This window comes from Dromiciops gliroides, chromosome 5 (genome assembly GCF_019393635.1).
Source record: "Dromiciops gliroides isolate mDroGli1 chromosome 5, mDroGli1.pri, whole genome shotgun sequence".
In the NCBI taxonomy this organism is placed as follows: Eukaryota; Metazoa; Chordata; class Mammalia; order Microbiotheria; family Microbiotheriidae; genus Dromiciops; species Dromiciops gliroides.
The window spans coordinates 196680437-197257152 of record NC_057865.1 but is presented as its reverse complement, the minus strand read 5'-3'; the positions used below and the strand labels follow the sequence as shown (position 1 = coordinate 197257152).

The 576716-nt window shown below is 39.0% G+C and overlaps 11 protein-coding genes and 1 pseudogene across 14 annotated transcripts; 7 read left to right on the top strand and 5 right to left on the bottom strand.

Moving 5' to 3' along the window:
• Positions 1 to 14378: 14378 nt before the first annotated feature.
• Positions 14379 to 30525, bottom strand: FGF23 (fibroblast growth factor 23). The gene is given in 6 exon segments (XM_043967618.1): positions 14379 to 14509; positions 14512 to 14851; positions 16766 to 16819; positions 16821 to 16873; positions 30323 to 30419; positions 30421 to 30525. Coding segments are annotated over 6 exon segments (780 nt in total).
• Positions 30526 to 91914: 61389 nt separating this feature from the next.
• Positions 91915 to 108153, bottom strand: FGF6 (fibroblast growth factor 6). Its single transcript, XM_043969255.1, has 3 exons — positions 107805 to 108153; positions 105548 to 105651; positions 91915 to 92091 (listed from the first exon to the last, which is right to left on the bottom strand). Exons 1-3 carry the CDS (start codon positions 108151 to 108153, stop codon positions 91915 to 91917), a joined length of 630 nt encoding a protein of 209 aa, XP_043825190.1.
• Positions 108154 to 168765: 60612 nt separating this feature from the next.
• On the bottom strand, positions 168766 to 224379 carry C5H12orf4 (chromosome 5 C12orf4 homolog). Of its 2 annotated transcripts, XM_043969292.1 has the most exons (14): positions 224292 to 224379; positions 221628 to 221842; positions 220047 to 220192; positions 217682 to 217863; positions 211901 to 212000; positions 211267 to 211388; positions 198613 to 198719; positions 196608 to 196805; positions 192551 to 192679; positions 186529 to 186603; positions 182669 to 182871; positions 172510 to 172567; positions 171420 to 171487; positions 168766 to 170184 (listed from the first exon to the last, which is right to left on the bottom strand). In XM_043969292.1, the coding sequence occupies exons 2-14, from the start codon at positions 221830 to 221832 to the stop codon at positions 170092 to 170094; spliced, it is 1686 nt and encodes a 561-aa protein (XP_043825227.1). In that variant the 5' UTR covers positions 221833 to 221842; positions 224292 to 224379; the 3' UTR covers positions 168766 to 170091. The 2 variants fall into 2 exon arrangements, with proteins under 2 accessions (XP_043825227.1, XP_043825228.1); XM_043969293.1 differs by lacking the exons at positions 220047 to 220192; positions 221628 to 221842 and having other exon boundaries at positions 224292 to 224356.
• Positions 224380 to 224649: 270 nt separating this feature from the next.
• RAD51AP1 (RAD51 associated protein 1) lies at positions 224650 to 249343 on the top strand. 3 transcript variants are annotated; one of them, XM_043968364.1, is made up of 9 exons: positions 224650 to 224782; positions 230219 to 230268; positions 233798 to 233945; positions 237347 to 237450; positions 239721 to 239807; positions 239993 to 240139; positions 243358 to 243516; positions 244126 to 244266; positions 248755 to 249343. In XM_043968364.1, exons 1-9 carry the CDS (start codon positions 224766 to 224768, stop codon positions 248889 to 248891), a joined length of 990 nt encoding a protein of 329 aa, XP_043824299.1. In that variant the 5' UTR covers positions 224650 to 224765; the 3' UTR covers positions 248892 to 249343. The 3 variants fall into 3 exon arrangements, with proteins under 3 accessions (XP_043824299.1, XP_043824298.1, XP_043824300.1); XM_043968363.1 differs by having other exon boundaries at positions 244123 to 244266; XM_043968365.1 differs by having other exon boundaries at positions 244123 to 244266; positions 248705 to 248800.
• A 5089-nt stretch (positions 249344 to 254432) lies between these two features.
• Positions 254433 to 327941, top strand: DYRK4 (dual specificity tyrosine phosphorylation regulated kinase 4). Its single transcript, XM_043968304.1, has 18 exons — positions 254433 to 254537; positions 261720 to 261833; positions 274918 to 275012; positions 281070 to 281163; positions 282070 to 282123; positions 284514 to 284597; positions 285492 to 285620; positions 289241 to 289355; positions 293704 to 293867; positions 296225 to 296361; positions 300822 to 300962; positions 305559 to 305697; positions 309664 to 309745; positions 313817 to 313989; positions 314502 to 314562; positions 321113 to 321242; positions 324085 to 324257; positions 327656 to 327941. The coding sequence occupies exons 2-18, from the start codon at positions 261801 to 261803 to the stop codon at positions 327931 to 327933; spliced, it is 2082 nt and encodes a 693-aa protein (XP_043824239.1). The 5' UTR covers positions 254433 to 254537; positions 261720 to 261800; the 3' UTR covers positions 327934 to 327941.
• A 2590-nt stretch (positions 327942 to 330531) lies between these two features.
• Positions 330532 to 350849, bottom strand: AKAP3 (A-kinase anchoring protein 3). The gene is made up of 5 exons (XM_043967322.1): positions 350722 to 350849; positions 346193 to 346298; positions 340566 to 340661; positions 335376 to 337736; positions 330532 to 330866 (listed from the first exon to the last, which is right to left on the bottom strand). The coding sequence occupies exons 3-5, from the start codon at positions 340659 to 340661 to the stop codon at positions 330711 to 330713; spliced, it is 2613 nt and encodes an 870-aa protein (XP_043823257.1). The 5' UTR covers positions 346193 to 346298; positions 350722 to 350849; the 3' UTR covers positions 330532 to 330710.
• A 12572-nt stretch (positions 350850 to 363421) lies between these two features.
• On the top strand, positions 363422 to 385736 carry NDUFA9 (NADH:ubiquinone oxidoreductase subunit A9). The gene is made up of 11 exons (XM_043967323.1): positions 363422 to 363578; positions 369068 to 369238; positions 369854 to 369951; positions 372639 to 372730; positions 376068 to 376209; positions 377247 to 377349; positions 377619 to 377686; positions 379409 to 379485; positions 380729 to 380824; positions 382363 to 382429; positions 385446 to 385736. Exons 1-11 carry the CDS (start codon positions 363530 to 363532, stop codon positions 385614 to 385616), a joined length of 1134 nt encoding a protein of 377 aa, XP_043823258.1. The 5' UTR covers positions 363422 to 363529; the 3' UTR covers positions 385617 to 385736.
• Positions 385737 to 400066: 14330 nt separating this feature from the next.
• LOC122727649 (probable polypeptide N-acetylgalactosaminyltransferase 8) lies at positions 400067 to 429924 on the top strand. The gene is made up of 10 exons (XM_043965321.1): positions 400067 to 400464; positions 402255 to 402421; positions 406738 to 406921; positions 408537 to 408725; positions 409264 to 409378; positions 413755 to 413940; positions 421177 to 421314; positions 421798 to 421893; positions 423158 to 423325; positions 429372 to 429924. The coding sequence occupies exons 1-10, from the start codon at positions 400133 to 400135 to the stop codon at positions 429543 to 429545; spliced, it is 1749 nt and encodes a 582-aa protein (XP_043821256.1). The 5' UTR covers positions 400067 to 400132; the 3' UTR covers positions 429546 to 429924.
• Positions 429925 to 445591: 15667 nt separating this feature from the next.
• Positions 445592 to 483608, top strand: LOC122728908 (probable polypeptide N-acetylgalactosaminyltransferase 8). The gene is made up of 14 exons (XM_043967617.1): positions 445592 to 445693; positions 447463 to 447558; positions 450334 to 450432; positions 461261 to 461378; positions 462866 to 463175; positions 465568 to 465734; positions 468559 to 468742; positions 472159 to 472356; positions 473496 to 473610; positions 478440 to 478625; positions 479861 to 479998; positions 480958 to 481053; positions 481708 to 481875; positions 483459 to 483608. Exons 1-14 carry the CDS (start codon positions 445592 to 445594, stop codon positions 483606 to 483608), a joined length of 2127 nt encoding a protein of 708 aa, XP_043823552.1.
• A 3861-nt stretch (positions 483609 to 487469) lies between these two features.
• LOC122728907 (probable polypeptide N-acetylgalactosaminyltransferase 8) lies at positions 487470 to 515454 on the bottom strand. Its single transcript, XM_043967616.1, has 11 exons — positions 515286 to 515454; positions 509489 to 509801; positions 504345 to 504511; positions 497421 to 497604; positions 495834 to 496031; positions 494693 to 494807; positions 492223 to 492408; positions 490621 to 490758; positions 489935 to 490030; positions 489415 to 489582; positions 487470 to 487625 (listed from the first exon to the last, which is right to left on the bottom strand). The coding sequence occupies exons 1-11, from the start codon at positions 515452 to 515454 to the stop codon at positions 487470 to 487472; spliced, it is 1890 nt and encodes a 629-aa protein (XP_043823551.1).
• Positions 515455 to 530733: 15279 nt separating this feature from the next.
• On the top strand, positions 530734 to 563530 carry LOC122728906 (probable polypeptide N-acetylgalactosaminyltransferase 8). Its single transcript, XM_043967615.1, is given in 10 exon segments — positions 530734 to 530761; positions 533252 to 533519; positions 537128 to 537294; positions 541531 to 541714; positions 542257 to 542454; positions 546401 to 546494; positions 546496 to 546516; positions 552785 to 552970; positions 559281 to 559448; positions 563369 to 563530. Coding segments are annotated over 10 exon segments (1476 nt in total).
• On the top strand, positions 538198 to 539340 carry LOC122727949 (annotated as a pseudogene).
• Positions 563531 to 576716: the final 13186 nt, after the last annotated feature.

The following is a 576716-nucleotide window of genomic DNA, read 5'->3' as shown; positions in this document are numbered from 1 at the left end:
TCTTGCTGCTCAGCATGCAAAGAAGGGCTCTCAGGGTATACATGTCCCTGGCCAAAACAGATAGGGTAATGGACTTGCGGTCTGTAGAACCTCCGATTCTGGTCCAATCACTTTTTTTTTTTTTGGTGAGGCAATTGGGGTTAAGTGACTTGCCCAGGGTCACACAGCTAGTAAGTGTTAAGTGTCTGAGGTCAGATTTGAACTCAGGTCCTCCTGACTCCAGGCTGCCCCTGGTCCAATCACTTTTAACTCTTAACTTTTTTTTTCTGCAAGATGGGAATAATAAAAATACCTACCTCACAGGGTTGTTGTGAGGATCAAATGAGAACACATCCAACAACCAATGAATTGACACTCTCATTGAAGAACTGATCAACATCAATGTGGACGTGTGTGTGTGTATATATAATTATGTTTTTATATAGTGAAATTCTTTGTTCATTGTTCAACTTGACAAGATCATTCACACCAAGATATGCTTTGATACTTGGCAACTTCAGTATAAAAATTGTGAGTGGTGTTGAGAAATATATTGAAAAACATGTTCTAGGAATACAAAATGGCAGGGGCTAAGGGCTTGTATATTTAATAGTCCTTGTAGGCAAACAAAAATTTAGAAACCATGGGTTAAATCTTAAATCTCCTTAAATTTAGGGGAAGGAGGGGAAGGTAACAAAGACTTGTTTTTTTGATATCTTGACTCTTGAAAACAGATTAAAGATAATTTTTTAAAACTCTTTAAATTTTAAAACTACATTAAAGTCTCATCATAGCATCATGGTAGGTGACTTGAGTTTTTTGGAAAGCTATACAAAAATTCTACTTTGCTGAAAAAGCTTCAAGTATGGTCCTGGCAACAGACTGAATCAGCTTTTTGAGGATCATCCTAGCTCAGCATGGAGAGACTCATCACCAGTAGGCTTGTCACTTGGTGATGAATTCTTTGGCCATGGCAACCCATAGAACAAAGCAAAATACACAGTGTCCCTACGTCCTATGAGGCCCCTTTCTGATTTTGTGTTGATAGTACTAGAATGGTAGAAAAGGGAGCAGAGAGTGCTAAGAATTGTACAATCTGAACTCTGGCTTATAGTGAACTCATGGGAGAGCATGGACAAGAGCTGCACAGGATGGGTAGGCATGGGATAGATTATGGTCAGCATCATATCAGGATTCACAAGAAAATGGATCCCTTTGTTTACATATGTAGTGAAGTATGGGTTTGCAGAACTTAGACTGGGGGACTTGGGAAATGGCTATCCCAGGACTGCCCTGCCTTGGTTGAGAGGTTCATCACCAGAAGATTTTCTGCTAGCTGATGTATTTTTTTTTTTTACCCCTAGCAACCTCTACTAAGGGGTGGAAGAACTGGAAAACGGCCTTACTGTATATCCATATTTATTAGGTTGGACTGTTGTAAGACCCTACAGAGTACCATTAAGTCTATGTTATATTAAACCATCTGCTTCTTGTGAGTGGTTTTTATTGTAATGACTTTTTAAATTGCATCCTTCTTTTTGTTTTGTTTGGGTTTTTTTGTTTGTTTTTTTTAGTGAGGCAATTGGGGTTAAGTGACTTGCCCAGAGTCACACAGCTAGTAAGTGTTAAGTGTCTGAGGCTGGATTTGAACTCAGGTACACCACCTAGCTGCCTCAAATTGCATCCTTTTTAAATTATAGTGATTCAGTACTGAAATTCTGCAACATTCCCTTGCATTTGATATTTTTGCCTATAGTGTTAAGCGGTCATTAAAAACTTTCATTAAAAATTTTTTAAGTTACAGATTCCCCTCTACATCTTCCCCACCCATTGTGAAGGCAAGCAATATGATATCCATTATACATTTGAAGTCATGCAAAACATTTCCACATTAGGCATATTAAAAAAAAAGGCAAAGAAAATAAAGGAAATAGGGGAAAAGTATGCTTCAGATTGCACTCAGAGTTCATCAGTTCTTTCTGAATGTGGATAGCATTTTTCATCAATATAATTCACAAGCATAATATATTCTGTTCCAGTCCTTTATTTTAACTTCATGTGTTTTTCTGTTTCAAGTATGTTTCTTATAAACAACATATTAACATATTGTTGGATTCTGAATTTTAAACCATTTTACTATCCACTTTCATTTTATGGGTGAGTTCATCCCGTTCATATTCAGTTATGATTGATAACTATTTCCCTCCATCTTGTTCTATTTATCCTCAAAAGTCTTTTGCTTCTGACCACTGCCTCCTTTAATCTATCCTCACTCTTACTACATACCCAATGTATTTTTCTTAACCCATTCCCCTTATACTTCTGTGGTAAAAAATGAAAGCTTTTAACTAAAATTTAAGAGTTCGCTAAACAATAACTGAAGGACGCCAGTTTTTCAAGGACTGCCCTTTCGGGGAGGAGACCGTGATGAACAGCAGTGCGTCTGCTAATGCTCGGGAGAGCGTGACCAAGCACTGTTAGAGCTTAAAAAACGAGAGAACGGAAGTGTTCTCTCTCACTCTGCACACACATGCTGATTCAGGTTTGACGGCGTGTTCTGGTCATTGGCCCTGGTCCTCGGTAGCAGCACGTGCTTGACGCGGTTCTCAGCCTCAGAGGTGGTTTTGGGATTCGGTGAGTTTTATAAGGAATATAGACTAAGCTTAGATCTAAGACTATTTATTTGTATTTCTACTTTCCTATTTCCCTAATCAGCATCACCTTGTTTGTTGGCTAATTAATTCCCAAACAATAAAAGCTAAGTAATCCATCTCTAATTAAAGCTCAGAGGCTTCTTTCTCTTACTGGTCTGGGAGATATATAAGGGAAAGGTTAAAGGGGAGTTTAATGCTCTTATATCCAATTCTAAATCTCACACTTCCCTGTTGGATAAGATGAATTTCTATAGCTAACTGAGTGTGCATTTATATTCTCTCTTTCAACCTAACTTTAGATGAGAGTGAGGTTGAAGCATTGTTAACCCCCTCCCTATTTTCCCCTCCATGGTAAAACTCTTCCTTGCATGCCTCTTTTATGTGAGGTAATTTTCCCCATTGTTCCTCTCCGTACCCTCTTCTAGTACATCCTTTTTTTTTCTTCCATTTTAATTTGAGATCATCTCAACAAAATAGGTTCACACCCATGCCCTCTAAGTAGATGTCTTCTAATTGCCCTAATAGGTTTTTGAAGATTATATGTATCATCATCCCATTTGGGAATATAAACATTTTAACCTTATGAACTTCTTCATTATTTCTTACCTTTTTATGCCTCTCTTGAATCTTGTGTTTGAATGTCAGATTTTCTATTCAGGTCTAGTCTTTATGTCAGGAATGCCTAAAAGTCCTGTCTTTCACTAAAATTTTCCCTCCCCACACCCCCATAAGATCATATTAAAAATTTTGGCAGGGTAGCTTATTTTTGGTCATAATTCTAGTTCCTTTGCCTTACTGAATATCATACTAAGCCCTCCATTACTTTATCATAATAGTTCTTCTGTGATTTTGACAGTGGCTCTATAGTATTTGAATTATTTCTTTTTGGCTGCTTGCAGTATTTTTTCATTCACCTTGTGCTCACAGGACTCCCCTGTAATCTCTGATTGGGTATCCAGTTCCCTCATCATCTCTGGGTAGTAAGATCTGGTACTACTACTACTGTTATTACCATAACTGCCCCCCAAGGCCCACAGCTTAGTGTCCCTGCCACATTTCCTGGCTAGCCCTCACCCTGATATATCACAGACCTTTCCTTCTAACCTCCAAAGTTGTCCTAGGCTGGAAAAATGTCTCCAGCCTTTTGTTGGTTATGCCACTCCAGAAATCTATATGATGCATCATTTTATCTATCTATCTATCTATCTATCTATCTATCTATCTATCTATCTATCTATCTATCTATCTATTTATTTTTGAGAGGCAATGGGGGTTAAGTGACTTGCCCAGGGTCACACAGCTAGTGTTAAGTGTCTGAGTCTGCCTTTGAACTTGGGTCCTCCTGAATCCAGGGCCAGTGCTCTATCCACTGCACCACCTAGCTGCCCCTGATGTATTATTATTTTTATTATTATTATCTTGTTGTTATTGTTTTGGCGGGGCAACGGGGTTTTAAGTGACTTGCCCAGGGTCACACAGCTAGTAAGTGTCAAGTGTCTGAGGCTAGATTTGAACTCTTCCTGAATCCAGGGTCAGTGCTTTATCCACTGCGCCACCTAGCTGCCCTCTCTGATGTATTATTTTAAAGTTGTTTGGAGGGGAATGTTGGGAGACTTCTGTTAAAATGCTCTCTATATACCACCCTCTTGGCTCTGCTCTCCCCCATGTTTTTGTTTTTTTTGTTTGTTTGTTTTTTTTAGTGAGGCAATAGGGGTTAAGTGACTTGCCCAGAGTCACACAGCTAGTAAGTGTTAAGTGTCTGAGGCTGAATTTGAACTCAGGTACTCCTGACTCCAGGGCCGGTGCTCTATCCACTGTGCCATCTAGCTGCCCCCATATTGTTTTTTTTAATGTTTTTCAGATATTTTTAAAATCATTTTTTCAATTCAAAAGTATTTATTTTTCTCTCTCCACTTCCCCCCAATCAGGGAGAAGGCAACCTTTATAACAAATATGCATAGTCAAACAAAACATTTCCACATTGCCTATGTCCAGAAATATGTGCTTAATTCTACATCTTAGGTCTATCACTTTCCAAGGAGGTCTGGGTAACATGCTTCATCATTGTTCCTCTAGAATCACAGTTGATCATTGTGTTGATCAGAGTTCTTGTCTTCCAAAGTTGTTTGTTCTATACAGAGTTATTACATAAATTATTCTCTTGGTTCTGCTCACTCACTCTGCTTCATTTCATGTAAGTCTTCCCAAGTGTGGCATAATAGTATTCTGTTACATTTACATAGCATAATTCAGCCATTCCATAGTTGATCATCAAGTTTCTCGTTCTTTGCCACTATAAAGAAAGCTGCTATAAATGCTTTTAGTGCTTGTATATCCTTTGCCTCTTTCTTTGATCTCTTTATGGTACAGACTCAGGAGTGGCATCACTGGATATGATTTGGGGTGTAGAGTATACACAGTTAAAAAACCTAGACCAGAATGGCTTGGTCAATCCTAGTTCCACCAGCCAGTGCATTAATGTTTTATGTGATTTCCATCAGGGGTAATACCTGAGGTGCCCATTTGGTGGCATTCACTTTGAACCACCAGTCCAGGAGCTCCCTAGTTCCATTCTGGTTGTTTCCGCCTTTAATATCCCCCTAAAGCCTTTAGTATCAACCGTAGGTCACTAGAGGGCGCTCGAGGTTGCAAGGTGTCTAGGCTTCTTTCTGCCCCTTTGGTTAGCTTTGGAGTTATGATGGAATATTACTCAAAATATTTTAAAAATGCAAACTTTATGCCTCCAGAACCCCCGGCTCATCTTTAGGCTTTCCTCTCCAGCCATGACTCCCCCAAAAGTCCTTTCCCACCCACCCACCCCCTTCACAAAACTAAGATATCCAAACATAACATGGCTTCTTAGTTTATTGAACAGTGAAAATTGGAAGAAGGGAAAAGGCTAAGCATTCTCACATAGAAGCTTATTCTCCCAGCCATCTCCTTCCACTTCTCCCTCTTGGGCTCTCAGCATTTCGTATATAACCAGGAGACTCCTCAGTTCCATTTGTCTGCAGGCAGTAGAAAGGAAATGTGTGTGTTTGGGGAGAGAGGCTGGGGTAGGTAATGTGTTCAGGACCCCTGATCCAGATCACAGGCTATACCAGAGGAGATAAGGAAAAGATTGGTGAGAAGCTCTCCACCCCAGCAGAGGTCCTAATAGCCAGGGATCCAGGATTCATCTAGATGGCCTGGTAGTCTTGGTTGGTCTTTTGGATACTGAGCTGTGGGCATCAACTGCAGTAATGGCTCCAGTTACACTGTCACCTTTGGGAGCTTTCTAATTTCAGTCTACTACCCAGTCAGCTGTTATATGCAGACCTCTAAATCACTCTCATTCTTTCCTAAATAAGTTCATTTCTTGGTTCACAATTTGTCCTAATTTCTTTCCTCTAACTCTTGCCCTCATATTAGGTGACTTCAACATATTTACTCTCTCAAATAGCCTAATCACTCAGTTCTTCAACTTATTTCCTTTGACCTGCATTCCACTTCGGCCACACACAGATGGTCATTACCCTTGATCTAGCTATCACCCACAAATGCACTGCCTTTGTTTTTAAGAATTCCACATTCCTCTTATCCGACTATAATCTTTATAAGCTTTACACCTTTCCCTCTTCTTTCTCTTATCAAACCCTACTCTTTTTCCACACTATGACCTTCACTCCCTTGACCCTTCAGTTCTCTCCTGCACTAGTCATTATCTCCTTTCACAAAAAAAATTTGAGATAATTTACAATGAACTCCCTCTTCTTCCTTTTCTTCATCTTTCATTCAGGTGTATTCTGCCACTATCTCTTCCTTCACTCCTGTCTTGCATGATGAAGTAGGCTTACTCTTTACCAAGGCTAATCCCCTTGTTCTAGCAATCCTGTCTCTTCCAACAGATTGCCCCCTCTGTTATCCCTTCTCTATCGCTTACTTGCCCAGGGTCACACAGCTAGTAAGTGTTAAGTGTCTGGGGCCAGATTTGAACTTAGGTCCTCCTGACTCCAGGACCGGTGCTCTATCCACTGCCACCTAGCTGCCCCTATCACTTACTTTCAATATCTCCTTGTCTATTGGTTGCTTCCCTGCTGCCTACAAACATGTCCATGGGCCCTTATCCTCAAAAATATCTCTTTGGGCTTTGGTGGCTAAACTCCTTGAGAAGGCTGTCTACAATGGGTGCCTTCACTTTCTATCCTTTCACTCTCTTCTTTTTTTTTTTTTTTGGTGGGGCAATGGGGGTTAAGTGACTTGCCCAAGGTCACACAGTTAGTAAATGTCAAGTGTCTGAGGCCGGATTTGAACTCAGGTCCTCCTGAATCCAGGGCCGGTGCTTTATCCACTGCACCACCTAGCCGCCCTCTACTCTCCCTACTTTTGTTTAGCCACTAAAGTGATTTTCCTAAAACTCAGGTCAACCGTGTCACATACCCACATGCACACTCAGCAGCAAACTCTGGGGGGGGGGCGCTACTTCTCATCTCCAGGATCATAAAACCCTCTCTTTGGTGTTCAAAGCCCTTCATAACCCAGCCTCCTTCCCCAACCCTTCCAGCCTCATACACCACACTCCCAGCATCATACTCTGAGATCCAGTGACACTAGCCTCTAGGCTGTTCCATGAAAAAGACACTCCTGACTCCAGGAATTTTCTCTGGCTGTCTCTTTTGTTTATAATGCTCTTCCTCCTCATCTCTGCCTCCTGACTTGCTTCAAGTCCCAACTAAAATCCCACCTTGTACAGAACCACCTTTCCCAGCTCTTCTTAATTCTAGTGCCTTCTTTCTGCTGAAATTATTATCTCCAAATTATACTGTATATAGCTTGCTTGTACATATTTGTTGGCTTGTCTCCTTTACTAGGTTGTGAGCTTCTTGAGGGTAGGGACTGCCTTTTGCCTTTTTTGTATCTCCAGCACTTGGCACAATGCCTGGCACATGGTAAGCACTTGGTAAAAGATTTATTGAATGACTGACTCCATCCAAAGCCAGTGCTTTTTTTTTAAAATTTTTTTTTAATTAATAAAGTATTTTATTTTTTTTTCCGTTACATGTAAAGATAGTTCTCAACCTTATGTTTATACAAGCTTTACAGTTTCAGATTTTTTCTCCCTCGCTCCCCTTCCCTCCCCCCTCCCCTAGACAGCAGGTAATCTGATATAGGTTATATATATATACATATATATATATATGTATATATATACACACATAATAACATTAATCCTATTTCTGCATTAGTCATGTTATAACAGAAAAAAAATCAGAGCAATTGATGGATAACCTCTAAATAGAAAAAAAACCAACAGCATCAAAAACAAAGAAATAGTAGTGGTTCATTTAGCATCTATACTCCGCAGTTCTTTTTTTTTTTTTTCCTGGATTTGGAGATCCTCTTCCATCACGAGTTCCCTGGAACTCTTCTGTACCATTGCATTGGTGAGAAGAATATGGTCCATCACAGTAGGTCAACACTTAATGTTGATGTTACTGTGTACAATGTTCTTCTAGTTCTGCTCATCTCACTCATCATCAGCCCATGCAAGACCCTCCAGGTTTCTCTGAACTCCTCCTGCTCATCGTTTCTTATAGCACAATAGTATTCCATTGTATTCATATACCACAACTTGTCCAGCCACTCCCCAATTGATGGGCACCCCCCTCAATTTCCAATTCTTTGCCACCACATAAAGAGCAGCTATAAATATTTTTGTATATGTGGGTCCCTTTCCCCCTTCCATGATCATTTTGGGAAAAAGACCCAAAAGTGGTATTGCTGGGTCAAAGGGTATGCACAGCTTTATCGCCCTTTGGGCATAATTCCAAATTGCTCTCCAGAATGGTTTGGATCAGTTCACGAGCTCCACCAACAAATGGATTAGTGTTTCTAATTTTCCCACAGCTTCTCCAACATTTATTATTTTCCTTTTTTGTCATTTTAGCCAATCTGATAGGTGTCAGGTGGTACCTCAGAGTTGTTTTTATTTGCATACTCTCTAATCATTAGAGATTTAGAGCATTTTTTCATATGGGAATAGATAGCTTTGGTTTCTTCATCAGAAAACTGCCTGTTCATATCCTTTGACCATTTCTCAATTGGGGAATGACTTGGGTTCTTATAATTTGATTTAATTCCCTATATATTTTATAGATGAGGCCTTTATCAGAAGTACTGGCCACAAAAAAATTGTTTTCCCAGCTTTCTGCCTCCCTTCTAATTTTGGATGCATTGCTTCTGTTCGTACAAAAATTTTTTAATTTAATGTAATCAAAATCATCCACTTTGGCAGTTTATAATATACTCTATCTCTTGTTTGGGTCAAAAACTGTTTTCCTTTCCAAAGATCTGCCAAGACAAACCCAGGAACTCTATTCCTTTCTCTCCTAATTTACCTATGGTATCACCTCTTATGTCTAAATCGTGTATCCATTTTGACCTTATTTTAGTATAAGGTGTAAGATGTTGGTCTATGCCTAATTTCTGCCATACTATCTTCCAGCTTTCCCAGCAGTTTTTGTCAAATACTGAGTTCCTATCCCAGAAGCTGGAGTCTTTGGGTTTATCAAACACTACATTACTAGTGTCATTACTACTGCATTTCCTGAGCCTAGCCTATTCCATTGATCTACCACTCTATTTTTTAGCCAGTACCAGATAGTTTTGATGACTTGCCGCTTATAGTAGAGCTCCAGGTTGGGTACTGGCTAACCCACCTTCCTGTGAATTTTTTTTCATTATTCCCTGGATATTCTTGATTTTTTGTTTTTCCAGATGAATTTTGTTATTATTCTTTCTAGCTCTATAAAATAATTTTAGGTAGTCTGATTGGTATGGCACTGAATAAGTAAATTAATTTAGGGCAGTATTAGCATTTTTACTATATTAGCTCTGCCTATCCATGAGCAATTGATATCTTTCCAATGATTTAGATCTGATTTGATTTGTGTGGAGAGTGGTTTGGTAGTTGTGTTCATAGAGTTCCTGGGTTTGTCTTGCAAGTAGACTCCCAAGTATTTTATATTATCTACTGTTACTTTAAATGGAATTTCTCTTTCTATCTCTTGCTGCTGGACTTTGTTGGTCATGTATAGAAATGCTGATGATTTATGTGGATTTATTTTATATCCTGCTACTTTGCTAAAGTTGTTAATTGTTTCAAGTAATTTTTGAGTTGATTCTCTAGGATTCCTTAAGTATACCATCATATCATCTGCAAAGAGTGATAGTTTTGTTTCCTCCTTGCCTATTCTAATTTCCTTTAATTCCTTTTTCTTCTCTGATTGCTAAAGGTAACATTTCTAGGACAATATTAAATAATAGGGGTGATAATGGACACCTGTTTCACCCCTGATCTATTGGGAAGGCCTTTAATTTATCTCCATTGCATATAATACGTGCTGATGGCTTTAGGTAGATACTGTTTATTATTTTAAGGAAAGCTCCCCTATTCCTAAACTCTCTTAGTGTTTTTTATTAGGAATGGGTGTTGTATTTTGTCAAAGCTTTCTCTGCATCTATTGAGATAATCATATGATTTTGGTTGGTTTTCTTTGATGTGGTTGATTATGTTAATAGTTTTCCTAATGTTGAACCAGCCCCTGCATTCCTGGTATAAATCCCACCTGGTCATAGTGTATTATCCTGGTGATCGCTTGCTATAATCTCCTTGCTAATATCTTATTAAGATTTTAGCATCAATATTCATTAGGGAGATTGGTCTATAATTTTCTTTCTCTGTTTTTGCTTTGCCTGGTTTTGGTATCACCCCCATAATTTGTGTCATAAAATGAATTTGGTAGTAGAACTCCTTCTTCACCTATTTTTCCAAATAATTTGTATAATATTGGAATTAATTTTTCTTTAAATGTTTGGTAAAATTCACCTGTAAACCCATCTGGCCCTGGGAATTTTTTCTTAGGGAGTTCATTAATGGCTTGTTCAATTTCTTTTTCTAATATGGGTTTATTTAAGGATTTTAATTTCTTCTTCAGTTAACCTGGGCAGTTTGTATTTTTGTAATATTCATCCATTTCATTTAGATGTCAAATTTATTGGCATAACAGTTGGGCAAATAATTCCTAATTATTGATTTAATTCCACTTCCATTGGTGGTAACATCCCCTTTTTCGTTTTTGATACTGGTAATTTGGTTTTCTTTCTTTTTTTAATTAAATTAACCAATATTTTATCTATTTTATTGTTTTTTCATAAAACCAGCTCTTAGTTTTATTGATTAATTCTATAGTTTTTTTGCTTTCAATCTTAATTTCTCCTTTGATTTTCAGGATCTCTAATTTAGTATCTAATTGGGGATTTCTAATTTGTTCTTTTTCTAGTTTTTTAAGTTGCATGCCCAATTCATTAATCTCCTCTTTCTCCAAAGCCAGTGCTTTTAACCCATGTTGTCATTAACAGGATCATCTCTTATGGGAGCCATCAGTCATTGCAGAGGGCAGACAGGAAGTTGGAAACTAAGTTTCAGCAGAAGGAAATAGGAGGTAGTCAGTCAATCCTGACATAGTGAGCTCATCTTAAGCTGCCTCAATCTATGGTACCAGTGTCCCTCCAAAGGGACTATCTTAGGGCTGTAGAGCTTCTCTCTCTTTCCTTCTGTGAGAACTTTTGGGAAGAAACACCCACAAACATTTGAAAATTTACTATCCTCAAATTCCACCTAAGAGGCATAGTAGAAGTAGTGTAGGAGAAGGAACAAAGAATGTGGGAACCAAGGGCCTGGTAATCACAGCCCATCATTTCTGTGTGACCTTGGGCAAGTCACTTAGTCTTGAGCGTCTCTCTGGGTCTCAGTGTCATCTGGAAAATGAAGGATTTTTCCGGGGCTTCCTTGGATTAAATCACTTCCAACGCTGCTTCCAGTTCTAAATTCTATATATATCTGACTGCACCAGTCTCCAAGTCTCTCTTATACTTGCCCACCCATGTCCCTTTATTATGAAGCAACAGAAGGAAGCTCTACCACAGCTGAGAAAAAGTTTATTTTTCCTCTTGACAAAAGTAAAAGCAGAGAAACAAGTGGAATAGGCATCATTATAAATATCCCATAAATATCAAGGGATAGACCCAAATCTAAGGAAATAAATAAATAAATACTTTTCCTTCCAAAGGAACACTCCTGAATTACAAGGGGCTGCCTCACTGCTCCTGCCCAAGAGAGATCGTATCTGATGCTGGTGCTAGTGCTATGGCACACACACTGGTCAACTATAGAAGTGCAGCCTGGTTTCCCATCCATTTTTTTCAGTGTCAGGGCTTCAGTAGGAATGGATATTGGTGATTCTGAGAGTGACTGGTTTTAAAAATCTCCTGTGCATCACTGTTTAGTGTTGTGCATAGTTTTGTCGTGTGCTCCAAAATAGGAATGTTTCAACTCATCTTAAAAAATAAAAATAAAAAAGAAGGCAGAGGACTGTTTCTCTAGAAAGTGCAATAGAATGACTTGGGCTCCAGCAGTGAGAGAGCGTGATAGGGAATGAAGGAAAGTAAACAGAGGAGTGAGGCCTTGCCTGAAATCTATCCTGCTACTTGATGTCATTTGTCTGCATCGACCTTCTTAGGGTAGGATTAAGAAGAGAGGGGCCTCAGGTAGGAGAACAACAGACCTAATAAATAAGGGTGAGCCCCAAAAGTCCAGACTTCTAGAATTGCCATATTGGGTGTCCTATACTGAGTTTTCTTTGGCATCACATCCAGGAAATCAGGAAAGCCTTGGAGAAAATGAAGACTAATGGTGGTCCTAGACCAATCCTTTATTGACTGTTTCTAGATAGCTTAGGCCCCAAGACTGTTATTAATTGGTTTCTTACCTTTGGGTTTGGAAAATCATAGGATTCTAGCTTTATAGGGCTCATTCTGATTTGCAAAGGAGGAGGGTATGATGAAAATGGTATGGACCCAACAGAAAAGCAAAGATTGGCCCCAGGTTGGGCTAAAGTTTGTCTACTATAGAACCAAGTCTGAGTTGTTTCACAGCCAGTGTACTCCTTCCTACTGTCATCCATTCCTTCATCTTAAGCTCAGGGAAGCCACAGAAGTGATGCAGAGTGTGCAGAGCCTCAGCAAACAGAGTTAAAGGAAGGTGGTGGGTAGTGTTTTTAAAAATCCACCTTTAGGAGAATGCTTAAAGCCATTGCAATGGGAGGGAAAGAAAACACATTCCTAGCCCATTCGAAGAAAAAAAGAAATGGAGCTCACTGTCTTGCATTCTGTTGTCCTCTTTGATTCTTCAGATTTCTCACTATCAATAGAAATTTAAATTTATTGAAGGAAGAGAGTTTCCTTTTTGCTTTTGTATTCCTCATCTACAATACCTTACAAGTAGGAGTCATTTAATACATTTTTGTTCAACTAAATTGAATCAGAGATACACAGTTTGGTCTGATCTCAGAGAACAGCTTCAAGACTGGAATTGGCCGTTGAGAAAGATGCTCAGAAATCTGCTGAGCCCACAAAAAAACCTAGAAAATAGCTTTCCTCTACAACACTTTAGGCATTTTTATGACATCCAGAATAGAGTTACTAACCCTGAATAAGGAAGCTTGTTAAAGACTTCTCTGAAGAGTTCAAATTTATTCCCTTTTTTTTTTTGGTGGGGCAATGAGGGTTAAGTGACTTGCCCAGGGTCACACAGCTAGTAAGTGTCAAGTATCTGAGGCCAGATTTGAACTCAGGTCCTCCTGGAGTCCAGGGCCAATACTTTATCCACTGCTTCACATAGCTGCCCCCCTCAAATTTATTCCTATTGTAAAGAGAAGCTGCTGACTGAACTGGATGGCCTCAAACTGAACTAGCTGCCTCAAACTAAGGTTAGCTTAAAAAAAAAAACATTAGTAGACTGGTAAAATACAGAGGTCTAGTGTTCCTCCAAAAAGTGCATAGAGTGTTTTGATTTTCAAGACTAAGAAATGTCTTAACCTTCTGTCTTTGACTTTTGCTAAGCTTGGAAGTGACCCCCTGCCCTGGCCTATGACATAATAAGGGAGTGAAAATTTCTGGCATGTTTCCTGTACCTTCTTGGTACCAACCATGGATATAATTTTTCAATATTAGCCAACTTCCACTCATTTTTAAAAAACAAGCCCTACCCATAGGGAGCCTCTTAGGAGGGGCTCCAGAAGTAAGATAAGTAAATTTAAGGTTTACCTAATACAGAGTAGCAACTTGTCATAAGCAAATAGAGAAATGGCTGTCTATAAGTGATATCTCAAGATTACCTGTGGGATTAGGGAAGCAAAGGATTCTAGGCTTACAGATCTCACCCTGATTTACAAAGGAGGAAGAACATGGTGAAAGGGGTTATGAATGCAGAAGAGCAAGGGTTGGCTTCAAGTTGAGCAAAGTTTGGCTGTCTACTCTTAAGACCAAGTCTTCATTGTTTTTTCAGTCCAGTGTACTCCCCCACAAGCCAACATCCCCCATCATTCATCTCAAACTGGAGGAGGCTGCGGGAGTGATACTATCCTGAGTGTGCCCAAATCTGGTGAAGACAAAGCCTCTAACAGCTGATCGAAGATGAAGGGGGACCATTCCCATTAGGGTCTTGGTTGGAATGTCAGGTACGGGGATGCAAAAGAGAGCAGAAACTCTACCACTCAGGCTAGGGATGAGGTCCTAGGTCTCAGCACAGTATTCCAGGTTTAATTCCCATGGGGTCCTAAGATAGGAAGAGAGAGGAAAAAGTTGTTCTCTCCCTTGTTCTTTAAGGCTTAAAGAGTTTTGGGCCCCTTAAAGATGGGCTAGCTGCTAACAAGATGAATCAGGGAAGGGATTTTGTAGTAGTCCAGTTAAGCGGCCCTTGGGCACCTGAAGGCATCTTTCCAAACTCATCCTCCCAGGGTAGGGCTTCAGCCGATTGCTATTTCTGAGCACTTCAAAGGGTCATCGTCTACTACGCTGTTCTCTTCAGCGCTGTGGAGTTCCTGGGAGCAGGGAGTTATCCTTGGTCGGGGTTTCAGCACATTCATCGGGTCCAAGTCAGGACTGTTCTCGGCGCTTCCTGGTGTGCCGGTGGGTTCGGGGGTGTTGAAGTGGATTATGGGGATCTCATTCCTCCGAGATAGGAACTGGGAGTAAGGAGGCGGGTTCATGCCTGGCAGGAAGGCCCTCTTTGCCTTGCCAAGGCTGATCAGGAAGTTGTTCTGGGGAGAGTGATAGATGTCATACCCATTTTCTAGTGTCCGGTGTTTGAACCTGCAGTTGTCTGGGCTGAAGAAATGCTAAAAGGACAGAGAAGGAACCAGGTGAAGGTCGGTTTCATAACTCCTTTTCCAGCTTCAGGGTCAACACAGAAATAGTGTCACATTCATGGATCACCTTAAAGTCTACCAAGCACTTTCCCTTCAATCCTGTGAGGCAGGCAGTATAAGCATTAGACCCAATTTGTAGATGAGGAAATGGAGGCTCAGAGATGTTATGTGACTTACCAATGGTCAAAAAACTATTAGGGCTGGAGCTGCGGTTCTAATCTCAACTTGCTAAATCCCAAGACCAGCACAAATGCAAGGTACCACGTCTTTGCAAGATGGGCTTGAGACCTTGTAGTGTATTCCCAATTGTAACATCAGGCCATTTGGGTTAATAAACAAGAAAAAAACCACTCAAACTCAAGTTGCAGGTAGTCATGAAGACAAGGGCTACAAGTACTGATGGCAGCAAACGGAATTCTACAACTGGAGAAGACCGTTCTCTTCCTGTCTTGGATCCCTGTTGACCTCACCCTTCCTCTCTAGGATCTGCTTGTAGGGTCAACCATATTGTGGTATGTATTCAGGATGGGTTATTTGTCAAGGTCAAGGGATTCAATGAACTCGGATTCACAAGACAATTCTTCCTAAGGTATTTGAATGTCTGGGTGAATGTGTCCTCCTCCCCCCCAAGCTCATTGGTCTACTTAATTGTAAAAAGCTAACCCTGGACATCCCTCAGGTTCCCTGCTGTCCATGCACTGAAGCAGGTGATGGATGACGAAACCCAGAGGGGAAGCTTATAAAATAGAAAGCAGGGACTGAGCAATAGAATTCTTGTCTTCATAGTCCTCCCATCCAGGGAAAGGGTGCTAGGTTTGGGGAGAGGGAAAGGTAGGACATGATTCAAGTTAAGGAAATTGAAGTAATCATGCAAAAATAACCCATCAAACCCAAGGAGGATCTTCCCACTGGAACTTTGGGAGGGAAGGCTTTTCTGGGTTCCTTTCCTACTTCCTGGCACCTTCTTACACTCAACCCTGAGGCAGTCAATGTTCTCATGCCGCATCTGGTTGCCTACCCCACCCCCCCAACTCTATTTAGTTACATATAACTCTGGGCCACCTTATCTCCCTGCCCAGCAGTTAGATATTTAAGTAGATGCCACTTTTAAGATGTAAATCCCTCTAGGAGGATATCAGTCTAGATGCACTAGGATGAAATAATTTAACTGCCTTTAAGGAATGGGAATTTTTAACATTTAATTAGTTTCTTTCACATGCACAAATCCTTTGTTGGAAAAAAAAAAAAAGCCTGGTTTGGAAATTAAAGAATGCATAACTGAATCTTGCATCTCCTGCAAAGGGATAGGTAAGGTTTTCAGTCCATTTATTCTGTGGCATGCCAGAGACTGAGCTTGAGGCTTGCTCTTCAAATATTTCACTCCAGCTGCATTCCACCATAATTTAACATCCTACAAGTGTACTTAATTATATGGAATAGGATACCAAAGTTGGCAGAGTATCTTTGAGGTGCTCTAATCTATCCCTCTTGCTTACAGGTAAGAAAACACAGGCTCATTTAGGCTTAATGACTTGCCTTTTTGTAAGAGGAATAGTAGCAATGAATTTGATTCCTTTTAAAAGGATGAATTTGGATCCAGAATCCTTTGTTCTGTTGACCTTCAGGTGTGAGGGCAGACAGAACCTGGACAAACCAAAGATCCTATGTGGTCCCCCCTGAGGCTTGGTCTTCAACAATTGAAAAATGGAGCATTGAGATAATTCAGATAGATTGACCACATTTTAATGCATTTGGTCTGGGAAGAGGTACTAAGCAGGCCATTAGAATACAAGCCAATGGAATTATTCAATTTTAGAACTCTATGGTTCACTCAGAACAGCCAGACAATGACCTGCAAGTCATAAGCAGAGTTCAAAGACTCACCGATCCGAAGATGTTGCCCCTGACATCCATACAGAGATACCATCCCTGCTCATCACAGCCCAGTTATTATGACAAGCCCAGCATCCTCTGATCTGATCATCAAGGCACCTGTTGAGAAAACATCTGATACTAAAAACTTCCCACATTGTCTTATTTCTGCCTTCACACAATCCCCCAAATGCTTTCTTCCTTATGAAGCTTTTCTGGGTTGATTAGAAAAAAAAAGAAAAAAAACCCATCCCAACACTGTACTATACAAATGTGTCACTCTGGCTTCACTTCTTCACTATCTACCATCCTAAAAGGGGGCTTCATTATGTGGAATAGAATCCCAGAATCCCAAAGTACTTTAGAGGTAGTCTAATCTAACCATCTTATTATAGAGATAAGGAAACAGAGGCCCAAACAGGTTAAATAACTTGCTTCTTAATAAGAAGAATAGTAGCAATAGCTCATATTCCTTATAAAATTGTACATCTATTTTAAATTTAGTAACCACTAATATACACATTATAACCCACTTAACAATCCCCAGCTTTCCCCCGTTCTCCCCAAATCAATCACAGAAAACATTTAGCACCAACAATGTGCCAGGTACTGTTAGACAATGGGGCCATAAACACAAAAATAAAGAGTGCTGCCTTTCAAGTAACTCATATTCCATTGGGGGCGGGGGAGGGGGAAATATACATATATCTGTTGACCGTCTCCATTTTTCCCTGTGTATATCTCATTTATACATACTTATTTATATATTCCCCCATTAGCTTGTAAGCTTCTTGAGATTAGGGGCTATCTTTTGCCTTTCATTTTTTCATTTTATTTATTTAATTTTTATTTTTGCCTTTCATTTTTTTTTTTTTAGTGAGACAATTGGGGTTAAGTGACTTGCCCAGGGTCACACAGCTAGTAAGTGTTAAGTGTCTGAGGCCGGATTTGAACTCAGGTACTCCTGAATCCAGGGCCAGTGCTCTATCCACTGCGCCACCTAGCTGCCCCTTTGTCTTTCATTTTTATCCCCAACACTCACCATAGTGCCTGGCACACAGTAGGCACCTAACAAATGTTTATTGACTCTTAAAAGACAATTAGACACAAGGATTCTACCATTTTCAGATTTGGGGGTTGCCCTTTTGCACTTTGTAAAAGGGGTTTCCCTTTCAAACTTTAGTGAGTGTTAAGGAAGTACACTCCTTTAAAAGATGCAGGAAAAAATTCCTCAAAAAAAATTAATGGAATTATAGGGTGGCTAGCCATGGGCTGAAGGAAGGACCAGTTACACATCTGGTGGCCTTTTTAAAAAAGCTTGAGCAAGTTCAGAGGAGTTAGGAAAGAAGAGATCTAGCTGTAGTGGAAGAACTCGGCTCTTAGGAAGGGCTCATCTATACTTTTTCCTTTTCTTTTCCAAAGTGTGTGTGTGTGGAGGGGCCTGGGGGTGGTGGAAGGTAGGATTCCTCTCTTCTATACATTCTCTATTCTCACTCCCATTATCAGCAGTGACATCATGCATTATAGCAACTCATCCAGCAGGAGACATCATGCTAAGCAGGAGGCATATCCACTGAGTCTAGTGTCGAGTCAACTTGAGCTATAGCAAGCAGCCGACCTGGGGGAGTGACATACCCAGCAGAGACAAGCCCAGGGGAAGCAGATTGACACCACCGGGAGAAGACAAAAGATACAAGGGTGATGTGACACCAGAGGTGTATGTGTCACTTTGACCTTCTCTACTAGTGTAAACTCTATGTGTGTGCCTGCTCTTTCCATTGACACTGTGTGTTGGTAGGAAAGTATGCCGCAGGTTTATCAGAACAGTCTTGTCACTCCTCTTCAAGCCATGCTATTTCAATAAATGAGTTTGTGTTGAATTATTTGTGTGATCTGACTGATTTTTAAAGCAAGGAATGTAGAATACATTGTGCACTTGTCTATCACAATTTTGCTCAGCTTTTCCTCAATCACTGGATTCATGAATTGCTTCCAGTTTTGTTTGTTTTTTTCAATTATGAATAATCCTGAGGCAATCCCAAGCTTCATTTTCAGTGCTTTTGTTGGTGCTCTTTGAATATATTTTTTCTTTTATCATTTCTGCCTCTCTCTCCCTCTTTTTTTTTTTTTTTTGCTGAGGCAATTGGGGTTAAGTGACTTGCCCAGGGTCACACAGCTAGTAAGTGTGAAGTGTCTGAGGTCGGATTTGAACTCACATCCTCCTGAATCCAGGGCCGGTGCTTTATCCACTGTGCCACCTAGCTGCCCCAATGATACATTTTTTTTTTCACTTTGAATTCTTTTGATACTCTCATCTCCTCATTTTGAATAGTTTTTCTCCCTAAAAACCATATTCTTTGAGGGTTTCTGGTAGTTTTAGTTTCTTTGTCAATATTTTTGCCGCTTGTTTTTGAAGGAGATTTTTAAGGAACACGACTCTCTTATAAGCTCTCGGTTCTGAAAGCTTATAAGCTTGCTCAGTTTTCTACAGTGCAGTAAGGCCTCCGAATGTAGATTCAGAGCTGGAAGGGACCTCAGAGGTCATCTAGTTCAACCCACTCATTTTTTTTTTTTTTTTAGTGAGGCAATTGGGGTTAAGTGACTTGCCCAGGGTCACATAGCTAGTGTCAAGTGTCTGAGGCCGGATTTGAACTCAGGTTTTCCTGACTCCAGGGCCGGTGCTCTATCCACTGCACCACCTAGCTGCCCCTAACCCACTCATTTTTACACATGAGGAAATTGAAGTCCAAAGAGTTCATCAGTCAACCTGATGGAATTATAAGGCCTTGGTCACTGAATGAAAATCACTGGCAATGGAACAACCAGTCATTTACCCTGAAGAAAGTTCACTTTCTCCCTTTCCCCTTTCCCTCTATAGAAGAGGAAGGGGGAGATGGGAATTTCTCCTCTTCCCTCCATCATTTCTGTCTTACAGTAGAAACACATGCAGGTATCCAAAGACGCCCAACTTCAGAATCCAGGGAAGAGAGTCTCGTCCAATAATTTAGGTTGGAGATTGGAATGAAATGAGATATGCTTAGAATATCCCACACTTAAAAAAAAAAGTTTTATTACAGCAGGGGAAAGGATATTCAGCAAAAATATGGCACTGTGGGGCAGCTAGGTGGTGCAGTGGATAGAGCTCCAGCCTTGGAGTAAGGAGGACCTGAATTCAAATCCAGCCTCAGACATTTGACACTTACTAGCTGTGTGACCCTGGGCAAGTCACTTAACCCCAATGGCTTCACCAAAAAAAAAAATATTAATAACCAAAACGAAAATATGGCACTGATCAGTTCAATGAAGCTCCCTGCCTCTCCATTGCCTATGATGGTACAACGTTAAAAGCCTGAAAGAGAGGAGCTAGATGATGATTTGTGACCCTGTTTTTGTACTTGTCGGTGGCTTCGGTCTTTGCTTCCCCAGAACCAATTAAATATACAGGACAGTTTAAATACCTTATAAGAGAAAGCTAACCAATCTTGTGTGAGCAATAGCCTTGAGATCATTGTTTCTACCACAGTCTGATACTTGAAAGCTAGGACCCTGCTGCTCAGGAGATGGTGGGTTAAGACTCCAAGAGAACAGAAGAGGGGAGGCTACTGCTGATCCTAGGATGGGGGTTTCAGTTCTTTCTAAAAGTTCATAGCCATGTCCCAGTTGTCTGGTAGCAGTGGAGCTGGAAGTTGCCTGTCTTCCTTTCGTGTGTGCCTCTCCATTAGTGAACCTTATCTTGTCCATTCTTCCCATTGCGGAAAGTGCCCCGTCATTATGAGAGAGATGCTTTGTTGTTACTGTCCTTACTATACAATCTCATTACTATGAACATTGTTTACCGTTCCCTCGTTTGGAGCTAATTGTTTCCTTTGGCTGACTAGAGACAAGTTCAGTAAATATAACAGTGGGGCTCATGAAGTTTTAGAAGTAGAGGACCCCACAGAGCACCTTTAACGGAGTTTGTTTTACCTGTCTAAGACAGTTTAACCTGCAAGGGTGATTTTGGGGTGGGGGTGGGGAGAGATAGTCCAAAGACTGTTTAATACAAATATTATTGTCCCCAGTTTTTACGGATGAGTACTTGAGTGCTAAGCAGAATTCAGTGACTTGCAATGAAACGTACTGCAAATATTGAAGCCAGAACTTTAATAATTCCTGACTTTGAATAACCTTTCCCCTATTTATATATTAATGTTTTTTTGGCTCACTTGCTTATGCTCTTCATCATTATTGTAACTTTAAAAAATAGTAATTTACATTGTTGTAAGTTGCTCATTTTATCTATCTAGCCCCAGACCAGACCATGTTTTACTTTCAAATCCCAGTCATTCTGTTTACCAAGTCATCTTGCCATCTCTTTGAAGCTGCTGGCCCACATCTCCCCACGTGGGCTAGCACTGTCCAATTTGGACCTCTGCACCAGACTGATAGAATCCATTTCACCAGTCCTAGGAAGAGTTAATATACTCACTGGTGAAACTCTTACTCTGGGATCTGGCCATCTTGACTGGTGACTAAGTGAATGAAAACTTACATAGCTAAATTTATTTAGATGGCCACAGATCCCAGATCACATTTCACCTTTATATTTCAGCCAGCCCTCCACCTGGGAAGTATTGCCATCTTCCTTGCCACTGTATATGTTCCCTGCCCCTCTTTCTTTTTCTTTTTTCTTTTTTTTTTTTTTTTGCAGGGCAATGAGGGTTAAGTGACTTGCCCAGGGTCACAAAGCTAGTAAGTGTCAAGTGTCTGAGGTCAGATTTGAACTCAGGTCCTCCTGAATCCAGGGTTGGTACACTGCGCAACCTAGCTTTCTCCCCGCCCCTCCTTTTATCACTTATTCTGAGCACAGTAATCAAATGAATAGTACTATTCCTTCTGGAAAGGTACTAAAGTCAATTATGTTGGTTGACTGCCGTGTGGATCAATTAACCATCACTGTAACCCCCCCCCACACCGCCGATCAAAACTCCCTTGTCATGTCACCATTTCCCATTTGTTTGTCTGCCCCTATTAAATTGTAAGCTCCTTGAAGTCAAGAACATTCCCCCTTTTATATCTCCAGTGTTAGCCAGCGTCTGGCATTTCTTGTGCAATGCTTTTTCAGTTTGCAAAGTATTTGTAATACATTATATCTCAAATGTATTGCAAGAGGATTAAGGCTCTACCATACCTCTGTCAATACTCATGTTGCCCTGGGCAAACCACTCAATTCTCATTCATTAGAGGTCCATGCAAAAAGCTAGATGATCATTTGTCTGGTGTTGGAGAAGGGATTCTTGTTCATGTATGGGATAGATGCAATGCCCAGTGAAGTCCTTTCTGACTCTGAAACTGTGATTCCTGCCAGGCAGGGAGTAATCTGAAAAACTCCCCTTTTTGGTAGTGTAGACTGACAAAGAGGAATATTTGCTTTGGCAGAGAGTTTGGTACCTCTCAATACCTACAAGCAATATCTGGTGCCACCTACCGGGAGTGATGGGGATATGCATGTGGCTGTTACAAGGACCCTGCTAGCTAAGATTCAGATGGCAACAGTGGGAGAAACCACACAGAGAGCAACACCTGATACCATCTTTAGTAAGCTCTAGAGAATCGCAGGAAGATCCACCTGGCAACAACAGCTGGGACGTGTAGGGCAAGAAAAAGGAAATCATCGGTGAACAAAGTCCTTTGTAGACCCTTATTTTCCAAGAATTCTGTTGTCAGTTACATTTTGTTTCCTTTCACCTTTTAATAAGATTTCCCTTGATTCTGTGAACTGCATCCTTGATAGTGGGGATTTGCTCGTGGGATATGCTAGACCTGGAATCAGGAAGACCTGAGTTCAACTCTAGCTTCACACACTGTATGTCTCTAACTAAGTCACTTAACCTCTGCCTCAGTTTCCTCATCTATAAAATGAGAATCATGACACCTACCTCTCAGGGTTGTTGTGAAGGTAAAATGAGATAATTTGGTAATGCCCTATTTAAATGCTAGCTGTATCACTGCTACTATTATTAACTATTATTATTATTATTGTTGCTGCTGCTACCAAGCAGAGATTTTTCTCAGGTTTTTGCATTACGGGTTATCATAGTGAGAAAATCCTGAAAAGTATACTTGAGCCCTTCAAAGCATAAGGGACTTGAACCCAAGGGAGTAACTCATTAAACCCTTCTGCATCCTGGACTAAAGCATATAATAAAATGCCTTTACGATGACAGTTCACACAATAGGAAAAAAACCTGACCATCACCTTTAACAAGGTATTTACCTTATTTTTAATTTTTAATTTTAATTTTTTTTTTTAGTGAGGCAATTGGGGTTAAGTGACTTGCCCAGGGTCACACAGCTAGTAAGTGTTAAGTGTCTGAGGCTGGATTTGAACTCAGGTCCTTCTGACCCCAGGGCCGGTGTTCTATCTACTGTGCCACCTCACTGACCCGGTATTTACCTTTTCTGATCCCTCACTTTCTATCTGTAAAATGGGGATGCCATGATGCCTTCCATACAGAGTCATTGTGAAGATCAAATGGGGTAATAGATGTGAATGAGCTTTGAGAAATAAAAGATGCCTCAGAGGTCTAGGACTTTGGTTCCCTAGGATTGTTGAAACAGATGCACTGATGCTTTGGGGACTCTATGGCTTCTTATGGAAGTTTGACCAGGTGTGGTGAGCCCGGCTTGATGCCTTGTTTCATCGCACTATGAGAGGCGCAAGGAAGAGAGAATGAGCCTTGGAGCCAGGCAGAACCTGGAGTGACAACACCTGGTACCGAAGTCTCACCTGACATACACTAGCTATATGACCCTGAGCAGGTAGTTTAACCTCATGGTGTGCTGGGCAATTAAAACTATGAATGGCAGAACAGTTGCCAAATCTGCATCAGTACATGATGTTCCACATTGGGAGTTACCTACACCAATGAAATCATGGGTCCAGGTTTGTTTTTTTGTTTTTTTAAGCTGGAACACTATGTATCAGAAAGAAGAGCGATAAGCTTCTGAGATAAAGCAACCAGCAAATCCTGTCAAATACCTCCAATGTGAAGCCCCAGAGCAAGCAGAATATCATTCAACAAGCACTTACTAAGTCTTACTTATGTACTGTGGCTAAGCAGAGGAAGGTTCTAAAGAGGGGTCATGTGTTTATGCCTTACCAAACAGGTAGAGGATAGAGGATAATTGGAAAGGAAGTTTGGGTGTCTGTCTCAAGAGGAGAGGATATAATTCAACAAATACCAGTGCCACAATTTCTCAAGAGACCCTGTCCATTTAAGAAAGTTCTAATGACTCAAGGTTTTACCTTTTGCTGACCTTGAGCAAAGCATTTGTCTTTTCTGAATCTGTAAAGGGCTTTACTTGACTTCCCAGGGGGGTCTGGGAGGGTGAATAATATATATGAAAGCATTCTCAGGAGAAGAATACTTATAATGAAAGATAAGAGAGACTAGGGAAATCCATCATCGAAAAAAGAAAACTGGGGTAGAGGAAGGAGAAAAGAGGTGAAATGAGAGAGAAAAGAAAAAGAAGGCAGAGGGGACGTTCATAATGAAAGGTCTTTGAATCTGCAAAAGAATGTTGTCCTGGGCTGAATCTTTCTGTAAAGAATAGAAGAACAGGGAATGAGTGATTTTCAGGCTTTTGGAAGGACTAATTTCAGTGGTTTTGAGACACATGCTACCAAATAAGGTTTATAGATTTCCTGTGGAAATTTTAAAGAAAAGAGTAGCAGATCCACTAAATCTTCATTAATTTCAATCTTATCTCTCAAGAATTTCAATTAATCCCAATTACATGCACATACATGTGTATATATACATATATGTGTGTATATACATACACAGACACACACATGGATGTATATTATTATATATGGGAGGGGTGAACATTGAGGGGAGCTTTACTAGACAAATCCCTTTGTTCAAGTCCTTTACTATGCCATGCCTCTCATTCTGTTTTTTTTGGTTTGGTTTTTGGTTGTTGTTGTTTTTTTGCGGGTTAATGAGGGTTAAGTGACTTGTCCAGGTCACACAGCTAGTAAGTGTCAAGTGTCTGAGACCGGATTTGAACTCAGGTCCTCCTGAATCCAGGGCCAGTGCTTTATCTGCTGTGCCACCTAGCTGCCCCCAGAACTGGTTTTGTTTTTTTTTTTGGTTGGGCTATGAGGGTTAAGTGACTTGCCCAGGGTCACACAGCTAGTAAGTATCAAGTGTCTGAGGCCGGATTTGAACTCAGGTCCTCCTGACTCAGGGCTGGGTGCTCTAGGAATGTTTCTTAAGAGAAGCTTTCAAGCTATTTGTTGGCCATTGTTATGTTCATTACATTTTTTTTATTCATTTCGAGCCATTCCATTTTCAGGGTCTGCTGAGCTACTTGGATATATTAATTGATCTTGTTTTTGTTTTTTTTGGGGGGGGACTTTTGGTCCAGCTTTGTGGCTTATCTATATAGGGAACTGCCAAGTGAAGGAAATTCCCTCTGCCAGTGCAGACGGGAAGTGCTTGGTGGCAATGAGAGATTAGAAAAATTGCCTGGTGCCACAAAATCAATGTCAGATGTGGAACTTGAACCCAGGTCTTGTTCACTGGGAGCTTGGCTTTTTCTTCATAATAAAAATGTCTTGCTTAAAATAATCCCACCCCCACTCTCCCAAGCCCTCATTTCAACTATTCAGGTTGGCCTCTCCACACCACCCCAACTCCTCTGAACAAATGATGTGTTCCTATATTTCAAGAATATTTTATTTTATCTTGCTCAAGGGATAAATGAATCCTCAAACTTAAAATGTACAATTGATTAAAGTGACAGTAAATTGCCCCCCAGCAATTTCTTCCACTAAAATAGATTTTATTGTATGTATATTCTGCATATGTTCATCATGTATTCATCTCTTCCCTTGATGGAATGTAAATTCTTTGAGGGGAGGGTCTGTTCATTTTGTTTTCTGTATCTCTAGTGCCTAACATATAGTGTATACTTAATAGATACTGCTCAAATGAGTACTGTTACATATTTAATTCAATTCAGCAATGATTTATTAAGCCATTATATATACAGAAGACAAAACTAAACAGTCCCTATCCTCAAAGTCAAAGGGGAAAAGACTGCACCAAGGAATTGGGCTGGGAATGGGGGCCAGAAAGCCCAGGTTTGAGATCCTTGAACTAGCTCAACCTCTTGATGAGATTCTAAATTTAAATTCCTCACCTCTATAGAGCTCTCACCCTATTCTTTACAACAATCCAAGATGAGTATTGTAACATCATTTAACCAGCCAGTGATAGGCAATAAAAATTATAGCTTGAATTTGCATTATACTTTAAGGTTATGTTATGAGTTAGACTAAAGTAAAGGACACGGGTCTGGGAAGCTCCCCTTGAGAAACTAAACTGAAAGACACACCTTGAGAAACGAGAGATGAACCCATTGGGTGTGGGCTGCTGCCTGAGTGGTGCCAAGGGGACAGAGAACTCCAGAAGTCAGGAACCACCTGCCCTCATTCCAGCTTCCCCCACCCCCAAAGGGAGCTTTCCACAGTCAGATGATCACCCCATCTGTCCCCTCTACCATCAGTCCTCTATAAAGAACTTTGACCTTTCTCCTGCTCCAGGAAATAGGTATCTCAGAGAACTGGGTCTCTGGATCTATCTCCTCTCTAGATTCCTCTCAAGGTTTCCTTTCTCTAGGGTTCAAACAAAATAGTATTTTATTCTAATTGGATTTGTGTGTGAGAGGGTGTAATTCTTTAAAGAGGATTCCTAAGGACCCCCACACCAACCAATTTCTCCCACGACAGTTTACAAAACACTTTTCCTTATTTCCCCCATTTTATAGGAGAGGAAACGGGCTCAGAGAGGGGAGGCCTATTTGTCAAGGTCACACAGTGTTAGGAAACATCCGAACTGGCGTTTTAAACAGCTCTCCCAGGTGTATAAGTCAATCATACTCCCTCCTGCATACCACACAATCTCTCGGCTGCATTTCTTAGATGCAGTGTTCCTGCCCATAACTTTGGATTTTTCTTTTTCAGATGTAACATACTTGTGAAAAGTCTTACTCCTAAAACACACCTCCATGGCTTCTTTGCAGAGGTGGCAGAAAAGGGGTATGAAACATCAAATATACTGGAAGACAGTTATTTTCTGAACTACTTTTTCTTCTGTTTCTTTCTTTAAGAAAATAATAAGAAAGGGTCTGGTAGGTGATAATATTTGGAAACAAAAATAATATTGAATTATTTATTTTAAAAATCATATCTTAGAATAGGAATATTTTGTCCTCCTAGGAAAATGGTGTCAAATTCATATAGAAACAGGAACTTTAATCCATACATAAAGGATCCTTACAGGTGGTAATATTGATTTTGTTTTAAAATGTAGTTCTTTATGTTTTGTTGTATTTTCAAGTATATAAGTAAATATTTCCTAATTACATTTAATAAGGGATCATTTGGGAGTGTTATGGAACATATGCCAGGGTGTGTATTACATACCATTGTATTAGAACATAGAGTTGGGGGGGCTTGCGGGCAGGGTGGAGATGGCCTATACCCATTCAGTTCTTAGGATTTCTTCTACACTGGATATTTGCCATTAGACTCAATCTTAATTTAAAAAATAATTATTTCCAAATTTCTATCATGTTCTTGGGTTCTATAACTTTCTCGGTATCTAGATAAATGGGGTGGGCCAAAAGTCACGATGTTTTAATAACTTTTTGAAAATTATTTTTTCTTTATTTTTGCCATTTATGAGATTTGTTTTTCCCCCACATAATGTAAATTCATTTCCTATATAAACTGTATATGATGCTATGGTAGTCATTGTAAATTAAAAACAAAAAATAAAGGAGTTATTAAATATTGAAACCCCTTCATGACTTTTCGTGCCTCTGTACTTACTCCTCTGTCCTCCCTAGCACTTCTTATTATACTACTTTATCAATTTATCTTATCTATATTTATCTATACTATTTATCACATATTGAATAGTTTAAGTAGCTGTCTTTGTGTGTATATTTTCTTTCCCCAGCTAAACTATATACTTCCTGAAGTCAGAGACTATGTATTATATAGAGGTATCCCAAATGTCTCAGTGCAATTTTAAGCTATTAAAGCTAGTGTGTCCCAGTGGCCAAGCAGACATCGGTAAGGCAGTTGCTCTAATGAATAGGAATTTAAGCTATTAAAGCTATCTAATTAAAGCTTTTTAAGCTATTAAAGCTTAAAGCCGGCATTAAAACTTTGGGACATTCTGTCCATTTGTATTGCCAATAGTGCCTTGTATGTGGATCCCTTTCAGCTCCAAAAATGATTCAGTTCTTGGTCCTTAAGAAATCAAATGACTTGCCCAATAGGACCAAGATAGTGGTGGAGCTTGGACTATATTTAGAGATTTTCAAAGAAGATAATTCCACACCCTCCCTTGGTAAGCTATCCTAAAGTCCATAGTCTAAATATGTCTGTTTGCGTCATTTAGTCTCCTTCATTTCCCCTAGGGCTCTCATATCATATACTACTTGACTACTTGGGATAGGACAAGAAGAAACAGATCTATTACAGCAGGAGGAATTCATGATCTATGGTAACTATAGACATATGAAGACTAATTAGGGAGGTCTTGAAACCACCTCCTCTCTACCCCAAGTTAGCTCACACCACCTCCCAGCTCTGCCACTTATTATTCGTTGTGCTACCTATTGGAGCCTTTGTCAGGGGTGGGTGGGTCAGAGTCAGCTCCAATCAACTGGAGAGCTGATTGTTAAATTTTCAGTGTGAGCATTTACACCTCGGAAATTGCTACAAATCAGGGCTCTATTTATCATTTTGTGGATTGTCTAGATTTAAGAAAGTGTTAGAGAAAATGTTAATAAGGCAGGTTAAACTTATTTATTTATTTATTTTTTTAGTGAGGCAATTGGGGTTAAGTGACTTGCCCAGGGTCACACAGCTAGTAAGTGTTAAGTGTCTGAGGCCGGATTTGACTCAGGTACTCCTGACTCCAGGGCTGGTGCTCTATCCACTGCGCCACCTAGCTGCCCCTGGCAGGGTTAAACTTAAAAGTATGTTGCATATATTTACCAACTCACCTTCTCCCCCCCCCCCAAGCTGGTTATTAAACATTTTCCACACATCACTACTTCTGTTTCCCTCATGTGCAAAATTAAAGGCACGTACTAAACTAATGACAACCATAGCTGACATTTGTATCACATTTCAAAGTTTACAAAGGCAGTTTACCTGTATTATCATCTCATTTGATCCTTATGTCAGCTGAGAAAGGTCAATAGTGAAAGAATTATCTTAATGGTTGATCCTTTCTCATTTTAATCCTATGATCTGATGTCTTTCAATAAACTGTTTCATCTGTTACTACACCAAAATGTCTCCCTGGTCTATACACTAGGGAGCAGGTGTGTCACATATTGGCTATATGACCTGGGACAAATGTCTGGTCCCTCTGTGCCTCAGTTCCCTCATTTGTCAAATAGAGATAATAAGGCAGCATGGTAGAATGGATAGGAGACCTGGCCCTGAAGCTGGGAAGATTTAGGTTCACACTCTGCTTTTGATACTTACTGGCTGTGTAATGCTAAGTTACTTAATTTTATAGTGTTTTAGGCCATTTTCTGAAACTACGATTTGCAGAGAAGGTGCCAATCTTCATTGGTGGAAGACTTTCCTTACTTGGGAGTTCAGGCTACCATGAAATATAGATTCAGTCCTTATACCCAAATTATTTTTTAGTCTTAGGATTGACTCTTTTTTCTTTTTTGGTGAGGCAATTGGGGTTAAGTGACTGCACCATGGTCACACAGCTAGTGTCAAGTGTCTGAGGGCTGGATTTTGAACTCAGGTATTCCTGAATCAGGGCTGGTGCTTTATCCACTGAGCACCTAGCTGCCCCTAATTATTTTTTAACAATTTTTTTTAAGGAGGCAGTTGGGGTTAAAATGACTTGCTCAGGGTCACACAGATAGGTCTTAGACTTTAATAAATGCCAGCTATTATGTTACAGATGAGGAAAATGAGGCAAAGAGAGAGGAAATAATTTGGCAACAGTGATTCCAGTTGGCAGTCAACTAGTGGACCTGGGAGACCAGCTCATCTGAGAAAAAACTCAAAAAACTGGTTCTAATCTTACTTATAACCAGACCTACCATTCCCTACTTAAATGAATGAGTAAAGGAAAGGAAGGAAGGAGGAGAAAGAGAGGAAGAGGGTTAGGAGGCCAGATAATCCAGCCTATATGTAGTATTTGACCTCTCAAGATTTTCAGAGAAGACAATTCCACAATCTCTCTTGCTAAGTAAATTGTCCCAAAGTCTACAGTCCAATAGTAATCTGTCTCATCGAATCTCCTCAACCCTCCCAGTCCTTTATTTGACTGTTTTACCATCACGGCTGCTTCCTTTGGCTGAAAGATGTGATAGTAATGGCAAATGGATTAAGTACAGCTTTACCTGTACTTGGCCAAAGGATCAGTTAGAGATCCCTCCCAACCAACACAACTTGGATTTTCCCCTTTACCAGCCATCAAGCTGATGCATTCCCATTTCTTTCTTGAATTCTAACCCGCTACTTACTATAGATGGTTTGATGAGGAGACCCATCCACGTGGCCATCTTTGTGGATCTGCAGGTGGTAGCTGTTCCTGGCTGTGGCTGTGTATAGGTGAGTCAAGGCCCCCCCAGCCAAGGCTGAGTAGGGGGGAAGCATTGGGGAAGGCTTGGATGGCCCGCAGGCTGCACAGGGCACAGAATAGGAGTCTGAGGCAACCCCCTGACATCTTAGTGTTATTGCAATGGATGGGGTGGAGGGGTTGAAATCAGAAACTCTTTCCTCAACTTCTGCCTGCTTAGAGCTCTCTTCTTCTTCTTGTGGGTACTTAGACTGGGAATCCTGTTGAGAGTCCCCTCCTTTTCTTACAGGGACTTTTAAAGGGCAGCAGTGTGACATCAAACAGGAAAAACTCTGCTGTCCACATCCTCTGTGCTGTAATCGGTCCATTTGAAGAAAGTGCAAAGACCTCAAAGGCACACGGAAGGCATGTTGGTTTCCCTAGAGAGAGAAACAGTTGTACACACACACACACACACACACACACACACACACACACACACACACACCCCTCAAATTCAAGCCAGCTTTCCAAAAAGTGGATGTGTGGGCAAAAATTATCTGCAATTCTGGGATGTCTGTTGACCTGCTCCACCCACCTCCACCAGGAAAAGAGAAGGCAGCAGCCTCCCAAGTGACCCAGCTTCAGACAGGCGCCTGAAAGCCTATTGTAAGCCTATTCAGCAATAAATAATTCAATTAAAAAATTGGAATTGTCATGGGTTCGAAAGCAAGATGCCCTGAAATAAAATTGAATTTAAAAAAATGTAAAACACGGGGAAGCTAGGTGACACAGTGGATAAAGCACCGGCCCTGGATTCAGGAGTACCTGAGTTCAAATCCAACCTCAGACACCTGACACTTACTAGCTGTGTGACCCTGGGCAAGTCACTTAACCCTCACTGCCCTGCAAAATAAATTTTAAAAAAAGGTAAAACAAAAATGACTTTCTTTGGTCTTTTTCTTTTTTTGGTCAGGGTTGGAAGAGGACAGAAAGGGATGAGTCCAGCAGAGGGGTAGCCTTTCTTATAGGATCAGGGATATAGGAGCAGAGAATTTAACATTGGAAAGGCTGAAGAAACTGAGGCCCAGCAAGATGAAGTAGCTTATCTAAGAACATAGAAGTAATAATGACTCAAGTAGGTGGTGCAGTGGATAGAGCACAAGAACTGAGTTTCAATCCAGCTAACTAGCTGTGTGTCTCTGGACAAGTCACTTAACTCAGCCTCAGCCTCAGTTTCCTCATCTATAAAATGGGGAAAATAACTGAGGATGAAAAGAAATTATGGAGCAGCTAGGTGGCACAGTGGATAGAGCACCAGCCCTAAAGTCAGGAGTACCTGAGTTAAAATCTGGCCTTAGACACTTAACACTTACTGGCTGTGTGACCCTGGGCAAGTCACTTAACCCCAATTGCCTCACACACACACACAAAAAAAAAGAAAAAGAAAAGAAATTAGATTTGGAAAGGCCCTTGGAAAACCTAAAAGCACTATATAAAAGACAGCTATTATTATTATTGTTGGGTTTTTTTTTTTGGTGAGGCAATTGGGGTTAAGTGACTTGTCCAGGGTCACACAGCTAGTAAGTGTTAGGTGTCTGAGGTTGGATTTGAACTCAGGTCCTCCTGAATCCAGGGCTGGTGCTCTATCCACTGCACCACCTAACTGCCCTGATAGCCATTATTAATAAAGAGAAAAGCCAAGATCTGAATTTATTCTTTCTGACAGCACTCTCTCTGGCTTCCAGATCAGGGAGCTTCTTCCTTTATGGGAGTGAGACACAAGTGCATTAGTCTAAGACCCCAAGACAGCAAGAGTTTATTTTTTAACTAGTGGTGAATTAGGGACTTAGGGTTGTTGTTATTATTTTTGTTTATTCTGGTTTTGTTACACACTAAATGTCCAGAGAAGCATCATTTTGAAGAATATCTGGTTCCTCATTTCCCTTCATTTATGCCTGTATTCTAGACTCTTGTTTAGTTATTCAGGGCGAAGAATCAAGACACTGCTACACTAATTGTGTATCCTTGGTCACATTGCTTCATCTATCTGGGCCTCAGTTTTCCTATCTATAAAAATGGGGCTTGACCGATGATCTCCATGAGGAATGCTATTCAGCTTTGATTTTCTATGAGTCTCGCACTGAATTATTTGAGCAAGATGTGTTGAATGTGGAGAATATAGAAATATAACACAAGGGGGCAGCTAGGTAGTGCAATGGATAAAGCACCAGCCATGGATTCAGGAGGACCTGAGTTCAAATCCAGCCTCAGACACTTAACATTTACTAGCTGTGTGACCCTGGGCAAGTCACTTAACCCCAATTGCCCTGCAAAAAAAGAAAGAAAGAAAGAAAGAAATATAACACAGGTGACACAATGGGAGCCTCTGTTCTATGCAAATTACTTTCCTGCTCTCTCGCTGTTGATATCCTGGTAAACTTCAAAGTCCAGCTTCAATCCCACCAATTTAAGGTTGATGAAAGCTTTAAAAGGTAGTATTATTATCTCCATTTAACAGATGAGGAAACTGAGAGTCAGAGGATTTTATTGCTTATGGACACATTGGGCATTAAGTGATTGAGTTAGAATTTAAATACAGGTCAACACAACTCTGAGTCCAGCAGCCATTTCACTCCCTTTGCTGCTCCCTCATTGTTTCTTGTTGTACTTTATACTACCTTTACATTCTTATTCTAATTTGTATAATACTTTTTTTGTTTTGTTTTGTTGTTGCGGGGCAATGAGGGTTAAGTGACTTGTCCAGGGTCACACAGCTAGTAAGTGTCAAGTGTCTGAGGCCAGATTTGAACTCAGGTCCTCCTGAATCCAGGGTCAGTGTTTTATCCATGGCACCACCTAGCTGCCCCATATAATACTTATTTGTATCTGTTCTACATACACCCTCGATCCTGTCCCCTCTCATCTTCTCCCATAGATTGCCCTCTTAATCATACCTCTCTCTCTAATTTCTATTTCCTTAAAAAAACCTTCACTAGACCTTACTATCCCCTAGAGTTATTGTCATTTCTCTCCTTTCCTCAGCCAAACTCTAGGAAAGAAAAACAAACCCTGTCTATATTGGTTGCTTCCACATCCTCTCCTCCCTCTCATACCTCAGCCCTTTGCAGGCTGGCTTCTGACCTCATCACTCAACTGAAAATGCTCTCTTCAGTTACCAGTGATATCTTAATGACCAATCTGATGGTCTTTTCTGAGTTCTCCTCCTTCTTGACCTCTCTGATATATTTAATCCTTCACTTCCTGGACATTTTCTTCTTCCAGATTTTTGTGACATTATTCTTTCTGATTCTTCCCTCTCACCTATTTGATGACTTGTTGGTATCTTTTGCTGAATTACCATCCATCTAATGCCCCCTAAATTTGAATGTACCCCAAGCCTCTGATCCGAGTATTTGTCTCTTCTTTCTTTACAGTCATTTATTGACCTCATCAGCGGCTGTGATTTCATTAATGTCTATTGATGATTCCCAGATCCACTTGTCCAGTCCAAGTCTTTCTCCTGTGTTCCAATTCTGAACTGATAGACTAATTGTCTAGTCCAATAGACTTATTGTCTATCAGATGTTTCAGATTGACCAGACATCTCAAGTTCAACACGTCCCAAAACTTTTCTGTCAAACTTCCTTATTTCTGTTGAGGATACCACCTAGTCTCTTGGGTACATAACCTCAGCCTTATCCTAAACTTTTCATTTTCATTCCCCTCCTTACCCCCATATTCGATGCTTTGTCAAAGTCCTGCCTATTTTATCTCTGTAACCTTTCTTCTATATGCCTCCTCGGACATTGCCACCCCTCTGGTTCAGGCCCTTATCTCCTCACTCCTGGATCAATTATTTATTTATTTTTTTAGTGAGGCAATTGGAGTTAAGTGACTTGCCCAAGGTCACACAGCTAGTAAACGTCAAGTGTCTAAGACCAGATTTGAACTCAGGTTCTCCTGACTCCAGGGCTGGTGCTCTATCCATTGTGCCACCTAGCTGCCCCTCACTCCTGGATTATTGCAGTAGCCGCTGGTCGATCTTCCTGTCTCACATCTCTCCCTACTCCAATCCATGTTCCACTCAGCGGTCAAACGAATCTTCCTGAAGCGTAGGTCTGACCAGGCCACTCACTCACACCTCCCACCCCCTATTTAGCAAACTCCATTGGCTCCTTATCACCGTCAGGATCAACTGTAAGGTTCTCTATTTGGCATTCGGAGCCTTTCATAATCCGGCTTCCTCCCACCATTTCAGTCTTCTTACCCTTTACTTGCCCCCTCACACTCTGTGATCCCGAGCCTCCAGACTCCTTGCTGCTCCTCCATCATCTCCTGCCTCTGGCCATTTTCACTGGCTGTCCTCCCCTGTCCAGAGTGTTCTTCCTCCTCATCCCGACCTCCTGTCTTCCTTCAAATCACAGCTCAGATCTCACCTTCTGCAAGAAGCCTTTTCTGATCCCCCCCCCCAGGTGATTTCCCTTAATTGATGATCTCATTCTCTCCCATTTTAACTTACACATAATTTATTTGTGTATGATTGTTTTCGTATTGTTGCTCCTATTAGACTAACTCCTAGAGAGCAAGGATTGGGGTTTGTTTTGTTTTGTTTTTTTTGGTTTGGTTTTTCTGTGTCCTCAGCACTTGGCATAGTTCCTGACACATACACACTTAATAAATGCTTGTGGCCTTGTTTGACTTATTGTCCCAAACTTATCTTCCCCTACTCTGAAGTTTCTTGAAGGCAGGAACTAAATTATAATTTTTTTTTAAAATCAGACCTGAGAATGTCATCTATGTGGGGAGCTAGGAGTTTGGAACTCCCCTTACCAGAGCAGATGGGTCCTGGCTCTGGGACTTATCTTAGAGAGTGAGTTGTCTGGGGTGCTGAGAGGTTAAATACCTTGCCCAGGCTCACTCAACCAGTCTGCTTCAGAACCCAAGTCTTCCTGGCAGAGAGACCAGCTTTCTATGTAGCAAAACCATACTGTCCTTCCCGTAATATCTATTCAAACTTTAGATCTCTCCCAGTGTCTGGCAGAATTCTGTGCGCACACAAGTAGGTGCTTTAAAAAATACTTGCTGGGGGCAGCTAGGTGGCGCAGTGGATAGAGCACTGGTCATGGATTCAGGAGGACCTCAGTTCAAATCCGGCCTCAGACACTTAACACTTACTAGCTGTGTGGCCCTGGGCAAGTCACTTAACCCCAATTGCCTCACCAAAAAACAAAACAAATGACAACAACAACAACAACAACAAAATACTCGCTGAATGTTTAATGAATAAATAATCGAAATATGGGAGAATGCCATAGGATACAGCTGACATGTTTTAAACTCTTTCTGTGTGGTACTGAGTTCTAGGGGAGATAAGGCAGAAACCCTGTCCTTATGTGGCTTCCTGCCTAGTAAGTGATGAAAGAAGCCCAAAGGTTATTCCTGTCATTCTAAACTCCATGATGTATTTTCTTAGTGACTCCCCACCCCCTCCAATTTAAAATTTCTAGATTCTTAACCAGAAGTGGTCAGATCCTGAAAAAATACTCGTTCATGCTACCCCAATTCACAGGTAATTTCATATAGAAATATAGTTTACTGGTTTTTTTTTTTCTTTTTGGGAGGTAATTGGGGTTAAATGACCTGCCCAGGTACTAAATCTCTTAGGTCAGATTTGAACTCAGGTCTTCCAGATTCTAGGATTGGTGCTTTATCTACTGTGCCACTTAGCTGCCCAAGGACATATCTCATAGACAAATAGAAAAGGCTCTAGACTTAAGTCAGGAGACATGAGTTTTTAATTCAGGTTTTACCCATTTACCAGCATTGTGACTCTGGGCACATCTATAAAATGAGTATAAGAATGCTTGGTTGAATTCAAATGGAGCTGAGATGGGAAGGATGGCAAATGCATGTTCTATAATTTAAAGCAATAGTGTCAGACAGAAATGAGGACACTAAACCTTATGTAAGGATTCCTACAGTGTACATAACTTAGAAAACCACATTATCTATGATCTATTGTATTTTTAGGCAGCTAGGTGGCTCAGTGGGTAGAGTATTGGGCCCAGATTCGGGAAGAACTGAGTTTAAATCCAGCCTCAGACACTCACTAGCTATGAGACCCTGGGCAAGTCACTTCTCTTTGCCTTAGTCTACTGGAAAAGGAAATGGCAACACACTCCAGTATCTTTGCTAAGAAAGTATGCCAGTATAGCCCATGGGATCATGATGAGTCAGACAACTGAATGACAACCAAACTGTATTTTTATTTATTTTATTAAACATTTCTCCATTGTATTTTAATGTGGTTTGGGCAACATTCAGAGTGTTACAGCAGCAGGCTGTGTTACACCCCTGCCTTGAAGTGTTATATGAAGGAAGTTATGCTTTTCATGATCATTACTGTTATCTGGTACAACTCCTTGATCTCAGGTGGATTAGATATCCATATTATCTGTGTTTTATGCATCAGACAACTATAAATATTCAGTGATTTGTCTGTGGTTAGATGGCGAATGAGTGGTACAATGGGAATATAGCCCCAGGTCTCCAGGCTCTTGGTCTTAGATATAATCGCTAGACAACCCCAGTGCTCAAGAGTCTCTCATAGTGACAGAACACAAATCGAATGCCAGCACCTCACTAGAACTAGGATCCTATAGCACAGAATTCTCGCCGCTCCACCTTCCTTTGTTCTCTTTCTCCAAGAGGACTTTTTCATTCTGTTGTACAATTAATATATAAATGGGCCTTTGAAAAACCTTTGGTTTCCATCTCATGACTTAAATTGACAGTGTATTATTCCTTTGAGTGCCCCTATACCATCAATAAACCTTTTCCTTGAGCCCCCAAATGTGGTGTAAGATAATAGGGCGCAACAGTTATCAAACCCTTTGGTGTCAACATCCCTTTATACTCTTTTCCAGATGATGTCAAAAGGCCTTTCCAGGTTGAAATTCTACAGTCCTGTGAGGTTACAGGCCAGAGATGTATGTCTATTCCTGTTCTTTGCATCTAGAGGGCACTCATCTTACAGAGTTCAGGTTAGCTACTCAATGTGGTGATGGGAACCACTTCCTGACCTCCAAGGGGTGCATGAAGCTGGAAGTTGTAAAAACAGCAAGATGCAAACAATCTGATTTGTTCCTATTCAGGAGTCACTGAAACTTATTCCAAGTACAGCCATGAGGTAAGCATAGGGAGACTTGATACTAGGATCTCCTGGGTTCACTGTGGGACTCCTCAAGAGGGAACTAAAGTCTAGTGGCTTATGAGGGAGTCTGACCTTTTATGGAGTGGGATAAGGAAGAGAGCAATGGCAACTAGCTTGTTCTGGGAACTCTGCCCAGTGGCCTGGCATCCTAGGAGTTTGCCTAGTTTGCTATGTGGGGGAAATCTGTCAGTCAGTCAGTCAACAAGCATTTATTCGCCACTTACCAGGTACTGTGCCAAGAGTTGGGGATAAAAAGAAAGAAAAAAATTAGTCCCTGTCTTATTCATTAGAAGAGAATCACAGGATTTAAAATTTGAGGCAATTTAAGAGTTCATTTTGTATAGCCTGACCCCGTCATTTTACAAATGTGGAAACTGAGATACACAAAAGTGACTTGACTTACCCAAGATCATAAGACAAATAAGTAGCAAAGCTGAGATTCAAACCCAGGTCTTCTGACTCCAAATACAGTATAATTCCCACTACAAATATTTCTCATTCTACGACACAGTGTTTTTATTTGAAGATCAGAATGAATGAATGACTCAATGTATGAAAAACACATTTAAGGGCTTAATATATACCATACTTTGTACAAAATGTTGGAGATATTAAAAAACATTCTAATCTTGATAGATTAGGTTAATAAATGCTCTCCTAACCCAAGAGCAAGCAAACTGTGCCAAAAGTACACTGGAGATGCCGGGTGCAAACATAAGTTCAGTGTTAGTGTTTTCATACTGGATCCCCTAGTACCTAGGTTTCTGGAAGCTTCAGCCACAGGAGAATGTCTCCTGAGTGCTGAGGATGGGGCTACTTAAGTTGATTTGTCTGGTTAACCTAGCTATCCTATTTTGAATAAAGATTTTTTTTTTTTTTGCTTTAATGTCGTATGCTTCATTCTGGTATAGTCTGGCAGGGCTATGTTCTGTGGGCAAATGAGTCAAGAATGATGATTTGTGAGTTCCCAAGAGTGGATCATAAGATGATACATTTAGAGCTTGAAGGGATATTAGAGACCCTTCTCTTTTAAAATATTTTTTAAATTTTATATTTTTCAATTAAAAGGTATTTATTTTTTCTTCCTCTACCTCTTCTTCCCTCGGCAAAAATTGTTCTTTGAAACTCTAACTGATCACTACTTTAATCAGAATTCTTAAGCCTGGGGCAGCTAGGTGGTGCAGTGAATAGAGCACTGGCCCTAGAGACAGGAGGACCTGAGTTCAAATCCGACCTCAGACACGTGACACTTTCCTAGCTGTGTGACCCTGGCCAAGTCCACTTACCCCAAATTGCCTCACCAAAAAAAAAAAGAAAAAAGAATTCTTAAGCCTTTTCAAAGTTGTTTATCTTTACAATGTTGTAATTTTTATAAACTGATCTTCTTGTTCTGGTTACATCACTTGTATGTCAGTTCACATACCTTCCCAGTTTTCTCAGAAACTGTCCTTTCTGTCCTTTCTAATGGCACAAGAATATTCGTTTATATATTTATATAGCATAACTTGTTCAGCCATTCCCCAACTGATGCATGTCTCTTTTGTTTCCAGGTCCTTGCAAATACAAAAAGAATTGCTATATTTTTGTATGTATCCTTTTCCACTTTCTTTAAAGGCCCCAGTGATGGCATTGCTGTGTCAAAAGGTATACACTTTTTTTTTTTTTGTGGGGCAATGATGGTTAAGTGACTTGCCCAGAATTACACAGTCAAGTATCTAAGGCCAGATTTGAACTCAGGTACTCCTGAATCCAGAGCCGCTGCTTTATCCACTTCGCCACCTAGCTTCCCCGAGGTATACACATTTTAATAAATTTTGGGGCATAGATTCAAATTACTTTCCATAAGGGATAGACCAGTTCACACTGTTACCATTCTCATTTTTCTTTTATTTTCTTACCAATATGATAGGTGAGAGGATGACCCTCACTTTAATGTATGTTTCTCTAATTATTAATGATTTGGAGCAGAGACAATCCCTTTTTTTTCCCTTCGAAAACTGCTTGTTAATATCTTTTTGGTTTTTGTTGGTTTTTTTTGCAGGGCGATGGGGGTTAAGTGACTTGCCCAGGGTCACACAGCTAGTAAGTGTCAAGTGTCTGAGGTTGGATTTGAACTCAGGTACTCCTGAATCCAGGGCTGGTGCTTTATCCACTGCACCACCTAGCCGCCCCTTGTTAATATCTTTTAATCATTTATCAATTGGGGAATGGTTCTTCTTACAAATTTAAATGGATTCTTTATGTATCTCAGAAATGAGATGTTTATATTGATGCAAAGGTTTTTCTTTAGTTACCTATTTTCTCTCCAAATTTTAGCTGCATTAGTTTTATTTATACAAGACCTTTTTTGTTTTATGTAACCAATCAGAATTGTCCCTTTTATCATACGTGATCCTCCTTATTCCTTGCTTGGTCATAAATTCTTTCCTTATCCATAATCGTGAATGGTAATTTCTTCTGTGCTCCTCTCATTTTTTTGTGACGTGACTTTTTATATCACATCACAACCTAATTTCTGCCAGATTGCTTTTTAGTTTTCCCATCAGTTTTTGTCAAATAGTGAGGACTTACCCCAGTAGTTGGGATCTTTGGGTTTATTGAACACTATGCTACTGCTGTGCTCATTTCCTCCCATACATTGTATAACACATCTGTTCCACTTATATATTTTAACCAGTAGCAAATCATTTTAATTATTATCACTTTGTAGTATAGTTAGAGATCTGGTATTGCTGATCTCCCTTACTTTCTACTTTTTTTTCATTATTTCTTGTGAAATGCTTTACCTTTTGTTCCTCCCAATGAATTCTTTTTTATTTTTTGGTGAGGCAATTGGGGTTAAGTGACTTGCCCAGGGTCACACAGCTAGTAATTGTTAAGTGTCTGAGGCCGGATTTGAACTCAGGTCCTCCTGACTCCAGGGCCAGTGCTCTATCCACTGCACCACCTAGCTTCCCCCAATGAATTATTTTTTCTTGCTGTATAAAGTAATCTTTTGGTAGTTTGGTTAATATGGCACTGAATAAGTAAATTAGTTTAGGTAATTTTGTCATTTTTATGGCCTACCCAGGAGCTACCATGAACAGTTAATATTTCTACTATGATTTAATACACACACACATTTTTTTTTACAGATAAGGAAAATGAGACTCAAATTGCTTTAAATGATTTTCCCCAAGATCACATAAGGATTGAGCAGAAGCATTGGATTTGAACCTAATTCCTCTCATTCCAGATTAACCCTCTTCTCACAGAACTATGTTGTACCTGGTCCATGTGAACTCAAAGTTTCAGGTTCTAGGTCATGTATGATTCACCAGTCTTTCAATAGCTGGTATAACTATAGGGCTCTTCAGCTATCGGAAGGTTAAATTAGTTCCTCCATGGGCTGGGTCCTCTAAAGTACCACCCATGGCCATCTCTAGCACAGCTTTCTCACCACCTGCCTTACCGCCCACATGGTGTTACCGTGCTCTAGAAAGAACTTAGGTCCTGGGAATCTTCATTCTACTTATGGTAACTGCCTCTCTTGGGACACTATTTCAGGAAAGCTCTAGTCATGTTTCACTCCACTCCCTAGTCTGTAGCCAACTCCTCTACACCTCCTTGCCTTTTCTTCTCTATTCTCCCCAAGCTCTAACCTTGAATAAAATAATCCTTCCATTGTTCCTGGATGGTGTGTGTGTGGAATCAGCTTCCCCATGGCCCTACTCACCAAGCCTGAAATTTTCTATAGTAAAGTATCCCTCCCTGCTCCAAACTACCTTATGTATGTTATTTCTCCTTGTAAGGTGATGGGGGCAGGGTCTGGGGGCATGGAGTGAGGAGGGAATGGTAGTTGTCATACCAAGAGTGTTTACCACTGCCATGGAGGAGATCCATCACAGAGTCCAAGGTGAAAAGGGATTCCCTATAAGGTCCTCGAGATGTTTCCTGTTTGTGGTTGATACTGTGCTTCAAGCCCAAGAACATTGATGGATAACCACTGAAAAGAAAGTAGTCTAACTAACATCAGAGGAAAAACCAGGTTAAGGAAGAATGTCTATGGGTCTGATTGTGATACGTAGAAAAGCTGTAGGTCACATCCTTTAGTATATACACTGGCAGAAATTCTAAATGGAAAATAAGTATTTACTAGATAATAAGTATTTAATAGTAGGAAAGCATGATGCTCATCCTGAACCAGATCTGACATATAATAGAGACCAATTCCACTTTCATTATAGAATATGAGAGTAATATCAATTCTCCCTTATGTTTGTTTGGGAGTTTTAGCTTTTAAGTGTGCTTTAATATTTGATGATATAGCTTATCTTTAGAGCAGCCTGTATACTTCCCCCATGCAGCATTATTGAATCAGTCAATCAAAAATGTAAATCATGTAATTTGGGGAAAATTCTAAATAAATAAATAAAATTTTTTAAAAAGTGTAAATCAGGTACAAACAAGTCTACATTCAATTTGAAGGGAATAATTGCTTTGATTGTTGGATAAAGGCAGATGATGGAAATATTTTAATTGGCTGAAGAAAAGTCAAACATACTTTTTGGGTCAGATATTAAAAAAAATCAGTCAGTCAAGAGGATTTTGAACCCATGTTGAAAGATTCCAAAGAGGGAATTGTCTTTGGGAGTGGAGAGAGGGGAGGGGTTGGGGAAAAGCTTCTTTCTCTTTCTCCCTCCTCTTCCCCCCAACTCCCACCTGCCATTACCAGGTGATGGCCTCATAAATTTCATAAGGTTGGAAGATTTGTAGTTCCTATCACTATTAGTAGCATTGTCCATTCTGAGTCTGTAGCAGTGTCAAACTAGATATTGAAAGACACCTTAGAAGGTGTGACAGAGGAGAAGTGTCAGCTACAGGCTCTATAAGAGCATGACATTCAGAGGGCAGCAAATGCTTAAGAACTTAAGGTGAACACCATGAGGATTCTATAAAGAGAAAAAACCTCCCAGTGTCAAGACTTGCAAAGTACTACTTTGCCACACATTTTCCCTACACACGTGGCCCATTACCTTTGTACTTTCTGTTTAAGCTGCTGTATGTGTATGTGTATGTGTATGCTTATGGGAGAGTATGCCTGATGCTTTTACCCTCATTTCTACCCCCACCCTTCAGGAAATGGTTTTTGTTTTTGTTTTTTTTTGTGGTGAGGCAATTGGGGTTAAGTGACTTGCCCAGGGTCACACAGCTAGTAAGTGTTAAGTGTCTGAGGCCAGATTTGAACTCAGGTCCTCCTGAATCCAAGGCCAGTGCTTTATCCACTGTGCCACCTAGCTGTGTCAGGAAATGTTTCAAACTGACTGTTCTTACTACACCACATTTAGTAAATATCTTTGCTAAAAGCTAATTGAGTCTACTGGCTAATAATGAATGAAAGGGAAACATACTGGTAAGGGCTCAGTAGTAACGGTACTAGAAACCTCTCTTCCTCAGGGTTATCCCTAGAACCCTGCATAGGAATTGTGGACACCTTTTGAGAGGTGTAAAGGAGACTTAACCTGTCAATGGGGAAATGGCTTTGGAGAAAGTGCTACATGTTTGTTTGTTTTTTTGTGGAGCAATGAGGGTTAAGTGACTTGCCCAGGATCACACAGCTAGTAAATGTCTGAGGCTGGATTTGAACTCAGTTCCTCCTGAATCCAGGGCTGGTACTTTATCTACTGCGCCACCTAGCTGCCCCCTGTTTGTTTGTTTTTTTGAGGGAACTTATTGCCAATTCTCACTCCCATGTCCACCAAATATAAATAAAAACACAATATTGTAACAAATATGCCTAGTCAACAAGATAAATTCCCACATGGGCTGGGTCCAAAAATATATGTCTCATTCTGCATCTTGAGTCAATAATCTCTTTACCAGGAGATGGGTGTCATGCTTTATCATTAAGCCTTCTGGGATCCTGGGTATTCATTGCATTAATCAGAGTTCTTAAATCTTTCAAAGTTGTTTTAATTTTTGAAGTTAGGGGCAGCTATGTATGTGTGTGTGTGTGTGTGTGTATGCATATATATGTATGCATACATACACATATTTACATATGAGCCCTTTTCCTCTTTTGTTCTCTTTAGGTTGTAAGACTAGTGGGGCTATCAATAGGTCAAAGGGTATATACACAATTTAGTAACTTTTGGGATATAATTCCAAATTGCTTTCTAGAATGACTAAGATCAATTCATAGCTCCAACAATACTAGATCAGTATTTGTGAGGTGGAACCTTAGAGTTTAAATTGCATTTCTCTAAGTTTTAGTGATGTAAAGCATTTTTAAAAAAATTTGGCTGTTGATAACTTAGATCTCTTTATTTGCAAGTTGTCTGTTTATATTCTTTGACCAGTTATTTATTGGAGAATGACTCTTGTTCTTATAAATTCATATCATATTACTTATGATTACATATCTTATTATATCTTTATCAGAAAACCCTACTTTAAGGATTTTCCCCCATTTAATCTCTAATTATAACTGTCTTGCTTTTGTTTGTACAAAATTTTTTAAATTTTATGTAATCTAAATTATCCATTTTATCTTTTATCTTTAGTGGTGAGAGATAATTTTTCCTCACTCTTCTAATTTATTTATTATATAATCTTTTATTTTAAAGCCTTGTGTCTGTTTGGAGCTTATTTTGACAGATGATATGAAATGTTGGTCTAAGCCAAGTTTCTACCAGACTGCTTTCCAATTTTCCCAGAAGTTTTTGTCAAAGAGTGAATCCTAAATTCAGTAGCTGGAGTCTGGGGTTTATCAACCTCTTTATTTTTTAACCAGTACCAAATTGTTTTGATGATTACTGGTTTGCAATATAGTTTGTGATGTTTTTACTTTCCATATTTTCCTACATTATTTTCTTTCTTGATCTTTAGGTGTTCTCGATGAATTGGTTTTGTTTTTCTAGCTCCATAAAGTAATTATTTTATTAGTTTGATTGATATAGTACTGAATAAGTAAATTGACTTAGATACTATGGTCATTTTAATTATATATTGGCTCAGCCAATCCTTGAGAAATTAATATTTTCCAAATATTTAGGTCTTTATATTTGCTGAAAATGATTTGTGGTTGTATCATATTATGGTTCCTGTGTGTGTCTTGGTAGGAGTCCACTGACTCGTAAACTATATTCCATGGTTATTTTGAAGAAATTTCTCTATCTCTTCATGTTGGATTTCCTTGGTGATATATAGAAAACTAGTTGTTTATATGGGTTTATTTATATGTTATTTTGCTGAAGTTATTATTTCAATTTTTTAGTTGAAGAGGTTTTTCTAAATAAATCATCATATGTACTTAAAATAATAATTTTGTTTCTTCCTCACTTATGCTTATTCTCTCAATTTATTTTTCTTATCTTAAATGCTATAGCTAGCATTTCTAGAAATATACCAGATAATAGTGATGATAATGCACATTCTTGTATAACTTCTGATTTTATTGAGAAAAGATGTTAGCCTTTTCCCCTTAAATATGATGTTGGCTCTTGATTTTAAATAGATAGTTTTTTCATGTTTTTAATACAAACAGGTGTTGAATTTTATCACAAGCTTTCGCAGAAGCTATGATAAAATGATGTGTTTTTATTAATTTTATTTCTGATGTAAGTCTAACATAGTAAGAGCTTATTATCTTAAGTTGTGGTCTGCTAATATTTTAGTGTTTTTGCTTCAGTATTCATTATGAGTATTTGTTTTCATTTCTGTTGTCTCTGCCTGGTTTAGGTAAACATTGGACTTAATTGTTCTTTGAAGGTTTGATAGAATTCACATGTCAATGCATCTGGTCCTATAAGTTATTTCTTTGGAGTTCATTAATGCCCTATTCAATTTCTTTTTCTGAAAGTGAGTGACTTAAATTCTCAAATTCTTCTTTTAACCTTGGCATTTTATAGTTTTATAAATATTCATCCATTTAGTTTATTTTGGTATATAATTAGGCAAAATAGTTTCTGATAGTTTACTTCATCTTCAATTTTATGACTTTTTAACCTTTGATTCTGACAATTTGGTTTTCCTTTTCTCTCTTTTTAAATGGGGCTACATAACTGTTTATCAGGAGAGTTGTGTTTGATATTACATAGCTTGTATTTTCTTCTTTTTTAATCTTTTGATTTTGTTTTAATATTTCTTGTTGTTTCATTGAACTATTGCTTTCTGTTAGGGTCATTTTAATTTTCAAGGAGTTCATTTCTTGGATAAGTTTTACCACCTTCTGTTCTAAGCTCTTGATTTTCCTCATTCATTTTTTCCATAGCTCTCATTTTATTTATTATTACATCTTGTACCTCTTTCTTCATTACTCCAGTACTCTTGTAGTTCTTTTGATTGATTAAAAAACAAAAAACAAACTTGTATACTTTTAGAGTGTATTTGTTTTGTTTTGTTTTTTTCGCATCTACTAATGTGGGTATGCGTTGTCTCCCCCATAAAATATAAGTGTCTTGGGGGCAGGCACTGCTTCATCTTTGTACCTCCAGTTCCTAGAACAGTGCCTGGCATATAGTGGGGACTTAATAAATGTTTAGGTAGCTAGGTGGCTAGCATGGATAGGGAGCTTGGTTTGGAGTCAGAAAGATCTGAGTTCAAATCTTGCTTCAGACACTTGCTGTCAAGTCATTTTACCTTGTTTGTCTCTGTTTCCTTATCTGTAAAATGAGTTGGAGAAAGAAATGCCAAGCCATTCCAGTATCTGCCAAGAAAACCTCCAAAGGGGTCAGCAAAAGTCAGACATGATGGAAAATGATTAAACAACAAAATAAATGTGTACTGATTGATTAATGGATACAGGAGAGAGATGTAAGGTACAACTGGATCGCATTCTCCTCAGCGTGGTGCTAATTGATTATTATTCACAGGACTAGAGGTGGGGGAGAGAGAAGGGGAGTAGGTAATTTTTTATTTTTGTTTTTTCACAGGTGTGTGTGTGTGTGTGTGTGTGTGTGTGTGTGTGTGTGTGTGTGTGTGTGTGTGTGAGAGAGAGAGAGAGAGAGAGAGAGAGAGAGAGAGAGAGAGAGAGAGAGAGAGAGAGAGAGAGAGAGAGAGAGAGAAGCAGCAGGAGCAGCTCCAGCGCCTCGAAACCAGAGGTCTGGAATCCTGGGATTTTTCCTAGCCTTCTGGATGGAACTTTGTCTTTTCAGGCCATGCTGGGAGCTTGCCTATGGATGATGAAAAGGCAAAGCTGCCAAGAATTCTGGGATTCCAGGAACGAAATGCTTGGGGAGCACGCGGCTGGGTTGGAGCTCAGGCATTGTCTGGAGCATCCCAGACCCTCCCTTTCAGGATGACTGGGGCTTGTCACGCAGCCCACATTGTACAGAAAACATCCTGGTTCCCACTCACCTCCATGAAGCCAACAACACAGACCAGCCCACCGTGTTTGGGGCTCCGGGAGCCTGCCGACACATCCGGATTTGTGGCCGCCCAAGCCCTTTATCTCTGGATTCTGGGTCTTTTTAGCTGCCTTTCCCTCCCACCTCCCCTCCCTGTGGACACGTAGCCCATGCAGCCTTCTCGGAGGGGAGGGCTATTTTCAGCTGTGGGGCCGGTAACTCAACCCCCGCCTATGTGCTTGCCTGGGACGGGAGACTTGACACGTTGTGGGTTCAGCAGAATGCAGGATGTCAGGGCTTCCGGAGGCAGGCATCCCCTTGGCTTTTGTTAGGGGTCAGGGTTACTGTCAGGATGGGGATAGGCAGGACATTCACATCTGTCTTGATGCATTCAAGAGGTCAGGAATGTCAGCAGTGGGGTGCTTAAAACAGCCTCCTTATACTTTAGACTTCGGTCGCTGCCCCCACCTCATTTTCCTCATCTGTAAACCTCACAGGGTAGGGGTAAAGAAAGTGCTTCATGAATTTGAACAATCCTTAGCTACTAAACTTGACAGATGAGGAAACTGAGGCACGATAAGGTGATGTGACTTGCCCGAATTAATATAACTAATAAATAGCAGTCTCTTATTCACTCCACAAGTATTTATTAAGTGCCTTCTATTGTATAGACACTGGGTTAGGCACTGAGGGAGGTACAAAGATAAGTTAACAGGTCTCTGCCTTCAAAGAGCTGACAATATACTGGAGGAAGGGAGTGGGATTATACAAAACCCTGTAATACAAGCCAGACTTGGATAAATGCACGAGAATACAAAGTTCTATGAGATAAAAATAATAAAGAAGTCATTTTTAGCTGGGAAGATCAGTTAAGACTTTACAGAGGAGGAGAGCCTTCCAACCAAGCAAACTTACCTGGATCACAGAATGTTCGATCTTGGAAGGGATGTTAGAGTTCACCTACTCCCCTAGTCTTCTCAGTTCTTTACCGATGAAGAGACTGAGTCCTAGCTTTATTTTTCTTGCGCTGGGTATGGATCAAAAAATAATGAATTTAAAGATGGCAGGGGCCTTTGAAGTCACCAAATTCTATCACTTCACTCTATAGATGTGAAAATTTATTCCCAGATCCAATTTCCCCCAGGAAGGAGAGTAGGGACAGAAATATAGCTTCTGATAAGTACTCCAATAATAACAACTTACATTTCTACAGCACATGAAGGTTTATAAAAACACTTTACCAATGACCCTATGAGCTAAGTAGTGTGAGTATTATTACTTTTTCTTTTTTTTTTTTTTTTTTAGTGAGGCAATTGGGGTTAAGTGACTTACCCAGGGTCACACAGCTAGTAAGTGTTAAGTGTCTGAGGCTGGATTTGAACTCAGGTACTCCTGACTCCAAGGCCAGTGCTCTATCCACTGTGCCATCTAGCTGCCCCTATTATTACTTATTTTAAAGAAAGGAAATTGAGACAAAGAGATCGTGTGAAATGTCTGGGATCACATAACTGCCTCATATCAGTGGAAAGATCCAAAACCAGGTCTCCTGACTCCAACACCAAAATGCTTTCCACCATAGCACAGTGCCCAACTCAAAAGTTTCCATTCATAGGTCATACTATATGATTTCTTTTCCTTTGTATTTACCATGTTTCCTCTCTTGCCCTCTCCTCAATCAATCACTCAATCAAAAGGTAGTTCTTTATCAAATACCAACTGTGTGCTAGCCACCATGCTCATTGTTGAACATACAAAGACAAAGGTCCAAGTCCTGGCTCTTAAAGAACTTATAGTCTGGGGCAGCTAGGTGGTGCAGTGGATAGAGCACTGGCCCTGGAGTCAGGAGGACCTGAGTTCAAATCCAGCCTCAGACACTTAACACTTACTAGCTGTGTGACCCTGGGCAAGTCACTTAACCCCAATTGCCTCACTAAAAACCAAACAAACAAGAACTTATAGTCTGTCAGGGAAGAGAACACATACATGTGTAAGCATATAAAAATATATATAAAGTAGTTACATGGTAATTTTGTGGAGAGGGCATAGGCAATTAGGGCTATCAGGAAAGGATTAATGTAGAAGGTAGCATCTGAGCTGAGTTTTGAAGGAATGGGAAGGGGAAGATAGAGGGCACATTACTAACTTCTAAGGATGAAAACCAAAACCAAAAACTCAAGAAAACAAGATTGTCCTTACTCTCAAAGAAACATATATCAAGGCCAAAAAGAAGAGTCATCCTCAGGAGCTGGGTGAGGGGAAGGGAGCTTGCAATGCAGCTGAGGTGGAAATATAGCGGAGCAGAGAGTAGGCCAGGAGGAATTATAGAAACTTTGAATTACAAATATAGGAATCAAGAGAAACCTAGAAAGGTAAACTTCTTGTTCTCATTGAGTTTCAGTCATGTCTGATTCTTCATCACCCCATTTGTGGTTTTCTTGGCAAAGATACTGGAATGGTTTTACAGTTCCTTCTCTAGCTCATTTTACAGGTAAGGTAACTGAGGGAAATAGGGTTAAATGACTTGCCCAGGATCACACAGCTAGTAAGTGGCTGAGGTCAGATTTGAACTCAGGAATATGAGTCTTCCTGACTTTAGGCCCAGTACTTTATCTAGTAGTGCCATTTAGCTGCCCCAAGAAAGGTAAAAACATTTCAAGAATTGGAAGGGACTAAATGTTGATGAAATATTTATAATTTAAATGGAGGAAAAGAAACAAATGTCCCTTCAAAATCCTAATGCCTTCAAGGATCACAGAAGGAATTAATAAGATAATCAGAGGGTCTAGGGATGGTTTTGTTCTGTTTTCATGGTCTTGAGAGGGGAAAAAAGAAAGGTAAAAAAGAGTATACTGGGAGGAAATGAAAAAGAAAGGAGTGGGACTTACAATGACTAATAATTAGGGTACATGAGAAGAAGAGTATGTGTAAAGGAAGAGTTGGGGGATCAAGTATCAAAGGAATCAAAGTCTTATCTGAGCAGGTCAAAGGAGAGTTGAACATACACATAAATGCACGCAGAGTAAGATATTAAACTCCAAAGGGAAAGGGGAGAAAAGTTTAAGATGGAGGGTAAAGCTGGGAAAGGAATAATCACAAAGCAAACTTCTACCTCAGAAGGTGAATCACAAAGAGGGGATTAAAAGGAAAAACAGAAAGTAAAACCAGTGACTGGTGTAGGTGAGGGGAAGAGAAGAGGGTCAATGGAGTGGAAACAGATCATGTTAATTTCAGATCACTGGTGTTGATCACATTCCTTTTCTTCCTTTCCTTTTCTTGTGAGGGAGGGTCATGGGACCAAATAAATTTTTTTAAAAAGGAAAAAAAAAGAGGATATGTTAGAGGGAAACACACAATTAAGAATCATAACCATGAACACGAATAGGATGAATTCACCTATAAAATAGAAGTGGATAGCAAAATGGATTAAAAAGCAGAATTTAATAATATGTTGTTTACAAGAACTATATTTTAAAAGATGAAAAATTCATAGATCTAAAATAAGTGATTGCACCAGAACTTATCATGCTTCAAGTGAACTAAAAAAACCAAAAACTCAATAAGGGTACTAATCATGCTTTTAGACAAGGAAACAGTAAAGATAAATCTGATCTAAAGATATAAAAAGGGAAACTACATTATGCTTTAAGGCACAATTAATAAAGAAATAATACTAATACTTAATACATATGCACTGAATGCCATAGCATCTAAATACTGAAAGGAAATGTTAACTATTTTTCAGGGAAACATAGAACTTAAAATTATAATGGTTGGGGACCTCAATGTAATCCTGGTGGGACCTAGACAAATCTAACAAACAAGAATGAAGTTAAGGACCTGAAAAGAACTTCAGAAAAGTTAAATATAACATATTTAATTACAGAATGGAAATATAAAGGAATGCACATATTTCTTCATAAAAATTATCCATGTATTAGAATATAAAAACCTGATAAGCAAAGGCAGTTTCTTGCTCCTTAGAAGAAAAGGTATGGCAAATTTGGACAGGATATTAAAAAGCAGAGATATCACCTTGCTGACAATGATCCATATGCTATGGACCAGGGTCCAAAAACTATGGTTTTTCCAGTAGCAATGTATGACTGTGAGAATTAGACTATAAGGAAAGCTGAGGGCTGCAAAATTTATGCTTTTGAATTGTGGTTCTCGAGAAGACTTTTGAGAGTTCCTTAGACAGCAAAGAGATCAAATCGGTTAATACTTAAAGAAATTAATTCAGACTATTCTTTGGAAGGTCAAATGCTGAAGCTGAAGCTCAAATACTTTGGCCACATAATGAGAAGTCAGGACTTATTGGCAAAGACTCTGATGTTGGAAAAGATAGAAGGCAAAGGGAGAAGGGGACAGTAAAGGATGAGATAGATAAATAGTGTAATGGAAGCAGTGAATATGAGGTTGGACAGATTTTGGGAGATAGTGAAGGATAGGAGGGCCTGGTGTCCTGTGATCCATGGGGTCATGAAGAGTCAGATATAAATGAACGACTGAACAACAAGAACAACAACAAGAAGCAAATGCAGAAATATTAAACATCCTTTACTTACCACAACAAAATAAAATTAAAATCAGTAAAAGGTCATTGAAGAAAGGATTCAAACTGAAATACAGACCAATTAATTTGATTCTAAAGAATTGGTAAATTGAAGAAGAAAGCATAGAAATAAGAGATAATTTCATCAAAGAAAATGACAATAAGATGATATGACAAATCTTTTGGGATACAAGCAGGAGAAATTGACATCCTTAAAGCATTTTCTTCAGTTAAAGAGAATAACACATCAGTGAATTGGGCATACAACTAAAAGAACTAGAAAAGCAACAAATAGAAAACCAAACTAAATAGTAAATAGAAATCCTGAAAATCAAAGAAACAAAACTGAAGGCCAAAAGACCATGATTTACAAATAAAATTAGGAGGCAGTCTTCTGAAAACAAAACAAAACAAGGGGGCAGCTAGGTGGCTCAGTGGATAAAGCACTGACCCTGGATTCAGGAAGACCTGAGTCCAAATCCGACCTCAGACACTTGATACTTACTACCTGTGTGACCCTGGGTAAGTCATGTAACCCTCATTGTCTCCCTCCTTCCCCCCCCCCCCCCGCCAAAAAACCAAAACAAACCACCACCAACAACAAAAAGACAAAATAAAATAAAAACAATAAAAGCATCAAATCTATGAAATATTTAAACTATCAACTAATCTGATTTTAAAAAAGAATAAACCCAAATTTCCAATATTGGAAATACAAAAGAATTCACAACAAACGGAGAAGAAATAAAATTAATTATTAGAAATGTTATAATATAAGTGATAATAAATGAAAAATACAAATACTTGAAAATAAAATAAAATACCCAGGTTAACAGAACAAGAAATAGAGAATTTAAATACAACCTCAGAAAAAGACACTAAAAAAGTCAGAAATGATTACTCAAGTTAAAAACACAACAACCACCACTTCAGGATCCTATGAATTAATAATTCTAAAAACTATTAAAAGAACAATTAATTCCAGTATTATGTTAAATTTTAGGAAAAAATAGGAAAATAAGAAATACTACCAAGTTACTTCTGTGATATAAATATCTTGATACTTAAAATAGGAAGTAAAAATAAAAGGAATGAAAGTATAGACTAATATCTCTAACAAATATCAACACAAAAAATAATTAATAAAATATTTCCAGAGAGCCTTCAGCAAAATATTTAAAAGATCATATACTATGACCAGGCCTGATTTATATCAGGAATCCAAGATTGGTTCAATATTATGAAAACTATAAACATAATAGACCATGTTAATAACAGAAACAATAAAAATCATATGACTATATTAATAGATACGTTAAAAGCTTTCAATAAACTACATCTATTGCTATTAAAAACAGTTAAAAAGGGGCAGCTAGGTGGCGCAGCGGATAGAGCACTGGCCCTGGAGTCAGGAATACCTGAGTTCAAATCCGACCTCAGACACTTAACACTTACTAGCTGTGTGACCCTGGGTAAGTCAACCCCAATTGCCTCACTAAAAAAAACCAAAAAACAAAACAAACAGTTAAAAAAAAGAAAAGGATAGTAATAATTTTACCTTTCTTTTGTATCAAGAAAATTAGTGTCTATTTAAACAAAAGCTAATATTAATTGAAATGAAGAAAAGCTAGAGGCCTTTTCAATACAATCAAGAGTAAAGCAAGAATTTCCAATATCATCATTATAATTAGGATATACTGGGGCAGCTAGGTGGTGAAGTGGATAGAGCAGCAGCCCTGGATTCAGGAGTTCCTGAGTTCAAATCCGACCTCAGACACTTGACACTTGCTAGCTGTGTGACTCTGAGCAAGTCACTTAACCCCAATTGCCTCACCAAAAAAAAAAAAAATTAGGATACACTGCTAGAAATGTTAGCTATTGCAATAAGATAAACAAAAGAAATTCAGAGAATAAGCCTAGGTAAATTTGGAATTTCCCTATTGCATATGATATAATAAACTACTTAGATAACTCAATAAATTCAAATTTAAGATTAAATAATACTTTTAGTGAATAGCTAAAAGATAAAAGAGACTTATACAAATAATTTGTTTTTATATATATTACCAAATAAAACTCAGCAGGAAGAAATAGAAAGAGAAATTCCATTCAAAACATCTACAGAATGTATAAAATATATGTGAGTCCATCTACTAAAGACACACGCATAAACTATATACGGTTATAAAACACTTAAGAGAAACAAAGAAATAACTAATTAATTGGAAATATATTAATTGCTCATGGTTGAAACATGTCATTATAATAAAAATGACTAGCTAAATTAAATAATTTGTTTAGTGCCATACCAAGCAAATTAAGTAAAAAAATGCAGCTAGAGATCCAACAATCGTAAAGGAAATAATAAAAAAAAGAAATGAGGAGCCTAGCATTACCAGAACTAAAAAGTATGCTACAAAGCAACAATCATCAAAACTATTTAGTCCTCTTTAAAAAAAAAAATTGAATGGCTGATCAGTGGGTCAAATTAGTAACATAAAAGCTAGAGGCAAACAAACATAATAGTGCTGTACTCAATAAAATCAAAGATCCCAGATGACTCCTTATTCAAGGAAAATTTCTAGGAAAATTGGGAAGGAAATTTGGCAAAAACAAGGTTTAGGGGAATGTCTCACTTCATATATTTTATTTCTTCTTTGTCTTTTTTTTTTTTTTGGTGAGGCAATTGGGGTTAAGTGACTTGCCCAGGGTCACACAGCTAGTAAGTATTAAGTGTCTGAGGCTGGATTTGAACTCAGGTCCTCCTGACTCCAGGGTCGGTGCTCTATCCACTGCTCCACCTAGTTGCCCCTCACTTCATATATTTTAAACTTCAAATGGACATATCATCTAAATATAAAAGATCACATCAGAAACAAATGTAAAGAACACAGGAGATTCCTTTCACAACTATGAACAGGGAAAGAGTTATTGACCAGAAAACAGTGATAAAATGAACAGTTCTGATTGCATTAAAAACAAATCTTTGTGCAGCTAAAATCAGAAAGAACACAACTTGGAATAAAAAAGCTTTGCAACAACTTTCTCTGATTAGGCTCGTTTGTCTGTCTGTCTGTCTGTCTGTCTCTGTCTGTCTGTCTGTCTCCGGGCAATTGGGATTAACTGACTTGCCCAGTAAACTAGTACTTAACCGAGATCAGATTTAAACTCAGGTCCTCCTGACTCCAGGGCCAGTACTTTATCCACTGCGCCACCTAGCTGTCCCTTCTGACAAGGTTCTGATATTCAACATTTGCAGAGAACTGATCCATATATGAACTTCCTGTTTATTTCTATTGGAGAATGGATCTTTACACACATACACACATATACAATTAGTATACGCTGCTAGATAGATATTTATATATCTAATTATATCTATCTATCTATCTAATTATCTATCTATATCTATCTATCTATCTATCTATCTATCTATCTATCTATCTATCTATCTATCTATCTATCTATCTATCTACGGAGAGAGAGATCCTTCTCCAATAGAATGAACAGGAAGTTCCCAAAGGGAGAAAGATAAGGTATCAATAACATTATGAAAAAAGCTCCAAATCACTAAAATAAATGCAAATCAAAACAACCCTGTTTTACAGGTATGGAGAGGGGAACAAAATATTTTTTAAAAACTCTCTGAGGATTTATTCATATCAGATTGCCAAAGATGACAAAAAAGGGAAAATGACAATTGTCAGAGGGGCTGTGGGAGAATAGGTACACTGATGCACCATTCATCAAGATGTAAATTGATTAGTCATTCTGTTTTTTTTTTTTTTAAGTGAGGCAATTGGGGTTAAGTGACTCGCCCAGGGTCACACAGCTAGTAAGTGTTAAGTGTCTGAGGCCAGCTTTGAACTCAGGTACTCCTGACTCCAGGGTCAGTGCTCTATCCACTGCGCCACCTAGCTGCCCCTGTTTTGTTTTTTTTTTTTATAAGGCAATTGGGGTTAAGTGACTTGCCCAGGGTCACACAGCTAGTGTCAAGTGTCTGAGGCTGGATTTGAACTCAGGTCCTCCTGAATCCAGGGCCGGTGCTCTATCCACTGCGCCACCTAGCTGCCCCTATTAATCATTCTGGAAAGCAACTTGGAACTATGCCCACAAAGTCACTAAGATAGAATACCCTCTGACTTAGTGATGCCACTACCAGGCATTTACTCCAAAGAAATAAAAGAAAGGACACATGTACAGCAATATTCACAAAGCACTTTTTGTGGTGAAGAATTAGAAACTAAGGGGATGCCCACCACTTAGAGAATGGCTGAACAAATGATTGTATATGAATATGATGTATATGAATATAACATAATACTATTGCACTATAAGAAATGAAGAAAGGGTTACATTTAGAGAAACCTGGGGCAACTGGTATTAAAGGAATGAGACAAACAACTTATGCAATGATTATGACATCGTAAAAGAAAAAAACCCAACAACTTTGAAAGACTTATAGAAACAATGACCAATCAAGACTCAGAGGATTGATGTTGCTTCTATGTTCTTTGTCTCTACCTCCTCTCCCCTTACTCTCTTAACTCTCTGTAGCCTGGTTTTCAACCTCATTATTCAAATGAAAAAATCTTATCCTAACCTTAGCTCAAAACTTCTTCGGGCTCTCCTTGAAGACTTCCAATAAAAGGGAACTTATCATTTATCAAGTATTGATATAGTACATTTTTTTTGGTGGGGCCCTGAGGGTTATGTGACTTGCCCAGGGTCACACAGCCAGTAAGTATCAAGTGTCTGATGTAGAATTTGAACTCGGGTCCTCCCGAATCCAGGACCAGTGCTTTATCCACTGTACCACCTAGCTGCTCCTGATATAGTACTTTAAGGTCTGCAGAGCTATTTACATGTGTGATACCGTTTGATCCTAATAAGAGCCTTGTGAGGTAAGGGTTTTATTATCCCCATTTTATAGATGGAAAAAATCAGAGTTTTAAGCGAGTTGCCCAGGGTCGGAATTGAAGATAGCATCTTCTCATTCACATTTTATTTTATGCTTCTAATGTGATTTTGGTTTAGATTCTGGCCTTTTCTTTAAAAAGAAAGTGATGAGTATATACTGACAATTGAATGGGAAATGACTCCTACAGTGGTAACCAGTCGTTTCTTGCCTAATAAAATATATTTTATATAATTTTTAATTTAAAAAAAAAATTTTTTTTTAGTGAGGCAATGGGGGTTAAGTGACTTGCCCAGGGTCACACAGCTAGTAAGTGTTAAGTGTCTGAGGCCAGATTTGAACTCAGGTACTCCTGACTCCAGGGCCTGTGCTCTATCCACTTCGCCACCTAGCTGCCCTATAATTTTTAATGTTACTATTTGGATCTCATGTCCTATTCCTTTCTTTCTCTCTTTCTCTCTCTATCTCTGTCTCTGTCTTTCTCTCTCTGTGTCTGTTGATCTATATTTCTGTCTCTTTCTCCCATCCCCTTTCAGCTTAGAGTAGATTCCTATATAACTGTATAGATTTGGGGTTAGCAGGTAGGTGGCACAGTGACTGCCAGACCTGGAGTCAGGAAGACCTGAGTTCAAATCCAGCTGCAGAAATTTACTAGCTATATGATCTTGGGTAAATCACTTAATCCTGTTTGCCTCAGTTTCCTCATATGTAAAATGAGATAGAGAAGCAAATGGTAAGCTATTTTAGTATCTTTGTCACAAAGAGAAGTACATGACTGAATTGACTCAACAAAATATTTGGGGCGGATTTAATATATAAGTATTTACTCATGCTATTTAAACACACACATATACATACAACACACATGTGTATATGTACATATATGTTTATGTGTGTATGTGTTATGATTCCTCCATCTGCAACAGAACTTTCCCTTGAAACAAAGTTAAACAAAACAAAAAACTCATTTCATGATGTTTCTCTTTTGGTGCCTATAGTAAATTGGTTATCTCTTTGTCAAGAGCTGAACTCCCAAGTCACTTTTCACTTAATCTATTCATTATTGACAAATGCAAGAGGCTTCTGCATTGTCTACTGACTTCTCTTGTTTCTTATCACTGAACCTTATACTCCAATATATTTCTCAACCATCTTCCCACATTTAGGAGCATAAGATTATAGATTTAGATCTGGAAGGGGGTCCTTAGACCACTTAAATCCAACTCCCTTGTATGATTGACACTTTTGCCCTCTGTTTTTTTATTCATTTGGGTTTGCTTTATTGTGTCTTTGTTTCTCATAAAGTCACTAGCTTCCATTTGCTCAATCCTAATTTTTAGACAATTATTTTCTTCAGAGAGCTTTTCCATTTGGCTTTTCAAGCTGTTGACTTTTTTTCATGACTTTCCAACATCACTCTCATTTCTCTTGCCATTTTTTCCTCTACCTCTTTTACTTTATCTTCAAAGTCCTTTTTGAGCTCTTCTATGGCTTGAGACCAATTCATATTTTTCTTGGAAGCACTGGATGTAGGAGCCCTGACATTGCTATCCTCTTCTGAGGGTGTTCCTTGATCTTCCTTGTCACCAAAGAAACTTTCTATGGTCCGTACCTTTTTCTGCCTGCTCATATTGCCAGCCTATTTCTTGACTTTTGACTCTTTATTTTACCTCTTCATTTTTTTTTCAGTCAGCAAACATTTATTAACTGGTTACCATGTGTCATGCATTGTATTGATAGCTTGGGAATACAAAGAAAGGCAAAACATGGTCTCTGCTCTTAAGGCACTCACATTTTAATGGGGGGCAGACAACTTACAAGTAATGATATATGGAAAATATACATATTGTAAACAGGGGGGAAATCAGTGGTGATGAAGGTAGGAGTGGGAGTGAGAATAAATTGTGAAAGGCCTCCTGCAGCAAGTGAGATTTGAGCTGTCTTTTTTTTTTTTAACCTCCCCATTTTCTGCCAACAGCTGCAGCATAAGCTACAATCATTTTCATGGTACTCCTTTTGTTGATGCTTGTCATGAGCACTGCAAGGCAAGTTGACTGGGTGATTCATGAAATTAGGTTTTTTGCTGCCTTTGAATGTATGGTTAAAAAAAAAAACTTTACCAATTCCTTTGTCTACCTCTCCAAAGGAAACCCAGGAGCCATTTTTTCCATTTGGACTCAACTTCCTTTTATCTTATTATTTCATTTATACTATTTGCTATGATTCAATATTTTAATTACTATTTGGTTCACTGGTGAAGGATCTCAGACTTACACTACAAACAACCAAATTAATGTTTGTAGGCTTTCTAAAATCTGTGGTTTTCAGTATCTTCTAATCTGTTTCCTGCTTTTCTACCATGGTCACTACAGAAACCAAAGAGAAATACAGCAGGCTGAGGACCAGTCTGACTATTTCTTTGTTTCATGAGTTGCTATGGCCAAAGAAATCATTATCAAATGGCCAGCCTACAGGTGATGAACCTTCCTGTAGAAGGTCATTCTCTGATAAAGAGACTCAAAAAGGAGGCTGAAACTTGCTCTTCTCTTTGCCCCAAGTGATTTCCTCTTAGGGACTTGGCTAGAAGACATGGCTCTCCTTTGTTGTTTTATTGTTGTTGTTGTTGGTCCCACATTCTCCAAGAGGATCAATGACATCACAAGGTTATGTCTTGATTTGTGGGTGAATTGGATTTAAGTGAGGCAGAGCAGCACATCACCTTTGGAATATTGTGGGTTTTGAAATGGTCTAATATTTCATTAAAAAAACAACCCCCAGGGGGCAGCTAGGTGGCGCAGTGGTAGAGCACCGGCCCAGGAATCAGGAGTACCTGAGTTCAAATCCTGCCTCAGACACTTAACACTTACTAGCTGTGTGACCTTGGGCAAGTCACTTAACCCCAATTGCCTCACTAAAAAACAAAACAAAACAAAACAAACAAAAAAACCAAAAACAAAAAACAACCCCCTGTGTGACCCTGGGCAAGTCACTTAACCCCCCATAGCCCCGCAAAACAACAACAACAAAAAAAAGTAAAAACAAACCCACAGGGCAAGACCAAGTTTTCTTAACCAATCCAAATACACCTCCACTGCAATGTTACTCCATTTCAAGTGATGACTTTGAGGACTTCTAAATTGAACAAGAACTTTTCAGAATTAATCAAAAGCCCTTGAATGATTGGTTGATTCAATAGAGATATTCTCATCTGGTTAAGATACCAGGGCATAGAATTTTTGTTAGTTGCTTTAAGTGTTTTTTCGAGTGATTCAATCAATTCCTACCATCACACCAGCACTATGTTAAGTAATAATGGTGATAATGGATAGCCTTATTTTACCCTGATATTGTTGGAAAGCCCTTTTAAACTTATCTCAGTTACATACAAATTTGGCTCTTGGTTTAGACAGGTTCTATTTATTTATTAAGGAAAGGTCTATTTATTTCTATGCTTTTTAGTGTTTTTTAACAGAAATAGGTACTGCATTTTTTATATCTAGTTGATATATTCATGTGTTTAAGTGTTTTTCTTATTAATATGGGCTATTGTATTTGTATGATATGATTATGGATTTGAGTCAGATTAAACTCTGGGGATGGGGTCTGGAAGGTACCCAGCCCTGCCCCAGTATAGTTCATTTAGAAGTTTATTGCTTGTCAAATTCTCACTGTCTCCTTTAAGTTTTATTGCCAATTAACAGTATTTTTACTTCTGCTCAGTCTCCCCACTTGTCAGCTACATCTTAGTTTTATCTGGAATCCATCATGTGTCAGAACCCCAGTCCCTGTTGAGTGGGTTGGGGAGTTAGCCCACCAATTCAATACTCAGGACTCAAGAAGAAAGGACGGGACTCAGCACAGGATGCAGCAATTAAGTTGAGACCAGATGTTAAGTGACATGTCTCTTTTTCTCAGAGCAGAATCCCCTTGACCCTAGGGTCTCAACAATGGGTTATTCTTTTATTCTTTATTCTATTTCTTTGATTTCCCAACATAGCCAAAGATAAATTTTAACCCTGTCATCCTTCTAAAATTAACACAACTACAAAACAATACTAAAACACCTGAGTGACTCTTCCTGTTATTCAGGTTGAATATCTTTAGAGACAAGGGCCGGGAGAGGGGAGTCAGTGGGAACTGTGAGATCTGAAACATCTGACTGTCACTCCCCTGTTTCCTCTTCCTTTGGTTTGACCTTGTTCCCCCTCCCCTTTCCCCCCTTGCTCCTGGAACACGTATGCATGTCTCCATACATTGATCACGAGCTAAACACGCACCCTGGGTGAGACAGGATTGGATGTTAAATTGTGAGCTCGACCTAGTGTGCGTGGGGACTTCCCCTATAAAAGGTCAAGGCATGTATTAGCTAGCGCGGCTCAGGTATTGAGTTTGCCCATTCCCATGGGAATGTAATAAATCTGTCTCTGCTTGACTTGGTGGTCTTCTCAAGTTATTTGGGTAAACTAAGGCAGTTTGCTCCATACATATTTATAGTTTTAATAATATTGAACCAAGCTCGCATTCCTAGTTTGACTCCTATCTGGTCATAATGTATATTCCTTTTGATGTATTGTTGTGTCCTCTTTGCTAATATTTCATTTAACATTTTTTTTTGCATCAACATTCATTAGGAATATTGGTCTATTGCTTTTCTCTCTGGTTTAGCTATCGAGATCTTGGAAGGATTGATCCCTTTTTTCCTAATTTTTGTAAACATTTCATTTAATATTTGCATTAATTGTTCTTTGAATGCTTGATAGGAATAAACTCTAAATCCACCTATTACAGAAATTTTTTTCCTTCAGTAGTTCATTTATGTCTTGTTCAGTTTCTTTTTCTGAGATTGGGCTATTTAAATTCTTTACTTTTTTTCTCTGTTAATTTGGACATTTTGTATTTTTTAAAGATATTTATCTGTTTCATTTAAATAGTTGATTTTGTTAGAATATAACTAGACAAAATAGTTTCTAATACTTTCTTGCATTTCTTCTTCACATGTTGTGATTTATCTTTTTTATTCTTGATATTTGGTTTTCCTCTATCTTTCAGATATCAGAATAAACAATAGTTAATTTTTTCAAAATATCAGCTTTTTGTATTATTTATCAATTCAATTTTTTGGCTTTCAATTTTGTTAAGTCTCTTTTTTGATTTTCAGAATTTCTATTTTTGTATTTAGTTGGGGATTTTTAATTTGTTGGTTTTCCAGGGGTTTTGTTTGTTTATTTAGTGATATGCTTAACTAATTTATCTCTTTTCAGTTTTGTTGGTGAAAGTGTTAAAGGCCTTTAGGCCTCCTTTAACTGCATCTCAAAAATTTAGCTATGTTGTCTCATTGTTGCCATTTTCTTTGAAGAATTTTTGTATTGCTTCTGTGATTTGTTTTTTGACTCACCAGTTCTTTAGGATTAAATTATTTATTCTCCAAATAATTTTAATCCTTTCTTCAAAGGTCTTTTATTGAAAATAATTTTTTTTGTCTTGTGATCATGAAAAGATATGTTGCTTTTCTGCATTTGTGAGGATTTATGTCCTAATACATGATCAATCTTTGTAAAAATGTCATGAGCCATTGACATATATGAATACTCCTTTTTATTCCCATTAATGTCTAAGTTTTCTAAGGTTTTCTTCAGGTCCTTAACTTCTTTCATATTTATTTACAACTGAAAATAATATACAGAAGTCCCTAACTCATAATTTTACTGTCAATTTCTCCCTGTAAATTATTTTCCTTTAAGTATTTAGATGTTATATGACCCAGTACATCCATATTAAGTATTTATATTAATTCACTGTCTATGGTATCTTTAAATAACTCTGGCTCTTATTGATTGGCCAACAGTAAGTTCCAGCCCAAGCCTCAGTTGGCCATTGTTTGACCTTTTGATAGCTCAAAGTGGGTGTAAATAGCAATTGCAGAAATCCTGAGGGCCTTCCCCTTATCCAATTCATTCTTTCATTTATCTGCCACTACCCTGAGTAACTCACTCAACCCTTTTTGCCTCAGTTGCTTCATCTATAAAGTAAGCTAGAGAAGGACCTGGCAAACCACTCCAGTATCTTTGCTAAGAAAACCTCAAGTGGGATTATGAAGAGTTGGACATGACTGAAACAACTGAACAACAATTAAATTTGAAATATTTGTTCAAGGTATAAATTGAGTGAGTGAAGAAGGGAGGGAGAGAATGAGTGAAGCAGGCCTCATTTGTGATTCTCTCCTCTGTGCCTGAAACGAGGAGTGATCTATAGCAGAGGCACAGAATCAAGTACAAGAATTCCCGAAACAGAAATGAAGCCACCATTTGCAAAAAGGGTCGAAGATGTTTGCTTCTGGCTAAAATGTGCAAAGGCTGGTACAAGAAAGAGAAAGTCAAGGGTGATTATTTCTCAGAAATTATTGTGTCTCTGTTTTCCCCAACTTTGTCCCTCCCTTGGCCTAGCCCTGTCAGTTCTCCAACCAGGAGAATTTCCAGAGACAATTTCAAGGGGCTGGGTTTAGTAGTGGGGAGTGTGATCAACACAGTAATGGAAAAAAGAGGTCAATTCATGGTCTTTACATGCTAAGTTGAATAGTTAATACTGGTAGTAGACTCTCAATTATCCAAATGAATAAAGGGAAGCTGTGACATGGAAAAGGTAGAATAGCAGATAGACTTTGGATAAGAGCAAATTAAATAATTTCTACTGGGGTTCAAATATAACATAACATTTTTCTCCCCAGGAGATTTAGTCTTCTGAGAAAAAAAGCAACCAACAACAAAATAAGACATAGTACTGAAAGGAACGTGACAGGTACTCGATAAATGTTTCTTAAATGAATAAGCTTTAATACAAAAGGCCAAAACAGTGGGTTAGATCAATAAGTTTATTGAAGAATCAGTAAAAATTAGGCATTTGAAGTCACTGTCATCATTAGGACTTACATTTGTATAGCTTTATAATTCATACAGTACCTTCCCGGATGTGATTTCATTTTATTTACAGAACAACCTCGTGAGATGTTCAATTTGTTGTGTTGCAGATCTGTTTGCAAGTCTCTACATTGACCATTTCCTGGCATATTTAGTTTTTCTGGTTGTTTTGAGTGTTATAAGTGATCAGATTGATCACAATTCTACCTGATTTACCTGAGATAGTGAAGACACTGATGGTAAGACAATGCCAACTCTTTTACATTAAGAGTAATAAAGGAAATGTAAAATAAGCTCTGTGGAAGTCCAGAGAGATTACCTCTGCCTGGAAGGGTCAGCGAGAGCTTCCCAAAATAGGTAATATTTCTGCTGGGTCTTAAAGGTTCTCTCTAAGTCCAGGGATGAAGTCTTTTTTTAAAAAAAATTAATCAGAGTAACCAACATAATGCTTGACATATAAGAAGTATTTGATAACTGTTAAGTAAATGAACAAAGGACAGTATAAAAAAATTAGACAGCAACATGGTTGAACCAATGGAATACTATTTATCTTTATCATATATCAATCTATCTATTTATCTATTTCTTGAAGCATTTGGTGATCTGATTTCTTTCTCTCTCTCCTTTACATTATGGAACAGAATGGAGGATTTGGATCCAGATTGATGATGAATAGAAAGAAGAATAAGGGATGGGAAGGTTCCTAGTATATATATTTTTTGCAATGTGAGGATCATCCTGAAAGCATTTGCAAATGAAATTAGAAGGGCCATAAGTAAACAGAATATGGTGTATTCTGGAACAGATTATATTAAGCCATTTCCAGAATTTGATGACTCTATGGCAAGACTCCCTGGATAGCAGCCCAGTAGCCTATTGGATTCTACAGACTTAATGGTTCTCCTCAAACAAGTTGTCTTCCAAGTTCATTGAGATATTACAATATTCCTTGATAAATACAGCCACAGGCATAACTTTGCTCAACAATCCTCTGATTACCAATGTTAAGCAAAGGATAAAGTAGTGTTTTGTTTTAAAAATACATATTTTAAGGGGCAGCTAGGTGTTGCAGTGGATAAAGTACCAGCCCTGGATTCAGGAAGAGCCGAGTTCAAATCTGGGCTCAGACACTTGACACTTCCTAGCTGTGTGACCCTGGGCAAGTCACTTAACCTCAATTGCCTCACACCCCCAAAATACATATTTATATTTTTTTCAATGACAAAAATACAAAAAAAATGAACAAAAATCTACTTCTCACCTTCCAACTCATCCCACCCCACCAAGTGAGAAAAAAAAAAAAAGAAAATCCATCAAAAAGATGGATAGTCAATCAAAATAAACTTCCATATTGACCTTATCCAAAAAGATATTTGCCTCATTTTGCATTCTTTGTCCTTCACCATTCTATCAGGAGATGGATAGCATATTCTATCGTTACTCCTTGGGAATCATGGTTATTATACTGAGTCCCTAATTATTTTCAAATTGTCTTCACTACTGTTGACATTTAAAAATTGTCTTAAAAAAATTGTCTTGATTCTGCATCACTTTGCTTCAGTTCATATCAGTCTTCCCTGGTTTCTTGGAAGCCCTCCCCCTCATCAATTCTTACAGCACAATAGTATTACAATACATTTATATATCATAATTTGTTTATCCATTCCTTAATGAGGGTGCCCCTTCAGACTCTCATTATTTGCCTCTTCAAAAAGAGCTATGAATATATGTTCCTTAGAGTTTGTTTTGTTTAGCACCAATTCCTTCCCTTAATTTACCCTCCTTCTCATTTCCCCTCCCCCTCCTCCACTTTCCTTCCAATTTCCCTATTTAATCAAATATATTTCTGTACCCAACAGTATTTGTTTGTATTCTTCCTTCTTTTGACCCCTTCAGAAAAGAGCGCTCATTTGTCAGCTTTTCTCCCATCCCCTCTCCTTGGTTGTATAATACAATGTCCACTCGTGTAGCCTAATAATGTGAGATAATTTACCCTATCTTTCCTTTCCCTCCCCCCATCCTAGTGTGGTCCTCTTTTCCCTTCTTTCCACTCTTAAGATCCTCAAGACACAGGCCTTGTTTATTTAAATTCCTTTTATGATCCCTGATGATGATAGGATTCAGGGGATGTGTCCCATCATTTATCATCTGACTACACTCCTTTGGACTGGACCCCAGGAATGTCACCATTAGGAGACTCTGCAACATTGTATCAGCCTTGGTTCTTGTGCCCTCATTACTACTCTCTGCCCCCCTGCTTGGAGGGCAGAGCAAAGAACTCCTCCCAAAGTCTCCAGGGTCTCCTAGACCAGTCAGTTCTTCATTTTCCACCCAGATACACTCCTTCAGACTCCATAATGATCATGTATACAGACTGGGTACCTTTCTTTCCTTATCCTTTTTTTCTCTCCCTGCTCTACCATCATTCTTCAGCTTCCTCCTCTATGTTATTTCACCCCATTAGACTCTGAGCTTCCTGAGGGCAATGACTATCATTCTTTTTTGTATTTGCATCTCTAGCACTTAGCACAGTGCCTGGCACATAGGTGGTAACTAATACGTGTTTATTAATTGACTCCCTCTATTTGGATGTAATCAATTTATTCTTGTTTATGGTCTTTTATCATTGTTATTCATGTCTAACTTCTTATGTTTCTTTTCATTCCTGTGTTTGAACTTCAAACTTTCTATGTACCTCTGATCTTTTTTATCAGGTATGTTTGAAAGTTCTCTATTTCACTGAAGATCCATCCTCACACTTTCCCACCCCCATATTATAATGTTTTGCTGGGAAAGTTATTCTTGGCGGTACCGTCTGGAGTATTGTATTTCAGGTTCTCTACCGCATCATAGTGGTGGCTACTAAATCATGTATGATTCTGACTGTGGCTCCTCAGTACTGGAATTCTTTCTTTCTGGATATTTCTAGTATTTTTTCTTTGATCTAGAAACTGGATTTTAGCTATGTCACTCCTAGGAATTTTCATCTGAGAGTTTCTTTCAGGAGATGACAGATTCTTTCTATTTCCACTTTCCCCACTGATTTTAGGAAATTGGACAGTTTTCTTTTATAATGTTTTGGAATGTGATATCTAGGCTCTTTTTTGATCATAGCTTTTAATGATTCTTAATTTTTTTTCCTCCTTAATCTGTTTTCCTGGTCAGTTGCTTTTGCTTTGAGATACCTTAGATTTTCTTCTCTTTTTCCTGGTTTTGGACTTTAATATTTCTTGTTGTATCATGGAGTCATTGGTTTCTATTTGGTCTATCCTTGCTTAGGCAAGGTTTTGTATTTCTTGTGACAAACTATTGTTTCCCTCTACAATTTTTTCTTCAATAGTTTTCATTTCTTTTCCATTTTTTAAACTCAAATGCTCTCATTTTCATTCCTTAATGCTTTTTTGGTTTTGATTTTGTTTTTTCAGGGAAATGAGGGTTAAGTGACTTGCCCAAGGTCACATAGCTAGTTAAGTGTCAAGTGTCTGAGGCTGGATTTGAACTCAGGTCCTCCTGAATCCAAGGCCAGTGCTTTATCCACTGCGCCACCTAGCTGCCCCCCTTAATGCTTTAAAAAAAACTATTTGTTTCTTCTAAGAATTCTAGTTGAATGTTTTTCTTTGAGGTTTTGCTCATAGGTATTGTTGAGTCATTCTTCTGGGTTTGTGTTTTGATCTTCCCTACCTCCATAATAGTTTGTTATATTGGGGGTTTTTTGTTTGCTTTTCTAGGCTAAATCCTGACTTTGAAATTAGTGTTTTGGCTGGGCTCTGCCACACTTCTGGAGGGAAGGTCTGGACTGGTTCTCTGTTGTTGCTTTCTTGCATTATTTAGTGTTGTGTTATTCTAGGATCTCAGAAACAGGTTGTAGATCTACAAACATTCAATGCTTCCAAGATGGTACAATCCAGGGCATGTTTTATGGTTGCTCCCCTGATCTGAACTCTGAAAGTTCCTGACTTGAGTTTTTGTCTTTGTAAGAGTAGAATGCTCTTGGACTCAGCTCCTATCAGCCAGGTGGAAAACTCTGTTGGTTCACTGTGGCACAACCCTTTTGGTTTGTGATTCCTGTACTGGTTACTCCTTGGTAGGCTGGGCTAGATGCTAAAATCAAGATTCCAGGGCACAAGCCACGCAAATGCTATTTGGCTTCTGAATTTGCTCCTCTCTTGTTATATCACCTAGGGCTTCCCTACCCAGGACTGGCAACCTCTGTGGAAAAGTACCCTTTTCAGTCTCTTCTGGATCTAGGGCAATTGGACAGCACAGGTGCTAGTTTGCATCCATACCTCTCCCAGTGTCCCAGTCTGGGTTTGGGATCTCCTCTTGTCCTGGCATACAGTCTCTCAAGGGTGCCAGAGCACTCTGTGCAGAGTGCTCCTTGTCTGACTCTGTTCCCAGCATCCACTGACCTCCCTATCTGATTTCCTATGCTGAGCTGGACTCGACAAATGACCCATTGACTTTTTCTGGATTTCCCCAGCAGGATTTGGTTTGGTTCATTGTCTACATCTGTTTAGAGGAGTTTTGCAAAGGGAACCTCAGCTCTACTGCTTCCTAACACTTTGGCTTCACCTTTGAAAAAGGAAGGGACATGGTTTTATTAAAGGTACTTGCCACTCATGGAAGAAATTCTTCACTGAGTCCAAAGAGAAGATGATTCTCTATAGATGGTGAATTTCTCCAGATGGTATCATGCTCATTGAAATAAGCCCCAGAATATTATAGTTACTTCTCTCTGAGATACAGGACCACTGAGAATAGATTACTCAGGAAAAACAAATGTCTGAAGACTTTCAGACAATGAGAGTCAGTTGGACAGGAAACATGAGGCCCCAAATCTGTGTGTATATCGTGAAGATATATTCAAATGGACAATGAGTTTGACCTAGACCTGATCAAGATAAAGTAGCTGTCTGGATGCATTTGGCTAATTGTGCAGCCCCTTCAATGATTCCAAGGGAGCTCCCTGATTTAAAAATCACTTTCTGAACATCAATATTTTTCCAGTAATGCTGTAAGATTGTTAATCATAGAATGCCACAATATCTAAAGAATACAAATTGTGGTTAATCCAAGAGCAAAGGAAAGATGACCGGGGAGATGTAATTAGGTTATAGCATATTAGAGCAATGACTTCTACAAAAGGTGCTGTACAAGATGTCATGGAGTCTCAGTGTTGGGAGGAACCTAGGAGGCGTCTAGTACAATCTATACCTGAACAAAATTTCTCCTTACATTATATCATCATCATCGTCATCGTCATTGTCATCATCATCATCGTCGTTGCCACCCACAACTGGTCATCCAGCCTTTACTTGAAGACTCCTAGTGGAAAACAACTCACAGAAAAAAGAAAAAAAGGGGGCAGCTGGGTGGCACTAGCCCTGGATTCAGGAGGAACTGAGTTCAAATCTGACCTCAGACACTTGACACTAGCTGTGTGACCCTGGGCAAGTCACTTAACCCTCATTGTTCCACGAAAAAAAAAAGAAAAGAAAAAAAGAAAAACAACTCACAATTTGGAACTCAAATCTTTAAATAAAAATGTTTATTTTTAAGAAAAAAAAAAGACAACTCACTAGCTCTCAAAGCTGCCCATTCTACTTTTGAATAGCTGTTAGGAAAGTTTTTTTTTTTTTAATATCAAACCTAATTCTGCTTCTGCAACATCTAGCCATTGCTTCTCATTCTGCCTTCTAGAGACCAACCCAAAAAGTCTTTTCCATGGGATAGCCCTTCAAACACTCAGACAACCATTATTTTCCCTCTAAGGTTTTCTCCACTGGTGGCTAAACACCCCCGATTTCCTTGGTTCATCTTGTTATGCCAGGAGCTCAAGACCCTTCAGCATCTCACTCACCCTCTTGTGGACACTGTCTAGCTCATCTAAGTGTGCACAGAGTGTATATTACCTTACTAAAAACTAGGGATTTAGCTGCAGTCCCTGTTCTTGATGGAATTGGTGATCTACATCATAGAATATCCAATAGAGTTAGATAGGGAAGTCAGAATCAATGACTCTCCAAGTTAGAAATAAATGCATGTCTTTTTTTAAAATAATTTTTTTGGGGGTGGGGCAATGAGGGTTAAGTGACTTGCCCAGGGTCACACAGCCAGTAAGTGTCAAGTGTCTGAGGCTGGATTTGAACTCAGGTCCTCCTGAATCCAGGGCTGGTGCTTTTTCCATTGTGCCACCTAGCTGCCCCCAATGCATAAGTCTTGTAGTCCTGAATAGGACCTATACTTTTATAACATCTTTAACAAGAGTGGTCATCCAGAATCCTCTTAAAGCCCACCAGAAAAGGGGAACCCACTGCCTCCTGATGCAGCTCATTCTATTCTTGAACAGCTTTAGTTGTTAAGAAACTTTTCTTTATCTGGAGCCTGAATCTGCCTCTCTGAAACTTCCATGATTCCTTGTTCTGCCCTCTGGGGCCAAGTAAAACAATTTAAATTCATATTCCAGCAAGATAGCTCTTTAAATATTTTATAGACATCTATTATATCCCCTACTATCTCTCTGGTGGCCTAACATCCTAATTTCCTTTCATCTATTCTCATAAACCATGAGTTGGAGTTCACTCAATCCCTTTGTCATTTTCCTCAAGATGTTTTCAAGTTTGACAGTATCCTTCTTGGAAATGAAATCCAGTACTCCAGGTGTTGTTTTCAAGGTACAGCAGGTCTATCACCTCTTTTATTCCGGACACATCCCAATGTTTATTCTGGTCAAATTAAATTCAGCCTGGTATAAAAGTCTGTCAAGGTCTTTTGTGGATCCTTACTCTGTCATCCCACATGTTAGCTATACTGCCTAGCTCTGCACCGCGAGCAAATCTAATTATAGACATCTATGTCTTCATCCAAGTCCTTGAGAAAAATATTAAACGGTATAGGACCAAGGACAGATCCCTGGAATACTCCAATGGAGACCTTATCTAAATCGGTAACAAACCTTTAATGACTAGTCTTTTTTTTTTTTTTTTTTTTAGGGAGGCAATTGGGGTTAAGTGACTTGCCCAGGGTCACACAGCTAGTAAGTGTTAAGTGTCTGAGGCCGGATTTGAACTCAGGTCCTCCTGACTACTCCAGGGCCGGTGCTCTATCCACTGCGCCATCTAGCTGCCCCATGACTATTCTTTAGGCCGAGTTATTCATCTGGTTCGAAATCTGTTATTGTCTAGTCTGTATCTCTCCATCTTTTCCACAAAAATAACATAAAAAACTCTCACATGCTTTGCTAAAAATCTAAGAAACTGCATAATTAACACATCTAGGAAACTATATAAAGTACTATGAAACTATAGCATTCTTCTGTTCTACAAGGAAACCTAGGGGGAAAAAAGAAATGAGATTAGTTTAGCATGACCCTTGTAATCTTCAGAAACCAACACTGATTTGATTCTGCCTGAAGGTAGGACAAACTATTAATATAGCAGAGTCTCTGATATGATCTCACAGGGGTTTGAATGGCATACCAAGAAATCTGTGATGGTAGCTCATAAAAATATAGTGGTTATATTACTACTGAGGAAAATAAAGAGGAGAAGTTTCTTTATCTGAAAAGGGGGTTTGTGAGGAAAGTATTTGGTAAACCTTTTATAAATGTTATTGTTATTAATCTTTCTACCATGATTCTTTTTTCTTTCTTTCTTTTTTTGCGGGGCCATGAGGGTTAAGTGACTTGCCCAGGGTCACATAGCTAGTGTTAAGGGCTAAAATTCTAGCTAGTCTGTCTAAAATATCTAATGAGTGGTCGCCAATAAATTATAAGCTTTAGCAAGAGTTAGACTTTTAAGCATTTATTAAGGAGAATAAGAATTTGGTAAAGAGAGAGAGAAAAGCCTAGATTCCTATCTATTAAAGGGAGAGCACATTTCTAGCTCCGCTCTCCACCAGAATCCAGAGGAAAGAGCCCGAGACTGAGCGCCAGTCTCTTCCTTCATCCTCCCACTAGCCCGCGTCACTTCCTGACTCCTGGTCTTGCCCTCAAAGACCTTCCCTTCATGGGCAGAACTCCTCTACAGTAAGTATCCAGCAGGTGGCGTTATTCCAATCGTTACAGTCCCCCCTGTTGTTCCTCAAGAAACAAAATGTTTCCTTGACGGAACAGTAAAAAGAATATAATAACTATTGCTAACTAATATGTGAACGACAATATAGAAAAGGAAGAGAGGAAAGTTTTGTCCAGAGGGGCGATTTTTTTTTTTGTCCTCATGAACCGACGCTTTGACATTAGTCTTGCAAAGGGAGGGCCTCTGCAGAGAATACATGTTACAGATGGTGTATATTATAACAGAAAGAGAAAAAAACCAACAAAAACAACAAATCAAAACTGTTCATTTAAAGTCTCTGAAAGTCTTTTCTCAGATGTCCTCTAGGTGTAGTCGTAGAATGGAAGTCTCTTCAGGGGTTGATGTGTGGATGCTGGTAATCAGCCAGGAAAATTTCCTACAAAATTGAGCTTAACACAACTTTAAAATAGCTTTGTCAATAATCAAATCAAACAATGAAAGTTCTCAAAAACATGTCTAAGGGAATTCAGAATCTTAGTTGTTACACATGAAACATATAATAAAACAAAAATTGAAACATTCTTTAAAATTATAATATTACTATAGTCCCCCCTTATGGAGGGTAATTGAGAAGACAATTGCTGTGATATTAATTTTTTTAAAATAATTTTTATCTTTGTTTTATCACTTTTTGCATCATCTGCCTAATTATCCTCATGCCATTATGAGAAATTTAAAAAATCTAATATAATTGGTAACAGGTGTCAAGGCCAAATTCAACACTGTATTTATCATGACACCTGAGATAATTATGGGGGTTACCATAAAAGAACAGAGAAATGATGGGATATGAGCATTCCCACACTTGAGCAATATGTACTGCCCATACAGTATGCCAGGCTTAAAATAGGTGGATGGAATATATGTCCATGCCACCGAACATATTGGAGGAAACTGAGTCAGACTTAATCAGATCCATGGGATTAAGATGTCCATGGCATCAGGCATATAGGAGGGAGCATAGAAGCCAGGTGTAAAAGTGATATGGGTGGGATGAACACTTCCAGCCATCTGTACAATATTGTGGGGAAAAATAAAATAAAATATTAAACCAAGAGAATCCAACCTCAACATTTGTCAAAAGCCGTTCCCTCGGCCATACCTTGACTTCATGCATGTCTCCCCTCATGTGACAGTTCAGTGTCTGCTCTTGCATGTATTCCTCTTGTGATTGGATGGCACCTTGGCCAACTGGCATCTGATAACTCAGAATAAAGGTAATTAGTGTCTTAAATGATAAGTTCCCATAATCCAAGTCTCATATGGATTTAAAAATTGAGGATAATAAATGATTGCAAAAAATGCGAATACATCTTGACTCAGAACACAATATATAATTATGCAACAATTTCAAATAATACCCCTTTTTTTTAACTAGTATACAATTACTTTTTTGAAAAATCTGAACATATTTAAATACAAGTTAAAGCACAACACAATCTCAAAGAAAACTTTTACAAATGTTCCCCTCTTTTTTTTTTTTTTTTGGAATATGCTTATCAAAAATAATACTTCTAGAATCAATTTACACTTGCCATGGCAAACAATTTGCCAGGGAAATGCTTTAAAGAGTTTGATCAAATAATCAGTTGAGAAAAAAAAACAAAAACAAACAACTCAGAATATGGGAGCACAATACTCCTAGAATTAACATTGTATAATAAAATCAAAACCATCTTGCAATGTTTCAAAATTAGATAGACAAATGAATAGAAGAAAATACACATGGAACAATAAAATACAGTGAAATTCAAACTAAGGAAATCTAAATGAATATGAACTTAATATCAATAAGAGTATTATAAAATATAAACTTGATCACATGACTATAAAAAGCTTTTACAAATATTCTCCTTGTTTTAGAAACTAAGTATAAGACACAATCTCAAAAGCATGAAAATCTCTATGAAAATAAACCCATACCATTAATTTCAAAATGTATATATAATAGCACAGAAATCCTATGTAACCTCTGAACTGATACTATTACTCTGAGTGAATTCAGAACACTTTTGATTCCGATATCTAAAATCCCCAATACTCATATCAATACCTTGCTGTTTACTTCTACATTTCTGTAAAATATACATACTTCCATGGCAAAAGAAGCGGAGTCTTGAACTATGGTGATGATTGTCATTCTCATTCAGCTTAAGTTTTTCTTCTTTAACCCCTCTATATTGTCTGTCAGTCTTTTCACCATACAAATGCTTTATAAGATTACTAATTAAAGACAAAAGCAGGTTAGCAAAATTATGAACAAAACGAGTATATCTGGAATTTAAAGGGTTTTCTAAGGTTGTCTCAGAAGCACAGCCAGGCTGGGGAAGGGCTGAGCCTGAAGCTGCAAATGTAGTTAGAAAAAGGTGAGCATGCGCATCAGATCTCTGGACTTCCCAGGCAGGGGAAGCTATGGGCTTGGCCATAGGAGGAGTAGAGGGTGGGGTCTGGAGAGGAGGGGAGGGACCAGAGCAATTTGAATCAGACTTGATTTTGAACTCAGGCCTGGATTCCTCTTCCCCCACTTTGCCTCCAGGTGCTAGGGGATTAAAAGCTTCTAGAGGGTGGGTCATTGCCTCCAGGCATGCAAAATTAGAGCAACAATTAGTGTTAGAACTGGGAAAAGTTGCAGGAATCTCTTCAGGTTTCTCTGAAAAAGCATGGTTGGGAGAGTGGGAGATATTTCCTTGTGTGAGTATGTTGCTGGCTCTTCTAACAAAAATAAAAAGAAAAATAGAAAATCCACAAAAACAAAGCATTAACATGATCTTATCTCCCATTTGTCTGGTTAAACAGACTAAAATCAAAAATAGGATAATTAGGGAGTTTAAAAGGTCCATTGGAAAAAATTTAAAGGGAAAACACAGCCAATGCGCCAGTACTTAGCAGTTTAAAGGGAAAGGGAGGGGAAATTTCTTACCCAACCAGAAGATCAGAAGAAGACTGAGGGTTAGCTTTCCTCTTCGTGGTCAGCCATCTGTTAAGGGCTAAAATTCTAGCTAGTCTGTCTAAAATATCTAATGAGTGGTCGCCAATAAATTATAAGCTTTAGCAAGAGTTAGACTTTTAAGCATTTATTAAGGAGAATAAGAATTTGGTAAAGAGAGAGAGAAAAGCCTAGATTCCTATCTATTAAAGGGAGAGCACATTTCTAGCTCCGCTCTCCACCAGAGTCCAGAGGAAAGAGCCCGAGACTGAGCGCCAGTCTCTTCCTTCATCCTCCCACTAGCCCGCGTCACTTCCTGACTCCTGGTCTTGCCCTCAAAGACCTTCCCTTCATGGGCAGAACTCCTCTACAGTAAGTATCCAGCAGGTGGCGTTATTCCAATCGTTACACTAGTAAGTGTCAAGTGTCTGAGGCCACATTTCAACTCAGGTCTTCCTGAATCCAGGGTTGGTGCTTTATCCACTGCTCCACCTAGCTGCCCTGTTATTATTTTTTCTGATGATTTTTTCTCACTTTTAAATTCAACCTGGAACAGTGAAAAAATTATATTGGGACTCTTTTGAGGACAGGAATTGTTTCTTTAACCTTTCTTTGTATTCCCAGGGCTTAGCACAGTGCCTGACATTTAATAAGTTTTTATTGACTGACTGGTGTCAGAAGATCAGGAACCTAGTTCTAGTGTTGTTACTAACTACATGAGTGACCTTAGACAAGTCACTTCATTTCTCTTGATCTCAGTTTCCTCATTTGAAAAATGAGTGGATTGGACTGAAAGATCTCTAAAGTCTTGTCTGGTCACTTTCTGCTTTTCACTTTCTTTGATAGTTCAGATAACATCTCTTATGGTCTACTTGTTTCAAAGGTGTGTTACCCTTCTGTACCTAAATAGAATGTAAGATCCATGAGGGCAGGATCATAGATTTAGAGCTATAAGTGACTTTAGACATCATCCAGTGTATAGAATATTCTGTATAAGGATACTAACTGGCATAAATGCATATCAGTTATCAAATTAGGCTACATTCTAGCTGTGTGACCCTGGGCAAGTCATTTAACCCTCATTGTCCCACAAAAAAAATTAGGCTATATTAAAAGAACCAAGGTGAACCTCCTGTTTTGCATTCTGCTAGGGCTTCTGGGCTCTCTGTGTCATCTTCATTTTTGACGGGGATCATTCTTCATTAACTTTACATCCATGAAAGTCTCAAAGTTTATATAGTACACTAAAAATTTGTTCTTTAGAAATGTCCCTGGGGCAGCTAGGTGGCACAGTAGATAAAGGACTGGCCCTGGATTCAGGAAGACCTGAGTTCAAATCTGGCCCCAGACACTACACACTTACTATCTGTGTGACCCTGGGCAAGTCACTTAACCCCCATTGCCCCACAAAAAAAAGAAAGAAATGTCCCTTGGGCAGAAATGGCATATGGGCAGGAAGCCTGCATAATTTCTACATGATAGAATTTGGATAATTTTAATTTGGCCTTGTTGTTGTTTGTCCTTCATTCTCAAAGAGGACCATGATATGGGTAGGTACTGTCATGACTTGCAGTGAATTGGACTTAAGTGAGGGAGGGCTGTGTAAAGTCCCCAGCCTCACCCTCTCCTCCAGAGCCATCTGGGTCCAGTGGCACAATATACTTCAGGACAACGGGAGAAGACCCTAGATGCAGTGGGAAACCTTGGCCTTTTAAGCTACTGCCTTTCACAGGTCTCAGTTTGCCTGAGGCAACACTCAATCAATGATTAAGGCTAGGTAAGGAGGCAAAGAAAGGCCTCTTTTATCTAGTCAAAAAGAAAAAAAAAATAGATGGGGAGGTTTGGGGAGAAGACCTTCAGAGTTTCTGGCCAAAATAGAAACAATTGCTATTTATACCCACCCCGAGCCATGAAGAGGCCAAACGATGGCCAAATGAGTCCTAGACTGGAACCTGTTGTCGACCAATCAAATGAGAATCAGAGTTCTTTGAATTTGGGTAATTTTAATTTGGCTCAATATTAAGTTATATATTATGACTTCTCAACTGTGTTTCTTTTAGTGTGTGTGTGTGTGTGTATGTGTGTGTGTATACACACATGTAGTTACTTACTAGGACTTCATCCATCAATATTCTCTCTTTCTCTCTCTTTTTTTTTTTTGTGGGGCAATGAGGGCTAAGTGACTTGCCCAGGGTCACACAGCTAGTTAAGTGTCAAGTGTCTGAGGCCAGATTTGAACTCAGGTGCTCCTTAATCCAGGGCCAGTGCTCTATCTCCTGCACCATCTAGCTGCCCCCAATATTCTCATTTAATAAACACTGCCACAATGTAAAAGGCTATTTTTGATTGAAATTTATTCATTTTTAAAGAAGTATGGGATGGAAAGATAGAGAGGGGAAAATATTTACGTTCAAAAGCACCAGATCACTGTTTTCTTTTTCTTTTTCTTTTTTGTGGGGCAATGAGGGTTAAGTGACTTGCCCAGGGTCACACAGCTAGTGTCAAGTGTCTGAGGCCAGATTTGAACTCAGGTTATTTTTGGTTTAAAAAAGGGTTATTCATTACATTTTTAAAATATATAACATATGTTAATACAAATGTAGTTATATGCAACAAATAAGACCTCTATATTTTAATTAAGCAAGAAAAAAAAAGATTTGGTCTAGGATGGACTAAGTCCATCCCACCTGCAAGTAGGGGAATGGAATTGTTGACTTCGGAAGGTTCTTTCCAGGCTTAGGATTCAGGGATTCCTAGAATTGTTGGCTGGAAGAGTCATGCTTACAATAAATTCTTTATGTAGGGGACTAAAGGTGACAGGAATCATGCTTCTGGCCTGATGTTTGTCTTGTTGGCTAGCCAGAGATAGCCATCTGTTTGCCAACACCTCAGCAGCTGCCCAGGCTTTCTCTACTCTACTTCCTTTCCTATTTCTCAAAACTACTGTAAATTGGCAATGAGGAAGTGAAGGCAAAATAGACAGGGGATTTGGTCAGATCCCTGCATCAGTGTAGAGACCAAATGAAAGATGATGTCCCTCCTGGCTGGGAAGCCACTCATGCCTTTTTGTCTATGACCCCTAACCCAGGAGAGACAGTGAGTGCAGTGAAGGGCAAAGAATATTGGAACTGTTTGGAGTCAGAGTACCAAGCTCTGCTGCTTATCTGTCAGTGTGACTTTAGCCAAGTCACTCTGTTCTCTGGCCCTCAATTTTCTCATCTATAAAATGACAGGGCTCTGTTCCTCTGAGATTTTTTTCCGGCTCTAAAGTCTATGATACAGCAATTCTATTTTTTACTTTTTTGAGCGTGTGTGAGGCAGTTGGGGTTAAGTGACTTGCCCAGGGTCACATAGCTAGTAAGTGTCAAATGTCTGAGGCCAAATTTGAACTCAGGTCCTCCTGAATCCAGGGCTGTGACACCTAGCTGCTCCAGCAATTCTATTTTTTCCTTCCTATCTGTTCAATAAATACTTTTGGTGCAGTGGATAAAGCACTGGCCCTGGATTCGGGAGGACCTGAGTTCAAATTCAGTCTCAGGCACTTGACACTTACTAGCTGTGTGACCCTGGGCAAGTCACTTAACCCTCATTGCCCCACAAAAGTAAGTACAAGTAAAGGAAGGCAGAAAGAAAGGAAGGAAGGAAGGAAAGTAAGTAAATAAATGCTTTTTGATAGCCTGCCATGTGCATAGCATGGAGCTCTGTTCCAAAATACTGCCCGTGCTTGGACTATATTTTCCCCAGACTGCCTCATGGGTCTCTAATCAACAAAATAACAAATGCCCTGGTAGAAACAGACTACAATGAAAGAAGACAATAGGATAACTGGTTTGGAGCTGGAAGGGACCACAAATTCTCAGATGCAGTGGTCACTTTTCCCCAGGGTTTCCATCATTTCCATCCTAGGAACATCTTCCTTCCTGTTTGTAAAACAAAATTGAATCCCTCCTTTCTGGTCCCTCTATCTTTTGAGTGAAATTATTGTAAGTGAAGGACTTGCTTGTCTACTTTTTTTCTTTTTTTTTGCAGGGCAATGAGGGTTAAGTGACTTGCTCAGGGTCACACGGCTAGTAAGTGTCAAGTGTCTGAGGCCGGATTTGAACTCAGACCCCCCTGAATCCAGGACTGGTGCTTTATCCACTGTGCCACCTAGTTGCTCCCTACCCAAAAACTGGCGTCTCTCCATTATCTAACCGACTGTTAAAACTTTTTACCACAATGTGCTAGTCATTGTATTAGGCATTTCAGACATCGAGATAAAAATTAAATAGTCCTCACTCTCAAGAAACTTATTTTCTGTTGCAGGATCTGACCTACATTCATAAGTACATACAATTAAAATATGTGCAGAATAAACACAAAATAAGTGCAAGGTAGCTAAATGCAAGAAGAGGAGGGTACTCACAGCTGGGGGTAGTTTTGTGTAGAAGATATCTGTGTCTTGAAGGAAGTGAGGGATTCAGTGTGGCAGAGGTGAAGAGGGGGTGTATTCCAGGCAAAGGGGATGACCGATGCAAAGGCAGAGTGACGTGTGGAAAATAGCAGGTTTTGCCGTACCATTGAGAGGGAAGGAAGGAAAGAAGCAAGCAAGCATTTACTACGTACCTGCTCTCTGCCAGGCACTCTGCTAAGCACTTTACAATTATCATCTTGTTTAATCTTCACAATAACCTTGCCAGGGGGGTGCTATTACTGAAGTAGATAGAGGTTAAGTGACTTACTCAGAGTCATACTGGCAAAAAGTGCCTGAAGTCCCATTTGAACTCATATCTTCCTGACTCCACACCCAATGCTCTATCCACTGTGCCACCTAGCTTATGACCAGACCTTAAAAGCCAATCAGGATTAAAAAAAAGCCAATCAGAAGGGTTTAGATTTTGTCCTGGAGGCAATAGAAAGCCACAGGAATTTTTAAAAATTGAGGGCAGCTAGGTGGCGCAGTGGATAAAGCACTGGCCTTGGATTCAGGAGGACCTGAGTTCAAATCTAGCCTCAGGCACTTGACACTTACTAGCTGTGTGACTCTGGGCAAGTCACTTAACCCTCATTGCCCTGCAAAAAAAAAAAAAAAAGAAAACTTTTTTTTTTAATGAAAAAGGATTTTTTCCTTTCCTTCCCATCTCCCCTAAGAAAAAGAGAAAAAGTGCCATAACAAATTTGCATCCTTAAGCAAAACAATTCTTATGCTGGCCATGTCCAAAAAATGTATGTTTCATTCAGCATCTTGAGTCCATCACTTCATCATCAGGGCTATGTCATTCCAGTTGGTCATGGCATCGATCAGAGTTCTTAAGCCTTTTGAAGTTGTCATTGTATAAATTGATTTCTTGGTTTTATTCACCTCAATCTGTATACATCTTCCCCAAACTATCGCTTTGGATTTTTCTTAGGTCAAATAGTATTCCCCTGCATTTACATAGCATAATTTGTTTGGTCATTCCCCAACTAATGGGTACCCCCTGATTTCCAGTTTTTTACTGCTACAAAAAGAGCTGCTATAAATATTTCCATACATATGAATACTTTTATTTCTTTGGGTATAGGCTTAGTAATGGTATCACTTGGTCAAAGGGTATGCACAGGTTAGTGACTTTACGGGTATACACACACACACACATGCACACATATACATATACACACACATACCCCTAAAGTCACTAACCTATATATGTGTGTACAAACATGTGTATATGCACGCACATATTTGTATATATACACATATACACATGTATATATATATACATACACACACACACACATACACACACTGATTTCCATAATGGCTAGACCAATTGTAGCCCCTCCAACATTTGTCATTTTCTATTTTTCCCACGATGAATTAATTGTCTCATGACATGAAGGATCTGGGTATGCTTCTGCTAAATTTCCTTTTTTGGCTCATTTGGTACTCTAAATGTGATCTTTATCTAGTGGCCAATAAGTGAATGTGCTACAAAATGAACCAAATCATATCAATATTGATATTCTCACCTTCAAGGAAATAAGAAGACAAAAGCAAGTACCCAGATGTCTCATGGGGAGGCAAAGTAAGGAGCTAGAGTTAGTCCTTCCATGTGTCTAGCCAAACTGGACTTCCTTCTGTCCTCACAGAAAACATACCATCTCCCAGCTAGCTGGTGCAGTGCGTAGAATGATAGGCTTGGAGTCAGGAAGTCCTAGGTTCAAATCCTGTCTTAGCTACTTACTAGCTGTGTGTGACCATGGGCAAATCACTTAACCTTCCTGGGCTTCTGTTTTCTGGTCTGTAAAACAAGGAGGTTTGGACTTAATGATCTCCTTGGACTTTTTTTTTTTTTTTTTTTTGCAGGGCAATGAGGGTTAAGTGACTTGCCCAGGGTCACACAGCTAGTAAAGGTCAAGTGTCTGAGGCCAGATTTGAACTCAGGTCCTCCTGAATCCAGGGTTGGTGCTTTATCCACTGCACCACCTATCTGCCCCATGGACTTAATGAAGTTTCCTTCCACTCTAAATCTATGATCCTATTTTCCTCTGTATTCATGCCTGGAATATTCTTTCTTAGAAGACCCAATTTCCTTCCTAATTTCCTCACCTACTAGTGTCATTTTTTTTTTTTTTAGTGAGGCAATTGGGGTTAAGTGATTTGCCCAGGGTCACACAGCTAGTAAGTGTTAAGTGTCTGAGGCTGGATTTGAACTCAGGTACTCCTGACTCCGGGGCCGGTGCTCTATCCACAGCGCCACCTAGCTGCCCCTACTAGTGTCTCTTAATCAAAATTATCTTCTGGTTACTTTGTATAGATTTTGTATGTATGTTTACATGACGTTTCACTGACGGAATGTAAATTTCTCAAGGGCAGGATCTATTTCTTTTTTGTCTTTGCATACCCTGTGGCCTAGGACAATGCCTCAAACATAGCAGATACCTAATAAATTCTTATTGACTAATTAGTATAGTGATCCATTGATTAATAATATCCATTAAAATAGAAAACAAGAAGACATAAACTCACCAAAGATTTTCACCCCGTTATGAAGGAGATCCGATGTAGAGTCCAAACGGAAGATGTCAAGGTCTCTGTGTGGATGACATTCATGATGTCAATCAAGCACTTCCGGGTCAAACATGGAGTCCACCTAACAAAGGATGGTAAAGACTGTGTCTTCTGGGTAACTTGCAAACCTAATAAAAAAGGATGTAAAGCAAAGAAGGATTAGGATTGGGGTTCGGACAATGTATATCACCAAAGTTAGATGCTATAGAGAGTAGGCACAAAGAAGGCAGAACAGATAGCTGAGACACACAGAAATTCACAGAGGACAATCCTAGAAAGGAGCTGATAGTAACACCCATTGCACCAAGTGCCTGTATACACATGCCCCAAGTGTAGGTAATTAAAGAAGAACTAGGGTCCTAATTCAAGAGGACAAATTTGACCTCATGGTAATCACTGGAAACTTGGCAAGATGAAACTCATGACTGGAGTGGGGCTCTTGATGGGTTTACCTTATTCAAAATAAACAGGATAGTTAAAAAGAGAGGGGAACTTTGTATATTAACAAAGTATACCCATGAAAGGAAATCCAAGAACTAGAGTGAGAAAGTACGATGGAGGGTATTAGGGTGAAGGTCAAAGAAGGGAATAACAAGTGATTTTGTTATCAGAGAGCATCCAAACAGAAAGAAGAAATAGGTGAGGAGTTTGAGAAACATCAGAAGCATGTCACAGAAGCATGATATGACAGTGACGGGGACCTCAATTATCCAGACATCTGCTGGAGTTTTCTTTGTCAAAAGCAGAGTACCGAATACCTTCTTGATTTACCTTAGTGGTAATTTCATGCTGGAGGAACCAACAAGGGGAATTTCTGTTATGGATGTGATGATCACTAACAAGGAGAAATTGGTTACTGGAGTAGAAATGATGGAAATCCTGGGGATAGAGGAGAAGAAACAGACATGTTTTGATGCATACCCTCTATTTGGGAAAAGCAGATTTTAAAAGGTTAAGAGGAGTGATAGCTAAAGAGAGAGTAAAAGGTTTTAAAGAAATTCAGCCTATATGGAGCTGCTCAAGAATGATTTTCTGAAACAACAAAGGGAGACAATTTCAATAAGGAGGAAAATGGGATTTATCAGAAGAGATCAATGGGAGTACACAAGGAACTCAACAACCAATCTATATTTTGAAAAGAAATGTATAGAAGACGTAAGCAAGGTCAGTCAGTGGATGTAAGATTATGACATGGTCCTGTAAAAATAGCGTCTAAATAGTTAAGCTAAACCTCAAAATGAGGAGAAGCTGGTTATGGGAATCTAAGGACAAAAAAAAAAGGTTTTAGCTGTATTTGGAGGAAAAAGGTCAAAGAAGGGACAGGTTCCTTGTTGGGGGTTGATGAGATAATGATAACTTATAACATGGAGAATGTAAAACTGTTGAATTCTTTTTTTTTTTTTTTTAGTGAGGCAATTGGGGTTAAGTGACTTGCCCAGGGTCACACAGCTAGTAAGTGTTAAGTGTCTGAGGCCAGATTTGAACTCAGGTACTCCTGACTCCAGGGTCAGTGCTCTATCCACTGTGCCACCTAGCTGCCCCAACTGTTGAATTCTTTAACCCTACCAAGGAGAATGACATTTTCAGCGGAAATGGTAGAACAAAAATAATTAACAAGCAATTGATACCTAAGATAATTAAGGAGATGGAGAACACTTTTCTAATGCTCCTCTTTAATGCTATGAGCTTGAATTCCATCCTGGTGTGATCTCCCCACTGTTAGTTGTCAGCATCCGACAACCCAGTTCCATTTAACCAATTGATATCAATTAATTTTTTTTTGATGGGGCAATTGGGGTTAAGTGACTTGCCCAGGGTCACACAGCTAGTAAGTGTCAAGTGTCTGAGGCCAGATTTGAACTCAGGTCCTGCTGAATCTAGGGCTGGTGCTTTATCCACTGCTCCATCTAGCTGCCCTGATATCAATTAACTTTTATAAAATGATATTTACCAGTAGCTCTTGATGAATTTAAATCACAGAGCTGCCCCTAAATGAAGGCATTTAAAAGAGTATTGCATCAGGCAGCTAGGTGGCACAGTGGATAGAGCTCCGGCCCTGGATTCAGGAGGACCTGAGTTCAAATCCAGCCTCAGACACTTAACACTTACTAGCTGTGTGACCCTGGGCAAGTCACTTAACCCCAATTGCCTCACAAAAAAAAAAGAGTATTGGATGACTAGAACCTTGACCTTCTCTTGGTGTAACTTCTTTCTGCCTAGTGGCCTTGGGAGGTTCAAAAGCTCCAGAAAGTGAATAATGGGAATAGAGTCCATGTCAGGGTTTATAGCCAGCTGCTCCAGCCCAATCCTCATTCTCCTATAGCTAGATTGCTCTCTCAGGACTCTAGGGTGCTCCTAAGGAATTGGAGTGCTCTTCTCTAATGCTATCAGCTCAAAACCCATCCTGGTGTATTTTCCCTACTCTGAGCTGTCAGCATCTAGCATCCTAATTCCATTTAACTAATTAACATTGATTAGCTTTTCTTTTTTCTTTTCTTTCTTCCTCTTTTTTTTTTGTGGGGCAATGAGGGTTAAGTGACTTGTCCAAGGTCACACAGCTAGTAAGTGTCAAGTGTCTGAGGCCGGATTTGAACTCAGGCCCCCCTGAATCCAGGACTGGTGCTTTATCCATTGTGCCACCTAGCTGCCCTGATTAGCTTTTACAAAAAGATATTTACTTTCAAGAAATAGAAAGAATGTGAATAAACAGTTATCTTCCCAACTCTTTGGGGGTACATCCTCTTCCACCTCAGTCTCTGGGAGAGTTGGTTCATACTTAACACATTAGCATTGGTTCCACCAAGTCCATGTCCAAATGTGTCTTTGCTGTTGGATGAGCCCTTGTCTTGGCTACCACTGGGTAGGTCCCTAAGGACAAAGTCATTCTTCTTTCCTCAAGGTCCCCTAGCTTAGCAACCCTGGAATGGACTACAAAGAGTGCATTGTTGTTATGCTTATCTCCATCTAGATGAGTTTTGTTAGGCTAATTTTATGCCTTTTAAAGCCATTTTATTTATTTTATTTTGTTATTATTATTTTTTTTGCAGGGCAATGAGGGTTAAGTGACTTGCCCAGGGTCACACAGCTAGTACATATCAAGTTTCTGAGGCCGGATTTGAATTCAGGTCCTTCTGAATCCAGGGCTGGTGCTTTATCCACTGCACCACCTAGCTGCTCCTCTTTTAAAGCCATTTTGAATGGAATTTCTCTATCTAGTTTGTTGGGGTTTTTTTTTTTTTTGGTTAGTGATGTGCAGAAAGGCTAATGACTTCTGAATTTATTTTGTCTCTTGCTACTTTACATGTTATATGTTTTAATCACTTTTGTTGAATTTTGTAAAGAGAGATGTTTTCTCTATGTTAACTGCTAAAACCACAATTAATTTCTCTTAAAAATTTTTTATTAGGTTGCATTTTAAGCACTGTATAAATAATAGTGGAAAGAATGGTCATCTGCACTTTACCTTAATCCATGACAAATCATGCTGATAATTGGTTTTAAGTACAGACTTTGGATTATAGTTTTTAAAAAAGAACCTTTCATTTCTGTGCTGTGTTTATAACATAAAGGAGAGCTGCATATTGTCAAAGGCTTTCCCTGTATCTATATAGACATTATTTTTTTTTGATTGGCCTTGTGATTTTATGATAATCAGAACTTATAGCTCTAGTTGCCTGGTACACTGAGAAGTTAAGTTGTTTGCCCAGTATCATACAGGCACTATGTATCAGGGATGCTTTTAATTATTTTTGGTATTAATATAATTTGTGACATTTGTAGCATTTCTGATGTTGAAACATTCTTCTGATCATAAATCCAATCAGATCATAGTGAATAACTTTTAAAAATCACAAAAAATCACTCTAGCTTCTTTGTTCATATTTTAATATTTTGTATCAATATTACTTATTAATAATACACATTAGTGGTCTATATTCATATAACAAATATAATAAACATAGTGGTCTATACTTTTATTTTCCTCTTTTATTCTTCCCTGGTTCAGATGTAAGGCATATTTTCCTTATAGAAGGAATCTGGTAAGGCACCTTCCTCCTCTGTTTTTGTGAAGACTTTATGTACCTTTGACTTTAATTGTTCTTTAAATGTTTGATAGAATTTCCTTATAATTTGTCTGGACTCCTCCTCTTCCCCTTTGGCTTACTCAGTTTCTCTTTCTGAGCTCAGGTTGTTTAGATTCTCAATTTCCTGCTTTGTTAATCTAGGTATTTTATATTCTTCTATATATTCACTCATTTGATTTGGGTTTTGATTTTTGTTTAGATACAGTTAAATAGAACAGTTTCTGATCATTTGCTTTATTTTTATGGATTCTCCAACCTATGCTCTTTTCCACAGGTCATTAGGCAGGGACCATTGCTGTGCTGAGAATATGACTATAAACTAATTTCAGTGCTTAGAAAGAGGAGGCAGGATTTATTGAGTCCAGCACTGTTCAATTAAGAGAATCCTACATTTTCTCCTACATCCCTTAGTTGTAGGATTTGGGGGTGGGGGAGTAGATGCTTGGAAGACTTAGAAACATTCCTTCAGTAACTATTTCTTAAGCACCTCCTGTTTGCCAGACTAAGTATTCTTCTCCTGCCTCATCATGGAGGTGACCCTGTATCTCAAAGGCCAGCAGGGCATAAGCTCTGGCAGGTGGTTCCAAATCCCAAGCTAGAATGACTTCAAGTATAGGTCCACTATGTGACTGAGGATTAGCCAAGGCAAGTTCAGTGAGGCTCTTTACCAGAAGGTTAATCACAAGGTGATTTTTTTTTTTTTTGCTTCAACTCATAAAGACCGTCTTGTTGTTGTTCAGTTGTTTCTCACTCTCCATGACCCCATTTGGGGTTTTCTTGGCAAAGATACTGGAGTGCTTTTCCATTTTCTTCTCCAGCTCATTTTACAGATAAGGAAACTGAGGCAAATAGAGTTATGTGACTTGCCGGGGTCACACAGATAGTAAGTGTCTGAGATTGCATTTGAACCCAGGATTCCTGACTCCAGGCCCAGCACTCTATCAACTACAGTACCACCTAGCCGCCTACTAAGGCATAAAACAATAGTGATCTGTATTGCTGGAGGAAAAATCAATATGAATGAAATCAAGGATTCTTGAATAATATTCTGGGCACTGTCCTAGGGTTCTAGGTGTAGGAACCTGTAAGGTCAATTATCCATTAAGGTCAGAAACATATGAGTGTCCCTGACAGAAAAAGAAGAGAAGGTGTTTTATTTGTGTGATTTTAAGTAAATTTCTGGGCCTTGTTCTCTCCTGTTTAGCATTTAAAGCACTTCACAAAGTGGCTTCAAGCTGTCTTTCCTGGCTTAGTGGATATTACTATCATTCCTGTGCTCAATGATCCAGCCAAAATGGCCTTCTCCTTTACACATATGTTCACCATGGTTGGAACACTCGCCTTCCTCCCACCCACCTTTTAAAAATCCCTAGATTTCATGAAATCTGTGCTCAGGCTCCATTTCCTATGAGGCCTTTCTTGACACTTTCCTGCTCATGTCACCCAGCCACTTTCCTCCTCGCAACCTGACAGGACATTTTTTTTTTTACGGGGCAATGGGGTTAAGTGACTTGCCCAGGGTCACACAGCTTGTAAGTGTTAAGTGTCTGAGGCCAGATTTGAACTCAGGAACTCCTGAATCCAGGGCCGGTGCTCTATCCGCTGCGCCACCTAGCCGCCCCCGGGACATTTATTTTGTATGCATTTATGTGCCTATCATATGGACCATAAGCAACTTGAGGGCAAGGACTTGTAAAATTTTTGTCTTTGCATCCTTGTGCCTAGTACAATTCAGGCATAGAAGGCACTTAATGCGTGCTTGTGACTGGATTGATGGATTCTCTCAACCTGCAGAATGAGGAGAATCATGCTGGTGTCTTTCTGCCTGCCCATTAGAGGTTGAGTGGTAAGACAATCTCATGCTTCTTAAAGGAAAGACACAACTGCAACCCAAAGATTTGTCATTGGTTTTTTAATGGGGGTGTGGGGGAGGGAGGTGGAGAGACAGAGGAGAGATACAGGATGGAGATAGGAAGGAGAGGTTGGGGATCAAAACAGCTTAGAGAAATGTATAAAAAGAGCGCTTTTTTCCCATTGGTACATGAAATGGTTTGTGCACAGCACATACATTTGAAACAATACAGAAGCATCACATCTCTTACTAACATTTGACTGATCAGCTCCTGTTTTCTGACCTGTTGTACAAACCTCTAGAACTGTGAAGGCTCGATATGAGGTATATCTTCATTTACAGGAAGAGAAAACAATGTCAGGATGCAACACTGTCCAGATTTGTGCAAGAAGGAAAGCCCCAAAATGTAATTGTTCATTGAGGTATATCTCAGACAGGTGCTGCAGGTGGGCAAATGAGGAGGGCCCAGAATTGAATAGGAGTAGAACCGGGACAGAATCACATTTGGTAAATGTCTTAGCATTGTCAAGATGCTCACTGCATCTTTTTAGCACCAATATTTTTCCCAGTCATGCAATGTGGCTGTGGATCATGGCACCCCATGATCTCCGAAGACTCACAATTACAAGTGACCCAAAGGGGCAAAGGAAAGAAGCATGGTAGAGGTGATCAGGCTGTAGTACATCACTAATGATGACCTATGTTTGAGTTGGGCAGATCTATTTTCAAAGATGTATGTAGTAGTGACTAAGAATCACAGAATAAGAAGGGATGGGTTGGTCATGATGGACACAAGTAGAGTCAGGGACCATGCCAATGAGATCACTGACCTATCAGAGGAGAAAGGTATTGAGATGTACAAGCAGTTGTTTTCAGGCATCCAAGTGGTAGGAGAGAGACATATTTGCACTTGATTTGGCCTCTGATTCACACAGTGGTTGGAGCAGGGTGGATCGCATCCATGGGGCATTTGATATTTGCAGTATAATATCAAACAGCTCCTAGCCCCTCTCCCTTCTTCTTTTAGAAGCTTGAATCCCCCAGAGGACAAGGAGGGATGATGAGGATAAGTCAGTATACCTAGACACTGCTGATGGAAAGATGCATGAAAATTAGCACCTGTCTCCATGTGTAACCTGAAGACAGGTTGATATCCTAAGGTCTTAGAGGCTAGAAACAGAGCCCAGAAGATTAGTTTGCAAGGAAAGCTGTGCTGGGGTCCAAGACAAACCAAGGGGACAGAACTTAGACATTGGTGCATATCTTGGGAGGAGATGGGAGTGGAGGCACATGGGTCCTTATAGGACCTCATGTCCAGTGCAGCAAGTGTACTAGACCATGATAGGACTACCCCAGGAGGGGGAATTTATTCAGTGCCCTGAGCTTCTAGAGACAAGAGTAGTAAGTCATCCATCCTTAATATGATGACCTGAAAAAAGAAGAAGAAATTATCTCTTATATCTCAACCCCAGGTAGATTGCAAAGGATGGGAGATGGACAGGGAAAATGAGTTTACAAGTTTTACAAAAGAAGGGTTTTTTCCCCCCAGAGCAATGAGGGTTAAGTGACTTGCCCAGGGTCACACAGCTAGTAAGTGTCAAGTGTCTGAGGCCAGATTTGAATTCAGGTCCTCCTGAATCCAGGGCCAATGCTTTATCCATTGTGCCACCTAGCTGCCCACAAAAGGAAACATGTAAGAAGGTAAGGAACTTATGGCAGATATTGGGGAGGGTGTGTGTGTGTGTGTGTGTGTGTGTGTGTGTGTGTGTGTGTGTGTGTGTGTAAAACATGACTGAGATATAATAAAAAAAAAGACAGAAAAGTCATTTGGTACTCCCACAGTGGGTCTTCACAAAGGCAGAAAGCCTCTAGGCAATTCTTGAATTATCTAGTAAGATTACCAACTCCCCCAGCTCCCAGCTAAGGAAGTTATCTCCTCTCAGGGTCATGCGTCCAGACGGCCTTGTGAACCTGGAAAGGCAATAATGCCACCTTTCTGTCCTCATGGGTAGAAGAGAGGCCACCCAGCCCTGGATTTCAGGAGTCCAGAAGACTTCTTGAGAACTTAGAAAAGGGCTGGTCTTAATCATTCTTAGCTCCCCTAAGAGACTGGGCTTTGGGGGTAGAGAGGGGAAATCATTCTTGGCTTCCCTTACCCATGACTGAATCAGTCTTTTCAACAATCACTTTGGTTCTGTGTGACTGGCTAGGGTGGGATTAGGATAGTATATATAAAGAAGAGATTCTCATCCATTCCTGGGTTATCCATCCTCTACATCCCTCTACAATCCTGGGGATCAGGGACCTCAAGTCAATATAGTCAATTCCAAACAGTGACAGACTTCCAAATTATGAATCACACAAGCTTCTTACTATTCTTCTTCCTCTTGGACATCACGTGACACTTTTTTACCTTCACCAGAAAGAAGGCAGAGCAAAGAAGAGGGGATGAAATTCAAGCTGTCCATTTACCAAACTCAGTCACTTGAGGGAACATGTAAACTTTTGGCTATTAAAAGGGGGTTGGGCTATTTGCAGATTTCACTTATTACAATTCCCACAGGTAATCAAAGGTTGACAGTTCAGTCTAAATTAACTTCTACCTAACTTGTACTTGGGGAGAAACACCTAACTAACCACTGCAAACCTATAGAGGACATTTTGAATTGGCTCGTTTTCTATCCACTCCTAGGTTGGAAAAGGGAAGTTGATATCTGAAACAGCTCCCAGTCAGGATTTGAGTCATCCAATATGTATTTGAAGAGGATATAGCAGTAACCTTGGCCCTTGTGGCACTCTCTGGAGTTTCCTTCTACTAAAGCCAAGTTTGTGCAAAGAGATGAGAAGGGAGGAAATGATCCCCTGGCTTATCTACCCTGCCTCTTTCCTTGACTGAGATGATCCACCACCTTCCCTTTTGGCATTCTGTTGCCATTCTTCCAGCCCCCCAAACCCCAGATTATGAAGTCACATCTTGGGATCCCTAATAAAGATGCTTTCTACCATCATTGACTCAATAATATGGAAGAAGCCTCCAGAAATCACCTCGCCCAGATCCCTGCCTCCAAGCAGGCCACACACATGACTGCCTTTGGTATTTGACAGACAGGCCTACATCTAACGTAGTTTCTAGCCTTCAGGTCCTGTAGAGCCTTCTCTGGTCCACATACCCACTGCTCGGTTCTATTTATAGATGGGTGCATCTGCAAATAGAGAGGTATGCTGAGGTTGAAGGTATTTGCAACAGATGAGGGATTGTCTTGCAGTCAGGGCGGGGGGGGGGTCAAGAAAATGGTGGCAGGGTGGGATGTCAGGTCATTCTGTAACTTTCTGGTTCACATATGCAGAGAATGTTTTGTACTCTGACATGGCTCAGTCTGCTTTTAGATTTAGGAGTGTTCCAGCAGGGCAGGAATCTGAAGGCAGAGAGTCAGTATTTATAGTTGACTTGGGGACCTCCACTTCAAAAGGCAGGGGGTGTCATGGAATCTAGCAGACAAGGGTTCACCTAATGCATGGCTGATGTCAGCAGCTCTTTTTTTCACAGAATTAGCATAACCCTTGGACTATGTGGGAAGAGTGGACCTTCAGAGAGCCATTCTGCCAGCTCCAAGCTAATGAGTCTGGAGATTGGAGCTGTTGGATTGTATTTGCCAACTGTGTTCTGGTAACATGTCCAACTTTTTTTCTACCCTCTTCCTCGTCCCTTCAAAGGAGGTTGTATCTGAGGTTCCTTACCATCTCAGGTTCAAATGATGTTTCAACACAGAGAAGAATTATGGGCAGGCAGCTTTGTTGCTGCCTTTATTCTGAAGAGAACCTTCCAAGTGAAAGGGGCCTCCTTAGAGCATCCAGTTCACCCTTTGCCTGCAGGCAGGTCTGTTTCAACCATTCTAGGCAGCTGTTCTTCCCTTTTTTACTCTTAAGGAGATACCCCCAGCTCCCCTTGGCAATGCATTCCAGTGCCAGAGAGTCAAGAATCTTTGCGTGTCTAATCACCATTCCTCCTGTTCATAGCTGAAATCTCTTGCCGTGTACTCCATGGGCTCACGGGACAGCTGCTCCTTGCTTGCTGTGAAGTCACTGGCCTCTGAGTGGAGAGTTGAGGGAAAAGGCCATATAACAGAGCATCCATCAATCCTGACTGTTTGACAAGTGACATACTTGTGGGCAGATTCCTGTAGTCATGAAGCCAGGAGAAATGAAACTCAATGCCTTCAAATGCCTCTGTTCTGTACATATAAGGACGTATCAGTATGCATAAACATGCGCACACAAACCCCCTCCCCCCCTCCATGTGTGTACTTGTATCCCACGGCAGACATCTATACCTTCCGTTATAGTATAGGATCACAGCAAAGGCTCCATTGACATTCTAGGAGATGAGGACACTCCTCCCGTGTCTAGAGGGTGACATTTCTAGGAAGCGCCAGGAGAACCATATGGATTGGGGTGGGGGAAGAGCAGCACCAAGCAGCCAAGTGGTATTAAGAAGGCTGAAACTGTCAATTTCCTGATATACTCATATCCATGAACGTGAAAAAGACTGGACTCAAGGGGCATCCACGGGGATGGGGTGGGAGAGGGATGCTATTCATTTGTGCAAAATTCAAATAGAGAAGTTGTCGTCCTCTCCAGATGAGCCTTCTTCCTGCTTTCTTCAAATCCGGGGCAGGAAATGAGTGACAGTCATGGCCGGGGACACCTTATTGCCTCGCTTTACTCGTCCGTGCTTGCTCAGAGCGATGTAGGTCCCGCGGTACAGGTCTGATTCATAGGCATTGTAGTTGTTGGGCAGGAGGGTTTCTCGAAATTTGCACTCCTCTTGGAAACTGGGCTGGGGAGAAGAGGAGCAAAAAAGTCGGATGATTGGCAGAGATTGCTTGGGAGAAGGAACTGATGGGAGCGCTTCCTCCCTCCCTGCTAAACCCACTGCATCCCTCAATAAAATGTTGGAATAAATTATAATATGTAATAAAATATTGGAAAATATTGGGAGAATCACAGAATGTAAGAACTGGAAAAAACTCAGACAACATCTAGTCTGATACCCTCATTTTAGAGATAGTAACATAGTAGCTAACATTTATACACAGTACTTTACGATTTGCAAAGAATTTTAAATATATTATCTCATTTGATTCTTAGAAACCCTTTGAGGTAGGTACGACTATTATCCCCATTTTTGGTTGGGTTTTTTTTGTATTTTTTTTTTTTAGTGAGGCAATTGGGGTTAAGTGACTTGCCCAGAGTCACACAGCTAGTAAGTGTTAAGTGTCTGAGGCCACATTTGAACTCAGGTCCTCCTGACTCCAGGGCCAATGCTCTATCCGCTGTGCCATCTAGCTGCCCTTATTATCCCCACTTTGCAAGAGAGGAAACTGAGGCTGACACAGATTATGTGACTTGCCCAGGGTCACATAGTTAGTAAGTGTCTAAATCAGGATTTGAATTCAGGTCTTTCTGACTCCAAGTTCCACATTCTATCCACTGTGCTGCTTAACTTCTTTATGAGGAAACTGAGGCCCAGAGAGATAATATTTACACACAATCTCATAATGAATTGACATAAATGCTAAGACTAGAACTCCAAATCTAGTGCTCTTTCCATGGACATAATTGATAAAGCTCTATGCTATTCTCGAAGACATTGCAGTATTCGAGGGAGTTACACTTTCATTAGATGGTACAGTGGACAGAGCACCAGGCCAAGAGTCAGGGAGATGTGGGTTCAAATCCAGCCTCAGACACTTCCTATCTGTGTCACTTAACTTCTATTTACCTCAGTTCCTCATCTGTAAAATGGTGACACACTGGACAAGGGAATGGCAAACCAGTCCAGTATCTTTGTCAAGCAACCCCAAGGGACAACGTTTCATAGAATTTAACACTGAGTGAACAACAAATACTTTCATTGATCTTGGAATTCCCAGCACCAACCTAGAAGGCAACCCCTCTATAACTTGGCAAATAGTCTCAGAGAATGACTTCAGCTGAAAAAGTCATCACTTTGTGCCCAACTTAGTAATGAGCCTCTAAGACCATGGCTAGGCTGGTCTTCACACCACAGGCACACAGGTCATTATTTTGACTGGACTCAAAGTCCAACCAGATTGGTGGGGCCTACTATATGTCAAGCTCCACTGACATAGCCTTCGAGAACACAAGAGTCAGCTCCGTGCCAAGATGAGGCATTAGAGTAAAACTTTAGAGGTAGTATGGCTAAGTAGATAGCTCATGGAACTTGGACTCAGAAAATCTGGGTTCAGATCCTGGCTCTGTTTCCTTGTCTAATAAAATGACGGGGGATAAAACAGATGACTTCCAAGGTTCACTCCAGATCTAAATCTATCATCCTTTAAAACTAAGGCCCAGTGAAGTTAGCTAATTTGCCTAAGTTGTACAGTTAGTAAGTAGGATTTAAATCCAGGCAATACTCCTCAGCCTCCAATGGGAATTTATTATTATTATTATTATTATTATTATTTTTAGTGAGGCAATTGGGGTTAAGTGACTTGCCCAGGGTCACACAGCTGGTTAAGTGTCAAGTTTCTGAGGATGGATTTGAACTCAGGTCCTCCTGAATCCAGGGCTGGTGCTCTATCCACTGTGCCACCTAGCTGCCCTGCCAGTGGGAATTTATAAAATTTACATAACCATTTAAAAATTTTCCAATTGTGGGGTCCCTTTTTGTGGCTTATCTAATGAAAAGTTTTAATCCTATACTACTCATTCCTATAACTTAAAGAAGACTCACTCATAAGTTTTGAGATTTGAGAATGGAACCAACATCATCTACCAGATAATAATTATTACAATATTTGTTTTCTGCATTCTCAATAGTATGAACTGAAGTACATCCTGCATTGTTACCTTAAGTGCTTGTGTAAGATCAGAGGATGCCTTTACCCATATTTCTGGAGACCTCCAATACTCAGACATGAATTCTCAGATTCCCCAAAGACAACTCTGACTGGGGACAATAAGAGCCATTTGGAGGGGGCAGCTAAGTGGAGAAATGGATAGAGCACTGGGCTTGGAATCAGGAAAATTCATGTTCATGAGCTTAAACTGGGCCTCAGACACTTTCTAGCTGTGTGACCCTGGGCAAGTCACTTAACCACGTTTGCCTCAGTTTTCTCATCTGTAAAATGAGGTGGAGGAGGAAATAGCAAACCATTCCAGTATCTTTGCCAAGAAAACCTCAAGAGGGGTTAACAGAGAGTTAGACACAATTGAGCAACAACAAACAACAACCTAGGACTGCACTTTGTATAAGCCTACAGTTTAGAGTCCTAAGTTATAAAGACACACCTACCATGAAGTAAGTGTTGCAAATATTTATTAGTCTTTATGCAAGAGGAAACTGAGGTTGGGAATCATCAAGTGGTTTATCCAAGATCACATACTTACTGCCAAGAGGAAGGACTTAAACCCAGATATTCTGTATCAAAGCCCCAAACTCTTTCTACCATCCCATTCTGTCACTGGGAGTATGTATACATGGTGCTTTGAAGGAAAAGAAGCCCCCAAAACTAATAAAGGAGGAGAGTAGTGATAACTAGGGCTCACAATGTCTTCCTATTTTGTGCTAATTGGATGGAAAAGTAATGTTCAGATAATGGATGTTAGTTTTATGTCATTTCCCCCCCAAAATCACCCATGGCCTCCTTTTATGCCTAGAGAATACTGCTCTCTACCCTGGCCTACTTTGTGCCAACAATTCCTTGAAAGATGATGTGATTTTCCTATACTACAGCTGGATGTACAAATGGGATTTTGATGAGAGCATGTGACTTTTCCCAGGGATCCATACGATACAAAAAAACACAAATATTCACAAAAGAAAAACCACCCAGGTAACCACATTCGTCACTGTTTCTGACATGAAATGTTCTCACCTGGTTCTCTTATTGACTTTTCAATCGATACTATCATTTTGTTGTTGAGCCATTTCAGTCATGTCTGACTCTTTATGACCCCATTTGGGAATTTCTTGGCAAAGACACTGAAGTGGCTGGCCATTTCCTTTTCCAGCTCATTTTACAGATGAGGAAACTGAGGCGAACAGGGTTAAGTGACTTGCCCAGGGTCACACAGCTATTGTCTGAGGATGGATTTGAACTCATGAACATGAGTCTTCCTGACTCTGAGCCCAGAGCTCTATCCACTGCACCATCTACCTGCCCACTATCATCTTCACAATCCCAGTTTAAGGAACACCAGCTGAGAGACCTTAGCTTTCCTTGGTTTAATTTACTCTCTATAGGCAGGCAGGCTCAAAGTTGGAGAGAGATTAATGTCCCCATTTGTTATACTGCTTCCAGCATTGCTCAACTGCACAGCCTTCATGTGAACAATCATTCTGGGTGCCTCAGTTTTGCTGGGTTTTGTGTGTGTGTGTGTCTGTGTGTTTTTCCTAGAAGCACTAAAACCTGAAAGTGGCAAGAAGAAAGTGAATCAAGAGGCTGGAATAAATTTCCTAAGGGAAGGAAGTTATATTTGGTCAATTGACCTCCTATTAGTTCCATATCATCTGCATATTCACGTGTGGCAGATTTGGACTGTAAATTCCTGGATCCCAATTGTGCACAAGGGAACATTTCTTTGGAAATTGTAGATGTGATAATGGGAAAATCACTAAGAAAGGTCACCCTACAAAGGCGGTCTGTCTAAAGAGGATAAAATGACAATGTTTGTAAAAGGCTTAGTATGGTGCTTGGCACACAGTAAGTTCTTAATAAATGCTTGTCTCCCCTCTTCCCTCCTCATCAATGGCAATGGTCATTTTTATTAAGGCATAACTGACAATGCTGCCACCAAAGAAGCCAAAAGAGGTTTATGCAAAGCCAAGACATCTCATTTGGCTACACAAATGTTTAGATCCTAGCAAGAAGTGAAAATCTTGTTGAAATCATAGCCAAATCAGCTTGCTCATGGGTTCTGGAAGGTGAAGTCTTTTTTTTAAAAAATAATTCCACATGTGATTGAGGTGACATGTTCATCTTTTTCATATTCAAAAGTTTATAATTTGTGGGTGTGTTCTGCCCAGCAAAAAAGGTTTTGGGGATTTTTTGAGAAAAAAAATAAAGAAAATATATTCCACCTTCTTAAATAGTATTCATCAAATACTAAAAATTTGTGGCAATCAATGCCAATTTACATTAAAACAGTTGTTTTTAGTAAAGCAATTAATTTTTTGAAAATGCTAAAAATTTATGAAAACTAATGTGAATGTTGAAACAGTTTTTTTGGTAAAGCAATTACTTTTTTTGCTGAAAATACTAATACTTTGCATAAATGAATGCTGAATCAACATGACTAATGTGGAAATATGTTTAACATGATTGCACATGTATATGCTATATCAGATTACTTGCCATTTTGGGCATGGGGGGAGAGGAGGGGAGGGAGGGAGAAAAATTTGGAACTCAAAATCTTATAAAAAATGAATGTTGAAAACTATCTTTACATGTAATTAGAAAAATAAAATACTATTAAAAATGAATGTGAATTTACATCAAAATAATTGTTTTTAGTAAAGCATTTTGCTTGAAAATGCTAAAATGTTATAAAAATTAATGTGAACTTATGTTGAAACAATTTTAGTAAAGCAATTACCTTTTTGCTGAAAATACCAAAAATTTGCAAAATTAAATGTGAATTGGGGCAGCTAGGTGGCACAGTGGATAGAGCACTGGCCCTGGATTCAGGAGGACCTGAGTTCAAGCTGTGTTGTGACCCTGGGCAAGTCATTTAACCCCAATTGCCTCACCCCCCCCCAAAAAAGTGAATTTACATCAAAACAGGTTTTTAAAGCAAAGCAATTACTTTTTTTTTTTGCATTTTTTAAAAAACCTTTAATTTCATAAACATGAATGGAAAACTTTTTACAGGGATACATGGAAAACTTAGACATGATCATAGGTTTTTAGTTGATTGAGTTTGTCTGTATGGAGACAAACCAACTAACCAGCTAGTGAGCTATACTATCAAGGTTTATCTTCTTGTTTCTCTGTAACTTTCCTAAATACTGTGTATGCATTCTCTTTACCTCACAGCTCCTCACAACCCCGTCTCTAATACATTGCCCATTTTAGCTCCAGAAATATTGTTGCTTGATAGTCTAGGAGAGGGGCCAGCCTGCTCAGTGAGAACAATTGGATTCTATAATCAGTTGTCACATACTAACTGGATGCCCTTGGACAAGTCACTTAATGAGTTTGGGCCTCTGGGCCTCCAACTCTGTGTATATTAATAATTCTTCCCCTTCCTACTTCATAAAGATTAAATGACTTTCATGAAGTCACATGGTAAATAATAGAGTGAGAATTTTCACATAGGCCATCTGACCCCAAAGCCTACAACATGGTGTCTCTTACTACTTTCTCTCTTTCTTAATTTCTAAGCACTATTTTGCAGCTAGGTACTACACTGGATAAAGTGCTGGACCTGGAAGGAATCAGCACTCATCTTCATGAGTTCAAATCCAGGCTCAGATACTTACTAGCTGTGGGAAAGTCACTTAACCCTGTTTGCCTCAGTTTCCTCATCTGTAAAATGAGCTGGACAAGGAAATGCAAACCACTCTGGTATCTTTGCCAAGAAAACCCCAAATGGGGTCACATAGAGTTGGACATGACTGAATAAAACCAAAAATGCATTATAGGTCCTGAAGGAAATGAAGTATTAAGGATAAAACAAAATTTTTTCCTAGATCACTTTTCATCTCAACTTTATCCCTATTGCATTCTACATGTAATATCCACACTAGTAGATTGTAAACTCCGTAAACACAGGAATGATACAGCTTCCATTTTAATCTTCATCCCTGAATCATTTTTTTCACAGTATCTTGATCTAACTAGGTAGGAGGCGTCAAATAAATGTTTGTTGACTTGAGCCAAAATAAATTGCAGACATTCATTAGTAGTTGTGCGGTAACAACCAAAGTTGTTTGGAAATGTTAGCACCTTCATATACTCAGCTGTTACAGGTGGACATTTCTTCTCTGTATTGGTCATTCAATAAACATTTTATCAAGCTTTTACATGTGCCAGGTGCTATGTTAAGCACAGGAGAGATCAAGAAAGTTGCTGCCATTTATTTAGTGGTTCTCGAATTCCTTGGGAGTTTGTGAAGAGGGTCCAAGGAGTTTGTGCTAAAGTTTCTTCACTTGTGCCTTAAGCAGTAAATAATTACTCAAATCATGATATAATTAGAGTTTTATAATTTTGAAAGTAGGGTTTTAGTCATAAGTAGAATAAAATTTTAAAGTTTATCATCTTAGATCTATAATGCAAATTTTGATTGAGAGCTTTTTAGTCAAAAGTCATTATTGAAGTTGTGAGTACTTAATGGATAAATCTAAAAGGATATTAGACCAAAAAACACTTGAAACCACTGCTAGGTCGTAGGAGTGCGAGGAGGTATGACTTTGTATCACTCCAACACCTAACTCAGAGCTCTGCCTGGGTAAGAGCTCAATAGTGTTTGTTGAATTGAAATGAATGTATCAAGACCAAGTCCCTGTATTAGTTGTTAATTTACATGCATATCCTGTGGCTCGGGGAATGTTGGCTTCTCATCTCTGGTGAGAAAGAGTTCCAACCATGTGAATGCTATGTTAATAAAAGCAGCTACTGTATATTATTACTTTAACAAATGAAAATAATCCCACAGGATCACATATCCTGGGCCTGTCATGCCTCCAGCCCCAGGGACTATATGGTCTTAAATTCCATGCTGATCTAATGGGACATATGTGCAACCAATCTCTCTCTAAAACTTCTCTCAGAATGGAAAGAGACACTTTGCAAAGGGACAATTAAGAAATATTTCAATGTGTATTTGCTGTAGCAAAAATGCTCTTGGAAAGCATGGGACTACAATGATGCCAAGTGAGGCTGTCTCTTATGACCTCCTGTCTTTAGGCAGAGTGTTATTCTTAAACCTTCCCCAGAAAGAGAGGAGGATACATTCTGGTTTTAAAGACCCTCAGATAAGAGTCCTGGCCTGGAACTTGGGGCACTTGGGTTTTATTTCTGGTTCTGCTGCAAATGTAGAAGACAACATCTAAATTAAGATCTCTTCTTAATTTGCAAAAATGAAAGTGTTAGAAGAAATAAATCTCTGAAGTCCCTGTAGATTCCACAATCTCTGCTGGCCATTTATTCTAACTTCTCTCAGCCACGACTACTAACTATAAAGTTTTTTCTGTCTATCCTAAATCTTTCCTGTTGCATCCTTCTTCCTTTTCTAATCTCTCTCTCTCTCTCTCTCTCTCTCTCTCTCTCTCTCTCTCTTTCTCTCTCTCCGGGGCAATGAGAGTTAAGTGACTTGCCCAGGGTCACACAGCTAGTAAGTGTCAAGTGTCTGAGGCTGCACTTGAACTCAGGTCCTCCTGAATCCAGGACTGGTGCTTTATCCATTCTGCCACTTAGCTGCCCCTCTAATCTCATTTTTAATTGATAAAGGACAGGTGACTGAGGTCACTTCTTATTTTCCAATCAGTCCTCAACACAATTTATACTGTATTAATCTGCACTTGTTTACACTGCACTTAGAAAAGGTTATTGGAATTTTTTTTTCAATTCTATTTGTCTTGTTTCTCCAACTAGATTGTAAGTTCCACGAGGAACTCAATCTTCACTCTATGGCATGCAGTACTAAGACTGACCCTGGAAGTTTCAATGAATAGTGCCTTCTTCCCATAGACCTTAATTTTAATTTCCCCAAACCCAGGAATCCAGTGCTGTTCATGAATGTACTTCCCTTCCTTCTATCTTCCAAAATAATGCCTTAGGCCACAGAATCAGAGAATTGTAGAATCCCAGCATTGGCAGAGGTAACAGAGGTCATCAAGACCAACCCTCTATTCTGATTATAATAACATATCTAATTCGTTTATTGCTTTAGAACCAAGGCTCTAAACCTGAAATGCATGAATTATTTTTTAAGATTGTGATAACTGCATTTCAATAGAATCTTTTTCCTTTGAAATCCTATGCATTTTATTTCATGCATTTAAAAACATTATTCTGAGAAAAATGGACCCTTCATTAGGGGTGAAAGGGGACCATGACATAAAAAGTGGTATGAACCCTTAATTCAGAAGCTACAGAACTCTACAACATTATTGATAGATGATTATCTGGCTTCTAGCTGAAATTCTCCAGTGCTGGGAGCCCACTATCTTCTGAGGTAGTCCAGTCACTTTTGCAAAGCTTTCATTGTTAGAAAATTATTATTGTTATTTTTTTATTTTTTAAATTTTTTTGGTGAGGCAATTGGGGTTAAGTGACTTGCCCAGGGTCACATAGCTAGTGTCAAGTGTCTGAGGTCGGATTTGAACTCAGGTCCTCCTGAATCCAGGGCCAGTGCTCTATCCACTGCACCACCTAGCTGCCCCCATTGTTAGAAAATTAAAACATATGTTTCCAGAAAGTCCTAATGATCAGATTCCAAGTACAAGGGGAGAGCTAGTTTTTTCAGTGCAAGGCCTTTTGGTACCTTTCAAAATCATACCTATGTATGAAGAGTGCTGGTCATATCTAGAATAGGTACAACAACCTTAATACCAACACAACCCCAATGTCAAAAGGGGAAAAAGTTAGTTTTTTGTTTGTTTGTTTGTGGGGCAATGAGGGTTAAGTGACTTGCCCAGGGTCACACAGCTAGCAAGTGTCAAGTGTCTAAGGCCTGATTTGAACTCAGGTCCTCCTGAATCCAGGGTTAGTCCCTACTGTGCTACCTAGCTGCCCCTGAAAAAGATAGTTTTAATGAAGTTTTGTGAAAGGAATATTCTTTGTCAGAGCATGCAGCCTTATTTTTGATTGGGAAAATCTGGTGACAATAAGTATAAGCTTCTCCATGCAGTATTTGTCTTTCCTTCCTTCCCCCATCCCCATCACCCCTTTTAGCTTTTGGGGAGATCTCAGCCCCCCTCATCCAGGGAGAAATCCCAAACCTCTGGGGAATATAACCTCTGGGTGCAAATGGCAGCCTTCCTTGCTGAAAACCATTTTGCTGTTCCAGTTGAGAATCCTGAGTGAAGCAGCTCTAAGAGCTTAAGGAGAAATAGCTTGAATGAAATCATCACCCGGCAGGAGCCTTCCTGGCTCTGAGATCAGTTGGGCAATTGTTTTTTTAGATTGTGATAACAACTTCTAAGGCCCCTAGTTTGGTGTTGCTGGGTTGGGAAGGGGAAAGGAGGGGGGTTAGACAGACCACCTGGTCTCCTGCCTTACCAACTGTCAGCTGCCGTCAGCGCCCACGACACAGGCTCTGTAGGGCCCACGTTCCTATCCTAGCGACTCTCCCATATAGCTACTTAGAGTCCCGAGCAAAGGTGGGGGTTGGGAGACAGTCTCCTATATCAGAGAAGAGGCTTTGATGAACCAGGCTTCTCTCTGGCCAAATGCCATGGGGAGAGGAGAATTAAGGGTTTGGTGCTTCCCAAAGGGATTCTCCCTTTCTTGAATCCAACCATTTAAGAATAGTACCTTTTACCAACTTCTGTGCCCCTTTTAAAGTTACTTGCCTCATGGTGTGCAACAGGGACATGCAAATGTTCTATACACGTCTCTAATAGTTAGACATTTAAATAATTTGGCTCTGCTTTCCATTTGTGTCTTCTGGGTTTCTTTTCTTTCTTTAGCTTTTTCTCTTTAAAAAAAACCCCCAATTTCATATGCTCATCCCTTTGCAGCCTTCCTTCCTAGTATAAGTCCTGGGTAAGATTGCGAAATTTGTTATTAATTTTTATAGTCCCCCGTCTTCTCTCCGCACCCTTTCTACACTTTTAGCATGCCTCCAGATGTCCCAAGTGCCCTTGGGAGAGGGCATCATAATATCTTAGAGGAAAGCATGTTAATATCCAATAATAAGTGAATTCCCAGATGGACTTAAAACTAAACATTCCCCTTCCCAAAGTTTTACACTTTAAAAGGATGCCTAGAAGTGATAATAAAACTATTATCTGGGAGCTTCTACTTGGGAGACAATTTCCTGTAGTGGATAGAATGCTGAATTTCAAGTTAGAAAAGCCTGAATATAAATTTGATGCCAGCCTTTTACTAGCAGTATAATCATGGAGAAGGTTTTTGTTTTTTTTTATAATCTTGTTGTGCCTCAGTTTCTCATTTGTAAAATGAGGGGTCTCTTCCAGCTCCCAATCTATGGATAGTCAAGCTGATTGGGAAAACATTCTAGGGTCCTTGAAATCACTTCATAAAGGAGGCTGCCTACTCTTCCTACTGGGAAAGCCGAGGCAGCTAAATGGCACACAAAAGCATTAGGGTTGGAATCAGAAAGCTGAATTCAAATCAAACCTCAGATACTTCTTATCTGTGTGATCCTGGGCAAGTCACTTAACCTTTGTTTGCCTCATTTTCCTCAACTGTAAAATTAGAATAATAGGGACAGCTAGGTGGCACAGTGTATAAAGCACTGGCCCTGGATTCAGGAGGACCTGAGTTCAAATCTAGCCTCAGACACTTGACACTTACTAGCTGTGTGACCCTGGACAAGTCACTTAACCCTCATTGCCCCGCCCCTCCCCCCCAAATTAGGATAATAACAGCACCTACCTCACAGGATTGTTGTGAAGGTCAAATAATAACATACTTGTGAAGTGCTTATCACAGTGCCTGGCATATAGTAGTTGCTATTTAAGTGCTTTTCCCCTTCCTTTACTCCTCCTCCCCAAGTTCCTTGTACTGTCTTTTGGGAGATTCATAAATTAGGTCACTACTTACTCCTTAAAAGACTGTTTCATTTTTTATCTTGGTACTCTTTGCAAAGTGCCTGACACAGTAGGCTTTTAAGTGTTGATTGTGTGATGATCAATTATGACTAACTTAGCTCTTCTCAGCAATATGAAGATCTAAGACAATTTCAAAAGACTCAAGGTGGAAAATGCTATCCACATCCAGAGAAAGAAATGATGGAGTTTGAATGCAGATCGAAGAACACTCTTTTTACTTTCTTTCTTTTTTTTTTTTGGTTTTGTTTTTTTCCTTTTGTTGTTTCTTCTTTTACAACATGACTAATTTGCAAATATGTTGTATGTGATTGCACATGTATGACCTATATCAGATCGCTTGTCGTCTTGGGGAGGGGAAAGAGAGAAAAATTTGGAACTCAAAATCTTATAAAAAATGAATGATGAAAATTATCTTTACATGCCATTGGAAAAACCCCAAATACTATTAAAATAAATACTTGTTGATTTATTGTTTGATTGATTGCTGAAACTATTCTGTCCCATGCTCACTGTGTCTCTCCAAGATAATTACTCTGTTTAAGAATTCCTGTTTTAATACTCTGTTCCATTTCTTCTTCTCTCCCCATCCCCCATTCATAATGATAAAACCTTCAAAAGAGCTAAATGATCATCAGGAAAGACTTCCCAGAAACCATTCTGCACATCTGAAAACCTGCCTTTGTTCTAGCCCATGTACCAATTTTCTCCGACAAAATATCTTTCCTCAAATTTTGTTTGTGGGGTTTTTTTTGTTTTTTTTTTTGTTTTTTGCAATGAGGGCAATGAGGGTTAAGTGACTTGCACAGGGTCACACAGCTAGTAAGTGTTGTGTCTGAGGCTGGATATGAACTCGGGTCCTCCTGAATCCAGGGCTGGTGCTTTATCCACTGTGCCACCTAGCTGCCCCTGTCCTTAACTTTCAAAACCACCTTCTTGTTGTTTCTATTGGAGGTGTAAAATGCATTTCTTGACACATGCTAACCATTTGTAATTCTTGAAAACTGCTTTGAGCTACTCCTTGTCCTTGGGGTTAAGGATTTCACTGCTTTAACCTTTCCTAATAGGGACTTTATTTCAGTAGAAAACAAAGCACAAATTAGTGAACTAGAGAGAGAGAGAGAGCAGAACATGCTTGGAATATGAATATGGCAACCAGTAAATCCTAAAATCTCACAGGGAACTCAAAGGTCATCAAGCTCAGCTCTCACCTGTGACAAAATAATCCTTTTTCTCTACCAAAATGTCAATTACTTCTTTCCTAAGATATAGTGATTTTAAAAAAGCATTAATGCCATAAATAACAAAGAGAATAATTCTGCAACCTGTTATCTGGGACTAGGAGAGAGTAGATTGGATTTGGGATCAGAGGATTTGGACCTGGGTCCAAATTCTTTCACTTTCTACCTTAGTTGAGCCACTTTCACTCTCTGGGCCTCAGTTTCCTCATTTGTAAAATGAAGGGGGGTAGATCTAGATGACTTTTGCTGCCTCTCCAGCTCTAGATCAATTAACCTATGAAACCTGAAGAGTAGAAACATCTCATCTGGGTTGCAGAGAATTTCCCCACCTCAATACCCCAGATCCATTGGAATTCAACCTTTCTACAACCACTTCCTGAGAGAATATGTTTCCTGAAGAAAGAGACTGTTTCATGTGGTCCCTTTGTACATCCCCCCGCCCCGGACATAGCACAGTGCCTGGTATATAATGGGTACTTAATAAATGCTTGTTAATTGATTGTGGGGAACAAGAACTGCTGTACCTCACCAGTCTTTTTTGGGGGCAAAGAGCAGTTGAATCACTTTATGTCTTTTCTGTAAACCCTCTCACAAAGAGTGACAAACAGCAGCTCTCAGTCCCACAAAACCTGTACCTACTTAATCCTGAGTGTGTCCCACCCAAGGCAGTCTGGGAAAAAAGGTGGAAGAAGAAGGTTTTCCCCTCATTAGGGCTCCCAAATTCCTACTGACTCTGAAGGGAGAGAAAATGAAACAGAAGAAATAAGATCCTTTTGTTAGTACTTAGACCCTAGAACAGGGGTTTTCAATCGGGCTCCATGGATAGATTTTAGTGGGTCCATGACCTGTCCTGGGGAAAATGTTTGATAACTATTTCAATATATTCAGTTTATTTTGCAGTTCTATGTATTTTATGCTATGCATTTAAAAACATTATCCTGAGAAGGAAACCAGGGATTTTTCTGGACTGTCAAAGGTTAAGATATAAAAAACATATTTTTGGGCAGCTAGGTGGCGCTGTGGATAGAGCACCGGCCCTGGAGTCAGGAGTACCTGAGTTCAAATCAGGCCTCAGACACTTGACACTTACTAGCTGTGTGACCCTGGGCAAGTCACTTAGCCCCAATTGCCTCACTAAAAACCAAAAAACCCCCATATTTAAAAAAAAATGAAGACTCGCCCTCTCACCCCACCCCAGACCTTCCTGGGAAGCATGTTCGTTGTAGTTCTCATTCATTGCAGACCTTGAGGAGAATGGGAAGAGTAAAGAAAAGACTCCATGTACTCACCGTCCCATACAGTCTTCCTTTACTGTTCATGGCCACAAAAAGAGCGCTCCTTACTCCAAACAGACTCACAACACCTCGGTCCACTGTTGAAATTTCCAAGAGACCTAAGCAAAAAGGAAGGGTGATTGCATCCAGCTCATGGAAGGCTCCGGGGGGAAGGGCCCTCAGAGGTCTCCTGTTCCAATGCCCTTGTTTGACTAGAAAGAAAACTGAGACCTAAGGAGAAGGGGCAGCTTCCTCAATGAAAAAGAGAGCTGGAGGCAGAACAGGAAGCAGGGCAGGATCTCTGGACTGCCCACTTCCCACTGTATCTTCTTGCTTCATTGGGGCTTGTGTTCAGCAATGAGGTATTTCAGCATTGAGGTATTTCAGCATTGAGGTCCAGCTAGAACCTCCGGATTTAGGGGTTTAAGGAGGACATCTAATTCATGCTCCTACCTTCAGGAAAGCCCAGTCTTCCAGAAAAGCTGCTTATGTTAATTAGTCCCTTATAGCCCCCCAATCTTGTCCAGTCCCCCCTCTTTTTTATACTGACCTTTGGAAAGAGGCATCATGGAATAGTGGATCAAGATCCTGGGTTTAAGCCTTACCTCTGACAGGTAACCCTGGGCAAATCCCTTAATTTCTCAGTGCCCTGGTCAACTCCCTAAAATCTAATTTATAAAGGAGGCACACTCCTGCATTGTTAAATGGAATTCCTCAAGGGAATTCCCAAGACCAATGAGCTCATCAGTTCATTTCCCACTTTGGAAAAGGAGCCGGTAGCATCCCTTCATGCCAGTTTCCTTTCTGTGTCTCACAATTCTCGATAGTCCAAAAGTACTTTCTGCTGTTTAACTCCAATAGTTCAGCTATCTAAGTCAAATACCCTCACTGTGCTTAATTTAATTTGTGGCCAACCAAAATCAGTCCTTACTAGGAATGGACCCACTTGTAGGAGAGTGGGGCAAAGAGACCAAGTCTGTGCCCATCTCATTTGAGTTTAAAATCTAGCCTCTCAAAAGACATCACCTTCCACAAGGAGCCCTTTTCTCAAATCAGTGTAATTTAGCTGAATGATCACCAAAATTAATCAGGAGGCCAAGGCTTGCAGGCTATATGATCTTTAAGGTAAGTCGCTCCTTTCTCAGTTTCAGTTTTCTCAATCCTAAAATAAGGGATTTAGACTAGATATCTAAAGTCTCTTTAGAGATTTGTAAGATTTAGAATGGGAAGGAACCTTAGCCGTCATCTATTCTACTACCTCATTTTACAGATGAGAAAACCAAGGCCAAGAGGGATGAAGTGACTTGTTGGACACAACTGGTTAGTAGTTGGTGACAAATTCTAACCCCAAGGTTCCATGAATTAACTGGTATGATCTCAGACTGGTCTGCTAGAGTCCTTAAAACTTTCAACTTGATTTCCTCAGTCTATTCTCCTCCCCCTAGGTCCTGGAATCAGGATAGTTGTCCCTCCCCTTCTCCCACCCCTATCACAAGCAGAACATTTTAGAAAGAAGAAACGGGTGAGAAAAGAGGAAGGGGGTGGGATAGGGATTTGGGAAGACCCTTGGCTAGAAATTGCAGAAATTCCCTCTCTGTGAAACAAAACCTTTTAAAAAATTATAAGCTAGACTCTAATTTGGTCCAAGGATTCCTGACACATACTCCTTCATGGTTTCCAAAACTGAAGGACTTCAAGGGATCTTAATAAAGTAATAGATAGGACTTTGCTAATCCTATGGAGGTAATTAGAAATTATAATATAATAATAACTCACATAGTGCTTTACAAAGCACGTCCCTCACAAACACTCTATGAGGTAAGTGCAAGCAATAGTATCCTTATTTTGCACTCAGTTGAGTAAACTGAATGTCTGTAGTTATGCAGCTAGTAAGTGTGGGAGCCAAGATTCAATTGCAGTCTCTGCCCACCCTCTGGCCCAGGCCAGTATTCTTTCTGCTGGTGCCACTGTTCCTCAGGTGTTCAGAGAGATGATGGTGAGAGGCTGTGAGGAGCCTTAGCCAATCACTTGCCACCACAAAGGGTCAGACTTGAGTGTGTGTGGGGGGGGGCGTCAGTGGGAACAAAAGTGGAAGAGGAATGACAGGGAGGATCCCCCTCCTTCCCTTTCTATAAGAGATCTATGAGCCAGATCTGCAGATTGTAGCAAGTTTCCTTCCCTTGTTCCACCATAAGGGCACACTTTGCTTCCCCATCCTTCTCTCCCAGGGTCCTTATTCCCCAGCCGCCCCACCAGAGGCCACTGCACTTACTGTAGGGATTCTCATCATGGGTCCCACTGATCCTGCCATCTGGGGGCACCTGGAGGTGAAAGCCAATGCCAACGTTGCAATACAGTCTCCTCTGCCTCTTGATCCCCAGCAAGTAGCCACTCTCCCAGTTACTGCGGGATAGCCCACCAGGCAGTCCAGCCTGGGGCTGAGACCCCAGCAGTGTCCCCCAGCCCCTTTCCAGGAGCACAGGGTTGGCCAGGCCCCCTACCAATGGCCAGGGCACCAGCATGCCAGCCAGAATACCCAAGAAGATGAAAGCCCACAGGGTGCCCCCGAGGCAAGCTCCTCCTGCAGGCATAGTGATGAGCAGCTTCTGTGGGAAAGCCATCCACCTTGCCTCCCAGGCACGTGGTCAGAATTAATGGCCCTAAAAATACCGCCCTTCTTGTTTTTCTCCCTTCAGCATGGCCGCAGGGGCTTATTTTTGGAAGGCAGACTACAGCTCCTGACATGAAACCAAAACCTTCCTCAGGCACTCGGGTTGGGAGCAGAGGGACCCTGGCTGAGCCTCTGAGGATGGTGGAGACCATGGCTCAGAGACTGTCTCCCACTCCCTCACTCTAGCCTGCTTGGAGGACAATTATATTTTATTTGACCTATCTTTAGAGTTCAGAAAGCCAGCCCTCCTCTATACCCATCATCACCCTGACGTCAACTGGCCGAGGTCACTTATCCAGAGCTGTAACATTAACCTGCTCTTCGGCCCTGGCTCCCACCACCCTTCCCTCCCCCAAGGGATGTTGAGAGCCAACAGACACTGTCATGCATGTGAACTATGAGACTGGAATGAAGCTCGGAGGAGCATCCCTGGAAAGGAGATAGTTGGGAGGAGGGGTGGGGAGAGTTTGGTAATCAGGAAGAGAAAGAAGCCTTGAAGGACCAAAATTGGGTAGTCTGGCAAAGTCTGGTTGCTTATTTTGATATGAAAGGATCTAAGTGAGGTTTAGGACTCTTCCCTGGGCCTTGGGAAGGCTGGTGATGGCTGTGGCCCAAAGTAGGGCATCAGTGAGGAGTTTTCATCACAGAAGTTGGGAGGATGTCTATCCACTTCCCAGGGGAGGGGAATGGTCTATTGAAAGGCCTTGAGCAGCCAAACCCAGAATGCAGAGAAAAGTAGGGTCTTTGGTGGAAAGGGACATCCCTCAGAGGGCAGAGGGATATATGCCTGTGAAAAACCAGTGGAAGGAGGGATACTACAAATTTTGGACATTCTGCCCAGTGGCTTGAATCGATGGTAACTTTGTCCAGCAGAATTTAACTAGACTAGTCATTCTAATCTTCCCACTCCCTTGACTACTTAATGTATCTGGATGACTATATCCCATCCCTAAGTCTCTCTCTTTGCAATTGTCCTAAATCCTTTTCACTCAATCTTCAGATTTCTCCCCACTGAATTCCCCCAAACCTCTTTTTTTGGGGGTGGCAGGGCAATGAGGGTTAAGTGACTTGCCCAGGGTTACACAGCTAGTTAAGAGTCCGCATTTGAACTCAGGTCCTCCTGAATCCAGGGCTGGTGCTTTATCCACTGTACCACCTAGCTGCCCCCTCCCCTAAACCTCTTGGTCTTACCTAAATCCCAAATCCATCATTCCTTACTTAAGTTTCTCAAATATTCTTTGGAATAAATTTGAACATACAAAAATTTTCATAAGGCTGAAACATCCTGATAAGGCAGTTACCAGATTAAGTTAAACTGTTTGATTTTGTAGGAAAAGCATTGCAAGTAAGAAGACCTAGGTTCTAGATAGCTCAATCACTAACTAGCTATGTGACCTTAGACAAGCTATTTTATATCTCTGGGCCTCAGTTTTTTCAGCTATAAAATGAGAGGTCTAGAGATTAACCAAAATCTCATGTCACGTGCCACAATAAATTTTAGATTGATCCGCCATCTAAATATTAAAAAAAAACAACACATGCCTTTAAAAATGTAGAAGACAATGAACTATTTTATCTTTCACAACTGTGGAAAGAAGATAAAGCTTCAATAGGCTTTGACTCAGGAAGTTATAATAGATTAATTAGATGATTTGGATTATGTAAAAATAAAGTGACTACACAACAAAAAAAATGCAGCCAGAATGAAAAAGAAAGAAAACAACTAGGAAAAATTACATTAAACAATTCTGATAAAAATCTGACAACAAAAATATAAGGAATGTATTAGTATTTATATATGTATATGCATATATACATACACATATATATGTAACTATCTCTATCTGTATATATATATATATATATATTTGGGGAGACAAGAGGCATTAATATATGGGGAGTCAGAAAAGCATCATGTAAGAGATGGCATTTGAACTGAGCTTTAAAAGAATTCTAAGAGGCAAAGGTGAGATTGTCTGGGCAAAGTGGACAGTCCGTAAAAGACACAGAGAAAGGAAATGGGAGTTTTGCATGTAAGGAACAGTCAAAAGAATTGTTTGACTGTATTGAAGAATGAAAGAGAATAATATGCAACAAACCTAGCAAGGTAAATTGGTACTGAAGTGTTGTGAAGGGCCAGACAGAAGAATTTACAGATGAGTCTATGGGTCAAAGGATGTATTCCCTAAAGAAGAAATAAAAATTTTCAACAGTCACATGAAAAGTGTTCAAAATTTTTAATAAAGAGAAAAAATCAAAACAACTTTGAGATGCCACTTGATACCCATCAAGCTAGTAATGTTAATAAAAAGACAATAAAATTTTATGCTTGTGCAGGTATGCTAAACATACATTTGGTTGCCCAGCTGGTAGAGGCATGGATTAGTCCTACCTTTTCAGCTAGTATCCAGAGAGTCTGCTGGAGCCAGCTCAAACCAACTTGCAAGAGCAGATCATTAATTTTTTTTTTTTGGCGGGGCAATGAGGGTTAAGTGACTTGCCTGGGGTCACACAGATAGTAAGTGTCAAGTGTCTAAAGCTGGATTTGAACTCAGGTCCTCTTGAATCCAGGGCCGGTTCTTTATCCACTACGCCACCTAGCTGCCCCCAGATCATTACATTTTTAATGTGAACATTTAGATTCAAATCAGAGTTTGGTTTATTGTTTCGTTGATTGTCTATACTTAAGAAAGTTATAGAGAAAATGTTTAAAATGTAAATTAAACTTAAAAGTATATAATGTACACATGTTTTTCCATAGAGCCAATTGTTAAACATTTACCAACACACCTCTGATTCTATCCAAGGCTAGAATTTGAACCCCTCATTTCTAGTACAGTGTTCTAAACGTAATATAGCCATTGACAAGCATGACATTAAAGACAATTATAACAGCAACAACTTCATGCCATAAACATGATAAATGAGGTGGGAAAAGATCTGGAAAACAAGGAAGATGTGGGTAATATGTGAAAAAGCAACATTAGTCAATTAATCAATAAATATTTATTAAGCACCTACTATGTTCCAGGCACTATGTTTAATACATCTTTTGGATCGGGGTTGAGCATTATAATAATAATAGATTTTATAGATATATGTACAATTGTTCACAAAGATGAAAAATATGAAAACAATAGCAACAAATGAGGGAATTGCATCAAATGGCATTTACACATTAAATGTCCTTTCCAACTCTATAATTCTTTGATTATTTCATCATTTTTTTTTCCAGCAGGATATAGGAAGATATATTGTACCTTGGGCCAAGGCAAATATGCCTGGTTTTATCTGTCTTATTTCCTCTTCTCACAAATAGTACACATTCAGTTCTATGATTTACAAACAGGTTGTGCTCCTCCCAGAAGCCCTCTCTGATTTCCCCTGCTGGTAACAACTTATCCTCTCTGAGTTCACACAGTATTGGGTTCTGCACCTCTCTAGTGTTAGTGTATTCATCTAATATCACTTATTGTAGTAATTTGGATTTGCGTCATCCTCTTACTAGAGGGTAACTCCCATAAGGACAGGGAGCTTTGTCTTATGGAAACTCTGTAGAACTTTCAAACCTAGGGGCAACTAGTTGGCACAGTGGATAGAGCCCTGGATTCAGGAGGACCTGAGTTCACATCTGCCCTCAGACCCTTGACACTTACTAGTTGTGTGACCTTGGGCAAGTCACTTAACCCCAATTGCCTCACCAAAAAAAAAAAGCACTTTCGATCCTAGCACAATGCTCTGAATACAGTAGGTGATTAATAAATGTTAATTGAATTGAGCTGAATTAAATTATGTTCTGGCAATTTGCCTGTCAACCAGTTCTCTGAAGTCAGACAGCATGCTCTCATAAAATAGAGAGGGATAGAGTTGGTAAGAATCTTAATCTGGTTCTTGTTGGATCTCTTAATTTTACAGAACTAGTGATATTAATATTTGGTTACCAGGCCAGCTAATAACTCAATAAACATTTATTAAGTGCCAAGCATAAGGCCCTGGGCTAGGTAAGTACAAAGATTTTAAAAAGTGATGCAGTCTTGTTGGTGGAGCTGTGAACTGATCCAACCATTCTGGAGAGCAATTTGGAATTATGCTGAAAGGGCTATAAAGCTGTGCATACCCTTTGACCCAGCAATATCACTTTTGGGTCTTTACCCCAAAGAGATCATGGAAAAGGGAAAGGGATCCACATGTACAAAAATATTTATAGCTGCTCTTTTTGTGGTGGCAAGGAATTGGAAGTTGAGGGGATGCCCATCAATTAGGGAATGGCGGGACAAGTTGTGAATATGAATGTAATGGAATACTATTGTGCTGTAAGAAACAATGAGCAGGAGGAGTTCAGAGAAACCTGGAGGGTCTTGCATGGGCTGATGATGAGTGAGTTGGGCAGAACCAGGAGAATATTGTGCACAGTATCATCAACATTGTGTGTTGATCAACTGTGATAGACTAGATTCTTCTCACCAATCCAATGGTACAAGAAAGTTCCAAAGGACTCATGATGGAAAAGGCTCTCCAAATCCAGATAAAAAAAAGAAAGAAACTGTGGAATATGGACACTGATTGGACTGTACTATCTCTTTGGGTTTTGGTGCTGTTGTTTTTCTTTTTTGAGGTTTTTCCTTCTTGCTCTGATTCTTCTTGTATAACATGACTAATGTAGAAATATGTTTAATGTTATATATCAGATTACCTGCTGTCTAGGGGAAGGGGGCAGGGAGGGGAGGGAGGGAGAAAAAATTTGAAATTGGAAATCTTATCTAAACAAAGGTTGAAAACTTTAATTAATTAATTAATTGATTTTTTTAAAAAGTGATGCAGTCCCTGCCCTCAAAGAGCTTACATTCAAATGGGGCTGGGGGTGGGGGGGGGGGGTGGGGAGGGGAGATAGAACAGGTACACAAATACCAGTGTAATTCATGGTCAAGGGTGAAGGAGACAAAGGGGAGGCCCAGATAGAAAATACTCTAGCCAATTTTAAGGACTTACATTTTGATAGGGGGAGTGGAAGCCATGGCCACCCCCATCTGCATGCAGAGCTGATTTAGTTTTGGGAAATCACCAGCTCCTAGAGTGGAGCAACAGGACAATGGATTGCCTCTTTCTCCCTGAAAGGCTTTGTTGATTTGATCACAGCTCTCAGATTAAGGGTGAGGGTGGGGGAAACTGAGGATGCTCTATACTTAGGGAGTTCCTGGTCCCAGGGCCAGTGTAGAGTCTCAACTCTCCCAGGGAGAGTCATGAAATTGACTGGATAACAGTCATGGGGGTAACCTAAGACTCAGACTCATCTTTTAGGCTGGGATCATTTGGAAGCTGAGTGTTCCTAAGATGTGGACTGTTTCAATTTGGTTATGCGTTTTATGAAAAATTACTTCACTGTCCCATCTAAGAAGATGCTTCTGCCTAAGTAGTTTCCCAGATGCTGTTTTTGTTAAATAAATGTCCAACATCATCATGTAATGGAAATAATTCTGGACTCTGGATGAGAAGAGCTGGTTCCAGTATTGATTTTGCCACTGATTGGTCTTGTAATCTCAAGCAAGTCATATGACTATAAATTTAGACCTTCGAAGGGAGCAATAGTCTCATTGTTCAAATGAAGAAAGTGAAACCCGAACATAGGGAGTGACTTGGGGAGGTCACACAGTAGCAAGGTACAGAGTCAGGATTAAAACCCAAGTCATTTGTGCTCACTGCAATGTTCATTTCATTATAGCAGGCTATCTCTGAATCTCTTTCCACCTCATTTTCCTTGTCTGCAAAATGGGAATAAGCAGCTAGATAGAGAAGTAGACAGATTTCTGGCCCTGGAGTCAGCTGGATCTCAGTTCGAATCTAGCCTCAGACATTTAATAGCTGTGTGACACTGGGCAGGTCTGTTTGCCTCAATTTCCTTGACCATAAAATGGGGATAACAGTACCACCTACCTCTAAGGGTTGTTGCAAGGATCAAATTGAAAGAATATTTGTAAAGCATTTAGCACAGTGCCTAAATACAGTCCGTGCTTAATAAATGCTTATTCTCTCCCTCCTCTCCTCCCAGCTAGCACTTAACAGGGTTGTTGTGAGGAGAGCACATTGTAAAATGTTAAGTGTTACGAAAATACAAGCATTTACCAAATTAGGGTTCATTGGCCATATCTTAGGCATTCTTGCATATGTGATATCTGATTTAATTTGGTATTCTTCCTTGATGAGAGACTCATGGAGCTGACTGGCCTGATCTTTGTATGTATGTGAACTCATGGTCTCCTTGTTCTAGGAACATAGATTTAGAGATGGAAAGGGTCATAGAGATGGACTTGTTGAACCCAGTCACCTCATTTTACAGATGAGAAAGCTGAGGCTGTGACCAAGGATGCATAGTGACTTTGGACAAGTCAATAAGTTACTCTATGCCTCGGGGTGGATTCAGTCCTGGAGGAGCCTGCTTCTAATGAGAAGGTCCAGTCTCCTGTTCTTTATACTCTTTAGCTTGGTAAAACCCCACTCTGGTACCCTGGATATGATTTTACTTGTGATTTAGTAGATTTTGGTTCATAGCTAGGTTTTCCCCAACCAAGGGTTGGAGCGAAAAGGTACTTAATATACAAAATGAATTAAATGAGAAAGGAAATGCTCAATACAGAAGAATCACACTCGTATATTTGAGAAAAACTGAACTTAAAACAGGATTCAGTAACTTAATTTACAACTATTGTTACAATCTGCTATCAATTTGATATTTAAACCATATCAGGATATAAAATAATTTGCAGGATTGTTACTTAGGCACTCTTCAAACAACTCTTTGTATATGTCTTCTGGTAAAACATTTAGGTTTCTCATCTTGTAGGTGGCTTACTTCTATAAAAGTACAGTAGCAGTTCCTTAGGATTCTTTCCCTGTCTCAATTAAGCTCCAACTAATTCATGCCTCTTAATTTTCCTTCTACAAAGATCTGCTTCCGAGTTTTGCCAAAACTGAAATCACTCTCACACTTAACAAAAAGATGCTTATGCAGCGTAGTCTCCCAAATTATATTGACGTTAAATCCAACATCATCATTTGGATTACTGAAGAATAGCTGGGTGGTAAAGTAGATAGGCCATCTGATCTGGAGTCAGGAAGACCTGAGTTTAGCTTCAGACACTTTGTAGCTGTGTGACCCTGGGCAAGTCACTTAACCTCTCTCTGCTTCAAGTTTCTTTCTATAAAATGAGGATAATAATGGTGCCCAGGATTGTTGCACCCCAAACCTGCCCTGAATCCCCTTGCTCTAGAACACTTACCCATCCTTTAAAGATTTGTAGGAGAAAAATATGGCAAAGTGACTTCTGTTTGCTCCTATGAGGTTAAGGGGAATGTTCATGGACTCCCAGTTACCTTCTCTTGGCCACCTTTTAGAGACTAGTGATCCTGAGCATGGACATCTCGAGGATTACCTTTGATTAGCTATGAGCTGGCTGTTCTGGGGTGCTTGGGTAAGGGTTTAATGAGTTCATGATTGTGAAAAAAGGGAACCTAACCTCTCTCATTAGAAGCAGACACCCCCAGGACTGAACTTGGTACAGCCAAATGCCTGAGGCCAGAGCGGATGCATCCCTTAGAGGAGAATGGAGTATCCCATGTGGGCCCAGCAGTTCCTCAATGATAAAGTAGAACACCAAGAGCTCTGTGTAACACATAACAGAGGGAGGTGCTTTGTGGCAGAAGGGTATTCTTCAAAGAACACCTGTCCTTAGGTGACAATCTCTTCCACTTCCATGTAAGTTCAGCTACACCCTTTTACCCCAGACATGCTTCTTCCAATCCCCTATAACTTGGCATGATGCTGGTGTTGGTGGGGTAATAGGGCAGGCTGTCTCAGTTATTGTCACTGTCACTCTCGTCTACTGTAGTACGGTCACCACCTGCCTCAGTGCCACCATCATTTTCATGACATCCTCTTGGTACCACCATCACTAGCTGCTCTTATGATTATTTAAGAGGCTCTGCTGCTGTTTTTCCAATTCCCTTCTTTTAGTGACATTGTCAGGAGCATCTCACCCGTGCCTTCTCCAAGACACAGTCCAAAGGGCCCTCACCTGAACCAGCAGCGATCAAGAACGAGCCCAGATCAAGAAGAGACCAAGTCCCTAAAAGGGGAGGGAGAGCCATGAGAGCTGGCTCAGCAGGGTCACCTCCAGGCCCTGGAGTCAAGGCCGCCCCCAAGTGTATGTTGTGATGATGGCTGTTAACATATGCAGGAGGAGGCAGCTTGGATTCCTGAGATATTCTGAAAACCAGTAATAGCTTCAGTGCTGTCCTCAGTTATGTCGTCCCCAGTTAAATATAAAACTTAAGTAATTTGTTCTATTAAAAAAGTCTGAGACTTATTTTTATTGGGTGACATGGTAAAGCCCTGCTTTAAATCAACCACGAGATCTGTCACCATAGCAATACCACGGTACACACACATACACACACACACACACACACAAGTGCACACAAGCACACTCACAAACTCATATATACACATTTTCCGAGGGTCCAATTAAGTGGACAACTTCTTGGGCTTCTTGATTTACTAGGTTTCTCCTGGGGCTCAGTAGCCCCATTAAATAGGAAATGCTGAAGGAGGGAGACAGGTAAGGGTGGGACCCTCTCCTTAGTGCCTCCCTTACCTGTCCCATAACCTGGTGGTGATTGGGACTTGTCAAACACTAATTCTTCCAGGATAAGCCAAAAACTGGAACAAATGAGTGGGGGAAAGTATTCATTCTACAGGCTCTCTCCTCAGCCAGTCTCTCTCCTCAAAAGGTACACCATTAATATGAAATGACCCATTTTTGAGGTTATAGAAACTAGCATTATTAGGTTTGGAAAGGACATCAGAGCTCCTTCCATTCAACCCATATCTGTAGTAATCTTTCTCCTCACCCTACTGCTCTTCCTCTTTATCTTTCCATCAAAGATAGGAGCCAACATTCTCTAATTGTCATTAAAAAAGGATGACCATTTTTTAAAAATAAGGAATTATTTTGCTATTGTGATGTTGCTATGGCAGAGCATGCACTTGGCAGATTTTCCAGGGTGATATTCACAATACTACAGAAGTTTGAGTCTGACTCCTGTCCTGCTTTCTGCAAGGCTACAGGAAATCAGCTATGGCTTTAATTCATTAGTTAATCAGCAAAAGAGCTCTCCTCTATACATACCTGTGTGCATGAAGCTAAACCTGCCAAGTCTCCGGCTTGAAAGATGCTGGCAAGAAGGAAGCCCCACTGGCCCAGGTTCCTAGTTCTAGGGGGATGAAAATGAAACACCCCTTGGCAATACTGGAAAACTACAAAACAATCTCTGTGACTCACTGCTTCTTCCATCCCCCACCTCAGGGACCTTCTCTTCTCAATCATGACACTCTATATCTATATTTTCACACAGCCAACTCCACATTGTTAAATCACATGGTTTATTAAGCATAGAAAAGTATAAGAAAATTAAGTGCTTCATGTATAATTGATATCACATGTGCTGTCCTCAAGGGATAGAGGAGGGAGGGGAGTATTTTGGTACTCAAAGTTTTTTAAATGAATGTTAAAATTTTTTATGTAATTGGGAAATATTTAATAAAATATGTAAAATATATTTTAAATATATTTAAAACAAAAATTTAAAATGTATTAAATATATCATATTTATATAATATAAACTATTTATAAAATATATAAATATATTTATTTGATGTAAAATATATTTATATGATATAAAATATATTTTAAAGAAAATTAAGTGCTATCATCTCATGGAAAGCTCAGCCATCCATAGAGTAGGGTGAGCCTAGGGCTCTATGAAACTCATAGAAGCTCTATGTACAGCAATTATTATAATGGGCTTAGGATATAGAAAGGCCTGTTAGAGAAGGGGACAAGCATTTATTAAGCCCTTCTATTGGGGAAGGGGTGGGATATGACACTGTCTCCCAGAGTTTTCCCCAGCTTTCCTCCTGGAGGGTTGGAGAAACAGTTCCAAATAACTTGCTCCAGTGTCTGATGATCATGAGGAAGGTCAAAGGGAAAGTTGACTTACCTGCCTGAGTTTCATCTAGTGTTGGCTGTGTAAGTCAATAAGTGGGGTTTGTAGGGGAAATGCAGAGAGCCAGCCTTCTTACTACTGAAATTTCATGACAGCTGTCTGTCAGGCCCCAAATCCATCCTTGCCTCTTTTAGGCCAATCACATCACTGCAGTACCCTTACAGCCTTGCTGGCCTCAGTCCCTTGGTCACTGGTCCCGGTTACAATAGATGGTGTCTAGGTTAGCACTGCAGCAGTGGTCAGTGCTCATCACCAGACCCAATGGTTCCCTCCATGTTAACTATTGTAACTCTTGGTTCATGGTTCCTGGACTGAAGGGCTGGAAGAGATGGCTTCAGATCTCAAGGGCAGAGAGAAAGAAGAGAGATGCATGTTGCTTGGCATGTCCCATCATCACCTGGTCTGTGGTTCTCATTTCCCTGGAACTCTGTGCAAGGGTAACTTCCGATTGATTGAGGGGAGAAATCCAAGAGATCTTTGAAAAAGTTCCACTGTCTCTCTCTTAGTTCCAAACTGCCATGGCTTTGGGCCCCTAGAAAGATAAGGGGGAGCTGGTTGTTCTATGAAAAACGTGTTGTTGTTTAATCTCTATTGCTGTTTGATTAGAATGTGTTCCTGGGTCTCTATATTGTAATATCATTTAAACGATTTCAAAAGGGAAATATTACTTTCATTTAAATTTTTTCTTAATGGTATTTCTTTGTTTCATTTGCATGTAAATATACTTTTCAACATTCATTTTTTCACATTCATTTCTATAAAGATTTTGAGTTCCAAATTTTCTCCTTCCCTCCCTTCTCCCCAAAATGCTGAACAATCTGATATAGGTTATATATGTACAATTACATTAAATATAGGAAATATTACTTTTATTTATGGCATCAATACAAGGACTCATGGAACTTTTCTTCGTCAGGAGGTGTGTTGGCATAGCTTTGGTAAGTCACACAGTCAAATGAAGATGATAGAATCGATAGCTAATTTCCCAACTAAGTGGCCTAAGTGGATGGAGCACTGAACCCAGAGTCAAGAGCACTTGAGTTCCTGTGTAACCCTGGTCAAGTCATTTATAACCTCTGTTTGCCTCAGTTTCCTCAACTGTAAAAATCGGGAAAATAATAGTCCCTACCTCACAGGCTTGTGAGGATCAAATGGAATATTTACAAAGCACTTACTAAAGTGTCTGGCATATAGTAGGTGCTTAATAAATGCTTGGTTCCAAGCAGGTAGGTGGCACAGTGGATAGAGCACAGGTCCTGGATTCAGGAGGATCTGAGCTCAAATTCGACCTCAGACACTTGACGCTTGCTAGCTATGTGACCCTGGGCAAGTCACTTAACCCTCATTGCCCTGGAAAAAAAAATGCTTGTTTCCTTCCTTTTTCCAAATGTTCCTTTCCAGTTCTCAATGCTTTTATAAGTGCCATATATGCAGCTTTCATGAACTTCAAGGAGCCCTAGGGGTCATCCCCACTCTATAGTTACAGTTATATGAACTCAAATTGGTTCTATCTTATTTATATGCTTTTAAAAGAGTTCTTTATCTCTTTTACATGTCTACATTTGCCTACCTGACTGGACTATGAACTAACTTCAGTTCAAGGGTTTTGTCTTTTCATCTCTTACATAATGATCTCTTAAATTTTTTTTTAAGTTTTATTGATATGTTTATTTTTATATTACTTTCACAGATTATTCCCACTTTGTCAGAGATTTCTTGCAACAAAGTAAAACCAATAATACAGTGATCTCATCTGAAGATGCATGCAGTATTTCATATCCATATTATATAATTTAATATATAATATAATTTAATTTATAACATTACTAGTGTTATTTATAATTAATAACTTAAATTAATGAATCATATAATAATCATATAATTTTAAAAATTAATAGAAATGTATTTTCTTTTCCTCTCACTTTTTTGCATCATTGGGAAAAATGAAAAGCAAAACTTTTTGTAACAAATATGAATAGTCAAGCAAAGCAAATGCCCTCAAAATAAAATTGTCATGGTGGCTGTTATAGGTTTAATGATAATTATATCTCTATGTAGATAATGCCAAGTTTTATATATCAAGTCCTAATATCTCTCTGGTGTAACCAATTGCCTGATGGACATTTCAGACTGGATATCTATAGGCATCTTAATCTTAACACGCTCTCCCCAGACTAGTTTTTCTTTCCTCTTTCTGCTGAGGGCATCATCATCATTCCAAACACTCAGGTACACAATTGTAGAGTTACCCTCAATTCCTCACTACTCCTCACCCCATATATATATACACACAATTAGTTGCTAATGTTGATTCTACCTCCACATCTCTTCCTATCATTCCTTTGTCTTCCCATCACCCTATTTGTTTCTCCAGAATCTCTCACTGAACTATTGCAATATCCTTCTAATTGGTCTCCCTGTGTCAAGTCTCATCACAAATCTACTCTCTACATGGCTACAAAATGATTATTTTGAAGTACACGTATGACATATCACTCTTCTTTTTTTGGAGGGAGGGGCAATGGGGGTTAAGTGACTTGCCCAGGGTCACACAGCTAGTAAGTGTCAAGTGTCTGAGGCCGGATTTGAACTCAAGTCCTTCTGACTCCAGGGTGGGTGCTTTATCCACTGTGCCACCTAGCTGCCCCTCAATAGTTCTTTGTTTATTTGTTTGTTTTTTTTTTTGTGGGGCAATGAGGGTTAAGTGACTTGCCCAGGGTCACACAGCTAGTAACTGTCAAGTGTCTGAGGCCAGATTTGAACTCGGGTTCTCCTGAATCCAGGGCCAGTGCTTTATCCACTGCTCCACCTAGCTGCCCTTCAATAGTTCTTAAAAGGCCAAATACAATTTGGGAAGGGGTGTGTGGTATGAGGTATTCAAGGAGGACTGGCAGTTCTGCTGTGAGGGCTTGCTCAACCTTTTCCAGGGCTGCCCTCCCACCTTTGGTATCCACCTGGCACTCAACTCTCACCTGTGGCTCCAAGCAGCAGCAGCCACATCTTGGTAAATTGTTTCAGCAGAAGGGCTAAACCAGGTTGAGGGTAATCAACAGACCTGAAACCAGTCTGTGAGTTAAGGAGGGTGTCTACCCCAAGAATGTGAAGACTTTCCTCAGCTGAATGGGTGAATGAGGATGATTTGTTCCAATGGTCATGAAGGCAGCTGAAGCAGGTGTTGTGGAGGGCTTAGAACTCAGGCATGGAAGACCCCACCAAGGTCTATCCCAGGCTATCGCCGGTTGTCCTGACTTTTGTCTTGCCACTGGATTTCATTGACTCTGGAAGAGAGTCTCTCTTTGTGCAACTCTGCTTCACTTAAATCCAATTTAACACCTCCTGAAATCATTGGTCCTCTGAAAATGATGGACAAACAACACCAACGGTCTGTGAGACAGAAATTTGGTAGTTTGAAAGCTGAACAGGAGACAGCAAGCATCCTCAGCCCTGGTATTATAAGCAGACTCAGAAAAAAAATTTCTGGCAAGGAGGGAACAGAAAAAAAAGAGAAAGGGAAGGAGAAAATGAAAGGAGGGCTGAGGTGCTGTAGGTAAGGGAGTAATAAAGGAGAGCCATTGGGCCCCTATACACATTCCAGAGAAGATTCATCTCCAAGCTATACTGGTAGGTTGTACACACCACTTCAGGGACTGAAGGAAGTCCAGTAAAAGATCCAGTCTTCCCCTAAGTTTCCCTTTCTGTGCCTGTCCAGAAACAGACAGTGCAGCACACTCTGCTTGCTTCTTTTCACTAAATATTTCCTGTACTCTGATTTTTGCCTCAAACATTTAGAGGTTAAAGGTGAGCTAAAGATAAACAAAAATTTAAATCAGAGGAGAGAACCAAACCTCTGTCTGAATGTTAGGAATTTTCATAAGGGGTGGGAGGTTATGAGCTATTGTGGTTGAATTAATAGCATCTCTTCTGATAAAAATAGACAAAGGGACTTTGTGGAATTGGGGTATTTTATGAAGCTCCTAGACTGAAAGAGATCTAATTGTTGTAAGAGGGTGTGAATGATTAAGTCTTCTGAGAGAAAAGGGGCAGGGAGGCAGGGTCTATGATCAGAGAAAATATCACACCCTTAAACTACCCAAAAGAGAGGAGAAAGAAAAACAAAACCTTTTGGGATCTGGAAAGGATTCTCTGTTCCTATCTCAGGGCTGGAGAGAACACAGATTAAGGATGAGCCAAGTGACAATGCTGGCACTCCACTTGGACAACCACTGGAGTGGCATATGCAAGTCAAATTTTTGCAAAGTTCTTGTCCTCAAGGAGCTTACATTCCAAAGGGGGAAAAACATATACAAACTTATACATCTTTATTCTGTACCTATTTTGTTGGTACATATGAAAATGCGGACTAGTTCATTTTGTCTTTGTAATCTCAGTGCCTGGCACACAGTAAACTCTTAATCAATGCTTTTTGATTGATTGATGCCTTCTTCCCTATCTCTGGAAGTGCCAAGGTACCGAGTGGCGAGTGAAACCAAAGAACTTCAGAAGTCAAGGAATATACACCAAGAGAACCAAGGAACTTGACTTCCTCCAATATTGTGCACAAGGGAGGCATTAAGGGGCTCTCTTAAGATCCCATGGCAATCTGGGGCCAGGAACAACAACAACAACAATAATAATCATAATATTAATAAAGTTTATTGAACACTTTAAAATTTGAAAAGTCCTTTTTTATTTGATCCCCACAACAAAAACTGTGCCTGAGAGAGATTAAGTGAATTGCCTCAGATCACACAGTTTCTAAGTCTCTGGAGCAGGATTCAAATGAGTACTTCTGGTTCCATGCCCTGTTGAGGGAAAAGGAGTAATAATATAATTGGGGACCACTGTGTACACAAAGTACATCAATGTACTCAGGTGCCCACATGTGGGAGAGGTGAGAATGGCCTGCTTCTGGGATGGTTGTGATGACTAGTAATGGAGAGGCTGTGGAGAGACACCGGTCAAACAGGAGGCTCCTTGATTGGCTTCAGAGGCAAAAGGACTGGTCACCTAAAGCCTTGACCATTTGTGCTTTGGTGGTCTAGTTCCTTTACTGACATCACCCAGGGAGAGACAATGCTGAGAGGAATTGGGTCTTCTCCCATCTGAGGCTGTGTGGTCTCATGAAAAGTTTTGTTGTTGTTGTTCAGTCATGTCCAATTCTTTGTGACCTCATTGGGGTTTTCTTGGAAAAGATATTAGAGTGATTTGTTATTTCTTTCTCTAGTTCATTTTACAGAGAGGAAACTGAGGCAAACAGGGTTAAATAATTTTCCCAGGGTCACACATCTAGTAAGTGTCTAATGCCAGATTTGAACTGAGAAAGATGAGTCTTTCTAATTCTAGGCCCAGTACTTTATCCACTGCCAACATGTAGCTTCCCCCTCATGAAAATGGTCCTCAACGTTTGGTCTTTTGTTCTAGATGATGGAGTTTAATCCAGAGGCTCCAACCTTGTAAGTTTCAGAAGGTCAGGAGATCAAGCCACCAGGAATCTATAAGTTAGATCCATGATGGTGTTCCCAGCCAGCTTAGCATCAATATGCTGAGGAGTAAGAAGTGACCTTCATGAATAACATTTGGGACTCAGCCCAGTGGTAGCTAAGACAAAGATTCATTCAGCAGCAATGCTTCCTTTGTACATAAACTTGACGTTGGGGGTAAATGTTATGTAGTAATTGAGCTAAGTTTGAGCCCACTCTCTCCCCAAACCAATGTAATATAGTGTGGCCCCAGAAGGGTTGTGGAGTTGGGGGAGATGTTTGTATTTTGGTTCTTGTTGTAAATATCCTTTTGTCAAAGCTAATTGAAGGTAAATGGTTAAATGGAACTAGGGCATCAATCCCAAATTGGTGGCTAATGGGAGGAGCACACACAATTGGTGGAGGTGTAAGCCAACAGTATTAGAGAAGAGATATCCTACACACCCCTCAGGACTATCCCATAAAAGAGACAGAGCAACTTTACTCTGAGAGAGTGGAGCCAGCATAGACTTGCTCTAATAGTAATAGCTAACATGGATATAACACCTTTACAATGCTTTAATTTTTTAAAAAAATCATTTGATTCTCACACCAACCCTATGAAATATGTAGAACATGTATTATTGGTATAAGGAGAGAATGTGGTCAGTTTGAGAAGTTACTTAATCCACATATAGGCCATTTTTTGGAGGCAACTAAAAGGCACAAGATGATTGGCTGACTGAGGATCAATCACCATTCCTCTTGCCGTATAGAAGCAAGCTGACCAAACTATCAGTTTTCATAACTAGCTCATCACATTTTCTCTTTTGTCTTTTTCTTGAGTGTAGCAAAGAGGAGAGGCAGAATGAGGAGGGGATGGAATTTCTCCCACCCAACCCCTAGCTGCAAATGTGATTTACAGTAAATACACATGTTAGATGTTTACATATAGCATGAAAAGTGATCCAAGAACACTTTTTCTGAATTCCAACCTCCTATGTAAGAGAAGGGGAGAATTTTTAGCTCTCTAGTTATCATAATTCCAGATTTTGCCTTTGAACCAGAGAAAGAAGATTTCTTGGTTAGAACCACCCATGGGGGTTGCTTCACCCAGGGAACCCCCAAGTTCTAGAATTTTGAGTTCAAGAGTTCTAGCACTAGACCTTCTTTCTCCCCCTTTCTAAAAATAGTATTTTCCACAATTACATGTAAAGACTGGTTTGTTTTTGTTTTTTTAATAATAAACATTTTTGGGCAGCTAGGTGGCACAGTGGATAAAGCACCGTCCCTGGATTCAGGAGGACCTGAGTTCAAATTTGGCCTCAGACACTTGACACTTATTAGCTGTGTGACCGTGGGCAAGTCACTTAACCCTTATTGCCCTGCAAAAAAAAATTATTTATAGTTTTGAGTTCCAAATTTCATCCCTCCCTTCCCTTCCTCCTCTACACCCCTCCCTCAGGTGGTAAGTAATCAGATACGGGTTATACATGTGCAATTATGTAAAACATTACCATATTAGTCATTTTGTACAAGAAAACTTGAATAAAATTTTTTAAATGAAAGAAAGTGAAAAATAGCATGTTCCAGTATCTTTTCAATCAATACCAGTTCTTTCTTTGGAGGTAGATAGTATGTTTCATCATTAATCTTTTGGGATTGTCTTGAATCACTGTATTGCTGAGAATAGTCAAGTCATTCACAGCTCTTCATCAAATGATATTGTTGTCCTCTGTGTACAGCATTCTCCTGGTTCCACTCACTTCACTATACATCATACAAATCTTTCCAGGCCTTTCTGAAGTCTCTTTTTGGGGATGTCTTTGAGATATAAACCTAGCAGTGATATTGCTGGATCAAAGGGTATGCACAGTTCTATAGCCCTTGAGGCATAGTTCTAAATTGCTCTCTAGAATGGTTGGATATTTTCACAACTCCTCCAACAGTGGATTCGCAAAGACAATTTTTAACATGCATTTTAAAATAAAATTTTTAGTTTCAAATTCTCTCCCGTTTCCCTTCCTTCCCCCCTCCCTGAGATAATAAGCAATTTAATATAGATTATATATGTGCAATCATATAAACCTATTTCCATATTAATCATGTTGTAAAAGAAGAAACAGCACAAAAAGAAAAAAAATATGAAAAAAAGTGAAAATAGTATGCTTCAATCTGCATTCAGAATCCATCAGTTCTTTTTCTGGATATGGAGAGCATTTTCCATCATGAGTCCTTGGGAATTGTCTTGTATCATTGTATTGCTGAGAAGAGCTAAGTCAATCACAGTTGATCATCATACAATGTTGCTGTTACTGTATACAATATTTTCCTTGTTCTGTTCATTTTACTTTGTATCAGTTCATGTAACTCTTTCCAGGTTTTTCTGAAATTCACCTGCTCATCATTTCTTATAGCACAATAGTATTCCATCACATTTATATACCACAACTTGTTTAGCCATGCCCCAATTGATGGACATCCCCTCTATTTCCAGTTCTTTGCCACCACAAAAAGAGTTGCTTTAAATATTTTTTGTATATGTATGTCCTTTCCCCGTTTTTATGATCTCTTTGGGATACAGACCTCGCAGTGATATTGCTGGATCAAAGAGTATGCACAGTTTTATAGCCCTTTGGGCACAGTTCCAAATTACTCTCCAGAATGTTTGGATCAGTTTACAATTCTGCTCTGCATTAGTGTGCCAATCTTCCCACATCCTCTCCAACATGTATCATTTTCCTTTTCTGTCATATTAGTCAATCTGATAGGTGTGAGGTGGTACCTCAGAATTGTTTTAATTGCATTGCTCTAATCAGTAGTGATTTGGAGCATTTTATATGACTATAGATAGCTTTGATTTCTTCATCTGAAAACTCTGTTCATATCCTTTCACCATTTATCAACTGGGGAATGACTTGATTCAGTTCTCTATATATTCGAGAAATGAAGCCTTTATCAGAGACATACTGCAAAAATTGTTTCCCAGCTTACTGCTTTCCTTCTAATCTTGGTTGCATTGACTTTGTTTAGTGCTAGACCTTCTAAAGCAGAAGTTCTTAACCTAGGGTCCCTGGACTCCCCCTCACAACAGGGAATCCATGAACTTGGGGGGAAATTATGTCTATGTAATATATGTTTATAACATAAAGCTGAAATTGAGCATTTCCTTTAATTATGAATGTAGGCAACAGACTTCACTGGACTGCTTGCTGAAGGTTCACAAAAAGCTCAAGCACTCTTGTTTAGAGAGAAATGTCTTGATCCTGTGCACTCCTTGGAAGAACACATGTTCTTCTATGGTGTTCTGGGGAACAAAGCTAGTTAGTTACTTGTGAGATGAAAATCTGAAAGCATATTCACCATTCAGGGGGAGAGTCAAAACATAGGGTGATAAGTGAGTCTCAAGAGAATGTGTAGGGCTCTGTGGGAAGGAGGGACTCCCTGGAATATCAGAGGGTTGCCCTGTTCAGAAACCCAAGTTCAGTTCCATTCCAGAGGAAACTTATGGGTCATTGACCGCTTTTATATTTTGGTTCTTGTGAGTCCTTACCATCTTATACATTTTCTTTTTTCTTTTTTTTTCTTTTTTTTTTGTGGGGCAATGAGGGTTAAGTAACTTGGCCAGGGTCACACAGCTAGTGAATGTCAAGTGTTTGAGGCCAGATTTGAACTCAGTTCTTCCTGAATTCAGGGCCAGTGCTTTATCCATTGTGCTATCTAGCTGCCCCCCCCCCATTTTCTTTTTTTGTTGTTTGTTTTGTTTTGTTTTGTTTTGCAGGGCAACGAAGGTTAAGTGACTTGCCCAGGGTCACACAGCTAGTAAGTGTCAAGTGTCTGAGGCTGGATTTGAACTCAGGTCCTCCTGAATCCAGGGCCAGTGCTCTATCCCCTGGGCCACCTAGCTACCCCCCCCCCATATTTTCTATAGGGTAAAATAAAAGCTGCCTTATGTCCAATACCTCCATTCTTCATTGAGTACCCATGTGGGAATTATAGACTCTTTTCCCATTTGGGGAAAGCTTTACATGAGTTATATCAAAGCTTTATTTTGGAGATGGTGCCGGATTAACTCCAGGAGAGGGACTTCAGCCCCTAGAATATGACCTAGTCTATAGGAGCCCACAGTCCTTGGAGGAACTCCGGATTGTATGTTACATTATTGTACACATTGTACACATGAGTAAATGGAGGCTCAGAGAAATTAAATGACATGATCGAGACCCCATAGTATGAACAGGAGCTGAGATTCTCAGCCAGGTATTCTGACTCCAAAATGTAGTCTTCTTTCCTTTACAACATACCATATGGTCCAACATGAAATCAGAATAAAAGCTTCAGGGTAAGATTTCTCTAGAGAGCTAGAAGGCATGTTCCTGTAGGAAAACCTACAATCCTGACAAGGTCAGAGGCATCTAGGTGGCATGATGGATAGAGTCAGGAAGGCCTGAGTTCAAATTTCACCTCAAACATTTATTAGCTGTGTGACCCCAGCTGGGCAAGTCACTTAATTTCTGTTTTCCTCAGCTTCCCTGTTTGTACAATGGGGATAATAATAGCACCTACATCCTAGGGCTATTATAAAGATCAAATCAAGATAATACTTGTAAAGTGTTTAACATAGTGCCTGGAACTTAATAGGTGCTCAAATAAATGGTTGCTTCCTTTCTTCCAGGATGGGGAGTGAAGAATCATGGATGAACCTCTCGGATACTCTTCCTAGTGACTTGGCCTTATGGGAATTTTTCTTGCCCATTTGGCAAAAGTTGTCCTACTTTGATAGATATCCTACTTCCCAAGCTAGTCCCTTTGCTGAATCCCTCTTCACCTGGCATTTTTTTCTCTTTTCTTTTCTTTTCTTTTCAGTAGGGCAAGGAGGGTTAAATGACTTGCCCAGGGTTACACAGCTAGTAAATGTCAAGTGTCTGAGGCTGGATCTGAACTCAGGTGCTCCTGAATTCAGGACTGGTGCTTTATCCACTGTGCCACCTACCTGCCCTTTCACCTGGCATTTCACACTGTCTATCTGTGTTTGTCTCTCTCCCTTCCTCCAGCTACCCACTGCATTTCCAGTCCTGGAGGGACAGGCAATTGCTAGAGAATCACAGCATGAGAGCTAATAGCCAATGATCAAGAAACTGACTTTCTCCAGTCTCCGAAACGTAAAAGACTTTGGCTCCATTCAGAGAGTTGTGGTTTCTCAGATTTGCCTTCTCACATCATTAGCTAATAATACTTCTTACTCACTGGGGTAGCCATGTGCCCTGCCAGCCACCTTGGAAAGTTATGTAATAATAATAACTGAAATTGATATAGGGTTTTAAAGTTTGCAAAGTGCTTTTCAGACATTATCTCATTTGAGTCTTACAACTCTGTGAGGCAAGTATGCTGGATATTACCATCCCCATTTTACAGATAAGGAAACTGAGACTCAGAAAGACTAAATGACTTTTTTACTTGAACCACACAGTTAAAGTAGTGAATAGCAAAGTCAATATTTGAACTCTGGGCTTTCTGACTCCATGCCTAGCATACTATCCACTATGCCACAATGCTTCTCAAAGTAAAATATTAAAAACAACCCTGACACTAGAAAATGGAATAAATGGCAAGATTGAAGTTTTGGGGGGGGTACAGCTAGGTGGTGCAGTGGATAAAGCACCGGCCCTGGATTCAGGAAGACCTGGGTTCAAATCCAGCCTCAGACACTTGACACTTCCTATCTGTGTGACCCTGGGCAAGTCACTTAACCCTCATTGCCGCCACCCCCCACTTCCTCCCAAAAAAGATTTAAGTCTAGGAAAAGGTATTATTTCCTGATGGTTGTCAGCATTTCTTCCTTCTTATCCAAGAACAAAATGAGGTTCGTGGGCAAGGTCCTTCCTCTCTCTGAGTTTCAATTTCCTTCTTTGTAAAAGGAGGAGGTTTTGCTAATTGATCTATAAGGCCTCTTTTTTCTACCATGTGATATTCCTATGAAGTAGATGTAGTATGAAACAATAGGGATGCAGCAGCCACAACAATTTACATTGACATAGCACCTTTTAATTTATAAAGTGCTTTCTACACATCTCTGAGATAGGCATCATGATGTCTATTTCACAGATGAGATGAGTAGTTGGCCCAAGGTTAATACTAGTTAGTATTAGTTCTAGCTGGGACATCTGAATGCAAGTCCATGCCATGCTTCCAATAATTCTATCCATTCCCTGATAGCAAACCTCATAAAATTGTATATTGTTGGGAGGGGCTGCATTGAAGAACATCTGGTTCAACCTTTCACCTAATGCAGGTATTCCTTTTGCAATTTCATTGACAAGTGAGTGTAGAGCCAGTGTGAGGCAGGGCAAAGAACTCTGGCTTAGGGGTCAGGAGACAGAGGTAGTATTGTGTTGTGGAAAGAATACTGGCAGTATGGTGGAAATGATGCTAGGGTGAGAGTCAGAGGACCTGGATTCTAATTCTAACTTTGCTACTTCCTACCTCTGTGACCTTCAATAAGCCACTTAACTTCTCCAAGTCTGTTTCCTCATATATACATAGCCTCATCCCATAGGTTGTGGTTGGCAGAGGTTGGGGGAGGTGTTGTCCTCAATAATAATCCTGTGAAGCTTCCTGCATATGTGTAGGGAAACGACTCCTGTTTTGCTGAGAGACTTCTACAAGAGAGAAACAAAGAAATGAGACAAATAGAAAATGTGGACTTTGAGCAGGTCCCCAGAGCTGTGTGATTAATGGGGAGGAGCTGGCATTCCAATCATGTCCATTGATTCCCAGCACCTGTCCCATGAGCCTTCTCAGAGTGGACTATTAGGGTTAGATTGTTCTCCCTCCCAGTTGTGGCTTAGGTTACAGAGATGTATTCTTGTGCAATCTATCAATTTCCCTTATTACCATTTTGCTGCTGGTTTTGATAAATACATTTGCCTGCTATCAATCATTGTCTTTTGGTAATAAGCATTTGGTAGAAGGAAGGCTAAGCTGTCTGAGGTTAAACTAATTGTTGCCCTCTAGATCTGGGGCAGAATTCCTTCTCCTTTTCCCATCCCTCATGGAGCAACTAGGGAAAGTAGCTTTTATCCTGAACTCCTCCAAAAGAATAACAACCCCAGGTATGACTGTAATAGTAGCTATAAGTCCAAGCCCAATACCCCTCTTGAAGATAGAAGTGAGAGAGCGATTGCCTAGTCATGGCTCTCTTTTTGTTCCACACAGAAAAGGAACTCTGAGGGGCAGCTAGGTGGCACAGTGGATAGCGCACCGGCCCTGAAGTCAGGAAGACCTGAGTTCAAATCCGACCTCAGACACTTGACACTTACTAGCTGTGTGACCTTGGGCAAGTCACTTGACCCCAATTGCCTCAAAAAAAAAAAAAGAAAAAGAAAAGAAACTCTGATCTCTCTAGGTGTTGGAGTGAGACAGTCCATCTATCTACAGATCCCCATTATGTGTGGACAACCTGGTCTTACATTACAAGAAGTTCAAAATCTAATGCAAGAATCAAGAAAGCAAATATAGTTAACCCTTTCCACATCTCCACTTTCCCCATCGTGTTTCAATATATTGCAGGTTGGCATAAGAAATTAAATGGGAATTTTGGGGGAGTTTTGTGGAAGCTGTAGGCAATATGTGAAGGCCAACAGATGACAAAGAGCCCAAGACCAAATACTTAACCCAAATTTTATAATAAGGTACTGTAAATACCCGATAAAATTAAAATAAAACATTCAGACTTCTTTTCTCGTATCAAGGGAGGGCCAAAGAATTTTAGACAGATTTTCCAGATCACAGGGACACTAAGACCCTAAGCCCTGAGATGTGGAAGAGATAACTGAATGTGCAAATAAGCTATCTATAGGATAAATAGGACAAAATTAACAGAAGGATGTGGTTGTTCAGTCTCTTCTCAGTTGTGGTTGACTCTTTGTGACCCCTTCTTAGGGTGTTCTTGGAAAAAGATACTGGAGTGGTTTGCCATTTTCTTCTCTAGCTCATTTTACCAATGAGGAAATTGAGGTAAACAAGGCTGAGTGATTTGCCCAGGGTCACAAAGCTAGTAAGTGTCTAAGGCTGGATTTGAACATGTCTTTTTTACCCCAGGGCCAGAGCTCTATCCACTGCAGCACCTGGCTGCCCTTAACAGAAGGAAAGCATTAGAATTAAGAAAGATTGAAGATAGGCTTCCTACAGAAGATGGGATTTTAGTTGGGACTTGAAGAAAGCCAGGGAATCTAGGAGGTGGAGATGAAGAGGAAGAGTATTCGAAGAACAGGGAAAAAGTAAAGTACTTAGCACAGTGCTTGGCACATAGTAGGTGCTATATAAACATTAGTTAACCAAATGGAATGTTTAGAGGCTCACAGCCTGTGACAGAGAGAAGCACTGAGCTATGACTATTATCACATCTTTTCTAGGGTGCAAAAATATTGGTTAGTTCAATTCAGTTGGCATCTACTATGTGTAAAACAATGTGCAAGGTTCAGAGAATACAAAGATGAAAAATGATTCAACCAGCATCTTTAACTAGTCTACTGTCTACTCAAGGGATATGACATGGACAGCTATCTGTAGTATGAGATGGAGTATAATAAGGGAGAAGGAGAAATCTAGGCAAAGTGCTCTAAGAAAAGTTTATGGATAAAATTTGTATAAACTGATGCAGAGTTATATAATGACTACAATAATGTAAAAGTAATACTAAAAGATATCTGAATTCACAGCAGTGCAATGATTCAACTTGAATCCAAAGGAGATGTGGTGAATTGTAGGTGAATGAAATGGTCAGGGGGTTAATTTCACTCAGCTTTGTTACAAGGTGGGGGAAGGGTTGATAGTGAATTAGGGTATTGAGAAATAGTAGAAATTTATGAGACAAAAACCATCAACAAACCTTTTTTTGTTTGTTTAGCTAAAAGAGTGGAGGAGGAAGAGAACACTTTCAGTTGGGAAAATGGGGCAAGACTTTATGGAAGGGGTGAAAGCTGGTGAAAGGAGGTAAAAGCCTTAAAAGCAAGAAGAATTTTAATAGATGGAAATGAGAAGGCAATGCTTTTCAGACATGGAAGATGACCATCTACAAATACATGGAGTTAGGAGGTGGAAGTTAAAGATCATTTATTTCCCTGATCAAAAATTGTCAGTGGTTCCCCATTACCTAGAGGATAAAAAAACCCTCCATAATCTACCTTATTTCACACCAATCTCATGTACTTTGCATCCTAGACAATCTGTGTTACTAACTCTTTTTGATCAGGAAGTGATATGATCAGATTTATGTTTTAAAATTGTTCTGAGACATATACCAGAATAAGGTCAAAATGGGTACATGATTTAGACATGAAGGGCGATACCACAGGCAAATTAGGAGAGGAAGGAATAGTTTACCTCTGAGATCTATGGAGAGGAGAAGAATTTATGACCAAACAGGAGATAGAGGATATTATGAAATGCAAAATGGATGATTTTAATTCCATTAAATTAAAAAGCTTTTGTACAACCAGAAGCAATACAACCAAAATTAGAAGGGAAGCAGAAATCTGGGAAACAATTTTTTACAGCCAGCATTTCTGATAAAGGCCTCATTTCTAAAATATATAGGTAACTAAATCAAATTTATAAGAATGCAAGTCATTCCCCAATTGAGAAATGGTCAAAGGATATGAACAGGCAGTTTTCAGATGAAGAAATCAAAGCCATATATTGCCATATGAAAAAATGCTCTAAATCTCTAATGATTAGAGAGATGCAAATTAAAACAATTCTGAGGTACCACCTCACACCTATCAGATTGGCTAATATGACAAAAAAGGAAAATAATAAATGTTAGAGAAGATGTGGAAAAATTGGGAAACTAATGCATTGTTGATGGAGTTATGAACTGATCCAACCATTCTGGAGAGCAATTTGGAACTATGCCCAAAGGACTATGGGTCCGTGTATATTCTTTGACCCAGTAATGCCACTACTAGGTCTGTAACCCAAAGAGATCATAAACAAGGGAAAAGGACCCACATGTACAAAAATATTTATAGCAGCTCTCTTTGTGGTGGCAAAGTATTGGAAATCGAGGTGATCCCCATCAATTGGGGAATGACTGAACAAGTTGTGGTATATGAATATAATGGAATATTATTGTGCTATAAGAAATGATGAGCAGGCAGATTTCAGAAAAACCTGGAAAGACTGAAGTGGACCGAAGCTGAGTGAAGTGAGCAGAACCAGGAGAACATTGTACACAATAACACCAACAATGTGTGATGATGAACTGTGATAGACTTAGCTTTTCTCAGCAATACAATGATCCAAGACAATTTCAAAGGACTCATGATGGAAAATGCTCTTCACATCCAGAAAAAAAGAACTGTGGAATCTGAATTCAGCTTAAACCATACTAATTCTACTTTTTTGGGTTTTTTCTTTTCTAAGGTTTTTCCCTTTTGTTCTGATTCTTCTTTCACAACAAGACTAATGAAGAAATATGTTTGATGTGATTGTATATATGTATATATATACATATACATATATATATATATATAACCTATATAAGATTGCTTTTTTGTCTTGGGGAGGGGGGAGGGAAGAGGAGGGAAAAAATTTGGAACTCAAAATCTTATAAAAACAAATTGTTGAAAACTATCTTTACATGTAACTGGAAAAAATACTATTAAGATTGGGAAAAAAAATTGTTCCAGGAGCTGCATAAAAGATGAATTCCAGAAGAGATAGATTAGAGGCAGTGAGACTAATTAGAAAGTATCATAATAGTCTAGGGGTGAGAAAGGCCTGAAATGGGCTGACAATATGAGTCAAGTTTGAGAGATATGGAGAATGGTTGAAAATGAGAGAGGGAGAGATGAAATATGTCTGAGGTTTTGAACTTTCAACAGAAATAGTGAAGTTGGGACTAGAGACAGGTTTAGGTGGGAAGGAGAATAATTAGCACGGTTTTAGATATATTGAATATGATATTTTGGCAGGATATCTAGGTGGCAATGTCTCATAGGTAATTAAGGTATTCTAGAATGGAATTCAGGATAAAGATTGGGGTAAGATATGTGAATCTGGCACAGTGCCTTGCATATGGTAAGCGCAACAAATATTTTTGAATGGAGTTGGATCAACAGATCTACATACATATTATACATACATATAGAGGTAATGATTGAACCTATATCAGAATATGTGATCCCCAAGGAAGAAAATATAGAGGGAAGATAGAAGAAAGAAGAGGACAAAATTTGGGGGAGCAGAAGGAGACAGTAAACAACTATTGAAGGAGTCTGGCAGAAAGAGAATCAGGAGAGAGAAATTTCATGGAAGCCAAGAGAGGAGGAGAAAGTTTTCAAGAGAAGGAGGTGGTAAGTAGTGCCAAATACTGCAGAAAGGTCAAGGAGAATGAAAGATCAGAAAATGCCATTAGATTTAGCAGTGAAGAGCTGCTTGGTGACCTTTGAAAGAGCAATTTTAGTAGAGCAGTCAGGTGAAAACTAGATTGCAAGAGAATGGGGAGTGAGTGAGCTGTAAGGAAGCAGAGGATGAGTATATATAGGATTCTTTTTAGGAGCTTGGCAGAGAAAGGGAGGAGAGATATAGAATGATAGTTTGATGGGATGGAATTGTCAAGGGAAGAATTTTTCAAGATATGAGAGACCTGAGAATGTATGTAGACAGTGGGGAAAGAGCCATTATGTATGAAGAGATAGAAGAGGAAGGGAAAGACTAATGGTCCTGACTTGGCTCTGGTATCTGCTCTTCTGGAAATGTTTAAGAATAATACCCATACGTCAGGGTTGGGGGAAGTACTATCCTTTTGGGAGGAAGTGTATGTCAATGGTGACTGAAGGAAACACTCAGAAAGAAGACAGTCTCAGAGCACTTAGGATCTACTTTTGTGACTGGAGCAAGTAGGGGATGGAAGTAGGGACCAAGTGGGCCTTGGGAAACCACGATACATAAAGTTTTTCCCTCTGCTGAAGTACTGGCTACTGCTTGGGGTGGAAAGGAGAAAGCATGCTCCTAGAATAAAGCCAGAATCCCTTCTTGGGAAGTAAACTAAGCAGGGAAACAAGTTTGGGATTGGTCTGTATAGTTACCCAAGCTGCACCTTGAGTGGATGTTGTGATTGGAACCCGGAACTCCCCTCACTGTGATGTAAACAGAGAAAAATAGCACAAGGAGTCTGTCCTATGACTGCAACTCTTATTTGGTCTGATCTTATAAAATTTGTCCCTGCCCTGTGCTTGACAGTTATACCTTTACCAACTAAACACCCCCCCTCTATATATACATAATATAAAATATTTATAAAATTGAAGACATATATTCATACATATATATTGAGAGAACTCTAGATAGAAATAGATAGATCTAGATCTAGATCCATCTATCTATATGTATAGGGATATCTAGATAGATCTATAGATAATAGGTCCATCTCTCTCTCTGTCTGTCTGTCCGTCCATCTGTCTGTCTGTCTGTCTATCTACCTATCTAATCTATCCATCATCTATCTGTTTTCCTTGCTTGTGCCAGGTAAATAATTTATATCATCCTGAGGTTAGGATGGCTACCAGCAACCCACCTATGAGATGCTATCTGTGCTTCCTAGATTTTTTTTTTAGGGCACTGAGGGTTAAGTGACTTGCCTAGGGTCACACAGCTAGTAAGTGTCTAGTGTCTGAGGTCGGATTTGAACTCAGGTCCTCCTGAATCTAGGGCCGGTGCTTTATCCACTGTGCCACCTAGCTGCCCTTACTAGATTTTCTACTTTGGGGCAAAGTCCTGGTGACATTCTCCTGGCCCAGCTTTATTCCATCACTGACACAATCCAAGAAACAGGGTTTGTCTTCTAAAAAGCACTTAGAAGAAACTGGGTCATATGGTGGATAGAGTGCTCGGCCTGGAGTCAGGAAAAGTTGAGTTCAAATCAGTTGTGTGACCCTGAGCAAGTCACTTAACTTTCTACCTCAGTTTTCTCAACTGTAAAATAGCATTTAACTCCCAGAGTTGTTGTGAGGATCAAATGAGATATTTGTAAAGGACAGTGCTTAGTACATATTAGATACTTAATAAATCCTTCCTTCCTTCCTTCCTAAGATCAGGCACCCAAAGAAAGGATGAAAAAATGTATTTCCCCACTTTCATCGAAAAGGTAGGGGACTATAGATATGGAATGTTGCACATGTTGTCAGACACAGTAGATGTGTTAATTAGTTCTCCTGAAATTATTTTTAAAAACATCTTTGTTAAACAGGAAAGTCCAATGACTAGGGGGAATGAAAAAAAAATTAGCATGCACAAAGACCAGGCACTAAGGATGGTCTTCCCTCCACTAATTTTTACCATTTCTCACCTCCTTATAGCAACCTACATCGAGAATAATTCAGAACACAGACACTATTTAAAATCACTATTACTGCTACTACAATTGCTGCTGCTACTACCACCACTACTACTACATTACTGCGGCTGCTCCTGCTGCTGCTGCTGTTGTTACTACCACTACCACCAACACCACTACTACTACTACTCTTTCAAATCTTTATACAGGGTGTCTCAAAAGTTTTCATTTTTATTTAAAAGCTTGAAACTGCACTAAGACTTTTTACAAAGCACTTTCTTCACAATCATGTGAAGCAGACAGTGCAAGTGCCCAGACCCCAGGGTAAGAACTGCTGCATAGAATGATGTTTTGAGGAAAGTACTTTGTATACCTTAAATATAAGGATAGAAGTGTGTACTTATTATTGCCCACATGTACAGTCATAACATGTATGCATACACATAGGCACAGACATATATACACGTGCACATGTACATGCATATACACAAACACCCACCACTGAGTCAGGGCAGGTGTGGCATGAAACTGTCAAGCGTCCAACCACAATCACAGAGTTCTTTTTGGCTCTGGCTTCTGAGAGGAAGGGGATCATGGAACAGTTCGCTATTATAGGCTACTGGGCACCCAATGAAATGCTGGGCTGCAAATTGTATATCATCAGCAGGGGAGATTTTCTTCTCTCTGTGGTCACAAATGAGACTTGACTTCCTCTCCTCTAGGAAGAAAGGAATTGGCTTTCGTCTGTGCCAGGAGAATGGCCCAAGTTTCAGCAGACCAATTTGACCAGAGTCCTTTCTGGGCCCTCCCTCTCCTTTCCCTGCTAGGTCCATAGGACTAGGGGCTGTATGTAAGGGGGATCACATGCTCCTTCTCCCAAATTAAGTTTTCCTCTCCCCTCCCCTTGCCTTCCTGCTTTTACCTTTGCTCCCTATCGATTTGCCCCAAGTCCCAGGATGGGGACATTTAAAATTGTTTTCAGATATGTGGAGGGACCAGAATAAATCTTGTACAAGTCTAGCCACACTGCCCACTCAGTCCTTAGCCTATGGTACTGGCCAAGAGGACCACACCCTCAGCATAGTCCTGCTTATATCCCATTCTTTCTGGGCCTATCATGATTTTCATTTAACCAAAGGCTCTCAGAAGAGTCTTCACAACATATTTATATAAGTGATTATATAAGGTAGCCCTATAGGTAGAAATGGCAGAGATAAGTGTCAAGAGCAATGGTTCATGGAATGGGTATGTACAGACCTTAGTTCCAGTTCTGGCTAACTTGGTATGTGACCTTCTATAAGTCACTTCATTTTTTTTTTCTGAGTCTGTTTCATTCTCTGCATAATGAGGGGGTGAGACTAGATGATCACTAAAATATCTTCCAGCTTTGACATTTGATGATCCTTTGGGTCATCCCTTGGGCTCCTTGACCCCTCCCTCCATCATGGTCTATGGTGTGGAGTAATTTAGAGGAAACTGAACACACATGGATATATATTCATTAAGCCACATTTCATTTTCCTCTCATCCGTTTTGTTGTTGAGTAATTTTTCAGTTGTGTTTGATTCTTTGTGACCCCATTTGGGGTTTTGTTTGCCATTTCCTTCTCTAATTCATTTTATAAGTGAGGAAACTGAGGCAAAAATGGTTAATTGATTTGCCTACAGTCATACAGCTAGTAAGTGTCTGAGGCCAGATTTGAACTCAGGAAGATGAATCTTCCTGAATCCATGATGGCATTATATCCACTGTGCTACCTCACTGCCCTCTCTCATCAATCTACTCCTTCCCAAATGCCAGTCAAATAGTCTTGAATGTTCCACCTGACTTATATAGTCATTAATATTCATCAGTATATTTCCTGACTGTGGGCAACAGTTAGTTTCGTGCATCTTATTCATCTTTGGATTCACATCTAGGTCTTAGTGCCTTTTATCTCTTGACAGTAGCAATACTTTTTTCCTAATTATTGTTTTCTTCCTTTCTTCCCTGAGTTAAACCAGTCCTCTGATAACTAGTCATTAGATTGTAGTTGTAATGTAGTTGCATTTTTATCAAATGAGCTAACATTTGTGTAGCCCTTCTATCAGTCAATTAATCAACATTTCTAAAGTACCTACTATGCGCCAGGCACTATGTTAAACCCTGTATATCAGTGCATATCCATCCAATCCTGGAAATCTGGTGGACCAAAAGGGTACTCCTGCATGGGCAAACATTACCCAGAGTTCTTCAAATTCCCGTGGCTTCTGACTCTGAAGAGATATCTATAGAGAAGCAGCAGAGAAGATAAAGAAGAGAGGAATGCTGCTTGGAATGTCCAGTTTGACCAGCATCCAGCTTAGCTGGGACCCTTCTCTGCTTGCCAGGACATGGAGGGAAGAAAGGGCAGAACGTAACAAATAAGGAAGCCTGGAGCAGGGAAATAGTTTATAGTTAACCTGTCAGATCACTCATTTTATCTTTCCCTTCTCTTTTTAGTAAGAGGAGTAGTGGAGGGGGAGGAAGAAACCATTAGTGTCCACTTGGCAACAGTCAAAGCCATTGGTATCCCAAAAGGATGGTCAAGGGCCAGCCTTGAGTCCATGACAGATGAAGGAAATGGGAATGTTTAGCTTGGAAAAAAAGAGAATTCACAGGGGATGTGAGAAGTATCTGGGAGTATCTGAAGGACTATCAGGGAAAGGAGAAACTAGACTTTTTCTATTTGGTCCCAGAGGGCAGAACCAGGAACAAGGAGTAGAATTTGTAGAGCAGCTAGTTTATGAAAAACTTCCTAACAAATTTGAGCCATCTCAAAGTAGAATGGGCTACCTCAAGAGGTTCTAGATTCTTTTCCAGAAGTCTTCGAGAATAAGACAGATGACCACTTGTCAAGTATGTTGTAGTGGGGTTTCCTTGTGTCTATGAGTTGGACTAGATGGTATCTTTTTTTGGGGGGGGGTGAGGCAACTGGGGTTAAGTGACTTGCCCAGGGTCCCACAGCTAGTAAGTGTCAAGTGTCTGAGGCCGAATTTGAACTCAGGTCCTCTTGAATCCAGGGCCAGTGCTCTATCCACTGTACCACCTAGCTGCCTCTAGATGGTATCAAATTCGGTGATTCTACAATTCTGTGATTCTGAGTACTTGACAAGGGCTGAGTCTCTCCTCCTCAACCTCAGATGCCTCTTTCCCATTGAAGCCTTACTTTTCTTTTCTTTAGTAACCCTTCATCTTCCCAACAACCTGGAGTGTGGAGAAGAATTCTTCAAGTCCCTTAACCTTCTTTTCCGAGATGTGGGTCAGCTTACACTTGGAATACTGATAAATTCCTTGGCTTTGAAAGTAATATGAACACCACACATATGATGCATCACACTGCACTATTTCTCTGTAATGGCTGAGATTTTCACCTTTGTTTCTTGAAACTACTTGAAATGTTTACCCCTTAACTTCATCATCATCATCATCATCGCAGAGGATTGTTTTACTCAAAATTCTTTCCTTTTCCCCAACAAATCCATAGTCACAGGCTTCTCCACTTCAACTTTGCACCAACCTCTTGTATGTTTCACCAATTTGCCCCATCAATTTGTTCTACCCACCAACCTATTAATATGTTTAACCTTCTGACTATGCCATTTACCTTTTCTTACTTATCTTGCCTTGTCTTGCCAACAACCTTTCCCCTAGTGTTCTTAGTCTAGCCCACTAGGTTCTACTCTCTAATTCTCTTTGATGTTCCCTAATTAAGCCTTTTGTATTGCTCTTCATAGTCCTAGATCCTACTTGTCTTACAACCAGGGAGTAGAGTCTAGAATAGTTCTTTACTTTTTTCCAATTTTCCCAAATTTTTTCTAAATTTCTCTTGTCCTCCAAATTCAACATTTGTTCTATTTCGTTGTTCTGTTTCACTAGTCCAAATATTTCCAAGTCACCTACACATTCCTTTCTTTTCATGTGGCTCAAATCTTCTCTTCTCTTGCTCATTTTCCCACAACCTTATCCCAAAAAAATCCACAAGTAGAAAAGTGAGGGAAACAATTCCTTTAATTGATTAGTTTAATTTCTATGCTATGTGAAATAATTATTTGAAAACTAGGTCATCCTCTAACATGAGTTTGCATGACTATGAATGTGTGGAGCAGAATGAGAGAGGGGAAGTTGAAACCCAGGGATAGGAATGATTTTCCCCCCTTACCATAGTGTAGCCTGAGTAGGAGCAAAGTCAATGAGAGATTTGAGGAAGGAGAGGTTACATCAATCTATTCCCACCCCCAAAATCTATACTTCAGCTCTCTTCTTAATAGTCTCACTAATAAAATAACTTCAATGATGTTAATTTAAAAAGAGGGGAGGAGGGATCAAGGAAGGCTTAATGGAGAAGATACCACTTGAATTGGGCTTTGAAGGATTTGGAAGGTTGTCGATAGGTAGAATTAAGAGATAATGGGAGGGGCAGCTAGATGGCGCAGTGGTTAAAGCACCGGCCCTGGATTCAGGAGTACCTGAGTTCAAATCCGGCCTCAGACACTTGACACTTACTAGCTGTGTGACCCTGGGCAAGTACTTAACCCCAATTGCCTCACTAAAAAAAAAAAAAATGAGAGATAATGGAGGGAATTTGTTGCAGGTATCAGGAAGGGGCAGGATTTGAAATGGATAAAGAGGGCAGAATTAAATCAGGGAAGTACTGTTTAGTTCAAAGCTCCTTAAACTGTGAGTTGTAACCCCACATAGAGTCGTGTATCTGAATGTGGGGGTTGTGAAACATTTGGCAACAGTGAGAGGTTATGTATACTTATTTTATATCCCTAGATATCCAGGGTTGTGTAAAAATTTCTCAGGCAAAATGGAGCCATGAGTAGAAAACATTTAAGAAACTTTACTTTAGCTGGTATAGTATGATTTCTGACCTCATCAAACTTGTGGAAAGGAATAAGTATTTATATAGTGCCTACTATGTGGCAGGTACTGTGCTAAATGCTTTGTTTTCAAACATTCTCTTATTTGATACTTATAACAACCTGCATGGTAGATGCTGTTATTATCAACATTTTACTGTTTAAGAAACCAAGGCAAAAAGAGGTCAAGTGACTTACCTAGGGTCACACACAGCTAGTAAGTATGTGAAACTGGATTTGAATTCAGGTCTTCCTGACTCCAAGCCCAGCACTCTATCCCCTGCATCACCTAGCCAGTCTCTCTAAAGTTACCAGTGGACTCTTTAAAATGTTTTTATTTTATTATTTTCCAGTTACACATTACATGTAAGGATAGTTTTCAACATTTGTTTTCACTGGATTTTTAGTTTCAAATTTTTCTTTCCCCACTTCCCCTTTCCCTCCCTCCTCCCCAAGATGGAAAGTAGTTTAATATCGGTTGTATATGTACAATCACATCAAATACATTTCTACATTAGACATCTTGTGAAAGAAGAATCAGAGCACAAAGGAAAAACCTCAAACAAGAAGGGAAAAAAACAGTCCAGAAGTAGAAACCGTATGATTCAATCTGTATTCACAATTCACAGTTCTTTTTTCTGGATGTTGAGAACATTTTCTATCAAGAGTTCTTTGAAACTGTTTTGGATTCTTGCACTGCTGAGAAGAGCCAAGTCTATCCCCATTGTTCATCACACAATGTTGCTGTTACTATGTACAATGTTCTCCTGGTTCTGCTCCTCTCAGTCAGCATCAGTTCATGTAAGTCCTTTCAGGTTTCCTTGAACACCTCCTGTTCATCATTTCTTATAGCACAATAGTATTCCATTAAATTCATATACCACAATTTGTTTAGCCATTCCCCTATTGATGGGCATTCCCTCGATTTCCAATTCTTTGCCACCACAAAGAGAGCTGCTATAAATATTTTTGTACATGTGGGTCCTTTTCCCTTTTCTATGGTCTCTTTGGGCTGCAGACCTAGCAGTGGTACCACTGAGTCAAAGGGTATGAACAGTCCCATAGCCCTTTGGGCATAGTTCCAAATTACTCTCCAGAATGGTTGGATCAGTTCACAGCACCACCAACAATGCATTAGTGTTCCAATTTTCCCACAACTTTTCCAACATTTATTATTTTCCGTTTTTGTCATATTAGCCAATCTGATAGGTGTGAGGTGGTACTTCAAAGTTGTTTTAATTTGCATTTTTCTGATCAATAGTGATTTAGAGCATTTTTTCATATGTCTTCTTCATCTAAAAACTGCCTGTTCATATCCTTTGACCATTTCTCAATTGGGGAATGACTTAGATTTTTATAAATTTGGTTTAGTTCCTGATATATTTTAGAAATGAGGCCTTTATCAAAAATGCTGGCTGTAAAAATTGTTTCCCAGTTTTCTGACTCCCTTCTAATTTTGGCTGCATTGCTTCTGTTTGTACAAAAGCTTTTTAATTTAATGTAATCAAAGTCTTCCATCTTGCTTTTCATATTATTCTCTATCTCTTGTTTGGACATAAATTGTTTTCCTCTCCATAGATCTGAGAGGTAAACTATTCTTTCCTCTCCTAATTTATCTATGGTATCACCCTTTACATTTAAATCTCGAACCCATTTTGACCTTATTTTTGTATAAGGTGTAAGATATTGATCCATTCCCAATTTCTGCCAAACTATCTTCCAGTTTTCCCAGCAGTTTTTGTCAAATACAGAGTTCCTATCCCAGAAGTGGGAGTCTTTGGGTTTATCAAACAGTAGATTACTATTGTCATTTACAACTGTGTCTCCTGTGCCTAATCTATTCCATTAATTCAACCATTCTATTTCTTAGCCAGTACCACATAGTTTTGATGACTGCTGCTTTATAATATAGCTTCAAATTTGGTATGGCTAGCCTACCTTCCTGTGCATTTTTTTCATTAATTCCCTTGATATTCCTGACTTTTTGTTTTTCCAGATGAATTTTGTTATTATTTTTTCTAGCTCTATAAAATAATTTTTGGGTAGTCTGATTGGTATGGCATAGAATAGGTAAATTAATTTGGGTAGAATTTTCATTTTTATTATATTAGCTTGGCCTATCCATGAACAATTTATATTTTTCCAATTACATAGAAAAGTGAATTATAGTGAAAAGTGTTTTGTAATTGTGTTCATAGAGTTCCTAGGTTTGTCTTGGCAGGTGGACTCCCAAGTATTTTATGTTATCTACCATTACTTTAATTGGAATTTCTCTTTCTATCTCTTGCTGCTGAGCTTTGTTGGTCATGTATAGAAATGCTAATGATTTATTTATGTGGGTTTATTTTCCAATGGACTCTTAATTGCTAAATCTAATAGCCTTGTCTCCACTTTCATCTTTCTTGACCTCTCTGAAGCCTCTAAGACTGTTCATCATCTTCTTCTCCTTTATACTTTCTTGTATATTTTTGTGATTTTCTTCTCTCCTGGTTCGCCTCCTCATGGTCTGACTGCTCCTTCTTAGTCTTTTCTGCTGGATCTTCATCTAGGTTATCCCAGCTAATTGAGAGTACCTCAAGGCTCTGTTAGGCCCTCTTCTTTTCTCCTCTATACCATCTCACTTGGTGAGCTCATTAGTTCCCGTGGTATTGCTTATCATCTCTGTAAAGAGTATGCATAAAGATGATCAAATCTAGTTATCTAGCCCTAACCTTGTCTCCCATCTCCAGAAGCCTATTGCTCATGTCAAACTGGATGTCATATAAAACATCTTAAACTCAATGTTTCTAAAACTCGACTTATCTTTTCCCCTCAAAATCCATGCCTCTTTTAAAAATCCACATTAATATTGAGGAAACCACCATCTTCACTGTGACTCAGGCACACAATCTCAAGCATCATCCAGTCTGTTGCCAAGTCCCATTGATTCTGCCTTCACAATGTCTCTTAGATACCTCATACCCCTTCTCTCCTCTGACACAGCTGCCATACTGGTGTAAGCCCTCGCCTCATGGCTGGATTATTACAGTAACCTTGTGGTGAATCTCCCTACCCCAAGTCTCCCCTCACTCCAGTCTATCCTCCACTCAGCTCTTAAATTCATCTTCCTAAAGCACATGGGCTGACCAATTCCATTGGCTCCCAGTGGATCCCTCCAGGATCAAATAGAAATTCCTCTGTTTGACTTTTCAGGTCCTTCCTGATCTAGTTCCTTCCTATATTTGTGTTCTTCTTACACTTTATTCCTCTCCACATCCTCTACAATCCAGTGACAGTGGCTTACTGCTGTTCTTCCCAGGGGCCACCCCATCTCCAGATTCTGGACCTTTTCGCTGGCTGTCCCCCATGATTGGAATGTTCTCATTTCTTGTTTCCACCTCCTGAACCTCCTGATTTCCTTAAAGCCTCAGCTATACCCACATCTTCTTCAAGAAGCTCTCCTCAGGGGCAGCTAGGTGGTGCAGTGGATAGAGCACCAGCCCTGGATTCAGGAGGACCTAAGTTCAAATATGGCCTCAGACACTTGACAGTTACTAGCTGTGTGACCCTGGGCAAGTCACTTAACTCCAATTGCCTCACAAAAAGAAGAAGCTCCCCTCGATGCTGGTTCCTTTCCTCTGAGATTATCGCCAATTTAACCTATCTTGTTTCCCCCTTTAGAATGTGAGCTCCTTGAGGACAGGAAATGTTTTTGACCTTCTTTGTATCCTCATTGCTTTAGTATAGCACTTGGCATACAGCAAGTGCTTAATGAATGCTTGTTGACTTGGCAATCTGTATAGAGTTTGTGAAGAAGAGTTTTATTAATTTAGACCAAGAAGGAAGGCTGTAGTCAGATTGAAAGGCAGAGCTGCTCGAAGTATCTGAACATGGGAATGATGCGATCAGATATGCATGTAAGAAAAATAACTTTGGCAGTGGTGCAAAGGATGCATTGGAGAAGGGTGAGACTAGAGTGGAGAGGCCCATTAGGAATATATGAAATAGTCCAGGTAAAGGGTGATGGTGTCCTAAAATAAGGGGATGGTCATGTGAGTGGAGAGAAGGGATTGGATATAAGTGACCTTGTAGACCTCACAAGACTACAACCGATTGCATATGTATGGGAAGGGAAGAGTTGATGCTGAAGTTTCATATGTGGGTGACTAGAAAGATGGTGCTGCTTTTTATAGAGGGAAGTTTGGAAGAGGGAAGGGTTTGCGGGGGTAGGGGTGAAGGTAATGAGTTCTGTTTGGGGCATGTTGAGTCTAAGATGCTTACAGAATTTGAGCTAAAAATGTGAGGGAGAGGTCTATTGTGGACTTGTTGAGGCTGAGATACCTAGAGACAGTTGGACCAGGGCTTAGGAGAGAGACTAGGGCTGGTTTTAAAGATCTGGGAGTCATCTGAACAGCAATGATAGTTAAACCACTGAGATTTGATGGCATGCCCAGGAGACTGAAGAGTCCGAAGAATGCTCAGGATGGAACATTGAGGTTTATACGCCCTCACCTAGCCGAATCTGTTGCCTTTTGCCCAACCATTTTACAACTCTATGTTAAACTAGCTAAGAACCTGGTACATACAAGTTATTCAACATAAATGATATTTTTGATTGATTGCCTAAGTAGTCACATTGAAGGAAACCTGTATTTTTAGTGCCTAAGGAGGGAGGGAGGGAGGGAGGGAGAGAGAGAGAGAGAGAGAGAGAGAGAGAGAGAGAGAGAGAGAGCAGTTTGTATCCCTGGATATGCTTCCTAGTAGCTTGGCATCCTGGGCATCTTTCCAACCCACTATGTGGCTAGTCCCACCCTGACAATGGATGGTTGGCTCACAGTCTACAGTCTCTGGCACCCACAACAGTCTCTGGAAGGAAATGTGGCTATTTTACCCATGGGACTTATTTTTAAGCAGTGGCTTAGAGAGTTTGCTAGATGGCATGTCAGACAGACGTAGAATGCATCCAGTTACTGATAAATGATTGAGTTCCCCCCAGGAGGCACAGTGTCAAGCTCCTAATTTCAGTCTTGTCTTATCCAAGGGGAAGGAGTTGAGTCAAAGGGAAGGGAGAACTTGCCTGAAATGGATCAAAATTTCCGCTCCAGCACAACCCCGTGGTCAGGCAGTGGTTTGCCTAGCACTAAGAGCAGCCCAGGTTCTGGGGCCAGGCCAAAGGACTCAGAAGGGAGACACCACAGCTTCACAGACACACTCATCTGTAAGTCCAATGGGATAACCAAACATCTGTCCAGTGGTCTGTGGGAGAAACCTTTCCTTTGGGCATCATTCCAGAGACGAGAAGAGGAGGCAGTAGCCCAAGTTCCTAGCCTCATTTGAATTTCACTGAGGTTCCTTAATAGGTAACAATAAATCAATAATGCTTACTGAGTTTCTATTATATGCCTATTTCTGTTCTGAGAGAAGAAGGGGGTCACAAAGCGACCTAAGATTGCTTCTCTTTCCACTCTTCTCGGATCCTTGACTTTGCCCTTGTTCTTAAATTACACAAAGGGGAAGAAATGGTAGAAATGCTTTCAAACAAAAGCAGCTTGGTGCTATAAGGCTAAAGACACAGGGTCCTATGGCTTAATTTTTCAGGGCCATAGTTTTCCTATCTATTAAAGGAGTGTGGAAAGAAAGAGAGATCATATCTAAGATTGGAATTTGGTCTCTAAAGATGATATGCTGCCAATTAGCCAAAGAGAGAGGTAGAGTCCAAGGTAGGCAGCCACACATTCAGTTTTTGCCTAATGTCTTAAACATCAGAGCCTCCGGTCATCCCACTTTTATTGTCATTGCTCAACATCTCTAGAGTCCAAGGCATGGTGATATGGTGTATTAAAGGATGTTAAGATGATAGAAGACCTCTTCAACAAATATTTACAAAGTGCCTACTATGTGCATGGGTACTAGGGATGCAAAGACAAAAAATGACATGATCTCTTACCCTAAATGAAGTTGTAATCTAGTAGGGGGAATTGTTGCTTGCACTAGTAATATTCAAGGTATAATGTAATAAAGCACAAAGGAGAGAGGCAGTGTTCTAAATTAATCCAAGGAGGAAGAAATCACCTTCATCCAGGGAGGGTGGGAATGGGGATTAGGGAAAACTTCACAGAAGAGGTTGCACCTGAGCCAGACATTGAAGGAAATGTATTTTGACAGATGGAAATGAATGAATGACAAAGCATTTATTAAGCAATGAATGTGTCAAGCACTGTGCTAGGCACCGGGAATACAATAGAAAAGCAAGACCCTGTTCTCAAGGAGTAGGCCTTGAGACAATGCATGGAGGAGGAGGAGAGGGTACATTCTAAGCATGGTGAGTGGCCTGTATGAATGCCTACAGTCGGGAGAGAGAAAGAGCAGATCAGGGTGCAGCCAGGAACCTAGTTTGGCTGGGGTGTGAGATAAGGTTAGAAAGGTAGTAAAAAAAAAAGAAAGGTAGGTCGAGGGCCTTGAGTTCCAGATTAAGGAGCTTCTGTTAGTAACCAGAGCTTATGCTAAGTCTCCTCATACCCTTCAAATGATCATTTCACCCTAGGGTCAAGGGTGATGGTATTTTGGGGAACAGAGGGTGGTGATGACAATGGCCATTTGGTCATTTTGTGAGGAGCATGTGTGGCAGCTAGGTGGTGCAGTGGATAGAACACTGGACCTGGAGTCAGGAAAACCTGAGTTCAAATCTAGCCTCAGCTATATGACCCAGGACAAGACACCTAACCCTGTTTGCCTCAGCTTCTTCACTTACTATCTCTGTGAACTGGGGAAAGATAATGAACCCTGTTTGCCTCAGTTTCTTCATCTGTAAAATGAGCTGGAAAAGAAAATGGCAAACCACTCTAGTATCTTTGCCAAGAAAATCCCAAATGGGGTCATGAAGAGTCAACATAGGACTGAAATGACCGAACAACAACAAAAGCGCATGTCTCTGTGCCTTCTTCCCCTTTATTTTTCTCTCCATTTGCTCTCGAGAGAGGCTTTCTGTCAGCCATACCTTTTGGGTACAGGGAACAGAGAGACACAGGAAACCACTGTGGGCAGTAGTCACTGCTTGTTGCTGCTAGAGTCTAGGCAGCAGGAGAGATGAGACAAACCCTGGAGATTGGCTCTGTGGAAGCAGAGACCAGGGTGTGGAAGCTGGAGTAAGGGATGGCAGAGGTCATGCTTAGCCTGGGCAGAAGCCAGACTGGGACGAGCTTGGGGTGTTCCAAGCCCAAAGAGCAGCCAACTGGGCATAAAGGCCAGTTCAGACAGGGTAGCAAGACAGGTAGCTTCCAAAACACTCAGCAGCTGATGACAAGGATACCAATGGACCTCCTGCACTCTGCCCCTTTCTCCCTTGCTGGACTCTGTACACCACAGCACCGCCACACCCCAACTTATGACGCTGATGAATATGACCATGTGTAGGGCTGGGGTGGGTACGATGGAATTTTTGCCTTACATTTTCAATATGTGAAATCAGCCACATATCTACAGAAAGTTCATTGTTTGCATAATATAAATACACAAAATGGTGCTGGAAGATATCCCAGCTGCAGAGTGAGAAACTCTAGAGATGTCTCCAAATTTTATATTTTTGAACAATATTTAGCATCAGCCCCCGGGCTAGAATTCAGATTCTAATTGATAAGGTTTTCTTTCTTGCCTGCCTATGATTTGAAGTTGTGTACCTCGGCAGGGTGAGAGACAAGGAGCTCTTGCGGATGTGCCAGAGAGATGTTGACAAGATCATTGGGCTAGTGGTTTGAGGATAGTACCATCTTGTGGGCAAATTATACGTGACACTACCTTGCTGGTCACAAAGGGACACCCTGTCTTTCTGTAGCCTTATACAAGGCTGGTATGAGCTGCTACCTCTACTGTAGTACCTCCAAGTGTCACATAAGACACACACTCAGGGCATACACAAAGCATACCTGTATCACATATTTCAACTTATAAGCAACAGAGAACCATTGGAACGTTTTGAGTAAGGGACTAAGTTGGTCAGATTTGTATATTATGAAGATAATTTCAGCATCTATATAAAGGGAGATAGCTAATTTACTTCTGCCTTTGGGTGGGTCTAAGTCTGAAATACAATGCATACTTTAAACATTCAATATTTACAAGGGCTTCCCAAATAGAATGTTCATTTTACAGATTATCTGTAGCAAGTCTATCTTTGTAACTTTCTTGTATACATCCCCTTTCTCTCCTCTGACACTGCTGTAACCCTGACATAGGCCCCCATCACCTCATGCCTGGATTATTGCAATAGACATCTGGTTGGTTTCCCTGTCTCAAGTCTCTTCCAATCACAGTCTGGCCTACATTCAGTTGCCAAAGTGATCTTTCTAAAGTGTAGATCTGACTATGTCACTCTCTTATTTAATCAACTTCAATGGCTCTCTATTTTATCTAGCACCAAAGCCCTTCATAATCTGCCCCCTATTTCCACTATTTTACCTTGCTCCCTTCCACCTATTCCATGACCCAGTGACACTGATCTCTTTTCTCTTCCTAGAACAAGATGTTCCATTTTCCATTTCTGTGACTTTTCACTAGATGTTCCCCATGCAGGGAGTCTTTTCCCTCTTCATTTTCACCTCCTACCTTCATTGACTTTCTCTAAGTCTAAGTTAAAATCCTATCTTCTATCAAATTTTCCATTCCCCCACACTGCTAGTGTCTTCCCTCTGAGTTTATCTCCAACTAACCCTGTATATAGCTTGTTTATACATAGTTGTTTGCATATTGTCTCCCACCATTTAACTATGAGCTTTTTGAGATGGGGGTCTTTCCCTCCTCTTTCTTTGTGTCTCCTGAGCTTAGTACAGTGTCTGGCACTTAATAAACACTTGTTGATTTGACTTGAGACCAGACTCCTGGGATCTGAGCCAACAATGATAAGAAGTCAAGTCACAGAACACAAATGAGGAGTGTGTGTGTGTGTGTGTGTGTGTGTGTGTGTTTGAGAGTACATCTCTGACTTAATGAGATCAAACATTTAAAAACCAATATAGGGGGCAGCTAGGTGGAGCAGTGGATAAAGCACTGGCCCTGGATTCAGGAGTACCTGAGTTCAAATCCGGCCTCAGACACTTGACACTAGCTGTGTGACCCTAGGCAAGTCACTTAACCCCCATTGCCCTGCAAAAAACAAAAAGAAAAACAAAACAAAACAAAAAACCCCAATATAATTTCACAAAAGAATAGAATATTGGAGTGGGAAATAACTTCAAAGATCTACTTCTTGAAGATCATGAAGATCTCTTGAGATCCATCTTACTACCTTCTGAAGATGTTCAGTGATGGGGAACTCACTACTTCCTGAAGCAGTCCATTATACTTTGGCATAGTTCTATTTGTTATGAAGTTTATATTGAATCTAAATATGCCTCCTGGCATCTTGTTTATTGTTGTTCAGTTATTTCAGTCATGTCTGACTCTTCATGACCCCATTTGGAAGTTTCTTGGCAAAGATACTGGAGTATTTTGCCATATCCTTCTCTTGATCATTTTACAGATGAGGAAACTGAGGAAGAATAGAAATAGAACAAAATTAGAATAGAAACAGTGATGGAAATAACTGATTTGTTTTTGTCTTTGTAGCCCTAGCACCTTGTGTTTACTTGGAGTTTCATGTCTGTTGAATTGAATATCCTCCCTCCCTTACTTACTTCCTATGTCCATGAACAAGTCACTTCACCACATAGAGCCCCAATTTCTTCATCTGAAAATTGAAGGAGGTGGATTTGATGACTTTTTAGCCCCACTGCAAAAGGAAGTATAGACATGTCTTGACTCCCCATGTAGAGTGGAACCTTGCCACTTCCTTTCAATATTTCAACAAATATTTATAAAATATTAAAAGCCTACTGTGTGCAAAGCACTGTCTGATAGCATCCTAGGATTTTACAAGGGATGTTAGTGATTCACTCACCTCATTTTCTGGGGAATCTGAAGCCCAAAGAAGTGAAATAACTTGCCCACAGTTCTAACTGATGTTAGAGCTAGAATCAGAATGTTCTAAGTCCTCCTGAGTTCATAGAATAGGGATGAGTATATAAATAGTAAATATTAGTTGAATGAAGTTCAATGGGATCTCTAGCAGGTATGAGACTCTGTCAGGTCTAATCCCTCAGTTTTTGAGATTTATCATCTCCTAGTCAGAGAATTATCTTCCTCCTCTTTGTCCTCCTCTTTCCCCTACAGGATTATTGTATTGCTCTCTCTTGAATGACAGATTGTGGCTTCCCTATCCTTGTCTGTGGACTTACAGTAGATTGGTTTCCCTCAAGTCTGGCTATTTTCCTCACTAACTAAGGCTTTGGTCCCCCCGCCCCGGAGATAGTGCCTGGTACATAGTAGGTATTTAATAAATGGTTTATTGAATTGAATTCTTGAGTCCAATGGCAGTGTCTCCAGTGTCAGCTCCCTTGGCCCAGATGGTGTCTCTCTGTTACAGCCATAGAGAATTGCTCATCAATCCATTCTCCTCCCTGCCCCACCTCCCACTTCAATACAGCACTCATACTGCTGTGCCCTTCCTTTTAAGGAGAGTACCCACACCAGACATCTCTTCATTTCTGACCTGCTGCACTCCTCTGCACTTATTATGCCTCCCCACCTTCCTCCTAAACCTTCTCCATGCCCTGACTTTCAGGGTTTTTTTGTGTGTTGTCTTCTCCCATTAAATTGTGAGCTCCTCGAAGGCACTACTTGGGTCATTTGCCCACCCCCTTTCTTTGCATCCTCAGTGAGTACCTGGTACATTGTAGGCACTTACATTCTCCCTCCCTTCCCCCTCCCTCTCTCCCTCCCTCCCTTCCTCCCTCCCTCCCTCCCTCCCTTCCTTCCTTCCTTCCTTCCTTCCTTCCTTCCTTCCTTCCTTCCTTCCTTCCTTCCTTCCTTCCTTCCTTCCTAGCCAGTGTTCTTCCCATGGTACCATACACTTTTATTGATCATTCCAATGTGATTTCTGGCATCTACATTTGTCCCTTATAGGTGAAGCAATTGTTATAGTTGCCAGGGGATGGTGTTCTCTGTTCTCTGGTGTCCTGCCAGAAGGACTTGTCTCTGACTTGTTAAGAATGCTAGAGCCCCCTCCCTCAGGAGATCTCTCATACTTTTTGGGGGGTGGAGGTGGGGCAATGAGGGTTAAGTGACTTGCCCAGGATCACACAGCTAGTAAGTGTTAAGTATCTGAGTCTGGATTTGAACTCAGGTCCTTCTGAATCCAGGGCTGGTGCTTTATCCACTACACCACCTAGCTGCCCCTGACCTCTCACACTTTAAAAAAAATTCAGTTTTCTTTTATTTTCAGCTCAGAATTCTCTCCCTCTCACCTTCCCCTCTTTCCCACTGAGCTAAAGAAGAACAACAAAACCTTTTATAAAAATGTATAGTCAAGTAACACAAATTCCTGCATTAGCCATGCCCACATATATGCCTCAATCTGTACTTTGTATTCATCACTTCTTTATCTGGAGTCATTAGCTTTCATTTGGTGGATACCAATTTTTGGTGAGGGTTTTTTTGGAAAGTTTTATACTTTTGTTTTTACCATTTGGCTAATTCTAATTTTTAAGGAATTATTTTCTTCAATAGTGTTTTATACTTTTCTTACCAAATTTAATTCTCTTCTTATAACTTACTTGACTAACTCGTTTCTTTTCCCATTTTTTTCTCTTCTGCTCTTATTTGGTTTAACTTTTTTTTCTTTTTCATTTTTTTTCTTTAACTCTTATAGGAATTCTTGTTGGGCTTGTGTCTGATCTACATTTTTCTTTGAGGATTTCTTTGTAGATGCTTTTAAATTATAGTATTTTTCTGTGTTTATGTCTCAAGCTTCCTGGACACTGTAGCAGTTTCTTATGGTAAAGTTCTTTTTTGTTTGCTCATTCTTCCAGCCTTCTTCTTGTCTTTGGACTTTGTTAATGTTAGGTTCTACTCTCTTTGGGGGTGGTGGTTCGGGAACATTTGGCATGAGTTTCTGTCCTTTTATGTCTTTCTGCTGCCTATACAGTTCAGTCTGGGGGACTGAAAGTTTTCAGTGTTTCCAAAGTAGTGTAATACAGGGAGTGGTCTGTTCACTGCCCTCCTGTTCTAAACTCTGCAAGTTGGGTCTGTTGGTTTATATCTAGCTAAGTTTCAGTAAACTACTCCTGGACTCAATGCTGTAGCCCACTGGGAAATTCTGTAGGCTCAGAGTGATTGAACTATTGGCTTCCCTTTGTTGTGAGGATTGTGGCTAAACTTAGTTCCCTTGTATTAATTGAAAATAATGATGAATTGTGTGTAAAAGAAAGTAAAAAGACAAGAGCCAGGACAAGAAGAGAAAGGAAAGAAAGCCTCATGGGAAAAGCCTTTCAGACAATTAAAGGAAAGGACCAAGAAATGAATACATGAAAAAAGGGGTCTCAGTCTAACGAATAAACTAAAGGCCTAGAAGACATACTTATAAAAACTTAGAGATGACATGAAACTGGGATAGGTAATACATTGGATTCCATAATTAAGATCTTTACAGAGTGGAGCAAGGCTATATGTGATATATGTGATCCAGCTAAATGCAAAGTCTTACTCATGTATAAAAGTCAACCATAGGAAATATATCTAGATGGTTTTAGCAGGCTTCTGTCAGGTCAGACAGAAGCCAAGAAAATGAATGCGATCCCGGGATAAGAGATGAGAGAGGAAGTTGTTCTTTAGAACTTTGAGTTAGACTACATGGTATGGGTACCATATTGGATGAAGGACCCTGATGATTCAGACCATGTGCAGAAGAGGATGACTGGAATGATAGCTATATTGAAAACTATGTTATCTGAGGATTGTTTGAAGGAACCAGGAAGCCTAGAGAACATTTAGTCAACATATGATTAAAGTTCTTAAATATTTGAAGTGATGGTATGTGAAAGAAGATTTAGACTTGATTGTTCTGGTTCTAGAAGGCAGAACTAGCATCAATTAATGAGTTAGAATGAGGTACATTTGGGCTCAATAAAATTTTTTAAAATCAATTAAAGTTTTCTTTTTTTTGGGGGGGGGAAGGAATTGAGGGTTAAGTGACTTGCCCAAGGTCACACAGCTAGTAAGTTTCAAGTGTCTGAGGTAGAATTTGAACTCAGGTCCTCTTGAATCCAGGGCCAGTGCTTTATCCACTACGCCACCTAGCTGCCCCCCCCCCATTAAAGTTTTCTAACAACAGAGTGGGCTAATTCAGAAGGTAATGAGTTTCCCATCACTGGAGATGATTTATGGTAGAGATGGGGAATATTACTGGGAAATAACAATGTTGTAAAAAAGAGCAACACAGCAAAGCACAACTGAAACAACTACATAAGGTCAAGTGCAGAGTTCTGTAGCACTCCAGAAGAGACCTCTATTCAAAAGAATAGCTATTAATTACAAATCTCTGTATCCAGTTATTCAACTAGGCTGCACAACCATTTGTTAGGGATATCATAGAGGGAATTCAAAGTAGTTTGCCCCAGATGACCAATGAAGTTCTTTCTAACCGCTCTGATATCATCTCCCCACATAAATCATAAACTTGAAGGCAGAACCCATGTCTTTTTTATGTCTCCTTTGTCACCCAGTACAGGGTAAATAATATAGTAAGCACCCAGGAAGCACATATAGATTGACTTCTATCCCAGTAAGTTTTTTGATGTTTTAAAACAAATTTATTTGCTTTTAAACACCTGCCTGCCTCAATGCAAAAATATAACTGAAGATGGTCTATACTCTGCCCTGATCAGACCATGGCTGGAGTACTGTGTTCACTTGTGGGTGCCACATTTTAGAAGGGACATTGACGAGTTGGAGTCCATCCAGAGGAGAGTGCCCAGAATGGTGATAGGACTTGAAACCATGCCATACGAGAATCAGTTGACAAGAGGAGGCTTGAGAGAACCTGATAGCCATCCTCAAGTGTGTGAAAGGTTGCTGCGTAGAAGACAGATCAGAGTTATCCTGCTTTGCTCCAGAGGAAAGAACCAAGACTAATGGGTTTAAGTTACAAGAAAGCAGAGTTTTGGCCCCATATAAGGATGAATTTCCCAATAAATAAAGCTGTCCAATAACAAGAGGGTCAGCCTCAGGAGGCATGAGTTGTCCATCAGTGAGAACATTCAAAGGAAGGTTTAATAATAATAATAATAACAATAATAATAACTAACATTTTACTTAAAACTTGGCAAAGCACTTTAAATATATTACCCTAGTTGAGCCTCACCACATAGACAAGGAAGTCAAGGGTCAGAGAACCTTGGTCACAGCTAGAAAGGGTGAGAGGCAAAATTTGAACTGTGCTCTACTTGATTGGAGGTCTGGCATTCTATCCACTATGGGTATTGACTTCTAATGTCCAATTCAACTTTGAGATACCAGGGTTCTTTGGTTGAAGTAAGGATCAATTACCTGAATGAAAATACCAAAGCTAGAGCATTTGATTTTATATTTCCATTCAGATTCTGACTGGCTTACAGCCTGCTCAACAGCATATTCCTAAAAACAAGGAAATTAATAATATGGATCAATCCACCAATTAATAAACATTTTTTAATTACCTACTGTGTGTCAGGCATTATACAAATCACTGGAGATTTTTTAAAAAGTGCCAAAATCAGTCCTTGCCCTGAAGGATCTTACAACCTAATTCATGAGACAACAGATATACATAGAATGAGTAGGACATAATTAATAGAGAGAAAGAATTAGAATTAAGAGGATTTGGGAAAAGCATCCTGTAAAAGATGGTATTTTAGTTGGGACTTAAAGGAAGCCAGGTCGGTCAGTAGTGAGACCAGAGTGGCGAGAAAACTCCCAGAGATCTGGAGTCTCTCATTCACAGAACAGTCAGGAGGCTAGTGGTCCTGGATTGAACAGTGGCAGGGAGTAAGACATAAAAGACTGGGAAGGTAGAAGGGGACTAGGTTATAAAGGCTTTTGAATGTAAAGCAGATAATTTTTTATTTGATCCTAGAGTTGATAGGGAGACACTGGAGTTTATTGAGTTGGGGGGTGGGGTGTGTTACATGGTTGGATCTTCAATTTAGGAAAATCACATTGGTGGCTGAATGGAGGATGAATTGTAGTGGGGAGAGCCTTGAGGCTGGCTGACCCACCAGTGAGCTACTGCCATAGTCCAAGCATGAGGTATGAGGTCCTGCCACCAGAGAGTTAGCAGTGTAAAGAAGAACGTGGGACTTATTTGAGAGGCATTTCAATGGTAACATCTTGACAGGCCTTGGCAACAGGTTTGATATGAGAGGATGAGAGGTAGTGAAAAATTGAGGATGACTACTAGGTTGTAAGCTACAGGGACTGGGAAGATGGCAGATATGAGTTCCATTTTAGACATGGTGAGTTCAAGATGTCTACTGGACAACCAGTCTGAGATTTCTGAAAGACTGTTGGAGATGTGAGTTTGTAGGTTATCAGAGATATTGGGGCAGGAAAACAGATTTAAGAATCAACAGGATGGGGGCAACTAGGTGGCGCAGTGGATAAAGCACCGGTCCTGGATTCGGGAGGACCTGAGTTCAAATCTAGCCTCAGACACTTGACACATACTAGCTATGTGACCGTGGGCAAGTCACTTAACCCTCATTGCCCCACCAAAACAAAACCAAAACAAAACAAACAAAAAAACCCAAGAATCAATAGGATTGAGATGGTAAGTAGTATAAATAAGAAGCAGAATAGAGGAAGAAGAGAACTCAGGACAGAACCCTGTGGGACACCTATGGTTAAAGGAGATATAATCTGGACAAGGATCCAACAAAGGAAACTGAGAGGGAATGGCTGGAGAGATAGGAGAAGAATCAGGAGAGAGCAGTGTCCTGAAAATCTAGAGAGGAGAGGATGATCAAGAGGGCTACAGAGAGGTCGAGGAGAATGAGGATTGAGAAAAGGCCATTGGATTTGACAAATAGATCATTGGTAACTTTGAAGAGAGCAGTATCAATGGAATGATGAAGTCAGAAGTCACATTGTAAGGGGTTAAGAATAGAGGGAGAGGAGAGAACGGGGAGGCACCAATTGGCTAAGACCTTTTGGAAGAGTTTAATTGTAAAGGTCAGAAGAGATATAGGGCAACAGAGGGGATGGAAGGATTAAGCGAAGTTTTTTCAGGGTGGAAGAGAGAGTAGGGAATGAATTAGTAGACAAGGAGAAATTGAAAATAAGTAATAGAATGGGGATAACAGAGGGCATGATCTGTTGGAGGAGATGAGAAGGAATTGGATCAACTGAAGAGATAGAGGGGTTAGTTAGCCTTCATAAGGAATAAGGCCATTTCATCAGGTGAGACAGGGGTGAAGGAGGAGATAATAATAGAAGGCATCTGAGTGATAGGAGATGAGGAGGAGGGAAGAAGAGGCAGCTTTGGTGAATAACTTTAATTTTATTCTATATAATGAGGCAAGGATATCAGCTGAGAGGGGGTGGGGGTAGGGGAACCCTGGGAGCTTTGAGGAAGGATAGAAAAGTTTGGAAGAGCTGCAGTGAAGAGTGGGATAGAGAATTGATAAGGAAGATACAGTAAGATTGTCTAGCATCAGTGATGACCCAGTTGAGGTTGTGTGACATAAACTTGTAGTGGACCAAGTCAGAATGGTTACATCATTTTCCCCACCTTTGTTCAGCAGTATGTGAGTAGAAATGAAGGAGGCAAAAGATGGGAGTGATCCAAGGCTGAGGCTTGGCAGGGGTTAACAGGTAAAATGATAAGGGGCCTAAGGATTCAAGAGAGGACAGTGTAGAGTGGAACTGGTTTACCAATCTTAGAATTCCAGGGACAGCAGGAGTCCCCAGAGGTAAATTTAATCACATGCCACCCTCATCCCCAAACATCTTTAGAAAAATTTCACCTAACCAATGACAGGTAGGTAGCTGTTGATCTTATTTCTAAAGATGTCCAGAGGAGATTTCTGTCATTCCCTTTCTTTCTCTCTCTTTCTCTCTCTTTCCTTCTCTATTCCTTCCTTCCTTCCTTCCTTTCTTTCTGGCAATGCGGGTTAAGTGACTTGCCCAGGGTCACACAGCTAGTAAGTTTCAAGTGTCTGAGGCCAGATCTGAACTCAGGTACTCCTGAATCCAGGACCAGCGCTTTATCCACTGTGCCACCTAGCTGTCCCCTGTCATTCCCTTTAGTAATATATTTCAGCAGACTCAGTCTCTAAATGTAATAGATATAGCTGGTGTGCCCAAATCCTCATGGTGTACATTATTACATAATTCAGCTAAATCTTTGCAATATACCTAGCACCTGGGTCTTAGCTTGGTACACAGGTGTTCCAAAATTCTTAATGCAATTTTAAAGTATTAAAGCTTTGAAATTTCACTGACACTTTTGGGACACCCTCTATATTAGTTATATATTCAGTAACATGGGAAATAATAAAAGGAAGAGTAAGATTTGGAAAATCCTTTAATCTTAGGATGGGAACTGAAGCAAAGTGAAGTAATTAGATCCAGGAAAACAATCTACACAATGACTACAACATGGAAAGGAAATGGAAAGAACCATTACCAAAAAATAGTCCAAATCACACCTGCCATAGCTGTTGTAGTTGTGATCATCACCATAGGTATTAAGGTCATTTCCATATCCTTGATCATAAGTCATTAAATCCCTGGTTCTAGTTTGGACTCTTACCTCCATGACTTTTAGTACCCTCCCTCCATTCTCTAATGTTCTTCTCTGAATTATACAACTTTTATATCACATGTCCCAGAACTAATTTGATTGTATTTGCCTTTTAATGAGTTATATATATATCTATACATATCAGATTACCTGCTGTCTAGGGGAGGGGGGAGGGAGGGGAGGGAGGGAGAAAAATCTGAAATTGTAAAGCTTGTATAAACAAAAGTTGAGAACTATCTTTACATGTAACAGAAAAAAATAAAATACTTTATTAACTACTTCTTCAACTTGTGTTGTTCAGTTGTTTCAGTAATGTCTGACTATTTGTGACCCCATTTTCTCAGCAAAGATACTAAGATGGTTTGCCATTTTCTTCTCCAGCTCATTTTACAGATGTGGAAACTGAGGCAAACAGGGTTAAGTGACTTTTCCAGGATCACAGAGGGTCTGAGGCCAAATTTGAATTCAGGTCCTCCTGAGTCCAGGACCAGGACTCTATAAACTGTAGCACTAGCTGCCCTTCTTCATCCTGTATATATGGTGAAATAGAATCCTCCTCATTTGTTCTTGTGTTCATAGGAAATTCAAGTTTCTTAATTTCTCCAAATGCTCCCAAATATACTATGATCTATCCTTTAGCTATATTTTGGGCTTAAGCAACCCACAAATATTTGACTTTGGTGGGAGGAGCTCTTTTCCATTTCATGTATAACAACACTATCCCATTTGTGTACTTTTAAAATTCCAGAACCTTATCAACATTGGCAGCATCTTTGAAAAGCACAAATCTAGAACTATGCCCAAAGGGCTATAAAACTGTGCAAGCCCTTTGACCCAAGAAACCCATTACGAGGTCTATATCCCAAAGAGATCATAAAAAAAGGAAAGGGACCCCCATGTACAAAAATATTGCAGCTCTTTTTGTGGTGGAAAATAATTGGAAATTGAGGGGATGCCCAACAACTGGAGAATGCCTGAACAAGTTGTGGTATATGAATGTAATGGAATACTATTGTACTATAAGAAATTTTGAGCAGGCAGATTGCAGAAAACCCTGGAAAGACTTACATGAACTAATACTGAGTGAAGTGAGCAGAACCAGAACATTGTACACAGTTAACAAAAACATTGTGTGATGACCAACTATGATGGAATTAGTTCCTCTCAGCAATACAATGATCCAAGATAATTCCAAAAGACTCATGAAGGAAAATGCTCTCTACATTCAGAATAAGAACAATGGAGTCTGAATGCAGATGAAAGCATAATATTTTCTTTATGTATATATATATTTAGAATTTTTCCCCAAATTACATGTAAAATACAAATTTTGACATCAAATTATTTTTTTTTTAAACTTTGTGTACCAGGGGCAGTTAGGTGGCGCAGTGGATAGAGCAATGGTCCTGGATTCAGGAGGACCTGAGTTCTAATCTGACCTCAGACACTTGACACTAGCTGTGTGACCCTGGGCAACTCACTTAACCTCAATTGCCCCCCCCAAATAAAACAAAACAAAGCAAAAAAACCTTTTTGTACCAAATTCTTTTCCTCCCCACCAAGAACTCAAGCAATTCAATATAAGCAATACATGAGCAGTCATGCAAACTCAAAATCTTACAAAAATGAATGTTGAAAACTATCTTTACATGTAATTGGAAAAATAAAATAAAATACTTAAGGAAAAGAGAAAAATAAAAAAGCACAAATCTAAATTCCCTCAATCTTCTAGTAACTGGATCTATTTTTTTTGCATGTCAATGAGGGTTAAGTGACTTGCCCAGGGTCACACAGCTAGTAAGTGTCAAATGTTGGCCAAATTTGTGAGGCCAAATTTGTGAGGCCAAATTTGAACTCAGGTCCTCCTGAATCCAGGGCTGGTGCTTTATCCGCTGAACCACCTAGCTGTCCCCCTACTGGATCTATTTTAACTTTAACTACCTTTCCAAAATGAGGTAGGCATTCAAGTCATATCTCTCATGCTACTATCACAGCTTGGTCCACCAGTACAGTTTTCACAATCACTCTGCTAGTTTAGTCTTGCTGATTTTGGATCCCTCAGAGGACTTTTCCATATTGTTGTACTCTGTCATGTTCTCAGTGGTTAGAAGGGCTGTCAGATAGGGGCAAGTGGTGGGGAGATGGAGTCAAGGTGGTAACAAGTAACACATGGTGTGGAGGTAGACTTAAAATGAAGGGGAAAAGGACCAAGTAGGAATGCTATCCTGTCACAGAAGGGACCTTATTGGACAGATGAAGGGCTGAGCTTAGGGAGATCGTGATTTGACAAAAACCACATAGCTAATGTCAACCAGGAATAGAAGACAGATCTTTTAACTCCTAGTTCAGTGCTCTCTTTGGAAGGTGTATTATATACCACTGTTACCCCACAAAGATACTTAATGACACTATTTCTGCTTTCTCCAGTTGAGTAGAGTAGTTCCCTAAGTGGGAAAATCTATGCACAGGGGGCTTTACAGGTATACCTAATTTGATTGTCCTTCTCTTTATTGCACTTCAGAGATATTGGTATGTTTTTGTTGTTGTTGTTTTTGAAAACTGAAGGTTTATGGCAACCTTGCATGGGGCAAATCTAATGGCGCCATTTTCCCCATAGCATGTACTGTATCTCTGTGTCACATTTTGGTAATTTTCACAATGTTTAAATTTTGTCATTATTATTATATCATCTGTTACAATGATCCATAATCAGTGATCTTTGATGTTACTATTGTAATTGTTTTTGGGTGCCACAAACTATGCCCATATAAGATGGTGAACTTAATCAATAAATGTTTTATGTTCTGACTGCTCCATTGACCACTGCCTCCTCTCTTTAAGCCTCTGAGACATGATATTGAAAAATATTACATAAGGGGCAGCTAGGTGGCTCAGTGGATAGAGCACTGGCCCTGGATTCAGGAGTACCTGAGTTCATATTCGGCTTCAGACACTTGACACTTACTAGCTGTGTGACCCTGGGCAAGTCACTTAACCCCAATTGCCTCACCAAAAAAAAAAAAAAAGAAAGAAAAAATATTACATAAACGTAGTTGATAAAGCACAGGCAGGATTTGAGAAGATTGACTCCAATTTTGAAAGAAGTTCTATGGTGGGTAAAATGCTGTCAAACAGTATTGCATATTACAGAGAAATCTTTCATGAAAGGAAGCTAATTGAAGTGGCAAACTTCATTGTTGTCTTATTATATTGTATTTATTTATCCATTCATTCATCCATTCATTCATTTATTTATTTTGCAGGGCAATGAGGGTTAAGTGACTTGCCCAGGGTCACACAGCTAGTAAATTTCAAGTGTCTGAGGCTGGATTTGAACTCAGGTCCTCCTGGATCCAGGGCTGGTGCTTTATCTACTGTGCCACCTAGATGCCCCCCCCCGCCCCGCCCGTTGTCTTATTTTAAGAAATCACACTCCCCTCCTCCCAAATTTCAGCAACCATCACCCTGATCAGTTAGAAGCCATCATCATCGAGGCAAGACCCTCCATTAGCAAAAAGATTACAACTTGCTGAAGAATCAGATGCTATTTAGCATTTTTTTAGCAATAAAGTATTTTAATTAAGGTATGTACATTTTTTTTAGGTATGATACTATTGCATACTTAATAGACTATGGTATAGTATAAACATACCTTTTATATGCATTGGGAAACCAAAAAATTCATGTGACTTGCTTTATTGCGGTGGTTTGGAATCAAACTCTCAATATCTCTGAGGTATGCTTGCTTGTTTTTTTCTTCATGGGACAACTGGCTAGTATCCAACAGAAGTGACACAAACCATACATTTCAGGGCATCTGGAATATTAGCTTCCTTGCTCTAGAGATGCCAATTCTTGACCAAGCTAAGGTGGCTTTGTTGTAAAAGTTTCATGTTTTTCCATGATGCTGAACCCAGGGCAACTATACTATACTGCCTTGCGACCACAAGCACCCTATCTATCTCTGGCTCCTTGAAATGCTTGTGTAATTCCTTGCTTGGTCTGGCATTCAGAAGAATGGGGGAGGGGGAGGGAAGAGGTAATAGATATAAAGACCTCAGTGCAGTGTCCCTTCTTGGTACGTGCCATTTTCCAAGAGTATTTTGAAGGCCTTGGGGACTGTGCTGTCATGCATCCAAGGAATGCAGCACTGCTTATACAAATAGAAAACTTCATGCCCACTGAGTCATTCTCCTTTTAATGTTCAGACCTCACTAGGAACCCAAAAAAGGAACTAGTCTGCTTGAGCTATCTCAACTTTTATGGTAAGTTTGTCCATCGCTGTGTTCCTTTACCCTATTCCTGTCCCCATGCCTTCTAAGATTCCCCATAAGCCTAAAATACCCTTTGTGAACCTAACTTGCCAAGACCTCGCCTTTCCAGGAATTCAAGCAGCACCTGACAATCCATCCCGGTCCATGGAGCCTTTCCAGATAACTTGGGAAATGATCATTTCCCCTATCATTTCAACCTTTTCAAAAAAGACTCTTCTCTATACAGTGCAAATATTTAACTTCATCAAATAGTTAAGCATTTGCTCAAGGCTTTATTAGTTATTCTTATACTTGTGTTCATATCAGTACTATCTTATTTAGAAACCCTTAAGGGATGTGACTAGAACTATTTCAGGTTTGTATTCTGTGTGGTTATAGCCCTATGTGCAAATTTTAGGAGTTTATGGAAGGTCTTTGGTGAGTGTTACCTTGGAGGCATATTATCATTTGGCATTGGTTTGCTGAAGAGATTCACAGATCAGACCTTGGTGAGATCATTGAATTCATCTTCAGTAGGACAGGGCTATGCAGTACAGATAGTTCTCACTTTTAAAAACAAATTTAAATATGTAAAGAATTTTGAAAGAAATCTGCATTTCAAGAAAACACCTATGTTAACTTTACTATATAGTACTGTGTTCTCTCTCTCTCCACTCCTGCCCCTTGGTTCCAGCCCCCCCACCCCAACCCAACCCAAAGCAAAGCAAAGCAAACCAAACCAAACCAATGGCGAGTTAGAGACAGGAAAGGAAATCTTTGCTGTACTCTGCCCACCTGTCCTGCATGGCTTGTGTCCCTGTCCAGCCCCCATTTTTCTTCTCCAACCCCTCACATGACTGGCCCCAGCCCCAAAGTATTCCTCCTCCTCCTGCTGTCACTTCTCTGTCCCTGGTCCCCATGAGTCCTTGAACTATGTGTCAGCCCCCTCCCTCTCTGGGCCAGCAGCTACCTTCCTCCCTCCTTCCCCCACGTCTGGAGCAAATTAGCATTACATTAAAATCACTTTATGCAGAGGTCTGTGGAATTGTCCACTTGGTACTAGACTGGGAGTTTGGCGAACCAGTTCTTCAACACTCTGGGCATTTGCCTTTATGCTTCAGATCCCTCACATATATAAGAAAGAGAATTTTATAGTACTTAGAGACATGTACTTGTGAATAACAATGGAAGAAGAATTTAAAATATTCTAACAGCCATTACAAGAGCATATTCAGGAAGTACTTTACTATTTCTTGAAATGAGAATAATTGTCTGTATATCTATCCAAGCACCAGTACATTATACTTCTTGTCTTTAACACTCTGCTATCCTTCAGTGAGAAAAATACACTGAAATACTATTCATTTTACTTTTGTACAGTTATATTATGATGATGTTGTTTGTCCTTCATTTTCTAAGAGGACCAGTGACATCACGAGTGATGTCTTGTGTGTGAATTGGATTTAACTGAGGCAGAGCTGCACAAGGTCATCAGCCTTACTCTTTTCCAGAGTCATGGAAGTCCAGTGGAAAGACAAAATTGTCAGGACAACTGGTGGTAGCCAGGGATACAGCGGATTACCTTGGCATCTTGACATTGAGTCTGACCAAGCTTTATGTGCTCCACAGTGTCTGCTTCAAAACCTTTGTTAAGAAATTGTTCTCATCTACCCATTCTGCCAGGAAAAAGTCTTCCTATGTTTGGGGATAATTATCCCCCTAACTCATTGATGGGCTTGAGGCCTGTCAGTTACCCTATGCTGGGGTGTAGCTGCTGCACATACTCCAGGTTCTTGGAGCCACAGGTGAGAGTTGGGTGAATCAGGTGTCCACCCTGAAATGAGGTCAGCAAATTGTCATACCAGAGCCTGAACATCCTATACACCGCAATAATAATGATAACTATTATTTATATAGTACTTTAAGGTTTGCACAGTACTTAACCTGTTATCTCACTTGGTCAATCAATCAATCAATAACCATTTATTAAGTGCCTACTACATGCCAGGCACTGAGCTAAGCACAAGGGATACAAAAAGAAGCAAAAGACAGTCCCTGATCTTATAATCAAAATGCAAACAAATATAAACCAAGCAAACTATGGATAAATAGGAAATTATTAACAGAGGGAAGGAACAAGAATTAAGAGGGTTGGGGAATAACTGGGAGGTAGATATATCTGATTTGACTGAGCTTCTGTTTCTATATTTGTCTTCTGATCAAGAGTGTCCAATGTATTGGTAAGTATATCATGAATGTGGTAAAGTATCTGTGGGAAGCAGCTGGAAAAACTGTGGTTGGCACCGAGAGATGGAAGGTAGTAAAGGGAAGAGAAAACAAGGAAGCACAGAGAGAAGTAGCAAAGTCAGAAGAGAAAGAGAGGATAAAGTAGTAGTAGAAAAAGAAAGCAGCAGATAAGACTGGGAAAGCAGAAGGCTGCATACAAGGAAGGTGTAAAATGTAACAGGGGAGGGGGCGGCTAGATAGCACAGTGGATAAAGCACCGGCCCTGGATTCAGGAGTACCTGAGTTCAAATCTGGCCTCGGACAACTTGACACTTACTAGCTGTGCAACCCTGGGCAAGTCACTTAATCCCCATTGCCCCGCAAAAAAAAAAAAAAAAAAAATGTAACAGGGGAAGAAAAGGGAGCAGGCAGAGGGGCAGTAAAAACATGGAAAACAAAAGAAAAAATAAATCATATTACACATATAGTAACCTGATTGCCACAAGGTAGCTAGGCATGAAAATTCTACTGGGGATCGGTTTCAGATTGACTTATGTCAAGAGGTCAAATAAGAATAATTTACTAGTTTACCAGATAAACTAAGTAAGGAAGGATTAGCCTCAAACTTTAGTTCTCCTTCAGTATGATAAACACTTGAAACCTTGGAAATATACTTTGGGGCTTCTGGACAGCTCTGGGAACAAATGACCTGGGCCCTGCTTGAATTTACTTCGGGATGCTCACTCTTCTCTGTTCTCCTCAATTCAGCAGAGTGAGTAATGCCTTTGGAATATCACGTGGCTGCCTAGTTCCTAGGTAGGCCATGCAGATTTAGAATGTTCCAATCACCTTTCTTCATCTGCAGAACTTCTCCTACCCATTGATATTCTTCATGGACTCATTCCTCAGTGCTTAGCATACTCCCCACCTGCTTATTCTCCCCTTCTAGTAGTGTTGAACATTGCTTAACAAACCCTCCTTTTCCAACTTCTGTAGTCCACTCCCTCATTCCCACCTACTTCAACCCCAAGTCCATCCTCATATTCTGTGCACCATTTCCACTGTGCTCTCTGGAGTGCCTCTTTTATAATCAACAAACTTCCTTTCATTTAAAATCTCTTCACCTTCCTTCCATCTTCTGGCACTCACTGAGAACTGAGTCACGCCAGGCAACACTACATTGGTGGCCATTCTTTGCAGTACTGGTTGTACTCTCCTTCTTACCTGATACCCCTCCTCATTGGTCCTTGTATAAGGACTGAAACACTCCTTGTTTTCTGTTGCCACTTGTAGATTCTTCCTTATCACTCAGCACCCCCTCCTTCTTTGAGATTTATTCAGGATCCTGGTGGCTTGTTATAAATACAGGACATTGCCCCTCCTTTTTCAGTGCCTGCCTCAAAATCTTCCTTCCTACCCAACTCCTGTCCACAAACTAAAGGGCTTCAATATACTTGATGGTCTCTCAAATGCCTTAACTTTTTTTCAGTGCCTCCATCTACTCAATACCCATAGTTCACTCTTTTACTCTACCTTGGCTACACAAAGTGATGGCCATATCTTTGACCTTGTCATCACCTAGAAGTGGTCTAGAACTCCAAAATTCCTTTATCCAATTGTAATCTTTTATCATTTCACCTCTCCCTATACCTTATTCCCTATTCTTTATCCTCACCATGACTTCCAATCCTTCCATCTCTCCATACCTTCCCAGGACATCATTCTTCCTCTGTTTACAAACTTTTCTAATCTTGACCCTTCAGATAATCAGTTTAACTCTAATACTACATTTTCCCTTGCTCCTGTGTCCTATGCCCATCAAATTTTGTCAAACTCCAATGGCACCTTTTCTCTTCTTCCTCTACATTAATTTGGCTATCTTATCAGTTCCCATGGGTTCAGTTATCATTCCTTTACATATGAACCCCACATCTATATATCCAGCTCTGGTCTCTCTGTAGAAGTTCAATCCCACATCACCCACTACATAGTGGACAAATTTCCACCAGATATCCTGTAAACACTGAAAATCCAATGTGTCCCCCAAGCCCACTCCTCTTCTTAACTTCCCAATTACTATTAAGGTCATCACTACCCTCCCAGGCTTATAACTTTGGTGTCATCCTTGACCTCTCAGTCTCACTCATCCAATCATTCTTCTTTTTTTTTTTTTTTGGTGAGGCAATTGGGGTTAAGTGACTTGCCTAGGGTCACACAGCTAGTAAGCGAGTGCCAGGTTTCCTTCAAGATTGAGCTCATGTGCTGCAGGTCTGCAAGAGCCCCTTCCCAATCACCTCAAGTGTCTGAGGCCAGATTTGAATTCAGGACCTCCTGAATCCAGGGCTGGTGCTCTATCCATTGCACCACCTAGCTGCCCCCTACTCATCCAATCAGTTGACAAATACTGGTTTTCTCCCCATCTGTCTTGCAGTGACCACACTAGTTCAAGCCCTTATCACCTGTTACCTGGTTACTGCAATAGACCTAATTGGTCTTCCTGATGGTGAAGAATGAGAAATACATCTTTGGATATGGCTAATGCGGGAACTTACTTTGCTATGGACATTTGTCACAAGGGTTTTATTTATTTATCTTTTTCCAATGGCAGAGGCAGGAAGGAAGGAGAGGGAGAAGTTGGAACTCACTGAACCATTTTTTAAAAAATGCACAGAACAGAAAGGATAGAGGCAATGTAGTTTTGAAAGTTACATGTTTAATTTATTATAGACATAAAAGGAAAAGCAAGCTGTACACGACAGATTTACAATTTCACATATAATTCTTTTTTTTCCCTAAGACCTACTTTGTATATGGAAATGTTCATTTTATTTCATGTTTAAGTTTAAACTTTTTGGTATCCTTGCCCCAAGTCTTTTCCTACTCCAATCCACCCTCCAGTCACAAAAAGTGATTTCCTTCTAGCCACGGGGTGACCAGATCACCCATTACTTCAACAAAATTCCCATAACTCCCTCTCATCTAGAAGATGAAACAGAAACCCCTTAGTGGGGCATTCTGGATTATTCTCAACTCAATGCGTTTCTACTTTTCTGCCCTTGGCAAACATGACTTCCCTATAGGCCAGTCATCAGAGCCACTAGCTACTGCTCAGACATGGTGCGCCATCTCCCGAGTCTCTGCCTTTGCAACAACAATGCTCTGTGCCTGGGGTGCTCTCTCCACTTACCTCTGTGCCCAGGTTTCCTTCAAGATTGAGCTCATGTGCTGCAGGTCTGCAAGAGCCCCTTCCCAATCACCTCAACTACCTGTCCCTTCTCTTTTAAGCTTGCCTTGTCCCCATTTGATGTGTTTTTTGAATATGTACATATTATCTCCCTGATGAGGATGTAACTTCCTTGAGGGAAGCAACTGTTTCACTTGTATTTTTGTATCTGAATCACTTAGTACAGTGTTTGCACATAGTAGGTGATTACAAATAAATGTCTGTTGGTAGACTGAAATAGCACACTCATTTCTACTAAGAATTTTCACACAGATTCTATTTGCTGCTTATATTTCAGTTTATTTTCCTTTTTACTAGGTAAGTACTGTAAACAGGGCATTTCATTTTTAGTAAAGCCTTGCATATAACTGACATTTAAATGCTTCATTATTTACCAAGAAGGAAGGCTCAAATTAATACCTATTATAAGTTAGATCTTTCCAAGGTCACAAAATGTTATGTCTCCAGGAAAAATAAGAAAAAAGATGCAGCTAGTGTCCTACATAAAGGAAACAAATAAGACTTCTGAACTGACAAAAGTAATATGTGGCATACACATATAGTCCACTGATAGTGACTAGTCTAGATGCTCTAGGGACTGCTCATAGGAGGAGATTTTAAAATGTCAATGTATGAATTAAAGACTTCATTTGTTCATATACAAATGACCATCTGGCAAGCTTAACACAGACACCTTACAATGTGACTTATGCCAGTACAGTTACTCTCTCATCACCTAAGTTTTGAGATAATTCCAGTGTTGCCTCAGTCACGGAATATTTAATAATTCACTTTCATCAATTTGCTGTCGAAGAAGAGTTTAATGCTTAGATGTCAATGTGAGTGTGGATGACACTCGGAAGATCTGCGGGAGCATGTTACTCAACTGGTAAAACATTTCTTCAGAAATACTCTGTAAAAGGTAAGGAAAAAACCTTCACATCTATTACAAGACCATAACTTTAAAAATCAAATTAAACCACTGAGTAATTTGACATTTTTGAAACTTTCCATATAAGCTCAATTATCTTTCAATGATGACTTAAGAACATGCTGAGATATTTATTTCTTTGAAAATAAATGTTGTGATATTTACTGACAATAAATATGGTACTGCAAGGTAATTAGAGGCTATTTAATGAGTAGCATCAGTACTAAATATGTACCAAAGTCTAAATAGGAAAAAAGAATGGAAAACCAAACACAATGCAAAGAATTATATGAAATAATACAGAGTGAAATAATAAGCAGAACCAGGAAAACAAAATGCATAATGACAATGATGTAAATGGAAAAAACAAACAAACCTGGAACTGAATACTGTATCAATATAACCAAGTCTGTCCAAGAAAAGGTGAAAAAATGCACTACCATCCCCCTTCTTTGGAGAGGTGGGAGACCATGAAAATGAAATATTACATAACCTGTCAGATTTGGGCAATGCATTGTTGAACTGCTTCCCCTCCCCTCTTTTCTTTTAAAATCTTTATTATGGGGGCAGCTAGGTGGCGCAGTGGATAAAGCACGGGCCCTGGATTCAGGAGTACCTGAGTTCAAATCCGGCCTCAGACACTTAACACTTACTAGCTGTGTGACCCTGGGCAAGTCACTTAACCCCAATTGCCTCACTTCAAAAAAAAAAAATCTTTATTATGGGGCAACTAGGTGGCACAGTGGATAGAGCACTGCCCCTGGAGTCAGGAGGACCTGAGTTCAAATCCGGCCTCAGACACTTAACACTTACTAGCTGTGTGACCCTGGGCAAGTCACTTAACCCAGTTACCTCACCAAAAAACAAAAAACAAAAAAACAAACAAACAAAAAAATCTTTATTATAAGGGAAAACTAGCTGGGTAGAAGAAATGGTAAATGTTTGGGAATGAAGGTATAAAAGCAAAATATATCAATAAAAATTAAGAATTTTTTTGAAAGAAAAAATTATGCTTAAGTGTGAGACTGATTCTGGGTTCTCTTATAAAACCATTTTTCTGCAGTCAAAGGCTCCTTCTGTTAAAGAAAAGGAAGCTACTAAGAGTTTTGATGTTTTCTCTCTAAGATGACTTGGCCTAGGATGCCTTGTTATATCTAGAGTGTGTTTTATCAGAGTCATAGACTTAGAGTGGGATCATACTAGTTTGATTAACATACCTGTGGCACCAAGAATTGTACGGTTCTAGAAATCCCTCCATCCCATGAAGCCATTTCCATCATGAAACCTGACAATGAAACAAGTGAAAGTTTAGCTAAACTATGAGCATTGCTCTGTAGGGGCCTTCTTTGTGAGGCATCACTTCTCCTAAGTTTTCTGAGTAGCCATATGCTTCATGGTATCACCAAGTCTCAGAGACCAATAACAAGTTTTTCTTCGTTTCCCCAGTTCCTTGTGCCATTTTGATGTTGCAGTAATTAAGTATCATCCTGACAATACTCTCCTCTCCTTTGTTTCCCTCTACTCCAATAAAGCTTCATAAAATTGTTTCCCGAACTGGGTTCTGTGGAACCATGATGCCATGATGCCATAGGAGTAGGAGTTACAGGAGAAAATTCTAATGCTTACAATAATTTTCAATTTAAAACATTAATGTATGTATCAAAAACACTTACTATGTGTTGAAATTTTTCAGCATGAAAAACTTCATGCTGAAAAATTTCTTTATTTAGCTACACTATTATCAACATATTTCAAACCCAACACATTTGTGGCCAACTTTGTCTAGGAAATGCTTCTCTCTAAAATGCTATCAAAGATTTCCTGAAAGCTAATTTAATGATCTGGGGCTGGGTTTGCCAAGTGAATGTTCAAGCAGAGGTGAAACATGATGTAGCAGAAAGAGCTCCAGATTATTAGTCACCAGATCCGAGTGTAGTTCTAGCTCTACCACTTATTAGCAACCCATGACCTCTCTGAGACGCAATTCCTCATTTCTAAGAAGGAAAGAACTAATCTACTTTGCCAGGTAAATACAAATGCAAGGTGATTTATCATGATTAATATTCATTATAATAAAAGGCAAGAATCAGAGAAAGGTATGAAGAGCTTATCAGAGAAGAGCTAATGAAGCTGTTATACTTTCTCTCTGGCAAAGGGAGAAGGAGGCCCTTTCTAAAATGTTTGCAAGCTAGGCTACATGTAACTGTGGCTGAAGCTTTCAATACTCAACATTCTTTTTGGGTTGGCCTATTTGCTACAATTTATAAAGACCAACAGCTGGCCATTTGGACTTTTTGAAATACTAACCTTTTACACATTTAAACACAAGTTCTGCTCTCCTTAAGCACCACGGTATAGTCATTTCCTGAAAATAAAACAAAACAAAAAAGTTGTGCATCAGTAGTATTGATTATTTTCTTCTTAATCTGTTTTTCTACTGCTGTGTTTTGCTTTTACATTATATTAAATTTCAAACATAACCTTCTCCTTGTCTCCTTACCAATGAACTTTCCCTTGTAACAAAGATCAAAAGAAAAAAAAAAACCATTTCAGCAAAAACCAATCAACATATTTTACCATATGTTCAATGTTCATCATGATCTATTAAAAATTTAATCAACACTTGATTATCCCTCTATAGATCATTCACTTTGTTGACAACTGTAGCTAGTTAATCCCAGAATGTTTTTACTCATCACGCACCACACATTCACATCCTATTTCTGTTGTGGTGGTATCCGGTGCAGTAGCAGACAAGAGGCCTTGTACCTATAGGTCTTGGTTTACCCCTTCAGGTTCCAGGCTATCACCATGTTCCCCCTGATTTTGGGGGTACTCAAGGATCAGGTCACCTACAGGGAAACATGCCCAGGGTCTCCTCACCTCTTTACTTGCTGTTTCCCGATGTCTTAGTGGTATTAAAGCAACTTATCATTAAGTACTACTGGGACAAATACAATTAGAAAAGGGTGAGGAGAACATAGATAAAAAGATTCTTTTGTTTAATTCTGATCTTTGTCATTATAAGATACTTGACTACTCTCCTTAGTTCACTAAAATTTCTTCTTAATCTACCTAGACCTACTTAGAACTACTCTGTGTAGGCTTCATGAGCCTGCATCCCCAAAGCCCAGCAGAGAGCTAAGCAAGGACTTCAGCTGCCTTGCCATCATGAATTCCTAGGAAGATATTTCTTCTCTGTGGGTTTTTAGGACATAGGTGATCTGGCCCTATTTGAAGCAGCTCCAATTCTCACCTTGTACTTCTCTCTGCTCTGGCTGGTCCCTTGAAGCAGATTCTGCAAGATGAATTTTCCTGGCAGGTCAGACCAGATGCCACCTTTCTGTCCTTCACTGTTTCCCTCACCCTGAGCTTTACCTCATGGCTGCTTTTCCCCAGACTAACTTCGCTGTCTCATTCTGAACCCAATCTCCTAAGTGTATCTGTCCTGAGCTTCTTGATACTGGCCCCAAGTACAAGAGGATTAAATATTATGCTACTAATACATCATATTACAATGGATAATTAAAACTGGACTATTTAGTATTTCTCAAAAGGCCAGGATTATTTCATGTAAATACTTTCACTAGCTTTTTCTTTTAGTTCTATTTGGTGATAAAAAAGGATCTCACTGAATGCCTTCAAAAGCCTTTTTTTGGATAATTCCTTTAATGGTTTTTCCCCTATTCAACATTTTGCCCCTTCTTTCAGATGCTGACAACTGAATGTCATTTAATTCTCATATTGATAGTAATTTGATACCTTGAAAAATCCATGGTTTTATTAACATGGATACTTCTTCCACCTAAACAGACCCTAGACCTTTTTTATAGAGGGCCTAAAATATTTCAAGATTCTATCCAACTTTCTCAAGGCTTTCATCTTTTACCTTTTGTATTTCAGGGTACCAATGTACCCCCTTAGTTTCAAGTTAATAACTATTCTAATTTAACCTCTAACAAATCCCTTCTCTGTAGCATGCACTTTAAAAGGCATTTTAAACTTTCCATAAGTGTGCAATATACCACCTATACATAGTGTCCCAAAAGTTTTAATGCAGTTTTAAGTTTAAAAGCTTTATTAGCCTAAAACTGCACTAAGACTTTTGGGAGACACTATATTTAGCAGCTCTAAAAAAGCCATGTATAATGAAAGTCAGAGATGTGAAATGCCAATGGTATAGTGTTCTAAGGCAAATCAGTATTGCCTGAGGGAATAACATCACCCAAAAAACAACTATGGAGCTTTTAACGGAGTTCCTGTGTACAAGTTAATTTACCAATGTCAAGAAATTGCCATGATAAGGAGGCAAAAAGTATCCTGAAACCACTAAGGCCAGCAGACACTTGACCTCCTTGCCAAGCAAAGACTGACGGTAATCAAGGGCAATGCCAAGATAGGATATAAACTCATTTGCAAATCTTAGAGAGGAGGATGATTTAAGATCATAGGCTAGGTTAATTAATAAAACGGTTGAGATTGGTGGATGAAAAATGAGTCTGCAGAAAGCTTCATGTGAGACCGAAATAACCTAGACCATTCCAAAAGTATATATAGCTGAAATTGGAAGGACAACAAACATATCTATTAATATTTCTATAACAAATTATTTTAATCATCAATGATACTACAATTAGACTAAAGCCTTAGTGCTATTTGAGGAAACAGAATTGGCACCAAAAGATATCAAGATAGGAAGAGTAGCTGGACCAGATTGAGGACACACAGAAGAAACCCATGGATGTTAGAGTATTAAGAAGACTGAAGGATCTTTTTTTTTTTTTTTTTTGGTGAAGCAATTGGGGTTAAGTGACTTGCACAGGGGGGATCATTTTTCAAGATACCTGAAAGAGGGGAAGATATTCAAGGACAGGAAAAAAAAAAGTGGACATCACTACCCCCAAAAGGTAATTATTAACTAACAATCCATATCTGCTTCTCAATCTCTAGAAAAGCTTTAGGAGGGAGATGATACCTGTAGAATCTTTGATGAGAATAGGGTAGACTTTTACAATTCGTTGTATCATACCATATCTTTCAGGCATACAATCGACCAAACGTTGTAGAGAATACTAGATCCTGATGTGTTTGTTGATTATCATAAAGCATTTGACTTGGTAGAATTAAAAAAAAGAAACAACCTTAGAGGACCCCCTCTAGGAAAATGTACTCTTATGTATGTTAAGCATTATAGAATCACAGCATAACGCAGTTGGACGGAACCTCAGAACCCACCCAGTCCAACTTATACCTGAAGCTGAATTACCACTATAAGTGATTACTTGGCCTCTGAAGACCACCAATGAAAAAGAATGCACCCCCTCTTGAGGTGGTGACCCACCTAAGTTTTTTCTTATACCCAATCTAAATATGCTTTCTTTGGAAATTTCACCCATTGATTCTGGTTTTATCTTCTGGGCCCCAGAGAAAAAAGTTTAATCCCTTTCCAAATGACAACCCTTCCAATACTTGAAGACACTCATTCTGTCCTCTAAGTCTTCTCTTCTTCAGGCTAAGCATCCCCTGTTCCTTCAAGCAGTCTCTGTGTGGTTCAAGCTTGAGACCACCCACTGTTCTTGTTCTCCTATAGATGGGAACTCTAGCTCACCGATGTTTTTTCCTGAAGTACGGTGCCTGGGCAATTCTCCAAAGGAGGTCTGACCAGCACGGGTCATAGAGGGATTATTGTCGCTGTAGGCTCAGAACACCGAGCCTCCTTCTGTACAAACATTTTTCATCTTTTTTATTGATGACATTTATTTCTCAGTCTCCCTTCTACTCAGGCATCATTTGTAAAAAAAATTAAAGAGGACAAAAAAGTAGTTCAGCAAAAATAATACATCAATTGTGTCTAACAGTATAAGCAATATAATACCATCAAAGCAATGGAAGGGAGGAGTTACATTTCCTAAACTCTTATCTTGGCCAAGTTAGGTCATTATAATTACACAATACTCAGTTTCAGGTTTCTTCCGTCTTTTTTGTGTATAATGTTTTCTTGGTTCTGTTTCCCTCTTCCTTAATAAGTTTATATTCGTCTTCCCATGCTTCTCTAAGTTTCTTATACTTGTTTCTTTTTTGTTGTTCGGCTATTCCATCGTGTCCAACTCTTTCATAACATGCCTGTCCATGGGATTTTCTTGGCAAAGATATGGAGTGGTTTGTCATTTCCTTTTCCAGTGGATTTTTTGGTTAGAAATCTCCACCACAGGGGGCAGCTAAGTGGCACAGTGGATAAAACACCAGCCCTGGATTCAGGAGGACCTGAGTTCAAATCCAGCCTCATACACTTGACATTTACAAGCTGTGTGACCCTGGGCAAGTCACTTAATCTTCATTACCCCACACTGAAAAAAAAGAAAGAAAGGAAGGAAGAAAGAAAGAAATCTCCCAGAGTCTGTCTTGGGTAACTCTGCATAGCATAGCTCATAATTTCACTGAGCTACAAAAGTCCCTCTGCTGGGACAAAGCAGTGATCCAGGAAGGGTGTTGTTTCTTATGACACAATAATATTCCATTAAGTTTGTGTATAACGATTTAGCAATTTCTCAATCGATCAATGGGCAGCTACTTTGTTTTGTTATTTGCTACCACAAAAATCTATGAATATTTTGGTTTATATGGGGCTTTTCTTATTGCACCCTAATAAAACAGACTAAGATTGCATTGTTTTTGCCATAGCATTCTACTGACATATAAAGCTTGCAGTTTACGTAAACTTCTAGAACTTAAATTCATTCTTGTTTTTTAAAAAATCATTTAAATATATTTCTTTAAAATTAAGTTAAATATATTTATACCATTTATCTTTACATCACCTTCATTTCTAAATATATTTTTCCCCATTCCTCTACTGACTCATCCCCTGAAACGGAATAATAAGGAGAAAAAGCAACTGGTCAAACTGACCAGCCCAAAAGAAACACTTCTGTGGGAGAAAGGGAAAGGCAGAGGAAGACACTACAGAACAAGGGGAAAGAAGAACAATTCTTAGCAATGGATCACTTGGCTCCTATATCACAGGCAAGAAATAAGAGACAAGAATTGTTCATCAGTTATTCATCAAGATTTGGAATGCACTTGGGGTGTGAGTTCTATACAAGGCTTGCTGCACAGTACTTGACAATCACTTCACTAGTGATTCAAGAATCAGGAGATCTGAGGATAAGGAAGGACAAGTTTACTGAGAGTGTTACCATCCTTTTCCTCTCCTCTTAGACTTGGGGGTTGGCAGCCAGTGTCCTTTGTCTCACTAGGTGAAGACCTTTCCTGGATTTTGTGGGAGAGGGGAAGATCTCCTTGAGAGAGATGTAAGAGCCCACAACACTGAGGCCACTGCCACTAGAGCCTGCTCCAGGACCTCATGGAGGCTAGAAAAGTCTGGGGAACAGATAGATTGGTAGGGTGGCTCTGTTCTAGTAACTATTAAAAAAATGAATGAGCTTAGCTTAGTGCAACTTGTTCTTAGTAATCCCATGTTGACTCTTACTGATCATCGATTTCTAAGTGCTCAACTTCTAAGTTCTTAATCACTTTTTGTTGTTGTTGTTGTTGAGGCTGGGGTTAAGTGACTTGCCTAGGGTCACACAGCTAGTAAGTGTTAAGTGTCTGAGGTCATATTTGAACTCAGGTCCTCCTGAATCCAGGGCTGGTGCTCTATCCACTGCGCCACCTAGCTGCCCCCTTAATCACTTTTTAAAGAATTTTTACCTGGGGCAAACCTCAGACTCACTGATCTATATGGGCTGTGGAATCCATGTTTTTCCCTTTTTGGACAATCGGGGTATTTACCTATTTCAAGTCTCCTGGAACTTTTAGATCAGATTTCATTTAGAATAGCTGAATAGAATCATACATTAAATTGGGAAGGGAATTTTGGAGTCATCTAGTCCAACCAGTGTCCTTTATACAATATGATGGCTATGTCATTTCTTTTGCTATCTTTATGTCTATTGGGCTTCAATTTCTTCTTCTTTCTTTCTTTCTTTTTTTTTTTTTAGGCAATGGGGGTTAAGTGACTTGCCCAGGGTCACACAGCTACTAAGTGTCAAGTGTCTGAGGCCGGATTTGAATTCAGGTACTCCTGAATCCAGGGCCGGTGCTTTAACCACTGCGCCATCTAGCTGCCCCCCTTCAATTTCTTCTTAATCATGTTTGTCTTACTAAGGTCCTTGGGAAAGAAAACAGACACAAAATGACATGAACTGAGGAAACATGAACTTGGAAAGAGACTGGAGAATCAGGCTTTATTAGTACATCGTGGGTGCTTGATGAACACAGTTTGTGGACTTCAAGCATGCTTATTTCATACCAATTAAAACTTTAATTATGATCTTAATTATATGTGACAACTTCTCAATGGGCATGATTTAGATTCATTTCTGTTGCCCAGATTGGCCCTTTTGATTAAAGTAATGTTGGATCTTCATGGGAAAAAAAGGTACAAATCACAAGTGACTTTAGTGTTTCACAATATTTGCATAAATTGAACATTCCAATGATTCTCCTAGCTGGTATTTCAGAAAGTGGGTGGCCTAGGGAAGTTCTGCCTGCCATTTTGCATTCTTCAAGCATGTCTTGCTAAGTTGCTTGAAACACTGTTACCATTCAATCTCATAACGATGTTGTAGAGAGGGTAGTCACAACTACTTTCTTACTTTACACAGATGATTCTCAGATCTCTTTGTTTAGCTTAAAATTCTCTCCTGAACTCAAGTGCTGCATTTCCAAATGTCTATTGGACATCTTGAATGAGATAATTCACTATGTCCAAAACTGATTATCTTTCCTCCCAAACCTTCCCTCTTCCTAACGTCCTTACTAGTGTTGAAGGTACCAACACTAGGTGTCGTCTTCCAATCTGTTTCCAAATGCTATTGATTATACTGTTGTATCCCCAGCACTTAGCTAAATGCCTGGTACACAGCAGGTGCTTAATAAATGCTTGTTGACTGAGTGGACACTGGAGTGACTAAAATTACTCAATCACTTAATGATAACCACAAACGGAGGGTTGGGTAGAGTTGTGGCAACTCAGCAGTCTTGACCCTACTTCCATCTCCCATCTCCTATTTGGGGCTGATGCCAACGATTATATGAAACAGAATTCTCAGATCACAGAGTCCAAATTGATAGCCTATCTTTCTTTTTGATGAAAAATAGATAAAATAAATGTTTTTTTTCCTCTGCACTGCTTCTTCACTTTTGGTGCAATCAATTTTATTCAATACTTTGCCCTAAGACATGGGACATAGCAGTTCAAAGGTGTTCATGTTATGGGCCAGATCCAAGTCCTAGACTCAGGTCTAGATCCACAGCAATAATGGATCTGTATTCAACATATACCTTTATTTTTAAGGTGGTAAAAATATAAATTGCTATGTATAATAGAAAATAAATTATTATGACATGAAAGAGAAAATTATGGCAGATTTCCAAAATCCTGTTTATTGCATGCAAAAAACAACACTTATGAAATGGTTTAGGATCCTTACATAGGAAACTAAGTAGAATTACCTCCATAGCCACTTGACTGATTTTTAGGTTTGCAGGATAAACTTCATGACCTGGATGGGAGGTTTAAATACAACTGGAGAATCATGGCTCAATATACTTATGTGAATTAAATTGAATGCTTCAGAAACCAGTTTAATGTTCTGCAGCTGGCTGTCCTAATTTAAAACATGCAACTTTTGTAACCCATGGTGGGAGAGGGAATGCTAACAGTATCAGATGTCTGGAAGTTAATCTGAACTGAGTGACTTTTGGAAACATTGTTTTTGAGGTTGTTTTCCACCTACAGATAACCATTTTTATAAACTGGGTTAACCAGGACCACAGCTGCAGGAATGTTTGTATGTTTCCTTGTGCCTGTCATTCATCACAAACTTTCTTTGTTACTTTATTCTCCAAATACTCTTATAGATGGACAAGTGAGTGGCTGTAACTCAAAAATGGCAACAAGTTCATCAATGTGATTGAAGATTTCACTGCTGGAATTAAGATTTCATAAAGGAATATGGCGGAAAAAAATGTGAGGGGAGGGTAAGGAGGGAAAAAGAACTATGAATAACAAATCCATAACCTAACCTCTCCTGATACCTCGCTGTCTATACAAATCACTTAAAAATATCTTATGTTGAATAGAACTAATAATCTTTTGCATTTATATAGTAATAGTAATATTTAGGCAGAATTTTAAAGTTTGCAAATCATTTTACATCTACTTGTGAAGTAGATACTATTATTATTCTTATTTTATAGAAAGGAAACTGAGGCTAAAAGGTTAAACAAGCTGTTCAGTCATAGCACTGAGGCTGACTTCAAACTCAGATCTTCCTGACTCTAAGTCCAATCATTTGCAGAAGACTACTCTAACCTAGTTTGGTCTGTTTCAAATTATGTCCTGTGTAAAAACTATATAATGCCTATTCTTGTTTTTGTTTTTGTTTTTTGCGGGGCAATGAGGGTTAAGTGACTTGCCCAGGGTCACACAGCTAGTAAGTGTTGAGTGTCTGAGGCTGGATTTGAACTCAGGTACTCTTGAATCCAGGACTGGTGCTTTATCCACTACCCCACCTAGCTGCCCCTATAATACCTATTTTTAAACAGGTCAAACTATTAATAATTTTTAAAAAAGGATACACTCAAAAAGACAAAATCAAACCAAAAAAGGATACAGTCTCTCTTTTTCACTCTACTGCAAAATGTAATACTGACACAAAATTTTCATGTTTATTGTAATGAACATTTTCTCCTCATAATTTTCCACCTACCAGACGTAGGAACTCCTTCCCTCCCTTCCTTAAAACTAAGGGTGAAGGGGGAAAGGGACCCACATGTACAAAAATATTTATAGCTGCTCTTTACGTGGTAGCAAGGAATTGGAAGTTGAGGGGGTGCCCATCAATTGGGGAATGGCTGGACAAGTTGTGGTATATGAATACAATGGAATACTATTGTGCTGTAAGAAATGATGAGCAGGAAGAGTTCAGAGAAACCTGGAGGGTCTTACGTGAGCTGATGATGAGTGAGATGAGCAGAACCAGAAGAACATTGTACACAGTATCATCAACATTGAGTGTTGACCTACTGTGATGGACTATATTCGTCTCACCAATGCAATGGTACAGAAGAGTTCCAGGGAACTCATGATAGAAGAGGATCTCCAAATCCAAGAAAAAAAAAGAAAGAACTGTGGAGTATAGATGCTGATTGAACCATATTATTTCTTTTGTTTTGGGTGCTGTTGGTTTTTTTTTTTCTTTCTATTTTGAGGTTTTGCATCACTGCTCTGATTCTTTCTCTTGTAACAGGATTAATGCAGAAATAGGATTAATGTTATTATATGTATATATATGTGTGTGTGTGTATATATATATCTATATGTATGTGTGTATATATATAATATATATATATATACACAATATATATATAACCTATATCAGATTACCTGCTGTCTAGGGGAGGGGGGGGGAGGGAGGGGTGGGAGGGAGAAAAAATCTGAAATTGTAAAGCATGTATAAACAAAAGTTGAGAACTATCTTTACATGTAATGGAAAAAATAAAATACCTCATACAGGGAAAAAAAAAACAAAAAAAAAAAACTAAGGGTGAGAGCCAGCATGATGTAGTTTGGTAGAGAGCTGGTCTCCAAGTCCTGGGCCGAGGTCCCACCTTTGACAGAGACTACCAGCTCTGTAACCCTCGGTCACGTCTCTAAGCCTATAAATATCGGGGCAGCTGCTAATGGGCATTATTGACAATAGGAGTTTCTTTATGGTCCCCCATACTAATGTTTCCCTACACGGATCTGGACCAAAAGCAGACAGTATGCAGTCTGTGGGTGCTATCTTCTTCTCCAGGATGGCATCTAGGTCCACTGTCTATCCTCGGTCTATCACGGGTGCCAACACTCTTTCTCCTTTTCCGTTCCCGGCTAGTGTGGCCCTCTTGGTTCTTAGCTTGCTCGCTCGCTCGCTCTTACTCCTGTGCTACGGGGTTATAAGTAATGAAAGTGGATGAGGAGGCGGTAGTGGGTAGAGAGCTTCAGAAAATTCAAAATTAATAATAGTGCAGAATCGGTGAATACATGACCAGGACCCTTTTAAGATCACAGTGCTACTCCAGTGTAGGAAGCAGCTCGGGACTATTTGTTTATAGGTTATTCCTTTTTCAGAATATCATCATGAAGATGTCATTTCTTCCCATCACCAACTTGTGTGTGTGCTGAGAAAATACAAGCTAATTTGAATACTAGGCAAAACAATTCAGAAGGAAAATCAGCTGCTGTTAAGACAAACAACAAAAAAAAAGAAAAAAAATCATGTAATGTATTTCAAAGCTAAATATAAATGATTCTAAATTTATTTAGCATTTTGGATTTTTTATGTCACTGTCCAATATTGCCAATAACGAAGAGTGTGTTTTATATTTATGTAATCACAATAATTTTTCACCAGCTTACCTCTGACATATCATGCACCAGCAAGAGAGGAATACTAATTGTTGTGATGTCATGAGTGCAGCAAACTTTTAGAATATTTCGGAGGCCCATTATGGCAGGATCACGAGCTGTGATGTTACCAGATCTCACATTGTCATCCACACAGAGATGGAAAGCCACATGGATTTCAGAGAGATTGGAGTGCCGGGTAATATAAAATTCTCCTACAAACAAGAGACATCACTATGTTTTTCAAATGAATAAATCACTCCCAACTGCATACAATATAATGGATTATCAGATATAACCAATAAGTTACAAAATGTTGTAGCTGGATCAATACTATTAAACCATGTGTAGTGTAGGTCTTTATGGGAAGTCAGAAAGTTATAAGCTCCTAGCAACACCACTACTGGGCTTATTCTCCAAAGAGATAAAAGAAAAGAAGAAAAAGATCAATAAGTAAAATAATATTTATAGTGGCAAAAAACTGGAAACTCAAGGGTTTTTTTTTATCATGTGTGGAATGGCTGAACAAATTACAACATGGGAATATTATGGAATATTTTTATGCTATAAGAAATGACAAAAAGGACAGTTTTGGCAAGACCTGTATGAAGTGATTGATGTATGGTGAATAGAACCAGGAGAGCAACTTATCTTTCATTATACAACATTATAAAGACAAACAACTCTGGAAGACTTAAGAACTTTGATCAACCCAATGATCAACCATAATTCTATTAGACTGATGATGAAGTACATTAACTATTTCCTCATGGGGGTGATGGATGGATTCAGGGTGCAGAGAGAGAGAAATATTTTTTGGATATGAATTTTCTTTACTTGACTATGCACATTTGTTAAAAAGGGTTTTGATTTTCTTTTTTTCTTTTTGTGGGGGCAGGAGAAGGATAAATATTTGCTAATTAAAAAAAACTATGACTTCTCCCTAATTCCTGTACCACTACCATGGTTCACATTGTCTAGGTACGTAAAGAAACAGTTGGCAAGAGAGGCAAAGGAGTGGGAACAATAATCAATTGCATACTACATGTGAACTCATCACTGAGTCTGATTTGGTTAGTGAGAAAGGAGAAAAATGTTCATTAATTTTTTTTTTCAGGTCCCTAGGGTTCTGCAACAATCTATAGCCCTAAGCATCATCAATGGATATAAGAAATATTCAAAGGTACCATTGTTGACCTGAGACAAAGGCAAAATAGGAAGAAAAAAAGGAAAAGACATGAAGAAAAAAAAAGGGAACAGGAGGGAATAAGAGGAAGGGAAAAGAAAAGAAGAGGACAGCAAAGAGGATAGCATGGTGGGGAATGGTAAAGTGACAATTATAGCTTGCGTTCACTTAGTTCATTTGGACATTGGGCTAGAAGAGTCAAATAACAGTTCTTTTAAAATCAGAAGGCTTAGGTACAAGTCACACTTGTGTGGCCCATGGCAAATCATTTAACCTCTCTGTACCCTAGTTTACTCATCTGCAGAGCAGGAATAATAACTGTATTACCAATGTCAAGCATTGTTATAAGAAAGGCACGTTGTAAACATTACATCACTCTGACAATGTAAGTTGTTATTCAGTCACACAGGTGGTCTTCCACTGCTCTAATAGAATGACTAGGACAATGTAGGTCCCCAACAGACTTCCTTCTATCTTCACTATTACATTCAAAGTCTACTATACTCTTTGCCTGCAGCTAAAGTCTACTTGGGAAGCAAAATGACTTAAAATATTCTAGAGTCAACTGTAGGGAGTGGTAGTCCCAGTGCTGCTTCTGACTTGGGTGACTTAACTTTTCTATTAGTCTCATTTCCCTTTTCAATAAAATAGGAACAACTTACTTATCAACATGAAATTGAACTAAACATTGATTGGGCTCCTACTACATGCAAAGTACCATTTATAGGCTATGGGGGAACACATAGAATATAAGATACTGATAATTTTCATCAATACATTGTCTTTTCAAATATGAAATCTTATAATATGAAAGCACTGTTCCCTTGGGACTGATTTACTATGAGCTAAGTTATCATTTAATAGTTCAATGTTTTTTCCCATAATTTAGACCTACAATAAAGCCCTGGTTCAAAAGCAATAACCAACCACTTAACCTACCAGGTTTTGCCAAAAAAGAGCAAGGAGTTCAAGGAAGGAAATACTGATACAACAAAAGAGTAAAGTTAAAAACAACAACAACAAAATCTCAGACGTCAGTGCCTCCGGAACAGATAACAAGACTGGCACAATTTAAGAAAGCCACAAAATATGGATGATTTTAATTATGGAGCTGATGGAAAGGAATATGATGAACCCTGTCTCAATGAAGGTATTTTTAGATGGAGTGGAAGATAGCTTCCTGTTTCACAAGGTGGAGGAAACAGCATAAGATGATGTAATGCTGCTTCTAACATTATCCACCAAGGTACCAGATCTGAAGGTGGGAGGAAATTTGAAGCCTGACAACCACAAGTTAACCAGTTAGATTGTCAACAAGAGCACAAGAAATGGATATGATGTTTACCAGATGAAAATGTAATTTTATTGACATGTAAAAATCTACTCTTAAGATGTGACTGTAATGATACTAATTAATTGGGGGAAGATTGGATTAACAGGAGACTGGGTCCTATTCCCAACTCTGGCACTGCCTTGGAAGTCTGGGCTTCAGTTTCTTCATTTTGACAAATAAGGGGCTGGGGAGAGGGTTGAACCAGATCTGTGTTTTCTAACTAGTGATCCACATTAAATTTTCACCAGCCTAGGAAACTGATTACTAAAAGGTCTTTACTTATTAAAAATCTATCAACTTAAAAAAATCTGTCTCCCCCCCCACCCCTGTGTCTTGCTTTCCTCCCCCACTTCTCTTCTTTCTCCCTAATTCTTGGTCTTTGATTCCTTAACCACTGAGGGTGCAAAGGGTAGAATAGTTTAGAGAATTTAGGCATTTTGCTTGTTCTATAGGACACTTTGGATTGGTGAACACTGAACTACAAGGTATCTAGTCCCTTTCTCTAAAATTCTATGACTGGGGGCAGCTAGGTGGCATGGTGGATAAAGCACTGGCCCTGGATTCAGGAGGACCTGAGTTCAAATCTGGCCTCAGACACTTGACACTTAACTAGCTGTGTGACCCTGGGCAAGTCACTTAACCCTCATTGCCCCACAAAAACAAAAACAACAAAAAAAATTCTATGACTACCATACTTGTGATATTTGAATATTGTCAAGTTCACAATTCATTTAAAAATTCTTCCAATCACAAAATGCTTAATAAGGCCCTGCTAGTAATCTTTAACAAATGAGAAAATTATAGCACATTGTAGCTAACTGAGATCAAGTGAGTTAAGACAGGATGAGGAATAAGAGCCTCTAAGTTTCCAGTTGGTAAAAGGATGAATAAACATCCAAGAACACTACAGGAAATGAAAGAAAGGGGAAGCAAGATAATCTGTTGGGAAATGAAAATAAGACAGATTCTAAATCAGATGACCCATGTACTAGAAGTTCAATTCTCTTGTTTATATCTCAGAAGGAGTCAATATTTCTTGGCTCATCTCTCTAAGAAACTAAAAAACAATGAATAAAGAGGAAATCTTAAGTTAACGTGACAATACCCATACAACTAAATGACAGAACTTTCTCCTTTGGAATCAGGAGAATATCTGAGGCAGCATATTTTCCTATGAAGCTATTACTTGAACCAGGATATAAATATGATAAAAGGCCAGACCATATTATACAAATATGGTATTTAATTTTGATTGGTAGACAGTCCTTAAATTATAGTATAAAAAAGCTATATTTCAAATCTCTTATTTAAATGTAACCAAACATGAAAACATAAAGTAAAAATAGTACTCACCAGGCAAAATATTTGAATAGTTTCGTTCAATATTTTTATTCTTATCATCATTTCCTCCATTTCGGTTTCCTGAATCTGTACATAGGACGGGAGAATATTATCACTACCACAGCCAATGTCTTGTATATATGTAGTCTTTTTCATTTTTAAAGAGCCTAAGACATCACATATGTGTATATATGTGTTAAAGCTATATAACATTTTCATGCAGCAGAGTCATCCACATTTTTCAGAAGAAGAAACTGAGGCTTCAGAAGTGACAAAACTTGCTCAAGATCACAGGAGTGTATGGTGTAGTGAAAAGCACATTGGCCGAGGAACCAGAAGATCTGGTTTTGAGTTCTAGTTCTGACACCCTGCTGGGCCTCAGTTTCCTCATCTGTAAAACAAAGAGGTTGCACTTAATGAATTCTAAGGTCCTTCCCAGCTCTAAATCTATGATTCTATTCACCTGTAAAACGCAGCCCCAACTTCACTTCTTCATTATTTCTCTACCTACCTACCTACCTACCTACCTACCTACCTACCTACCTACCTACCTACCTACCTACTTACCTACCTACCTACCTATATGTCTATCTGTCTGTCTGTCTATCTATCTGTCTGTCTGTCTATCTATCTATCTATCTATCTTCCTTCTAATCCTGTCTTTCTGCAGAAACTGCACTCAAAGGTCAACAAAAAATATTTAACTACTACATCTCAGTCCTCTTCTTCCTTGACCTCTCTCAACCACCTCATCTTCTTCAACACTCTCTCCTCCCTTGCCTTCTGTGGTCTTCTCTTTTCTAGTTCTTCTACCTGTCCAATTATTCTTTCAGTCTCCTTTATTTGAGCCCAATCCAACTTCCACTAAGTGTAGATGTCCCTAAGACTGTCCTTAGCCTTTTTTTTGCTTTGTACACTTTCAGGGATCTCCTCAACTCCATAAGGCTCAAGTAGTATCTTTATGAAAATGATTCTTATATCTATTTATGAAGAAAAAGAAACAACAAATACAGTGGACAATGGGGATCTTTTTTTTTTTTTTTTGGTACCTGATCTGTGATTTCATTGGAGTAAAAAACCACTGGAGACGAAACTCCCTGTACCACACCTAGAAAGATCTGTACTTTCTCTACGAGTTATGTTCTTTGCAAGTTGCTTCCAGGCTCTCAGCTAGTATATGTCAGAAGCAGGATTCCTGAACCACTATCTTCCAGAGGATGGTTCTTTATCCACTATGGTTACAAAGCCCCTCCTTATTATCTTGCTAAAGTTAATGCAAATAAGCATTATTGTTTATCAGTAAGGCTATAGTTACATGTAATTTTCTTTTTTCATTTTGCTTTCTTTAATCTATGGGTTTTTTAAAAAAAGGAATATAGGATATTTGGGTTTGGGGGGAGAAGGGGTAGATTATTCCTATTTATTTTCTCATCTTTGAAACAGGAAGTTGGACCAGGTAACCCTGAGGTTCCTTCTAGCTCTATGATCCTATAAGATTTTGTCTGTCATTCATCTGTCTTATTCACTCACTTGCAAATTTGTATGTGTGAAGTAAAAATAAAATTGATTACTTATCAATATTTCTATTGGCTCCTTCAGGATTACCTGCAAAGATGTTCAGGTCTCCTCGTTCTTAAAAAAACCTTCACTTGAACCCTCAAGTTACTGTCCTCTTTTTCTCTTCTCATTCATAGCCAAATGCCTAGAAAAAGCCATCTACACTTGTTGCTTACTCTCCCCTCTCCTTTTACTCATTTTCCATTTTATAATGTGGGTTCTAACCTCATCACTCCACTAAAACTGCTCCTCCCCCTAAGCTACCAATGATCTCTTAATTACCAAATCCAATGGCCTTTTCTTAGTTCTCAACTTTGACCTCTGAAGCATTTGATACTGTTGAGCATCCTATCCTTTGAAATCATCTCTCTTCTTTAGGCTTTAGTGGCACTGATCTCTCCTATTTCTTCTTCAACTTGTCTGGTTATTTCTCTTCAGTTTCCTTTACTAAATCATTATCCATGCCCTGTGTTCTGTATATACCCTAATGGCTTTCTCCTGGGCTCCCTTTTCTCTCAACACCCTTTTGCTCAGTGAGATCATTAGCTCTTGTGAGTTCAATGATCATTTCTATGCAGATGATTCCAGATGTATCTATACAGCCTTGGTTTCTCTCTTGAGTTCTAGTATTGCATTATGAATTGCCTACCAGTTACTTCGCACTAAATGTCCTATAAGGAATGTAAAATTTAAATGGCCAAAAAGAATTCATATTTTCCCCAAAATCAGCCCTCTTACTAGCTTCCTTATTTCTTTTAAAGACACAACCACTAAGTCATCCTAGACATAGCTTCCAAAGTGCTATTCTGAAACCTTAGGTCTAACTATGTCAAATCATCCATAAGAGTATTTTTATAAGACTTTTCTATAACAACATGTGGGGTTCCTTTAGGAAAGTGGACTTTTATAACCCTACTTGTCTTACTGACTCACTCAAACCACAAAAGTAGTTGCTTGAACAAGAACAAAATAACATCATGATGTACATGCACTGCCTGTGGTTTGCAAACTTCCTGTCATTTGCGGCACATACGCTGTCTTGTCAATATAGTCAGAATTCTTCCAAAGTCTCCTACACCTGTAGAGGCCCTAGTCTTCATGCCCTCGTCATGTCTACAGCCTAAACGAGTAGAAGAAGAGAGGATGGCTATAAGAAGAAGGAAGCCTGTAGTAGAGAATTTCTGTAAGATTTGTTGTGGGATAAGTTCTCTTCCTTTTTTTCATGTGGTCAGTTGTGTCCTGAAATGTTTCACAGAGTGCCTCAACAAAGCATAGGACTGCTTAATTAGTTTACCTTTTAGTCTCTCAGTAAACGAGAAAAATTTAAATGTGTGAAGGCCCAGGGTGGAGTAGGTTGTTAGCTAGAAGAGCTTGCTAGAGGAGGCAGCCTTTGAACTGGATTCTGCTGTTTAGCAGCTCTGGCAAGTCACTTATGTTACAGTTTTCATAGGGTTTGGAGCTCATCTCGTCCAACGGTCTCATTTCACAGATGAGAGATGTAGAGCGAGAGAAGTTAGCTGTGCTTACTAGGAGAACGGGAATGTCACTGCTAGGATTTATACCAGAACTGGAAAGGAGACTATCCATGAAGTAAAAAATAGAATAATTTCTTTTTACTTGTGATTTATTTTTAAAAAATGTAGCCATAAAGAGGATTCATATATGTTTGGGAGCAGAATCAATAGGGTAAATTATTTAATTTACTAAAAATGTTGCATATGTACGAAGTACATAGTTTTGTAAACAGTAATAAATTACTGGGAGTACATAAAGATCAGAGTAATTACTGCAATTCTGTAACTAAATCATATAATACTATAATAATAAAAAAGATGTAAGAAGAAAGGCAATTTTACACGAAATATGTGATATTTATCAAAAGTGTTTAAAAGCAACATTTAAACTTAAATTTTTAGTCAAAAAAGGGGATTTCTGTCTACTTTGGAATGAATTTATGACACTACTTCAACTTATGAAGATGTAAAGGAATATAAGGAAACTTGTAAGAAGTGATGTTAAAGAAGAATGTAAAGAACAATATACCCAATTATTACAACCATATAAATATATATTTTAAATGGCAACAAAATAGCTAAAAAACACTGGGAAAAAAATGGTACTGACTTATAAAACACACATCTATCTTGTCTTTTAACAAACAAAAAGCAAACAAAGAGTAAAACTGCATGTACTGCCTAAGAGTTGTTTTCTCTCTCTCTCTCTCTCTCTCTCTCTCTCTCTCTCTCTCTCTCTTTTTTTTTTGCGGGGCAATGAGGGTTAAGTGACTTACCCAGGGTCACATGGCTAGTAAATGTCAAGTGTCTGGGGTCACATTTGAACTCAGGTCCTCCTGAATCTAGGGCCGGTGCCTTATCCACTGCGCCACCTAGCTGCCCCCTCTGCCTATGAGTTGTAATTGCTCTTTAATAATGTTTTATTTAATTGTATTAGGGAATTTTACATTGTGGATGATTGTACTGTATTTAATTTTGCATAACGTATGACAACAAATTACATTAATTTTTAAAAGAAAGGATTTTTTTTTAAGTTGAGGGCTTTTTTTTATCCAAGTGAGAGCAAAGCAAAGGGCTTTGGAATTTGATCTTAGTTTTCTCTTAGAACAATAAATATTTGCCAATATTTTGTGGCTATGGCAAATCTAAGGAGAAAGAATAAAAGATTAACTCATTTACTCAATGAAGAACATTTATTTTCTGGTCCTTTTAGCTTTTTTCCCCAGTATTATTTACAAAGCATTTAGGAAAAAAGTTTTGGAAAAAAAGGACACTTGTCTTGAGGACAGAAATTAAACAACAACAATAACAAAAGGAGAGGGGCAGCTGGGTGGCGCAGTGGATAGAGTGCTGGCCCTGGAATCAGAAGTACCTGAGTTCAAATCCGGCCTCAGACACTTAACACTTATGAGTTGTGTGACCCTGGGCAAGTCACTTAACCCCCAATTGCCTCACTAAAAACAAAACAAAACAAAACAAAACAAAAGGAGAACATAGAATTTCAAGGAAATAATGAATAATTAGCATGATCAGGAAGTTATTGCACTGTGTTACAGGTTTCTATTAAACACTGAATAGAGGAATAAAAGATTATGATCTTATGTTCTCCATGCTTTTTAAAAGTGTGTGTGAGAAAATAATTATTGATAATGGATTTCTTGGGGGACACAGGGACCCAGTCTTAGTCAGCTTTCTTTTCACCCCCACTTGCCCTTTTGGGACCAGCCCAAGAGCCCAAGGGTAGATCAATAGAAAAGGAGACAGAAACCACACCTATCTGAAAATGCCTTTGCCCTCAAGGGGTTTGTCTGTACTAGGCCCAGACATCAGCAAAGTAGAGCTCATTTTAATATGGACCACCCTCAGGTCATGTCATGAACTGAATGATGCTAGCCAGTTAGCTTTGATCAGTGTGTAAGAGCCACTTCTATTTGGAAGAGGAAAAAGACAGATCACAAGGTGAATGCCATTCTGGGTGGCAAGGCTGGCAAGGAAGTCTGTCCAGTAGCTAAGTAGCTAAGCTCTCTCTCTCTGGGTAATGTAGGACTTCTGAACTCTGCTTGGAGCCATTGTTTCTTAGAAACAATATGGTGCTGGAGGGTTTTTTGGCTAGCATTAAATGAGGAGGCTTCTGCTCTCTTTTAGGTTCTTATGCTCTTCTTCTTGCACCTAGGACCCTCTTGAACGAGCTATATGCCTTCATCTCTCCCACATGTCAAAGTGTACTGGGTATGTAACTAGTGAGGAAGTCAGTCAGACGTACATGGTCAATACTTTAGTAATATGTGATCTTAATTAATAATAAATGCTTACTGCCCAAACTGGTGCAATAGCCATTAATTTATAAGTAACAATATTTTAGAAAACCCCAGCCTAGTTCCCCAATAATTTAAATAGAAACAGGCTAGACCCCAATATTTCAAATGATACATGTGAAAGAGAAAAAATGATTTTTTAAAGAATTACAGCTTTCCCTTTCAATTGTGGATCTGAAATAGCACACACAATACAAATACAAATAAGAAAAATCTTACAGCAAAATTATACATATTTTATAGTTAGAGAAACTGAGTCAGTGAAAAAACAGTTCCTTAATGTCTACTTTGTTCAGAGTACTATAATAATTATAGAACAAGTTCACAAAGCTTGAGACTAAAGGAAAAAATAGAATTCATATGTTTGAACACTCAAGGTGCAAAATCAGTAAGTGTTCTATGTCTCATCATTATTAACCACTATACCGTTCAAAGCCATGGTCACACAAGTCCTACTGTTGAGTGGCATCAAGAATAAAGCATATTTTGAAAGAAACATTAAGAAAGTTTCTGAATTAGAATTGATTAGGTAAGATATAGCTTGACAATGTATAGTTAAATGTAGTGTAACTAATGATCAATAAGAATAAATTAAATGAAATTTTTTTGGTGGACCTTAAAAAAATAACATTTCTTTGTTTTACTGACCATTTGGTTCTTTCAATTTACTCCTGCGTTGGGTTCGAGCATAAAGTACCACCTGCTGGACAATTTCCAACTGTTCTTCAATCCGAGGAAAATGGAAATCAGTGCATTCTTGACAAACTGTGGCAAAATCTAAGGGACACAAAAATTTATGTATAAACTTCAAAATTCAAGTTGTTGAATCTTGGACTTTTACTTTATAGACCAGGAACTGTAACACACACACACACACACACACACACACACACACACACAAATAAAATTTTTATAATCTATCTCTTATACTTCCATCTTCGATTAATATATGACATTAATTACTTCAAAAATCTATGATTTGAATTCTGGCCAAGATGGCTGTTTTAGCATTAGTCCAAACAATGATCAAGAAATCCAATGAGAAATTACAGTAACTTCTTCCACCACAGAATCTCACAAAAAGTCAACAAAAAGACCACTGGGAGTAGGAAAGAGGGACCAACAGCAAAGTTAGCACCAGAGCAAAGAAATAGGCAGCAGCCTTCTAACCTGACCAAAGGGTGGCCAGAGACAGAGATAGCCTGCATGGTTCTGTTTCTGGAGGTAGTAAGACTGGAGGGTCCTCTTGGACCAAGAAAGTTTCAGGGAGGCCAGAAAGCCTCAGGGAGAAGATGGTAGAAGCCATGGAGAATGGCAGTGCTCAGCAGCAGGATAGAGCCTGGGCACATGGGAGCTATGAATTCTCTAATACTTCATCAAGAGACTACGAAGAGGGCCACAAAGAAGACCTAGTGCTTTGAATATGTAGGTAGGAGGAAAGGGAGATGTTGGTTAGCGTAGTAATTCAGGTGACACAAGGGGACACCAAACAAGGCCCAAACATAGCAAAAGCTCTAATCAAGAAACTAAAGCTGGAAAGATGAATAAACTATAGAAGATACTAAGCAACATAAAATAATCACCACAAATCTAAGATCCACCAAAAGAAGGCGAAGATAATTTGGTAACAGCTAAAAGCATAGACTCAAGGGGTAAAATGGATTTTCCACAAGGACTATATGAATACCTAAAAGAAACAAAGGAATAAAAATGAAATAAAAGCTCTTTAAGATAGATTAAGGAAAAGAATAAAATATCTTAGAAGAGAAAATGCTGAATCCTACCCAAGTAATGTACTCTCTGAAAAGCAGAAGAGACCAAAGAGAAATGAATAAATCTATAAGAAAGCGGAAAAAAGACCACAATAAAAAGATTTTTTAAAATGGAAGAAAATAAAAGATATCTTTATCAAAAATAAATAATCTAGAATATAATTGAAGAATCATTGGAATTCTTCAATTCTTTAAAATCATGTTTTTTGGTTTTTTTTTGTTTTTGTTTTCTTTCAAAGCCTGGATATTATATTTCAAGAAATTATAAATAAAAACTAGTCAGACCTATCAGAACCTGAGGACAAAGGGACGATGGAATGACTACGCTGATAATCTCCCTTAAGAAACCCCCAAAATGAAAAAGATCCAAGATTGTCATGGTCAAATTCAGGGCTCCCACATAAAAGAAAAAAAAAATACTAGAAGCTTCTAGGAAAAAAAACAAAAAACAACAGTTTACATATCAAGGAACCAAAGTCAGATTCACACAAGACCTGGAAAACCTCTACTATAAATGTGAGGAGACCTTGGAAAACAATATTCCACATGGCAAACTACATAGGCTTACAATTAAGAATAACATAAAATGAAGTACAATCCTATGGAAAAAAGGGACCTTTGATAGAGGGTAAAGGCAAAGGATAAACATTTATATAGCACCTCCTATGTACAAGGCACTGGGCAAATAGCTTTTAAAAAAACATATCTCATTTGAGCCATACAACTCTGTAAGGTAGGTACTATTATTATCCCTATTTTACAGTTGAAGAAACTGAGGCACAGTTTAAGTTATTTCCCCAAAGTCACACAGCTTGGCAGGATCTAAACTCAAGTTTTCCTGGATCTGGGCCCAATGCCCTGTTTACTGTGACACCAGTTGTCTCAAGTAGAATAGAGGATTTTTGAGTATTTCTAACTAAAAAAACCAGAGCTGAGCAAAAACTGTGAAATGCAAAAATAAGACTCAAGAGAAACTCAGAAAGATAAATTTGAGCAGTTCAAAGGGTCATTATGATATAGTGCTAACATTCAAATAGGAGGAGAAGAGACAAAGTGTACCTTCAAAACCTTAATGTTTCCAAAGGGTACTGAGAGAATGAAATAAGAAAAATAGAACACCAAAGTTGGATTAATTCTGTTCTGAGAGTTTTAAGAGGGGAAAGAGAAAGAAAAGAAAAGGAATACAGTGGTATAGAAAGGAGTAGAACTTGTTATTTGTAATTGGGATGCCTGAAAAAAGGTGTATATAAACATGGAGGGAGAAGAGGGGGTGGATAACAGATGAATCTCATTTTTATTTGATAAAGCCAAAGGAGAGCTGAACACACACAAACAGAATGAAGCAGAAATATAACAAACTTAATAGGGAAACAAGTAAGGACTGGGATGGAGTTAAGAAGGATGATACCAGGAAGGAAATATTGAAAAAGATGATGGAAGTGTGACTTAAATAAAGAAGACACCCACAAAACTAATTCTTTATGGAGGTTTCTGACTTTTTCAATGTATTGATGAGTTGTGCTAGCCTCCCTCCCCCTCCCCGTTTATAAAAGATACTATTTGTTATATGGGATGGCTGTCTGGGAGGAGAAAAGGGAGTAATACATGGGATATTATGGTGATGTGAGAAGCAGAAAACATCAGCAAAAACATTAAAAAAAAAAAAAGAGGCATGACTGGCCCTGTTGGAATATGAATAAATTTATCTTCAAATTCTAAAAAAAAAAGGAAAAAAAAGGTGTATTTTGCTTGTTGCAAGGAAAACAAATTTTCTTATCATGTAGAGGGAATTAAATGGAAAGAAAAAAAGAGAAGAGAACTGGAACTTCCCATCAATTGGGGGAAAGGTTGAACAAATTATGGTATAATAATTTAATGGAATATTATTATTTGTAAGAAATAATGAAATGTATGATTTTAGAGAATTTTGGGTGGTATGAACTGAGGGAAATTGGAGTGAAAACCAGTAAAACAATTTATATGAGGATAATAAGATTGTAAGGAAACACACCTCTGAAAGACCTAATAACTCTGATCAATGCAACAATCAACCATGTCTCTGTAAGACCCATGGGAAAGCATATTACGCACCCCTGCTGACAGAGAAGTGATAGAAAAAGGGAGTTATCCAAAAGAGCTTGAAATGTTTAAAAAAAATGCAGAAAAAAAGAGAAATAAGTCCAGACGGAAGCACAGACAAGCAGGGCAGTTTTTAAAGTAACATGGGAAAAATATTACATATTTTTTCCAAAAAAAGGAATTGGTATGAAATAGAGAAGCATGGTTTCATATAAAATCCTCTTTTTGTGTTCTATTATATTGTTGAAAATGCTTTTGGGGGTGGAATTTAAGTTTAGAATTTTAAAAAATTGTTTAAAAATTTTATGATTTTATCAATAGGGAAGTTCCCTTTACCTATGCAGACTGCAGCCTCTTTATACCTTGGTTGATGGCTTAATGCACTATGGCTAAAAAGTCATATGGTGGCCAACTCTTTATCTAAGCTTTTCCTTCACAGTGGTTAAGCTGCTTAGGCCTCAACTCAATCAACAAGCATTTATCAAGCACCCACAATTTTGTCAGGCACTAGGCATACAAAGACAAACGTGACGCTTTTGGTCAGCTTCACATCTATTTTATCTTGAGGTGCCTATTTTTATAGTTAATTATTCTATAATTTCATTTTAATCAATATATCATTATCAACCAATATAACCAAAGTATAACAGGGAAAAAAGAAAAAACGAGTCAAAAGCAATTTGTTAAAACAGAAGCATGAAATCTGTGCTGAATAACTATGCCTTAGCTCCTGGTGTATTGTTTTGTCTACCGAGATATGTGTGTTACATGAAAAAAAAAAAGATTTCTGAAAAAGGCATATAGGAAGAAATGTAATAAAGAGAATGAGGCTATACGAAATGGGATGTGCTCACCTCTCTTAATACCGCTGTATGAATTGATGCGGTTATCTACCAATAAAACGAGGCCACAGAGAGATGCTGAATAGAGTGAGAGTGCTGTCTGCAGTCGATGGAGTTTTACGCCACTGCGATGATTTCTTTTGTGTTTACAGAAGTCTAGCATGTCTGCTCTCAGCAATCTCAAATTATGCATGGTCTTCAGCTGGGCTCCTAGGGATAAGAAATAGCTCTACAGTTATATATGTGCATATTTTAAATTAATATTATTCTGAACTTGACAAACACAAGCAAACATAAGTTTGTCTATGTACAAAGAACAGAAAAGATGGCTACGTGCCACCAATGAGAATATACAGATATTCTGGAGAGTAATTTGGAATTGTGCCCAAAGGGCTATAAAGCTGTGCATACCCTTTGACCCAGCAATACTACTTCTTTTTCTCAAAGAGAACATAAAAAAAGGGAAAAGGACCCACATGTACAAAAATATTCATAGCTGCTCTTTTTGTGGTGGCAAAAAATTGGAAATTGAGGGGATGCTCATCAATTAGGGAATGGCTGAACAAGCTGTGGTATATGAATGTAATGGAATACTATTGTGCTATAAGAAACGATGAGCAAGAGGAGTTCAGAGAAACCTGGAAGGACTTGCATGAACTGATGATGAGTGAGATGAGCAGAACCAGGAGAACACTGTACAAAGTATCTCAACATTATAAGTTGCTCAACTGTGATAGACTTGATTCTTCTCAGCAATACAACGGTACAAGATAGTTCCAAAGGACTCATCATGGAAAATGCTCTCCAAATCCAGAAAAAAAGAACTGTGGAATATGGATGCAGATTGGACCATACTATTTCTTTTGTTTCTGGTGCTGTTGTTTTTCTTTTTTGCTCTGATTCTTCTTTTACAGCAAGACTAATGCAAAAATATGTTTAATGTGATTATACATATATAACCTATATCAGAATACTAGCTGTATTGGGAAGGGGGGAGTGAGGAGAGGGAGGGAGAAAAATTTGAAACTAGAAATCTTATCAAAACAAATGTTGAAAACTATCTCTACATGTAACTGGAAAATAATAAAATAATTTTATAATTAAAAAAAGAATATATAGATAATTGCAAATATGCAACACAACAGAGGGCTAAAGTGGTATAAGAGAAATCCAGAATAAAGCCTGTATTAAAACTGATGAAAGGGGGCAGCTAGGTGGTACAGTGGATAAAGCACTGGCCCTGGATTCAGGAGGACCTGAGTTCAAATCTGGCCTGAGACACTTGACCCTTCCTAGCTGTGTGACCCTGGACAAGTCACTTAACCCTCATTGCCCTGCAAAAAAACAAACAAAAAAACCTGTTGAAAGGGGCTTGGTGTATACTGTAAACCTTCGTTTTAGTAGCTACTTTTACATGTTTAATAATTTTATATGCCAGATGACTAATTATGAATGGTCTTCAGCTGGGCTCCTGGGGTAAGAAACAGCTCTACAATTATATATGTGCATATTTTAAATCAATATTATTCTGAACTTGACAAACACAAGCAAACATAAATTTGTCTATGTACAAAGAACAGAAAAGATGGCTGATAACGATGATGATGATGATAATTATTGCTATTATCCTAGCATCTATAAAAGTACATACTATGTGCCAGACACTGTGTTATAAGCACTCTAAAACGATCATTTCATTTGATCCTCACAACAACCCTGGAAGATAAATGCTATTACTATCTCCATTTAAGTGACTTGTCCAAGGGCACACAACTAGTAAGTTTCTGAGGCCAGATTTGCATTCAGGTCTTCTTGATTCCAGGCCAAGTATTCTGTCCACTGTGTCTCCTAGTAGCCTCAAGACTAATAGCTTTCCTTTGGTCAGTAGTCAATTTATATTTTTAAAAATGAGTGAAAAAAAATTCAATGGGTTAACATGCCAGGCATTCTTTCTCTTATAAAAATATACAAAAAGCCAATTCTTATTAATTATGATTGCTCTAAGTTATTCACTTACCTAAGTGAATGGTAAAACTTTCTTCTAACTTCCTTTGATCTTCATAAATTCTTCCATTTGCTTCTACAGATTCTCTGAATTGACTAGGCTGAACTTTAATTTCTTCACTGAAATTTGTTTTTAAAAAGGTTATTGGCAAGTTCTAAACAAAAGCACTTTTGAAAATGAAATGAGAAAAAACTGAACAACTGAAAAGTAACAGTTGACTCATCTCTAACCTCATCCTTAATGTATCCATGAAAACACAACAGGACTACAATCATCTACTAAATTCCAATTTTTAACACTCAATACTTTTACATGCAAATATCATAGATGAACCAATATTATTCTACAGGCTTACTATGAACATTATGCAATTTGCATTAAAATATGTATGACTACAATTATCTTATAGCTTTCTTTATGAAAGAACTCATGACTTCTTAGTAAGTTCATTCCATGCATTTAAAATATGATACATTTAAAAATTACAAACATATGGACTTTTTCCTTTCTTAAATTTTATTTTTTAATTTATAAGCACTTTCTTTTCTTTCCTTCAAACCCCTCTCTCCAAGTTAAACAGAAAAAAGACAAAACTATTTTCAACACAAATATGCATAATCAAGAAAAACAAATGTCCACACTGTCCCCATCCAAAAATGTAAAATAGGAACTTTTCAAGAAAACATGTTGCAAATAATGAGAACATGCCTAACAGGTATTCTATCTGACTGAAGTAATCAAGTGCTTTTCTGCTGCCTCCCCACAGTGTAGAGATGTCCTTGGATTCTCAAAGGTCTTGTTTCCCAAGGCGGTGGAAACTCTGGAAACTTCTATCAAGCTAGAAAACCTATGAGGCCAGTCTGGCAATACATGGAGCCTATTTTATGAGGACTAACTTAGCTAATGAGCAATAAGCACGTCATCATTAGACTGGCCACCCAGTCATTATTTTGGCCTGGTAACCTTCGAAAATGAAGGAAAATTTAAAAGAGCCCTCTGACCCACGTGGGTCATCGTGTCACAGTGGTGTGAATGGGGGCAGAGAGTGCTAAAAAAAATCAGTTTTCAGACCATCAATACATTTAAATTTGACCATAGGTAATCTAAATGTGAGATATATATCCAATAACCATTATGTAGGCACACTACTGGAAGAGCTAATCATGTAAATTTTTATATTCTGCTATAAGTGAAACCAAAAGGAGGAGATGCAGCTAACTAAGATGGCTCATTATTGTTGTTGTTTGTCCCAAAGAGGACCATGACCTCGAGGTGATGTCATGACTTACACTGAATTGGATTTAAATGAGGAAGGCTGTGCAAGGTCATTAACCTCACTTTCTCCTCCAGAGCCATCTGGCTCCAGTGGCAAGATATATATCAGGATGGCTGGAAATGGCCCTGGTTTTTTTTTAAGGCAATTGAGGTTAAGTGACTTGCCCAGAGTCACAGAGCTAGTAAGTGTCTGAGGTGAGATTTGAACTCGGGTCCTCCTGACTCCAGGGCCAGTGCTCTATCCACTATATCACCTAGCTGCCCTCATAAGATGGCTCATAGGTTTTCCTTGGAGAAGCAAAGAAAAAAGTTGGCAGAGCAGGCTTTATCATATGCTCAGAGGCAATAAGACATCACAGGATATTTGGTCATCATGTATTTCAGTCCTAATGATAAATATCTGAAATATCCACTATAAAAATAATTGCAGTTTATGAAAATATACAATTCCAATAATTTCAACAAGGAAATCACAAACAAAAACAATTATGAGGAAAAATGAGATGTCCCTGATGCAAATGCACAAGAAACTTAGCAAGCAATTAAAATTTTAAAGGAAATGCCAAGAAGATGGAAGTAAGGATAGAGAACATGACTCTAAGAGCATGGTACAGGTCTATAAAAATAGTGTAAGGAATGAGAAAGCTCCGAAGAAGCTGAAGCTAGTGAGAGAAGCTGAAGGAAGACCAAAGAAGGGAGAGATGGGAAAATGAGAATTCATCACACAGTGAAGGCAAAGATGTTTTTTAGCTCGATTATTATTTTCCTTTTGTTTCTGCTAAGAAGAATGGACTTTTTCCTGGAAATGACAAAACAAAAATGACTAACAGGGAGCTGAACGTATTAGTGAAAAGGAGGAAATCAAACTGAATTGCTTCTGGGAAATTACAAACCTCTTTACTGACCTGAGTTTCCCATGAAAGCAAAGGTTCATTTTTTTAAATACTATGATACTACCATTGTTGCTATATGGCAGTGAGACACTGAATCACATTGCCTTAAAAAAACTAAAACTGAGTACCACTCGGGGGGCAAAAGAGAGACCATCAATGAGAAACTGATGAAAAGAAGCATATCATATCAAGGAGTTGGACAGGGGAAAAAATGGGATGGCCATATGGAAAGAAGATGGAATAATAATGACCATCCAGAACGTTCTGCTAGTATCACTGCAACATCAGGAGAGAGGAAGGCTTCCAGCACATTGGATGGCCCCCTTGTAGCAGAAGGGTTGCAAACTCTACTACTGGGATAAAATCCCAAATCAATGAGATCACAGATCCATCTGAATATCTGAGTAATAAAGCAGTGAATCATATCAATATAGCTATCTTACTTGATAGGAATGAAACAAAAATATCTACAGGAAAAAAAATAACAACAACTCACAAGTGTGGCAGATGTTAAAGAGAGTGAAGAAAGTGAGAGCCAAAGTAAAAACCAGATTTCTCATCTGCCAGAACTGGCCTTTTGTCATGCTTCATATTACTTCTAAAAGAATTATGACAGTATTTACCATCCCTCAGTTAAAGCCATGACAATCTATCACCACGTCTTTCACAAGATCAGCTAATTTACTAACATAAGCACTCCTACATGTATGTAGGACTAAAAACCAATAATCCTCCTAACATGTAGTAATAAACTAAGCACTGGACCTGGACTTTGCAGACCTGTTTTCAAGTGTTACCTCTAACATTTACTAGTGGTGTGACTGGTTATATCACCTTACTACTCCATTCTAGAGATCACTTTCCTTAACTGTACTACCTACTTCACAAGATGTGAGTGCTTATTTGGTACTTCTAAGTCGTATGACTGCTATACAATAAACAACTTAGCTACAAGAGGTTGCATTAAAAGAAAAGTATCCAGGATCAGGGAAGTGTTGGCCTCTTTGTATTCTGCTCTAGTCATGCCACATCTGAAGCATTATTTTAATTCTGAGATACCACATTTTAGGTAGATCATTAATAGGCTGAAGAGTGTATAGAAGAAGGCAATAAAAATGGTACAGCAATCTAAGATTAAGCTATATGAGGGATCAGTTAAAAAAACTGAGGGATATTTAGCTTCAAGAAGAGAAGAGAGAAGATGGCGGAGAGGCTGACTCCCACAAGCTCCAGATAAACCCGTCCATTCACGCCCAAATAATGCGGTAAAAATCAAAACCCAGAACAGCCTAATGCACATAAGAACAGAGTGAGACTGTTTCTCCGCAAAAGAGGGCGATTCTGATCACCTACTGATCAGGCTGAACAGCTCAGCACGCGGTCCGGACCCAGCCAGGGACAGTGCTTCCAACACGTCAGAGTCTTCAGCACCAGCAGCTTCTGAGGCTCCGATCACGGACTGGTGAGGGGGTTCGGAGGTAGGCCGGGGTGAAGTGGAGGCAGTATCTGCTGGAGTTGGGGCAAAGCGCCCTGGGTCTGAACCAGTGGGCTGAATCGAGTCGTGGTGGCCCAGTGAGGGAGGGGTAAAAGTACGCCAAGCTTCCGACCATAGAGAATCAGAGTTCAATCAGACTTCTGTTTCCGGGTCAAAGAGAAAGCGGCTGTGATTACTCACAAGCCAGGCAGGCTGAGAAGAAGCCCAATCACCCCCTGGGCCATGCTGTAGCACAAACAGTGTGTCCGGGAAGCAGCGCTACACTTTAAGGAGTAAAAAGCCAAGAAACAGTAAGCCAGGATGAGTAGGCAGAGAAAGCAGAAGACCATCGAAAACTTCTTTGGGGGAAAGGTAGACCATAATACATCCTCAGAAAAAGAAGAAAATAATAGGGTCAAAGCTCCAACATCCAAAGCTTCCAAGAAAAATATGAACTGGTCTCAGGCCATGGAAGCTCTCAAAAGGGACTTTGAAGAGAAAGTAGGAGAGATAGAACGAAGATGTAGAGAAAGAGAGGAAGGAATGGAAAGAGAAATGAGAGCGATGCAGGAGAGTCATGAGAAAAAAGTCAACAGTTTGAAAAGCCAAATGGAAAAGGAGATTAAAAAACTGTCTGCTGAAAATAATTGCCTAAGAATCAGGATTGAACAAATGGAAGCTAGTGAGCTTATGAGAAACCAAGACACAGTAAAGCAAATCCAATTGAATGAAAAAATAGAAGGCAATGTGAAATATCTCCTTGGAAAAACAGCTGACCTAGAAAATAAATCTAGGAGAGATAATTTGAAAATCATTGGACTACCTGAAAACCAGGACCAAAACAAGAGTTTAGACACCATCCTCCAAGAGATTGTGAGAGAAAATTGCCCTGATATTCTTGAAGCAGAAGCTAAAATAGAAATAGAAAAAATTCACCGATCACCTCCTGAAAGAGATCCCAAAAGGAAAACCTCCAGGAATATTATAGCCAAATTCCAGAACTCCCAGGTCAAGGAGAAAATATTGCAAGCAGCTAGAAAAAAGGAATTTAAATACTGTGGAGCTCCAATAAGGATAAAGCAAGATCTAGCAGCTTCTACATTAAAGGACCGGAGGGCATGGAATATGATATTCCAGAGGGCAAAGGAACTGGGACTACAGCCAAAAATCACGTACCCAGCAAGACTAAGCATCCTCTTTCAGAGGCAAACATGGAACTTCAAGGAGAAAGAAGACTTTCAGGCATTTGTTATGAAAAGACCTGAACTGAATAGAAAATTTGACTTTCAAATACAACACCCCGGAGAAGCATAAAAAGATAAACAGGAAAAAGACTTGTAACGATTGGAATGACGCCACCTGCTGGAGACTTACTGTAGAAGAGTTCTGCCCATGAAGCGAAGGTCTTTGAGGGCAAGACCAGGAGTCTTTTCTTTGGCGGGAGGAAGTGACGCGGACTAGTGGGAGGAGGAAGGAAGAGACTGGCGCTGACTCTGGGGCTTTTTCCTGAGGACGCTGGTGGAGAAGGGAGCTAGAAATGTGCTCTCCCTTTAATAGATAGGAATCTAGGCCTATCTCTCTCTCTTTACCAAATTCTTATTCTCCTTAATAAATGCTTAAAAGTCTAACTCTTGCTAAAGCTTGTAATTGATTGGCGACCACTCATTAGATATTTTAGACAGTTTAGCTAGAATTTTAACCCTTAACAGATGGCTGACCACGAAGAGGAAAGCTGAACCTCACTTCTGATCTTCCGGTTGGGTAAGAAATTTCCCCTCTCCCTTTAACTGCTAAGTACTGGTGTACTGGCTGTGTTTTCCTTTAAATTTTTTTCAAATGGACCTTTTAAACTCCCTAATTACCCTATTTTTGATTTTAGTCTGTTTAACCAGACAAATGGGAGATAAGATCATGTTAATGCTTTGTTTTTGTGGATTTTCTATTTTTCTTTTTATTTTTGTTAAAAGAGCCAGCAACTTACTCACACAAGGAAATATCTCTCCCTCTCCCAACCATGCTTTTTCAGAGAAACCTGAAGAGATTCCCGCAGCTTTTCCCAGTTCTAACACTAATTGTTGCTTTAATTTTGCATGCCTGGAGGCAATGACCCACCTTCTAGAAGCTTTTAATCCCCTAGCACCTGGAGGCAAAGTGGGGGAAGAGGAATCCAGGCCTGAGTTCAAAATCAAGTCTGATTCAAATTGCTCTGGTCCCTCCCCTCCTCTCCAGACCCCACCCTCTACTCCTCCTATGGCCAAGCCCATAGCTTCCCCTGCCTGGGAAGTCCAGAGATCTGATGCACATGCTCAACTTTTTCTACCTGCATTTGCAGCTTCAGGCTCAGCCCTTTCCCAGCCTGGCTGTGCTTCTGAGGCAACCTTAGAAAACCCTTTAAATTCCAGATATGCTCAATTTGTTCATAATTTTGCTAACCTGCTTTTGTCTTTAATTAGTAATCTTATAAAGCATTTGTATGGTGAAAAGACTGACAGACAATATAGAGGGGTTAAAGAAGAAAAACTTAAGCTGAATAAGAATGACAATCAACATAGTTCAAGACTCTGCTTCTTTTGCCATGGAAGGGTATATATTTTACAGAAATGTAGAAGTAAGCAGCAAGGTATTGATATGAGTATTGGGGATTTTAGATATCGGAATCAAAAGTGTTCTGAATTCACTCAGAGTAATAGTATCAGTTCAGAGGTTACATAGGATTTCTATGCTATTACATATACATTTTGAAATTAATGGTATGGGTTTATTTTCATAGAGATTTTCATGCTTTTGAGATTGTGTCTTATACTTAGTTTTTAAAACAAGGAGAATATTTGTAAAAGCTTTTTATAGTCATGTGATCAAGTTTATATTTTATAATACTCTTATTGATATTAAGTTCATATTCATTTAGATTTCCCTAGTTTGAATTTCATTGTCTTTTATTGTTCCATGTGTATTTTTTTCTATTTATTCATCTCTAATTTTGAAACATTGCAAGATGGTTTTGATTTCATAATACAATGTTAATTCTAGGAGTATTGTGCTCCCATATTCTGAGTTGTTTGTTTTTGTTATTTTTTCTCAACTGATTATTTGATCAAACTCTTTGAAGCATTTCCCTGGCAAATTGGTTGCCATGGCAAGTGTAAAGAAGTATTATTTTTGATAAGCATATTCCAAAAAAAAAAAAAAAGAGGGGAACATTTGTAAAAGTTTTCTCTTTTCAAAAAAAAAAGTTTTCTTTGAGATTCTGTTGTGCTTTAACTTGTATTTAAATATGTTCTGATTTTTCACAAAAGTAATTGTATACTAAGTAAAAAAAGGGGTATTATTTGAAATTGTTGCATAATTATATATTATATTCTGAGTCAAGATGTGTGCACATTTTTTGCAATCATTTATTATCCTCAATTTTTAAATCCATATGAGACTTGGATTATGGGAACTTATCATTTAAGACATTAATTGCCTTTATTCTGAGTTATCAGATGCCAGTAGGCCAAGATGCCATCCAATCACAAGAGGAATACATTCAAAAGCAGACACTGAACTGTCACATGAGGGGAGACATGCATGAAGTCAAGGTATGGCCGAGGGAACGGCTTTTGACAAATGTTGAGGTTGGATTCTCTTGGTTTAATATTTTATTTTATTTTTCCCCACAATATTGTACGGATGGCTGGAAGTATTGATCCCACCCATCTCACTTCTACACCTGGCTTCTATGCTCCCTCCTATATGCCTGATGCCATGGACATCTTAATCCCATGGATCTGATTAAGTCTGACTCAGTTTCCTCCAATATGTTCGGTGGCATGGACATATATTCCATCCACCTATTTTAAGCCTGGCATACTGTATGGGCAGTACATATTGCTCAAGTGTGGAAATGCTCATATCCCATCATTTCTCTGTTCTTTTATGGTAACCCCCATAATTATCTCAGGTGTCATGATAAATACAGTGTTGAATTTGGCCTTGACACCTGTTACCAATTATATTAGATTTTTTAATTTCTCATAATGGTGTGAGGATAATTAGGCAGATGATGCAAAAAGTGATGAAACAAAGATAAAAATTATTTTTAATAATTAATATCGCTGCAATTGTCTTCTCAATTACCCTCCATAAGGGGGGGACTATAGTAATATTATAATTTTAAAGAATGGTTCAATTTTTGTTTTATTATATGTTTCATGTGTAACAACTAAGATTCTGAATTCCCTTAGACATGTTTTTGAGAACTTTCATTGTTTGATTTGATTATTGACAAAGCTATTTTAAAGTTGTGTTAAGCTCAATTTTGTAGGAAATTTTCCTGGCTGATTACCAGCATCCACACATCAACCCCTGAAAAGACTTCCATTCCACGACTACACCTAGAGGACATCTGAGAAAAGACTTTCAGAGACTTTAAATGAACAGTTTTGATTTGTTGTTTTTGTTGTTTTTTTTTCTCTTTCTGTTATAATATACACCATCTGTAACATGTATTCTCTGCAGAGGCCCTCCCTTTGCAAGACTAATGTCAAAGCGTCGGTTCATGAGGACAAAAAAAAAAAAAAAATCGCCCCTCTGAACAAAACTTTCCTCTCTTCCTTTTATATAATGTTGTTCACATATTATTAGTTAGCAATAGTTATTATATTCTTTTTACTGTTCCGTCAAGGAAACATTGTGTTTCTTGAGGAACAACAGGGGGGACTGTAATGATTGGAATGACGCCACCTACTGGAGACTTGCTGTGGAGAGCTCCACCATGAGGAAAATGCCTCAGAGGCATTGTGGCTTTTCCTTGGCGTCAGGAAATGACGCTTGCTCATGGGTGCTGTCTATCAAGTCTACCAGCCAATCAACTGGAGGAGCCTCCTATGGTCTGGGAGGAGACAGGAAGGAGGAAAGGGAGCCTGCGCAGAGAGCGCTGGCCTTTTTGGCTTCCGGACTTGATGGTGGTGGCAGCAGAGGACTTCACAGGAAATTTGAGGAAAGATAGGAATGCCAGACTGTTAGAATTCTGTTCTCAATCTTTTTCTTTCTATTTTCCAATAAACCCTTAAAAACCTAAACTCGTTTTATCAGTGATTTTTAGTCAGTTTCCCCCAAACTGGAGGAACACATTAGAATCCACATTTAGAATCTTAAATTACACAGACTTCATGAGGGATATTAAAAGATCAAACTGTTAACATTCCTATATGGGAAGATAATACAGAGGACACAGGTCTGAACTGAATACGAAGGGATGTTATGTTTTGTTCTTTGTGGGGTGTCTTATGTATGGGGCCGGATTTGGGCTTGGGGCCTCCTGGGTCCAGGGCTGGTGCATTGTCCACTGTGCCACCTAACTAACCCATAATGACATCCTTAAAATAGGGTTGAGGGTAGGAGAAATAGACTGGGGGAGGGGGAAGGGGAGAGATGATCTGGGGAGAGGTTGTTCATATGAAGGAAACAAGAAAAAAGCTTATGGAGGGGAGGGGAAAAGGGGGAAGGAATTGGGGAGTGATTGAACCTTAATATCATCAGAATTGACTCAAAGAAGGACTAACATACATACTCAAGTGGGTATAGTAATATATTTTGCCCTGAGGGAGGGGAGGGAGATAAGGGGGGGGGGAAGGAGGGAAAGGCAGATTCTAGGAGAGAGTAGTAAAAAGCAAAATACTTTCAAGGAAGGTGAAGATGTTCTGCATAATGGCACAAGTATGAAATATTGAATTGCTTGATTTCATAGGGAGGGTTGAGGAGAGAGGGAGGAAGAAAATTTGGAACATAGAATTAGCTCAAAGACCTTAAACTCATCAGAGTTGGCTCATGGAGGGAATAACATTCACACCCAGTTGGGAGGAGTAATCTATTTAACCTTACAGGAAAGTATGAGGGGAAGAGGATAAGGAAGGAAGGGTGGAAAAAAAGGGAGTGTAGAGTAGGGGAGGGGACAGTCAGAAGTAAAATACTTTTGAGGAGGAATAGTTTAAAAGAAGATGGAAAATAGAGTAAATATCATGGAAAGGGAATAGGATGGAGGGAAATAGTTCTGATGACTTTGCTGGGCTAATACGAAGAAAATTCTTTGTCAAGTTTAAGGTACATTATTTAGGGTATGATGAACAGGATACTATTAGAAAAACCTGGAAAGACCTACATGAACTGAAGCAGAATGAAATGCACTGTATACAAAATAACAGCAATAGTGTAAAATGATCTGCTGGGAAGCATGTGGTTATTTTCAGCAAGGCAATGGTCCAATATAACCCTGAAGGACTATGAAAATGGCAACCCATCTACAGAGAAAGAAGTGATAGTATCTGAAATAGTTGGAAACACATTTTTTTTTTCTTTTCTCTTTTTTTTTTTTCTTTTTTGGTGAGGCAATTGGGGTTGGGTGACTTGCCCGGGGTCATGTGGCTGGTGGGTGTTGGGTGTGTGGGGCTGGATTTGGGCTCGGGTGCTCCTGGTTCCAGGGCCGGTACTCTGTCCCCTGCACCACCTAGCTGCCCCTGGAAACACATTTTTTTAAAAAAAATGTTTTTTCTCTTTGACAATTCCTCAGTCTGAAGTTTTGGGAGTTTTTTGACTGTTTTTTCCTCACAACCTAGCTAATGTGGGAATGTTTTCCATGACTACTCATGTATAATTTATTTTGAAATGCTTGAGTTCTAGTGGGTGGGGGTGGGAATAGAGGAGGAAGAGAAGTTGGAACAATTTTTTTTTAAATTGATGTTAAAATTTGTTTTTACATATATTTTGGAAAATAAAATTCTATTTAAGCACGTAAAAATAAAATAAAATAAAATAAAATAAAATAAAATAAAATAAAATAAAATAAAATAAAATAAAAAAAGAAGAGAAGAGAAAGAAGATAACAGCTGTCTACAAGTAATAGTGAAGCTATAATGAAAGAGGAATTAGATTTGTTTTCTTTGGCCTCAGAGGGCAAAACCAGGAGAAAGGAATAGAAATTGCAAAAAGAAAATTTAAGCTTGATGTGAGGAAAAAATTCATAACTTTTATGATGGGATGTTTTGAGAGCTGCTGGATTCTCCCTCTATGAAAGGACAGATGACCATTAAATTTTTAAGAATTCTGAGTTCTGGGGGCAACTAGGTGGCGCAGTGGATAGAGCACTGGACCTGGATTCAGAAGGACCTGAGTTAAAATCTGGCCTCAGACACTTGACATTTACTAGCTGTGTGACCCCTTGGCAAGTCACTTAACCCCCCACTGCCCCACAATTAAAAAAAAATTTTTTTACAATAAAAATTCTGAGTTCCAAATTCTCTCCCACATTCCTGCCCCTCCCCTATCTCTTGAGAAAGCAAGATGATAGATACATTATAATATACTTGACATATGAAATGATGAAATAGATGCAATGATGTGATTCATTAATAACTTCATCAATTTAAATATCAATTTTTACTTTTTCTTTTCTGGCATTATTCAGAACTACTAGATACATAGGTACAACAACTCTATGTTTTCTAATAATGTTAGAAAACAAGTAAATGGGGCTGTGAGCATGAAAATGCTCAAAAAATATTCTAAATTAATCTGCAACAAAATCATAGAAAATGCATTTACTTAAAAATTGTTGACATTCAATGTATACCTTTTATTACCTCTTCCACCTCTTGATTTTTTTTTTTAACTTGGAAAGAACTCAGAAGTTGGAGGTAACAACCTTAAGTGCATCTATCAAGTTATCCCTTGCCTAAATCCAGATAGCGTCCATCACTGCTCTGGAGGTGTGCGATTCCAATGTGAGTTATTACCAGACTCATTGAGTCATTACCATTATTCAGGACACACATGGATAGGGTACAAACTATATTTGGCCAATTTATCTCCTGGGTCAGGGAAAGTACCAGACAAAAGCAGAATGTAGGTGACTCTTGTATCCCTTTCTATCTAATCACCCAATCATGTTTAAAACATGAACCTTCTGTAAGAAGGAAGCAAAATGATAAACATTCATGATGAGGTATAATACCCTCCAGGACTGACATTTTATCGCAATCATGGGGGGGGGGGGCTCTGAGAGGTTACTCTGGACTGACATTTTAAAAAAGGAACCTCATAAAATAGAATGCTAAACTCATAGGAATGAACATTATTCAGTACATCTTAAAGTATATTAGAAATTAAATTTTGGGTCAAATAATACTTAAAAGGGAGAAATATTTTGTGATCCTTCTTATCACCTTCTATATCAAAGTAGGTGTGCAACACCTCACCCATAAGACAGACAGGCCCTGCCTCCCTGATGCCCACTACTCTTTAAATAGGCGATGACATTTGTATCCCAAAATAGCAACTCTCAGGGATGTTACTTCTAATCACTGACAAATGACCTGACTTTGTTCTGCATGGAAATATGAAAACATGGGTAAGGGGCCAATTTTAGAAAATAAAAATACCAAACAGACAAAGGCTTGTAAGATTCAGATTAGAAATGATGTACATAAAAGGGAACTATATGAACTGGAAACATAATTATTTCTAAGTGTATACAGTATATACCTGTACACAGAAAGAAGACACTACTCTATTGCATTTTAAGTAAACATCTAAGTCAGTGTATCCTAACAACTTTTTTAAAAAGTGAAAATAGCTTTATAGCTTAAGAGAAAAAAGTTTGAGGCAAAGAAGTAATACATGGGATGTCATTTGTATTACAACTAGTCATATTTTAAACTAATGTAGAGGCAAGTCAATTTAAAAGAAAAAGTGATATAATGAAGATGGATTTATGAGCTTAAAATGTTTTTGAAGCTTTTTTCCAATAAAAAATAAACAACAATAATAACAACTGAAAAAATAAAAAAAAACCCATTACCTCACACTACACAAATTAAACAAAATTTGTTAATAACCCAAAAGCTCTTAAAAGAAAAACCACAATTATCTTGAAATTCTACCTCTAACTCAGGATCTCTACAATCAAAAATTTTCCCCTAAAAGACTTAATCTACATATTAATTTAATTATCAATAATAAATGCTTAATATTTCAGATGATTAATACCTGATGGATTTGTTGTTTGGATTTTTTAGGTCTTGGTGAAGTTTTATCACCCATTCCTGATATTCCTGTTTTTGGATGGCGGTTGACTGTTTTAGCTCACTGGTCCATTTATTCTCTAAGACCTAATAACAGTATCCAGAATAATTCATTTAATTTTTGAAAGAAACAAAAAATGTAGCTACATAAATGAAAGCTGTTCCTAGACTTTCATGAACTGATGCTGAATGAAATAAGAAGAATCAAGAGAACATTGTACATAGTAACAACAACATTGTGTGATATACAACTGTGATACACTTAGCTCTTCTCAGCAATACAATGATCTAAGACAATTCTAAAAGACTCTTGATGGGAAATGCTATCCATATCCATAGAAAGAACTATTGAGTCTGAATGCAAATTGAGGCATAGTATTTTCACCTTTTTGTTTGTTTTTTCTTTTTCATGGTTTTTCCTTTTTTGTTCTGATTTTTCTTTAACAACATGACTAATGAAGAAATATGTTTAACATGAATTTACTATATGACCTACATCATATTGCTTACTGTCATGGGGAGGGGAGAGGGAAGGGAGGGAGAGAAACAAATTTGGAACTCAAAACTTATAAAAATGAAAATTGTTCCTTTTTACTTACCTGTTGGGATTCAAAATGTTGAGCAGCCAATGAATTTACATCCTGATCTGTTAGCGACTTTCCCAGTTCCTGCATTACTTTATCCATTTCTGCACCTTGTCTGAAGACAGGGAGGAACCCACAAATCAGTTGAGGTAGCAAACCTTCTAGTCTGAACCCTAGTGCAGAAGCCAAAAGATTCAGTTCCAATTTCTGACAATTACATGTGCACCTTAGCAGTTTCAATTGTTCTTATTTTCCCATCTGCAAAATGAGGATAATAATACTTGTTATCCTCTTACCTCCAGGAATGAAGAATTACTTTGTTAGGAAAAGTCCTTTGAGATCTTTGGAGAGAGAGGTACAAAAACTGATACTGATAAGTCTCTAAATTATGAGAAACTTTACTTGTGAGGGAAATTTGCATTTGAAATTAATGCATAAAACTACTGAAATCTAATAGACTTTTTACTAGAATTCTTATTAATAAAATCACAATGCTGGGGGCAGCTAGGTGGCGCAGTAGATAAAGCACTGGCCCGGGATTCAGGAAAACGCGTTCAAATCCAATCTCAGACACTTGACACTTACTAGCTGTGTGACCCTGGGTAAGTCACTTAACCCTCATTGCCCTGAAAAACAACAACAAAAAACCAACAAAAAAATCCCACAACATCACAATGTTTTTTGCATCTATAGATTTCTTGAAGCATATACCCTGCAATCTATGCCCAAAATACATTTTTATATAGGATAAAATGACTTTTTGACCATCAGCCAGATACAAGGAAGTGCATGACCCAAAGGACTTTGATCCAAATGAGACACAATTTCCCTGAGTATCCATTTCTTTATTTGTAAAATGAAGGAGTTAGATTAGAGGACCTTTAAGGTTCCTTCCAGCTTGGAAAATAAAGGCAAGAAACTGAAATCCAAAGGAGGACAGGGTGTGTTTTCCTCAGTGTTACCCACTTTCATGTGCCTGAGATGCACATGAAAGATTCATTTGGGAAGTGACTAGCGGCCAGGAAGATGTGTGAGGATGGGATTCAGGTGTTGGGACCACAGCTTAAAAAGGAGGAATGGGAGGCAGAAGGCGAGAGATGAAGTACACTTAACAAAGACTGATGGCAGTGTATTTGCTAGGGTTTGGCATGTGTAATCAAAGAAAGAGGAGATTACCTATGTATGGCCTCCAACTTAGATATCATAGAGAGAAGCTTCGATGAAGAAATAAGAGCAACTGAGACACCCATAAGTTCTTAGTAGATAAAGGCCAAAAACATTCACTAATAATATCCACAGCCTCTAATGTATATAAAGAAATCCTCAAAATTTAGGCAACAAACGAGAAAAGCTGGAGATCTAAAGCAAGGAAGCAAATTTAACTTCACAGAGATTTGGGGAGATGAAGCCCATGGCTGGACTATGGTTCTGGATAGATGTGTCTCAAGGAGAAGAGGTCAAAAGGGAGGCCTGAGGACAAACTGTATATTAAAAATATACACTAATGTGAAGAAGCCCCAAAGGAGAAGTATAATAGCACTTTGGGTGAAAGTATCTAAAAATCTCTTTACTTGCCTTAGTAATACTTTTATCTTTTAAAAAGTAGAGGGACCAACAAAGGAAAATTCCATTCTGGATTTGATTCTCACTAAAAAAGGAGAAACCACTTGGTGGGGTAAAAATCATGGGAAAGGGGCAGCTAGGTGGCACAGTGGATAGAGTACCGGCCCTGGAGTCAGGAGGACCTGAGTTCAAATCCAGCCTCAGACACTTGACACTTACTAGCTGTGTGACCTTGGGCAAGTCACTTAACCCCAATTGCCTCACCAACCCCCCCCCCCAATGGGAAACCTGAAGGAAAGTGACCACTCCATCTTAAGAATTTGTGATAGAAGAGAAGAAATCTGAGCAGTCTCACATGTACCACAGATTTCAGGAAAGCAGTTTTCAAAAGATTCAAAAGAAATGTTGCAGGAAAGGTAAATGCTCAAGAATGAAATTCTGAGGACACAAGAAAAAACCAAATCCAATGTGGAGGGAACTCACCAATCAACTTAAGACCTTTAAAAAAAAAAAAAAGAATTGTACATAGAATGGAAAAGAAGTCAAGTAACAGAGAATAATAATAATAATAATAATAATAATAATAAAGAAGAAGAAGAAGAAGCTAACACACATACAGCTTTATAGTTTGCAAGGTGCTTTACATAATTATTTTATTATCACAACAACACTGGAGGAAGGTATTATTATTATTATCATGTCTATTTCATAGATATTTGATGAAACCAAGGCAGACAGAGGTTAAGTGAGATCATAATAAGAATGGGGCAGCTAGTATGTGTAGGAGGCAGAAATTGAACCCAGGTCCTGACTTCACGGTCAGCCTTCTACCCACTATACCATGCTGTCTCTCACTCACACTTCTACTGCACTTTCTAAAATACAGTTTCAGGACGAATTAATGCTTACTTAACTCTAACCCTCACAGACTCCAATGGGCTCCATTTCAACCTGCACCTGAATAAGAACCCCCTCTACAATATATCTGACAATTAGTCATCCAGTGCAGTCTGCTTGAAGACTTTCCGTAACAGACAATTCACTATTTCCTGTGACAGCCACTTCTGGACAGCTCTTACTTCCTAACACTGAGCTGAAATTTACCTTTCTGTCTTCTCCCCATTTCCCTTAATTTTACAAACCACCACCACCATCATCATGATTACCATCATCTATAATGCTCTAAGATTTGCAAAGCAAACATATTAACTCATTTAATCCTCCCGACAATACTGTGACATAAATGCCATTGAATCTTCATTTTATAAACAGCCTCAGTGACTAGTGCAGACCCCACAACTAGTAATCCTCTTTGATGCAGGGTTCCGTGTCAGTCTCCTGCCTTTAGGTCCAGCAGCCCTACACCCAGCTTCCACAGAACAAGCATAGTCCTTCTTTCACATTGCAGATATTACTTACTCTTTCAGTGGTTCAGACCACAAATTGCTAAACAGTTGTTAATGTCCACTGTCAGAGACAGTTTCCTCACCTGGAGTTCCCTATGCTCACATGAACATAATTTTTTTGTGGCCAAAAAAGAAAAATAAATCTGAAAAAGGTTTCATTTGTTAAAGAGGTATGAATACTGAAAGACAGATCTGGATGCAAAATCACATGCATACACACAAATATACATGATACATGTTCCCTCTGGTGGATGATAAATGTTGTTGCAGTTTTCAAAATTGAAAGAGAATTATTGAAAACAAAACTTTAATAAACAGGATTTAATTATTAAGATTCCCAAAACCTTTCTTCCATATCTAAATGGGGGCCAGAAGTGGTGAAAAGTACATAGCGGTTTGGTAGGTAGTATATGTAAAAGTACATCTAAAACAGTGAAATCAAAATCAAATAGAAATGGGGGCCACTAAGCTATACATAAGGATCTCTGCAGGCTGCACATTAATGATATTTTATTTATTTTGTTAAATATTTCCCAATTACATGGGGGGGGGCAATGGGGGCTAAGTGACTTGCCCAGGGTCACACAGCTGGTAAGTGTCAAGTGTCTGAGGCCACATTTGAACTCAGGTCCTCCTGACTCCAGGGCCAGTGCTCTATCCACTGCACCACCTAGTGGCCCACCCCCACCCCCGACAATTACATTTTAATTTGGTTTGGGTGGCAGTAGGGAGTTGAAGTTCATGTGTTTGGCTGGCCATCAAGATCAGAGACTTTACTGCCTTCATTTTAAGCACTAAATCTTTATCAATTTGACAGGTCAGAGGGTTAACCCTAATTTTGTGCAGTTCTTGAGATAAACATGAAAAAAAAAGAAATTAAATTGCTATTGTGATTTAAAGTATTATTATACCCTTTTGAACATTTAAAGTGAGGGTCACATTTCCACCATCATCCTGGAGCTGGTCCTCTTCACCTTAGGCCTGCACTATTATAATGGCTTACTGGTTGGTCTCCTTGCTTCAAGTCTTTCTCTACTTTGGTCCATCATCCATGTAGTTTGTCAAAGTGGCTTCCTATTAACTCCAGGATCAAGTATAAAATCCTCTGACTTTTAAAGCCTTTCCCAGCCTGGCCCCTTCCCACTATTCCTGTCTTCTCACACTTTACTCTCTTTCACATACTCTATGATCCAGTGACACTTGACTCCGTGATTTTCCTCCCGCATGACTCTGTACCTCCAACTCTGGACCTTTTCACTGGCTGTCCTCCATGCCCAGAATATTCTTCCATTCTGTCTCCTGACTCCCTGGCTTCTATGAAGTCTCAGCTCAAAATTCACCTTCCGAAAAAGGCTTTTCTCAGTCTTGCCCCCATCCCCCCAATCCTTTCCCTTTACAAAGCCTCCCTATTATGTTATATGTAGTTTATATGTACATAGTCGTTTGCATATTGTCTTCTCCATTTGAATGCAAACTCCTTGAGGGCAGGGCCTGTGTTTTTGCCTTTCTTTCTATCCCAACTGCTTAGCACAGTGGTTGACAGATAGTAAGAGCTTAATCAATGCTTATGGACACTCTGCCTGAAGCAGCTACTTGGATAGCACCACCAGCCAAACAGCAGAAAGAGCAGTGGCACCCTCAGTTGTGGGAGCTAGCCTCTTTTGGCCTTTGCTGCTGTCTTGACAAGGCCCCATTTGTTCTACTGCAAGACTGAGGGGGTGAGATGAAGGGGTGGGCAGTATTTGAAGTAAAGCTGATTTTTGTGATCATAGCTACTGAAGGCCTTTGCTGGTCAGGGGGAGGAGTGTTGTGGGCCAGAACATTAGTGGAATTGGGATCATTTGAGTTAATTCTCACACTCCCACACAAGCCAAGAGGCTGTGGAGCAGACCTAGGGTAGTGTGAATTAACTTTACTCCAGGTGGATTGACCTGGGACCTAGTTGTGGACCCTCTGGGTGAAGAGTAAATAAAGACACCTCTAGGACTTTGAAGGGGGACCACTCTTGCAGACTGCTTTTATCAACTTGTGTAAGATGGTACAGATTCTGATGTTGTTATTATCAGGAGCTGCCACTGAGTCAGACTGTATAATTTACTGACTTAAGAATGCCTATATCATCAAGAGTTAAGAGATTTGTTCATGAGTTTATATATCATGTGTTAGAGGCAGGTCCTGAACCTGGGCCTTCCTGATTCCAAGGTTAGCCCTCTATTCATTATAACAACAGTGTCTCATGACCTGAAAAATGGGACCTCTTAGGGGAATCTAATTAATTTGGTTTAGAATGCAAATACAGACTAGGGAAGAACTTAAACAAACATTTCCCATAGTTTAGTTCATGTGACCACATTTCTGAAAAAGGGTAGGGAAAACAATGCATCAGAACAGTTTTCTTGCCATCTAGGTCCGTGGTCAATACAACAGTCTTTTCCCCTCTGGATGAAACAGTTTATGTGGCACAAATTCAAAGTTTCTTATGATGTTGTTTTTTCCTAATGTACATAGTTTTTAAAACTATTCTAGACTTAAAGAGCATAGACTTAACTACAAATGATCCATGAAAGGAGGATTTAAACTAAGTACTGACAAGCTTCAATTACAATATTAATGGCATATTTTAGTGAAACTACATAAATCTACATGGACCTGTGACATTAATTTCAACAACTGGATTGAAATGAACCAGATAATTATCTGCATTTATAAGAAAGAAGATTTTTCTAATTTATGGCTTCAATTTTCTAAAAGTTTATAAAATTCCTCCCTGGACAAATGCATCTAACTATGACAATATGACAATTAAGCATAAGAAAAGTTAAAATACCTTTCTCGTAACTTTTTAAGCTCCACATCTCTTTCCCCAATAAGTTCTGAGATACTAACAAAGTAATTGTGCTCCAAATTTAAGAGAGTTTCAGAGGCAGGAGAATGGATTAGGTCATGGTAGACATCTGCAAAATCTTCATCCCAGCTTGGCTCTTCAGGTCTTGCATGCTCTAATGTGGTCTACAAGATAAAACAGACATAGGAGAAATCATATGGAATGTTTCCTTTTAAAATATAATGCTGGGTGGGGCAGCTAGGTGGCACAGTGGATAAAGCACTGGTCCTGGATTCAGGAGGACCTGAGTTCAAACCTGACCTCAGATCCTTGACATTTACTAGCTGTGTGACCCTGGGCAAGTCACTTAACCCCCATTGCCCTGGGGAGATAGATAGATAGATAGATAGATAGATAGATAGATAGATAGATAGATAGATAGATAGATAGATAGATAGATAGATAGATGATAGAAAGAAAGAAAGAAAGAAAGAAAGAAAGAAAGAAAGAAAGAAAGAAAGAAAGAAAGAAAGAAAGAAAGAAAGAAAGAAAGAAAGGAAGGAAGGAAGGAAGGAAGGAAGGAAGGAAGGAAGGAAGGAAGGAAGGAAGGAAGAAAGAAAGAAAGAAAGAAAGAAAGAAAGAAAGAAAGAAAGAAAGAAAGAAAGAAAATACTGGGGCAGCTAGGTGGTGCAGTGGATAAAGCACCAGCCCTGGATTCAGGAGGGCCTGAGTTAAAATCTGGTCTCAGACACTTGACACTTACTAGTTGTGTGACCCTGGGTAAGTCATTTAACACTAACTGCTCTGCAAAAAAAAAAACAACAAACCAAACCAAAAAAATATAATGCTGCAATTATACAAAAAGCTTCTTTCCCCTCTATCATGTGGTGGCTGTAGCAGTTTTCCCACAAATCTTCTTGTATACTGTGATACAGATATACTCATTAGATTTTCTATCTATTCTTTCAGTCTTAATATATAACCTGTCCACTTCCCTTTTTGTTCATATATATCCTTGATATTTATTTCCTCAAAAACAGCCCTAATCAGACCACATCTGAAAACCTGTGTTCACATTGTAGGAAAACATGAACATAATGAGGTACTCTAGAGGCGGGTTATCAAGGATGGTGGACTTCCTAGCCTTAGAAAATGGAGCTAAGTAGAAGTTACAAGAACATCATTTTGGGGGCAGCTAGGTGGCACAGTGGATAGAGCACTGGTCCTGGATTCAAGGGGACCTGAGTTCAAATCCGGCATCAGACACTTAACACTTACTAGGTGTGTGACCCTGGGCAAGTCACTTAACCCCAATTGCCTCACCAAAAAAACAAACAAATAAATATATAAATAGCAATAATTTATAAAATATAATAGTAGCCACAATAATTAAAAAAAACACAACCCATATGAGCAAAAATATTTATAGTAGTTCTTTTTTATGGTGGCAAAAAATTGCAAATTGAGAGGATGCCCATCAATTGGGGAGATGCTAAAGAAGTTATTCTAGGGGGTAGCTAGGTGGCGCAGTGGATAAAGCACTGGCCTTGGATTCAGGAGGACCTGAGTTCAAATCCAGCCTCAGACACTTGACACTTAACTAGCTGTGTGACCCTGGGCAAGTCACTTAACCCCAACTGCCCTGCAAAAAACAAAAACAAACAAAAAGAAGTTATTCTATATGATTTTATAGAATACTATTACGCTATAAGAAATGATGAACAAGATGCTTTCAGAAAAACCTAGGAAGACTTACACAAACTGATACAAAGTGAAACAAGCAGAACCAGGAGAACATTGTAACAGGAACCACAATTATAACAGAAATATTGTATGATAATCAATTGTAAATAACTTCTGTATTCTCAGAAATGTAATGATCCTAAACTATTCCAAAGGACTTATGAAAAAAAACACTATCCACTTTGAGAGAAAGAACTCATGGTATTAGAATACAGATTAAAACATACTTTTAAAACTATAAAAAAAATTACTGGTTTTGCAAATCCATATTTACATATATAAGATTTGCTTGAGATAGAATATACCTAGGGGGCTTGGAATAATGGAAAGAACAATGGACCTGAGAGTCAAGAACCTTGGGTTCAAATCTTAGTCCTGGCATTTACTAGCTGTTTGATTGTGGGCAAGTCACTTAACATTTCTCTGTTTCAGTTTCCTCATCTGTAAAATGGGGATAATAATGCTTGTACTACCTACTTTCCAAAGCAGTTGTGAGTAAAGTGCTTTGTAAACCTTAAAGCTCTATAAAATATGTTAGTATTTATTCATAAGACCAGTGAAAATAAATAAGGGAAGGAAGGCAGAAGGCAGGGGAGGGAAATTACAGCTTGACCCATATTCTCACCTCGGCATAAGTTTTTGCCCACGCACTTGTCAGCTGGTGCACATCAACTTCACCAGATTTCAAAGCTTCCAGTGCAGCCTCAGCTTCTCTATCATAATCTCGTAGAGATTCTTCCTCTATAAACTGGCTCAGAGATTTTTTTAAGTCTGGGGCAGGAATAACACAAATCAACATCAATTAAACTCCAACAGATCAATTAATCAATCAACAAGCATTTATTAAACACCTATTATGCTTGCATGGAATCAGAAAAGTCTGAGTTCAAAACTGGCCTCAGACACTATCTGTGTGACCCTGGGCAAGTCACTTAACCTGTTTGCCTCAGTTTCCTCATCTATAAAATGGAGACAATAATTGCAAAGTACTTAGCAGTTCCTGGCTCACAGAAAGCACTATATAAATGTTAGTTATGAGCATGATGATGAACTCCTGTTAGGGAAACTCCCTCTACCAATGCAGATTGCCAACTGTTACCTGACAACTTTAGGACATTTTCTGGGGCACTGAGAGGCTAAGTGACTTCCTCACAGTCCCACAGCATATATGAGATGCAGGCCATGAACCCATATCATTCTGACTCTAAGAATGGTGTTCTATCCACTATCTGATGCTGCCTTAGGTAAGGAAGGCTGAATCACATTGGAAAATTACTGTTCTATGGAGAGTAAGTAGTCCTCTAATTTTCCTAGACTTTCTTAAGTACTAAGAACTGTAAAAGACAATTCAAGCAGTGAAATGTTCTGCAGCACTACTAGCTGTGTTGTCTTAAAGGCCCAAGCTACAAACTAAATTCAGAGAAGTACCAATCCAGACACCCCTTGCCCTTCCCACTCTATAGCATACCTAACCAAGGAGAAACTCCTGTCTGGAGAGGGAGGAAAATGAAAGTTATGGGGAGAAGTCTATAAAAGATTACATGGTTTCTGGTCTATGTATATTTTTAAAGTTTTTAGTCCACATTTTGGCTGGCCAGGAATGTAGCTCCTATTTATTGCACTGATATTACTAGACATACATGAAATGTTAGATTCTATAATGGTAGGTATTTGGGAAATCGATTAAGGAAGCTAGATGCTTCAACATGACTTGACCGACTCAGGAATTTTTAAATCAGAGTGAATAAATGCCTTAGTATGCAAATTCTGAAAGGTTGTGAATTTCTATTTTAATGTTACATTTACTCCGCTGAAAGGCCTCCTGACTGTTCTCCTGGCATACAACATTAACTGGAAGGCAAAGTTTTCCAGCACTTCTGCAGTTTTATTCAGGTATTGTTTGACTAGATGGCTTCTAAGGTTCCATTCAGCTCTAAATCTATGATGCTAAAACCATAATACAAAATTGTTGTATGATACTCTACAAATATTTTATGAAAACAATTGGTGGGGACCAGAAAGCCCTCTTTATACCTATGATATTACTATTTGCACAGAAGGAAAAGTTTCAGCAGTTGTACCAACAATACCTTTTTAAAACTTATGACTATTTCTAACAAAACTCCATTCTTTTCAGAATTCTTTTATGTACCTAGGTAAGCCCAAGAAGCAGAGCAGTCAAACAATAATGAAAATCAGTTCTCACCACTTTCTATGAAACAAGGTAAATTGTGGAGAAGCATCAGACGTCCATGCAAGTTATTTGGGTTCTCTTGAACAGGAAATTGCAGAGGCACCGTAAGCTCAAAGCACTGGTTTCCTACATTGAATTTATATACAAAATCTCTTTCTTGGCCACAGAATTTCTCTTGGTTTGCTTTCATCTTATCTGGTACCAGAGTAGCCGTCATCTAGATTGTTCTATATTAAAAAAAACACATCATCATGTAGACTATCAAGTTCAGTTGTTCTTCTGAGTGGTACCACTTCTTAAGTAACTGAAGTTGTTTGCCTTTTTCTTGACACACTCATCTGTGAAAAAGAAAACTGGAGGGCAGCTAGGTGGCGCAATGGATAGAGCACCAGCCCTGGATTCAGGAGTACCTGAGTTCAAATCGGACCTCAGACACTTAACACTTACTAGCTGTGTGACTCTGGGCAAGTTACTTAACCCCAATTGCCTCACAAAAAAAAAAAAAAAGAAAGAAAGAAAACTGGAGAGTTGGAACCACAGCAGGGTGATCCTGAATGATTTAAAAAAGAAATAAGAATTATGAAAGCAGAATTTATTGTCTGCATAGCAACAATTATCAGCAGAACAGAAAAACTCAAACCCACAGTAGCAAAACTCAACAAAGAAACAAAAGGACCCCAATCCACAATTCTCCTAACACTAAAGGCTAGTGCTATTTTTACTAACCCCTGCATTCTCTGTATGATTATATAGATAAGCTTTAGACTAGTCTTTTTTCCTCCAGCAGGTAGAGGAAGTAGGATTTATATTTCACATACAGTCAACTGAGTACTCATCAATGTTCTTGGTTCTGTGGTGAGAGAAAAAGAAATAAGTAAAGTCCTCGTCCTTAGGAAACATTATACTCTATTGAAGAAAACCAGATGAATTTATGACAAATACTTAAGAACAGAGAAAAGCACCAAAACAGTATACAACTATTATGAAACATACATGTGTTTACAATGAAGGTTTTCTGAGGGGAGAGTTCAAATCAAGGCCAAACAGTTAACATCTGAGTGTCCATTGAATGCAGTCTTACAATAAGTTTGTCCCCTGAACACACTCTGTACATTAGCATCATTTATGTCTTAGTTCAAACTATTAAAATCCTATTCAGGGGGCAGCTAGGTGGTGCATGCAGTGGATAAAGCACCAGCCCTGGATTCAGGAGGACCTGAGTTCAAATCTGACCTCAGACACTTGACACTTACTAGCTGTGTGACCCTGAGCAAGTCACTTGACCCTCCTTGCCCTGCAAAAAAAAAATCCTATTCAAAATGTTACCTTCTCTAAAAAGGCTTCCCTTTTTAGAAACAATATTTTTCTTGGAATTCACATAACATGCCCCCCCTTCAATTTCTGAAGCATTATTTTGCCTTATGCCCCTACTGTAAGCTCCCTGAGCCCAGGTACCCATTTGCCTCATTCAAATTTGGTTTCAAATGTAACTGCGATTATTTAAGTATCATCATCAATGAATATCTGCCAAATTAAAGTGTTAAATAAGGAAAGGAAGAGATGACCTCTGCTCTCAAGGAGCCCAGTGAAACCTACTAGAATATTTATGAAAGATCATATCACAGATAAGATGATGCAAACTGGGAACGGAATAAAAGAACTCTGGTGTCTAGGGTATGGGTTCATAGAATCGTAGCTCTGGTACTGAAAGGACTCTCAGAAGTCTTCATTTATGACAACCCACTTGTTTTACAGTTGAGGAACCTGAAGACCAGGTAGGATGTGTGACTTGTCCAAGGTTACACAGGCAGTAAACACCAAAGGCAGAATTTGAACACATATCTTATGACTCCTAGTGGCTGACTAGTATTCTAAGTGTGACTTTGGGCAAATTATTCCCTGGATCTAAGTTTCTCAATCTTAGAAATGGGTTAGAATGGACAGCTTCTGAAGTCCTTTCCAGCCCTCCATGTATGATTCTAAGAGCACACACAATGAAGGATTGATTGAAGTAGGGACCAGGAAAGTAAAATATTTGTTCAGACAACATAGTATAGTGTACTCGTGGGCATGGATATGAATCCAGACAGCGATTTGTGTGACATTTCCTCTCTCCGGGCCTGTTTCCTCTCCGTAAGAGGAAGGAGCTGAACTAGTAATTTCTAAGGTCCTCTTCAGTTCTAAATCCAAATTAGGACCTATTCGGTGAATATTTTTATATTCTGGTTCCAAAACTTTACAAATTACAAACCCTTCTGTTCCAGGTTCAACTGGTTCTTTGGTTCCCCCGCCCCTTTTTCAATTGGTTTCGTTTGGAATCAAATAAATAATCGGTTAGGGGATTTGTGTTTAACAAATTAGTGTGATTCCGTCCAGCTTTTGCTCAAAGTTTGGTTTAACCTCGATTAGCGATGGGGAGGTTTCTTCAGGTTTTCTTGGAGGGGGGTGAGCTTTGCCAAGAGATGGGGGGGACTGCGTCTGGGGGGCCCAGGCTTGGGTCCTTCGTGGCCTTCGGGGCTGGAAAGAGGGCGAGGAGAGGAAGGATGGATGGGGGCGAGGCAGCGCGGTCGGTACAGAAAGAAGGGGCCGGAGCGGAGGGCTTTCCGGGGTAGGAGGCAAACTCCCCAGCGCTGTGAGATTCCCACGGCAAGGCCCTTCGCGCGCCCCGCACCTCACCTGCTTTCTCCACTATCTGAGCCGGGAAGAAGCAGGTTCCTTCAGCTCATCCCTCAGAGCCGATCAGCTGACAGGCAGCGCAGCGGCCTCCGCTAATCCGCCGACGCAGATTCACTCTGCCCTTTTTTTCAACCTTAAAGAAAAAACTGCCTGACTCAGACTCCTCGGTTTTTATTTTCTATTGTATTCCCATTTATCATGTAGAAAGATTTTTCTTTTTCTGATTTTTTTTCCCCTTCAGGTCAGCATAGGCGATGGGGGAAATGGCGAATGTGTGGATCAAAAATAGGAGACCGAGTACGCCTTAGGCCGAGGCGGAATTGGGGCTCAAGTTCCGGGTTCCGAGTTCTGCGGTGGGCGGGGCTCCCGCGCGCTTGATCTTCGGCGGGAACTGTTGCTCGCGCCGAGCCGGCTCGGGCTTCTGGAGGCTCCGAGGTGCTCAGCTCCCCGACCGACCTCGGGCAGCCTGCGACCATGCCGAGGCCCGTGCGGTGAGTAATCAACTGATATGGGCTGGGGGCAGGGGGAGGAGGGTGCGGACGAGTTTGAAAAGAGGGATGATTATGGGGAGAGGGCTAGAGATGGAGAGAAGGGCTCCTGATGTACGACCCCCAAGAGAACAGCGATGATAGCATTTGTACGGAGCTTTAAGATATAATACAAATTTATAATACAAAGCGCATTATAAAGTGTTACCTCGGAAGGATATTTGGCGCAACCACGTATTTCTTTTAAAATCTTTTCAATGAAAATGTTTTTGTCTCACCCACGTCATCGAAAAAAGAAAGGAAACCAAAGAGGCATCCATCATCAAGCAAAACATATTTCTGCGTTGGCCCCGCCTAACACACACACACACACATATAGTTTATACACATACACACGTGTATACATACATACACACACACACATAAGTCCATTCCTTCTCCTTCGGGAGGTGGGTAGCCTGTTTCATCATTGGTACCCGGTAATTGAAGGGATTAGAGTTCTTAAGTCTTAACAAGGTGTTAGTCCATACAGTGGTGATGTTATTGTACAACTCAGTCTTTAATCTGCATCAATTCATACTAGTCTTACCAGATTTCTCTGAAGCTGCCCCTTTCATTATTTCTTACAGCTTAAGTGTTCCATTGAGTGTGTGTATGTATAAATATATTTATGTCTGTATGTGTGTGTATATATATATGTCTGTATGTGTGCATCTACACACATACACACCCACACACAAACACCCTTAATTTTTCCATCCATTCTTTTGTTTGTTTGTTTGTTTTTTAGTGAGGCAATTGGGGTTAAGTGACTTACCCAGGGTCACACAGCTAGTAAGTGTTAAGTGTCTGAGGCTGGATTTGAACTCAGGTACTCCTGACTCCAGGGCCGGTGCTCTATCCACTGCGCCACCTAGCTCCCCCTCCATCCATTCTTCAATGGATAGGCACCCTTCCCTCCAGTTCTTTGTCACTACAAAAAGAGCTACTACAATTTTTTTTGTCTATATGGATCCTTTTCCTCTTTTTTTGATCTTTTTGGGGTATAAGCCTAGCAGTGGTATCCCTGGGTCACAGGGTATGCACAGCTCTAGCAAATTTTGAATCATATTCTGGATTATTTTCTAGAATGACCAGACCAATTCATAGCTCCACCCAGAGTGAAAAGTTATGGCGAAAGCATCTTAAGGTTTTTCAGATAATTTTTTCCAAAACAGTCCATTTTTATTAACCTTATTTTACAGAGGAGGAAACAGGTCCAGAGCAGTGAAGTGTTTTGCCTAGTCATACAGTGAGAAGTGTTCATGCTGAGACTGTGACCCCAGTCTGTGACTCCCAGATTTGACCTCCAGACTCTTCATGCTCTGCTTTGAGTCTCTCTCCACTTCATCCTCACACAGCTGCCAAAGGGACTTGCCTAAAGAGCCCATCTGACCACCTCTTCTGCCTTACCCAATGAATTCCAGTAGCTCCCTCTTACCTCCAAGATCAAGTCTAAACCCTTCCATTTCATGTTTAAAGTCGGCTGTGTCCTGGCCCATTTCTACCTTTCCAGTCTTCTTACACTTTTCTTTTTATGTAGTTTTAGTCCCCCTATGCTGACTCATTGGCCGGTCCCCCTCATCACACTCCTTTCTCTCAACTTCATGCATGTGCAGTGGTGGTTCCCAGCCCCAGAATATGTCCCCTCCTTCTCAAGGTTCCTTCACGATTGAGCTCAAAGCCCTCCTTTCTCCAGAGAGGAAGACCTCCTTCCTCTCTCTCCTACCCTTTGCTAGCTGCTAGCACTGTTCTTCTGAAATTACTTTTCATCTATAATGCATCTTATATATACATAGTTGTTTTCAAGCTCTCTTCTGTTAGAAAGTGAGCTCCTTAAGGGTGTTTCCTTTTTATCTTTAGTGCCTAGTTGAGCACTTGAGTATTCGCTTCTTATTCCTTGCTTATCCCTTGTCCCACCCCCATTTTTCTTCTCTCCTTACAGGTTCACAAACTCAACAAAAACATTTATTAAGCACCTACTGTGTTACATGGGAACTTTGGAGTCAGGAAAACCTGGATTCAAATACTGCCTCTGTCTGGCACATGCTAGCAGTTTGACCTTAGAATTGTCATAATCTTTCAGTGCCCCAGGCAAATCTATAACACTGTTAAAAATTAATAATCAGCATTGTTGGAGGGAGTTTGTGTGCCAGGAATTCTCTACAGGGAAGAAATAACACCTAATATAGTATTTCCTAACATATTAGTATTTTTTCTAATATATCCTTCTATTATATTAGTAGTTCAAAGTTTATTCAATATGTAGTTGAATATATTAGACCTTCCTTCTAATATATTCAATTCTATGTATTCTAACATATTCAATACACTGTGCTAGGTGTTTGGGGAACTCACTTTTCTATTGTACTTTTTTTTTTTTTTTGTGGGGCAATGGGGGTTAAGTGACTTGCCCAGGGTCACACAGCTAGTAAGTGTCAAGTGTCTGAGGCCAGATTTGAACTCAGGTACTCCTGAATCCAGGGCTAGTGCTTTATCTACTGCGCCACCTAGCTGCCCCACACTGTACTTCTTTTTAACCCAGGGTAACAGCCAGAGAATACCTGGAAGAAGCTGTTTGTAGGTGGCAAAATGTTACTATTAAGCAATCTTTTCTAGTTCTTTAGAGGAGAGAAGGAAAAGTCCCGGGTTTCGGGTTTTTTTGGATACACTGTACTCTACATTTCTTATTCTCATGCTACTATAAAGTATCTCAAAGATGCATAGAAGGGGCAGCTAAGTGACACAGTGGGTAAAGCACCAGCCCTGGATTCAGGAGGATCTGAGTTCAAATTCAGCCTCAGACACTTGACATGTACTAGCTGTGTGACTGTGGGCAAGTCACTTAACCCTCATTGCCCCGCCCCCCCCAAGATGCATGCAATAGACAAAAAGTAATTCAATTTTTATTCATTGATTACTGTTTCTTTTATTTTGGGGACCAAAAGAAAAAAGATAGGTCTCTTTGGCCCAAGTAGTTTGTTGTCTAATACAAGGGTAAGGTGTTTAGCTTAGGTATAAGAACACACACCAGAAATCTGCAAGCATCCTAGCAACAACTGCAGCTATGTAAAATAATCTACTCTGGATTATATGTATATGGCAAATTGTGTTGAATTTTTCATCCAAGGTTTATTTTCCCTCACTGCCTAGAAGGCTCTCTCTGCCAAGTGTGCTTAGTTGTTTTGTTTGTTTGTTTGTTTGGGTTTTTTTGGGTAAGGCAATTGGGGTTAAGTGACTTGCCCAGGGTCACACAGCTAGTACGTGTTAAGTGTCTGAGGCTGGATTTGAACTCGGGTCCTTCTGAATCCAGGGCCAGTGCTTTATCCACTGCGCCACCTAGCTGCCCCAGTGCTTAGTTTTAAGATGAAACTAAATTAGAACTATACCAATTTTAATATTATATTTAAGTAAAATATAATTAGAAGTATAAATCTAATGGTAAAATGAATATAATGGATCCCAAATTATTAATTTTTCTAACTCAGTTATAAATTACTTTTTGGATTATCTACTATTTGTGTATGTAAAATTGAAGATTCATTAGTTGTAATTCTGCACATTTTATATATTAAATTTCCGAGTTTAATGCTTTATACTTTGCAGGTGTTTGTATATGAACATTTTGGCTGAGCTTGGGTCCTAGTGTAAAAATAATTTTGAATTAACTTATATTTGCAAAGATTCATCTGCTGATGGTCCTTAATGACCTTGCTTTAAAAAAAGAAGTTATTAGTATTATGGATAAAAATATAAATGCAAATATAATTCATGAATTTGTGATTTTTTCTTCTGTTCACTTTCTGCAGGTGACCTATAGGTACATTTAAATGATTATGATTTTCCATTGTGATTGGAGATAGTGGCAGAAAAATGCCAGATGAATTCCCACATACTTGCTTTAAAAATAAAACTCCTTTTAAAAAATAAATTCTGAACTTATACACACCCAAAAGACATTTCCATATACATAGCAGAATGCAAAAAAGATTCTCTATGAAATTAAATATCCATTTAATAATGCTTGATTTTTTTTTTTTTAAGGCAATGGGGGTTAAGTGACTTGCCCATGGTCACACAGCTAGTAAGTGTCAAGTGTCTGAGGCTGGATTTGAACTCAGGTCCTCCTGAATCCAGGGCCAGTGCTCTATCCACTGCACCACCTAGCTGCTCCATAAATTTGTAACAATTTTTAATATTGGTTGTTGTCTTCTTTGGTTTCTTCGTCTCTCCAGCTTTAGTTCCTGAATTGGAGATTTATGCCAGAGCCAAGATCCGCCCTTGGTGTACTTTTGAGTGAGGTGCTTGTCCCTGCTTAGTCCAGGGTCATCTCTGCTCTCTCATATCAAGGGCTATAGACTCATAGCTCAAGGTTGCCTTTGCAGGCTAGCTCTGAATGCTGCTACCCACATAGCTAGTGCCTTTTGCTGTTCCCTGGCACTTCTAAGAATCCTTCTCTGACCTTTCTGACCACCCTTTATACTTCTTTTAAACATGTCCCTGACAGTCTCTGATCATTCTGGTTTTCGTTTTTTGTTTTTTTTGGGGTTTTTTTGCAGGCAATGGGGGTTAAGTGACTTGCCCAGGGTCACACAGCTAGTAAGTGTCAAGTGTCTGAGGCCAGATTTGAACTCAGGTACTCCTGACTCCAGGGCTGGTGCTTTAACCACTGCGCCATCTAGCTGCCCCCTCTCTGATCATTCTGGGAGCCTATCCTGAGTGGGCAGTCCCCCTTTACTATTGCCCTCAGGTTTCTAACATCTTGGGTTGGAAGAAGAACTAGAAGATACTCATATGTGTTCTAAATCATAATGACAACTCCCTATTAAAGAAACACTTTAAAAATCTTTATCAAAGAAGAGTTATTTTGCAATGTGAATAAATGCATTTTAATTTATCTTTTAAAGTTTGAACTCATATATTAGATTTTCTTAATAAAGTTAATTAAATTTTCTTAATAAAGTGCAATGCATAAGGTTTGCAAAAAAAGACAGCATGCATTTATCTTCAAATTGTATCATTGGATTAGCATTTTTCAATTTCTTGAAGATGACAGCGAGGGTGGATCCATTTAAGTTAAAAATCAATTTGAGCTACAGAAAGAAAAGTTGCCTTTCACTATAAAATTTTTAATCACTGGCCAGCAGTTGACCCTTTGGAGTTTAGTTTTTATGGAATTAATGAATTCCCTAAATAAAGAGACTTAAAAAATGCAATTTTTCTTTGAAATTAGGAATTAAAAAAAAAACTTGCACAGTACTTGAAACATAATTAAAATAAATGTTTATTGACTAGATGACTTCATAGCATTTTATTTGAAAAGGAAATGTATTTAAGCTGTTCTCTGGAGGTGAAAAATTGAAATTTATATAACTGAAAAAATATTTGTGTTTATAATAGGAATAAGAAACCAGTCGATTACTCACAGTCTTTGGACTCAGACTATGATGGTAAGTGCAGCTTTGTATTTCTATATTTAGAATTAAAAGTTACTTTATTTTTCTTCAGTATTTGCAGAGTGTACATGCTCTTTATATCTGCTCCCTTGCACTATCATTAGATAAACCTGTTATGAAAATAACTCAGTTTTATATAGTTTACAAAAATTCCTCAACACATTCCTGAGAACTACATGATATAAGTATATATATATGTGTGTGTACACATACACACACACACACACACACACACACACGCACATACATATATTTTAAAATAGATTAGGGACCCACAGTCTAATTAAGTAGCAGGACCGGGACATGAATCCACATTTTCTGACTTTTAACATCAATGCTTTTTCTACTATATACAATCTTCAACAGGGATAATTGTTATATAGAAGTTATGCATTTGTCAGATTGGTTAAATTGTGACATGGACAAAGCCACGTGGTAAGTGGCTCTTTTGGTTCAGTTTAGGATAAGATACATTGCCCAAACCAAAGTATCTCACGCTAAAGATATGAAGTGTTTTATAGTTCTGAGTGATCATTTTCTCCTTCACCTAGATTCAAAGCTAATAACTTGGCTCAGATAAGTATATGTATAATTCAGCTTCTGTACTAAGTCAATAAGAATATGTTAAGGGCCTGCATTGTGGAGCATTATGGAGTGGATCAGAGAAGAATAAGGTTTATGATCCATGGCCTCAAAGAGCTTTTTAATCTTTTTTAAGACTTAGGACTAATACATACTAAACACTTGAAAAAATAGACAGCATTATGTAATTAAGTGCTACTTTTACAAGTGTTATAGGAGTCTACATGCATCAAAGATCCATAGTACTAGCTCTGTAATGTGAGATTCAGAAAGAAGCAGTTATCCTGACCTGAGTGCTGATAGGATAGATTGGAAAAAGAAGGCACCTGAGATGGGGAGATGAATTAAGAAGCTGTTTCTGTGTTCAGGCAAGAGATATTGAGGTTCTGAACTAGGATTATGGCATCAGTGGGAAAAGATACAAAAGATCTGGAAAAAGAACAGATATGATTTGGCAAATAACTAGATGTGGGGGAAATGGAAAAGGAAGGGTCAAAGTAACTGAATTTTCATTTGTGTGTGACTAAGAGAAAGGTGGTCCTATTTGCTAAAATAAAATGTTACAAGGAGAAGCAAGTTTTTGGTTAAGGTTTAGATTGGTTTTAGAGGTGTAACCACAATTGGCTATGTTGGTCTGGCTTTTGGGAGAGAGGTTGGGTAAGGAGACTGAGGCCAGATCAGTGTGACGGACTCTGCACACTGCCAGCAAAGCAAATGCAACCTTCGTCTGCACTGAGAGGCATATGGTACAGACTAGGAAGGGCATAATTCATTTGTCCTCTGTCCTGTTCAGATCTCATCTGACTTCTTGTGTTTAGTTCAGGGCACTCATGACACATTAGAAAAGATAAGATTAGGGGCGGCTAGGTGGCGCAGTGGATAGAGCACTGGCCTTGGATTCAGGAGGACCTGAGTTCAAATCCAGCCTCCGACGCTTAACACTTACTAGCTGTGTGACCCTGGGCAAGTCACTTAACCCCAATTGCCTCATTTAAAAAAAAAAAGAGAGAAGATAAGATTAATAAAAATAATCCAAAGTGCCCAGAGGAGGGCAAGGCAACCATGTAACTGACATTTCCCTAACTCCATAAAGTTTGCAAAGTGCTTTATGTGCTTTATCTCATGTGAGTCTCAACAACCACCCTGTGAGATGAATACTATTGATGATATTTCCAATTTACAGATGAGGAAACTGAGGACCAGGAAAGTTAAGTGACTTGCCCTAGTTACATAGCTAGTAAGTGTCAGAGGTGAGATTGACCCCAGACCTTTCTGATTACAAAATCAGCACTATATGTTACACTACCCTATGTCTTATGAGAGTGAATTGCCTCAATTGATGCCTCCGTCAATGCATTTTAAGCACCCTGGCATGTTTAACCGGGCTGCAAGGAGCTGCAGGAGCTCTAGGATCCCCTAAGTCTCTGAAGAATAGACCACAGGGGGCAGCTAGATGGCGCAGTGGTTAAAGCACCAGCCCTGGATTCAGAAGGACCCGAGTTCAAATCCGGCCTCAGACACTTGACATTTACTAGCTGTGTGACCCTGGGCAAGTCACTTAACCCCAATTGCCTTACTAAAAAAAAAAAAGAAAAGAAAAGAATAGACCATAGATGTACTCTGCTTGGCCCCAGAGGGCAAAGCCAGGATCAGTGGGTGGGTGCAAAGGATCAGGATTCAGATTACAGCCCTGCCACATACTTTTGGACTCTGGGAATGCTATATAGTCTCTCTCAGCATTTATCTACTTAACTGTAAAACAAGGACATTATACCAGGTGATTTCTAATGTTTCTTATCTATTACATTTTTGTTTTGTTTTTGCAGGGCAATGAGGGTTAAGTGACTTGCCCAGGGTCACACAGCTAGTAAGTGTCATGTGTCTGAGGTCAGATTTGAACTCAGGTCCTCCTGAATCTAGAGCCACTGCTTTATCCACTGCGTCACCTAGCTGCCCCCCTTATCTATACATTTTTGAGCCTGTGAGGTTATAATCAACTTCCTAGCAGAGCTATCCCAAAGTAAAATGGGCTGACTTTGAAAGTAGTAGGTTTCCCCTCACTAGAAGTCTTCAAGCAAAGGTTAGATGATAATGTCTTAGGTATGTGGGGAAGGGAATCCTGGTTCAGGTAGCCTTTGTACTATGACCAAAGGGTCCCTTCCAGCCCTGAGAATCTGCACTTCTGGTTTTTTTGTTTTGTTTTGTTTTGTTTTTTGTTTTTTTCAGGGCAATGGGGGTTAAGTGACTTGCCCAGGGTCACACAGCTAGTAAGTGTCAAGTGTCTGAGGTCGGATTTGAACTCAGGTACTCCTGAATCCAGGGCCGGTGCTTTATCCACTGAGCCACCTAGCCGCCCCTGCACTTCTGTTAAAGCTCAACATAGGTCCTCTATTTTCTTTCCTTTCCATCTAATGTGAAGTCGAGAGTACCTCTCTGTTTTTTTCTCCATCATCTTATTGTGCCTGCTGTTCTTTCATGTGTTAGAAACCCCAAGGTATTTTTCATACATATTATTCTCTAGCCGTATGAATAGACCCTGAGAATCTATTGTTGCAGTTAGGAAGTTGAAATAAACGTTCTTTGCTGGTTGCTGGTTGACTTTCAGTTGACAGAGCCTTTTTGACATGGACCTTTAGAAATTGTCCCGGTGGATCTTCAGAAAGTTATTTAAATGCATTATTTTTTCCTTGGGCTTTTGTATACCAGTGTAATTGGCACTGCAGGATTCCAGGTACTTGGTCCCTGACAGATTGAGATTATATAGGTTTTAGAGTCATGAAAAAGTTGCCCCGAGCTGGGCCAATTATGACACAGTATAATTGCCTGAATATGAATACGTCAAAAGATTTGAACTGCTAAAAGAATACCTTCAATAGTTAACTAAGACAATTTCAGTTTTTTTCTTTCCTTTTCCCTAAAAAAACCCACTACATTCCTTAAGATGATGATGATTTTGCTCCTTGGACTGCAGCTTCAAACAAAAAATCGAAAATACCAAAGGAAACAAAACGAGAAAAACAAGAGAAACCAAAGTCAAAAAATAGCCATAAAGAAGAATCTCCACTCCAAGTGAAAACACCTAATAAAAGGTAAGAGATGAGACACGAATGAAGTCATCTTGAATATGAAATACGTTAACTGACATATAGTGGGTAGAGTACTGGGCCTGGGGTCAGGAAGACCTCTGTTCAAATTGTGCCTCAGACATTTATTAGCTGGATGACCTTGGGAAAGTCATTTAAACTTTCACCTTCCTCATCTACTGAATGAGAGGGCTGGACTTGATGGCTTCTAAGGTCCCTTCCAGTTCTAAATCTATGATTCTAGGGGATTTTTCTATCAAAAATCACCTGATATTTCTTTAGCTTTCTTAGTTTACTAATTGCTCTATTTCCTTTCTTCGGATGTCTACCTAAATGACATTTTTGAATTTTTTCTTCTGATAAGCCACTGGGAAGTATATCAAAATTTTTAAAAGGAACCTCTAAGACTCTCTAAACAATATGTTCTTTAGCATCCTGGTAATTAGTTATTCAGCCTGTGCTTGAAACTGCCCAATGAGGGGAAACCTGCTAACTACCTCACTTTCTACCTCAAACCCCTTTCCCCATCCCTAGGCAGCTTAACTGATAATGAATAGCTTAGGTTGTTTCCTTATATCAAGCCTCGGGGGCAGCTAGGTGGCCCAGTGGATAAAGCTTCTGCCCTGAATTCAGGAGGACCTGAGTTCAAATTCAGCTTCAGACACTTAACACTTACTAGCTGTGTGAGCCTGGTTAAGTCACTTAACCCTCATTACCCCACAAAAAAACAAAAACCAAAAAAATCAAGCCTAAATACATGTCTTTGTAATCCTACCCATCAACAGTTCCTAATTCTATCCTCTGGGCTCAAGCAAAACAAATTTTATCTCTTCTATAAATAAGTGTTCAAAAATGTTAAGGTAGTTGTTATGTCTTTGGTAAGCCTTCTTTTTAGTCTCCTGGCTAACCTGCCCCCTTTTTTCAGCCAACCCCCATATGGCATTCATTCCATTCCTCTCTTCCAGAGATGTTCTCATGTAAAGCTACAAGCTAAGACTAAAGTGGAGGGAGAGTACATGCACGACTTTTTGTTTGCAGATAATTGTTCACTCAGTGGAGCCATTGAGGCTCAGATGCAATGGAGTGTGGATCAGGTCTCTGTCACTTGTGCTCATTTTGGCCTGACAGCATCAAGAAAAGAGGTTTTCCACCATCCAGTACCATACCATCTACATGTAGAAACATTGGTTCCAGCCAATGGGGAAATCTTGAATGCTGTGGATAAGTTCACTTACTTTGGCAGTATACTTTCAGGGATGTATACATAGATGACAAGGTTGACACATGCATTACCAGGGCTAGCTCAGTGTTTAAGAGACTCTGAAGAAACATGTGAGAGAAAAGAGGCATTAAGTTGCCCACCAAACTGAAGAACTCTTGTGCTGACCTCATTGCTGTATGCTTAGAAACCTGGACAGTATACCAGTGATGGCATGAAACCGAGTCACTTCCAGTTTGAATTATCTTAGGAAGATTTTGAAGATCACTGGGCAAGATAAGGTACCAGACACTGAGGTCCTTTCTTGAGTGGAACTGCCAAGCATTCAAACTCTGCTGCAAAGAGGGCAACTCTAATGGGCTGGCCATGTTGTTCGAATGCCAAACATATGCTTGCTTAAAAGACTTTTTTTTTTTTTTTGAGAGGCAACTGGAGGTTAAGTGACTTGCCCAGGGTCACACAGCCAGTAAGTGTTAAGTGTCTGAGGCTGGCTTTGAACTTGGGTCCTCCTGACTCCAGGGCCGGTGCTTTATCCACTGCGCCACCTAGCTGCCCCTGCTTAAAATACTTTTATGGAGAACTCACACAAGGCAATCTCTCCCACGGAAGTCAGAAAAAGAAATGCAAGGACAGTCTCAGGGTCTCTCTGAGGACCTTTCAAATCAATTGCGAAACACAGGAGACACTGGCACAGGACTACCCAGCATGGTGTGCTCTTATCAGAGACAGTGCTATGAGGAAAGCAGAATTGCAGTAGCTCAAAAGAAACATGAGGTGTGCAAAATTTGAAACATCTCTTCTCCAAATGTTCATATGAACTATGTGTGCCTGATCTGTGGTAGAACTTTCTGAGCAAGGATTGGTCTGATCAGCCACACTTGGACATTGTACCTAGACCCCAGTATAGTCATTACATAGTCATAGTCATGCCATTTTGGTCTAGTTGGCGCTTGAAGGAGAACAGCCAACCAACCAACCTTCCTCTGTAGCTGTTGTCCTATGTCTTTCCTCCCTTACTCACTTAACTCCTTAAAGAGGGTTCCTGTACTTGGCACTAACACTTCCTTCCTCTTACTCTCTTCCCAGCCCTCTGAAATCTGGCTTTCTACCACATCATTCTTTTCCCAAAGTTGCCAGTACTCTCTTAGTTGGCAAATCTGGCATTTTCTCAGTCTTCATGCTTTGTCTATCTGGATATTCTCTCCTCTCTTAGGTTTACCCAGGTCTCAGTTTCCTCATCTGTAAAATGAGAGGTTGTGACTAGATGGCCTCTGAGGTCTCTTCCAATTCTACCTGTATGGATATGTGATTCTCTGACTTGGCATCAATTTCTATGCCTTTCCATGCTTCTCTGTATTCACCTTACTCTCGTATGCCATAATTTGTCATTCTCTAATCAAAAGGCATCTGCTTCGGGGCAGCTAGGTGGCGCAGTGGACCTGGAGTCAGAAGGACGTGAGTTCAAATCTGGCCTCAGTCACTTGACACTAGCTGTGTGACCCTGGGCAAGTCACTTAATCCCAATTGCCTCACCCCCCCCCCCCCAAAAAAAAAGGGCATCTGCTTCATTTCTCTGCTACTACAAAGATTTTGGTGCTCTTGGGACTTTTTATTACTGATGTCCTTGTGGTCAGCTTTGGGTTCTCTGGTTCACAGATATGGACATTATTTTAGTAACTTGTCTCTCTCCCTTTTTTTTTTTTAGCATGATTCCAGATTATTTTCCAGGAGTTAAAGCAATTTACAATTCCACTAACAGTGTATTTATGTTTTTATATTTAAGCTATTCCCCCTTTTTGTCTTCTATGCCAAACAGCCTAAAGTGTGAGGTGTTTTGATTCGCATTTCTCTTAATTCTTAGTGACTTGTAGTTGTTAATTGTTATTCTTTTGAGAAGTGTTTGTTCATATCCTCTGATCACCTAACCAAGGGGGAAATTACTTTTAGTCATTTGGATTAGTTTGCCATGTAGATCTTGGATATTAGACTCTTATTAGGTATTTGATACAAGATTTTTACATTTTAGAAACTATACTATCAAAATACAATTAGGAAACAATTAGCCTTTTCAAAAATCGTTTGTAAAATAACAGTCATGAAAATTATTTCAAGAAAAGCTCACAACTGTGCTTTTTAATTGAAATGACTGGCAAACATAGTTATTATTACTTGTGTGTCTATATTTTAGGATGGCCTTGGACGACAAGCTCTATAAGAGAGATTTAGAAGTTGCACTAGCATTATCAGTGAAGGAACCTTCTATAGCCACTACTGATAAGCAGAAATCTCAAGGTAAAGATAACTTTATTTTATGCATATATGTATTGGAGAGGCAGCATAGCATAGACAATAGTATGGTAGGCTTAGGGTCAGGAATCTTGTGCTTTTTGGGGTGGAGTGGGGCAATGAGGGTTAAGTGACTTGCCCAGGGTCACACAGCTAGTAAGTGTCAAGTGTCTAAGGCCAGATTTGAACTCAGGTCTTCCTGAATCCAGGGCCAGTGCTTTATCCACTGGGCCACCTAGCTGCCCCCAGGAATCTTGTTTCTTGACACTAACTGTGTGATCCTGAGCAAATTAACCTCCGTGTGCCTAATTCAATTCTCTAGGACTTTTCTACTGTCATAGATATGTCAAATGCTTTGGTGGCAGGCCTTGATTATTGAAATCACTGATCTATAAAATATTGTTCTCTGTTTAAAACCAGTCTACTTCTTTATTGCTTTCTTGGATAGCTCTACACTGAGTAGCCACTATAACTATTCATCTGATAACATTATAGATTGGACTTGAAATTTATGGGGAGTTTTGGGATAGCCTTTTACAGAGTGGTCTTCTGGATGCTGCTCCTTTCAGTAGGCCAGGTCACCTCTGTTTCCTGTTCTACTTATCTCATCCCAGAAGAGAATCCTGATCATCTTAATTCTTGAAATGATAACAACAACTAATATTTCAATATGATCCTCACAACAATCCTATGAGTTAGGTGCTATTATGACCTCCATTTTACAGATGAGGAAACTGAGGCTGGAGAGATTGTGTCTTGCCTGAGGTTACACAAATAATGACTGTCTGAGGCAGGATTTGATTTCAGATCTTCCGGAATCTAAGTCCAGTGTATTCATTCACTATATCACTTAGCTTACTTCAGATTCCTTTCTAATATAACAGTCAGAATTTTTCCACTTCAAAGTAAGTGAATTTCAACAATCTCTTTCCTATATTTTCCTTTCCTGGGTACCAATTTTCCTCACACCTTACTCTCCCAAGAATAGATTTGTTTAATATGTATTTTTAAGTGTACTAAGTTTATTTGGGTGGCATATTTAATAGCTATTACATATGATATATATGTAGCAATTTAAAGTTTACAAAATATTTTACATATTTTCTAATATGAGTATTACAAAAGCCTTAGGAGATAGGTTCTACAGGTATTGTTATCCCCATTTTGCAGATGAGGAAACTGAGGCTCAGAGGTGAAGTGACTGGCCCAAGGTAACAGCTAGTAAGTATAAGAAGCAGAATGTGACTCTAAGTCTCTCCTGACTCAAGTCCAGTCTTTTTTCCATTATACCATTCTGCCTGTCTTTGGTAGGCTCAAGTGACTTATGAATTCAGGGTTACTTTGATTATTTTCTGGCCACATTGCAAATATTGGTGCAATTAATGGCCGGATTGACAGTAGTCAATTGAAAAAATTATTTTTTATTTGTTGGGGTTTAAGTTCTGCTTATTTTGGAATATTTAGTTTACTTTTTGTGCTGTTAGGTATTTTCTTATATCAACAAATGTAATTAAAATTGGTAGTTTGTTTTTAGTAAGTCTTTAGTTGTCAGTGATCAAACTAGAAACTTATAATAAAGAATGCTGTTGTACTTACTATACCTGCAGTTAAGAAATAACTTACTTGCCTCTTGTAGGAAAGTAGGATGAATATAGAATTTCCTTAGATCACCTGTTTCTTAGGGTATGTAAGGGGGCTAAAATTCTAGCTAGTCTGTCTAAAATATCTAATGAGTGGTCACCAATAAATTATAAGCTTTAGCAAGAGTTAGACTTTTAAGCATTTATTAAGGAGAATAAGAATTTGGTGAAGAAAGAGAAAAAGACCTAGATGCACCTATCTATCTTGGGGAGCTACAGTTCTGCTCCACTCTCCACAAGAGTCCTGGCGAAAGAGCCCCAGAGCGTCAGCCTCGCCCCCTCTTCCTCTCACAAGCAAAGTCACTTCCTGACGCCAAAGAAAAGCTGCATGGCCTTGCCCTCAGAGGCTTTCTCCTCATGGTGGAGCTTTCCTACAGTAAGTCTCCAGCATGTGGCGTCATTCCAATTGTAAAGGTAAAATGTTTTCTGGGAATAACGAATAAAATTTAGAGTTAAATCTTATTAAAAAGCAGTTTCCTAGAAGCATAGATTTCTTTATTATTAAATACAGTTTAATTTCTTTTTCCCCCCACATTTAGGCACCTTGATCTTTCAGAATTTTAATACTAGCCTCCCAGTATCCCTAACTTTGTGTTTTATGGTATAAACACTAAAGTTTCTTCTTATTCTTTCTAGATGTTGAAAAATGTGATACTGCTGAATCTGAAAAAGTGAATATTTCTCCTCACCTCTCTAATTGCAGTATAGATGGTGTTTGCTTCAGTAAGTTTGGGGTAGATTTTTTTTTCATCAACAGCTAGCTACTATTTTTAAAACATTTGTTCATAGGAAATAATGAAAAGTAATCAGTTTGTTTTGGTTATTGCTGAAAATACAAATGTTTACCTAATTCATTAGAATGAATCAACCACAAACTTGTTTTCTATGATTTTTATGTCACTTTTTAGATTTAAATAAGATTACTGAGGAAGATGATTCTTATGCTGGGCATAGGCCAAGAAAAGCTGCATCTAAAGCTATGGTACAACAGAGGAAATTACTTAGAGAAAATAGTGAAGAGGATAATGTTACTGACTCTGAACCAGACTTTACAAGTAAGTAGCATCTTATTTTAAAACTCACTCTGTGACTTATTGTATATGCTACAATGATTTTTATAAATCTTTCATTGACAAGACCAGAATTTTATACACATTATTTACAAATAAGTAAAAAGAAAAGAGGGCAAAATGTGGTGGACCTTCAGTCAGACTTTTAACAAAAACATTTTCTTTGACTTTTTGTTTTTTATTACTGCATTTAGTTCTGTATTATTAAAGACCTAAAGGTTTTGTAAAATAAGATTTTCCCCCTTATTTGAGAAGGAATGAGGAAAAGGAGCATCATCTTAAGGAAGAGATGGACTTTGTGACTTCAAGTCAACTATTGCTTGTACATAGTTGCAAACATGTTGTCATCCCCTGTGAGCTTCTTGAGAACAGGGACTTTTTTGTCTTTCTTTGCATCTCATTGCTCAATACAGTGCCTGGTAGAGGCTTGATTTAGCTAAGGAATGTATTCCAGGCATGGGGAATGGCTAGCACAAAGGCAGGGAGATGGAAAGCCATGAGTGAGGAATAAGGAGACCACTTTGGCTGGATCACAGATAGAAGGGGGAATAATGCTCAGTGAGGCTGGAAAGATCAGTTGGGGTCAAATTGTGTAGGGCTTCAAAAACTAAATAGGAGTTTATGTTTTAATCCTAGACATAATAGTAAGCTAGTGTAGTTCATTGAGTAGGGGAGTCATACAGTCAGATTTTCCTTTAAGGAAGATTATTACTCTTCAGGAAATGCATTAGAATATTGAGAAATTTGATGCAAGAAGGCCTGTTAGGAGACTGTTGCAACATTCTAGCCAAGAGGTAATGAGGGTCTGAACCAAGGTTGGCAGCGGTATGAATGAAAAGGAAGCCTAGAATGAGAGAGCTGTTGTAAAGATAGAAATGGCAAGATTTGGCATGTGAAATGAAGAGAACATAGGGAATTTGTCATAATGTCATGGTTATGAACTTGGGAGAGGGGAATGATGGTGATGCCTTCCACAGAAATAGGGAATTTTGGAAGAAAGGAGGGTTTATGGGAAAAGATAAGTCCAGTTTTAGATGTGTTATATTTAAGATTTCTCTGGGACATCTAGTTTGAAATGTCCAACAGACAGTGGATAGAAAGCTGGACTCTTAGTCATAATTTGGGTTCAGACTTACCTCAGACACATACTTAAGTCACTTAATCTTTTAGGAAACCAAGCACCTCTCTTTGTTTTTGTTTTTTGCAGGCAGTGGGGGTTAAGTGACTTGCCCAGGGTCACACAGCTAGTAAGTGTCAAGTGTCTGAGGCCAGATTTGAACTCAGGTACTCCTGAATCCAGGGCCGGTGCTTTAACCACTGCGCCACCTAGCTGCCCCCAGATCATAGGATTTTTTTTTTTTTTTTTTTTTTTTTTTAGTGAGGCAATTGGGGTTAAGTGACTTGCCCAGGGTCACACAGCTAGTAAGTGTTAAGTGTCTGAGGCCGGATTTGAACTCAGGTACTCCTGACTCCAGGGCCGGTGCTCTATCCACTGTGCCACCTAGCTGCCCCCGGATCATAGGATTTTAAAAAAAAATTTTTTTGGTGCAGTGGTTAAAGCACCGGCCCTGGATTCAGGAGTACCTGAGTTCAAATCCGGCCTCAGACACTTGACACTTACTAGCTGTGTGACCCTGGGCAAGTCACTTAACCCCCATTGCCTGCAAAAAAAAAGAGTGGTAAATGTAAAAGAATCCTGATCCTGTGTTTTGATAACAATACTTGAACTAGCCTTGAGCAGATAACTGATTGTTTAGATGGTAGTTACAATCCTATAATTTTCTTTCATGTAATGGGTGAATTTGGGCATCAGAATTATTAGTGCTCCTGACTATTTTCTTTGTATATGATGTCTTAGATTTAAAAATATATATATTTATTATTTTCCAGTTACATATTACATATAAGGATAGTTTTCAACATTTGTTTACATCAGATTTTTAGTTCCAAATTTTTCTTCCCCCCCCCCCCCCCCGCCTCCGCACCTCTTCCCTCCTTCCTCCCCAAAATGGAAAGCAATCTGATATAGGTTGTATATGTACAGTCACATCAAATATTTTTACATTAGTCATCTTGTGAAAGAAGAATCAGAGCACAAAGGAAAAACCTCAAACAAAAAAAGTCCAAAAATAGAAACAGTATGATTCAATCTGCATTCATAATCCACAGTTCTTTTTTCTGGATGTTGAGAATATTTTCTATCACGAGTTCTTTGAAACTGTTTTGGATTGTTGCACTGCTAAGAAGAGCCAAGTCTATCCCCATTGTTCATCACACAATGTTGCTGTGACTGTGTACAATGTTTTCCTGGTTCTGCTCCTCTCAGTCACATCAGTTCATATAAGTCCTTCCAGGTTTCTCTGAACTCCTCCTGCTCATTGTTTCTTACAGCACAATAGTATTCCATTACATTCATATACCACAACTTGTTTAGCCATTCCTCTATTGATGGGCATTCCCTCGATTTCCAATTCTTTGCCACCACCAAGAGAGCTGCTATAAATATTTTTGTACATGTGGGTCCTTTTCCCTTTTCTATGGTCTCTTTGGGATACAGACCTAGCAGTGGTACCACTGGGTCAAAAGGTATGAACAGTCCCATAGCCCTTTGGGCATAGTTCCAAAGATGTCTTAGGTTTTAATGTCTCTCAGACACTAGGAAATACATCTACCATCTGAATTTTTTCAAGTGACTAAAACTCAAAAATCTGTTCTGTTCTCCCAAGGTGAGACCAAAATTGATAAATGTCTTGTTAAAACTGCTCATAATTAAAAAAAAAATTAGAAAACTCACCTAAACCACAGGTGAAAAACCTAATTCATTTAAAATTTTTTTCATTTTTAAAAGATTAGCAAATATCTACCCTTTTTAAAAACCCATTTTCTCCCTTCCACCTCCTCCCTCCACCATTTGAGAAAGAAAGAAAAACAAAAACCTTGTAACACATGCATAGTCAAACAAAACAAACTCCCAGATTGGTCGTGTCCAAAAAATATGTCTTAGTCTGCTGCCCAAGTCCATAACCTTTTTTTTTTTTTTCAGGTGATTGGTATCACATTTTATCCTCTGGAATCATAGTTGGTCATTTCTTTGATTACATTTGATAAGACTTTCAAATTTGTTTGTCTTTATGCACTGTTTTTGTTATTTTATAAATTATTTTCCTGGTTCTGCACCTATTTAAGTTTTTCCTTTGATTCAGGTGAAAGTAATTCTAATTTCAGTGAAAGTGAGGGGGAAGATGATGAAGATTTTACGACAAGGAAAAATAAAGCCAAAGAAAATAAAAAGAGAAGTGCTAAGGTCAAAGCCCCAGTGGAAAAGAAAGAAAAGAAAGCTTCTAAGACCTCTCACAGTTTGGGTAAGTTTGATTTAAAACACTGAGCTTTGCCAAAGAAGTATATTTTGTTTTCTTTTTTGATTCTCTTTTAAAATTGTCCTCATTCTATTTATTTTGGAAATGCAGATTTCTGACAAAATACTTTTACAAAAGTAATTAGTTTGATTCATTAAAAATAAACTATACTAGTGATCTGCTCCTGAAAATATGGAGCCTTTCATCTAAAATACATTCAATTGAAAATTACTTACCTCACTACTGAAACTACTTTCTTTAAGGTTACCAACTTTTTTTGGGGGGCGTAGGGCAATGAGGGTTAAGTGACTTGCCCAGGGTCACACAGCTATTAAGTGTCAAGTATCTGAGGCCGAATTTGAACTCAGGTTCTCCTGAATCCAGGGCCGGTGCTTTATCCACTCTCTGTGCCACCTAGTTGCCCCCTCAACTTATTTTTTTAAATACTTGGGGGAATTAAGACTTTTTGAAGGGAGTGTTTCTTAAGCTGAGCCTCCAAGATACTGAAATTACTATAATTTCTGAGTTGCTTGATTAAAAACAAAATTATATAATCTTTAAAGTATGAAAATCAATTTAGCTTATTTTTGCCTTTTTTCTTTTTCAAACTAGTAGCTCCAGTGGTCTCTCATCCAGCACCTGCTGAATCAAAACCAGCACCAAATGAAGTTTGTCTGTCTTCACAGCTTGTTAGGAAGCCATTACAAACACTCAGCCCTTTAGCTAAATCTAAGAGGCCCAGATGGGTCCCACCAGGTGAGGAATTTTTATTTATCTAAGTAATCATAGTACTTGGAGAAGTTAGTGGCTGCATGTCTGTTAGCAAGTCCTCGTGTTCAGAATTCGGCCGTGAAGCTTAAAGGTTATTTAGTAGTTTGTCTCACTTAAGCAGAAGGAACACTAGACTTGGAGCAAGAAGCCCTAGAGTTTGAGAACCAGCTATGTTCTTTATTTGGTGTCAGCTTCCTCTTGCTTGGGTTGGAGGGGATGACTATAGTGTGAAAAATTACACATAGCAGCAGACTGTTGATATATTTGTTGGATTTCCTTGATTCCTTTTTTCCTCTTTTATTCTTTAACTCCCTCTCCCTTCCATAGCTAAGTCAATGACCAAGTTCTATCCATTCTTCTTTTGTAGCTTCTACTAAATCTATCCCTTTCTTCCATTTCCACTGCTTTCAGCCTAATCTAGGTCTTCATTTACATGTGAATTAAATAGAGCCACCTTATTAGGTTTTTTGCTCACAAATCTCTCCTGCTTTCAGTCCTTTCTACATATTTATTACTAGATTAGCTGAAGTGATATTATCACTTCCCAACGCCAAAATACGCTTCTCATTCCTTGAGCATACTTTGTATACGTGCCTTTCCCCTTTGGCTCTTTTCTGAGCTCTTGGAGGCAAAGCTCATGTTTCACCTCTTCTATGATGGCACCTTAAGAAAGTGATAACTGCTTTTAGACCCAAGGGAGCAGCAGGTCCAGCTCTCTCCTTTGACAGATGATGAGCTGAGGCTCAGGGGAGTGAAGTCACCAATCATTAGGAAGTCCTTTGTGTAGAATCTCATCTAGTCCAGAATTGCAGTCACTTGGGATTTGAAGAGACCTCTGAGGCCACTTAGTCCAACTCATCCTTGAACAGAGTCCCTACTAATCCTCAGCCACCTGACAAGGGGTCTCCTATTTTCTTTTGAAGCCAGTAGGTGACAAGCCAGCCCATTCCATTTCAGGCTAGCACTGAATTGTAGAAGTTTTTCCTTCAAGGCTAAATGTGCCTCTTTGAAATGTCATAGTATCAGTGATTTAACACCACAGGGGACCTTTGGGATTATCTAGTCCAACTCCCACTTTTTACAAATGAGGAAACAAAAATTTAAAGAAGTGTGACTTGCCCAAGGTCAGACAGATAGCAGGTAGCAGAATGGGGATTTGAACCTAGATGCCCTTGTTTTCAATCTAGTACTCTTTCCACTGGGCTGTTTTATAGTGCCAAACAGTATATTTAATCCCTTTTCCTCTGGATAGACCTTCATATACCTTGAAGACAGCTACTATTGCTCTCCTAGGGATTCTCGTCCTCTGATTAAATATTAAAAGTTCCTTAAACTGATTCTTCTGTGGCATGAACTGGGGATGCCTTCACTCTGCTGAAATGGAGGTTGGGATTGTAAGGGGCCAAAATTCTAGCTAGTCTGTCTAAAATATCTAATGAGTGGTCGCCAATAAATTATAAGCTTTAGCAAGAGTTTAGACTTTTAAGCATTTATTAAGGAGAATAAGAATTCAGTGAAGAGAGAGAGAAAGGCCTAGATTCATCTATCTATCAAAGGGAGAACACATTTTAGCTCCACTCTCCACAAGAGTCCTCACGAAAGAGAGTGAGCCACACCTCCTTCATCCCACAAGCCTGTGAAACTGGCAACATCCCATCCACATGTACACACATCCCCAAGCTAATTGGCTGGTAGCCTTGATTGATAGTACCCACGAGCAAACGTCACTTCCTGACGCCAAGGAAAGCCGCATGGCTTGCCCTCAGATGCCTTCTTCTCATGGCGGAGCTTTCCTACAGTAACTCTCCAGCAGATGGCATCGTTCCAATCGTTACAGGATAATGGGTGGTGTGTTGGGCTTCAAATCAGAAAGATCGATTCAAATACCACTTCTGACAATAGTCCTTCTTACTATACTTGGAGCAAACTGTGGTTTTATAGAGTTGGTTTGGCAAAGTGAAAATGTCTTTTCTTGTAAATTTAGATTAAGGGCAATCCAAGGCATAGAAACAGTGCAGTCTCCTGTTGTATGCCATATAAAATTGTTTGTCTTTTGTTCTCAAAGAGGACCATGACTTCAGGTTGGTGTCATGATTTGCAGTGAATTGGACTTAAATGAGAGAAGGCTTTGCAAAGTCACCAACCTCACTCTTTCCAGAGCCCTCTGCATCCAGTGGCAAGATAATATACATCAGGATGACTGAAGATGACCTTGGACATTTAAGGCAATTGGGGTTAAGTGATTTGCCCAGGGTCACACAGCTAGTAAGTGTCTGAGGTCGGATTTGAACTCAGGTCCTCATAACTTCAGGACCAGTGCTCTATCCACTGTGCCACCTAGCTGCCCCACTATATAAAGTGGATTTTTCCTGGAAGGATTTATCTCCTAATAGGCAGATTTCTTCAGGACCAGAGAATAGGAACAGTCCTTTAGTAAGTTATATTTACAGACATGAGGTCCATCCTTAATGTTTCATATTAGTACCTCAGCCATGTAGCACTTGATTTAGATGACTGAGGTCCAAGCACCTTGAACAGCAACTTATTGCATCTTCATCTCCATTTTTTCATGTAACATATCCTTCTGTGGGATAAGGAAAGGTGCACAGATTATATATATATATATATATATATATATATATATATATATATATATATATATATATATTTTCATGCTTTAAATATATTTCTTTCTCTTGCATGACTGAAAAATTTCAGTTCAGTATCACTGTCATTCATAATGTCCTTGAATATGTTTGTTCATTTAACTATAGGATATAGTAGGATCCCTGTTTTGTTTTCTATGTGACCAAGTTAGCTAATGTACAATGTATTCTTATAGACAAGTCGTCATTTAGAGAAGTCAAGGATCAGAAGTTGTGTACTTTCAGGGTTTTCTTAGAAGTGTCTGACTTTGTATTGCTAGCTCCAGCCTTATTTCCTTTAATTTCAGATAAAGTTTCGTTAGCCTTCATGCTCTTATATCTAATCATCCACTTTAAGGGGAGCAATGGGAAGTGATTTAAGGTTTTATACTAGTGGTCAGAATGGTCAGTGCTTTAGGATAATTCATATGGCATCATTGTTCTGAATAGACTAGATTGGGGAGAAACTGAAAGTAGGAACTTTAACAAAGTGGTTACTGTAGAAAAAACAGTAAGAAGTAATAATGACTTGGTCTAGGGGCAGCTAGGTGGCACAGTGGATAGAGCACCAGCCCTGGATTCAGGAGGACCTGAGTTCAAATCTGGCCTTAGACCCTTGACACTTATTAGCTGTGTGACTCTGGGCAAGTCACTTAACCCCAATTGCCTCACCAAAAAAAAAAAAATAATAATAATAATAATAATAATAATGACTTGGTCTAGAATGACTGCATTTGGAACAGATAGAAAGAGATACATATTTGCTGATCACAGCTAGTGGAAGATCTAGGGTTAAAAACTTACCTTAGGTAAATCACCTAACCCTTCTTGGCCTCAGTTTCTTAATTGGTCAGTTTTTTTATAGTCCTAAAATCCTATGGTTTCTATGGAAGCAGAGAAAGAAAGGATCAGTATTCTAATTAATCAGCAATCACTGCCCTCAAGGACCACAAGATCCTTTTTGAACAGCAACATGTACATACTGTATGTAAATATTTGTAGAATAAATACGAAGTAAATACAAGGGTGTTTAGGGATAAAGAGCATGAGCAATTAAGGGGATCAGGAATGACTTCATAGAGAAGAAAGTATTTAAGTTGAATCTGAAAAGGAAGTAAGGGACTCTCTGATGTGGAGATGAGAAGGGAGAACATTCCAGGTATAGGTGGCAGCTAGTGCAAAGACACAGAAACGAGATGGGACGTCTTGTGTGTGGAGCAGCAAGGACACTGGCTGGATGCTCGAGTGCAGCAAGGGGGAGTGATCTGTAGTGAAACTGAAAAATTAGGTGGGGGCCAGGTTGCAAAGAGCATTAAAAGCTAAACAGAGGAAATTTGCTGTAACCTAATGATATAAAAAATAGATACTGGGCCACTAGATACCCCAAAACTGAGAGTTTAGAGTTGGGCATTTTTATTTCACCTTTTGCTAGGTTGAGAAAATGTTGATGTCAGCACAGGTTTTTTTTTTTTTAACGGGGCAATGGGGGTTAAGTGACTTGCCCACGGTCACACAGCTAGTATGTGTCAAGTGTCTGAGGCCGGATTTGAACTCGGGTACTCTTGAATCCAGGGCCGGTGCTTTATCCACTGCGCCACCTAGCCGCCACCTAGCCGCCCCCTATTGTATTTCCCTTTTAAGGTCCACATCTGTCCTTGTAACTTGTTGTCTATCTTACTCCTTTGTACTTTATTTTATAATGATTACACTCGTACTTTGAACAGCCACGTACATAAAGAATGAAGCTTAATGATTTTTTGAAATTTTTGCCCTATAAGTGAACCTTTGGAAAGATGACACGAGCAACATGTGGTGCATTTTCTTTTAGCCTCATCAGGAAGCAGCAGCAGCAGCAACAACCCACTTGGAGGAGTTTCTGTTAAGTCTCCCAGTCATAGTCTTCGACTTGGCCTGTCCAGACTGGCCCGAGTTAAACCTCTTCACCCAACTGCCAGTAGTACCTGAAAATGGTGGGAAAGGAATCTTTGATAAATGAATTCTAGTTTTGAAAGAATGTTCTTATTTGCAAAGGGTAATGACACTCTAAATACAGTTCTTTTCAATTTGATGCAGAAAATCTTAAATCCTAAAAAAAGGGGGTTTGTAAAGAACTGTCTTCTAATTCATTTGCTTTTAAAGAACACATTTAATTTGGAATAACAAGTCAGGTGATGTCAGTTTTGGAAGTACGAAATGTATGATAGAATGTAGTAACAGTTGTATACTTGTAGGCAATTATGGCTTAGTGTAATTTATGTCAGCCTAGTTTTGTAGTTTATTGAGAAAGGAAAATTACAATTACACTTTCCTATCTTCATGTAAGACATCTTGTAAAAGCTAATTAAGCTAAATCATATGTTTTATTGTAAGGATGTTTCATATTTTAATAAGAAAAATATTTTTCTAATAAAAACGTATAACTTTCGTATTTTATATAGTTGCTCAATTGTGACTTATGGCTCATTACAATTGTGTATAATGTATAAATAAAATTTCATGGCAATTTATGAAGCTTCAGTAGCATCAAGGCCTTCTTTCTAGAGAAAAGACAAATAAATATGAAAAATAGTGATTTTTTTTGGCTTTTTCATGAAATGCTTCTCTTGATACCCAAACCCACCAGTTGCTATAATATCTTACATATTGTTATAAATTGTAGTCTTCAGCCAACAAACATTTTAAAAGGATTCATTATGTCCTATACAGTGTGCCTTGGGATATTAAAAAAGGGCAAAAATAGCCCAAGGAGCTTACATTTTAATAGGGGAATTAATAGATAAATTACAAAATAACAACAATTACAAATCACAACAAAGAATTCATTAAGCTCTTAATTATCTGTCTGGCAGTGTGGACTAAGCACTAGGGATACAAAGAAGGGAAAAAACATGGTTTCTGCCGTTAAGGAGCTCATATTCTAACAGGAGAGACAACTTGCAAGTAACTGTTGATAAATACAGGGTAAACGTATGAAAGGTTATCTCAGGAAAGATGCTAGCAATTGGGGTGAGTGAGGGAAGAAGGGGCACAAGGAAATGCTTCTTGTAGAAGGTGGGATGTGGGCTGAGTCTTGGAAGAAGCCAAGAGGCAGAGGTGTGGAAAGGAAAGCATTCTAGGTATGGGGAATTAGCAGTGCAAAGGCACTGAGATGTGTGTGAAGAGGAGCAAGAAGTCCAGTGCGGTTTGAGTAAGGTGTAAGAAGACTAGAAAGAGGTTGGGTTGTCAGGGCCTTTAAATGTTAACCATAATTTTATATTTGATCCTGGTGGTAATAAGGAGTCACTGGTTTTTATTGAGCTGGGGGGAAGGTAGAAGATAACATGGTCAGTCCTGCATAGATCACGTCAGCAGCTATGTAGAAGGAGTGGATCAAGGAGAGAGTTGAGGGTAGAGACCAACCAGTGGTTGAGGTTGAGGTTGAATGGAAAGATGTATATGAAATGCTGCAAAGGCAAAAAGCCATCATGTTGGTTGTGTGGGACGGATGAGTGTGGGTGAGCAAAAATAACTGGGAATGCAAGCCTGAATGATTGAGAGAACAGTATTAGTATCAACAGTAATAGTAAAGTTGGGAAGAGGATGAAGCTTGGAAGGGAAGATGAGTTCCGTCTTAGATGTGTTTGAGGTGCCTACAGGACATCTAGTTTGAGATGTCATGTAGGATAGGAGCTTAGAAAAGACTATACATACAGTCTGGGTATACATATCTGGGAATCATCTGCACAGAAATGATGATTGAAACTATAGGAACTGATGAACTCAAGTGAGATGGTCGAGGGGGGAAGAGCCTTGAGGAACATCCAAAGTTAGTGGATGTTTCTTGGATGAAGATCCAGCAATGGAGACTGAAAGAGTGGTCAGACAGGTAACTTTAGAGGGGAAAGGTTCTAGTAGCTGGAGGGATTGGGAATGACTTTGAATAATTTTATAAATATGATGTTTTTACTAACTATAGAGAATATACTTTATCTACCATAATATAACATGTGCTGACATACTCCAGTGGATCTCTGATCTTATTGGTGTAGAGGTAGAATCAACATGATGTGAAGAATGAGAAAGAAGTAAGAGTCAAGGATGGGGATAACTATGAGGTTGCAAATCTGAATGACTGGAAGGATGGTGGTGTTCTCAACTGTAACAAGGAATTTAGGGAGAAGGTAAGCTTTTTGAGGAATTGGAGGTCACAGTGAGAATAAAGTAATTTTTTTGTTTGTGATGTGTTGCTCCAGGTCACTCTTACAGTGATCAATATTCAACTTCAGTTATCGTAATGTTATGTGAGTCAAACTTATATATCACTACTGAAGGAATGTTGGTGTTAAAAATATGGTCTTTTGGCCCCATATATACCAAAATATGTATAGCAATACTTTTTGTAGTCCCAAACAACTGGAACAAAGATACCTGTTGATTAGAAAATGATAAAACAAACTGACATGTCAATGTAATGGAATATTATTGTGCTATAAGAAATAATGGACATGATGAATACAGAAAAGCATAACAACACTTACTGAACTGATGCAAAATGAAATGGGAAGAACCAGAAAACCAATACACATAGCAATGTATATGAAAGGGAGGGGGAAAAAGCATTCATTAAGTACCACTATATGCCAGGCACTTTTTAAGTATTATTTCATTTGATACTCATAAGAAACCCTGGGAGGTTGGGTTTTATTCCAATTTTATAGGGGTTTTATTTTATTTTTTTGGCGGGGCAATGAGGGTTAAGTGACTTGCCCAGGGTCACACAGCTAGTAAGTGTGTATCTGAGTGTATCTGAGGCCGGATTTGAACTCGGGTCCTCCTGAATCCAGGGCCAGTGCTTTTATCTACTGTGCCACCTAGCTGTCCCCTCCAATTTTATAGTTAAAGGAACTGATGCATAAAGAGGTTAAGTGACTTGTCTAGGATTACAGAGTTAATAAGATCTTAAGGCCACATTGAACTCAGGTCTTCTTGACTAGGCCCAGCATGCTATCCACTTCACCATCTAGCTACCTTAGAAGAAAAACAAAACTTAATACTACAAAATTATGACCAAATTTAGCTCCAAAGAAAAGATATGAAAAAACACTTCCTCCTCAGTTCCATGAGTATGAAATATTGGCAGAGAATGTCAGAGTATTTTGCTATGCTGGTTAGTTTTGCAGAGGTGAGGCAATTGGGGTTAAGTGACTTGCCCAGGGTCACATAGCTAGTAAGTGTCAAGTGTCTGAGGTTGGATTTGAACTCAGGTCTTCCTGAATCCAGGGCCGGTGCTCTATCCACTGAGCCACCTAGCTGCCCCCTCTTTTTATTCTTTATTATAAGGGATTGTTCCCTGGGAGGTGAAGGAGCAGGAATACAATGGGAAATGTAGGGGATATAAAAACATCAGAGAGAAACTTGGGGTCATTTTTGTCTGTCAGCACATGACAACCCATGGCAACTCATGTGCTGACTTAAATAAAATAATCTGGTTCTTAAACTTTCTGGCTAACATGTTGCAGGCTGAAAGATGATATGGTAAAAAAAAAGTTTCTGAAATCAAATAACATAGACCCATTATTCTCTGTCAATACTCTGTAGTCCTTCCTTTATATTAAGTAATGGCTTTTCAAAAGGTTTCCTATAATCTTATGACAAGCCCTTTGGCACTTTACAAGATGTGTAGTTTCCTTTCTTGGAGAGTTTTCTTCAATTGCTGTGGTCTAATAAAGAAATAATCAGCCTTATGATGCTGAACTTCTTCAAACTTAAAGCTGGCTCAGATGATAGCTATACAAAGTCCATTACCCAGCACATCCTTAAATTTTTCCTGCTTGGTAGAGTATGCCAAAGCTTATGCTTCAATGAGGGCCAGCTAGATGGGACAGTGGATAGAGTACTGGGCCTGAAATCAGAAAGACTCTTCTTGAGTTGGAATCCAACCTTGGATTCTATCTGTGTGACCCCGGGCAAGTCACTTAACCCCATTTGCCTTAGTTTCTCATCTGTAAAATGAGCTGGAGAAGGAAATGGCAAACCACTCCAGCATCTTTGCCAAGAAAACCCCAAATGGGGTCATGAAGAATCAGACATTGCTAAACAACAACAACATACCACTGGCCTAAGAACCTCTATTCTCCTAGAGAGCACTGGAACACTTTAGCAAAGGTGATCAGGGCCAATTATGAATAAATGAATAACAACAAATTGTTACATAAATTTCAACAAATTTGTTTCCATCTTTGTGAGAAAGGGCATTATATTTACAATGGTACTTCTATTTCTACTATTCATTATTTGTGTAATCTAAGGAGCACATGCTTTGTAATATCCATGCAGACATAATTTTTGTATTGAATATATTATGTGTGTATATATAGACATATAATATACATACATACACATACATATTTAATATGTATTCCATTGTACTCCTATACATACTGCCTCCTTGTTCAGTTGTGTCTGGCTCTTTCTGACCCCATTTGGAGTTTTCTTGTTAAAGATATTGGAGTGGTTTGCCATTTCCTTTTAAAGGTCGTTTTCTTTCTTTCTCTTCCTTTTTTTTTTTTACCAGATGAAGAACTAAGACAAATGGGGTTAATTGACTTGCGCAGTATCTGAGGCCAGATTTGAATTGAGGAAGGTGAGTCTTCCTAGCTCCAGACCCAGTACTTCATCCACTGTGTCACCAAGATGTACCCCCTGCTTCCTTACCCTTTTATATATACTTACCCATTCTCTAGGGGAAATGTAATTCCATATACCTCTGTGCTGAGGCTATATTTTTCCATGTTAACAAATTCTATAGGATTACTAGAAAGTTTAATTTTGTTCTTTTTGATTCCCAGAATTTTTGCTAGTAGAATCAGGTTTATATATATATACACATATATGTGTGTGTATATTGTATATATAACTATTATATATAAAACTATATGTATAACTGTTATAACTATAACTATATAACTATATCTATCATCCATCTATTATCATTATCTCTCTCTATCTAACCTATCTATCATCCATCTATACACAACAGTTCTTTTTAAGGGCACTTACTAGCTGTGTGACCCTGTTTTCCAGAGTTTCCTCATCTGTAGAAAACTCCAAATAGGGCCACGAAGTGAGACACGACTGAAAAACGACTGAACTGACTCTAATTTAAGGAAATAAAACTTAAATCAAGCAACAAGTATATCTTCAGCACCTACTACATGCCAGATTCTGCAGTTAGGTGTTTGGCAATATGCGCACAAAGAATGAAACAATACATTATTATTCTCTTTAGTAATTTTCACCAGTATTTATACGCTGAACATCATATTTCCATTTAGATTACACAAAAGTTTCTGGTCATATAATTTCCTGCCCTTTGAGGGGTGAGGGACGAACAAGATGGTTATTTAATTGCTGGGAGCAAGGTCCCATCCTCAGCCCTAGAGTCATAAAAGCTTTGCTTGGGAAGGGTGGAAACAGTTTCTATAGCGACTGGGAGGGTGGGCGGAGGGTGGAGAGGGAGGGTGGGTCCTTCCACCCCCTCAGGAAATTACCCAATTTAGTCTCTTGCAGCAGCCAGGTCAGTCTGCTCCGGCTTGGTGAGGCTACTCCAACACCTGCCCCCACCGGACCAAAGTAAGGAGGAGCGAGGAAGGGGGTCGCGTTATGACGCACCTCAGAACCTCCCACCGTCCTGGCCCGCCCCTAAGGCGGGGAGGAGGGAACTGGGGCTCCGGGAAAGGGGGAGGGAAGGTTATATAGATGGAGAGAAGGTAGGAGGTGGGGAATGGCGGGGCAGGAGGGTGGAAGTGAGGGATGGAAAATAGGATTTGAGGAACTCCATTCTACTTCCTTTCCCAAGGCCCAAGGATCTTCCACCTAATCTTTTCTGCCAGTTGTGTCTCGAATTAGGGTTTGGAGGGAAAGAAGATGGAATTTAGGGGACTCTCTGACAGCTCTAAAGGTGCACTTTCAGCCACGCCCCCACTCCTGCTCCTCCCACTCACTTAATTCCTTCCATTTTCTCATCTCATCCCTAGCTAGGCTGATAGTGAGGGAAAGATCATAGTCATTCCTGACCATTGTGGGTTATCTTTTAGCCATCCCAGCTCACATACCGCCTTTCTATTCTTAAAGTAAACTAAGCAATCATTCCCATTTGTATGGTGCTCTACAGACTTTGAAATGGAAGGAAAACAAAGGAATTTTGGTGGGATGGCAGTGGTGGTGGGGGTCTTCTAATATTTCACAGTCTGTTATCATTGAAAGGGATCGATTTATTTTGCTTGACTCTTGAGGGGAAAAACAGGACCAAGAAGTGGAATTGACTAAGGTGGGGTGCATAGATTTCACCCCAATTTAAAGAAGAACTTTGTAACTATTAGAATTGCCCTAAAATTAAGTGAATCGACTCCTGGGGTAGTGAGTTCCTTATCACAGGGCAACTTTCATAAAAAGAGATGGTAGAGAGGTTTCCTCCATCCAGAAGGAGGGTCATACAAAATGAATTCTAAAGTCACTTCCAGCTCTAGGATTCCATAATTCTAGATAGGTAGGGCAGATGTCATTTATTCCCATTGTACAAATGAACCAACTTAAGACCCTGAGATGGTTAGGTTAGCTGACACACCTAGTAGTAGATTCAGAACTTGAGTCTTCTGACTCAGTCTGGTGTCCTTTCTTCTATATCCTCTAAAACAAGACCATAATGGTCATGAGTGGAAAGAAGAAACTCATTGATTTGTTTTCAGGGTATCACCTGACCTTCCACCATGTTATGTACAATATTGGCAACATTCTCAGGGATTAGTTTTTTTTTCAACCTGTAGTTGATCTGTGAGGTTTGTTCTGTTAACACAAGCTGGACAAATCCATAAATAAAATGTAATTTACTTGGTATATTATGCCATATTAACTCACACAAAGGGGACCCTTTAAGATGCTAACTTTTCCCATCTCTAAGGTAGAAAAATATGTTTAGTCAAGCCAAATTCTAGTGTTGTCATTATGGGATAGAGACATGTAATTAACTATGCCTGGTACATGTACTATATATGTGTTTAGTAGATATAACTTTGGGAGCCCATAATACTTGGGCCAACCAAAACATGTTGACATCACCATATTCTCAAAACTGGTGGAGATTGGAGGTGAGATATTTAAAAAGTGGGACAGGGCAGAAGACACAAGGAGACAAGGGGAGGCAAGTTGGAAAGTTTGAATTGTAGGGGAAGCCAGAAGATACCATAGTTGGAGAGGAATATGCTGTGGTATCCTCAAGTCTAGCCATCACGTCTGGACCCTCATAACTCCAGAGCTGCTGTGATTTTAGCCATTTGCAAGCCCATCTGAGAGATTCTTTGAATCCCAAGAGACAGATAGATGGCAGCACAAGATAAATATTTATTACTGGATCTATAGGTTCTGAAGATCACTGGGTCTTGTGAGTTTCCTTTTGTCCTCTTGATATGCTGGGGGAATCATCGACAGCAGGATTTAAGGAGAATTCAATTGTAATATCCTTGGAGGTATAGTAAGTTGCACTTATTTGTGAATGGGTGCCCCAAATGATTTTACTTGAATTTCCTCTCTGTTAATAATAATGATGATGTTAATAACCAACATTTTCATAACACTTGAAGGATTTGCAAAACTTTTTTATAAAATGAAGCTTTGTCTTGCAAAGTTTTAAGCAATTTAAAGCTATTAAAAAAGCTTAAAAACTACACTAAGACTTTTGAAACAACCCTATATTATTTCACCATTACAATAAACTTATGAGTTTGGTGCTATTATCCCATTTTACAAGTGAGGAAACTGGGTCTGAGAGAGGGTAAGTGATATTTCCAGGTCACAAAGCAAGTAAGTTTCTGAGGGAGGTTTCAAATTTAGGTCTTCCCAATTCCAAGTCCAGCGCTTTATCCACTATATCACTTTCTTATCTATCTACCTTGTTTCATGTCTTTATTAAATGCTTTTATATTTGATTGTGTCTTTTGTATAGCCTGGCAATAGAAAATGGACTTCATTGCAGGTTATGCCACAAGGTGCATCACTGATTACCCAAAATAACCACAATGAACTTGGACAGGCAGTAAGGTACTAACTTTGTGGAAACTCATCCAGAATCTTCATGAATTGATTAAGTCTGTTTTGGGAATAGTGGGTCAAGTTAAAGCTATCTGCCTTATCAAGCACTGGAAGGATGCAGTGAAGATTTTTTTAAAATTGGGATAGGCGTAGGCATTGATATTTTAAGATTTTTTGGGGTGTCACCATCATGTTAATAGTCTCCATGCTGGTAGGTTACAGTAAAGATTTTTTTCCCCCTTTTCCCCCTCTAGACTATAAATGGACAGCAAGATTTCTAATGAACACTCCATTACAGGCCAGGCAAGTTGATTCAAGAAACTACTGTGCTATTCTGTGTCAAAATGTCACTGCATTTGTTTATTGTTGATGTGACATTGTATCCTGTGCAGTATAACTTTAAGTGAAATACAGCTGTGTTTTAGGGTACTGGTTAATTGTATGTGCCAGTCAATCAACAAGCATTTATGTTGAAAGAAGAATAAAGATGATGTTCAAGACCTGCTGCAGAAGGGGGTCCATTCCATCCTCAGCATCTGGTCACCCAGTGGTCACATCTTCAGCAGCTATAAGGGCAGATTAGTCACAGGGCACTGAAGCTGACCCATACTGCTATTACAAGGGACTCAACAGAAAAACAATGGTTTTTTCCAGGGGGGATCATCCCTGCCTACCAGGTGAAGAATCCTTTGAACCCTTTACTAGGATATTGCCATAGAAGTAAAATTAGGAGTGATGGGATTGATATAGAGTAATATAGGAGACTATTAGCCTTGGAATTGACATTGTATATTCTATAGTTGCTGTTGTTGTTCAGTCATTTCAGTTGTGTCCAACTCTTTTTGACCCCTTCTTTTGGGTTTTCTTGGCAGAGATACTAAAATGCTTTGCTATTTCTTTCTCTAGCTCATTTTACAGATGAAGAAACTGAGGCAAACAGGGCTAAGTGACTTGCCTAAGGTCACACAACTAGTGAGTGTCTGAGTCCAGATTTGAATTTAGGTCTTCCTGACTGACTCTAGGCCCAGCACTCTAACCATTGAACCACCTCGTTGCCCTTACATTTTCTATAGTCATGGTATAGAAGACTGGAAAGTTCAGAATGTGTATAGACTATTGGACTTTGGGAAGGGAATAGAGGAAAAAAGTATTTATTAAGTGCCTACTATGTGCCATACTGGTACTAAGCACTTTACAAACGTGATCTCTTTTGATCCTCATAACATCCCTGTGACGTAGATGCTGTTTTACGGAGGAGCAAACTGAGGCAAACAAGAGGTTAAATGACTTGGCTAGGGCCATAAAGGACAATAAGTGTCTGAAGCCAAATTTGAACTCATATCTTCCTGACTAGAGGTTCAATGCTCTATCCATTGAGTTACCTAGATGCTTCTAACTGCCTTTCTTTGAACAAGAATGGAATGCAAGAATGTATATTTTGTATTTGTAAATTCCACATGTGATGTTATGTATTTGCATTTGATCTATATAACTGGTGAATGCAAACTTTTATGTGGGTGCTGTTACATATTTGGGATAATTCCAGCCCCTATGCTATATATCAATTAATTAATATTTGTGGTGTGTCATTGTGGATGGACCTATGTACCTGGTGAGATAACTTTTTAAAAATTTTTAACCAGAGATAGGTGTAGCACCCTGCTAGGTTCAGAGTAGCTGTTGGGTATACCCAATAATTCAGTTTCTGTCTTGTGCCTCAATCCAACCTATTCTTTATGGAAAGACCATAAAAGAAATACATCAATTTCAATTCAAAAACATTAAATTAAGACATGAGACAAGGTTAAAAAAAAGAAAGGAAGGGAATCAAGTAGCAAATATATTCTTGGTATCTGGACACATGAGAGTAATCAACTATACCTTTAGGAAAATTATCATCTTTTAATTTATCTAATTTTCTAACATAGCAAGAGGGCACATTAATTTCTGGATTCCTAAGCCCAGTGGTGAGTGCTCAGGATGTGACACCATCTTCTTCTTGGAATACCTTTACCAGGAGTCTCTTGAGTCAGGCCAAAGAAATCTCTTCTTGCCTTAGCTCTAGAGGCACGAGGGTCTAAAAACAGTCTCTGAGTCATTATGGCCATATTGCTTCAAATGTTTCTCTTCTCTCTCCCTCCTCTAACTGGAACTCTGCTTCTTGCCACTCCTATACATTTTCCTGCTACTCTGCCCCACTTTTTAAACCTTTTTATAAAGCACAGTCCACTGGTCAGTCTAAGCACTGTGGGAAAAGAAATCCTAAAGTCATATGTCTATATGCATAGAATTTGTCTGAGGTCATCTGGGGATAATGTACTCAAAAAAATGTGTTTCAGTAGTATTTGCTTAGGGAATGCCTTTTTGAGTCCTCAACCATGTGACTTTTTGGGCAACTACGTGATTGAGGCTTGGGATTTTCTTCTCTGAGTTTCATTTCCAATCTGTGTCAAGGCAAATTGCTCTCGGCCTGAAGGAGGTCTCTAGTGGTATTTAACAACACTCTGTTCTAGGCCATTTCCTGTTCTAATTTTTTTTAATCAATAAATTGGATAAGGACATAGGGGGCATGTTGGCTAGAATAATGTGCTGAACTCAAGATGAAAAGGGATAAAATTTAAGTGAGAGGGGCAACTAGGTGGTACAGTGGATAGAACACTGATCCTGGAGTCAGGAGGACCTGAGTTCAAATTCAGCCTCAGACACTTGACACTTACTAGCTGTGTGACCCTGGGCAAGTCACTTAACCCCAATTGCCTCACAAAAAAAAAAATAAGTGAGAAATAATGTGGCACAGTGGGTACACAGCTGGTCTGTGTTTCAGAAAAATATGGGCTCAAGTAGAGGCTAATGTGATTTTACACTAATAGAGGTAGCAAGAAAGGAATATTGTGTTTGGTTCTAGGTATCACATTCTACGAGATGAAAAAGCAGAGTGTTCAGAGAAATAGAACTTGAATATTGAGTAGCTTTGAAACAATTTCATTTGAGAAATAGTTAAGGCAAGTGGGAATGAGCTTAGCTTGGAGAACTGACTAATGTGAGATGAAATGTGCCTGTCCTTTTCAGTCTCCTTTGCTGGCTCTTCATTCAGGGCAAACTCTCCAAGACTAATCTTGTACCTCTTCTCTTCTTTCACATTATGTTTCTTGGTAATCTCATCAACTTATATGGGTTGAATTATCATCTTTATAGATATGATTCTAAAATCCAGTCTCAATCACTCTCCTCACCTTCATTCATGCATTACTGACTCCTGGACATCTCAAACTAGATGTCCCACGGGTATCTCAAACTCAATAGATGTCATTGTTGTTGTTTGTACTTCATTCTTGAAGACGACCATGACATCGAGGCAATGCCATGACTTGCAGTGAATGGGATTTAAATGAGGGAGGGCTGTGTACTCAAACCCACATAGCTAATTTGTCATTAAATCTTGTTGTTTCTAACTGACATTTATCATATAAGGCCCCTTCTCTGCACTCATATAGCCGCATCCCTGACACAGGCCCCCATCACTTCATGTCTATACTATTACAAGAACTGTCTTGTTGGTCTCCCCACCTCAACTCTTTCTCCATGCTAACCTATCTTTCATATAGCTGCCAAGATGATCTTACTAAAATGCAAATGTAATCATGCCACCTCCTGTACTCAGCCCACTCTAAGAGTCTCCTGTTAACTTCAGGATCAAATACAAAATCCTCCATTTGACTTTGGGGGGGGGGGTCAATAAGGGTTAAGTGACTTGCCCAGGGTCACACAGCTAGTAAGTGTCAAATGTCTGAAGCCGGATTTGAACTCAGGGCCTCCTGAATCCAGGGCCAGTGTTTTATCCACTGTGCCAACTACCTGCCCTCCATTTGACTTTTAAAGTCCTTCACAACCTGGCCTCTTCCTACCTTTTCAGGTTTCTTATAGTTTATTACCTTCCACATACTCTACAATCAAGCTATACCAGCCTTCTTGTTGTTTCACACATGATTCTTCATTCCTAACTCCATCTTTGCACTTTCTTTCCCCTATACTTAGAACTCCCTTATTCCTCTTAACTTTCCTGGCCTTCTTCAAGACTTAGTTCAAGTGAGGTTGGTGACATTGAATGAAGGACAAACAACAACAACTTTGTATTTACACACACTCTCTCCATGTATATCTCTGTCTCTATATATCTTGTATGCACATTTTCTTTCTTTCTTTTTTTGGGTTTGTTGCCTCCCCCATGAGAATGTGAGCTCATTAGAGGGCCAGGACTGTTTTTGTTTTTGCTTTTTTATTCCGAGCACTTAGGCAATAGGTTCTGACACATAAGAAATACTTAATAAATGACTATTGATCAATTAACCGTCGTTAGGAAAACAATGCAGACTTGATAGTTTTTCTAGTGAGCAAAACTAGGATTAAATCAGGAAGGCAAATGATGGCTAAATATAAATAATTAGGAATTGGTCAACAATGTAATGGGCTACCTCGTGAAAAATTAATGAGTTCTCCATCACTTGAAATGTGAGTTTCCTATTACTGGAAAGAAATAATCAGAGTTTGAATGATCTTTTAGAGATGTTATTGAAGGAATTAATGTGGAGGTTGGCCTAAGCAATCTCCAAGGTCCCTTCCACCTCTACAAGGGAGTCCCTGATTTGGGGGATGATATGTGGCTCTTCCACATATCACATCTTTGGCAGAAGTGAGTGCAACTTTAAAAACATTGTTTCCTGTTCACAGAAATGCAATGGGAGTCCCTGCAAGTCCTACAGTGCCTCAATTTCTGCTCCAAAGACAGCCCCCCAGGGAGTAAAGCCTCTGATGAATGCAGTAGAAATATTGAAATCACAACAGGTAAATCTGAAAAAAAATTTACTATTTGGAAATTGAAATTACACCATATACATATGTCATACATACTGTAATATTTTGAGGACAGAAATTATTTGTTTTGGGTTTTTTCTGGTGAGGCAATTGGGGTTAAGTGAGTTGCCCAGGGTCACACAGCTAGTAAGTGTTAAGTGTCTGAGCCGGATTTGAACTCAGGTCCTCCTGACTCCAGGGCTGGTGCTCTATCCACTGTGCCACCTAGCTGCCCCGGGGACAGAAATTATTAAAGATTGGTAGTCTTTGAGAATTTCTGTGGTCAGAAAAAAGTCACCCTGGTAGCCAACACTGATGAGCCTTTTGGAACTTAAATGAGCAGGTGGTCCTCAAATGCCAGACATATTGTCTATCACTGGGCCTGAATTCAAAATCCTTTGAGTTTGGTAGGACCTGAAAGCTTACACTCCATTGACATAGCTTTTGAGAATTCATGTGTCATCTTTCACACTATGATTAGACATGAGAAGAGGACTAGTGTATGATACAGTATAATCTCCATGCACAACATAAACTCCTTTAATAAAGTTCTAATTGTGACACTGTGTTTCATTTCCTTCAATACAGATTTATAGAACACCTATTATATGTAAAATCCTATAAATAATACAAAAGTCTAAGATACTATCTCTGCCCTCTGGAGCCTTCCAGTCTAGCTGGGGAGATGAGATACATTCCTAATATATTTAAATAATCATATATTATTTGACTAAGTATCAAAATTATTTTTATAGCCAATAAAAGTTCAGAGGCAGGCATGGCCTAGAATAATCAAAGTTCCAGGATAAAATGAATAATAGCAATAACTCATATTTCTATAGAACTTTCCAGTTTAGTCAGTCTACAAACATTTAGTCAGTTCCTACTATGTACCAGACAATGTACTAAATGCTGGAAATTTGCAAAGCACTTACCTTACAACAGCTCTGTGAAATAAATAGTGAGACCCTGGGCAAGTCACTTAGCCCTCATTGCCTCACCAAAAAAAGAAATAAAATAAAATAAATAGTGAGAATATTATTATTATTATTATTATTATTATTATTATTATTATTATTATTACCATTTAACAGATTAGGTAACTGAAGTTCAGCATTTAGGTAACTTACCTCAGTTAATAAAGCTATTAAGTGTTGGAGCCAGAACTGGAACCATGCCTTCTGACTTCAAATCAATGCTTTCAATTCCAATTCCAGTTCTTGAAGCAATTCTTTGTAGATCTGGCTTAAACTGGTTGAATTAAATTTTCCTTTTGCTATGTATTTCACAGGATACCATGAAGTTAAACTTAGTTAAATGCTCACTGCCCTCCTTTTCATTGTGTCTCTCCCATGTCAATCCTTTGTATATTCCCTCTCTTTGGCCTAGAATGGACTTTCCCTTCTCCAATCACTCCACCATCTTCTTTCATCTCAGGTGCCAATGAAGTCTTTTTTTGATCCTCTCATTTGAAAGCTATCAGTTCTCCTTCCTTATTTCTCAGAATCTACTTCCAGGACTTTGCCTTTGTACTTAGTAGAATTCTGTCTTGTATCATTTGTGTACATGTCTTATCTCTACTCCATTCTATTATTGAGTGATTAAAGGAAAGATCTGTGTCGTGTTCATCTTCATAGCTCTAGTAGGATGCCTTGAATGTGGTAGACATTTAATAAAAATTTCTTGAAATTAACTAAATACAAAAAGTAATGTGTACAAAAATAAGAGTTATTATGAAAAATAATACCATTATGGAATAGATAAGACAGGAAGATTTGTTCTCCTGGAAAAAAAAGAATCTTGTTTATATCTATTCTAAACTGACTAAATTATTCACAATGTGGATGGTTAGTTAGAATGGGCCCAATAATACTTCCTTGTAGCCTGATAATCTTTTTTATAGAATCAGAATCATAGAATGTTCCAGGTCACAAAGCTGGCTAGTAGCCATGCTAGAACTAGAATGAATATTTCTCAGCTCCCAGTTCAGGTCTCTTTCTTTCACACCAGCTTTTTCTTCAGTGTCCGCTTATTCATTTTACTTACTGAACTATAAATGCTGATAAAAGAATCAAGCACTCAAAGGCCTTTCAAATTATCATTTTCTTCTATAGTTTCATCTTCTCTCTGTGAGATAGGCAGAGGCAGCACTGTTAGTTCCATTTTATCAATAGAGAAACTGGAGACAAGATGTTTATGTTATATTAGTATAATAGTTTATGTATATATAACAATTTAGAAAGTGCTCTCACATCTATTATCTCATTTGGTTCTCAACAACCCTTTGAGATAGGTAGTGCCAAGTATTCATATCCCAATTTAATGAATGAAGGGTAATTAAGGACCAGAGAGATTATACAGAGTGATAGGGTTGGAATCTAAATTTTCTGACACCAAATTCAATAGATTCCTGACCCAACCCCTCATCTATGGCCTTCTAATTTTAGGAGTAATGTAAAAGAAGCCCGGGTTTGTCTAAGCATTCAATTAAGCATGAATGCCTACAACCAAAAGCAACAGAGAATGAGCTGACTGTACAGGCATAGCTCAAGTTCAATATTTCCTCTGGAAAAAAGAACCTTTTTTAATTTATTAAACAATTTCCCATTCTCTTTTCTCTGTCAGGTTGGTTCCTCCCTCACTCCTCTATTAATGCTACTCATACATGATGTCTCATTTCTGTTGTTGCCTCCCCCACCCCAATTGATGTTGCCTTGCATGTTCCCCACACAAGCTTAAGTTAGTGGGGTTGGGGTAGAAATTCTATTGGACACCATTCTTTTGTACCTATGTTTATCATTGCCCTGTTGCATTGTCTGTTCACTTCTAGTTGTCATATCCTAGGTCCTGATTGTATTCTTGTGGTTATCTTTCCTTGTGGTGAGGTGTCTAGTATAGCTTGTATTTAAGCTTTAAGAATAAAGGGTCCCCATTTCTCTACTCCATTCCATTCCCCTTTGTATCTTTAAGAGAGCATGTTTACTACAGTAATGCATTATCAATGGAAGATTATAAAGATTATGGGAAATTCCATTGTGGAGCTTTTCTCATCTCAGCCAGATCTTGACCAGTTTTAATGTCCCTTAGCCACCTTTTATTGTAATACATATGGAAAATACAGAATAGATATAAAACTTTTTACTTTGTCTGTAGTCACAAATTGGTGTCTGACTAGAATAAACCCCACCATGTCCTCATCCTCTCTGTTCTCTAGTATATCTCCATCTTTTAACACATTTACATGAGCCCTGTACAGTGAGGAGGAATAGAAGCAACACTGCAAATTCAAACAATCCAAATGAGAAATTAAAGCCCAAGACTAGAGGAAGTGAATCAACAATTGAGGTGCCCCCATGCATAAACTAGAAATGGCTGTGTGAGATTTAAAATTGGATATTAGATCATAAATCTCCCCTCTTTAACCTTTCCCTTAATTTATCTCCCAGACTAGTAAATGGAAGAAGCTTCTGGTTTTCTAGTTAGAGCTTTTACTGTATGGAAGTTACAAGGTGATGTTGATTAGAGGGATAGGAAAGTAGAAATACAAAACAAATCATCTTAAGTCTAAGCTTAGTCTATATTCCGTATAAAACTCACCAAAACCCAAGGTCACCTTTGGGGAGAGAGAGAGAGACCCTGTCAAGCGCGTGCTGCTGCTAACCACAAGCCGGGCCGAGTCGAACTCCAGTCAGCATCTGTAGTACAACACAGTCAGGAGACCAACAGAGCAGGAAAAAGATCCCACTTCTGTTCTCTCCTTGCCTTTTAAGCTCGCACCCCGGAAGTGGAGTGCTAGCAGGCCGACTGGCGTGCATAGCTCATGCCGTTGGTCTCCTCCCCGAAAGGGTGGTCCTTAAAGAAAAACTGGCGTCTCTCCATTATCACTAACCAACTGTTAAAACTTTTTACCACATTACCCCCTTTTGTTCCTCAAGAAACAAAATGTGTATTGTTGCTAGGCACACTTGCATTGGCAGAGAATGTCTCAAATCCCAGAGTTAACAAGTGCCAACAATTACTTGGGATGACAGGCTATTCTACATAAGGAATAGTATCTACAATATTGACTCCAGCTTATTTTTTCTGGAGGCTGATTGAAGTTTCCATAGTACGCAGACAGTCCCAAAGGAAACCCAAATGACTTCTCCATAAAAGTTGGCCTAAATCCTAATGCACTTCCTAGGCAATGAAATGGTAAAGGTAAAAATGATGGTAAAGATGATAAAATCTCAATGAATTTTACCCTAGGTAGACTGCATATCAGCCACCAGGGGATACATTGTGACCCAAATAAATTTTCTTGTAAGAAGAGAAGGTAAGGAGCAGCTTGGTGGTGCAGTGAATAGAGCACCGGCCCTGGAGTCAGGAGGACCTGAAGTTCAAATCTGGCCTCAGACACTTGACACTTACTAGCTGTGTGACCTCGGGAAAGTCACTTACTCCCAATTGCCTTACAAAAAAGAAGAAGAAGAAGAGGTGATTATCGATACTAGTCTCCAAAACAGCTTTGTAAAATAGTACTCCTTTCCTAATATGCATTGTCTCTGCTAACATTACAAGCCTCTTAGCTAAGCTGGCTAGAACTAAACCAGGTTATTCATAGGTCAGCAGTACCCATTACTTGCAGATTAATGTACAGGCTACCTCCTTCAGGTTGTTGTTGTCGTTTGTCCTTTGTTCTCGAAAATGACCATGATATTGAGGTGATATCATGACTTTCAGTGAATTGTATTTAAGTGAGGGAGAACTGTGCAAGGTCACCAACCTTACTCTTTCCTCCCAAGCCATCTGGGTGCTGTGGCAAGATCAAAACAGTTGGATGGACCCAGATGTTTTAAGGTAATTGGGATTGTGACTTGCTGGGGGTCACACAGCTAGTAAGTGTCTGAGGTGAGATTTGAACTCAGGCCTTTCCAACTTTAGAGCCAGTGCTCTATACACTGCACCATCTAGTTGCCCCTACCTCCTTCAGGGTACTTCATATTACTGGGGTTGTGACTTGCCGGGGATCACACAGCTAGTAAGTGTCTGAGGTGAGAGTTGAACTCAGGCCTTTCCAACTTTAGAGCCAGTGCTCTATACACTGCACCATCTAGTTGCCCCTACCTCCTTCAGGGTACTTCATATTACTTGGGTCAATACTTGCTCTGGTGGGCATTGTGGCATATTGATAATTCATTTCTAACCTGTTGCTACTTATTGTGAAGTCTTAGATCTAAATTATTTGTGTGCTATGTTGTTCAGTTGTTTCAGTAATATCCAACTCTTCATGACCCCATTTGGGGTTTTCTTGACAAAGATATTGGAATGGTTTGCCATTTCCTTCTCCAGCTCATTTTATAGATAAGAAAACTGAGGCAAACAGGGCTAAGTGACTTGCCCAGCGTCACTAAGCTAGTAAGTGTCTAAGGTCAGATTTAAACTCAGATGTTAATGTTATGTTCTATATCTATCATTTCTGTGTTTCTGACTAATTCCCATTTTCCCCTTCCAATAATTCATAGCACAGAATACTAGTATCCATGGACTTGGACATCTAGGAGTTAACTCAGTCTACTGTCTTAATTCTTCTCTAAAATTTTCACGGTATATATGATCCACAATTGTATTTCCCATTACATCCTAGTCTGGTACCAAACATGTTTAAAGTTGAGAGTGAGAATATTTTTATGTTTATGCTGAATAAGAACCTACCACACAGGTATCAGAATCTCAGGATCATAACAGCTCAGAATTGGAATAAACTTCGTAAGTGACAGGATCAAGGCTATTTTTAGCCCAACCCCTTCATTTACATGTAAACAGGTTTCTTTTCAGAAGTGGACAACTTTTCTATGGGAAAGGGCAAAATCAAGGACATTTATGAGAGGAACACTGAGAAAACCCATCACTGAAAGAAGAGATACATGTTCAGGGTAAAGATGAATTATTTTGTTTCCTAGCATCTAATTAGTATGTGACTGACATGAGGGCTTTAAAGGTAATAGCTAGGAAACATTCCTAGAAATGTTTTGTGACCATGGGATAAATGTATATTGCCTAATTAGGGTGTAGATGGCAGAAATAAGGATTTTGTTTTATTACAATAAGATAAAGGCAAGTCATTTCACGGGAGAGACTCTGTCTTAGATGAATGTAGCAAAGTGTAATATTCATAGGAGAGCTTAGTGCTCAGAAGTGATCTCAAGAGAACTCTTTGGTCAGGTTTGAGAAGAGACCTTGGATCTTGCATTGTCATCTGTTGTTTGAAAGAGCTGAGTAGAGGGAGTCAGGTTTTGCCTTTTCTACTCCCTGCAATGTCATGTACTGTCTCAGAGCCAAGACAAGAGAGAAGACCTTTAGGAGCTCTGCACATACATAATAAGATGGTAGATCTAGAACTAAAATGAGCCACAGAAACCATCTAATAAAACATCCTTATTTTACAAATGAGGAAACAAAGAATCAAGGAATTTATTTGTCTCAGGTAAACACAATAAATACCAGAGATAGGATTTCTCTCACACAACTTAAAAAAAATTTTTTTTGTTGTTCTAAGTTAAAAAATCACCAAGATTTTCATCCATATACAAAAGAGAGCAGAGAGTAGTGCTTTATATTAAACTGTAAGTCTCTTTACATACAAATAATTCTTTGTTTTTGGTTTTTTATTTTAAAAGTATATACTAGAGACAGCTAGGTGGAGCAGTGAATAGAGCACTGGCCCTGGATTCAGGAGGACCTGAGTTCAAATGTGGCCTCAGACACTTGACACTTACTAGCTGTGTGACCCTGGGCAAGTCACTTAACCCTCATTGCCCTGCCCCAAAAAAAGTATATACTAAATTCAGTATTTTAGTTTGAAAAGCTGTTATCTGTTTTCCTCTGAACCTCTTTTTGTTCTCTTCTGTTTCATTGATGCTCCTTTCCCTTTTCCCTTCCTCTTTTCCCCTCTTCCTTTCCCTCTTTCTCTTTCTCTTCCCTTTCTCCCTTCCTTCCTTGTTCCCCATCATTCTTCTATTCTACCTTTCCTTGACCCTACTCCCAACACAAATTTAAACCTGTCTCATAAGAAGGAAGCATAATCAAACAAAATAGATCCATATACTGACCATGTCTAAAAATGTATACCTCATTCTGCGCTTTTCTGTCAAGAGGTGGGAAACATACTTCATTCAGAGACCTCTGGAGTCATAATTGGCCATTGTATTGCTTAAAGTTCTTTACATCTTGCAACATTATTTTCCCTTACAATGTTGTTTTTATTGTTCTTCTGTTTCTGCTCACTTTACTCTGAATCAGTTCATATAAGTCTTCTCAGGTTCCTCTGAAACTGTTCCTTTCATCATTTTTTATGATGAAATAACATTCCATCATATTCACATACCCTAATTTATTCAATTATTTCCCAGTTGTTGGGCATGCACTTTGTTTCTAGATCTTTACTGCATAGGAGCAGCTAGGTGGCGCAGTGGATAAATCTTTGCTACAACAAAAAGTGTTGCTATGAATATTTTCATACATGTGAGAAACAGGTGCTGATCACCAAAGGCAACTTTGGTATGGCAAAAGCTTTTTTGTTGCATTCTCATGAGAATGGGCACCTACAGTAAAACCAATTAGTGAGTGCTAGTGCTAAGAGTGCTCAGCCTGTATCCTAAGCCCTGACTCAGTAAGTCCCTCCCCAAGTCACTATAGATTGCTAGGCTCAGGTTCACAATCTTCCCGGAAGAGTTCTAACTAAATTCTCCTTGATATGTTACCCTTCCCATCCACATACACCTTTATGCAACCCATGATGGAATATGGGGTGTAGATTTTAGGCATGGGAGGAGAAGTTAATATTCATAAGTCCATTAAGCAAGCGTAGTAGTGACTAGGGTTGAACTCTTACCTAATTTTACTAGAGCATTGGCAAGAGTCAGCTCAAACTGGTTTTTTTGTTTGTTTTTTGTGGGGCAATGAGGGTTAAGTGACTTGCCCAGGGTTACACAACTAGTGTCAAGTGTCTGAGTCTGAATTTGAACTCAGGTCCTCCTGAATCTGGGGGGCCAGTGCTTTATCTACTGCACCACCTAGCTACCCCTCAAACTGGTTTTTATCTGTTCTCCCTCTAGCCCTGAAAAACTTACTTTTCTCAAATTCTTGAGCTGACCTAGTTTACTAGATAATATTGCCTTGCTATTCCTCATATGGGCATGCTTTCCCCTAACTAAGAGTCTACTACTTTAATAGATTGTTACTGTATCTCACAATACATTTGAAATCTTTTTTTTTCTTTTATCTTTTAAGGTATTTGTCAAATAGTATTTCTGGGTCAATTAGTGTTCACAGTTTAGTGATTTTGAGGATATAGTTCCAAATTGCTTTCTAGAATAGATGGACCAATTCACAGCTCTACTAGGAGTGCATTAACGTTCTACTCTTTCAGTATGTTCATCCAATAATGATAATTTCCTAATTTGTCATTTTCATCAATCTAATGGATGTGAGAAGTTGTTAGTGGTTTAGAACATTTTTTTTCCATGTCTTTGTTTTTTGTTTTTTTGTTTTGTTTTTTGGTGAGGCAATTGGGGTTAAGTGACTTGCCCAGGGTCACACAGCTAGTAAGTATTAAGTGTATGAGGCCAGATTTGAACTCAGGTCCTCCTCACTCCAGGGCTGGTGCTCTATCCACTGCGCCACCTAGATGCCCCTCATGTCTTTGTTAATAGCTTGTTTTTCTTCATTTGAAAATTGCCCATTTGATCAATTGATCATTTATCTCTTCTGGAAGGGCTCTTGTTTTTAATATATGAATCAATTCCCTAATAATGTCTTGGATATCAGGACTTTTCTTCAGTTGACCTTTCTCCTTCTGACTTTTAGTACCATTGAATTTATGAAATAGCTTTTGAATTTTGTGAGATCAAAATTGTCCATTTCATCTACTCTGATCCTCTCTATCCCTTGTTGGGTCAAGAACACTTCCCCATCTGTAGTTCTCTATATTTCTAATTTGTTTATGATGTTGCCAGAATAAAGTCTGTATTAAAACTGATGAAAGGGGGCAGCTAGGTGGCGCAGTGGATAAAGCACCTGCCCTGGATTCAGGAGGACCTGAGTTCAAATCTGGTCTCAGATACTTGACACTTATTAGCTGTGTAACCCTGGGCAAATCATTTAACCCTCATTGCCCTGCCAAAAAACCAAACCAAAACAAACCTCCCAGGTGTATGTTTTGTTATCAGTCCAATTTTTTAATGTCAATTTTGTTAATCTTTATTTTCAGCAATCTTTGTTAAGTTGGGTTTTGTAATATGTTACTTTACTAGTTTTTTAGTTTCTGCCCAGTTTATTGTTGTTTTTTTTTAAGTGTTTAGTGAAAGAATTTTTCACCTGAATGCTTTGTTTGTATCCCAAAAGTTTTGATATTTTGTCCTTTTGTTATTTTTGATGAAATTATCTATTGGGTCTTTGAGTTGTTTTTTTATCTAAATCATTGTTTTAAAGGTCCAATTTTAGTTATAATTTTAACTATTATCATCAGCAAATCATATTTTAATATTCCTGTTTTTCTTCATTTATTTGTGCTATTTTTATACTCTAATTCATGGCCAGTTTTGCAAAGGTACCACATATACCTGAAATATGTAAACGCCTTCCTATTTCCATTAAATTAATACAAGAGATCTATTATATCTAACTTTAAAAAAAAATCTATGCATGTGTTTATCATTTTTTCTCCTGTTTATTTGTTAGATTTGTCTAGGACGGAAGTGGTTATACTAAAATCTGCAACTATTTTAATTTTTTTTTCCCTTTCTGTAATTCAATTAACTTTTCCTTTAAGTACTTAACTGCTGTTATTTGAGCTATTCATTGCTATCCACCTTTTCAGAGTTCATCTGAGGTATAGTAAATTTTACTCTGTGCTTGTATTTTTGTTCAGTGTGAAATACTTCAAGAAGGTTTCTTGAATCCAACATATTCCATTCTACTTTCTAATCCATTCTGCTATATTGTTTTATTTTATAGATATGTATATCCCATTCACATTCATAGGTATGATTATTAATTGGGTATTCCCTTCTGCCATATCTTCATACTTTTCCCTCTTTGACTTTTTCTTTCCTCATTACAAAAGGGAATGAAAGTGAAGGAATGTGATTAGCACTACTGATACATAATTTAATTAAAAATTAATTTTTTTTTAGTGAGGCAATTGGGGTTAGGTGACTTGCCCAGGGTCATACAGCTAGTAAGTGTTAAGTGTCTGAGGCCGGATTTGAACTCAGGTACTCCTGACTCCAGGGCTGGTGCTCTATCCACTGCACCACCTAGCTGCCCCCTGATACATAATTAAAGCAATCTGCTTCAAATTCACTATACCTACTCTCTTTCCCTTGCTTACATTCCAACCATTGGTTTTTATACATTTTTATGTAGCTGAAGTTTGTTTTGTTTGTGATTCTTCCAACAACTCTACCCTTTCTCTTAAACATATTTCCACCTTTTACCTATCCCTACCTGTTTCCCTTTTTGTTTTGTTTTTTGATAATAATCTTTAATTCTACAGTATAAACCAGTTTTCCATGTCCAGTTATGATTGTAATCCATAATTTTTTTTTTTTAGTGAGGCAATTGGGGTTAAATGACTTGCCCAGGGTCACACAGCCAATAAGTGTCAAGTGTCTGAGGCCGGACTTGAACTCAGGTCCTCCTGACTCCAGGGCTGGCACTCTATCCACTGCACCACCTAGATGCCCCCATAAATTTTTAAAATTTATTTTTAAAAGTGTTTATTGTCTTCTCCCAATATCCCTCCCCCTATTGAGCAATAAAAATGAAAAATGTAATCCTCACAATAAAAACATATTCTAGCAAAACATTTGATCATGTCCAAAAATATATATATATATCTCATTCTATGTTTTAAACCCATTACATCTCTAGGATTAGGTAGGTGGTGTGTTTCATTATCATTCCACTGAACTTCCACTTTTATCATTGTATTGATCAGAGTTCTAAAGTCTTTCAAAATTATTTTTCTTTATAATGTTATCATCATATAAATTGTTCTTCTCATGCTGCTCACTTTATTTATCAATTCATAAAAATGGTATGAATTTCTTCTGAAACTGTCTATTTTGTTCCTATAGTAAATTAATATTCTATCACATCCACATACCAGAATTTGTTTGTTGTTGTTCAGTCTTGTCTGTTTCTTTGGGACTCGATTTGGAGTTTTCTTGGCAAAAATACTGGAATGGTTTGCCATTTCCTTCTCCAGTTCATTTTATAGATGAGGAAACTGAGGCAAACATGGTTAATTGACCTGCTCAGGTTCACTAAGCTAGTCTGAGACAAGATTTGAACTCAGGAAGGTGAGTCTTCCTGACTCTAGGGCTGGTGCTCTATCAACTGTGCCATCTAGCACCTAGGATTTTACCCATTTTTTACCCATTCCCTGAAAAGAACTATTGTAAATATTTTTGTCCTTTCCCTCTTTCTTTGATCTCTTTGGGGTATAACTCTAGTAGTAGGTATGCCTTGGTCAAAGAGTGTGAAATTTAGTAAGTTTTGGGGAGAGTTCTCCATTGCTTTCCAGAATGTTGTAGTAATTCATACTCCATCAACAGGACATCAGTGTGCCTGTTTTCCTACAGATCTTCCAAGATTCGGCATTTTTCTCTTTTGTCATCATTGCCATTCTGATAGGTATGGGCCAGAACCTTAGAGTTGCTTTAATCTGTACATTACTCTCTGTTAGCAATTTGGAATATTGTTTCATATAATTAATAGCTTGGATGTCCTCCCCTGACCACTACTTATTCATATACTTTGACTCTTTATCGACCAGATTTTATAAATTTGATTGCCTTTCCTAGAAACTTGCTGCATGTGTGTTTATTCCCTTCTATTGCCATTCAGTAATTTACAGAGGTATATAATTTCTAATTTTTCTAAAGTTCTAATTGGGTCCTTAACTTCTTTCTTTTTTATCTTTTGGTAGATCTGTCTAGGTCTGAAAATGGTATACTAAGGCTGTCCACTATTAGAGTTTTACTATTTCTCCTTCTAAAAATTAAATTTCCTTATTATTTTTAAAATTTCTTATTTGAATGCTATACTGTTTGGTGAGTATATATTAACTGTTAATGTTGATTTGTTATCTATAGTGCCTTTAAACATAATATAATTTCTTTGCTTATCTCTTTATCATTTCTCTATTAGCATTCTATCAAATCATGAGTTTTACTCCTTTTTTTAATTCAACTGAAGCATAGTAATAAATTTTCCTCCAGCCCTTCATTTTAACTCTCAATGAATCTTTATGTGGCAACTCTGTTTCTTGTAAACAGTGTATTGAATTCTATTTTCTAATATGTTCTGCTAGCTTCATCTATTTTATTGGAGGGTTCTTTCCATTCACATTGACAATTGTTAATTTTGTATTTTCCTCTAACCAATCCTCTTGCACTTCTTTCTTTCTTTGCTTCTACTCCCACCTCCCAATGTCCTCTATTTAAATAGAAAAGGTCAAAAAGAGAGTTTACCTGAACACTTGAGATTTATAAGTGAAATGGCTTGTTTCAACTTTTTTGCAATTCTCTTCCCCTTGACTGATCTCTAATTTTTCCTTGCTTTCCTTTTTTCCTTTTTATCTCTCCTTTCTTTCTCAGACATCAGAGTTTTACTTATGACTCTTCCCTTTGTGTGTGTTTTGCCCTTGTTTATCCCAGGAGTGAGGCTTATATGATACCTATTCCTTCCACTCCTTTCCTCCGTTTATATATATTTGTCATGTACCCCAATTGTGAAACACAGTAAGTTACATAACCTTCTTTCTCACTTATTTCCTAGGGTATTCATTTCCCCCCACACCCCTTTCTTTCCTCTAAAGATCATAAGACCTAGGAAAAAAAAAAGAATACCCCTAGGACCACTATCTTCCCTCTATGATCTTTAAAGACTGGGATTTTTAAAAGACTCTTGCCTCTTTCCCCCCCCCCCCCATTAGAATATAAATACTTCAACATTGTTAAGTCCCTTTCAATTGCTCAAATGTATTTACCTTTCTAGTTTTCTCTTGATTCCTGTGTTTGCATTTCAGAATTTCTATTCAGATATGGCCTTTTCATCAGGAATGCTTGAGCCTCTATTCCATTTAAGGTACCTTTCTCCCCATAAGATGATCAGTCTCATAGGGTAAGTTATTCTTAATTGTTTATGTTTATTTTTGTAGAATTATATTATGTGATTTTCTAACTTTTATAGTTGTTACTGCTAAGCCTAATGGCTGTAACGTGAACCCTTTTTTTCTTGCCACTTACAATTTTTTTTCTTTGACTGGAAAGCTCTGGATTTTGGCTAAAATATTCCTGGGAATTTTAATTTTGTGCTTCTTTTTAGAACATCATCAGTGGGTTCTACTTTTTACTTTCCCCTCTGGTTCTAGTAAATCTGTGAAACATAGTAAACATAATAGATTTTATGAAAGATGTTGTTCAGGTGCTTTTTTTGATCATTGTGTTTAAGTAATCTGATGGGTCTTAAATTATTTCTCCTTGATCTACTTTCCAGGTCAGTTGTTTTTGATGGTATAGGTACCTTTTTTCTTGTATTTTTAGTCTTTTTATGTTCTCATCACTTTTTGTTATCTCATAGAGTCTTTGAGTTTTGATTTTATAGTACAGAATTTGGGTGAGATTTTCAATCTTCTGTCTTAAGTTATTTATTCTCCTTCCATTGCTTTCCTCTCTGACTCCATTTTCTTATTTATTTTTCTGTTGTTTAATTTCTTCCAGGTATTCTTAGTCCTTATGGCCAACCATTTCCACCTAAGATGCTGCTTGTACTTGCTGTGAATTTACTCTCTTAACCTGTGTCTACTTATTGGACATCTCTCCATCCATAATATTTGTTCTTGGCGGTCAATTTTTCAATTTGTTAATTTTTGAGATTTTCTGTCGAGGTTATGATTTCCACCTAATGCCTTCTTCAGTGGAGTAGTTAGGTGTTCTGACCTTGATTTTGCCTCCTACTGCTGGCTCTCACTTCTCTTGGTGCCTTGGGCTCAGAGTGCTAACAGCTTCAGTATCCCTGGTCAGATCTCTATTGTTAGCTGTACTATCCCCAATCAGGGTACTTCTGTCCTCCCTAGGGCTTCCCTAGTATGGTCGTGGCTACAGGCATGGAATAGGTTTTCCTATTCAAGCCACTGTCATGGGCTACTATGGTTTGATTGAGACTGTGTTGGATTTCATGTGGGATTCCTCGTGCAGCACTTGTAACTTTTTGTGCTTTTTTGTCTTAGGTTAAAGAGCTTACTAATGTATCTCTGAATTTCTTGATAATTTTTTGATAAGGAGTCCTTTGTAAATGGAATTTTTCTTACTGTTTCCTTATTTATGTTGTATATCAGCCTCCTCTTAGACATTTTCACTGTAAAGGTTATTATTCTTCTTTGCAGGGAAAACAGAGACAAAAGACCTGAAGAACTCTGCCTTATCTATGTAGTCAATTGTCATTGTTCCTTCTACCTCAAGCAAAGATCTTGTCCCTTCCTTGCTCCATTTTTTTCTACCAGTATAGATAGGGAGAACAAGAACAACAAAAAAACAAAACCCCTTCCATTGTCCTTAGCTTCCCTCACTTGCTTCAGCTCAATCTTAGCTTTAGGATTCCCCACTCTATTTTTCGTACAACTATGCCACATTCTCATAGATCTTCTCTGGTTTGGCCTTGCTCCTCCATGGGAAAGTTGGGCACCTCTGTACCCCTTCTTAATGGCTCTTTCTTTGAATGCTTTTTTTATTCTATTGCTTAAAGATATTTTATTATATATAGCTCAAAATCTTCCTCCATTTTTTCCATAAGATTTTACAAATAAGCTTATGATCTATACTGTTGTTATCTTAGCTGTGTGACCCCAGGAAAGTCAATTAACCTGTTTCCTCAGCTGTAAAATGGAAATAACAACAGTACCTTCCTGGCAAGATTACTGTGAAGATCCAATTAGATAATATTTGTCAAGTGCTTAGCATAGTACCTGGCTGTCCCTTCTCTTTTCTTTCCAGTAGCATAACAATTCGGTGAGATCCTAGAAAGTAGCCTCTGCTTTCTTGGCCATCAGAATCTACTTCATCCATTACTTATATGTACTGGGGGGGGGGGGACTCCAGATTCCTCAGATCTGCGTCTATATGTGAAAAGCCCAGGAATAGGGTTAGATAGATACCAGAGATAAAGACCTTGGCCCTTGTGCTTAGCTTGTTTCTATGCCTATTTCTCCATCCACTATTGGAATGGAAGCATAGAAGTTAAGTTAGAGTTTGAAAACTGAAGAATGAAAATTCCAGAGTTCTGGGTAATTATTAGACAAAACAATTATTACTTGACTTATAATAGCCTCCCCTTCAAAAATTGAAAAATGTTATATGCATGGAATAGCTATTATAAACTGAAGTCTCTGACCAAGGGATTTAATACCTTCCCCAGGAAGAAGTGTCCAAAAAAAAGATTAGGTCTAATATCACTAGCTAGTCTAGAAAAACCCTACTTTTTGATCTAAAGAGACACACATGGGGTTTAGAATTATCTGCTAGGGGGCAGCTAGGTGGCACAGTGGATAAAGCACTGGCCCTGGATTCAGGAGGACCTGAGTTCAAATCCGGCCTCAAACACTTGACACTTACTAGCTGTGTGACCCTGGGCAAGTCACTTAACCCTCATTGCCCTGCAAACAAACAAACAAACAAAAACCCAACAAGAATTATCTTCTAGAAGATGATAAGCTCTCTAAGACTCTGAGAGAATAAGATTGGAGAAACTTTCTGCTACTTGTAGGTCAAGGATTTTTCTGACTTATTTTAAGAGACAGGGATTGGAATTGTGGTTTCAGAGTAGAGGGAGCTCCCATGTATTGAGTATTCAGAGAGGACTAACACTTTTATGGTGTGAGGGCTTGCTGAGCCCTTTTCAGGGCTGTTCATCCACCTTTGGTGTCTAGCTATCACCTAACTTTCACCTGTGGCACCAACAAGCTGTAGCATGCACAATAGCCACACCCTGATAAAACTGTCTCAGCAGACAGGCTAAACCAGATTAAGGGTAACAGACAGGCCTCAAAGCATCTATCAAAGCAGCATGTTAATTGATGATCCTATATCAATCAAAAAGCAATAGCTCTCTAATCCCCACATCCACAGACTGACTTGGTACCCCAATTAATGGTCACCTGGAGGTCTAAGGAGGAGAATTCCCTTAGTTTGACCAATTAGCTATGGGGTTGGGGAAAGGCCATATGCATGCTGAACTATTCCAGGTACCTGACCAGGAAGTAGCCACCTCCCTCCTTGAGAGGGTTAACTTGGGAATTGTCGATGCATTCTTGCCTCATTTTTATCCTGTAATCAAATTCGTCTGTCCCGGTGGTACAGGTTTCCTGGTCCTGAAAAAGATGGGTAGGAGGTGGATTTCCAAATTTCTGTAGTCAATTCATGTCTGTTCCCTATTCTCCCTTCACTCTAGCAGATCTGTGCTTTACTGAGGATATTCAAGTTATTCGAGTGATTAAATCCCCCATTTTATACTACTTCCATGAGGACTGCTTCCCAGATGGGGGTTGGGTACTGTCTCCTAAGCCTGTATTTAGCTGCGGCCAGTTGTTATGCCTTTTCAAGAACCCCCAAGTCATCAAAGTTTCTTCTCAATAAAGCAGCATAGATTATTGCTACCATCAAACAAATCATTCAAAGGTTCCATTTCTGTATTGATTAGGTATGCCTCTAGAGACTGTCCCTATCAGTACACACAGGTATAGTGGATAGAGTGCTGGATATGGAGTCAGGAAGATATGGGTTCAAGTCCTGTTTTAGACACATTAGCTTTGTGACCCTGGGTAAGTCATTTTAACCTCTCTGGGCCTCAGTTTCCTCCTATGTATAATTAAGGGGGTTGGACTTGATAACCTCTATCATCTATTCCAGCTCTAAATTTTGGATTTTATGGGGAACTGAGTCTCATTTCTAATCACATTCACTTCACACCATCTTGGCATTCATAGACAGTGCTTCTCCTCATTTCTGCAAACATCACTCAGATATCTATCCCAAAGTCTTGCCTCTTTTCATAGCTTTGCAGATCCCTAATCCAATTTACTTCTTGGGGTGAGACTAGAAGTTCTTTTTGTTGTCCACTAAGATACCATTCTTTGCATGTATATCATTGCCATCCTTTGTTCACTTTGTGGTTAAGTGATCTTAGGTTCTGCTGATTCCAGAATTCTATAGTCCTTCTTGTGGCTATCCCTTTCTGTAGTGTTCTTCCTGCAGGTATCTGATATAGCTCATTTGTTTGCTTCAAGGAAAAAGAATCTCTATTGCTCCTTGAATTCTCATATAGGAAAGCCCTTTATGCTTGAGAGAGAACATTTGTAATTAAACATTTTCCAAAATAAAACTGGAAAACTTATTGTAAATTCCCTTGAGAGGCCCCCTCATTATACCCTGAAACTAGTCTGGTCCCTTTTCTGGATTTTCTCAGCCCAGCTCTTTATAAGTATTTAACACTTCTCCCTCCAACTTTAGCCAACCTAACGCAGTTCAATGCATCTGTGTTATACATTGTTCTATTTGATTCTGCAGTATTCTAACTCTGAAGCAGAGAACATGGTTTTGCCTACACTCCCTTTTTCCTCTCCTTTATGTTTTTAATATCCCTACTGACACAAGGGGGAATGTGTCAATGTCATATGTAATGTGATACAGAACTTGCTTTATGTACAGCCTTTCAGTCTAGGGCATGTATTCTTAGTGACATCCTCTCTCTCTCTCTTTTTTTTTTTTTTTTGTGAGGCAGTTGGGGTTAAGTGACTTGCCCAGGGTCACACAGCTAGTAAGTGTCAAGTGTTTTGAGGTTGGATTTGAACTCAGGACCTCCTGAATCCAAGTCTGGTGCTTTAACCACCGCGCCACCTAGCTGCCCCTTGATATCCTCTCTCAAAGATGAATAGTATACCGAACCTCTAATCCCTTGTGACATATATATATATTATATATATGTATGTATGTATATGTATATGTGTATATATATGTGTATGTGTGTATATACACACACACACACACACACACATATATAATGGAAGAGAAAGACGTCATTGACTTATTCAGCAAGCAAACTAATGGCTATTAGGGGTAGCTTTGTTGTCTTCCATCTTTCTTCTGCCAATTTCTTATTGCAATGGCCCACAGATACAGGGAACTCAAAGATCTTAAAGTGCTTGGAAACAATCATCAGAACTGCTAGAATTGATACTAAGCCCATCATATTTGCAATGATTCATCTTCTTGTCCCATTCCATTCCATCAAATCCATTAGGGCCTGACCTGGAGGGCTATAGCACCTGCTAGGAGAGGTGATGGATCATTGCAAATGTCATGGAAATTACATGACTTACTTAAGGTCATATGACTAGTATCAGAGCAGGGATTTGAACCTAGGTTTTTTGATACCAAGTCAGTGACATATAAAGCTTCATAAAGCAATTTGACTATTCAAAATGTCTAAACTTACAGGAGGTCCCCCACTCAACTCCCTTGGATTCTAGTATCTATGGGAAATGAACAAAGTACAATGAAAAATACACAGTAATTGCAACCTAGATCCAGCTTGGTTGTGTTCTTTTTCTGCATCTCTAGGCATTTCAGCTGCCCAAATAGCCCCTTTCTGAATACAGAGGCTGGAAAGAGGGGAGTGGGAGGTAGGGTTCTAAAAACTGCTGACTTTTTTTTTTTTTTAGTGAGGCAATTGGGGTTAAGTGACTTGCCCAGGGTCACACAGCTAGTAAGTGTCAAGTGTCTGAGGCCAGATTTGAACTCAGGTCCTCCTGACTCCAGGGCCGGTGCTCTATCCACTGCGCCACCTAGCTGCCCCATGAAACTGCTGACTTTGAAACCAAAAGAATATGGAATCTTTTTGGCTTAAATGCTATTTCCTGGATACCTCTTCCTTCTGTTCTCCTCTTGGTAGGGTCAGTGTTTTGGATTAAAGGTTTTCAGAGTCTTCCCTCCACTGGTGTTTTATCTTCCCACCCAAAGAGAACGGAAAGAAGAGAAAGAACACATTCCCTTTCTCTTCAGTCCCCTCCTCCAGGTTTCCTTTGTATTAGCCCTGAATCCTAGGAATTATTTGGCCCAGGGCTTATGTTTTCATTGAGAATGTTTTTAATTCATTCTTTTTCTTGACCCCCCTGACTTCCTGTAGGACAAAAATGAATGCTAAAAAACTAGGAAAACGAAGTACAACGTCTTTTCCCATTCTGAAAACAAGAAAGAAACATAACTTCACTTCTATAAGGGTAAGAAGCCTCTGTTTTCAGCCAAAGGCCAGAGTGCGGATGGGGTAAAAGAGGAGAGAGGAACACTTCGACTAAATAGTGATCACTGGGTCATAAACCCATAAGTTTTTTTGTTTGTTTGTTTTGTTTTGTTTTTGCGGGGCAATGGGGGTTAAGTGACTTGCCCAGGGTCACACAGCTAGTAAGTGTCAAGTGTCTGAGGCCGAATTTGAACTCAGGTACTCCTGACTCCAGGGCCAGTACTTTATCCACTGCGCCACCTAGCCTCCCCAACCCATAAGTTTTTTGTTTTTGTTTTTGTTTTTAGTGAGGCAATTGGGGTTAAGTGACTTGCCTAGGGTCACATAGCTAGTAAGTGTTAAGTGTCTGAGGCCGGATTTGAACTCAGGTACTCCTGACTCCAGGGACAGTACTTTATCCACTGCGCCACCTAGCCTCCCCAACCCATAAGTTTTTTGTTTTTGTTTTTGTTTTTAGTGAGGCAATTGGGGTTAAGTGACTTGCCTAGGGTCACACAGCTAGTAAGTGTTAAGTGTCTGAGGCCGGATTTGAACTCAGGTACTCCTGACTCCAGGGCCGGTGCTCTATCCACTGTGCCATCTAGCTGCCCCCAACCCATAAGTTTTAATGAAGGGAAGTTTAAGGAATGGAAGGGGCCAGGACTAGAGCAAGGGTTTTCCATGGTGGGTCTTGTTCAATTATCCCTTTTGGCCCTGATGTGTTGAGGTTCACCATTAGAGTTGAGACAGGGAGAGGTAAAAATTCAGGGGTTTGACTTCTTGATTTGGGATTTTTCAGAGCTCCCAAACTTCCTTAACCTATCCCATGAGCCCATGTTTCTGGATTTCTTGAGCTAGTTTTTAACTTTACTTTTTACCTTGTTCTATGTATCTGCAACAATACCAGAAGTTTCCTGGAGTAATTTTGTCTGGTGTGCATTCGAGAACAATTCCCAAACAGGTATGTTACTTATGTCTGGTGCAGACATGTTTATAATTCATAGAGCCTCTTTTTGGTACCATCTGCTTTAAAAGCAAGAAGAACAGTGAGGAGGACATTGTATCGCTTTGGTCAGTGTGGTTTTGTTGACTGTATTTAACATTGGAGTACTTGGGTCCTAATCCCAGATCTAGTCTTTATAGTCTGTATGGATTTGGACAATGGCCTTCATCTCCCTGGGACTTATTTTTCTCGTCTTTGAAATGGATGGGGTTGGTCTAGGTCATCTCTAAGGATTTTTCCAGGTCAAGATTCCATAGCATTTTACTCCTTTTTAATGTTATAATTTATCTGGAAGGAGAAATTGTGGCATCTTGCTGGGGAGGATTTTTGTAATGGTTTTTTGATTAAGAACATTAAAGTTCTGGCTCCTTGTTCTAGGCCTTTTCTCACAGCAGAGACCCAACTGTACGGCACAGATTCACTTTGGCATCTACTGACTTGATCAGTAGAAGGAAGCCAATGGCATAGCTGCTTGCATAATGCAGTTTTAAAATGCCTCTTTCTTAACTACATAAAAAAGAGGACTGGACTAAGAGTCAGGAGACCTGGGCTGTATTACCTAGTCCTTAGCACAGTCCCTGGCCAAAGTCTGTTTATGGCAGGCTCTGTGTGAGGAGCTTTAGGAGACACATAATTATTTCTCACAGATTCCCGGCATGTTTCTATGATCTAGCTAAGCCTATTTGTCTTTCAAAACTGTTGTGTTTTTATGAAAAATCATTAACAACTCTCATTCTCTACTCCCCCACTAGGCTAATGTATACTGTAGATGTAAAGGGTTCATCTTTACCAGTCTTCTAGAAGTCCCCAAAATGGGGATGCGATTTCATATCCAGGTTGAAGCTGCTGCCTCTGGGGAATGGGAGAGGGCAGTGGGTCAAGATGGGGAACAAAGTCCTTAAGGTTGCATTAGAATCATCTCACATGCATATCTTTTAATCTCGTCTCCAGTCTAAATAAGACAGGTGTTGATGAGATCAGAAATTGTCAAGTTCATATTTGATTCTAAATTTGAACATGGGATTTAGGATAATTGGTAGGGTAATTCCTCCATATAGTAATCATGGGCAACTGAAGGACCTCAGAACCATATATTTAGGATTTACCTTAAGGAATGAGGTTTTTTTTTCTTTTTTCCCATTTTGAATAAGGAAAATCACACTCTCTTTCCTACTCTTTTTGGGTGCTACTGTGAAGATGGCTATAATACTTTCAAAAGGGTCATGAATGGGCCTCAAGGAAACTCTTTGGTATGTCTGAATAACTTACTAGGTTTAAAAAAAATAACTTACTAGGTTAGAGGCACTGACATGGTTAGTAAAAATGTCCTAGTGAGCTAAGACATATTATTGCTGGTGGCCTAAGACAAGGTTGCAAGGGAGTAAGGCAAAGTGACTTAATCCTATAATAGCAAGTCCCTATATTAGATGTTAAAGGGTATACAGAATAGTATAAAATATGATTTCTATGTCAGGGAATTTACTATCTATGTGGGGAGATATAGGTGTCAAAAAAAAATCTTGTAGACTGAAATAAACAATAAGTGCTAGATAGGAGTTCAGGGCATCTAGTTAACATTTCTAGTTAGGATAATTGAGGAAAGTCTTCATAGAAATATGGGACTAAATCTGGGCTTTGCAGGATAGGCAGGATTATTTTGGGGGGGGCAATTGGGGTTAAGTGACTTGCCCAAGGTCACACAGTGAGTAAGTATCTGGGGCCGAATGGACTTGAACTCAGATCTTCCTGACTCCAGGGCTGGTGCTCTATTCAATGCACCACCTAGCTGCCCTACCAGATGGGCAGGATTTTAGTAGGTGGAATATATGTGGGATTTGGGGAGGGAGAGCTTTCCAAAGAAGAGGAAGAAATGAAAAATAGTAAGAAGACACAAAGTTTGTTAGGGAGATGATAATTAATCAAATTTGGCAAAGGACAAAAAGTTTTCTTACATCAAAACTATACTGTTTTAGAGCAAGTCAATATTACAGCTTTGGACCCAGAAGAAACCTTAACAGTCACCTATTTCAACATCTTCATTTCGCAGATGGGGAAACTGAGGATAAGAGAGGTTAAATGACCTGCTCAAGGTTACATGGGTGGCAGTCAGGATGTGAATACAGGTCCTTTGACATAACATCAATGCTCTATCTACTGCCACAATGACTTTCCAAGGAAGACTAGACCAAAATTAGAAAGTAAAGTTTGAGCCAAATTAAGGAAATTTTAATATTTCTACAATCGAATAGCAGAGTTTAGATCATATGGGCAATGATCCATCAAAGGTTCTTGAGTAGGGGCCCTGGGCAGGAAGCAACACTAAGCACTCTTTTAATTCTGTCTTTCAGTTATCCCAAATGGACAGTAAGGCTCAAAACCAACAAGCAAATTCCAAGCCCAAGAACCTGAGGCTGAACCGATATTTGCGTAAGGTAGAGAGTTCTGGTGCTTGGTTCCTTCTTTCTCCGGGAGAATAGGGCGAGGGTGCCTTTTCCAGGTATCTGGACACAACACACTGGAGATTCTCTAGCTACTGTAGCCATTACCAACCACCCTCCTTTGTCCTCTTCACATGAGACTTCCTAAATTAATGCTGATTTAAATGTATTTTTATTTATTTTATTAAATATTTCCCAATTGCATATATACAATTTTTAATTTTAATTTTAAAAAATTGTTACTTCCGAATTCTCTCCCTCCCTCCTGCCTCTCCTCCACCCCTTGCAAAGGTAAACAATATGATATTGAGACAAATGAAAAATCCTAGAGAGTTTCTGAATAATTAATAATAATATTAATTACACATGTGAAGTCATGCAAAATATATTTCCATATTAGCCATGTTGCAATAGAAAACACACAAACAGGAAAAATAAAGAAAGTTTAAAAATGTGCTTCAATCTGCACTCAGAGTTCATCAGTTCTCTCTGAAGGTATATAACATTTTTCATCCTGAGTTATCTTGAGTCATTGCCTTGATCATTGTAGCAAAGTCTTTCACAGTTAATCATCCTTACAAACTAAAACTGATTTTAGATTTAAGTAGTTTTAGTTGACCAATTGATAAATTGATTCAATTGGATAAATCCAAACCAAGAGTGGAGAGGAAAAGGGAGCTTCTGTTACAGTCAGAGGGAATTGGATTGTTTTAGGAAGGATTTTCCCCTTTTTGGGTTATGAAATACTAGAAGGTTAGAGAAACTATGTAATGCTCTTTTTCTGTAGAGTCTTAAGAGTAGGTGGGCTGGATCAATCATGGCCTTCAGGTGGATAGAGTGCTGGAGATGACTTCTTGGTTAAGGTTAAAGGGATTTTTCTTTTTGTAGAAAACAAACACCACTATTACCTCACTCCCTCATCTGGACAATCACAGGAGGAAGAACGTGGCCAGTGTGGCAAAGATCCATCCTCAGGACAATAACCTCCCACTCATCAACAGCAAAAGCTCGTTGAAGGTATTATCAATGAATGTCACAGGTTGGTGGGTCTCAGGCAAGTGTTGGATGGAAGAATCCTTGGTTAGCACATGTGGGAGCTGGTTGGGAAAGTCATTTAGTTTTTCTGGGCCCCAGTTTCCCATTTCTGCTTGTATTTCCTTAGAATGTAAATTATAGTGAAGTCTCACAGGAATAATGTGATGGCCAGAGAGAGAAAGGGACTATTTGAAAAACAGTTTGCTCTTGAAAAGAAAAGTATTAAATACATCCAAAGATTAGTCTGATAATTCTCTCCCCAGGGAGCATAGGCTCTAATCTAGTCTAATCCAATCTAACAGGCATTTGGCAAATACCTACTATGTGCAAGGACCCATATTAAGTGCTAGAAATACAAAGATAAAACAAAAGTCTCTGCTTTGAGGCATCTTGCATACTATTAGGGGGGTGCAAATAACTTGAGGGAGAGGGCACTAATTAGTACAGATATCAGGAAAGACTTCACATAAGGAAATGACATAGGAGCTAAACTATGAAGTGCTTTTAAATGCCAAGTTGAGGAGTTTATTTTTACAGCTCAGGAAACTAAAGCAAATGGACTGGAGTGACTTGCCCAGGGTCACACTTCTAGTGAATGTCAGAGGAGAGATTTGAATTCAGGGAGGTGAATCTTCCTGACTCCAGGCCTGGCACTCTATCCATTGTACCACTTCGCAGCACATGAAAGGTAATAGGAAGCCATTAAAGGTTTATAAGCAGGGGCGTGGCAATGTGTTTTAGGAAGTGTTTTAGATTTGTGTTTTAGGAGGATTATTTTGGCAGTTTTATGTTTGGTGGATTGAAGAGGGAAAAACTTGAAATTGGAAATCAGACCACTAATTAAAAAAAACAACAACACACACACACAACCTGGTGTAATAGTTATCATCCTTCTCATCAATGTAGTTATTGAATATATTATTATTTATGGTGTTATTTATTTATTTGAGTGACCCTAATCTCCAAAAATATGTGTGGATAAATTACTGATAACCACACGACAAAATAACTATAGTACACATCAATATATGAGACAATAAATAGTTAACAACAAATCCATGCCAGGGGAAAGAGTGCTTTGCTATTGTTGTTTGGTTTTTAAAAAAATTGATATTATTGTATTATAATATATAATAATTATATTGTATGTTATATTAATTATAATATCCATATCATAATTTAATATATTCTCTTCCCCAATTACATTTAAAAACCATTTTAACATTCTTCTTTCAAATTTTGAGTTCCAAATTCTCTCCCTCTCTCTTCTTCCTTCACTCATTGAGAAAGCAAGCAATTGGACATAGGTTATACATGTGTAGTCATGCAAAATACATTTCTATCAAAGTCATGCTGTAATAGAAAACACAGACAAAAACCCCAAGAAAAATAAAGAAAGTAAAGAAAAAGTATTTCAATCTGCATTCAAGTTCCATCAGTTCTTTCTCTGGAGATGGATAGCACCTTTCATCATTGCTGAGAATAGCTAAGTTATTCACAGTAGATCATCATACAGTATTGCTGTCACTGTGTACAGTGTTCTCCTGGTTCTTTTCATTTCAATTTGTATCAGTTCATAAAAGTCTTTCGAGGTTTTTCTAGGAGCATTCTGCTCATCATTTCTTTCTTTTTTTTTTTAAAGTGAGGCAATTGGGGTTAAGTGACTTGCCCAGGGTCACACAGCTAGTAAATGTTAAGTGTCTGAGGCCGGATTTGAACTCAGGTACTCCTGACTCCAGGGTCGGAGCTCTATCCACTGCGCCATCTAGTTGCCTCTGGCTCATCATTTCTTATGGAACAATAGCATTCCATCACAATCATATACAACAAGTTGTTCAGCCATTCTTCAATTAATGGACATCCCCTCAATTTCAAATTCTTTACCACCTACCTCTAAAAGAGCTGCTGTAAATACTTTTGTCCTTATAGGTCCTTTTACTTTCTGTTGTTGTTTTTTTAAAATCTCTTTGGGATACAGACCTAATAGTGGTGTTGCTTAGTTAAAGGGTATGTATGATTTTATAGCCAAGAGTGCTTTGTTATTGAGAGTAGACTATGGAAGTGTAGGTTGTTATAGTCATTATGGGAATAGATGGCACTGGACTGGGACTTAGGAGACTTGGGTTTTGGCTTTACCTCAGAAAAATTACTTCTTCTCACTGGGCCTCCATTTCCTTATCTGTAAAATGAGGATATTGAGATTGCTGATCTTTGAGGTCCTTCTGGCTCTAAACTTCTATGATTCATTGGAAACCCAGAAATACATTGACGAGGCTTGCTGCTGATAGATTTGCAAGGCAAAAAACCGGGACATGGAATAGGTGGGTGGGGAAAAATGATTTTTCTTCCTTACCTTAGCTTTCCTTCAGGGAGCATCTATCCCTTACTTATATTATTTTCTTTAACAGGGGCCTGGGGTCTCCACCCAGATAAAGGCCCAAAAGAATAGATTTCTGCTTAGGCTAGGAAGATTCTGCCATGGGCTTTTCCTAGAGACTAGTGTCTCTGAAGAGTTAAGTCCAGAAGCTGTTCTAAGACTCAATGCATAAAGAGACCTGTGGAGTGGCTTATTTGTGTGTTTGTTTCTATTGGTCTATTTATCAAGCCAAGATTATCTCCAGCAGTCATTAGAGGCAGTCAAAGGACCATTAGGTCCAGCAAGGATGCCACACCTAGGGGAGAACAGACCTAGTCAGAGTCACTCAACATCATCAGAATTGTTCAATAAGGTCACCAGAACATATGAGTGGTCTTACAGCTTCGAAGACATGAAATACCCTCTAGTAGCATTTCCTGGCTATACTTGTTCTCTGTGTGTCTGCCCTTCTAATCACAATGATTGTGTGGGTATTCATGGGAAAGCATGTCCTGGATTTATGAGGGAATGCTTTTATTGTGCCTTTTTTCCTCCACATAATATGATTAAATGCCTTTGCTTTGAATTTTTAGCATATGCTGTATAACTAGAGCAAAAGTAAACACATTGTACACAAAACACCTTGAGGACATGCCTTGGTGCTATAAGTAGATACATTTTTCGGTAGCATATTTTCCTGAATCATATTTTGATTATTATAGAATTTGGAGCAGGAAGGAAAATCATCCTTTGAAATTTAGAAGTCATGTAGTACAACCTTAAAGATTTTTTTTTTCCAGATGAAACTGAGGCCTGAAGAGCATAAATGACTTGTCTAACGTCACAAAGATAGTTAAGAGAGAAAGTTCAAATATGTTTTCTGTCTTTCAGTCTGGTGTTCTTTTTACTCCATCATATTGTCTTCTACATAATATTTATTTGGCTTTCCTCTGAGGAATTCATTCTAGTTGTTGACAAGCTAAAATTTCCCTGGGGTTAAAATTTTATCATCCACAATAATATAAATAAAACTTAAATGGATTTTCCTTCTATATCAATCATTTTAAAATGATTTAAAAAGTGAACAATAAAATTAGTCCAAAGTCAGGAAAGGGAAAGGAAAAGATTCTAGGTAAGTTGGTTGGGTATATTCTTGGCAAGGACAAGAGAGAGATTGTGATTAGATGTGGGCCCTGAGGATTGGGGGTGGGGATGTCCTTTAAAGCAAATCTTTTTCTCTGGTCAGGATAACCAACGCCATAACCAGGAGCTCAAGACTTCACCCAGCCTCAGCATCCAAAGTCAAACCTTCAAGTCAGAGGAGAGCATGGTACCCCACAAGTGGCCTCTGACAGCATCAGGTATAACCTCTCAGGAGGGTGTGTGCATGTGTGTGTGTTGTCTGTATGTGTGCGACGGACGTGAGAGAGAGAAGAGAGAGAGAGAGGAGAGAGAGAAGAGAGAGGAGAGAGAGGAGAGAGAAAGAGAGAGAGAGAGAGAGAGAGAGAGAGAGAGAGAGAGAGAGAGAGAGAGAGAGAGAGAGAGAGGTGGAGGAGGGAAAGAAAGGAAAGTGAAGTTTTAAGATTTATAAGTTAAGTTTATATATAGGATGGCCAACAAGGAATCCATTGATGGCCAAACCCTTAGTGAGACTCAGTAGGCCAGCTCGATTTTTGCCATGAGCCCTAAGGCTCTGTTTCTACGAGTCATTTCTATTACCTGACTCTCCCATCTCTGCTAATGTGCAGTTTATCAGTTGTGATCACTGATATTCACTGCCCCAAATATCACCAGTCTTTTATGAGTCCCTTTCTTTTTCCATTAGGGATCTCTTTGGTTTTTAGGTATCCTTGAAAGGGGTGTGTGTGCGTGTGTGCACGTGCGCGTGCACGTGTGCGTGTGCATGTGTGTGTGTGTGTGTGTGTGTGTGTGCGTGTGTGTATATGTGTAATATAATGGGGGTAAAAATCACTGGATTTGTAGTTACATGACCTATGTTTGAATCCTGGTTGCTCTACTTATCTACTGTATTATTGTGGACAATCTGTTTACCCTTTCTGACCCTCAGTTATAAAAAAATTATACTGTCTGATTTACAAGGTTGTAAAGAAAATGTAAATTGCTATACAAATACAAGCTATTGTTATTTACAATATTTGCGCTTAGGGACTGAGAATTTGAACTCAGATCACTGTTTTTAGATTGCTGGATGGATACCTAGTTTGTCTTCCCAGCTGGTATACCTTGTATCTAGGTATCTTGTTTCCATGAATTTCTTACACCATGAAATAACAAGTGCATTCTCTGCTCCTAATCTTATCAGATGCCATAAGATACTGTATAAACTTAAGCTATTATTACATATGAGAGTCAGGAAGATCTGGGTTCAAATCCTGCCTCTGACATTTATGACTTTTATGACCCCAGACAAGTCATTTAATATCTTGTTACTCTCTAGTAATTTTTTTTTGGGGGGGACAGGGCAATGAGGGTTAAGTGACTTGCCCAGGGTCACACAGCTATTAAGTGTCAAGTGTCTGAGGCCAGATTTGAACTCAGGTCCTGCTGAATCCAGGGCCGGTGCTTTATCCACTGCATCACCTAGTTGCCTCCTCTAGTAATTCTCTAAAAATAACTTGCTGAGCATATTCTGGTCTGTACTGGTAGAGAGGATTCTCCCTACCCCTTGGGAATTCCCTACACTGATGAAATCACAAGTCCAGTCCAAAATTAAAAAAAAAAAATTACACGGCTCTCAGTTCCAAGTAAGTAAATAAAACTGTACTGCCAATACCTGAGTCTAAGTAAAGCTGGACAGTTACGTTCTCCACTTTCTCCATGCTCATTAGCTTCCTGTTCCAGGTAGGGAATGTAAGGCAATACCTCCCAAAGTGATGCCAATTTTCCTGGCTTATGCTCTTTTTAGTGGAGGTTTAAGACAATCTCCTACTGAGCTACAGGTTTCTAGGGGAACAACAAAAGCAAAAATAGAGTTATTTAATTGTTTTATGAACTAATTTATTAGCCCAAAAATACTTTCTGAGGAACTATAATCAATCAATTAATCAATCAGTTATTTGAGGGAGGCTATTGTAGCCTAGTGCTGTGCTAGATAATAGGGGATTTGGGGATGGTATAAAAGATTTATCTAATGTTGTTCAGTCGTTTCAGACTCTTCATGACCCATTTGGGGTTTTCTTGGCAGAAATACTAGAGTGGTTTGTCATATCCTTTACAGATAAGAAACAGGCAAACAGAGTTAAGTGACTTTCCCAGGGTCACACAGCTAGTAAGTGTCCAAGGCCAGATTTGAACTAGGAAGATGAGTCTTTTTGACTTCAGGCCCAGCACTCCATCCACCGTACCTACCACCTACCTGCCATTAGGCAGTACATCAAGATGTTTGAACTATCCACTTCATAAGAATCACTGTGAGCAATGTATTCTGCAAACCTTGAGTAGTGATTATACACAATAGTCTCTCTCTTTTTAAAATTTTTGTGGGGAAATGAGGGTTAAGTGACTTGCCCCAAGGTCACACAGCTGGTAAGTGTCAAGCGTCTGAGCCTGGATTTGAATTCAGGTCCTCCTGAATCCAAGGCCAGTGCTTTATCCACTGCACCACCTAGCTACCCCCCAGTCTCTTGAAATGAGGACAGCATGGTAAAAAATAAAGAGTATTTGGTGTCAGATGACTTGGTTTAAATCTTGGCTCTGCCACCAATTGCTTTGTATAGTTTTGGATAAGTCCCTTCCCCTTTCCTGAACCTCTTTTTCCTTATCTGTAAAATAGGGGGATTGGATCTGAGGTTCCTAACCATTTTTGTATCATTGATGTTTTTTTTGGCAGTCTAGTGAAGTCTACAGACCTCAGATTACTATTTTAAAATAATCGAAGCATATGCTAAATTTCATTAGAGGTTAGTGAAAATAAAGATGTAACTTTTTTTTTTCTTATCCAAATTCACATACCCCATGAAATCTATCTGTAGACCATGTGAAGGCCCATGGATCCCAGGTTAAGAATCTTTGAACTAAATGAACTTGGAAGTCTTGTCTAGTTCTAATTCTTAACAATGATAAGGCAGCACTACATTTCTGTGAGGCATCTATTATTTAGTGGAAAGTTTGATAGAGGAAGAATCAGGAGGCTTAAATTTAAAAGTCTTAAAGACCCTGGATTTTAGAGCTGGGAGAGTGCTCACAGTTTATCCAGTCCAACACCTTTATATTTTAGATGAAGAAACTGAAGCCCAGACAGTTTGATGACCTCAGCTTTACACAGGTCAATGTGGCATAGTGGATAAAGTACTAGACCTGGAGTAAAAAAGACCAGAGTTCAAATCTAGCCTTAGTCACCTACTAGCTATGTAACCCTGAGCAAATTCCTTAATCACTGCCTGCCTCAGTTTCCTCATTTGTAAAATAAGATTAATAATGGCACCTATCTCCCAGGATTGCAAACTTCAAATGAGTTAATATATGTGTAAGGCACTTGGAAAACCTTAAAGTTATATAAATGCTAGTTATTATTATTATTTTAATTAGCAGAGTTTTAAAATCAGGTTCTTTGACTCCAAATCCAACACTCCTTCCATTAAAGTATGCTGCCTCATTTATTGAGTGACCCAGGTAGTAAGTGATCTTCTGATTACCTGGTTCCATAATTCTCTTTGGTACTGAGTTCTTTTTTCCCCTTTTTTTCTTTTTTGGTTTGGTTTGATTTGATTTGTTTTTTTAAAATAAACATTTTTATTTTATAGTTTTGGGTTCCAAATTTTATTCCTCCTTCCCTCCTTTCCTTCCCCCATCCCTGAGGCAGTAAGCAATCAAATATGGGTTATACATGTGCAATTATGTAAAAACATTACTATATTAGTCATTTTGATACTGGGTTCTTCATGATTCATCTGATGGTGGTATATAGAATGATTGTATAATAGAATAAAAACCAATAAGGAGATTGTCACCACAGAAGTATGAATGAAATCATAAAAAATAGTGATTCATGTGAACATTCTTAAGCTGAATATTAGATGATATTGAGAGCTGAATGTGAAAAAATAATGAGACAGCATTTTCAAAAGCAGGATTTGCTTTGGGGGTTTTGTGATCTACTGGGAGCACATTAAAAATTCACTCTACTTGGGGATATGGGGAAAATGAGACATTAATACACTTTGGTAAAGTTGTAAACTGATTAAAACATCCTGTAGAGCAATTTGGAACTATAGCTAGAGGGCTCTAGAACCATGCATACTCTTCAACCTAATTATACCACTACTAGGTTCATATCCTAAAAGAGATTAAAAAACAGTTGAATTCGAAATTTGGGAGATTCCCATCAACTGGGGAATGGCTGAACAAATTATGGGATGAGATTATGATAGAACACTGTTGTGCTGGAAGAAATGATGAACAGAATGATATCAGAAAAACCTGGAAAGACTTACATGAGGTGATGCAAAGTCAAATACAAAGTAACAGCAATATTGTATGATCTGCTGTGAATGTCTTGGTTGTTTTCAGCAATTAAATGATCCAAGACAACTCTGAAAGACTTAATTCCAAATAAATTTTTTTTAAATAAAAAATTTTTTTAAAAAGAATCTACTATACTTTAACCGGGATGCAGTTCATGGTCAGTTTGGTGGGAACATTCTTTGGAATCAACTACAAACTTAATTCTTGCCCTTGTTTCTCACACAGAAGCCCTAAAATATTTTAAGAACCAACTGTCTGTGTATGAACGAAATGAAGTCCTGGGCTATACAGAACTGTGGTTCCTTGGACTTGAGGCCCAGAAATTAGATGTGCTTCCTGAAAAACACAGCAAGACAAGCTTTGATGACGAACATGGCTCCTACATAAAGGTGAATGGTGTCCTTTGCAGAGGCAGAAGGGGTTGGTTGGATGAGTGGGGACAGCTTCACCCCAGGAAGGAAGGAGGTGAAGTCTGTTGGTACAGTGACTGTGATGTGGTAGATTTTCTGGTGCAGTCCCGATTTTGAGAAAAGAAAGAGAAGTTTTTATTAGGTTTTGCAAAAGGAATTTTTGTTTTTCATTAGACCAAAGGTTCTCATTTTAGTTTTGGAAAATATGCTCAATCAATCCCCCAAAAAGTATTTATTAAACACTCATTAGATGCAAGAGAAAGACAAAACTGAAACAACTCCTGACCTCAAAACAACAACAACATTTTTTCAAGTGAAAAGATGTCATTCTAATTATAGGACTATGGGGAGAGGGGTGAGAAAAACAAGTTGTAGTATTAGCTTCACTTGAGAGAGGCACTGAAGGGCTTAAACCAAAATTTGAGATGAGGATCTTTCTGTTTAGGTATAAATAATAGGCAAGTCACATGTAAATTACTAAGCCAAATGCATTTTTTTTCTTAGCTGAGTATTTGGGGTAACAGCACTGAAGTTTTTCCATGAATGTGGGTCAGTTTCTTGTGGAATCCAGTAACTCCATTGAAAAAAAAAATCATCTCAATTCAGCAACTATTTATCTGTGGTATGTGGTTTGCAGATTGTTGTGCTAGATACTGAAGGAAATAAAAGATTTAGCAAAGATATATTCTGTGCTCATTTAGAGTTTTAAGTCTAGTGGGAGGATAAGACACAGATTATTGTAATTCAAGGATCTCTTTGGATAGTTTGACTCCTCTGTCCACTGACATGAACCTGACCCTTCCACATCTTGTTAGCTGGTCTTTGAGAATTGCTGTGGCTGTCACCTTAGAGACAACCTTAGATGACAAGGGTCTAGGAACTTAGCTTAGCTCTGGTCCTCAGATGACAGACATTCAGCTTGTCAATAGGCCTGTATTAGAAAAGCCTTTTCAATTTAATTTGATCCATCAGTGGCACTAATATCCTTGGAGACCTTGGTGTTACTTCTAAGTTCTGAAAAGGCACTCAGAACATTAGTGCACTAAAATACACATGAATAAATACACTAGAGAGGCACGAAAGGAAATATAATATTATAGGTTCAGGGATTCACAACCCAGATTCCTATCTTTGCCCAGAATTCTAAATGCCCAGGGCAAAAAACCCTTCCCTCTAGACCAGGGGTTCTTAAAATTTTGGATGTGTTAGGAGCCTCTTTGGTAGTTTGGTGAAGCCTATAGACTCACAAAAATGCTTTTAAGTGCATAAAATAAAATATAAAAATATGCCAGATTACAAACTATACTGAAATAGAATTATCAATATACAGGATGTCCCAAAAGTCTTTGTGCATTTAAGTTTTTAAGACTTTTAGGATACCCTGAATGTTGATATACTGATATTTTTTATATATAATATTGTTTCTTATATTTAAATACGCATACCTATTATATAAATAAAATGGCTCACATAGGTTGTTGTTAGTGGCTGACCCAGTATTAGAGCATAAATGCTTTCTTACTTGCCTCCTAAAGTCAGAACTGTAGGATTTTTCCTGTCCCATATATACTCAGAACTTCATAATTTCATGGCAGAATGGAACATTTACCTTGTAGCCTGTGGGAGAATCTATACTTTTTAGGCTTTTATAAAGTTGGGAGATAGCACTAGTAGCCTAAACACCAGGAAACTGTCTAGGAGCCTAGATATTGCTTTGTGTCCTTTGTGGAGTAGTCCCACTTTTTCTAACAATAGTGGGGTTGAGATAACAAGGCTGCTTAGCTTTGCTCATTAACCTAAGAACCAAGATGATCTCTTTGGGTGCCTCTCTGATCCTAGAGAAGAATAATAGAAGATAATAACAACAGAGCCTAGTGTTTTAGTTAACAGTTCCACAGGACAGCTTCAGAGCAAGACTTTCTCTGGGGAAGTCTATCATTCTTCCTGCATTTTTTTTTTTGTTGGTTTTTTGAGTGAGGCAATTGGGGTTAAGTGACTTGCCCAGGGTCACACAGCTAGTACGTGTCAAGTGTCTGAGACCATATTTGAACTCAGGTCTTCCTGACTCCAGGGCCAGTGCTCTATCCACTGTGCCACCTAGCTCCCCCAAAGTCTATCATTCTTTGTTTTTGTTTTTTGTTTTTTGCGGGGCAGTGGGGGTTAAGTGACTTGCCCAAGGTCACACAGCTAGTAAGTGTCAAGTGTCTGAAGCCGGATTTGAACTCAGGAACTCCTGAATCCAGGGCCGGTGCTTTATCTACTGCACCACCTAGCCGCCCCAAAGTCTATCATTCTTGATCCTTTACCCATAACTATGTATGGTATGGCTTCAACAGGTCCTGCATGATCACATTGCCTATCGCTATGAGGTCCTGGAGATGATTGGCAAGGGATCCTTTGGGCAGGTGGCCAAGTGTTTGGATCACAAAAATAATGAGTTGGTGGCTCTGAAAATCATCAGAAACAAGAAGAGGTACTGCCCTGTAGACTATCCTAACCATAGAGACATGACCTTCTCATTTTGGTCACTTCTCTTGGTCATCTTCCTTCTTTCTCCTTCCCTTTTTTCTTTCTTCTCTATCCTTTTTCATTTCTTTTGCCCACCAGTCCCCCTGTACTTTCTCCTAAGTTCTCCTCTTCCTCCCTCTACTACCTGTTTTCTCCCTTTCCCTCATTTTACTTTACTCTGTCTCTGTCTCTCTGTCTGTCTGTTGGTCTGTCTCTCTCTCTCTCTTATGCTTCAACTGCTTTTCTTTTATCAAATGTCCATCTTTTAAAATTTATAATTAGGTTCAGATTTTCAAAGTATGTCATTTTAGGTTGTATCTTGAACTCCTTTGCTTTTGAGAATATAATATTCTATTCTCTCCTGTAGATTTTAGTCAGTGAGGAATAGTCTTATGTTATTCTAATTTTCTTCCCTTTATAGTTTAAGTTCTTGCCTCCTTGAAGAATTTTTTTTGGCAATTGAAATTCTTAAATATGTCCTCTGTGTATTTTGGAATTAGAGCTATATGGGTATAGGCAGCTAGGTGGTACAGTAGATAAAGCACTGGCCCTGGATTCAGGAGGACCTGAGTTCAAATCTGGCCTTTGACACTTACTAGCTATGTGACCCTGGGCAAGTCACTCAACCCTCATTGTCCTGCAAAAAAAAAGGTTAAGCAAAAGAACTATATGGGTATAGCATATATCAGAATGCTTTCCATCTTGGTGGGAGAAAAATTTGGACTAAAAATCCTATGAAAACAACTGTTAAAAACTATCCTTACATGTAACTGGAAAATAATAAAATACTTTTTAAAAAAGAAAAAAAGAACTATATGGGGCTTTTTTTTTTTCTGGAGGCAATCTATGGATCCTCATAGTTGTTACTTTATTTTCTATATTCAGAAGTTTGGGGCAGTATACTTATATTCTTTCTTAGATCATGATGTTGTGGGTTTTTGTCTTGCAATGTTTTTCTAGATCTGTGATCTTTGAGCTGTGTCTACATACCTTGTCTGAAAACAGTGTGTTTTGCTTGTATAGAGATCATTTGTTTTTTCTACCATTATTGCCTTTTGCTTCTCTTCTTTTTGCATCTTCTATTTAGTTCTCCATGTTGAGTCAACACCTGCTGCTTTTTGCAGACAATGGAAAATAGAGGGGGTGTTCCAGATAGAGTTTTTGCTATATTTGGGTTTCCTAACCTAGGGACTATTGGAAAGGAAAAAAGCATACTCCTCTTCTCCTCTTCTTCCTCCTTCTTTCTTCCAACCTCTGTACTTGCGTGGTGATTGAGCAGAGTTGAGTTCTGATGTTTGTTGAACAGGATTCTGGGGGAAGAGTAGGGATGGGATCCTTGGCAGGGGCTGAAGCTGGAGGGAAATCTAAGTAAATTCTAAAGCATAAAACTATGGGTCAGTTTTTATGTCCTGTTGAAGTATGGATGTTGGCAGAGAAGGACAAGGGGGAACGAAGTTAATGAGTTAAGAATTGTCTACTGTTAATCAATAAGGTTGTTAACCTTTGTTGAGCTTCTTTCTTCCTTGTCCATTGGAAGCAGCTTATAGTTGTTCAGTATTTGACATATCCTTTCTGGGAGGCTATTTTGAAAGTTAGTAGGTACTAGAGAAAATAACTAGTCCTTCATCCTGTCAATAATATGACCTGGAAGCAATTTTTTATTACTGTCTATTACTGACATTATTATTACTCTTTATTATTCTTTTTAATTACACTTTTCCTGACCCTTTCCTTTTCCCCCTTCTTCCTCTCTAGCCTTTTCCCACTTCCTTACTCCCTTTACAATTCTTTTTTTTTTTTTTGACAGGGCAATGAGGGTTAAATGACTTGCTCAGGGTCACACAGCTAGTAAGTGTCAAGTGTCTGAGGTCGGATTTGAACTCAGGTCCTCCTGAATCCAGGGCCGGTGCTCTATCCACTGAGCCACCTAGCTGCCCCCTCCTTTTACAATTCTTAAAAAAAATTTTCTCATTGTTTCTATGGAACATTATCTACTTTATATTCTGTCTTGTTTTTCCTCCCTCCTCCTCATTCCCTAGTTCCTATATCTCATTCTATTTTCTTCTTTCCCTTTCCCCCCATTTTCCCCACTGTGCTAGGAACTCTACAAAAAGAACTATGTAGACACAGACCTTCTCCTTTAGTAATTTATATTAGAATATAGACTAACTTGTATAAGATATCAAGACAGTAGATTCAGAATGGACCATCAATATATAGACAATTTGTCTTATTCTCCCTGTATATAGTATAGTAGGTACTTAATAAATGTTCATTAAATTTAATTAGTTTTTATCCTTAAAGCTATAAATAATATAAAGGCTTCTCATGTGATTTCCTTAACTATTTATTAAGTGCCTACTCTTTTCAAGGTATTGAAGATGTAACTCAAGACCTACTCTCAAGCAATTTATAGTCTAATTAGTGGGAAAGACATGAAAAACAAAGTTTTAAACAAGAGATTGAGATAAGTGTAAAGGAGAAGTCCAGGAAAAGTGCTATGAGAAACCTGAGGCAGGAAGGATCACTTTCACCCAAAGGATCAGGGAAGACTTCAAAGAATGGAGACTGGAGATTGGGTGGGTGAATAGCACATCCGTTGTAGGGATAGATGAGCAAAACCATAGGAATCATGGGATCATAGAGAACCAGAAGGAAACTTGGAGATCATCCAGTTCAACCTCATTTTAAAGAGAGAAAAAAAAAAGGCCCAATAACTTATACAAAGTCACATAGGCAGCAAGTGGTAAAGCTAGAATTTGAACCCAGGTGCTATGACTCTCAATCAAGAATTCTTTCCACTGTACCAGAAAGAAGATGGTAGCCTATATTGCCTGGAATAATGTAGTACGTGTAATGGAGGAGGATAGTATAAGAAGTCTGGTAATGGGAATTGGACACAGATTATGAAAGTTTTTGAATGCCAGAATGAATAGGGAGATGACATGGCAGTAGGGAGATTTTTGATAATCAAGCTTAGAATGGCATCTTAAGAAATAATCATGATCAGAATGGCATATTAGGAAAATTTCCTGGGCATCAGTGGGAAGGATGGATTAGAAAGAGGAGAGACTGTAGGCAGGGAGATTTGTTAGGAATCTGTTTAAAACATTTTAGGTAAGAGGTGGTGAAAGTATGAATTCAGAGTGTTGGCAGGGGGAGTGTGAAGTAAGAGATAGATGGAGGTGAAGGGGATTTTAGAGGAAAGATTGACTTGATAAAATTGACTGGATGTGGACGCAAAGAACTCTGAGGTTCTCCTAGCCTAGGTGACCCCCAAAATAGCGATCATATTAGCAGAAACACAGAAGGGGCAGGAATAAATTTAGAGAATAATAGGAGGAGCTTAGTTTTAGATGTATGTATTAAGTGTGATGTCTTGGTAGTACTTACAGGTGATGATGTCTAATACAGATGGAAATTTGCATTTGGAGTACGAGGGATATACATACATGCATTCATACATATATGTATGTATGTATTATGGAGAGAGAGAGAAGAATCAACATACTTATTTAAGGGTCAAGAAGAAGATGGATATCCAGTTAGGGAGACACAAAAAGGAATAAATGGGAAACGAGTAAAAGAGCATGAGAGTTGAGGGTCATGGAAGCCAAAAGAGCAGAAAGTTTCAAGAAGAAAGGTGTCAGATATATCAACTGTTCTAGAGAGGCCAAGATGGATGAGAATTGGAAAAAGGTCCACTAGATTTTTCATAAGAAAGTCATTATAATGAGAGTAGAAACTGGAGAAATTAGAATTATGGTGTGTTAGAGTTAAGAGGGACCTTAGAATCATCTAGTCTAACCTCTCATTTTTCTTTTTTACAGATAAGGAAATCAAGGCCCAGAGAGGGCAAATGACTTGTCCAAGGTTATACAACAAGTTCGCCATAGAGCCAGGGTTAGAACACATTACACCTGACTCTCAGTCCAGTGTTCTTTCCAGTAGTGGTAGAACTCACATTCTAAGGTGAGGTGAGGGGCAAAGAGGTGCCGTTGATCCTCTTCTATTCAAACTGGGAAGACTTTGTGAAGGAGATAAGATTTCAGGAGCTGTTTGAAGGTGGGGAGAGAGAAGCTGGCAGGCTGGCAAAAAAAAATCATTCTAGATATAAGGTTGAAGATGCATTTGGGAAGAAAATGAGCAGATGTTGGGTCATTTAGGCAGGGTTGCCTGAGATGAATAGAGAGTTGCCTGGGAGAAAGAATCAGGTAGGGGGTTGAGCGTAGGTGAGGGCACTCTCATGAAGGACTTTGAAAGGTAGGCTGCCCCTGCTCTCTGACATCCACAGGGATTAGAATTGTGATTGGTGGGAAGGGACTGAGGAACACTCTACTGGTTAGGTAGATTTTGTTAAGTCTGATTTTTTAACATGACTCGGAACTCACATTTTTCCTATCTTCCCCTTTCCCTATACCTCAGATTTCACCATCAAGCCCTTGTGGAGCTGAAGATCCTAGAAGCCCTTCGAAGGAAAGATAAAGATAACACATACAATGTGGTACACATGAAGGACTTCTTCTACTTTCGGAATCACCTCTGCATCACCTTTGAACTTTTGGGGTAACTGTCATTTCTGTTTTCTTCTTTCTTGGTTGAAGATGTAACCTGTAGAAGGAGGGATTGAAGTGAGAGCTCAGTAAGGCCTTCTGGACTCTCTGGGTTATATTAAACTATCGCTCTTTAATTTACTACCTTAACTTTCCCTTTAGCTTGCTTTAAATATATCTTCTTGTCACAATTCCAAAGAATTCACAATAGAAAATGTTCTCCACATCCAGAAAAAAGAACTGTGGATTCCAAATGCAGATCGAACCATACTGTTTCTACGTTGTTGTTGTTTTCTTTTTCGAGGTTTTTCCCTTTTGCTCTGATTCTTCTTTCACAACATGACTAATGCAGAAATATGTTTAATGTGATTGTACATATATAACCTATATCAGATTGTTCTCTTTCTTGGGCAGGGGAGAGTGAGAAAAATTTGAAACTAAAAATCTTACGGAAACAAAAATAAATAAATAAATGCATATATAGAGAAATAAATATTTCTTGTTGTCTTATGGAGTCATTAACTTCTGTATGGTTCATTCTAATTTTCAGGGATTCTATTTCTTGGATAAGATTTTTGTACCTCTGGTGTTAAACTGTTAATTTTCTTTTTAATTTTCTTCTCCATAGCTGTGATTTCTTTTCTAATTATTTACTCTAGCACTCTCATTTCATTGAAAATATTACTCTTTAAACTATTTCTAATAAAAAAAAACTCCTGCCTCACTTCTTTCAGGAAATTCTAATTGATCTTGTGAGTGAACTGTCTTTCTTTGAAGCTTTACTGGTATGAGTTTTGGAGTTATTCTCCTCTTCAGTGTTTGTGCCTTGGGTATGTCCCTGGCATCATAATAGCTCTTTATCTTTTTTTGTTTACTCATTCTTCTAGTCTTTCTGGATTGGGACTTTGTGCTAGGGCCTGGATCTGCACACTTCTAGTAGGACTGTCATGACCTTGTCTGATGGTCCCAGCCTATCTTTTCTAGTGTCCTGCTATCCTTCTCTGGGTATTATGTGCTATATTTTTCAAGGATCACAAGGGCAGCTTAAGACAGAGAACTGAGAACTTTTAGCAGATTCTAAGTGGTCTAACCAAGTGCATGGTGTGATTGCTGCCCTTTTGCAATCTGCATATTGCAGATCTTGGTTTGGCTCTTGGTAATGTAGCTGTAGACTTAGTTTTGAGTGGATCTTCAGTAGAGATATTCTGGCCCCTGACACTGTCAGATAGCATGAAGGTTATGTAGATTCAGAGCAACACCCTTTGCTTACCCCTATTTTTGGCTTGGGGGCTGAGTCTGTGACACCCCTCTCTGGGTCAGAGCAATAGTGTTGAGAGCCTGTATTGGTCCCTAGGCTGAGTCTGAGATATCCTCTCCCAAATCAGAACAGTGCCAACACTATTATTCTGCTCCTGGGGCTGAGTTTGCAAATGTCTCTGGGTCAGAAAGACAGCTTTGAGGTCCTGGAGCTAAAACTGAGTTCCTTTCTCAGAGGTCAGAGTGATAATACTGTGACCCTATATTCCGAATCCCTCTTTGTGAGTTAGAGGGATAGCACTATGGCCCCTGTACTCAGTCTGAGGCACTGATCCCCTCTCTATGATCAGAGCAACAGTACTATAGACCTGTTCTGCTCCTGGGGTCTGGATCAATGATTCTAGCCCACCCCTTTCCAAGGTTCCTGCCTTAGTCACTTGACAAAAGGTCAAACATGTGATCTTAGACTGCATAAATGACCCACTGTATTTTCCCTTAGATTTCCTGATCACTGTTTGGCCTAGTACTGTTCTTAGATCTTTGTTAGAGTACTTATGGTGTCTGCTACCTTCTAAGATTAGGTAGAAGAGAATCCTCTGCTGAAATTTTATCCAGTCAATTTGAGTTCAACATAAGGCAGAATTTTCCATGCTTTCCAAGAGTGGAAATATAATAAGAAATATAATAATAATATAACAAAATAATAATAAGTGGATGGAAAAATATCATAATAACTGGAAATATTCAAGCAGAGGCTAGAGACCAGTGCTCATGCTGTAGACAGGAATCATGTTCTTGGGGTAGTGAGCTGAGATGGCTTCTGAGTTCTCACTACCTCTTGACATCTACGACTACGCTATCAAGTAGCCATGAAAGAGGAAGTTAGGAAAACTTTGAACAAAACACTTTCATATCTCAAAGTCAGCATGTATATGTTTAGCATAGATTCCAAAACTTGGTATAAAAAATAAAGAATATTATAAAAACTTTATTGATTGGGCCCTTAAGCACTGAGATTGTCAATTTGAGAAATGTTTGCTTTGTTAGGTGACAAGGATATACTACATTCCTTTCATTAAGAAGTATGAGGGGCAGCTAGGTGGTGCAGTGGATAAAGCACTGGCCCTGGATTCAGGAGGACCTGAGTTCAAATCCAGCCTCAGACACTTGATACTTACTAGCTGTGTGACCTGGTCCAAGTCACTTAACCCTCATTGCCCTGCAAAAATAAATAAATAAATAAATTTTAAAAAATTTTAAAAATAAAGAAGTTTGAATCATTTAAAAAGACCTCTTAAAAACTATGGGAGCACTTACTAGCTGTGTGACCCTGGGCAAGTCACTTAACCCTCATTGCCTCACTAAAAAAAAAAAAGTGATTAAAAAAAACCAAAAAACTATGGGAGGCACCATGAGGATAGTTGATAGAGCTGGCCTTAAAGAAAGAAATACTAGGGGGCAGCTAGGTGGCGCAGTAGATAAAGTACTAGTCCTGGATTCAGGAGTACCTGAGTTCAAATCTGGCCTCAGACACTTGACACTTACTAGCTGTGTGACCCTGGGCAAGTCACTTAACCCTCATTGCCCTGCAAAAATTAAAAAAAAAAGAAATACTAGAGGCCTACCTCTGACATGCCATTTGTTTGAACCTGGGTGGATTTATAGTGCTCTACGAAACTCTATAAGGTTATAAGGTGCAGAGAAGGCATCAACTTTGAGGAGCTTCCTTATGTAGGAGTTTCCTAAACCATTGAAATTGTAGGTGTAGTCCTTATCCATATCCCTATAATTTCAAAAGTATATCTACTTATGTGTACAAGAACCATTGGACTATTTTTGCCAGGGTAGATAGCTAGCTAGCTAGAGGTAGGGACTGGGAGATTGAAGGCACCATGTGACTTGATGAAATGCAGGAGGTATACTTATAGAACATAGCATAGAACCATCTCCCTTAGGACTAGGAGGTTCAATGTAATAGAAATAATACTTGATTTAGCATCAAAAGATCTAGGTTCAAATCTCAGCTCCATTATTTACTACCTGTGTGACCTTGGACAAGTTAGATAACCTCTTTGGGTCTCTATTCCCTTAAACTGTCCAATGTCTTTGGAAGATTGCATCACACTTTGCTGATGTGTTGATTTGGCTGAATTGCTTTTTTCCTACTTTTCTTTTTTATTTTTGTAGAAGTGTTAAAAGGTAGATTTGATGAACAGTGTTGATCACTCCTATTTGATAGTCACCCTTCTATTGATTCTTTGACCAGATGGAATTTCCCAGGTCTTTCTCCACTCTGGGAATTAGTATCAAAGGATCTGTAATTAATTCACTTTATCATATTGAGCCTCCAGACAGGAAAAGCACTTCTGGCTAAACCCCCGATGTGTTAGACCTACCTCTATCACTTCTCTAAGGATGTTCTCCCCCCACCCCCTTTAACTATATTTCCAGTAAATAAAACTTGTTTATAAAGAGAAAGTGAATATTTTTTGTTTGTTTGTTTTGTTTTATTTTGTTTTGTTTTTGTGGGGCAATGAGGGTTAATTGACTTGCCCAGGGGTCACACAGCTAGTGTCAAATGTCTGAGGCTGGATTTAAACTCATGTCCTCCTGAATCCAGGGCCAGTGCTTTATCTACTGCACCCCCTAGCTGCCCCCAGAAAATGAATATTTAAAGCAAGAAAAGGTAAACAAACTCCCTTCTCCCACCCATCTCCAACTCCCATGCCTAAAGGAAATGTCTTCAAGGCTATTATGAAAGAGTTCTAGAGGGGAAAGAGAAACAGGATTACCTTCTTGGGTTTGTTATTAGGAAGGGCGAGGGGGGGTCAGAAACATAGCTTCTGTTCTGACATATCACTTGCACATGAAACCTTACCCCTTTGTGGCAGCTCTTCTGGCTTCTCTCCCACTCTTAACCCCTTTCTCTATCTCCATGCTTCTGCTTATCTCATCAAGATCTGGGTTCTTCCTCCACTGTCCCACCTGGACTTAGCGAGCTGACTTTTAAAAGCCATTCTGAGGCATGGCCTGCCATCCAATCCTGTTGTTTCCTTTCTGATCTTTCAAAGGATCTTTGCACCACATGAAGAAATCAGCTGTTTTAACTGTCTCCTTCACAGTTGTTTTACCACCTCTTTGTCTGCCTCCCTTTTGTGATTAGATCCTAGGTTTTCAAGGCTTTCACTCTTACATATTTTTTTAATTATAAGGAATAACTCTTTGGGGATATAATTGGAAACAAAAGTGAGAAGAAAACAAATGATATTAATACATTTTTTAAAATCCAATAGATCTTTGCTGCACTTTCCTCATTTAAACTGGTCTTTCTCTCTCTCTCTCTCTCCCCCAGGATCAATTTATATGAACTGATGAAGAATAATAGCTTTCAGGGCTTCAGCCTATCTGTGATTCGGCGCTTTACACTCTCAGTTCTGAAGTGTTTGCAAATGCTGTATGTAGAGAAGATTATTCACTGTGATCTCAAACCAGTGAGTACCTCTTTTGCACATACCCTTTCTTCTTTTTCCTGACCATTCTTCCCCAAATTTGAACAGACACCTGACTTTGTTAAAACTGTGATAACAATCAAGGCTAGAGCCCAACCACTCTTTTCCTTTTAATATTTTCCTTAATATATTTTGTTTTCACATAATAAAACTACCCAAACCCTCAAAATCCCCATGAAATATACTGCACCAAAAGAGTTAGTAAAACTGCCTTAAAGTGTGTTTTTGACCATGCTAAAATGTTATTTTCCACTAATGGGTGGACATGTAAATGTGGGTGAACAGTAAAGGAGAAAAATTCCATTTTGTAGCTTACTGATGACAGAAAAAAGGGGTATATGCTTAAACTTTAATCATTTAGGACCAACATTTTCCATTGTCTTTGTTCTGTTGTTGGTTTTTTGTCAGTGTTGACTTACAATATATTGTTGTATGTTTTATAGTTATATACATATACACACATATGTATATATGTGCACATAGAAACCTTCTCTCTTTACTCTGAATTGCTGCAAACAAGTTTTCCCATATTTCCTTGAAATCATCTTCATCTTCATCATTCATTATGGCACAATAGTATTCTAGAACATTCACATACAATAATCCTTCAGCCACTCCCAAATTATTGGGCATGCATTTATTACAGATAATTCTTTTCTGAACTTTTTACTCATGGGGGTCTTTTCTTACTATCAATATCCTCAGGGTCCAACCTATTAGTTGGATCTCTGAGTCAGAGGGTATAAAAAATTAGCACCTTTTCTTGTATAACTACAAATCGCCTTCTAGAATGACAACTAATTATTTTCCCAGCCCATTCAGTCTCAGCTAAGACTTCAGGGCATGTATTAGGGAAAAAAGCAAAATGGGCTAGGAGGTAAATATGATGGGCAGATAAAACTCATCTTCCTGAATTCAAATCTGGCCTCAGACTCTTTTGTGTAACCCTGGGCAAGTCATTTAATCCTGTTTGCCTTAGGTTCCTCATTTGTAAAATGAGCTGAAGAAAAAAATGGAAAATCACTCCAGTATCTTTACCAAGTAAACCCTGAATGGAGTTATGAAGAGTTGGACATGACTGAATAGGTATTATGACAGATAGAAGCAGAGAACAATTAAGGGCTATTAGGGAGAACAAGAATCTGGGGAAATTACTTTGTACCTTTATATTTGTAGTATGCCTTCACAGAAAGAGGAGTTGACGCTTTTTGCTGTTTTAATTTTATCTATGGAACATGAATAACCCATGGAAAAACTATCTGGAGATCTAGCAATACCAGACCAAATAGATAGATAGAGAGATAGAGAGATAGATAGAGAGATAAATGAAATATAATTTAAAGTAAAAAAATAATGATTCTTTAAGGAAAGAATTTTGCAAATCTTGAAGCACTAGATAATAGGTGAGCTCTTATTATTTTAATCAATTGGTATCACTGTCAGAAGCATGATTCTTTTCAATTTAATAGACATTGTAAAGCAACAACTATTTGTAAGGCATGTTCTAGGTGCTGGGAATACCAACACAAAAATTCATAGTCCCTGTTCTCAAGGAACTTATATTCAAATTTTTTTATGTGTATATGTGTGTGTGCATGTATATGTATATACATATATATATATATACACACACAAGAGTGTGTATCTGTACACAGATAAATAAAATACAAGTTAATTTCAGGAAGCAAAGAGCACAATGTAAAGAGAAAAAACAACAAAGTAATAAAAATTAAATTCTGAGAAATGATAATGACCAAACTTGATTTTCAAGAAGAGATATGAGAATACATATCCTGGCAGCTAGGTGGTGCAGTGGATAAAGCACTGGCCTGGATTCAGGAAGACCTGAGTTCAAATCTAGCCTCAGACACTTGACACTAGCTGTGTGACTCTGAGCAAGTCACTTAACCCGCAATGCCCCACAAAAATACCCAAACAAACAACAACAAAAACATTAAACTGTTTTTTGCAAAGAGAGAGAGAGAGAGAGAGAAATACATATCCCTACCTACTTTGCAGAGGTAGAGGATATGGTTAAGAAACATTGCATATAATGTTGGACTTGCCTGATATATTTGTCTGGTTTTGCTAAACTTTTTGTTTTAAAATTTTTTATGAGCGATGATTATCTCGGAGGAGGGAAGGGAAAAAATATATTGGGAAATATAGATAATATAACATTTTTAAATATTGCTAATATTTTATAAACCAATGGAAAGTCTCATGGAGGAAGTGCCACCTGAGTTGATCCTTGAGGGAAGAAGTTTCTGAAAGGAAGAGATGAGGAAGGTTATGTATGTCAGCCATGGAACTTGTGCATTCAGTCAGGAGATGACAAGTACAGTAAGTGACAAATAATCCAGTCTGTATAGAATATAGAGACTATGAGGATGATTAGTATGAAACGAGGTTAGAAAGGTAGCTTGGATCCTCAGATCTTTATTATCTATGTGGCCCCTGGGCAAGTAATTTAACATCTATTTGCCTCAGTTTCCTCATCTATAAAATGGCCTGTGATTTTCAGGGTTGTTGTATCAAGTGAGATAACCTATTTAAAGCACCTTGCACTTGAAATACTATATAAATATTATTTATCAAGTCAGACTGAAGAGTCTGTATTACCCAAGAGTCAATAGGAAGACACTGAAGATTCTTGAGGAGGGAAATGATATGGCAATACATGTGCCTTAGGAAGATTCTTTTGACAGCTATGGAGAATGGATCGGAAAGTGGAAGACTGGAAGTAGGGAGATCAATTTAGGAACTTATTATAATAGTTCAGGTGAGACATGGTGAGTGTTTTCACAGCATGAATGGGTAGAGATGAATGGCAGAAATGCTGTGGAATTAGAATCAGTAGGATTTGGCAACTGATTGGATTTGAGTGAGGGAGAGTGAAGATTCAAGGATGACTTCAAGATGTTACCAATGTACACAACTGGGAGGCTGGGACTTTTGTGCTGTAGCTCTGCTCTTACCCTTCACATTCACTAGAAATGCCTCCCTGCCCATGATTCTTTTTATCTTTCTCTCCCTCAACATCTTAGATATAGAATTTGCTTTTCCCAAAACTTATTGTTGGTTTTCCCATAGTAAAAAAAGGCTAACATTCATTCCAATTATTGGCCTTTATTGCCCTCTACTGTCACATTTATAAAATGACAAAGTGGGAAAGAGCAATTTGAAAATTCTAAGAGACCTTTTTTTCAACAATGACAACAGGAGAAATAAAGCATTTGTCCAAGGTCATGTAGGTGGCAAAGGTGCAATTCTAATATAGGTCTTATGACTCCAGCTCCATGAATTCTTCTATTATACCATGTTGCATGAATTCTTATGGGGTTCCTTTGTGCCTTCAGGAGTAAAAAGTGTCTAGGAACTTACAATCTAGTTATGAAGACGAGACACTCACATTCACAAAACACAGTTAAGTAACAATATAAATCGCTTGCTTTTTGTTGTTCAGTTATTTCCATAGTGTCTGACTCTTTGTGACCCTGTTTGGGGTTTTCTTGCCAAAGATAGTAGAGTGGTTTGCCATTTCCTTCTCCAGCTCATTTTACAAATGAGGAAACAAAGGCAAACAGAATTGAGTGATTTGCCTAGGGTCACACTGCTAGTAAATGTTTGAGGCTAGATTTGAACTCAGAAAAATGAGTCTTCCTGACTTCAGGCCCAGTGCTCTATGCACCATGCCACCTAGCTGTCCCAAGGTGATGGGTACTAAGGACCAAATAAATGGTCTAGATAGTGAAAGCATTAGAGCTGTAGAGAATGAAGAGCTAATTGTGATCTGGAGTAGCTGCAGAAGGCCTGTTGCAAAAGATGAATCTGAGAACTATTCTGAAAAATGGATAGGATTTGGCTATATGGAAAATAGAACAGAAGGCTTCCCTATTGAGTAGAATATTACTGAAATGTTACATGTGTCTTTTATTTCCCCTCCAGGAGAACATTGTTCTGTACCAAAGGGGTCATGTATCAGTTAAAGTTATTGACTTTGGCTCAAGCTGCTATGAACATCAAAGAGGTGAGATTTTTTTTTACTAGTTTTCTCATCGAGACTCCTTCATTTTCTTTCAGTGAAATGTTTCTTTCCTTGATCTGTGTCTTATCGCATATCTATGTAAGCCATTGGTTCTGTAGTATTTCTTTCCATCCTAACAGGTCCAGTCAAAAATCTCTCCTGACCTACGATGGTAGGACGCATTCCTGGGACATACTGAGTGTTTGGAGAGAGGTTGCAAAAGAACAGGGAAAATGAAAAAGATTTGGGGGTGGGGGTGGGAAGGAGAGACTGATTAAATACCTGAATATGATGTGAATCAGGAAAGGAAAGGGCCTTTCCATTACACATTTTCAGAAGCAGGCTAACTGAAGCCTCTGTGTGGATCACCAATGGTCAGAACATTGTGCATGCTCCAAAGATTGGGCTCTCATTGGTCATCTTCTCCCTCTCACCTGGACCTCACCCCAAAACAATGATTATAATGATATAAATGAAAAGATGGCTTGAACTCTGACTAATGGAAAAACAAATGAAAATACCAGAGAATAAATAAAGAAGCCTACCATCTGGTCTTGACAGAGACTTGGGAAACTACTGTGAAGGAATGTTGTATACATTATTAGACAAGGTTTTTGTTATCAGATGGTTTTCTTTGTCATAAAGGAGAAGGGTTCAAGCTGCAAATGTGGGAAGTGATGGTGATGTAAAAAGAAATGGCTTCAATAAAGTATATATCTTTTTTTAAAAAAAAAAAAAAAAGGGAATCACTGATCATAAAGTGCCAGCGTGGCTTCATTCAGGTCTTACCAGACTAATCATATTTCCTTTTTTGACAGGACTACTAGGCTGGTAGATCAAAGGACTACTGTAAGGTATAGTTTACCTAGATTTTGGCAAAGCATTTGGCAGAGACTCTTTTGCTATTCCTATGTAAAAGATGGAGAGGTATGAATGATTAGACATAGTACACTTAGATGAGATATGGTTGAATTGCTGGACCCATAGAAGGATCACTTAGGGTAAATGTCAGCTTTTGATTTGGAAGGAGACTTCAAACGGAGTGCCTAAGGGAGTTGTGCTCAATGCTGTGCTGTTAACATTGTTTTTTAATCAATGGCTTGAACAAAGCACATATAATGCATTTATCTAAGCTGGGAGGGATGTTGAATGACAATCAGGATCCAGAATAGTCTTTACAGGCAAGAATGTTGGACCAAATCTAATGAAGTGAAATTTAATAGACAAAGTCCTTTTTTTTTTGGTGAGGCAGTTAGGGTTAAGTGACTTGCCCAGGGTCACACACCTAGTAAGTGTCAAGGGTCTGAGGGTGGATTTGAACTCAGGTCCTCCTGAATCCAAGGCCAGTGCTCTATCCACTGCGCCACCTAGCTGCCCCTAGACAAAGTCTTACACTTGCATTCAAAAAATGAATTTTGTAACTACAAGATAAGGGATATGTGACTAGACAGTAATTCATCTAAAATATCTGGGGGCTTTAGTGGAATTCATCTTGATAATATCACAGCAATATAATATGACATCTAAAAAGCTAATCTAGTCAGAGTACTTTTATAAAGTCACAATATATAGTACTGCTAGTAATTAACATTAAGACTTATAATTTGTTTTTGTTGGTTTTTTTTTTTTTGGTGAGGCAATTGGGGTTAAGTGACTTGCCCAGGGTCACGCAGCTAGTAAGTGTTAAGTTTCTGAGGCTGGATTTGAACTCAGGTCCTCCTGACTCCAGGGCCTGTGTTCTATCCACTGAGCCACCTAACTGCCCCCAACATTAAGACATATAAAGTATTTTTACATACAGTATTTCATTTCAGCCTCCCAATTGTGAGGTAAATACTATTATTATCCCCATTTTACAAATGAGGCTGAGAACGATTATATCAACTTACCAACAGTCCCACAGCTATTAAGTATTTGAGATGGGATTCAAACTCAATTCTTTCTCATTCCAACTCTAGTGCTCTATCTGCTATCCATTCTGCTTCTCTCTAGGCTATGCTGCCCTCTCATGGGTTATAGACTAGGGAGGTGATAAACCCGTTATAGACAAATTCATGAGCATCTCATTTTAGGAAGATAATCTGGAAAGTGTCTAGGGGAGACCAGCACGGTGAAGAGTTTCAAGAACATGTCATGTAACATTCAGCTAAAGGAATTGGGGATGTTTAGCATGAAGAAGAGAAGACTTGGAGGGGGACATAATAGCAATTTTCAAGTATTTAAAAGGACATGGTTTAGAACTTTTATGATCTATGGCTCCAGTGTGAGGAACTAGTAATAATGAATAGAAGTTGAAGTGGTGCACACTCTCACTTGATCTAACAATAATAAGCTTGATGTGGGGTGTGAAGAGGGCTTCATAGGACATAGAAAGATGGTTTATGCAATGGGTGAAATAAGTTTTAGAGCAGAACTGAGAGAAGTAAGGGAAAGGGTTTAGGAGCAGGTATTATGGGCATGCTATTTGAATTTTAGAAAATGAGACTGTGAAACAGGACAGCTAGTATTGGAAACCCAACAGAATGGAAGGGAGATTGCTGTAGAATAATCCTGGCAGAACTAAATCAATAGAAAATTGGAAAAATGAATTTTTTTACAGGTTTTGTGTTAGAATCAAGGACCTTGGCATTTTGGAGTGCAGCTTCAGGCAGTCTCTATTTGAGGCAAGCTATGACTCCTTGATTGTAAGAAGACTCTTTGTGCTTTTTTTTAGCCAGAGGTCTCCAAACATTTTTGATTGTGTATTCCAGATGTGTCAAACTCAGGGCTCTAAGGGCAAGCAGTCCAAAAAACTCCTTAGTGCCACTGATGCCAGATTAAAATGTAATTGGGGGGCAGCTAGGTAGCACAGTGGATAAAGCACTGGCCCTGGATTCAGGAGTACCTGAGTTCAAATCCGGCCTCAGACACTTAACACTTACTAGCTGTGTGACCCTGGGCAAGCCACTTAACTCCAATTGCCTCACTTTAAAAAAATGTAATTAGGAAATGTTTAACAAAAATTTAAAAATACATTGCAACACAGATAATGATAATTTGTGGTTTTCTAAGTGAATGTGTGGCTCACAAGGATTGTTTCTGTTTTAGTTTAATACCTCTGGTATACTACATTAATAAAGTATTCTGAGCATCTAGCTCCTATATATATATATATATATATATATTCATAATATGTATAATGTGCTAATAATTAGGTATATTGTACAACTTGGGCAAGAAACAGACCTTTTCAAAGTGTGAAATAAATAGAAAATAATACTCGACACTAGAGTCAATAGTGAGCCATTGAACTTTATTGGGTAGGAAAGTGGAAAATCACTTTATCAGTTTTGTGGAAGATGGATTGAAGTGGAGGAAAGACTCAGGCAGGAAAACCAAGTAGGAAGTATTGCAATAATAAAGTAGAAAGTCAATGGGCCACCACTAGAGTGGTGACTGTATGACTAGAGAACAAGGGACAGACAGATGCTGTGGAGGCAGAAGCGAGATTTGGCAACTAAACTGACTGGATATATGGGATAAGCAAGAGTGAAGAGTTGATGGCGACATTGAAGTTGTCAACTTGGTTGACTGGAAGGATGATGGTGCCCTAATAGGAAAGGTCAGAAGAGGGGTAGGGCTTTGGGGGGTGGGTGGAGGTAAAGGATAATTTTGGGATGTCTGCAATGTAGATTTCAACCTATCCATGCCTGCTTATCCTGTGCTTTTCTCCTCTACTCCACCTAAAACTGTTTTCATAGGTAAAGTGAGGTTGGACTCAATGACCTCTATGGTTCCTTGTACTTCTAAATCTATGATCCTTTGGTCACTTTCCTCTTTAATTTCTTCCATCTTATCTTTTTCCTCTTCCTCCTCTCTCCTCTTTTCTTCCCCTTCTTGCCCTTCCTCTTTTCCTGTAAGCTTGAGGATTTTCAAATGGTCTCTCTAGAATAGAAGAAATTGACCAACAGAGCCTTTGGATATGAAGATTAGTTTTATAACCTACCAACCTCACTTGGGAAGATTTTTGGAAGGAGGGTGTGGGGAAAGATCAAGGACAGTCACATAAGTAGGCTCATGTCTTTCCCTCTGTAGTGTATACTTACATCCAGAGTCGTTTCTATCGTTCCCCGGAGGTGATTCTGGGCCAACCCTATGACACCGCCATTGACATGTGGAGCTTGGGCTGCATTCTGGCAGAGCTGTACACTGGCTACCCACTTTTTGCTGGGGAGAATGAAGTAGAGCAGCTGGCCTGCATTATGGAGGTGAGGCATGAGAACCAGGAGGTGGGGTTGACCATCCCCAGCACAAAGCCAAACCCAGACTGAGCAGATGTATACCAACTTCTGTCCCAGCATTAAGGGCTAAGACATTCACTTCTGCTCAGAATCTTGAAGAGATTGGTCAGCATGGGACCTGGACCAAGAAATCAAGTTTATTCTAAAGTTTTGTTGGTCCTGGAGCTGACCCATCAGCCCCAAAATCCTGATATAAGAGATAGCTTAGTTGTCACTCCTTGGGGGTATTTGAATCATTGAGCCTCTCCTGACATCTTTGGCAATGGAGAATGTCAGGTTGAGAAACCTAAGTACACCCAAGGCATGCAAGAACATGCAGGTAAGTGATCTTTAAGCTGCCCCATCTCAATGTACCTCTCTAAAGTTGGGGCTTAGTATTTCTTCAGAATAATATGGTAAGTGTTGATTTTTGTGTTCTTGACTTTATTCTTGGTAACCCCAATAAGGGTGAATGAACTCCTTTGTATTGTCTGTTGAAGGTGCTGGGTGTACCACCACTCTACTTAATCCAGAACGCCTCCAGGAGGCAGACATTCTTTGGTAAGTGCTCATGCTTACTCTGTGTTTTCAGGGTATCTAATGGGAATGTAAGATATAAAGGATTTTCAAGAAGTTTTCTGTTCATTCAAAAAAACTATATTAAGTGACTGCTATATAGAAGGCAACATTAAGACTCTAAATTGCAGAAAATATCTTTGGTTGAGGGAATCTTAGGAAATCACAGGTATGCACCAAAGAAAATGTGTAATCTACTGGGTGAGTCATTGAGGGAGATACAAAGATAAATAAGTCATAGGCTCTGCCTTTGAACTTACAATCTCATATTCTATTTCTAGTAACAGTTACCTAATTCTTTAGATTCCAGTCCCACAGAGCAAACCAAGATTGAATATTTTCCTTTGGAATGATTCAAATCAGAAAGAAAGTGGGACCAGTTCATTTAGTGGCAGGGGGTGGGGAGGGGGCTTACCATTGAAGTGGAGCTATGGCAAGTCTAGGAAGGGAAGTCCAGAACATATTCAGGGATGAATTTGACCAGGCCCCTGAAATAAGAAGATAAAAATAAAATAGAGCTTGAGATTTTGTATAGTGGATATTGAAGTCAATTGCTGTAGCCCTGCCTCCTCTCTATGATACTGCTCTGTATAAAGCAATATTAAAAGTATAACTTTCAGAGCTGTGCTACTAATTGAGGGAGTCTTAAGGGATTACAGGTATGGACCAACACACACACATATGCATACACACATACACACATACATGTATGTGTACCCACACCTATATGCATGTTTCTGTACATATACACACGCACACATGCATGTGTGTATTCACACGCGTGCACACATACATATAGGCATATGCTTCTGTACATATACATGCATGTATACACATATACATGTACGTGTGTATTCACATGTGTATACATACCTATATGCATATGCTTCTGTACATATACATGCATGTTTACACGCATACACACAATATACATGCACATACACACACAAACATGCACATATACCACTGTGTGAGACATACAAAAGGTATGAATGAAGAGGATGTGTTTTGAAGTGGAGTGATTTTTAGGGAACATTAGTGGGGAGGGAAGTTCAGTCAGTAGCCATCCCCCCTTCTATTCCCTACCAGCAATTTGTACTTACAGAACTACCTGAGTAGTATTTTACTTGCTCTCTGTTTCCTAAAACTCAACAATCCAAAGCATTAAAGGAAAATTAAAAGTAGTTTCTCATTTAGGAAAGGTAGAAGGCCTTGGGACTAGACTCTTAAAGGATTGAAACCTTACCCTCCCCATACAGAAATGTTTAATGCCAGAAGCATTCAGAAGTAGTTTCATGCTAGAAAGAAATTGGAAAGAGTCAGCCTGGTTTGATATCAGTCCAACTCCCTAGGAGCTAGCCTTAGCCTGGGTCCTATACTGCAAATTCTAGACACAATTCTGATATCCCCTGTGTGACCTCAGGCAAATAATTTCACCACCCATGACCTCAATTTCTTCCCTGTAAAACGAGAGGTTTGGATTTGACAATTTCTAGGGTCTGTTCTGACCCTGGGGTCATGCTACCATGAGATCAACACTACTCATTTGAGCACATAAGATGTCAACAAGAGATGTTAGTTCAAGTGTGAAATTGAAAGGCCTGTAAGGTATAGTGAAAATATGCCTGGATATAGAGTTAGGTAATGAAGGTTTTCATTCCATCTCTGATAACTTTACTCCCCTGTGTGACCCTGGACAAACCACTCACTTTATAGACAAATATAACACTTTGAGGTTTACTAGTTACTTTCCTTAGCCAATTTAGGTCCCAATTTCTCATCTATAAAATGATATGGTTGGAATTTAAGGTACCTTCTCACGATAGATTATATGAAAAGGACAAATTCAACTTAGAAATTAAATTGAGGAGCCAAAGTCTTCAGGTAAGAAACAAAAAATAGAGAAGACTGAGATTAGCCAAATGGTTGTCAGAATATGAGGTGGAAAGATGCTCATAGAGGAGAGATCAGCAATCCTAATCCAATAAAATGGATATTAATAGGTATCTACTATATCCAAGGCATTGTGCTAGGTTCCATGGATAAAAAACAAATGAATAAGTATCTGACTTCAAGGAGCTTCCACTCTACTGGGGATTTTATTGTTCATTCATTTCATTTATGTCCAACTCTTCATTTGGGGTTTTCTTGGCAAAGATACTGGAGTGGTTTGCCATTTCCTTCTTCAGCTCATTTTACAAATGAGGAAACTGAAGCAAACAGGGTCAAATGACTTGCCCAAGATCACACAGCTAATCTGTCTGAGGACAGATTTGAATGCATGAGGATGAATCTTGTTGACTTTAGGCCTGAAATTCTATCCACTCTACCACCTAACTGCCCCTTTACTGACGATACAGCAAGTAAAAAGATCAGTATAGATACAAATTTGATGAAGGGGAGAATAATAACATTTGAGAGACTCAGGAAAGGCTTGCCATAAAAAAAGGCACCTGAACTGATTTTTGAAGTAAAGTCAAAGATTCTAAGAGGTGATGGTGGTGAGGGAGTGCCTTCTGAGCATGAGGGATAAGCTTGCAATGGAAGTCATTGGAAAGGGTGATGACTTTGGAGTGAGAGGCTGTGGGTTCAAACACTGAGTACTCTACTTCACCCACTGAGACTGTGATTCTCTAGGTCTGAGCTTCCTTCTCTATAAATTGAGAGGTGAGCCTTAAGTTCCCTTCCAATGTCCTAAGTCTATGGCACTACAAAGACATGGATGTAGGAGATACAATGCTAAGTTTGGGAAAGAATAAGTTGGGCAGTTTGACTGTAATGTAGAATTCATGAAGGAGTGTGATATACAATATTAAGTCTGGAAATCTTAGGTTGGAGACAAGTTGTGAAAGACACTTAGTAGTTTATCCTAGAGGAGAAATTTTTTTTTTTTGCAGGGCAATGGGGGTTAAATGCCTTGCCCAGGGTCACACAGCTAGTAAGTGTCAAGTGTCTGAGGCTGGATTTGAAGTAAGGTCCTCCTGAATACAGGGCAGGTGCTTATCCACTCTGTCACCTAGCTGTTCCTAGAGGAGAATTCTTGAGCAGGGAAGTGGAAAGATAAGACCCGGTCTTGTAAGAAGATGGTTTTGGCCATGCTATGAAGTATAGATGAACCAGAATAGGGAGAGACTTACCATTAGGAGGCAAGAGACCTGATGAGAGGTAAAGAGAAAATGAACTAGTCTTGTGAGTGGAGAAATGGGGACCAATCCTATATATGAGATAGAAGAAGAAATCATAATATTTGACATCTGGCTGGATATGTGGAGTAAAGAAGAGGAGAGACTCAAAGATAACCCTGAAATGATGAACCTAGGTGACTGGAAAGATGGTGGGACTTTCCCTAGAAATAGAGAGATTTGGAGGAGGAAGAGATTTGTGGGGAAGAAAATGAGGTTCATTTGGGATGCCTATGGGACATTTACTTGAAGATGCTCAGTGGGCAGTTAATGATATAGGTTTGAAGCTTAGGAGACAGACTAGAACTCCTGAAGTCCTAGCATCCACCTATCAAGTTATAGGCAATACAAAGCGGGGAGGGCTGTTGAATGACAATTTGTACATAAAGATTCTATGTGGTATCTGTGTAGGTCACTAGATAAAGAAGATAATTAGGAGCTAATGAGATCACCAATAGCATTTCACAGTTATCATTTTGAGAAAACCAAAGACAGACCATAATATTGGGATTGTATTGGTTTTTATCCTACCTCAGGGGCCTGTACTAGCTATGGAATTTCCAACTGTCCTCTTTCCAGTTCCTGAACATGAAGAGCAATCAATTAGATTCCTCACCTCAGAGTTAACTGTAGTTCAGTGCATATTCTTTTGCACAAGCCAGTGAGTGTATCTATCCTCCTTGGTCTTCATGGATTCTTCTGCCAAGAGGATTTATACCCAACTATCAAGAAATTGTTAAATTAAGAGACAGGAAGCATTGATGCCCTAGGTCCTTTTAGAATTAGTTGTGGTCAGACAATGCCATTTTGAAATTTCCTGTCTTACATATGGTGAAACGGTCAAAGGTGTGATCATGCTGGTTTATGGCTTAAAGTGTTGGCATCAGCTCAAAAGCTGATTATTAAATTTCAAGTGTGAACATTTATACCTTGGAAATTGGCAAATGACAAAAATAAGGGTTTGATTTATTGTTTTGTTGATTGTCTACATGTAAGAAAGTGATGGAGAAAATGTTAATAATGAGGATTAATTTTAAAGGTGTATCATGTATAATTTTTCTTTCAGATTCCAGTTGTTAAACATTTACCAGCACACCTCTAGTTGTAGGAGTTGAGAAAGGTGAAGAAAACTTTTTTTGAGTTTTGGTCAAATTGTTAGAGGGTCATCAACAGTAATAATGAAGTTGAGGATGGTGGCAGAATATTGTCGAAAGTACTTTCAGTAACTGACAATGAGCCAGGTACTAGTCTTTGAGTGGATTCTAAAGGCATTCCTTGAAGAGGATTCCAGATATGTTCTGAGCAATGTCAACATCAATAAAATCAGTCCCTGGCCTCCCAAATATGTGTATTCACACATGTATATGCACATGCATTCATATGTATGCATATGTATACACACATATTTACTTACTTATATATGAATGAAAGAACAAATGTCCTACTCATGTGTCAAGAATGAATTATAATAGATAGAAGCCAGAGTATTTCAGTGGTACTCTCATTTTGCCAGGAGAAAGTAAGGAAAGCCTCCAGAATTTTATTTGATTTGATTTTTTTGTGGGGCAGTGAGGGTTAAATGACTTGCCCAGGGTCACACAGCTAGTAAATGTCAAGTGTCTGAGGCCAGATTTGAACTCAGGTCCTCCTGAATCCAGGGCCAGTGCTTTATCCACTGCACCACCTAGCTGCTCCCAGGCCTCCAGAATTTTGAGGGGAGTCCTGGTGGTAAACTTTCTGGAAGACAAAGATAAGAGTTGCCCAGAATGGGAGGGCATGGTTGGGTTGTGATCTGTATTACTGGGAGGTAACTTTTGAGATCACAAATTCATTTGAGTGCGTGCAAATCATGTACATACACATGTATATGTGTTTCTACACGTGTATACATATATGACATACATATAGACACACATATGATTTTCATCTTGGATGAGATCTTTGAGGCCAGTGTCTTTATAGATGAGGAAACTTGTGGGAAGATTCCCTAAGGTTATACAGGTAGTATGTAGCATAGCCAGGATTCAAAACAACATTTTCTGAATATGAATACAATTCACTTTGTTGTATCCCACTATAATTAGAGGTCATCAGTCTAGCACCTTCATCATGTAAATGTGGAAACTATAGCTAGAGAGGATGTTACTTATCCAAAGTCTTAGCACTGTAACTTGGGTGGGACAACTGGGGCTTAGTTCCAGGGTACCAAAATTTAGGGGATAACATGTGTACTTCTTTAGCAAGTAAGAATAATCAACTAAAATAAGAAACAGCTAGATATCACTCTCCCCTCATTCCTCTCCCCCAAACAATTAAAGGTCACATAACAGGTGGGTTTCTCCTCAGCCTGATCCTGTTTTCATGTCACCTCTGTTAATGGTCTGGTCTTCACCCTTAAGGCCTAAGTGTCCCAAGGACTCCACACCTTACCCCATGGGCCTTTGCTGCTTCTGCCATATTTTGTGGTAGAATCACTAATTATAGATCTATTAAGATCACACAAGTACTAAAGAAGTAGAACTAAGATTTTTAACTCGGGCTGCTTGACATCAAAACTAGCATTATTTCCATTAAACTATACTACATTTCAATTAAATTCCAATGTTAATTAGGTACTTACCAGATGAAAAGCATTTTGGTATTTTAAAAAAATCCCACTATAATCACTTTGTTTTACATTCATAACTTGTATCTATCCTCAAGTCATTTACCTGTGCTGATGATCAGGAGAATAATCCAAGTTATCTTCAAAATCATGTTTTGGTTGACTATTAAGTTTGGATTCTTTGAACACATAGCATCTGCTGGAGGGATAAGAGGGTGGTAGTGATGGTGCAAGGGAGACCCAGAAGTGTCACTAACAAATTGTTATTCAAAATTTTTGAAGTACCTAGTGGAGGATCCCCTTTGTTTGTTTGTTTTTTAGTGAGGCAATTGGGGTTAAGTGACTTGCCCAGGGTCACACAGCTAGTAAATGTTAAGTGTCTGAGGCCGGATTTGAACTCCTGACTCCAGGGCCAGTGCTCTATCCACTGTGCAACCTAGCTGCCCCAGAGGATCCCCTTTGAAATGGTGCGTGTGTGTGTGTGTGTGTGTGTGTGTGTGTGTATGTGTGTATACTTGTGTACTTACCCACAAATTCAATGCCTGTGCTTGGCATGGATAGGAGTGAGACCGAGGTGGGATTTCCTAGAATGAACTGAGTAGCCAGTTCTAATGGGTGGAGCTTAATTGATTAAGTCACTGACTGGTTACAGAGGATCAGGTAGCCAGTGGGAGAGCAGTTGGGAAAATATTTTAATTGCAAGGAATATTTGCACCTGGAACTAAAAATGAATGTTGTATCTCTAAAGATTCCAAAGGTTTTCCTAAAAATATAACCAACAACAGGGGGAAAAAAAGATATCCAGACTCCAAGGATCTCACCATGGTGCTGAAAACCTATGATACCAGCTTTCTGGACTTTTTGAAAAAGTGCTTGATGTGAGTTGGTCCAGGCATCTTTCCTTCAGCTCTTCCTCATTAATTTAGTCATAAATGCTCTCTTTCATATCTGGGCAAAATGGGGGCTAGGAAATACCTATTTCATCTTGATTTTTCCTGGCAGTGGGGTTTAAATCAAGTCCTTAAAGTCCCTTCTGCTGTCACCCTTCAGGTGACCATAGAATTTAAAGTGGTTTGCCAATATACATTATCACCAGGGCTAACAGAGTTTTAGATGACTGTTAGTTTCATTGCTTCTTCTCCTCTTTACCCATGTATTTTCCAGGGTAAAGATTGACTCACAGATTTGGTGCTACATAGCTATTGAAAGGGTCATTGTAATTGTTCGTATATGACAGGGATCAAGTCTCTTACTCTGAATCCTAGAAATGAGAATCTACCTAGTTCACCAGGCATAGTGAAACGACAAATTTTCTTGTCTCGTTTTCATTGAGATATGAAAACAGACTCAGAAGGGAGCAGCAGCAGTTGTAGCTGCAGCTCATATTTTTTAATGCCTTGAACCTTACAAAGTACTTTCCTTGAAATATCTTTGTGAAGGTTGATTATTATCCCTGTCTGACAGAAGAGGAACATAAGGTTCAGTAAAATTAAGTGACTGGGCTACAATCACACAACTAGTACATGTTAGAAATAGGATTTAAACTTCAGGTCACCTGGCTCAGAGTCTAGTTCACTTTTTATTTTTGTTGTGGAGCCTTGACTTCATTGGTATAAAGAATTCCCCATAAAGAAACTCCCTTTGCTGATAAAGATCAGCAACCACCAATTATAATCTTAGAGTTGTTTGATTATATAGTTAGTGTGTGTGTCAGAACCAAGATCTTCCTGGTTCAAAAGCCAGCTCTCTATCCACAATACCACACTACTGCCCTTATTTTTTTTATTATATCATATGATTTTAGTGCTATCCCTCTTATCAGTAAGATGCAAGGAGGTTCATTTAATTGTTGAACTGTGACTTGAATGTCTGGGATCTCTTATTGACTTAACCATGGACTAGACAAAAAATTTACGTGTTTTCCCCATCTTTGTAGTTTATCTTCTCTTAGTATGGAATAAAGAGGTAGCCCTGCTCTCTACTTTCTTCTCAGGGAGGCTGTAAAATAAATGAGCTTGCATTCACAAGCTACAATGAAACTTCACTTAGCTGGCGGTCTGACAACCTTTCCAAGTGAATGGCTTCACCGCTGAACTTCAGTTTCCTCATCTAACATGAGGGGGTTGGATTAGATGAGCTCCAACGACCCTCTAGATTAGATGACAACTAGAGTTACTAAGGTAACTCTAGAAGATCTCTAGAGATCTTCCAATAACTCTAAGATCAAAGAGCTGAGAATGTAGAAATAGACAATCACAAAAATGGTATGAAACCATGTATTTGTTTATATCAAAGACCTTTCAATCCTTAACTCTTAGGCTATTTACTCTTATTTTAATTATTTTTGAAATAAAATTTTAAACCCAGTTTCCTAGAACAAAACTTATCAGAAATATCAAAGTGGACGTTGATTAATTGATAAAATCTTCTAGATTGATTTTATGGGATTTCATATATATATATATATATATATATATATATATACACACTATTTCTTTTAAATAACATATAGAGTGGGCTAGGTTGAGCAGTAGATAAAGCACCAGCCCTGGATTCAGGAGGACCTAAGTTCAAATACAGCCTCAGATGCATGACACTTACTAGCTGTGTGACCCTGGGCAAGTCACTTAACCCTGCCCACCCCCAAAAATATATAGAGAAACCTTTAAGAACCCCATGCAACTAACTGAGAGCTAATTTTTTTTTGGGGGGGTGGGTCAGTGAGAGTTAAGTCACTTGCCCAGGGTTACACAGCTAGTAAGTGTCAAGTGTCTGAGACTGGATTTGAACTCAGGTCCTCCTGAATCCAGGGCTGGTGCTTTATCCACTGTGCCACCTAGCTGCCCACTATTTTTCTTAAAAGGTTGTGTAAATATTTGGTCTATATAACCAGAAGGTAATTATCCTATTGGTCTTTCTAGAATATACTTCCCTTCCATCCCCACAGACATATGATTTATGTAAAACCTGCATTTTACATAACTTTGATTTTTTTCAGTAGACATGCATGTCTACACATTGACTCATGTTTTAGGAATGGCTCATATTTAGAGTTGTCTTGGTCTAACAAATATGGTAATCCCTATTTTATAATGATTTTTAAAATTTTGAACCTGTCTTAAAATTAGAAGTATTTCTATGTAGGCTATTTATATATATTTGTGGGGCAAAGAAGGTGAAGTGACTTGCCGAGGGTCACACAGGTAGCAAGTGTCAAGTGTCTGAGGCCAGATTTGAACTCAGGTCTTCCTGAATCCAGGGCTGGTGCTCTATCCACTGTGTCACCTAGCTGTCCCCCACTATACTTTTTTTTTTTTGCAGGCAATTGGGGTTAAGTGACTTGCCCAGGGTCACACAGCTAGTAAGTGTCAAGTGTCTGAGGCCGGATTTGAACTCAGGTACTCCTGAATTCAGGGCTGGTGCTTTAACCACTGCGCCATCTAGCTGCCCCCATCCCACTATAATACTTTTTTAAAAATAGCCTACAGAGGCAGATAGGTGGCAGAATGGATAAAGCATCAGCACTGGATTCAGGAAGACCTGAGTTCAAATCCGGCCTCAGACACTTGACCCTTACTAGCTGTGTGACCCTGGGCAAGTCACTTAACCCTCACTGCCCTGCAAGAAAAAAAAAAGCAAAAACAACAACAAAAAGTATTATAGTGAAAAAAAAATGCAATTACAATAAGTAATTATCTGGGGGGCTTTGCTGACTTCTAGATGGGACCCTGCCCTTCGGATGACTCCCGACCAGGCTCTCAAGCACATCTGGATTCAAGAGTCAAGGAATCTTAAAGGCCGGTCCAAGAACCAGAACATGAGGAAAGCCAGCCTCTGCTTCCTCGCAGAAAAGAAGGAGAAGACCCAGCAGCAAGCTCGCTTGGGAAAGACAGGTGCAGTCCAACAATCTCCTAGTTTTTTAGCCCAGGCATTCACAGAGGACTTTGGACATAGACTTTTCTGGACTAAAAGTCCTTGGCTAATAGGTTCACCAAGTTCCACTTCAATCATTCTAGTCTTTTGCTATTGTCTCTTTAGTCTCTTGGTCATTCCTGTTTTGTGGCTGTCAACCACTTGCTGCTAATGGTGCAGAGTTTTCTATTTTCATACCCTTTCCCCTTCGGTGATTTCTTTTTTATTGTATTGTGGCACTTAAAAGTTCAAGAGACATAATTTCTGTGTAATTAGTCATTTCATGAATAATGGCAGCATTTTAATCAAAGAGGTCAGTGGTTGGGGCAGCTAGGTGGTGCAGTAGATAAAACACCAGCCCTAGATTCAGGAGAACCTGAGTTCAAATCCTGCCTCAGACACTTGACACTTACTAGCTGTGTGACCCTGGGCAAGTCACTTAACCTTCATTGCCCTGTTTCTCCCCCCCCCCCAAAAAAAAAAAAAAAAGAAAAGAGGTCAGTAGTACTCTGAAATGGCAAAGACAATCATGGCACCAGGTTCACAGCTTATATGCCCTTGAAAGAAGAGGGGTGTTCCTGAGAGTGGAGAGTGTCTCTTGACTATGATTGGTCAACAGTGAATGAGAATGAATATTACAATGAGGGGCTGGACTTCTTCTAATGAATTTGGATTATGTCATTTACTTCTAAGTTATTTCCAGCCTTGGGCAATCTAAACAAAGAATCTATATCCTCCAGAGCAAAAGATAATGGGCTGGGAATTTCACTTTATATTAGAAGTCTGATCTAGTTGGGTGGAGTAGCACTACCCAGAATGAGGAGAATGTTAATCCCACCTTCCATTGAGAGATTAGACAAGGAAATAGGAGAGGAAAAAAAGATGGGGTCTCCCCAGTTTTAATAATTGGCTATTAATGTGAGAGAAATGATTATGAACAGTATGAACCACACTCATCTAACCCATTCTCTTTTTTTTTCTTTTTTTTTTAGTGAGGCAATTGGGGGTTAAGTGACTTGCCCAGGGTCACACAGCTAGTAAGTGTTAAGTGTCTGAGGTCGGATTTGAACTCAGGTACTCCTGACTCCAGGGCTGGTGCTCTATTCACTGCGCCACCTAGCTGCCCCTCTCATCTACCCATTCTCAATTATCTGAATCCTTGTTGAATGGAAACAGCCTGAGGTCTACTGGGAGATTCGAATTATACTCCCAGTATAGACAGTCACTTGAGGTGTCTCTGGTAAATCAGCTAACCTCTTTGGACCTGAGATTCCTTCTGGAATCATTTACCATTTACCTCACAGAGTAATTTCAAATTATTTAAAAAAAACAAAAACATTTTTTATTTTTAGTTTCAAATTCTCTCCCTCTCTCAATCCCCCTCCCACTCATTGAAAAGGCAAGAAATGATACCCATTATACAATATCATGCAAAACATTTCCAAATTAGCCATGTCACTTTTTTTAAAAAAGCAATAAAAAATATACTTCAATTTGCATTCAAGAGTTCATCCGTTTTCTCTCTGGAGATGCATAGGATTTTTCATCATGAGGCCTTTGTTGTGGAGTACCTAAGTCTTTCACAGTGGATTATTGTTAAAATATTGCTGGTACTGTTGACATTGTTCTCTTAGTTATGGTCACTTTACTTTGCTTCAGCTCATATAGGCCTTCCCTTCATTATTTCTTACAGCATGATAGTGTTCCATCACAATCATATACCACAACTTATTCAGCTATTCCCCAGTTGATGGGCACTACTCCCCCAGTTTTCAATTCTTTACCACTACAAAAAGAGCTGTTACAAACATTTTCATACATATAGTTCCTTTTCCCTTTTCTTTGATCTCTTTGGAATACAGACCTCGTACACCTAGTAGTGGTATTGCTGGGTCAAAGGGTACACAGTTTTACAGCCCTTAAGGCATAGTTCCAAATTGTTTTCTGGAATTATTGAACCAATTCACAGCTTTACCAACAGTTCATTAATGTCCCTATTTTTCCACTTCCCCCTCCAGCATTTGTCATTTTTCTTTTCTGTCATGTTAGGCAATCTGATAGGTGTGAGGTTGGTACCTCTGAGTTATTTTTATTCTCATTTCTCTAGTTATTAGTGATTTAGACCATTTTTTCATGATGATAGCTTTGATTTCTTCTTTAGAACACTGCCTCCTCTCAGGGTAATTTTAAGGAAAGCTATAGGGATTGGCTAGATCTGTGATTTCATTGGTATAGGAAACCTTTGCATGAGAAAACTCTCCCTACCAATGTACCAATTTACTGCTTTGTAAATTATAAAGTACTATAACTTTATGAAAATGAGTTACTGCTGCTTCTACTTTTAAAGGTTAAAAAATATAATGCAAATAAATATAAGATACTATTTAATCTTATTTCATTTTAAAAATTCAAGTGAATCTAATATTGACTAGATTTTTATTGATACCAAATCTTTTATTGATCTGATTAATGTCTAGAACAGGTATGGGGAAAGTTTTTGGTTTTGTTTTTGCATTGAGGGCCCCTGTCAAAATCAATCAAGGGGGGCAGCTAGGTGGCTCAGTGGATAAAGCACTGACCCTGGATTTAGGAGGACCTGAGTTCAAATCTTGCCTCAGATACTTGACACTTACTAGTTGTGTGACCCTGGGCAAGTCACTTAACCCCACTTGCCTCAAAAAAAAAAATCAATCAAGGACCATATAAGTATAAAGCTATTTCATTTAGATTTTCTTCTAGAATGAGAGAAATATAAAGTGTTTTGCATATCATGCAAAACATGGAGCTTTTTAGCCCAAACAAGTTATTTTAAAATATGTTCTGTCTTAAATATAACTGAGAGAGACAGACAGAGACAAAGAGACAGAGACAGTGACAGAGACAGAGACAGAGAAGAGACAGAGACAGAGCCAGAGAGAGACAGAGGAAGGAGGGATAAGAGAAATGAATAGGTGTAGAAAGAGAAAAAAGTATAGCCAAAGTGAGTAACACAGAGAAGGGAAGAGAGATATACACATAATAAAAGGGAGCTCCGTCACAGAGAAACAGACACAGAGAAGACACCTCATCAAATAGCCTTTTGGGCTATTAGTACTAATAACTCTTAAAGCTGTTGTATTTTTGAAAGTGCAGGGCACAGATATAGCTAAGCTTTTTGGTATTTGTTCTAAGAGACAGAAGAAATTTGATTCTTGGGTTGTTTTCCCATCCTCAATGTAGAAGCTGAACTGTCAATGCAGAATACTGATACTATTGTTAGTTGGTATTATAATTCCCACCATGATTTTCCCAGGGACTTGACACCAGATATGGGAATGCAGGAAAGGGATACTCATGTAACCAGACTTTTTTCTTTATTTGCCTTTTATCTTTCTCTTAGGTGAAAAGAACTCTAGAATAGAGAACAGAGAAACAAGCAAAGATGGAGCTGCTGACAATGCTCAACATTCTGTTGACCAGCAGGTCTCCACCCAACCTTTGGGTGAAGGCAAAATGGAGATCTCAGGGGTAAACAGTGTCTGGTTGCCACCTTTAACAGAAGCCACAGGAAAACCAGAGGCAAATGAGGAACCAAAGGAGTATATAGGCTCCGAGGGAGGACATAACAAAGAGACAACTCCCAAGAACCCAACATCCTTCTTACCACCCATTGTATGACCTTCATTGGGGATGGATTCTGTTCCTTTCCACCAGTGATTTATATTAGAGACAACTCTTATATTGTACAATATTTCAGATTGTTGTTTTTAATTTATATAGGTTCATTAAAAAAAATGTCCATTCACACAGCCAGCTGGCATGACTCCTCTTGCTGGGGGTGTGAGTCCTCTCCCCGATAAATACACACATACACACACACACACACACACACACATATGCACACACACATGCACGCATGCACACAACCAGAGAAGAACCAGTGCTCAGGTATTTTTCAACCTGTGTCAAGAGTATTTTCCTAGACTCTATTCCAATCATTTTTATATCATTTAAACTGAATGCTGGCTCATATCTATAAATGAAATTTGTCTTCATTTTCTCAAGGTCAAAGAAAGACATAGAGGAGATAAAAAGCACCACTAAAGCTATTTCTTAAAAGTGAACACTATTAGGGGGCAGTTAGGTGGTGCAGTGGATAAAGCACCAGCCCTGGATTGAGGAGGACCTGAGTTCAAATCAGGCTTCAGACATTTGACACTTACTAGCTGTGTGACTCTGGGCAAGTCACTTAACCCTCATTGCCCTGAAAGAAAGAAAAAAGAAAAAAAAAGTAAGCTAGTAAAAGTGAACACTATTGAAAGAACATAGAAGAGAGAACACTGTGTGTTTATAACACTTTGGAGTGTTAGATCTGGGTCTAGACATATGGTTTGACAATATTCAACAATAGGGATCACTCACTCAGATTGTTTTGGTCTTTCATTTTTACTGTATTATCCCTCCATACCTTGTTTGAAAAAAAAATTCATCTCATTTTTAATGATACTTTTATTTTTACAACATATTAAAAAACCCACCCCAGACTCACCCAGCAAATAATTTCTTGTAACAAAGATTAAGAACAGTTCAGCAAAACCAACCCACATAGTACCTATATCTGATGGTATGTGCAATGTTTCATACCCATACTTCCCACACCTTTACAGTAAAAGGAAGGAGCCATGTTTTCTCAATTCTCTCCTTAGAACCTCTTAAAAGAAATGATATTTATATGCTGCTTTAAAATTTACAAAGGACTTTGCCTACACCCTCTTAAAATGAGTTATGTGCTACAGGTATTATTCCCATTTCACAGATGAGGAACTGAAGTTTAGAGCAGTTATGTGACTTGCCCATGGTCACCCAGCTAGTATCAGAGGTGAGATTTGAATCCAATGTCTTCCTGACAAGTTCTAGTACTCCATGTATTATTGGCCTCTTTTCAATAAAATGGAGGAGAAATATGGCCAAATTTAGTAACTCAACTAATCCATAAACAATGTAATTTTTCACATTATTCTGCACATCATATTCAGCATATTTTGAGACTGGTTCAGTGAGAAGCAACTGGAGTTGTGGACATATAGATCTGGGAATCATCTATTTAGAGATAGTAATTGAATCCATGCGACACATCAATGGATCAGTGTCTTTAAGGTCCAGTCATTAAATCAATTCAGAATTCACCTTGACTACACGATCACCTAGCTTATTTATTGCACTTGGTGAGATCACCAAGTGAGACAGCAGAAGGAGAAGAAGAGGCCCAAGGGTAGATCCATGGGGGACATCCACAGTTAGTGGGCATGACCTGGATAAAAAACCAGCAAAAGAGACTAAGAAAAAGAGGCCTGCCAGGAGGAGAACCAGGAGAGAACAGAGTTACAAAAATCTGAAGAGGCAAGACTTCTAAAAGAAAATATTTATACCCTGTAGGTGCAAACCTACTGAGAGTTCTATAGGCCTTTCATCTCTTTTATTTCTTAATCCCAAACCTCATCTTCCAACATATTTCTCACTTTTCTCCCTTGTGTCCATCTTCATAGTGTCATGCAGTATGAATGCAAATGTTGGCATTGAAGATCTTAATGAGTTCTCTTCAGCTATCCTCTACCTCTTCAACCTCTGCAACAGATGTTGCCATATAAATTATACTCACCTTCATGGTGGACCCAATGTCTTCCTGACAAGTTGTAATCTATTCACTACCACAATGGGATGCCTTTCAATAAAATGGGGGAAAAATATGGCTGAGTGTAGTGACTCATTGTCTTCAACCATATAAAGTTAGTGGCAAGATTTCCTATCCACTAAAAATAGACAGGACAAGAGTGAATGGTCTTAACACTAGAGTAAGAAGAAATTTTAAGATGCTAAATATGTAGGCTAAGAGGTATTTTCTTTGAGGGAGATTTTTAACAAAAGAGCAAGGTAAGAACCTATCTGGACTGGGCACTGTGAAATTTGAAGGCAGAGAAAGATGGATTGGTTCTTTTAGTTCCCTCCTAGACTGAACATGTTTAATACCTTGGTCAAAATTGATTTTCAAAACTGAGACGTCTTTTTTTTTTTTTTTTGTGGGGCAATGAGGGTTAAGTGACTTGCCCAGGGTCACATACCTAGTAAGTGTCAAGTGTCTGAGGCTGGATCTGAACTCAGGTCGATGTCTACCTTTTTCATCCCACAAGCTCCCAATGAAACCAAACATCATGAGTCCTTTAATTGTAATGTGTTTATTTTACGTCCATGCTCGTTTGGATAGGAAAATCTGCAAAATTCAGTGACCAGCATAAGATGTCATGTGTTTCACGTGAATGGTATGTCTGTGACAGTGGGTAGGCAGGCAGGCAGGGGAAATAGGTAGAGATGGGGAGAGGGTAAATGGAGTGGGATTAGGGGGATGTCCAGCCTCCGGCCCCACTGCTGGGAAAGGGGACGCAGAGGGCCTGCACTGCTCACAGGTTTGCCATCAGCCAGTCCAGTAGCTGCAGCCGGGTTACATTCCCCACCGCCTCATCCAGCTGCCGCTCTTTCTCGTAGCGGAGTACGGATTGTAGGACCTCCCCAACACTTCGACCTTTGTCCACCGCAGCAGCAGAAAGCTGGAGGAGCTGGGAACAAAAAAGTCAGGTGAATGGAAGGTCAGATGATTACGAATCTATAGGGCTGGGAAGAGACCACTAAGGATCACAACCAAGAGGGGGGAAAGGCTTTTTGGCAATTTACAACAGGAAGAATTCAGGCTAGAACTCAAGAACTCTGTATTTGCCAGGGCTGTTAGTGAGGTTTACTAAATAAAGGTTGGCTGAGATTCTTTCCTGGAGGTCTTTTAAAGAGTCAAATGACATTGAGTCCAATGAATTTTCTCTTTCCTGAGGTCAGGAACTGAAAGGATTTCCTGGGAGGTGGTTGTGTTTATACTCAGTGTTTTCCCAATCACCCAATCTATGGTCAATCTTTACCAGTTTTTAAAACTTGAATTGTCAGAGGGCCTTACTTCTCAAGGCCTTCACAAACTTTAAAAAGCGGGCACCCCCATATCCTCCCTGTGTCCCTTGCCTCTTCTCCTTGTTTCTTTCCTTTAATTCAATTAAAATCAACAAACATTTATTATGTGGCAGGCACTGCTCAGTATTGTGGATACAATAACAAAAACCGAAAGGGTCCTTGTCCTACACACGATTACTTTTTTCGTTTTCCCTCTTTCCTTTTCACCCTGCTCCTGGTCAGAGGCCCGATGCTGAGACTGTGGAGAGCAGAGAGGTCCACAGGAAAGAAGACATTTTAACTGATTTGTAGCAGAGTTTGTATTGAGAAACAGTGGTCCAGGCTACAGAAACTTGAGAAGCTTCTAGGGTTCTAAACTCATTGTCAAGTCAAGTCAAAAACATGACCATCACTATATGTATTCACCTACCTAGGCAGGGCAGGGACAAACCCAATGGACAGAAAACTCTCTTCCACCCCTCCCCCATCCCTGTATAAAAGAATGAATCAATGATTATACTTTCAGCAACAGCAACTGATGTTTGTAGTAATGACCTTTGCCCTTGTTAGATTCCAAAGCACCTTCTGCTTTACCAAAGAAAGATTCCATTAGAGACATAACCAACATGAAGTTGACCCAATCTCTGATGCTGCAATGTACATTCTAAATGAGACCTTCCCTCAAGTTTGTAACTATTAAATTTACTTCAAAATTAACTTGAACTCCTAATGACAAGCCCAGCTCAGTTCAGGCTAAGTGTCCCTTTTAAGACTTTGTTCTTCCTTTGGATTATCACATATGACAGAGAAATCTTAAGAACTTTATACAGTTACTTATTAAGAGCTCAGCCCTGATTTGTAGCAGCTAAATTCCCAAGGAAGCATCAAGAAAATTGTTCCACTTAGTTGTTTCTGGAACACAAAAGAAAAAAGAACATAACAAAAACTTGAGGTTTTATAATAAACCCAATCCAATTCATACAAGTTCAAAGTGGTCATTCTATTGCTTGTCCTTTTTACTCTTCCCGTCTCTACAAGAAAAGGGGTCTTGATCCAAGAGGCTACAACTCTAATCAAGTCTCCCCCTTTCACAACAGTTAGGGCTTAGTACATTTCTGCTACTTTTTTCCTTTCAGGGGAAGGAAACCTTCATCAGCTGTGGACAGTAGCATCATGGATAGTTTTTGTTGTTGTTGTTGTTGGGTTTTTTTGGTGAGGCAATTGGGGTTAAGTGACTTGCCTAGGGTCACACAGCTAGTAAGTGTTAAGTGTCTGAGGCCAGATTTGAACTCAGGTCCTCCTGAATCGAGGGCCGGTGCTCTATCCACTGCACCACCTAGTTGCCCCCATCAAGGGTAGTTTTGAGAAGTAATGTCCAAACTTATCTGATAGTTATCTCTGGACCATAAGCTAGAAATTAGGACATAACATTCATAAATAACTTTGCTTTTAAATCCTTTCAAAAATGTTAGCTATTATTTTTGTTATTAGGAAGAAAAAACAAGTCTATTTTCCTAACCCCTTCCAGGAAGCTGCTGGATTCCTTGATTCTTGTCCTCCATCTCAGTTCCACCCCTCCCCACACCCCTAACTCTTTAATTCCATCCCAAACCTTAGGGATTCCAGTGTTGATAATGGTGTTTCCAGTCTCTATCTATGCCATAATCATGTATCTGTGCTCAATCCAGCCCTATTATTCTCTTTTTTTTTTTTAAGTGAGGCAATTGGGGTTAAATGACTTGCCCAGGGTCACACAGCTAGTAAGTGTTAAGTGTCTGAAGCCGGATTTGAACTCAGGTACTCCTGACTCCAGGGCCGGTGCTCTATCCACTGCAGCCCTATTATTCTCAAAAATTATAGGTTTGAAGTTTTTGCAGTATACATTTTGGCTGTCCAAAAAAAAAACAACACACAAACCCAACCAATTTCTATTTATAAAAAGTTTTGTTTTGAGCTAGTTGGTTCCTGCAATTAATGTAGTTTCACTTAAAATTCTGTTTTCATGGAACCAGTTAATGATGTTAGGCACCTACCTTAGGCATACCTGAGGTCTGTTTATATTTTTAGTAACCAGAGCCAGGAAGACTTAGACACTGACTAGCAGTGCGACCCTGGGCAAGACACTTAACCGTGTCTGCCTCATGTTCCTCACATGTAAAATGAGCTGGAGAAGGAAATGGAGAATCACTCCAGTATCTTTGCCAAGAAAACCCCCAAAAGGGTCACAAAGAGTAAAACATGATTGAGAAATGACTGAACAACTTCTTATTCCATGGTTTTTCCACTACAGCAAGTTAGTTTTGTAGCTCAAAAGAAACATGAGATGTACAAATTTAGGGGCATCTCTACTTTGAATGTTCATACGGGTGGGGCAGCTAGGTGGCACAGTGGATAGAGCACTGGCCCTGGAGTCAAGAGGACCTGAGTTCAAATCCAGCTTCAGACACTTAACACTTCCTAGCTGTGTGACCTTGGGCAAGTCACTTAACCCCAATTGCCTCACAAAAAAAGAAAAAGAAAAAAAAGAAAAGGGGCAGCTAGGTGGTGCAGTGGATAGAGCACCGGCCCTGGATTCAGGAGGATCTGAGTTCAAATCCAGCCTCAGACCCTTGACATTTACTAGCTGTGTGACTCTGGGCAAGTCACTTAGCCCCCATTGCCCCTTGAAATAAAAAATGTTCATACGGATTATTTGTGCCTGACCTGTGGTAGGCACAAATAGTCTGGATGAACATTTAAAGTAGAGAGACTTCCAATCTTGTATTGGTCTGTTCAGCCATAGTCAGACATACTGTACCTTGATCCCCAACATAGCGATGTCATTTTGGTCTTCTTTGAACATCAAGAACAGCTCCTCCCCCTTTTAGGAGGACATACGATAATCTTTGTGTATAATTGAAGACACTGGTTCATAACCATAGGTTATGAACCCCATAGCTATAGTTTTGACAGTCGGAGTCACTTCCCTGTAGCAGAATTGTAGAAAGCTGGTAGAGTTCAAGGAAGGCATTCTGTGGCTGGACTAAATAACACGTGACTAAGCTGGTTCTGCGTTTTACAGATTTGGAAAAGTGGAACTCAGAACAGAGTCATAAGGGGTGAAATGAAGACTGGAATCTAGTCTTCTAGTTTATCATCCCTGGATCATACTTTCTCCTTGTTCGGCCCTGGAAAGTCCAGGTTCTTTTTGGCCTAAACTGGTTTTTATCCCCAGGTACCAGTATAGATTAAAAGGGTTCCTAATATTTTCTTTGCACATAAAGCAATCAGAGGTAATGAGATGCTCAAGAGATAGATCCCCTCATTTCTGTATATTTTGAAAAATGGGGGGCAGGGCCCTTTCATTCCCTTTCACCAAATGATAAATGAATGAATGAATGAATTTGAGCAGAATTGACATTTCTATCTCAGCCTTATAATCTTATCTAGTAAGAATCCTCATCAAAGCTCATGGAAGCCTTCATTTTTTATTCTATATATTCCCTTTAATTACTAAAGAAATGCCTGAAACTTACTTAACCCCCTTGTTTTCTCCCCTTTTTGTTTCTCTCAAAGAAAAAAAATAAGGATATAGGTACTGAATTCCCTCTTCTTTCCCTTGCTCTTTTAAAATTTTTTTTTTTTTTTTGGTGAGGCAATTGGGATTAAGTGACTTGCCCGGGGTCACACAGCTAATTAAGTGTTGTGTCTGAGGCCAGATTTGAACTCAGGCCCTCCTGACTCCAGGGCCAGTGCTTTATCCACTGCGTCACCTAGCTGCCCCCCCTTACTTTTTTAAGGAAGCCTTGTGTAGTGAAACATATACTAAAAGTGAGGTCCCAAAGACCCAGACTTTAAGTCCAAACTTTCCCACTTGCTAACTGTGTGACTTTAGACAGGTCCACTCTAGGCCTCACTTTTCTTCTTTTTAAAATGGGGATAATAATAATTATCATACCCATATCACAGAACTGTGATTATTGCTACTCAGAAATAATTAACACTGGATGACAAACTCTGCTTTTCTCCCTTCCAGGGCTACCTGCCCAAGGTAGAGAAGCCTGAAACCCTCGTTTTCATCAGTCCTTCCCTGACTGATTTTGAAACCCTTCCATTCCAGTTCCCTTCATTTCTCTGCACTTTCTCTCCCTTACCTTCTCCTGGATTCCCTCATCATCACCAGCAAAGTACAGAATGGGTACGTTGAGCTCAGAAGCTGCTACCCATTGGAGAACAGCCTGGAGTTGCTTGTTCTGCACGGTGTCGGCGAGGTTGTGATTGCTGACGATCACCTTGGCGCTGTCAGACCCCTCAGGGGGATGTATCGACATACCTCTTAATTCATTATGGATAGCTTGATAAGCGTTCTGTAAGAGGGCCTCAGCTGTCCCAGTGCCCTTGACTGGTAAACACTCAAAGAAGCTATCTGGGAAGGCTGAAGTTGGCCTGCTGGCATCTCCAGATTTCTCATCTCCCAGCTCTCCCAAGGGACTGTCACAGGACTTTGCAATAATGAGACACAACTTCATCACTGAATCCATCAACTGTTCTACCATCTGCCCATTCATATTACCATCCAATTGGTTAGCCACCATTTTGGTCAGCCCAGCAATGGCACCTCCGCCGCCACCGCCTACACCACCACCGCCGCCACCGCCACCGCCACCGCCATGTTTCATAGGGAAGTTTGGTAGGGATGATTCAGGGTAGATGCTGTCTTCCTCCTTACTGTGGTGACTGGGTGGTTTTGTTTCATAGCTATCATCATTCTTGAAAATAGTCTCACCAAGTAAATTCCGGATGAAATTAAAAAAGACACTCATTAGATCCTTCTTTTCAGCCTCTTCAGGGTTACCTCCCAGCCTAGAAGAACCAAGGCTGGACTGCTCAGAATTATGTTGGGACTTAGGTGAGTTTCCCTTGGTTGTTGTCCCAGCAGCTTCCAGGAAGCTCTGGGCATCCATACTTCCTCCCTGTGCAAGGTGATACTGAATCAGGAGCAGGGCAGATACAATCAGGTCTTTAGCCCAAGAGTCTGAACTATACAGGAAGTTTTCTTGTTTTTCTGGGCAGCTGAGGGCATTGGTGTTAAGTGGGCCTGGGGAGGTTGTTTGGGGATGGCTCTCTGGCGGTGGCTTGCTGCACGGTTTGCCAACAGATCTGCTCGAGGCTGCAAAGGTCGCACGTTGGAGGCCTGGGGATCTTGATTCTTTCTGATGATTTTTATGCCATAAGGTCAGCCCTTCCTTGATAATATGTTCACCCAGAGTTTCAGCACAGGTCTTTTCTTTCTCTGACTTGGGTGGGCACGAAATGCAGGTTTTTTCCCTTAATTTGGCTTCAGCTTTCATGGACGCATAGTTCAGATTCCTATGTCTGGGGTCACCTATTCCTTTCAACGAAACTAGGGAGACACTCTCAGACTTGTCCTTAGATGTTCTTTTGACTGGTTCAGGTTTCTTCAACATCACACTGTGTAGCTTGCCCAACATGGCATCCATGATGTCCGTGGCCTTCTGACTTCCATGAGAGAAGAGGCTTCTCTTCACGGCTGAGACAAAGTCCGTATCTGTCATGAGGGTGCCTGTGACATTATGCAAGTTCTTCATAAAGGAGTCGATCAGGTCTGAGACTACCTCCTTAGCATGCTTGATCAGCACCTTCTTGAGCAAGATGGTTGCAATGGTTGTATCCTTCACTTGGATCTTTAGTGTCTTCATGATGGAGACCATCATGTCAGACACCACACTGTTGGCATAGGTCATGATTCCTTGACTCACACTGGCTGTAAAGTCATCTGCTCTGTTTGACCCTGTATATACCTTCCTCCCATCACCCGCATTACGGGACTCAAACACTTCCTTGTAGAAGAATGACTTTTTAGGCTTGTCATCTATCTTGTTTCCTTTTGTTTCTTTAAATTTCATTGTGCTCTTGTATTTCATATTTGGGGGACTCCGTGAGGAGAGTGTGGCTCTGTCTCCAGAGCCCGGAGCCTTGTCTGGGCAATTTTCTTTGGAACATAAGGAGACGGTCTCATTCACCAACTCTGATGCCACCTTACTCAAGCTTCTATTGGGTGAAGGTGGTTCCTCACCCATATAGATTGACTGGTGGATGCACTTATTGTCAGAGCCATCAATTTTCTCATTGATCTCCTTGCGTGCCATGGCAATGACTAGGTTGGTGAGTCGGTTGGCATAGAAGGAGACTTCATCTACTGAACTCTCATTACTACCATTCCAGGCACTGGAGCCCCTGGAAGAATTTTCAGTGTGAGACATTTCAAGATGCATTTTGCCTGGGGTGGATCTGCCTCCAGAACTGTAATAGTCTACAGTGAACCCACTGCGATTGTCTCCTGGGTGCTCGCCCCTGTGTGTCATGTCCCCAGCAGGTGGGTGCTTCATGCCATGGAACCCTGATGTACATTTCTCCAGGTCTCTTCGGAGCCAGCTCAGGACTCTGACAGGATCAGTTGAGGCCTCCTTAAAGGCAGACAGGGACTCATCAGACTAGAATAGAAACATATCCAAAGTACATTAAGTCAGCCTCAGATAGAGAAACTTCCCACCCTCCCCTTCTTCTTTAACTCAGCCCACCATCTTGGTCCCCATTTTACAGATGAAGAAACAGGCAAACAGGTTAAGTGACTTGTCACATAGTGTCTGAGGCATTGCAACACCTAGCTGCCCTGATTATAATGCTAAAGATAATGTTGATTAGAGATCAGATGAAATTTTTAGAAGTCCTGAAGAAGATAGCTTCTACCTTTGATACATACTTGGAATCTACACTCACATTCTCAATGTGAAGGACATTCAGTTTCATCCCATGTCTAAGACTTTGAAGATGACAAAATACAGGCACGTCCCGCTTAATGTTTTTGAGTGGTTCCATGAAAACACTACTTTAAGTGAAACAGTATGGGGAAGGATATTAGTCTCAATAACAACGTATATGATTGAGTATTTTTTCTTGGGTAAACAAAATTTAGACATAAAAGCTTAAAATCCCAAATCAGCCTTTGCAGGGATCTGAACCTATAATAAGGCAGAGTTATTAAGCTACCCTACCACATGGAAGGTATGAAATCTTGACCTCTTGCTGAGGTAGGCAAAAGCAGAATGGGAAAAGGGGAGATGAGTGGTAGCTAGAGAAAAGAAACAGAATCAGTGACATCCTGGAAGGGGAATGGGAAAACTTGTTTGTCTCTAGGAAGCCTGTTAAGATAGGTAGGTGTGTGTGTGTGTGTGTGTGTGTGTGTGTGTGTGTGTGTGTGAGTGAGAGAGGGGGATGTGGGGGGATGGAGGGGAAGGGAGGGAGAGGGAGAGAAATGCAATTAAAGATGAGGAAACTGAGACTGGCAGTCTGGTGAAGCCAGACTTTAAGACTTTGCAAGTCTTGTTATATAAGACTCTAAGACCCTTTCTTAGAATAACTATTTTAAATGCATGAAGCAAAATCCATAGTATTATAAAAGAAATAAATTATCTAGAAATATAATGATCAAGATATTAATACAACAAGTTTAGACTTCCCAGGTTAATAACTTCTGCTTTAAAACCTAGCTCAAGATGATAACTTTCAAAAGAGCATGGACATTATTTCTCAAGAAAAGAATAAATATCTGGTGTCACAATCCATGTTCCTAGAATAACTGCACAATGGAAAAGTGCTGGGCCCCTAGTACAGCATATGGAAGGTGAAGGGTCACTGATCAGAACTGAACCTTAGGTTTTTTTTTTAAACTTCAACAAATTTTGTTTCCCTTTCTCATGTCCCCAAAGCAGATAACTAGGGTAATTAAAGTTTTTGGTTCCAATAGACTTATTAGGTGGGTGACCTATAGTCAGGAGGATCTGTGTTAAAATTCCACCCCAGACACTTACTAGCTGTGAGACCCTGGGCAAGTCAATCTCTTTCAGTTTCAGGGCTGTTGTGAGGATCAAATGAGATAACATATAAGCAGAGCTTTGCAAGTCTTATAATTTTTTTAATAAATGCTAATTATTCTTATATGGCTCTTATGCATGATTTTCTGTGATATTTCACAACCCAAGTGAAGAACAAAGACTTTACTAAGCACCAGGTTTAACAAAGATGAAGTTCAGTTTATCTAAGTAGTTGTCTTTGGGGGCGGGTTGGAGGGTTGGAGGAGAAGGACTGAGGGAGAGGAGAGGCCTGTCTTCAGGGTAAAACTTGGTTATAAATGTATCACTACTTTATATTACTAGCATAATTTTATGAAGGGTATGCCCATGTATGCTTTTCCACTTCAGATATGGCTAAGGAATATTTCTTAGACAATGGTATCCTTTTTAATCCACTGAATTACTTATTCTCTGGGGAGTCGGTCTTTTCTTGGGGACCCACATTTGCAGAAAAACTGGAGGATGGGAGGGTAAGAGTGAAAGGTGTGCTCAAGGGTGTAGGAAGAACCCAATTGTTCAGTTTTCTGTGTGAGCATTTACATCTTTGAAATCCTCAGGCTACTGATTAGGGCTTGATTTATTGTTCTCTTGATTGTCTAAATTTAGGAAAGTGTCAGACAGAAGATTAGTACTGCAGTTTAAATACGTGTGTCTTGCTTTCCTTCCTGGGAAAGCTGGTTGTTAAACATTGACCAGGTCTTACGTGAGCTGATGATGAGTGAGATGAGCAGAACCAGAAGAACATTGTACACAGTATCATCAACATTGAGTGTTGACCTACTGTGATGGACTATATTCTTCTCACCAATGCAATGGTACAGAAGAGTTCCAGGGAACTCATGATAGAAGAGGATCTCCAAATCCAAGAAAAAAAAAAAAGAAAGAAAGAACTGTGGAGTATAGATGCTGATTGAACCATATTATTTCTTTTGTTTTGGGTGCTGTTGTTTTTTTTTCTATTTTGAGGTTCTGCATCACTGCTCTGATTCTTTCTCTTGTAACAGGATTAATGCAGAAATAGGATTAATGTTATTATGTGTATATATATATGTGTGTGTATATATATATATCTATATGTATATGTATAGATATATATAGATATAACCTATATCAGATTACCTGCTGTCTAGGGGAGGGGGGAGGGAGGGGAGGGAGGGAGAAAAATCTGAAATTGTAAAGCATGTATAAACAAAAGTTGAGAACTATCTTTACATGTAACGGAAAAAATAAAATATCTCAAAAAAAAAAAAAAGAAGGAGAAAGAAGCTGGCAAACTGAGAAACGAACTACAAAAAAAAAAAAAAAAAAAAAAAAAAAAAAACATTGACCAGGATGGTACTGGTAAGAGCACCCTTCTAGAGCATTCCATGAATTCTTCACTCAAGTGTTCTAAAGAAGGCCGCCCCTTACCATTTTCCAGTCTTGGTGTTGGCCCTCTCCGGGGGTATAAACATCTACTTTGCATACTCCACTTTGGCTCTGTAACCAGTCAACCTTATCAGACATCTGGTGGGAGGAAAAAAAAATGAAGTTATGAAAAAGACTGGAGGGAGACAAAGGATTCCTGAGAACTGGAGGTAGGAACATTTTGAAGAAAACTCCCAGTGGAGCTTTCTTAAAGGCTTTGTTCAGGGGTCCCCATAAGAAGTATCATTATCTAGTGATCATTTTCATCCCTATATGTGGTACCACGGGCATCAGGTGGGAAGGACATCATACAAATTAGCCTGTAGTCCCTATACTTTTCTTTCTTTCCATCCCCATTTGCTTTAGTCATCACTACATTCTCACTAAGAACACAGAATGGGCAGCCTTAGGTAATGTGACCAGGTAACAATCACTTGTTACTCAGATGATCCAGTGGCTTTGACTGAGTAGAGATATCTATCTATATCTATCTATCTATATCTAATCTATATCTATGTCTATATCTATTTCTAGCTACTGTATCTACATCTACATTTATATCTATATACATCTATATCTACACCTACATCTTCATCTATATGTAGCTATATCTGTTCTACTTGGCCTATGCTTAGCTCCTTTCCTCCTACTCTAGGCTTTCATTACCTAGGTACAAAACTGATGTCTCCTTTCCTTCATTCTAGTTTTTCCTCAACTTGTTCAATCAGTTTAGTCATGTTTGACTCTCCATAATCCCATTTGGGGTTTTCTTTGGCAAAAATACTGGAGCAGTTTGCCATTTCCTTCTCCAGCTCATTTTACAGATGAGGAAACTGAGGCAAACAGGATTATGTGACTTGTCCTGGGTCACATAGATAGTAAGTGTCTGAGGTCAGATTTGAATTCAGGAAGATGAGCCTTCCTGACTCCAGGTCCAGCACTCTATCCACTGTACCTCCTAGTTGTCCTCAACTACTTCTTCCTTAAGCAAAGTAAAGCCAAGTAACCTAACTACTTACTCGCTTCCTACCTCCTTTCCTTCCTCCTCCTTCTTTCCTCATTTCCTCCCCAGGATTTTTCTAAAATAACTGAGTCTTGATGTTTTTATTTCAATTGATTATATCTTATTACAACAAACTAAATTCCATAGGACCATCTTACTTATTTTTCCTATATAGAACTGGGATTCTTTTTTTTCTTCAGGGCAATGAGGGTTAAGTGACTTGCCAGGGTAACACAGCTAGTGTCAAGTGTCTGAGGCCGGATTTGAACTCAGGTCCTCCTGAATCCAGGGCCGGTGCTTTATCTATTGCAACATCTAGCTGCCCCAGAACTGGGATTCTTTAATGTTATTGAATGGTTTCAAAATCATTAACTCTACAGAGACATTTGATGGAATGAGATTTGTATTGTAGAACAAAAATCTCCTTCTTCTTTCCCTATCCTTAACCAATCAACTGACAATGAAAGTAGGCAGAAGGTAGAGTGATAGGTAAGTGATATACTCATTTCATAAGGGGAAAAGCCCAGTTCTAGTGAGGAAAGACTAAGTTTTTTGAATAATATTTAGAACATTTTGGATAATGGTTAAATATAGAAGAAAAGTTTAAAAAGCTTCCCTATCTCAGCTTCCATAAGTACTGGGAAATAGTCACACTAGTCAACCCCAGGTCATGATATACAAAATTAAAGTAACTTGAGATTCCCACCACTGCTTCCCAGTAGTCATTGATCTAGGATTCAAGTTTCCTATATTCCTTCTTCTTCTTCTTCCTCTTCTTCTTCTTCTTCTTCTTCTTCTTCTTTTTTCTTTGCCGGGCAATGAGGGTTAAGTGACTTGTCAAGGGTCACACAGCTAGTAAGTGTTAAGTGTCTGAGGCTGGATTTGAACTCAGGTCCTCCTGAATCCAAGGTCAGTGCTTTATCCACTGCGCCACCTAGCTGCCCCCTGTATTCCTTCTTCTACAAAAATAATACCATAAAAAAGTAATACCATGATAGATTTCTTGGACTAAACATTCTCTTGGTGGGCATCTGATTCATTCCCTTGCCTGAAAAAGACTAAATCTAAACCATCTCAGAAAAATAACTTATTTGCTATTTTCTTAAAAATGCCCTCAGCAGAGGCAGCTAGGTGATGCAGTGGATAAAGCACCAGCCCTGGACTCAGGAAGACCTGAGTTCAAATATGGCCTTAGACATTTGACAATTACTAGCTGTGTGACCTTGGGCAAGTCATGTAACCCTCATTGCTCTGCAAAAAAAAAAATGCCCTCAGTGCCTAGATTAACAGAAGAGGAAATAAAATTCTTAAATGAGCCAATTTTAGAAAAAGAAATTGAACAAGCCATCAATAAACTCCCTAAGAAAAAATCTCCAGGGCCAGATGGGTTTACAATTAAATTCTAACAAACATTTAAAGAACAATTAATTCCAATACTATACAAATTATTTGGAAAAATAGGTGGAGTTCTACCAAATTCCATTTATGACACAAATATGGTGTTCATACCTAAACCAGGCAAAGTCAAAACAGAGAAAGAAAATTATAGACCAATTTCCCTAATGCATATCGATGCAAAAATCTTAAATAAAGTATTAGCAAGGAGATTACAGCTTCATCACCAGGATAATACACTATGACCAGGTAGGATTTATACCAGCATGCAGGGCTGGTTCAACATTAGAAAAACTATCAACATACTCAACCACATCAATAACACAACCAACCAAAATCATATGATTATCTCAATAGATACAGAGAAAGCCTTTGATAAAAAACAGCATTCCTTCCTATTAAAAACACCAGAGAGCATAGAAATAAATGGAGCTTTCTTTAAAATAATAAGCAGTATCTCCCTAAAACCATCAGCAAACATTATATGTAATGAGGATAAGTTCGAGGCATTCCCAATAAGATCAGGGATGAAATAAGGATGTCCATTATCACCTCTCTTATTTAATATTGTACTAGAAATTTTAGCTTTAGCAATAAGAGAAGAAAAAGCAATTAAAGGAATTAGAATAGGCAAGAAGGAAACAAAACTATTGCTCTTTGCAGATGAAATGATGGTATAGAGAATCCTAGAGAATCAACTAAAAAACTACTTGAAACAATTAACAACTTTAGTAAAGTTGCCAGATATAAAATAAATCCACACAAATCATCAGCATTTCTTTACATGACCAATAAAGCTCAGCAGGAAGAGATAGAAAGAGAAATTCCAATTAAAGTAATTGTAGACAATATAAAATATTTGAGAGTTTACCTGACAAGACAAACCCCGGAACTCTATGAACACAATTACAAAACACTTTTCACACAAATAAAATCAGATCTAAATAATTGGAAAAATATTAATTGCTCATGGATAGGCTGAGCTAATATAATAAAAATGACAATTCTACCTAAATTAATTTACTTATTCAGTACCACACCAATAAGACTACCTAAAATTATTTTTATAGAACTAGAAAAAATAGTAACAAAATTAATCTGGAAGAACAAAAGGCCAAGAATATAAAGGGAACTAATGAAAAAAAATGCACAGGAAGGTGGGCTAGCTATACCAAATCTGAAGTTATACTATAAAGTGGCAGTCTTCAAAACTATTTGGTACTAAGAAATAGAGTGGTGGAGACACAGTAGTAAATGACTATAGTAATCTACTGTTTGATAAACCCAAAGACTCTAGCTTCTGAAATAAGAACTCACTATTTAACAAAAACTGCTGGGAAAACTGGAAGATAGTATGGCAGAAACTAGGCATAGACCAACATCTTACACCATATACCAAAGTAAAGTCAATATGGGTACATGATTTAGACATAAAGTTGATACCTAGGTAAATTAGGAGAGGTAGAAATAGTTTATTTCTCAGATCTATAATCCATGACCAAACAAGAGATAGAGAATATTATGAAATGCAAAATGGATGATTTTGATTACATTAAATTAAAAAGGGTTTGTACAAACAGAAGCAATGCAGCCAAAATTAGAAGGGAAGCAGAAAACTGAGAAACAATTTTTACAGCCAGTGTTTCTGATGGTCAAAGGATATGAACAGGCAGTTTTCTGATGAAGAAATCAAAGCTATCTATTGCCATATGAAAAAATGCTCTAAATCACCATTGATTAGAGAAATGCAAATTAAAACAACTCTGAGGTACCACCTCACACCTATCAGATTGGCTAATATAACAAAAAAGGAAAATAGTAAATGTTGGAGAAGCTGTGGAAAAATCAGAACACTAATGCATTGTTGGTGGAATTGTGAACTGATTCAACCATTCTAGAGAGCAGTTTAGAACTATGCCCAAAGGGCTATAAATCTGTGCATATCCTTTGACCCAGTAATACCATTACTAGGTCTGTAACCCAAAGAGATCATAAACAAGGGAAAAGAGCCCACATGTACAAAAATATTTATAGCAGCTCTCTTTATGGTGGCAAAGAATTGGAAATCAAGGGAATGTCCATCAACTGGGGAATGACTGAACAAGTGGTGGTATATGAATGTAATGGAATACTATTGTGCTGTAAGAAATGATGAGCAGGTAGATTTCAGAAAAACATGGAAAGACAAGATGCTGAGTGAAGTAAGCAGAAGTAAGCAGAACTAGGAGAACATTATATACAGTAACAGCAACATGGTGTGATGATCAACTCTGATAGACTTAGCTCTTCTCAGCAATACAATGATCCAAGACAATTCCAAAGGAATCATGATGGAAAATGCTCTCCACATCCAGAAAAAAGAACTGTGAATCCTGAATGCAGATTGAACCATACTGTTTCTACATTTTTTGTATGTTTTTATTTAATTTTTTTGAGGTTCTTCCCTTTTGTTCTGATTCTTCTTCCAACAATGTGACTAATGCAGAAATATGTTTAATGTGATTGTACATATAACCTATATCAGATTTCTTTCTGTCTTGGGGAGGGAAGAGAGGGAGGGAGAAAAATTTGGAACTTAAAATCTTATGAAAACAAATGTTGAAAACTATCTTTACATGTAACTGAAAAATAATAAAATACTTTCATGACAAACAGACAAATGAATAAATAAATAAATAAATGGCTGAAAGAACAAATAAATGAAGGACTGAATGAATGCACAAATAAATAGTCAAATAAATAAATAAATGGATGAATGAATAAAAAATAAATGTGTGAATGAATATATAAATAAATGGATTTTTCACATTAATTTTTTAAAATGCCCTCAGAAAGAGACTTTATGATCTCTTTTAATAATATATTCAAGCGTCTTGGTACCCTTACATTCTTCTAAATGTCTAGAAGTTCAAACTCATCATCCCCCACCCCAGTTCTGTCCTTGGCCACAGAAACATATGCATCACCTTGATCATTCACCAGGAGGAAGTAGATTCCCAGCATTAGAGAAATGTAGAAACTTGGGGCAAGAGGCTTGCTATAGATAACTACCATTCCAGAGCAAAAGTTAGAGGTATATCACTAAGGACTCCAGCCTAGAATTCTGCTGCATCAGTTGTTCCCATGGGGCACTCCCTGATTCATGCCGACTGATCAGTTGGTTTAACAATAATAATGGAGAGAAGAAAAACAAGGAAGACAAATTAAAAAAACAACAAAACAAAACACCTACTGTTACTGAGTGCAGGTCCTAAAGTATGAAGAAGGATCTCGGATAGTTTTGTTGTCTTCACAATTCTTAAGCTTACCCACCCCTCCTGCCATGTAATATCAGGAACCTGTAGTGAAAAGAAAAATACAAAATGATTATTTTTTTTTTGTCTATGGCTTATGTTAAAGAATAGCTTTTTGGGATTAATATCCAGAATTCCTAAATGATATATTTCAACAAGCACAAAATTATGACATGCACAATGAATATTAATGCCCTTCCTTCAGCCAAATCTAGAACGTAGCTTCCTGGGAAAGAATCTGTCCTGTGGACCTGCTATATATCAGGTGATTAGAAGTGTGATTTAATGTTTGCAGTGTGCTTACTAATTGCTTGTGGATTCCAGGTCAGAAGTTCTGTATCACCTAGCTACCCCCAGAATATGAACTTTCTTAGGTAGTCAGCCTGTGGCAAGATAGCTCAAGAAATCTTTGGCTGTCCTGGTAGCCTATTAGGTGCTAGGCATTATGTTAAGTGCTTGGAATAGAAAAAGACAGTCCCTGCCCTCAAGGTGCTCACAATCTAAGGTAGTTTTATTCCTTCTGATTAAATGTCATTCTAATTTATGTATCATAAAATGTTAGAGTTGTAAGGGACCCTAATTAGAGGTAATCTAGTCCAATCCCCTTAATTTACAGTTGAGAAAACTGAAGAACTTTACTTATACAACCAATTAAATGTCAGAGCCTAGATGTGAACTACATATTCTGAGTCTAGAGTACATTCCACTGTACTGTACTGGTTCCCCCATTTTTACTGTTTACTGACACCTTCTACGCTCTTTCATTCTGTAAAAGGCCCAGAACTATAAACTCTGCTAAACCTGACCTTCTTAAGGCACAGGTCTGACCATGTCAACTCCCCTTACCTCCTCCATTCAGTACCTCATTACCTCCAGGATCAAAACTTAAATGATCTATTTGTTTCTGGGGCCAGTCTTTCAATTTCCTCCATTCCAAGTACTCTGTGATCCAGTGATACCAGCCTCCTTGCTGTTACTCACATATGGCACTCCTTTTCTTTCTTTCTTCTTCTTTTTTTTTTTTTTGGTGAGGCAATTGGGGTTAAGTGACTTGCCTAGGGTCACACAGCTAGTAAGTGTTAAGTGTCTGAGGTCAGATTTGAACTCAGATCCTCCTGACTTCAGGGCCAGTGCTCTATCCGCTGTGCCACCTAGCTGCCCCAAGACACTCCTTTTCTACTGGCTGTTCCCCATGTTGGGAGCTATCTCCTCATTTCCACCTCCTGAATTCCTTCAGGTCTTAGCTAAAGTCCCACCTTCTGTAAGAAGCCTTTTCCAGTCCTCCTTAATAGCTTAGTGCCAAGATTTTCTCCAATGTATCCCATAACACATGTTTGTACATGATTCTTTGCATGTAGTTTCCTCCATTAGACTGTAAGTTCCTGGAGTGCAGAGACCATATTTGTCTTTCTTTATATCTCTAGCATTTAGAATAGTGCCAGGCACACAGTAGGCACTTAATAAATGCATGTTGAATTGACTTAACTTAAAAGCCCTTCATGGCCTAACCCTAACCTATTTTTCAGGTTCATTGTGCATTACTGTCTTCTGTGCTCTGGAATCTGGCTACATTTGCTCCTTCTCTTCCTCACACCTAACATTCCACATCTTCTCACTCTGCCTTTATACAGGCTAATTCCTTTAACCTGAATTCCTGGAATGCTCTCTTTCCTCTTCTTGGCCTGACAAAATGCCTGTCTTACTTTAGGAGAGTTCAAACGTCAACTTCGAACACCAAAGATTCTTAACCTTTGTTGTGTCATTTGTGTCATGGACCATTTTGGGCAGGGTGGTAACATCTATGAATCCCTTTTCAGATTAATGTCTTGTTGCTTACAATCACAAAGGAAATTCTAAATTTTAGTAAGAGATTAATGAAAGTAACCTGGAGTCAAGACTCATCTTCTTGAGTTCAAATCTGGCTTCAGACACTTACTACCTGTGTGACCAACTTAGCACTGGGATGTGCTGGAGGAGATGCTTACTAAGTACTTTTGGATGACCATAGTAAGGGGGTCTGTCTCATCATAATCCACGTGTAAAGAGGAACGATTTAGAATCTCATCTCCCACCTCTTTGACTATGAAAAGGAAAAGAAGAAAATCCAGAGTTGACTGGAGTTAAAATGGATGGATAGATTTCTCTAGCTTGATGACAAAAGTTAATGAGCCATATCCTGAATTCAGGGTAATGGAGATTTCTCAAATGAAAAATCATGGTGGTGAGATTTAGGCTCAGTGGGGGAAAGAATGGCACTGGTCACAAGGTGAGATCTTAGAGTCGTTTAGGCCTAAAGAGGGAATGAGCCAGTTAGAGATTAAACTCACCCTATGGCTTCTGGCAACTGGGACAAGTTGTCTGGTTTTCCCAGAAGATCTAATCTAGAGCCAAGTAGTGGGTCACTGCACAGACCACTTGTTGGACCTAGACTCAGGAAGACCTGAGTTCAAGTCAGACATTTACCAGTTATGTGGCCCTGGGCAAGTCACTTAACCTCTGTATGCCTCATTTTCTCAACTGTAAAATGGAGATAATAGCACCTACCCTAATGGGGATGATAGCACCTATCAAAGGAGATATTTGTAAAAAATACTTAGTACAGTGCCTGACATATAGTAGATGCTATAGAAGTGCTTATTCCTTTCTCCCTTCCTGTGCTTAGATGAGTAAATTCCCCCAATCCTTTTCTTTTCAGATGTTAAAAGGATATTTCCTAGTACATAGAGAAAGGGATGTGATTTAGTTAAATAAGTAGACCAGACTCTATATAAGCAACACATATATGGCTAGGTTACATATACTGAAAGAGAGCTTTCATTTGCAGGAATCCCCTTGAGACTGGGTTTATTCTAAGATCCCAACCTCAACAGAACAAACCTTTTGTCTTCTGCCATTAAGGCATTCTCGAACTACTGATGGCTTAGTTCTCACTGTCAGTTGCTTGGTAAAACTTGGAGGGAAGAAAAATATAGAGGCTGGAGAAAAGGGAACCCAGAACTATACTATGTAGATGTTTTCTATTGCTAGAGCACTAGAAAGCACATACTTTTTATAATATTTGGTCAAAAAAAGGGAAAAACCAAAAGGTAGCCCAACCTTTTACTACCATAGATGAGAAGCAAGAAGTAACCCCGACTGTTTGTCAAAAACAGATAGTCAAGGAAGCCTGATGGCATCCATAGCAAACTCTAGGCAGAACTCAGTAGCCAGAATGATAGATTTGCTTTAATGGCTACCATTGCCAAGAACAATGTGATTTGGATTTAAAAGGACAAAGTTTACTGAGGAGAAGAGGAGAGTTGACTGAATGGCCTTTGGGGTCCCTTTCAATTCTGAGATTCTTTGAGATAAAAAGGTAAGAGAATACATATAGACACAACACTTAGAATGAGCCAAGAAGAATCTTATATATCATAGTCCAGGGGTTCCCAACATGGAGAATGAGTTTATCAAAAGGAACAGAAATATTTGGCAAATAACTTAATCATTGTAGTGAAATTAATCTGTTTTCACATGAATAGCAAACTCTGAAATTTATTACCTTTCATACTGAGTAAGGGATATGAGGAAGGTTTGCTGAAAGCCAAGAGGCATGGGGACAAAAAAAGGTTGGGAATCCCTGATCTAGTTCAACTCCTTTTTTTTTGGAGATAGGTCAGGCATCCTCATGTCAAACCTACCTAAAGTTCATTCCTGTGTTGAACTAAATCTCTCAGGAGACTTGAGCAGACACTATTTAAAGCAATCAGGCTAGGGAAAGGCATAGAACTAATCTCAAGCGGCTCCACACAAATTATAGGCCCTTTATTTCATGGGAAAGTCTCCTTATCAGAAAAGGAATGGGGAAAATAGGCTTTTCTCCCCATTTTGTAAATGAGGAAACTGAAATTCAGAGAGGGTAATAGTTTACTCAAATATCACACAGGAAATCAGAGCAAAATGAAGATAACCTATGGCGGTTTCTGGTCTATGGTGGGTTTTAGGTCCTCCTAGACTACCAGATCCCATACTCTGATAGAATTTAATGTTATATTTTTTACACAAGGCCAGAGAATTAAACAAGAACAACAGAAGTGGGAAAAAAAGTTAGGATCTGAAATAATTAAAAGAAAAAAAGGCCACATTTGGGGAGCAATAGGGAAGGGAATAAGAAAGGATTTAATTGAATAAATAATGAATAAAAGGGGATAAAAAGGGTTTTTATCAAAGATCCTACAGAACACCTGGTACTTCATTGCTGGGGGCCTGTGTTTCTTCCCTCTATAAGAGGAGAATACTAAAAAAATTCACCCTCACTGCTTCCAGCACATTCCCTGAGGGCTTACTAAGATAACTGTTTCCAAAGATCACATGACATTTTTATGAGTGGGGTCACCTGGGTAGTCTCTCTAGCATTACTGCATTCTCCCTTCAAATCACAGGGAATATGAGAGATGGGCACTAAGATCGACCCATAAGGACTGCCTACCTCTGCAGCACTGGAACAGTAGACCACAAAAGACTCCTGAATACTCTTTTTAAAGTCAATTAAAGATGCTGTGATGTTCTTGTCAGCTCTAGATCTTGTTTCCTCCCTGAACCTTCCATGCACCTCCCCCTTGTTGGGCCTGGAGGGTGACATCAGAATAAAGCCTGGTGATATCACTGTCTCTATAGCAACAGTGATGCTATAAGGAGCTGCCTGGCCAGAAAGACAAGAGGTGACTCTGCTGCTGGATTTGGAAGGGTTGGGCTCTCTGTTCAGATCATTTTTATTTGGAAGATATTTGATTCTCTAAGGGTGGGAAGGTGAGAAAACAAGGGAAGTGTCAAGGAGAAGGGTTTGACAATTGTTATTAAAAAATTGGATTCAGGACAAGATTATAATATAAACAAATCCATGTGAATTTTAACCCAAACCGTCATACCCCAGAGCAGGATGAGGGGATAAAAAGAGTTTTTTGTTTTTTTTTAAAGCTTGCTAAATTTTCTACACAAGGACCATGGAATCTTTTAAATGTGCTTTTTTATGATCAACATTTTTTGTTTTATAAAGACATTTATGCTTTTCTTCCTAAAAAAGATAACCCTCCGAGTTAGAATTTTCTGTCAGCATTTTGAAGAGATATCACAGCTATAATTTCTAATCCCTCTTTTTCCTAGCTACCCCTCCCCCACAATCTACTTTCAACTTCTTGATTTTATACATGGTAATCTTAATATATTTATTAATTTTCATGGAACAGAATTTCATGGGTAGATTTAGTGCCTGCTTGGTTCTCCCTGTTCTTTCTTTTTGTTTGTCATCTGCTTTAGGTCGGAAGCTACCAGGAGGCAGATAATCTATGAAATGTATACATAGACACATGCTTAATAGTTACAACAGCATTTTTATAGCACTTTAACTTTGCAAAACAATTTACATGCATCACTTCATTTAATCCTCACGACAACAATGTAAGATAGGTTCTATATCATATTCTATCATTCCCATTTTATAGATGAGGAAACTGAGGCTGAGAGAGATTAAGCGACTTTCCCAGGGTCATAGAAATGAGACAGGATTTGAACTGGGGTCTTCCTGACTCCAAATCGAGTGCTCTATCACATGCCACCTGACTGATTAAATAGTACTTTACTATTGTATTGTTTACCAAGTATTTATTAAACACCTATTGTGTACCAGTGCCAGTGAAGATATGAGGATGTTACCATTGAAAGAATGTTGTGGGTGGATGTTTAGTGTATTCGTTTAGGGTCCCTGCTATAATTATCTTGTTTACCATCTGTCCCAGGGCTTGTCTCCGGCCACAACTCGAAAGTTCCATCAAGGTGATCCTAACTCTATCTTTTCAATCAGTTCATTTCTTCCCCCCCCCCCACTTCAGTGTCTAAAACATACCCAGTGCCTTAATTTCAATCATCTTGAGTCTCAGTGGGCTCTTCTGTAAAGTAGGGAAAATAATAATAACAATAATATCTTACCACCCTAAAGCAATAGTGATGGACCAATGACCTAGCTCCAATAGCTATGGTTCTATAATTAGTTTAAAATTTTCACTTCTATCAAACTTTGCAAACATCAAGGCCTGTTTATAACGGAATGGATTGATTGAGCTTTTAAAAGCAGTGAAATAGATTAGATTCTGTTCTCATTAAGGCTGTAGCCTTGATCCCATTTCTTCCTGAACCTTGAAGCTCCAATAGTCATCTGCTCTCTATCATGTATCTTCAATGGCTCACTCTTCATTGGTTCTTTTACATCTGCCCATCAATGTGTTCAGGTCTCCATAATTCGAAAACTCCTGTGCAAGACCCTTTTGCTCCATCCAAGTGTTAACCTTTCTTCTCTCCTGCACAATCTTCTTGTGCTAGGGGACTTCAACATCCATGCTGATGCTCCCTCAAAATTCCTAACTTCCAAATTCAGTTGTGTTATGTTGGGCAAATAACTTAAGATTTCTGTGCCTTAGTTCTTTCATCTACAAAATGAGGCCTTTCAGGTCTCTTCTAGCTCCAAATTTAGGATACTAGGGATTCTTTAATCTCTTTAAATTCTATGCCCTATTCCTTCAGATCACCCCAGCCAAATACAGACACGTTTACCCTCTGGATCTCATTATTGCCCACAAGTCTTCCATTTAGTCAAAAAACCTAACATTACTCTATCTGACAGAACCTCCCATCATTCCATCTCCCTCATTCTTCCTCAATATTATCATTATCTTCAATCCCCCTACCCTTCGGTACTTTCTTAGGTCATTCTCCATTCCCTGACTTCACTTTGCTTCCTTTCACATCTTGATTCTATATTTAACCAATTCAACTAATAGCTCTCATATCTCTCACCTCCTCATCTTGTTTCATCACTCAAATTAAACGGCTCTCTCCAAAGTTATCTGTTAATTGCCAAGTCTGTACTCAGTCCTCATCCTTCTTAACTTCTCTGCTACATGTGACACTTTTGATTACCTTTCTTCTCCTGGATACTCCCTCCTGGTCTTTCTCCTACCTCTCTGTCCCCTCTCAGTCATTTTTTCTGTCTTGTTATTCATATCATCAGTTGTTCTTCCCCATCACCTTTTCCTTGTTCATGTAGATACATACTAAATACGTGAGATAATTTCCTCTAACCCTCTCCCCTTCTCCTTTTCCATTCTTTTCTTGTTATTGTTGTTTGTGAAGAGTCTGACATGACTGAAAAATAACATGATTCCTGATAATGATAAGGCTCAGAGGGGAAACATATAAGTAGTTTATCCTCATTTAGTTAATTTTCATTGTTAATTCATGTTTACTATTTTATGTTTCTTTTGATTCCTGCCTTTCAACTTCAAGGTTTCTACACAGCTCCAGTATTTTCATCAGAAGTATTTGGAAATCCTCTATTTTGTTGGGTAAATTATAAGCCCATATCCTTTGCCCTCTCGAATATCATATTACAAGTCCTCCCCTCCTTTCTAATGGCGGCTGCTAAATTATGTGTAATACTGGCTTTGGCTTCTCAATAACTGGATTCTTTCTTTCTGGCTGCTTGCAGTATTTTTTCTTTGACCTGGAAGCTCTGGATTTTGGCTATGATGTTCCTGAGAACTTTGATTTGGGAGTTTCTTTCAGGAGCTGACTAGTGGATTTTTTCATTTTCTACTTTGTCTTCTGATTCTAAGATTTTTGGGTGGTTTTCTTAAAAAAAAATTTAAAATAGTACGCTTAGGTTTTGTTGTTGTTGTTGTTGTTGTTATGGGATTCAGACAATCCAGTTATTTTTAAATTGTTTCTCAAGATATGTTTTCCAGGTCAATTGTTTCTGCTATGAAATATCTTAGTTTTCTTCTATTTTTCAGCCCTTTGACTTTATTTAAAAAATTTTTTATTGTCTCATGAAGTCATTGGCTTCTATTTGGTCCATTTGAAATTTCAGGGAGTTTGTTGCTTGGACCAATTGTGTTAATTTCCTTTCTAATTCTTTCTTCCATAGCTCTCATTCCCCCCACCCCAACCCCGTCCCCAAATTTTCCCCTCAAATGCTCTTCTTCCACTTATTAAAAACAAACAAGGGGGCATCTAGGTGGCGCAGTGGATAAAGCACCTGCCCTGGATACAGGAGGATCTGAGTTCAAATCCGACCTCAGACAATTGACACTCGCTGTGTGACCCTGGGCAAGTCACTTAACCCTCATTGCCCTGCAAAAACAAAACAAACAAGCCTGTCCCTCTTCCCACCTGTCATGGTTCCCCCTAGTTCCCTGCCTGTTTTAAAATCTTTTCATGATCTGCCAGCATCTAACCTGTGAGAATGGCAGGGTCAAGTAAAATATTTTTAAGAGTAGAGGAAACTATGGGAGCAGTTTGTCAGTACAGTGGATAAAGCAATGGCCCTGGATTCAGGAGGACTTGAGTTCAAATTTGGCCTCAGACACTTGACACTTAGCTGTGTGACTCTGGGCAAGTCACTTAACCCTCATTGCACCACTTCCCCCCCCCCAAAAAAAAAAAAAGATAGAGGAAACTGAAGCCTTTCTCCACTTATTGCTGAGCTCTTGCATTGGTTCTAATGTACCTAAGCAAATTTGCTAATATTTAGACTGTAAGATATGTGGTGCTTGGTCATGGACATTACCGGCAATGTTGATCAGGGATATGAGGAGGGTGGTGGTTGTGAGGCTTGTAGAACCACAAAATATCAATGTTATCCTTTTTGGTTTTTAACTCAATCATGTGCTAATGATGTGTTCCAAATTTTAAAAAATGAGATAGAAGGCAATGAATATAAGATAACTGAAATACATGTTTGGAACCCATGTCTCTGCATTTTTTAAAAAAAGAATGATTTCTTATAAGCTTAATATTATACATACCAATACAACCAATTAGATCATGGTGTAATTGATTTAGATTCAGATTCATTGAGTACAAGGTTGCTTTGTTACTACATTTAAATTAAATTCATTGCTTAAAATCTGTTAACTTATAGTCATTCCCTCTAATGATCAATCAGAATTCTTTGTCCATTATTTCCCATTCCCTTTTTCTCTTATAAAGTCATAGTGAATGTTTATTCTAACCTCCTGGGTTTGCCTTTTCCTCTTTGCAATATCTCATAAAGATTTTTTCTTTTTTTCTGCTTTTCATTCTTACTTGTTTTTTTTTTAACTTCTCCCCTAGAACTATAATTGCCAATATGACAATTAATTTTTTTTAATTAAATTTTTTTTTTTTTTAGTGAGGCAAGTGGGGTTAAGTGACTTGCCCAGGGTCACACAGCTAGTAAATGTTAAGTGTCTGAGGCCAGATTTGAACTCAGGTACTCCTGACTCCAGGGCCGGTGCTCTATCCACTGCGCCACCTAGCTGCCCCCAATGTGACGACTAAAATTATGAGAGACATAATATCTGGATAATTGAATCATTTTATTAATTTGGCTGGTGGGTTATTAATAAAATGAGGTCTATGGCCATCTTTCTCAGATCAATGGTGATGGGGTCTTAGTTTATATACCCTTCTAACTGTAGGAGGTACATCACTGCAATCAAATCTAATTGGTTAGCATCATTTGGAGGAGAGATATTAAAATGAAATCGGGGATACTAAGTCAAGTAAAGATGACATGGGAGTGCAGCTAGGTGGCACAGTAGATAAAGCAACTGCCCTGTATTCAGGAGGAACTTAGTTCAAATCCAGCCTCAGACACTTGACACTTACTAGCTGTGTGACCCTGGGAAAGTCACTTAACCCTCATTGCCCTGCCAAAAAAAAAAGAAAGAAAGAAAGAAAGAGAGAGAGAAAGAAAGAAAGAAAGAAAGAAAGAAAGAAAGAAAGAAAGAAAGAAAGAAAGAAAAAAGAAAGAAAAAAGAAAGAAGGAAAGAAAGAAAAAGATGACATCAGGGAGAGATGTAGAGACCCCCACCCAAGGTGAAACAATGGTTCCCACCTAGAACTGGTTCATGCAGGCCAGATCTCATCAGTAAAGTCCTTCAGTTTATCTAGACAAAACAGTCTGTCTCCATCTAAGGCTCCTTTTGTGAGCTTGGGGTTGGGGTGGGTTTGACCTAGATAAGATTTGATAGAGTCTCTCTAGGAGAACTTGCCTTTGAGTGGAGGGGAAGGGAGAACTTAAGAAAGAGAGATCTCTGGGTCCCCCAAGATATTGATTATTAATAATTATTTCTAACACCAGTAAACTAGAAGGGACAGAGACAAGGTCTAGAAGTAAAACAGCATAAGTCTGAGGTTCTCAGCATAGAGGCTAAGAGAAGTTGTCTTTTGTTGGCCTTTTATCCACCCATATGTATGGGTATGACCCCTTTTCCTTCTTCATACCACTTCCACCTGGATTTATCACCTCTTACCTCGATTATTGCAAAGTCCTCCTATATACATTGTAATCCCAGCATTTAACAAAGTACAATATTTGGTACATATTAAGTGTTTAATAAATGTTCTGTCTGTCTGCTATCTACTTATCTAACTGATCTCCCATTTTCCTCCTTTTTTGGGGTGGGGCAATGAGGGTTAAGTGACTTGCCCAGGGTCACACAGCTAGTAAGTGTCAGGTGTCTGAGGCCAGATTTGAACTCTGGTCCTCCTGAATCCAGGGCCGGTGCTTTATCCACTGTGCCACCTAGCTGCCCCCTCCCACTTTCTTCTTCTTTTTTTAAAAAAAAGGTCTTGAAAGAATTGGTGGTGCTTTGGAAGAGCCTAATAAAAAGTATTTCCTCAGGCAAGCTTAAGGCTGAAAAACTGGTTTCATGTTTCAAGGAGTGCTGCACATGACCTGGTAATTTTCTGTCATATAGAGGGAAGTGCTAGTCCCTGTTATATTTGGTTGCGGCCACAGATTTATAGGTTTTGAGCTGGCAGGGCACACATCTGAGTACAGTGCTGAGTTCTGGGCACTCATTTTAGGAGATTTACTAAGTAGAGTGTGTTCAGAGGACAGTTACCAGGAAAGTAAGGACAGGAGACTATACATTATTGAGATGAGTTAAATGAAACATGGCCGTTTAGCCTGGAGAAGAGAAGACTTAGGGAGAGGGACATGAAAGATGTCTTCAGTTATGCTTTTGACTGATCTTTAGCTTCTAGGGGAAAGAAGAGAGGAGGACACTTTATTATCATGTTTGGTCTCCTGCCTGATCTTCACGAATCTCTTGCCTAATCTCTTGGTGGGAGTAGGAAGAAAAGTGTACATCTTCCATTGTGCCTTGTACATCTTCTGCATGGTCTTCAGTCTCTTGTGGGAAAAGGAGAAGTACCATTTCATCATACCAGTTTCCTATGACTGAAGTGAGGAAAGACGGTATCATTCTATAAAGTCTGCAGCTTTGCCTTGGGGGAAAGGGAGTGTCAGTACTCCTTGTGCTCCAAGTTCTTTTTTTTTTTCCCATAAAAGTATTTTATAATTTTCCAGTTACATGTAGAGATAGTTTTCAACATTTGTTTTTATAGGATTTCTAGTTTCAAAATTTTCTCTCTCTGTCTCCCCCCTCCCCAAGACAGCAAGTAATCTGATATAGGTTATATTTGCACAATCGTATGAAACATATTTCTGCATTAGTCAGGTTGTAAAAAAAGAATCAGAGCAAAAAGGAAAAACCTCAAAAAGGAAAAAAAAACAACAAAAACAATAGAAATAGTATGGTTCAATCTGCATTTCGATTCCATGGTTCATTTTTTTTCTGGATTTGGAGAGCATTTTCCATCATGAGTCCTTTGGAACTATCTTGGACCATTGTATTGCTGAGAAGAATCAAGTCTATCACAGTTGATCAACACATAATGTTGTTGATAATGTGTACAATGTTCTCCTGGTTCTACTCATCTCACTCAGCATCAGTTCATGTAAGTCCTTCCAGGTTTCTCTAAAATATGCCTGCACATCATTTCTTACAGCACAATAGTATTCTATTACATTCATATACCACAACTTGTTTAGCCATTCCCCAATTGATGGGCAACTCCTCAATTCCCAATTCCTTACCACCACAACAAGAGCAGCTATAAATATTTTTGTACATGTGGGCCCTTTTCTCTTTTTTATGATCTCTTTGGGAAAAAGACCCAATAGTGGTATTGCTGGGTCAAAGGGTATACACAGCTATGCCCTTTGGGCATAGTTCCAAATTGCTCTCTAGAATGATTGGATCAGTTCACAGCTCCACCAACAATGCATTTGTGTTCCAATTTTTTCCACAGCTTCTCCAACATTTATTTATTGTCCTTTTTTGTCATATTAGCAAATCTGATAGGTGTGAGGTGGTATCTCAGAGTTGTTTTAATTTGCTTTTCTCTAATCAATAGTGATTTAGAGCATTTTTCATATGGCAATAGATAGCTTTGATTTCTTCATCAGAAAACTGCCTGGTGCTCCAAGTTCTTGTTCCTACCACCCAATCAAAATCCTGGTAGCTATTGTTTAGACTCCAGGGCACTCTATGTCCTTCCTCTATGAGTTTACTACCTTGCTTACAATCTTTTCCTCCCCATTTCTTGTCCTCATTAGGGAACTTCAATATACATACAGATACTCTCTCAAACAACCTAATCTCTCAGTTGAACATACTCATTTCCCATAACCTACTCCCCCACTCTACCTCAGCCACATCCAAGGATAGTCACACCCTTGATTTTGCCCTCAGCTAAAAACTCACATCTCCATGTTCATGAACTCTGAAATTCCCTTATCTGATCACCATCTATTGACTTACCACCTATCCCTGCTTTCCCCATAATAAACTTTGTTCCTCATTCTTATCTTCAATCCCTTTGCCCCTCAGTTTTCTCCAGACCATCATGCCTGCACTATTCACATTCTCTTCCTTTCCCCATCTTGACCCCTTGGTGAACCAATTCAACTCTACATTGTCCTCTTGAGTCCCTTACCCCCTTATCATATTGCTGATTGTGCTCTGACAAGATTCAGCCTTGGATTACTTTCACCATCTTTGCTCCTTCATGTGCTGCTAAATAAAGGTGGGGAAAATCATGCAACCATTCTGAATTGGTTCACTACAAATTTATGTCAGATAACCTCAATTGGGCCCTCAATGATGTTAGGAAATTGTTCTACACCTTCCTAACTAACTTACTACCCACTCACAGTGACTCTTCCAAACCTTTGCATTGCCCCTTGAACCTCCCATGGCATCCTCTCCCTTACCTTCTCTGCTGAGACTCTTCTCTCATACTTTACTGAAAAAACTAAGAGTTCCATGTTCTCTTCTCTACTTCATCCTCTATCAAATGGTTTCTTCTACTCTGTCCATCTTCACCTCTGTCTCACATGATAAGGTAGCCCTTCTTCCTGCCAAGACAAGCCCATCTAATTGCATAAGTGATCCATCCCATCTCATTTCCTTCAGCAGATGTCTTCCTCTATCATCCCAACTCTTCTACTAATCTTTAAACTCTTATCTACTTGCTTACTTTCCCTACTGTCTACAAACATGCCTTTGTTTCCTCCTTTCTCAAAAAACTCTCACTTGATCCATCCATCTCTTTAAACTATTGGCCTATATCTCAGGAGAGCCTTTTGTAGCTAAACTACTTGAGAAAACCATCTACAATAGGTGCCTCCACTTCCTCTCTTCTCATTCTCTTCTTAACTCTCTACAGTCTAGTTTTCCTGACCTCATCATTAAACTGAACCTACCAGTGACTTCTTAATTGCCAAATCCAGTGGACTTTGCTCAATTCTCATCCTTGACTTCTCTTCAACCTTTGGCATTGCTGAGCACTTTTTTTTTCCTCGGGGCAATGGGGGCTAAGTGACTTGCCCGGGATCACACAGCTAGTAAGTGTCAAGTGTCTGAGGCCGAATTTGAACTCAGGTCTTCCTGAATCCAGGGCCAGTGCTTTATCCACTGTGCTACCTAGCTGCCCCCTGAGCACTCTTTTATATCCTCTTCTCTCTAAAATTTTGGGGCACCACTCTCTCCTGGTTTTCCACCTATCTATCTGGCCATTCCTTCTCAGCCTACTTTGCTGGATTTTCATGCAGGTTGCAACCACTAACTACTAACCTCACAGGATTCTCTCCTGGTTTATCTTCTCTCTCCATATTATTTCAATTCAATTATCTCTCTGCTGATAATTCTAAAATCTACCTACCCAACCCTAATTTCTAACTGCCTTTGAGAAATTTCAAACCTAATGTCCAGTAGACATCTTAAACTAAACATTATGCCCCAAATTAGACATTATTATTATCTTTCTCCCTTCCAACCTTTTCTATTACCGTTGAGGGAACCACTACCATCCTAGTCTCTCAGGCTCACAAATGGTCATTCTTGACTCCTTACTATCCTTTGTTCCCCATATCCATATCAAGGCTTGTAGATTTTACCTAAATAACATATAGCTTCTGATGGGGATTTGGTCTTTATCTGTGGGGATGGTCTAGGTAACATTAGACTATGAGCTCCTTGCAGGGATGGGTTGGCAAATGTTTAATAACTGGCTTTCTGGGGAGGAAATGTTAAAGGAACCTATTTTTTTAAAAAAACCAATTATTATTATTTTTTTACATTTTGAGTTCCAAGTTATCTTCCTCTCAAGCCCACATTAGAGAAGGATAACATGAGTTTTAGTTATATATGTGGAACCATACAATACAGATTTCGGTGCAACAATTCTTTCTCTGGAAGTGGTTAGCATCTTCATAAGACCTTTGTAATTGATTTGAATGCTCATATTACTCAAAATAGTTCAGTCATTCAATTACTCTTCAAACAATATTGCTGTTACAATGTTCTCTTGATTATTCTCATTTTACTCTGCATTAATTCATTCAAGTCTTTCCATGTTTTCCTAAAATCAAATCTGCTCATCATCTCTTACAGCACAGTAGTATTACATCAGCACCATATACTGCAACTTATTCAGCTATTCCCCAATTGATGGGCATCCCCTCATTTTTTCAGTTCTTTGCTACCACAAAGAGAGCTGCTATACATATTTTAGAAAATATATGTTCTTTTCCTTTTTTCCCTGATCACCTTGGGAAATAGACCCAATAGTGGTATTGCTGGGTCAAAGGGCATACACAGTTTTAATTTTTTTTAATTTTTTTTTTTTTTTTTAGTGAGGCAAGTGGGGTTAAGTGACTTGCCCAGGGTCACACAGCTAGTAAGTGTTAAGTGTCTGAGGCCGGATTTGAACTCAGGTACTCCTGAATCCAGGGCCGGTGCTCTATCCACTGCGCCACCTAGCTGTCCCAGTATGCACAGTTTTATAACTTTTTGGGCATAATTCCAAATTGCTCTTCAAAATGGTTGGGTCAGTTCACAGTTCTACCAACAGTGTATTAGTGTCTTAATTTTTCTACATTTCCTACAACATTTGTCATTTTCCCCTTCAATCATCTTTGCCAATCTGATAGGTGTGAGATGGTACCTCAGAGTTGTTTGAATGTGCATTTCTCTGATCAATAATGACTTATAAAACATGACTATAGAAACTACTTTTAAGTTTAATTTGTCTTATTAATATTTTCTCTATTACTTTCTCAAATCTATGTAATGAACAAAACCATAAACTAAGGCAGCCTTGATTTGTAGCATTTGCCAGTATCTGATGTGTAAATGATGCTTAAACTGAAAATTTAACAGTGGGCTTTAAGCAGGGACTGCCTGCTGGGCATATAGTGCTTAATAAATGCTTAGTGACTGATCTCTGAAATCCCTTATTACTCTAAGAATCTATTATTCTAGTCATTCTGGAGCCTTTTTGGGACATATTTTCTTTTTCATTTTTCTTTATTTTTACCCCTCTTTCTCTTTCTCTTTCTCAAACAGATTGAGAGTAGATTAGATCACATACATCATCAATTGGAATCTTTAATCACTTAAGAAATTTATCCTTTTAATTCTAGTGAATTACTGAATTTAACAGTAGCATTGGAACACCACAAGATGAAGAGCCATAAAACATGTGCTGGAGGCAAAGAAAATAGGAGGATAAGGAAACTAGAAAGTACCAGTCTACAGCTCAGATGATACTCAGACACTTGCAAACTGATTTCATGCATTCTGTCCTGCGGTGTAACCCACTAATTACTTCTAATACTAAAGTAGATGTAACTGTCTTTTCCTAGGACATAGCCACAAGATATATTTCAGTATTGAATACTCAAGGACAAATGGCAGCAAGGCTTTCGGCAGCTCAAAAACCCTATACTCCCTACCCAGATGACTTTTCCTCATCTACATGGGTGACGTCACTTAATTATATAAGTGAAAGAACTAGCGATCTAACAGGCCTGTTTTCAGTGCAACATTGCAAAAAAGTATGCTGCAGTCTAATAGGAATTTTAATTGATCTATTATGAAAAAAAAGTCTTTCAGTTTGAAACGAGTTTGAAAAGGACTACTCAGGTTATTTAACTTTTTTTTAAATGGCTGCATCTAAAAATATTTATTTTTTAAATTCAACTACTTCATCACTTATTAAAAAGGTATTCTGTGCGGGGTAGCTAGGTGGCGCAGTGGATAGAGCACTGGCCCTGCAGTCAGGAGTACCTGAGTTCAAATCTGGCCTCAGACACTTAACACTTACTAGCTGTGTGACCCTGGGCAAGTCACTTAACCCCAATTGCCTCACTAAAAAAAAAAAAAAATTAAAAAAAAAGGTATTCTGAACTTGGGTTTGGTAAAGCAACCTTTTTTTTATCTGCTCTAGTACCACAGACATTTGGCTTTTTGTTTTTTGTTTTTTTTTAAACTAGGAAGCCTTTGTGCACTGCCAATTTTTCCGTTTGGGGAAATCTAAGGATTCTCTGTGGTTAGAATTATGGAAGAAATGTGGATTTGATAAACTAGTGCCTATGATTGATTTAATTTATGTTTGATATATAGTAGTAAGGGTTTTATGAATGTGGATTTTTTTTGTGCCAACAGTTCTGAATTGTCACATATGTAAACAGAAAGCTTTGAGCTCTGCTTCCAAAGTTATTTAATTTTTCCAGTGTTCGAATGTTATTTTTTGTAAGTGTGTAAATAAAAAGTGTAAAAATCAGAAAATATAAATATTCTTAACTCTTTAAAAAAAAGAAAAGAAAAGAAAATAGATTAGCCTCAGCCTTTCCATTGTCCTCTCTACCCAACCTCCAACCCCGGCAAACTCCCGCGCAGGCGCACACAAATCTCTTCCTTTACCAGATTGGGAATAAATCAACTCCCTCCTCCCTGCTGGGCCAACCTTTACGCAGGCGCGCACAAGAAACGCGAAGAAGTAGTTTGGCCCCATTCGGGAGTCGTACCTCCTTGAGAAGGCCGGGGGAAGTGGAATTGTGGGAGATCATGGCGGCGGCCTTAGTCTCCCGGAGTCCCCGGGTCCTGACAATGTCACGTAAGTGTCACCTGCGGTTGGAGCCGGTGTTCCAAGCTGCGGTGCTTCGAACCGAGCGGCTTCCGCTCTGCTCACGAGGAAGAACCCCTAGATACCTCGACCTCACAGGGCTCGGGCCGTCCTTCCCTTCTCGGGCTGGCGTGACCCATCCTTGTTTCTGGGACGCCCGAGGCCGGTCCTGGGGCCGCGGAAGAGGACGAGGGGGAAGATAGGGAGGGCAAGAAAGGGGCGACCTTGTTGTTTCTCTGCCCCCAAACCCATTTTTTCTAAGATGCATACGAAGCCTGGCATTCCAGGCCGTTCCCAGGCGGCCCCACTTCACATCTCCAGCCTTGTCCCCTTTAGTTATCCTCTTAGTTCTTTTCGCGCCCTCCATGTTCTGGAGCTCGAGCCGTTCTCTGTCCCAGCCCTGCCTTCCCTTAGAAAGAGAACCATCAGCTCCGGGCCCATCCTTCGGCAGGTGAAACTGAGGCTCAGAATGCAGTGACTTGCCCAAGGTCATTCAGGTAGGAAGTAAAGCCAGGGATGGAAGCCGGTTCTTCCGACTCCGTATGCATGGTGCTGTTTCTTCGCATCACTGCGGTGGTTTTGGATTCTGGAACCAGACCCGCGGGTGCTTCTTTAGTCCTAGATGGATTAGAGCAATTGGGGGGGGGGGGGCGGTGTTAGCCCAGAGAATAAACTCTCCCATGTTTCACCTTCCCAGATTTTCCAAGGTGCCTTGTCTTTACCTCCGCTTTGTTCCCGCCACACTCTACCTTACGTTCTACGCATTTGTGTAGATGGTCAGTTTCTCCAGGGCAGAAACAGTCCTTTTTATTTCTGTATTCCCAGAGGTTTGCACGAAAAAAGGGGAGAGGGTGGAGTCAGCAAACCGTTGGCCCTTGAGCTTGACTTAGAATCTGACTGCCTATATTTGACCAGTTCACTTTTTGCCTTCCCTAAAAGGTGGAAAGGTGAAGTCATCAAGTCCTCTCCAAATTCTAGAACCTGTTATTTATAGGATAGTTTATGAGCATTTAGAAATGAAAGCATTGGGCAGCTAGGTGGCGCAGTGGATAGAGCACCAGCCCTGGATTCAGGAGGACCTGAGTTCAGGTTCAGCCTCAGACACTTGACAAGCTGTGTGACCCTGGGCAAGTCACTTAACCCCAATTGCCTCACCAAAAAAAAAAAAAAAGGAAGAAAAAAAATGAAAGCATCGATCACTAAAAGTCAGTGTGGCTTCACCAAGAACATAGATTGTGCCAGATTTACCTCATTTCCCTTTATTAACAGAGTTATATGGGAATTCTGGAGGTATTACCATGACATTATTCTTAGTTGTACATTCTCTTTTCTTTCTGTATCTAATCGCTTGCCAAATCTTGGTGTTTCTACCTCCGCAACATCTCTTTCATCTGGCCTCTTTTCTCCACTTAACACACTTTCACCTTGATTCAGGCCATCATCACCTCTTGCTCCAATTATTGCAAAGGTTCCCTAATTGACCTTCCTTCCCCAGAACTCTCCCCACTTCAGTCTCTCCTCCACACTGCTGTCAAACTGATTTTTCTTAAGCAGATATCTGACCATGTCACTCCCCACCTCAGTTAACTCCACTAACTTCCTGTTGCTTATAGAATCAAATATAAATGCCTCTGTTTAGCCTTTAAAGGTCTTCACAACCTTTCCCTTTTCATCCTTATTATGTATATCACTCCCCCTCTGCTTCTCAAACACAATATTCCATCTGTGTCAGCATGTTTTGGTGTTATTCCTGGAATGCACCCCCTCCTCACCTCCATTGTAGAACCAGCTTTTACTTCATGAACGCTTACCTGATTCTTTTAACTGCAAGTGACTTTTTTAATGCAAATTTCTGTTTACTTTTATTAACAACTTTTGTATTTATTCTCTTTATGTATATGTCCTGTATATGAAAGCCCCTTAAGAATAGATACATTTTATCCCCAGCTCCTAGTACAGTGCCTGGCAACATCCATAATAAGTGCTTAATAAATGCTTATTGATTGATTGATTGATTTCCCCAACTGCCATTATTCCCGATATTTAGCTATTTTGTATTTATTCTCTTTATCCAGTCTATACGTTAATAAACGTAAGCCCCATTTGAGTAGGAATTGTTTCGTTCTCTGTCTTTGTATTCGTAGTTCCCAAGAATAAATTCATGTCCTTGTCTCATACTTGGTGGTATTAGTGGATAGAGTTCTGAGCCTGGAGTTAGAAAGACATGAGTTCAGATCCAGCTTGGAAACGGCCTACCTGTGTGACCTTCGGCAAGTCATTTGCCTTCTCTTTGTCTCACTTTCCTCATTTGTGGAGTGGGGTTAATAATAGCACCTGGCACAGAGTAAGCATGATATAAATGTTGGCCATTATTATTATTCCTTAGCATAGTACATGAGTATAAGTCATTTAATAAATGCTTATTGATTGAAAAGTTAGAGACTAGAGATGGGGTGTTTAGACTGAAGTTGACAGAGGGGTAGAGAATGATTGAGGATACAAACTTGGTGCCTGAAAGGATGGTACTGCCCTCAACAGAAATAGAGTAGTTTGGAATGAAAGATAATGAAGTGTTTTGGACTGGTTGAGTTTGAGATGCCTACACAACAGTAGTAGGAAAATGTCCAGTCAGCATTGGTAAACTACATATATAGATCCAGGAGTCAGCTGCATATAGATTATAATTAAATCCTGGCTGATGAGGCCAGGACACTGACACTGTGTCATTGTGACGGTGAGTGTCAGAATTGAAAGAGAAGAGGGCCAAAGAGAGAGCTTTGGGCTATACCTACAGTTAGATAATATGATATTAATGATAACCAACAAATGAGACTCAGAATAGTCAGAAGAGCCAATAGACAGTGGTGTCATATCCCAGAGAAAAGAGATTGGTCAATAGTATCAGATTTTGCAAAGAGGCCAAGAAGAATTTGACATTTTAGACATTGGTAACTTTGGAGAAAACAGTTTTTGTTGAGTGATGAGGTAAAAAAAAGATTGTAAAGTGGTAAGAAGTGAATGAGAGGAAAGGAGGTCATTCTCTTTATTTGCTATTGTGCTATTCACACTCTGTAAATATTTCAAGGGCTGGATTTTGTTCAAAACAGTAAAATGTGCATAATTATACAAGACAGTCTTTTCCTTTAGTATGAGTATACATGAACTCTGCTAACTAACTCGAATCAAAGTAAAAATGGCCAGGCTTCATATACTTGTTATCACTTGTCCCTAGCAGAAAAATATTATTTTTTGAGATGCACAGCAAAGAAATCTGTGCAGAAGAAAACAGTCTTGAAAGCTTTGATGGATCACTTCATATCTTAAGGAAGAAAAAAAATCACAAAAGATGAAAAAAACCACAGGTCATAGTAATACTGCCTATATACAATCTAAGGGACATTAATAACTACTAACCCATAAACTTATTTACTCATCATCATCATAATTTTTATGAAAATCGTCTTTACAGGTATTGAGGAATAATGTTGACAGAAAATAGAAGAGAAAATGAGAGAACAAAAAGGGTTTAAAATTAAAAAAAATTTTTAATCTGTATAGGCAAAAGAGGATCATGAAAAAGATTTGCGTGCTACTCAGCATGGATAGGACATAGCTAATTAATGGAGAGAAATTAGAGCGGCTCAATCTCTATTTTGCTACTGTTCTCTTTGCCCAGGTGAATGATCTTTGCATTGTAAAGTCAGCTTTTCAATAAGCATTTATTAAGCATGTACCAGGTGCCAGGCACTATGCTAAGTACTGGGATATAAAGAAAGGCAAAAGACAGTCTGTGCCCTCGAATGGGGTGAAACAATAACAAAAAAAAATACAGAAAAACTATATTCAGATTAAATAAATAGTTAATGGGAGTAAGGCATGAGAATTAAGAGGTATTGAGAAAGGCATCCTATAGAAAGTAGGATTTAAGCTGGGACTTGAAGGAAGCAATGAGGCAACAAGGAGGCCAGTGTCACTGTACTGAAGAGTATGTGTGTGTCGGGGGTGTGTGTGGGGGGTGTAAGACGTAAAAAGACTGGAAAGGGAGGGGACAACGAAGTTATAAAGGGCTTTGAAAGCCATACAAAGTATACAAGTGTGTGGTGGCAGTGTCAGGAGAAAGGAAGGTATATTAGAGAGATGTTTCAAAAGTATAATTGACAAGCTTTGGCAGTAGATTGGATCTAGAGAGTGAAAGACAGTGAGGAGTTGAGAATGACTTGTATGAGCCCAGAGGACTGGGAGGATGGTGGTTCCCTTGACAACAGTAGGGAAGTTTGGAAGGTGAGAGACTTTAGGGGGAAAATCATGAGTTCAGTTTTGGACATGTTGAGTTTAAGATATTTATGGGAGGGCGGCTAGGTGGCGCAGTGGATAAAGCACTGGCCCTGGATTCAGGAGGACCTGAGTTCAAATCCGGCCTCAGACACTTGACACTTACTAGCTGTGTGACCCTGGGGAAGTCACTTAGCCCCCATAACCCCCATTGCCCCGTCCCCCCCCCCAAAAAAAAAAGATGTTTATGGGATATCCAGTTTGAGATGTCTGGAAGGCAGTTGGAGATGCAAAATTGAAGATGAGCAGAGGGGTTAAGTTTGGATAGGTAGATTTGAAAACCATCAGCATAGGGATAATTATTGAATTGATGGGACTTGGTGAAATCACCAAGTTAAATAATATAGAGGGAGATGAGAAGAAAGCCCAGGAGAGAATTTTGTGGGACACACATGGTTAATGGGTATGACCTGGATGATGGATCCAGCAAAAGAGACTGAGAAGGAGTGGGCAGATAGGTAGGAGGAGAACTGGCAGATAGTGGTGTCCCAAAAATTTAGAAAGGAGAATATCAAGGAAAGATCAGGTGTTAGAGGCTGAAGAGAAGTCAAGAAGAATGAGGGTTGTGAAAAAAATTGTTAGTAGGGAGTGGTTATCCTATATAGGTATAATAGAAGTAGGATAATATAAGTAGGAAAAAGAACTGAGAAATCTAAGGTGTAATCATGCCAGTGTGTGGCAAAAATGGAGTAGAGGAAGATATCATTGGTAATTTAGTTACAATGTTAGTGGGCTGATCAACGTACAAATATAGAAAGATGGAAGGGTGATGTTTTGGAAGGAAAGCAGGTGCTAAAGACATTTAGAATGTTGGGCGGAGAGCATGGTAGATGAAAATAACAGGGATATAGGGAATGAGCATAGGAGTGAGTCTTTCATGAATTTAGTCTACCCATCAATATTGCACTCTCTTAAAGGGGAAGAATCATGTCTAAGCTCTTAGGTATTGCCTCACAGTGCCAAGCTTGTCCTCCGCATATAGCAGGCAGTTCATAAAGCTTGCTGACTGTGTTATTAACAAGCTAATTGAAAAAAGATGAGCAAGTTGTGCTTGGGAACTTGGGCGGGGGGCGGGGTTAGTTTGTGTACATATTCTTTCCCATGTTAACTTCTGGCTTATTTTTGGTTTCTCTCTTTTCATGTTTAAGGATCTGGAATTACTGCTATAGCCACATCTATATTTCTTGCCCAGCCCCACCGCAAACTTCATTATGCTCTTATGCCTCATGGGAAAGGTGGACGATCTTCAGTCAGTGGGATTGTGGCTACTGTGTTTGGAGCAACGGGATTCTTGGGTCGATATGTCGTCAATCACCTTGGTAAGCTTGCCCAAGTGTATAGTCTCTTTAAGATATTCATCTGCCACTTAATGGGATCACCTGTTTAAAATTCTGAACTCTGTAGATATTACCTTTGCTGCTTTCCAGAAATGTTCTGTAAAACTCTTAAGTTGCACTTATAGAATTTTCTTCCTTCATGGAATTCACATTTCCTCACAGTAAGGGATGGTAGATACAAGAATAGAGAACAAAGGAAAATTGTAGAGTGTTTTCCTATACAGTCTCTGATATGTCAAAAATGTTTATTGAAAAAGTATTCTAATACAGATATGGTAATAGAACTTCTGTGTCTGCCTGCCTACCGAACCTATATGTTATCACACTTTCCATTTTGGTATTTGAAAGCAGCGGTTAGTGAGCAGTCTGAATGGAAGCAAAGAATGGTGATAAAGTATATAAAATATACTTGAAGTCAAATTGGATTGAATCAGTTTCCAGTCAACACGACTATAGGGAACCTCAGATGAGAATGTTTAACAGCCATTTCCCAGTTTACTCTTTCCAATAGACTCCTATGATTTCCCTGCATGTGCTTATAACTACATAGATTGATCATTTGCTCTTCATTGCAGCCCATCTTTTCTTCTTTTTTAGGGCGCATGGGATCACAGGTCATTGTCCCCTATCGGTGTGAGCCTTATGATTTCACCTATCTTCGACCCATGGGTGACCTTGGCCAGATTATTTTTTTGGTAAGAACACAGTAAACATTACAAACATAAGTTATTCCGAAAGCTGGGTGAAAAAGCAGGGCAGTCCCCTGCCCTGCCCAAGACCAGAGGGCAAAATCAATCCCTAAACAAAGGGAGGAAGCTACCCAGTCAAGTTCCAGGTTAACTTTTTCTTTTTTAAAAAATGTTTTTGTTGATTTTTTTTGGGGGCGGGGCAGGGCAATGAGGGTTAACTGACTTGCCCAGGGTCATACAGTTAGTAAGTGTCAAGAGTCTGAGGTCAGATTTGAACTCAGATCCTCCTGAATCCAGGGCCGGTGTTTTATCAGCTGCGTCACCTAGCTGTCCCCTTGATTTTTTTTTGTAATGTCAATCATTTCTTGATTTAACCCTGCCTAATAACAAAGAAAAGCAGCTGCAAAAGAGATTGATAAGCTTTCTGAAGAGGGTATGCAACATTCTGTCCTTTTGGTCCTCCACCTTTACTGAAAGAAGGGATATGGGCGCAGCTAGTTGGCGCAGTGGATAAAGCACCGGCCCTGGATTCAGGAGGACCTGAGTTCAATTCCAGCCTCAGATACTTGACACTTACTAGCTGTGACCCCGGACAAGTAATTTAATCCTCATTGCCCTGCAAAAAAACCCAAAAAGCAAAAACAATAAAAGAAGGGAAATGTATTTTTAGGGACCAAGATTGGTTAAGTGGTTCATCCATTTTTAATATGATTTTAGTTACGTTACAGGGGTCATACTATGTATCGTTCTTTTGGTTCTTCTTTGCCCTTTATCAGTTCCTACAAGTTTTTCAACGTTTCCCTGAGTTCTTCATTTTTGTCATTTCTTTTTGGTGCAATAATATTCCATGGTACTCACAAACCATGACTCATTTGCCTTTTGATGCATCCACATCTAGTTTGATTCCTGTTTTCTGCTGCTACAGTTAAGTGCTGCTGTACATATATGGACAGGTTAACTGTACAGTACAGTTGCCTTAAGGTAAGAAGGAGATAATTTCTCTGTCTAAAACGAAGCTCTATATTTCAGCTTTTCTACACTTTATTGCCTTCTCCAGTGGCCTTTCTGTCTTCCACTCATTCCCTAGAACAGGACTTCTTAAACTTTTTCCTCTTGAGACCCCTTTTTTGCCCAAGAAATTTTTATGTGACCCCATATAAGGTCGAAATCTACAGTTTAAGAATCTTTGCTCTAGTGGAGACACAGTAATTCAGGCATTCAACAAATACTAGGTGCAAAACATTTTACTCGATATCTAAATTTAATCATACTGTGAGGGAATTTGGAGTATAAACTGTATACTATATAGTTTTGTATTACTTAGTTTGGCTCAGGTTTAGAGGATCAAGCAGTTTTTTCAATGTACTGGTTGTTTGAAAGAACAAGTCATTTCTTCCTTTGGTTTCCATCATAAACTGCTATCCTCACAGCTGCCTTCTTCACTAACTGGATCAGTGTTGGAATAAACTCTGTATTCCAGACTTTGTTTTCTTATTGATACCTTCTTTATGGGCCTTGTTCTTAGGCCCTTGTGATGGCTGTTTGTCCTACTCCTCTATTGCGTATCAACTCCTTGGTGGCTCTTCCTCTGCCTTTTCCCTCGAAAGTTCTCATAGTTCTTCTCATATCTCTTTCCCCTATCACCCAACTCCTGGTGAAAAGATAAGTTGCATTTTAGCCTGGTTCCAATTCATTTTTCCCCCTTTTCTCAGAATGAGGTGGTGCAGCTGATAGAGGTCTGAGCCTGGAGTCAGGAAGATTGGCCTCAGATTGTGTGACCCTGGGCAAGTCATTTAACCTCTCTTTCCCTCAGTATCCTCATCTATAAAATGGGGATAATAACAGCACCGACCTCCTAGGGTTACTTTGAAGATCAAATGAGATCATTGTAAAGCGCTTAGCACAGTGCCTGTTACATAGTAAATATCTTATAAATGTGAGCTGTTAAAAGCTATCATTATTCTTATTATGTGGCATACACATTAGTATATTACAGGCAGTCACCTACTTCTCCAGAAATCTCTATTGCCCTTCTATTAAAGTGTTTAAAATAACTAAATAGCTCAGTTTTATATTTGACACAAGGGTCCTTCCTAACTCCTTCACCATTTTATGGGAAGTGTCCATTTTGATATTCAGAAACTTTAAGTTAAAATGTAGACCCTGTCAATTGTATTTATAGCTTTAGGCAAGTTGCTTCATCTTTCTGGACCTCATTTTTCTGATCTCTAAGATGGAAACTAAACAGGTGCAAACTACAACTAATGCTCAAAATGAGATACTGACCACCAAGAGAAATCCTTTACACTTCTCCTATCTATGGCTGCATGTTCTCTGAAAAGGAACTGAGCTCCACCAAATTTGTCTTTGGCTCCCTGGCTGAACATCAGGAGAGAGAATTGGCTTCTTGATTCTCCTTTGACCTGAAGTAGAGACATGAGAAGGGGCATGTTTGCTCTTTTGATTCTGGGAGTCCTCCAAGAGAAAATATACTTCTGCTTGCTGACTTTTCCCACCCTTTGGAAGGAGTGTAGAGAAGTAAACAGCAGGTTGGCCCCTGAAGCCTTCATAAAATGCCACCTCTTTGCAAATATAGTAATAAGCAGTTGACCCCCTGCCCAAACTTTGATGATGCTGTTTTGTACACAACTGTGTCCAGCCTTCTTTGGTTTGATCTGATGCTGTTCTTACAGGAATGGAATGCCAAGGACAAAAGTTCCATCCAGAGGGCGCTGGAGCACAGCAATGTTGTCATCAATCTGATCGGACGGGACTGGGAAACAAAGTAAGTGTGGGGGCTTGGAGGTGTTTTCTTCCTTTTCCCTAGGGTCTCCTGGCCAGCAGGTGCACAGTTGCCCATTGGTCACAGAGTGTGTATTGAGCACCTGGCATGTGCTTGCTACCACGCTGAACTGGTGAGGCTTGTACCCCTTTTTAAGATGTGGAGAATATCATTGTAGCTATAGTGCTAAAATATATAACCCAATTTTCAAGCATTACATATACAGTGTAGCATATGCTTAGTTAGACAAGGTGTTAACAGCACACTAAATGCATATGAAAGAGTGGGATTGTAATCTCTAAACCCTCCTTAATCTTTATTTTTGTCCTGCTTCTTATTGTGGCATCTTTGTATGGACTTATGTGTTCTTAGAGGCTTAATGGCCTCTTCTGAGAGATAATAAGGGCTGTTGTGAAGGGTAGCACTTTTGGTTTTGAATGTGTGAGAAACTATAAAATATACAATTAATAACATCATAGATGAGATTTCGACATGCTTTGAGGCCTTGGAATTATCTGGAAAATTGCCCAACTACACGGTTCTCTTCTCTTCATATTTTGGTAGCAACAAAAGAAATGGTTATAGAAAGAGACCTCTCCCTTGTTTTAGTGGCCAAAACTTTAACTTGGGCATTTGTGATTTTATTTTTGCTTCATTTTTTGACCAAGCATACTGGAGGCCCAGGGAAATAAAGTCCTTTGTCCTCAGTCATTCAGAGTGTTGTACTTGGCCTTAGGATTTGCTAAGGGCCTAGTGTTTTGTACATGAAGACCCAATGTTATCAGAAATACTTGGGGGCATGGTGTTATAATTTATAGTTAGCTTTTGAGTAGTTGTATTAGTGGAGATGAGCAGGCATAGATAATTGGGAAAATATCTTTAATTGGCATCAGAACATGTTTGTGAGCTTCATATTTGAATGTGAAAATTCTGGGAGTTCACATCAAACTAGCAATGAAGGTTTACCACATAGACCAGGCTCAGGAACAGCTGAGTATGTGTTCCATTTTTCCTATCCTGCTTGCTGCTTAACTACTTTCCTGTAGCCCATTTCATGCTGGGGAAGGACAGTTCTTTCTCAGAAGATTTAGGGCAGAGAGGAAGGTTTCAGAATTCAAGATTTTGGAGGTGGAATAATTTTGAGAGTTACTGGTGAATTCTAGAGTTCGGCTGAAGTATGTTGGAGATGGAGGCCTGGTTGTCAGAATGGTAATTAGCACTGTGGAAATGTTGAAGAGGATGAAAAGAAAACTGAGCAAGATGCTAAAGCCATTGAGAAAAGTAGGAGAGTTGTCTTGGATTTTGGCATGAGCGAGGGAGTCGGGAAGGGAGTAAAGTAATGGCTTCTTCTAAGGAAAGGTTAGGGGGACCAGATTTTAGTTAAAGCAAAGAGGTAAAAGGAAAACTTCAAGAGCAGATTTGAAGGCATGGGGGAGGGAGGAGTTGTTAACAATAGGGTGGAAGGGGTCAGTGGTGTGTGTAAAGAGCAAGGGTGGGTAGGCTTGGGGAGGAGGGGTGAAATTGAGATGAATAGGAAGGAGAAATTTGTACATAGATTGGTAACTATAACAGATTAGAGGGAAAAGATACTAGGTAAGAAGTATTTGTTAGTGATAGGAGTAGAAAAACACAAAGAAAGGATAATGTAATTAATGGATTTATAGAATTTGTCCTACTGTTCCATTTAGAATGTTCACAAGCCCCAATCTCCTCTAAGATTGGGCCTCCAGGAATTCTGGGTAGTCTGCTAGCCAGTTCAGACTTTGGTGGCTCTTTGCTGAGATTCATTTAGCTATGTGGTACAGTGGATAGAGCACCAGCCCTGGAGTCCGGAAGACCTGAGTTCAAATATGGCCTTAGACACTTGACACTTAATAGCTATGTGACCCTGGGCAAGTCACTTAGCCCCAGTTGTCTCACCAAAAACAAAAACAAAAAGAAAAAAGAAAGAAGTGAAGAAGTCCCAATGCTTGTTTCTAATGCTTCTGCTCGGTCCCCAGATTTTTGTCACCCCTACTCTGTAAATAGTTTCTGACATTTGAGCAAAGATTAGGATTGTATGAAATGATCAATGAATTTATTCTGTGCCAAGACTGATGGTTATGCTGTCATTGACCTTGTAAAAGGCATTAAGAATGTGGCAGTAGTCAGGTAGATGAACAATGTAGATGACAAAAGGCTTTAATCTCCTTTTTTTTTGTGGCTTCCTCTTTTCTTCCTCCTGCCTGATCAGCCATATTTTGGCTTAACATTCATTACCATAGGCAGGGTTGGAGAGAAATATGGAGCAAGTTAAGGAACATTTATGTTGCCCAGCAGATTAGGGAGCAGCATAGGCTTTCAAATTCATCTAAGTCCATCCCTCATTGTACAGATGGGGAAACTGAGACCCAGAAAAGTTAAATGATTTGCCCGAGGTTGTATATAGGCTGTAAAGAGGTGACATTTGAGCCCAGGTCCTCTTGTGACTATACCCTGCTGCCATCCTTAGGCAAGGACTGGACTATTTTAGTGATTGGATGGACTGGAGTATATAGTTAGTCAAGAAAGAAATTGTAGAGGACGTGAGCCGAGCACCTTAGAGGAGGACAGGGACTGAGCCAGAGCTCCTCAGATAGAATTCTTTTGGACAAGGCTTTGTTTTCATTCCTATCTGTAAAATAAGGTCTGTCTCTGTAGTACAGAATAAATAAGAGCTACTTGGTGATAGAGGGGGAAGTGCATTAGCTGTGGGCTAAGAGGGTCTCGTTCAAAGATAAGTCACTTAACTTCCTTATCTGTAAAATGTTTGAACTAGATTCGATTGTCTCTGAGGCCCCTTTGTGTTTGAGATAAACATTGCAGTGAAAACCAAAGTCTCTTTCAGGTAGATTATAAGTTGGTTCTTATGATGATAATAATATTAGTTTACACTTATATATATATAATGGTTTAAAGTAGAAGTTCTTTACCTGGGATCCATGGGCTTATTTAAAAAATATGTTAACAACTGTGTTTCACTGTAATTAATTTACTTTGTAATCCTCTCTAGCTTACTTTTTGCATTGAAAAACATTCTGAAGAGTCCAAACCACAAAAAGATTAAGAACAACTAATTTAAAGTTTATAAAGTACTTTCTCCTCGACAACCTTATGAGATAGGTAGTATAGCTATGATTATATCTATTTCATAGCAGAAGAAACTGAGGCTCAAGTGATTTACTCAGGGTGACATAGCTGGTCAAGGCCAGAGTGAGACTTGAACCTTAGATTTCTGATTTCAAGTCCAGCACTGTTTTTACTTTTCCATGATATCATAGTTCTTGAATTCTTTATTGACGTCTTTTTTTTCTTTCTTCAGAAACTTCGATTTTTCAGATGTCTTTGCTGACATTCCCCAGACAATAGCTCAGTTGGCCAAGGAAGCTGGAGTAGAAACATTTATTCATGTTTCTCATCTCAATGCTGATATCAGAAGTACTTCTAAATATCTGAGAAATAAGGTCAGTTCGATTGAGGCGGAAAGTGATCATGGGGCTAGTGTCATTTGTTTTTTAAAGCATGATGGACGGAGGAAGAGCTTCCTATTGAAATTCTGGTGGTCAGATGCCATCAGCTATGCCAAATACACATTTAGATTCTCGATATTTTCTAATTCTGGTCTGGCCCCTATATCCTATAAAGTCACCTAAATCTAAAGCTTTGTTAACTGCATCCTTTTCTTTAAGCATTTTTTCTATGTTGAAGGGAAACTTCCCTTAGAATGCTGAAACCTCTGGCCTGGTTAATTTTCTTGCATTCCCATCCTACTGCCCAGATGGACTTTTCACACCTTCAAATGGGCTTGTTAATTCTTGACAGTGTCTCCTCGTCCAGGCTTAAGAAATGCTTCTCTGATTTTGTATTGTAGTGTTTCCCTGGCATTGGGCCACATTTAAGGTTCTGATATAGAGAAGATATGAGAATATGATTTGGAATATTCCCTGGAGAGCCTAGAGTATCTGTTCTTGTGGCACCTAAGCCTCGTGCCTTCAGAAGCCAGTCTTGTTCTGGCTGATTTTAGTGGGCCTGATCTAAACCAAGACAGCCCTAAGACTTGTCCATTTTGGTCTGGATTATTCTCAGAAAGTCCGGCATAGCCTTGAAATGTTGCTGGTCCCCAGGACCAGAAAGTGAGTGGCTTTTTCCTGGGATTGATTGGTATTTGGATCTACTCTATCTGGGCCTTTTCCATGTCAGATAGTTTTGGGAATAGGTGGTATTTGATCTGTTAGCTCACCCCTCTTTTGCTTTTACTACTCTTAGCATGTGCTATAAGCTTTTTTTTGGAGGGGGGGGACCCTTTTATTATTTCAGCCAGCCAGCACTCTGACCTTCCAAAGGTGTTGAAGTCCAAGGTTCTTAAATTTTCTATTACATTTATGTATTAATACTGCAAATAGGAGGGAGTTCTAGCCTTTGTAAGGCAGGCACCATCCCACTAGCAAAAAAGAGTGAAAGTTTTGCTCGTTTCATTTGTTTTTATTTCTTTTTTGGACAGGCTGTTGGAGAGGAAGCAGTGAGAGAGGTATTTCCTGAAGCCATCATCCTGAGGCCCTCTGACATTTTTGGAAGAGAGGACAGGTTACTCAATTATTTTGCAAGTATGCATTCCATCTTCTGAAAAATGAATTTTAGAAATGGATTCCTTTTAATTTTACACCACATTTATTTGTAAATATGATCCTTCTCTTTTGCCTAGTTTGCCCTATAACAAAGATTGAAAATTCACAAGGAGATCCTCAGAATAAGTTTTTTTTTTTTGATTCTTCAAAGGGAAAGCTACATGTAGCTATTTTAACATCATCAATTGTATTGTAGTATATAATTACATGTGATGTTCTAATGATTATCTTTATTCTTTTCTGCTTAGACATCCGTTGGTTTGGTGGCGTTCCTCTCATTTCATTGGGCAAAAAAACTGTGAAACAACCAGTTTATGTAGGTATTCTTATTGGGGAGTAAGGAACTTCCTTCAGCAAACCCTTGTTAATTAAATTAACACCTAATTTTTGCAATATGATGCCACAAGAGAAAGTATGGTATAATATAATGTAAGCCTTAAACTTTTTCTACTTACACCCTCTTTTTACCCAAGAAATTTTTATGTGACCCTGGGCGTATTGCTATATAAAATAGGTATACACAACTTTTTATTGTTGCCAAATTTTTCGCAACTCCCATTCAGTTACATGACCCCATGTGAGGTTGTGACCCACAGTTTAAGAAGCTTTGGTGTAATGGATGGAGTTGGCCTCAGAGTCAGAAGGTCCTGGGTTCCATTCCTGCTTTTGCTACAGACTGGCTGTATGACTCTGAACAAGTCACTAACTTCTTGGTGCTTTCAAGAATGCAGAATGGTTGGTTCTGTGGTAGTTCTATACACCAGTGAAATCATAGGCCCACTCGAATCTAGTAGGCACTCCCAACCTCCTCTGTTCAGGGGTCCCCCTAAGCACAATGGAGAGGCATGTGCTGGGCCCAAGTAGGCTGTGTCTATTACCAACCAAGAGTCATGCAAGGAAGGTGCCATAATGGATGTCAGAGAGGTGCGTGACCAGAAAGGACAATAGTCATGGGCAGGAATGAGGGAGAATTAGTCTGCTCTGTTGTAGCCTGTGCTGTGTCATGAGAACCAGAGGAAAGCTTCCCACACAGATGAGAGCTGCCAAGGATGAGAGGACTCGAGGGCAGGTGGGGGTTGGTGGTTCATCAGTTTTATTGTGATCACAGATGCCCCCAAGTATGAGATCCTGACTGTACTGAGTTTGCAATCTGAGATGAATGTAAACTGAGGTCAGACGAAATGGTGCTGGTGCAGAAAGGTTCCAGTTCCAAACTGTAGTTTACTGTATGACAAAAGGATGGCTGTTGGCTCTTTGGTATCACTGTGACCTATTGACTCACTGCATCACTCCCCATTCTCTTTTGGTCACCCTGGTTGGGGTTTTTGTCCAGCAGCTCTAAAATAGGGTTGGTCCAGGGCAGCTAGGTGGCACGGTGGATAAAGCACCAGCCCTGGATTCAGGAGGACCTGAGTTCAAATCCGAACTCAGACACTAGACACTTACTAGCTGTGTGACCCTGGGCAAGTCACTTAATCCTCATTGCCCCGCAAAAACATCCCAAAAAACAAAAACAAACCAGGGTTGGCCAGCCCTGTCTGTTCAGTACTTCCAGGGTTCCTAGAGGTGGAGCCATAAAGGGGATCTTAGCTGTCTTTTAGGTCACCCTATTTAATTTTTCAGTTCAGGAAATGGAGTCTCACAAAGGTTAAGCCACTGCCCAAGGGAATAAATAGCAGTTCTAGACCCAGGTCCTCTGAACCACAATCCGGTGATCTTGTCACAAAACCACACACCTATTATGAGGATTAATAAGATGTGTGAAGTGTTCTTTTTTTTTTTTTTTTTTAGTGAGGCAATGGGGGTTAAGTGACTTGCCCAGGGTCACACAGCTAGTAAGTGTCAAGTGTCTGAGGCCGGATTTGAACTCAGGTACTCCTGAATCCAGGGCCGGTGCTTTATCCACTGCGTCACCTAGCCGCCCCATGAAGTGTTCTTAATAAAGAAGCTTTTCTGAAAATAGGTGTCATGCTGATCATTTCAGATTGTCAGTAATCTCTATAACTGGGTTATTTTGACATTAATTTTTTTTTCATAGGTAGTAGATGTATCCAAAGCCATTATCAATGCAATTAAAGATCCAGATGCCCGGGGGAAGACCTATGCCATCACTGGGTAGGTGACTCTGATGTGAAATTTAAAAATCTTGCTGGACAAAATGTGTGGTCAAATCTAATCTCTTGAAAACAGTGTCCCTCAGGTATCTGTTATTAGTAGTCATCTATTCCTATTGTTCCTCTTCCTAGGGCACTAATTCAGGGAGTCTCACTTTCATACCTTTTAGTTAATTAATGGGTTTAAAATAATGATTCTTGGCTGTGCTTTTGTGACACCCAGCGTGTCTCTAGTGGCAGAGTTTCAGGACTATAGAACTGCAAGGTGCTCCAGAATCCTCCCCCTCATTTTACAGATGGGGAAACTGAGGGCCAGAAAACTTAAGTGACTTGTTCCAGGTCACACAAGCACTAAACGGCACTGTTAGGATTCAAACCTAGGTCCTCTGGCTCCAAATTCAGTGCTCGTTTTACTGTACCTCACTCTCATCTTGAAAGGTATCAGACTTCTCAACACAACGGTCATTTCTGTGTCCTCATCCTTGACTCCTTTGTTCCTCCTTGATACTGTCTCTTTGCTGGCTTTTCTTCCGTATCATACAATCTAACTGAATTTTCTCCAAAGCTCTCTCCTGGACCTTCTCTCTCTAAACTCTCAGTCACCACCATTGGATTTAATTATAGTCTCTGTGCAGATGAATCATCAAGCTCTCTCCTCTCCCTCCTCCTCCTCCTTCCCCTCTCACCCTCCCTCTGTGTCTGTCTGTCTGTCTCTTTGTTTCTCCCTGTTTCTCTCCCCTTACTCCACATATTTAGTCTGTTTCCAGTCACTCACAGTTGAACTCACTAATCCCAAAGCCACTACCTTACTGTGTGGTCAGCCTTCTGGAGATGAACTTCAGTGCACTTAACTAGGATGGACTTTGTACAGCAGGACAGACAGACATACCATACATATGTCAGTTGCTGAATCTGCACTAGAAACTTCCAGATTGAGCTCCCCCAACATTAACTATGAGAGCCCAGGATCTGCCTCCATAGCATGAGGTTACAACAGTGAAACTTTAAAGTACTATTGTTAAATGTATACATTTGAAGGAATCTGGTTGGCTTTTTGTACCATTTTGTTTTTGCTAATTACTTCTCCGCTTCTGAATCATGTCAGATATTTATAGAGCTCTTACTGAATTACCTTCAGTCCTGATCACCTGTCATGAAATCTCTGTAACTGAAGAACCCCTGACCCCCGCTCCCCAAAAATGTTGTAGGAGCAATTAAAAGAACAAGTGTTTCTGTTTTTATAGGCCGAATCGGTACCTCTTATATGATTTGGTGCAGTATATCTTTGCAGTGGCTCACAGACCATACCTTCCATACTACGTGCCACGTTCTGCCTATAAGTAAGTAAAGTATTTCTTGGAATCCTACTCTGGAAAGAAACTAATGCAGGTGTGCTTATGTTCTCCATCTCTTAGAGCAGTATCCACATAGTCACAGTTACTATTGTATTTCTGCAGCTTTTCCCACTTCCTAAAGGATTATATGGGAAAGGGGAGACTGAAGGAGTGTGGAAATAGAAAACAATATGCATATTCAAGTTCGATCAATCATATAAGTTGAATAACTAAAATTGTAAACCTTTAGAGTCTTTAACTGTTGGCAGAGCTAATAGTTTTGAGTTGTAGAATGGTGTCCCATTGGGTATAAAGTAGGAAATGAATGTACACTTTAAGCAGCTAGTAGGGAAAATTGGTCCCTTCTCTATGAGACAGATGTTTGGATGTGCCAAAATATAGCCTATTATTGGCAAAAGATTCAGGAAACAAGCTTAAGTTATGTGCAAAGAAAATAAAACAGATGCTTGACAGTAATCTCAGTGACATCTTGATTCTCATTTTTTATACTCATTGATTTGAATCTTCTAGGGCTTAAATTTATGCCTTCTGTTTGAAAGTTTGCTTTCATTTATTTAAAAGGCTTTGTACATTTTGTGGGGGAAATGTGGGTGATGGGAGTGATCAAGGAGATCAGAACTCAGCCTACCTGGGATTGAATAAATCAGTCAGTAAGCAAGCATTTATTAAATGTCTACTGTGTGCCAGACGGTATACAAGACACTGGGATACGAATGCAGACATGAAACTTTCCCTGACTTCAGGCAGCTTGTACTTGGGGGGTATAACATTTGTCAGGAAGTGGTGAAAAGAGCTTTGGTCAAGGCCAGGGGTTTCTAACCTTTTATTTTTGGTCTCATGGACTCCTTTGCCAGTCTGTGGACCTCCTCTCAGAATGCTTTTCAGCACACAAACTAAAATATATAAGATTACAGAGGAAACATGATATTGAAATATAGTTGTCAACATAATAATAAAACAAGTCCACAGACCCCAGGTGAAGAACCTTTGGTTGAAGCAGTTGTAGGAATTGTAAGTGGAACCTTAACTTACTATGCACTTTCTAGTAGCATTGGTAATACTGGTTTGGTTATTATTGCTTCAGCAAGAGGTAGCAGTGGAGAGTGGAAGGTATACGTGAGGCAGCAGGAATGGGATGCAGCAGGGGCTGGGGTTGGCTAGATATGGAGGCTTGAAGTGACAGCTGACTCACTTAACCACCAGTCCAAGGCAGTGCTGCCCCAGAATGAGTCTCTAAGCTGAATTCATAGTTGGAAAGGACCTCCGAGGCCAGTTAAGCCAGTTCCACTCATTTCATAGGTGAGGAAGCTGAGTCACAGGGAGGTTAAAAAACAGGTAATAAATGTCAGAAGTGGGATTTGGACTTGGTATGGAGAATTTTTTGTTTGTGTGATTGAAATTTTTTTTTTTTAACATTTGTGAAGTCCAGGCTTTAGCAACCCTCTTAGTATGATTCTTTCACCTAGCTGAAATGATTTTGTACAGAGATACAGAGTATTCATACACCTCATGTTTGTTTCCAGATTGGTTGCAAGAATCTTTGAGATGAATCCATTTGAACCTTGGACCACAAGGGACAAAATAGAGCGAGTAAGTATGCTCTAACAAACGTCCTCCTTATTTTGTTGGATAGAGAGCTGTAGAAATTATTGATTCATATTCTTCTTAGTTTATTTTAATTCCTGGCTTAGCCATTGACGTGTGAGCCAAGTTAGATTCTGTAAGTCTCAGGCATTTCACATCTTTTGGAAGGAAAGTAATCACCAGTCACTATCACTAAATTCTGTTTATTTTTTTTAAATTAATTAAAAAACATTTTTTTTTCCAATTACATGTAAAGATGTTTTTTTGAGTTCCAAATTTTTCTTGCACCTTCCTTCCCCCCTCCCAAAGCCAGCAAGCAATCTGATATAGGTTATACATTACAATCATATTAAACATATTTCCACATTGGTCATGTTGTAAGAGAAGAATCAGAACAAAAGGAAAAAAATGCAAGAAAGAATAAACAACAACAAAGCAACACGAGGTGAAAATAGTATGCTTCAGTCTGCATTCACACTCCATAGTTCTTTTTCTGAACGTGGAGAGCATTTTCTACCGTGAGACTTCTGGCATTGTCTTGGATCATTGTATTGCTGAGAAGAGTTAAGTCTGTCACAGTTGATCATCACACAATGTTGTTGTTCCTGTGTACATCGTACTCTTGGTTCTGCTCATTTTACTCCCTGCTGTATACTTCCTACTGCTATGGAGGATACCAAAACAGACTCAGAATATTTTTTCTATAACAGGGTCCTTAGCCTTTTTTGTATCATGGACCTTTTCTCAGAATAATGTTCTTAGAAAATGCATAAAGCAGGGGGCGGCTAGGTGGCTCAGTGGATAAAGCACCGGCCCTGGATTCAGGAGTACCTGAGTTCAAATCCGGCCTCAGACACTTGACACTTACTAGCTGTGTGACCCTGGGCAAGTCACTTAACCCCCATTGCCCTGCAAAAAAAAAGAAAATGCATAAAGCAAAATAGGATTACCAAGGAAACCAATTATCTTGAAATACGGTTGTAAAAGTAATAAAAAACAAGTTTATAGATACTAGATTCAGAACCTCTGCTGTACAGCTCCCTGAATGGTCCTTCTGCCTCTGTTAGAACCCTTAGAGTAATGGGGTACTCTCATTAGGTTAGATAGTACTATCACTGCCTAACAGAGGCAACTCAAGTGCCCTCACCATCCAGCTCACTCTTCCCTGAATGTGTTTTGGCTTGTAAATATTTCTCCCAGGACAGAAGACAGAACTGTTGGCTAAAGTGATCTCACCAGAACAGACTAGACCAAATCCATCATCCTTCATTCTGTACACACTCTCCTTCCCCTAGGGAACTATTAACTTAGGTGAAGTTTTTAAGAAGCCAAACTATTCTTAGAATTCTCTTTTAAAAGCCAAAGCATGGGGCAGCTAGGTGGCGCAGTGGATAGAGCACCAGCCCTGGAGTCAGGAGTACCTGAGTTCAAATCCGGTCTCAGACACTTAACACTTACTAGCTGTGTGACCCTGGGCAAGTCACTTAACCCCAATTGCCTCACTTAAAAAAAAAAAAGCCAAATAAAAGTGGTCAGGTGGGCACTCTTCTCTTTGCTCAGCTAAAGACCACATGGCCATTCAAGAGTTCTTCTCTTCCTGCTCCCATCTAGTTTCTCCACTTAAATGTTTAGGCAGGATTATAAATTTAGATATGAAAGGGACTGTAGTGACCAGTGAATACAGCTCCCCCATTTTACATGTGAAGTAGCTGAGTCCAGGATCTCCCAACCATTAAGTGTCTGAGGTAGGCTTTGAATCCAGATCTAGTGGAAAGAAGCCTGGTATTAGAGTGACGTTTACTAGTTTTGTGACCTTGGCTAAATCACCCAGTGGGCAATCTTGTACCTCAGTTTCTCTTAGCTACAAAATGAGGAAGTTGGATTAGATAGCTTTTGAGGTTCTTTATAGACTTAAGTCTATCTTCCCTCAGCAGTGTAATCTTCCCTTGTAAGAAATACTTAGTCACATAAAACACTTCAATACATTACTCGTGTTTGAAAAGGTACACCTTATTCTGTAGCTATTTTTTGCCACTTCTCTGCTGAGAGGTGGCAGGCATACTTCACCTTTAGTCCTGAAGTCATTGATCACAGAGCCCCTGAAGTCTTTCAGTGTTTTTATCTACATTACTGTGGTTATATACATTGTTTTCATGGTTCTGCTTACTTTACTGCATTAGTTCATTCAAGTTGGGCCAAGTTTCTCTAAATCTTTATATTAATATTTCTGCTAGTATATTAATGTTCCATCATAATTGTGTATCCCACTTTGCCCAACCATTGCTGAATTGAACTACTATACTTCCAGTTTTTTTGCTACTATAAAATATAATGCTATAGAAATTTTTGTTTAAATAGGACCTTTTCTTCTCTCCTTGAGCTGCCTCATAGTGGTATCCCTGAATCAAAGGATATATAGAGTTTAGTTACTTACTATAATTCCAAATTGTTTTCCAGAATTGTTGGACTAATTCACAGCTATACCAATAGATCATTAATATGTCTGCCTTCTCATAGAAATTCCAACATTTGCTGGTTTTTTGCACCTTTACCAATCTGATAGATAGGAAATGAAACCTCAGAGCTGTTTTCATTTGCATTTCTTATTACTAGTGACTTGGAACATTCTTTCTTATGGTTGTTGGTAGCTTGCATTTCTTCTTTTGGAAACTACCTTTTAAAAAAAGAAAACTGCTTATTCATATCCTTTGACCACTTATCTGATAGGGAACTAATCTGTTTTATAAAGGTTGTCTGCGATTGGTAGATGTCACTGATCTACCTTTGATTTTAATTTTTAGTTTCTCTTTTGAACCTGTTAACATGCCTGCCTTTTAACATTAAGTTTTAGGAAGCAAAAAACACTCCATCTTTCATTAAGTCAACCAAGTTTTGATAATGTAACTCGCGCTAACAGTGGAGGAGTATAGATAAACAGATTACATGCTGGGGACAAGGGTGGGCAGTTTGATGCTGTTGGTTAGATTTCATGGATCCTTTGTGTTTTCTTATGTATTCAAAGATTCACATCACCGACAAGAAATTCCCTCACCTGCCTGGCTTAGAAGACCTTGGCATCGAGGCCACACCCTTAGAACTCAAAGCCATCGAAGTTCTTCGCCGTCACCGTACTTACCGGTGGTTGTCGGCTGAACTGGAAGACACAAAGCCAGCCAAAACAGTCAACTTTTAATGTTCCCCAGGCAGTCTTATGTTCTCCATGTTGGTCAGGTCGCCTGTCCAGCTGCTGATAATCTTCAGAGAATTCTGTGCCGGATGGATCAGATTCCTCAATTAAAACTTTCAAATTTAATTTTAGAAGCATCAGCATCTTCATTCCTGGCTCATAGAACATTAACGGAATAGTGAGAAATCGTCTAATCTACCCATTTGCATTTTGGTCTACTCCAAGTTCACTTCAGGAAGATGAAAATGAACCTTGTTTTTTCAGATTGCCCTGAAAGGAGATTTCACTCACAGTCATTCATTACAGTCATTAGTCATTCACTACAGGTGGTACAGGGGGTGGAGTGCTGGGTCTGGAGGAAGACCTGGGTTCAAAGGTAGCCTCAAACACTAATTGTATGACCCTGTGCGAGTCACTTTTAAACTCTATTTGCCTCAGTTTTCTTCATCTATAAAATGGGGAATAATAGCACCTACCTCCCAGGGTTGTTGTGAGGATCAAATGAGATATTTGCTTGGTACATAGCAAACGCTACATTTTGTTGTCAATCATATCCATCTCTTCATGACCACATTTGGGTTTTTCTTGGCAAAGATACTGGAGTGATTTGCAAGTTCCTTCTCAAGCTCATTTTACAGATAAAGAAACTGAGACAAACAGGGTTAAGTGACTTGCCTTGAGTCACACAGCTAGTGTCTGAGGTCAGATTTGAACTCAGGTCCTCCTGACTTCAGTCCTGGCATTCTATCCACTGAGCCACCTACTTGCCCAGCAAACACTATATAAATGTCAGCTATTATGAGTAGTAATATTCAATATTTCTCCTTGTGTTCTGTCACAGTTCAAACCACTAGTTATGTCCTGTCAATTTGTAGACCTAAAATTAGCAAATCTCATTGCAGTTTAGTTTTTTCCTCTAATAAAAACTCCATTGTTCTAGAACATAGTGCTGTGAGCAAAATGCATCATCATCTCTCACACAGCATGAATTGCTTAGCTAGATTATATTGTGAGAGAAAGGTGCCTCAGATGCCTATGGTTTGCTGTCTCTGTGTAGCATGCCCCTTCCCATTGAGCACGCCCCAGCCAGCTTGCCCAGAGCTCTTTTCCTTCTCTTCTCTATCCTAGGGACATGGAGAGGAGCACAGTTTTAGTTTCAGTGCCTACATTTTTGTACTTCACTTCTGGTCGTAAATAACAGTGCACACATGTAGGAATGTATTTTTTTTTAAAACACAAAATCTTTTGACCGTCTCCACATTGTTCATCCATATTATTTTGACAATTATTTAAATGGTAATTCAGTATAAAACAAGAAACCTAATACATTGTTTCTTTATAATTAGGCTGCAATTTAGTCAGTAGTTGCCATCATCTATATAGCAATTTTTCAAAAATTGCTCTTAGTGGTTTGTATGTAGTGTTAACCAGGGCTAACTCGAATGTAGGACTAAGTTAAATATAGGTAGACTAGTTGTAGTTTCAAATAACAATACCATGAAGGCTTTGCATGAATGAACCCAGTCTGCTTTCAACTTTAGTTAATAAGAGAGCCAGAGGACAAATATCAGATTCTCTAAAGATTGAGCCCTTAGGTTCATAATTGATCCAATTCACTTCTGGTTTCTCCTCTCTCATAAGCATCCCCCTGTTATGTTTGTTTGTTTTTTGGGGTTTTTTTTTGGCAGGGCAATGAGGGTTAAGTGACTTGCCCAGGGTCACAACAGCTAGTAAGTATCAAGTGTCTGAGGCCGGATTTGAACTCAGGTCCTCCTGAATTCAGGGCTGGTGCTTTATCCACTGTGCCATCTAGCTTCACCATCCCCTTGTTAGAAAAGCAACCATCAGTCCACGGTAGGCCTCGCCGAGAACATGTGGTTTAAGTCAGCGGGGTTGGATTAGAAGTATATCAGGTAACCTTGTGCCTAACCTGGTGGAAGTGGGGGAAAGAATGCAGAAGACAAGGGGGGCTTTTACCCTCTGGTCCCTGTGCTCTTGTCCCCATACCTTTAGGGGACCTGTACTCACTCCAGGGGATAAGAAAGGAAACCTGTGGGCACTTAGCAACTAGGGACAAGTGTGAGTGTGTTCAGAATCTAAAGAACCACACCCCGAAGGTAATTTTTTTCCTTTATTTTTCATTTTTCTGTACTTAACAAACACCAGTTAATATGAACAGAAGAAAAGGAGAATCTTGACTAGAAGCAGCTTGCCCACTTAAAAGAAACAACAAAACATGATGAATTGAGCATGTTAGATTCAAACTGTCTGACTTTCTTGTGTCTCCAAACCTCCCTCTGTTCTGTGTTCTTTAAAATGTTTCATTCCAATGAAGCTCTGATCCAAATTCCTCTCTCCCTCAAATCTTTCTACAATCTGTATCTACATAAACCTGCATAGACACATACATTCATATAGAAATATATATCTATATACACACATAATTCTTGTGTATGACTTGGTTTTAGACTCCCAAACTATACAACATGTAGTTATTTCAAATAAATTTTTAAAAATCTCTTCTGGATTTTGTAGTATACAAACAAGTTGATAATTCATGTGGGCTTATATCATGCTACTTTGCTGGTTTCAATTAATTTTAGTAGACTTTAGTAGAATCTTTAGGATTCTTTCAATACAACATCGTACTTATACAGAGTAAACACTAGAATTAAATATTATTATTAAGGGAATACACATTTGTATAACGCCTACTACATGCCAGATCCCTCCTCTCTCTCCTCTCTGTCCTCTCTCTGTCTCTCTGTCCCTGTCTCTCTCTGTCTTTGTCTCTCTGTCTCTGTCTCTCTCATGTTTGATCCTCCTGGGAGGTAGGTGTTTATTATTCCCATTTTACAGTTAAAGAAAATGAGGCTCACAGAGGTTAAGCAACTACTAACTTCCTACCTTACAAGGTGAGGCCCTAGCAGTTGGGGGAACTGGCAAAGACCTCTTCTAGAAGGTCATATTTAATTCTCAAAAACAGCCAAGGATTGTATGAGGTTAGAGATTAGGAAGGAGGACTTTTCCAAGCATGGAGGAAGGATAGCCAGGGCAAAGTCATAGAGATGGAAGATGCAGCATCATGCGTGAAGAATGTCAACTATGCTGGGCATACATGGAGGGGAATAATGTGTTATAAAATACTGAAAAATAGAAAAGTCATGGGATTTTAAATGCTGATGAGAAGAGTCGATCTTTGATTCTAGAAGAAATAGGGAACCATTGAATTTTATTGAGTAGGGAAGTGACATGGTCAAAATTTTGGCAGCTGTTTTTCTTTTTTAAATAGTATTTTATTTTATTTCCCCCCCAATAACAGGTAAACATAGTTTTTAACATTGATTTTTGTAAGATTTTGAGTTCCAAATTTTTCTCCCTCCCAAAGCCAGCAAGCAATTTCACATAGGCTATACATTACAATCATGTTAAACATATTTCCACATTAGTCATGTTGTGAGAGAAGAATCAGAACAACCACAAGAAAGAAGAAACAACAACAATACCAAAAAACCAACAACAAAAGTGAAAATAGTATGGTTCAATCTGCATTCAGACTCCATAGTTCTTTTTCTGGATGTGGAGAGCATTTTCCATCATGAGTCTTTTGGCATTGTCTTGGATCATTGTATTGCTGAGAGGACCTAAGTCTATCATACCATGTTGCTGTTGCTGTGTACAATGTTTTCCTGGTTCTGCTCACTTCACTTAGCATGAGTTCACATAAGTCCAGGTTTTTCTGAAATCCATCTGCTCATCATTTCTTATGTTCAATAGTATTCCATCACATTCATATACCATAACTTGTTCAGCCATTCCCCAATTGATGGGGATCCCCTCAATTTCCAATTATTTTTGGCACCACAAAAGAGCATATTTTTGTCCATGTGGGTCCTTTTCCCTTTTTTCAGATCTCTTTGGGATAAAGACCTAATAGTGGGTCAAAGGTCAAATTGTTGGGTCAAAGGGTATGTACAGTTTTATAGCTTTTTAGGCATCATTCCAAATAACTCCAGAATGGTTGGATCAGTTCACAACTCCACCAACAATGCATTAGTGTTCCAATTTCCCATATCTCCAGCATTTATAATTTTCCTTTTTTGTCATATTAGCCAATATGATAGGTGTGAGGTGGTACCTCAGAGTTGTTTTAACTGGCATTTCTCTAATCAGTAGTGATTGTGAACATTTTTTCATATGGCTGTAGATAGCTTTAATTTCTTCATCTGAAAACTGCTTATTCATATTCTTTGACCATTTCTCAGTTGGGGAATGACTTTTATTCTTATAAATTTGATTCAGTTCTCTATATATTTGAGAAAGTAAGCCTTTATCAGAAACACTGGCTGTAAACATTTCTTCCTGTCTTTCGGCTTCCCCTTTTTTTTTCTGTCGGGCAATGAGGGTTAAGTGACTTGCCCAGGGTCACACAGCTAGTAAGCATCAAGTGTCTGAGGCTGGATTTGAACTCAGGTCCTCCTGAACCCAGGGCTGGTGCTTTATCCACTGCACCACCTAGCTGCCCCTTTCTGCTTTCCTTTTAATCTAGGTTGCATTGGTTTTGTGCAAACCCTTTTTAATATAATGTAATCAAAATCCATTTTGCATTTCATAATGTTCTCTATCTTATCTTTGGTTATAAATTCTTCCCCTCTCCATAGATCTGACAGGTAAACTATTTTTTCCTCTTCTAATTCATTATAGTATCACCCTTTATGTCTAAATCATGTACCCATATTGGCTTTACTTTGGTATATGGTATAAGATGTTGGTCTATGCCTAGTTTCTGCCGTACTATTTTCCATTTTCCCCAGCAGTTTTTATAGTGAGTTCTTTTCCCCGAATCTGGAGTCTTTGGGTTTACCAAACAGTAGATTGCTATATTCATTTACTTCTCTGTTTTGTGTGCCTAACCTATTGCACTGATCCACCACTCTTTCTTAGCCAATACCAAATAGTTTTGATGGCTGCCACTTTATAATATAGTTTTAGATCTGGTATGGTTAGGCCACCTTCCTTTGCATTTTTTCCCCCATTAATTCCCTTGCTATTCTTGACCTTTTGTTCTTCCAGATGAATTTTGTTACTATTTTTCCTAGCTCTATAAGATAATTTTTAGGTAGTATGATTAGTATGGCACTGAATAAGTAAATCAATTTAGGTAGAATTTTCATTTTTATTATATTAGCTCAGCCTACCCATGAGCAATTGATATTTTTCCATCTGTTAGATCTAACTTTATTAGTGTGAAAAATGTTTTGTAATGGTGTTCATATAGTTACTGAGTTTGCCTTGGCAGGTAGACTACCAAATATTTTATGTTGTCTACAGGCAGCTGATTTTCTAAAAACATAGGTCATCATATTTAAACCATGTCATCTTCCTGCTCACTGAGCTCCAGCATGCCTCTAAGATGAGATAGAAAACCACCTGTTTTGTCATTTAAACTTCTTGATAACTTGACTCCTCCCTACCACCTTTACAGCTTTTCTGTGCCTTTGTTTTTGCACTGACTCTGACCCATGCCTAGAATGCTCTGTTCCTTCACCTCCACTCCTTAGTTTCTGTTAAGACTCAGGTCAAACTCACCTTCTGCAAGAGATCTTTCTGGGCTCCCTAGTTTCCCTTTTCAGATATTCTTCTATTTCACTGACTCTTCTATGTACCTGATTTCTACATTGTCTTCCTCATTACAATGTGAGCTCCTTGAGGGAAGAGGCCATGTTTTGTTTTTCTTTGTGACCTCCATGCTTAGCGCAATGCCTGCTACATAGTGAGCACTTAATAAATGCTTGTTGACTGATTGTTGTAGACTATGTGGAGGATAGATTGGAGTGGGGAAAGAACCGAGGCAGGGAGTTACAGGCTATTGCAGGGAAACAGATCAGTGGGATTCTGGACAAGGGAGAATCAGAAATAATTGAATTCAATAACTCAGTGTTTGAGATCCCTATTTGGTGAGAATTGCTGGGACAAGTGGAAAGCAGTCTGACAGAAATTAGGCTTGGATCAAAACTTACACTGTAATCCATGATAAATATAAAATGGATTCATGATTTGAATATAAAGATTATACTATTAAAAAATTAGAAGAGAAGCAAGTCATATCTTGCACTGCTTATGGATAGCAGATATATTCTTAACACAACAAGGGATAGATGCAATTTCAAAAGATAAAGTAGACCATTTGGTTTTCATGAAATGGAAAAGCTGCACAAAGAAAATTAATGAGTCTAGGATAAAGGAAGTGGTCAAATAGCAAAAAAAACCAAACAAACCCCAAAACCCAAAAAACCAAAAACAAAACCACCCAAAAAACTATCAAGTTTTTCAAATAAGGATTTGATATCCCAAATATATAGACAAAAGCCATTCTATAGAGTTGTTTTTTTTGTTTGTTTGTTTTGTTTTTTGCTGCAGGGCAATGAGGGTTAAGTGACTTGCCCCGGGTCACACAGCTAGTAAGTGTCAAGTGTCTGAGGCTGGATTTGAACTCAGGTACTCCTGAATCCAGGGATGGTGCTTTATCCACTGTGCCACCTAGCTGCCCTGCCTATAGAGATTAAAGGATATGAATAAAAAATTCTGAAAAGAATTGTAAACTATTAACAACATGAAAGGGTGTTCCAAATCATTAATAATAAAGAAATGTTTATCAAAACAGCAAAATGGTGGAGATGACAAGAGACAAGACTAGTTAATCTCAGAGGGGTTATGGGAAGATAGGTACACAAATGTGTTGGTAGAGTTGTGAAGTAATAGAACCATTTTGGAAAGCAGTTTTGAATTATGGAAATAAGTGGCAAATATCTATATCTGGACTAAAGATCTCTGGATCTTTGGCTTAGAGATTCTGTTAATAATCTTATGTCTCAAGAGGGTTATTGATCTCTAATGTCTTCGAAGTCTCTAAATTGCCTTGAAAAAATTTTAGAGCAAATTGTAAACTGGAGACAATAATTCCTGTGGTATGATGTGTGAGGATCAAATGATGTTTTCAAACCTTAAGGCACCTCATTAATGTCAACTATTATTAACCTGAACTTCTCTTCCCAACAGTTGTTCAAAATCTAAAATGAAGCCTTCTGTCTCCAAGACAAACCTTTATTACCAGAGCACCAACTTAAAAGCAAAACTATAGGGTCACACAGATCCTCATGATTGACCTTGAGCACAATTTGCTCTCATGTGGAGAACACATAATCTCATGATGAGAACAGATTGAGTTGTGATCTTAGAGACAAAGATTAAGTAGTTGCTATTTTAAAGAAAAGCAATGAACCAACACCATGAAAGATTCAAGGAAGCCAGGTCTTCAATTCCTTCCTAATCTCTGGGAATGGGTATAAAAATCATGTGTATTAACTTTTGGGGGAGGGGAAAGGAAGAGTCATGGACAAATCTTTTCCTAACCAGTAGCATTCCATGCATAAACTGTGGTCATATCTATTGAAAGAAAAAACATCTTTGATGTTAGAACTAATTATGATCTTTTTGAATTTTTATTTTTCAATTAAGTATTTTTCCTCCTCACAACCCCACCTGCCACTGAACAAAAATTAAAAAAGAAAGAAAAATAAACCGTTTCAGAGAAAACTAGGAAGACTGATATAAACTGATGTAATATTTAATCTTCAAGAAGGGCATCCCATATTTCTGAACAAGACATTAACATCCACCCCCACCCTACCATCCGTGAACATTTTTGCTATTCCTATCACCTTAGGAAATAAGTAGAAAAGCAGGAAGAGGAAAGTGATAGGAGAAAATCACTCCCTAGTTTCTGCTGAGTAAATTTCTATTCATGTTTACAAATCTTCAAACAGCACCACATGTTTGAATTTAGGGTTTTGTTTCCCTTTCTTTTTGCCTTTTTCCCCTTTAGAGAGCATTATGATTCCAGAAAGTGTTCTGAAATCCCCATTTGTATAGAATGTCATATCTTGAAGTCAGGGAATATTCCTTTTTGATTTTTGGTTCCATTTTCTGTATGTTGCAAGAAAAAGAAATGCAAACATTATGCATGGTGTTGAAAAAATGCTTAACCTAAAACATTGATTTTTACTGGTTCATTATTTGCATCACACTCTAACTGTGGTTATTCTCCAAGGTTCTGGCCTGGGCTCTCTGTACTTTCAATCTCTCTCTCCCTCTCCCTCTCCCTCTCCCTCTTTTTCTCTCCCTCTCCTTTTCTCTTATTCTCCATTAACCTCTCTCCATCTCTCTTCTTTTTTTATTCTCCCTTTCCTTTTCTCCTCCCTCTTTCTGTCTCTTTGTCTATTTCTATCTCTGTCTCCTTTTCTCACTCTCACATCAACTCCCATGGCCTTAATTATCATCTCTATGCAACTTATTCCCAGATCTATATATTCAGACCCAACCCTTCTCTGAGTATCAGTTCCATATCACCAACTGCCTTTTTTACATTTCAAATTAGATATCCTAAATATATCTTAAGCTCATTGTCTAAAATGAACTACTTTTTCTCCTCCTAACCTCTGCCCTCTTCCTTAATTCCCATTTTTTGTTGAAGATACTACCATCCTTCTAGTATCACATTCATCTCAGCATTATCTCTGGACTCATTTTCTTCTACCCAACATCTCCAATCAATTGCCAAATCTTTCCAGTTCTACCTTCATAAGATCTCTCCTATCCGGCCCCTTTCCCCCATTTACACAGCTGCCACATTAGTTTAGGTTCTCATTAACTCTCACCTAAATTCTTACAACAGCCTCCTAATTTGGTCTCTGAAGTCTCTCAACACTATAGTCCGTTCTACACACTGTTGGTGAAGTGATTTCCTTAAGCACAGATCTGTTCATGTGACTCCTACTCAAATTCCAGAAGTTTTCTGTTTCCTCTAAGATAAAATATAAACTCTTTAGCTTTTGAAGCCCTATACAACCTGTCCCCAACCTTCTGTTCTAGCCTCATTATATATTACTCCCTCTTTTGTACTCTGCAATCTAGCCAAATTGGCCTTCTCTCTGTTCCTCACTTGGGACCTGTTAACCTAAAAGTCCAAAGTCAAGAAGTAGACTGGAAGAATGACAAACCAACAAACAAAAAATAATGCCACCATAAAATTTATTATGGTGACAAGAGGATGCTTAAGACACAGACTCATTCCAACTCCAAAACTTCTACAAGCAAAGCCTCAAAAATAACAACAACAACAACACATGGGCCCACATTCAACTAGGATTCTTGGAAAAGATGAAGCAAGAAGTTTTAAGTTTAAAAATGTTTTTATAAATGAAATAAAAATTCTAGAAGAAAAAATTAGACAAGAAACAAGCTATGGAAAAATCGGAAAGGAAATTAGCAGCTTGGCATAAAAGGTACAAAACCTTGCCCAACTAACAAACTCCTTGAATATTAGAGTGGACTAAATAGAAACAAATGACTCTGGGAGACAAGAAAAAATATTAAAACAGAGTCAAAAAGCTTGAAAAAATAGAAGAAAATATAAGGTTTTTGAAAGCAAAAATAAATGACCTGGAAAATAGATGGAAGAGAGATGATTTAAGAATCATTGGGGGCAGCTAGGTGGTGTGGTGGATAAAGCATTGGCCCTGGATTCAGGAGGACCTGAGTTCAAATCCAGCCTCAGACACTTGACACTAGCTGTGTGACCCTGGGCAAGTCATAACCCTCATTGCCCCACCAAAACAAAACAACAACAACAAAAATTTATCTAGCAAACTGAGTATATTCCCATGGGGGAAAATGGACCTTTAATGAAATGGAAGATTTCCAAGTATTCAAAATGAAACTTTGAAGTATAAACACTAGAGTCAACAAAGGACAAATTTCTCACATCCTATTATGGAGATGATATATATGTGTCCTCTCTGAACAGCATCATCAAGAGGGAGTCTAATTAGACAGAAAGTCTAGGTGTGGTTCTGTCACATCTTGATGATCTTAAAAATGGAAAGGGAGTGGAAGAGAAATACAATGAGTAGGGGAGGGGAAGGGGAAGAAAGCTAAGGAAAATGATCTCACATAATTAGGGTGGATAAATAAAAATCTATACAAACAGGGAGGAAGGAGTGTTGGTAGTGGCTGACACTTGAACTTCACTCTCATCTGAACTGGTCAAAGGAGAGATGAACACATGCATACACACATAGCTGGGTACTATATATATATATATATATTGTATTTTATATATATATATATGTACATATACACACACAAATACATACTCAATAGAGAAATAGGAGGGAAATGGGAGAAGGTAGAATTAGATGAAGAATAGATTAAAGCAGGGATTAATCCTAAGAAAAACAAACTCTAAGGTTGTGCGAAAATATGATAACATTATGGTAAAGACAATCAACTTTGAAAGACTTAGTAAGTCTTATTGGCATGTTGACAGCCCACAAGTTAGGAAATATTACCCTACATCACTTTTCCCCTAGAAAAAGGGTCAAGGCTAGGCCATATGTTTGTTTGTTTGTTTATTTTTTGTTGTTGTTTTTGTTGAGGCAATTGGGGTTAAGTGACTTGCCCAGGGTCACACAGCTAATAAGTGTTAAGTGTCTGAGTCCAGATTTGAACTCAGGTCCTCCTGACTCCAGGGCCGGTGCTCTATCCACTGCTCCACCTAGCTGCCCCCCATATGTTTTTAAATTGACATATGTTTTGTCATTGGTTCTCTGGCATGTACACATTTTTCTTTTGTAAATGTCTACCCAGTGGCCTATTGTTGTTCTAAAAGCCCATCTACATCACCCCACCTAGACTTCAGAGCAACTGATCTGTGATACATATGCACAAAAAGCAATCTATAGTAGAGGGAGTCACTGGCACCACGTTGGAAAGGTCTTGAATGCCAGGATAAAGACTTTATTTGGTAGGCAGAGGGAGCTATTACATATTTTTAAAGACATTTATAAAAACTCAAGGTGAAGAGTGGTTCACTAATTTGCTCAATGCTACCTCAAAGATATGATTTGGAGTTAGGAGATTTGGGAAGGCATGTCAGAGATAGACTAGAACTGAAGTGTTTTGACCTAGAACCCCAGTTTGTATTAATTGGGTTTAAGTATTAGATAGTCTTCTTTTTGTCATTGTCTCTGTTTAACAATCATTCTGTTTGTGCTTTATGTCATCTCTATATCATCTTGTATATTAACATTCCCTGTGTTTATGCTATCCTCCTTTTAGTCTGTAAGCTCCTTGGGAGCAGAGACTATGCATTACCTAAACTTTTTTATTTATCCCCTTTCCCTTCCTCTCTACACCCTCAGAGCACTGTGTACACAGTAGATGCTTAATGAATGTTTAATGTTCTTGTTAACATTTTCTACTTTACTTGGTTATGATGAAGGGAGAAATACAAGTGAATGAAGAAAATCCCACTGAAGCATATCCTTTATTGGGCCAAATTTCATCCAATTCCCATCTGGCTTGAGTCAACAGTATGTTTAGGAATAGGATCTATGAAGGTTACCATTTTCTGGTGGCTTCTTCTGCACTGGAAAGATATCTCTAGATTCCTTTTTTTTTTGTTAACCCCACTTTTCCTGTCTTTGTACATATACTGACTAAGTCTCACATTCTCTGCTACATTTCCATGTGGGTCTCCTGCTAAAATAAAGAAAACCTAGTTCACTTGGAGATCTAATTTGATTTCTCAAGCCCTGTAAGGTATGCCTGACTGACCCAGCAGTGTTTGGGAATCCATTCAAGCATGTTCTAAAAATTTGAAAATGTCCTAATAAGAACTAGGCTAGCTAAAATAGCTTCACTGAGCAGGAAATACCTGATTCTTTGGTAGTGCAATAATGGAACACTTGACGAGACTACGCTTTGGCTAAAGAGACCCTGGGGAGGAATCACAGCCTTTTCTGATCCTTTCTCCCACCTCTGCCCTCTGAAGGAGGAGGTAAACTAGCAAGAGAAGGTAGGCAGAAGATGTTGCTAGGGAGGTTCCTCAAGGTCTTCCTCATAGGGCTGGCTCTGCTCCTCGTTCTGCACATCATCTTCTTCCTTTCTATCAAGGAGACCATTCAAAAGCTAAAGATGCAAAAACCTGGAAGGGGAGAGAAGACCGATCCACCTCCTTCCAGAGACAATTCAGCAATGAAACATCAATCTCAGTGGATAATATTTCGTGATTTGGGTAGGTTTGGACCACTTTGAATCACAGTCTATGGGAAAGAAGCATACAGAGGGTATGTCCAAGGTGTCCGTGATCATGATTTTCACCGAGGGCTTTGGCAATCATTGAGTAGGCTTTAAAATGTGTCTAAAGATAGATTTTTAGTCCCTAAATGCTCAATTAAAAACTGCACTATGTGAAAATGTAAAAAGCACTATATACAAGTGCTAAAAATTACTAGTCAGTCATTCAATGAGCATTTATTATATGCCTACAATCTATCAGACACTGTGATAAATGCTGGGGTTATATAAAAAAAAAAAAGCAAAAGACACCTCTTGCTTTCAAGGATTCCTTAATCTGATGGGGTAGATAAAATGAAAACAACTATAAAAATAAGATATCAATTGGATAGAATCAATAGAAGGTAGGTATTTTCATCAAGGAGTACCAAGAAAAGATAGAATTTTAGCTGGGTGTCAAAGGAAACCAAGAAACGGAGATAAAGAGGGAGGGAATTTCAACCATGGGGGGGGGGGCAGCCAGTAAAAAATGCCCAGAGTTTGGAAATGGAGCATCTTACATGAGGGACAGCAAGGAGACCAGTGTTACTGGATGTCAGAGAGTCTGTGGAAGTTGGTGTGGAGAGCAAGATATAAAAAGACTAGCAAGTTAGAAGGGGTAAGGCCACAAAGGTCTTTGAATGACAAACACAAGATTTTATATTTTATTCTGGAGGTCATAAAAAACTACTGGAGTCTATTGAATATTGTATGTGAGAAGATTAGAGATGGAGTGTGGGACACAAACATGGATCAGTTCCTCATCATCCTTTTAGTTCACTGTGTATATCAGAGGTAGCAAAGTCTGGCAATAATACTCAATGTAATAATTTGGATTCTAAGGAACCAAAAACTAGTGGGAAGAAGCTACAGGAAGAGTGGTTAGTGGTAACCGCTGTATGGTACTTGTTTAGAGGATTCTGATTCCTAATAGCTTTTATGATCATGTTCTACTGAACCTTGCCTATACTTCTGCCAAGACTTTGTAATTGAAGACTGCTTGACATACACACTATATACACTCTTCCTCCTTCCAGGGGTTCCCAGGGCTAGGTTCTGGGTGGATACTTCAAGTGGAAGGCATATCTCAATTGGGGAGCATCGAGTTTCCTGGGTGGGCTCCCAAATTGTGTCTGCAGCCTTCCAGATTCATTTATTCATGAAAAAAACCATTCATTTTGCCAGGCACTACCCTAGGCACTGGAGATACAAAAACAAGACAGTGTCTGCCCTGAATGAGCTTACTTTTTTTTTTCCAGGAAAAGCAACTTATGTGGAGATAAGTAAATTCAAAATGGGTACAAAATAATTTTGGTGGGGTAGGGGTGGAGCCCTAGCCACTAAGAAAATTGTCATGCTCTTTTGACTTCTGTGACTATTGTCTCCTGGTTTTCCTCCTACCTGTATGGCCATTCCTCCTCTTTGGCAGCCTCATCATCTGTCTGCCTCCCCCTAAGCATTGGTCTCCTCCAAGTCTATGTCTCTTCTCTCTTTACATTTCTCTTGGTAATCTCATAATTCCCCATGGACCAATTTATTTATTTATTCATTCATTCATCTATCTATCTATTTATTTTTGTGGGGCAATAAGGGTTAGGTGACATGCTCAGGGTCACACAGTAAGTGTCAAGTGTCTGAGGCCGCATTTGAACTCAGGTCCTCCTGAATCCAGGGCCGGTGCTTTATCCACTGTGTCACCTAGCTGCCCCCTTGATCCCTTCTTAAAATAATGTTTTAAAATACATAAATAAAGAACATAGTTTCATAAAGAAATCAATTTTATTGAAATACAGTTATAAAAATGTATTTAAAATCAAATCAAAACAAGTTCATGGACCTTGGGTAAAGAACCCTTGATTTAGGTTCTGCTGAGAAAACCTTCCTAGAGCACTTCTTCAACTCCTTTCTTCCATTTTCCAGCTCTCCTTTGGGCTTCTTTCCCTCTGAGGTCAGACTTTATTCAACTTGCATCTCTAGCATTTTTTTCTCTAACCAATGCTGTACCCCAAGTGAGCTTCCTTTTGCCTTTGTCCAGGTGAAAATATTTCTTGCTGATTCATACTAACACTCTTTAGTGTGATTTTCCTTGCCAGATGAAGACTAGTCAGACACTTAATGGATTCCTTGTAAGGATGGGATGCAAACTGGATAAGTTTTAATGGCACAGTTGGGTGGGATGATCTGGAATGTGAGTACTACCCAGGGTGGGCAGGTTTGAGTAGAGGCCCAGACAGTTTTAATGAATATTTCATTTCCTCTGGAAGCAAGGACCTCTTAATCTTTGATTGAGAGTCTAGGAGAAATTGGGATAGATAAAAACATCCAAGTGATTGTGGTTCACCTAAATGTTTTGTTTTTCTTCCTACTCATTAGCTGAAAAAGCCATAAGAAATGCTATGGTACCTCAAGACACGACACAGGCAGAAGCTGCGAACAAGTCTCTAGTGAAAGTGGAGGCTAGAGGGAATGAGGTTTTAGCATTCGTGAAAGCCAGAACACATAGAAAACTCCAGAGGAAAATTTTCCCTGACGCAGCTCTTTTCCGAAAGTGGGGAGATGATCTGACCAAGGCTCAGCAGATCCAGGCCTTCATCCTTTTCTCCCTGTATGGTTACAATGTTTACCTCAGTGACCACCTGCCTTTGAATCGGTCAATTCCAGACACTCGTCCTCTCAGGTACTGTGAAAATGGTATTGGTCTATCCAGTGCCAAGCAGCCTCTTTTTAGTTAGGGGGCTAAATTTTTAGGGAGTAGAGAAGATGATCTGAAGAACAAGTAGAATGGTAGAGAGTGGCCTTTGATCATCCCATTCTGATCATATAATTTTGCTTCCTATTTTTTAGAGAGGAGGAAATTAAGGTTTACAGAAGTTCAGTGATCCACTCAAAATTCCACAGCAAGTGAGAAATGTTCAAAAAATCACAAAGTGATAGAGATTTTAGAGTAGGAAGGTATCTCTGAGATGATTGTGTCCAATTTTCCTTCCCACTATTTCTACTTTCCATTTTACAGATAACTGACTGAGTCCCACAGCGGAACTTCTGTTCTTTCAGTCTTCTTGACAGGTCTTCTTTCATATCTGACCCAATTTAAATCCTTCCTTCCTAGTCTTCCCTTCTCCTTCCCCCAATCTTTCCTTCTCCTTCCTCTAGTCTTCCTTCCTCTCATTCTTCCCTATTTCCTCTTTCTATTCTTTCAAGGCCTTACTAGGATACCCAACTAATTCTTTTCTATGCAGTGTTCCCTAATCTCCAAGGACTTTGAATCTCTCCTTTTTACTTGTCACTTCTTCTTGTACCGGTTAGTCAACAAGCCTTTTGAAAACACCTTTTATGTACCAGGCATTGTATTAAGCTTGTCTCAGATCATTTATATATATGTCATTTCTCCTATCAGGCTATAAACGCCTTTAGAACAGAGGCTATGTCATTTTATTTCTATATTCCCAGTACTTCCCCACCTTAACTCCTCTCCCCGCCCCAACTCCCATAGTGCCTCATGCATAGTAGTTACTTAAGAAATATTTGGGGTTATTTTTGTTTGTTTGTTTGAATAGAATTTTATTCAGAAAAATATTTGTTAAAATAAATTGATGGGACAGCTAGGTGGCACAGTGGCTAAAGCATTGGCCCTGGATTCAGGAGGACCTGAGTTCAAATCCAGCCTCAGACACTTGACACTTACTGGCTGTGTGACCTTGGGCAAGTCACTTAACCCACATTGCCCTGCCAAAAAAAAAAAGAATGCTAACAAAATAAATTGATGTAGGTCCTTGAGCTTGAACTTCATGCTATAAATGCTGGAGAGCCTTTACAGTTTCTTATTCTGAAGAATGAGGTAATGAAAGCTGTATTCCAGAAAATTAAATTTGGCAATTTTATACAGGATGGATTAAAGGTGGGAGAGACCTGAGGAAGGGAAACTAGTTGGTTAGTTGTTGTCTTAATCCATGGATGAAGGTCTGAGAGCCTAAACTAGGACACTGGCAGCAGAAATGAAGAGGAAGGGACAGATTGAAGGAAAATTCATGAAGACCTGATGAAGGGAGGGAGAAATCACAGATATTTTTCTTAATGGTTTTAAATTGGAAGACTAGAAAAATGGTAATACCACTAGCAAAGTTGAGAACTAGGGGGTGGAGTCAGTTCTAGGGACTAAGAAAGTGAATTCCTTTTGAAAGATTTTGAATTGAAAGAGGTGGCAGGACGTCCAATTGCAACTATCCACTGAAGTCCAAATAATCTCTTCCTGATGGCCAGAGAGATTTAGATTAGCAAAAAATATAGGTAGCAAAATTCTTTGACTGTCATTGTTTGAGTCTCCTACCCAGAAGTGCATAGAGATTGTGCTCTATAACTTAGGTGCTGTTCAATCATGTCTTAATTGAGGGGGATGAATGAGATGACTTTTGAAGATGCCTTTAAACTATACTCCAAATTACATAAAAACAACAAGATTTCTTACAGGTGTCTGAAAAAGAAGTATCCTCCACAACTTCCAACCCTCAGTGTTGTTGTCACATTTATGAATGAAGCTCTATCCATTTTACAACGGGCCATTACCAGTATCATTCATAGAACCCCTTCTCACCTGCTGAAAGAGCTCATCCTAGTGGATGATTTTAGCTTAAATGGTAAGTGAAAGTTGCCTTTGGGAAGGACCCGCACTCACTAATTAGAGTTTGCTAATAGAGAATGCTCGTGTGACCGTATGCTGGTACCTGCTTAGATTGGATGCTTTTTAATTGAATTCCCTCCTGTCTATGGGAAGGATCCTCTAGGAGCTTTTAAGGGAAGGGGCATTGAACTGGTCACTTGCCAATCAAGATTCCCAGGAAATGAGTGCAAATGATCAAATTAACATAATTATGAGTTACACAGATTAACAAACCAATAGCCAATAAACAAAAAAGAGGGGCAGTATGGACACTAGATAGCTTGTTTTAAAGCAAGAAAGACCTGGGTTCAAGTCTCATCTCTGACACATACTGGCTGTTACCCCTGGGAATGTTATTTAACCTCTCGATGCTCTGGGAAACTCTCTAAGACTATAGGTTACAGAGAAAGTGCCAACCCTTATTGGTAAAGAGAGTTTCCTCAGTAGGCAGTTCCTCATACCAAGGAAATCACAGGTTTAGTCCCTGTTGTTCAGTCATTCGGTCATGTTTGACTATTTGTGACCTCTGTGCACCATAGCATGCCCTTCTGTCCTCTACCATCTCCTGAAGTCTGTCTAAGCTCATGTTTGTTGCTTCCATGACACTATCTCATTCCTCTCCCATCCCCTTCTGCTTTTGCCTTCAATCTTTCCCAGCATCAGTCTTTTCCATTGAATTTTGTCTTCTCATCATATAGTCAAAGTATTAGAGCTTCAGCTTCAGTATTTGTTCTTCCAATGAATAGTGAGAGTTATGTTTAAGGAACTGTCAAAAGTCTTCTCCACCACCACAATTCAAAAGCATTAATTCCGCAGTGCTCAGCTTTCCTTAAAGTGCACTCTCACAGCCATACTTTGCCACTGGGAAATCAGGAAGGCGATAGCCCTGTATGCTGTCTGGATTTGCTATAGCTTTCCTTCAAAGGGACAAGTGGTTTTTTAATTTCATGGCTACAGTAATTGTCTGTAGTGATCTTTGGGTCCAATAATATAAAATCTGACTCTGCTTCCATTTCTTCTCCCTCTATTTGTCAAGAAACAATGGGACTAGTTGCCAAGATCTTAGAGGGTTTTTTTATGTTAAGCTATAGCCAGTTTTTATGCTCTTTTCTTTCACTCAAAAAGAGGCTTCTTAATTCCTCTTCACTTTCTTCCATGAGAGTCATATTGTCTGTATATTTGAGATTTTTTTATATTTCTCCCAGCAACCTGATAACCACAGTGGTGTGGTGGCCTGACCTAGAATGATGTTAAGATCTTTCTCACATAGTTCTGTATATTTTTTCCCACCTTTTCTTAATCTCTTATACTTCTGTTAAGTCCCTACCATTCTTGCCTTTTACTATGCCCATTTTTTGATTTCTCTAATATTTCTGAAGAGATTGCATGTCTTTCTCATTCTATTGTTTTCTTCTATTTCTTTGCATTGCTCATTTAAGAAAACTTTCTTAGCTCTCCTCTCTACTCTCTGGAATTCCATGTTATGTTGGACATATCTTTCTCTTCTTTCTTTCCTTTTTGCTTTTCTTTTTTTCTCAGCTTTCTGTAAAGCTTTATCAGACAGTTATTTGCTTTCCTGCTGTTCTTTTTTTGGGGGGATGTTTTTTGTTACTGCCTCCTGCATGATATTGCGAACCTCTGTCCATCGTTCTTCAGGCACTTCTATCTACCTAATCCGTTAAAGCTATTAGTTGATTCCACTCCATATTCATAAGGGATGTTATTTAGGTCATATAAAATCTGATAGTTTCTTTACTTTCTTCAATTTGTCTGAATTTTGTCATTAGAAATTCATGATCTGTGCCACAGTCAACTTGCTGTCTTATTCTGACTGTAGAGAGCGTCTATACCTTTGGCTGCAAAGTATATAATCAGTCTGATTTTGGTATTGAACATTTGGTAATATCCATGTGTAGAGTCACTTTTTGGGTTGAAAATGAGTGTTGGCTATGACCAGCAAGTTATCTTGACAAAACTTTATTAGTCTCTACCCTGCTTCATTCTGTACCCCAAGACCAAACTGGTTTGTTATTTTACTTATATTTTGATGCCTGCTTGAGAATTCTGATTCCTTGTGATTAATATGGCATCTTCTTTTGGTGTTATTTCTAGAAGATATTGTAGGTCTTCGTAGAACTGATCTACTTTGGCCTCTTCAGCATCAGTGGTTGGAGCATAGACTGTGATGTTGAGTGGTTTGCCTTAGATTTTAACAGAGATCATTCTGTCATTTTGAAATTGCTTCCCAGTATGACTTTTCTCATTCTTTTACTGACCATGAGGGCTGTTCCATTTCTCTTCTCTTCTCTTCTCTTCTCTTCTCTTCTCTTCTCTTCTCTTCTCTTCTCTTCTCTTCTCTTCTCTTCTCTTCTCTTCTCTTCTCTTCTCTTCTCTTCGCTTCTCTTCGCTTCTCTTCGCTTCTCTTCGCTTCTCTTCGCTTCTCTTTCCTTCTCTCCTCTTCTCTCCCCTCCTCTCCTGTCCTTTCCTCTCCTCTCCTCTCCTTTCCTTTCCTTTCTTTTTATTTATTTATTTTTGGTGAGACAATTGGGATTAAGTGACTTGCCCAGGGTCACACAGCTAGTAAGTGTCAAGTATCTGAGACCAGATTTGAACTCAGGTCCTCCTGACTCCAGGGCTGGTGCTTTATCCACTGTGTCACCTAGCTGCCACTATTCCATTTCTTTGAACAGATTCTTGTCCACAGTAGTATATGTAATGATTACCTGAATTAAATTCATTCATTTTCATCCATTTCAGATCACTAACACACAAGATGTTGATGTTTAATCTCTCCATTTCCTGTTAGACCACATCCAGCTTACCTTGGTTCATAGGTCTCACATTCTAGTTTCCTATGCAATATTGATCTTTAGAGTAGCAGACTTTTCTTTACTCACTAGACACATCCACAGCTGAACTTCCTTTCAGCTTTGGGCCAGCTGCTTCATTCTTTCTGGAGCTATTTGTAGTTGTCCTCTGCTCTTCCCTGGTAACATGTTGGACATCTTCAAACTTGAGGAACTCATCTTCCAATGTCATATCTTTTAGCATTTTAATACTGTCCATGGGGTTTTCTCGGCAAAGATACTGCAGTGGTTTTCCATTTCCATCTCCAATGGATCACCTTTTGTCAGGACTTTCCAACATAACCTGTCCATCTTCAGTGACCCTATATGGCATAGCCCATAGTTTCATTGAGCTATTAAAGCTCTTCCACTATGACAAAGTAGTGATCCAGGAGAGGGCTTCAGTCACTACTCCTAATAAATTAAAAAAAATAAAAGCTTGGATTTATATAGAGCTTTAAAATTTGCAAGATGTTTTTTTTTCTGGGTCAATGGAGGTTAAGTGACTTGCCCAGGGTCACACAACTAGTATGTGTCAAGTGTCTGAGGCTGGATTTGAACTTAGGTCCTCCTGAATCCACTGAACCACCTAGCTGCCCCCAAGATGTTTCCTATATTATCTCATTTCATCCTCACAACAGCTCTGTGAGATAGATGCTACAATTACACCCATTTTACAAATGAGTAAAGCTAAGAGAGGTTAAATGACTTGCCAAGGTCATAGATCTAGTAAGTAGCCAAGGCAGGATTTCGAACTCAAGTTTTCCTTATTCCAAATCCAAATCACTATCTACTGTCCCATCTAGCTGCCTCCAAAAATGCAAATTTCTCAAAAGTGGCTTATAACTAATCACTGTTGTTTTAGTTCCTCCACTAATAAATTCCATGAATAATCTTCAGTCCCAGTGAGTCTCTTATTGACTCCTTTCATAGATCAGAAATCATTCAAAGGTCATAGCCACTTGAAATGGGGAGATTCTATATCTTTAGCTGTTAGGAATAACATCTCAAGTTACTCCCAAGCTAAAACCATTGTGGGGCCCAAGGATTTGACCACTTCCTTCTGAAATAAGAATGAATAAGGGCCTTTTCACTCATTACAAGGTAGGAGTTGAGGGAGTGGACTTGGGTAGGGAAGAGGGTAGCATTATTCAGACCCACCTAACTAAATCAACTTAAAAGAAGGGGGGGTGGAGTCAGACACACATAAATGAGTATAGAATTGTCAGGATTGAACTACCTTTTTCTTGGCTTAGAAGGGGTAGTTTAACAGTAGAAATTGTTATTTAGTGGCTTGATATCATGAGTGTTAGCCTAGCTTGCGCTATGTAGATTGCATATACATGGTTGCATGGTAGATGAAAGCGTCATGGTTGCATGAAAATCCTTCACTAGAATTAATATTATTGCACCTAGAAACTCTGTAAGATTTGTGCTTGATTGACAGGGGACCTAAAGGCAGATCTAGACAGACAGATCCAACTCTACAACCTCAAGTACCCTGGGCTGCTGACACTAATCCGCCACACTGAGAGGAAAGGGGTAGCCTCTGCTCGCCTCTCTGGGAGTCAAGCTGCCACAGCAGATGTAGTGGTTTTCTTGGATGCTCATACTGAAGTGAATATTGAGTGGTAAGATGCTGTGAGTTTGTCCATATGGGAAAGAGGAGTCATTAGGTGTTTTCTTCAATTGTGGGATAGGGTAGAGATGGAATGCGGCATTAAATTTCTATAAAAATGGAGGTGATATTCCTTATCCTTTCCCTGTATGAAACTGAAACTTTCTGCATGAGTGGCTTACAACCCCTGGGCTTGTCTTGTAAGCACACTTGAATTAAGAACACTGCTTGAATAAAGAACAACTCCCCTACCCCCAACTAATAACTCATATTATTAAGCAATGAATGGTAGGACCTTTGTGTGGCCAAACCTCCTGAATACACCAAAAAAACAACCAGATAATATTTCCCAAGAAAAGGAGAAAACTATTTAATAAGGACTTGATATTATATGGTTTTATTTCTAGCTGACAACAAATGACCAAAAATGACTTCTATAAAAATATAATTTCAATATATAAAGACAAAAATACCAGTATTCTTGAAAAGATAATGGAGTTAGATTATCAATAAATAATTTAAGCTGGGTCTCCCATACAGGTACCAGGGAAGGATTAAAGGGAACAGCAGAAGATTGCTGTGGCTATTTTGCCCTCAATGAAGAGAGAATAGAACTAGTGACGTGAGAGTTGAGAGAGAGTGGGAATAACTGTGTGTCCTTAAGTCTTACTCATATTTTGGGGGCTAGTAGGGCAACATATTAATACTTTCTTCCCTATTAGTCCTCTTACATGCAACTTCAGCACCCCTTGAGAGTTGGAGACATTATGTCTTCTGCAGTTTTTTTTTTTAAGTGAGGCAATTGGGATTAAGTGACTTGCCCAGGGTCACACAGCTAGGAAGTGTTAAGTGTCTGAGGCCGGATTTGAACTCAGGTACTCCTGACCCCAGGGCCAGTGCTTCTGCAGTTTTTAAAAGGGATAAATCAGGTTTGTATCAAGGATATCCAGCAATAGAAATTAACAGTAGCAAGCCACCTCTTCAATCCATCCATATAAGATTATTATAGAGTTGGAAGGGACCTTAGAAGTCAGTGATCCCAATCCTCTCATTTTACAAATGAGGAAACTAAAGTTGAGAGAATAAGTTATTCACCCAGGGTCACACAGGTAGTAAGTATGCAAAGTGGGATTTGAACCTGTTTCTTCCTGACTATAAGTCCAACATTCTATTCACTTCTCCTGACTAAGTGCTTTTCCAAAATCTCTTGTTTTTTTCTAAGTCTGAATTGGAGAAGGATAAATCACTTGCACTTTATCTCAAGTAAAATGTCTAGAAGATAGCTATCTGGTAGTTGATAATTAAGATATGAGCAGTGATAGCCAACAAGGAAGATGTGTCACACTTGGGATTTAGAATTCATCCTGAGCTTGATGGGAATCTCCAATGTTGTGGGAGAGGGATCTTCAGGCACTTTTTGGTCCTGATTTAAACTCTTGCTCTAGGGAACTCAGAGGTTCCCAAGTCACCCCAGTGTATTGGCTTCCTGGATATCCTGGCTCACTACCCAAAACTGCATGGGAGGAGAAAGTACATAGATGTGAACTTAGGATATCTCTAATACTCTTTACTGTACTTCAATGACACTTCCCACCAGAGAATAAACTGACTCTCACATATTGTCCTAGGGCAGAACCCATCTTAGCTCGGATCCAGAAAGACCACACTGTGATTGTGTCACCCATTATTGACAACATTCTTTTTGACACCTTGGAAGTGGATGAGTATCCATTGATGTCCATTGGGTTTAACTGGAGACTGTATGGCCGTTATGACTATCCATCAATCAACCTGAAAGATGACACTGCACCAATAAAGTAAGTCTGGAGAGTTTGCAAAAGGAAAGTGTTCTCTGGGAGGCAGAAATGCTAAGTTTGGCTTTGGATTTTCCTTTTCTTCACATGAGTGTCCATCCTTTGAGATGAATGTATACAGTGAACCATCAATGCTCCTCCAGTTATGCAAGCCTTCAAGATCACTTATAGTCAGGGCAGCTAGGTGGCGTAGTGGATAGAGCACCAGCCCTGGATTCAAGAGGACCTGAATTCAAATCCAGCCTCAGACACTTAACACTTACTAGCTGTGTGATCCTGGGCAAGTCACTTAACCCCAATTGCCCAGCAAAAAAAAAAAAAAAAAAAAGATCACTTTTAGTCCAACTCACTGACCTTGGGCAGGACTAACCCTAAACTGTTCTATTGTGTTTTTTAAAGGTCTCAAAAGTATGGGTTTTCTAGTCAGATTTTCCTGACCTCCTTCCAACCTAGCCTTGTTTCCCACACCTCACATGTAAACTCTGACCTTCCCACTCCTTAGCAGAGAAGCTAGTGACTCTTCAATTATGTGTTCATGCAGGAGTCCTGCCATCATGGGTATCTTTGCTGCAAACAGATTGTTCTTGGAGAAGATTGGGTTCCTGGATACTGGGATGCTGTTCTATGGAGGAGAAAATGTAGAAATGAGCCTAAGGGTATATTTCTACTGTTCTTTTGGTTTCTGTTGTAATTCCAGTTTGACAGGGATCAAACTGTGATTTAATTTTCTCAAATACTATTCTATAATATGTATTTGGTTGAAGTTATAGGTAATCTGTTTCATTGGTATATTTTTCTGTTTTTAATTATTAGATAATTTTGATGGTTATTATTTTATGGTATTTAAGTTTGGGCTCTCCAAGTCTTTGTCCCTCTCATTATACTTTTCCTTTATGGTTTTTTATTTTCCCGTTTGCATTTTTTAATTTTATTTGTTTCTATAAATTATACCAATTGGTCACTAGTAACCCAGTATCTTGTATAATGTAGGCACTTAAATGTTTGTTTAATTGAATTTAGGATCAAAGTATCATAGGTTGAGATGTGAAAGGGACATTGGATTTCATCTAGTCCAAAACTATCATTTTATTTTATTTCTTATTTTTATTTTAATATCTTTTGAAGGGCAATGAGTGTCAAGCGCCTGAGGCTGGATTTGAACTCAGGTTCTGCTGAATCCAGGGCCAGTGCTTTATCCACTGCACCACCAACATTCTCATTTTAAAGATGAGAAAAATAAGAATGGCCTGGAGATGTTAAGTGAACATCAAGTGTGGAAATGAATGTGAGACAGTTTGGAAATGGAGTTTAGAATTACTGGGCTTTACTTCTTTTTCTAGAACTAGAAAGGACAAATTCCTTATTGTCAGACCACCAAGCATCTTTTAATTTCATGACTGAAGTTGTTGTCTGTAGTGATCTTTGAGCCCAAGAATGTAAAATCTGATACTGCTTCCAGTTCTTCTCCCTCTATTTGTCAAGAAGTGATAGACCAATTGCCAAGATCTGTTTTTTTGTTGTGAAGCTTCAAGCCAGCTTTTGCACTCACCTCTTTCACCCTCATCAAGAGGCTTTTTAATTTCTCTTTACTTTCTGCCATCAGACTGGTATCATTTGCATAGCTGAGATTGTTGATATTTCTCCTGGCAACCTTAATTTTGGCTTTTGATTCATTCAGTCTGACATTTTGCATGATGAATTTTGCGTATAAGTGAAATAAGTAAGGTGACAATATACACCTTTGCTGTACTCCTTTTCAAATCTTTAACCAATAACTTGTTACATTTCTGGTTCTAAGTGTTGGTTTTTGGTCCACATACAGGTTTCTTTAGGAAACAAGTGAGATGATCTGGTCAATTCCCATATCTTTGAGGAATTGCCACATTTTGTTGTCATCTATACAGTCATAGGCTTTAATGTAGTTAATGAAACAGAAGTAGATGTTTTTCTGGAACTCCCTTACTTTCTCCATAATGCAGCAAATGTTGGCAATTTGGTCTCTAATCTCTCTGCCTCTGAAAACCAGCCTTCACTTTGGGAAATTCTCAGTTCATAGTGCTGAAGTTTAGCTTTCAGAATCTTACATATAATCTTGCTGATGTATGAAATAAGTGCTATTGTTTGATAGTTTGGATGTTCTTTAGCATTGTCCTTTAGGATTAGAACATAAACTGATCTTTTCCAATCCAGTGGCCACTGTTGAGTTTTCCCAATTTGCTGGTATATTGAGTGCAACACTTTAACAGCATCATTTTTTGTGACTTTAAATAGTTCTGCTGGAATTCCAACACCTTCACTAGCCTTATTGTTAGCAATACTTCCAAAGGCTTACTTGACTTAATTCTCCATGATTTCTAGTTCTAGATTAGTAACCACACCATTGTGGTTATCAGTGATGTCAAGATCTTTCTTGTATTGTTCTTCTGTGTATTCTTGCCACCTTTTCTTTTAAAATTTTAATAGTATTTTATTTTTCCAGTTTTAAACATTCATTCTTATAAGATTTTGAGTTCCAAATTTTTCTCCCTCCCATTCCTTCCCCCTCCCCAAGACAGAAAGCAATCTGATATAGGCTATATATGTATAATCCCATTAAACATTGTTCCACATTAGTCATGTTCTGAAAGAAGATTTAGAACAAAAAAAATAAACCAACAAAAAAAGTAAAAATAGTATGGTTCAATCTTCATTCAGATACCACAGTTCCTTTTCTGGATGTGGAGAATATTTTTTATCATGAGTCCTTTGGAATTGTCTTGGATCATTATATTTCTGAGAAGAGCTGTCTATCACAACTGATCATCAAACCATGTTGCTGTTACTGTGTACAATGTTCTCCTGGTTCTGCTCACTTCACTCAGCATCATTCCATTTAAGTCTTTTGAGGATTTTCTGAAATCTACCGGCTCATCATTTCTTATAGCACAATATATTCTATTACATTCATATACCATAACTTATTCCAACATTCCCCAATTAATGGGCATCCCCTCAATTTCTAATTTTTTGCCACCACATAGCTGCTAGAAATATTTTTGTACATGTGGATCCTTTCCCCTTTTTAATGATCTCTTTGGGATACAGACCTAGTAGTATGGTTGGCTCAAAGGATATTCTTGTCACCTTTGCTTAATCTCTTTGACTTCTGTTGAGTCCTTACCATACTGGTCTTTTATCATGCCCATTTTTGTATGAAAATTTCCCTTGATATCTCCAATTTTTTTGAAGAGATCTCATATTTCCCATTCTATTATTTTCTTCTATTTCTTTGCTTAAGAGAACCTTATCTTTCCTTGCTGTTCTCTGGAATTGTGCTTTCAATAGGTTATTTCTTTCCCTTTCCCCTTTCCCTTTTGCTTGTCTCCTTTCCTCATCTATTTGTAAAGCCTCATTACAGACCCATTTTGTTTTCTTGTTTTCCTTTTCCTTTGGGATGATTGTTGCTGCTTCCTGTACAATATTGTGAACCTCTGTCCATAGTTCTTCAGGCATTCTATCTGCCAGATCTAATTCCTTAAATCTATTCATAAACTCCACTTCGTATTCATAAGAGATGTTATTTAGGTCATATCTATACAGTCTGATGGTTTCCCTACTTCAATTTCAATTTCAATTTGACATGAATTCATGAATGACGAGAAAACTTTTCTTCCTCCTTTCCTTGAACACTCTGTTCCCTTGTTCCAGAACTTAATGGTTCAGAAGAGTTCCTACAGAGTATATGTATATTTCCCTAGTGACATGTATGTGTGTGTGCCAATACATTAGCATATGTTCAAAAGGATAAGCATTGCTAGTGCCCCTCATAATCATCTCACACAACACCTTGGCGTGTGTGTGAGGCAGTTAGGTGGTGCAGTGGATGGAGTTGGGAGGATCTCACCTCAGACACTTACTAGCTGTGTGACCCTAGGGCAAGTCTCTTAACCCCAATTGCCTTAAACATCTGGGTTCGTGTCCAGTCGTCATGATGTATATCTTGCCATTGAACCCAAAAGGCTCTGGAGGAGAGAGTGAGGTTGGTGACCTTGCACAGCTCTTCCTCACTTAAATCCAATTCACTGCAAGTCATGACATCACCCTGATGCCATGGTCCTCTTCATGAAGGAAGGACAAACAACAGGAAACAGGAACAGGCATGTATGTATCTTACATTGCCAGTACATTATGATATCACTCCCTAGACCAGAATTTATGGGGAAAAATAGGTAAGAACTGCACAGGATGAAAAGGTGTGGGTCAGGTAAAAATCAGTATTACAGTTAAACCTTTCACATCATGGGGGTTAGGGGAGTGGTTACCCTGCAATCTGAAAAATCTGTGTAAAGTGTTTTGGCCCTCCCTTCTTATCGGAGAAGTTTGAATTTTTTGTTTGCCTTTTATGGGGTATTTATAGCATTGAAAGATAAAATATCTTGATATTATATAATACTATACATATATTTTATGCATTCTGAATTTCTAAACTTTTTGTGTCATCAGCTGGCCTTCATGTATTGTCTGGGGCTTCTGCAAAACTCCTCCTAAATTCTTATGCCACCACTGTGATATGTTGAAAACTGTGATGGGCAAAGTCATAAAGTGGAAGGGATAACTGTATTGGCAGGAGGTCACACATGGATGTGATTAGTCTATAGGTCAAGCATAAAGGCATACCTTCAAGGAAAGGCAAGAAGAATGATCATTTGTGTAAGATAGTACAGAGCCACTTCTCCATCACCTCTTAGATACTTTCTTGAGTAATTCATGGGATAACATGTACTTTTTTGTATTTTACCTGGTCCTGGAAGGGATCAACAGAGACTCTTCTCTGATCAGTGAGGAAAAGTTTCCTGCAAGAAATGGGATTTCATGAGCTTGGGAAAGATGGGGAAGAGATTTGTAGGATGGCACAAGAGAAGGTTTAAAGGTGGAACTTGAATGAAAACTGACATTTAAAACTAAGTGCTACTTAAATGTAGCCTTGTTTGGGACAATGTATTTGGCAATATACCAGCTGTAACATGGATACGTGGTTCTTTTTTGCATGCAGGTATGGCAGTGTGGAGGGAAAATTGAGATCTTACCATGTTCTCGGATTGCTCACCTTCAACGAGCCCACAAACCCTATTCCCTGATGATTTCACCCCTCATGAAACGCAATGCTCTTCGTGTGGCTGAAATCTGGATGGACAAGTACAAGTACATGGTCTATTTAGCTTGGAATCTGCCACTGGAGGTTTGTAGTGAAATTCAAAATAAGCAGGGAAAAGCAGAGGGGGAGGGAGAATGGAAAGACATAAAGAGTTATGAGGGATACTCCCCCACCCAGAGAGCCAGCTCATAGAACAAGGGATTTCACACTTATGTGTGACAAGGTGCAAATCCTGGGCCATTCCTAGGGCTATTAAGGAAGCCCTCTCTTTTCACGGCTGATATCATGGAGGAGGTAAAATTTTAGTGTTCTGAGAATATGTACTCATGGAATGTATTCTGCTGGTTGCTATTATATCTAGTCACCTGTATATGAGAATGGCTAGTTCAGTTCAAGAATTATACTGTCCAGAAACAACAGCTGCCTAGCATCTGTATTTGCACTTGAAGCAAACTGCTGTTGGCTACTGCTCATATTCAGAAGTGTGTGTATCAGCCATCTAAAATGGGTTACCCTGCCTTCTCTAAGGTCCATTCATGCTATTCAGAGCACCATGAAGTAAAAAAATCCCTTGATAAAAAGAAGAATTTGGAATGGAACTGGTAGGGGGAAAATTGAAATTGAGAAGAGAGCTAGAAATTGCAGTAAATAGCTGGAAATTCTGTCATTAATTATCATTTTTAAGGAATATATGTTAAGGCATTCAGCTTAAAGTGGATTTTGCTCCTTATTCAAAATCCCTTATGCAGCCCAAGATATTCACAATGTATTGTAATTAGCATATTATTTTTTGTTGTTCAGTCATTTCAGTCATGTCTGAGTCTTTGTGCCCTCATTTGAGATTTTCTTGGCAAAGATATTGGAGTGGTTTGCCATTTCCTCATTTTACAGATGAGGAAACTGAAGCAAGCAGGGTTAAATGACATGCCCAGGGTCACACAGCTAGTAAGTGTTTGAGGCCAGATTTGAACTCAGGAAGATGAGTTTTCCTGACACCAGGCCTAGCACTCTCTACTGCACTACCTAGTTGCTAGCATATTGTTTAAATATCATTTATTCAGTTCCCATTGGCACAATGGGAAAGCAGTATACTCTTCTCCATAGGAAGACTCTTCTTTTCTCTATCTATAGTAGGTGGAGGGGGGCTTTCTTAATTTTTTCATGTTTCACAGTCCCCTTTGACAATCTTTTTTTTGGGGGGGCCAATGTGGATTAAGTGACTTGCCCAAGGTCACACAGCTAGTAAGCCCCTTTGTCAATCTTCTGAAGCCTGTGGACTTCTTAGAATAATGTTTTTAAAATCATAAAATACATAGAATGACAAAGGAAATAAATTGTATTAAAATTGTTAAAAAATATATCCCCCCCCACCCCCGCCATGGTTAGAAATCCTACTTTGTAGTGATCCAATTTTTCAAGAATGGTCACACCCAGAAATTCACCTGTGAGAAGATGGAATGAATTTAATTATATAACTAATGATATTAAGCTTTATAAGCAATTACTGATTGATTTAAGCTTAGCAATAGGATACATTGTGATGGCCAGTTTAAAAAATTAGTTTTTTTTAATGAATGTCTTTTTAAAAATAGTTTTCTCCACCATCCATTCCTTCCCTCTCCCAAAGAGCCATCCCATATAACAGCCAAATTTTTAAATGACAAAATAGGAACAAGTCAGCATAAATCTGATAAGATGTGCAATTGAACAACCCTTTTGGACATCCCTCCTCTGCAAAGGGGTGGGAATATCTTCTTACATCTCTTCTTTTGAGCTATACTTGTTCTTCATAATTTTGCAAGATTCCCTTTTTATGTGTGGTTATTCTTTCAATTTACATTGTTTTATTGGTTCTGCTTACTTTATTCTGAATCATTTCATGCTTTTTATGTATGCATCCTGTTTGTCATTTGTGATAGCACCGTGATATATCATCACATTCATGTACCACAGTTTCTTTAGCCATTTCCCAATCAATAGGCACAGAGATGGTAATTTACATAATGAACAGCTGCTTAGGCTCTTCTGGCTGACTACTTGATGTGTGCTTGCTAACGAGGAAAAACCAAAAACTTAGCTAAGAATCTGACCTAGTTTACACATAGCCTGGAAATTCCATGCTGAATCTCTGGGCTCCACAGTCATGCTTTGCTCTCTTACCCCTTTATGATATCCAAGAAAATTGAATCAACTTGACCATAAAATAGTATCATTCCATCCATCCATCCAAAAGCATTTATTAAACACTTGTTATAAGTGAAGGTAAAGATAAACTGGGCACTATGCTAAGCATAGGGGATACAAATAAAAATAGTCCTTGTGTTTAAGAAGCTTACATTCTAACAGAGGAGATGACATGCACATAAAAAAGTCAAATATGCAATGTAGAGTGCATAGGAGGTAAGCTTAGAGGGAAGGTCACTAGCAGCTGGGGTGGAGAGGGAACTAGGAAAGACCTCCCATAGAAAGTAGAATTTGAACTGAATATGGAAGTCGATATTTGATCCTTGAGATAATGGGCAGCCATTGGAGGGGTGTGTGTGTGTGTGTGTGTGTGTGTGTGTGTGCATGAGTGTGATATATTCATATCTGTGTTTTAGGAAAAAATATTGTATTAAGCATGGATTGCAGTGCAGAGAGACTTGAGGCAGGCAGGCCAATTATTAGATTATTTCAGTAGTCCAAGTGATAAGAGCCTAAACTAGGGTGCAGCAATGTGAGTTCAGAGAAGGGGAAAGATCAGGGAAATGTTGTGAAGAAAGATCTGACAATGAATTGGATTTGTGGGGCTGAGTGAGAGTGGGGGTGAGGAGTTGAGGATGACACTGAAATCCCAAGTCTGGGGAACCTAGAGGATGGTGCCCTTGACAGCAATAAGGAAGTTCAGGAGAGGGATGGATTCTGGGAGAAAGATAATGAGTTCTCTTTTGGACACGTTGAGTTTGAGATGCTTATGGAACATCTAATACCTCATGTGGAATGTTTAATATGAAATTGTGAAGATCCAGTAAAGGAAATTGAGAAAGACCAAATTGTTAAGAGAAGAACCAGAAGGGAAATGTATTTGTAAAAATGACAACAACAACCACCAACATTAGAGAGGAAAGAATATGCAGAAGGAGAAGGTAGTGAACAGTGTTACATGCTTCAGAGGTGTCAAGGAGGAGAGAGACTGTGAAAAAGGCCATTAGACTGGCAAGTAAGGGCTCATTGGTAACTTTGGAGGAAGCAGTTTCAGTTGATATGTAAAGTCAAAAGCCAGATTTCTGAGAGTTTGGAAAAAAGTGAGTAGAAACATCTATAACCTATATCAAATTACTTGCCATTTTATGAAGAGGGGAGAGCAGGGAGGGAGAAAATTTTGGAATTCAAAATTTTGTAAAAATGAAGGTTAAAAGTTGTCTTTACATATACTGGGAAAAACAAAATTCTATTAAAAAAGAAAGTGAGAGGAAAGCAAGTGGAGACAATAAGTATAGATGGCTTCTTTCTAGGAGTTAGCTGACTAGGGATGGGAGATATAGGATCATAGCTATCAGGGATGATCGGATTTGGGGAGGGCTTTTTTTAAAAGATGGGGTAGAATTGGCTAACTTTGTTGTTGTTGTTTGTCCTTCATTCTCGAAGAGGACCATGACAGATGTCATGACTTGCAATGAATTAGATTTAAGTGAGGAAGGGCTGTCCAAAGTCACCAGCCTCATTCTCTCCTCCAGAGCCTTTTGGGTCCAGTGGCAAGATATATTATCAGCATGACTGGAAATGGCCCCAGATGTTTAAGGCAATTGGGGTTAAGTGACTTACCCAGGATCACATAGATAGTAAGTGTTTGAGGTCACATTTGAATCCTCCCAACTTCAGGGCCAGCGCTCTATCCACTAAGTCACCTAGCTGCCATGATGCCTCTTAACAATGACATGATGTATCAAAATAATATCTACTATTTTATAAGGGAAAACGAAAAGGTAAAGACAAAAAAAAAACATCCAGCAAAAAACAATGAATTAAGTTTTCTTATTACCTTTTTAAACAAGAAAGGAAGCAGCCTTCTAAAAGTACCTATAACAGCAGGAGCTAGGTGGTGCAGTGGATAAAGCACAGGCCCTGGATTCAGGAGGACCTGAGTTTAAATCTGGCCTCAGACACTTAACACTTACTAGCTGTGTGACCCTGGGCAAGTCACTTAACCCCCATTGCCCCCCTCCCCCCCAAAAAAAGTACCTATAACCTTAGGTTATCAACCTTAAGCATCAATGTAATGATCTAAAAATTATATTGTGGATCCTAAATTTATTTCCATTGTCCAAATTACACTTGAATTACATATAGGGTCCAATTTCTCTGCATCAAAAACTCTTCTGCTCTCAAATAGATTTTTAGAATAAGCACAGAGAATCAAGATGTTAAAAAAGAGGATGTTTTTTTCTGAGGGTGTTAGCATTGGTAGAGGACTGTGAAGGAAGAAGAAACAAGTGATGGAAAATGCTACTTATTTACAAATCCTTTCTCCTACTACCAGGTACAATTTGCTGGTTATACAAGGCTTTTTTTTTTCTTCCATTTTCTCCTTCTCTTCTTATCATTTGCAATGAAGGAATATTGCTGATTCTGAGACATTGCATCATTCTGAGAGTCCCAGGCTGATGCCATGAGGAGAGAGGATGGCAGCTTCATTATAGCAAGTAGACAGGCTGGTGAAAGAGACAGGGAGAGAGAGAGAGAAAACACTCATATTCAAAGAGTAAAACGGAAGCATGCAAAAATACTAGCCAACTGAACATCTGTGTGTATAAACAACGTCAGGGAAGGAACTAGTATGTAGAGAAAGATCGAATATTAGGGAGAGAATGGGTATGATTATGGGGGCAATCTGCTGAAGAATTTGGGAAGGGTTGAGACTAAGCATGTATGTTGAGGTTGGGACTGGCTTTGCAAGGTGAAGGCTCATCTCTTTGTGTGATACAGGAGTGAAAGAGGAGTTAGTGGAGGAAGACATCTAAAAGATAGCTGGTAAAGATAAGGAGAAAAGAGAAAGTTCTCAGTTAAACTTTAGGCTTTTTGTTTTTTTGTGTGAATATGAAGTAAAACCTTCAGCTGAGGGGCAGCTAGGTGGCACAGTGGATAAGACACTGGCCTTGGATTCAGGAGTACCTGAGTTCAAATCCGGCTTCAGACACTTAACACTTACTAGCTGTGTGACTCTGGGCAAGTCACTTAACCCCCATTGCCCTGCAAAAAAAAAAAAAAAACAAACCCAAATTAAAAAAAACAAAACAAAAAAAAACCCCTTCAGCTGAGAAAGAGAGAGGTGGGGTGCTATGGGAGATGTGCAGTATGAAACAAATAATTGGAATAGTTGTTGTGGTATAGGGAATAGATAACAGAGAATCAGAAGGATTGATTTGCAATTAGTGAGATTAGATAACACAAATTTGTAGTGGGCCCAGTCAACAATTTCATGTCATTTTCCCAACTCCATTCAGTAGCACATGAACAGGAAAAGGAAACATATGGTGAGAATCATCCAAATTTGGGTGTTGGCAAGACAACAGAACAAGGGAATGGGATGGGATTTGAATCAGAGGATAGGGTAGATAGGGTAGGTGAAATGGTTCACCAAATAGAGATTAGGAAAAGAGAAGCATACAGTTTGAGTAAGGGTGATAGTTTGGGAAAGTGCTGAGGGATGGAAGGATTGGAGGTCATGGATAAAATGAAGAACAGGATTAAGAGTAGTAAAGTACAGGGAGAGATGTAGTGATAAAAGATTATACATACTGGAGTTCTTTTGTTTGTTTGGTTTTTTGGTGAGGCAATTGGGGCTAAGTGACTTGCCCAAGGTCACATAGCTGGTGTCAAGTGTCTGAGGCTGGATCTGAACTTAGGTCCTCCTGAATCTAGGGCCAGTGCTCTATCCACTGTGCCACCTAGCTGTACCCATACTGGAGTTCTTAAACATGGAAATGGAATGTGTGGGTGCTAGCAAGTATAAAAGTATGTTGTGTAACAGAGGTGGAGTGGATGTATCGGTAATAAGCTGATTGAAGAATAGCAAGTTGTACATAATAGATTTTCAGTTTCATGTGCAATTATCTTTTTTTATTATACTATGCTATGGAAATGCTTGTTTTATTCTGTAAATTAAAAATAAAATAAATAAAAAAATTTGAGTGAACATCGATCTGTATATTGACATCTCCTAGTATGAGAGCAGGACTTGGGGTAGAGAGAAAAACTATGTAAAATAGGCACAGAACTCATTGAGAAAGGAGGAGCATTTTCTGGAGGTCTGTTGATAATGGCCACCAAGATCTGGATTCAGTGATAAAAGGGCTTGCTAAGTGGTGGCAATAGACAGAGTCCAGAAGTGGCAACAAGGAGTGAAGAATATTCTGTTTTCCCTTACTGACTAAAATCAGTGAGTTGCTACGTATGAAAGAAAATATAACCTTTACTGGAAAGGAAGGCCAAAGATTCTGTATTGTCTGGGAGGATTTAGTTCTTGGTCAGTACCAGAAGATGAAAGGAGCAAGAGAGGAAGAGGGTTTTTGTTTTTATTTTTGTTTTGTATTTGTTTATTTGTTTTTGTTTTTTTGCAGGGCAATGAGGGTTAAGTGTCTTGCCCAGGGTCACAGAGCTAGTAAGTGTCAAGTGTCTGAGGCTGGATTTGAACTCAGGTCCTCCTGAATCCAGGACTTGTGCTTTATCCACTGCACCACCTAGCTGTCCCCAAGGAAGAGGTTTAAAAGGAAAAACAAAATTTATTAATCGTGAATGTAGAATCCAGGATAAACCAGTTGCCTTTTTAAAACATGATCAATCTGAACTCTAATCTTATTTAATTTTTGTTTTGTTTTGCTGGGCAATGAGGGTTAAGTGACTTCCCTAGGATCACATAGCTAGTAAGTGTCAAGTGTCTGAGGTCAGATTTGAACTCAGGTCCTCCTGAATCGGTGCTTTATCCACTGCACCACCTAGCTGCCCCTAATCTTATTTAATCTTGAATGAAATCCTGACCAACTTCTATGGAGTGACCTGTAAAAAAGGTCTTTTTCATAAGTTGAGAGACATGAAGTTTTATGGCCAACATAAAGCTCTACAAAGTGGCAAATATTCATAATGCCAAGGGAGTTGACATACATTTCTAGGGCTCAAGCTACTGCCACTCCTCTCTTTCTAGGAAAATTCCAGAATGTGAAGGTTGCCCCACCCATCTCCATCTCATTTGCCCTCAGGAATGACTATTAATCCTGACAGTGATCAAGAGGTTACATATATCTGAAGGCACAAGTAGGTCCTTGAAACATTGTTTCTTTGCAGAATCATGGAATAGATTTTGGAGATGTGTCTTCCAGGATAGAACTCCACAAGAAACTGAAGTGTAAAAGTTTTGGCTGGTACCTCACAAATGTTTATCCAAATCTGATACCACTTGAGAACATTGTTGGCTATGGAGCTGTGAGTACACAAGGTCCCCACTACTCTTTCTTCCTAGCATCCTCTGTCATTTACTTTCTTTTCTTGATCTTTTTTTCTCTCAAGTTTCTCCTCAATTTTCATCACCCTCATAACCAGGATTTTCTTTCTTTCATTAGAATATCATGCCCATGCATTTTACCTCCTGTTTTTACCCTAAACCCCAGTTTTTTCTTTTCACTATCTCAACTAGCCAGGCTATTCATTTAAGAAATGCCAATCATATGTCTTTAAGTAGATGTATCTTCCCAAGAATGCCTTGAAGGGCTGGTGCAGGGGACAGGTCAATGTTCCCAAGATATGTAAGCACCACATCAGCACCACTCTGTTACCTCCTTGTTTCTTTCTCAATAACTAGAAAATAATTTCTTGGTCCTTACATCTTTTCTTATTTTTAGCTGACAGATATTACAGACTTCTCTCTTCTGTCTATACTCACCAGGAGTGGCATTTTTATTCCTACAGATGAAGAATTCTGTGAATGAAATGATCTGCATGGACCAGGGAGACATCAAAGGAAACACCCCAGTCATGTATAATTGCAATGGGTTGAGAAAACAGGTATTCTTCATAGATGGGTATCTCACCACCTATTATGGCTCAGCCCCTTGTAGTGTTACTGGGCTTCATTGGAGTTCAGAAGATCTGGACTTTGGTTTTGGGGGAACATTCAGGGTGAAGGAAATAAATTAATCAATAAGTCATATCTCTATCTCTATCTCTATCCCTATCCATACCCATACCCATACCCATACCTATATCCATATCTATAGCTCTACAATCTACATCTATCTATCTATCTCCCTATCTCTGTCATCTATCTATCTATCTATCTATCTATCTATCTATCTATCTATCTATCTATCTATCTATCTATCTATCTATCTATCTATGAATGAGCCAGGCCCTGGGCTAGGTACTGGGAATATAAATATAAAAGTGAGACAGTCCCTGCCCTCAGGGATTTTACAATGAATAAAGCCCTTCTCCAGATTCTCCTGGGAAATGGCCATGACAGAATGATTTTGTCATGGTACAGTGAAATGTAAAATGAGAGTTAATGGCAATGACTCCATGTCAGTAAGATAAGAAGATATAGGGGAATAAAGTTGAAACTGGGGTATCCAATTGGGCCAGTAGCTTGGCCATTTCTCTCTTCAGACTCCTAGCCTCTTTCTCCAATCAATATAAGTACCAACATTCAACATTAGCTACAGTTAATGTTCTCTATTTCATTGCAATTGTTGCCACTTAGGTATCTAGAAATTGATCCAAATCTTTTCTTCTCATCCTGTTGATTTTCCTACACTTCTCACTCCTATTTCTCCTTCTTCCTCTGACTGCCTATATTTGACCAGTTCACTTCTTGCCTTCCCTAAAAGGTGGCAAGGTGAAGTCATCAAGTCCATTCTGTCTAGAGCAGCATACAGGCCTAGAGAAGTGAGAAAGCAAGAATCTGAGTGTGAACAGAAGGTCATCAGAGAGATTGAAAGGGCACAGATAGGGTTATCAAAGTTCAAGTCATGTAGGTAGGACCTCACACTCTGGTCTCTGTATTCTCCATTTCAGCATGTTTAGTTTAAGGAATTTTTTAGAACTGTTGGACTCTGGTGTAGTAGGAAGACCCAGACCCCTCTCACAGGTTTCCTCTTTTCTGGAGGATCAGCTGGGACTTAATGGTATAAGGTAGACTTTGAGAAGAGCTCAAGATAGAGTAGGCAAATGTATTGTAGTTCCATAAGAGTATTCTTTACTCTGTGGTCTTTGTCCAGATTGGGCGCTTTCTATTGAAGGGCATATGGATCTATCCTCTGTTTCTTTTCAGTTTGTATACTACCACTTGACTGGAGAACTGTATGTTGGACAACTATATGCAGAAATGTATTCAAATGATCAATGCCTGGCAGACCCTGGAAAAGGATGGAAGCCAAAATTAGTGTCATGCAATGAAGCAACAGTGAAAAGGCTGTACATTTATTGGGATTTTAAGCAGGTAATTAAAGTATTGTCTTATTTGCATACCTGGACAAGAAGTTTAAATTTGATATGTAGGACATAAAATATGGATGGGTTTAAAGCACTTTTGAGTGACATGATGAAATTCAGGTTTTAGAGAGAATAATCAAGTATGTGTAGCTTGGATTGGAAAGAAGAAATAATGGGGGTAGAGTACAGTATGTATGTGGAAATAGTTATGAAGTTGTTTAAGTAATCCAGTCATGAGAGGATAAGGAGTTTGAATAGAGAGATAGTAGTAGGGATGTATTTTTTAAAAAATAAGATTTTATTGATTTTTTAATATTGTCAAAGTTTTCTATAGTTTAAGAAATAGTTTTCCTATAGTTTTCTATATACCTTTACTCCCAGAGAGCCATCTCATATAAGAAATAGTATTTTTAAAGAGGAAAAAAAGAAAAAGAAGAGGAAAACAATAACATAATGAATTAATAAATTTAAAAATTCTGAAAACACATGCAATACTTGTGCACATTTGCAAAGGAATGGGTTGGCAGTGTCCTCTAATATTTCTTCTTTTGCTTTATGCTTAATTTTATAATTTTGCAACATTCACTTTTGGTTGTGTGTGTCTGATTGTTCTTTCCACTTACAAGGAATGCATTTTGAAGACATTTCAAAGGAAGAATTCTGACAGACTAAAGTTCTAGGCCAAACCAAGGAGGAGAAATTTGATGGGTATAACTATAAAAGCTCTGCTTTTTGGTGTAAAAACTTAATTGCCTATGTTCAGTCATTTTTTCAGTCATGTCTGATTCTTCATGACCCTATTTGGGGTTTTCTTGGCAAAGATACTGGCGTGGTTTGTCATTTCCTTCTCCAGCTCATTTTACAGATGAGGAAACTGAAGCAAACAGGGTTAAGTGACTTGCCCAAGATCACACAGGTAGTGAGTGTCTGAGGCCAGATTTGAACTCAGGAAGATGAGTCTGCCTGATTCCAGGCCTGGTGCTCTATCCACTGTGCCATCTAGCTACCCCAATTGCCTAAGTATAGATCAATTTAATCCAACAAGTAAATTGTACACTATTTAGTGCTCCTTTCTCAAGTATTTCAGCTGTTGGCTCACTATCTTCCCCTCTTCTCCAACTCCTGACCTTATACTAAAGGATTCCAACATATATTGATGCTCTTTGAAATTTCCTAACTCCACAATTCCTCAATCTCCCTAAATCCTATGACTTGCTCTTATACTCCATCTCAAATACACATAGGGATGATCACATCCTAGATCTCACCATTAGTCACAAGTGTTCCCATACTTTGAACAGTTCTTTGAACAAAACCTCTGACATTTCTCCATCCTCTCTATCCTCTCTCCCTATACTTCACCCCTCCTAAACCATTTTTTTATGGGTGATTTCACATTCTTCTCTATTCTGACTTTACATTCCTATATTTCCCCCAGTCTTGACCCAAAAGTGAACCAATTCAAATTCATACTGTCCTATATTCTTGAACCTCTTGCCCTCCTGGATTATTGCTAGTCACCCATTGCCAAACCCCAAACCTGGATTGCTCTAAGGATCTGTTTTCTCTGTCTGCATGGCTAAACAGAGATGGAGGAAGTCAATCAACTATGCTGATTGGATCAACTTCCTTTATGCTTTCTAACTTTGATTGGACAACTCCGCACTGCAGAGACAAACTTTTTATTTCTCCCTAATTTATTCCCTAGCTCACTCCATACAGAAGCTATTCAAAAGCTTTTCTTCTTTCCCCAAACCTTCTCCACCTCATCAATTCCTGTTTTTCAGGTGAGGACCCTTTTACCTTTGTAAGGGGACACGCCTTCCTAATGTGGACCTATCTGCTGCATTTGACAAAGAACCCTTTTCTATCAATACTTCCTCATCATTTCCTGTAAGTTTAATTATCATCTCTGTATAGATGACTCACAGATCTATTCATTCTTCAGTCCCACATCACTGTCTGTCTGTTGGACATCTCAGAAGGGATGTCTCCTCAATATCTTAAGTTCAACATATTCAAAATTGAACATTATTGGGGCAGCTAGGTGGCGCAGTGGATAGAGCACTGGCCCTGGAGTCAGGAATACCTGAGTTCAAATCCGGCCTGAGACACTTAACACTTACTAGCTGTGTGACCCTGGGCAAGTCACTTAACCCCAATTGCCTCACTAAAAAAAAAAAAAAAATTGAACATTATCTTTCCCCTCAAACCCTCCCTTCTTCCTAACCTTGATATTTCTGTTGAAAGTTCATCAGTTTTCCAGTCTCCTGGCTTCTGTAACGATTGGAATGACGCCACCTGCTGGAGACTTACTGTAGAAGAGTTCCACCCATGAAGCAAAGGTCTTTGAGGGCAAGACCAGGAGTCTTTTCTTTGGCATCAGGAAGTGACGTTGGGTAGTGGGAGGAAGAAGGAAGAGACTAGCGCTCGGTCTAGCACTCTTTCCTGGGGACTCTGGTGGAGAAAGGAGCTAGAAATGTGCTCTCCCTTTAATAGATAGGAATCTAGGCCTTTCTCTCTCTCTTTACCAAATTCTTATTCTCCTTAATAAATGCTTAAAAGCCTAACTCTTGCTAAAGCTTATAATTTATTGGCGACCACTCATTAGATATTTTAGACAGACTAGCTAGAATTTTAGCCCTTAACACTTCATAACTCCTGCCTTATTTTCCATTCCTCATACTCCATCATCCCACATAGACAATTAGCTGCCAAATCTTAACATCTCAGTCTTCACAGCATCTCTCCTCTGTACCATCCTCTCTATTCAAACAATAATCATCTTACTTTAGGCCCTCATCACAATTCACCTGGACTATTGAAACATCTCACTAATTGATCTTCACACCTCAAGTCTCTACATATTATGGTCTAATTCACCATATAAATGCCAATATAATTTCTCTTAATTGCAGAACTGAATGTGTAACTTCTATAGTTAATCAACTTGAGTGGTTGTCTCTAGGATAAAATATTGATTCTTCTACTGAGTTCTTAAAGCATTGCACAACCTGGTCCCACTCTATCTTTCTCTCATCTCTATCTCTATCTCTATCTCTATCTCTATCTCTATCTCTATCTCTATCTCTATCTCTATCTCTATCTCTATCTCTATCTCTATCTCTATCTCTATCTCTATCTCTATCTTTCTCTCTATCTCTATCTCTATCTTTCTCTCATCTCTATCTCTATCTCTATCTATCTCTTATCTCATCATCTCTATATCATATCCATATCCACGTTCATATCTATATCATACATATCTATATCTGCCTCTATATATGTGAACGGCGGCCTCCCTCAGAGGCCAGCTATGAAAGTTCAGAACCCGAAGCTGCTACAGGAAGACACAGAAACAAAGAGAGAGTCAAAGCTGGGGTCAGAAGAGCATTCCTTGCTTATGGCAAAGAAGGAAATTTATTGAGAGTACACAGGTTACTTATATACTAGAGGGTTATGTAAGCGATACTGCATACATGGCCATTCTAGGACAATGATGTTTGCTCAAGTGGGGCAGGGGTTTGGGAAACAGGATGTACAAGGAGTAGGAATGTAAAAATAACAAAGAGGAAGGGGCCAGGATGTCTGGAGTGCATGTTATGCAAGCCTTGCTTAAGCACAATTTTATGTGAAATGTTGAGGGGCCCTTAAGGGGTTGTGCAAGCCTTGCTTAAACAGCATCCTCAAGGGTCCCTGACATATATACGCATCCACATCTGCATCTGCACCTCCATCCATCCATCCATCCATCCATCCATCCATCCATCCATCCATCCATCCATCCATCCATCCATCCATCCATCCATCCATCCATCCATCCATCCATCCATCCATCCATCCACTCTATCTATCTATCTATCTATCTATCTATCTATCTATCTATCTATCTATCTATCTATCTATCTATCTATCTATCTATCTATCTATCTAGATATATACACACATACAAATATACGTATACACACATACACAGCTATATACACTTATATACATACAGTATCTTTTCCAAGAAAACCCCAATGGGGTTATGCAGAGTTGGATATGACTAAAAAACAACGGAACAACAAAGGTTAACACCTTCATTCTACAGATGTAGCAGCTAAGGTTCCATGAAATTAAGTGACTTGTCAAGGGTTGTCAAATTTTATGGTTTCTACCTTTTTCAACAGGTCCTTCTCTCTCTATTCACACAGCCGCAGCATTAGTTCATTCCCTTACCACCTCTCTCCCGTACTATTGCACTCTAACAAATCTCCATGCCTCAAGTCTCTCCTCATGCCAACACATTTCCAAACTCAGCTGTCAAGGTGATTTTTCTAAAGTGTAGGTCTGAGCATGTTACTCCTTTTCTCAATGGGCTCCAGTGAGTTCCTATTATATCCAATATCCATATATATTCCTCCCTGGTGCAGTGGATAGTACTGACTTGGAGTCAATAAGATCTGAGTTCAAATCCAGCCTCACCTCCTGTGACCCAGAGCATGTCACCCTCATTTTGCCTCAGTTTCCTCAACTGTAAAATGGGGATAATAACAACACCTATCTCACAGGAGTTGCTGTGAGAGTTAGATGAGGTAGTATCTGTGAAACATTTAGCCTAGTGCCTGTTGCATAGTAAAGCTATGGAAATGTTTATTCCCTTCCCCCCTCCCCCATTTGACACTTAAAGCCTTTCACAGTTTGAACTCTTCCTACCTTTCCAATCTTTTCAACTTCAACCCTCTCCAGGCATTCTATGATCCAACTACCCTTGCCTATTAACACTTCCTCCCACATAACATTTCATCTATTTCTCATCTCCATGTCTTTGCTCTGACTGTTCCTCACACTTGAAATTGTAAGGGGCTAAAATTCTAGCTAGTCTGTCTAAAATATCTAATGAGTGGTCGCCAATAAATTATAAGCTTTAGCAAGGGTTAGACTTTTAAGCATTTATTAAGGAGAATAAGAATTTGGTGAAGAGAGAGAGAAAGAGGCCTAGATTCAGCTATCTATCTCAGGAAGCCCACATTTCTGCTCCACTCTCCATGAGAGTCCTGATGAAAGAGTGAGAACTATACCTCCTTCATCCCACAAGCCTCCTGTGAAACTGTAACATCCCATCCACTCGCACACGCAGCTCCAAGCTAATTGGCTAGTAGCTTTGATAGACAGTACTCACGAGCAAACATCACTTCCTGATGCCAAGGAAAAGCCGCATGGCTTGCCCTCAGAGGCCCTCTCCTCATGGCGGAGCTTTCCTACAGTAACTCTCCAGCAGGTGGCGTCACTCCAATCGTTACAAAATGTTCTCCTCCCTCACCTCTGTCTCTTAATTTCTTTGGTTTTCTTAGAGACTAAGTTCAAAACCTATGTTCTGCAGCAGTCTTTTCTTAGTTCCCTATAGTCCCCCTTAGTTCCAAACAATTCGTGACTTCCCCTCTGAGATTCCCTTCATCTCCTCTCTCTACATCTTGCATTATCTAGCTATTTACATGTTGAATTTCTCAGTAGACTATCTGCTCTTTGAGAGAAGGAACTTTTATTTTGCCTTTTGTTATATCCCCAGTGCTTAGCATAGCACATAATAAGCACTTAATAAAGGTTTGCTGACTGACTAAGCTATGTGAATGATCAGGTCATCTTCAAGAAGTGTCTTTTCAGCTTCTCTCAGAGGATTATAGGTAGAATGTTGAGACTGGGGCAGAATCAGAGAGGCTGCTCACCTGAAGATTCAGAATCAGGATGGACTAATGTTATTATCTGAAGTCAGCATGATTAATGTTATAATCTGAAGTCGGCCCTTTACCTCTCTCCTCCACCCCTTTGGAATATCTATGCACTAGAAGTTTGTGACCCAGTTGAGACTCATAGTGAATCCACTGGGGGATTTGTCTTCCTTTCCTTTGAATCTCCTCTGAGGTAACATCTTAGAGAATGTGAGAGTTTCTTATAAAGCACAGCTCTAGCAATAGTAGTGACTATGGATATGAAAAAACAAGGGTTGGAGATGCCAGCACATGAAGACTGGGCTTTTTCAGTGATATTGCTTCTTGTCTCCTCTTATCTAGGGAGCATCGATCACCAACAGGGACACTAATCGGTGCTTAGAGGTCAGTAAGCTTTCCTCGGGTTCCCATATCCTCATCCTCCAGAAATGCACTGGACAAAGATGGACTATCCAACATACCATCAGAAAGTGGGGGATCTCAAGTGCTCTCAGTAAGAATGAAACTGGCAGGTGACAACATGAGGGACTCTGGCTCTGAGGATACATATTCCTGCAGAAGACTGAAGACTTTCTGCTTTCAAATGTATTTTGAGTGGAATACCATCCTATATATGAGAATAAAAGTGTTGGCACCAGCATAATGGAAAATAGTGGTAGATGGGATATGTATATGGAAGGAGTGCAGCTTGGGATGGAATTACAGAAAGAGAGTGGGGAGGGAGTGGGAGAAGATGCAGTTTATACTTTCTACTCACATCAGTCCAAAGAACACCATTCCAGTCCATTCCAGATAGTGTTAGAAATTTGTTGAAATATAACATCCTGTGAGATTACTGCATTAGGCCCTCCTCTTATACCCTTTCCGGGAGAGCTGACTCTGGGCTAGTACAAATACTGGCTTTATCAGATGACAAATCTATCTCTACTACCATTGTAGCTTCTCATCAAGTTCTGCCTTAGATAAGGCTTTCAAATTGACAGGAAACATGTTCTATATTAAAGCCCGAGGATTAATGGCAAACAGCAACAGCAACTGGCTCCAAGAAGAATATTCCTTTGCATTCAGGAACACTCTAGAAGTGGAGTGAAGACAAGGAATTTTGAGTGTGGCTCCTGAAACATGTTGTTGATAGGGAGACACATATTGATGTCAGCCTATGGGCATGCTAGCAGGACTGTACTTCAATAAACCTTTCAGCCCCACCCAAGCCCAAAGTGTCCTGAGTATCCCCTAAAGCATCCCCACTCTTACCTTACTGGAATATGAGGGATTTATTGGATGCTGGCAGCAGGGTTACTGTCATTACCAGTGGGCCTCCAGTTTCCATGGAGGGAAGACACCACTGAGACAAGGGGGAATTCTGAGCAGCTTTTGGGAGTTGGCATCTGTATGGCCCTAATGACATGCTGTGAGTAGGGCCAAATGAAAATCTTTGGAGTTTCCTGAGCCAGCTTGTATAGTTGGCACCAAACAATACTGGATCAGTCTCACCAATGCCTCTTTCTCTATTCTGGTGGCTAAATGCAGTCAGTCACTTTCATCTGGGGATGAGTTAAGTGTTCCATCACCATCCTTACCTGATGCTACCTAATACTGACACAATCTAGTAGGTGGAGACCTGAAAGAGTCCCCGTTTTCCAAAGGCATTGATGTCTACCACACTATATTAATAACAATGTTGACTAACATTATGTAAGTGGAAAGAAAAAGTGGGAGGGCTTTCTGGTCCAGTAGTTCCTTGGATCTGACCTCTCAGGAACTGATCGGATCCTAGGATCTGATGAAGACAGACTGTTTTTGGACATGGCTCCACTTAACTCTCTTTAGTCCTTACTTATTCGGTCCATGGCACAGAGTTGCCTAGACCTTGAGCTCCTTGCATGCCTCTCTCTCTCTTAAGTGACTCCGGGTACATAGGTATATACCTATGTATATAGGTATACATAACCTTTGTATACACATACATATATGTATATATATATGTGTGTGTGTGTGTGTATATATATGTATGTATGACCTGTGTATATAGGTATACATAACCTTTGTATACACATACATATATGTATATATATATGTGTGTGTGTGTGTGTGTGTATATATATGTATGTATGACCTGTGTATATAGGTATACATAACCTTTGTATACACATACATATATGTGTATATATATATATATGTATATGCATGACCTATGTATATAGGCATACATAACCTTTGTATGCATATACACATACATATATATGTATATGTATGACCTATGTATATAGGCACACATAACCTTTGTTTACATATACATACATATGTATATGCATGACCTGTATATATAGGTACACATAACCTTTGTATACATATACATATGTATATACACGACCTGTGTATATAGGTATACATAACCTTTGTATACATATACATATATGTATACATATACACACATGTATATATGTGTATGCATGACCTGTGTATATAGGTACACATAACTTTTGTATACACACACACATATATGTATGTATATGCATGACCTGTATATATAGGTACACATAACCTTTGTATATATATGTGTATGTATATATATATATGTATATGTATATGTATATGCACGACCTGTGTATATAGGCACACATAACCTTTGTGTGCATGTACATACATGTACACATACATGTACACATACACGTACACATACATGTACACGTGTATACACATGACCGGTGTATATAGGTACACATAACCTTTGTGTGTGTGTATATATACATATACATATACATATATGTATATGCATGACCTGTGTATATAGGTATACATAACCTTTGTATATACACACACATATGTATATGCATGACCTGTGTATATAGGCACACATAACATTTGTATGCATGTACATGTATGTACACACATATGTACACATGTATACGCATGACCTGTATATAGGTACATGTAACCTTTGTGTGCACATGCGTATATGTACACATATATGTACATATGTATGCGCATGACCTGTGTATATAGGTATACATAACCTTTTACTGTTGCCAATTTTTTTTTGAACCCCACATTCAGTTACATGACCCCATATGGGGTTGCAACCCACATTTTAAGAACCTAGGCTGGAGATGATCTTGATCTATAATGAGGATTAGTCACTCTTCTCAAAGTGTCATTGTGGCCCTGATGTTCCTTATGCTGCTGCTCCTCCTCATCTTCATTGCTTTCATGGAGAGGTCCACTGTGAATTGTTCCCCAAATCACCTTCTTCCCCCCCCCCTTTCCTCCCCTCCCCTCCCTTTCTTCCCTTCCCCTTCCCTTCTGAAGGGGCAAAATGAATCCTGGGATTTCATTCTTCTCCATATTTAATACTGGATTTTTGCTGAATATCCTTTCCTGTTCTCTGGCTAAGTAAATTTCCTTTTGTTAGCTGTTACACTATCTACAAATATCTCTTTTTGTTCCAACCCCAAACCTGAACCCTTCGACTGTCCTGAGTCTTTCCTACTCTGCAATGATGAGTATACTCCATGAAGAAGCTATGGTCAGGGCAGCTAGGTGGCGCAGTGGATAAAGCACCGGCCCTGGAGTCAGGAGGACCTGAATTCAAATCCAGCCTCAGACACTTGACACTTACTAGCTGTGTGACCCTGGGCAAGTCGCTTAACCCTCATTGACCCATTAAAAAAAAAGAAAAGAACAAGAAGCTATGGTCCTGTGGTTGCAGTGAGGGATAATGAGAGTGCAGCTCTTATATTCCACTGATATCCTTGAAATCTCATGAGAAAGTAAATAAGGCCTTTAGGGTTTTTGGTGAACTCTCTGTAGGAGGATTTGGCCAAGAATGTCACAAGATAGGCAAGCATGACTGGACTGTGATATGCATTGATAAGGTCACGGATTCATTTGAGTAACATTGGATGCAATTTTGGGCCTGGAGTCAGGAATATCTGAGTTTAAATCCAGCCTCAGACACTTTCTAGCTGTGTGATCTTAGGCAAGTCACTTAACCTCTTTGCCTAGGTTCCTCAACTGCAAAATAAACATAACAATGTTACCTTTGCCCGAGGGTTGCTGTGAGGATCAAATGAGATAATATTTGTGAAGTGCTTAGCATAGTGCCTGGCACTATGCTTGTTGCCACCATCATCATCATCATTATTACATTTATACATCATATTAAGATTTGCAAAATCCTTTACACATCTGATCTGACTTGATCATCATGTAATGACTCTCCCACTCTCCACAGCAGCTCTTTGAAAGCTTTTCAGTCCTCCTCAAACTTCCCAAGGCTTCCTTTCTTACCATTATCTCACTTGAGAATGTTGCCTCATATTATAATAATATCATAAAAATGAGGCTGTTTACCATGCATTCCCTCTTCTTCCCTCTTCCTTGTCTCTCATCTCTCAATGCCTTCTACCACTGTCTCCTCCTTTACTTTTTCTCACATAATGAAGTGGCCTTACTCCTTACCAAGACCATCCCCTCTACTGGTTTGAGTGATCCCCTTCTATCCTGTTTTGTCCAGTAGATTACTTCCTATGTCACCCTCATGGTATCACTTATTTTCAATTTCTTCCTGCCTACTAGTTTATTCCTTTCTGCCTATAAACATGCTCATGTCTCCTTCATCCTGAAAAAAACTCTCATTTGATCCTTCTGTTCCCACTAACATCTTATAGCTTTTTTGCCCCTTATAGCTAAACTCCTTCAAAAAGCCATATATAATAGGTGCCTCCACTTTGTCTCCTCGTACTCTATTCTTTCTTGTACCTGGATAGTGAATTCAGGTAGCCCCCCCCCCCTTTTTGTGGGGCAATGAAGGTTAAGTGACTTGCCCAGAGTCACACAACTAGTAACTGTCAAGTGCTTGAGGGCAGATTTGAACTCAGGTCCTCCTGAATCCAGGGCTGGTGCTTTATCCACTGCATCACCTAACTGCCCCCTCCCACTCTATACTTAACCCTTACAATCTGGCTTCTGACTTCATCATTCCATCAAAACTACTCTCTCTAAAGTTACTAATAATAATTGCCAAATCCAATGACCTTTTCTCTAACTTCTTTTTCCTTGACCTTTCTACAGCCTTTGACACCGCTGATCCTTGATCCTCTCTTCACTTTAGGTTTTTGAGACACTGCTTTCTTCTGGTTTTCCGTCTAAATATCTGACAGTTTCTCCTCTGTCTCTTTTGCTGGAACCTCTTCCAGATCATGCCCTCTTACTGTAAGTGTCCCTTAGGGTTCTTTTCTAGATCCTCTTCTCTTCTATACTACTTCATTTGCTGATCTCATCAGCTCCCATAGATTTAATTACTGTCTCTATGATGATGATTCTCAGATCTATCCTGCCCCAAATTGTCAACCCCCAGTCTTGCATTTACATTTGCTTTTCAGACACCTCAAACTTTATGTCCAGGAGACATCTTTTTTTTGGGGGGGGGGCAGAGTAATGAGGGTTAAGTGACTTGCCAAGGGTCACACAGCTAGTGTCAAGTATCCGAGGCCTAATTTGAACTCAGGTCCTCCTGAATCCAGGGCCTCTGCTTTATCTACTGTACCACCTAACTGCCCCCCAGTAGACATCTTTTTAAAAATAATATTTTACTTTCCTCCCAAATGACATGTAAAAACAAAATTTAACATTTGTGAATATCAGGAGATGATGACAATTAAAAATATTTTTTTAGTTTGCAACATTTGTTTTTATAAGATTCCTAGTTTGAATTTTTTCTCCCTCCCTTCCCTGCCTCCCCCCTCCCCAAGACAGCAATCAATCAATCACATTAAACATATTTCTGCATTAGTCATGCCATGTGAGAGTGAGAGCAAAAAGAAAAACCTCAAAAAAGAAAAACAAAAAAATAGAGATAGTATGGTTCAATCTGCATCTAGATTCCACAGTCCTTTTTTTTTTTTCTGGATTTGGAGAGCATTTTCCATCATGAGTCCTTTAGAACTATCTTGGGGGGCGGCTAGGTGGCGCAGTGGATAGAGCACCGGCCCTGGATTCAGGAGTACCTGAGTTCAAATCCGGCCTCAGACACTTTACACTTACTAGCTGTGTGACCCTGGGCAAGTCACTTAACCACCATTGCCCTGCAAAAAAAAAAAAAACAAAACAACAAAAAACAAAAATAAATAAAATAAAATAAAATAAAAAGAACTATCTTGGACCATTGTATTTCTGAGAAGAGTCAATTCTATCACAGTTGATCAACACACAATGTTGTTGATACTATGTACAATGTTCTCCTGGTTCTGCTCATCTCACTCAGTATCAGTTCATTTCTGTAGTACTTTAAAGTGTGCAAAGCACTTTCCTAATATTATCTCATTGGCAGAGGTTATTAAACTACTGCCCAGGGTCACACAGCTGAATGTTTGAGGTCAGATTTGTATTCTGTTCTTTCTGAACCAACCAGAAATATATTAATGATCTGGGACTGGGTAGAGGTTTCAAAGAACCACATAATATATAGAGTTGTAATAGACTTAGAAATCAGTTCAACTCCCTCATTTAATAGATGAAGAGTCTAAAGCACAGTTAAGAGAATTGCCTAAAGTCATCCAGAGCTCAGTTGTTGAGTCATTTCAGTCATGTTTGACTCTTCATGACTCCATTTGGGGTTTTCTTGGCACAGATACTGGGATAGTTTGCCATTTCCTTCTCTAGTTCATTTTATAGATGAGAAAACTGAGACAAACAGGGTTAAGTGACTTGCCCAGGGTCACACAGCTAGCAAGTGTCTGAGGAAGGATTTGAACTCATTAAGATGAGTCTTACTGTCTCCAGGCCCAGTGCTCTACCCATTTCACCACCCAACTAATTAACAGCTCTCTCTGTATAATTTCTCCTTTGATATTTGAACCAGCTTAAAGGGTCCGATTTTCAGTCCTTCATAAGATCATAGGATCACAGATTTAGAACTGTAAGATGCTTTAGTCTTAACAGTTGCAAAACAGATGAGTTCAACTCCCCTTATTTTACAGAGGAGGAAACGGAGACTACTTAAGCAAATAGCTCAGTGTTGGATGGTTAGTGACAGTAAGGGTTTGAATCTGGGTCAGCTGACTCTAAACCTAGCCTATGTTTCACTCTATCCGGCTGTTTCCTTTTCTCCTTTCATATTTATTGAATACCTACTACATGGCTAGTCCTATTCCAGGTGCCATAGGAGATAAGAAGAAATACGTAATACAATTAACGTCCTTGACTTTTGGGGGTGGGGGGGAGGGGGAGACATATAGTTGAATTGGAGAGACATTTAACAAAGAGTAAACAGTTATGTTATTGTTCATTTTTCAGTGTGTATGACTTTATGAGCCCATTGGGTCCATCAGCCCTTTAGCATGTGATTGTTTTCAGAGTTTTCAAGATTTTGACTGACAAAACTGTAAATCAAATAACTTTTGGGGACTATGCTAACTTATATAATGACTGTTAAGCTCATACCAAGGCAGAGAAGTAGATGTCTTGAGTTTTAGCTCATGAAATAAAGAGGAGTTTTAGCATCAGAAACTGATATGAAGCCAGAAAAGAACTTTGAGAGAAACTATAGGAAGAGGTAGACAGAAGAAGCAGGAGAATAAACTGAGCAAAGGAGTTAAAAGAACCTAGGGACAGAGGACATGGAAGGCTTTTAGCTGAGAAAGCAGTATTTTTAGCTGCTTTGCTGGGAACTTGCTGATTGGAAGAGAGATGTTGGTTTTCTGATCAATAGGAGAGATGCTAGCAGCTCTGGAGAGAGCTGAGGGACCCAGTTTGAGCTTATTGCCCTCCAAGGCCACCTACAGTTTGAGAGAGGAAGGCTCTAAGGGATGCATGAGTTTCCTTCTCTGTTTTGAGAGGGAGAAAAAGGAGGAATGACAAACTTTGCATCTGTTTTGATGAGAGCCATGCTTTACTGTGAGAGGAGGCTTGGAGACGATTGAATGGAAGAGATTCTCCTGCTATTTTCAGATCTGAGGAGCTTGGCAGTTCTCTGGCTTAAGGCTTGCCACTACAATAGTGTGATGTTTTCTGTTGAGTGGCTATAAACTAAAAGTCCTCATCATGACTTCATTGGCTCAGGAGCAAGAGAAGAGTTGCTTTGTCTGTAGAAGGGCAGTGAGGACCAGAAAGAGAACTGCTGGCAGAGAAGGGCTTCATCTGATATCCATTGTTCCTGAAGGGAGAAAACTGCACGAGCAGGAGGAGCAACAGCCGAGTCATCCAAGCCCAGTTGTAAGTTGTGCTTTCTATTGAAGCTACAAGCTCCAGGTGGTAAGGTACTCTGCTCATTTGAATAGACTTAGGTTAGAGCTAGGAGGATTATCCATATTTCTTTTTCCCTATTTCCTTGTCTTTGATTTTATTAATTTCACCTTTGCTGTTTACTTTATTCTTCCTAATAAAACATCTGTGGAGCAGAGCCTGTAAGGCTCCTTTCTTATTGGCCTGGGAGAAATATCTAAAAAGGCAGTTTCTGAGGGGAGGGAGCTTTAAACCTAGAGATCCCTCATTATCTCCGGGACCCCAATATTTAGGTGAGCCACCCAATTAACTCTTCATATATTAAATTTGGGCCCCGCAAGGTGAATTAATGGAAAAAGTAGGAAAGAAGAGGGCCTATCAATACCAGATCTCAAATTATATGACAAAGATATAATTGTCAAAAATAGTTCAGTACTAGGTAAGAAATAGAGAGGTTAATTTATAGGACAAATTAGGTATACTACATGTAGAAGCAAACAAGTACAGTAGCCTAGTGTTTAGTAAACTCAAAGATCCCGGCTACTGGAACAAGAATTTACTATTCAATAAAAACTGCTGGGAAAATTGAGAAGAAATCTGGAAGAAACTAGATATAGACTAACATCACTCACTAAATACCAAGATATGCTACAAATGGGTACCTGACTTAGACATAAAGAGTGACATTATAAATAAATTAAAAATGAACAGAAGAAATTGCCAGTCAAAACTATGGATAAGGGAATAGTTGATGATCAAACAAGAGGTAGAGAAGTTGATAAGATGTAAAATGGACAATTTTGATTACATATAAACAAAACCAATGTAGTGCAATGGATAGAAGCACTGGGCCTGCAGTCAAGAACTTTTGCGATCAAATCCAACTTTAAACATTTATTAGCTTTGTGATCCTAGGCAAGTCATTTAACCTCTGTCTACCCTGGTTCCCCCAACTGTAAAATCTACCCATAATAATAAATTAACAGCTAGGTGGCAAAATAAACAAAGCACCAAGCCTGGAATCAGGAAGACCTGAATTCAAATTTGGCCTTACACATTTAGTACCTGTGTGACCTGGCAAGTCACTTAACCCTGTTTGCCACAGTTTCCTCATCTGTAAAATGAACTGGAGAAAGAAATGGCAAACCACTTCAGTATCTTCACCAAGAAAACCCCAAATGATGTCACAGAGAGTTAGACATGACTGAAACAACTGAACAACACCAACACCACCACCCATAATAATAGGACCTACCTCACAGGGTGGCTGTGAGGCTCAAATAAGATAATATTTGTAAAGCACTTAGCACAATGCCTAACACATAGTAGGTGCTTAATAAAGGATTGCTTTCTTCTCCCTTCTCCTAAAATTAGAATATAAACTGGAAAATGAGATAACAAGCTTTGCAGCACATTTCTCTTATAGAAGTAATTTGTAAGATATATAAGGAATTGAGTTAAATTTACAAGAATATGTTCTTGACTCATTGACCCATTGATAAATTATCAAAATATATGAATAGACAGTTTTCAGTTAAGAAGTCTGTCAACAAATAGAATATATAAAAATGCTCTAAATTGCTAATCATTAGAGAAATGCAAATTAAAAGAACTCTGATTAACATCTTACACCCATAAGATTGATTACATTGACAAAAAAAAAAGAATACAAGCAATGCTGAAGAAGCTGCAGGAAAGCAGGTACACTAATGCAGTGGTGGTAGAGCTATGAACTGGTCTAGCCATTCTGGAAAGTAATTTGGAACTATGCCCAAAAAGCTATTTAATGGTGCATACCCTTTAACTCAATGACACCACTAATAGATCTATACCTGAAAGAGATAAAAGAAAGACGAAAAGGATCTATATGCACAAAAATACTTATAGCAACTCTTTTTGTAGTGTTAAAGAATTGGAAAATGAAAATATTCCCATAAATTGGGGAATTTTTGAACAAGTTATGGCTTATTAATGTCATGGGATATTATTTTGCTGTAAGAAATGGTGAAGGGGGTCGTTTTAGGAAAACCTGAGAATATCTGTATGAACTGATGCAAAGTGAAGTGAGCAGAACCAGGAGAACAACTTATATAATAACAATATTGTAAAGCTAAACAACTTTGAAAGACTGAAGAACTTTGATCAACACAATGACCAACTATAATTCCGAAGAATGTATGATGAAGCATATTATCCATCTTCAGAAAAAGAGCTGATGAACAGGTTTCTTCCCACCCTCCCTCCTTCCTTTCCATCCATCCATCCATCCATCCATCCATCTTTCTTTTTTTCTTTCTTTCTTTTTCTTTTTTCTTTCTCTTTCCCTCCCTCCCTCCATCCCTCCCCTCTCCCTCCCTCCGTCCCTTCCTTCCTTCCTTCCTTCCTTCCTTCCTTCCTTCCTTCCTTCCTTCCTTCCTTCCTTCCTTTCCTTCTTGTAAATCCGTGTAATCATACTAATAACAATTGTGGTAATCATAGTTGTTCTCTTACAGATGTCTCCAGAAGTATCCTGATCAACTTCCAACTGTCAGTGTCATTCTCACAGTTATGAATGATGCAGTGTCAATTATCCAACGTGCCATCACCAGCATCATTTACCAGACCCCCTTCTCACCTGCTAAAGCAACTCATTCTGGTGGATGATTTTAGCTTAAATGGTGAGTGGCTTGCTTAGGGGAACTCACATGTACCAAGAGATAATTGGAGAGATAATGTGGTATTTTGATAAAAAAACTTATGCTCATAGAAAGTGCAGAAGTAGCCAAGAAAATATGTTGTCTGGGGACTGGGTAAAAGAAGCCATCAGACTATCAATTTAGTCTGCCCCAATTCAGTGTTGGTCAAAGGAGACCATTATGGAGATGAGAAGGATTTGATATAGTTGTCTCTCCTCAGTCAGGTTTTGTGTAAGGTCAGATTTTGGCAGGAACTTTAGCAAAAGCAAAGATTTTAGAGTGGAAACTCTTGCTCTATCACTACATTTGAGCTATAATAGAGAAAGAAACTGCATCTTTTGCCATAATATGGAATTTTTGATCTACTTAACAACCCCACTTTATTAAAAGGGACCAATGGCATAAGAGCTTGCTTTCTAGGAAAAGAGACTAGTGGTGCCACCTTCTGGGAGCTACAAGAAACAACTTCGATTGAGGAAACAAGCATTTTCTTCTGGGAACTCTACTTAGAGCATGACTATAAGTGACTGAGGCTGGACAATTAGCTTGTGAAGGGCCGCCCACTGATAGGTGTTGACATTTTCCATGGACTTTGTCTGCTAGGAGATTTGTTTCTTTTTTCTGTAAATAAGCTATTTCCTTCACTGAGTTTTGTGTCTTTCATAGCACTTCACCTTGTTACCTTTCTCTGCCCTTGTGATAGATCCTTCTCTATTTCTTTTTTTTTTTTTTAAGTGAGGCAATTGGGGTTAAGTTACTTGCCCAGGGTCACACAGCTAGTAAGTGTTAAGTGTCTGAGGCTGGATTTGAACTCAGGTACTCCTGACTCCAGGGCCGGTGCTCTATCCACTGCGCCACCTAGCTGCCCCTCTATTTCTTTTGATAATTCTTTATCCTCTTGTAGTCCCTTAGTTGTAACTGTTTTTCCTTGGGCTTTCTGTCTTATCTTTTATACTTTTCCTCTTGGTGAGTTCATTCAATGGTTTAAATCATTATCTTTTAGAAGATGATCCTCAAATCTATATCTATACTTCTAAACTCTCCCAGAAATAAATACCAGTCTATTTCCAACTCTCTGCTAGATATTACTGCCTGAATATCTGTTGTACTCTTTATCTTCCCACCAATACCAGTTTCTCCCTCTAACTTTTCTATTTCTGTTGATGGCTCTACCATCCTTATAATCACCCAGATTTTCAATTTTGATTCTTCCCTCTCTTTCACTAACATAACATACAATCAGTTGTCAAGTCTAGTCAATTCTCCTCCCACTATCTCTTGAATTTGTTCTCTTTTCTCAGTTCCTACTACAACCACCCCACTATGGGTTCTCCTCTCTCTTCTCTTAGAACATTATAATAATGCTACATTACCCCCTTTCTTGTTATACCTCTTTTCAGATACATCCTTCACATCACTTCCCAAGAAACCTTCTGAATGCAACTCTGATCATATCACTCCTCTATAATGTGTAATTATGCCAAATATATACCAATTATTGAATTAAATCAATGAAAATTATGCCTGTTTTGATATTTTACAACCTTGGGGCCCAAAACAATAAGTACAAAGGAAACATCACCAACCCTCAAGTAATAAAAAAAGTCTTTATCCTAGTGTTGTTGTATTCATTGTATTTCTATCCCCAGTGCCTAATAGTACTTTACAAACAGTTGTTGTCCAATTACTTTTCAGTTATATCCAACTCTTCTTGACCCTATTTGGGGTTTTCAGAGATACCAGAGTGGTTTGCCATTCCTTCTTTCTCTAGCTTTTTTTTTTTTAACAAATGAGGAAACTAAGCAAACAGGGTTAAGTGACTTATCCAGGTTGATACAGCTAGTAAGTACCTGAGCCCAGTTTTGAACTCATGAGGATGAGTCTTCCTGACTCTAGGCTCAGCATTTTATCTACTAAACTACCTCGATACTTCACACACAGTAGGCACTTAATAAATCCTGTTGATTGATTGATTTGTATGCCCTGATTCTCATATCATACCTACCTGTAGTAGTATGCTAGGTAATGTTTAACAACAGGCTCTCCAAAAAAGTATTCATAATAAGTTTACTAAGTTTACTATTCATTATTAACATTTAAAAGTCTAGACTATATGTGTATATGTATATATAATATGCTATAAATAAATAATGAATGAATGAATGTGTATGTAGATAGCTACATAAATTTGTGTGTGCATGTATATATAAACTTATAATGTATATGTATATATGCATATATGATGCCCCAAAAGTCTTAGTGCTATTTTCGGTAATAAAAAGCTTAAAACTGCACTGATTTTGAGACACTATGTCTCATGGAAATAGGAGGTAATCTTAGAGGAAACACTCTAGAAGTGGGGAGTGGGAATAGAAAAGCATCTTGTAGAAGTCTAGAAGGAAACCAGGTGACAGAGGTGAGGAGAGAGAAAATTCTAGGTGTGGGGGACAGCCTGTGAAAAAGTGTAGTCACATACTACAGTCTCATGTTTGAGGAACAGCAAGAAGAGAAGCAAGAAGTCTAGTGTCCTTGGATTATAGATTATGTGGAGGGGAGTAAAGTGTAAGAAGACTGAAAGATAGGAAGAGGCCAAGTTGTGAAATACTTCAAAAGGCAAAATAGTGCCTTATCTTTGATGCTGGCAGTAATAGGGAGCCAGTGAAGTTTATTGAGTAGGGAGTGATATGTTCAGACCTGAGCTTTAAGGAATATCACTGGAGTGGGGAGAGACTTGAGGTAGGGAAGTCAACTAGAAGGCTATTGCCATAATAAAGGCATGAAATTATATGTATTTCAAGCAGGTTGATAACTGTGAGTGCTAAATTGAGGACATATACAAGAAATATTATGATGGTAGAAATGACAAGACTTTGTAATAACTGAATATGTGGGGTGAATGAGTGAAGAATGAAGGATTAAGGGGCAGCTAGATGGTGCAGTGGTAAAGCACCAGCCCTGGATTCAGGAGGACCTGAGTTCAAATGTGGCCTCAGACATTTGACACTTACTAGCTGTGTGACCCTGGGCAAGTCACTTAATCCTCATTGCCCCCCCACACACACACACACAAAGAAAAGAAGTCTATCAACAAGTAGAATATATAAAAATGCTCTAAATTGCTAATCATTAGAGAAATGCAAATTAAAAGAACTCTGATTAACATCTTACACCCATAAGATTGATTACATTGACAAAAAAAAAAAAGAATACAAGCAATGCTGAAGAAGCTGCAGGAAAGCAGGTACACTAATGCACTGGTGGTAGAGCTATGTAACGATTAGAATGACGCCACCTGCTGGAGACTTACTGTAGAAGAGTTCTGCCCATGAAGCAAAGGTCTTTGAGGGCAAGACCAGGCTTCAGGAAGTGACGCGGACTAGTGGGAGGAGGAAGGAAGAGACTGGCGCTCGGTCTCACTCTCTTGCCTCTGGACTCTGGCGGAGAAGGGAGCTAGAAATGTGCTCTCCCTTTAATAGATAGGAATCTAGGCCTTTCTCTCTCTTTACCAAATTCTTGTTTTCCTTAATAAATGCTTAAAAGCCTAACTCTTGCTAAAGCTTATAATTTATTGGCGACCACTCATTAGATATTTTAGACAGACTAGCTAGAATTTTAGCCTTAACAGCTATGAACCAAATTTCCTGACTCTCAAGGCCTGTGGTCTTCCACTGGCCTCCTCTGGCTAATTAAAATCCTAGACACAAAAAGACTCATTCTCCTTCGGGATTTCTGTTTTCCTTTTCCAACCTCCAGCCCATCCCCCTTGGATTCCTGAAAGAAAATCTGATATCATCTTATTCCCCTTCCTGAGAAGGACAGAAATCTTACCACCCAACATTCACTTCAACATGAGCATCCAAGATGATAACCACATCTGCTGTGGCAGCTTGCCAGCCAGAACATCAAGCAGCAACTATGCCTCCCCTCTGGTGGTGATATATCAGTGTCAGAAGTCTGGGGTATTTTAAGTTGTAGATCTGGATTTCTTTGTCCAAATCTCTCTTCAATTCTTCTGCCAATGAAATACAATATTTGCAGATTTGAGATTTCATGCCAACTTTCCATAGTGCCGACTGAGAAAATCCCCACAATACTAAACCACTAGGCAAAGATTCTACTGCTCCATATTTTCTTCTCTCAAAAAAGGAGAAAATGTCCTATCCTTCACCAAAATATTTAAAGTTTCGAGTTCCAAATTCTATCCCTCTCTCATTCCCTCCCTGCCCTGCCTCCCCCCAAGGTTGCAAGCAATCAGTATAGGTTACACATGTGCAATTATGTAAAATATTACCATATTAGTCATTTTACATAGAAAGACTCAAGTTAAAAAAAAAGAAAGTGCAAAATAACATGCTTTAGTCTGGGTTCAATCAATATCAGTTCTTTCTCTGGAGGTGGATAGTATGCTTCATCATTAGTCCTTTGAGATTGTCTTGGATCATTGTCTTGCTGAGAGTAGTTAAGTTATTCATAATTGTTCATAGAGCAATAATGCTGTCACTGTGCACAATGTTCTCTTGGTTCTGCTCATTTCACTATACATCAGTTCATATGAGTCTTTCCAGGTTTTTCTGAAATCATCCTGCTTGTCATTTCTTATAGGACAACAATATTATTTATTTATTTATTTAAAGTTTTGAGTTTTCCTCCACCAAAATAGTTAAGTTCTAATTATTCCAAACCTACTTGTGTACATGTGACCCATTCTACATTCTTTTTTGTTGGCTTGGACATGACATCTGGATTTATTTACCCCTCCTACCTTGTGGTCTTCCAGTCAAGACACAAGAATCATACTTTACAAAGTTTATTATATCTCTAGGGCTGGTAAACTTTGCTTTTCTTTGAGAAAAAATATTATTTCTTTTAATCAGCTATGCTATGTAGACCACTCATAGAATAAACACTGAATAAATGTTTATTTGATTGATTGACACAATCATTTGGTAAGGCTGGTCTATAGCATCATTCCTATTCTATCTACTCACATGGCCACCACACTAAGTCAGGCATCATCATCTTTTTCCTGGACTATAGTTGGTCTTCCTATTTCAATTTTTGGCTCTCTACGATTTATCTTTCCTACAACTTGCAAACTGATATTCCTAAAGGACAGGTCTAAACAAGCTGGGTGATCACTTATACAGTATTTCATTTTAGAGATATCTTTCATGTATCTGTTGAACTCTAAGATCAGTGAGGTGTCTTCCACTTCTCAAATTCAGTGATTCTGTTCTCTCACTGCTTAATAAATGATTGCCAAATCTTCTGATTTCCTTGAGGATCAAATATAAACTCCTTTGTTAATCTACAGTCTCTCATCACCATTGTCTATTGAACATTTGATCTAGAGAACTAGAACTAGATCTCAAACTCATCATGCCCAAAAGAAAATTCATTATTTCCTCTCTCCCTCCAAACCCTCCCCCCACCCTCCTCTCTCCAAAAATTCCCTATTACCTCCCAGGGAACAAGATTCTCAGTCACTCAGGTTCACAACTTTAGTGTCACCCTTCATTCTTTTTTTTTTTTTTTTTTTTTGCAGGCCAAATGTCTTCTTTCATTGCTCCATCTTTATGCTATCTCCTCATCACACTCTCCCTAGTCTTCAGGAGAGGAAGTAGTGACCTTCACACTATATATTTTTACAGGAGTCCTTCTATTATGGGCATCTTTGCTGCACATAGACTCTTCTTGGGAGAGATCAGATCCATGGACATAGAAATGACTGCCTTTGAAACAGAAAATGTGGAGCTGGGTGTGAGGGTATGCTTTTTTAGTCTTTTTAAAAAAATTCAAACCAAGAATGGAAACATAGTGGTGAGGATAATTGAAGTTCTACTACTGTTGGGCACTGTTGGACTTCCTCTATTGAAGAGGAGGGATAAATATCCATTTTGTAGATCACTGACAAAAGCTTTGGGAGAAGCAGGATTTATTGGGTGAGACTTTCAGAGATTGGGGATTGCCAACAATCTACCAGGGTGTGATGGTGATGAACTAAAGATAAAACTCCGAAAACTGAGATGGTTTTGGTTTGATTCAGCAGTCCTATATTGGATGTGGACTTTTGTTTGAAATTAATGTCTTGCTTGCTCAGTTTCAAAAAACATAGACTGCATATTTCCATAATTTTCAGCCCCTCACTGAGGCTCGCCACCTTTTGGGGGAAGTATTTTTTGAAACAGTGGCCTTGATCAATTTCTTTTGCTGTTAAAAAGGAATCATCCTAGGGGCAGCTAGGTGGCGCAGTGGATAGAGCACCGGCCCTGGAGTCAGGAGTACCTGGGTTCAAATCCAGCCTCAGACACTTAACACTTACTAGCTGTGTGACCCTGGGCAAGTCACTTAACCCCAATTGCCTCACCAAAAAAAAAAAAAAAAAAGGAATCATCCTTGGTTTTCTTTATTCAAGGTGTTGGAAATATTAAATACATGAGTAGATAAGAAATTTCTTTCAGTGTTAATGTATACTATTTGCCCCCATAAGACTTTTATAGAAGAGATACCAGTATTAATTTTGTGAACTGATGATTTTCTTGAAGCTAAATGGAGGGGGAAATGAATAATTTGCAGTGGGTCTTGAATATTTTACTCCTTTCTTGACTTGGGGTTAGGAGCATCAGGAAATTAGCTCCATAGAGATTTTATCTGCTCTACTTTATTAAACTAATTAGACCCAGGGCCTAGAAAATTGGTTCCTTTCCTGCTACTGGCCTGTGCGATCTAGAGTCGGTGACAATACACGGGTGCTTTAATGTTCTTTCTTCTGCATAACAATGACAATGATAGCTTGTATTTGTACACAACTTTGTATTTTTCAAAAGGCTTTCTATGAATGAGTAGTTGAAAAAAATGACACTAGCCATTGTGCCAATAAGGAGACCTGGCTTTGGGTTCCATCTGTGACACTAGCTAGCAAGCAATTTCATTTCTTTGAGATGTAGTTTCTTCAACTGTAAAACTGATACAATAATTTCTACAATAACTACTTCAAACAGCTGTTGTTTCTCATAGATTTTTTTTTTTTTTTTTGCGGTGCAATGGGGGTTAAGTGACTTGCTCAGGGTCACACAGCCAGTAAGTGTCTGAGGTCGGATTTGAACTCAGGTCCTCCTGACTCCAGGGCTACTGCTCTATCCACTGTGCCACCTACCTGGCCCTGATAAGCTCTTTTAACATTTGATTTCCCTTCTTCATCTTGTGTCTTACTCAATTTGTCTTACTCTTGGGCCACGGCCAGGATCTCTGTCCCTACCTAAGACCTTCAGGGCTCTTGAGACTGCTGCAATTAGAAACCTTTTGCATTTTATTCCTACTTCTTCCTATATATCACAAAATCAGAGTACAGGACTGGAGGAAGGTTGGGTGTTCCCAGGATATGGGCTACTAGAGAAGTATCACCCTGAGGCCTTCTCCTCTTCTTCTTAATCATTACAAAATAGACACTGGTGATACAGCAAATTCTTGGCATGTAGATGGGCCTAGTTCCTCTGTCTCAGCTCATAAGGATGTTGTATGTTTTATTCCACCAGATGAAAAGCTCTTTGAATGAGACCTTCTCCATTGACCAGGGACCTATCACAGCAGATGCACCAATCATGTATATGTGTAATGGTAGTCATACACAGGTAGAGAACACAGACTTTTAAAGACCAAAGAGACCTTAGCAATTTGACCTTTGAATGCTGTCTATAAAAAAGATATTCTACATGGATTGTCACCCCACCATAATGCCTCTCATTGCCTTGAACTATGCCTTTAATATTTTAGGTGCTGAATATTCATTTATTGAATTGAATGGATTGTAACTGTTGTTGGGCTGCTATGGGACCAGGGCATCTAGGATGGGGCTAATACCTGAACTTTAAACGAAGTTGTTCCTTAGCTTTGCTCAGGAATCAGCTATGGAAAGATGACTCTCTCTGATGCTAAATAATCTCTAAGATAAGAGTGGATAGTAGAGTGACATGCCAATGGATTGATTTCTCTCCTCCCTTCTAGACTGTGCTTTACTTTCGGTCTGGAGAATTGCATGTTAAATCCTAATTTCGGATTGGGTGATCGTTGCCTGGTGGACTCTAACAAGGGTCAAGCAATAGTTTTCAAGCCATGGTTTCAGGCAACTGAGAAAGGGTGGCACATGTATTGGAATTTTAAACAGGTAAGCTTTTCTAATCATCGGCCTTGAATGTTGGGGAGGTTAAATTTGCTTTGTTTAGGCCTAGGAAACTATTCATTATATTTGATGGCAGAAGAGACATGGTGAAAGAAGCTGCGTCTCACAGTGATATATAGTACGGATTGGAGGGAGAACAGGTAGGTGTTGGAGAGACCAGTTAGGAGGCTATTTTGGGAATTCAGGCAGGAGAGCAACTATGAAAATGAAAATAATAATAATGATAATAATAATAACTAACATTTATATAGAGTTTACTTTGTGTCAGGCACTCTGCTAAGTTATTTATCATTATTATCTCATTTGATCCCACAACAACTTTGGGAGGTAGGTGCTATTATTATCTTCATTTTTCAAATGAGGAAAACAGAGGTGAAGTGAATTGCCCTGGCTCACACAGCTAGTATGTGTTAGAGGCAAGTTTTGAACTTTGGTCTTCCTGACTCCAGGTCCAGTGTTGTACCTATTGCATCAAGGCAGAAAGATACTGACAAATTAGAACCCTGAGCCAAAGCTAAGAGGGATCCATTCAAAATCCACACATATAAATGCTTTGTTCAACAAATAAATCACCAAAGTATAGGATTTCAATCTAATTAAAATGCATGAGATTAAAAATAATTTTTTAAAATAGGAGAAATAGTGTGGTACAGTGAAAAGAGTGTTGCATCAGGAGTCAGAAGTCTTGGGTTCAAATTCCACCTCTCTACTTAACTAAATGACTATGTGTGAATTGTTTAATCATTCTGGACCTCAGTTTCCTCATTTAAAAAATGAATTTTGGACCCGAGGATGTCGAATATTAATGGCTGGAGTTTATATAGCACTTTAAAGTCTTTAAAATACTTTATATATGTTTCTCATTCAATTCTCACAACAGTCTCAGGAAGTAGGTACAGTATTTATTACCCTCATTTTGCAGAAGAGGAAACTGAAGTTGAAAGAAGTTAAGTAATTTGCCTCGTCTCACAGCTAGTAAGTGGCTGAGGCTACATTTAAACTCAGGTCTTTCCAACCCCAAATCTAACTCTCCATTGTACCACTTAGCTTTTCCTAAGGTCCCTTCAGCTCTAAATCTATGATTCTCGGTGCAGGGTACTGTGTTAGATAACAAAGGACATACAAAGATAAGTAGGACATAGTACCTAACTTAATGTTGCTAATTAGGAGACATAGAAGGCTCCTTATACTAGGGAGGCGGTAGAACTGGATCTTGAAGAATAGGTGGAATTTCCACAATGTGGATATGTAGGGAGCACAAAGAAGATAAGGATGGTAATAATAGTAATATTAACACCACCAACAACAATGATACTAATTTTTGCATAATGACTTAAGGTTCACAAAGCACTTTACATATATTTTATTTGATCCTCACAGCAATTCTGTGAAGTAGATGTTATTGTTATGGAGAAAATAGGTTGGTATGGGGTCCTTAGTAATTCCTCTTTAAAGAATTACACCCTCTCACACACAAATCCAATTAGAATAAAATAATATTTTATTTAGGCGCTAGAGAAAGGAAACCAAGAGAGAAGTCATGCTTCTGTCATGGGGGGATAGCATGGCACAGAGATGTGATTCTATGAGATACCTATCTCCTTGAGCAGGAGTAAGGCAAATACTTTTATAGAGGACAGATGGCAGAGGGACCGATGGGGTGATCATCTGACTATGGAAAGTTCCTTTTGGGGGTAGGGGAAGCTGGAATGAAGGGAGGTGGTCCTGAATTTTGGAATTATCTGCTCCCCAGGCACCACTCAGGTAGTAGCCATGCCTAATGGCTGTCATGACTGGCATGAAGGGTGGTGGTCCTGGAGTTAATTCAGTCCCAATGGCTGCTGCTTATTTCTTTAGGTGTGTCTGTCCTTTGGTTTAGCTTCTCAAGGAGAAGGTTCACTGAGTTCCCCCAGAAAACTTCTGAGGCCCATAACACTATTATTATTCCCATTTTTATAGAGGAGGAAATGGGCAGAGGGTAATAGGCATGCCCAGGGATGCACAGCTAGGAAACGATCTGAACTCTGGCCTTCCTGACTCCAAGTCTAACACTGTCCACTGTCATTTATCACAGGCAATTGCAGGTTGTCTGGGGAAGATTTTAGGAACTATAAGGGTTTCTTCCAAGCATGGCCCTGGTCACAGCAGAGAATCAAAAAAACAGGTAGAATATGAGTGTAGGATATTGGAATGACCAATAAATCATTTAAACTTTCTTCCCTCTCAGGGGACAGCTATCATCAACAGGAGTACTAAGAGATGCGTGGAGATTAATGAGGACTCCCCAGGTTCCTATACCCTCATTCTCCAGAAATGTACTGGGCAGGTGTGGAAAATCCAACACATTGTCAAAGCCTTGGCATGGGGGTAGCCAACCATATCCTCAGTGAACATCTGCTCTGAATGTCTCTCTCCTGCTATAATGAAATAAACTTTGGTTAACTGTTAGATAACAAGTGTCTCATTCCATTCCAATTCTTTTTTTTTTTTTTTTTTTAGGCAATGGGGGTTAAGTGACTTGCCCAGAGTCACACAGCTAGTAAGTGTCAAGTGTCTGAGGCCGGATTTGAACTCAGGTACTCCTGAATCCAGGGCCGGTGCTTTAACCACTGTGCCATCTAGCTGCCCCTCCATTCCAATTCTAATACTAAGGTACCTGATTATCCTAAGGTAGTCTGATTATCCTTAGCCTCTGACATCTTGCATCTGATGACATCTTGCATCTTATATTTGAAGGGTTTCCATCTTTGGTCCTGTTCTGAATGGGATTTGCATTATGACTTGGAATAGGGGGAAAAAATCACATACATAGAATCTTAGTGTTGGAAAGGGCCTCAGCCTCCATTTAGTTCAACCAATACCTGAAAAGAAATGCTCACTCCAAATATTTGACAAGTAAATAGTCATTCAACCTGTATTTGAAGATTCCCTCCTCTTCTCTCTGAAGGCAGCAATTTCAATTTGGGATAGATAACTCTAATTGTTAGGCAGGTTTTTTTTAAGACTAATTTTACCCCCTTTTCAACTTGTATCCATTGATCCTGGTTCTATCCTTTAAAAAGATTTAAATAATAGTGGAATGATTAGATGACTGCTCTAAACTTATAGATAAAGAAGAAAGCCAACAACCCCCAAGCATGAATTTGAGTTGCTACTACTAGTCTAAAGTTTGAGACAATAGATCCAGTGGAATGTAAGGTCCTTAAGGAAAAAGATCATTTTTCATTTTGATTTAGTATTGGTACAAATTAGATGTCTCTAAGTGTAAGCAAATGACACTATCATAAACTTTAAAAAAGCTATTTATTTGAATTTTAGGTGATTTGAGATCTGGGTACATTTAGTTCACTATGTCAAATAGGGGAGATACAATTTCAGTGTGCCTGTCTTGAAGGGGTGTCTTGTGGAAAGAGCACTAATTATATAACCACGAATGTAATGAGAGTGGTCCGGAGTATTGGGGATAAGCTTTGAAATATGAACTGTTCTAGTAAAAATGGTTCTTGTCAAAATGCTGGTTCTAGTAAAAATGACCATGTAGAAGCTTGGGACTAGCCTATTCCCTGCCATTATAACACAGGATTAGCAATGGGAAATGATAAAGAATTCTTTGATTAGTTTATGAGGTCAGATGAACTGATAACTCAGGGGATGTTGAGCTGGAACTCTGGCTATATAAAAAGAAATGACCTGTCCCTTTATCACTCTTTTTTCCTTTGTAGCTATGGGATTACTTTGATCTGACCCTCTTATAGTTTGGGTGGGAGGTAGAGTAGCTATCCTATTTTCTACCTAGTGATGGCATCCATGAGCACATGACTTCTATCTCTTTGGGGTTATTCTTTTCTGATCTTGAAAAGTGGATATTCCAGGATTGATGAGTCCAAGGGATCTTGCAAATCCAGGAGATTGGGAAGTCCTATCAGAAGTCCTATTGCTGGTTGGAGATGAATGGGCAACAGTAGCAGTGTCCACCACAGGGGGAGTAGATGACAAGTGGAAATGCCCATATCAGCAGCAGAGTGAAACCTGAATGTGGAGTGATATTCACCTGAAGAAAGGCATCTCCAGGGAATATGACTCCTCATGGTGGAGAAGAATGCCAGCTAAAGACTCTAAAGAGGGAAGGGAAAGAATAAGAGTTCATATTGTGTTGACCATGTGCCTGGCACTGTGCTATGATTTACAATTATTATTTAATTTAATCCTCACAACAACCTGAAGAGGTAGGTACTATTATTAGCCTTATTTTAGAGTTGAGGAAACTAAGGTAGATAGAGGTTAAATTACTTGCCTATCAAGCTATTAAGCATCTGAGGCTATATTTTAACTCAGGTCTTCCTGACTCTGCCCAGCACTCTATCCACTACTATTCCACCTAACTGGGTCAAAGGGAGAAAAGGATCATCAATGAAGGCACTGTGTTATCCCTTTGACATATATATTCTTGCTATGTAGCTTTCTACCATCATACCTAAGTTTAAGCCAACTCTTCCTTTTCTTAAATTATTTTTTTTTCAATTAGCAAAAATCCTCTTTCTCAAGAATCCACCCAACCCTTCAACTGAAAAAGAAAGAAAAACAAAGTCCCTGTTATAAACATGTATAGTAAAAACAAAACAAAACAGATTTCCACATTGGTTGTTTAAAAAAAAAAAAAGGCTTCATTCTGTACTCTGAATCCTGACCTCTCTATCAGGAGGTGAGTAGCAGGTTTCATCATTAGTCCTCTGGTATCATGATTAGTCATTACACCTATCAAAGTTGTTTGTTTTTACAATATTGTTATTGTATAAATTGCTCTCCTGGTTCTGCTTACTTCACTCTGCATCTGTTCATATAGGTTTTCCCAGGTTTCTCTGAAACCACACCCTTCATCATTTTTAACATTCCATCACATTTGTATGCCATGACTTGTTCAGATATTCCCTAATTGATGGATACAGCCTTCAAATTTCCAATTCTTTGCCATCTCACAAAAAGCTTTGAATATTTTTACGTATACTTACATATGCTTATTGGGAGTTTGTTTTGCTTAAGAATGATCCTTCCTTTGGGTAGCGCAGTGGATAAAGCACCAGCCCTGGATTCAGGAAGACCTGAGTTCAAATCTGGCCTCAGACACTTAACAATTACTAGCTGTGTGACCCTAGGTAAGTCACTTAATCCTAATTGCCTCACCAAAAAAAAAAAAAAAAAGGAATGATCCTTCCTTTAATATACCCTTCCTCTAATTGCCCCTTTTACTTGTCCATATGCTCATGGTCTATATAGATGCCAGATGGGAAATGGAATAGCTGCCTCTTCCCTAATCTGGCTTTAGGGACCAACTCAAAATGGTTCACATATTTCATGACTGTAATGCAAGTAAAAGAATATTGTCAGGAGTAAGATTTTAATAAAAGGATAAACTGAGGCAGATCTTCAGGTAAGAAAACATTTACTTGCAGGGGCATGCTATCTGTCAATAAATGGATTCATGGTTTGACTTTATTAATGCCCAAGACCTTCAGCAAGGGGACAGTTCCCCTTATATGGGGTTTTGGGGAGCACAGAACAAAAAGCAGATCAGGTAATAACATCATAGATTCAAGGACAACACGATTGTTTTCAGAGCTAAGGCACAGAGAATGACATGATTGATTGGAAGTTTGGTAATGGAGACTAGCAATGAATTCCACCCCCCACCCCCACCCCTTGCCATCAGACCAAGAAGTATTCTTCTTTTGAGCTCAGGTGAGAGATAGTGACACAGACTTTTGGACAGTAAACCAGACATCCTTGAAGTACAGCTTGGTGGCATAAAGATATTAGGCCCAAACTCTCTTTCTGCTCACACACATTCTCCAAGGTCAGTTAAATTCCTTGAAGCAAGGAAGCTGGATTTTCAAACTTAATCTATTATATGCTGGCTGAACTCTGAGCTAAATTCAGAGACAAAGAACCATGATTAAGTAGTTACCGGACAAAAGCAGGACAAAAGCAATTACTTGTAAATAGGACCAATAAGAAAATTATAAGGATCATTTGTAATCTCAGTATATTCACTGAGTTCTGACTAAGCAGCAAATGAGGGAAACTTCACAGGGTTGCCAGGAATGGCAATTTGATCATACTCAGGGTGGGGTGTTATAGGAGGAAAAGCACCTGCTATAAAATTATTATGAAAACTGGTTTGCTAGTATTTTTTAGATTTCAAATTAAATTCTCTGATATAGTTAGGACTGATGTGTTTTTCTCCACCAGCATGTGTTCAGAGTAGTATAAAAGGAAGTCTCCCTTCTCCAAGGTGAATCCTCATTATGAAGCAATCAGATAAAAAAAAAACCAAATAACTCTTGTAGACGTATAATGATCCCCATGACTAATTGCATGGGGCACAATTTGATCTCATTCTAGAATAGAGAATACAGTGACCTCAGTAACAAAGCATGAAGAAACAACCATTTCAGAAAAGCAATGAACTAGCAATGTGAAAAAAACAAAGCACAAATGAACTGGGACCCCCACATTTCTTCCAGTGTCTTATTAATAAAATATGAATTTTATGATCTTAGAGGCTAAACATTATTAATGGGACAGTCTCTAACTCCCTGTCTTTTAATCTGTCTCTGCATTTCTGTCTGACTATGACAGTCTTTGTCTGCCTCTGTTTCTATCTCTGTTTGTCTTGATGTCTCTGTTTCTGTCTCTATCCATTTACACAAAGTAGACGTATAATTATCATGTTTTCTGAACCGTAAATTTGGGAACCCTTGGTATGACAAAATTTATTTATTTTTAATGGGTTATTCATCTTTGAAATGGGGAGTGTCCTGGAAAATCTAGGTAATATGGTTGTTGTAAGTTTGGTCTTTTTATGAGGTAGATAAGACAAGTTCAATCTAATTACAGTATTTCACCTCTAGGGGTGAGATCTTATCCTCTGAGAAGAAACTTAACAAATCTCCACAAGTAAATATTCTTATAATTCTCCCAATTCCAGGAAGATGATAGAAAGGCATGAAGAGAAAAATGAAGGGAAAAAAGTAGGTGCTGGTTGATGAGGGAACTTCTGACTTGGCTTACAGATCTATAAAGTGGGCTACATTAAAAAGTTTTGTTCCTTCTCTCTCCCTCAATTGACTAGATTGTGATTCCAGAAAGTGTTAAGCAATCAATTTGCAGGTGGTGTCATTTCTTGGAGGGCAAGGAACATACCTTTCTAATCTGCAATCAATACACAGGTGGCAAGCATTGTGCTAGGTGCTAGGAATATAGAGAACAAAAGAGACTAATTCTTGACCTTCAAGAGCTTACTTGGGTGGGGGGTGAGGTGGGAGATACAACATATGCATAGGCTATAAAAATACACAGTGATTGAGGAAAGAAATTAACAACTGGTGACAGCTAGATGGCTCAGCCTGGAGTCAAGGAAGATCTGAATTCAAATCTGACATTATACACTGACTAGCTGTGTGACTCTGGGCAAGTCATATAACCTCTATTTGCCTTAATCCATGGAAGGAAATGGGGAACCATCCAGTATCTTTGCCAAGAAAACCCCATGGACAGTACGATTCACGGGGTCACAAAGAGGCAAACACAACTGAACAATAACAACAGCACCCTGAAAAAAATGGTCATTGAACTGAGCCTTGTAAAGAGATAATGGTAAGGGCAAGATAGGGGAGTCAGTTGTCAACCACTTCAACTGAGGTGAACAGCCTGTATAAAGACAGACCTGGGATATGTATGGGAGATGGAATGGTCCATATAAGGAGTAGTTAAGAGTTCATTTTGACTATAATTGAAATATGCATTATAAAGTGAGATGAATCAGACTCTGAAGGGCTTTAAATCACAGAAGACTTTGGAATTTTAATCTTGAAGTCAATAAGTGTCATCTAAGTCATCTAAGCTTCTGCTGACATATTTCTGATGCCAGAAAAGGACAACTTTTATGATATCCAACCCGCCCCCCCAAATGTGATAACCTACCACTTGGCACTTCCAGATTCTATACAACCTCTCCACCCCAACTCCAAACTTATTTAAGTTTAGAACAATATACTTTCCTTACCTTTGACAGAAAATCATTGATTGACCATGTATGTGCAGACACCATTGAAGATACACATCTGCATAGAATTGCATAGAGTCAAGGGTAATTATTGTGTTGGGTTCTGGGTCAGATTGTGGAAGACCTTGCATACTAACTAAAGAATTAATTTAGTTTAGGCAATGAGGAACTATTAAAATCAAATGAACTAAATAAATGTTTTTTGAAATCAGTTGTAGATTAAAAAAAATTATATAGTCATAAAAGCCTTTTTTTGATGATATTAAGGAATTTGGTCACTTGACCAAATCCAGATAGTAAGTATGAGGTATGAGTTGGAAGTCTGGGGAGGGAGGTGAGGATTAGAACAATAAATCTAAATATCCTCACTGAAAATCTGGGTTTCTGTCTATTGGATCACATTGTCCTTCCACAGCTGGGTAAAGACGAAAAGAGTTCAGAGGAATAAATTAATCAAGGCAGTGTTCCTTAACCTTTACAAACTCTATCTGATCTTGACCCTCCTGGGAGTCAAAAGGATCTTCAGGATGAAGAATTACACACACACACACACACACACACACACACACACACACACACACACACACACACACACACACACGATGAATGAGTAGTACAGAGGCTACCCAGGACCAAGGTACTCTGTCGCCCTAAAACCATAGCTTATGAGCCCTAGCATATGCATTTACCTTTAATGGTCAACCAGAGGACATGATTAGTTAAAAACAAAGACATTTAATGAAGTGATATAAGAAAAGTTAAAACAAGACAGTTGCCCATAAACCTGAAGGGTTTGCAATATTTTCTCCTTGACCTGGGAGCTCTGGAATTTGGCTATAATATTCCTGGGATTTTTCATTTTGAGATCTTTTTCAGGAGGTGATCAGTGAATTATTTCAATTTCTTTCATGAATTCAGACAGAATCACTGGAACTGTGGAATCATAACTATTTCAGAGAATCCTGAGTAATGAACAGATTTAGAGTGAAGTAAGCAGAACCAGCAGAATAATTTGTACAAGGACAAGAACATTGTAAAAAACAAAAAGAACATGCTTGAAAGGCTAAACTCTCTAATACGGAGAGAAATCATGTCCCTTGGGGACTTGTGATGAAGCATGTTCCCCACAACAGAGGCATGATGGACACAAGGTACAGAAGAAGACTGAAATTTTTGGACATAATCACATTTTAGTTGACTATACTTATTTGTTACAAGACAGTTTTTTTTTAGTGTTAGGGTAGGGCAAAAGAGGGGGAGAATTATCAATAATGATACCAAAAAGAGAAGACCATTGAAACATTTAAAGAAATGTACAGAAGAGAAAAAAAGGGAGTTCAGAAAGAAGCACAAAGTACATGATTTTGAAAGTAACATGTTGAATTTATTATACATACATTTAGCATGTGCCATGAAATGGAGAGTCATACTTTCGTATCTTTTTTCCTATATTTTTGCATTTCAGTTGTAAAATGATAGCAATAATTAACATTTATATAGTTGTTACTACGTGCCAGTCACTGTGCTAAGCACTTTGCAAATTTGGCCTTCATTTGATACTAACAAAAACCCTGGGAGATAGGTGCTATTATTATGGTGTCTATTTTACAGATAAGGAAACTGGATAAAACAGAGGTTAAATGACTTGCTCAAGGTCACATCTGAGACAAGATTTAAATTCAGGTCTTTCTGGCTCCAGGCCCAGTACTCTATTTATTGTAACACTAATCTGCCTTTATGTATACTAAAATATTATTATTTTGGTGGGAGCAATGTCATTCTTAAGTTCAGATTTAAAAAATAATGTCATGGGGAAAAGGTGGGGGTCCTTAGGTATTCCTCAATAAAGAATTACACTCTTGTACACAATCCACTTAGAATTAAAGTGGTCTTTTATTTGGTGCTAGAGAAAGTGACCAAATGGGAAGTCAAAATCAGCCCTCCCCTGCTGCCGGGGAGAAGGTGACTTAGGAACATCCTCCTCCCCAAACAGAAGAAAGGCAAAAGCTTTTATAGAGGATAGATGGGGTGTTCACCTGAAAGTGGAAAATTCCTTTCTGGGGTGGGGTGGGGAAAGTCTGGATGCTTGTCAGAATTGAAGGGGATTAAAAAAAAAATTATGGTCCTTACCTTTGGGGTTATCTCTGTTTCCTAGCTCTGGTAAGGTAGTAGCCATGCCTAATTGACTTGCCTGCTATAAAATTTTATCTCCCCTTACTTCTTTTTAAATAAAATTATTTATTTATCTATTTGTTTTTGCAGGGCAATGGAGGTTAAGTGACTTGCCCAGGGTCACACAGCTAGTAAATGTCAAGTGTCTGAGGCCGGATTTGAACTCAGGTACTCCTGACTCTAGGGCTGGTGCTTTATTCACTGCTTCACCTAGCTGCCCCTTCCCCTTACTTCTTAGGTACGTCTTCCCTGACATCTAGTTGGTCAATCTAAATTTTAATAGTCCCTCAATTCCTGGATATGTCTCTCCTGTTATCTGGTCATCTCTGGTTTTGCTTCTCACAGGAAAATCTTCTGATTTATCCTAAGTTCCATGTCAATTAGAAAGATGAAGTAAACAACAAAAAAAGATGTATAAAGTACTTTCACTTGAAAAGGGGCAATTGTGGTAGGTCATATAAGTTTTATTTACCCCATTTGATAGATAAGTAATTTAGGCTCAGAGAGGTTAAATGATGACTGGCCCATAATCACACAGTCAGAATCAGAGTCAGAATTCAAAACTGTCTTTGAAAAAAGAGACAAAGATTTATAAATGAATGTTCTAAACTGAAATATGAAAATTTAAGTTTGAGGCCAGTGTTCTTAAGGATTGAGCAATGATTAATTCGAAACTGTCTGCTAGTTATGTGCTCAAGACATAAAATTCAGTGATCCTGACCTAGCAATGTCTGGAAAAATGAACTGAACTATTCTTCTCCCCCAACATATTCTCAAAATAACATAAAAGGCAGCCTTCTTCCCTTTCCCAAGGTGACACCTCATAAACCGTTAGCTTAACGGTGGTTTTTACCCCTTTTGTATGTGTCATGGACCCCCTTTTGGTAACCTGGGGAAGTCTATGAAACCTCAGAATACTATTTTAATTTTTTTCAGAATAATATTTTTAAATGCAGAAGATAAAACTCATGATATAATTTTTAATTATATTGAAAAACAGTTATCAAAGTACTTAAAAAATAAGCTCATGATCTCAGGTTAGAAAGATCTTCACATTGTGTAAAGCACAATTTGCTCTTCCTCTGAGAACACATAATCCCACAATGAGAACAAAGTGAGCAGTGTCCTCAGTGACAAAAGCATTAAGAAGCTGCTCTTTTATTTTTTTCAGAACAGCAATGAACCAGCAAGGATCATGAGAAATGCAAACAAGTCAGACCTTCAGCAATCTTCCCCACCCTTTCCCCCGATTTTTACCCATAAATTGTTTTTGGAATCTATTGAAATCCTATATTCTCTCCACCAGGGGCATCCAGAGCTAATGGGCAAACATTTTTGTCTCCCCCCTCCACCCCAAGTCCCCAATGGAGCCCTCTTCCCAGCCCCTAACCCCCAGGAAGAAGGGAAGAAGGCAGGAAATGGAAAGTGATTGGACTTCTTGTTGACTTCTGTAATTGCCCCAATTTACAAATTAATAACCTGGGTTGCTTATAGAAACAAATATTTATCAGTGTGTGTGTGTGTGTGTGTGTGTGTGTGTGTGTGTGTGTGTGTGTGTGTGTGTGTGTGTGTGTGTGTGGTTTCCCACAGGAATTTGCTGGATATAGAATTCTACCTAAATTGATTGGACTGTAATTTCTAGAAAGCTTTATGAAGTCTCTGTTTGCACAAGAATGCCGTTCCTCGAGGGCAGCAAAATTGACTTTTGAATGGACTGTGGCACGTCATGGGCAACCATTTTATTGCCTGGAGTCAAAAAGACCTTGCCTTGAGATAGTTTAAAACAAAACAAGAGTTGATTAATTTTCTGCTTTGGTCCTCCTGGTTGCCAAGCTTCTTTCAGGGTAGGGTAATATACACTTCTACCCCGTGTACTTATATTCAGGTGTCCCTGAAGCAAGAAAAGAGAAGAGAAAAGTGAAGACAGTAGCCTGGGTAGATCAGAAACATTTCTTTTGGTGAGGGTGGGGGGAAGAGGAGACACTAATTATGCTAGACTGGGGAAGATTTTGCCTAGAAGGAAAGAGCATTGGTCCTGTAAGCATTGTGGAGCCTTTGATATAATGAGTGATAAGAGGTTTTGTGACTAATCCACAATATGGGAATTTAAATGTGGGGCTATAGGAGGTATTCAAAAGTAGGTCAGACTTGTGACTGGCATCTGGATATATTTCTCTCAAATCGAGGATTCCCTCCAAGAGATCTACTGCTTCTACATAATTGAGTAACAAAGTGGTGAAGATTAAGAGCATGTTGGAGAGGAACAATTTAATTACAGTGATCTTCTGCAAGTTTATCCTTTAGCTGGTCAGCTTCCGTTTAATGCCTATTGAGTCCAGGTAGGAGGGATCCTGAGGAATGGGACATGTACCTGTCATCTCCCCGGGAGACTCTCTTCAAGGGGAGTTCTTTTTCTATATCCTTTTCTTTCTCTAGTTCCTCCCCCATCCTCCTCCCCCCCATATCCACAATACTCAGATCTGACATTCCCTGATATAGGTACACTGCTATGCATTTCTCATAAGAAGGGTTAAGATAAGCTTCAACTAACCATTCATGAAGCCATTCCCTCAGATGCAGATTAATTTATTTCCCAAAGGCCTGTAAAGTTTATTTGTCTGGTTCATAAGTGTTTGAGAGTCTGTCCCAGCTTAGCACTGCCCACTGTATCAGACAACTTTCTGAACAGGAAACACTGGACTCCTTGTGGCTGTACCTTATAAGACAAGATTCCTGTGAAAACTTCTCTAAGGACAATCCTTGGCTCTTGCTGAACCCTCCCCAAAGGACCACAGAACCAAACCAGTCAGTTACAGCCGATGGATAGAAGATGGTGATAAGAATAAAGTTCCCAAGGACCTTTTCCAAAAGACTAGTTCTGGGTTTGGCCATCCAAGTCGTTCTGGTAATTTTTTTCAAGGGAATCATCAACAAAGTGACAGTAAAAAGACATCATGGGGAGCAGAATGCCCTGTCTCCTTCCTTACAGGATAATACAACAAATTGGTCTTTTGGGGAGATGACTGCTTACGATCTAGGTAAGATTACATATGCACTCCTTGGAATCATAATCTGTGGGGAAGGGCTTCAGAGAAGTTATAACCACTGTTGTAGTGGCCAAATCTTCGCAACGGGTTGGGGAACTTTCCACATGCACCCAAAGATGTATATCTGTGCTTCAGTTGTGTGATAAAAATCATTATTCAAACGTCCCCAGGCCTGATGGAGACTCAGTCAAGATCCTTATCTAGCAAGTGACTGTGTGCCTATCCAAAGGCTGTCAGTCTATATCACATGTGGACAGCAAATCTTCACAAAAACAAGACAAGAATTCTTCACAAAGACAAAGAAAGACAAAGGAATGCCTGAAAAAGTTGCCAAAATGGTCAGGAGTGTTGGAGATTTCATTCAAATGACCTAAAAATGGCAACTGAGATTGGGAGAGTAACTAAAATTTGGTGCAGCAGAGAGTAGAAAAAAAATCCCCATTAAAAATAAAATGTGTAGGGACAGTTGGGTGGCACAGTGGATAAAGTACTGGCTCTAGATTCAGGAGGACCTGAATTCAAATCTGGCCTCAAACACTTTACACTTACTAGCTGTGTGACTCTGGGAAAGTCACTTAACCCTCATTGCCCTGAAAATAAAATAAAATAAAAATAAGTTGTGCAGTGAATGTTCAGGTCACTACTAGTAGTTCTGGTAACTACTAGACCATGAACTCCATATAGGTAGGGTGGTCACTTATTTAATTTTTGTATCTCCCCCAACACCTAGCATAGCATGCTACACATAATAGGGACTTATTCAATTTTTGCTGAGGTTGTTTAATAAACATGAGGAAAATGGGAGATAGTAACATGAAGATGAGGGGCAATGTGTTCGCTTGTTAATGCTCCAGAGTTGCTCTGTCTCCTGGGGCTGCCATCTAACTCTGGGAGTAGGCAGCATAGACAAGGCACAGAATGTGGCCAATACGAGACCACAATGGCATTGAAATGGTCAAAGCCATTTCTCTAATGATCTAGTTGAGTCCCTTTCGCAGGAGTTCTGATAGACAGTCATGGTCCCCAAAAAGGCTCTCCACAGATGTTTTCCCCGATGGTCCAGCTTAATACCAGAATTTCTAGCATTAGACATTATTTCTTTGGGTTCAACCATGTTATCACCAGAATTTCCCCTTAAAATTAAAATGTCCCTGGGTATGGAAATGTTTTGAGTCTTCTACTGACACTAACAACTTAATGTGAACTTGATAAATTGGTCAGAGTTAGTCAGATACCCAAGTCCTGAAATTATGGGACAGCAGATGTTTAATGGAAGCAGTGGGAACAGTGCCCCTAGAGCATGTATACTGTGCAGCAGTATCAGGTGGTCTAGCCTCTTCACCTATAGTATTTCACATCCTCTAAGACTTCTGAATCCCAGAAGTAAGAGAGTCTTTGAGAAATTGAGGTAGATAGACAGATGTGTACATGTGATTGGAATTTGCCTAAAATATTATCTTTTATTTCCTTATGTTTAGATAACTTTACAAGACATTCTGTGACACAAATGGAGATGGAGCAGGCAGAGGCTATCATCGGGCATCCAATAAAGCTCCAGGATAGAGGGAATCATGTCCAATCATTGGAACCTAGGGCTGGAAATAAGGCACGACTCAAGGTCCAAAGTGAACTCTACCCAGACTCAGCACTTTTCTATAACTGGGGTGAAGGCTTGTCAGAGTCCCAACAGACAGAGGCTCAGAGCCTCTTCCTGAAGTTTGGTTACAATGTTTACCTGAGTGACCAGTTGCCTCTCAATCGCTCTTTCAAAGATGGTCGCAATCCCAGGTGAAGTTGTATTTACATAAGTCTATTCATCCTGAAAGAGCTTCTATTTAAGGTTATACAATTCTGAGAGTATAGAATTGGGGGTATGAGTAGGGAGAAAATTATATAAAGAATGAACTGAAGGAAGTCAAGGCTGGAAGGCATTATAATAGCATAGTGAAATCTAGAAGGAGAAATAGTGTTTTCCTTTCTATTTTATGCAAGGAAAGTAAGCCTGGGAGGGAATAAATGGCCATGAAAATACAGAGCAAGTTGACACTAGATGGAGAATTTATAGACCTATAGGATTATTAGAATGGACCTTGGATGTTATATTTTTCAACCCCTTTATTTTACACATGAAGAAACAGAGGTGTACAAACCAGTAAGTGAATTGCCTGAGGTAACATAGTACCCTGATAATCTATCTGACAATCTATTCAAATTTCTCAAATTTTCTCTCCAGGTCCTCTTTGACATATGATTAAATTTAAAGAATATTCTTTAATTTCTTTCCTCCCCTTCCTTTACCTTTCAGAATCCCTTTGTCCTGTCCACATTTTTTTCCCCTATAAATAATTACTGAGCATCTTTTATGTATCCAGATCTGTGAATCACTATGGAAAATAGAGAAGATCTTATACTCAAAGTAGAGAAACAGAAAAATGAAATAACTGCATAAAACTTTAAACTACATGATTTACAATTTATTTAAAAAGTTGTATTCATTAACTTTAATGAAATAACAAGACATTTTATTTCCTTCCATATTCTCTTCTACTCTGTATTTTTTCAGATTTTTCATAATTTTTTAAACATAGTTGTATATTGTTCTAATACACTCTCTACTTGGGCATGACTTCCTGTCCTCCTTTATTTATATGTAATTGTTATTAAAGGCTGCCTTTTCTCCATCTATATTCTCATCCAGGATTTGTGAATAGCTGGTGATATATGAATAGATAATTCTGATTAAAATTTTCTAGATACTGGACAAAAGTCGTATGTCAGTAGTTATTGATCTTCCCTTGGTCACTTTTTCAGTGTTAATTGTGTCCAAGATTTTTTACTCTTTTGGTATCATCCCAATCTTCAAATACTATATACACACACACACATATATATGCCTACACACACACACACACACACACACACACACACACACACACACACACACTGCATACAGACATATCTATTCCTTAAGAGTCAGAAAGACATGGATACAAGTCCTTTCTCTGAAACACATTGAATGTGTGACCCTAAGATGATAGCTAGCTAGCTAGCTAAAGAGCTGTGAATATGAATATTGTGACATAAATGAATTTCTATAGGAATTTTTCCTCAGAAGGAATTCCTTATAATCATTAAAGTAGATGTATGGAACACACACACACACACACACACACACACACACACACACACACACACATACACCAGAGCATAAGTTCATAAGTTCAAGGGCTTTCTCCTATTATATATAATTAAGCCTATTTGGTCTTTAATAATTTCCTTCCTTTTATTGATAAAAACATCATACAATAGACAAATTTATTATTCTTTTTTCTTCTAATTTTTTTTTTTTGGTGAGGCAATTGGGGTTAAGTGACTTGCCTAGGGTCACACAGCTAGTAAGTGTTAAGTGTCTGAGGTCAGATTTGAACTCAGGTACTCCTGAATCCAGGACTGGTACTCTATCCAGTGCGCCATCTAGCTGCCCCCTTTCTTCTAATTTTTAAAGTGGTTTTGAAAAATACGTGTATGTAACAGAATGGCTATAGAATATGACTTTATATTATCTACATATGCTCAGTAATTATAGGGAAAAATGTGGACAGGTTCTGAAAGGTAAAGGAAGGGGAGGAAAGAAATTAGAGAATATTCTTTAAATTTAGTCATTCGTCAAAGGGGACCTGGAAAGAGAATTTGAGAAATTTGAATAGACTGTCAGATAGATTATCAGGAACATATATAATCAGGAACAAATCTGAGATGATTCTAACTTTTCATATCTGTGAGACTTGGAGAATTGTAGGGACACTGATTGAAACAAGGAAGTTGCAAGGGTATAGCTGATGTGTAGACTGAAGAAAAGGAATTTGTTTTATGATATAATGAATTTGAGAAGGTAGAATGACATCCAAATGGAACTGTCCACTGAAGGCCAAACAAAAGGACACTGATATTAACTTCAGCAGGAGTTTAGACATATTGAAAATTACCTTGGCTCTTCTTGGGACAAGTGTTAGAATTTATTCTTTTAAAGAAGCAGGCTACAATAAGTAGTTATTTGTTAGGAATGATTAAAGTTTTACAGTTAGAAGGATGGACTAAGTGACTTTTGGAGATATATACTAAACCATGCAATAATAAATGCACTGATCATCATCATTATTGATAATTTGTTCTCACAAAGGTGTCTTGAGAAGACATATCCCCACCAACTTCCAACTGTCAGTGTTATTCTCACAATTATGAATGAAGCCATGTCAGTTATACAACGGGCCATCAACAGCATCATCCACCAGACCCCTTCTCATCTGCTGAAGGAACTCATCCTGGTAGATGACTTTAGCTCAAATGGTGAGTTGAATGCTAGGAAGGGGTTTTGTTTCCGGTTTGGAAGTTATACAAGTCTTACAGAGGGATTTACTAATTTCTTTTTTGGTTTAAACTAGTTAGATTCACATAGAGAACCTTCAAAAAGAACAGGAAAGAGCCATACATATGACAAAAGGATTAGAATATGTGACTTATGAGGAAATAATTTTTAAAATGAAGAAAATGCAGCCTGGGGAAGAAAAGGCTTAGGGTTGGTAAGGGTTTTCACCCAGGAATCTGGTCACAATTTTCAAAGATTCTTACTCAGAGGTTAATCTGCCCAGTTATCTAGCTCCACTGGAGGCAAAACAAGCTACAACAACAAGGATTTAGGCTAGATATAAGGATTTTCTGACAGATGTTAAACACTTGAAAACATGTATAGGGGAGGCTGAACAATCTGAAATGACCTAAATCCCATTCCCTGCTAGTTCCCCTTATAGCCTAAGGATGTTTTTGCAATTGGTTGTTAGGAGATTGAGAATAGGAAATGAGGAATTATTGTTGCTAAAGGACATAATTTGACACAGAAGCTCCTGGCTGACCCATCAGTCTCTGTGACCAGGGATCAGTGCTCCTTGCAAAAGACAGGATGCTCCAAATTTCTTTAGTGGACTCCTGAAAAACTATAGGATAATTCAAATGGAGATATGTATCTCCAAATGATAGGGTGAATAGGCTGGCTTTAAAAGAAATCAAACTCTGCTGTGAATTACTTGGTTATTTTCAGCAGTGCAATGATCCAAGACAACTCTGAAGGTCTTATGAAAAAATGCAATCCACCTACAGAGAGAGAACTGATGGCTGGCATTTGAATACAGATTGAAACATATTTTTGTTAGTTCCTTTATATCAAACAAACAAACAAAAATGGTGAGCAGGATGCTCAATATTGCTGTTACTATGTCCAATGTTCCCTGGTTCTGCTCACTTCACTGTTTCAGTTTATGTAAGTCTTTCCAGGTTTTTCTGAAACCATCCTGCTCATTATTTCTTATAGTATAATAGTATTTCATCACAATCATATACCACAACTTATTCAGACATTTCCCCAATTGTTGCATGTGCCATCAATGTCCAATGTCAGTGGCCAATAATTTTTTTTTTTTTTTGTGAGGCAATTGGGGTTAAGTGACTTGCCCAGGGTCACACAGCTAGTAAGTGTTAAGTGTCTGAGGCTGGATTTGAACTCAGGTACTCCTGACTCCAGGGCCAGTGCTCTATCCACTGCGCCACCTAGCTGCCCCATTGGCCAATAATCTTTAACACAAACACAGTGATATGCATATACTGTGTTATGCAAGGTTCATGGGCTTGCTTTTATAATTAAACCCATTTTGTCTTATAATTTCCCACATTTGTTTTCTTGATAAACTATTCTTCCTTTATATAACTCAGAGAACTTTATTAACTTTATTACACTATTTTCCTCTACTTTTCAAAATGATTTTGAAAATATTTAGATCATTGATCCAATTAGAGTTGATTATTTTGTTTTATGTATAAATCTAACAACATGAAGTAGCCTATTGTTATTTTGATTAGAATTGCTTTAGATCAATGAATTAATAGGGAAAGTAGTAGCAATTTCATTGGGGTCATGATAGCTCAGTTCCAAGATTATAATATCTCAGGGTTTAAAAATTTAAAAAAATCAATTTCTAGCCTCAAAGCTTCTTTGTATAGTAAATTCAGAAATGGGTAGGTTCAAGTAAGGGGATACCAGGTAGGGTCAATGAATATGGGTAGGAGATAAAAGGTTCTTAGAGAAAAACTTCACCAGAAAAACCAGAGGATTTTTGAGAATATAATATATATGTTGAAGGTTGAGGTGCCAGAAACAGGTGATTTCTGGTAAATTTTTTTTTGAGAAGTGGGCTTGAAACTGAAAGGAAAGATCAAGGATAATGGAGCTATGAATTTGGGAGTAATGCATAGAATTGCTAGTTGAAGCTATGCTAATGAATAATATCCTTAAGGGAGAACTTTGAGTGATAAAAGAGAAGAAGGGTAAAATCAGAAAGTTGAGCAATTCTTATATTGAAAGGAGGGGCCAGAGAAAGAGAGAAAGAAAGTCTGGTCAGAGAGGTATTAGGATAATCATGTGTATGTAGTGTTAGCAAAGCAAAGAGAGGAGATGGTATGAATTTAGTTGTTTCAGTCATGTCCAACTCTTTGTGACTCCAGTTTTTTTTTTTTTTTTGGCAAAGATACTAGAGTAATTTGCCATTTCCTTCTCCAGATAATTTGACAGATGAGGAAACTGAGGCATGTTAAAGGCTAAAATTCTAGCTAGTCTGTCTAAAATATCTAATGAGTGGTCACCAATAAATTAAAAGCTTTAGCAAGAGTTAGACTTTTAAGCAATTATTAAGGAGAATAAGAATTTGGTAAAGAGAGAGAGAAAGGCCTAGATTCATCTATCTATTAAAGGGAGAGCGCATTCCTAGCTCTGCTCTCCACCAGAGTACCCAGGAAAGAGCCCCAGTCAGAGCGCCAGGCTCCACCCTCTTCCTCCCACCAGCAAACGTCACTTCCTGACGCTAAAGAAAAGACACATGGTCTTGCCCTCAAAGACCTTCACCTCATGGGCGGAGCTCTTCTACAGTAAATCTCCAGCAGGTGGTGTCATTCCAATCGTTACAGGCAAACACAGCTAGTAAGTGTCTGAGTCCTGATTTGAACTCGGGAGATGAGTCTTCCTACCTCCAGGCCCAGCACTCTATGCACTATGGTGCCACCTAGCTGCTGTGCCATATTGAATACCACATCTGAAAGCTCAGTCAAGATTGTGCTTTATTGCTAGATGAACTAAAGGAAGATTTGGGTAACCAGATCCAGATTTACAACCACAAGTATCCCAGGCTTCTGAAACTGATCCGTCACACCAAGAGGAAGGGGCTCACTCAGGCCCGTATCTCTGGCTGGAAAGCTGCTAAAGCAGATGTGGTCGTTATCTTAGATGCTCATGTTGAAGTGAACGTTGGTTGGTAAGACTCCATGGGCTGCTTATATATCTGGGGAAGGGGAATAAAAAATGATGCCATGGGTCCCTAGAGGGATAGGGTCGAGATGGGCAATGGCAGCACCAAATCTTAGACAAGGAGAAGCCCAGAGGGAAGAGCATCCCCTTGTCTCTGAGAGTAAGTATAGTATAATGCAAAGGTCTTCTTAATATCTCTAGTATATACCCCTTCATCACCTCACTCCTGGACTATTGCAATAGCCTTCTGATTGGTCTTCTTGCTTCAAGTCCCTCCCCACTCCAGTCCATCTTCCATTCAGCTGTCAAATGAATTTTCCTAAAGTGATCACGTGATACCTCCTACTCTATAAACTTCAGTGACTCCCTGTCAGAGTTTAGCACAGTGCCTACTACAGAGTAGGCACTGAATAAATGCTTATTGACTGACTCACTACCTGAAGTATTCTAATACATAAGATTGAAATAGAGGGGGAAATGACAAAACTCATGTCACAAAACTTGAGATTTATTAAAGGCAGTTGGGTGGCCCAGTGAACTTGGATCACTGAACTTGATGCCTGCAAGTACCGAGTTCAAATCCTACCTTGCACACTGACTAGCTATGTGATGATGGGCAACTCAGTTAATCTCTCTCAGCATCGGTTTCTTTCTCTGTAAAATTAGGGTGACAAAGGCAACCACTTCACAGAATAGGTATCTGACTTTGTTTCTACTTCCACAACATCTCTTGCATCTGTCTCCTTATTTCCATTCACACAGTTACCACCCTATCACTTCTCACTTGGAGAATAATTTCTTAAATTGTTCTCACTGCCTTAAGTTTTTCCCTACTCCAAGTCTATCCTTTACTTCTAAAATGATTTTTCCTAAAGCACAGGTCTAATTATATTGTCCCCTACTCAGTAAAATCAAGCAACTCAATCACCCCCAGGATCGAATATAAACTCCTGTTTGACATCAGCCCCATTTGTCCTTTCCAGTCTTGTTACATAGTCATGCATTTTATGGTCCAACCAAATTGGTCTTCTTAGAAACATCACTCTTCTACTGTTTCCATGCTCTGCGTATCCCCCATAATTCGAACATGCTCCATGCTCATCCCTGTTTCTTAGAATCTGTAGCTTCCTAAAAGGTCCAACTTAAGTGTTACCTTCCACATGAAACCTTTGCTGATCCCCCATCTGTTAATATCTTTCTGCAATTTATATATACTTTGTGTACATATATATATATATATAAACATGTGTGTATACATATGCATATATACACTTATACATATAAAAATATGTGTATATGTATATGTGTGTATACACCCCCCCCACACACACATATTGCTCCTTCCCCAACTTCAACTCAAATAGTCAGGTGAGGTCCCTTAAGAGCAATAACTACTTCTAGCCTCAGAATTCTATCATCAAGTGACTCTGATGGAGCAGCTACATGGTGCAGTGGATAAAGCACCAGTCCTGGATTCAGGAGGACCTGAGTTCAAATCTGAACTCAGACACTTGTTATCATTCATAAGCCTATGCTGGTGTGCTCCAAAGTGATCATCAACCAGAGTGAATTAAAATTTAGGAATGCTATTTATCAAGTAAGTAAAGAATAGTCAGTACAAAAAGAATCCTCCCCAAACTCTGGAGCACACTCTTCTACAAATTCCCACAGGATAATAATAGCAATAACACAACAATAGCTATTACATTTATGTAGCACTTTAAGGTTGCAAAGTGCTTTAGAAATATCATCTCATTTTTCTTCTCCGTAAGCTAGGAGATAACTTCTATTATTACCCCCACTTTATAAATAAGGAAACTGAAGCAGAAATGAAGCAACTTGCCTGGGCTCACACAGCTAATATGAAGCTAGATTTAAACTGAGGTCTTCCTATATCTAGCCCCAGTGCTCTATTCACTGTCCCGCCAAACTGCCCGCAATGAAAAAAGTGAAAGATCACAAGCCCAAGTACAATGACAATGAGGCACAGTGTGGAGAATATGTGTGGGAAAAGGATAAACACCCAACTAAGGATTACTGGAAATCCTTTTTTTGAGTCCACAGATAATATTCTTTTCAAATGCAAGGGGATATTGCTCTTGTCTTCAGTAAGTCTCCCCCTGCTCCTGTCTGGAGGCATTATTTGTTACTGGTCCAGTTTCTGATGACATGGTAATGGGAAGGCAGTCATCCCAGGCTATCAAATGGAATTGATGGTCTTTCCTTATTTTCTTATTCCCAGGACTGAAATCAGCCAGAGCCTTTGGCCCAAGAATGACTCAGAACCCCTCAGATTGTCCTTGAATCAATCTGCCTTTCTCCTGGGCCCCTTAGATCAGGATTCAACTTGATTTTTGAGGGATGCTTAATGTTAGGGTAGAGGGATTTCCAACTACAAAGTGGTCTTGATGCATTCACTCTGGAGGTTCTAGAGTCACCCTAAAGTTCAACTATAAATTTGCTGGGGGCGTTGTGTCTTACCATCTAGCAGAAGTATAATAAATAATTTTGGTATCCTGAACAGGTAATATGCGATCCAGCCTCAAAGCAACTTTTTTTCCCCCATATGAATATTTTATTATTTTTCAGTTATATTTAAAGATATTTTTCAACATTTGTTTTTATAAGATTTCTAGTTTCAAAATTTTCTCCCTCCCCTCTCCCCAAGACAGCAAGTAATCTGATATAGGTTATATATGTACAATCACATTAAACATATTTCTGCAATAGTCATGTTATGAGAGAAGAATCAGAGCAAAAAGGAAAAATCTAAAAAAAGAAAAACAACAACAACAGCAGAAACAGTAGAAATAGTATGGTTTGATCTGCAGCCAGATTCAACAATTCTTTTTCTTTTCTGGATTTGGAGAGCATTTTTCATCATGAGTCCTTTGGAACTATCTTGGACCATTGTATTGCTGAGAAGAATCAAGTCTATCACAGTTGATCAACACACAATGTTGTTGATACTACAAAGCAACTTTTAAAGATAAGTTTAGTTGATGGAGAGACCCTGAGAAATATAGCCTATTGATGATACCACATTTGTCGTAGGGGAAGATACCATTGTGTTTGGGGGGAACAGGGGACAGGCTGGGGCAAAATTCTCCTGGGATGTGGTTGCTGGAGGGAGGAATTATATCATCTGGTAGCATTTTATTTTAACTAGTTGGTGTTGTTCAGAAAGTGTTTAACTGATTAGTTTCTATGCTGCTTTAGTGTAAATTCTGTTTGCACCCTCTAAATTTTGATGCCTTGGGCTAAAGTCCCAGTCATTCCACCTTAGTTAAACCCTCTATTCAGCATTACATGGTGGGAAAAAGTAGAAAAGTTGGGGATAAAGGAAAGTATTTGGTATAGATTGCCCTGGATCTCACTGTTATTGTCTTAACATAATCTTGGACTCTTATGCTATCTTTTTAGGGCAGAGCCCATCTTAGCACGGATCCAGGAAGACCACACTGTGATTGTGTCACCCATGTTTGGAAAAATTCATTTTGACACCTTAGAAGTGGAACATTATCCCTTAGCTTCTATTGGATTTGACTGGGCTCTCTGGTGCCTCTATGATGCTGTGCCAAAAAGTTGGCTTAAACTGAAGGATGATACTGCTCCAGTGAAGTAAGTCTGAAGAACTTGCAATAATGGTGAAACTATCATTTATAGTCTCAGAGATTTTGATTTTTTTTCAACTTGGAAGCAAGAAAGGCTATTTCTAAGTTGCAAGAATCACTGAGACTTCTGCATCAGCTAAAAGTTGCTGAATTTACAGAATATGGGACACAGTACACTTTTTAGCAATCTGTATAAGAAAGTAAAAACATTATAGGATACAAAGAGCTACCAGAGGCTAATTAGAGTTCATCCCCCTGTCTCTAGGGAAAACTGACCCTAAATTGATGTATTCCTTTTTTTTTTTTGCAGGGAAATTAGGGGTAAGTGACTTGCCCAGGGTCACACAATCACACAGCTAGTAAGTGTCAAGTGTCTGAGGCCGGATTTGAACTCAGGTCCTCCTGAATCCAGGGCTGGTGTTTTATCCACTGAGCCACCTAGCTGTCCTGATGTATTCCTTTTTAAAGATCTTCATGAGGGTCAGCTAGATGGCGCAGTGGATGGAGCACTGGCCCTGGAGTCAGGAGGACCTGAGTTCAAATTTGGCCTCAGCCATTTAACACTTACTGGCTGTGTGACCCTGGGCAAGTCACTTAACCCCAATTGCCTCACCAAAAAAAAAATAAAAGATCTTCATGAAGACCTTTAAACTGAGAGGACATATTCAAGAGAAATGGTCCTTCGCTCTTGCCCTCATCCATTTCTGTTCCCCTGTTATTTTGCTTTTTGTCAATTAGCAAACATTTATATCTTGTCCCTTACACATTGTTCTTCCCAAGTAGGAAAAAAAGGAGAATAAAACTTCAGGAACAAGAGATAAAAGTTCCCATATTAGCCATGTCAAAAACAAAAGCAGACAAAAACCATGTCCCATTCTGCATTCTAAGTCCATCACTTCTCTGTAATGACTTTTGAGGCATAGATAAAAATGGTCAACATGGCATCATTGTGCCTACTTTTCTTTCTTCTCATCCTTTCTTCTCCTTCTCCTCTTCTTTCTCTTCTTCATTTTCCTTCTCTTTCTCTTCTTCTTCTTTCTCTTCCTTCTCCTCTTTTTTCTCCTTTTCTTCTACATCAAAGCCCTACCTCTCTGCATCTCCATAGCCATGCTCCAGGACTTCCCACTTTCTTCTGTGTTTCTACAGGAGTCCTTCCATCATGGGCATCTTTGCTGCAGACAGACTGTTCTTGAAAGAAATTGGATCCCTTGATAAAGGAATGCAAGTCTATGGAGGAGAAAATGTGGAACTAGGCCTGAGGGTAAATTTATTTTTGTGGTCTAAGCCATGAGTAGAATCAGGTAAGACTGTCTTAGAATAATTGTGCACAGTCAGATATCTTTTGCTTAAGGCTAGGAAAGATAAACACTTAAATTGGCAGGTGGCTGAGAAGAGCTTTGGAAAGGAGTAGGAGACAGAACTCCTTGGGTGGAGTTTTCATGGAGTATAACATTCTTACTATCACTGGGTTCTGGGGAATGACTGAAGTGAAATTCAACATGTGTTTGCCATTTTGTTCTTCTACCTCTATCCGACCAAGAAAAGTATAGATATACTGAGAATTTTCCAAAAAGGCCTGAGATTTGCCACCAATTAAACCTGGAACACCCAAACTAATGACACCTTGACAATGCTAATGCCTACTTAGCCTACTTAGAAAAAGTTGAAGTCAAGAGGACTGGGAAGACAAAGGAAAATTGGTTACATTTTCATACATGTAATGGTTTATCTGTGCCTTATTATTCTAATAGTAAACACATTTGATTGATGTCTAACATAGTATATTGGAAATTACCAGAGATGGGAGCCAGGGGACCAGATTTTTTGTGCTGACTCCTACACTAACTAGGAATACAACAATGACATTTTCCCTTTTTAAGTGGTTCCCCTTTTCTCACCCTGTGTATGGCCTTCAGTTCAAGAGTGTACAGTGAAGTGCACATGAAGCACACACTTGGGGTGTGGATACAGTCTGGATAGAGCAAAACTATATGTTTCAATTGCTCAGGTGTCCCCCACAGTTTTAAGGCAATGAGATTTCCTCTAGAATGTCTCTTTTGTAAGTTCCATTTTCAACTTCACAGGTATCTTTTCTAAATCACAGGCCTTGGGATTTTGGTTCTTGCTAACCCACAGTGTTTCCACACTCCAATTTACATCGAAACTATTGCTTTAACATTCCATAGAGAAAAGAACTCTGGACAGGAAGAACACTGGCTTTGTTATGACTTCAGTGTGTGAAATGTCAAGACCACACTTGTTTAGTCATTCCCCAATTGATGGGCACCCCCTCAGTTTCCAATTCTTTGCCACCATAAAAGGAGCTGCTAGAAATATTTTTATACATGTGGGTCCTTTCCCCTTTTTTATGATCTTTTTAGGATGCAGACATAGTAGTGGTATTGCTGGATCAAATGGTATGCACAGTTTTATAATCCTTTGGATATAGAGGAATATAATTTTGGGAGTTATGTGGATGAGTTAAAGAGGAGAAAGATGAGGTGGGAAGAATACTTAGGAGGCTATTGAAGTAATAGTCCAGGCAAAAGTTGATGTGGGTCTAAATTAGAATGGTGGTCATGAAAGCAAAGAGAAGGGGACAGATGTGAGATTTATCATGGAAAGACACTCTACAAAACTTGCCAACTAATTGGCTATGTTGAGCAAGAGAGAGTAAGTAGTCAAGGATGACTATGAAGTTTTGAACCTTGAGGGTGCCTGCAAAGACAGTGGTGCCCACAACTGAAAGAGGAAAGTTCAGAAGAGGGATGTGTTTCTGGGGAAGGAAAATGACTTCTATGCATATTGAGCATTTGGTTTGAAATGTTCAATGATGAAGGGTTAGGGTTTTGGAGAATGATTTAGGCTTTGAGTATATAGATCTATGAGTTATATACATAGTGATATTAATCAACCCTGGGAGTTAAGAAAATTATGATGTGAGAGAGTATAGAAAATGAAAAGAAGGAACAGAGCTATGCAGCATGCTATTCATAATAATAATTCTAATGACAATACTATAATAATAACAGCCAACACATAGGACTTTAAGGTTTACAAGGCCCTTTGTTCCATTTATTTCCATTTAATAAATGAAAAAATTGAGGCTAAAAGAGGTTAAGGTAGGCATGTCCAGGGTCAAACACCTAGTAAGTATCTGAAGCAATATTTAAGTTCAGGTCTTTGTGACTCCTAGTCTAGCACTATATCTACTCTATCCCCTAGCTGCCTCAAACAGGAAAAAAAAACAACAACAAAGGAGTAGTCAAATCGGTAGGAGAAGAACCAGGAAAGAATGGTATCATGTAGAAAGTGAAGTGAGCAGAACCAAGAGAATATTGAACACAGTAACAGCAATATCATTCAATGATCGACTGTGAATGACTTAGCTATTCTTAGCAATGCAAACGTCCAAGACAGTCCCAAAGGACTCATGCTGAAAAATGCTATCTGCCTCTAGAGTAAGAACTGATTTTGTCTGAATACAGACTAAAGCATTCTTTCTTTCTTTCTTTCTTTCTTTCTTTCTTTCTTTCTTTCTTTCTTTCTTTCTTTCTTTCTTTCTTTCTCCCCTTCCTTCCTCCTTCTTTCCTTCCTTCTTCCCTTCTTCCTTCTACTCTTTTTCTTTTCTTCCTTCCTTCCTTCCTTCCTTCCTTCCTTCCTTCCTTCCTTCCTTCCTTCCTTCCTTCCTTCCTTCCTTCCTGCTAAAGACTGGTCCATTCATTCAGCTCAAAGTTATGAATGATCTCTTAATTACCAAATTGAATGGCCTTTTCTTAATCCTCATCTTTCTTGAGCTCTCTTCTTCCTATGACACTGTCAATCATTCTCTCTTCTTTGATACTATTTTCTTTTTAGGTTTTTGTGAACCTGTTCTATTCTGCTTCCTCCCCTACTTGCCTGATCACTCCTTCTTAGTCTCCTTTGCTGAATCTTCATCTAGATCACGATAACCATGAGTGTTCCCTAAGCTCTGTCCTAGGCCCTCTTTTCTTCTCTTTCTATACTATTTCTCTTGGTGATATTGACTCCCATGGGTTCAAATATCTATCATCTCAGGGCAGCTAGATGGCTCAGTGGATAAAACACGAGCCCTGGATTCAGGAGCAGCTGAGTTCAAATCTGGTCTCAGACACTTGACACTTACTGGCTGTGTGACCCTGGGCAAGTCACTTAACCCTCATTGCCCCTCAAAGAAAAAAAAAAACCAAAACCAAAACCAAAAGATCTTCAGACCTATTTATCTAGCTCTAAACCCTCTCCTGACTTCCAGTCTTCCATCTCCAATTGCCTATTACACATCTTCAACTGGATGTCTGATAGAAGTCTTAAATTTAACATGTCTAAAACTGAGCTCATCTTTCACCCAAATGAAATGTCTTTATAATTGGACCTAGGAAATTGCTTGGCACATAGTATGTGTTTAATAAATGTTTATACACTTTCCCTCCCCTGCTTCTCAACTATACCTTCTTATTGACTTTCCTATTACTGTCAAAGATATCACCTTGGGTCACCCAGGCTCATAACTTTAGTATCATCCTCAACTCCTCACTTGCCCCATATCCAGTTAGTTGCTAAGTCCTGTTGTCTCTGTTTTCATAATATCTCTTGTATATACTCTCATCTCTTCTCTGGGACTGAGACCACAGTGATTCAGCCCTTCATCATCACCTACCTGCACCATTCTAATAGCCTGATGGTTGGTCTCTTTGCTTCATGTCCCTCCCCACCCCAGACCATCCTCCATTCAGCTGTCAAAGTAATCTTCCTGAAGCACAGAACTAACCATGTCATCTCCTACTTAATAAACTCTAGCGTCACCCTATTACCTTCAGCATCAAATAGAAAATCCTGTCTGTCATTCAAAGACCTCTATGGCTTTGTCCCTCCTACTTTTCCCGTCTTCTCACATTTTAATCTATATCCTTCCCCTTCCACACTACTCTGAGATCTAGCAACATTAGCTTTCTTGCTGTTCATCAAACAGGATGCTTCATTTCTCCACTCAGAATTTCATTGACTGTCCCCTAGGTCTGGAATTCTCTTGCTCTTCATTCTCTACTTCCTGATTTCCCTGGATTCCCTCCAATCCCAGCTCCTTCAAGAAGCCTTTCTGGGGCAGCTAGGTGGTGCAGTGGATAGAGCACTGGCCCTGGATTCAGGAGTACCTGAGTTCAAATCCAGCCTCAGACACTTGACATTTACTAGTTGTGTGACCTTGGGCAAGTCACTTAACCCTCATTGCCCAACCAAAAAAAGAAGAAGAAGAAGAAGAAGAAGAAGAAGAAGAAGAAGAAGCCTTTCCTAGTCCTCCTCAATCATTGTGCCTTCCCTCTGAGATTGTCTTCAATTTATCCTGTTTGTGCCTCGTTTGTACAGTTATTTGCTTCTTGTTTCCCCCATTAGACTGTGAGTTCCTTCAGAGCAGAGATTGGTTTTTGTTTGTTTGTTTGTTTGTTTGTGTTTTTTGTGGGGCAATGGGGGTTAAGTGACTTGCCCAGGGTCACACAGCTAGTAAGTGTCAAGTGTCTGAGGCCGGATTTGAACTCAGGTACTCCTGAATCCAGGACCCGTGCTTTACCCACTGCGCCACCTAGCCGCCCCTGCAGAGATTGTTTTTTGCCTTATTTTGTGCCATTGCCTGGCACATAGTAGGTGCTTAAAGTCACAGCACTATAGCACTATAGCCATCCTTCCAAGTTGCTATTGACTCATTAATGATGACTTTTGGAGACTAGCCATTCAACCAGCTCTCAAAATTCACCTTACTGTGCTGCCATCTAGCCCCCACCTCTCTACCTTGTTCCCAAGGATGGCAGATAAGAGACTTTCTCAAAAGATGTACTGAAATCTTAAGTAAGCTACAGCTCCATAATTCCCTTGCTCTATTAGGTTACCCTAATGATCCTGCCAAGAAAGGAATTAAGGTTAGACAGTTCAGTAGACTTTTGTGATATACAGCAAAGCAAGATGGAGGAATGCATGATTTTAAAAATTGGTTCTGAAATGTGGCCTAAATATGATTCATTATGAAAACTTCTGCAGCCTGATGGCCTACTATGTATAAGTGACTTTTTTTAAATGCAGGTGTGGCAGTGTGGAGGAAAGATCGAGATACTTCCCTGTTCTCGGATTGTTCATCTGGAGAGAGCCTTCAAACCCTATGCTTGGCATCTGGGGCAATTTATGAGACGCAATGCTCTGCGTGTGGCTGAAGTCTGGTTGGATAATTACAAATCCATGGTTTACTATTACTGGAATCTGCCTGTGAAGGTTTGTCACAAACTGCAAGGTAGAAAAGGAAAAGAGAGGGGTGGGTAATAGAAGGGAAAAGATAAAATGTAGCAATTCAGTCATGAGTCAAACTTACTTCCCCATAGATCCTCAAACCTCCACCCTGACCAACACTGTGGGGGAAGTCAGGTATTCTCTTCTCTGAGCATATGCAAGTATGGCATATAGAGCAACTCAAATGACAATAGTCATAATTTATTTCCTAAAATATATTCCCCAAAATAAAATTATTTCCCTAAAATTATATACCTTGAAAGATAAAAAAACAAAACCCAACAACACATTAGTCATAAAAAATAACAGCAATTAAAAGCTACATTCAGGTTTGATGCAAGCCAGGAAAGAAACACGTTCTACATTCAGACTTGTGTGGATCCCATCCACAGTATCAACCTGGTGTCAGCATGTGGACTTGAAGCTAGTATCACCAGGGATGACCCTGGTTTGGGCATGGGTGTTCTATTCAGTGACAATAGAATTTTGGAGTAGTTCTAGACTGGAGAAGCTGTAAATGAGCACAGATAGGGAGCTAGAAACTAGACTAAGTAGGTGGGAAAACTGTAGTGCGTGCATGCGTGCATGCGTGTGTGTGTGTGTGTGTGTGTAATGGTGGTGATGGTGATAAAACACTCAGAAAGAATTAGGCTTTGCTTCAGATTTAAAGACATTAGATGGAATTATTTTCCTCACTAGCCTGAGGTTTTATATATGTGTAATAATTAGTATATGTTGTTTGTAATTTATGGTGATTAAGCTCTTTAATAACAATGAGAGAAGAAGATCTTCATTTTCTCTGGCAGAGGGCTTCTGCTTTCCCCTGCTTTCTTTGCAGGGCCAAGGTAAGCTGAAATAGCTAGAAATGAAAGCAGATAAATTCACTTTTTCTGGAAATTTGAGCACTATGAACTCTAATCTTGTCCCACTTTGACCATATCTTTCCCATGACCAGTGGGAAAGCAGGCTTTATAATCAGATGAAGGGCTATGGCCTTTCATGAAAGGTGGGAACAACATGAAATAACCTCTGTTAAGGGGGCCCAGCAAATGACAGCAATGCTAGTTGTCTAGCCATTTTTCCAGACTGGGGGCCTTGAGTGCTGCTACTCACTGCTTCCATGAAAACCATCCATCTTAATGAACCATCTCAGGCTGTAGACAAGGGAGTTACACATTTTGAAATTTGATGTTCTGAAAGAAAAGATGACTCCTTTGCAGAACCATGGCATAGATTATGGAGACGTGTCTTCCAGAAAGGAACTCAGGAAGAAACTGAATTGTCGGAGTTTTGACTGGTACCTCAAAAATGTTTATCCATCTCTGAAGCCGGTTCGGAACATTGTTGGTTATGGAGTAGTAAGTACCCTATTCGTAGATGCTCCAAAAAACCACTAAAACAAGCTTTGTTCTCCCTCCAGGGGACCCATATCAGTCAGTTCAGTGTTTCTGAAATTCTTTATGATCAGGATGTCTATTTGTTATCCAATGCTACTCACCTGGGTTACCCATGTTTGAGGCAAGTTAATGGTACAATGGACTTGGAAACAGGATAACTTGAGTTTTAATTTGATCTATGTAGTAAGACCCTAGACAAGTCATTCACCTCTCTCAGTCTCAGTTCCTCCATCTGCAAAATAGAAATAATAATACCAACCTAAAAGGGTGGTTATGAGCATGAAATGAGTTTAGCACGGATAAAGTGTTTTCCTAACCTTTAAAGTACTATATAAATCATTATTTCCCCTTTAATTTTATATGCTTCTTGATCCACAATCACCATTTTCTTTCCTTTATAGGGTAGCTAGATCTCTTCTTTTCCCCTTGTGTTTACCAACCCATTACCAGATTTACAGGACAAGCTCTATTCTCAGTTAACTTAAGAAAGCCCTTTCTAGCATATACACTTTCCCAGAAGCTATTGATATCTCCAGGAGATTACAGCTATCTTGCCCTCTGGAATACGTCTCATTCTTAGTTCTTAGAAAATAATTGGCAGGCCCCAGCACTTTTCTTCCTTTTAGCTGGAATATGGTATCAGTACCAAATACAGAGTCTAAGGAACAACTTTGCTATTTATGAACCCATGTGACATTAAGGCAAGTCCTTTAACTTTGCCAGGCCTCTGTAAAAGGAAACTATAGTTCCAGATGATCTGTGAAGTGCTGGGGCTAAATCTGTCATCCTTTAAGATCAGAACGTGTATTAGCAGTAAGAATCCAAATTCTAGCCAGGTATGAATAATGGGCCTGCTTCTGTGGTCTCCTTTCAACAGTATTGTGTGTTCCACCCTACCCCCTTCACCCCCCCCTCCCCAGGTAAGAAATACTTTGAATGAGATGATCTGCATGGATCAAGGACCAGTCTCAGGGAAAACTCCAATCATGCATACTTGCCATGGGTTTGAATCACAGGTATGGTCTCAAAGTAAACATTTTCACCTTGTTACCTCCCACCCCTCATTTCCAAAATAAGCCTGATGATGGCTTAGTCCCTTTTAATTTTTGTTGGGTTTTGGATTCAAGACCTGATGGAGAACTTGGGGAAGCTGGGCAGGGGGAAGGAGGAGAATGCATTAGAGTTTAAGCCAACACCAGAACTTGGAACAGACTCTTCCTTCCTGTTATACCAGACCTTTTCATTGAAGCCTCTCTTTCTGATTCTCAGTGTGAAGAGTTGAGAAGCTGGGGTGAGGGATAGGATTATATGATATGTCAGGGAGATAAGGGAGTCAGGGAGTAATATTGAGAGAAACTCAAGAGACCATGCGGGCCAGATCTCTTCCAGTCACCTAATCTCCTCCAAATTGAAATTCATTTCAGAACATTTATTAAAGTCTCACTAACACCACTCCCCTCCACCCCCAATAAACTTGTATTTATTTTATAGGAATTGTGTGGTGTAGTGACTAGACAGTGGAAATGAACATAGAATAGAAAGAAACCCAAGAAGACATTGTTTCAAGTCTTGGTCTCTGACACATGCCGCTGATCTTTTGGCTTTGCCCGAGTTTGGTATTTACCATCAATGACTCAGTATCGCTCACAGGCTGCTTTTATTCTTTTTAGGTTGTGTTCTACTTTATGACAGGAGAACTGTACCTGGGACAGTTATATGATAATTGGTTCTCCAAAAATCAGTGCCTTGTTGATTCTGGGCAAGGGTCTGAGCCAGAATTAGCAGCGTGCTCCAATGTGACATATAAAGGAATACATACACATTGGGATTTTAAACAGGTAAGTTCATGGGGATTTTAGATTCTTGATTTGAATACCAGGACTGCACTAAGCCCTTTTTATAAATATTATGTCAGTCAATCCTCACAACAACCCGAGGAGGTTGAGAAACTGAGGCAGAGATTAGGTGACCGACTCACACAAGTATCTGAGCTGAATTTGAATTGAGTTATTCCTGACTCCAGACCCAGTGCTATATTCACTGCACCACCTAGGTGTCCTATAAAACCTGCTGGACATGGTAGTGTCAGCCTTAGAGGCAGCTGCTGGTGCAGTTTATAGAGTGTAGGACCTGGAGTCAGGAAGAACTGAGGCCTTAGACACATAGTACCTGTGTGACCCTGGGCAAGTCACTTAACCACTATTAGTCTCAGTTTCCTCAACTGTAAAATGAGGATAATAATAGCATCTACGTCCTGGGGTTGTTGTGAGCATCAAATGACATAATAGTATAGTGCAGAGCCCATAGCAGGCACTATATCAGTGCTTATTTCCTTCTCTCTCTCCTCCCCCTCCTCCCATTCCTTCAGAGCAGGCAGAGGCTAGTAGATCATTTGAACTCTGTAGTTCTGAACTCCAGTAAAGGCTAAAGTGGATAGATAGCGTGTCTGCACTGAGTCCAGAACCAATATGGTGGATCCTCTCTAAAGCTAAAGGATGGACTAATCTCCTCTAGTCAGGTAAAACACATTTACAAATATCTGTCATCTTTAGTTATTGGGCAGAGTTTTAAGGAGCACCTGACAACTCCCCATGCACCCCTCAAAAAAGAGGAAGTGTGGTTACTCCCTAAGGTATGAGATAGATTGCCTGTTGCCCAGTGGCATTCCTTATTCTGGGGACTGGTAAAGCACCAGCACCAGCACTGTTCAGGCACATAGGAACCAGTTCATTTTCACCAGGTGGCTTCTCATTGGATATAAAAGAATGAGGGATATGTGGCTTTGATTCTGGAAGAATCAAGGATAATAAGTTACTTACCTGGGGCAGCTAGATGGCTCAGTGGATAGAGCACTGGCCCTGGAGTCAGGAGTACCTGAGTTCAAATCTGGCCTCAGACACTTAATACTTAACTAGCTGTGTGACCCTGGGCAAGTCACTTAACCTCAATTGCCTCACTAAAAAAAAAAAAAGAAAAAAGAAAAAAAATAAGTTACTTATCTGGTATTTAACAACCAGGAGGGGCTGACATGTGTAAAGTAATTTTTTTCCTCCTCCTGTTTCCACAGTTTCAATTAACCATATCAATCAATCAATAAATAAGCTTTCATTAAGTCCCCACCATGTATCATACACTGTAGTAAATTCTGTGGATACAAAACCAAAAATGAAATAGTTCCTGCTCTCAAGCAACTTACATTCTATTGGGGGAAACATTTACAGATGTGGCTAATTTTGGACAATCTGGCCCAATTTTTAAAAATCCCACTTTCTTTTTAAGTGGGGATTGAAGATCTCTACATATAACACTGGCCACAGCAGAGAGCAAAGGTTGGGTAGGGAGAATAGGGGTGTAGGACAAGAAGCAGAATAGTCTGATGGGGAATTTCATTGAAATCCCTCCTTTCTCTTCTCCCATGCAGGGGGGAGCTATAATCAACAGGGGCACCAAAAGGTGTCTGGAAATCCAGCAAGATGCCACAGGATCCCATACTCTCATCCTCCAGGAGTGTACAGGGCAAATGTGGAATATCCAACATGTCATCAGAGATGGGGAGAACCCTCAGTACTAAGGCTAGCAAGTAGCTTGATTCAAGAGAACCTAAAAGTGGTGGTACTAGCTCTTGCCATTAGAGGAACCACATCAGGTTCAGAAGGAGGTGTTGATCAAGACTAAAAATAAGGGCTATTTTTGAATACTCAAGTGATAGGAGATGAATGTCATAAATTCAAATGGTTATGCGTGCAACATAGGAGATACGATTTAGAAAGACGTGGCATTTTTAAGGGACAGGGGAAAGAATATAATGACAAGTTTTCACCTTCTCCCAGGAATAGAATTTACCTTGTGGGTATGACTGTTTGAAACTTCTTGAAATAAACATTATCTGGATGCAAAGTGTTTGTTTCTATTGGTGGAAAGGGAGGGCAAGGGTGACAGTGTGGACATTTATGTTTGGGTCCTACAAATGTTATTTAGCCAACAATTTTTCCACATATCTTATTTATTCATTACCCACATAACTTTTTTTCTCTTCTTCTCAGAAGGCAATCCAGCCCATTTGGTGTTTTTCTGTTCCATTTGAGAAATTATATTCCCATCCAGACAGGAGAAACTGTAGTCACGTGATATCCCAAAGTAAAATTCTCAAAAGAATTTTCTCTGGGTAGAAAAGATTCTCTTTCATTTCCTCTTTTATTTATTTTTTTGTATTTGAAATTGTGGTAGAAAAAATATTTCTAGCAGCTCTCTTTGTGGTGGTAAAGAATTGGAAATTGAGGGGATTCCCATCAACTGGGGACTGGCTGAACAAGTTGTGGTATATGAATGTAATGGAATACTATTGTGCTGTAAGAAATGATAAGGAGACAGATTTCAGAAGAACCTGGAAAGACTTAAGTGTACTGATGCTGAATGAAATGAGCAGAATCAGGAGAACATTGTGCACAGTAACAGCAATATTGTGTGATAATCAGGTGTGATCCAAGACAATTCCAAAGGACTCATGATGGAAAATGCTCTTCACATCCACAAAGGGAATTGTGAGATCTGAATGAAGATTGAACCATACTATTTTTACTTTTTATGTTGTTGTTTTTTTCTTTTTTGAGGTTTTCCCCTTCTGTTCTGATTCTTTTTTTTTACAACATGATTAATGTGGAAATAAGTTTAATGTGATGTGTGTGTTCCCTATTAGAATGTTTTTTGAGAGCAAAGGCTATTTTATTTTTTAGGGATCCCCTGAAATGCTAGTATTCTTCCCTGCAAATCACTTCCTTATCTATCTACTTAAAGCCAGGTAGAATGTAAAATCATTGAAGACAACAATTATTTTCATTTTTTATGCTTGGCTTTTGATACGAACATAAAAATGAAAAGTGAACTGAATGCTGGCATATTCAAGGTTAACATCAGGGACCACTGGAAATGATTCTGGGTGGAGGTGAGGACTGAGCAACCTGCTTGTCTGGGCACACATCAGTTATATATAATTTTTGCATTAGAAAGCCACTCAAGTATAGAGAGTTGCCCTTTTCAGGCATGGTGGAAAAATCCTCAGCATGAAGAACTTGGAGAAATGCCAGTGGTTGTTCTGGTCTCTAGTGCACAGATTCACAGACATGGTGCTACATCCCAAAGCCATGCTGTGAGAAATAGGGTCTGGGGTAATGGCACAGTCAAGCTTGGTGTATGGCAGATGGCTCAGGGAACAGAAGTCCCTGAGGGCATAATGCTTCATAAAGACATGTTTATACCATGGGAGTTCAAGCAGAGGAGAAAAGGAAGGGGAAAAGAAGGAAAAATCTGGAGCAACCAAAATGGTGAGTTATGCAGAAGTGTAGGTCTGGCTAATAGAGGAAGAAAGGACAAAACCAAGAGTTCTAAATCGGAAAGACAAGAATCCCAAGTATTAGGAGAGTGCAGTGTGGTTCACCAACAGTCAGTCCCTCACCAGACAGAAATGGTCATTGGCTCATTTTTCACCTAAGGTGGGGAAGGGGACTACTGGTAATATGTACCTTGATTTGGGATATTTATATAAAATAGAAAAGAAATCAATATAAAAATATTCTCTTTCATTTAGCTCAGGAGACTCCTCTCAGGATGGAATCCTGAAATTTTTTAATAAACAGAGGATCAGAACCAGTCTCTTTGTCTTTACATTGCTTTGCTGCCACTGTCCTTCACTGTTTAAGTACTCCCTGTCCATAAATAGTGAAGGATGCATACTGAAACATTTATGATCATTCACTTCTTTATGTAGCTGACATCTGAACTAGTTAAGCATAAATGTAAATTAACTTTCAATAACAGATAAGCTTTGCATTTAGTATATACTTTCCTGATGAAAGAAAATGAAGGAAGTGTAGGCCAAGCACCGCTGAATCAGTTCAATCCAACAGGCAATTTAGCATTAACTGGATGTGTCTCTCACTCTTGCTTCAGAGGTCCCATCTGTGATGGTGATGTGGGAGTCACCATTTTCAACTCCCTACCTCCCATTTCTTCTTCTTTTTTTTTTTAGTGAGGCAATTGGGGTTAAGTGATTTGCCCAGGGTCACACAGCTAGTAAGTGTTAAGTGTCTGAGGCCGGATTTGAACTCAGGTCCTCCTGACTCCAGGGCCAGTGCTCTATCCACTGTGCTACCTAGCTGCCCCCCTACCTCCCATTTCTAATCTGCATCTTCAGCCTTCATTCTGTTCCTTGCTCGTTCTTGTCCAATTCCCATATGAATCAATGGGAAGAGCACTGGTTTTGGAGACAGGAAACCCTTGTTGCAATCCTGCCTCTGATACTACCACTGTGACCTTGGGCAAGACAATTAACCTCTCTGGGCCTCAGTTTCTTTGTGTGCAAAATGAGGGACTTCAACTAGATGATCTCTGATGATCTTTTCAGCTCTAAGACTTTAACTGTAAAATGCTCTGAATGCTTCTATGCTCTCCAGATTCCAAAGAGAATAATGTGTTCTTGAAGAAATGTAAATGCTTCTAGTAATAAAAAGATGAAAAAGAATATTAACAGAATGTTTGTGGGGGGGAATATTTATATGTTTGGAGATTGGGAGATAAAAGAGGAGGAAGGGAAAAAAGATCCCTGACTATTTATAGGTGCAGGTTATTGCTGGGTTGTTATCTGTCATCTCTGGAAGATCGTGGAGAACAGGACAGGCACTGTACGAGAGAAGGACAAATTTGGCATGGTTTTCCAAAAAAAAAGCATCCAGACATAATGCCTTGTGATTTTATGGTGACCATAAGTTTTGCCCATCTTGCAGGAATTGGAAAACAATTTCTTAAAGGATTTGAGCAGAGGTAACACTAAAAAGCATGGACAAAACCCACAGGAATACTTCTTTTTCCTTTCCCACCAATACAATCTTCCTGTAGCCAGACAATGTTCTTTATTTTAAAGAGTTTCTAACAATGATCCCTAGAATGAAATTCCTGTTCCTAGAGGAGGGTGTGATGAGTTATCATTACGGCTTGTTTTCTCTTCTCTGCAGCTCTCTATTTTACAATATATTTTATCTATTTATTTCTCTATCTATTTATAAGGGCTACCCTCCCCCCCCATCTTACACATTTGAATATCTGATATGATTCAATGACATTTATTTTCAATTCACCTGGTTGTAATACATTTATCTTTATAGCCACAAGGGCCAGGTCCCATGGTCCCTGACCTTGATGGTACTGGTACCCTCTTGTCTTTTACCTCAAGAGAAGAACATTGGATATAGAATCAGAAGGCAGGGGTTCAGATCCTGGCTTTGCAATTTGCTATCTGCAGGTACATGGTCAAATTATTTCACCTCTCCAGGCCTCAGTTTTCTACTTTTTAAAGTAAAGGAAGTGTACTTTATGATTTCCAAGGTTCCCTGGAGTATCAGCATTCTATAATCCTAGAAATCATTTGCTGGACTCAATGTTAACCAAAGGCTTCTGGGATTCCCTGGTTTTTGACAGTATGTTGGATGTTCCATGATTGCCCAGTACATTCCTGGAAGATTAGAATGTAGGATTCTGAAGGGCCCTTCTTGATCTCCATGCACCTCTTGGTGTTTCTGTTGATGATAGCTGCCCCCTGGATAGAAAAAGAGCACAGGCATCACAGTTGAAATACCCTGACTTCCCAGTCTTTCTCCTTCCTGCCTCACACCACATCTTTTCTACCCAATAGCTGATGTTTCTGCTTTTCCTTATGCAGAAATCCATTTCAATTTGCCTAGAAGGAGATCACTGATGGCCTTCCAGATAAATTTTAGTAGGGTGCTGGGGAAAAAGAGGGGAGGCAAACAGACAGCTGATTATTAGGAAATAGAGCAAATGGGCTGCTTTTCATTTGAAGAGTTTTTGAATGAAAGGAAGGAGAGAATCATTGGAAAGGGTGGCTAATAGTGAAGAACATATGTGAAAACTGAAGAAGTCAGAAGAGAGGGCGTGATTGAAGGCATCACAGGAGTGAATGAGCCTGAGAGGCAGATCCCTCGGAAGTCAGGGTGAGATGAGACAGAACAGGAGGATCCAGCCTTAGATTTTTGAAAGTACATCTCTTTCTCTAAGAATGAAGAGGGAAATGATGACATATAGAATATATCAGAGTTCTGTCTGAACATGCTTCTTTAAGGATTATAGATAGAATTAAGGCCAATAATTCCTTTTCCTCCCCAACTTTACCTCTGGCCCCATTAAAACATGACTAGGACTGGGGAGATACCATCAGGGTCATTTGTCTCGGGGTGCTTCTTTGATTTGCTGATCCAAATGACATCCCTTCTTCCCCTTATATCTGACCAACTAATCCTGACTCCTTTCTTTGGATTTTGGATCTGTGGTTAGCAATCTAACTTGGTAGGATTTTCCCTTCAAAATACTTCTCATCATCGTTTCCTTCTTCCTATTTTTTTCAATCTGAAAAATCCCTTTTCAGATTTTATTTATTGTAACTGGTATTTATATAAACGTTAATGTTTTCAAAGTGATTTATATACATTATATCACTTGAGTTTTACAATGACCTTGTGAGTTGAGTATTCTCCGCTGTGTTGCCTCCTCTCTTATCCACATTTTACTGATAAGAAAACTAAGATTCAGAAGGGCTAGGTGACCTGTTCATAGCTATATAGCCAGGGCATATATTAAAGCAAATTTAGCCAAATCTTCCTGACTTCAAGTCTCACAAGTCCACTTGCTGGCAATCTCATTCTCTTCATTGAGAGGAAGCCTGGGGGTATAGTTTATTTATTTTTTTAATTTTTTTTGGGGGGGGGGGTTTGCAGGCAATGGGGGTTAAGTGACTTTCCCAGGGTGACACAGCTAGTAAGTGTCAAGTGTCTGAGGCCGGATTTGAACTCAGGTACTCCTGAATCCAAGGCTGGTGCTTTAACCACTGTGCCATCTAGCTGCCCCCTGGGGAGTATAGTTTAAAGACAGTGATTTTGGAATCAGAAGACCTGAGTTCAAATCTTAGTTCTGCCCCTTGTGAGTGGTATGATATTGGATAAGTTACATGACCTCTTGGAGCCTCAGATTCCATATCTACAAAATGGAGACAATAAAACTTTCTCTACCACTCTCTCAGGGTCATTGTGAAGAAAACACTCTAAACCTGAAAGGGTTTTTTATATAGGCAAGCTACAATTGCCGCTTTGTAGCTGGATTATTGCCTTCTGATTGTCAGAGCTCCTGATACATCTGTCATATCACTACCACTAAAATCTTCCTAGAATGCCACTTTCAAAATGGCCCTTCCCTGGTCAGAAACTGTGAATGCCTTGGCAAAGGGGGAATTTAGTCTTATCATACTAAGTCTAAATTCCTAACCTTGACATTCACAAAAACGAATCAGAAAAAACTCAATAGTTGCTACTCACCTGTTTAAAATCCCAAAATATGTGCATCCCCTTTTCAGCTGCTTCAGAGCATGACACTAATTTTGGCCCCCGTCCTTCTCCAAAGTCCACCAGGCATTGGAAATATGCATGCCATTTTTCATATCTCTTCCCCAGATACAGCTGTCCAGTCAGAGAGTAAAATACAATCTAGATAGGAGCAGAAGAATCTGTCAGAGATAGTTATCAGTGACACAATTCCACCCAAAGTCAGCAGACTGTTCTCTATCAGAGCTTCAAGCCAACTTTTCTTCCGCCACTGTGTCAAAATTGCTAAACACCAATATAAGTCAAGACTTTCTAAATGAAAAGGATAATCAACAAGGCAATTTAGCTATGCTGAGACGCCACAAAAGTCCCATTCTGCTTCCTCATTGTGGTATATCTCTTTGTGGTTCTCCAATTTCCCAGCTCTTCCTCCATGAGAATGATAACAAAGATTATAAGAGGTGGGGGGACAGGAGGTTTTGTCTTATAAAACTCATCTATCCAAAGAGGATACCTGTGATTCATGTCCATGGCAGTAAAACATGATCGGAGTGGTTTCTTGCTGAGGTCCTTGGTCAATGCAGAGGTTCCCATTTAAAGAATTTCTCAGCTGTTATAGCAAAACACACAGTACTTCTTGTTAAGGGAGACCAAGAAAGGAAGAGAGATGATTTCTGCTCAAGATTTATCTTTTCACACTGGTAAACAAATAGCTGCTACTCAGAGCTAAAAGTAAAGAAATTTGGTGTCCTGGGTAGCAATTATTTAATTACATGTGGAAACTGCATGGTGATGCTTCTGAGCAGTCCCTATATCCTGGTAAGACAATCCTGCCATCAGCTCTAGACCCTAAAATCAGCTTTGGGAAGATGTGAGTATTTAAGGTCACGTGGTGACATTTCTTGAATAGCCTGGTTAGCTGAGATGGATGTGGGTAGAGAGGGTGAGGAAAGGGGAAATTTTTAAAAAGTGTCTAGAGATCATGTGAGGGGAAGGATAGTTTGGATAAGAGGCAAGAAGGAAATAAAACTTAGGGGAGCATTATGGAAAATGTGCCTGGGAAATGATATCCCATGACATCCTGGCCAGAATGAATTTCAGGTATATCATAGAAAAGTCCTGGGTGTTCCTTGAACATTCAACACTATGGGACCACAGAACCTGTTTTCTTGTCATGGCAGCAATGAGGATGGTACATACCATTCCATAGGCAACAATGTTGGGAATAGGATTCAGAGATGGGTAAACATTTTTGAGGTACCAGTCAAAGCTTCTGCACTTGAGTTTTTTTCGTAGCTTTTTTCTAGAAGACACGTCTCCATAGTCAACTCCATGGTTCTGAAAAAAAAAAAAGCCAAATTTTCTTTGATTCACGCACCTCAGAATCTGTAACTTCCTTGTCTAGTGCCAGGTTGGATCATTTGAGAAGGCAACTGGGTATGTATCTAATGCCTTCTGGGTAATCTTTACATCTTGCAGTTTTCCTGGGAGAGGTAGATTAACAGGCTGGTCTTTAACCATGGAATCTAAACCCCCCAATTTAGCATAGTGGATGTGGCCTAGAGGTCATTCTACACAGCCCTAAGTCTTCCTTAAATTCTACAGTTCCTCAACAGATGGCAAAGACTGCTTCCTCACAGGTCACAGAGAAAGAAAATGGGGAAGATGAGATAAGATTAATGCCTATATTGTCTAAACACTTCAAAAATCCCAAGATATTTATTCAGCAACATTACCAAGCCAATTCAGCTTGTTTGTGACATCACAAAGGGGTGGAATAGAATGTCTCTGTACAAGGGGCAGCTAGGGGGAGGTGGGTAGGTCCAGTGGATAGAGCACTAGGCCTGAAGTCATGAAGATCTGAGTTCAAATCCCACCTTAGACACTTACTAGCTGTGTGACTTTGGGCAAGTCATTTAGCCTCTATATGCTAAATGGGGATAATAACAGCACCTACCTCCCAGGGTTGTTGTAAGGATAAAATGACATAATATCTGTAAAGTACTTGCACAGTACCCAGCACATAATAAATGCATGTAAATGTTAGCTGCTATTATAGGGTGAGAACAAGAGGTTTCCTGGGTGAAAGGAATTGCAACTTCATATTATACAATTTCATGCTAGAGTAAATGAAGAGCTGAATTCTCACAAGCAAATCACAGTATATTAGTAATTGCTCAGGCAAGCTAAGGATCCCTTTCCTGTTTAATGCCTGTAATCACTATCAAAACCTAACTCTTTCTAGACAATATATTATGAATAATCTCCCCCACAGCCCAACTACCACCAAACACATGGTTCCTACCTAATTCCTTGATCCTTTATCACACTCACTCCCAGGTTCTACCTCCCACATTTATCCCACTGCTTCCCCTTCTGTCTAGGGATCTGTATTCCCTGGCATCCTGTAAATTACTTTTCTCTGCAAAGAAACCTTAGCAAGCAGTTTGCCACATGTAGCATTTGCACACAAGCACAGGCTAACTCGTGTTAGTAACAGTTTCAGATACAAGATGCTGCCCCCATGATATATGTTTTGACCTGAGTTTGTCACTGTCAGAAATATGTGACTGGATTACTACTGTCCTTGCCAAGGGGCTTGTCATGGCTCTTTGGACCATGTTCAGAACACAGAATCCTTGACTGCTTCCATGAGACTGACTGACACTTGAGAGAAGGGAGGCAATAATGGTGGGAGGAACTTTCCTAGTAAGCCTGTGGTGGGGTTTGCATCCCTTTGTCCTTCTAGTCCTCCTTCTCTTATGCTTTTCCTTGTCCAGCTTGAGGTCCTTGGCAGATTACCTCCAGAGGCAGATTCCAAGAGAAGTAGACCATGTATTTGTATTCATCCATCCAGACTTCAGCCACACGAAGAGCATTGCGTTTCATGAATAACTTCAAATTGGAGGCATAGGGCTTGGTGGCTCGATTTAGGTGAGCAATCCGGGAACAGGGTAAGATTTCAATCTTCCCCCCACACTGCCATACCTGCATCCAGGAGAAAACCACACATGCAAGATGTGGCTAGCAAATCCCACTTACCTGACTCACAGGCTACATTTTAGCACAATTTTTGAAAAATGTAATTTAGTTATCTTACTTCCACCTTCTCCCCCTGAAATCTACAAAGCTACCTTCATTATTCATGAACTTTCTGAAATCCTAGCTTTTACATAAAGTTTTCTCTTTCTGAACAGAAGAGTTTGCTGCTTGCCCTCTGTGCCCTGAGGAAAAGTACACAGGAAACACCTCGACTGGGTCCAGAGTCATAGCTACGATTTTCTCCTACAGTGTTAATGTTGGGGGTCAGGTGGAATAAAAGGGAGGGTTACTTCATTGATGCCATAAACCTATGGTCCACTGTCCCTGTTCTGGGGACCTCCACCATACCCCAGTAGCACCATCTTCTCTCCATAAGCAAGATCCCTTGTCTATGATGCATTTCTTCTTATGAAAGTCATCAGTCTTTACTAGTCAGTTAATGAACATTTGTTAAGTGCCTAATATGTACCAGATTCTGTGTAAACAGAAAACCATTTGTACCAGAACTCAATAGATGATCCTTTGCTTTGACTCTACCCCAGATGCCAAAATTCCTAGGGTTTTACCCTTGATCTGGAGAGGAGGTCAAACCATAGAGAACTGTCCAGCTTCTCTGTTTAATTTCAACTCCACCATCCTCATCATGCCTCTCAACAGGATAAAGTCCACCAGGAAATTCATCACTGAGATTCCTTCAGCTTTAGAACTTATATCTCATCAATAGCCCCATTTGCTTTTGCTCCTCATGGGTAGAGCATTAAACTCCTCCCAAAGCCTCCCTTTATTGAGGGCTAAGAATCTCAGACATCTCTTCATATTGCTTTTCAGCCCCACCACCGTCATTATTCCAGGAACTCTCTGAATCCCCATCTCTTTTTGGCTTCCTTTTTTTTGTATTAGCTTCCTCCATTTGATTGTAATCTCCTCGAGGACAAGGACAACATTTTTTCTTTCTTATTTGTATCCCCACTGCTCAGCAAAGTGCCTGCCACATAGTAGGTGCTAAATAAATGTTTATTGTATTCTGTTGTGGTCCTCCAAAGCCATAGAGAAATACCCCTTTGGCAAGAGAGGAAGAAATAATTACAGAAAAAAGTCATTCAAGTAAATTGAATTGAGATAAAGGTCCACAAGTTAAAGGGGGAGGGGCAGTTATTACATAAAATTTAAGTTAAATCAGATCCTTGTTGTTGTTGATGATGATGATCAGTCATTTTGATTGTATCTAACTCTTTGTGAAAACCCATTTGGGGTTTTCTTGATCCATTTTATTTACATTTTATTTACTATGTTATCCAAAGCATATCCCAGTCTTGTGCTTGGTTAGATAAGTATAGATCTTTTTTTTTTTTTTTTTTTGCGGGGCAATGGAGGTTAAGTGACTTGCCCAGGGTCACACAGCTAGTAAGTGTCAAGTGTCTAAGGCCGGATTTGAACTGAGGTACTCCTGAATCCAGGGCCGGTGCTTTATCCACTGCGCCACCTAGCCACCCCCTTGGTTAGATAAGTATGGAAAAAGTATTGAACTGAAGCTCATCAAATGCTACATTGGGCTGTGTTACAACAAAGTAAAAGCTTGTTCAGTTCCCCATTGGCAAGTCATACCAGCAACACTTTTTGATATGTATCCTGGGTTCCATTCACCCCAATTTCCTCTGACTAGCATGACATGGTGGTTAGAGTCTTGCACTTAGATTAAAGCATGCCTGGTTTTGAATACTGTCTCTAATACTTAAAAGACCATGAGCAAGTCACTTAACCTCCCTGAGCCTCAGTTTCTTCATCTGTAAATGGAGTCAATAATATCCCTAGAGTCCATAAGATTGTTATAAAACAAATGAGATAGTGTGTGTAAAACACCTCACACACCTGAATAAATGTCAGCTATTATTATCATTGCCACTTAAAACAAGCTATCGTGCTTATGTTCAAGTTTCTTAGGTAACTCGAAGGCACATATTCAGAGAGTACTGTGAAGCCTGTACTTTTCTTTCAGGGAGAAGAGGCAAAGGAACAAGACAGAAACCTTAATTCCCTCCCTACCATGTGGAGTTACTGTGCTAGATTTCACTAATCCCTGAAAACTTCACCCCCCCAAAAGTCCGGCCTAGTTTCCCATAGTTCCATCTAGTTGCTTGGCAACATGGGCATTTGAGCCTCACCCTAAACAGAAATCCAACCTTGCCCAATGATTCCCATCATTTAAACAGGAAAGGCAATAGAAATCTACCCTCAGGGCCAGCTCCACATTCTCTCCCCCATAGATCATCATGCCAGCATCCAGGGACCCAATCATTCTCAAGAACAATCTGTTTGCAGCAAAGACACCCATGACCGAAGGACTCCTGTAAGAAGACACAGCAGAAAGGTCACTACTTCCTCTACTGAAGAATAGAAAGGGATGGGGTGCAGGAGTGGAAGTAGGGAACAGACTTGGGACCATAGAAACGTGGTAGGTTGGGAAGGAAGGTTTGACTTGAAGAGACATTCCAGAGATCTTAAAAAATGGAATTTAATTAATTTTTAAAAGAGCAGTGAGAATTTTACATTTAAATTTTTATTAATTTTTATTAATGTCAAGATTATTCAATTAATTATTAATGCATTTATTGTTAACTTTATATTGATTAAATTAATTAAATTTTAATTAATTTTTTAAAGAGTTGTGCTAAAAATATGAGCTGTTACATTCACTTTTTTTTCTTTTTCTTTTTCTTGTGGGTCAATGAGGGTACATTCACTTTCAAAGGAGGTAACTGTATTTAGTTAAGTGTTTTACTTTGTTTTACAAGAGACCTCTCATGTAATAATCTGTAAATATTTGTAATGTAAAATAAAATAATTCAATAAAATTGAAACCAATATTTTTAAAAGATCTTTTTTAAAACTTAAGGTATTTTTGGTAAAAAAACAAAAACAAAAACAAACTACAAAATAAATCAATAAAATGTAAAAAAAAAAAATAGAAGCATTTAGGGGGCAGCTAGGTGGTGCACTGGATAAAGCACTGGCCCTGGATTCAGGAGGGCCTGAGTTCAACTCTGAACTCAAACACTTGACACTAGCTGTGTGACCCTGGACAAGTCACTTGAACCTCATTGCCCCCCACACACAAAAAAGAAAGAAAAAATAAAAGCATTTTGGTCCTGCTTCAAGTCAAAAGAATAGACTTTAAAGGACCTCTGAAGTCCCTTTGTAACATGAAGAACCGATGGTTTTCTGTTTAAATTGGGCTTGGTATATGGGGTCTCTAATATACAGCAAAGTCTGATGAGAAAAGGAAAAATACCCTAACTGATTATTTCTGCATCCCATTTGCAAGAATTCAAATTTCTGAGTAGCTTTTCCTTTTCCAAGCTTTCCAAACTTACTTCACAGGTGCAGTTTCATCTTTCAGGAAAAACCAGTCCATTGGCATATAATCAAAGAGGCACCAGAGTTCCCAGTCAAAACCAATGGGAGCCATTGAATATTGATGCAATTCTAAGGTATCAAAAGAAATTTTGTCCAATATTGGTGATACAATCACAGTGCGGTCTTCTTTGATCCGAGCTAAGATGGGTTCTGCCCTAGACCAACACCAAAAAGAGAGAGAGAATATAGAAATGTCAGTGAAATCCAGAGAAAGTTGATGCAAATACCTTCCACATTCACTCCCACCTTTTGTATCTTTTCCTTTTTTGTGAAAAAGGGTAAACTGACTAACTCACAACTACACAAGTTGGTGGCTCAGGAAATGTTGGGGCAAAACCAGGGATTTGTGTCAGAAATAGGGTATGCCTAAAAAGTATTCTTCAACACTGAGAGGCAACAATCGCAGGATGAATCTTACTCTAGAGAATCCCAAAGGATGCATGGTGGTTCCAGGATAATCTGTAAGAGCCCTGAGATATTCTTGATTAGGGATTTACAGTCTGATACAGAGAAACAAAGTATGGACTAAGATTATCATCCCTATTTGATAGCCTGGCATATTGAAGCCTGGAACAAGGGCAGGAGGAGAGCAAACTTACTGGTGTCAGAGATAGAGAAAAGATTAGGGGCCAGATCTCCTTGTGCTAAAGTATCATGTGAAAGTTATGATCTGGTAAAGATTATTCCTATACTAGATGAAAAGGCTCACCCATTTCTGTGCCCACACTTTCCAAGTGACATACCTTGGTCAATTGGTTCTCCCATGAACTTTGAATAAGGAGACTTAAGTTGAGTTCCTAGCTCCAACACACTCTGGCTGTGTAAATATATACACATTTAATCTTATCCAGCCCCAGCTTCCTCTTTTTATAAGATTGTTCTTGTAAAACCTCATGGGACAGGGGGCAACTCAGTGGTGCTGTGGATGAAGCACCAGCTCTAGATTCAGGAGGACCTAAGTTCAAATCTGGCCTCAGACACTTGACCCTTCTAGCTGTGTGACCCTAGGCAAGTTACTTAAACCCTCATTGCTCCACAAAAAAACAAAACAAAAAACAAAAACAAAAAAGCAAAAAACCTCATAGGATTGTCATGAAACAGTGCTTTGTAAACCATAAAGTGCTATATAAATATAAGTGTGTGTGAGAGACACATATATGTACACACACACACACATTCTACTCCTGCAGACAGGATTGCTATAAAATATTTTAATCTTAAAGAATCTTGGAGAAAATTTCACCATAACCTTTTACTGAACAAATGAGAAAAATGATTTCCAGGAAGGTTAGGTGACTTCTAAGGCCACAAGGACAGGTAGTAGCAGATTTAGGAATAAAACTAAGTCTCACTTTAAACCTAGGGCTTTCCACAAAACACCATGCTGTCTGCCTTGGCTGATTAAAATCCAAGAAACAAGGACTCTCTTCTCCTTTGGCTTTTCTATTACCATATCCATATCTACTTCCTCATTTCCTGGACTATGGAGGGTCCAACGACTCACTGCCTTTTTCCAGGTGGGTAACAACTCAAGGGAGCCTCACCATCCAGTGTTGACTTCCACATGAGCATCCAAGATGGCAACCACATCTGCTGTGGCAGCTTGATAGCCAGAGAGGCGAGCCTGCGTAAGGCCTCTTCTTTTGGTATGACGTATTAGTTTCAGTAGTGTGGGATACTTCTTTTTGTAAAGCTGGATCTGTTTGTTCAAATCGCTCTTGAGCTCCTCTGCCAAAAAAGCACATTTTTTGCTGAATTTCTTGGACAAGTATTTGATGATACTGAAATTTTCATGTTCCAGAGGGCAGAGGACATGTATGCATGATACTAAACAATTAGGCAGTTTCTACTTGTTCCAATATGTCTACCCTGACAAAGGAACAACTGTGTTACTGTACTCCAGGGTAATTCACTCTCTTGTTATTCAGCTTTGGGCCCTGAATGGGTTCAAGTAGTATTATCTCCCCCTGCCAAAAGATTCTTATTCATTCTTACTTCAGAGGGAAAGAAGTATATCCAAGTAGCCTATTATAGATTTAGATTGGGTGATAGATTAAAAGTTGGTCTCAGATAATGGAAATGTAGGATCAAAGATACAATCATAAGGCCTTGTTTAGTGGCCCCTGTCAGACTCAAGTTTAAATCATGGAAATATTCCTGGTAAATCAATGATTTGACTTACCTGACCCAGGGAAGTCTCTTGAGCTCTCCAATCCTCAGTTCCCTCATTTGCAAAACTGGCAAAATAATAGCACCTATCTCGCAGAGTTATTGTAAGGGTCAGAGGATATCTTATATGTAAAATACTTTGCGAAATTTAAAGCACTCTATAAATTCTAATATTGTTAACTGTGACAGGTGAAATGTGACATAACTGAAGAAACAAAGATTTGAGCTTCCAAGCATATCAATTTATTAAGCAATTCATGTCAATTGCATAACAAATCAGAACCAGGTCTCCTCAACTTGACACTGGATCACAAATACAGAGGGAAAACAGATTTTTATGGATTAAAAGCAAACAATTAACAAGGTATAAGCCAGGATGCAATATTATTATTGTTCATTTTTCAGGTATGTCCAGCTCTTTGTGACCTCATTTAGGATTTTCTTGGCAAAGATACTGGAGTGGTTTCCCTCTTCCTTTTCCAGCTCATTTTACAGATGAGGAAACTGAAGCAAACAGGGTTAAGTGACTTACCCAGGGTCACACAGTTAGTAAGTGTTTAAGGCCAGATTTTAACTCAGAAAGATGAGTCTTCATTACTTCAGGTCTGGCATTCTATTTCCTCCTGCACCATCTCACTGCCCATATGATTAGGCAATATGATTTCTAATTATAAGATCATGGGCTTTCCAAATTAGGAGAGGGGAAAGCGAGCAACTGTACTTTCTTAGATGTGAAACAGGATGTCACTTAATTTCCATAATTAGCAAATCTGTGAAATTCATAAGGAAATGAAATTTAGGTCTCAAAATGGAGTGCATTTTACAAGGTGAAGTCTTGGTTCTCACAGTTCTCTTAATTCCCCACTTTGATTCATGGGGGGAGGAGGCCAGCCCAGCCCAGTCCACCCCCACCAGGATCATTTATTTTTATTTATTTATTTATTTATTTATTTTTGGTGAGGCAATTGGGGTTAAGTGACTTGCCCAGGGTCACATAGCTAGTAATTGTTAAGTGTCTGAGGCTGGATTTGAACTCAGGTCCTCCTAAATCCAGGGCCGGTGCTCTATCCACTGCGTCACCTAGCTGCCCCAGCCACCAGGATCATTTATAAGCCAAATTTATAAGGTTTTTTAATGTATTCATGCTGACCATGAACATTATGTGCCAAGAAAAGACCTATCCACTGTACCACCTAGCTGCCCCAAGGCCTCATTCTTAAGACAACTCTAAAGGACCCTCTGCTTCTCCGGTTCCAACTCACTTGTAGAGATTCCTAGATAATTCTGCTAAAATTTGCCAGTACCAAGACAAATACAATTTGGTACAATCTTTTTCAAACCTGAAATTTCAGAGAACTCCAGTTTTTAAACACTATTTACTGTGGTATATATCTTTACCTAAACCTTGTACCTGATATAAAAATATAAAAAAAAGTTATGAGGATCTAACTTGTAAAACGAAGCCTTCTGTTTTTTTTAAAATTCTCAGACAGAAACTTTAAAATGGGAAAAGAATTTCATTTTCTTTACAATTATCAAAACAATTTTTTGTGTAAAATATTTAACCTACTTTTGAGAATTTTTTATTAAAACATAATCAATCCTGAATTTCTATACTAGAGACATTTGGAAGTCAAATATATATACACATACATATATATGTATGTGTTTATGTATACATATGTATACATATGTATTATATGATTAATATATGTTAGATAAAACAGTACAATCTGTTGCTTTTTAAAAATTTTATTAGTTCATTTAATTAGAAAACTTTTACCTAACATCTTTGTCTTATTAGTTTATCTAATTCCCCCTTAAAAGAATATCATATCCATGTTATAATTTCACCACAAATACAGATTAAAATTGTAAGATTTTTTTCATACTTCCATCCTATTATAGTAACTCAGAGATAAGAGAATTATGGAAATTGTGTAAACAAAACTGGTTTGTAAAACTGACTCTCTTTGGAGATCTGTTCCATTTTCATGTAAATAAGCCCCCAATATTTCCTCCAGTTGGAAATCAGATGACCTAATCTTGTATCCTGGTATCCTATTAATTGTTTGCTTTTAATGCATAAAATCCACCTTCCCCTATATTTTGTGTCCAGTGTCAAGCTGAGGTGACCTCATCCTGATTTGTTATGCAATTGGCATCTATTGCTTAATAAATCAATATCTCAGAATCTTAAACCTTTGATTCCTTAGTTATTTTCAAATTTCATCCATCATATAACATTATTATTATTGTTTTACAAAAGTATATTTTCTTCAGTAATATAACAAGAGAAATAGTTGAAGCAGTTGTGGTATATGATTGTGATGGAATATCATTGTGCTAGAAGAAATGATGAGCTTGATAACATTAGGAAAACATAGATAGACTTGCATCAAATAATGAAGAGTGAAATGAGCAGAACCAAGAGAATATTGTATACAGTAACAGCAATATTGTTTTGAGAATAATATAGCAAGAATGGAAGTTACAAAGCATTTTCCTTTCTCTCCAACACCTGAGACAATATTTCCTTATGCCACCTCATTGCTCAATGATAGTGAGCTCAAACTTAAAAGCATTTTCTCCCTAGCATGAATCCTATCAAGTTCATTTGTGAATTTAGCACAGTTAATAGATGAATTGCCATAGCTCCCTCTTGTCTGCCTTTGACCTAGGCTGGGTCAAATAAGTTTGAGGTTTCTTTCCTCATTATCTGGCTTATGGAAAATCCTGGCAAAGACCACAATGATAAATGGTTAAAGGAAGGAAATACAAGATATCACTCACCATATGAAAAAAAGCTAACAACAACAAAAAAAGGAAAACAACAAATGTTGAAGGAGCTATTGGAAAAGAGACACATTGATGCACTGTTGATAGAGCTGTTAATTGGTTTAGCCATTTTGGAAATCAACTTAGAAGTATGTCTTAAAAGGCACTAAACAGTGTATGAAAACCAACAATAACAACTATGATCACAGAGAGGCAGATACAACTGAAACAACCACACAACAATAACATAACAAAGAAAACAAAAAGGAAGAAAAACACAGTTTAGCAAAACTAAACAACATACTGAAAAAGTCTGCCATTATATGTAACATTCCATATCTGCAGAGTCCTGCATCTATAAAGGAAGCACAGGAAGTGATTTCTCATTTCTTCTTCTTTAGGGCCAAAGTTGGTCGTAGTAATTTCACTGCATTCTACCCCTTGATCTTTTCCTTTTTTGTTAGTTTTTTCATATATATATATATATATATGTATATATATATATATATATGTAATAGAATACTATTATATGTTATATGTAATAGAATACTATTATATGTTATATGTAATAGAATACTATTGTGCTATAAGAAATGAAGAAAGATAGTTTTAAAGAATCTGGAGAAGACTCGTGAAATAATGTTCAGTGAAATAGCAGAATGAGGATAAGTAATTCTACAATAACATCAATATTATAATACGCAATTCTGTGAGAACTCTGATCAACACAGTGATCAATCATGATTTCAGAGGAGATCTGTCAATGGAACATGGAAGGAGCCCTTACTAAGGCAAATAAACCATATTTTAACATTCAACAACTAGATACACATGTGAATATGCTATGAGTCTTTAAGAATTATGCCTCAAATGATGTTAAACATTGTAAAGTTAAACATTTGTTGAATTTGCTTCAATTTATATTTGAGAGTGATTGGGAACTCCACATCCCCCCAACCCCATTTGTGGTAACTTTAGGCCCTCCCTAATGACTTTTTTTCTTTTTCTTTTCTTTTCTTTTTTCCCCTAATTTATTTATTTATTTATTTAAGTTTTCAACCTTTGTTTAGATAAGATTTACAATTTCAATTTTTTCTCCTTCCCTCCCCTCTCTCCCCCTTCCCCTAGACAGCAGGTAATCTGATATATAGCATTAAACATATTTCTGTACCCTAATGACTTTTTAAAAAATTTTGGAATAGAGCTTTGATGAATGGGCTGCTTAGGACTTTTTTTTTGTGGGGCAATGAGGGTTAAGTGACTTGCCCAGGGTCACACAGCTAGTAAGTGTCAAGTGTCTGAGGTGGGATTTGAACTCAGGTCCTCCTGAATCCATGGCTGATGCTTTCTCCACTGTGCCACCTAGCTGCCCCTGCTTAGGACTTTTTATATAGCATTTAGGAAATCATTAATAATTTTGTTAAATGGATTTTGTTGACAATTTTCAATGAAAGTCACTTTGGGTGGTCCTTGAAATTAAAATACCTGAGCCTTGCCAGGAGGCTCAACAATTGGAGATAGAGGGAAATGTGCCAAAGTAAACTAATTTGCTTATGTTAAGGGCTAAAATTCTAGCTAGTCTGTCTAAAATATCCAATGAGTGGTCGCCAATAAATTATAAGCTTTAGCAAGAGTTAAACTTTTAAGCGTTTATTAAAGAGAATACGGGGCAGCTAGGTGGCGCAGTGGATAGAGCATCGGCCCTGGATTCAGGAGTACCTGAGTTCAAATCCGGCCTCAGACACTTAACACTTACTAGCTGTGTGACCCTGGGCAAGTCACTTAACCCCAATTGCCTCACTAAAAAAAAAAAAAAAAAAAAAAAAAAAGTAAAGAGAGAAAGAAAGGCCTAGATTCCTATCTGTTAAAGGAAGAGAACATTTCTAGCTCCGCTCTCCACCAGAGTTCAGAGGAAAGAGAGCCAGACAGAGCGCTAGTCTCTTCCTTCTTCCTCCCACTACTCAACGTCACTTCCTGATGCCAAAGAAAAGACTCCTGGTCTTGCCCTCAAAGACCTTCGCTTCATGGGCGGAACTCTTCTACAGTAAGTCTCCAGCAGGTGGCGTCATTCCAATCGTTACACTTAGAAGAGTGGTGGGGGTAGGGAGGAATGGGATACAACCTCACTGTAAAAGGAGAGACAGTGCTTGTTCTTGATCCAAAACTATAATTCCTTTGGGACACCCAGAAAAGTGGGTACTAGTGCAGACCCGTGCTTCACTTCTATGTCCCAGCAGAAATGTTGACTGCTCATACATGGCAACTAAAACTTGCCTGGAAGAGTTTTTGGTCCTTTCTTCTTTGTTTCTTGTTCTCTATGCATAGATAAGAGAACAGCAATCAAGATAGATGGTCTTAGTTTTGGTGCAGTGCCCGTGGATCCCAACATAAGGGGTCAGCAACAATGATCAGGCACCAGGGGCAGCAAAGTAAGCAGTAGCATGGGGACTGGTGGAATGAGTATTGTTGAGGATGATGGGGGAATAAGTCCCTTATAGGGTCCAGAGGTATGGCAGTGAACTGTGGCAGGCCCTTTGCTAACTATAATCTCTGGGGGTAAAGAACCCAGTGGTCAATATACAGTCCCTTCTTAGGAAGTCTTGGAAGATTAAACTGGCTGTCCAGTTCTCCTGTAAGAAGAGAGATCCTCAGTGGAGACTTCTAAAGGAAAAAAAATAAACGGCATGCATAAATTCTTTCCATAGAACTCCCTGAATGCAGTGAAATAACTGTGACTAACTTTGGCCCTAAAGAAGAAGAAATGAGAAATCACTTCCTGTGCTTCCTTTATAGATGCAGGACTCCACAGATAAGGAATGTTACATATAATGGCAGATTTTTTTCAGTGTGTTGTTTAGTTTTGCTAAACTGTGTTTTTTCTCCCTCTTTGTTTTCTTTGTCATGTTATTGCTGTGTAGTTGTTTCAGTTGTGTCTGACTCTCTGTGACCACAGTTGTTGTTGTTATTGTTTGGGTGGGTGGGGGGCAAAGATACTGTAGTGATTTGCCATTTCCTTCCCTAGCACATTTTACAGATGAAGAAACTGAGGCAAACAGAGTTAAGTGACTTACCCAGGGACACACAGCTAGTCAGTGTCTGAAGCTGGTCTTTCTGACGCCAGGACCAGAGCTCTATCTACTGTGCTACCTAGCTTAATGCATGGCTTTCCAAGAGGGGTAGAAATGTAGCAGATGTAAAAATGGGAATGTAGTTGATGTAAAAACAAAAAAAAATGTTAATAAAAATTTATTTTTAACTGCCAGTTGAAAAATTTTATCAACTCTTTCTTTCTATTCTCCAGGCCAAATCAGCCCAGTTCCTCTGTGCCTTCATCATTGGCTGTATTTCCTGTCTCTTTCATCATATGTGAGACTCTTCTCTGGATCCTCTCCATATCCTCTCCATCCTTTATGTAGGCTCAAAAGTATTTGTTAATTCCATTGTAAGGCTGTTTCAAACTTTAAACCAGAACCAAGCCCCCTTCCTAGCATTCATGTGGATACCTTAACCAAATTACTTACCATTTGAACTAAAGTCATCTACCAGGATGATCTCCTTAAGCAAGTGAGAAGGGGTCTTACTGATGATACTGATGATTGCTCTATGGATAACAGACATGGCTTCATTCATCAATGTGAGAATGACACTGAGGGTTGGGAGTTGGCGGGGATATTGCTTCTCAAGACACCTGTGAAAATTACATTATTATTATTATTAATCAATCAAACAATTAACATGTAGAAAAGGGAGCTTTAAAACATACCTAACCCAGTCCCTTGCCTCTAGTCATGACTTTGCAATACCTCAAGTGGACCAGAGTGGCTTTCTACCCAATAGCCAAGCCAATCGGGGACAGAGAAACCCTCATTTATTGATTCCAGTGACAAGCATGGAGTTTTTCTATATGCCTGGCTTAAGTCCTTCCTACTACAATAAAATCCTCTTCCATTTGTCTTATCTTCATGGGGTATTTTCCTGTAGGTGTCACACAGGTCCTTCAAACTCATTAAGACCATCCAAACCAAATGCAATTTCTTACTGCACCCTACCCTGCCCTCAACCCTCTGGCTCCCCACCCCAAAAAAACCCTTGGCTCCCTTTCCCAGCTTCTACAATCAAGGCACTGACATTCTCCCATTTCTAGATTTGAAATTTTATTGTTATTTCTGTTCCTTGCCATTACTTTATCCCATATAAAGTGAGTCAGTAAATCCAGACCATTTTTTTCCAATCTGTTCTTTTCACATCATTCCGATTCAACTTTAGTCAAGGCCTCATTACTTCATACCTGGGAGACAATCAGGTAGTTCAGGGGATAGTGATTCATACCTGGAGTCAGGAAGACTCATCTTTCTGAGTTCAAATCTGGCCTTAGACTCTTCCTAGCGATATGATCCCTGGGCAAGTCACTTAACGCTGTTTATCTCAGTTTCTTCATCTGTAAAATGAGCTGGAGATGGAAGTGGAAAGCCACTCCAGTATATTTTGCCAAGAAAACTCCAAATGGGGTCACAAAGAGCCAGGCTTGACTGAAAAAAAAAATGACTGAACAACAACTTCATACCTGGAGGCCTGCAATGATTGCCACAGGTCTCTTCTCAATCACCTGCAAGGCCCACTGCTTTTAAAATGTTACCTCACTGATCAAAGGCCCACTCAAACCATTCCCTGCTTAGAAGACCATAGCTCAACCCCTTAGCCTGGAAATTGAAGATCTATATCTCCCTACTTTATTGAAATGCAACTCTGAAAATTCCTTTGAATTGACCTCCTCTTGGCCCAATGAGGCCAATCTCACTACTTACTGTGCCTGTCCCTGAACCTTTGCCCAAGCTGATATGTCTGTTTTGCATATCCTTTCCATTTCTTCCCTACTGATCACATTCCATCAGATCCAACAAAGATCAGAAAAAGCCTTAACCCTGCATGAAGCCCTACTCAGCTCCCACTGATCTCTCTCTTCTCTGATTTCCTACTGCACTTATGTCTATACAACAGGACTTGAACACTTTATCATAATTACGCTATCTAGCATGCTATCTAATCTTAAGGTTTGGAAAGTGCTGTACAAGTATTTTATCCTGACAACAAGCCTGGGACATAGATGCTATTATTATCTTCATTTTACAAATGAAGGAATTTAGGCAGACAGAGGTTTTGACTTGTTCAGCATCATATACCTTTTAAGTGTCTAAGACGGACTTTGAACAAAGGTCTCATTGACCCTGGGTATAGTAGCATTGTGGCATGCTGTTTCTATCTTATGTCATTCTTGATGCTGTTCATTTTGTTTCTGGTTTGTATCTTGTCCCATCAGTCTTTTGTAACTGTGAAGGTCCCTTATGCTTCTTTGATATCCCCAAGGGTCTATTATAGTTCTATTAAAAGCCAGACATTGATCCATACCTGATGAATTGAACTGAGATGAAGAATAGCCTATTACCATCCTACTTACTGACATTCATAGCCCCATAAGCAACAAAATACAATTAAGATAAAAAAAGAATTGATGAGCAGGAAAACTTATGTAAACTCATTCAAAGTGAAGTGATTAGAACCAGGGAAACAGCATGATTGTAATGATATCAATTGTGAATGACTTAGCTATTCTGATCAATATAATGATCTAAGACAGTTAAAAAATTTTTTTCCTTTTTTTTTTGTTTTTTTGATCTAAGACAATTTTAAAGAACTTGGGATGGAAAATGCTATTCACCTCCAGAGAAAGAACTGATGGAGTCTAAATGCAGATCGAAGAATTTTTTTTCCAATTTCTTTGTTTTTCTTGCTTTTATTGTCACATGGCTAATATGGAAATAGGTTTTGCATTTTTCACATATATAATTTATATCACATTTCTCGCCTTCACAATGTGTAGGGGGATGGGTGGGAGAGAAGGAAAGAATTCAGAATTCAACATGATTTTTTGAAAATATAAATGTTTAAAATAAATATTTTAATAAATAAATAACTGAATGAATGAATAAATAAATAGCCCCATAACCTTTCCATAAAGATTTCTCCCTATACCTTGTCAGCCACAAACCTTTGGATTATTTTTCCTTATTTTTGCCCTGGACCTGTTTCACTATATATATATATATATTTTTTTTAAACCCCTCTCCAACCTCTCCTGTCTACCCTCTTCTCTTTTGCTTTGGATTATCCAAAGCTTTTTGGAATAGGGGTTGTTTTAATGTTTTGTTTTGGTTTGTTTGTTTGTTTGTGGTTTTATTTATTTATTTGGTTTGGTGGGACAATAGGGGTTAAGTGACTTCACACAGCTAGTATCAAGTGTCTGAGATCGGATTTGAACTCAAGTCCTCCTGAATCTAGGACTGGTACTTTATCCACTGCTCCATCAAGCTGCCCCCTATTTTAATGTTTTGTTTTTTTAAATTTTATTTGTTTTTATATTGATATCCCTAGTGCCTGGAACATAGTACTTTTGAAAAATAAGTTCTTGTTGAATGATAGATTGATGGATAGACTCCTCTCCTATCTGTGTGGCTGCTCCTTCTCAGACTTCTTTGTTGGATCATGACCCACGTTCCAACCTTCTTACTGTGGCTATATCCTTTGAACTCCATCCTGGGCCCTCTTCTCTTTTCTTTCTAACATGGTGGCCTCATCCACTCCCACAAGTCCAGTTGTTAACTCAATACAGAAACCTCCTAGATGTCTCATGAGTTAGTGTCCTGTATTTCCTAAAACTACTTACTCTTCATTTTGAATTGGATGCCATGTCAGTCTCAACAAAGTAGTCAATACCTTTCCTCATCGTCTAGAACAGTGCCTTAAAAGTAATAATTTAATAAAGCTTTGTTAAATTTAAGTAGGAATGAATGGAACTTTCTTAAAATGATAAATAACATTTATCTAAAACCATCAGCAAGCATTATCTGTATTGTAATGAGGATAAGCCAGAAACCTTCCCAATAAGATCAGAAGTGAAACAGCCCATTATCATCACTATTATTCAATATCGTCCTGGAAATGTTACCTATAGCAACAAGAGGAGAAAAGGAAATTGAAGTAACAGAAATAAAATGAGGAAACAAAACTATCATTCCTTTCAGACAATATGATGATATTCTTAGAGAACCCTAGAGAATTAACTAAAAAAACCAAAACCAAACAAAACAAAATAAAACTAGTTGAAACAATAAACAGCTTTAGCGAAGTTACAGGATATAAAATCAACCCCCATAAAGCTCATATATAAACCCTCATATTTGTACATATTACCAACAAAGTCCCCCAGGAAGAGACAGAAAGAGAAATTCTATTTGAAATAACTTCAGACAAGTCTACCTGCCAAGACAAGTCTAGAGGCTATGTGAACACAATTATAAAACACTTTTCGCACACACAAAACCAGGCTACCCTGCATTGTGCTGTGCCATTTTCACCTCTCTAGCTTCCTTCTAAGTACAGCTCAATTGCTACATCCTTTATGAGGCCTTCTCTGATTGTCTCCAGCTGCCTTCCCTAATTCCTTCTCCATCCTCAAATTGCTTTACTTTTACTATGTATATATTTTACATTTGCTTATATATGCACATGTTATTTATCCCCTAAAGAATATAAGTTCTTTGAAGTCAGTCTGATTCTTTTTTTATCTTTCTGTATCCATCCCTTAATGCAGTGCTTGGCAAACAGTAGGTATTTCATAAATGTTTATTGATTGATTGATTGATCGATTGTCAAAATTTGCAAGTTCCCAGACCACATTAGTGGGACAAAAGATTTCACTACTAATAGTGATGAAGCAAATTCAGGGGATGCTGGATAATGCCCCTGATTATCAAGGATTGTTTTTGGCTTTTGCTAGTCTGACTCTGTAAAGCATTATATTTATTCTTATGATTGGAGAAAATGAAAAGTGTGTACAGCACTTATACACACACTGTATCACTATTTACTTGTTTGTGTGTTCCCTTAACAATATTTCCTCTTTGCTTGGTCTTTCCCTAATTTAGCCCTAAAGTCAATGAGGTCACAGTATTTCTCATGTGCCTTGCATAGTGATGAATTTTTCCATATTTGTAAATTGAAGGAAAGAGGAAATAAAAAAGAATACAGAGATATTTGGATGGATAATTTGGGAGAGAATGGTATATAAACTGGGTCCTGAGTGGCTTCCAATAATTTACTTAGTGTTTAGTGCCAACTTTCTTTTCTACAAAATGAGAGGGTTGGAAGATGCAATCTCTAATTCTGAGAGCTCCAAGGATCTGTCCAGCCTCCCTTTGATATGTATTCTAGAATTATCTTGTGACCACTCTGCATCCATTTCATAACCTGTGGAATGAAAGTAAACTCTACTCAGCCTTCCTGGGTCCACTGTCCAGCCCTTCAAAACCATTCTCACTGTTTTTTCCCTTCTTTCATCACCTTTAGTACCTTCTCAAAGGTACAACTCTTAATCAAATAAAAACTCTGGACTGCTTAATATCTTTTTTTTTTTAAGTGAGGCAATTGGGGTTAAGTGACTTGCCCAGGGTCACACAGCTAGTAAGTGTTAAGTGTCTGAGGCTGAATTTGAACTCAGGTACTCCTAACTCCAGGGCTGGTGCTCTATCCACTGCGCCACCTAGCTGCCCCCGCATAATATCTTAAATCATCTAACTTCTTTATTAGAACAACTGCAATGCTATTGTACCTGGGGCTTCGAAAGTCTTTAGTAGAGCGATTGAGAGGCAGCTGGTTGCTCAGGTACACATTGTATCCAAACTGAATGAAAAGTTCCTGGGCCAACACCTGTTGGGATTCAGTCAAGCCTTCACCCCAGTGTTGGAAAAGAACTGAGTTTGGGAAAACTTTTTTTGGTGGCTTGTGTTCTACTTCCTCCTGAGCCCTAGTTTCTGGTGCTACAGGGGCCTGTGTTCTGTCATCTTCTAGTCTTCTTGATGCCTTGGTAACAGTCTCTGGCTGCTTCATCTCTTTTTGCCTCCTGGTGTGCCCTGTGGAATCCTCTGCAGAAGGGATGTAGGGTGGAGAGGGGAGAGAAGGAAAGTGGGGAAAAGGGAAAAAATATACATAGTTCAAGCAACTCTGATCACACAGACATTTCTTTATAACCAATTTTTTTTCTGAGGTTACTGGGAGTCCAGGATCAGGTGGTCTGGGTGCCAGAACGAGTGAAATGGTTCACCCATTCCTTCCTTTTCTACACAGCAAATATGGTCCAGGAGTATTGCTCTCCTTTGGGAAGGGTGGCAAGTAGGAGTTCAAGGATGACTGCCTCCTCTCTCTAATCTACAAGACATTCTTAAAGAGATTTTAGAGGGCTCATGAACTTGGATTGGGGGAATTACACTTTTATATATAATTGGTTTCCTTTGTAAATATGATTTTATTTTGTATGCTTTAAACATTATTTTGTGGGGCAGCTAGGTGGCGCAGTAGATAGAGCACTGGCCCTGGAGTCAGGAGGACCTGAGTTCAAATCCAGCCTCAGAAACTTAACATTTACTAGCTGTGTGACCCTAGGCAAGTCACTTAACCCCAATTGCCTCACCAAAAACAAAAATTATTTTGTGTAATCCATCAATAAGCAGGTCTGAAAGCAGGTAGGTAGTTTAGTGAGTAGAATGTTAGGTCCAAAAAGAATCCAAGAAGTTGTTGTTATTCAGTCATGTCCAACTCTTCATTACCCCATTTGGGGTTTTCTTGGCAAAGATATTGGAGTGTTTGGCCATTTCCTTCTCCATCTTATTTTATAGATGAAGAAACTGAGGGAAACAGGATAAAGTGACTTGCCCAGTGTCATACAGCTCATACTGGATTTGAACTCAGGTTCTCCTGACTCCAGGGTCAGTGCTCTATCCACTGTGCCACCTAGAATCCAAGAATACTTGAGTTCAAATTTGGCCTTAGACACTTACTAGCTGTGTGATCCTGGGCAAGTCACTTAAGCTCTGTCTGCCTCAATTTCCTCAGGTATAAAGTGGTGATTACAATAGCACCTAAATCCCAGGGTTGTTGTGAGGTTCCAATGAGATGATATTAATAAAGTGCTTAGCAGAGTGCCCAGCACATAGTAGGTGGTTAATAAATGCTTATTCTCTTCTTCAAAGAATCCCTATTCTAGGACCATTAAATCTCACCAGTCTTGTGGCATATTCTTTCAAAGTTTGTATAGCAAATTAGCTCTGATATGACAGATTAATGTAGATGAGGATGTATGTTTCTAGAGCTTAATATGTTTTCCTTTCTCTCACTTTGTTGTTCTTTTGTACTGTTGTACTGTTTGTTCGTTCTCAGTCATGTCCAACTCTTCATGACTGCATTTGGAGCTTTCTTGGCAGAGATCCTGGAGTGCTTTGTTATTTCCTTCTCCAGCTCATTTTATAGATGAAGAAATTGAGGCAAACAGACTTAAGTGTCTTGCCCAGGGTCACTTAGTAAGTGTCTCAGCCACATTTGAACTCATGAAGATGAGTCTTCCTGACTTCAGGCCCAATGCTCTATTCAATGTGACACCTAGCTGCCCTTTCTACTGCTATTTCTTGATTTTTCTGGAATGTAAATTCAATCCATTTTGACAAATAAGTACTTACTCTATGTGCAATGAATGCACTGTGTCAGACGCTGGGAATGCAAAGGCAAAAAATAAATGATGCCATCCTAGCCCTCAAACAGCTTACAATGGCATAGAGAGATAAGACATTGGCACAAAGAATTATAACAAAGGGAATGTTGGACTCAGTAAAAACATGGGCTCAGGGGGAACCTAGGTGGTGCAATGGGTAGAGCACTGGCCTTGGATTCAGGAAGGCCTGAGTTCAAATCCAGCCTCAGACATTTGACACTTACTAGCTGTGTGACTCTGGGCAAATCACTTAACCCTCAATGCCCCGCCAGAAAACCAAACAAATAAAAAACCCCATGGGCTCGAATACTGTCTTTAACACTAACTAGCAGTGATACTGGGGGTGAGCCATTAAAACTGCAAGTCTCAGTACCCTCATATATAAAATAGCAATAAAAATACCCTTAGTACCCATTTCACACCTTTGTGAGGAACAAAGAAGATAATGTGTTGTTTTTTTAAAAAAACACCTTGTAAGTTTTAGAGTGCCATAGAACTGTTATTCAGTAATGATGAAGCATATTAACCACTTCCAAAGAAAGAACTGATATTGATTGAACACAGACTGAAGCATGCTATTTTTCATTTTCTTTCATGTTTTCCTTTTACTCAAATTTTCTTATACAAAATGACTAATATGGCAATGTTTTACATAATTGCACATGCACGACCTATTATCTGATTGCTCATTGCCTCAGGGAGGAATGAGAGGAGGGAGAGGAGGAATAGAATATGGAACTCAACTATAAATAAAAATGCTTATTATTATTATTTTTTTGATGGGGCAACGAGGGTTAAGTGACTTGCCCAGGGTCACACAGCTACTAAGTGTCAAGTGCCTGAGGCCAGATTTCAACTCAGGTTCTCCTGAATCCAGGGCCAGTGCCCTGAATCCACTGTGCCACCTAGCTGCCTCCTCATTATTTATTTTTTTTTTTAAAGAAATGTCAGTCAGCTTTTATTATTGGAAAGTAGTATGTCATGGTGAATTATGTAGAATTTGGAATCAGGAAGACCCAGTTTAAATCCTGCCTTTACTGAATGGGGGAAAATTATTTACTATGTATGAAGCATTGTACTAAGCCCTGTCTAGTGCTTTTCTTTTGACCTAGAGATAGCCCTTACCCTCAGGGAGTTCACATTCTAATTGAAAACAACAACACATAAATGGGGGAGTTCATGTTCATGGTTGGTTTGTGACTGTCATTTACAAAGAGCCTCCAATCTAAAGACTACATACCAGCTAGTCCCACTAATAAAATTACTCATCTAGCCCATTAGCCCCACAAAACAAAGTATTACCACTATTATTCTACAAGTCAGAAAATTATTATGTGCTCAAGAGAGGTCCAATAAACCAGTTTGGGTAGTTCAGAGAGGGAGGAAACACATCTATTTTGGTGGAACAAGGAAGGAAACTCTCAGCTGGACCTTCAGAGAAGAGAAGAATTTGAACGGATAGAAATAGGAGTGGATACTACTTGTGTTTATCAGTTGAGACATTTGCAAAATCACCTAGCCAGAAGAGCCAAGTGTAAGATCAGGAGACAATGGGTATGATTCCAGGCACAGAACCCTGGTATCAAGGGAAGTTCTGGAGGGTATGGGCATGGAAAAGCATTGGGTGTAAGTCTCTGATAATTAAAATCTTAGTCTTATGCTTTAGTAAGATTACCTATCTGGGGGCAGCTAGGTGGCGCAGTGGATAAAGCACTGGCCCTGGATTCAGGAGGATCTGAGTTCAAATCTGGCCTCAGACACTTGACACTTACTAGCTGTGTGACCCTGGGCAAGTCACTTAACCCCAATTGCCTTACAAAAAAAAAAAAAAAGGTTACCTATCTGTATGAGGAATAGGTTAATATGAAGAGGGAACTCTGTAGATGGCATGGATTAACCAAAAGGAATGCATTGCTGATGGCTATATTTGAGATAAAATACTTTGCAAAACTTAAAAAACACACTAGAAATGTTGGTTATCAATATCTACACTAACATCATCATCAGTTTTTAGTTAGGAGCGTGATTGGTAGGTAGATGGCTTGTTTAGAGGGGGATGGGGATAGAGGCTGTGCTTGTCTTCCCAATACTCATGTAGTTTAATGTGTATTCTGCCTATGAGCTCCCAAGCCTATAGAGAGCTATTGAACTGGAATCAACCATCGCCCAGGCCATGACCCTCTTCTTTCTGTCATTATTACCAGTATTGCAGGCCCATTGAAGGTAAAGAGGGATTATTATCAGCCACTGGCAACCTAGAAGCCAGGCCACATGCTGAGATTTAGAAAGAAACCAAACAGTAGTGCAAAGAGAAGGAGTTCTAGACAGGATGATCCTTCCAGGTCTAACATTTTGTAGAGATCCTACTTCCTATTTCCACTGCTATCTTTTTTTTTTTTTTGTGAGGCAATTGGGGTTAAGTTATTTGCCCAGGGTCACACAGCTAGTAAGTGTTGAATGTCTGAGGCTGGATTTGAACTCAGGTTCTCCTGACTCCAGGGCCCATGCTCTATCCACTGCACCACCTAGCTGCCCCTCCACTGCTATCTTTTAACTCAACCACTACTGCCTCCTACCTTCTCGGACTCCAGCTTTGCCAAAATTCTGCTGCTCTCAATCTGTACCCCAATGCTAACTCCTTCCCCACTACCTTGGGGATGATGGAACTTTAATATAATTGACATGTTACTATCTCCTTCATTTAAGAACCTACTGTGTGCAAAGCTCATACAAAGGAGAGGTAAAAAGACTAAAAAATCCTAGCTCCTTTAAGAGCATTTGTGGTAAAAATTTTAAACTTGCTGATTTCTATTGCCCTCTGCTCCTTCCTGCCCTGGGGCCTTTTATTATATCCCCAATCCCAGATTCCCCTTTTGTGGGAAACTCTTGATCCAAACCTTTAATGTCCTTTTGTTCATTTCAGGCACCTTTTGCTCCATGCTCTATTTCCTGAAAGTTAAGGATTCATCTGTATATTTGTTTCTGGTACTTATGTGAAGGAAAGGCCTGGCACATGCTTGATACAGACAAAAGGTCAACTCCATAGGGGTAGATAGGTGGTGCAGTGGATAAAACACTGGCCCTGGAGTCAGGAGGACCTGAGTTCAAATCTGGTCTCAGACACCTGATACTTACTAGCTGTATGACCCTGGGCAAGTCACTTAACCCTCATTGCCCCCCCCCACAAAAAAAGGTCAACTCCTGGGTACAAGGAAATATCTCACCTTTCCTCTTTGGTCCTCAGGACATTTAAAATGCTTCTAAGTAAATAATGGAGGATTGAAAATGTATCTTTGAACTCATGATGGAAAATGTTCTCCACATCCAGAAAAAAGAACTGTGGATTCTGAATGTAGATTGAACCATACTGTTTCTACTTTTGTTTTTGTTTTTTCTTTTTTGAGCGTTTTCCCTTGTGTTCTGATTCTTCTTTCACAACATGACTAATGCATAAATATGTTTAATGTGATTGTACATATATAACTTATATCAGATTGTTTTCTGTCTTGGGGAGACAGGAAGGAAGGGAGGGAGGGAGAAAAATTTGGAACTAAAATCTTATGAAAACAAATGTTGAAAATAATCTTTACATGTAACTGGAAAATAAAAAACTTTTATGATTTAAAATGAATAAAAATAAACGAATGAATGAACAGATAAATAAATAAGTGAAAAAAATAAATGAAAAATTAAAAAAAACAAAAACAAAGAAAATGCATCTTTGAACATATTTCTTAGAGTCCCCATTTCTCCAATTCCTCATTTCCCTGAACTTAAACCATAGCTGTGGACACATCGGACATACCCTTGTATAATCCTTTTATATATACTGTGTTCCTCAGGGGACCAAGTGATATAAACTTACCAAGATTGTACAGAGTCATTTTCCAAGGAGATTGATGTTCTATTTCTTCACTGTCTGACACAGAAGGAGATAAAGTATACTTCCCTTGGGGTTTTTCTGTATTGAGCTTTTGGATGATGCCAATGATAAAAAGCACCAGGATGACCAAGAAGGAAAAGAGTAGACCCATCCGTTTGGAGAAGACCACTGGGACCCTTCTGCCTTGAACCATTCTCTCACCTCTTCTGCTGGTCTAAATCTTTAATCCTTTTGGGAGGGATCAGAAAAGACTAAGGTACACTTCAGCAAAGAATCTAATGCCAGTTGCTTTGTAATGAAATATGAAGAAGTCAGGTATTTCCTGCTTAAGGAAGCTCTCTGAGATAACTTAGCTATTCCTAGAGGCAGTGTCAAGCTTTTGAAACATTATGGGGCAGATTTCCAAGCACTGCTGGATTAGTCAGGCACACTTTGTGGGGCTTTACAAATCACATTAATATAAGTGTGTAGCCTTATGGCTGATTGGTTCAGGTTTTCTTTGCCTGTGGCAAGAAAGTATAAAATATAACTCTAGGGTGGTATGTCAGGTCTGGTTTCTGTGGGTGCAAAGTGGGAAAGTAGGATAAGAAAGGGATCCTCCAGGAGCCCATCTTACTCCATAGGTGTCTGTCATCTGGCCCTCAGAATCCTTTCTATCTATAGTTATTAGGGATGAAGTGAAGTTTGGCCCAATAAAAGATGCTTCTAGGGAGGGGGGTTACCTATACTTACAGGAAATTTCTTTTATTTGACAATGCCCCTCAGTGTGCTCTTTACCTTTATCATAATGGATGTAAGGTGGTATAGTATTATCTAAAGTATAGAAACTTGGATTCTAGGGAAAAACTCCTGGGTTGTAGTTTGAGTTCTGAGCTGTCATTCCCTACTTTTCCCCCTCACACTTTATGTGTGGCTTTGGGCATGTTCTTAAACCTCTCGATCTTGTCACATAAGCTTCGTTTCTTCTCATCAAAAACTCATAATTGTTCTCCAAAAAAATCTTTGGCCTGGCATTTGAAACTCTCTGCTATCTGTCTCTAAGAAACCTGCTTGGTCTGCCCCAATTCTCATCATCATCTCCCATTCTTGACAATGCTACTGTTTTTATAACCTCAAAAAGCCAAATGTGATCCTGGGGTACATTAAGAGAGGGATAGTTTCTATAACTAAAAATGGAGATCGTCCCTCTGTACTTTACCTAGTCCATATCAGACCTCATTTGGAATATTGTTTTAATTTTTTCCTTCCATGCATTGTTTATTTTAAAAAAATAATAATAAGCATTTTTATTTAAAATTTTGAGTTCCAAATTCTATCCTTCCTTCCACCCTCCCCTGAGGTGGTAAGCAATCAGATATAGGTTATGCATGTGCAATTATAGAAAACATTACTGTATTAGTCCTTTTGTATAAGAAAACTTGAATAAAAGAAAAAAATGGAAGAGTGAAAATGGTATGCTTTGGTCTCTGTTCAATCAATATCAGTTCTTTCTCTGGAGGTTGATAGTATGCTTTATCATTAGTCTTTTGAGATTGTTTTGGATCATTGTATTGTTGAGAATAGTTAAGTCATTCACAGTTCTTCATCAAACAATATTGCTGTCACTGTGCACAACATTCTCCTGGTTCTGCTCACATCAGTTCATATAAGTCTTTCTAGGCCTTTCTGAAATTGTCCTGCTTATCATTTCTTATTGCACAATAATATTCAATCACAATAATATTCCATAGCTTATTTAGCCATTCCAAAATTGGTAGGCATTCTTTGGATTTCCAATTCTTAGCCACCACAAAAAGGGCCACAATTATTATACAGATAGTCTTTTTCTCTTTTTTTGGGTGTCTTTGTGAGATAAACCTAGCAGTGGTATTGCTGGATCAAAGGGTATGCAGAGTTTTATAGTCCTTTGGGTTTAATTTCAAATTGCTCTCCAGAAGGGTTGGGCCCGTTCAATTGTGGGGTTTTTTTGTTGTTTTTTTTTTTTTAACAAAACAGTTTCAGAAGGACACTGGAGAATGCCCAGAGGAGATACAACATGATAGTGAAGGAATTTGAGTTCATAACTCATGAAAGTTTCTTGAAGGAACTGGACATGTTTAGCTTGGAAAAGAGAAATCTTAGGGTGGACATGACAGCTGTCTTTAAATGTTTTAAAGGTATTATGTCAGAGAGGGATTAGATTTATCCTAGAACATAAGGGTAGAACAATGAGGTATGAGTAGAAGTTGCAGAGACAAACTTACACTTAGATTTAAGGCTAATTTTCTAATACTTAGAGCAATTCCAAAACAGAAAATAGACTCTCTTAAGAAGTGGCATTTAGGGATGATCTAAGTAAAGGAGGGAAAACCTCCTTTAATGTCTTCAAGCAGAAGATGGGTGACCATTTGTTATTAGTGGTGATTCTTTTTATGTGTAAGGAAATTGAACAAATCAATTAAGTCACCCCACCTCACTTAAAGTAAGTGATAAGTTGTCTAAACCCTGATACCTTAACTGAGAACATCGATTATGTCTTCTCAGTATGAGAGCAAATTGTGCTTATGCAAAGTCAGTCATGTGGATATGGTGACCCTACTAGGTTATTTATTTGCTGTTTGTTTGTCTGGTAGATTAGTGGTGGAGATTGTTTCATTTTAGAATCTGATTCAGTACAGAGAGAAGCAGTTTAGGGTATTCTCAATGTTTTTTTTCACTGTTTAGTTTGTATTACAGTAGGCTAATTTCTTCTGTCATGTACCAAGACACTCTAGATTCAAATATACTGTCTCTGATACCAGCAATGGGCAAATTATATTACTTCTCAGTTCGTTAATCTGTAGAATGGGGATAACAATACTTCTGTTACTATTGTGGTGGCTAAGTAATTAAAGTATTTTGAGACTGAAAGAAAATAAAATTGTGTGAATAGAGAGAGAAAAAGGGATGGATGCAAAGGATCTTATGGATGCAGAATTAAGAAGACTTGGCAGGGTATGGTTATGGGAAGTGAGGGAGAGGGAGTGAAGAATGACTAGAGTTCATAGAAGGATGATGGTAACCTCAAAAGGAGTAGGGAAATTAAGAAGAGGGAAGGGCTTAGGAGAAAAAGAACTCTTTAGGAGCTCTGTTTCAGGGTATGTTGAGTATGAGATGCATATATCCAGTTAAAAACAGACGATAGACAATGGGTGATGCAGGACATTTACAGTTCTGGGAGTCATCACCATAAAGATGACAACTAAGACCCCAGGAACTGATAAAGTCATTGAGAGAAAAAATGAAGAAACATAAAAAGAGGGTCCAGAACCAAATCTTTTGGTATACCTATGGTTGGGGGATGAGTAATGGAGCAAAGGAGATTGAGAAGGAATGGTTAAAGAAGTGATTAAAAAGCCAGTAGTGTTCTAGTATCTCAAAACCCAGATTGAGTATTTTGAGGAGGAGAGTAGTCAAAAGTGTCCACTGTTGCAGCCAATTCAAGAAGAATGAGGACTAAGAAGAGGCTACTTATTTGCAATTAAGAGGTCTCTGAAAACATTGGAGAAAACAATTTCAGTTGACTGAAGGAAGCTAATAAGAAGAAAGAAATTGGAAAGAATAAGGTAGTATGTGCCCTTTTTGGGTTATTTAAAAATTTTACTTTATTTTTAATTTATGGAATAAAACAAGAATTTCCATAACATGGTACAATAAAAAAGATGATTGCATATAAAACTGCAAATCTACTATACACAACTTGCTATTCATTTCAAATATACAATAAAATTAACATTTAAATTTCATTTTCCCCTTTTTTCTTACCTCCCCCCAATATGGCTACTATTAGATACAAATAAGCATATATATACATATAAATATACACACATATACATATATGTGTAAAATTATGCTATACATGCTTCTATTTATTAGTGCTTTCTCTGGATGTAGCAAGCATCTTTCTCCATGTGTCCTTTATAGTTAATTTGGGTTTTTTATCTATCTATTTATTTGTTTGTTCATTCATTCATTTATTTGTTGGTATTTGGGTATTTATAATAGCCAAAATAACTTTTTCACTTATATCTATGGAGAGGAGAAGAATTTATGACCAAACAAGAGACAGAGAATAATATGAAATGTAAAATGGATAATTTTGATTACATTAAATTAAAAAGGTTTTGTACAAACAGAAGCAATGCAGCCAAGATTAGAAGGAAAGCAGAAACCTGGAAAACAATTTTATAGCCCATGTTTCTGATACAGGACTCATTTCTAAAATATATAGAGAACTGAATCAAATTTATAAGAATACAGGTCATTCCCCAATTGAGAAATGGTCAAAGGATATGAATAGGCATTTTTCAGATGAAGAAATCAAAGCTATTTATTGCCATATGAGAAAATGTTCTAAATCACTATTCATTAGAAAAAGGCAAATTAAAACAACTCTGAGGTACCACCTCATACCTATCAGATTGACTAATATGTCAAAAAAGGAAAATAATAAATGCTGGAGAAACTGTGGAAAACTTAGAATACTAATGCATTGTTGGTGGAGTTGTGAAATGATCCAACCATTCTGGAGAGCAATTCAGAATTATTGCCAAAGGGCTATGGGGATTAGCATACCCTTTGACTCAGCAATACCACTACTAGGTCTGTATCCCAAAGAGATCATAAAAAAGGTCAAAGGACCTACATGTACAAAAATTAAAATTTTTTGATGTAGCAAAGAATTGGAAATTGAAGGGATGCCCATCAATTGGGGAATGACTGAACAAGTTGTGGTATCTGAATGTAATGGAATACTATTGTGCTATAAGAAATGATGAGCAGGCAAATTTCAGAAAAATCTGGAAAGGATTAAGTGTACTGATACTGAGTGAAGTGAGCAGAACCCAGAGAACATTGTACATAGTAAGAGCAACATTGTGTGATGATCAGCTGTGATAGACTTAACTCTTCTCAGCAATACAATGATCCAAGACAATTCCAAAGAATTCATGATGGAAAATGCTCTCCACATTCAGAAAAAGACTGGTGGGATCTGAATGCAATTTGAAACATACTATTTTTACTTTTTTGTTGTTGTTTTTTTTTCTTTTTTTTAGGTTTTCCCTTTTGTTCTGATTCTTCTTTCACAAAAATGACTAATGCAGAAATATGTTTAATGTTACTGTGCATATGCTTTCTGTCTTTGGGATGGGGAGGGAGAAAAATTTGGAACTCAAAATCTTATAAAAATGAATGTTGAAAGCTATCTTTACATGTAAGTGGAAAAAATAAAATACTATTAAGATTGAAAAAATAACTTATTCACTCAAAGTCATTCTTTGTGTGTGTGTGTGTGGGGGGCAATGGGGGTTAAGTGACTTGCCCAGGGTCACACAGCTAGTAAGTGTCAAGTGTCTGAGGCCAGATTTGAACTCAGGTCCTCCTGAATCCAGGGCTGGTGCTTTATCCACTGCACCACCTAGCCGCCCCCTCAAAGTCATTCTTAAAACAATATTACTATTATTGTATAAGTATATGCCCTTTTCTAGGAGTTTGGCTATAAAGAGCTTTCCCTGGGGAGAGATAGAAATGAGTCAAATTAAGATTTCTCAGAGAGACTATGAGAGGCAACATGGTGCAGTAGAAAGACTAAGGGACTACCTTGGGAAAATCATTTAACCTCTCTCTGACTCAGTTTCCTCATCTGTAAAGTGAAGGGCTTAGACTAGATGGCCTTTTAAGATTCATTTCAGTTCTAAATCCATTACTCTCTAATTCTGTAATACTATGAAAAAAAGTAAGGATAGAGGATGGTAGTTAAAGGGAATGGTAGGATTGAGAAGTTTTTGTTTTTATTTTTTAAGACTGAGGGAGACCTGGGTATGTTTGTAGGAAGCAAGCCATGAACTTGCCATCTGGTCTAACCCATATGTGAATAAAACAAACCAACATCCCTTTTTAAAATTTTTTTTTTTTTGGTGAGGCAATTGGGATTAAGTGACTTGCCCAGGGTCACACAGCTAGTAAGTGTTAAGTATCTGAGGCCGGATTTGAACTCAGGTACTCCTGACTCCAGGGCCAGTGTTCTATCCACTGTGCCACCTAGCTGCCCCTAAACATCCCTTTTAACATATCTGAGAACTGGTCATTGAGCCTGTGCCAGAAGTCTCTAATGAGAGACAGTCAACCACCACCTGAAGAATCCCATTCTACTTTTCCCTTTTGGTTGGCTCTAAGTTTAGGAAGTTTTCTCCTGACATCAAGCTTAAATTCCCCTCTTTGCAACTTCTACCCATGATTCATACTTCTTCCTTTTTGGGGCCAAACATAGATAAATCTAAACCTCCCTTCTAGTTAATGACCTTTCAAATACTTAAAAACTGCTATCAAACTCCTACCTCCCAATCTTCTGTTTCACCAATCTTTATATTGCATGAACTCAAGATACTTCATTTCTTTGGTCATCTTCTTCTAGCTGCACTAGAGGTTATTAATTTTCTTCTTAAAACATGGCACCCAGAACTGAGCAAAATAATATAGATGTGGTCTAACCAGGGTAGAGTATAGTGAGTGGGACTATCACCACATTATTTCTACAACCTATGCCTTTTTGTGAAATATGAGATGACATTTCCTTTCTCAGCTGCCATATTACTGAATAAAGCTTAAAATGAGGTAAATATGGCAAGGAATTCTAACTACAACCAAAAAAAATTTGTTGAAAAAAATAGTTCAAAAGAATTTTTTTGAAAAGACAAGTGGTCAGAAGGGGCTAATACTCTAACAACATCAACTAGCCCTCCAAAAAATGAGAATGGCACTGAAGAAACACTAAACATGGTTGAGAAGCTCAATTAAAATAATTGAAGATAAGTATAAGGAGAAAAATTGGAACTCTTAAAGAACTCAAGAAGATAAATAAGAGAATTAATGGTATAATATATATCAGGAAAGTGAGGTCCAGAAATGTTACATTATTTTTAGAAAGTAGCATAATTAAGTTTCAACTCTAAGTCCTTATTCTCCAAAGGCACTTCACTCTTTTCACTACAACTCTATTATCATACTGACTCTACCTAGCCTAAGCATAAATGTGTTGTGCAATAAGAACATGATCATATTTACATAACTCTTTAAAGTTTAAAAAATACTTTCCTCACATTAATTGTATGAATGGTTAGTACAAGGGTTACTATCATTGTTTTACAGATGAGTGTATTGAGGCTCTTGGGGTGACATTATTTATCTATATCTTTTATAAGTGGCAGAGGTGCTCTGTTCACTATATCATATGGCCTAGCTGCCAAAACATGATGAAAACAGTGAGAATAAACAAAAATGCACCTTTGCTCTATCACATGTTCAGTATTTTTTAAAGTAAATATTCATTACCAAGCCATCAACCCCAAAACAAAATAACCATGGAGACTCTCCCAGATCATTGTGTGAACACTGTTTGCTTTCCTGATGAGAACATAGTGAACAGTAACATCAATGAAAAAGCATTAAGGAGATGCTGTCATCTGGTACCATGCAGTTTGTTACAAAAATAATAATAACCTTTGATCCAAAATGTTCTATTGCTGGGAATATTCCATGAAGATATTATCAAAAAAGCAAACAAAACCCAAGAAGATATCTGGTCAAAGACTTTACTAGCAACATTATTATATAATTACAAAAAGCTACAAATAGCCTAAATGTATGAATGAATAGTTAAATACATGTTGGTCATGGAATATGATAATGCCATTAAGATGGACAAGTAAGAGTAATATAAAGAAATCTGGAGTAAATTTGATGAATAATGTAATGTGCAGTAATTATACAATAATGGAAAAAAGCTGAACCAAAAGAGTACACACTAAACATGATCACATAAGATTAAGAGTAAAGGAAGAGGGGCAGCTAGGTGGTGCAGTGGATAGAGCACCAGCCCTGGAGTCAGGAGGACCTGAGTTCAAATCTGGCCTCAGACACTTAACACTTACTAGCTGTGTGACCCTGGGCAAGTCACTTAACCCCAATTGCCTCACTAAAAATTAAAAAAAAAAAAAAGAGTGAAGGAAGAAGGGCAGCTAGGTGGCACAGTGGATAGAGCACCAGCCCTGGATTCAGGAGGACCTGAGTTCAAATGTGGCCTCAGACACTTAACACTTACTAGCTGTGTGACCCTGGGCAAGTCACTTAACCCCAATTGCCTCACCAAAAAAAAAAAAAAAGAGTGAAGGAAAATGGGGAAAGAAGGGAGTGACTTAAAATTTATATTTTAAGAATTGAAAGGAATTAGTGTAAAGGTAAATAGTAATAAAGCAAGTTATATTATGTTCATGTCTAATTATTAAGTTGATAAATCCCTTTCTAAAACAAGGGTACCATTTCAGAATCAACCAATCAATAAACATATATTGTGTGCCTACTATGTGCCAAGCACTGTGCCAGGCAAAGGAAAAGCAAGTACCAAAGTGAGACTGTTCCTGCGATTAAGTTTCATTCATTCTGAAAAGCAATGGACATACAAAAAACAAGGCAACTGTGTTTCTTTCTCCTTCTGTTTAATACTCAGGGAATGGATATCAAAAATAAATTTCTATCTAAGTATAAGACCATGTGGAAAAGAGAAAAAGGGAAGAAATCAATGAGTAGATCTCTTCTTTACCAATAGGATCACAACTATGGAATCACAGACTTTGAAAGTTTGAATGTCACTTGGAGGCCATCTAGTCCAACATAACCTTTGCTTAAAGTCCTCTAAAGTGGGGTCATCCTACCTCCCAAGACATCTCATTCCACTTTTTGTTTTGTTTTGTTTTGTTTTTTGCAGGGCAATGGGGGTTAAGTGACTTGCCCAGAGTCACACAGCTAGTAAGTATCTGAGGCTGGGTTTGAACTCAGGTCCTCCTGAATCCAAGGCTGGTGCCTTATCCACTGCGCCACCTAGCTACCCCTTCATTCCACTTTTAAATAGCTCTATTTATTAGGAAGTTTTTTTTCTTACATCAAGCCTAAATTTGTATTGTCATAAATATTGTCTATCATTCCTAGTTCAATATTCTAGGGTCATGAGAAATGAGTCTTTCTTCCCCATCCAAGTATCCTTCAAATATTTGAAGCTAGCTATCACATGTTCCCCAAGTATTCTCTTTTCTGTGCTAAACTTCCCTAGTTTCTTTAAGTCATTTTTTATGGTAAGGTCATTTGACCTCTTATCATACTAGGTTTCCTTTTTAATATCTCCCCTAAAAAGTGGTGCTCAGAATTAAACATTCCAAATGTGTTTTGATCAAGTAAGAGTATCAGAGAACTATTGTTTTCATTTCTCTGAACCCTATGTTTCTTTTAAACCTGCTGTCTTATATGACATTTGTCTTTTTAGCTGCTATATAAAACTGGTTATTATTGGGGGAAAATTAGGAAATCAAAAAATTGTCAGTAACTCCTGGTTCATATGTCTGCTTTTCCAACTCTGTAAAAATTTTTATAAGTAGAAGTGAGGGTTGGACCTGTGATTCCATTGGGAGCTCCTGGAGGAGGAAAGTCCCTCTACTAGCATAGTTTAGTATCTTCTGTGTAACTTGTAGTCTTAGCCAGTTGCCCACAGCATTAAGAGGTCAAGTAACTTGCCCAGAGTCACTCAGCTAGTATATGTCAGAGGCAGTACTTGTATCTAGGTCTTGCTTTCTAGCTCTTTAGCCCCTGTGGAATATTGCCTCATAGAAATCCTTTATGAAGATGTGAAAATAAAATGTCAGGCTTTGCCAAATGATATTCCATAGCAAACAATATCTTTATAGTCATACAACTGACTAAAAGGCAAAGAGAATACGAGGTTTCATTATGCTTATTGGTTATTAACTACAAAAAAGCATTTTATCTACAGAGCAAAAGGTTACCTTAAAACAATTGTTCTTAACCTTTTTTGTGTCATAGACCCCTTTGACAGTCTTATGAAACCTATGGATCCAATATATGTATCCCCTCTATGGACTCAGTTGTTTTTTCCAATGAAATATTTCACATTTTTTTCTATTTTTTCATGCTTGTGACTTTGTTTTATTGTTTCTTGATGTCTCCTGTAGTCATCAGCTTCTACTTATCTAATTCTAATTTTTAAGCAATTATTTTTCCATTTGGTCAATTCTGCTTTTTAAAGAATTCTTTTCTTCTGAGAATTTTTGTACCTCCTTTTTCATTTGACCTATTCTGCTTTTTTAAGGAGTTTTTTTTAATCAGTGAACTTTCATGTCTCATTTACCATTAGGCCAATTTTGTTTTAAGGTGTTATTTTCTTCCATTCTTTTTTGTGCTTCTTTTACCAAACTGTTAATTCTCTTTTCTTTTCTTTTCTTTTCTTTTCTTTCTTTCTTTCTTTCTTTTTTTTTTTTTTTGTGAGGCAATTGGGGTTAAGTGACTTGCCCAGGGTCACACAGCTAGTAAGTGTTAAGTGTCTGAGGCCGGATTTGAACTCGGGTCCTCCTGAATCCAAGGCCAGTGCTCTATCCACTGCGCCACCTAGCTGCCCCTAATTCTCTTTTCATAATTGCATTACTCTCATTTCTTTTCCCACTTTTCCCCCTACCACTCTTATCTCTTTCTTTAACTCTTCTAAAAATTCTTGTTCAGCTTGAGTCTAATTAGCATTTTTCTCTGAGACTTTGCTTGTACTTGTTTTCACATTATTATCTTTTTTTTTTTAATTCATGCCTTCATCTTCCCTGTCACCATAGTAGTTTTTTTATGGTCAAGTCATTTTTTGTTTGTTTTTGCTCATTTTCCCAGCCTATTTCTTGACTTTGAGCTTTCTGTTAAAGTTGGACTGTGGTCAACTAGGGGTGGAGAAGCATTGTCCCAAGCTTCTGGCTTATCTGTGCTTCCGTTTTCAGAGCTGGTTCTGGAGGTCTGCAAATCTTTAGTGCTTCCGAGGTAGTGTGATCCAGGGAAAGGAGTGGTCACTGTTCTCTTGGTCTGGGCTTTGCTCTTTTCCTAGGAATGGCCCTTGCTCCCTTCTTGCCCGAAATGCTAGTGCTCCTCTTGCCCCTGATCACCTGGTCTCCTGCAGCTTCAAGCACTAACACTCCTCTTTGCCTTGGAATGCTAAACAAGGTTCCTGCCCTGTTGTAACTGACCACAAGCACTCTCTCCACCCTGGAACTATGACCCAGAACTGCTTGTGGGCAATAGAGTCACCAATCAGAGGCAACTGCACTCAGTGTCAGCAAAGGGTCCCCTATAATCTCTTTCTGATCAATTGTCTGACCCCCTGACTTACTCTGGGCTGAGAGTTCCCAAAGCTGCTGCTGTCAAATATGCTTCAAGGCTCACCACTGTTCCTGGTGTTGTATGTGCTCTGGACAGGCCCCTAGCCTGGTGTCATAGATCTCTCAAATCCGAGCACTTCCTCAAAGGGATCTATAGTCAACCAAAAGAGTTTGGCCTATTTGTCTACACACAAAAGACCAAATGGGTGATGAATTTCTATTGTTCAGATTTTATTTATTTATTTTTGCAGGGCAATGAGGGTTAAGTGACTTGCCCAGGGTCACACAGCTAGCTATTGTTCAGATTTTAAAACGGGTCTAGGAACTCTATAGAGTTTTTCTGTAAATACCTGAGATAGAGAGCACAGACCAACAGGCTGACTCCAGAGCTGAAGAAGAGGAAGGGAGGGAACTACCTTGCCTTCAGGAATTTTCAAAGCTCTTTTACTGACCCCAAGTTTCCCATGAAAGCAAAGGCCCATATTTTTAAATACCAATATTCCAACAGTGTTGTTATATGATACTGAGCCTAATGCCATTGAAGAACTAAAAATGAAGAAAGACCAGAGTGCAGTGGAGAGGTGCATACTGGGTGTGATCAGGCTGCACCATGGGAAAACAAGAGTAAAAATAATTATGACAGGGAGAAAGACGAACCAGTCATGTTTCAAGAGCAAAAGATGACAGGGGCATAACCATAATACTTCCTTAGTTTCCTCACAACTTCAGGAGAAAGGATGAGGAAGGCCTTCAGTATGTTGGGTACAAACCTTGCAGCAAACTTTGACACTCCTGGATACTCTTCCCTCTCTAAGTTTTCATAACATTCCTCTATTCTGGTTCTTCTCTTTCTCCGATCACTCCTTCTTAGTCTCTTTTGTTAGATCTTCATCCAGATCATTATCCACTAACTATGGGTGTCCCCCAGTACTCTGAGCTGGGTCTTTTCTTTTTCCTCCATATTATCTTTGCTCTCTCTGAGGGTACAACTCGATCTTCCTTGTCACTAAAGAAACTTTCTATAGTCCTCACCTTTCTCTGTCTGCTTATCTTGCCTTTCTTTTACTTGACTTTTAGCTCCTTAAAGTGGGGCACTGTTTCCAGGTTGTACTATCCCAAGCTTCAGAGCTCCCAGGTGGTATGATTTAAGGAGGATCGGTTCTTCACTCACCTGGTCTGTTCCCTGGTTCATAGATGACCCCAGATCAACTTGCTAATCAACCAGCTTTGTGTGTTGTGCTTGTCAGCTCTGACGAGCCTGTGCCCCTCCCCCACCTGGGCTACTGCTACCCAGCAGGGGTGAAAAACCCAAGTTCTGCCTCAGCACCAGCATAGACCCCTGTAGTCCTCCCCCACCAAGGGCTCAGCCCTCTCACCAGACTGTGAGTTTAGTTCCAGACAACACTGGTGCTGCAGCTGATTCAGAGGCTCTGGGGGTCTCCTTCTCTGGTGAGGCCTTCCTGGGACTAGATCTGTGTCACAGTGGGGTTGGGCTCCACTCCTGTCTCAGTACAGCAGCTCCCTCCTTCTGAACTTCCAAGCCATTCTTGGTTAGAAGATGATTTCAGCACATTCTTCTGTGGGTTTTGCTCTCCTCCATATTATCTTGTTTGGTGATTTCATTAGCTCCAGTTGGTTTGTACTTTCTCAACAGATGAATTAAATCAGGTTGAGGGTAACCGATGGGACTCAAACCTGTTGATGAGTTAGTTGTATTTCAACCCTAAGCATATGAAGACTTCCTCTGGCAGAATGGGCAGATGAGAATAGTTTGTTCCAATGGCCATGAAGGTAGCTGAAGCAGGCACTACTGAAGATGCCAAAGTCACCCACTTTATCCTGGGCCAGCACCAGTTGTCTTGACTTTTGTCCTGCCACTGGACTCTGATGACTCAGGAAGAGAGAGTGAGGATGATGGCCTTGTGAAACTCTGTCTCACTTAAATCCAATCCATGCACATGTCAAGATATCACCTACAATGTCACTGATCTTTGAAAACAAAGGACAAACAACAGCATGTAGGGAGATTCCATCAGAGACGTTCTGTGAATATGCCAGTCTTTGTTGTAAAGGGATAATAGATTTTATCACATTCTTAATACATTAAACTTCATTATATGTGACTCCATTCTGTTGTTATAATAACTGAGTAGGGGTGGAAGGGAATCACATCCCTCCTCCTGTGAGAACTAGGGTGCCACCCCCTGCTGAGAAAGACATTGTGAGAACCAGGCCACCCCCCCCACGATTAGCATGTGATTAGCATCCTGGAAGTTGCCTGGTGTCTGGAAGTTGCCTCCATTCATAGAACCTCCTGTTAATTCATGTCAATCAATGCTACCAGCCAATTAGCTTGGAGCTGTGTGGGGACCACCCCTCTTCTGGTCCCATAGGAAGCTTCCGCTCGACCAAATGGGGAAACTGTCTCTTTGGTTGGGAAAGGAGCTAGTGGTGGCAGAAGGAGGAAGGTAGACAGGTTTCCTAATTTTCAGAAATTCACTCTCTTGAATAGCTAGGTGAAGGTGGCTTTCTCTCTCTCTCTTTTTGCTAATCCCTAATATACTTTAATAAATGCTTAAAAGCCTAAACTGTTGCTGAATTTATAAGCAAACCTTAGCTAATTCTCCCCCCACACTGGGGGAGAGGGGGAGGGAAGGACACACACATTAGATTTTTTTTTTTTTGGTGAGGCAATTGGGGTTAAGTGACTTGCCCAGGGTCACACAGCTAGTAAGTGTCAAGTGTCTGAGGTCGGATTTGAACTCAGGTCCTCCTGACTCCAGGGCTGGAGCTCTTTCTGCTGTGCCACCTAGCTGTCCCACACACATTAGATTTTTAAACACCACACTCCTTTATATTGGTATGTGTTTCTGTGGGGTGAAAGTTGGACTTACCCATAGAACATGGGCCAGAAATGTCAGCACTCATAGGTCATTCTCTATGCACACTTGTGTACTTATCAGAAAGTTGAAGAAGTTGACCACCTAATCACCCCCAAGTTAATTTCCCTTCTGAAGGAAGTTCAACCCACAAGCTAATGATAAGATGGAGAACTGTGGGACCCTGGACAAACAAGGGACTTGATGGAGAAGAAATATAATAGCATCATAGACCTAGAGCTAAGGGAACCTTAGAGATGATCTAATCCACCCTTTTTAGTTGAGGAAATTGGAGCCCAAAGAGATTTTGTGATATGTCTGAGGTCCCACAGGGAGTGAGCGGCATATGATTGTGCCGGATCCTTTATGGTTTTGCTATGTTTTTATAGGGTCCTATGGCTTCTCTGGTTTTTTTGGGATGAAATAAATGTTTCACTCAAATCTATGGAGACATAAGTATGAATTGTATTTGGAGACTTTGCAGTGGCAACCCCGAGTGGAGACAGTGAAAGGCAAAGAAATATGATAGGAGAAGAGGGTAGCTTTAGCACTGGATCCTGCCTATATGAGCCTAGACCCTGGGTTCTGGGTCACAGGACCTCTTTTTCTAAATTCTTAGTTTTCTCCTAAGTAATTCACCTTCCCAACTAGTGATACCTGTTTGTGTATTCCTGCCCCCAAAGTAGAAATAGGGGAAACTCAACTAACTAGATATGGGGTTATAGCACTGAGCCAGGATCAGTTTAATTTCTGAAACCTGAAAAGCATGCCTGGCTGACCTACCACCCAAGTTGATCCCAAGGTACTCTATAAACTTCATACTGCTCCAGAAAAAAAGCTAGACTATCTCAGGTAGTCCTGGACAGGAAACATCTAGCTCCAGTCTGTCATAACTCAACACCTGACAAGATACAGCCTTTCCTGAGGCTTCATTAGTATTAACCTGTGATCCTTCCTTATCTCTACCCCAAAGGAATTGGGAGCTGAGCCAGTGGGAGTAAATGAGTAGAAGATGAGGCAAAGGAAGAGCCTCCTATGGGTCTTTTCCATAGGCTTGGTACTGCTATGTATACTCCACATCCTCTTTGTATTTTATACCAAGAGAATTATCCAGAAATCGAAGGCAGAAAGACTAAAACAGGGGAAGAATCCCTTTCCTCCTTTTACTAGAGATGCTGCTGCAGTGAAACATCTGTCTTTCCTGGAGATGGCTTTCAAAGATCTAAGTAAGTTTATCATATTTGGGCAGCTTGGGAAGACAGTCCATGGGATAGGACTATGCAGAGAGTATAACCAGTGTGATCATGGGTATCAGGCAGATGCAGGGGTTGGGAGATGTGGAGTTTTAAGAATGTGTGCAAAGGTATGTGTTCAGCCTTGAACTGCTTGTTTAAAGGGATTTTGAAACTTAAAAAATCATTTTAAAACGATATTTCCCAGGACTCAAAGTGAGGCTAAGCACTGAAAAATGAGATATTTAGTGGGGAGTGCTAGAGGGAGGATTAAGAAATAAGCATGGGGGGCGGGGTGCAGCTAGGTGGTACAGTGGAAAAAGCACAGGCCCTGGATTCAGGAGGACCTGAGTTCAAATCTGACCTCAGACATTTAATACTTATTAGATGTGTGACCCTGGGCAAGTCAACCTCAATTGCCTCACCAAAAAGAAGAGGAAGAAGAAGAAGGAGGAGGAGGAGGAGGAAGAAGAAGAAATAAGCCTGGGGAATCTTAGTAATACTTAGGCCCAGCCCTGTTTGGGGGCTGGAGCATAGCAGAAATGCATGGTGGAAACAAGAGACCTGGTCTTCCTCTCATTTGTGGCAGCTGAGGGCATAGACCTCAGCCCTCCCTCCCTTAATCTTTTCCTCTCTCCTTTTTACAAAAGGGACTAGATCTAAGATGTTAAGTTACTTGGCTAAGATCCTGTATATAGTACCCTGGGTTCCCTTGCTAGCTCTAGATCAGTGTACAGTTCTTTGATCTTGATCCTCAGTCTCTTTTCTCAAGAGAATCTCAGTTCCCCCCTCTTCTTCCAGGGGGTGAAATGAAATTGTACATGAGTGTAAGGTGAGAGCAATAGAGTTAATATTATTGTGACTACCAATAGCCTGTGGGAATTAGATTGTGGGACAGAGAGATAGAAAAGGGGAAACTGAAGAAAAGTGAAAGAAAGAGAAATAGGAGAGAAGGGAGACTAGAGAAAGGGGGAGAAAGGAAACAGGAGGAGGGAAAAGAGAATTGGAGTACATAAGGAGAGGGAGAGGAAGGAGAATAAAAAAGTAAGGAGGAAGTAGGACAGAAAGAAAGGAAAAAGGAGATGGAATGGGAGAGGAGTCAGGGGGAGAGAGAAAGAGAGAAAGACAGAGAGAGAGAGAGACAGTGACAGAGAAAGAGACATACACAGAAAGATAGGGAGAGAGAGAGAGAGAGAGAGAGAGAGAGAGAGAGAGAGAGAGAGAGAGAGAGAGAGAGAGAGAGAAGACTTAACAGAGGGAGAGAGAACAGAGAAAATGGTACCATATGACCAACTGAGAGAAGAAAATAAATAAGATCTTTAAAACTGATACCACAGTAATTAGCACCTTATAGTGGGAAACATCCCAGAAGAATGGTTTATTTTCTACAGAGAACAGATGCATAGAAAGTTTGCTATTGCATAGAGCAGACAGGTCTGGGAATCACAAAGATTCTGACGATAAGCAGGACAGTTTAGAATTAGAAGGAATTGTTAGAATCATGGTTTCATTGACTTTACAATGTTGCCACAAATGGCACATGCATCCTTGATAACAAGATCCCATTAAAATGAAAACATCCCTGGGAAAGAAAATGTATTCAGCCTTTACTAGAACTAATATTAGTGTATAATTGTGTAGGAACTGGATGATGTGTCATTTGAAATATATTGGGGGTGCCTGTCCCTGTTCTAAGCCATTAGGGAACTTAGCTGGGGTTTCTAAGACATTGCTACTTATAAATTAGAGACTATTGTACCAGTCTTTGGCATTAAGCATTTATTCTAAATTTGACCACGTGTAAACCCAGCATAGAATCCCAGGGAGGGGGGCTGGCAGAGTCTCCCGAGGTAAAGTAAGTCAGTATCTGGGAGAGGTGCAGTAAACCCCAAGGATTTTTATCTTCTCTCAGGTAGAGGCTGGTCACTGCACATTGATCCAAGCGAATAGGCCAGTAACATTCAAGTCCATTGATTGACATGATTTGGGGATCACCAAGGGAAATTAAGGTCTTTTAGGTAGTCAGGAAGGTCAATCTACATTTCTTTTGCAATTCTCCTGACTCTGGGCTGGCCCTGGGAAACCAGCCAGGCCACAAGTGGGGGATCCCTGGGTCTCTCAAAACCCCATTAGTAATCATTTTTTCACAATGAAATGGTATAAGAAACATAGCAAGGCCCTATGGGATGAAACACAAGTCAGATAACTTCTGATGGCATTGATAACAAGAAATTTTGAAATGTGGGTGTTGCAGTATAAAGACAGATTAGGTAGAGGCCCAGACAGTGTTAAATATCCAGATCAGAGGTTCTTAACTTTTAAGATATATGAATTTGGTCTTTTTAAATTTGTTTTTAATATTTTGATAACTTTTTTTTGATATAATTGGTTTCCTTTGTAATCCAATGCATTTTGTTTTATATATTGAAAAACATTGTGAGAAGGGGTGCCAAAGGTTTCACCAGACTACCAAAGAGGACCATGACACAAAAATATTAAGAACCCTAGCTATAGAATCAGGGTCTCTTAATCCTGTAATATGGGGAGTTTAAGGAGAATTGGACTAGATAAGCATTTGGTGTTTGTTGGACATATTTTGTTTTCCTTTTCCTGTGCAAAAGACTCCACAAGACATGTCCCTAAGCCAAAGGACGTGAAGCAGGCCGAGGCCAAGCCACCAGGAAGGCTGGAGGATGAAGGAAAGCGGGCTTCAGAAGCACCAGACACTGGGATCAAGAAGAGGATACAACTCTTCCCAGAGTGGAGCCGAGGCTTGACCAAGGCTCAGCGCAAACAGGCCTGGCTCCTCTTCCTCAAGTTTGGTTACAATGCTTACCTCAGCAATGGGCTTCCCTTGAATCGATCCATCCCAGACACTGGGAGTGCCAGGTGAAATGAGAAGAGCTGCTTATCCCAGGCCTAATGAGGTCACTGGTTGAGTTTTGGGGACGAGGCAACTTGGAATAGGGGTGGGAGAGTCGAACAGAAGACAGCATAAAGAAGGGATTGGAATAGAAAATCAATTCTTGAAGAATTTTATATATATATATATATATATATATATATATATATATATATATATATTTTTTTTTCCTCTCCAGTTTACATGAAGAAACAGTCTTAGAAAAATTAGAGTCAGATGGTTGTTCCAAAATTACAGTTGGAGCTGGACAGAGAAATCAGAGACTTTTCAGAATGTACCCTCAGGGAACACTGAGTTCGCCGCTCTCATTTTTTACAGATAAGGAAAATGAGACACAAAACATTAAGTAAATTGACAAACATTACACAAAACCCAGTTTGTTTGTCTCCACCCACTTTCTCTGAAAAGATCGTGCAAAGAAAATGGAAGCAAAAGCAAGTTAACAGAAAACTGTGGTTTATTAGAAGAGGAACTGGATTTTCAATCAGAGGTCCCGGGTTGAAATCCTATTTCTGTTACTTGTATGATCCTGGAAGTCCCTTAACCTCCCTCACCCTTGGTTTTCTCATTTGTAAAACCAAGGGGTTGGACTAAATGATCCCTGAGGTCCCTTCTAGCTCTTCCAGCAGTGCAGAAGTGGAACAGGCTATCTCAGGAGGAGGTGGTTTCGCCTTCTTTAAGGTCTTCAAGCAGAGGTTGGATGACAAACCTCTGTTGTCCAGGATGTTATAATGACAGTAATAGCGGGGGCAGCTAGGTGGTGCAGTAGGTAAAGCACCAGACCTGGATTCAGGAAGACCTGAGTTCAAATCTGGCCTCAGACACTTGACACTTACTAGCTGTGTGACCCTGGGCAAGTCACTTAACCTTCATTGCTGGAAACCCTAGGGTGGGTGGGGGGGCATTTTACTGATGAGGAAACCAAATGGTGGGAAAATGACTTGCCTGGGATCACATAGCTAGTGGATTTGAATTCAGGTCTTCTGACTCCAGGATTAACTCTACATCCACTGCACCATCTACAAGAGTGTTGAGTACAAGGAGGGCATCCTTGTTTAGATATAAGATGGGCTAGGTGGTTCCTGAGAAGCTAGATGGTGCAGAGGATAGAATGCTCGCCCTGGAGTCAGGTAGATGAATCTTCCTGAGTTCATATGCATCCTCAGACACTACCTCTGTGACCCTGGGCAAGTCACTTCACCCTGTTTGCCTCAGTTTTCTCATCTGTAAAATGAGCAGGAGAAGGGAATGGCCAACCACTCCAGTATCTCTGCCAAGAAAACTCCAAATGGGGTCACAAAGAGTTGGACATGACTGAAAAAACAATTGAAAAAGATAGTCCCTAAGATCCCAGTAAACTCTGAGATATCGTGATTCTATTATTTTACATTTGCCACCTCTAAACTTTATGTTATGAGATTTAATTCACTGTTAGAACCCTATGGAGATACTTTTGAATCCTGACTTTGTAATCCAGTGAGTTAGCTCTCCTTCCAGCTTTGTGGGATTTGCAAATCTGGTAAGCGCGCCATCTTGGCTTTCATATTCAACTTCCACAAAAATGTTAAAAATAACATAGGTGGCATAGTGGATAAAGCACCAGCCCTGGATTCAGGAGTACCTGAGTTCAAATCCAGCCTCAGACACTTGATACTTACTAGCTATGTGACCTTGAGCAAGTCACTTAACCTTCATTGCCCCACAAAACAACAACAACAAAACAGTCAAAGGGAAATCCCTGGGCAATGAGATTAGAGTCCACCCTCCAAATTCAATCAATTAACCAAGCATTTATTTAGGTGATGGGGCTCCAAAGTCAAAAGCAAAAAAAAAAAAAAGAAAAAAATCCCTGACCTCATGAAGCTTACATTCTATTGAGACAATTTACCAGTACTCAAACAAACATTTACAAATATACATAAAGCAAAAGCAAGTTAATATCATGGTGGGGGAGGGACTCATAGCTAGGGGGAATTAGGAAATGAGATGGCATTTGAGCTGAGATTTGAAGGAAGCTAGGAATTCTGAGAGGAAGGGATGAAAAACGAAGGGAATATATAACAAACTTGGGGCCAGCTTGTGAAAAGGCATAGACATGGAGGATGGAATATGAGATAATATATGTAAAGAAGGTTGCAAGATTTAAGCACTGTACAGATGCTGGCTATTGTCATTGTTAATGATGGTACAATGCAGGGCATATGTTAGCAGTTGGCTGTTTCCTATAAGCATTGTGCCAGCAAGGGAGGACTTTATTTGGGAAATAAAGAGAAGAATTTGTTAGTTTGAAAGACTGTAGGAACATCCAAATATAAATGTACATGAGAGACTAAATATGGGGTCTCCCATTACAGTAGCAGAAATGTAGGTTAGGCATATAGGATAACTACTTGACTGCCAATGAGATAAGTAATTATTTCAACTTCTGCCTCTAAAATATTTCTAATAACATGGGTGACAGTCTTAGCTGTGTAAGGTTGTTGTTTGTCCTTCATTCTCGAAGAGGACCAACGATATCAGGAAGGTATCTTGACTTGCAAGTGAATTGGATTTAAGTGAGGCAGAACTGTGCAAAGTCACCAGCCTCACTCTCTCCTGCAGAGTCATCTGGGCCCAGTGGTAAGGCATAGGGCAGGAGGAGTAGAGATGGCCCAGATGAAGTGGGAGACATTGGCCTTTTTAAGCTAAAGTCTTTCCCATGTAACGATTGGAATGACGCCACCTGCTGGAGACTTACTGTAGAAAAGTCCTGGCATGAAGTGAAGGTCTCTGAGGGCCAGACCATGCGTATTTTCTTTGGTGTCAGGAAGTAACGTTTGCTTGTGGGAGGAAGAGGGGGGAGCCTGGCGCTCTGACTCGCTCTCTTTCCTGTGGACTCTGGCAGAGAGTGGAGCTAGGTATGCTCTCTCCCTTTAATAGATAGATGAATGTAGGCCTTTCTCTCTCTCTTTACCAAATTCTTATTCTCCTTAATAAATGCTTAAAAGCCTAACTCTTGCTAAAGCTTATAATTTATTGGCGACCACTCATTAGATATTTTAGACAGACTAGCTAGAATTTTAGCCCCTATACACCCAGGTCTCAGTTTGTCTGAGGCAATGTCCATACAGTGATTAAGGCTGCTTAAGAAATGAGGCAGGGAGGCAGCTAGGTGGCTCAGTGGGTACAGCACTGGCCCTGGATTCAGGAGGACCTGAGTTCAAATCCGACCTCAGACACTTGACACTTACTAGCTGTGTGACCCCAGGCAAGTCACTTTACCCCCATTGCCCAGCAAAAAACAAAACAAAAAAAAAAAAGAAAAAAAGAAATGAAGCAAAGAATGACCTCTTTTACCTACTCAAAAAAAAAAAATTTAATCTGGGAGGGAAAGACCCTCAGGGTTTGCAGTTTTGACTAAAGGCAAGAGCTCTGGATTAGCTGACTTTTGGGGAGACCTCTAAAACCATATGTGATAACTATAATTATAACTGTAGCTATTTATATGTATGTATATATGTGAGTGTGCACTATTACTACTACTATTTGTTATTTTTATTATTAAGAATAATAATGAGAATGTGGTCTCTCGAAGGTGTCTCAAGAAGAAATATCCGAACCATCTCCCAACTCTCAGTGTCATTCTCATATTTATGAATGAAGCCATGTCAGTTATACAACTGGCCATCACCAGCATCATCGATAGGACCCCTTCTCACCTGCTAAAGGAACTCATTCTGGTGGATGATTTTAGCTCACATAGTGAGTGCCTGCGTAAAAGAATCTACCTGGATACTAGAAAGGAGTTTGGTTTCTGGATTGTGGTTTGTATCAGTCTTACAAAAGAAGGCTTTACAAGCACTTTTGAATTTACACGTTTTTCAAAGATGTAGAAAACTTAGAAAACTCAAACATGATAATAATAGTTAATACTTAAATAATGCCTACTAAGTACCAAGTTCTTTACAAATATTATCTCATTTGATCCTTACAATGACAATGGGAGATATTTTATTATTATTATTATTTCCATTTTGCCATTGGGTCACATAACTAGTAAGGGTCTAAGGCTGTATTTAAACTCATTTCTTCCTCACTTTAGACCCAGCACTTTATCTACTGCCTCATCTAACTGCTGATAAAAGGTCTGGAAAATATGACCTGTTGCCTAAAGAACTGGGATAATTAGAATCATAGATCTGAAGTTGAAGGAGAACTTTGAGATTATCTATTCCAACCCTTTCATTTTACAAATGAGGAAACTGAGGCCCAGAGAGGTAGTGACTCTCATGAGATTGATCATGCAGAGGTAGATTTAGGATTAGAACTCATGACATATTTAATAACCATTTTCTAAAAGTGGTTCTCCACTGCACTGAGAGCAGAATTTACCAGCCTATCTCCCCTCTACATAGATGGTAGACCTCATGGACCTCATTAAGAATGAAAAGAAGGGAGCAGCTAGGTGGCACAGTGGATAAAGCACCGGCCCTGTATTCAGGATGACCTGAGTTCAAATCGGGCCTCAGACACTTGACACTTAGTAGCTATGTGACCCTGGGCAAGCCACTTGAATGAAAACAAGAGGAAGGATGGGGCAGCAAGGAGGGGGGAGGCTCTGGAGGTGATCCCGCCTAGTCCGTTCTGGAGTAGGCATTCTAGAGGATGGCCCTCAAACGTCTGATGGGACATTGGTGTGTGGCAGTCGAGTCTGTGCTTTAGAGGTGGCAGTGGAAGCAATGTCCTGAATCCAGCCCTTATAGTTAAGAGACAGAAATCAAGCACAAGACAAGCAGAAGGGACAAGAGAAAGGAAGAACTTCATCATGAGAAACCAGCAGTTGTGGTTGGCCCCATTGCAGCTGGGTACACTATGCAAACCAGCAGTTATGGGGGCAGCTAGGTGGCACAGTAGATAAAGCACCAGTCCTGGATTCAGGAGGACCTGAGTTCAAATCTGGTCTCAGACACTTGACACTTACTAGCTGTGTGACCCTGGGCATTTTCCTGCAAAAATGAAAAAAAGAAATCAAGCAATCATGGATGGGATCAATCAGATAAATATATGAAAACCTACATCACCTTGAATGATGTTCATCAAGTCCCCACTGAGAATGTATAGGTGCAGTTCAGCAAGAGGTCATTTTAATTTCTTGTAAAGAATCTTGATGGGAAAAAACTACTCTATGACTGTCAACAGCCTCTTGAAGCCTCTCTCTGTAGAAGGTAGTTTAAGAAAGATCAAAACTGATACAGTAGGGGCAGCTAGGTGGCGCAGTGGATAGAGCACCAGCCCTGGATTCAGGAGTACCTGAGTTCAAATCCAGCCTCAGACACTTAACACTTACCAGCTGTGTGACCCTGGGCAAGTCACTTAACACCAATTGCCTCACTAAAAAAAAAAAAAAGAAAAAAAAATGATACAGTTCTTATATTATGAAAAGAGAAGCATGAACAGATACGGGATTACCTGACCCAGGTGGAGGAAGAATGCAAAGAGAAGGAAAAACTTTCCTTTGATAAGGACACAGATCCTAGTGAGAGGCTGATAAATCTTTTCTTTCTTTCTTTTTTTTTTTTTTTGTGTGTGTGTGTGTGAAGCAATTGGGGTTAAGTGACTTGCCCAGCGTCACACAGCTAGTGTCAAGTGTCTGAGGCTGGACCAGTGCTTTATCCACTGAGCCATCTAGCTGCCCCTGATAAATCTTTTAAAGAAAATTTATGAAGAGGGAAATGATGGGTTGAAGAGAACTATTAAACCTGGGTGGAGTCTAGGGAGAAACAAGCCAAAGGAGAGACCAAATTTTGAGGCAAAAAAGTCCTTTGAGCTACCAATGTGGAAATATTTCCAATATGGAACTGTTGCTGAGCTGCAAGATGCATTTGACAAATATATTGTCTACACAGCCTTCTTCCAAGCAAAGAAGTGAGCGCTTTCCATTTCATGCTGGAGAATTTATTTAAATAAAATATGCTTATTTTAGCATAGTCTTAATTTTTTTTTTTAGTGAGGCAATTGGGGTTAAGTGACTTGCCCAGGGTCACACAGCTAGTAAGTGTTAAGTGCCTGAGGATGGATTTGAACTCAGGTACTCCTAATTCCAGGGCCGGTGCTGGACCCACTGCGCCACCTAGCTGCCCCTAAATATGCTTATTTTAAATCAGCAAAAAGAAGGAAAACAACAAATAACATCGGGCACTTTGGTTGGTTACAAAGAAACATTTCCTGGGAGTAATGATTTTCCAATATTGCAATGGAATAGGAATATAATAGGAAGTACTGTATAATCTTCCTGTCCTGAGGACACATGAATATTCTTTTGTGTGTGTGTGAGGTAATTGGGGTTAAGTGACCTGCCCAGGCTCACACAGCTAGTAAGAGTCAAGTGTCTGAGGTCGGATTTGAACTCAGGACCTCCTGAATCCAGGGCCGGTGCTTTATCCACTGCGCCACCTAGCTGCCCCCACAGGAATATTCTTATGACCATGTATAAGGTGCTGTTTGACCCAATAGCAGGGGGATGGGCAAAATGACCGGTCAGGGTTTGTTGTACCCTGTCATTCTAGGACTGATCCTTCTAACAACTGAGATGCTAAATGATCAACCTGCCCTCTAATTCTACCTTCTCTAGCCCCAAGAGCGGAAGTTTTTAGTATATGTTTCCTCTACACAGACTTCAGTGAAAACCAGAGAAAGGGAGTGTGTATACTTTTTTCAGAGGCTCTTGCTTGCCAATGTCTTTTTTTTCGGGGCGGGGCAGGGGGGGGGAGGATCTACAATGGATTCCGAGTACAGTGAAGAGTCAATTTCATTATTTGTAAAATAAGTCTAGGCTAGATGACCTCTGAAGTCTTTTCCAGCTCTCAATCTATAATCCCACGATGTTCTAGTGACTCCAGATCCAATGTTCTGTATATTGCCGCTGTTGTTGCCTGGAAAGGCTCCTTAAACAGTCATGGTAACAGTATCGTATACTGGAAAGAGCACTGGATTGGAAAGCAAGAGTCCCTCCTCTATTAGGTAGCAACTAGCTAGTGCAGCGGATAGATTCCCCCTGGACCTGAGGTCAGGAGGACTTCAAGCCACCAAAACCTGAGTTCAAGTGTGACCTCAAACACTTATGAACTATGTGACCCTGAGCAAGTCAATTAGCCTGCTTGTCTCAGTTTCTTCATCTGAAAAATGGGGAAAAAGTCCCTACCTCCCAAGATTGTTGTAAGAGTAAAATAATATTTATAAAGCACTTTGCAAATATTAAAGCACTATATAAATGCTAGTAGTAGTAGTGGTGGTTGTTGTTATTAATTATTATTATTATTATTATTATTACCCCTTCGGGAATTGCAAGTACAAAGAATGGCTTGTAAAGTATTGCTATGTTACTTTACAACTGCTCTTCAGGGTCCCCAAGGATAAAAAAAATATATTCATTTAAGCAAACATGTGACTAGCACAAATCATTTATACAAATCAAATAGCATCAATTTATAGCCTTTTAAATAGCAACTGGAGTTGCAGATGGACTAAAAAAAATATGATAAAACACATTGATAGGTCTTATCCCTGTTGAACCCCATTATGATATAGTCACCAGTTCAGCAGACCTTCACAGGCCAAAACAACTTGAAGATATTGCATCTCAAGTACTGGGTCATGTGAATCTTCCCTCCTCTTGAGATAGGAAACAGCCAAGATCTTTCCACTTGGTTACAAAAGTAGGGACAGGTGGGTAGACTAAACCAGTGCTAAACCAACTTAATTGATTGGGGAAGGGGGGTAGCAATTTAATGTTCATATTATTGTCAGAACTTCATTACCCTGACAAAGAACGGGGGTACTTGTTCCTCGGTTGCCATGATATAATAAAGAAGGAGGGTTTTGTTGAAACTCTACCTCGTATCCTTAGTATCCTGGGAGTTCTCCAGCCATGCATAAATTTTTGGATGTCATTGAATTTTGCACCCAGGAACTGTTGCAAAAATTGTGTTTGATTGGCAGGTGAATTAAAGGGCAAGTTAGACAAGCAGATGGAGCTTTATGCCCTCAAGTACCCTGGGCTGCTGAAGTTGATATGTCACACCAAGAGGAAAGGGATCGTTGGGGCTCGAATCTCAGGCTGGCAAGCTGCCACATCAGATGTGATCATCATTTTGGGTGCTCAAATTGAAGTGAATATTGGGTGGCAAGACTCTGCAGGGTTGTTGTTCATCTTGGGAAGGGGAATAGCTAGATGTTAGACTTATTACAAGAAGAAGGGTGAGAGGCAGCTCTAGGTGTCAGACAAATCAAATCCCAAAGAAGCAGGAGATAGACTTGTTTCTGGGAGTTTGATCACCTAAGAAAGCACCTTGTAGAAAAAGGATTGTATGGAGAGTACATAGTGGCACAGAAAGTATGTAGTTTATAGTAGAGAAAGCGCTGAGTTGGGAATCTGGAGATGTTATCCTTCTGAATTTAGGACCAACCTCATCTTGAGGATGAGTGTGTTTTGGGGGAACACCCTGGATCTGATTCAGATTCCTGGCTTCTCCCTAGACCCCCCCAGAGGCTCTCAGGCCACTTTTGCAGTTTTCCTTGAAGATTTGGTGGGCAGGGTAGGCCTGATGCACCACACAGGAGTACTGGGGAAAATGAAAGAATCAGAGACATATATACTATTTAGTGTGCGTTTACAAACCTCATCAACAGTTCTCACAATAAAAAATCTGTACATTGTCTTTATAGGGCAGAACCCATATTAGCTCGAATCCAGGAAGACCACACTGTGATCGTGTCACCCATGTTTGACAACATTCATTTCAATAGCTTCGAGGGTATTCCACAGCCACTGGCTGCGTACGGCTTTAACTGGTCTCTGCTGTGTCGCTATGACCCTCTACCACAAGACTGGCTTGCCCTGAAAGATGACACTGCACCAGTGATGTAAGTGTGGAACATTTGCAAAGGAAAGAGTCACTTGTGGCCCTGGAGACCTTGACTTTTGTATTTGAGAGGCTGAAATCATAAATATGAGTTTAGTTTCTCTTCCTTATCAATCATTACTGAGTTTCTATCACATGGGATATAATAGATAGTCTTTGATTTTACTGACGTGGGTATAGCTTCACCAATACAGATGCCCCAAAGAATTCATCCTCACTTGGTGGCCAAAGTTAAGGGGATAAGCTTTTCTGCCTATAGTTAAGCGAGTCTTTATATAACAGATGCACAATTCCTTATTTTCTTTCTCAGTTTTTTTTTTTCCCAGCTTGAGTATCACTGAGAACCCAGGACCATGAACATATCAGGTTGAGCAATCAGCATAGAATGTAAATAGTGGATTGGGTGCATCATATATTGAGCAAAACCCATATAACAAATGTGCTTTTCATGCTATGGTTTGAGCTTATTTCCCTACCTCTGGTTAGGATGGAACACAAGTTCTTCTGTTCTATCATTGAAGATTCTGAGGGTGTATATTTCAGACCTACCAGACCTTTTTTTCTACACAATAAGCATTTTGATAACATAGTGCAATAAAAAAGATTGCACATGATGCTGTAAATCTACTATGCACAACTTCCTGTTCTTTTCAAATATACAATAAAATTATCATGTAAATTCTTTTCTTCCTCCCCCCCCCAAGAGATGGCTCCATTAGACATAAGTAAGTACATATGTGTGTATATGTATATATATACATATATACATATATATATGTCAAAGCATTCTATACATACTTCTATTTATCACTTCTTTCTCTGGATGCAGATAGTGTTTTTCTTCATATGTCCTTTATAGTTAATTTGGGTATTTGTAATAGTCAAAATAACATTTGTTCAAAGTCATTTTTAAAACAACATTACTGTTACTGTATATAATGTTCTCTTGGTTCTGTTCATTTCATTCATTATTTAGTGCAAGTTTTTCCATGTTTTTCTAAAATCATTGAGCTCATAATTTCTTATAGCACAGTAGTGTTTCATCACAATCATACCACAACTTATTCAGCCATTCCCCAATGGACAGGCATCCCTGCAATTGCTAATTCTTTGTCACCACAAAGAGAACTGCTATAAACATTTTAGAACATTCAGAACATCTTTTCCTTTTTCCTTAATTGTCTTTGGAAATAGACCAAGTAGTTGTTTTCCCAAAGGTTATAGGTAGTTTATTAACCCTTTGAACATAATTCCAAATTGCTCTCCAAAGTGGTTGGATCAGTTCACAATTCCATCAACAATGAATTAGTGTCTCGATTTTTCCCCTTCCAAGATTTGTCACTTTTCCTTTCTATCATTTTAGCCAGTCTGGTAGGTGTAAAATGATATCTCAAGGTTGTTTTAGGGGGCAGCTATGTGCCACAGTGGATAAAGCACCAGCCCTGGATTCAGGAGAATCTGAGTTCATATCTGGCCTCAGACACTTGACACTTACTAGCTGTGTGACCCTGGGCAAATCATTTAACCCTCTTGCCCTGCAAAATAAATAAATAAATAAATATTTTTTAAAAAAGGTTGTTTTAATTTGAATTTCTCTAATCAATAATGATTTAGAGTATTTTTTCAAATGATTATAAATTGTTTTGATTTCTTCATTGGAAAACTGCTTGTTCATATCCTCGGACCATTTATCAGTTGGAGAATGACTCATATTTTTCTAGATTTTTTTTTTTTTTTAGTGAGGCAATTGGGGTTAAGTGACTTGCCCAGGGTCACACAGCTAGTAAGTGTTAAGTGTCTGAGGCCCAATTTGAACTCAGGTCCTCCTGACTCCAGGGCCGGTGCTCTATCCACTGTGCCACCTAGCTGCCCATATTTTTCTAGATTTAACAAAGTTCTTCATATATTATAGATATGAGACCTTTTTGTATATATTTTAGATACGAGACCTTTTTGTATATAAATTTTCCCCCAATTTTCTGCTTTCCTTTTGATCTTGGCTATATTTCTTTTATTTGTACAAAACCTTTTTCATTTAATGTAATCAAAATTATCCATTTTATACCCAACTTTGCTCTCTATCTCTTGTTTATTCATAAATTGCTAACTTATCCACAAGTCTGACAAGTAATATGTTCTGTGTTCTTAATAAACTCTTTCTTTATACATAGGCCATGTATCTATTTTGACATTATCTTGGTAAATGGTATAAGATATTGGTCTATGCCCAGTTTCTGCCATATTGCTTCCTGATCTTCTCAACAATTTTTACCAGATAATTAATTTTTGGGGGGAGCGGAGCAATGGGGGTTAAGTGACTTGCCCAGGGTCACACAGCTAGTGTCAAGTGTCTGAGGCTGGATTTGAACTCAGGTCCTCTTGAATCCAAGGCCAGTGCTTTATCCACTGCACCACTAGCTGCCCCCCAGATAATGAATTCTTATTCCAACATCTTAAGTCTTCACACTTGCCAAATATAAGGTTATTATGTTTCTTTGCTTCTGTAAATTGTATGTTTACTCCATTTTGTTGATCTACCTTTCTATTTCTTAACCAGAAACAGATAGTTTTGATCATTACTGCCTTATAATATAATTTAAGATCTGGTACTGCTAAACCTCCTCCCATTATACTTTTTTTTTTCAATTTTTCCTTTATTATTCTTGACTTTTTGTTTTTCCAAATGAATTTTGTTATTTTTTCTATTTTAGTAAAAAAAATAGGTAATTTAATTGTTATGCCATTGAACATATAAATTAGTTTGGATACAAGTGTCATTTTTATTATATTGGTCCTGCTTATCCATGAACAATTATTATTTCTCCAATTATTTAAGTCTGATTTTATTTGTATCAAAATGTAAAAAAATAATTTGTTTACATAGTTCCTGGGTTTGTTTTGCCAGGTGTACTCCCAGGTATTTTATGGTGTCTAGGGTTATTTTAAACGGAGTATTTTTACTATCTCTTTTTGTGGAGTTTTATTTGGGATACATAAGAATGCTGATGATTTATGTGAATTTACTTTATATCTTTCTACTTTGCGAAAATTCCATTATTTCAACTAAGTTTTTAATTGAGTCTTTGGGATTTTCCAAGTATATCATCATATAGTTTGCAAAAGAGGATAGTTTTACCATCCCATTCTCTATTCTGATTCATTCAACTTCTTTTTCTTCTCTTAATGCTGTTGCTAGGATTTCTGATACAATATTGAATAATATTGATGACTTGTTTCACACCTGATTTTACTGTAAAGGCTTCTAATTTATCCCCATTACAAATAACACTTGCTTTTGATTTTAGGTAAAAGCTTTTTATCAATTTAAGGAAAATCAATTTATACCAATACTTTAAATAGTTTTTTTAACAAATGAGTTTTGAACTTTATCAAAAGCCTTTTCTGCATCTATTGATATAATCATATGATTTTTAAAACTAATTATTAATGTAATCAATTAATGTTAACAGTTTTCTTAATGTAAAACCATACCTTCATTTCTGGTACAAATCTCACTTGATCATAATGTTTAATCTTTGCAATATATTGTTGTAATATTTAAGCTAGTATTTTATTTAGGATTTTTGCATTCACATTCATTAATGAAATAGGTCTGTAATTTTCTTTTTCTGTTTTTATTCTTCCTGGTTTAGGTATCAGTATCATATTTGTTTCATAAGAGGAATTTGCTGGGATCCCTCCTTTACCTATTATTCTAAATAATTTATTTAATATTGGAATTAGTTGATCTTTAAATGTTTGATAGAATTCACTTTTAAATACACCTGGTCCTGGTGCTTTTCTCTTGCTATTTCCTTTCACCCAATTCAGTATCCTGTCACTAGCCTCCCCCCACCCCGCCAAAAAAAACAAAAACAAAAACAAAAAAGACCCTTCTGATCCTTTATCACTGTAAGGGAGTAATGACCATCTTTTTCTTCCTGCAGGAGTCCTTCCATCTTTGGAATCCTTGCTGCAAACAGATTGTTCTTGGGAGAGATTGGACTTCTGGATGGAGGAATGAAGATCTATGGAGGAGAAAAATGTGGATCTCAGTCTAAGGGTACATTTATGATTTGTGGTCTTGTTCTAGTTCCAAAGGTGAAAAAAGAGGTGAGAGAATGATGGGAGTTCTGGAATTCGCTGGACAAGATTGGGCTTCCAGATCTTCATTTTTCCAGGTAACAAAGTGGAACATAGATATAGAAGAGTGAAGACAACTTGGACAGGGCTTCTGGGATTTCTGGTCCCCAACTCAAGAACAATGGTGGTCCCACTAGTGACCTTGTTTCTTCTATTAACACTAATGGGGTATGGTTCACAGTAACTGCTAGACTGCTACATTTATACCAGCCACCAGGTGGTGCTCAAAACTTGCTGTCCCAACTCAAACTGCACATGTTCAGAAACTGTATGTCAATCCAAGTGTTTCCCTTAGCTTACCCATTCAATTGTTTTCTGAGTTCTTATCTGAGGTTTGGAAAGTGAAATAATCCTAAGATTATAGACTTTATTTGTAAGGGACCTTAGAGATCATTTCATCCAACCTTTTCATTTTACAAATAAGGAAACTGAGGCCCAGAAAGTTTAAGTGACTTTTCCAAGATCACATAAAGTGGGAGTGGGAGGTGGGGGGGGGGGGAAGGAAATAAGCATATATATGTGACTGTATGTGTTACATACACACATACACACATACATGCTTATTCCCTAGACCCTTCCCCTTTGTACCTTATATGATCATGGATAAATAACAAACTTACTGGGCTTCAGTTTCCATGTTTGTGTGTGTGTGTGTGTGTGTGTGTGTGTGTGTGTGTGTGTGTGTATGTATATATGTGTGTGCACATGTCTGTATGTGTGTATAAATAATGACTGTATTTTATATGAATATATTCTATTTATTATAGACTATATTGTGTATATATACGGTGGCAATTAAAAAGGTTCAAGAGACATAGTTTCTGGGTAATTTATTCATTTTATTAATAAGGCCAGCATATTATGAATAAAAGGAAGGTCATTTGGCAGTTTCTTTTAGACCAAAGACCCCTCATGAAGATGAGTTCACAGTTTATATGCCCTTCAAAGAGTAGGTGTTCTTGAGGGATGCCTAGTCAACTTTGGCTGGTTAACATTGTTGAAAATTGAATATAGTTTTTATCTGCCTGTCTCCTATAAACAGATCAGAGAAATTATTTTTATAATATCTACTACAAAAATTAATAATAATAATAAACAAAGACAGATAAGAAAAACATAATACCGATTTATTTTGTCCCAGGAAAAAAGAAACCACGATCATATGGAAACCCTTCCCAAAAGGGCTCAGAGACTCCCTCTTTCTGAGGGTATATAAAGTTTTTTTGTCCATGGGTTACAGAGTGTTATCAGTTTCAATAGTATGATAAATTCAACCCAGAAGCAAAAGCAGTTTAACAATTTCAGTTATAACAAGTATGGAGAAAATACAGAAGCATATCATGGTAAGATTATAGGATTCCAGAAAGGGGTTTGGCAAGGATGAGGATGCCCAGATATCCCCATAAGATAGGGATTTACTATCCTGAGGGAAAAGAAGTCACCAGGTAGGATCTTTTATCTGCTAGCTATCTGGGTTCATTTTGGAGTTCACTTGAAAGACATTTTGCTCCTATTAACCCAGGGTTTCATAAAAAACAAAAACAAAAACCAAACAAACAAAACAAAAAACCCTTTTGGATAATAAGGCACCTCTGTCAAATGCAGGTGATCCATACATTCATATTAACAACACAATGGGAGGTGTGCTATCTTGGAATACTAATTTAGGTCACTCAAATCTTGGTCTAAGAGACATCAATTTCCACATCACCTGTCTTGATAACAGGGCAAATCAGCATTTTGTTGTAAGGATGTGAGCAAACACAATGAACAGGAATACACTCATTAGCCAAAACTTAGAATTTTTTACTGTCTGATTAAATCTTGGTCTGGGTAAATCTCTAAGAGGGATTTCCCACACTAGCTAGATTCTGAATGAGGAAGTAGAAAAGGGGAAAAACCTTGGCCCTTAATACAAATGTATTATAATATAATATAAAATATAATATAATAATATCTAATATAATATAATATAAATATAAAACAGAAATATTAATTTCTGAAAATACATAAAGAGACAGGAGAAAATGTGGAGCTCAGCCTGGGGGTCCATTTATGAGGATATAAATATATATTTGTGTGTGTGTGTATGTGTGTGTGTGTGTTTGAGGCAAACAGAGGTTAACTGACTTGTCCAGGGTCACATAATAGTGTCTGAAGAGTAAGTGACAAAACTGAGATTTTTTTTTTTGTGAGGCAATTGGGGTTAAGTGACTTGCCCAAGGTCACACAGCTAGTAAGTGTTAAGTGTCTGAGGCCGGATTTGAACTCAGGTACTCCTGACTCCAGGGCCGGTGTTTTATCCACTGCGCCACCTAGCTGCCCCCAAAACTGAGATTTTAACCTAGGTCCTCTAACATTAAATTGTGAGAAATGTATATTTCTGTCATATTTAATAACTAATTATTGTATTCGGATTAAGGTTTTTCCCCTTTTCTACTTCCTTATCCAGAAACCAAATAGTGTGGAAAATCCCTTTTAGAGATTTCCCCAGGCCAAGATTTAATCTGACAGTAAAAGAAATTCTAAGTATGGGCTAATGGGTATATTCCTACTCATAGTGTTTGCTCAGATGGGCCTGGGGGAAGGATTGATTCTCTCTATTATCAAAACAGGTGATATGAAAATTAATGTCTCTTTGACCAAAATTGAGTGACCTAAATCATATACCTAAGTCATATATCTTAATATAGCCTGCATCTGTTATTGTGGTAACCAATCCTAGTTGATTGCCGCCCCTTGGGAATACTTCATCTTTGAAGTGTATATAAACTGTAACTCTGCCACCATCAGAGGGTCTTTGGTCCAAGAGAGACATCCAAATGACCATCCTTTTATTAATAACCTGCCAGCCTCATTAATAAAATTATTAAATTACTCAGAAACCGTGTCTCTCAACTTTTTAATCATCACAAAATCGAGTGTTTTTGCCATTGTGCTGTCCTCCTCTTAAAAATTCATAAATCGCTTGCAGCCTGCTTGCCCACCCACTCAGATCTAAATTTCCTTGCTTCTCTATTTGGCAGATTTCCAAAGAACTCATTCAAATGGCAATCTTTGGACTAAAAGAAAGTTCAAATTAAAAGATAATATAATAGTAAGCTGCAAAGGAATTGAGTAAATCCTGCTCCTGATAAATTTTAACCCTCTGTGGCATACTATTTTGTCCTTGTAAGAAAGGGGTATGGAGAGAGTACCCAAAGGCCTGTGTAGTTACTTTCAAGTCTTCCCTGTGTGACCCTGGACAAGTCTGTTTGCCTTAATCTTCTCTACTATCCTTTGGAGAAGGAAATGGCAAACCACTTCATAACCTTTTTATTCAGTCACCATCACTTTTTGTCACCTAAAAAGTCAGTCCAATGGAGGCAGGAAACGAGCATGAATGCGGAGCAACAAAATGGTTTGGCAGGACAGGGTCTGCGATTTAAGTGACAGAAGAAGTTCTCAGGTGAACTCTCCCTATACAAAGCAACTCATCTCCTTCACTGCAATGTATGGTCTTAGAACGTTTCCTGTGGCACTTCAAGGTTAAGTCACCTAAGCTAGCATGTGTCCAAGCAGGACTTGAATCAGTTCTTACTGGTTTCAAGGTTAGCCCTTGTTCATTATGCCCAGCTACCTCTTGACCATCAAAAGAAAGGAGGAGGGGGAAAGAGTTGTTATGGTGCCATAAAACAGAAGTGTCATTAGTTACTGTTATAATCTGTCACATTATGCTGCTTTTCTATTGAGGGAGCATTGAGTGTCTAAAACCTCTGTCTTCTCTGATTTGTAAAAGTAGTCAAACCTAGAACTAAGAACTGTCTCCAGATGTTCCCTGTGTCTCCATCACTCTATAACCTCTCCTTTGATATTCATTCCACCTGTATATAGTACCCCATCCATATCCTCAAAGTCAACAGACTCAAAATGGAACTGATTGTCTTCTCGTACAAATTCTTTAAGTTCCTTTTCTCTCTGAAAAGGAACATTGGAGCCATAACTCAATCAGAGTGATCTGAGCTTTTTCTCCAACAGACTTGTAGTCCTTTTTCAGTACAGAAGCAACAGAGCCTAACCCCTAGGTAGCAAGGATAGACAAAATGAGAAACTTCCAGATTGCAGACTGGAGAGAACCCAAATGTCATCTAGGTCCATTCCTCACCCCCCCACCCATGTGTACAAGAGTAAGTACATGCTACTTGTCCCAAATGCAAAACATTCCAAGTTATGACCCTGGGCACCGGCATGCTTCCAATTACCCAGGTTCATAAACCCTGAGCTATCCATGACTCTTCCCCCTTCCTTCACTCTCCATAGCCATCAACTGCCAAGATATGTACTCTATCTGGACAATACTTAGCCTGGAATTTAAGGCCCTCAAACATCTGGCACCAAGGCACATTTTTATCCTTAATTTCTCCATGCACACTAGAGCTACTGCTACTTTTTCTGTCTTTGTTCTTTTGAATTTGAATTTCTGCCTTAATCAATTAGCAAGCATTTATTAAATTCATGCAGTGTTCCAGACACTGTGCTAAGTGCTAAGAATATAAAGACAAAAATGTAAACAATGCAAATCCAGGACTGTAACCTTGAATCCCATTATGATAGCTGGACTGTTTGTTAGAAACATCTTTGAAGGTCTCTTCCATCTTTCACCTGTTTGTGTTTTCCTTCCATTTTGATCCTTAAATTCCTTTTGGGTGACTTTACTTAGTTGGGCCTCTTGCCAGATTCTCTTTAAACTAGTTTTACCCACTGTGACTTCTCTCTGTTTTGGTTGAACTTCTAAATGAAATTATTATAATCTGAGTCTATATACTTTCTCATATATATCCTATATTTCATCACCAATTATTTATTTAAATAGATGAAAATAGAATACTTTTAATTATACACCATCTTTTTCTCATTTTTAAAAACCTCATTTCTTACTTCTATTCCTACTTTTAGTAATTTGATCTTTGTTCTAAAAACTGAGTAGTCTGTACACTGGCACCTGATTCAGCAAGGATTCCCACATCAGTAATGAACCTTTTCCTGTCAAAATATAATCAATAGCTTTTGTATTTTAGCGCTCAACATGTCTTGTGTCTTGATTATTTTCCTGAAGAAAGCAATCATGAAGTGTATATATGAGAATTCTCAGAGATGTATTTAATTTCTCCCATTTTGTAATCCTGCCCTAGATTTTCAAATATGTTTCTGACCATCCTCATCTACTCCCACCTTTGTATTGGAGTCACCAAGTATCCAAATGCATGCACTGATTTAGTTTGGAGCATGTCAAATATTCTTGTCCCAAGAATATTTGAAAGTACACATTATTTTTTAAAATATTAAAATAATTCCCAATATCATCAAGATACTTTTGGCAGGAAAGAGAAGACCTGACAAGAGGGATGACTAGTCAAAGGCAGGTCTTTTTGACTCATCAAAGTAATCTGTAAATAGAAATGTAAGGAATACTGGTCTAGAATAGGGCTTGGCAACCATCTTCCCTCATTCACTCTGACGCAAGCTTTCTTACACCAATAATAACAACATGTTCCAATGTTTTTGTGAATTGGGAAATATCTGGGAAATGAAATATAGTTGCATGTTTTTATTTTGTTGACTATGGTAGACAATTGGAACCTGAAAAAATGCATGTGGCTTCCATGGTTGATGAATAAATGAAAAAAATTATTAAGCGCTTGCTGTGTGCCAGACAGGAGAACAGAGGTTGGTGATAGACATTTTTTTAAAGACAACTTTCAATTTTTAGAAAAACTATTTGTTACTAAGTGGAGAACAAAATGAAGATGCTAGGAATGTCACAATGGTTTAGGGAGATGAACCTTGGGACAGATGCTTAGAAAAGAGAATAAACACTTTTCATCCTCTTCTTTCCTCCTCCTCCTCCTCCTCCTCCTTTTCCTCCATAATGACCCCCTGATCTAAAACTCTGGGAAGGAGGAGAATATACAGACTTCTCTGCTAATTAGTGAGGGAAGATTTCCCAGCAGAGGTAAGTTTTCAGGATTTTGACTTGCCGGAAAGAGCGTGTTGGGCATGCAGCTTAGACAAAGACCTGGAGGCAGGAGGTGTATGACTGGAGTTATGTTTAGCAAAAGTACTAAAATGTGGCTTAGATGTGTTAGAATTATATTCACTTGACTACTTCCAGGGCCCATCATGCCTATGTGCTTCTTTCTTGCATGCAGGTGTGGCAGTGTGGGGGGAAGATCGAGGTCTTACCCTGTTCCTGAGTTGCTCACTTAGAGCGACCCCACAAACCCTATGCTCCGAAGCTGGGATCAGCCATAAAACGCAATGCTCTTTGGGTGGCTGAAGTGTGGATGGATGAATACAAATCCATGGTCTACTTCTTTTGGAATCTGCCTCTAGAGGTTTGTTGGGGACTTTAAGAAAGGAAGGGACATACAGAATGGAAAGGGAATCAAGGAACAAAAAGGAAAAAATGGGACCCAGTCTTGACCACAGAATCCTCTGGCACTTTTCTTTCACTAAGTTCCACACCAATTAATCCCATGGAAGAGGCTAGGGATGCTGAACCCTCCAAAGGGTGCATGACTGTCTTTGCGACAGAGATACCACTGGAATTCTGCCACAGGCACAGGAAGGTGATTAGTATAACACTCGTGTTTTTCTTTGAAGTTGCTAACATCATGCTTGTTTCATACTAGCATGCATGTTGAGTCCTAGGATAGGCTCAACTTTTGCCAAGATGTCTTCACAGAAGAAAGAAAAAGCACATTAGGGGCACCACGGACCTAGGCTTCCTGGCCAGAAGAAGTGACTCTGGGAAAGCTGTAGAAGGGAAACTCTCAAAGTTGAGCCACCATAAGGAAGCTAGGAATCCCACTAAATAATAAGAAACCCTTGAGTGGGTTTAACTCAGGGGTATGCTGGACCTAACTTTAAAGGGCTTGGAGAGCCAATTGTTAAATTTTCAAGTTGAGCATTTTTACCTCAGAAATTGGTAATTGCTATAAATCAGGGTTTGAAAATTAAACTTAAAAGTATATGTATACATCCCCCCCCAAGGAACCCAGTTGTTAAACATTTACCATCTCACCCCTGTATTACTCTATAATTGCTTGGCCTCAGCTAGAGTGCAATTGGTTGGCTGTTGTTCTTTGTTCTTGAAGAGGATTAAAATGACATCACTATGTTGGGGTCAAGATGCAGGGAGTCTGTGGCTGATCAGAACAATAGAAGCTTGGAAGGCTCTACTACCGCCTGGGCATGAATAGTCCATTTGAACACTGGGAGTGGACATGTCTCTACATTTGTCCATTTCATGTTTCCTTTGAGCTACTGCAATTCTGCTTTGCTCAAAGAGCACACAGAGTCTTCTTTTATGCAGGTGGGCCATGTTGGGCAGTCCTGTACCAGTGTCTCCCATGTCTCTCAATTGATCCCAAAGTTCTTCAGAGAGACCTTGAGAGTGTCTTTGTATTGCTTCTTCTGACATCCATGCAAATGTTTGCCTTGTGTGGGTTCTCCATTAAATAATCTTTTAGGCCAAAGCTTCTGAAAGTGTGGATCGTGACCCCATATGGGGTTACATAACTGAATGCGGGGGTTGTGAAAAATTTGGCAGTAAACATTTGATTTGTATACCTATTTTGTATACCTATATACTTGGGGGTCATGTAAAAATTTCTCAAGCTAAAAGGGGTCATGAGTGGAAAAAGTTTAGAAGCCCCATTTTAGGCAAATGTACACAGAAGGTCATTCTATTGTTTTTCCCCAACTGAGATGATGAAGTTATATGGAACCTAACATAAGGGGCTAATCTGTGAGGAAAGTAGAGGCTGTCTTTTCCTTTGAGGCTATATCTGTGGGCTATGATGCAATGGGATTCAGAAGAGGCTAGGTTTGCTATCATGGCCAATCACACTATCCCACGTGGAAATTTTCTTCCTCTATTATGCTCCCTCTTAATCTTTATTTGTTGATACCTTGAGAAATATTGGGAGTATATCCCTTGGTCTTTCTACTGTTGCCACTAATTCTTGACAAGCCTAGCATAATTGCCTCCTTTTTTCTCCTTATTTCACTTGAAGGCAGGAATTAAATTCTTTAAAGGCATATACTTCACTAACATTTAGAGAATTCAATGACACTAAATATTATCTAGTATCTATTATGTGAAAAGCATTGTTCTGGGTGCTGGGGGAAATAACAAGCAGGTGGATAGATGGATTGATGAATGAATGGATGGATAGACAGCCAGCCAGACAGCCAGATAGATAGATAGATAGATAGATAGATAGATAGATAGATAGATAGATAGATAGATAGATAGATAGGAGATATATAGATAGATTGAGATAGATACACACACATTAATCAACTAGCATTTACATAACATGTTAAAATTTTCAAAGCACTTAACATGTGTTATCTCCTTTGATTTCACTAAGAATCAGGGACTGTGCTAGGAACTGAGTACAAAAAAGACAAAAGTGAAATAATACCTGCTTAGAAGAAGCCTATAGTCTATTGGGAAAATAAATTGTACACACACACACACACACACACATATATATATATATATATATATGTGTGTGTGTGTGTGTGTGTGTGTATGTGTATATATATATGTACATATATGTATATATATAAATTCTATATAGAATAAATGCAAGGTAATTTCAAGAGGTGAGAAGCATTTAGTACAAAGGGCATCAGGAAAGGCTTCATGTAAGAGGTGGAATTTGAACTGAGCATTGAAAGGCATTAGGGGTTCTAAGAGGTGGAAGTAAGGAGGATTTGCATTCCAGGCATGAAGAACAGTCTATGTAAAGACACAGAGATTGGAAATGGAATATCATGTATAAGAAAGAGCAAGACATGAAGATCAGCTTACAATTTAATAGTGTTATTTGGGGAAAGGTAAAGTATAAGAAACTTGCAAAGTCCCAGAGCATCTTATTTGAGAATACCTCTAATTTATTCTAAATTGGTCAAATTCATGAGTTAAACAATCCTCTCTCCCATCTTTGCATCCAGGTCTGACCTACACACATATGACTAGCCTTAAGAGAAACACATATTTTTTTTCTGGCCATACCTAAACCTAATTTTCCAGTTCCTCCTATTGTACAAAGCTGCCATCTCCTGTCACCTTTAGTAAACTCTTCTGGACAAAATTAATCTTCCATATTAGAAAGATCCCACCCATGTAGATTTATCTTTCAGCTTATAGAATCATAGTGCCAGGAGGAATTGTAGAGGTCATTCATACCAGTCCCATTATTTTTCAGATGAGAAAGGTGAAACCACAGAAATGAAGTGATTTTTCTAAGGTTAAGTGGGCAGTAAGTAACAGGCTAAGGGTTTGAACAGAGACCCTTTGCCTTCAAATGACACACTCTTTATGATGTGTCCTGCTCTTTCCTTACCAGAATGATTTCAGAAGTATTGAGTACTTATTATATTGTGCACAGGATACTAAGTGAATTGTGATCAATGATCCAGCACCCTAGGAACTTAGTTTATATTGGGTTTCACACTCTCCCAAATACTCTCTTTGCTTCATTTTACGCCCATTGAGGGTTACATTCAGAAAATTCCAGAATAATCTTGAGTATGGTTTGAGCCTAGGTTTCCACAGATAAATTAATAAATAAACAAGCATTTATTAAGTACCTAGTATAGACCAGGCTGTGCTGGGTACTAAGGACACAAATACAAACTTAAACTGCCCCAGGTTTTTGAAAACTTAAATTCTTTTTGGGGATACAACATGTTCCCAGCTAAACATCTATAGGATATATACAAAATAAAAATACATAGTGATTTGGCAGTGGAAATGACACTAAAAAGGAGGGGAATCAAAAGGCCTCTTGAAGAAGGTAAAAACTGAGCTGAACCTTGAAGGCAACTAGGGTTTTGAGAAGGAAAAGTGAAAAAGGCACAGAGGCAAGAAATGAAAGGTCTTGTATGGGGAGCAGTGAGCAGTTCAGTTTGGCTAGAGCATACAATACATAAAGACTATTAATGTGCCATCAGCCTGGAAAGACAGGCCAGAACCAGGAAGTGAAGGGCTTTAAATGCCAAATAGAGGAGTGTTCATTTTATTGTAAAAACAATAGGGAATCACTGACTCTTCTTCTTCTTCCTTTTTTTTTGGTGGGGTAATGAGGGTTAAGTGACTTGCCAAAAGTCAAACAGCTAGTAAGTGTCAAGTGTCTAAGGCCATAGTTGAACTCAGGTCCTCCTGAATCCAGGGCCAGTGCTTTATACACTGCGCCACCTAGTTCCCCCCACTGACTCTTCTTGAGTAAGAAAGTAAGTCATGAGTTAAGGTAATCTGTCAGATCTGGGCTTTAGGAATGTCAGCTTGTTAGCTGTGTGGAGGGACTAGATTGGAGACCAAAGAGAATGAATTCCAGAAGACCATTTAAGATTCTTTTGACAGAGTCCATGTGAGAGATGATGAAGACATTAAGGTTATTGTGATGTGAGTGGAAAGAAGGGGAAGGATATTAAGGATGGTGAATAGAACTTGTGATGTTTGTTGAATGATTAGCTGTGGGGAGAAGGTGGTGACAGTATGAAATGTAGAGGATGTGAACTTGAGTGACTAAAGGAATGGTGGTTCTTTCAATAGAAATGAGGAAGTTAAGAGATGGTGTAAGTTTAGAAGGAAATATAATGAGTTCTGTTTGAGTTTCATGTGTTTATGGGTGCCCTGAGGTATGGTTATACCAAGCAAGTAATTAGAGATATGGGAATGACCCTAAGGAGAGAGAGGAAGATGGTGTATGTAGATTTGGGAGCCATCTTCATAGAGATCATAGTTAAAATCCCTAAGAGAGAATGCAAAATTAGTCAAGTGAGCCCTGGGGTACACCCATGTATAAGGGATGGCCCCAAAACCCAGGGAGGAGTGTCTAGGAGGAAGCAATGATCAACTGTGTTCAAGACTGTAGAGAGGTCAAGAAGGATAAGAGCTAAGAAAAGGTCATTGGATTTGGTAATTAATGAATCATTAATAACTATTAAGACTATAGTTTTATTTGAATGAGGAATTTAGAAGCCAGATCGCAGGGGAATGAGAAGTAAGGGATGAGAAAATGAGCGTAACAACTGTAGGCATCTTTTTTCTAGAAATTTGTCTGTGAAAGGGCAATTGGCTTGAGAAGATAGTGGGGTTGTTTTTGAGTGAATTATTTTAAGGATGGGAAAGATCCTTAGATCTGAGTACATTTTTAAGCATTAAGGAAGAAGCCAGAAGATAAGGATAAATTGAAAATTAGGAAGAAGGGAGGGTGATCAAGGTGGCATACTGTGGAAGGAGATGGAAGGTTTGGGATCAAAGGCACAAGTAAGTGGGTTTGGTGTTTGTAGGAAGTGACACTTCTTCCTCAGAGCCTGGAGCAAAGGAAGAATAATTAGGGGGTGATGTTGGGGTACTCTGAAATAGGAAATAGCTGAGAAGACAGAGTTTAACTTTTATATAATTCTTCTTCCTCTTCAGTAACCTGGGGTGGAGGAGAAGACCACTATTCTATTCATCTATATATATTTGCTAATCCCTTTTAAATTCCTGGCTATGGGGCAATTTCTGTTTATCTAAGTTTGCTGATACTTTTCTACCCCTAAACTTTTGACAGGCTTATAATAATAATGTTTAAATTAGTTACACAGTCAAAAAGTAAAATAGTTATGTATATATATGTGTGTATGTATATTATTCCCACCATTCGTGAGAGACATGCTTATTAATAACCAATGATTTGGGGAAATCCAGCATTCTCCCTTTCTCTTAAGTCCTCGTTTCAAAGTTCAGTCTCTGAAGGACATTATTAATAAGGAGATTGAATGAACTTTCTCCCCAGTTTTGGTCAGACCCCACCCAACCTTACAAGGAATTAAAATCTAAGGTAGGGAAGCCCATTATGCTCTACACAGGTGTGGGTGGGGAGAAATTCTTTGATGAGATTGCCCAAGGCTGGGCAATTTAGAAGTAAATGACATAATGTTACATCCCCCAGCCCTTCATTAGAATGCTTTCACCTCTCATTATAATATTCATTCTTCTCATTAATTGTTTGTTTTTTGTTGTTGTTGTTGAGTTTTTTTGAGGGGCAATGGGGGTTTAGTGACTTGCTCAGGGTCACACAGCTAGTATTAATTTTAACCAATCAGAATTGATCACTACCTTCAGAAATGCCCATTCTTCCAAGGGCATATAAACTTTGAACCTATGATCATGATTCATCTTTGGTCCAAGAGAGATGGCCAAATGACTATTCCTTTTATTAATAAAATACTAACATAATTAATAAAATGATTAATTACCCAGAAACTATGTATCTTGAACTGTTTAAACATCACATAAGAGAAAAGACAAGAACAATTAGCTGAAAGCCACACTCAGAGCCCCTGGATTTTCTATTTTAGTATTTTTTTTCCCTGTGGAGCCATGTTCTCTTGCACCATGTTGCTACTGGGACTAAAATTAAGTTAAGGCAGTAATCTATCCCTTCTTCATAGGACTTTTCTTGTCCATGGAAATAAATTGAATCTCAATGGACTAAGAGGAAAAGGAGATCTTTGCTTCCCAAGAATAGGAATGGAAAGAATAAAGAGCTCCCAGATGTAGATTTCTTGTTTTTTCTATGTCTAGTATTTTCTATTGATGGTTCTTTATTACTGACATGTTCCTTTGATCTTTTTCAGGTCATATTCTACTGTAGAACAGGAGAATTCTATGTAGGGCGCCTATACACTGAGTCGTATTGGCATGATCGCTGCCTCATAGACCCAGGCCAAGGGCATTGGCCAATATTAGAGACATGCACTGAGGCAGTTAATAAAGAGCTATACATGTACTGGGATTTTAAACAGGTGAGTTGATGGGTCTTTCTAATTGTCTTGCTTGGATGCTTAGATAAAGAATTAAGACGATATAAAAGGAAATGGGAAATCATTTCCCATTTGGGGCAGGAGAGTAACATGGTAAAAGCTTCATTTTAGAAATATTATTCAGGGGGAGTGGTCATAGGGTTCTAGTATCATAGATCTAGAACTTGACAGGACCTCAGAGGCCATCTATACCTCATTTTACAGATAAAGAAACTGAGGTCTAGTGAGGTTGTGATTCGTCTGAGGTCGAATGCATAGTAAGGATCAGATATAGGATTTGAACCAGAGGTGGGATATGAACTGACTCCAGAGCTAGTGTTCTTTTTTTTAACTTAAAAAAATAAAATTGCCGTCTCCATGCATGTAATAGAACAGAAAAAGAGGATTGTATCAGCAAAGTATATGTTTAGTATTTCTTCTTATTTTCATTTGTCTGTAAATTAGTTGTTATGCCTCAATTTGTTGTCGGTTTTTGTAAATGTACATGAATAGCTGAGAAATATGTAAGTTTTTTTTCTGTTTCCATTCTTTAATTGCCAGAGATCTATCATCTCTAATTTTTCTAAAGTTCTTTAGGTCTTTAACTTCTTTCTTTTTTTTTTTTTGGCACATGTGTTTAAGACCAAGGTATGTCTTCATTGTAGTCAGTGTTTTCTTCTGTTTACTGATATTTCCAAGCTGAGTTTCTGGATTAGGATCATATGCTTGGGTTAGATTCCCTTCTTTTACTCCTCTATAGTACAAGTCATCCCTGCTTGATCCTGAATCAAATGGATAAGACTACTCCTTGCCTTCTGCAAGATTGTCTATTCTCTCTTGCTGTTGTTCTGCTCAGTATCTATCCCTCTCCTTTTCAGAAGCCTAGACCCCTGAACCATATAAAAATTCAATGAAATCACAGATTGATTGATTTATTTATTCATTGTTTGTTTGTTTATTTATTTATTTGCCTACCTACCTACCTACCTAGAAGAGATCACCGTAGCCAATCTTGTTCAACACCAGACTCTCAAAGAATTCCTATTATAATAGATCTAACAAGGAGCCATTCAGCCTCTGCTTGAAGACCCCCAAGGATAAAGAACTCACGACTTATCAAGGCAGCCTATTCCACTTTTGGACAGCTCTGTTGATCATTAGGAAGTTTTTCCTCTTGTCATCACTACATTTGCCTCTTCTTTGGGGACAAAGTGAACAAGTGTAATCCATTTGCCACGTGATAGACCTTCAAATACTTAAACTGAGTTATCATGTCTCCCCTGGGTCTTTTATTCTCCAGGATAAACAGTTCCTTTAGCTACTTCTCAAGGGGCATAGAGCCAAGATCCTTTGCTGTGCTTTGCCTCTTCTGAATAGCCTAATGAGTTATCAGGTAAATACTTTTCTATAGTAGAGGAGATCTATACCCATTCTTGGGGGAAGCTAGGTGGTACAATGGATAGATTACCTGTAGTCAAGAAGACCTAGGCTCAAATTTAGTCTCAGACACTTACTAGTTGTGTGACCCCAAGGAAGTAATTAACCCGGTTGCCTCAGTTTCCTTATCTATAAAATGAGCTGGAGAAGAAAATGGCAAACCACTCTGATATCTTTGCCAAGAAAACCCCAAATGGGGTCACAAAGAGTTGGACATAACTGAAAAATGACTGAACAACAACATCTATTCTCTATGACAATAATGTCTAGTGTGAAGTTGATGCTCTTCAACCATGTTGAGGATCATTTTGTCTTTAGTAGGTGATTTCTGGGTCAACTGATTAACCTCAGGTGAGTCCTCAGCATCCCCTTCCACTTGCTCCAGGTACAAAAGAATTGATACTTTTAATTCTGAGTAGGGGATTGTGCTTCAGAGTCAGAGTCAGAATCAGAGAGAAACTTTACTTACTTTGTTATTCTGAACCCAGAAGGACTGATGTCATCATATAAGCTTAGCAATTTCAGATCCATTCTCTAGTGCAGCAATCTTCAAACATTTTTTTAATAGTACACCACCATCACTAAAATATTTTTTGAGCCTTCACCCCAAATATATGTGTAAACACTATGTATATATATATATACACACATATACATATACATGTCAGTTTTATATGTGCATTATATATGTATGTGTATATGTATATATATATAGTGCAGTATCAATCTCTTTTGTGCATTATAAAACAAATACAAAAATGGAAATTTAAAAGGATGGGATAAAGAAATAAACATTATCTTAAATTATTTTATTTAAATGGTAAAAAACAAATGTTCAGTGAGAACAGTATGATCCAATATGCTTCATTTGAAAAGAAGTCCCTTTGTATGTATTGGAGGATAATAGGGTAGACTTATAAGTAAGAATTGTTTGTTAGGAAATGATTAGTGATTTAATTAATCTGATCACTATAGTAAATTATAGTAATGTTTTCAAGATATTTTAATTCAAAGATACAGCATATGACAATCAAATAATATAGTATCAGTTCTGCTTTTCAGCAGAAATTATGTTCTAATGTGGGTAGATATTCTTCATACACAATGAAAACAGAGCAGAAAAAGTGAATTGCCTGATTTCAATTTAGCCCCAAGCTTTCAGTTGAAATTCATTCTCTTTTATCTACGTGATTCTGCTTAGTTCAACTTAATTTCCTGTTCATATTTGGATATTTTGATCTTGTTCATGAATAAATATGAAAAACAGTAGAGTATAGGAAGAGAAATAAGGCATAATAAACCTGAAAAAGTAATTTGAATCTGGGTTTGGCAAAGGACTTTAAATGTCAAATGGAGGAGTTTATATTTGATCCTAGAGTCAATAACAACCACTAGATTTTTATTTGGTACAGGCATAATATAGTCAGGTTTGCCCTGCAGGAAAATCACGTTGGCAGCTTTAGAAGGATGGGCTGGAGACATGAGGCAGGGAGACCAGTTAGAAGGTTATTGCAACAGACCATGAGGGACATAATGAGGGCCTGAACTATATATAGTGGCAGTTATGTGAATAGAGAGAAGAGAGAAATATTGTGGAGATGGAAAGGACAATTTTCATCAACTGCCTGGACATGTAAGGTGAATGAAAGAAGGGAGTTGAGTGTGATACTGGGATTGTGAACTAAGGTGACTGGAAGGGTGGCGGTACAGATAAATAAGGAAATCTGGATGAGTTCGAGAGGAAGCTAATAAAATATGATCTTACCTGCTTTTTTTGTTAGATCTGCTCTGTCCCACCCAAAATGGAAAAAGTCGCAGTGAGGATCTTATTTACTAGTCACTGCCTTACAAGTACAAAGTCCAGCCTCTGGAGAATATCTGCTGTGTAGCCATTAGGTGATCTGGGGAAGGTGAAGGGGGGGGTGGTAGAAAATTTTCCCAATGGCATCAGCTGTGGTCTGTTGTTGTATTATAACTACTGGCATAAAAGAAGGAAGCTTAGGAATTTGCAAAGCAGTGAGAGGAGTGGCAGAATACTGGAGGATAAGGAGGGAAAGTTGACAGTCTCTGGGGCAGTACTATGCAACCCATACTCCAATTGATTCATAGCAGACACTTTGGGGTCATGCCACTTCCTTCCAGTCTCACTATCCTTAATCTTAGTTCAGTATCCTTAATCTTAGTCTGATGTTGAGAAATGTGTTTGATAATTTGGGTATCTCCTTTAAAGTTCCTGCAGAAGAGGCAGGAGGGGAATAGTATAGGTAGGGTATGGAAAGACTGGGTTAAAAGGGCATTTCAGGGGCAGCTAGGTGGCGCAGTGGATAGAGCACCGGCCTTGGAGTCAGGAGGACCTGAGTTCAAATCCGGCCTCAGACACTTAACACTTACTAGCTGTGTGACCCTGGGCAAGTCACTTAACCCCAATTGCCTCACAAAAAAAAAAGGCATTTCAGTCCTACTGCCTCTTTTCCCTTCCCATCTAGGGGGCAGCTGTCATCAATCGGGCCATTAAGAGGTGCCTAGAGATCAAGAAGAACCCCTCAGGTTTTCATATCCTTGTCCTACAGGAGTGCACTGGGCAAATATGGACTATCCAACATATTGTCAGAGACTGGGGAATTCCAGGAGCCTTCAGTAGGTATTGAGCCATTCAAGCAATTTGAACCCAGGAAACTGGGATCTGGGAATATTTTTTTTTTCAATTAGATGGAACCATAATTTTTCCCTACTCAAAGTAGAGATCACGTTCTGATTTATAAGTAGTGATAATTTTCTCATATACAGGTAATGGGATAAGACTATATATTCAGGGCTAGAAGGGACATTAGGATCTTTCCGTTCAATCCCCTCACTTTATAAATAAAGCAACCAAAGCTCAGAAATGCCAAATGACACATGGGTGACAGAATCAGGTTGAGTTTAGGTTTCTGACTCCAAATCTAGCATTTTTCCATTACATCATAATGCCTCTCAGGAGAGAGAGAAGTGGATGGTGAATGTCTTTACATTCGAAAGAGATATTTCTCTTTAGAAATATCTTTGAACACAGAAGGCACTGGAAGGGTTGGGAAAGAGACAAACTGGCACTATTTGTTCCCATTTCTCCCCACTAAAAAGCAAAACAAACCCCCACACATTCAGAGGCATTCCAGACAGAGATATGCTGATAAATGTCTAACAACTGAATCTCTAAAAAATGTCACCTCACACACCCAACTGGGAGGAGTAATCTATTTAATCTGGGCAGTAAATGAGCCTAACACTCATCAGAATTGGCTCAAAGATCTCAGTCTCATCAGAATTGGCTCAAGGAGGGAATAACATACACACTCAATTGGGTGGAGTAATCTCTCTAACCCTGCAGGAAAATAGGAGGGGAAGGGGACAAAGAGAGTGGGGCAAAAGAAGGAAGGGCAGAGGTGGGGAGGGGACAAGCAGAAGCAAATCCTTTTGAAGAGTGATAGAATGAAAGAAGATGGATAATAGAATAAATATCATGGGGAAGGAAATAGGATGGAAGGGAAACAGTTAACAATAGTGATCATGAGAAAGAAAAAAGGGGGGAAATTGTACAAAAATATTTATAGCAACTCTTTGTGGAGGCTAATAATTGAGAATTAAGGAAATGTCCATCAACTGAGGAGTGACGGAAGAAGCTGTGCTATATGATTGTGGTGGAATGGTCATGTGCTATAGGAAATGACAAACAGGATGATCCCAGAAAAACCTGGAAAGACTAATGAACATTGATGTATAGTTGGGAGGACATTGTACATAGTGACAGCAGTATTGTTCAATGAGCAAATGTGAATGACTTAACTACTTTCAGCAATGCAATGATCCAAGACAATCCCAAGGAACTAATGAGGAAGCTTACTATTCACCCCTATAGAAAGAACTGATAAAAAGAACACTTGTGGACTGTACATATATTACCTGGTTGAGATCTTGTGGAGGGGGAAGGAAAGGGAGGGAGGGAGGGAGGGAGAAAAATTTGGAACTCTAAATCTTATGAAAATGAATGTTGAAAACTACCCTTACATGTAACTGGAAAAAATAAAATAAATGTTTGTTGCTAAAAAAAAAAAATGTGTGTGACCCACTTAAGTTTAACCTTCATTCTTAACATTTCCCCCATCACTTTCTTAAGTCTAGACATTCAATAAAACAATAAATCAAGCCATGATTTATAGCATATGCCAATATCTGAGGTGTAAATCTTCACAAATTTAACAACCAGCTATCAGTAGCCTGAATGAGCTAGCTCCATCACACCACTGGTTAACCTCTCTGAGATAAACATCTTTTTCTGGATGGATGTATGTGAGTTTGTTGGGGAAGAATTTGGGCTCGTGAGATGAGAGAGGACCAAGAAGGTAAAAAAGGGGCAGAAGGCTGGTAATGTGCAAGTTTATCTTCATACACAGTGTTACATTTGAAAATTAAGGTAAACTAACAAACTGTGGTGCCAGCATAGTCAATTTATTAGTTAGGCTAGCAATAATAAATAAATTGGGTCAATGCCCTCTTTCAGTGACCAAAGGCTGTGAGGTAGGGCTCACAATCCTTCATATAGTTTGGGGAAGTACAGAGTTGTATAGGTGGAGAATACAATGTGATTGGTTACAGGGTAGACAGCATCATGGTGGAGTGGGGACAACATGCCTGGTTACATCAAAGAAAGGGGCTAGTCACCACTCCTCTCTGATAATTAAGGAATATTAATTGTTCCAAGGGACCTATCTGCATCTTGTCATCAATACCACCAGACTTTCTATCGCCTTGAAAGAGATGAAAACTCCCCTAATCACACAAAGACAAGCTAGGGCAGACAGTATATCTTTTGGGGATGGTGCTGAATTAACTTGTAAATTTAATCTAATTCAGAGGGAAAGCTAAATTCCTGAGCTCAACTCAAGGACATAGAAAAGTGGTTTTTAGGCAGATGTAGACTCAATTATAAAATTAATACATTAGAAACTCAAAGTCATATTAATTTTGGTCTTTTCACATGGAAAAATCTGTGTAGTTTGTATTTGGTTCACATATTAAGAAATTACAGGGGGCAGCTAGGTGGCACAGTGGATAAAGCACCGGCCCTGGATTTAGGAGTACCTGAGTTCAAATCTGGCTTCAGACACTTGATATTTACTAGCTGTGTGACCTTGGGCAAGTCACTTAACCCCCATTGCCCCACAAAAAAAACAAAAACAAAACAAAACAAAACAAAAAGAAATTACGAACTTTGGTATTAGGACCATGGTAACTGAGGACGGGGCTAAAATAAAATACATTCCACATGTCTGTAAAATATTCTTTGGAGAACAGTGCTAATCAGCTGCTTTTAAACAATGGATCAAGAAGTCAGGCCTTGCCACTGCATTTATTAGAATTTAGTATAGCCAAAGGAAGAATTTACTAAAGGTGAAGGCCTGGGTAGGGAGTTTTTTGAATCTTCAGAGCTCTTTGCTGTACTGAATCACTGTACATCAATCGGGTTAGAATGACTAACGTATAGAACTACTTGAAGACAAAAGAATATACATATTTCATTTCTAGCCATAGAATAACAGTTCAATTCGTCAAACTAAACTCCCAGGAAATTTTTTTTTTAACTTCTCTCTGAATGATATGGAAAATATAGCTAAACTATACGGTGGGGTGAGAAAATCTTTGTTGTCTGGTAACAGTCCTCTCTTTTAGTATTCCTTCATAAAAGGGATTCAAATTATATTGGATTTTTCATTGGTATCTCATTTCAAACTCTACATAACAGACTCCCTGTGGGGCACTCCAAGGAATGTGTTCCTCATGACCTCCCAGAAGACAAGGTCTGTTTCTCTATAGAGAATATTCTTGCCCTTGATGCCTGTCATGACAGTGTGTCATAGAACAATGATGGTCTTGGGGCTTGGAAATGCTGGATGTGAATACACCTCAGATACTTGGGCAAATGACTTCTCTGGGCCTCAGTTTCCTCATCTGTAAAATGAAGGAGTTGAGCTTATTCACCTTTAAGGTCCCTTCCAGCTCTAAATCTATAATCCTATGATAAGAATGGAGTTGATTACCTCTCTACTCCAGATTATCTCCTCACTTCTAAAATTATCTTTTCCAAGAAATTTCAGTTGGGAAAGTTTGAATAAATCTATTACAAAATATTTCCCAATCCAGCAGGCTTGTTGTCTCCAAGAAAACAATGGTATGAGAGATTTGTGAGTCTTATTTTGGCTTGCTCGAAGTTCCTAAAGATAAAAAATACTACTGAAAGGACTTTTAAATTATGGATTATGGTGCCACTCTTTGTAAAGTTTAGTTTGTAGTTTTGTTTTCTTTTTGAATGAATTTGCTCTCAGAAAATCAATTCAGCAATATTGCTAATATTTAGTGTCTGAATATACATTGCCCAAACAGTAAGGGAAAATAGCATACAGGAATACAAAGTAGTAGGAAATACTTGCTTGGGATTTAATATTCCCAAAGGATAATACTGATTTACATAATGGAAGAAAATTATATACATGTTTGAACATATATCCATCTACACAAATCATCTACACAAATGCAAACACCATCAATGAATTAGCTAGTAGATATTGACAACTTATTAATGGCACAATGCCTGCCTTCTGGGTGATACAAAGAATTCGAAAGAATTAAATGGCACCATAATCGCCCTTGCCCTTAGAGTGAAAATTCTAGGTAGGCAAAGAAAAGTAATCAACACAGATCTAAATGACAGAACCCTAAATATAAAGGGCAGTATTGTAAACTGAAATGAGTGTTGAACTTATAATCAGGTTTGGATTTAATTCTTCCCTTCTCCACTTTCAAGCCATGTAAATTTATACATAGGAAGCTAGCTGGTATAGTGGATAGAGAACTGAATCTGGAGTCAGGAAGACCTGAGTTCAAATCCAGCCTTAGATATTTATTAATACGTGACCTGACACAAGTCACTTAACCCCATTTGCCTCAGTTTCCACATGTGTAAAATGAGCTGGAGAAGGAAATGGTGAACCACTCCAATATCTTTGCCAAGTTCAAAATGGCTGTTATCAGACCCTTGATCATTTCCCTTACACTGAACCAAGGCCTAATGGCCATTGGTGCCAATGATTTCTCTCAAGTACCGACTTGCTACCCCATCTATATGCCAATGACTCCAGCAGCTACACAGTTGAAAGAAATTTGAAAACAATAGCAAGTGGGGTGGTCCCAGGGGTATATTGAAGCCAGTTTGAACCTGCTACCTGATGGTTAAATTTTCAATGTGAAGTTTACTCCTTAGAAATCAGCAACAAATCAGGACTTGACTTACTAGACTTAAGAAAGTGATGGAGAAAACGTTGATGAAGCAGAATAAATTTAAAAGTTTGTTGTACATATATTTTTGGGCAATGAGGAGAAAACAGCAACAATGAGGCAAATTGGATTCATAGCAGGGCTTTATGACCCAAATGTGGTTCCTGCTGGTGCTTGTCCAAGCTCAGAGACTACCTGGATCTGGTGTGAAATCATTCTGTGATTTTGCTGCATCAGAGTTCATCCAGAGGTCAAGCACAAAGGATGGTTGTTATGCCAAGCTCCGGGAACAGCTTGCTTGCTGGGCTTTGGCTCCAAAAAACAAGGTGTCTCCTGATAGTAAAAAGAGAGGAGTGGTCCTGGCATGGGGATCCTGAATATTCCTAAGAAGTGACTGAACCAGAGGTCTCCAATTTTCAGAAGTGAAGATTACACAGAAGAGGAAAGAGAACCAATAGAAAAAAAAATGAGAAAATAAATGAATAAGCAAGGGAAAACTCCTAATTACAATCAATGAATTAATTCAGTCAGTCAGTAGCCTCCCAGGGTCAAACTTGAGAAAAGAGAATAATTCTGCAGCACCAAAGATAGAACACCTGAAAAGAAAAAGAGAGTGGGGAGGAGGAAAGAGTAATTTAACAACTTCCTGAAATTGATTCACCACAGGAGAAAATGAAACAATGAGGCTGGGGGTGGGATGAGTAGAGATTTCATGAGTTTCACTTTTCACTGGACAAGTAAAAGATAGAAAAACAGAGTAGGGTAATGGAACTACATGCACTAGTATAAACAGTATTGAACTGTGATAGGGAAGGGAGGACTGGGGTGTGAGTTGGGGAAAAGTATGGTCATAAACAAAACATTATCTATGGACGGCTAATTACAAAAGAAAGAAAAAGATAAGAGGGAAACCCAATAATTTCGGTCTCAGTACAATAATTGTTCCAGGAAATACAACTACAGATAGCAAGAGCTGATTTCTTCCCCCCTTTTATCTTTTTTCTAAATTATGGAGGTGTGGGGGGGAAACAGAAGAAATATAGCAATTCAATGAAGGAAAGACAAATGACAACTGTGAAAGGGTTGAACTTGCTTGTAAAAATGGAGGAAGATAAAAAAAGGGAACAGAAGGGAAATCCCACCTATTTGTTGTTTATAAGAAACATCCTTAAATTTTGATCATATGGAATTAAAATAAAGGGTTATAGTAGGATTTAGTTTGCCTCAGCTGAATCTTTAAAAAAATGATGACTAGCAAAACAAAGTATGCATGCATGGGAGCCTCTCTGGAGAAGGCAGACATTTAAGCAGTAAAGTCACATTCCTTGGACAATTAGGATTCCTGGCTTCATTGCTATGTCCATCAGTCCACTGTCTGATTAATTTCCTGCTTCCTGGTTTGTACAAAACTATGAGATACCTAAGCCTTTCCACTGGAAACCTAGTCATTCTCCCTCTTGGTGCTCTAAATAAACCCTGTTTCCAGTCCCCCTCATGGGGGACTTGCTGTGGAGTACCATGAACTACAACTCCTCTGCCCAGATTAAAGAATTTCATTTTGTTCTATTGACTGTTTTCATTAAAATTTCAGGTTGACATGATCTATGCCATCTAGCTGCCTCTACTTAAACACTGATTTTATTTCCATTTTTCAGTTGGAGAAACTGTTTTTAAAATGATTCAGAAGGTTTTGTGGGAAGCAAGAGGGATGAGAAAACCTCAGAGAATAGGAAATGGAATTGTATAGCCTAGAGACGGGGCAAAATCAAGCAAGGTCCATGCACCAATTCTTTTCACTGAGTATCTTGGAGTGGTTAAACAGATGAGACCATTAACCTAGGTTATCCAAGGGAAAGATAATCACAGTCTTCAATATTGTGGTTGTTTGCAATTGATAGGCATCTTTTCAATTTCCAATTTCTTGCCACTATAAAGAAAGCTGCTAAAAATATTTTTGTACATGTAAGCTAAGCTCTTTTCCTTTTTAAAAAAAATCTCTTTGGTATAAAGATTTACTAGTGATTTTGCTCTATCAAAGATATGCACAGTTTTATAGCCCTTTGAGTTTAGTTCAAAATTGCTCTCCAGAATAGTTGGGTCAGTTCACAACTTCACCAACAGTGTATTCATGCCCCAATTTGTCCACATTCCTCCAACATTTGTCATTTTCCTTTTCTGTCATATTAGATAATCTGAAAGGTGTGAGGTGATACCTCAGAGCTGTATTAATTTGCATTTCTCTCAAATAAAAAGTAATTTTAAGAGAGACAGGGCATTAATGACAGAGGTGATCAGTAGAGGTTTCTTGTAGGAAGTGGCACCTGAGCAATGCTCTGAAGAGAACTATGAATTATTGGAGAGTGAAATGAAGAGCACATTTATTTCATAGTACAGTCACACCTATGGGAGGTAGAATGTGAACTATATGAAATAGATAGTTTGGCTGGAACAGAGAGTGCCAGAAATGAAAATGGGAGTCTACCTGAAGAATCTTAAATATCGTGCTCAGGATTTCATATTTTACCCTAGAGGCAAGAGCAAACCACTAAAGGTTTTTGTGTTTAGAAGTGACATAGTCATATCAACTTGGTAGCTGTGTGAAAATGAATTGGAGAGGGGAGAAAATTAAAGCAACAAGACTTATCAGGAGTCTGTTGTGATAATCTCAGCAAGAGGTGATGAAGATCTCATGTGGGGTGTTGGCTCAGTTGTAGGAGAAGGGCAAAGATGCAGGTGATATCATAGAGATATAATTGACCAAAGTTGGTAACTGATTGGAGATGGGACATAAAAATGGGAAAGAGTCAAGGATCACCCTAAGACTTTAAATCTATGTGATTGGAAGAATAGCAGTATTCTTAACAGAATTATGGAAGTTTAGAGAGGGGTGGGTTTGGGAGGGAAAGATGTGTGCTATTTTGAACAAGGTGAATTTGAGATGTTCAAAGCACATATTCAACAGGAAAGCCGACTGGGATTGAGTGGAGTTGGGTCTAATTGAAGTAGGATAGCTGACCATCTTAGCAGGCAGGTTAGATGCCTTTTTAAATTTCCTTAAGCAATATAGATTTGGCGTCAGATCTTGTGAGGCCTTGAATGTTAAAGAAGCCTGACAGGTTTGGCCTAGAAGCCTTATGAATTAGGACTTGGCGGTGGGGATAGCTGGCCATCTGTCTGGGCTGATTGAGATACTATACCTACACAGTCACATATAGTGGTTAGGGAGATGATGGACCAGGAGGCTTTAAAAATTTTTCTCAAGTAATATGATAACAATAATCATTATTGTTAATAATGATAATAAAGTCATCTCTTAAAGGTATCATGAGAAGCATCCCCCTTGATTCCTAATCCTCAATGTCACCTTCACATTTCTGAATGAAGCTATCTTAATTCTACAGCAGGCTATCACAGTATCATCCACCAGACTCCCACTCACATACTGAAGGAATTCATTTTAACAGAGGACTTTGCAAGACTTTTAGCCTATACGACTTTTAGGAACTTGGAGAGGACACAAAGAAGAGGCCCACAAACATAGTGAAGGAGTTGGATAATATGACTTATGAGGAAATAACAAAGGAAGTCAGATAATTTGGTTTTGAGACAAGATGGCAGAGATAGCATTCTTATCAGATTTGTAAATGATGTATTGAATGACAGAATATATCTTGACAGGCTACAATGATGAACCAAATGTGATATATAGTAGGGGAAATGTAGAGACCTGCACTTGGATTAAAAAGATCATTTCCTCGTACAACACAGAGAAGATGACAATGAACCGATCAATCAACAAATATTTTCTCAGCATCTACTATATGTTGAGCACTTTGTTAAGCTCTGGGGATTTGTATTTCTAATACAGAGATTTGTTGTCTATAAAGAACAGTGTGCTTCTGGCTTATAATGATAGCCATTTGATATATTCCTAAGTATTTATTATTATTATTGTTATCATATTTATCTCTGAAGAACTGAAGATAAATATCATACAGAGAACAATGGAGAAACACTTGGTGGGTATGAGAAGGCTGCGATATTGCCAGTTAAATTAATCCTTATCATATCTGAAATTATTTTACTTTTCTCTCTCTCTCTTTCTCTTATGTCCCTCAATCAATATTACCTGGCCACCTGCTCTTCCATATCTTATTTTCTTCTACAAACAGGTCCAAAATCAATGTTTCAAATTATGGGACTAGAAAGAACCTGGTAGATCATTTAAAGTAGCAGTTCTTAACCTTTGTGCATGCATGCATGTGCATATGTGTGTGTGTGTGTGTGTGTGTGTCACATAGACCTCCTTAGCAGACTAATGAAACCTATGAATCCCTTCTCATAAATTGTTTTTATTAAAAATAATTGGAGAAAATGTTAAATTTCATTTTGAGGTTAGTGAAAATAAAGATGCAATTTTTCCCCATCCAAATTCATGGACCTCCTGAAATTTATCTATGGACCAAGGGAATAAGAACTTATGCTTTATAACAAACTCCTCATTTCATATAGCTGATGCTCAGGAATGCTAAATGACTGATCCAAGGTAATGAACCTAGAAAATGGTGAAGTTAGAATACCTTAACTGATCAAAGTTATGGGAATGTGAGCATCTCTTTTTGAGTCTTCCATTTTTCCTTTCCCTACTATTGTCTTTCCTCATCTCCAAACAATCTATCCCTATATTTTTTAAAAAATGCTATAGTTTTACTTACCTTTTCCAAATGAAGAGCAAATCATGGAGTCTTACCACCCAACATTTGCTTCAACATGAACATCCAAAATGGCAATAAATAAACTATAGAGAAAATAGAATATAATTACAGAGAGAGTGGATTGCCTCTGACTGCCTGGTACTTCAAAAAGTTTATCCAACTTTTAAGTCAATTCAAAGCATTGTTGCCTACGGAATGTTAAGTACTCTAGTCCTCATAATCATGACACATAAAACATCTTCTGTGCCCCAATAGTTCTGACCCTGACCCTCCAAGGTACACACAAGAGTTATCTTCAAGTCTGTGAACACTTTTCTAGTCAGGTTCCCTTTCTAGCAGTTGTTCCCACTTCTAAGGCCCTTACTATATTTCTTGGTCAATTTCATATTATCTTTTTGACCTTTCACCAGAATTTCTTCTCTTTGCAAAATATACAGTCCTTCTGCATGTACTGCTATTCTCCTCATTCTCCCCTTCCCCCTTTCTACTTTGTCCCATACTGGAGGTCACCATAGCAGTACTACCCTTTTAACAACCTCACCTCTTAAAGGATGAGGTTATAGCTGCTTGCATACCAAAATTCTGTTTGCTATTAGCTCGTGTTTTGGGGATGTTTATCAGCAGTAAGCAACCAAACCCTAGGCAGGTACAGTGAATGGCATTTCCTCTGCTGTGCCTTGACAGAAGGTGCTACATGTTTCTGTCCCTCTGGTTGAAGAACATATTGAATGGATCTGCACTGATGAGAGACAGGTCCAAGGGATTGCATCACTTTTGTCTAGTTGCCCCAGATGTAGATCTTAGGTGTTATCCATGGGTGGACATGTGCCTGTTGGATGAAATCTAGTGTATTCAGTTCCTTATAAACTTTGATAGACCTTAGAATCAGCACTACACTGTAGGGAGCTGTGAGAGCTGGGCATCTTGGGGATACAATAGCACAAATTGGAATGAAGTTCTTTCTTATTTTAACTCAAGATTCTGCCATGAAAAACTTAAAGTGGGGGCATCCAGAAAACAGGGTGGCAGAGTAACAAATTAGAAAAAACTTAGAGAATATGAGAAGTAGGTTTGGTATAGATTGAAGTAACCATCCAGAGCAACTGGTTGGCCCCATTTCTTGCCAATGTCCCAGGCTCCTCAGTAAGGTTTGGACCTAACATTGTAGCTCAACCACATTAAACTTTAGTAAATCTATTATGTTGGGCAACTCCTGAAAATGCAGGTTCCTTGTGCCTCTGTTGGCTTTGTCCTAATCAGGAATTGATGACAAGGAGCTCCCCTCTTTGCTATTAGCTTGTGTTCTACTACCTGATCAGGGAACTCTATGTGGGATAGTCATACAATGATAGGTATTCTGATAATCACTGTCTGAGATCCAGGCCACGAATACAGACCAGCAGCAGAACTAGGCCCTGAAGCAGCTCAGAAAGGTCTGCCCATGCATTGGGATTTTAAAGAAATTAATGGAAACATTTTTCAAATTCACTGAAGTAAGCATCAGGATGCAGTTTTGACTTGCTTTGAGAGCCATTGACAATTTCTGAGCAGGAAAGTGACATGGTGAAAACTGTGGATCAGGAAGATTAGTCAGGTGGATGTATTGGGCAGATTAGAGGAAGATAAGCCTAGAGAAAGCCAGATCAGTTGAAATGTGTTAAGGGCTGTTAAGGGTATCCCCCTGAACTTGTCTTTATGAGTTGCCCTATTTTTAAGAAACACTGGGTTCAGAGCATGCAGAAGGCCCTGAATGTGTCAAGGATGAAGCTCCCCCAGAGAAGACATAATTTGTTGTTGCATCCCCAAGCTGGACTCCTTGTGTGTCCTTGGGAGGCAAGACAGATGTCAGTCATCTTTGCAGGCTGGGATACTGCTTGTGCAGCTGGGGTCTTCTGCAGATTCAGAGATCCTCCTATCTTCTTACTTTAGCAGTTCCCAAGGGAAAAGAATTCTGCTTCTCCCTGTGGGGAGCGGTTTTGGTGTCCTATGCTTTTAATGCACTGTTCCCCCTCCCATGTTATTATGCCCCTTCTTGGTATCCCCTCCTCCCTTTGTCCTGCTATTATAAAAGTATAAACTTCTGTAAAAACTCTGAGCCCACTGGGTTCTCATGCATGTTCATTTCTCTTATAATAAGCCTGGATTTCAAATAAGTCTCATGATGTGGTGATTGCCTGTTAACAGGGGCTCATTCAGACATAAGGTAATGCAGACCTGTACGAGGATGATGACAATGGGCATGGAGCCAAAGGAACAAATGTAAAAGTGATCTTGAAGGAAGAATCCTGACATAACACTTTGCCAAAACAACAAGAATACAATTCCACAGGAGAAATCTAGAAGTCCTGTTTTTGATTGTTAAAAGAATTAATTTCATAAGCATGAAATTTCAATTAACTAAATTCAACTAGTATCTGAGGACACAAACTGAGAAAAGGGTAGCATAACAAATAGAGGGGTGGCCTGGGAGCAGGCCCCTTTCTAATATACATTAGCAGTGTGACCATGGATAAGTCTCTCTACCTCTTTGTACCCCCACACAAATATCTCAGATCAAATTACAGATGAATTGCCAAACTGCATTGATGGAAGGAAAGAAATTTCCATGCTGAGAGTTCATCACCCCAATGGCAGACTCCATCTTGTCAATGCCCTTCCTAAACTTTTATATGCTTACTGAGAACCCTTCTCTACCAGTTTCTATGTTCCAGCAGGGCATCTAAGTCAGCCCAAGGACACGCTTTGGAACTTTGAGATTTCCCTGCTGCCATAGTCTCTTTGGACACATGCCACCACTGTCCTCATTCCATTGTTCTGTTGGAACAAGGCAGTGGACACTGATTCTGATCAAGAACATAAGGTAGAAGAGAAGGCACAAGGGGTGGAGAGGTCAGTCACATTTCCTGAATCCAGGGTTCCCTTATGTTAGGAAACCCCAAAGCAGCAGAAATTCTGTCTGAATATTGACCGTACCCTTCCCAGTCCCATGAAAAGCAACAGATACTGATCAGGCCTGTCAGATGGCTAAGGGTCCAAGGGAACGGAGACAGAATACCAGCATGTGAGTGTGAAGGAAAGGTACCTGGAACAGTTGAGGTCAGTACGGCTTCCCCAGAGACTTGGGACAGGGAACAAAACTGGTGAAAAGTAAATTCTCCAGCATGAGAGAAAGTTGAGAAAATTTACTATCCAACTCCACCATCAAAGGGGGTGAAATCAGAAAGTGATAGGAGAATATGAGTGACAAAAAGACTAAAACCACAAAAAGTCTCAAGAGGAAGAAAATTCTATTAAAAAACTAACATATCAAGGGGCAGCTAGGTGGTGCAGTGGATAGAGCACTAGCCCTGGAGTCAGGAGTTCAAATCCAGTCTCAGACACTTAACACTTACTAGCTGTGTGACCCTGGGCAAGTCACTTAACCCCAAATGCCTCACCAAAAAAAAAACCAAACAAACAAACAAAAAAACCCTAACATATCAGCTGAAAAATCAATAGAGAAGATACTAAAGTTGGAAGGGAAGATGAGTACCAAAACACCTAAAAAACTGACAGATTTTTCTAAATAAATATTGCAAAATAAAGGAAATTGAACCAACACCCAGTGAAACACAGAAAAATGTGACACCCAGAAGGGATCACAATGGCTGGATCTGTTTTGACTGGGAGAGGGCATAATAGGATTGTACCCTGATTATAGTGAAATAAACTCTAGATTTGGAATTAGAGAAAGCCCAGCTGTCACTTACTATCTGTGTAACTTTAGGCAAATCATTTACTCTCTCTGGGCCAGTTTCATCTTAGGCTCAGG

Excerpts from the sequence above, each read along its gene's own strand:
- RAD51AP1 (XM_043968363.1), top strand. Across the intron at positions 230,269-233,797 it reads TTTGGACTCAGACTATGATG|ATGATGATGATTTTGCTCCT; the intron begins GTAAGTGCAGCT and ends ACATTCCTTAAG. Across the intron at positions 240,140-243,357 it reads CTCTGAACCAGACTTTACAA|GTGAAAGTAATTCTAATTTC; the intron begins GTAAGTAGCATC and ends CCTTTGATTCAG.
- NDUFA9 (XM_043967323.1), top strand. The coding sequence starts at position 363,530 with ATGGCGGCGGCCTTAGTCTCCCGGAGTCCCCGGGTCCTGACAATGTCA. Across the intron at positions 369,952-372,638 it reads TTGGCCAGATTATTTTTTTG|GAATGGAATGCCAAGGACAA; the intron begins GTAAGAACACAG and ends CTGTTCTTACAG. Across the intron at positions 376,210-377,246 it reads CTAAATATCTGAGAAATAAG|GCTGTTGGAGAGGAAGCAGT; the intron begins GTCAGTTCGATT and ends TTTTTTGGACAG.
- LOC122727649 (XM_043965321.1), top strand. The coding sequence starts at position 400,133 with ATGTTTTGTTTTTCTTCCTACTCATTAGCTGAAAAAGCCATAAGAAAT. Across the intron at positions 406,922-408,536 it reads ACTGAAGTGAATATTGAGTG|GGCAGAACCCATCTTAGCTC; the intron begins GTAAGATGCTGT and ends ATATTGTCCTAG. Across the intron at positions 421,894-423,157 it reads GCAATGGGTTGAGAAAACAG|TTTGTATACTACCACTTGAC; the intron begins GTATTCTTCATA and ends GTTTCTTTTCAG.
- AKAP3 (XM_043967322.1), bottom strand. The coding sequence starts at position 340,661 with ATGTCTGATAAGGTTGACTGGTTACAGAGCCAAAGTGGAGTATGCAAA. Across the intron at positions 337,737-340,565 it reads AACACCAAGACTGGAAAATG|TCTGATGAGTCCCTGTCTGC; the intron begins GTAAGGGGCGGC and ends TTTCTATTCTAG. Across the intron at positions 330,867-335,375 it reads ATGAGGGAATCCAGGAGAAG|CTCCTCCAGCTTTCTGCTGC; the intron begins GTAAGGGAGAGA and ends TTTTGTTCCCAG.
- LOC122728908 (XM_043967617.1), top strand. The coding sequence starts at position 445,592 with ATGGGCATCTTTGCTGCACATAGACTCTTCTTGGGAGAGATCAGATCC. Across the intron at positions 468,743-472,158 it reads GTTGAAGTGAACGTTGGTTG|GGCAGAGCCCATCTTAGCAC; the intron begins GTAAGACTCCAT and ends CTATCTTTTTAG. Across the intron at positions 479,999-480,957 it reads ACATTGTTGGTTATGGAGTA|GTAAGAAATACTTTGAATGA; the intron begins GTAAGTACCCTA and ends CCCCCTCCCCAG.
- DYRK4 (XM_043968304.1), top strand. The coding sequence starts at position 261,801 with ATGAATGCAGTAGAAATATTGAAATCACAACAG. Across the intron at positions 313,990-314,501 it reads AGCTGGCCTGCATTATGGAG|GTGCTGGGTGTACCACCACT; the intron begins GTGAGGCATGAG and ends TGTCTGTTGAAG. Across the intron at positions 321,243-324,084 it reads TTTTTGAAAAAGTGCTTGAT|ATGGGACCCTGCCCTTCGGA; the intron begins GTGAGTTGGTCC and ends GCTGACTTCTAG.
- C5H12orf4 (XM_043969292.1), bottom strand. The coding sequence starts at position 221,832 with ATGACGGCTACTCTGGTACCAGATAAGATGAAAGCAAACCAAGAGAAA. Across the intron at positions 186,604-192,550 it reads TAAATTGAAAGAACCAAATG|ATTCAGGAAACCGAAATGGA; the intron begins GTCAGTAAAACA and ends TCCTATGTACAG. Across the intron at positions 182,872-186,528 it reads CTATTCAAATATTTTGCCTG|GAGAATTTTATATTACCCGG; the intron begins GTGAGTACTATT and ends TCTTGTTTGTAG.
- LOC122728907 (XM_043967616.1), bottom strand. The coding sequence starts at position 515,454 with ATGGGTCTACTCTTTTCCTTCTTGGTCATCCTGGTGCTTTTTATCATT. Across the intron at positions 504,512-509,488 it reads AAAGACTTTCGAAGCCCCAG|GTGTCTTGAGAAGCAATATC; the intron begins GTACAATAGCAT and ends TAATTTTCACAG. Across the intron at positions 496,032-497,420 it reads GTGGAAGTCAACACTGGATG|GGCAGAACCCATCTTAGCTC; the intron begins GTGAGGCTCCCT and ends GTGTTGGTCTAG.
- FGF6 (XM_043969255.1), bottom strand. The coding sequence starts at position 108,153 with ATGGCTTTCCCACAGAAGCTGCTCATCACTATGCCTGCAGGAGGAGCT. Across the intron at positions 105,652-107,804 it reads CCATGATGAGAATCCCTACA|GTCTCTTGGAAATTTCAACA; the intron begins GTAAGTGCAGTG and ends CTTTTTGCTTAG. Across the intron at positions 92,092-105,547 it reads AAGGAAGACTGTATGGGACG|CCCAGTTTCCAAGAGGAGTG; the intron begins GTGAGTACATGG and ends TCTTCTCCCCAG.